The sequence below is a fragment of the Sarcophilus harrisii genome, chromosome 4 (assembly GCF_902635505.1).
Source record: "Sarcophilus harrisii chromosome 4, mSarHar1.11, whole genome shotgun sequence".
In the NCBI taxonomy this organism is placed as follows: Eukaryota; Metazoa; Chordata; class Mammalia; order Dasyuromorphia; family Dasyuridae; genus Sarcophilus; species Sarcophilus harrisii.
This window is the reverse complement of record NC_045429.1, coordinates 133,432,295-133,922,962: the sequence shown is the minus strand read 5'-3', so window position 1 is coordinate 133,922,962 and position 490,668 is coordinate 133,432,295. Positions and strand designations below refer to the sequence as shown.

The following is a 490,668-nucleotide window of genomic DNA, read 5'->3' as shown; positions in this document are numbered from 1 at the left end:
TGGATGGATAAAATGGATGGATGGATCGGGATGGATGTGGATGGACGGATTGGAGATAAACTGATGCGACTGGATGGATGGATTGCGATAAAGGAGCGATGGAGGATGGATATATGGATGGATATGGACAAATGGATGGATGGAGGATGGATGCGCGGATAAACGGGATGGAGATGCGATGGACGGACGGATGGACAAACGATGAGGGGAACTGGACGATAGGATGGAGGGATGGGATGGATGAAATGGATGCGATGGATGGATAAAGGAGATTGGACGGACTGGCGGAATGGATCAAATGGATGGATTGATGATGGATGGACGATAAGATGGATGGATGGATGGATGATGGATGATAAATGGATTGGATGGATGGCGTATGGATGGATGGATGGCGGATGGATGCACGATGGATGGATGGATGATATGGATGGATGAGGATAAATGGATGGATGGATGGGATGAATGGATGGATGGATAAATGGATGGATAAATGGATGGATGGATGGATGGATGGATAAATGGATGGATGGATGGATAAAATGGATGGATGGATGGATGGATAAATGGATGGATGGATGGATGGATAAATGGATGGATAAATGGATGGATGAATGGATGGATAAATGGATGGATGGATGGATAAATGGATGGATAAATGGATGGATGGATGGATGGATAAATGGATGGATGGATGGATAAATGGATGGATGGATGGATGGATGGATAAATGGATGGATGGATATGGATAGATGATTGGAATGGATGGATGGATAAATGATGGATAAACCGGATACTGGAGGATGGATGGATGGATAAATGGATGGATGGAGTTAAAGATGGATAAATGGTGATAAAATGGATGAAGGATGGAAATGGATGGATAAACATGGATGAAATGGACGGAGGATGGATGATGGAGGATCAAAATGGAGGATGGATGGATGGATGGATAAATGGATGGATGGATGGATGGATAAATGGATGGATGGATGGATGGATGGATAAATGGATGGATAAATGGATGGATATACTTTAGGAATATTATTGAGACAACAGAGTGGAGGATAAACTGGTTGGGGAAAGTTAGAAAACAACCAGAATACTTTTGCAATAGTCCAATCTCAAGGGGATTAAGGACCTTTACCAGGCCTTTACTCAGATGAGAGGAGTTAAATTCAAGAGATGTTGCAAAGATAAAATCAACAGGTTTTAGCAATAATTTAGACATGGAAGGTGAAAGAAAATGAGGAGTTAACACATTGGTTGAAAACCTGTGTGACTGGGAGGATAATGGTTCCCTCAGTAGTAATGGAAAAGTTCAAAAGAAAAGAGGGTAATGGTCCAGTTTGGGGCATGTTTAGTTAGGAACTTGTTTTATTTTAGTGATAATAAAGATCCAATGGCTTTCTCATTGCAGGAAAGGTAGGTAGAAGGGAGAGAATGTGAATCAAAAATAAAATAAAATTTAATTAAAAAAAAAAAAGAACTAATGGTCACTGAGGTTTCTTGAGATAAGGTGACACAAGGTGTCTGATTTGTAGCCTAAGAATATCAATGTGGCAACTTATGGAAGGAAAATTAGTGATACCAATAAGCCTTTTTTAGTGCTCATTCTGAACCTAGCACTGTAAGAAGATCTGGGGATACAAATAAGAAAGACAGTCCTTGTCTTTGAGGAGCTTACAATCTAATAAAGGAAGATATTACAAGAAAAGGAAGTTGCAAAAAGGGGAGAGGATGAGAAGCAGCCAGCAGGTAAGGAGGGGGAAATGATGAAGAAGAATCATCAGATTCTATCAGAATCTGATTCTATATCAGAAGAAGAGGTCCCCAGTCAGAGGGATTAGGCAAGTAAAGTTGCTGATGAAATATTGAACACCAAAGTTGAAGCAATCTCTATGACAAGATTTTCTAGTGATGATGATGATCCTGGGGGAAGCTTGTTGTTCCTAAAACACCAATACCAAACAGAGCAACTGGTGGGAAATGAAGGGGGTGCTGTTTGGGGAGATGGAGAAACAAGATGGGAAAGATGAACACATAGGTGAGAAGTCAGTAAATAATGAGGGCCTGAAATAAGATGGCTTCATAAGTGGATCACTGAGTGATTTAGAAATAGTATAATAGTTCTTCACAGATTTGACATAACAGCCACTAAATCCAAGAAGAGCTCTTAATCCTCAAAAGTTCATAGTTTAAAACCTATAGACAAGCATTTTTCTAATTCTTGGAAAAGGCAGACAGAAAACCTCTATATAGTGCTATTTCTTCAGAACCTCAAGGCTTCCTTTCCTTTAGCTGGAGGTTCTTAGTCCTAAGCATCAAGAGCTTTAGAATAAAGAGCCTGGTAGTTCTAGCATGCTTATGCTTTCCAATTTAGCCTTTTCTTTGAACTATTCTTCCTAGTTCTGGCTTTGGGTTCCTCATTTAGAGACCTCCCCTTAGTGTACCATGATTATCTACTTATCTAATTTTCATTTCTGAATATTAAGCTATAAGGTTATGATTATTTGCCCAATAGTTACCAAACAGTTCAAAATTTCAAGGAGTTTTCACTTTTAATAGCATCTCTTTTGTCTTCCAGTTAGATGAATGAGTACAAAAAAGGTATAAACAAAAGCTAAAGGCAGTGAGCAAAATCTTTGATATTGACTGAATTCCTGACCCTTTATATACTGATATGGAAGATTAGATGATCTTTAGATTTACTTCCAACACTGTAATGTTTTCTCCAAAATATAATGTTCTCTGTTGAGGTTTTCTTGGGATCTCTGGGAGCAACCTTCGTTTCAGTTCAGTAATCACCACAAGTACAGCCAGGTGTTAAAGTCCAAATCCTTTATTGTCTCCTTTAAAGTCTTATCTCCTTCACTTGGGGCTCGGCTAGTTTTCTGGAGGCCTTCCGGAGTCTTGGTTTCAGTGGAAAAAAGGAGAAGAGCTTACCAGTAAGGTGGTTGAGATGGCATGAATCTGTCTGAGTCCAAGGGCTTGTGCTCCAGCCTTCAGCCTCTAGCCTTCTGTCCGTTTTTCTCTGAATCTCCCTGGCTGAGGCATCTAGCTTATAAATTCCACATTGAGTACAAACCAATCATTATATCACTTGGAAACCATTATTTGTTGTAGGATTAAATCAATGCTAAACTAGATTTAACCATTGTCTCCTCAATTTCACCTACTACCTTGTTTCAAGTTCTGGCCCATAGATCTCCTTGTAGGATTAAATTAATAATACTGAACCATGTTAAATTAGATAACTATTGTCTCTATCAACTCCACTGACTTAGTACCTTGTAAGAATCCTTTGTTTCAAGTTCAGAGTTCTGGCCCATAACACAGCACTAAATCTATTACCTTATGATCCTATCATCATCATCTTTTCCTCCTCTTCCTCTTTTTCCTCTTCCTAGTTCTCCTTTTCCCTCTTCTTCTCTATTACTACCCACCTATTCATCCCCTTCTCAGTGAATAGAAACCATCTCTTATAACAAATATCAGACTAATCTTATTTCCATTTTTGATAGGGTTAACAAGTCAGTATATCTGAGGAATGTTGTAAATAGAGTTTACCTCAATTTTTAGCAAAGCTTGAATGTTATTCTAATGAAAGAGATAGATCAAGTCAGACTTAGTTGAATGAACTGACTTAAGAAATAGTCATTAGAGGTTCAATGTCAACTAAAAAGAAGAGCGCCATAGAGATGTGTTTGGTCCCACCCTGTTTCACATTTTATCAATGACATGGATAAAGGCAGAGATTTTTATCAAATTTGCATATAACAAAATTGGAAAGTAAAGCTAACCTTGAGTGATAAGAGTCAGGATCCAAAAATATCTTGACAGAATATATCATGGAGCCAAACTAAATAAGACAAAATTTAATTGGAATAAATATAGAGTCTTACAGTCAGATTAAAAAAGAATCTCAAAGGTTCATGATGAAGGAAGTATGATAGGACAGTAATCTATCTGAAAAAGAATTGGGTTTATTTGTTTGCTTAATGTCTGCAATTCAACAAATCAATTGAATCTACAGTATTGTGTGTCAGCCAAAAAGCTAATATATTCCTGGAGAACACTATAAAAAAATTCAAGAATAAGGAGGTCATAGTCCTCTTAAACTATGCCATCATGATTCAGCCACATTCTTACCCTGGAACATCCTTCCATCATGCCAACCTTTCTTCCATTGGTGAATTTCTTCTGTGAGCTCCATTTTGGAGATAGCACAGGCCAATCCTGTTTCATTCTCCTCCCACCTGTGTTTCTGATTTTCTGAACTTTATTCCAACATGCCCCCCCCCCCAATCCTATTCAGCTCTCTTTGATAGATTGTCTTCCCTCATTAGAATGTAAACTTTTTGAGAGCATAGATTTGTGTTTTTGCTTGTTTGGGACACAGTGCATGGCAAAGAATAAATACTAACTCAGTGTTTCTTGCCTTCATTACTTACCTGCTTGTCCTAGTCAGATTATATTTGGTGTAACATGTTAAGTTCTGGATGCCATAGTTTAGGGAAATTATGGATACACTGGAGAGGTTCCAGCAAGGATAGTGGAGGCAATTTTAGGTGACTCTATGAAAAGATGCTCCAAGTCATTATTAATCAGAGAAATGCAAATTAAGACAACTCTAAGATACCACTACACACCTGTCAGATTGGCTAAGATGACAGGAAAAAATAATGATGATTGTTGGAGGGGATGTGGGAAAACTGGGACATTGATGCATTGTTGGTGGAGCTGTGAACGAATCCAACCATTTTGGAGAGTATTTTGGATCTATGCTCAAAAAGTTATCAAACTGTGCATACCCTTTGATCCAGCAGTGTTACTACTGGGATTATATCCCAAAGAGATTATAAAGAAGGGAAAGGGACCTGTATGTGCACGAATGTTTGTGGCAGCCCTTTTTGTAGTGGCTAGAAACTGGAAACTGAATGGATGTCCATCAGTTGGAGAATGGCTGAATAAATTGTGGTATATGAAAATTATGGAATATTACTGTTCTGTAAGAAATGACCAACAGGATGATTTCAGAAAGGGCTGGAGAGACTTACACGAACTGATGCTGAGTGAAATGAGCAGGACCAGGAGATCATTATATACTTCAACAACAATACTAGATGATGACCAGTTCTGATGGATCAGGCCATCCTCAGCAACGAGATCAACCAAATCATTTCTAATGGAGCAGTAATGAACTGAACTAGCTATACCCAGAAAAAGAACTCTGGGAGATGACTAAAAACCATTACATTGAATTCCCAATCCCTATATTTATGCACACCTGCATTTTTGATTTCCTTCACAAGCTAATTGTACAATATTTCAGAGTCTGATTCTTTTTGTACAGCAAAATAACGTTTTGGTCATGTATACTTATTGTGTATCTAATTTATATTTTAATATATTTAACATCTACTGGTCATCCTGCCATCTAGGGGAGGGGGTGGGGGGGTAAGAGGTGAAAAATTGGAACAAGAGGTTTGGCAATTGTTAATGCTGTAAAGTTACCCATGTATATATCCTGTAAATAAAAGGCTATTAAATTAAAAAAAAAAAAGAAAAAAAAATTTTAGGTGACTCAGTAGATAAAGTGCTAGACCTGGAATCAAGTGCAAGATCAAGAATCCACTAATTAGCTTTGTGTCCCTGAGCAAATATTTAACTTCCATCTACTTCACTTTTCTCAGATATAACACCCCAATAAACAGCTACCTCTCATGGTTCTTGTGAGAATAATGTGAGATAATATTTATAAAGCACATTGCAAACCTTAAAGTTCTATATAATGGCTAGCTACTATTATTTTTATTAGTAGTATTATCATCACCATTGTTAGGATTATTTAACTTAGAAAGAAGTTTGGGGGAGGATGTGATGTTTAGTGTGTGTGTGTGTGTGTGTGTGTGTGTGTGTGTGTGTGTGTATAATTTGAAGGTAATCTCAGAGTGAAGACACTATCAATGAAGAGGAAAAGAAAAAGGCTTTTTTTGCAGAAAGTGGATGATTTTAGCCAAGACTTGAAGAAAGTCAGGGGAGCCAGAAGACAGAAGCGAAGAGAAAGAGCATTCTAGACATAAGAGGAAATGTACTGATGCAGAGCCATCGGGTGTCTGGTGCAAGGAAAAGCCAGAAGGCCAATGACACTGGATTATAGAGTAAGTGAAAGTAGGGAGTAAAGAGTGAAAAACCTGGAAAGTTAGAAAGGAGCCAGTCAAGTTATGAAGGACTTTAAAAGCCAAATAGAAAATAGAGATTAAGATATTTGATCCAGAAGCAATGAGTCAAAGTTCCAGAGGCAAATTTAGACTTGGTATAAGGGGAAATTGCCTTACAATTAGAGCTATTAAAAATGGAATGAGCTGTCTCAAGAAGTAATGGATTCCCTGTCATTAGAGGTCTTCTAGCAGAGATCTTTTAGATATATTGTAATGGGGATTCTTTTTTCATGCATAGATTGGACAAACAGGTAGAATTTCTAACTTTGTAATTCTATTCTATAAATAAGCATAACCATAATGTATATTTTTATGATCAAATAAAACTTTTGTCCTTTGAAGTCTTTCATTCTTTTTGCTTCTTTTTCTGCATGTTTTTTTATTAAAGCTTTTTATTTTCAAAATATATAGGTGGACAATTTTCAACATTCATCCTTACAAAATCTTGTGTTCTAATTTTTTTCCCTCCTTTACTCCTACTCCCTCTCCTAGATGGCAAGTAATTCAATATATATTAAACATATTTTGCATTGTTTTTTACATAGTTGAAAGAATTATAGATAATGCTTTTATAATTCTGCATTTTTATTGCATAGTATTTTGTTTATGTAATTATATTGTTCTTTATAGTCATCTTTCTTAATTGTTTTATACCATTACGTTGATATGCCCCATTTTTTCACCTGCTGTCCTTTTATTGGATAGCTTACAATCCTCTTATTTTGAACAAAAGTAAGTTGGCCTATGGAGGCCAATGATTTGGCCAAGATCATGTGGGCAAATATTCCCAGAGTGGCTGCAAACACCCAAGCTTTCTAATCCCTACTCCAAGGTTCTTTTCATGGCACAACACTTTTTACCTGAAAGACTGTTAACACTTTAAAAATAGCCAAACAATTGACATTTTATTTATAAAGTCTGAAATGTCTCTATAAACTTCAGAGAAATAGCAGCTAAATACCTAGCCTTTTATGTAGCTATAATGAACAATGCTACACAAAGCAATGAGGTGATTTGGCTCCCAATTAAAATAAGTTAAAGGCTTACCTGTCAGAACTAGAGGATATAGACTTTTCAACAATGAGATGATTCCAGCAAATTTGTGATGGAAAGAGCCATTGGCATCCAGAAAGAGGACTATGGGGGCTGAATATGGATGACAACATAGTATTTTTATCTTTTTTGTTGTTGTTTGCTTGCTTGCTTTTTTCTTTCTCATTTTTTTTTGAGTTGATTTTTCTTGTGCAACATGATAAATGTGAAAATATGCTTGGAAGAATTACACATATTTAACCTATGAATTACTTTCTGTCTAGTTAGGGGAGGGGGATAGTGGGAAGGGAGGGAGAAAAAAATTAGAGATTAAAACATACATACATAGATGAAAGGGAAAACTTCATGGGGCTATCCCCCACCACTGTTGTTGTATGGTTCAAAAAGAGGCAGAATAGATATTTCCTTCCTCTTCTCTCCCCATTCTTCTCCAAGGGAGGCTTTAATTCTTATCAGGAGGTGAAGCAGAAATTTGGGCCCAGAAGCAACCATTCTGCTCTCCTTAGGGAGAGGGGATATTGAATTAGAATTATATCTATCTTGTTACATTAAAAATTGTTAGTCTGTGGCATGTGTTTGGTTCCATCTAACTTCTGACCAGTGTCACTATTTTGGGGCTAAGGAGGACCCAAGCACTATAGCCAATGATACACATTTTTTCCTACTTAATACCAATTCCACAGTGAATCCACAAAGTGAATAAATCCACTTATCCAAAACATAACAAAATAGAAATCAGAGAAAGTATACATAAGATAATAGAATCCAGACAAAACAAAATGAGAGCTCTCACTGGAACTGAATTAACTCAGCTCAACCAACAGAGAGATTTCTAGACCTTGTCCAAAAGGAAACTCCCTAAAGTCTCTAGTACAGCAGGCTGGAGATATGAACATGATGAAGCTCCTCTCTTATCTACCCAGAATATTTTCCTTCAGCTGCCTAAATATGTTTGGCCCCAATATTTTCTTTTTAAAAGCTGGAGGCCAGAAACACTCAAATCACTTCAAAACTTGAATAGCTCTGCAGAAGGCTGAAGAAGGCTGGAGCTCTCTTACTCTTGCCAATTCTGCCCCATCCCTCAGAGATGGCATTCATCTCCACCAGTAAGGAGAGATTCTCATATCAATAGGCTTTGGGACAAGGATTACACAGAGAGACATCAATTCAATATCATTTGAAAAGTAGGATAACACTAGGACCTAGAGAAATCTAGAAAAGCTTCCAACAGGATATGACACCTAAGCAAAGTTTTGAAGGAAGCTAGAAGTTCCAAGTAGAAGTGAGGCGAGTTCATTCTAGGCATAATGAATATGTCAGTGCAGGAATGCAGAATAAGGAATGCTGGTTTGAGAGAACAGCAAGTAGATCATATTGGCTTGAGCATATAGTGTACGAAGAAAAGTAATGTGAGATAATGCCAGAAAAATGGGTTGGAATGTATAATTATATATATATATATATATATATATATATATATATATATATATATAAAGATTTTTTAGAGTCCTGGTTGTTTTCTCTTCTTCTATGGGACTTAACTCAAAAGCAGAGGACCAAAGGTATTTCTCTTACCACTTTAGAAATTCATAATCTAATTTTTTTAAGTTGCATGTCTTCCTAAATGACTGGAAACAAGCATGGATTTTACATTTACAATTTTTTAAAGTAATTTAAGAAACACCTAATGGCAGCCGGCAAAAATCAATCACATTACTGTGAATAGAATAAGTGTTATTCCTTTTTAAAAAAAAACAGTTATCAAATTAAGAATCAGAGAAGTTAGGTGATTATCAGCAGGCAACTTTAATTTTAAAAATCAGACACACACACACACACATCTCCTAGTCTAGAAGATACTTGCCTGAATACTGCATATTTGTGAGGGAAGTAGCATTCTAAAGCAAAAAAGCTGCAAATGTACAAATATCCTAAATTAAGATATTCAGTAAAAGAGTCCTAAAAGAGTCCTAGATTATCTAGCATTTCTTTTGGCTCCCATCAGCACTACCCAAGCTGACAGTTCCATCAAACAACCCTGCCCAGTACAGAAGAAAATTCAATATGATCATTTAGAAAGATTCCTAAGTAGTCCAAAGGCCATATACAGGAAGAATGCAAATGGGAATCAGAGAATCTAGAATGATACAGAGCTCAAATGTTCTATGAAACAAGTAAAGATCAGCTATTTTTGTTAGGCTATTATTCAATTTGGAAATTGAAATAGAAATTGATACAAAATGGTAGAGACTACTGGGAAAGCAACCCCATCAGAGAAAGGGTACATAGCTATTCTGATGTATCATTCCATTCTACTGCAAATTCATAAAAATTACTCCTCTGAGCACATTCTTATTTTAAACATTTTGGTCTCTTTAGGTTTTATTTCGTGTTTCTGACAGCTGTCTATACCTGCTAACATATTGCATCATATTGCTGGCCTCACCAGCAATGACTTGTGATCATAAATGCTCTAAGTTATTTCACCTTTCTCAAAATCATTGTTTCCATACCTTAGTTTCTCCCTCTTTGAAGGAATAAAGTAAAATGGCATATTTTTTAAAAACCCAGACCTTGAACTGATACTAAGTGAAATGAGCAGAATCAGAATTTCATTGTACATAGCAATGGCAAGATTACACAATGATCAATTCTGATGGACATAGCTCTTCTCAATAATGAGACAATTCCGGCCAATTTCAATGGACTTGTGATGATGAGAGACCTCTACATCCAGAGAAAAGACTCTGGGAACTGAGTGTGGATCACAACATAGCATTTTCACTTCTTTTGTTGCTGTTTGCTTGAATTTTATTTTCTTTCTCATTTTTTTCCCTTTTTGATCTGATTCTTCTTGTGCAGCTTGTGCAGATAATTGTATAAATACTTATACCTATATTGGATTTACATATATTTTTACCATGTTTCACATATAATGAATTGCTTTCTTATCTAGGAGAGGGGGTGAGGGGGAAGGGAGGGAAATTGGAACATAAAATTTTGCAAGGGTCAATGATGAAAAATTATCCTTGCATATGATTTGAAAATAAAAAAAAACAAATTTAAAAAAAAAACAGACCTAGCACTATCCTCTGCTGGTAGTCTCATGAAGACCTGTGAAGACTAAGGGCAGAATCCATAAATAGGAATGTTATTTCTGATTATGAAAGGTCTCTGAGTATTCCAAACTGTAACATTTCAGAACTAAATAAAAACTGACAGGCTACAGAAACAAGATACAAATTTTTAAATAAAGAGCTAAGTGAAAAAGGTAAGGTGCAAATATTTGAATGGCCAATGAAAGATCTTTCTGGAGCCACAAATATATGAATCAGTCATATTCTTTGCCTTCCAGAATCTGCAACTGTTGTTTCATTTCCATTGTGTCCAATACTTCATGGTGCCATTTGGGTTTTTTTTTTTATCAAAGATACTGGAATGGTTTCACCAATTTTTTCTCCAGCTCTTTTGACAAATTGAAGAAAAGAGGCAAACAGGATTAAATGATTTTCTCAGGGTCACCCAGATAGTAAGTATGAAGGCCAGATTTAAACTGAGAAAGAAGAATCTTCCCTACTCCAGGACCAGCTCTCTATCTGTTGTGTTATCTAGCTGCCCCTAGAGCATGTTACCCTAGAGAAGACTAAGAATAGATGTCTTAGATAAGATTCTTCTCATTGTCTGAGCTAAAACTTTATTTCACTCAATTTTAAGAGCTTACCTACACTTGGATATTCTTTCCTTTGCTCTAATGGGAATAATTTCTACAATTTTTTTTTAACATTTCCTTGAATCAATGAGTTTGCTTAATATTCAAAATTGTTTTTGATCTTATTAGTATCTATAGAGAAAACTAAGCTAGTCAATATATTACTCTTTTTTTACATGATCCAGGGAAATTGGCTTTTTTCCAAGTCCCTAAAAAAGCATCATATCCTACATACAAGTACTTTAGATAAAAGTATTTAAGGTATGTGTAAGAGAGATTTTGGTATAATATCCCTTTTGGAAATAAAAGAACAAAGGAGTGATCAACCAGCTATGGCTGACCTGAATCCTTGCTTCTCTTCCTGAGCTAAGCTATTGGGTATATTTTAAAACAGTGCTCTCCTAAGTATCCACCAATGAAGAGGAAATTAGAGCAATTATTAGGAGTTACTTTGCCCAAGTTTATGCCAATAAATTTAACAACCTAAGTGAAATGGAGGAATACCTACAAAAATATAGATTGCCTAGATTAACAGAAGAGGAAATAAATTACTTAAATAGTCCCATTTTAGAAAAAGAAATAGAACAAGCTATTAATCAACTCCCTAAAAAAAATCCCTAGGACCAAATGGATTTACATGTGAATTCTACCAAACATTTAAAGAACAATTAACTCCAATACTATATAAGCTATTTGAAAAAATAGGGAATGTAGGACTACTATGAAATTCCTTTTATGACACAGATATGGTACTGATACCTAAACTAGGTAGGATGAAAATCGAGAAAGAAAATTATAGACCAATCTCCCTAATGAATATTGATGCAAAAATCTTAAATAAAATATTAGCAAAGAGATTACAGAAAATCATCCCCAGGATAATACACCACAACCAAGTAGGATTTATACCAGGAATGCAGGGCTGGTTCAATATTAGGAAAACTATTAGCATAATTGACTATATCAATAATCAAATTAACAAAAACCATATGATTATCTCAATAGATGCAGAAAAAGCATTTGATAAAATCTAACACCCATTCCTAATAAAAACACTAGAGAGTATAGGAATAAATGGACTTTTCCTTAAAACAATCAGTAGCATCTATTTAAAACCATCAGGAAGCATCATATGTAATGGGGTTAAACTAGAATCAATCCCAATCAGATCAGGGGAGAAACAAGGTTGCGCACTATCACCATTACTATTCAATATTGTATTAGAAATGCCAGCTTTGGCAATAAGAAAAGAAAAAGAGATTAAAGGAATTGGAGTAGGTAATGAGGAAACCAAATGATCACTCTTTGCAGATGATATGATGTTATATTTAGAAAACCCTAGATAATCAACTAAAAACTATAAGAAATAATCCACAACTTTAACAAAGTTTCAAGATACAAAATAAATCCACATAAATCAGCATTTTTATATATCACTAACAAAATGCAATAGCAAGCAATACAAAGAGAAATTCCATTTAAAATAACTGTCAATAATATAAAATATTTGGGAATTCATCTGCTAAGGGAAAGTCAGGAACTATATGAGCAAAATTACAAAACACTTCACACAAATGAAGTCAGATTTAAGCAATTGGAAAAATATCAAGTGCTCCTGGATAGGTTGAGTGAATATAATAAAGATGATAATATTCCCTAAACTAATCTATTTATTTAGTGCTATACCAATTAAACTCCCAAGAAACTATTTTACTGACCTAGAAAAAATAATAACAGAATTCATCTGGAAGGACAAAATGTCAAGAATTTCAAAGTAATTAATGAAGAGAAAAGTAAATGAAGGTGGCCTAACTGTACCAGATCTAAAACTATATTATAAAATAGTGGTTTTCAAAACCATTTGATATTGGCTGAGAAATAGAGACGTTGATCAGTGGAACAGGTTAAGTTCACAGAACAAAATAGTCCATAGCTATAGCAATCTAGTATTTGACAAAGCTAAAGGCTCCATTTTGGGGATAAGAATTCACTATTTGACAAAAACTGCTGGGAAAATTGGAAACTAGTGTGGCAGAAAGTAGGCATACACCCACACCTAACACCATATACCAAGATAAAGTTGAAATGGGTTCATGATCTAGACATAAAGAATGATATTATAAACAAATTAGAAGAACATAAGATAGTTTACCTTTTAGATTTGTGGAGGAGGAAAGAATTTATAACCAAAGAAGAACTAGAGACCATTATTGATCACAAAACAGATAATTTTGATTATATTAAATTTTAAAAATTGTACAAACAAAAGTAATGCAGACAAAATTAGAAGGGAAGCAATAAAATGGGAAAACACTTTTACAACCAAAGGATCTGATAAAGGCCTCATTTCTAAAATATATAGAGAATTGACTCAAATTTATGATAGTTCAAGCCATTTTCCAATTAATAAATGGTCAAAGGATATGAACAGACAATTTTCAGATGAAGAAATTAAAACTACATGTAATCACATGAAAAAGTGCTTCAATTCACTATTGATCAGAGAAATGCAAATTAAGACAACTCTGAATTACTACTATATACCTGTCAGATTGACTAAAATGACAAGAAAAAATAATGAAAATGTTGGAGGGGATGTGGGAAAACTGGGACACTGATATATTGTTGGTGGAACTGTGAATGGATCCAATCATCCTGGAGAGCAGTTTGGAACTATGCTCACAAAGTTATCAAACTGTGCATACTCTTTGATCCACCAATGTTTCTACTGGAATTATGTCCCAAAGAGATCTTAAAAGAGGGAAAGGAACCCACATGTGCAAAAATGTTTGTGGCAGCCCTTGGCTGTGTCAAGAAACTGGAAACTGAGTGGATGCCCATCAATTGGAGAATGGTTGAATAAGTTATGGTATATGAATGTTATGGAATATTATTGTTCTGCGAGAAATGACCAGAACGATGATTTCAGAAAGGCGTGAAGAAACTTACATGAACTGATGCTAAGTGAAATGAACAGGACTAGGAGATCATTATACATGGCAATAAGAAGACTCTATGATGATCAATTCTGATAAACGTGGCTCTCTTCAACAATGAGAGGATTCAAACCAGTTCTACTTGTTCAGTGATGAAGAGAGCCATCTATACCCACAGAAAGAACCATGGGAACAGAGTGTGGAACACAACATAGCATTCTCACTCTCTCTATTGTTTGCTTGCATTTTGTTTTCTTTCTCAGTTTTTCTTTTCCTTCCTTCTTGATTTGATTTTTCTTGTGCAGCAAGATAACTGTATAAATATGTATACATATATTGGATGTAACATGTATTTCAACATATTTAGCATGTATTGGACTACCTGCCAGCTAGGGGAGGGGATGGGGGAAGATGGGGAAAATTTGGAGCAAAAGGTATTGCAAGGGTCAGTGTTGGAAAAATTACCCATGCATATGCTTTGTAAATTAATTAATAAATTAAAAAAATAAACAGTGCTCTCCTACTCTCTAAGAGGTAGAAGTCATGGCATTCCCAGTGAGCTAAACTCTCAATAATCTATCTGTCTATACTACATGAGAGTTAGCCATTTCTGTGTTAAGCAATCATTTATATTCCACATCTCAATTACATGGAAGAAACTCCTATTGCAGAAGCTCCCTCCCTCAACTCAGATTGACAATTCACCTTTAATGGAGAATCAAAGTGTTGCTCTGGGGACATAATCAATCAAGTGGCAAGTATATATTAAATATCAGATGTGCAAAGCACTGTGCTAGATGATGAAGAAATAATTCCTATGGTCAAGAAACTTACATTTTATTAGAAGTAACTACATACATGGCTACCTATATTTATAATATTCACAGAATAAATATAGAAAGAATAAGTGAAATAAAAGAGAATAAATGAAATAAATAAGAGTAATCAGAGAGAGAAAGTAGTTGAGAAAATTGGGAAAGGCCTGTATAGAAGAAGGTAATGCTTGATCTGTGTCTTGAAGGAATTGATGGATTCTATATGGTAGGGGTGAAAAAGTATAATCAGGAGAGGTTATTCAGCTAATGCAAAAACATGTATAGGAGATGGAATGTTGAATGTGAGAAACAGAGGTCAGTTTTTTTTTTAAAACTATAGAGTGTAGGAAGAGAAGGAATATTTAATGAAGCTGGAAAAGTGAAGTTGGAACCAGTCTGTGAAGAGCTTTAAAAGTCAAATATATAGTATATATAGTATCAAATTTACTAGAGGCAACAGAGAATTGCTGGAGTTTATTAAGTAGGGTAGTTCCCTATGAACATATGGGAAATCATTTTTGGAAGTTAAGTGGGGAGGAAAGGAATGAAGGAAAGGAAGAAAGGAGGAAGGGAGAGAGTTGGGAGGAAGGAAGTATGGGAGGGAGGAAGGAAGGAAAGAAAAAAGAAGGAAGGAAAGAAGGAAAAGTAAAGGAAGGAGAAAGACTCAACAATTAAAAGGGTTTAATAAAAACAATAAAAGAAGTATTTATTTAGCATTTATTATGTATATAGTATTGTGCTAAGCATTAGGGATACAAATAGATGAATATCAGTCTCACCTCTTTAGGAACTAATATGGTATGAGGGAAACAATGAATACAAAAGGTTTTAGCTACAAATCAGATGGAAAAGATCCATTTTTCTTGTGCTGCATTTACAACACACAGGTTAATTCCTCTTCTGTAATTTCATTTCAGCTGATAAAGTCACATCAGTTTCTGATGTTGGTCAGTGCCAAGGACTATTTCTGACAGTGTCAAGGATTTTGATGTTAGGAACTTTCTTTTCTTGGTTTTTAGTAGCCATAGCACCTCTAATAGCAGTTGCCAGGCTACATCTCCACAGAGGTTGCTTCCCAAGATAACAGCTAAGGGCTCTAGGCTGGAAACATTTCTACTCCCAAGGCTCTTGGGTTTAGGGTTTGGAGCTGTCTTCATCAGATTCAAGGACTGGCCTAGCACATACTGCCTCCTGTCTCTCCTTACAGAACTTTGCACGATCAACTAGAAATAGGGAATGTAAAAGAGGGCTAGATTTGGGGGAATTGGGTTTGTCTCTGGAATATACCAAATGTCTGACAGGTAGTGATTCAGGATTGGAGTTCAGGATAGACTGAGGTTGGTTATGTAGTCATTGAGTCATCTGGATAGAGGTAATAATTAATCTTAAGAGAATTCGTGACATCACAAAAACAGGAACAGGACAGAGTCTTGAGGACCCCCCAGAGTTATAGGATGTGGTATGCATGCTGAGCCATAAAAGCAGAATGAGGAGTAATCAGGCAAATAAGAGATTAACCAAGAAAAAAAATCATGTCATAAAAACCTAGAGAAGAGAGAGTATCCAGGACAACAGTGTCAAATGCAGCAGGAAGGTTAAGATCAAGGAAAACTGAGAAGAAAATATTAAGATTCACTAGCAGATGACATGGTTATATAACTAATGTACATCATAGGCAGTACTTTAATGAAGGTTTCTTGGCTTTGATGGCTGCTTCCCCATCCATTATACTATGCTGCCCCTCTACTTTCTAAAATTCATATTAACTAATAAATACAAGTCCTTTAGGATGGAGTGGATAGCACCCTGTGCCTGGAGTCAGAAAGACCTGAATTCAAATGTGGACCCAGTCACTTATTAGTTGCATGTCCCTGAACAGTCAATCCTTTCTCCTTCAGTTTCCTTAACTATCACATGAGTTTAATAATAGCATTTATCTCCCAGGGTTGTTGTGAGGATTAAATGAAATAATATTTGTAAAGCATTTAGCACAGTGACTGGCACCAAGTAGGTATTAAATAAATGCTTATTTCCACCCATCCTTCAATTCTTCTATCCTTTCCTTATTTCTCTTCTTCCTTACTTTCTTTTTTCTTCCTTCCTTTCTTTTTTCTTTTCCTTTTTCTTTCTTCTCTCCCTCCTTTCTCCTTTCCTTCCTTTACTTTCTTTTTACCTTCCTTCCCTCATGTCTTCCTTCCTTTCTTATTTCCTTCCCTTATTTTTTCTACCCTCACTCTTTCCTTTCTTCCTTCCTTTCCTCTTTTTTCTTTCCTTCCTTCCTTCCCTCCTCATCCTTATTCCTTCTTTTACTTCCTTCCTTCATCTCTTCCTTCCTTCTTTCATTCTGGAAGTTCCACAATATTCAAAGGCTTAATGTAAACAGTACAATATCCTCTGTAGGAAGAAGCATCTGAACAACTTTTACCATGTATGGAATTTTTACTTTGTGCTTTCAGTATTTTTGCTGTTTGGTACATCATAATTGTCAAATAATTCAGCTAAGGATTTTTTTAAAAGTCATAACTCAATTTGAAAAATGCCTTTATTGTCTGAATAGAAATATCTAGGTTTCTAAGGAAACCACTAAGTTTTCTGATGGACATCCAGTAACAACATTCCTGAAAAGCAAAGAAACAACTAAGAGAGAGTTAATTTCATAAGGAAAAACTTTTGCAAATGTTAATCCATTAGCTGGCATGTGTCTTCTGCATTCCACTCAGCCATTCATTGCCTTCTGTGTCCCTCACAGCCAACTGATATAAGATACTGATGTAAGTATCTTTGAAGGGTTTTATAATCAATAAAGTGCAATATAAATGGTAATATTTCCTCTTACAATGAGCTGAAAATAGACCTCAGAAGCTTAAGTTTCATTATTCATTACCAGTATCATTACTTATCTTGTAGAAACCTATTTTGTAAGTGTCCATGTTGAATAACATAATTTTGTCTTTACCATAGTAAATAGATAAAAGTCATCATTAGAGGTTCCTGCTCTTATTCTTTTCTTAATTGTAGAGTGCAGTCTTTCTATCACTTCCTATTTCAGGGGAATTATTTTTGTTAATAATAGTCCCAAATTTTCCTGATAATTATCTTATTTCCCTAGTTATAAACTATCTTTTTACAAGAGTGAGATATAGTACTTCCTTTAATGTTGCAACTATTTGAGATTTAGATTTTGAAGAAACTTTTGAAATTGCCTGATTAAATACCTATTTTTGAAACCTAGGAAACTTGAGCTCAAAGAAATTAAGTAATTTATTCAGGATCTCAGAGGTGCTAAAAAGCAGAGGCAAGATTCAAACCTTGGTCTCAGATTTCATAGTGTTCTGTGTCACACTATTTGTCATTACTATTAATCTTTTAAAGTGTTTCCTATTTTAAAATATCACAAGTATACCCCCAGCAAAATATATTTCAGCTCATTTATCATTTTTCTTAAATAATCATATACAGGAACAATACATTCACTCACATTTAGCATTCAGTGGTCTGTAGTGGCTACAGATATTACAGATATTGGGGGCTTAAACAGGTAACATATGGAAAGTGATTTGGAAACCTTAAGGTATATTTAAATATATCACTTGGAATTGTTAATAATTATGCCTTTCTGTTAATGATCCTTTCTACCAGTAGCAACTTTCAACCACAAGATGAATTACTTCAATTATTTCAAAAATATTATCCACATAATTCAGTTTTTCAATCTTTGAAGAGAGAAGCATTTAATAATGAATACTACAAAATTTGATTTTTTGTCATGAAAATTATAAATTAAATACTACTAAATAATAATACCTTCCATTTTATTTCATTTTTATAGTTTTAAATGTTTTTAGATTATTCCATTTGATCTTTACAACAATCCTATGAGATAGTGGGGGATGCTTCTCTTTATTTGACCTGGGAGCAAATTGAGGGCCAGAAAAGTTATTTAACTTTTAAATTAATTGATTTACCTAAGGTTACACTTGTAGCAAGTGCCAGAGGACTCCTTATTCCAAGTCCATTGCCTCACAGAGTTATGAAATAAGTAAGTCAGAAAATATAATCAAATTCTAATTAATCAGAATGCTTATGGAATGGAATGTTTGGGTTAATTTAATTTTCTGGTTAATTGGGTTACACAAAAAGCCCTTTTTGTTTCTACCATTGTAGTTATTCTAATCCATTTGGGGTTTAGAGGGGATTCTGAAGAAGAATTAGAGCATACATTCTATGTTTAAAGCAATGTCTTTATTTAGTTTCATTACAATTTAAGGGAAAACTTTGCAGTTTAAGTTGAGATATTCAAAACCAAGAGCATAGAGAAGGAGGGTGGAGTGAATATGCCACATTGAGCCCAAGACAGCCCATGAAAAATTGTTTGTTTTTTAAATCAAACCCTTCTCATCAATTTGTTTTCTTACAACATCTTTTCTCCTAAAAATGCCAATTAATTCCAATTTATCTAGCTTCCTGAAATTTCTGGTTAATTGAGGTTGTACTACAGTTATTAAACATTGTACTCAGTGCATGACAATATAAGAAATAAAAGGAAAAAAAGAAATTTCTGTTACCTTGAGGGAAAATGTCTCCATTTAGACAGGAAGTCAAAATGTAGCTAGCAAAACAAAACTATAATCAAATGTGACATAGACCATAAGATTGAAACTTAGGAAATAGAGCTAGGATTAGTTATTGATAAATACGAACAATAGTCAAATTATTTAAATGTTTCTATATTTGAAAATACATATATGTGTAGCTTTTTTAAAAACAATTTGAACATGATAGATTTGTGGGTCTATCAAATGTACACAAACAGTACTGTAGTGTAGATATCAATTTAGTCATGCCTTTTTACTTTGTGGATTATTATCTATATCCTCCTAGAATTCCTCCATAAAGGGGTCCTAATGGAATATTATTGTTCTATAAAAAATGATGAGCAGGATAATTTCAGAAAAATCTGGAAAGATATATAAACTGGTTTTTAGTGAAGAGAACAGAACCAAGAGAACATTGTTACATAGTAACAAAGCATTAGGCACTTTATCTCTTGACATTCAAGGGATATCAGATAAGCATTCAGGCTATCAATTAGTCTTTGCCCTCACTTCCAGACTGGCTCTTTTTTTTTTTTTTTTTTTTTGTAGTCGAGTATCTCTCTGATGAATTGATAACATTTATGCCATTTCTCCTTAGTTATTTTGGGGTTTTTAAAATAGTAATATATTATAATCTGTTCCTGCTTCCCCCATGCACCTAATCATTACCCTTTGTGTGACTTGCAGTTTTAATTCTTCAAAGACTTTGGTATTGCATGCTTTGTAGCATCAATAGAAGAATATTGACATAAAAAGATGGACCTTTATTCAGGCATAATACAGGAAAATATACATTCCCCAAAAGCACTTCATGGAATATATTCAATGTATCAACTAAATGGAAAAGTAATATATCATACTTAGTGAAGCATTCCAAATACCATTTTACTGATTGTATCAAGCAAAATCCTTGTAGCTCCAAAGTGAGATGCATAATCGTTCAAAAAATTCACTTAAACTATACACATAAGAAAAACTAAGTGAATGAAGATTGCATATTATTCAGACTATTGCATACAGTTGAATGGGAAACACATAGTACCAATCCATAAGAACATATATATTTGAAGAGATAACTGTGAATAGATAATGAGCTGGCTCAGAATTGAAGAAGGGAGAGAAAGCAGTCTGGATCGTCTTTTGGGAAGTTGTGCAGTTATTTTAATGGCCTTAAACTTCTTCCTGAAACAGCTTTTTGATAAAATGTCTTTAATTCAGCTCTCCAACTATGTCCCTCTGTATTAAATGATAGATATTAAATGACAGGTATCCATGGTTACGTCTCACTGGAGGGTATATTTACTTTTCAGTAAGTATTCCTTGTATTTCACTGAGATTTTATCTTCCTTTCTTCTCTTTGATTTATTTCTGTTTCTGAATATAACATCTTAGGCTGTTACTATATAATCCAATAAACTGCTTTATATAGTAAATTACACAGCCATTTGGAAGATAGTGCTTTGTTTGTGTTATGTCTACATGGCCCAGTGCCTTGTAAAAAGAGAATTCAAGGCATTTGAAGGGTTCCCTGCAGAAAGGGTTGTACAAAAATTAAAAGATTAATCCATCTATGAATTTCACTTAGTTAAAAAACTTTGGTGACCCAAATCTATTGTATTTATAGATTACTAACAAAATAGTGAAAAGCTCCCTAGAATGGAAATCAGAACTAATTTTCTTTCCTAATTCTTCTACTAGCTGCTTTGTGATCTTGGAAAATCACAACTACTCTTTGAGCCTCAGTTTCCTCTTTTGCTAAATGAAGGGACTGGACTAACTTTTCTTTAACATTCCATTGAGTTTCTCTGATTCTAAAAAAACCATTGGATTATAAGATTATCTTTAGGGTCTTACTTTGTAAGTTCAGCCCTTTCCTTGTTCCTTTATTATATAGTCAGACTACAAGTAAGTAATTGTTTCACTTTGCACTAGCTGTCTGAAATCAGGGATGTGCCTAGAATGGTGGAAATGTTGGACTGCAAAATGGCTTAATACAAATAGGAAGCTTCACTTTCCCATAGCTAATTTTGAGTTGTTTTTCACATTTAGACAGAAGAGGAGAAGCAGCTATTTGCTTAGAAAAACTTAAAACATTAATAAAAAGTCTTTTTAGAATTCTCAATTTCCTAGGTTTTTAAAGCTATAAGGGAACTGAAAGATCATCTAGTACAACCCTTTCTTCATTCCAAACAATTAGTGTAAAGGAAATTCAGTTCCCTAAAAATACATTCTGGATTAGTATAGTCTGGAAACAAAAATAGAACAACAGAAGACTATAATTTATTATGTAAAGCCCTCCTGTATATTTCTCCTTATTTGGAAGTCTTTCACTCGATTGCTTCTCTTGCCCCCCAAACATTTAGGATTTCAACAAAATCTTCCTCATTAAGAATGAAGAATCAGGTAGCTCTTGGCTCTGCATCCAATTTTGTTCTTCATTTTAGAGTAAAGTCAATAAGCTCTTTTATATTTCTGTCAGAGATCTAATTGTCTGTGACCATAGAAATAGGTCACACACACACACACACACACACACACACACACACACCAAACACCCCAAACTCATACAGAGTACAGTGGAAAAACCAGTGAATTTAGTCAGAGATCTAGTTTTGAATCCTATCTTTGGAACCAGTCATTCAGTTTTCTTAGGTACAACATGAGGAGATTAGATTAGCTGATCTCTAAAGTCCTTCCTAAATCTAAATTTGTGATGCTTATGTGGCATATTTATTTGATACACCGGTCTAATTACCATCTCCTTACTCTGTGTTTTTTCACTGGTTATTTCTCATGCCTGTTTTCATCTCATTTCTCACCTCTACCTCCTGCCTTCCCTGACTTTCTTTAAGAGTCAGCCCATTATATCCCAAAGAGATCTTAAAGAAGGGAAAAGGAGCCATATGTGCAAAAATGTTTGTGGCAGCCTTTTTTTGTAGTGACAAGAAATTGGAAACTGCATGGATGCCCATCAATTGGAGAATGGCTGAATAAATTATGGTATATGAATGTTATGGAATATTATTGTTCTGTAAGAAATGACCAACAGAATGATTTCAGAAAGGCCTGGAGAGACTACATGAACTGATGCTAAGTGAAATGAGCATAAACAGAAGATCATTATACATGGCAACAAGAAGACTATACAATGATCAATTCTGATGGACGTGGCTCTCTTCAACAATGAGTTGATTCAAACCAGTTCCAATTGCACAGTAATGAAGAGAGAGGATTATGGGAACTGAGTGTGGACCATAACATAGCATTTTCACTCTCTCTGTTATTGTTTGTTGTATTTTTGTTTTCCTTATCAGATTTATTTTTTCTTTCTAGATCCAATTTTTCTTGTGCAGTAAGATAACTCTGTGTGTGTGTGTGTGTGTGTGTGTGTGTGTTTGTGTGTGTGTATAAAAATACATATATTGGATTTAACATATAATTTAACATAGTGAGGGGGTGGGAGGAAGGAGGGAAAATTTGGAACAGAAGGTTTTGCAAGGGTCAGTGTTGAAAAAATTACCCATGCATATGTTTTGAAAATAAAAATTATAATAATAAATAAATAAAATTTAAAAAATAAAGACTCAGCCCAACACTCCTTTCAGTAGTGGCAAGGAACTGAAAATTGAATGGATGCCCATCAGTTGGGGAATGGCCGAATAAGTTATGGTATAAGAAATGATGAGCAGGTTGATTTAAAAAAAAACCTGGAAAGACTTACATAAATTGGTGCTTAGTGAAGAGAGCAGAACCAAGAGAACATTGTTACATGCAACAAGATTATGTGATGATCAACTGTGATGGACTTGGCTCTTCAACAATGAGGTGATTCAAAGCAATTCCAATAGACTTATGATGGAAAGTGCCTTCTGCATACAGAGAGAGAGCTAGGAAGACTGAATATGAATCGCTTTGATTCATTTTCACCTTTTTTTGTTATTGTTGTTTGGTTGGGTTTTTTATCATGTTTTTTCCCTTTTGATCTAATTTTTCTTGCCCAGCATGAAGAATAGGGAAATATGTTTAGAAGAATTGCACATTTTTAACCTATATTGAATTGCTTGCTGTCTTGGGGAGAGGAGTGAAGTGGAGAGAAGGAGAAAAATTTGGAACACAAGGTGAATGCTGAAAACTATTTTTACATGTATTCAAAAAAATAAGTGCTATCAAAAGCAAAAAAAAAAAAAAAAACTCAAATTCTACCCCCCACCCCACCCCCACTTTCTGTAGAAGGCTTTTCTTAGTTTCATCTTCATATCTGTCAACCTGCCACTCCCCCATGCCTGCACTATGAGATTACTTTTGATTTACACCGTATATATCTTTGTATGTACATAGTTATTTGCACATTGTCTCCCTTGTTAATATGTAAGCTCTATAAGGGCAGGCCACATATTATTGCCTTTTTTTGTATCTTTAATGTTAGTACAATGCCTGGCACATTGTAAGTACTTAATAAATGCCTGTTGACTGATTTAACAGAATGACTTGTTATTCTTACACTCTACCATACAAACACCTGTGCAGGAAAAAAAAATTTCCCTAAAGTCCTGAATAATCACATCTGACTTCCTTCTATTCTTTCTTCTGTTGCCATTCATCCTACTCATCACCTATCTGTTTCAGTGACAGGAAACTGAAAATATACACAAACTAACTGCATTTGGAAAAAATTATGAAATATTTTATTAAAAACTACACTGAATGTCAAGTATAACTTGGTATGCATAAGAAGTGACTATATCAATCAAGTTACCCCACCCCATTTCAAGTAAGTGGTAATTGGTATACCTTGGTACCTTAATCTAATGAGAATATATATTCTCTATATTCTATATTCTATACATTCTCTATATTCTATATTCTATATATTCTATATATATTCTATATTCTCTATATTCTATATATAGAGAATATATATATTCTCTATATTCTCTATATAAAATCTGTATTCTTAATCTAATGAGAATATATATATATATAATCTATCATTAATAGACTTTTGAGAGACTATATGCAAAAAAGAAAAAGTTCTTGATCAACTGGAGCAATGTTATATACGAAGAATACTTGTATTGGCTGAGGAAATTTGGTCATACCCTGAGGGAACTCTTATAAAACCAGAAGCTAATTCAGAAACAGAGATAGATTTCCACAAGCAGAGGGGAAGTTTTTACAGGTTTTTCTGACATCAGATAGCTCGTCATTTCTTATAGAACAATAATATACCATTACATTCATGTACCACAACTAATTTAGCCATTCCTCAATTGATGGGCACCCACTCAATTTCCAGGTCTTTGCTACTATAGAGAGGGCTATTGAGGTTTAAACCTTGAGAGTAATCAATTGGGGAGAGAAGTGAAGCTTCTGACCTTGGTCTTATTAATCTCTCTTTCCCTCCTCTCCACTGATCAGAGGAAGACCTCATTACCTTTGGAGGTTTGGAGCATATCCTATCTTCACATCTTCACATGAACTGGATCAGCCACTGGTGGTGTCTTTATCATAAGCCAAGGAACAGAAAGGACACAAATTCTAGGCTCTATATAAAAAGTCCAGCCAAAAAATTATGCCATTAAATGATAGTCATATAAGGAAGCACATTGGTAGGGGCTAGTGAGCTATCCACTAAGCAAATAACCAAGAGAACCCTCAAGGCCATCCTCTCTGTGAAAGAACCAGTGTTTCCCTGATGCAGCTTCTTTTCAGCCACAAGACAAGGCTTTACCTGAAAGAAGACAAAGTTACCCCAGATGCCTGATTTTAAAAAGTGGAAAAATCCTGAGAGAGCCTATCTCAACATATCACAAAATCACAATTTTAGAATAGATTTTTTCTTATATGTGAAAATGTTATCAATTCTTTTTATTTAAAAAATCAGTATTTTATTTATCCCAAGATACAATTTTTAACATTTGTTTTTAAAACTTTGAGTTCCAAATTCTCTCTTTTTCCCTCTACATCCCCCAGAATTGGTGGAGTCTTTCAATTTCTACTTTACCCTCCAGTTCTAGAATATCAGGATAGTTTTCCTTCGTAATTTATTGAAAGATGATGTTGAGTCTCTTTTTTTCATCATGACTTTCAGGTTATCCAATAATTTAAAAATTATCTCTCCAGTATATTTTCCTGTTCATTTGTTTTTCCAGTGAGATATTTTATATAGTTTTCTATTTTTCCATTCTTTTGGTTTTAATTGTTTCTTGATTTCTCATAAAATCATTACCTTCCATTTAGTCAATTCTAATTTTTAAGGAATTATTTTCTTCAGAGAGGTTTTTCCATTTGTCCAGTTCTTTTTTTTAAATAATTCTTCCCTTTACTAGCTTTTGAACATTTTATCATTTAACCCAGTCTGGTTTTTAAGGAGTTAGTTTCTTCAGTATTTTCTTGTGTCTCTTTTGCCAAACTGTTGACTCATTTTTCATTATTTTCTTGCATCACTTTCATTTTCTCTTTCCAATTTTTCCTCTATCTTTCTTACTTGATATTCAAAATCCCTTTTGGCCTTTTTCATGACTTGAAACCAATTCATATTTTGCTTGGAAGCTTTGAATGTAGGAACTTTGTTATCTTTTTCTGAGTGTATGTTTTGATCTTTCTTGTCATCATAGTAATTTTCTATGCTCAGAATTTTTTCTGTTATTTGCTCATTTTCTCAATCTACAATGATCTCTTAGATTCTGCTCATTTCACTTAGCATCAGTTCATGTAAGTCTCTCCAGGCCTTTCTGAAATCATCCTGCTGATTGTTTCTTATAGAACAATAATATTCCATAACATTCATATACCATAACTTATCCAGCCATTCTCCAACTGATGGGCATCTGCTCAGTTTCCAGTTTTTGTCACTACAAAAAGGGCTGCTACAAACATTTTTGCACATGTGTGTCCCTTTCCCTTCTTTAAGATCTCTTTGATAAAAGCCCAATAGAAACTACTAGATGAAACACTGCTAGATAACCCTTTGGGCATGGTTACAAATTGCTCTCCAGAATGGTTGGATCACTTCACAACTCCACTAACAATGTATTAATGTCCCAGTTTTCCCACATTCCCTCCAAGATTCATCATTATCTTTTCCTGTCATCTTAGCCAATCTGAGAGATGTATGAGTGGTACCTCAGAGTTATCTTAATTTGCATTTCTCTGATCTATAGTGATTTAGAACATCTTTTCATATGACTAGAAATGGTTTCAATTTCCTCGTCTGAAAATTGTCTGTTTATACCCTTTGATCATTTATCATCATTTCACTATTTTAATTAATATATGGATAAAAGATCTGAATGACATGTTCATTGAGTTGACATGAAGCTGAGACCTAATTTACTGAATCACTGGATCAGTTTCCAAAATGATCTTGATAAGTTGAGCCTAACAAGATAAAATTTAATAGAAATTAAAGTTTTATGCTTAGGTTTAAAAAAATAACAACACAAATACATGATGAAAGTGATAAGACAGATTTCAAGGGACTGAAAACTCAGCTTTGGTTATCAACAAAGTTACGATAGCAAGTTTTATTAACAGAAGGTTAGTTTATAAAGCAACAAAGATAAAATATGTACTAGTCATAGTATATCTTTATTATTCTATTTATTTCGTAGTGCTACATTTTAAGGGTATCATTGACAACCTTTAACTTTTCCAGGAGAAAATAACTAGTGTGCTAAAGGGACATATCCCATATCATATGAGGCACAGTTGATTAGTTGGGATGAAGGTGAGGTATGTTTACATAAAAGAGGAAGCAGATGTAAAGGGCCAGGTATATTCAAATATTGTATAACTAATAATAGTACATAGATGATGAAGTAGCAACTCTCAGAAGCCAACCAATATGAAAATAGGAACTAATTCATTGTATCACTGAATTGTTATCCAAAATAATCTTGATGTGTTGACTCTAACAAGCTGAAATAGTTGGGAGGACTGTTAAGGGGAAGAGAGGATTGACTTATTCTATGCTTCTTCAAAGAACAAAATTAGGACCAATGTGTGGAAAGAAGGTAAATGTCAACTTATTATAAGAATCATCTTGAAATTAGAACTGTGCAAAAATAGAATGGGCTGCCTCATTAAGAGTGATGTACCTGTCACTGAAAGTGTTCAAAAAAAAAAAAAAAGAAATTGGATGACTATTTGTCAGGAAAGTTGGAGAAATTATTCTTAAATTGAGAAGGAGATTGTACAATATAACTAAGGCCACAGAATCAAAGATTCTCAGAGTTGGAAGCAGTCTTAAGGGTCCCTAGGCCAATTCCCATCTGAACAAAAATCTCTTCTTTAACATACTCAACAAGTGGTTATCTAAGTTTGGACAACTATCTCCAGTAAGGGAGAACCAGGGGTATGGTGTCTAGCAACTAGATTTTTAAATTTTGGAAATCAGAAAATGCTACAGATCAGGGCATCATTTATGGTTTTGTTTATTGTCTAGACTGAAGATAGTGATGGAAAAAATGTTAATAACGTAGATTAAACTTGAAAGTAAATTGAGAGGTGACACACTGCAAAGAATACCAGCTCTAGACTCAGGAAGACCTGAGTTCATTTTTTTTTATTTCAGTAATATTTTATTTTTCCAATGACATGTTAACAACATGTCATCATGTTAACATCGTAACATGTTAACACCAATCTGATAGAGATTATACATGTATAATAATTTTAGCCATATTTCTATATTAGTCATGTTGTGAAAGAAAAATCAGAACAAAAGGGAAAAACCCATGAGAAAAATAAAGCAAACAAATAAAAGGCAAAAATAGTGAATGGGACTGATTGGATGAAGTATTTCTCAGTATTGGGTCTGTTTCCAGAGCTGAGATCCTAGAGGGGTTGGGGGTGGTGGTTAATAGGATCTCTGGAGGGATGAACTTTGAACTCTGGGATACAGGAATTAGTGAACTTGCAGGAAGTGCTGTGACCTGTGGGAGGCAGCCAACATTAGCTACCATTGGTCAAGGATGATTATATCCTTTTAATCTATCCATTGAAAAGGCTCAGATCTTTTGCTTTTAAGTCCTGGACAAGGCAGAAGATTGCCAGGTTCCTGGAACACATGTTGAGATGACTCCCAGGTGTGTCTGGGCCTCTTCCTGCAGCAAGTAAATAAATGTTTTCTCTTTGCATCTGAAGATGTCTCTGATTAATTAATTTGGAAATGGAGTCTTGCACCCCACCTGTCCCACACAATAGTATGCTTTGATCTGCATTGTTTCCATGGTTCTTTTTCTGGATACAGATAGCATATTCTATCCCAAGTCTATTGGCTCATTGTATTGATAAGAAGAACTAAAATCTATCATAGTTGATCATCACATTATCTTGCTGTAGCTGTGTACAGTGTTCTCCTGGTTCTACTCTTTTCACTCAGCATCAATTCATGTAGGTCTTTGCAGGTCTTTCTGAAATCAGCCTGCTTATGATTTCTTATAGAATAAAAATATTTCATAATATTCATATACCATAACTTATTCAGCCATTTTCCAATTAATGGGCATCCTCTCAAGTTCCAATTTTTTGCCACCAGAAAAAAAGTTGCTACAAACATGTTTGCATGAGTAGGAAACCTGAGTTCAAATATAATCTCAATCACATACTATCTATGTGGTCAAGTAGCAACTCCAATTTCCTACGAAAGAAAAGAAAAGAAAGTACATCATGCATACTCCCTCCCCATCCCAGAGCCAGTCATCAAACATTTATGAGCACTTTACTGGGAAGAATCCTTCCCACTCCCCATCCCCCACCCTCCCCAACCACTTCTCAAGGCAGCCCATTCCACTTTTAGATATCTCTAATTCTTGCCTTGTTTTTTACTTATATCAAACCTAAATTTACTTTTTTGAGATTTCCACTCATTTCTTCTAACTTTGCCCTGTGAGATTAAGCAGAACAAATCAAAGACAGTGAACCATCTCCCTCTTAAGACTTTTCTTCTCCTTGTTAAACATCCCCAGATGCTTAATTAGTCTTTTCATGACATGATCTTGAGGTTTCTCTTCATTCTAGTTACCTTTCTCTGGAAGGCTCTATAGCCTATTAATATTTTTACTAAAATGCAGTGACAAGACATCTCATGTGGTGTGGCCACAGGGACTCTCACCTTCCTAGTCCTGAACACAGCCTCTCTTAATGAAGCTATTTCATACGGTTAACTGGTAGGTCTTTGCTGAAGAAACTGCTCCCTGCTTTGTAATTTTGACATGGAATTTTTTAAAAATAGAAGTATAAAATGTAAGACTTTATATTTATCCCTATTAATTTTTTTTCTCATTTTCAACCTGTCAAGACCTCTTCAGATCCTAACTTTCTCATCCAGTAGGGTAGAAATTTTTTTCAGCCACTGTATCATTTGAAAATTTGATAGACAAGTCATCTATACCCTTATCCAAGTCATTTGTAGAAATGTAACACAGAGACAAACAGATCTCTGGGATCTTTTAAATTTTTCTTTCTTTTTTTAGTTTCCTTGTCTTTACTTTTTTAAAGTAATATTTTACTTTTCCCAATTACATGTAAAGAGAATTTTTAACATTTTTCTTTTTTTTTAAATTTGAGTTACAAAATTTTTTTCCTGCATTCTTTTGTCTCCTCCTCCTCCTCTGGGACCCTTTCAAGAGACATCCTTCCAAACTGGCATTGAACAATTAATGGCTAGTCTTTCTATCTGACCAGATTTGTATCCATCTAGCTTGAATATCCTCCATCTATTCCACAAGAAGAACATGAGAAACATCACTAAATTCTTTGTGAAAATATAGTTGACCATGTTTATGACATCTCATTGTTCTAATTTCATGAAGAATAGGTCACACCAGATTAAACTCATTTCTTTTTTTGATTCTTAGTGAAGCTATGCCTATTTTTGTGATAACCAATTCCTTTTCCAACAGTTCACTAAACATTCATTTAATAATTCATACTAAATTTTTTCCATGAATGAAAGTTAAATTTACTGATCTATAGTTTTCAGGCTACAATTTGTCCTTTTATTCCTTTTCAGGACAATTTTTGATCTTCTAATCTAATAAGGTACCTATCCTATTTGTTATTGTGATATTTCAAAGACCTCCAATAGTAGATGATGATGATGATGATGATAATGGTAACCAATACTTTAAAATTTGACAGATATCTTATCCTCATGACAAGCATCAGAAGTACATGCCAAATCCCTATTTTATGTATGAGGAAACCGATGCATACAAACATCAAGTGACTTGCCCAGGAGCACACAGATAGTGTCTGAAGATGTATTTGAACTAGGGCTTTTCTCCAACAGAGCTTACAAGAACCTTCCTTCCTTTGTGTTCACCCTTAGCTTTCCTCAACATCTTCATCTCATTCTGAGCATAGTGCTCCAAATGTTCTTTTAGGTCTGCACCACATTTTCTTTTCTTTTTTTAAATATTATTTTCTTTTTTCCAAATATATGCAAACATAGTTTTCAACACATACGTCTGCAAAACCTTGTGTTCCAAATTTTTCTCCCTTTCCCCCCCCATGACAGCAAGTAATACAATATAAGTTAAATACATGTAATTCTTCTAAACATATTTCCAAATTTTTTTGCTTCTCAGTAAAAATCAAACCAAAATGGAAAAAAAAACACAAGAAAGAAAAACAATAACAAAAAAGTGAAAATACTATGCTATAATCCACATTCAGTCTCCATAGTTCTCTTTCTGGATATGAATGACATTTTCTATCCCAAATTTGTTAGAATGGCCTTGAATCACCTCCTTTTTAAAAAGAACCAAGTCTATCATAATTGATCATCACATAATCTTGTTGTTACTATGTATAATGCTCTCTTGATTCTGCTCACTTCACTCAGCATCATTTCATATAAGTCTTTCCAGACTTTTCTGAAATCAGCCTACTCATCATTTCTTATAGAACAATAACTTTCCATTACATTCATATATCATAACTAATTTAGCCACTCCCCAATTAATGGGTATGCCATTACAAAAAGGGCTGCTATAAACATTTTTGCATATGTGGATCTTTTTCCCTCTTTTATGATCTTTTTGGAATACAGACCTAGTAAAGAAACTCTGGATCAAATTTAAAAACCCTCTGGGCATAGTTACAAGGTGGTCTCCAGAATAGTTAGATCAGTTCACAACTCCACCAATAAGGCATTAGTATCTGGGCCACATTTTCACAGACATTCTCCATTATCTGATTCTGCTTCTACTTTCTGCACATCTTTAAAAGACAATTTCAGTCAATCGGTGAACTCCCCATAACAATTTCTTAAGACGACTCTCCTTTTCTCCCTTAACTTATCCCATTTTCTCTACCATCCAAATTTCTTTCTTACAATGCCTTTTCTTTCAACTCTAAGATTCTTTGTTTCTCTGAATGGCTAGAAATTATGTGATAGATTTCTAAAGAAGGATAATTATCTTTTTGTAGAGCATAGGGTGAAAGCAAAGTATCTAAAATAAAATGATTCTCATAATAAATTAATACTATTGAATACTTCTGCTAAGCTACTTCTGAATTACTATTATTTGCAATATTTCTAAATGTATCAAGTCAGGGATAACAATTCAGTTTAACTTATTATAGCTCTTTAAACTTACTCTTTTGCAACACTAAAAAAGATTCCCACCCCAAAATCATTTGTCACTACACCCCTTTACAGGCTTACATATAACAACTGGAAATTTGTCAATGCATTTGAATCAAGAAATATTTTATAAAACTTAAGGAACAGTGGATAGGAAAATGAAACTGAGTAGAAATATAGTGAGGTTTATCTTCACCACATAAAGGAAGTATTTTTTAAAATAACTTTTTATTAGGAAGTATTTTTAAAAGACATAATCCCAGTAGCATAAAACTATAGCAAAAGAAATCAATCTATAAAAAAGTCTACTATAATAATAGTACTAGTATTAAATGACTCTTTGAGATTTTCAAAGCACTTTATCCATGTTATTTCATCTTATATTCTCAACCATGTTGGGGAAGTATATGCAATTATTATACTCATTTTAGAGATAGAAGTTATGTGATTTGCCCAGATAGTAAGGGTCTGAGGCAGAATATAAGTTGAGGCCTTCCTGACCCCAAGCACAGCTCTGTAACAACTAACCACAATGTCTAACCATGTGAATCTAAGCTATCTCTTATTAGTTGGAGATGGGGATGAAATTGGACATCATCCATGTCAGTAACTATAACTCCAAATTTGAAAGGGCCTCTGAAAGGATATTTATTAAATTGGTACTGACATCCATTTTGTGGGGAGAGTTAGCAATTCTCTATGATTTAGGCCTACATGAATAATAATAATAACAATAAATAGCTAGTATTTATTAAGTACTTTACAAATATTATCTCAATTTATCCTCACAACAACTCTGTCAGATAAGTACCATTATAATTTCTATTTTATAGATGAGAAAATCAAGGTAGACCAAAGTTAAATGATTAGCCCAGTAAATGTCTAATGCCAGATCTGAATTCAGATATCTCTGACTTCAGATCCAGTACTCTATCCACTGTACCATCTTCATGCCTCTAAGTAAGTGATACTTAAAAGTAAGGGGTACATGTGAGAACTCTTCAGATAAACATATTTCCAAATATATCCTTTTAATCACCTGTCCAATAGACTATAATTCTATCAGAAGATGTCTATTCCTTTGAATAAAAAGCTTTTAACTCTTTTGAGATTCCCTAATTAAAATAAAAATGCCCCTAAGAGATAGGTTACCTTTAGTCCCTAAGAGTTAACAGTTTGGAATATGCTCAGATAACAGATACTTGTGGAAAAGAAAAATGTCAAAAAAGAAACACTGGAAGAGAAAGTAAGTAGTAAGGGGTCAAGTGCCAGTTGTGTATTTCACTTTCTTGACTATGCTACCTCTGGTATAATCCTAAAAAACAGTCCTAGCATATTTAGTCTCAAACTTTATGGACACTGTGATATTTATTTTGTGAACTTATTACTTATTATGTACTTATGATGAGGTTAGTAGCAGTGCAGAGAGCTGAGGTATCAGAATCCCCTTCTGGTCAGAGCAGGTTCAACACTTCACAAACCTAAAATGTTAATGGCAAAAAAGGGAGTTTTATCGTTGGCACTGCAGAAGTCAGCTTTTGCTAGGAAGACTGACTCCCGAGTAACAAAGTCTTGGCAGAGAAATAAAAAGGGGTTATCACTGAAAAAAGAATGTCTTCACAGCAGGCAGGGGTCCTGGCAGGCAGCTATGTCAATGAGAGAGTGGTTCCTTGACAAGGCATAGTCCTGCTTTGGGCCTTTGCAAAGAAATGAATTGCCCTTAAATAGGAAATCTGAGACTATACAACTGACAGGACATGTATACAAGTGTTAATGGGGAAAGAGCACAAGGTGATACAAATTTTCAACCAGAATAACTGAGAAAATAATGATATTTTTAATAGGACTAAGGGAGTAAATCCAATTCAGTGAATATTTACTATATACAAAGTGAGAGGAAGTATAACTTGACTTAGAGTCAAAAAGACCTGGGGTATAATCATGGGCAAGTTACTTAAACTATCTGATCTGTAGACAACTTCCTTTACAATTATTCAGGAGGTTACAGCAAGTTTTGATCTATATTTAATGAAAAAAATCCTTTGATGTAATATTAACATGTGTATGATACCATGTGAGTAAAAAAAATTTTAAGTATCTACTATATGTCAGGTATTGGCAAAAAAAAGGACTGGACTTTTGATTTTCCTCCTTTCAGATCCTCCACATGATTGTCCATTTACTTCCTCTGTTGAAGATCTTATCTCATACTTCACCAAAAAAATTAAGGCCGCTTGCCTAGAGCTCTCTTCCCTGCCCTCCGCTTTTAGCAGAATCCCTCACTTCATATTTCACAAGAGGAAAAAAAACATTAACCGAGAACTGCCTCTTCTTCCCATCTCCTCATCTCACATCTATCTGATATCATCATCCCCTATGCCCAAACACACTATCAGACATGACCAAAAAAAAAGACTGAACAACAATAAGAGAGGAAAAGAGATGTTCATATATAACCATAATATTAATTAGACATGAGGAATTGAATAGAAAGAATCAAATAAAAAAGCATAAAAGATTTTATATAGGTTTATATGCATATATATAGTATATATGTGTGTGTGTATATATATATATATACACATATATACATATACATACATACATATATATATATATATATACACACACACACACACACACACACACACACACACACACACATTTTTACTTCATGCATTGTAAAATACAGGCTAGCTCCCTGGAGGGCTTCAAGATCAGCCAGAGTTAAGATAAATCAAAGTCCTTGGTCTTTAGGGGGAGAAGTGAAGGAGGCAGGCAAGCTCCCACGTGACTTGCCAAAGATGTATCTTGGATTCTGGAGTCCCAAGTCTCCAGTCTCTCTCCTCCTCCTCCTGCCACCAAGTGCCTCTCACTTCTTTCCCTAAGCCCTCCAATCCTTACCTATGATTAGAGGAGGGATTGGCCCTTCTAGCAGGGTACCTTGCTCTTTACTAAGTTGCAAATTGATTTTGGATCAAAGAGGGTTGTTCAAAGTCCCCTTAAACTCCTGAAGAAATTCCTCTGCCTTTTCCAATATGGAATTGGACTATTGTAGGCAGTCTCACTGGACAGAATATAAGAATTATTGGAGGAAGAAGACAGAAGACCTAGCTTCAAATCCAGCCTCAGATATATCCGCTATGTCACCCTGGACATATTACTTAACCTCTGCTTCAGTTTCCTCAACTGCAAAATGAGGATAATAACATTGACCTCTCGAGGTTATTGTGAGTATCAAATGAGATCATCTTTGTAAAATGCTTACAAACCTTAAGATACTATATAAATGCTAGCTCTTATTATTAATAATGCCGAATTATTGCCACAGAGGTAAGAAGTAGCAAAGCCAAAATTCACACCCAGTTTCTCTCATTCCAAATCCATTGATTCAGTTCACTAGAAATTTCTGTCTCATAAGATAAGATAGAGAGTGGTGAGGAAGGAAACTCACAGGTGAAAAAAAGAAGGTATCTGGAAGATCAGAAAACATCAAGGCTGAATCTGAATAACTGAGGACATAGTAAATCATATTTACTTTAGGAGTATCCAGTGACTATGAATGATTAATCCCTTGGAGTTTAGAATTAAGCAACTTTTATCTAGTGCTTATTATGTGCTAGGCCCTTCTTTACAATTACTGTCTTATTAGATTCTCACAACAACCTTGGGAAGTAATTTTATTATTATCCACATTTTATTGTGAAGGGAGATGAGAGAGGCTGGATTTGAACTTGGGTCTTTCTAACTCCAGGCCTAGTGCTCTCTATTCAATGTGCCAAGTAGCATCCCACAATTTTTTCTAGGAATAGCTTGAATACTAACAAGTTGTTGAAATAGAAGTTACCCTAGAAACTCAAAGTTACCTTAGCAACCCGTACTAAGCTGTTTTTATTCTGTTCTGTCTCTAAGATATTCTTGGACCAGATTGTTATGATTTGTTGATTAGCTGGTTTTTCCTTCTGAATGGAAAAGACTGCACCTAGAAACCAAAGACCTTGATAATATAAAGACTTAAAAGGAACAAGAGGACAGCCCAGCAGCTAACATGTTTCTGTCATGGAGTACAGGATACATGTTTTTGTTGTTTGTTTGTGTTTTCTTTTTTGCATGGTTTCCCCCCTTTTTATCTGATTTTTCTTATGTATCATGAAGAATATAGAAACATGTCTAGAAGAACTGCACATGTTTAACCTATATTGGATTGTTTGCTGTCTTGGGGAGGGAAGAGAGAAGAGAGAAAGGGAAAAATTTGGAACACAAGGTTTTGCAAAGGTGAATATTGAAAACTATCTTTGCATATATTTGGGAAAATAAAATACTATTAAAAAGACAAAGGAAGGAAGGAAGGAAAGGAAGGAAGGAGGAAAGGGGGAAAGGAAGCAGGGAAGCAGGGAAGAAGAAAAGAATGGAAAGAAGGAAAGAAGGAAGGAAGAAAATAGAGTGTAGCATACATTGTGACATTAAAATCTGTTAGGTTCAATTGATTTGCTTCAGCATTTCCTCCTACTATAACTGGGCTACCTTGATTTATATTATCATCCTCATATACCATTTAATCCATACCTATACCCTCTACAACACTGCTTACAAGTCAAGGCAACAATCATTTATTAAACAACTACTAGTGCGAGGAATCATGCTTAAGAGCCAGGGATACCAAGAAAAGCAAACATAGTCCTTTCCCCCAAGAAACTGGCATTCTAATGGGGAAGAAATCAGGCAAACTATTATGTACATACAATATATATACAAGATAAATTGGAGTCAATTTCCAAGTCAACAAGTTGAGAAAAATTTATTAATTACCTCTTAAGGGTCAGGCACTGTGCTAAATGCTAGAGATATAAACAAAGTCAAAAATGAACCAACCAAACAAAAATGAACCCTATTCTCAAGAAACTCACAATTTTTTAAAAATAGAATTCTAAAGTCTTTGTGCTGCACAAGAAAAATCAGTTTAAAGGGATAAAAACCACAAAAAAGGGGAGGGGGAACAAACAAACAAACAACAACAACAATAAAGAGGAAAATAAGATGCTTCAATCCACATTCAGTTTCTATAGTTCTCTCTCTGGATGTGATTGGCATTTTCCATCCCAAATCTATTAATTGTCTTGAATCACCTCCTTTTTGAAAAGAACCAAGTCCATCACAGTTGATCATCACACAATTTTGTTGTTACTATGTACAATGTTATCTTGGTTCTGCTTACTTCACTCAGCATCGATTCATATAAGTTTTTCCAGGCTTTTCTGAAATCAATCTGTTCATCATTTCTTATAGAACTATAATATTCCATTACATTCATATGCCATAATTTTTGGTTATCGTATTTGATTCTACATTTTCTATGTCTATCTTTGGTTGAGGGAGGAGGGGTTGTTTGTTGTTTTAAGGAAGCAGAGAATTAATAGTTAAAAGAAAATTGTCTACAGGCCATTAGATACTCAAAATACAGGTCTCTAATGACCTCTTTTACCTTGCTGAGAATCAAAATGCTATTCACTAAAAAGCTTATCTTGCTCAAAGTTGCCTCTATAGATATTTTTCCACAATAAGAATATAAATACATTATAACTGAAACCCCATTATAAAGAGATAGACTTCTCTTCAGAGTCTTCCAATGGATCATTCATTTATGATATATAACATTGTTTCACTGCTAACTTGGAGAGAACTAACTTTTGTTAGTTTGTTGCTAACTTGAAGGGGAACCTGAATCAATACATGAGTTGGCAACAGTTAAGTAGAAAGAGTGAGCAACTTTCAGAGATTTGATGTATAACAATGTGTTTATTCATTTGAGCCAGAATACTTGTAAACAACAAGGTTGGTTTGATGAAAATGATGGGGAAAAATAAAAAAAAAACTGACAAATGAAAAACAAGAATTCCACAGAATTTACTAATTCATCCATCTCTAAGAAGGTAGCATGAATTTCATCAAAAGTAAAGTGCAAAGATTAGAGAGATGCAGGATACTTGACTCAATAAGGAAACAGATGAAATGCAGTTTTACACTGTTAACAATCCGAAAAGCTGTTATGATGTCCTAAAGGATATTTATGGGGAAAAGATCTATGGTGCATCTCAGTTTCTCAGTGCAGGAGCCACATTGATTAGTGGTAAAGACATGATCCTGCACAGATAGGCTGAACACTTCTATAATGTTCTCAGCAGATTGTGACAGCAAGTGATAAGAAACAAGTTCGAAGGTCAAATGTGGTTTTCTCTTATTTAGACAATACAGGTATGATAGGAAGAGGTAGGATTCTCTAGCAACCCCAATTACAAAATTCCTTTGGGAGAAATCCTATAACCTTGGGGAAGTAGTATCCCTCTGGAGGATTGTATGGACTTCTAGAAGATCTTGGGGTTCCCTATAAAATAGTGGATTGACTCCTTAGCAGTCTGAAATTTATTTTATTTGGGGGAAATTACAAATCCTGGGGGAGGCACTATGAATGTTGAGAAATATTGGCCCATATTGAGGGGGCACTCAGCAAGGTGGGAAGAAAAATTGTATTGATTATTTTAATTGATGGATTACTCTGAGTTCTTTTTCTGGGGAGTGAGTTTGACAGTAACTGATCTTCCAAGCAAGCCTGTTATATTTTGCATGCTGCTGAGTGTGCAGAAGGAGACACAACTATTGTACGATAGACTGCTGAGTGCAAGACTGTAATGTTCATGAGGAACTTAATTAAACTAGTTCCAGAGAGAGAGAGAAAGAGAGAGATGTCTACATCTACATCTATATCTATAATTATCTATCTATAAAGAGAGGAGCGGGGAGAAGGAGAAAAAGTACAGATATGTAGTGGAAGCTAGGTCTATAGGTCCCTGATTTCCAACTTGCCTCCCTACCAACTTCACAGAGTGAACTTCCTTCTCTCCTGGTCTGAGATAAGATCTTATCTTACTTCCAAATGAAAAGCTCAGTGTGTCTTATATGCTCTTTGCAATAAGTTTAATGTATATAAATGTTCAATTTCTCTTTGCTGTTTTGCTTAGCTAAATGGATTTGCTAGCTATTCACTATTTGAGATTTCCTTGTGTGTTATCAGCATTTGGTGGAAAGAGACTAAGCTAATTTAAAATGAGCTAAAAGCTACCCTTTGATGATGGAGACAGCCTTCCTTCTGGTGACTCAAACTCCTAGACCAGAGATATCTGAGAGAGGCAGATCTTGGTTTAGATTAAATCTAACCCAGTATCCCTCTTAGAGATTGGAGAAAAGAGCTCTTAGCCTTGATGGCATCCCTGCATTCTGTCCTTTTCCTCTTGTTAACCCTTGATTCTCCTTGTCTCTTCAGAAGAAAGCCAGACCTTGAATCTTATCTATTCATTTTGGGCCCCACATTTAGACAGCCCTTGTGCACATACAAACTTTATTTTTGCATTTTTTGTAGGATGAAACCAGGATTGTCCTATACTCAAAGTGCATATTAGCTGACTATTTACATGATGGCTGAGGGACTTTTTTGTTAACATCTCTAGAAACCTAGATATAAATTATATTTTGAGATTCCCAGAAAGAACTCTAGGCAAAGAATGAGTCAAAGAGTGATTTTTGAAAAGAGCTTCAAGGTTATCATATTAGTAGTCTGTTCCCTTCCCCTACAACTTCGGCCTCCCATATGCCAAAGATTCAAGGGCTTCTCAAATTGATAATCAGGATGAGGGCTAGGGAGAATGGCTCCATATGCATAGATACATATGTATATAATAAAAAGTATTATTAGACTGTAATTCTATTACATTCCCCTATTAGAATGTAAGTTCCTCATTATTTTTCCTTTTTTTCTTTTTAAATTTTCTTTAAAATTTAATAGTATTTTATTTTTCCAATTACATGTAAAGATAGTTTTCAATATTCATTTATGTAAAATGTTCAGTTCCAAATTTCCTTTCTTCCCTCCTTTACTTCCTTCTTCTCCAAAACAAAAAGCAATCTAATATAGGTTATACATGTACAATCATTTTAAACAAATTTCAAATTAATCATGTTGTAAAAGAAAAATTAGAACAAAAGGGGAAAACCATGAAAAATAAAAGGCAAACAAAAAGTTGAAAATAGTATATTTTGATCCTTATTCAGTCTCCCCAATTCTCTCTGGATGAAGATGGCATTTTTCATCCCAAGTCTTTGGAATTATCTTGGATAAATGTATTATAAGCTCCTCATTAGAAGGGATTGTTTATTCTTTGAATTGTCTCCCTCATGCCTAACACTGCCTGGAACATCACAGGCATGTGATAAATGTCTATTTTTTAAAAAATTGTTATTCTCTTTTAGATTCTTGTAGGTTCATTATGAGGGTCCTCCACATACCTTCCCTCTACAGCTCCCTATGTCTCCTAGGAGGAGAAATAACATAGTATCTCTCTGTTTTGTTTGTTTGTTTTATTTTGTTTTGTTTTATTTTATTTTTGGTCTGTCTCAGTCTCTAATTCTTTCTTTGTCTCTAGGTCTCCCTCCCTTCCATCCTCTCTTTTTTTCTTCTCTCTTTCTCAGTTGGGGAAAAGAAGGAGGAGGGTAGAATAGGGTAAGAAAGACAGCAATTTGGGTTCATCCAGCAGCTATTTTCTGATTATCTTAAATAATATAGATTCCTACATGGATTAGTCTTTCTTCTCCATGATTCAAAGTATAGGAAACATCTTTATCTCTAGGTCAGCCTGTTATAATTCTTCTTTGGTGGGACTAGATTATCAGTATTACTGCAAAATAATTTAGGTTGGGGTAACTATGTAGGGTATCACCATCTCTAGATAAATTGCCATTCTGGTCAACTGAATAGCTTCCTTTAAATTTGGAGAGCAGAAAACTTTCCACCAACACCTGTTCAGCCCAAGTTGGATGAAAATCTAATTTCCTAAAATAGCTTTACTAGGTGCCAATGAACTGACAGAGTAAAGGAGACTGACTATTCTTTCTGGCTCTAGCCCAAAATCTAAGATCCATTATGGGACAGACTGAATAGATTCCATGGTGCTGATTGATATCCTTTCCATTTAGGGAGCATATGGGAAGCAGCCAGGAATATTTGCCCATAGAAAAAAAACCAGAACATTGTGTTAATAAGAGGATATGTCATAGAACAAAAAAGAAAAAGAGAGAGAGAAAGAGAGAGAGAGAGAGAGAGAGAGAGAGAGAGAGAGAGAGAGAAGAAAGAGAAAAGAAATAACTACTACAATAACAAAATTAAAAAGTACCACTACATTAGGCACTGTTCTAAATGTTGAGAATACAAAGAAAGGCAAAAACATGTATCTTACCCTCAGGTAACTCACATTCTAACGAAAGGCAGCCACCATTCTCTAATCTAGCAGTCAGGATAAAATGGAAATTATATGACTAGCTCAGAGGGGATTATCCCTTACTGTTTCTGCTTTCCCATCTATTAGCCTACCCCTTTCCTTTTCCCCTTTCCCCTCCTCCTTTCCTGTAAGGTGAAAGTAGTTTCCCTATAAAACCAAGTATTTCTAATATTCTCTCTTTGAGCCAAATCTGATGAGAGTAAGATTCACACAATGTTCATCCTCTTCTAAGGGGAATTATCAAGACACCTCATCCTCAGATTTTCTTTGAAGTCTTTTCATTTGGAGAAAACAATGTCTAAATTCTCATTGCCACTTGTAAATGGTGATAGACAAAAACTATTCTAAAACTGAATTCTATCTGACTCTGACATTAATTTTGCATCTATCTTATATGTAATTATGTATATATATATATGCATGTATATGTGTGTGTGTATGGATATGGATATATGGGACAGATAGGTAGTCCAATAGATGGAGTTCCAGGACTGAAGTCAGGAAGACTTATCTTTCTGAGTTTAAATCTAGCCTCTGACAGTTACTGACACTTATGACCCTGGGCAAGTGACCCTCTTTGCCTCAGTTTCCCCATCTGTAAAAAAAAAACCTGGAGAAGGAAATGGAAAACTATTTCAGTACCCCAAATGAGGTGATGAAGAATCAAACATTACTGAAAAAGACTGAACAACAATAACTAGAAGACACACATGTAAAAAACAATACGCCCAGGGACAGGGATGGAGACTATACATATAAGGAATATATATGATAGCACATAGATAAAAGAGACACATGTGGTCAAGTGACATGCTTAGAAGTTCAACTCATGAATTTATTATTAGTACTGCCATCTCCTGGATCTCAGTTGTTTTGTTTGTCTTTCATTTTCCAAGAAGATCAATGACAACATGGGGTGCAATTTTGATTCATGGGTGAATTGAATTCAAGTGAAGCAGAGTTCCACAAAATCATCATCTGAGTCAATAGAAATCCAATGACAAGATAAAAGTAAAAACAATTGAAGTTGGTCCAGGATCCAGCAGATGACCTTGATGTTTTTAATGGCTGGCCAAGCTCTAAGAACTCCATAGCATTGTTCAGCCATCTCCATCACTACTGGAACAAATTATTCTCATCCACTCATTCTGCCAGGGGATTTTCAAGTGAGAGGACTTAAATTCGAATTCTAGTTCTGTTAGTAATTACCTGTATGATTTCACACTAGTTGTTTATTTAACTCTTTGAATCATAATTTCTTCAGCTTTAAATTGAGGGCATTGGACTCCAGAATTTTGAAGTTTCCTCTGAGCTCTAAATCTATGATATGATAGTATAATCAAATTTAAATGGAGTGAGGCAGCAGGAAAAATGCAAGGACTGAAGACAGTGGTGAAGAGAGAGGGGAATTTAGTGATTTAAGATCATGGAGGTGGAACAGTTTGGGGTGATGAATGAAATCTAAATTTCATGTCACTATAGGTGGCTGAGGTAGATAAGAGATGGATATTATAGGAGATAAGAAAGTTAATAAACTGAGGAGTTGGGATACTAGAAGAGGCAACAACATAAATATTGAGATAGCAAGAACTGAAGAGAGGATTTGAGACAGGACCATGATCCAAGTTCTGAACTTTGAAGTTCAGTAAATATTGATGAAGTGCCTACTTATTGTAGGCTTAGCACTGTGTTAAGCACTGAAGATACAAAAAGAGGCAAAAGACAGTTCATGCCCCCAAGGAGTTTACAATCTAATGGAGGGAGAGTATATGCAAAAAAAAAAAAAAAAAAAAAAAAATATATATATATATATATATATATATATATATATATATATATATATAAAATTGAGAGGGAAAGTTCTGGAATTAAGAGGGATTAGAGAAGACTTCCTATAGAAGACAGACTTTTAGTCGGGATTTAAGGAAAACCAGACTGAGTAGTTGGAACAAAGAGGGGAAATTCCAGGTATGTGTGATAGTCAGAAAAAATGCCTGAAGCTGAGAAATGGAACATCACAAAGGCCAGTGTCCATGAATAGAATGGGGAGGTATAAGAAGACTAGAAAGGTAGGAAGGTGCTAGCTTATGAAGGCCAAACAGATCATATTATATTTGTTCCTGGAGGCTGTAGGAAGTCTACTAGAGTATACTGAGCAAGAGGGTGACATGATCAGACTTGAGTTTTTAAAAAATCATTTTAGGAGTTGAATAAATTGGAGTAAGGAGACTTGAGCAAGCACACCCACTCTAAAACCAGAAGAATAATTGGAGAAACACCTGAAAGTTGGAAGACAGCAAAAGGATCTGGTCAGGGAGATGTAGATTGATAGACTGCACTTCATAAGAGATTATTTTGAGAGATGGTCTAAAAGTATTAGTGGTGACCAAGTAAATACCTATTCCTTCTCCATAACTTCTCTTCTGGAAAGGATGTGGTAGTAAATGTTTAACAACTGCATCTCTAGAGGGGAAATACATATAATTTATATTATTAATATTTTCTCTATAATTTTCTTATTCCTAAACAAACAACAAAATGATGTAAATGCTCACATTGAACAGTTGGCTCTCATAAACATTTTGAATGGTTTTAGTACATTTCTGGACTTGAAATAAGAAGTAACTCAAACTGAAGAGTATAAAAGGAATGAAGTATTTTAGGAGAAAGCCATTTTTCTATGATCCAGAAGATGATACCTATGAGATTAAGTGAAGAGACTGAAGAGGCCTTTGTTAACAATAGTGTTGGGCTTTTATCCCACATAATAGGCAAAGAGATGGACAGGGGATATTTGGATTTGGAGTAGAAAAGACAGGAGTTCAAATCCTGCCTCAGACAATTACTAGCTGTGTGAACCTGGACAATTTATACAACCTCTTTTTGCCTCTGTTTTCTTGTCAGTAAAATGGAATTAATGGCATCTACCTTATTGGATTATTGTAAGGATTAAATGAAATTGAAGAAAGGACCCTAAAACTCTAAAACTGCTTGAAGGAGAAAATTCTTTCAACTCTTCTTCAGTGAGGGACCCTCCCCAAGGGAAACAAGACAAACAGTTTCATTCTGTTATCTAGGTGGGGTTGGTTCAGTCCTGGACAAAAGTATTCCAACACTATTGAATTAAAGAAACCCATCGAATTCTATTCAAATTCCAGCCCAAGCTGAAATCCAGCTTGTAGATGAGCCAATTTGGGATTTCACCCACTAGCCCCCTTCAGCTTGTTGCCAAAGCTCCTATTATAAAATCCTCTCTTTGCAGAGGTTCTAAACATTCCAGGCTATGCCAAGGAAGCCTCTGCCCACTGGAATAATATTCTTTTCCAGTGCTATGCTCTCTTTACCCTCACCTATTTCCCTAACGAGATCTTATGCTTCTCTGTCAGGATTTCTAACCTTACTTCTCAATCCCTATAATAAATTTTCTCAATCTAGGTTTTTGGGTTTGTAAATTCCTTTATAGAGAATTCCTGCACTGCCAGAAGGGAGTCCCTAAAACTCCCTGCCCTTGTGCCAAATCCCAAGGGATGCAGGGGAGCAAACCTCTCCATTTGGTTCCCTGAACCCGAACCTGTCACTAGACCTTATCATTTAACTCCTTGACCACCAAAAACCCTAATCTCATTTTGGTTCCCTAAATCTAGACCTTATCATTTGGTTCCCTACAAAAGAGAACCCCAAAACCTAAACTTCATCACATTTTGGTTCTCATACCGAGAGCCCCCCAAACTAGACTTCAACTCATCAAAATGATATATGTAAAGCATTTAGGTAACATTTATATGGCCCTTTAAGGTTTGCAATCATAACCAAAAGGAGGTTGAGTTGTTTTGCCAGCTTGTGGATATAGATTAAGGAGAGCAGTAGTTCCTTTAAAGATTGCATCTTCTAAGGCTCTCCCAGTCCTGGAGGCTCAATTATCCTGGAGACAGTTCCAATCACTTAACCACCTGGAATTTTCTAGATCCCTTTCCTAAGGCATTTTTTTTGGCATGCCCATACTTTCTGTGAGACGGTGCCTCCTACAAGTTTCTAAACAAAAGCTTGTGCAAAGTAACTGTCTCGAGTTGACAAGAACTCACTAGAAAAATTCTCCTGTCCACTACTGCATCAGTATACAAAATGAGGAAAGTGGTAGTTCTGTTCTGTTTAGTTCATGTTGCCACATCTAAGGAAGAACATGGACAAACTGGAGTAGCTTCAGAGGGTGATGATCTAGTATACATATAAAAATCAACTGAAAGAAACTAGGAATTTTTAGTCTGCAGATGAGCTAATTAGGGAAGCAGAGGGGGAGGTGAAAAAGAACAATAGTGCAAGCAAAAAGGCAGCATTAATACAGGGCTTGCTATGTGTTAAGCATTGTGCTAAATGCCTTACAAATATCTCAAATGAAATATTATTGTCATCCTCATTTCACAGATGAGAAGATCAAGGCAAAAAGAGATTTAGTAATTTGTCCAAAGTCACACAATTAGTATCTGAACCAGTTTTTTTTTTTTTTTTAATTTAATAGCCTTTTATTTACAGGATATATGCATGGGTAACTTTACAGCATTAACAATTGCCAAACCTCTTGTTCCAATTTTTCACCTTTTACCCCCCCCCCCACCCCCTCCCCTAGATGGCAGGATGACCAGTAGATTCTGAACCAGTTTTGAACTTAGATCTTCCTAACTCTGGGGCCAAGTCTAGTATTGTGCTACCCACTTATGAAAGACACAATATCAGTCTATAAGTATTTGAAAGTAGTAGAAATTGCAAAGAATCTGGGTTTAGATTTCTTAACATCTTCCTACTAATTAGATCTATCAAGAAGCTTAATGAGCTGCTTCATTTGTCCTCCCTAAATTATTATTATTTTTTCTTTCTGGAGTAGTCTGGATGAACACTTGCTTTGGTGTTGTAGAATGATTCTGATTAATGTATAATGTATCAAAAGGTTTTGCAATTGTCAATGCTGAAAAATTACCCATGCATATATCTTGTAAATAAAAAGCTATAATTTAAAAAAAATATATATATATATGTAATGTATCACTTTGAGATACTATGAAGAAGGATATAAGGTTGGGCCCTCCTCCCGTTTTATCTGGATTGTTGCAACAATAATCTGCCATTTGGTTTCTCTGCTTTAAGTCACTTTCCCCTCTCTAATCCATCCCTACTAGCTGTCAAAGTTTTCTTCTTAGAACACTTCTGTCCATGTTATCCTTCTGCTGAACAAATGTCAGAAGCACTTTACTTCCTCTAGAATCAAGTAAAAATTCATCTATTTGGAATTTAAGGCTCCTCATAACCTGAATCTAACCTATCTTTCCAGTCTTTTAATATATTACTCCAGATATACTGGCCTCCTTGCTTTTCCTCATACATGCAATCCATTTCCTGCTTCTGTGGCTTTACATAGATTTTCCTTCAAGCCTGGAATGTACTTCCTCTTCAGCTTTAACTAGTTTCCTTCAGAAGTTCAGCTCAGAGGCTGTCTTGTAAAAGACCTCTCCTGCTCTGATGGTTCCCTGACCAAATTATCTTGTACTATATTTATTTTACTTATGTTTATATGTATACATGTTACTCCTCTCAATAGAATTTAAGCTCCTTGGGGACAAGGAATGTCTTTTTTGTCCTTACAACTCTATCAATCCAGAACAATGCTTAGCACACTTTTGTTCAATTATTTTCAGTTGGGTTTCTGCCTTTTTGTGAGTGACTCCATTTGAAGTTTTTCTGACTATGCTACAGGAGTGGTTTGCCATTTCCTTTTCTAGTTCATTTTTACAGACAAGGAAACTGAGGCAAACAGGATTAAGTGATTTGCCAGGTTTGAATTGAGGAAGATGAGTCTCAGTCTCTAGAGCCAGCATTTTATTTACTGTGCCACCCAGCTGCCTCATTATACTTGTTTATAAATACTTACAGAAAGATTTATGGACCTCCACATCAGGAAACAGGCTAAAATCACATAAGTTGTAGTTGTGGGTCAAGATTTACTCTGACTCCAAGTCTATCATATCAAACTGCCTAATGCAAGTATTATTATTCTCATATGGTATCTATAATTTATTATCTTAGAAAGTTACCTGGGAACTCAACAACAACAACAAAAGAATCTTCAAAACTTCACATGCAATTGGGGAAAATTAAATATTACTTTAAAAGTGGATGTTATATATAAATAATTTTTTTTAAATTTAAAGTTATCTGACACTTGGAAGAGAAATGATTTATCCAAGTCATAAAGTAATAAGTGTTAAGAGATAGGATTGGAACATAGGTTTTTCTAACTCAAAATGTTTATCACCACAGCCCTGAGGAGGAAATTGAGATTCAGACGCCCAAGGTTATGTCACTTAGTGGTGGAGCCTTGATTTGAATTCACTCTTAAATTTGGATTACAAAGATTGTTTTGTCTATAATTCCTACCCCTTAATCTCTAAGGCTTGGGCATTGTCCACATACTGATTTTCATCATTGTTGGTGACATAAAATGTCTTAATTTTAAAAAATGTTTATAGATCCTATAACTCCCAAATAATAATAATATTTATACATATGCATATGCATATATATAAATAGGCAGTCCCTAATTTACTGAAAACAATTCATGTTTGTCACATGTGGGTGGCCTATTCATCAGAACTTTTCTTCCCAGAGTTGGGTATTCTTTTCTCTTCCTTCCCTGAGGTGTGTACACTCACCCCAATCTAGTTTCCAGACCAGCAGCTAAGTGCCCCTCTTCCAGAAAGTTACTCCTTATCCCTTCCTTCTTTCCTTATAAGCCACATTTTGCTGATTTATTTATTTTAAACATTAAACTTTTTTTTTTTTGTTTCAAATTCTCTTCCTCCTTCTGATCCCTTCCCTACCTGCTCAGATAGCAAACAATATGATCTCAATGTAAGAATGAAGTAATTTTGTTGAATTTCTTCTCCCAGGCTATTGTTTCCAGTGTTAGGCTGGTTAGGAGAGCACTTGCTAGAGTAGGTGGAGATTTGTTCTCCAATAAGATTATATTTTCTGAAAGAAATATTGTTACATGCGGTGTTAGGGTTTATAGAGTATAGTATTCTACATCCAGGATATTAAAGAGTTAAATAAGCTTTTGTGGAGTGGCCAGCGCACCCCAAAAATATAACATTGTATCCATGAGAAAATATATTAAATTCTAAACAACTAATTTATGCATTTTTAGGACACCTTCTGAGAAGTTGGGGAACGCCGTTTTTTTTCCTGCTACATTTCCTAAGAACATCATGCCATTCAGTTTTAGGTAGCCATTAACTGCTTAATCTTCCCTATAGAACTCTGCTTTGCTTTGAAAATATAAAACAAACCCCGCTCTTTCTGAATCTGATTCTGGTTTTATGTCTCTCCTCCATTAAGGAATTTAACCACATTAGCTATGTATATTTACATTTTCATTCTTAAAATCTTAGCTTAGTTGTGTGTGTTTTTTTTTTTTTAGGGGGGAGGAACCTATAATCCAGTTGCTATTTACCTGTTTTGTGTTTTTTTTTCCTTCTCCTTATCACAACCACCTCTCCTCAACTTCCCTCCTCATTTTTTCACCCCTTGGAAATCAATTTCAAGACAGTTAAGCACTTCACTGTACCCACGAGGGAAAGTCATACTTCAAACTCTTCCAAGGAAAAAGCAATGTAGCAATTACTCGTTTCATTCTCGCTGCGAGGAATGCTGGGCTTTGTAGTCTTTATGGTCCCCAAGTTGCAATTTTCGGGGCCAGAAGCAAAAGAATGAACTACAAATCCCAGAGGGCGGAGAAAGGAAAGCGTAAAATAAGAGATGGGAGGGGCAGAGGTCCCTTCCCTCTCTTCTCCACCCCCATCCTTTTATCTAAGTACGCGCAGCTTGGCGAACTGTGGCATGGTCTCCTAGGTCTTTCTGGCTTGCTTATTCGTCCAGCCGAGTGACGGCAGCAAAGCGAGGGAAGAAGGAAAGGAGGAGGCGGAGAGAGAAAGAGAGACTAGCTCCTCCCGCTTCTTTTAATGTCAACTGGGGGAATGGGTTGATTTGACACATTCCCAGTTGCTGGGAGATTACTCTGTGGTTATTAGGCTGGGAAGTGGAGGGATGGATGGGCGTGAGAGGAGGGAGAGGGGAGGCAGTTCCCACTCCGGCTGCTGTAGGGACTCCACAAAGAAAGAAAGGAAGACAGACAGCAACAAACAGGAATAAAAGGAACAAAGACTGAGGTCTAATACTGGGGAAGGAGGGGTAGAAAAAGACGGAGAACAGCACAAATAGGGCTAATGATAGAATCTATTATTTTGGGAGGGAAAAACAGAAGCCACTCCATTCCTCTGCCCTTCTCCCCTCCCCCTTCTCTCATTCCCTCTGCTTGGAGAAAAGAGCCCGGAGTCTTTAGTAGCAAGAAAGAGGAGTGGGAAAGGCTAATCGAGCAAAGACCTCTCCCTATGGAACTGGCTTCCTTGGTGAAAGAGAAAGAGGAAGTGAGCTCCTGGTTTCCCTTTCGCGATTATGAGCATCAGCTATTTCTTTAATTACTCCAATTCCCGGTCTCCCTCAGTGTATGAACGCCTCCCGCGATTCAGATGAAGAACATGAGGGTTATATATCCGTAAATCTCTAGGTTACTGGGGGTGAGGACTCCAGGAAACAACCTGGAGTATGAGGAATGAAGAGACTGGATACTTCTCTTTGGTTTCCTTCCCCATTCCCCTAGTAGTCAAAAGAACAAACTGAGTCTCCTGGTTAGCTGTTTTGTTTTTTAATTTTTTTTTTTTTTGGTCCGGTGGCAGCTGCGGTCTATAAGAAGAGGCTTCCCAGCAGGGAGGCGGACAGAAGTCTTTGAGTGAGTGTGTTGGGAGTGCAAGCTGCCTAGGAGGCAGCCGCCTAGCGCCGCTTGCTGGGGGTGTGACCTTTGCTTCTCTCGGGGGCGAAGCGAGCTGAAGACCCCCGCAGCTGCTCTTCAGTACCACGCACAGCTCTGGAGCAAGGAGCAGGCGAGTGTGTTAGATCCCGAACAGAGACTGAGTCCTGAAGTGATGAGGAGCTGCATGAGCACGCTGAGACTGGGGGAGCTAAGCACCAGCCCAGGGCAGGAAGATTGCCCCATCTGAGGGGCTTAACCCTAAAGAAGGAGGAGAAAGAGGAGGAGCCCGGGGGTGCAGGAGCAACCACTCCCGCTCCACAAACGCTTACACCCATCTCCCACTTCTGGGCCGCGAGGAGGCGGAAAACCTCTGAAGCGCCCGCCGGAGCTTCTCGTAGCAGGAGCTGGGGAGGGCATTTGCAAACAAGTGTCTGTCGCGGTCTACTAGAAGCCCACCCCCGCTGGCCTACCTTTTCACTCTGGGACAAGCTTTTACAGGGCAAGCGGAAGACATTCAGCCACTCGACATACAATCCGCGAGCAGTCGCTGCCGAGATCTTGTCCTGCAGCTCGTCCTAGTCCATAGTTCCAGCTCCACCGCGGCGGCGCAGGGTGTGGAGAAGTCCTCTTTGCAAACAGCTAGGCAGATTGGGGGCTCCCAGCTGGACTAGTGCCTGGGCATTCACAAGGATCTATACCGACAAAAGCAACGTGGTTTTGTTTTGAATTTTGTTCTGGTTTCCTTCCCCCACTCCCGGGAAGCTTCGGGGGTGGCTCGATCTACCTCCCATTTTCCATCTCTTTCTCTCGGGGGAAGAGCTGCCGCCTGGAGAATGGATTATAATAAACCTGGTGAAGAGGAGAGGAGCAGCTTGTAAAGCTCTGTACGAGCCCACCGCCGCTACCCCTACAGTTGAGTACCGAGCCCTCTACCCTATAGATATCCCCAGGGGTCATCTGGAAGAGGAATTTAAAATCAACTACCAGATTGGAGAGAGGGGCGCGGAGAGGAGAGCGAGTGTGTTGTGTTGTGGTGTGGTGTGGTGTGGTGTGGTGTGTGTGTGTGTGTGAGCGCGCATGTTTTCTATATGCTGGAGGATGTCATTTTTCCTTCATTGGGCTTAATTCCATGACCCCTCTAACACGTGAGAGAATTTAATAATAGTGGGATGGTGGTGTTCCTTCCCTGCGGAACCTTTCTACTATGACAGCCTTGATCTCTAAGGGGTTAATTAACTTGGGCTACTTGGCGAAGTTATCACTAGAACGGTAACCTATTTGGGGAGTTTTAATTTGAGCTTGTGCTGGTGACCAAGGGACTCTAGAGAGTGGAGTTGTCTTAGTTAAGTGGTTTGTGCTTTTGGGGGGGATAGGGTGGGGAATTTGACCCCCCCCCGATAGTTTATCCTCTTTGATGACTCCTGGAGGCGGTGGGCCGATGAAAGACTGCGAGTATAGTCAGATCAGCACTCACAGCTCCTCTCCCATGGAGTCTCCTCATAAGAAAAAGAAGATCGCTGCCAGAAGGAAATGGGAGGTTTTCCCGGGAAGAAACAAATTCTTTTGTAATGGGAGGATCATGATGGCTCGGCAGACAGGCGTCTTCTACCTGACCCTTGTCCTCATCTTGGTTACCAGCGGACTCTTCTTCGCATTCGAGTAAGTGAACCATGCAAACCTATTCCCCTCTGGCTCATGCTTCTTACTCTCACTCCACCTCTTTTATTTACTTTCGTTTTCTAGCTACTGTATATGTTATATAACCAATTCGGTGGGAATTTTTTAGGTTTGTTTTTGGATCCACAGAAATAATGCTCTCTTATGGCAGGTTTCTGAGAACAGAGGGAGAGTGCAATGGGTCCACACTTCGGTGAAGTCCCTGTGGTTTTACTGTTCTCGGGATGAATAGGGATGGAGAGCCACTGGTAACTGATTCTTTACTTTTTTCCTCTGATAAGTTCCAGAAATTGGCCAATTATAAAAAGTATTTAAAATTCACTGATAGGTAAAGACAATTGGGGCTTTTTGTGGCACTGAGCATCAAATCTTTGGCGCACTCCAACAGATTATGGGAGATTTTTCTATTTCAGGTATGTAAATGCAACCAACCCAGTATGAATGTGGATGATGGTACTTTTAACATATCTGAAATGATCAGTCTTTTGACTAATAGTTTATTCATTCCTATTTGAGTCTAAAATATTTCTATGGAGTTGCCTCTTCACTTATCAGTAGATTTTAAAAACAAAGTGTCTTCAGGAACAGGTGATTATGGAGACTTCTGGCTTTTTAACAATGATGAAACTGAAGGCAAACTTATTCTAGAAACATCCCGATTTACTGGGAACAGAATACATGTGGCTTGCTTACTACTTTCAAGAAAACCAGATTGGATCAGTTGTAACTCTGCCCTTGTGCCAGTTTACAGAAGATCTTCTAATTTACTAATAGATATTAAGTAAGACAGTTTGACTCACTCCAGAACTAAATCAATTAATATTATGGAGTCCAATAATATGAGGTTAGATTCTTATTTTGAGTCTTAGATGATAGATGAGCTCAAGGTAGTTTGTGGTCATTCCATATCTCTTCATCATGTGTGTAAACAGAGATATAGATGGATGTTCTTTTAGCCTCAGCATCTGAGCTACCATGCAGGAATGATAATACTTTTTTTTTTTTTTTTTTTTTTTTAAGTACAGATCCTCAGTTGAATCAGGATAATTAAATCAATAATGTTTACTTTGTGCCCTGATAAGTAGATATGACTTTGTATCTTGTGTTTGTTTTACCAAATATTGCCTGGAATACAAGTGAATGATTTCTTGAGAGGGCAGTAACCTTCATATAGGGATATCTGAATTAATGAAATGAAATAATTTGTTTGAAAATTTTGCTAAGCTGAAGAAAAATTCTTTTTGAAGTAGTAATGCAATCAGGATAGATTACTGCTCTCCTTCCCTTCAATTTTCCCCATGTACTCCAGTTACCTACCCCCATCTTCAAAACAACAAAAAGTTCTAATTTAAATGAGTTTTCCAAGTGTTTCCTTAGAATTTAATAATTAAAACAATGTTATCTTTTTTGAGAATAAGTAGTAGGAAGTATTCCTACTTCCTACTGGTGGACTGGTGATGTGTCTGGAAGAGGCCATGTAACCAAAAGCCAGGGAGCTGTTCTGTTGTGATACTGCTGCTACCTTGTTGTGTAAACTTAGGATACTTGTTTTTTAAATGGAACCATTGAAAAGGAAAGCCATACATAGGCAATTTTTATGAAAACTACTGAATGCTTTGAATTTGAATTCTAATGGAAAAGTCATCTATTTGAAGATGGACTACTAAATAAAATTTATTGTACTAATAACTTATTATGAAATTTGTCTGAAAGATCACCAGTATTTAAGACCACATATCAAAAGATATGTTTTTTTGTAGATTCATGGGAAAATGGACATGAGATCTTTGTTTTGATTTCATCCACTTTTCTAGCCATTTTAAATATACAGATTTCTTAATTTTGTGACTTTATTGTTGAGCTTTGGTCATCAGTACATTTGATGTAAAATAATAAATATTTCAAGTCATATACACTAAAAACTCCACTTTATCATTAGGGAGTCCTTAAGTTATTACCAGCTTTTATTTTGTCTTCTTAAGTATAGCATCTTATAAAACTACCATAAATTCATTTTTATTTCTTGATGTGTTTCCTCATACTGCAGGGTATGTTTTTTTCTTAAGTAAAAGGTTCATCATAGTCCTCACTAGCAGGTTGTTAAGGATCTTGCTCTGCGTCAGCATTGTATTAACTGGTGGGTGTAGAAATAAACGCTTGTGCTAGGATTTTATTAGCTACTATTTGCAGTAACATTTTAATATCAGCTATATGTTTGTTTATGTCATTCTTTCTGGATTTGATTAGGTAATTTTGAAATTCAAGGAACCAGGTCATTCATCCTTGAAATAATAGTTCAGTGGAGAATGTTACTTTTGGAAAATATATAAATAACTGGATTCATATGGTTCATGGAAACTTGATTTTTTTCCCCTTAAGAACATATGCTTCCATATTTGCAAATATCTTCCACTTATTGCTGGTAATGGCATAGTGAAATAAAGTAACTTTAGCCAAATCAACTCCATAGGACCTATGGGTCTACTATTATTGCTGAAAGAATAGGATTAGTAACAAAATTGATGGAGATACTTCAATCATTTTCTAGGACATCCTACCTCAACACAGAAGAAGAATTAGGAAGCTTTTTTCAAATAATAATAAGAATCTCAGCTCCATTTTTTGATTTGATATTGTATTCCTAGAACTTCCTTCAAGGAGGGAAGGGCTGTTTATATGTTGGCTCTCCCTAAAAAAACCCACAAAACATAAGGAATATTGATGAATTATAAGAGTATTTCAGTGATATGATTATAACTATCTTTAAAAAGATGGCTGAGAAAGCTGATTGTGTGAACTAACTATCAAAGTATCTCACGGTTTCCTGTTATTAGTAAGAGCCTCCAAACTATCTCTACAGCATAGTCAATCACATCTTTCAGAATTGTAATTTGGAAAGAACAGTGGACATTATCTTTATAGCATGATAAATAAAGAAAATATACTGGAAGTACCTTCAAGACTGTTAGGGACAGGTGTTAATATCATATTGTGGAAGTACTATGTGTACTTCCCCCCTCCCTGCTAATGCCCATCCTTGCAATTATGTGACATATACATTGTATATATTTTGTATATAAATATATGTATGTGAGTGTGTGTACATGTTATTTCCCTTAGTAGATAATAAACTTCTTGGGGCTAGGAATTATTTTATTTCTATCTTTTTTTTCTCTTAATGACTGGCAGAGTAGACATTTAATAATTACTTTTTTATTGATTCACATTAATGAGAAAAATAGCAATAATGTATTTCAGAAGTATTTTAACTTGTGTTTCAGTTTTCTTATTTACAAAGAATAGTAATAAGATATAAGAATCATATTCTTATGAAATCTATTTTTCTTAGAAATTAAAAATGATTTGAATATTTTTCTAATTCTTTTAAATACCTACATTTGTAATTTAGTAGATAGTATCCTCCCAACTGTGTAAATGAGAAAGCTGAGGCAGAAATGAGAGTTGATTTTCCCAAAGTTACTCAAGAAACTAGCAGAAGCTGGGAAAGAACATATATTTCATTTCTCTTGGAACTAAGTCCAGGAATCTCTCAGTTGTATTTTTTGAGTGCCTTGAAAATATAAAGTACTTTGTAGCAAATGTGTATGTGTGTACATAGATGCATATGTACACACATATATATTATATAAAACCCAGCAACAACTAGGATAGTTTCCCATCTTTCATTTTCTTGACTCTGAATTCTTTACTTCTTACTAATAAAACTCTTCTGATATTTATTGACCATCAAGGTTTTATTGCTTTCTCTGTTAGCTGGCTAGGGTGGTGTTAGGTAATTATTTTTAGGCCATGTCTGCATAAACATCAAAACTCTTTATGCAGCATAAGGGTGGTTATAATTGTAGGCAGTCATTTCTGTATAGCAGAATTATTACCTTCTGCCAAGAAAAGTTTTGATTATAGGTTTTGTGGAAACTAGTCTATTCCAAAGCAGTGGAAAATAATTGTCAAGAAAAGACACTTATAATCATCGGAGATGCTATACCTGGTTACTTGTAATAGTTTTAAATAGGAACTTAAATGAAACATTACTTTGGTTCAGATTTGGTTTAGAGGGTAATTTTTGATGGTTCTATTCATAAGTTTTGGGAAATAATTTTCAAGTTTAAACTCTCTTTTCTATGACTTAATGCTTTTTTTTCAGGTCAAATTCTTTTTGAATCAGATGTTCTTCCATTTTCCCACTTCCTTCTTCATTCTTCCTTGTTTCCCCCCACTCTCTTCCTGTGAGGAAATACCTTTTATTTTTTCTGGGATTTTTGTCATCACTTTTTAGGACTGACTTGGCAGGACATTTGTTTCTTACACACTAATTCAGTAGCCACCATCAAGTTGTGATTTGTTATGGCCTTGTTGCCCAGAATGGCCAGTCTTCTCATTAGAGGCTGAGAAAGACAGTTTAGCACATGATTAAGGTAAATAATCCTTTCCTACAATAAGAAGCATTTTAGTTAATTCTTATATTTTGTTATGTTAATACTTTCTTTTTTATAAGTTTATTTTTATTTTTATTTTTTGCAAGGCAATTGGGACCAACTGACTTGCCCAGGGTCACACACATATAGGAGGTATTACGTGTCAGGGTCAAGTATGAACTCAGGTCCTCCTGAGTCCAGGTCTGGTACTTTATCTACTGTGCCTTTTAGCTGTGTCTATCTTAATAATTTCTAAAGACCAATTATGGAAAAATAATAGCTTCCATTTAGTAGGAATAGGAACTGGACCTGTGATTTCATTGGTATATGGAGGTCATAGACGATGAAATTTTCTCTATCTATGCAAGTCAACACTTTCCCTGTGAATCTCAGGGAGTTGACTAGGGTGAAGAGACATAAAGGAATTTTCTGACAACCAGCATGTGTCAGGTATGAAACTTAAATCGGGTCTTCCGGGTTTGAAGTGAAGTCAGCTTTTCTATCCACTACTTCCCTGTTACTTCTTTCGTATAGTCTCTTCCTTAGTAACTACTTGTTAACTGGCACACAATTTACAGTAAAATTTAAGAAACTACAAATACTTCAGTACATTGAAGTACTTTGCACTCTTCCAAATATTTAATTGGTTTTAGTCAGTATATATCACTCTATTTTTCCTTACTCTTCTATGAAAAAATAAACCTTTAACTCTTAGTCTCAGAGTATTTTGGACCACATCCAAAGCTCTTCAGGAATCTTTTTTCTTTTTTTTTTTTTCAGCTAGTAGAATCTTAGAATTTAAAGGGTCATTTTTTCCAACTTCACATCCAATTAAGGAATCATCTTTATAATAACTGACATGTGATTTGTTATCTATATTCTGCTTAAACACAATCTCTCTCAACATGCTTGCACTTAAGGCTCTTCTGCTAGCTTTTCATGATTTAGATTTTTTTCACCCTTATTGACCGACTATGCAAGTTCTCAGTGTTTTGAGGGAAAAGCTGACTACAGTCAACACTTTTCAAGACCAGAAACTAAAAGTAATATCATGGGTGCATATGTATTAGGTTTCTCTGTGTCTTCTCTGAGATTGTATTTTTCCAAGCAAGAAAATATTTTTCTTTTTCTGCATGGTTTCCTACCTCCATTTCCCTGCTATATAAATTTAGTGTAAAAGTTAATTTGAAATTATCATATAACTTGGCATTATGGATGTACCACTAAGCCTGTAGTCAGCAAGACCTGAGTTCCAGTTTGGCTTTAAGAATGAGATTTATGACACTGATCAGGCCACGTAATTTTTGTTTGCCTCCATTTCCTTTATTATAAAATGGGGATAATAATAGCATTTACCTTTGGGGATTGCTGTAGGATCAAATGAGATAATAGTTGACATATAATTGACATTCTGTTAATGCTACTGCTGCTGATACTACTTACTATTCTGCAGCTTGCCTAGTAATTTTATAACCAGGGATCTACTAGAGATTTTCATAAAAAAAATACTTTTAATTCTTAACATTTATTCACTTTCTTTGTACTGATCTCCCCCGCCCCCCCAACTCTAGGCAAACATTTTAAAGTAGATATGAACAGATCAGAAATATAGTAGTTTAATACTCTTCAACTAGGCTTTTAAAAGCTGCTAACTTAAATTCTTTTGAGGGGTGGTCATCAAAGTATATAAAAATTTTTATGGATGGGGATGGTATGTGTATGATAATGGGACCTGCAACAAGCTGTCTTAGGGTTTAATGCCGTATTCTGGCATTTGTCTTAAGAAAAAACCTAAATCAGTAAAATCATGCCAGTATTAGTGCAAATCACTTGGAAAGGGATTTAAGCCCATACGGTCAACTTTAGTATTTAGGACTTTTCAAAAAATGCAAACTAATTTTCAACTTTGATTAATATGATGTGAAGTTTTTGGGGGGCCAGTATTCCTCTTTATAGACATATTATTCCCTTTAGCTAAAAAGTAAATGGAATTAAAAGATGGTCACAAGAAGTTATATGTATTATTGGGTCACCAACTTTCCAAATATAATGTCCTCTCACTTCTTATCCTTAACTTCATGAGATATTGTGGATCATTTGCTACTTTCTAAAGCCTTCTTCGCGCTTTGCTTATATATCATATGATTTCCCTTTTTCTTTGTTGTTTTCTTTTTCTTCTTGTATCATATCATAAGAACAGAGTTTCCAAGTTTCTTAGAAATCATTGAGCTCAACCTCTTCAATAATAGTTTAAAAAATGTAGGCTAAGTGATTTAAAGATTATGTAAGTACATACGTAGCAGAGTTCTATACTTTAACTATGAATGTTCTTAAAGCTTAGTTTTATTCCTTTCTTCTTCCTGCATTCTTTCCCTTCTTTGACTTTTAATTATCAGAATTTCCCCCACTACTTTTTAAGTTACTAGAAGGACCAGCAGCACATCCTCACTTGAATCCCCCACTGACACCTGAAATATAACTTGATGATTCTTCCTAAATGGGTATTTTTCATGTTGCTCTAACTCTCAAATATATTTTTGTTCTTCTAGTCCCCACAACTATATTTTCTGAATTATTTTTGAATTCTCCCTTCTCTTCATATGGACTCAGTAACCAAACTCACCAAATTTTATTCTGCAATAATTATTCATTCATCTGATGATTCAAAAAATATTTGAGTACCTACCATGTGTGGGTTTTTAGAATTTGTTGTTTCCCATTTTTCCATCAGATCTTGTTGCTCTTACTTGTCCACCTACTGGTGCCTTCCTCCTGTTTACCTAGCACATATCTTGTATGTGCATAATGGTTCTCTTGGTTGTCTCTCTGCATTGGAATGTGAACTCATTAAGAGTACAGACAAGTGCTTTTGCCTTTTCTTGTATCCCTAAGTCTTAGTACAGAGTCTAGCACATAGTAACTTCATAAATATTGTTGGTTGATTTTGAAGGCAATGTCTTCAGGACATCATCTCTTTCAGTCTAGATAGCCTGCAGCCTCAGAACTTGTCTGTCTTCCTATAATTTTTCCTTGCTCTTTGGTCCACATCATACCAGAATAATTTTTCTCAAACACAGTATTTGTCATATGTATAACAATAACCAATTAAAAATATCTAATATGTATGAATCAGAAGAAATCCTAAAGATTAGCCAGCAATTTTTTTAGAGTAAGAATATTACATTTTCTGCCTCTTTAATTTTTCCTAGATCCAGTCATGTTCTACTATTACTTTTTGATCTGGTGTCTATCTAAGTTGCGGGCTTCTATAAATTCATATTTTTGACTGAGTAAATATTCGGAGCTTAATGGGCTCTCATTGGCTATAGTATGTGAAGGTTTTCTGGAGGCAACCTTAGTCTCAGTTGAAATAAATAATTACTCCAAAATTGCAGCCAGCTGGTAAAATGCAAACGTTTATTTCTCCTTCCAAAATAGCCCAGTTAGTTCAGAGACCTATCTCTCTGCTTGAGCTCTTGCAGCTTTGTTCTTGGCTTCTGCCTCTGCTTTCTTCAGCCTCCAGCTCAACTCCGACTCGTGGCTTCTCAATCTCTAACTGAGGCAAGTAGGCTCCTGTATCTCCCAGAGTGCTCTATTTATGCTACTTCTCCGAGAGTGGGATTGTGGGATATCTCCCAGTATGCTCTCTGGCCATAAGGGAAGTGTGAATTCAGATATCTCTAAACCCTGAATCTCCCAAATGTGTGAACTCCATTGAATACTTAGATACTTATGAGCTCTCTAAAGGTGTGAACACAAGCATTGTTCTATCAGTTCCACTTAGTACTTTGTTTCAAGTTCTGGCCCAAAATATCTCTTTCTAAGATCAAATCAACTCCAATGTCTTAACACTTTGTAAAGATTCCAACAATAGTATACCATTCCTTTACTTTTTCCCCTTAATTGAATAAAATTATTTATTAAAAATAATTTTTACTTCTTTGTGAGAGAGCTAAAGTCATCCTTTGTTGTGAAGCAATAGGACTAGGCCTTCATGTTCCAGTGTTTTTGAAGCTTTTGATGTGAGAACGATTTACCTTAGTCACAAAAGAGGTATACTTGTAGCAATGAATTCAAAGGTCCACTTTTTCTTAATGTGAGAGAAATACTTTAAGGCAGGTTAACCTTCCCAGCTTTGTTTGGGGAATAAATCAATTAATCATCCAACATTTATCAAGCTCCCACTACATGCCAGGCATTCTGCTAGGTGTTGGAGTTACAAGTAGTACAAAAATGAGAATGCCTACACTCAAGAAGCTTGAAAGAGGGAGGGATGAGAGTGATACAATATGTTCAAATGTAAGTAAATACAGGGTATAAACAATCAAATAATTAAATGATGTGTTGTTCAGTTTGTTTCAGTTGGGTCCAACTCTTTGTGATCCCATTTGAGAAAGTTTTACCATTTCCTTTTCCAGCTCATTTTACAGATGAGGAAACTGAGGCAAGTAGGGTGTAATGACTTGCCCTGGGTTCACAGATCTAGTAAGAGTCTGAGGTCAAATTTGAACTCAGGACAACCTGACTTCCTCACTCCAAGTCCAGCATTCTATCCACCTAGCTGCTCTAATTAAATAATAAGTGCCTTAATAGTTGGAGGAATTTAACAATGTCTCTTGAAGGAAATACCTCTTGATTTGAAGCTGAAATGGATGGGGGTGTTTTAAATCAGTCAATTAGCTGGAATTTTAAAAATGTTTATTAAGTGAGTGACACATGGCTAGGTTTTGGGGAAAGAATTACAAAGAATTAGATAATCCTTCCTCTTAAAGAGTTCTATTCAAATAGGGAAGATAAGAAGCCTACATATCTATGTGTGTATATGTAGATATATAGACATATTTATATGTATAGATAGTTATAGATCTAGCCATATCTATCCAGTAGTGTAGGTGTAGATAGATCAATCTATCTAGCTACAGACTACATATAAACACATACAAGATAGCTATGGAGGAAAATCATAAATACTTGAGGGGATCAAGAAGTTTCCTATAAAAGGTAGGACATGGGCTAAAGTTGGAAGAAGAGATGGATTCTGTGAGGAAAGCATGATGAAGAAGGCCTGAGTTCAGACATAGAGGTATCAGAAGCAGGGTGTGGTATAGAACAAACAGAGAAGGGTATAACTTGGCTCTAACACACAGTTTGAAAGGAAGAGTAATGGCCACAGAGATTGGAAAGTTAGATTGGAGCAGGGTTGTGTAGAGCTTTGAAAGCTAAACAGAAGAGTTTATGTTTACTCTTAGAGGCAACTGGAAGCTACTGTAGTTGGCTGAGTTAGGGGTGTGACATGATCAGATCTGCATTTAAGAAAAATTACTGTGGTATTCATGTAGATGATAGACTGAAGAGAGGTGAAACTTGAGGCAGGGAGACCAATTAGGAGGCTGTTGCTGTCTAGGATAAAGCTTCTTAAATTGTGGGTTGTAACTCCATATGAGGTCATGGTAACTGAATGTGGGGGTCATGAAATTATGATAGAAGAAGATAGAAGAAAGAAAGATAGAAGATGAAAGAAGAAGATGAAAGAAGAAGAAGAAGATGAAAGAAGAAGAAGAAAAGAAGAAGAAGAAGAAGAATTATTTATATTTCATCCTAGAGGCAATTGGGAACCACTGAAACTTTTTGAGTAAGGAGGGGGATGTGGTCAGACTCGTACTTTAGAAAAACTGTCAGTCTAGCCACTATGTGAAAGATGGATTGGAAAGGGGAAGGATTGAATGCACAAAGACTAATTATTGTGTAATAGTTCCAGTGAGAGAGGATGAAGGTCAAAAAATAAGGTGATTATTGGCACGAGAAGAGTGATAGGCATGAAAGTGAGATATTTAGGAGATAGAATAGACAAGTCATGAGAGTGAAGACTTGAGAATGAACCTGGATACCTGAAAGAATGGTGGTGGTGCTCTTGTCAGAAATAGAAATGGGGAAACTAGAAGTAAGAGTAGATATAGAGTTTAGGATTGGAGGGCTATATTTTGGAGTCATCATGGTGATGATGCAAAAATTCATGGATTTTATCCAAGAGGGAGAATATATAGAGAAAAGAGAAGTGGTACATATATTCCTATGGATTGGAAGCAGGAAAACATGAATGATGATCCCACATAGGAGAGGGAGAAAGAATACCATGTAGAGCCAGGCCCATATAACCGAAGGAGAGAGTGTTCATAGTGCCAAAAGCTATGTGAAGGTCAAGGATGATGAGGACTGAGAAAGGATCCCTGAATTTAGCATCATTGGTCCCCTTGGAGAAAGCAGAATGGATTAAATGCTGTGTACAGAAACCCTGATTGTAGAGGATTGATAAGTGAGGGGGAGGTGAGAAAGTGGAGAAAACAAGTGTAGACAGGTTTTTCTAGGAGTTTGGCTGTGAAGGGGAGCAAGCAGAAAGAAATTGTATCCTGTTTCCAAGTGCCAGTCATGCCACACTGAAATCTTTTCTCCCTAATGTAGTTTAGAATTACCATAGCATGTAATTTAAAGCAAACAGTTACTACATGTAGAGATCTTTTATGCCAGCCTTTTTTTCCTACTTAAAATTTATTGGAATCAATGTAGAAATGAGCCTGCTGTATTTTATGAAATATGTTTTTTAAAATTTTGTATGTACTCCAGTGACAAGTGTTTTGTATACAGGAAGAACCTAATAAATGTTCAATAAATAATTGAATGAATGAATGTCTAGTGGTTGGTTGTGCCATGAGCTTGTATAATAATGTTTGATAAATGAATGAATAAATCATTGTGTATTGTATTCAAAAACAATGAGCTAGCAAAAGGGCAGACGTCTTTGTTTTGATGATTGTTGTGTATTTTGACTCAGTGTTTTGGGGTCTCACATAGAAAAGGGGAGCAATTAAGGCTTGTTAGAAATCTGCATTCCACCCAGAGATTTTGATTTGTGATAGCTTCTCAGTCATTAATAGCTAGCTTCTTGACCTGTGTGTCTACAGAGCTTCCTTGAAATGTAGAGTGAGGTAATTCATGACCTCAAACCTCAAGTTGTGACTTTTGAGTGGGTATCAGAGATTTGTGCAATTTAAAGGAGTTCCTCTACTTATAATGGTACTTCTTCTTTTGGCCTTTAAATGCTGATCATCTCCCATATAGACTTTACTGGGTGACAGATAGTGCCCATCAAAGCTCTTGTGACCTGTGCAGCCATATATAAAATTAAAGCATGATCATTATTGAGATGACAACCATTATTATGATATTTTAAAATATAAGTCTCAGGCATGTTAAATTCATAGTCTTATACTTTCTATTTTACCATATAGACAGGGAGAGGATTATTGCTCTGGATTGTCTTTCATGGCCATAGAATTGACAGAAATTCAATTCCTCCTTCAGATGATAGCCACCCTAATTAAATTCGAGAATGATCCTCCAATGCTAGAGGTTCTTAACCTCTCTTGTGGCATGCCCCCTTGTCATAATCTGATGAAGTCTACTCAGAATAATGTATTTAAATGCATAAAATGAAGATGATAACCAAGGAGATCAGTTATATTGAAATACAGTTATCAGAATATTAAAAATAGAAGTTCATAGACTCAAGGTTAAGAGTCTCTGCTTCTATGCGTTCAGTTAGTATGAGTTTATTTAGGATAATATGACAGTAGTTGTTTTGTCAATCACAGGCAAATATGCTGTTAAATAGATATTTGTGAAAAGATGTGCTTTCTGTTTACCAATGCTGAATGGCATGATATGATCTGCCCTTAGCCATTACACCATTATGATATAGGCAGTACAAGAATGCAGTTGGTTTTGGTTGTGCTAGCGCTATGGACCATGACAATCTTAAACCAGTGAGTAGTTTTGGGAGGCCTTGGTGCTGGAGGCAACCATGCGTGCTTCCCAGACCCCAGATGACCCAAAGGCTACTCACTGTTTATTTGCTCAGTTATCCCATTCCAGAGATGAAGTGTACACCAAGTTCTCATTTAATCCACATCCTCTTCTAGCCAGGAAGAAATTCAAATTGTATTCTTTATTAAGACCAAAAGATGAGAGTTGGAATGGTAAAAATGCCAAAAGGCAGGCTTCCTTTGCTAATTTCTCCAGCCACAGAATATACTAAACAGAAAAGGCTGAATGGTTCACCATAAAAATGTCATGCCATTGAAAATTAAGATAAGACACTCCTCCAGGCTGAAGCAGATAGGAAGTTGTTTTTAAGGAAGTTTCATGTATTTGTTTGTTGTCTGGGAGGTGACCTTACTTGATGACTTCTCCCTAACATGGAATATTAACTAAACAGAAATAGGGTGGTAAAAAAATAAAAGCAGTCAATCAAAAAGCATTTATTAAGTGCTTATTTGCATGTCAGATACCGTACTAAGGGGACAAGGATGTGAGGAATGGTGAAATGGCCCCTACCATGATCTAATGGGAGAAACAATATGTAAACATCTATGTTTGAATCAAGATACATATAGAGTAATTTGGAATTAATATTAGAGGGAAGGTACTAACTAGCCTTCTAGGGAAGTAGGGAAAGACTTCTTGCAGGAATTGGAATTTTAACTCAGATTTGAAGGAAACTAGAGAAATCAGGATTCAGGGAAAAGCTTTTCAGGCAGGAGAATTAGCTAGTAAAATGCCTAGAGGCTGGAGCTGAAGCATCTTGTACAAGCAACAGCAAGGAGACCAGTGTTACTGGTTGTGAAAGTATGTGGAGAAGAGTACATTTTAAGAAAACTAGAAAGGTAGAGGAGGATCAGGTTATGAGGAATTTTAACAGCCATTTAGGGGATTTTATAAATGAAGTACCCCTTTTCCTTGTCATTTTTTTTTCTGGCTACTGTGTGGACTCTTCCTTCCTCATTTTTCCAAACTGTGTTTGGTGGTAGTGACAGAGCTAAAGATTCTGATGCATAAAGCCAGACCCTATGAGGTCTCATTGCTATTCAGAAGTCATGAGGAGTCTACAGAGAGTCTACACATACTACAGAAATCTGAAATTTCTCAGGAATCATTTGGTTACTTTCTTTTAAAGAGACTGCACATGTCTTTTAAGCAAACACATAGATTGCCTTTCACTAGTAAATTTGGATCTGAGTTTTTATTTGGTTTCATCATGTTTTCCAAGTGGAATAATGTGAGGGTTAGAGATAGTCTAGAACAGAAGTTGTTAAGGGTTTATGGATCTCTTTGACAATCTAGTAAAGCCTATGGACACCTTCTAAGATAATTGTTTTTACATGTATAAAATAAAATGTTTGATTACAAAGAAAACCAATTATATCGAAACAATTAGAAGCACGTTTTGTTAAGGAACAAATTCATACACTCTGGATTAAGAAACCCCAATTTAGAAATGAGTTTGAAGAAATATTCTTTCTCTTGAGCCAAGAAGAGTAATAAAACTATTTCATCTGAATAGAACTGTTTATTGTAACTTGTGTAGCTGTAAAGATTTATCTTCTTCAAATGGAATGCAGACTTTGCCATTGAAATATGTTATTTAAAGATATGATATATTTTTCATTCACAGAAATTAATTTCTCCTTAACAACTTTTATTTTATCTCTTTCTCTCCCTTCCTTCTTCCCTTCCTTCCTTCCTTTCTTTCTTCCTTTCTTCCTTCCTTCCTTCCTTCTTTCCTTCCTTCCTTTTTCCCTTCTTTCCTTCCTTCCTTCCTTCCTTTCTTCCTTCCTTCCTTCCTTCCTTCCTTCCTTCCATTCACAAATAATACTGCTATTTACAATCAATGTGAGGAAAATATAATATAGTGGAAAGAGCACTGGACTTGGAGATCAGATTCTCTTTCTCCTAAAATAAGCATTTCTGTGTCTCTTCTCCATCTCCCAAACTGTTCTTAATGTTCTCTCCATAACATTTGTTCAGAATTATTTTTAAGAAAGTTGGAAGTAGTTTGGTTGAGCTCTACTTTGTAATCCAACAAAGCATGTCACTTCAATAACATGATTTTCTATTTCCACTTATCTGAAAAGCAAATTTTTCTCTTAGACTACAACCCACAACTGTGAACAAGTAAAAAAAAAAACTTTGTAGACTCAAAAGAGTTCATTGGAGTCTTGTCAGTAACACTGTATTTTATTCTACAGATGAAACCTCTCACTTCTTCAGAGTCAGTAGATTCTTCCTTAAAATACAGTTTAAGAAACTTTCTCATCAAGTTTCCTAGCGTATGATAGATTATTAACAGGAGAAGCACTCTGCCTCTTAGAGCCTGGCAGAAAGACAGCAGTGACAAAGGGTGGCTGACTGAATAAAATGAATCAGATAATCAAAAAGCATGTATGGAACTATACTATACAGCATGGTCAAATAATAGATATTTATAATGATGACTGGGGTTTTGAAGAAAATGGTAAATTCTTTTTTGTAGCCTCTATTTTAAGGAGACAAAGTAGTTGATATAGTTTACAAAATCTTTAAGAATCAAAAAATGGTTAAATTAAAGAAAAAGCTTCAGCACATGAATGTATAGTATTTGGTTATCTAGGGAATTCACTCATATGAAGTACTTCCTTCTAGAATGAACTCATATAAGGAAGGTATTACGTTACTGTGGTACATCTTTTCTAATTCTTCTCATTTTCTCTCTTCACCTTGTGTGTGTTTTATCTTATGCTTAGTTTAAGATAAATTTGCTTGTGGAATCGGTCATTCTTCTTAAGCCAAAGGTGTAGTAAAGGCTTCGCTAATTTATTTATGGGGAGCCAAACATGAAATGTTTCCTGAGCCCTCACATAAATTTCTGCTTTAAGCTGTATGGATATATTCACTTCAGCTCAGTCAAAGGAAGTAAATAGTGTATTAATAATAATTATTATTATTGTTATTATGCATTCTGATACATTTTAATCACTTCTCTTGTATTACATGGCTTATTTCCCCAAGATTCTTATTAAGAAGCTAGAAAAGCAATAGTAACCATGCACTTTACTGTGATGAAACGTGAGGAACAGGAATGTTCAAGTGAGATAATGAAGAAGGCCTTGAATCCAAGTGTTTTGGCTTCTAGTCCTGAGTATGCTTCATTTATAGAAATATGCTTATAAACCACTAGTTCTCATACTTTTTCATTTTTCTGGATTTTGATGACAGTTCCATCATATTTCTTTTATCATCCCCCTATGGGGAGATCATTCATATCCTTCAGCAAAAGATTTTGCTGTCAAGTGTCAAGATTTTCTTTGCATTGTGAAGGAGAGCTAGTCAGGTAGTTTCTTTCCTTTTTCTTTAGAAGTGAATAGTACTATGCCCAAAGAGCTATCAAAATGTGCATCCCCTTTGATCCAGTAGTTTTTCTAATGGGATTATATCCCAAAGAGATCTTAAAGGAGGGAAAGGGACCCATACGTGCAAAAATATTTGTGGCAGCCCTTTTTGTAGTGGCAAGAAACTGGAAACTGAGTGGACGCCCATCAGTTGGAGAATGGCTGAATTAAGTTATGGTGTATGAATGTTATGGAATATTATTGTTCTATAAGAAATGATCAGCAGGATGATTTCAGAGAGGCCTGAAGAAACTTAGATGAACTGATGCTGAGTGAAATGAGTAGAACCAGGATATCATTGTATATGGCAACAACAAGATTATACAATGATCAATTCTGATGGATGTAGTCTTTTCAACAACGAGGTGATTCAGGCCAATATCAATGATCTTGTGATGAACAGAACTATCTACACCTAGACAGAGGACTGTGGGAACTGAGAGTGGATTACAACTTAGCATTTTCATTCTTTTTGTTGTTGTTAGCTTGTATTTTATTTTCTTTCTCATTTTTTCTTTTGATCTGATTTTTCTTGTGCAGCAAGATAATTGTATAAATATGTATGTATATATTAGATTTAACATGTTTTTTAACATGTTTAACATATATTGGATTATTTGCCATTTAGGGGAGAGGCTGGGAGGAAGGGAGGGAAATTTGAAACATAAGGTTTTGCAAGGGTCAATGATGAAAAATTATCCATACATATGTTTTGAAAATAAAAAGCTTTAGTAAAAAAAGAAAGTAATAGTACTTTGAAGTCCCCAAATATTATTATTACTATTCCCCCATGTGGAGGGGGAACAGCACATAATAGGGACATACATTTGTAATCTTAGCTACCTCATATGCTGAGGATGGTGGATCTCTTGAACTCAAGAATTTTGACCTAAAGTGGGCCATGTTAATTGGGCTATGCTGGCCTAAATTTAGTGTTATGATAAATGAAGAGGCACCAGCATGCCTAAGGTAGGACCAGCTGGTCCATGTTTGAATTGGCCAATTACAGTGCTGGACCAAGAGTCAGGAAGACTCATCTTCCTGAATGGACTACTGTTTCTAGAAGTATGATTCTGGGTAAGTCACTAAACTCTGCCTCATTTTCCTTATCTGTTAAATGAGCTGGAGAAGGAAATGGCAAACTAAGTCAGTATCTTTTCTAAGAAAACCCAAGAAGTCATGATTGAAAAATGATTGAGCAGCAACAAAGAGAATTAAAATAGAAGATTCAAACCAAGGTATTCTGACTCAAAATACAATGTATTCATTGCACAGTGATTCTTCCCACAGGTAATACTAGGTGATAAGGTGATAAGGCAAAAGAACAGAAGAGTCAGGGGCTAGGGAAAGAGGTAGTGATTTGTGGGAGGAGGTTTTTGTTTTTAAGTGTTATTGTGATCACTTCTTAGTGCTTTGAATTACCCTGTAGACTCAACTTAATTAAAATTGTCTATGTAAATCTTTATTGATTCTCCCTAGCTGCTAGTGTTTTCCCTTCCAAAACTGCTTGGTGATCATTTTTTTTTTCTGCACATACTTTTGTTGTTCAGTTTTTCAGCGTTGTCTGACTCTTTGTGACCCCCATTTAGTATTTTCTTGGCAAAGATGCTACCATAGTTTGCTGTTTCTTTCTCCAGCTTCTTTTACAGATGAGGAAACTGAGGCAAATAGAACAGTTAAGTGACTTGCCAAGGGTTACATGGCTAGGAAGTGCCTGGGGCCAGATTTGAACTCAACAACATATCTCTCTGACTTCACTGTATTACCTAGCTGCCCTCCATATACTTACAATTGTACATATTATCTCCCATATAAGTTCTTGGAAGCCCAGAACACTGAAAAAATACACATCATAGGTGCTTAATCAATGCCTGTTGATTGTTGATTGATTCTGTTTTTTCCAGAGATGGCTGCCCATTCCATTCCCAGTCCGAAAAACATTGCTGTAATCTAAGCAGTGTCTTAGATTGTCCTCTCCAACTTGGAGACTTGGATAAAGATTGCTAACAATGATGACTATGCAGTCTTTTACTGACAATAATGCCCTTGTGTGAAGGAACTCTGGGTGTTTCCCAGTTAAGACAACAGATTTTAAGCAAAAGAACACATTTTGATTTTCAACCAAAAAAGATATTCATTTTGAGATTTCCTATTACACGGTGTTCTGTTCAGCATCATTCATTATTTATTTGTTGGTTTTTATTTATATAATCCTTTACGAGGATTTACAATTTCCTTTACAAGGAGAACTCATGGTTGGACAAAGAGCCATAGAAATATGGGGCAAACTAAAATTTTCAGTAGGGGTGTTTCAAATAATATTACTTATAAATTAAAAAAACAGTTAAAATTAATTTTTAACTTATTCTAAGTGCTGCTAAATTTTAAAAGTTTAATGTTATTGCATTTCAATCGTTAATAGGACTAAAGTTTATTAGGCAATATGAGCATTCTTTTCTTTTTATTACACATTTTTTAAAGTTTTCACAGTTAGGAGGAATCCTCTGATACAATATTATCATTTTTCAGATGACAAAACCAAGGCTATGGAGAAGTGAATTACCATAGTTCACACAGCTTTCAGCATTGGACCTAGTAGAAAACAAACATTTCCTAACTTTTCAATCGGTGATTCTTTCTACAACACCATCTTGCTGCCCTCAGTTTGTTTTACCAAACATGAGCAACCTATATTGGATTACTTGCTGAATTGGGAAGGGAGGAGATAAAGGAGGGAGAAAAAATTTGGAACACAAAATGTTATAAAAATAAATGTTGAAGATGATCTTTACATGTATTTGGAAAAATAAAATATTATTGAGGGGAAAAATGTATAGTGAAAATAGAAAAAGAAAACTGTTTATCCAAGCAGTAAATATTAAGCATTTTCTATGTTACAGGCACTGTGACATAAGACTATCACATAGAATACTGAGGATACAAGTATACAGAATGAAATGATCTCCACTGCAATAAGTATATATTCTTAAGAGCTATTAATAAAATATAATTTCAACAAAACAAAGCTATTTTGTGTTTTGTTTTTACATTCTGTTTTGAACAAATTAATGTGATCATTGCATAATACCTGGCACTTAATAGATGCTTAATAAATGTTTATTGAAAACTTGTATTGGAGGGCAGCTAGATGGTGCATGGAATAGAGTACTGGTTTTGGAGTCAGGAGGACTTGAGTTCAAATGTGGCCTCCGGCACTTAACACTTCTAGCTGTGTGACTGAACAAGTCACTTAACCCCAATTGCCTCACACACACACACAAAAAAAAAAAGAAGAAAGAAAGAAAAAGGAAGGAAGGAAGGAAGGAAAGAAGGAAGGAAGAAAGGAAGGAAGGAAGGAAGGAAGGCTACTTTAATAGAAAGGTCATGTATATGGCCTAGTTAATGAATTGACTGATATTCATCAAAGGCAAACCAATCAAATCAATCAGTAGTTTGTGTCTGTACTGATAGCCTTATTTCTATTTTAATGATTTGTTTATTTAATTGAATATTTATATCTCCATTAGGAGTTCTTAGCGCATTAAAGCATACAAAACTCAATTTAGTAATAAAAGTCACCAACATAATGAATCCATTTGTCCCTTTAAAGAAACTTATTGATGCATAAGAGATTCTAATGATGATTGTGATAGGAAACAAATTGAAAATGGAAATATAAACACAAGGGCACTTCTCTCTATTTTTATCTTTGATATATTTTTACCATTTGGCTTTAGCAGTAAAATAGATAAGGAGCGGCTAAGTGGCAAAGTAGATGGACAGCCAGGTCTGGAGTTAGGAAGAATTATCTTTCTGAGTTTAAATCTGGCTTACATGTGCTAGCTGGGCAAATCATTTAACCTTGTTTGCCTCAATTTTCTCATCTGTAAAATGAGCTGAAGAAGGAAATGGTAAATCACTCCAGCATCTTTGCCAAGAAACCCCTAATGGGATCATGAAGAATCAGACACAGCTAAAAAACAAGGCAAATGGCTATAAATCCAAAAGTTTGTTTTCCTATTTCCTTCCTTACTTTACTTCCTTCTTCTCAATGCTGATGTTTGAGATAGCTTTTATGTTATAGTGTCACATTAGCTAATGAGATCTTACTTGTTAAACTAAGCTAAGCTAATGAACTCTACTTAGCTAATCAACTGGAAAGAAATGATTTTTCTTTTCTGGTATTCCTGCATCACCCAACTCACACATTGTGATCTAAAAATTCATTGGTAAGTCAGTTGTTTAGAATACAGAATGCATTTTTTGAGTAGAAAGAAGAACATAAATTGTATTTAAGTTCTCAGGCTAGAGTGTAGAAGGCTATTTAATTTACATCACAGCTGAATTTCCATTAATGGTAAGAAACTGAACCTGTGCTTTTTCATATGAAAAGCATATGAAGAGAAAAAAGAAGCAGGGTTTCTTTTCTTTCTCGGACACAGAATACTTCCTAAGCAAAATTTTGAGATAGAAGAAATTTATCTTTTAATTATAAAGTTAGAATGCTCCATCTCTTGTCTTAATGCTTTTTACTAGCTCCTCCATGTCTGGAATATTCTTCCATCTCTTAGGTTGGAAAGGAAATTCTCTCTCTCTCTTTCTCTCTCTCTCTCTCTCTCTCTCTCTCTCTCTCTCTCTCTCTCTCTCTCTCTCTCGCATTGGCAGCTAGATGTCTCAGTTCTGGACCTGGAAGTAGGAAGATCTTCCTGAGTCCTAATCTGACCTCAGACACTGACTTGCTGTGTGACTCTGAACAAATCACCTGACCCCGTTTACCTCACTTTCCTTATCTGTAAAATGAGCTGGAGAAGGAAATAGAAAACCATGACAGTTTATTTGCCAAGAAATCTTCAAGTGGGGTCATAAAAAAAGTTGGCCATGATTGAAACCTTTGAACAACAGCAATGACTTTTTGCTTATGAGGAAATAGAGGTCTCCTCTGAGGTCATACACCTAATTAGTATAGCTGGGATTTGAACCAATGACCAAGTAGTTCCAAACCCAGTGGTCTTTCTGTTAGTGATGCTACCTTTTTTTTTTTTTTATTTAATAGCCTTTAATTTACAGGATATATACATGGGTAACTTTACAGCATTAACAATTGCCAAACCTCTTGTTCCAATTTTTCACCTCTTTACCCCCCCCACCCCCTCCCCTAAATGGCAGGGATGACCAGTAGATGTTAAATATATTAAAATATAACTTAGATACACAATAAGTATACATGACCAAAACATTATTTTGCTGTACAAAAAGAATCAGACTCTGAATTATTGTACAATTAGCTTGTGAAGGAAATCAAAAATGCAGGTGTGCATAAATATAGGGATTGGGAATTCAATGTAATGGTTTTTAGTCATCTCCCAGAGTTCTTTTTCTGGGCATAGCTAGTTCAGTTCATTACTGCTCCATTAGAAATGATTTGGTTGATCTCGTTGCTGAGGATGGCCTGATCCATCAGAACTGGTCATCATCTAGTATTGTTGTTGAAGTATATAATGATCTCCTGGTCCTGCTCATTTCACTCAGCATCAGTTCGTGTAAGTCTCTCCAGGCCTTTCTGAAATCATCCTGTTGGTCATTTCTTACAGAACAGTAATATTCCATAATTTTCATATACCACAATTTATTCAGCCATTCTCCAACTGATGGACATCCATTCAGTTTCCAGTTTCTAGCCACTACAAAAAGGGCTGCCACAAACATTCGTGCACATACAGGTCCCTTTCCCTTCTTTATAATCTCTTTGGGATATAATCCCAGTAGTAACACTGCTGGATCAAAGGGTATGCACAGTTTGATAACTTTTTGAGCATAGTTCCAAACTACTCTCCAAAATGGTTGGATTCGTTCACAACTCCACCAACAATGCATCAATGTCCCAGTTTTCCCGCATCCCCTCCAACAATCATCATTATTTTTTCCTGTCATCTTAGCCAATCTGACAGGTGTGTAGTGGTATCTTAGAGTTGTCTTAATTTGCATTTCTCTGATTAATAATGACTTGGAGCATCTTTTCATATGACTAGAAATAGTTTCAATTTCTTCATCTGAGAATTGTCTGTTCATATCCTTTGACCATTTTTCAATTGGAGAATGGCTTGATTTTTTATAAATTAGAGTTAATTCTCTATATATTTTGGAAATGAGGCCTTTATCAGAACCTTTGACTGTAAAAATATTTTCCCAGTTTATTGCTTCCCTTCTAATCTTGTCTGCATTAGTTTTGTTTGTACAAAAACTTTTCAGTTTGGTATAATCGAAATTTTCTATTTTGTGATCAGTAATGATCTCTAGTTCTGCTTTGGTCATAAAGACCTTCCCCTTCCACAGGTCTGAGAGGTAAACTATCCTATGTTCCTCTAATTTATTAATAATTTCATTCTTTATGCCTAGGTCATGAACCCATTTTGACCTTATCTTGGTGTACGGCGTTAAGTATGGATCAATGCCTAGTTTCTGCCATATTAGTTTCCAATTTTCCCAGCAATTTTTATCAAACAGTAAGTTCTTATCCCAAAAGCTGGGATCTTTGGGTTTGTCAAAGACTAGGTTGCTATATTTGTTGACTGTTTTATCCCTTGAACCTAATCTATTCCACTGATCAACTAATCTATTCCTTAGCCAATACCAAATAGTTTTGGTAACTGCTGCTCTATAATATAATTTTAGATCTGGTACAGCTAAGCCACCATCATTTGATTTTTTTTTCATTAATTCCCTTGAAATTCTTGACCTTTTGTTTTTCCATATGCACTTTGTTGTTATTTTTTCTAGGTCATTAAAATAGTTTTTTGGGAGTCTGATTGGTATAGCGCTAAATAAATAGATTAGTTTAGGTAATATTGTCATCTTTATTATATTTGCTCGCCCTATCCAAGAGCATTTAATATTTTTCCAATTGGTTAGATCAGACTTAATTTGTGTGAAAAGTGGTCTGTAATTTTGCTCATAAAGTTTCTGATTTTCCCTTGGCAGATAGATTCCTAAATATTTTATATTATCAGTAGTTACTTTAAATGGAATTTCTCTTTGTAACTCTGACTGTTGGATTTTGTTAGTGATATATAAGAATGCTGATGACTTATGTGGGTTTATTTTATAACCAGCAACTTTGCTAAAGTTGTGGATTATTTCTAATAACTTTTTAGCAGAATCTCTGGGGTTCTCTAAGTATACCATCATGTCATCGGCAAAGAGTGATAATTTGGCTTCCTCATTGCCTATTCTTATTCCTTTAATCTCTTTCTCAGCTCTTATTGATAGCTAGCGTTTCTAATACAATATTAAATAGTAACGGTGATAGTGGGCAACCTTGTTTCACTCCAGATCTTATTGGGAATGGTTGCAGTTTGTCTCCATTACATATGATGCTTACTGATGGTTTTAAATAGATGCTGCTGATTATTTTAAGGAAAAGTCCATTTATTCCTATACTCTCAAGTGTTTTTAATAGGAATGGATGTTGGATTTTATCAAATGCTTTTTCTGCATCTATTGAGATGATCATATGGTTTTTGTTAATTTGGTTATTGACATGGCCAATTATATTGATAGTTTTCCTAATATTGAACCAGCCCTGCATTCCTGGTATAAATCCTACTTGATCATAGTGTATTATCTTGGAGATGATTTTCTGTAGTCTTTTTGCTAATATCTTATTTAAGATTTTAGTGATGCTACCTTTTTCATCCATTCTTGACCCTTTTTCTAGAGCCCCAATTGTTAGTATCCTTCTGAAGTCTTACTAAGCCTGACCTGTAGTGTTGTTCCCTTGATGTTATATAATAAGCACTTCCCTCCTCTCATCACCAATGAAGATTTCTACTCCCTTAGTGTCTTAGCTGGGTATAAGTTGCATCAGAATTTGTTTCTCTAAATGTGCATGTGCACTAATAGGTAATAACTTATCATTCAGTAACTATTCAAGAGGTCATTTCTAAATTCAGGAGTTTTCTAAACTTTCTTTTTTTTCTATTGCTTGAGTCTTTGGTCTTGTGGATTTAGTTTAATTTATTGATTTTAATTGTTTTATTTATAAGATTATTTATATTTTTATGTATATATTATTATTTATTGTTTAACTAATTAAAAGTATGCTGAGATGTAAGTCTCTTCCTCAGACTATTTTGCTATATGTACTTTGTCTCCTTGTCTACCCCCTCCACACACACACACATACACAATCCAGTCCTCCCACTCAACAGTTTATCTTTCTCTAATTTAAAACAAACAAACAAATCCAAGGCACAACTGGATTTTTAGATGAGAATTTAAATTTACTGAAATTTGGATTTATGGAAGTTAGAATCATTACACAAGCCACAATACTTAAGTTTACATATAAAAGCTTAAGTTCACAACAAGAATGAAAATGCCATTTTCTGAAATTTTGTTAAGTGCGTGTGAATTTTATTACCTTGGAAATCTAAGTGAAAAAAAGATTTTCTCTTCCAAAGTTGCATTTTTTTGTTAGGATCTTCTGGGGGGGGGGGGGAAGTGCTTATCTCATTGGTTATTGCTGAATTTATTGTGGTTCATCTGGAATGACATTTTATGTTTTCTTATATGTCCTCTGCTAAATAGACTACAGCATTCTATCAGTCAGGTTGGCACTTACCTCATCCTTCCTCTCTGAGAAAACATCCATTTCACTCATTTTGTTAAAAACTTTGAGGGCTGAAGAAGTTTCCTATTATAGTAGTAAGTTTATTACTTTTAAAAATCTACTATTGATTCCTTACTGCCAGGTAGGATCCTGTTCACATCTTACTTAGGGCATGCCCTCATTTTTTCTGAAGCAGGCAAAATTTTCTAATTAATATACAAGTTGGTAAGTTCTACCTTATTATCTAAAATGTTTAAAATTTCACTCAATGGTAGATACAGGACCCTAACAAGATATTCTAATTACAAAAGCATTTTATTGCAAATTTGCAGTTAAAGAAAGAAAAATTTCACAAGCCCAGCAAGTATTTATGATGTTTATAATGTTGTTGCCTCCTTTTACATTTTAATAATTTAGAGGGTTTCTTTATTACCTATATATCTTAAATGATATTTGGAAATCACTAAAATCCTTGACACTATACAGTGATTCAACATCAGAAACAGATGTGGTTTTATTTATGGTAATGGCACTAAAAAATAGGATATTTTAGTCTGTTTTACTGCACCTCCTATTAGTATTTAAGTTCTTTGAGAAAAGGAACAATCTTGCTTTTGGGAGGAATAAAGGAATGGAAGAGAGGTCCTGAATCTTGTTTGTTTTTGGTATTCCCAGCACTTAGTATAGAACTTTGCACATAGTAAGCACTTAATAAATGCTTTTAAAATTCATTTGTTCAAAGGAACATTATTAAAAAATAAATATAATTGTATTACATAGTTCTACAGATTGTTGTTTTTTCTTTTAAAATGTCTATTACAAATTCTCATAGATGGAATGGGCCTCACAGCTTATATATGCCCAGCTTAAACTGTGGGTTGCAACCCTATCTTGGGTCTCATAACTGAATTTGGGGATCACAAAATTATGACTTATTATCAGTAAATATTTTATTTGTATATCTGTTTTACATACTTACATATCTGGGTCATGTAAAAATTTCTTGGGCAAAAAAGAATCCTGAATGAAAAAAGTTTAAAAAATCCTGATCTAGTCCAGCCTTTAGCTTGTCCCTTGTACAATTTCTCTCAAAGATTGTGATCTAGCTTCTGCTTGAAGCCAAACCTGACAATCTATTCTAATTTAATGGGGCTCTAGAAATTGAAAAACTTTTCCTTATATGGAACTGAAATGAAACTTTAAAACTTCAAAGTTCTACCATGTAAGCTGAAGCAAACCAACTCCAAAGCCTCTTGTATATGACAGTCCTTCAGATTTGAAAAGATAGTTGTCCTGTCCCATTTAAATCTTTTTTATTCTAGGTCAAAATCTCCACTCCTCTTTGCATTACCATGGTTTCAAGTTCCCTGGTCACCTCCCTATAGACATACCCTCACTTAATTATTTCCCCTTCAAAAATGTGCCTAGAACAGAACAAAGTACTCTAGAAAAAAAATCTGATCAACAGAAAGTTAGTAGAAAGTCTCATTCTGGACACTATTCTGTAAATATAGTTAAAGGTTATATTGCTTTTTTCAGCTGCCATGTCACTAACACATATTTAGCTTATAATACACTGAATCTTTAAAATGAGTATTGTCTTCTTGCATCTCTTCTGGCTAGTACTTGTGCAGTTCATTTTTTTCAAACCCAGCTTTAGGACTTCATATTTATTCCTTTTAAATTTTGGTTAGTCTATTTTTTTTTTAGCCTAAGGTTTTTTTTTTTTTTCTTAATTCCTTATTTTTATTCTGGGAAGTGGGGAGCAGGGAGAAGTAAATTAGAAGCAATTGAAAGGGGAAAATAGCATTTTCCCAAAGCAGAAAAGAACTTAATCATTCATTTCAAAACAAGCACTTATTAAGCACCTATATGCAAAGAAGGAATTGTACTTTAAATCATGTGTACAAAAAGTCTCATACTGAGCTTTCTTTTTGTTTCCCTGGTGAGTCACGTTATGGAAAGTTGAGTGTTCCTTAAGTGGTGACAGAATCCTTTGAGTAAAGATTGTTTTTTGGGCACCTTCTTTTAAATGTCAGTACCCTGGGATGAAGTTACATTAAACTGATGAGATAATGTAAATCTCATAAGACCCCAAGTAGGTTCACTTTTTTCTCTTTTTTCCCTCTCACCTTAGTTGCAGTGATTTGAATTTACCTTCTTACTGACTTAGACTTAGTTTGTGATTGAATTTAGATGCTGAGAGTGTGAAAGTTACAATAGAATCCAGGAAAGGAGCTAAGGAGATTGTTCTCTTGGGTCTGAAATTTTGTCTAAAGGTCAGCTCCCTTTCTATCGGTAAATGCTATGATTAGTCTCTGAAAATCGATGGTAGCAGTTTTCTTTATGTTTCCTAATGATGGGATCCTAATGATGTTATGTTAATGTGTTTTCTTTGAGTGTAAATGGCATTTAAAGAAATATTCAAATATTTGACTCTAGGGAAATATTCCAGTCATAATATATCTTTGATTCTAGAAAAATACTGTCTGAACAACTGTCTACCACATTTGGTCAACTGAATCCTCAGGGTCTACTAGTTAGAGGCCATAGTCTCAGGTTCTCAGAATGACAAGCATCTTGTGCGTGTGTATTAATAATGTGACTAGCCAAATAGCAAAAGCACTTTCAGTACGAGTTCCCATTTTCACAGGATTGTACCTTTTAGATAGTTCTTAGGACTAAGATACTCAGAGTTTCTCTGTGATTTGTTAGGGACCATTTTAAAAATAAAATCTCTTGAGGGAGTAAAATTTCACGGGAACAAAAAATAGACCAGGGGTTCTCAAATAGATGTCTGTCATATTCTCAAATACTAAAGTTTTTAAAGAAAATCACATCAGCATGCTTTGAAAAATGTATTCCCATCTTATAAAATAATTAGCATATCAGATCTGTAAAAGACCTTAGAAAGTGACTGGCCCAGTATCCTTATTTTATTTCCTGCACATGGTAGTTTAAAGAGGCTGTTACTTCTTTCTCACATGCACCTTATCCACATACATGCTGTCCTTAGGAGGAGGGATGCCAACAGATTGATCTAATTACCTAAACAAATAAAAGATTGTTACTAAACTCTCCCTTCTCCTTAATATGCCCGATGGAGGAAAAATGCCAGGTAATTTATGGCATTTTACTCTTTCATTTTAGGTAAGCATAGGCTTTCCACTTTAGCCAAGCCATTCTCAGACTAGCTGCTGGGTAGGGAAAAGTCCCAACAGCTGGTGCCCTGGGTTGTGCCTGCTGGGACAAGGTAACTTGGGAATTTCCAGGTGCTGTAATAGTCACCCCGCCATGAGATGAGACTGGGGCTCCTTCCCTTTCTTCTTTCGAAGTCTCAGTAATAACTACCCCATGTTGCTAGCCTTTACTTCCTTCATTCCTTATAAGTGGTAGAAAGGCAGTTTCTTCAGCACAGGCACTACAGGGAGTGGAGAATAGGATGGAAAAGAGACTGTTCTTCCCCCTGGGCATGGTTCTATGTACTGAACAATAGCATTGAAGTTATACATTCTCAGACCACACATGGTTAGAATTGATTTTAATGATTAAATTCTTATTAAATATTTAAAAAATAAGAAATAATTGTAACATTTGATATTTCTTGCTATCCCCAAATTTGCAAGTTTAATAAATTTAATTTTATATAATTCAAAGAATTTCTCAGAAATTTGCAAAAGAAAAACAATGCCTATCCCAGGTTTATTTTTTTGTTCAAGTGAAATTTTACTCCCTGAAGAGATTTTTTTTTTAAATGGTCCCTGACAAATCACAGAGAAGCTCTGAGTATCTTAGCCTAAAGAACAACGTAAAAGGTATAATCATGTGAAAATGGGAACTCATACTGAAAGTGCTTTTGCTCATTTGGCTGTTCACATTATTAATACACAATTATGCACAAGCCAAATGTAACTGATTTTTAAAAGCCTTACATTATTATATACCCTTTCTTGTTCATCTACTGCTGAGCAAGTTGCTACTTCATCCCAATTCCCACTTTCTACTTTAGTTCAAGACTGACTAGAGTATGAACTTAAAACTAAATAAATTTTTGGTCATCTAGCTAAGGGAACTTTCACCATTTGCTTATCAAGAGTAGAATAATCAGGAAGTAGGTGTTTCTTGTAGGAACCCTGAAGATCCTCATAAGATCTGCCCTACAAGACTTTGTGATGGAAACATTGATATGGCCCCAAAACAAATATCCTCTGAAGAGACCATATTTTTTCCCCAAACATGGCTTGTGTAAAAGTCAAACTTCTTAGAAGCAGCACTGGACCTAAGTTAGGAAAACCCAAGTTCAAATCTGATCTCAGATACATAGTAGTTCTATGAGTGGGCAAATCAGATTATCTGCTTCAGTTTCCTCATGTTATGGGGATAGTATTAGTGTTATTTACCTCTTAGGATTGTTGTGAGGATCAAATGAGGTATTTGTAAAGTCTTTAGCATGGGACCTGGCATATAGTTGGAGCTTAATAAAAGCATGTTTTCTTCCTTTCTTTCTTTGCTAGTCTCAATTTCCCAGTCTTCATTAATTTTCTTTTACCTGCCAAGATGCTAGGAGTATCATGTTTGTGTTGCTGTTACTTTTAGGAATAATAACAAGTCTTTTTTTTTTATAGAGTCACAGAATTTCAATATTGAAAGGAAACACAAGAGGCCATTGAGTTTAACTCCACAGCTGAAAAAAATTCCCCTTAAAAACTTGCAAAAAATGGGCTTTAAATTTTTGCCTGAAATCCTCTGAGGGGACTCTCACTTGCCTGAGGCCACTTTTTCCACATTCAGATTAGTCTAATTGGGATCAAATTGAGTAAATGTAATCCCCTTCTTCTGCCAGGAAGGCTGGAAATCATACACTTTTAAAACAATCATCATGGTTCTGCCTGGGCTTTTCTTTCTCTGGGGTTCAACATCCCTTGTTTCTACAACTATTTCTTGTAGAATGTAAACTGGTTGTTCACCTCTGAATGCTTTACAGATTATTGATGTCTTTCCTTAAATGTGGAAGAAGCCCTCTTAAAAGGTCTGTCACTATTGTTTACATGAAAAACTTATGTAATTATTTTTCAGTATATATCTAAACTTTTTTGAACATATTGCTTTTTTTTCCCTTTCAGAGGGATTTCATTGTAAAGTATATCCTATAATCAAGAGTTACTGATATTTGGACAATATGGGAGATTCAAATAAATAAATTATTTGGAAAAAGTTTATTCTGAAAAATATAGTGATGTCTAGGGAATATTCTAAAGTCTCAGTTACTTTATGGAGAAAAACTATCATTATTTCCCATAAAATGACCTTTTTTGCCTTTGTCCAAGACTGGGATGAACAGACCACATATCATGCTCCTCGTGTTATATTTAATGGTGCATTTTAAATTAATTAGTTTTGACACTTCAGACCTGATTCTTAGACTCAGAAAAAGTTAGGAAAGATGTGGGGCAACAACAGCAGTTCTCCCTATTTCCTATATATCCCATGTTTCAGAAATAATAGATCATCAAGGAGTGACTGATATGGGAGAACACTTTGAAGTTGGATACCTTTCAGATGCGTTCTCAGCATCTCCTTTTATTCTCCTTTCCTATTTGAGTTTATGAGTCATCCATTCCATTCAGGTTGGGGAGAGCTCTGTTTTTCAAAAAAGGATTGATGAGATTCTAATATGTTACACATTCCAGGTAACAGAACTGAGCTATCTTTATATCTAGGTGGCACAGTGTATTTGGCTCTAAACTTGGAATCAGTTCCAATCTAGTCTTGAACACTGAATAGCTATGTGACCCTATGGCAAAATGCTTAAAAGCTCTCTCTGGCTCAGTTTCCATATTTGTAAAATGGGGAGAATGTTAGAACCTAATTTCCAGAATTATTCCGAGGATGAGATAATATTTGCAAAGCATTTTACAAGCTTTTAAAAGCTACTTGTATAAATGTTAACTGTTGTTCTCTAAAGTGACTAATAGTGCAATTTTAAAAATTTTTTAGTTTTAATAGCTTTTTATTTACAGGTTATATGTATGGGTAACTTTACAGCATTGACAATTGCCAAATCTCTTGTTCCAATTTTTCCCCTCCTAATAGTGCAATTTCAAGTTCAGGGCTGATCAACAGGAATTTACTTTTGTGAATGTTATCTTTTATTGTAATGAATATGTTTTATAAAAAAAGTTCATTGTATATGAAAATTCATATCTGTAAAGATTCCTCTTTTTAATTATAGATTTTTTATTTTCAAAATATATACATGGATAATTTTTATATTCACCCTTACAAAACCCTGTGTTCTAATTTTTTCCCTCTCTTTCCCTCCTCCCCCAATCAGCAAGTGATCCAATATATGTTAAACATGTGCAATTCTTCTATACATATTTCCACAAATATCATACTGCCCAAGAAAAATCAGATCCAAAAGGAAAAAAATGAGGAAAAAAACATAATGCAAGCAAACAACAACAAAAAAGTGAAAATATTGTGTTGTGGCCTACATTCAGTTCCCACTGTCCTCTTTCTGGGTGCAGATGGTTCTCTTCATCTCAAAACCATTGGAATTACAAGAACTACGTCCATCAGAATTGATAATCATAGAATTTTGTGTTGCTGTGTATAATGATCTCCTGGTTCTGCTCATTTCACTTAGCATTAGTTCATATAGGTCTCTCCAGCCTCTCTGAAATCATCCTGCTGATCATTTCTTACAGAACAATAATATTCCTTAATATTCATATACCACAACTTATTCAACCATTCTCCAACTGATGGGCATCCACTCAGTTTCCAGTTTCTTGCCACTACAAAGAGGGCTGCCACAAACATTTTTGCACATGTGGGTCCCTTTCCCTCCTTTATGAAAATTCCCTTTTTATAGGGAATAATATCATCACTATACGGTTTTTAGTCTGGGTGGTTTAGCAGTCACAGCTCTGGGCATATTTGGCACACTCCACTGGGTAGCAGGAGGTATAGCAACAGGTCTTATATTTACAAGAGCATACATAGGTGCAAGAGCTGCCTCTGATTCAGACTTAGTTGGAGTCCACTGCTGATAGGTAGTTGTAGGCAACTTTTATATGTAATGCCCACATAATAGTAAACACTTTTATTTTCATCAATCAATCAATAAATTTATTAGGTATGTGTTATGTGTCAGACATTGTGATATGTGTTGAGTAAACAAAAGTAAGTAAAATACAACGGTCATGACCTCAAGGAGTTTATAATCTAGTGAGCCAGAATTCAGAAATCCCTAACTTCCAAAGTCCAACACTAAATACAATACATTTGAAAGGCTGATTCTTCCCATTTTAAAAGTATGTTCCACTAAAGATTCCACTAAAAATTAATAAGTGCAAAATCACAACAAAATATATTTTAAATGCATAAGTGAGATATTGTTTTGGGTCTAGTCAGCTTAATTAGACTGGTTGACTTCCTTGTGAATTTGTGTTTTCTTAGAAGGAAGAATTAGTCTTCATGTTTAAAAGGGAAAGGGAGGTAGGAAGTATGACTTTGGCAATGTAAGACCTGCAAAATTTAATAGCTTTGAGTATATGGGAAAAAATAATTACAAAGTCATTATCAAACATCTTGTGGAGAACAGGCTTCTGATTAAGAGCCAGAATAATTTTGTAAAGAATTAGATTTGTCAATAATTTAATCTCTGACTACAGTAGCAAGTGTGGTAAAAGAAGGAAGTAATATTTCCTAGTTTTAAGAATGTTTGTTAACAACAACAACTACAACAAAAAATACAACTTATTTAGCATAGAGTGGATAGAGCTCTCTGCCTGGGGTGAGAAAGAACTGAATTCAAATTTGATCGAGACTTTAGCAGTGTGTCATTGGGTAATAAGTCACTTAATCTCTGTTTGTCTTAAGTTTCTTCACCTGTAAAAAGGAGATTATAATAGCACTTTCCTCTCAAAGTTGTCATGAAGATCAAATGGCAGATTCATTGTGAAGTGCTTAATGTAATACCTAGAACATAGCAAGTACTAGATAAATGTTATTTTTGTTATGATTATTTTATTATTGTTATTAATTTCCCTTGGCCCCTTTTCTCCACAGCACTCTTCACTTATCATGAAGAAAAATGATTAACCAGAACCCAAATGACAGAGCAGCCTATATAATGGTCTAACAGTTGGGTAGTCCCCCAGCCCTCTGTTGAGAGGAGTGTGGTATTTTTGTTTCTTTGACAACATGCTGGTTCGTTCAGGTTCTTTTGGGAGATAATGAGTGGATTCTTTCAGTTTCTACCTTGCCCTCTGTGTCTAAAATATCTGGGAAGTTTTCTTGAAAAGTGATGTCTATACTTTTCCACTCCCTCTGTTTTTGTCCACTTGCATTTTTGATTTCCTTCTCAGGTTATTTTTACCTTATTTCTAAGTTTGATTTTTCTTGTGCAGCAAAATAATGGTATGGATATATATATATAATATTGTATTTAACATATACTTTAACATATTTAACATGTATTGGTCTACCTGCCATCTAGGGGAGGAGATGGGGGGAAGGAGGGAAAAAGTTGGAACAGAAGGTTTGCAAGGATCAATGCTGAAAAATTACCCATGCATACATCTTGTAAATAAAAAGCTATAATAAAAAAAAAGAAAAGTGATGTCTATGGTGTGTGTGTGTGTGTCTCCCCATGCTTGTGCCTCGCTTTCAGGTAGTCCAATGTTTCTTAAATTATCTCTTCTAGTTTTGTTTTCCAGCTCAAGTTTTTTTTTTCTATGAAATTTTTCACATTTTCTTCTATTATTTTCAGATATTTGACTTTGTTTTGTTATTTCTTGATGTCTTGTGGAATCATTAGTTTACATTTGGCCAATTCTAATTTTCTTTTTTTTTCCTTTTTTCTTTTTTTTGCTGAGACAATTGGGGTTAAGTCACTTGCCTAGGGTTACACAGCTAGAAAGGAATTATTTTCTTCAGTAAGATTTTGTATCTCTTTCCTCCACCCCAAGCTGTTAATTCTTAAAAAAAATTCTTCCCTAATTCTTTTCTTTTCCCATTTCCCCCTACAGTTCTAATTAGATTTTTTAAAATAATTTAAAATCTTTTAAAAATTTCTTTATTTAATTTTTCTATCAATTCTTTTTGGAGTTGTGTCCAAGGTTCATTTTGGATGGTATATTTTTATTATCTATCCTCTGGAACCAATAATGATCACTATCCTCTAATCTAAGTCTAACTATTTTTTAATGTTATGTTCTTACTTATTTGTAGGTATGCAGAGGATGCCATGTTAGAACTGTCTGGGTTTTGCTCTACAAAGAGCCAAATTTAAAATGATCTTAGTGAATTGGAGGATGGGAGATAATGAGGTTAAATGAAATTTGTAAAGGAACTTTATAATCAAGTTGAGTCAAATCAACAAGCATTTATTAAGCACTTACTATGTTCCAGGTATAGAAAGATTTTGCCCTCGTGGAACTTAGATTCTAATGAGGGAAGACAACACATGAAAGGAAGCTGAATTGGGGAGGAGTGCACCAGAGGAGAGACATGGTATGTAGTAAAAAAATGTTGAGGGAGTCAGGAGTACAGCCTGAAGAGGAATGAAGATTAATGGCTGTCTAGGCATCCTCCTTCTGGTTCTATTTTCTTTGCTTTATTTTAGCAAGACTTTTGAATCCTTCCTTGACAACATTCTCATCAAATACACTCATCAAATACATTTGGGAAACCTGATGTTTAATCAGATCTGTTGCCACTCATCTGGTCTTTTATGTGGAACAAGTTAACTCACCTCACTAGACTCAATTTTCTCATCTATAGAATGAGGGAAGTAGAATATATGACTTTTGTAAGGACTTTCCAGATTATGCATACTAAGGTTATGGAAGGATATCGTTTAGACCACATAATAATTAGATCTACACATACAAGTGTTTGTAGGTTAATGATTATCAATATGATCATTGGTCTACCACACTAAAAATATATGATGGTTTATGGTTTGTATTGTCACATACTAGATAACCACAGTCCAGTATGGTTATCAGTAGATCAGTATTGTCAGTCTGGAGAGGGGAGAGAGTAAGTAGCAATATTAGAAATTGGTCCTGAGCTCAGGGTTACTTAAAATCTTCATCAGTGATGGAGATAATGGAATTGGAGGTATGCAAAGGATGCCATGTTAAAAACTGTCTGGGTTCTGCTCTAGAACGAACCAAATTTAAAATGATCATAGTGAATTGGAGGATGGGAGACAATGAGAATAAATGAAGCATAGAAGAACTTGGAGTGAAAAAATAAAGACCATCCATCATGCTTAGCACTAATTTGGTACTTACTAAAATACCAAGTATGGTTCTGGATTCACTAGTTACAGAGGAGAATCTTAAAGATCAATAAAAGGTTAGAAGATAAGGCACTTCTTTTTTTTTACTTCCATCTTGGGACATAAGGGACATAAGAGGGCATCTCATGTTTTGGGTTGGAAGAATGTTTTAACCTGACCTTTTGAAAGGTTGGGCTATCACTCCAGAATTCAATTTTAAAATTGTTTGAAAGGGAATATTGGGATATCTCAGTCAGTCGAGTGTTTGCTCTATTCCATCAACTTGGTTCCACTGCAGAAAAGTTACTTTTAAAGTGCATTAAAATTCCATGTTTTATTTTGGACTCAGTAAAATTACTGAGTTTTCATGTCTAGAAATTCAATTTCATATAATCATATCATAGACTCTACTGGAAAGGTAGACTAACATTACTATGAGTTTTGAGAAGAATTACTGGAGAGTGATGTTTTCTGCAGCAGGTAGGAATGTTGATGGATGATGTACGGTATGAGGGAGAATCATTTCTCATGGGTGTTGCAACTAGAGAGATAATCATGGTGGGATCAAAGGAACAAATAAAATAAAAGAATAAGGAATGTGGTCAGCTCTGTCAGCACTTGTGACTCAGACACAGGGAATAGAAATAAGAAGTAGCAAAAGTTAATTTTCAAGTAATTACTTTCATGCTTCTGAGCCCAATTTCAGGTTGCCACAACAGACCCACCAGATTGTGTTTTTGAATGCTGAATGGTAGTTGGCCTCCAGCTTAATTTCTTTCACACCAATCAGAGGGACATAGACTTTGCAATATGTCTTTGAGTTCTCCAGATTGAGTAACAGAGGCATACCAGTTATTCACCTTATCTGTTGGCTATGACAAATCAGCCTCTTGATAACAACCAGGATGGTCCTTTTGTCTAACTCTGGCTTGATAAGATAAATGTCTTAACAGATTCTATTCCAAATGAACAGTAACCACCTCAGATAGAATTTTTCAACCAGATCAGTCCATTGATCTGTGTGTGCAACAGATCTAGGAATCAAAACTGTTGTATTTGTAATTCTTCATCGCCTTTCTTTCGGAAATAAGACTTTTAACCTATAGGGTATTTGAAGAATCTGAGTAATCAGAATTGTACCCAAGGCACAGATATATAAATCTTCTAAAAATATTTTAACCTTTAGGAAAATTTCCTTCACAAGTTGAGACAACCCATGTTTGACATAGCATAAACTACCAAAGCAGTTCAAAAGATCAAACTATCAGATACCACTGATTATTTTGTTATGTGTACATTTTTGGAGGCAACCAGGGATAAGTGACTTGCTGAGGGTCACTGTTTTAGTCAAATGTCTGGAGTCAGCTTTGAACTCTGGTCTTCCTGACAAGTACCAGTGCTCCATCCACTGCACCATCTCACTGTCTCAATACCATTGATGATTGAAGTAACAGCCTCCAGGCAGGTCTAAGACTTGTTATTTTTGTATCTGAGACATATTGTCTCAGATATAGTCTCCCATTTCCTCTCTAAATGGAATTAGTTTACATAACATTTGTACTGAAAACCTTATGTTTTGTTTTTTATTTATCTGTCCGCCCCTTATTTGTTTCTTCAGCTCATTTCTGAGGCCTTGTACCATGCGTCTGTAGGAGAAGCTTAACAGAGTGTTAAATGTAGTATCCCTTGAACAAATGATGCTTTGCAACTGCTTCATGAGTGAATGAGTTAAATGACTATTGGAGTGTAGAGCATCTTGAGAAGTGGGTTCCTAATGTATCATGGAACGAACTTGTGTGTGTCTGGCTCTATCAAGGATAACATTGTAAGCTATTTGAGAACAAGGACTGTCTTTTTTCGACCTCCAGTGCTTAGTACAATTCAAGGTACATAGTAAGTGCTTAATAAACATATATTGATTAGTTGATTAAAGAAGGTGATGTTATAGGAAACTCAAGATCTCAGAGGTTTACTAGTATTTTTTTTATCATTTTCCCCCTAATCTGATGTGAATAATGTAAAATGAGGATACTAGACTAAACCCTGCAAAGGAGATGGACCTGGAGGTGACAAGGGCCTGGATTGAACGGTTGTTTGTCCTTCATTCTCAAAGAGGACCAAAGACATCAGGGGGGCGATATTATGACATGTGAATAATTGGGATTAAGTGAGGAAGGACTGTGCAAAGTTTCCAGCCTCACTTTCTTCTCCAGAGCCATCTGGGTCCAGTGGCAAGCAATAAGTCAGAATGATTACAAATGACTTTGGATGTATATTAGAGAGTTAATGGTTAAAGAAAGGGAATATAGAGAAATTAGTAAGAAACATTGACATCATTTACCATCATGGAAACTTGTAATATAACATTTCCAACTCTCCTTGTGCAATCAGTCTATAAGTGAAGACGTGTTTGTTGAGCATCTGTTGTGTATCTAACATTGATGTTAGAAGCCTTAGGGCATACAAAAAGCACTGTAATTGGATTGCTATACCTTGTCCTGATACTATTGACAAGTTTTAGAAAAGGCTGCAAGCTATTAACTCCTCTTGAAGGGAAATTTGTACAAAGCATTCTGACTTCCTTCTAAATAGGTGGCTGATGGGTAGGGGGGAGAAAAATTATGGTAATTGAAGAATGAAGGGAACCACCAATAAGAGATGATCAAAGTGCTGTTAGACATGTCACAATACTAAGGGTCTTAATGAAACAAAAATAAAATAGGACAAGAAGTAAAAAGCTTATTCAAATTTGTCAAAAGAATCACAACTATCAGATTTCCCCTCTGGTATGGGATCAGATTATAGCTAGATATATTAGAAATTACCTGATAGAAAGAATTTCAGAAAATGTATAATTTACTCATTGAAAAAATCCATATATGATCAGCAAACCTAAGTTTCCTTTTTGGGGTTAAGTCTATTGAAGAAAACTTAAGTTATAATAATAATAATGACAAAAATAATCAGAGCATTTTTTAAGGTTTGCAAATTTCTTTACAAACATCTCCCCATTTTACAGATGAGAGAACTGAAGTATACAGAGGATAATTTATTTTCCCAGTGATTTGTAGCTACTAAGCTTTCTGAAGTCTTCTTGAGGTCTATTTTTCTATTTCACTTTGGATGCTATTATTATCCTCTATTAATTTAAAAAGTTCTTTGAATCAAAGAGGTTTTTCTTATAGAAGGTGAGGATGAGATTGAGGGAATGGAAGGTAAGGACGATTTGTTAGAATGATCCTGCCAGTATAAGCCTTTTTTCATATGAGCTGCCCTTAAGGAATAGTGTATCTCTTTGACTGGGGAAAGAGTTTATCTGGCAGTGGTTTAAGAAATAATGAGAGAAAAAGTGTCAGTGGTACAGATTTCATAAGCAGACTTAAGGTCAAGTTACCTTTTTAAAAAATTTCTTATGGTTAAAAACCCATCATGAGAGTTTAATTTCTCAGCAGTTAATTTTTCTCCCTGTCTGGAGAGCTCCCTGGAAAATTAGAATTAGCATTCCCTGGGAAGACACAATCAAGAATTAGATGTTCAAATCTTTTTCAATCTGAGTACATTCAACATGCAAAACTTAGGATTTCTAGAAAGATATGTCAGTTCATTTTATGCAATCAGAAACCCTAATTTAAGAAATTTCGTGGGGTGATGGAGATACTGTGTGATATTGCAGCCCAGGTGCAGTACATCATTAGTTGGCTAGTTCTATGGTCTCAACAGGGTGGGTACTTCTTTCTGGAAAAAATATCCTAAACCAATTTTGCCTTCTCAATATGTGTAATTCTTTACCATACTTTCCTAAAAATCATTCAAAAATGATTTTTTCCTTCCTCCAAAGGATAGTGATTTTATCTGAGTCCTAGGGTTCATGGATACCAGTGCAATTTTGAGGCTCTCTTATTCTTTAAAGAAAAATTTTTTACTGCTATTTTTTTTCCAAATACATAGAAAAATAGTTTAAACCTTCACCTTCACAAAATCTTGTGGCCAGATTTTTTTTCCCTCTTCTTCTCCCTCTCCCCTTCCCAAGACAGCAAGCAATCTGATATGGACTAAATGTGTGCAGTTCTTCTTCTTCTTTTTTTTTTTTTTTTTAATTTAATAGCCTTTTATTTACAGGATATATGCATGGGTAACTTTACAGCATTAACAATTGCCAAACCTCTTGTTCCAATTTTTTACCTCTTACCCCCCCCACCCCCTCCCCTAGATGGCAGGATGATCAGTAGATATTAAATATATTAAAATATAAATTAGATACACAATAAGTATACATGACCAAAACGTTATTTTGCTGTACAAAAAGAATCAGACTCTGAAATATTGTACAATTAGCTTGTGAAGGAAATCAAAAATGCAGGTGTGCATAAATATAGGGATTGGGAATTCAATGTAATGGTTTTTAGTCATCTCCCAGAGTTCTTTTTCTGGGCATAGCTGGTTCAGTTCATTACTGCTCCATTGGAAATGATTTGGTTGATCTTGTTGCTGAGGATGGCCTGGTCCATCAGAACTGGTCATCATATAGTATTATTGTTGAAGTATATAATGATCTAACTCAGCATCAGTTCATGTAAGTCTCTCCAGGCCTTTCTGAAATCATCCTGTTGGTCATTTCTTACAGAACAGTAATATTCCATAATATTCATATACCACAATTTATTCAGCTATTCTCCAACTGATGGACATCCATTCAGTTTCCAGTTTTTAGCCACTACAAAAAGGGCTGCCACAAACATTCGGTGCAGTTCTTCTAAACATATTTCCATATTCATCATGCTGAGCAAAAAAAAAATCAGCTCAAAATGGGGAAAAACACAAGAAAGGGAAAAATAGAAGCAAGCAAACAAACAACAACAAATGTAAAAACACTATACCATTATCCACATTCAGTTTCCATAGTTCTCTCTGTTTGTGGATGGCACTTTCTATCACGTCTATTGGAATTGAGGTTTCCTTCCTCCTTCTGTGTGACTACCTACCTTCTTGTCTGATCATACATGTTCTTGATGGCAAGTTTTATGACTCTTCCTGTTCAGAAATTATCACTGGCAATGTGCCACAGCTTATTTACAGCTAAAACTTTCTGTTCTTCACAAGACACTCCATTTCCTGACTCCAGGCATTTTTATTGGCTGTCCCCCTGCTTGGAATGTTCCCTCCTCATCACCTGGCTCCCTTCAAATCTCAGATAAAATCTAATCTTCTGTAGAAGCCTTTCCTTGTTCCCCCTTAATGCTAGTATCTTCTCTCTGAGCATACATTCAGTTTACTTTATATCTTCTACAATTATTTGCATTTTGCTCCCTATCCTTCCCTCCTCCCCCCCCCCCATTAAACTATAGAAACTGTTGGACCTTTCTTTGTATCCTTTGCACTTAACCTAGTGCCTGGCACATAGTAAATGCTTAATAGATGCTTGTTGGCTAACTACCTGGCTTTATTAGCTATTTTAAGTATCTAGACAGAAGGAAAAAGTGGAGAGTAAGGTCCTAAGAGCTGCAATTCTGGATTTCCAGTTGAGAGAGAAATTCTTATGATCCTGGAAGCTAGCAGGGGAAATTTTAGAGGCAGGAGAGGGAAAGGAGAACATAACTGCTAAGTAAAGACTACACCTCCCCATATTCCTGCAGGCATTTCATTTTTGGTACATTAGTGGGTCATTGGATTGGAACCACCAATCCAATACCAGTGATTTGGAGCAACATGATTTATTTTTAATAACTACTTTGGGATTTAATTTAACATTGGACTTTGTTAGTGCCCTTTATGCAAGAAGGTCTCTAAATGGAATTTTTGAAAACTGGTTTCTTCTAAATTTGTTATTGGAGTTTTAAAATTAACTCTTGATTATCCACACTATTGAAGAACAATGGGGAAGATAATTCAAATTTTGTTCACATTTGGCTTTGAGTTTTAGAGAGAGAATTTTATCTTTTAAATTGGTTTGTTTTAATATGTCTATAATATTAATATATGTTCATATAGTATTTGTTTTTATTTATATGTGAGATATTATTTATATGTATGATTATACATTGTCTATTCCTTTAATCACACTGACAATAGATAGCCAGGAAAATTAGAAGAAGTGAAACTGTCCTAAGACTAAAAATTTTCTGGAGTCTGATTCAACATAACTAGTATTTATTTGGTATCTGATACATTCTAACTACTGTACTAGGCACCAAGAATACAAAGACAAAAATGAAATGATCTTTTCTCTCAAGAAATTTCATTCTATTGGAATTTAAGTAAGAGACTATGCAGATAAAAGAAATATAAATCTCCTAGGGTCTCAGATCCTTGTTTTTTAAAAGAACCACTAGAATTGTGTTTATAGAATTTTTGGAGTACTGTTGACATAGTAGTTTAGAAGACATTAATCAATAAATTAATTTGATCCCTTCATTTAAACTTTCTCATGATGGCAATGTCCTGTTCTGTGCTGTCATTTATTATGACCAAATGAGTTGAAGAAAAATATCTAAAAAAAATGTAGAGGCCAGCTAGATGGCTCAATGGATAGAGCATCAGTTCTGAATTCAGGAGGACCTGAGTTTGGATCTGGACCTAGACACTTAACACTTCCTGTGTGTGATCCTGGACAAGTCACTTAATGGCAATTGCCTCTCCCTTCCCTCCATTTGTAATTACTAAAGAAATAATGTATTGGTATATACTACTTATGTGAGCTTAGACATGTCACTTAACATCCATGAGTCTCAGTTTTTTTCTTCTGTCAAAAGAGGGGAGTCTAGAGAACATGGCCATTTAACATATATTAGACTACTTGCCGTCTAGGGGAGGGGAGTGGGAGAAGGGGGAAAAAACTGAAACACAAGGTTTTGCGAGAGCTAATGTTGCAGAATTATCTATAAATATGTTTTGCAAAATAAAAAGCTTTAATAAAAAACATTAAATTAAATAAATTAATAAATAATATACAATGTATTATAATAAATAAATAAAATATTATTTAAAATAATATAAAATAAAAAAGAGAAGATGGCCACTGAAGTAATTTACTTAAACACTCAAGTACTTCCTATGTGCTGAAGAAGTCACAAAGATAAATTAGATATAATGTTTGCCCTCTGAGAATAAAATCTAGCAAGAGAACAAAGATAAATTAATAAAATATCAATTAGAATATGATAAGCAGAATATATAATTTTCTGCTAACAGGTAAGAAGGAGAAATTATTCCTATGTGGCTCAACAATTTTGAGCGATGAAAAAGCCTCCAAATTATTAACTTGTTCTGAGTTTTGGGTTGATGTAAAAAAAAGACAAAACTTTAAAATTGTAGTTAAACCACCTTTACAGGCTTAAACTTCATCTGTGTGGCTATTTCTCCTTAAGCCAAATAACTTCTTAAATTATTTTCCAATTTGAGACTTCTATGAACTGATGCTTAGTGAAATGAGCAGAATCAGGACAACCTATGCCATAACAACCACACTATAAAAATAACCAACTTTGAAAGATCTGATAAATCTGTTTGGTATAATGAACCTCAATGATTTCAGAGAACCAATAATGAAGCCTGAGAGATGATGGGCTAGATATACAACTGAGACACTGCTTTTGGAAATGGCCAATAGAGGATTTATTTTGCTTAATTGTAATATTCATTACAAGAGTTTTTCTTTTTTTTCCCTTCTTCCACCAGTAGGATATAGAGAAAATTGATTTTTTTAATTGAAAAAAATTAACTAAAAAAGAAAACTTCTAACCCAAACTTCTGTCAATCTCTGTTGTTGTGATTCTGTCTTTTTCCTTGGGAGTGACATGGTATGTAGTTGAAAAAATGTCAGAATCTTAAGAGTAAAGATGGGAATAAAATGACTTAGGTACTTAGGGAAAATGGGATCCAATCCCAGTTTTGTGAATGAATCATCTATGTGATGTTTGGAAAACTATTTCACATTTATGGTCCTCAATTTCTTCATCTGTAAAGAAAGGGGAATTGAACTAGATGATCTCAGAACTGTCTTCTAACTCTAAAAATATATTATACATACTATTGAAAAATGATCAAAGTCCATGGCTCTCTTTAATTAATAATGGCAAGCATTTGTATAAACTTAGTACAGTACCTGGCAAATAGTAGACAATAAATGTTTACTGATTAACCAATGTAGCATTTTAAGGTTTGCAAAGCACTTTGAAAATTTCTCTTTTTATGCTCACAACAACTCTGAGAGGAAAATTCATATGAAGAAATTGAGGCTAAAAGGACTTGTGTAGAGCCCCACAGCTAGAAGGTATCTGAGGCTGGACTTGATTTCAGGTCTTTTAGACTTTGAGGCACCTAATGTGAAAAGCATACCAAACTGCATGAAAAGTGCTTTGTGAACCTTTAGTGATTAGTTTATAGGCAGCTAGGTGGCTCAGTGGATAAAGAGCTGAATCTGAAGTCAAAAAGATTCATCTTCCTGAATTTGAATTTGGTCTGAGACAGTACTTGTGTGACCCTGGACAAGTCACTTAATCTTGTTTGCCTCATTTTCCTCAACTATAATATGGGGATTATAATAACACCTTCCTCTCAGGAATATCTCCCAGAGGTAAATAATTGTAAAGTACTTAACACAGTGCCTGGCACATAGTACATGTGCCATATAGAATATTGATATAATTGATCAAATAAACTATAGAAGTCTAGAATTCTATGAACAATTTATTCCTTCTGTTTCATCTGAAAATCCAGCTTCAGCTGACTTGGAATTTTTTTTTGTGGAATTTTAGACAATTTGGACATAGAGATAGGAAGGGGAAATGAAAATACTTTAATGATAGGATTTTAAAAATTTTGTTTTTGTTTTTCACAACAATATTTGCTTCTGGATGCCTAGGGAAATAGAAAAAAAAGGAGTTTAGATTTTTAAGTCCACTTATGTTACATTATGTTTTCTATTGATCTTTGGCCATTGTAAGAGCAAATAGAAATGAGTGCAACTTAGTTATTTTAAAGTACTTAGCAGAGCAAGAAAATTGAGTCCATAGAAAGACAAAATAGCAGATTTAATGTGAGAGATGACATTATAGTAGTCATTGAAGCACCTCAATGGGCATCTGGAGACCAAATCCTTATTATTACTGAACCTTAATTGAGGCACAATTCAACTATGTGTCAATTACCATAATGTCTTCTTTTTCTCCACTACATTAAAAGTGCATTTTATTTCCTGCCAATATATTGGTCAGGTGAACACGTGATTACTAAGAAAGTCAGTCTAGAATCATACATTCCCTTCTTTTGGAGACACATTTAAGGTTAGGGAGGCAAGTAGTGATATTGGAGGATCTTGCTAGTGGTATTGTATGTAACTTCATTCCGACCACCGACATTTAAGAGAAGGTGGCTAAAGAACAATCTTTACATAAAAGAATTGATCAACAGTGTTTGAATTATACACTCAGTATGTTGACATTGTATGTGCATGTACATACTTGAAGTTTTAAGGCTCTTACAACATCATTCTTTTTACATCAATTTCACAATATTTTCAAATTCACAATATTATTGGGAAAAGGCTCAGATTAGTGAAATTAGTTATTTTTTTATTTTTTTATTTTATTTGTTGATATTAGTTATTAAAGAAACCATCTACTCCCTCTTACACATAAGGAAACTGAGGGCCAGGAGGTGAAGTAACTCGCCTTAGTAGTAAACCCACATCACCTGACCCCAAATCTTTCATTCCCCCAGAATTGCCCCCGAATATAATCATTCATTTCTTACAGCACTTAATGGTGGTTAAAGCACAGAATGCAAATAAAGCAGACTTCTGGTAGCTCAGGCCAAAAGCTCTCTTTATATACCCTTTGTGTTGTCTACTTACTCAGCAGAAAAGTTACCATTTATAAAGCAATTTAGTACTTTGTGTCCTCAGAGGATAGGCACAAAATCAGGAACCTACCTATGTGAGCTTTTTCTTTAGGGTTTTCCAGAGAACCAAGTATTTTTCTCTGGTTGTGCTGATAATCTAAAAATGGAAGAAATTTCTCTAGAGAATGAAGAGACAGAGATGGTTAAGATTAGATGAAGAATATTGTTCCTTTGATGATAGTTTTTTTTTTAACTTAGTGAACTTTTTACTTTTCTCCTCTGTCAAATGTTTATTATTTTTCTTCATCAAGACAATGAACCTTCCAGAGATCCTCTTTGGCACCCATCATCTCCATTTAGTTAATTGAGGAAGGGCTGGGGTTGACATGGTCAGACTTGAGCTTTTGGAAGATTATTTTGGCAGAATGGGGAGAGATTTGAATCAGGGAGACCAATCAGCAGACTATTGCAATAGTCCAAGTATGCAAGGATGAGTCTACAAGAGAAGAGAGAGCAACAGTGTGAGTAGAAGGAAGAGGATTTATATGAGAGATATTATAAAAGTGGAAATGCAAAATTTGATGACAAATTCAAAAGAAGAGTTGAGCAGGACACCAGAATGGGTACTGGATTGGGAACCTGGATAACTGGAAGGATGGTAGTGCCCTTGACAGTAATAATGAAATCTAAAACTCTGTGGGGTTTAAGTGGAGAGCTAACTCTATGGAAAGATAACTAAGTAAGGTACATAAATAGAGAAAAGAAGAAGGTCAAGGACCAACCCTTGGGGAATCCCCATAGTTAGGGGGAATCATCTGGATGTAGATTCTGCAATGGAGACAGCAGTCAGATGGGAGAAAGAGAACAAGCCATGAAATCCTAGAGAAGAGAGAATATCAGAAGAAGAGGAAGATATCAGAAGTCTTCTGAGGGGTCGGGAAATAAGGGTTTTGAGAAAGTCCATTCAACTTGACAATTAAGAGTTCATTAGTAACTTTGATGAGGGCAGTGTCAATTGAATGATGAGATCACAAGCCAGATGGCAGAAGGTTTAGAAGAGAATGACTGTACTTTTCCCTAGATACCCACTTGCATAGACTTAAAGGGGGAGGGAACTTTAGAGTAGAAAAAAAGTTTTAGGGAACCTCACATGTCAGCTGTTTGGTGATTATTGGTAAATTATGACCACTATTTGATGATCATTGGCTCATTATGATAACTGTTTGGTGATTATTCGTTCATTATGACCATTGTCTAGTTATATCCTAGCATTCAAGGATAAAGATTTGGAAAATGTATTGGGTAATCACCATAAGAAGAAATATGAAATTCCTCTGGTGAACTTCATGAGGACTCTACTCAGAGATAAAGGATGTTGATGCTTTTTCAGAGTTGTGAGTTACTGTGACAACATATATTCCTTAGACATGTGCCTCACTCTTATTGTACTTTAAATAGGTGCTCATTCTCCCCAAAGAGAGAATGTGTATTTATAGGGGAGTGTGCCCCAGATTTGCAGCTTTGTAACTGCTATTCTTATTTTCCCATTTCAGTACACATTTTTGTTAAGACCTAATTGAGTGTACTGGTTGATTATTCATAGAAGATAAACAAGTAGAGGCTCATGAACTGTACTTTTGGGGTGGTGGTTCCCCAGAATGGATCTCCTATTGCTGAAAAAAAGACATACAAGCTTGAAGAACCTGTATAAGATGGGAGAGCTTTCCAGAGGAGTTACTACAAAAACTTTTAATATTGGTGCTTTTCAATTTTTTTTTCTGTTGTGAACAGAGTACTATTAAGTTCTGCCTGTATTTATTGTTGACCTTCTACTTTCTGTGATTTCAAAATAATCACACATACCAGACTGTCGTATAATATCAATTATTTAAGGAAGAAGTGTATGTGAGGTAGAACTCTTGGACAAAGTTAACCTGTAGACTTCATATTTGCATGCTTCTGAGGAAATTTAAGTAACCAGAGGGCTATTTCCATTCTGTAAATATCCAGATCTCTTCCTGTATGCAGGAACACGAATCTATTTGGCTACAGGAGAAAACACAGCTTAATATGGTGCATTTCACTTATTTTACCCTTTTTTGGGATGGGGTGAGGGAATAGCTAATTTTTTTGGCATTCGATTTTAAGATTGATAAAGGAAATGTTTTCAAAAGCTAAAGTAGCCAGGCTGGGGTTAGCATTCTCTTAATAGGGTTATGAGAATAGTGCTCACCTTAAGTGTCACTGGCTTGTCATGTGACTTGGGGTCTTGGTTTCCCCATAATTTTTAAAAGTGATAGGAGTCTAAATATTTAAAAAAAATATTTGGTAATAACATTATAGATGTTAGAATCTTCATCATAATAAATATCATTAGTTTAGACTACTAATTTAGAATTTGTGATCAGTCAGGTGCTAAGATGAAATCTATTTTTGCTTCAGCAGATCTCTGTATGTAGTGTAAGTGAATGGGACAACAAGACTGAAAGAGTGTTTCAGATATTTAGAAGAGGGAATAATTTTCTTTTTGGTCTATAAAATTTTTTATTGATAAATTTTGTTTTTATATTACCTTATTTTTTCAAATATCTCTCTCCTTCCTCTCTTTTTGAGAGAACCAGCTCTTATAACAAATTATAGAAGACAGGTGGACCGGAATGGGGCCATACTTGGGATTTCTTTAAAAAACAGCTAAGTGATAGGATGAACAGATTTTGAACTTGGAGTCAGGAAGACCTGAATTCATGACACTTTGTTACTGTCTTGGTTTTTTCTGTAAAAAGTTTTATTTGTAAAATGAGAATCATAATAGAACCCACTTATGTCCCATGGTTGTTTTGAGAAACAAATGAGATAATATTTGTAGTGTTTTGAAACTTTAAATCACTATATACAATTGCTAGCCATCATTATTGTTATTATTATTATTTATTTTTAATTGGTACCAGGAACTACTGGTGAAGAAACTTCTTCTATCAGTGCAGATCATCACTTTATATTCCTATACTTTTTTTTAGAGGGGGGTGGGGCAATGAGAGGCTAAATGACTTGGTTGGAGTCACAGAACTAATAAATGCCAAGCTGTCAGCAAACTTTTTTTTAATATGATCTATAGTATATATATATATCATATACTATGATCCAAAAACTATATTGTGTTGGGGATAATTCTTCCTTCAAATAGCTCATGTTCTAATGGTAGAGATGAGTTGGAAATTCCTAAATAAATACAAGATAATATAGAAAATTGATGGAAAATAATCTTAGATTTAGCAGCTAGGGGAACATAGACATAAAAGAAAGCCTGGCAAGCTAAGAAGTGAAGGTAAGAGAGCTGATCATTCTAAATGTAGGACATAGCCAAAGCAAAGGGATTGTGAGGAACTTCTACTAGGCCAATTTGACTGGATCATAGTACGGAGGGGAGTAAAATATAAGACTGTGAAATCAAGTCAAGAAGCATTTATTAAATACATACTGTATGCCGAGCAACACACTAAATGCCAAGGATATGAAGAATGATAAGTTTCTACCTTCAAATTGCTCACAATCTGAGGAGATGAGACAACATGCAAATAACTGTTTACAAACAAGCTATGGGGGGGCCACATAATCAGCCTTACATTAAAAAAAATTTTTTTGAATAGCCTTTTATTTACAGGTTTTATGTATGGATAACTTTACAGCATTGACAACTGCCAAACCTCTTGTTCCAATTTTTCCCCTCCTTTCCCCCACTCCCTCCCCCAGATCAGCCTTACATTTTAAGAATCACTTTGGCATCTGAGTAGAGTTGGAATAGGGACAAAGTTAGGACCAGGAGGCCATTATTCACCAAGGCAGGACTTGAGCTCAGGTTTTCCTATTCATTATTTTATCTGCATCACAACTAATAAAATAATTAAAAATTAAAATAAAATGGGGAGGGAAGAGAAAGCAGTTTTAACCAAAATTTTTAAAAGGCAACATTAACTAAAACTACTACTGATTCGCTCAATATATAGAATGTTCCATAGGCAAAGTTCCCAGCTTTTTTATGGAATAAAACAAGCATTAAACAGTATAATTAAAAAAAAAAGAGTGAACATGAAACTGCTGATCTATTGTGTACAATTTGCTATTGCTTTTAAATATATATATAATAAATATATATATATATAATAAAGTTATCATATGAACTTTTTTCTTTCCTTTTCCCCTTCTTCCCTTAAACTCCCCCTCCTTCCTAAAAGTGGCTACCATTATGTATACGTATATACATATGTATGTATGTAAGTATGTGCTTATTTCTTTCTACATCAGTCTTCCTATGCTCCTTGTTTTCAAGAACTCTAGAAATGTATTTACTTATTTGACAATACATCTTTGTAATAAGGATTTTGTTTTTCTTATTTTCTCAGTGGGAAGGTAGAAAAGTAGGAGGAAGAGAAGGTGGATATTCATTTGAAAATAAAATTTAGTTTTAAAAAGAATTTCTAACTTAGTTATTATAATAATAGCAATAAAATAATTAACAATTTCCATTAGCTTAGAGGGTTATGGTTTTTATCCACATATATTAATTCAGTAACTCTATAAGGTAGACAAAGACAAGTATTATTATATCCTTTTTACCCTTGTAGAAATAGACACAGAGAGAGGTTAAGTGCTTTGTTCAAAGTCACATACTAAGTAAGGAACTGAGCCAGCACTGGTCTTGTGATCAGTGGTCTTTCATTATATTACAGAAGTAATAAAATGGAATTTCTTTTTTAAAATCTTTTTTTTTAAACTTTGGATTTTACCTTAATTAATTTTATAATAACTTTTTTATTTTTCCAAATACATGAAAAGATAGTTTTCAACATTCACCTTTGCAGAATCTTGGGCTCCAATTTTTTTCTCCCTTTACCCTCCCCTAGATAGCAAGCAATCCATTATAGGTTAAATGTGTGATTCTTCTAAACATATGTTCATATTTGTCATGCTGCTCAAGAATAAAATGAAACTTCTTTTAAAATTATTCTGTAACAGACTATTTTCCTCCCTTACTTAATCGTAATCATAGGATTTTATAGCTAAAAGGGAGATTAGAGAATATTTAGTCCTAGTCTCTCATTTTATGAATCAGATGATAGATATTAAGTGACTTATCCAAGATCACTCAGATAATAGCAGAGTAGAGACTAACCTTGGTATTTTAAGGCCATATACCATTTATGTAGTGCTTCGCAAACATTCAGGTGCTATGAAAATTCTAACATTTACTATTATGAAAGTGGGGATATAGGTGTGAAGTGTTAAGATGTGTGTCAGAGCCCTTGGATTATTTGTATTATTTTAAAAGCTAATTCAATGCTTGGTAAAATTGGAGTGTATGCTGGCTTGCAGATATTATTTTAAATTTATTTTTTTAGGCCTGATGTAATTTAAAAATATGAATTTGTTAGAATATGGATTATTCTGATAACATTTTCCTAAATGAAATATGGAGAATTGCTTCAGTCTTATTTTACAAATGAGGAGATTCAACCCCAGAAGGAGTTTGTGATTCTCTTAAGTTATATATCCTTGTAGACTTGAAATCAAAAATGGATAAATGGCTATTCCCCTGAAAAATGTGACTTAAGAAAAAAAAACAAACAACCAAATGAGTTATTATACTGCCTGTTGTCATGCTTATGTTTTCTACTGACTTCAATAAAAGCTTGGTTATTCCAGATAGTCTTTACAAAAGCAGCAGAAATTTTGCTTCTGAATTTTAGCAGAACTTTTACTTATAGAAGTATGATCTTGTACTAGTCATAGACCTCTCTTTTTAAATGTTGTATTATCCACTGACATTAAATTCTGTTGATATTTGTGAATAAAACCATGGGAGAAGGTATTTAAATTTGTTTTTTCTTCAAATTAGGTTTATAAGTGCTCAGAAAGAGAAGCACTTCCAAAGCTCAAAGTCCTTTTAAGAAGAATATTACTACTGCTTATGTAATTGCTGGAGCAGCAGTAATGAGATTTTTCATTGTCTTTTAAAAATTGTTGTTTTTCAATAGAAAAGAAGGGTCAGAGAAGTGGAATTTGCCAATTGGCAAGGGGTATTTAAGATAAACTTTAATTCTGACCAGGATAAATTGAATCAAAGAAAAGTGTTCTCTAAAGCTGCACAAATATCAGCTATTATTATTATTGGGTATTATTATTTATTGTTTTTATTGAATATGGGAAGTAGCTTGGTATGGGAAATAGAGCACTGGTTTGGGGTTGTCTGGGTTTAGATCCTGTTTCTGACATTAACTAGCTTGTGATTTTGGCCAAATTATTTAATCTCTTGAGCCTTGGTTTTTTCAATGTGTAAAACAGAGATAATAATACCAATACTACTTACTCTTTAGGATTGTTATGAGGCCTAATTGGGATAATGTATGCAAAGCACTGCAAATCTTAAAGTGACACACACACACACACACATATATATGTTGTACATATATTTATATGTATAAGTATGCTCATTATCTGTTATGTTTTTCTTCAGTGCCATTTTGAACCAGAGAGAAGAAAACAACAGGAATAAGCAGCTTTCCTGATGCTGAGCTTTTATATCTTCAATGGGACACTATATTTTTCCTTAATTAGCAAACTTAGTCAAAACTGATGTTCAGTTCTGATGACAGCATCTATTTTTAAAAGTTTGCTCATAAAGGCTTTTAGAAATGTGGCACTAAATACTGAAGTATTGTGATTCTGGAAAAATTCAAAATTTGAGGTAGATCTTCTAGGAAGAATAAATTTGTGCTTAGATATTGTAATTCTTCAAGTTTTGTTTCAAAAAATATTTTCCCAATGTTAATATGGAAACAGTAATTATTTTTTAAATTTTATGTTATTTTTAATTTGTAAAATAAAATAATTATTTCTATAACATAGTATAATAAAAAAAGATGATTACAAATGAAACTGAAAGTCTACCATGTACAACTTACTATTCCCTCCAAATATATAACAGTTATGTAAATTTCTTCCCCCCCCCCCCTTTCTCCTTCTGCCCCAGAGATGGCCACCATTAGACACAAATAGGCATATATATGTAAAATTATTCCATATATCTCTTTATCAGTTCTTTCCCTGAATGCAGATAGTGTCTTTCTTCATATATCCTTTGTAGTTTATTTGGGCATTTATAATAGTCATTCAGTCATTCAACTTAGACATTCAAAGTCATTCTTAAAACAATGTTGCTGTTATTATATACAATGTTCTCTTGGTTCTGCTCATTTTGCTCTTCATTATTTCATGCAAGTCTTTCCATGTTTTTCTAAGATAGTTGAGTTCATCATTATTTCAAAGTAACATTTATTCTAATAGTTATCTTTTAATACTAAAAATAATTGGTTGGTTTTTGTGCATGTTCTTTGTGATATGAAATCTCTATTTAGAATAAACTTAACCAGTACCAGTTTTCGAGACAACTATTTAAATTGTACAATTGATTCTTATGAGCAATTAAGCCCCCTTTAGGGGCTCTCTTTAGCTTGGAGGTTTTTATAAATTTTTTGTGTCAGACTAATCTGGTGAAACCTATAAACCCTTCTCAGAATAATGTTTTAACATTCATAAAATCAAATACTTAAAATTGCAAAAAACAAAACAAAACAATTGAGATAGTTACCAAAATATTGCTAAAAATAAGTTTATGGACCTGAAGTTAATAATTCCTGTTTAGACAATTTGGTCTTATTTTAGTGATGATACACCTCACAGTTTTAAAAGTACTTCTGAACCTATGACTAAATATTTAATTTACTATGATCTTCTTTCAAGAAGTTAGCAATTAAAGTGTAGAAAAACTTCTTTATAGCATAACCTCATTTATAACATGATCCTTAGGACAAGGACCTTAAAAAAAGCAATAGTAGGACTCTGATTTTTGTCTAAGCAACAAAAAAAAATAGTATTATGGATCTAATAAAGCACTTCTTTGAGGTACGCTGTGATCATATGAACATTTAGCCTCTGCAGGGTTTTTTTTCCCTGTTACATTATGCATTTTTTTTTTTTTTAGGATAGTGCTTAACTTTAATATTTTCTAATAGAAAATGGGTTTAAAGTGCTACGGTATTTCTTCCAGGCACCAAGTTCATCTTTTCACTGGTCACTAAATATAGCCTCACCTTACTTTGTCACTTTGGTGCTTCCTTTCATCTCGCACAGGTGTTAAAAAATACAATAAAGTGACAGAAAAATATTTCTCTTCCAACAACATAGATTTTAACCTCCATACAGACATGTTTAACCTTGACTATTATTTCTTTGGTGGAAGATTCCTCAGGAAATTAAACTAGGCTTGTAAAAAAGGGAGGCACAGGGCAGTTATTTTTCAAATTGATAATTGGTATGCTGATATCAGTTTAAATTTGTTCTGTGCCTTAATCCTGTTATTGATGCAGTAGAAACAAATAAAATTGCTTCTTTAATAATAGTAATAATGTGAAAATCATCTTACCTATTTTTATGAATACAAGACACTTTTGCTGAACTGAACTTCAATTTTTCCTAGTTCTTCCTATCTTCCAGAAGACTGTACTGAAGATGGGAAGGGCACAGGCTATTGGAGCTTTAAGCTTACCTATAAGAGATATCCTAAGTGAAGAAAAAATTGTTTCTCTTGATCTGCCTAAAACAAAGAACTTAATCCAATCAAGTATCTTTCTTTTTCCTCCCCACTCCTTAGAAACAATTGCTGAGAGTAGGGATTGTATCTTTTCTAGATGTAATGAGTATAGTTCTTAGTACATTGGGTAATTAATAAATGCTAATCAGAATAATTCAGACATTTTGGATTGTGATTTGATGTTTTGATTGTTTTCTCAAGTTTTTTGATTTCTTTCTCTTATGACTGGCTTGATAGAAGTAGTGTCAAGGTCTGAGTTCACAATGCTTCTGTTTTCTGGGATGTTTCAGTTGGCTTTAAGTGAACTGTGCATTGTACTATGGTTTTATTTGAGTTATGATTATAGTCATTATATCTTGGTTGTCAGTAATAATGAGCCACTGTCTTTCTCATTTGGTATCTTTAAAGTTCCTTTCAGAAGGTAATCAGATGTGGGGACTGCTTTATCCCATCACATGGAAGTGATCCTGAGTTCTTGAAGGTTATGCTTATAAACTCAATTAGGTTTTACCAAAATGAGAAAATTTTCAGGTACAGATCCAGTGATAGACTGTTCTCCAAAGACTAAACTAGTTAAGTGTGCAAAGGCTTATTGAAAAAAGACATCAAGTAGTGATTTGGAAGATTATACAACTCATGAATCTATATCATAAAGCAGCTAACTAATGGGTAAAAGGAATAGAGGGCTGGACACGAAGTTCAAGAGATCTGAGTTCAAATGCAACCTCACACACTTGATAAATCACTTAACCTCAGTTTCCTCATCTTTAAAAGGGGATGTTAATACCTGTTCCCCAAAAGTTGTTGCAAGGAAACAATGAGATAATATTGAAAAGTATTTTGCAAATTTTAGAACACTACATAAATGGTAGTTACTGTTGTTGTTGTTATATATCTGTAGGTGTATACTAAAATATAGTGGATTTGTTGTCTGTGTGGGTGGAGACAATAACCATCTTGCTGAAATCACAGATCTTTTGAAGTAACTGAAATTTAGCTCACCGTGTGTGCCTGAATCAGTACCCTCCCTCCAACTCCCTTAATCAATGTGAATGGTCTTTTTAAATGTGAAATTTATGCTGAAATTTTCTATGTGTAAATATTGGATCTAAATATTAGTACAAATATTAGGTTTAAGTTCTGAGTCTGGGAGAAGACATAGTGGTCATCAAGTCCCACTCCCTGATTTTATTGATGAGGAAACAGATCCAGAGAGTTTATAATTCACCTAGGACCACACAGATATTAAATGATAAACACTAGGATTTGAATTAATGTCCTTTCTATTTTTGTGACTATATAGTTTGGAAAGAGCTGAAGATGCAGGAGAGGCCTGGTGAATCTATTCTTATCTTGGTGTCAGGTCTTATCCCAATTATTTAGCCACAACCCACTGTTCTTCCTATAAATGATGCTTTACTTAGCTTTTTTTTTTTTTTTTTTTTAAAGTAATACAAGTCAAATTGTGTTGCCAGCATTTGTAGATAGAGGTCACTAGCTTCAGAAAAGCATGGGAGTGATCTATGGGATCCTGAATTCACAGAAAATCTTGGAAGGGGTTGGAGAAAAAATTGTTAAGGAAATTAGAGTCACTAAGAATGAAAATTGGCCTACTTTTCATTTCAGACTCTACATTCTATTTTCCCATCTTCCTGTCTTTGCACATGTTTCTCACATGCTTATATTATGCTGCCTTTTCAGCTTTACCTTTTGGAATTCCTGGCTATATTCAAGGTTCCCTTCAAGTGCCACCTTTTTGTGTTCTCAGCTCTCTTCTGTTAATTGTTAGAAGTTTCCATTGAAATTACTTTGCTTTTATTTCATATATTTTGAGAATTTATTGTTTATTTTCATTTTTGCCATTATATGACCTATATAAAGTGAGTACAAAGTACATTTTCATATTATCAAGCATTTGCGGCTTTATAAAGATACAGACTTCTCTTTTTTTTCAAGGAATGCAACAGGGAATAGCATCTGTATGTGGGTTTTTTCACAGATTTGACCAAATTGCTTCATTGGTTAGTGCTGGACATTTTTCACAGGAGAGAGAGATTCATTTAACAATTGGTTCAGCTTGAAAATTATATGACTAGGTAGGGATGTAACCTTGTCTTTTGTTTCACTTCTTGTACTCCTGCTAAAAATTATCAGTGTTATTGATTTTCTATATTTGGTGAAGCTGTTTCTGGGTAATAATTGTAAATATTTAGTATGGTAATGGCTGCTGCAAGAACCAAATGAAATTCACCCACAGATTGTGTATGCATGTGTGTGTGTGTATGTGTGTAAAATGTACTCTGAAAAATTTAAAGTACTTTATAAATATTAGCTGTTATTATTCCTGTTAAAATTTCAGAATTAATCTAGCAGTCAATTAATAGGTTAATATTATCTCTTATAGACAATCATATCAGAGGAGATAGAAAAAGTATCCCCATTTCTTTACTTTGATATTAAAGTAAAAGCATGCTGAAGTAGAATTTGCATTGATGGTATTGTTTTTTGTTATTTTTTTAGTCTTTTCATTATTTATATGTTTGTTTAATAATAGCTTTTTATTTTCAAAGTACATGCAAAGATAATTTTCAATGTTCACCCTTGCAAAACCTTTTGTTCCATATTTTTTCTTCCTCCTTCCTTCTATTCCCTCTCCTAGGCAGCAAGTAATGATGGTATTGTTTTAAAGATATATTTTGGATTTCTTTTAAAGCCTCAAAATCATTTCAGAATGGATTAAGAGAATAATTTTATAATTATTCATTCATTTAATTAACAAATCCTTAGTGGACACTGCCAATGAACAAGGCACAGTGCTAAGCACTAAAGGGAAATACAAAGGTATACACAATACAGTTTCTTCACTCAGCTTTCAATCTAGTAGAATAAATACAAATAGCCAGAATACTTTCTTTCAAGGTCAGTTGTAATCCTGTTCTTCATTTCAACAGTGTCATAAAAGGTTAAAAACTTGATTGTGTCTGAAATATTCAGATTTAAGCCATATTCTTTTTGAAAGAGATTACAAACTCTGCTTTTGGGACAACTTGCTGTTCCAATGAAAATTTTGTTTGGGGTGGAACAGGCAGGCATTCCTCCAATAAAAGTGATCTTTTGATTGACTTCATTGTAATTTAATTCAACATTTAACTTTTCTATCAGAGAAAGTAAGAAAGAGTCCAATTGCCTCTAGGCATAGAAAACTTTTGTATTGTTTCATGCTAAAATCTTAATTCATCCAAGCTGTTCATGCAGAATTTTTTGAATGACAAAATTAGCTGTCATACCATTTAAACCATTGGTCTGAGCCACTTGTTTTAGCCTATAGTGAGCATCAAGATAATACAGGAAAAGCAGAATATGGAAAATCATTTTCTTTTGCTTTCTTCATGAAGTTAACACACATTGTTGACATTTAAAGATGTGCTGGTTTTTTGAACATTTTTGCTATATTAGAATCCAGATGGTCTTTCCAAAAGGAGCACAGTCCCTGCTGATCAAGTGGGAAGTCGAAAGAAAATGCTGCTTCCTGTATCAGAATCTACTTTGCAGGCCAATATGAGAAGTGGGTAGGGAAGGGTATGCAAGAGACTTAAGAAAATGGAGAATGAAAATGTCTGCTCAGGAAAACTTGATTGCTTCATGATGGTGATTTTCAAATTGTCACTCACTTTAGTCAAAGCTACAACTAAAGCATTTTACTATCCAAGATGCAAAGTTCTGCTATTTCTAATAAAGTTTTATGAATTGTTCATGGTTACCTTTCCAAACTGGCAACAACAATATTTTATCATGATTTAATATTTGGAAAGCTAGCATTTTTTAATGATCTAATTGTTTGCTTAAAATTTATGTAATAAGAATTTAGTATTAAATACTTGTAGTTTTCATTATTAACTGTGGTCAATTTGTCCTTGTTTGTTATTATTATGGTGTGTCTTTTCTCATATTTAAAGAAGATTAGTTGTTTCGACCATCTCCTTGATAATTCAAAGTATTTTTGATTACTTGCTAACAATATCTTATCTAGTAGATGTTCAATAAATGTTTGTTAATCGAATGAACAAACATTTTGCCAAGATTTTGCATTCAGAAATCAAAGAAAACAGTCTGTTCTTTGCATTCATTTCTTTCTACCCATATGAAAAGGGCTGCTTGCCCTCTATTGATCAAGCCTCTATTTCTTGGCTGCTGGAACGTGGGGATAACCTTGATAGCAATGGATGGTATAGGGGCACCCAAGAAATTGGGTTCCCTGCCCACCTCTGTTTCTGATCTTTCTAAGGTTTTATGATTATTATAACAATTTCAAAAAATAACTTTCTTAACCTACTGATAAGGGCATCATATTTCTGAGAAATACATTATGTATTACATTATAATATTTTAAATTTTAATTGATTGACTACCTATGTGATTTTGTGCTAGTTACCATCCTTGGGCTTCAGTTTTCATATACATAAAGTGAAGGAATTGTATTCAAATGTTCCTAAATTCCTTTTCAGCTCTAAAATTCCATAACTCTAATTATGGTTGTCAGCTTGTAGTTAAGGGTAAGAGGATGTGATATTTAATGGGTGTGAGTATATCTATGCTTTCCAGCACATGTGCACATGTGCGTGTGTGTCTGCACACGTATACACACACACACACACACACACACACACACACACACACACACTATGTAGAGCATAATTGGTGAGCCTTACTAGCCTTGACAAGTGTTTCTTTCAAGAAGAGCCTTTAAAAAACAAAATGTGACACCACACGTGGTATGAAAAATGTTGAAAGCTTTGAAGTCTTCCAGTTGGCTAGAGTGAATGTTTCCTGAGGGAACACTGAACTTTTGTGTAAAAGGAAACATAGCAGTGACTTGGAAAAAAGTTATTTCTTTTTGTCCTTTTAATTGCATCAGCATGTACCTTAGCCAAGTGCTAAGCTTAATGAATAGCTGGTTGCTCATTTATAAACCCATGTGGTAACTTTGATGATGCTCTGGTGTGTGATACTTATGACACATTATAGTTTCATGTGCTAATGAATTTTGGGGGGGAAGCAATCAAAATGAGAATTATCCTTTAATTGCAAGATGTAGTTAACTCTTAAGTTTTACCAGTAAAAAAAAATTTAAGTTCAAATCTTTCAGCTCTTGGCTAAATACATACACACACACATACATTCTCACATATGCAAGACCATCACAAGAGGAACATATTTTCTTGGATACATTCATTCCATTAAATACCATCAAGTTAATCTCCATAAACCTACAACGTGAAGGCTAGATTATTGGAGGACAGGGAATCTTCTTCATATTGATATTGTTTCACAAGAAGCAAATGAAGAGATCAATTATTTCCTTTGATTTATGAATGGAGTCTTGGCAATTAACTCATTCATGCAACAAAACATTTATTGACCATATACTTGGTAGGGCATTATGCCAAGTGCTGTAACTCACTTCAGGCTAAGTGCCTGAACCAGATTAAAATTTAATTGGAAATATTTAATAAAATAAATAAAAATACAATATAACACAGAGAATGTTAATGTGTGGTTTTCTAAGTCAATATCTGGCCAGCAGATATCCTTATCTACAAATTAATGGCTCATTTCTATTTGAGCTTGACACCACTTGCTGTATAGGAAATAAATATGAATGTTCCTGTCCTCAAGGAATTTACAATCTATGATAGAAGACAAGACTTCTGACTTATAGGGTAGGGAAAAGTTTTGAGGAACTGTCACTTGAGCTGGACCTGGAAGATGGGGAAGGATTTCAGTAGTCAAAGACTGAGTGGTACAGTGTTCTGAAGCATGATATGAGAAGATACAGAGGTAAAAAGGTATAGGTAGCCAGTAGTTAATATTATCTGAAACCCAGCTTATTAAACTGTGGGTTTCTATGCCATATAGGATCTCATAATTGATTATGGGGGGGCAGTGAAATTATTATTTATCAGTAATTGTTTGATTTGTATAACTATTTTATGTACCTATATAATCCGAGTCAAGTAAAAATTTCTTGGGTGAAAAAGGATTGCAAGTGGAAAAAGTTTAAGAAGCCCTGGTCTAAAACTGGGTCCACAAAGGGGAGTAACATCAGAAAAGACTGCAAAGATATATTGAATGCAGCTCATGGAGTTTTAGACAACAGAAAGTGAATGCTACTAAAGGCTCTTTGTGACTGATTATATTATGTATTGAGTAAGATTAGAGAAAAGACTGGAAATGGGATGACTGGTTAAGAAGGAAATCTAGATTCTGAATTTAGCTATGGTGAGTAATTAATTAATTACCTTTTAGGTAATCTTGATTAGTTCTTTTCAATGTGCTCCTTCAATGTTGAACTTTATTTTCTGATTCAATGAATTCTTTAAGGTTCAGATCTAGCTTAAGTATAATTTTTCTCCAATATCCACTAGATACTTTGTTTTTTTAAAAAATAAGGTTTAATTGAATTCTTTTGTATTTTGCTACCTTTAAAGGTAGATGGATAGTTTGTTGGATGGAACACTGGACCTGGAAGCAGTGAAATCTGAATTCAAATCCTGTTTCAGATACTTATTACCAGTGGGCAAATTATTTAACTTCTTTCTGCCAAGTTTCCTTAGCTATAAATTTATTTTCTAACAACAGCCTTTAACTCAAAGGAATATTGTAAGTATAAAATAAGATATTTGTTGAGTCCTTTCTAAATCTAAAAGTGATATATAAATGCTATTATTATTATTTTATATAATCTAGCTTTTCCTCCTTATACTTCCTCCCCTTTCCCAATGAGCCATCCCTTATAATAAATAAAATTTTAAAAGTAAAAGAAAGAAAAAAATAATCTAAACCAATCAATATATTGGAAAAATACAATGTGACATATATTTCATGCTTGTGGACTCCTGCCCAGCCTCTGAAAAGTAGTGGTGGGAGGAAGGAGGAGATACCTCTTATTTAGGGGATGAAGCTTTTACTTTATAATTTTTCAGCATTCTTTTTTGACTTTTTTTTGTGGTGGTGGTTCTTTCCATTTGCATTGTTCACAAAATACTTTGAAAATGGAATTCCTAATATGAATTTACTTAGCTTATTAAAATTTTATCCTCAATTATTGGGCTGCATAAAGATCAACAAACAGCAAGCTTACCATTTTGAATTATAGAGAAGTGACAAGCAAAACACTTCAGGTTTGCTATTTTCATTTACACTATTTATAGACCTATTGGCTTAATGACTCTAGTTCCATCCTAATGTCAGAGAATCCTTGTATTTTTATGTGAGAGGTCTGTTTGTCAGTGTTTCACATAAGGAAAAGAAAGCGGTTTATGGAGTTTTGTCCCTAGGCTGGTAGAAAAACATGGGATTGCCTTTTGGATTCTTTGTTTCCTGAGTTTTATCACTGCTTTAAAAAAAAAAGAAGCTGAAAGATGGTTAGCACATTATGGTGGAAAGAACACTGGATTATTGTTATTATGTATAGATATATATCATTACTGCTAATAATAATAAACAAAAACATCTGGCTTTGAACTCCACCTATGGCATTTTTCCCCCTGAGGCAATTGGGGTTAAGTGACTTGCCCAGGGTCACACAGCCAGGAAGTGTTAAGTGTCTGAGATAAAATTTGAACTCAGGTCCTCCTAACTTCAGGGCTGGTACTCTATATCCTGCACCATCTAGCTGCTCCTGGAACTCATTATATAATGTTGGATGAGGCACTCAGTTTAGGCTTCCATTCCCAAATGTATGATTCTACAGTGATAATGATGAAGAATGTCTTTGAATATTAAAGACTTTTCCTTTAAGGATTTTAGGAGAATTTTGTTCTCATTAGGGAAATAAGAGAAGTTGTTAAACATAGTGTGAGTGATGGATATAGATGAAGACTTTGAAAATGGATGAAGTGGACATTAACTCAAGAAATCAACTTGGTCTTTAGATTTGGCAGGTGAATAAAAGAGTACTGAGACTTGGAAAGAGTGAAAACAATTTAATACTTTTTTTTTGGCAGCACTACTAGGGGGTGATAACACCCTACATCTTTCCAAAAAACCCTAAGATATTTCATAAAACCAGTGCCTTCATAATCAAGAGGGATGGTGGTGGGTCTAGGCTGTTTGCTGTAAGTGTCTGATCATATTTTTTCTCTTTTTAAAGTTGTATGATTGATATATATATATATATATATATATATATATATTTAAATGACTTTCCCAAAATACTCTCTACTGATTTCTTCTTTGTAACCAAGAGAAAAACATTCACAGGCTCATGTAATCATAGATTTACAGTTGAAAGCAAATAGGGGTCATCTGGTTCAACTTCCTCATTTTATAGATGAGGAGACTGAACTTACACAGAATCCACAACTTCCAAAATGACTGCATTGGACAGAGCTCACCACATTCCACTTCTAGCACTGCCCTTCCCCCATCCTCCCTACAGACCAGAGGGAAGTATGCTAAAGCATCTGTTCTCCAGTACCAAGATTAGCCTGACCTAATAATCAAAAAAGGACACACAGGGAGATAATACGACTGACTACATTAAATTAGACCAATTCCTTTCGTAATAAGGTCAGATTTAGATACTTGAAAAGATTTTTAGATTAATATCTGGACCTTGAATTGTACTTGGAAATGCACTGGATGTCAAGTGTAGTTTATTCTCTTGGGTGTGCAAGCTGCTGTGTATTTGTTGAAGCTTTTAAATTGTTTTCATGGGCATTCAATGTACAACATGTTACTGGAGAGTCAATGTGGAATTCACAAAAGTGTGGGTCTCTAAGTAATAACTATATTAAACTCTATATTTAGGCACAGTGGAGTAAAGAAGCATTTCTATTTCATTAGCTATTAAGAATCCATGACAAGATATATACAAAATCTCAACTAAGGAAATCCAGATTTCTGCTGTCCCAATTTTACATATTCAATTCATATTCTCATGATTAAGAGCAGCAGTATTCAAACCCAGAATTTTTGCAGGGAACAAATTACAGGTACCCAACATGTTACTATTGGTTACAAGGTTTTAGAATATCATATCCTATGGCAGGTGGCTAAAGCCAAAGAAGTGACAATGAATTTGGCTTTTAAGTGAGGCAGGCAGTGGGATAGCCTTTGTCCACATTTTTTCTTATTTAATAAATCTAAAATATTGTCCAAAATGGTGGCGATGTCCAAGAGCTTTTTTCATTTGAAATCCGGCATTCATGCTGAGTTTGTTACTTTGCAATTTAGGGAATTAAATTACCAACAATGAGTTCTTGTCCCAGCTGACTTGAAATCCAGAGAATGCCATTTAATTCTATTTTCTATCACTGTGGTTTCAGCCAATAAATATTCCATTTCTTCCTCATCAACATTTGTTTTGAAATTCTTTTTTATTTCATATCTTTAGATATTTCCTTTGCCACTGTTTAAAAATACTTCCACCTTTACCTTGACTTTGAACCAATTTAATAAATTTACTAAACTGTTTTATTTAGGGTCTTTAATAAATTGCTGGATGCAGTTTTAGAGTTATGAGCTTTTTTTTCTGTTGAGAACACATGAAAATGGTTTGGGGCTTGCTAGATTGAAGTGTTTGAGAAGAGTCCCTAAAGACTGAGGGGGAAAAAAAGAAAGTATTTTACCTCGGAGTTATAAATCAATTGATTTAATTTCAATACCTAGGACATTATTAGAAAAAATTATCAGATAATCAATTTGCTGTTAGAAGAAATAACTGATATGGAGGAGCAATTGGTATGATTTTGTAAAGATTAACAGCTTCTTTATATGATAATGCAATTAAGCATTGCAGCACACCAATGAATAGTTAACTTTGTGTAATCCTTGAATTGAAATTCCACCTTAGACACCTACTAGCTGTGTGAGCTTGGGCAAGTCACTTTAACTCCTCTGTGACTCAGTTTCCTTATCTGTAAAATGAGCTGGAGAAGGAAATGGAAAACCACTTTAATATTTTTGCCAAGAAAACACTAAATGAGGTCATAAAGAGTCAGACCTGGTTGAAGTGACTGAAATATAATAATAACTGAGTGATAAGGTATGGTAGTGAATAAGACATAATGACCAACTACATAGACATGGAGAAAGCATTAAATCATTGATTTTTTGCACTTTACTAAGTCTTTTGATTCTGTCAAGAATGACACCTTCATGAAGAAATTTTAAATATGTATCCTAGAAACATAATTTCTATTAAATTTGTAGGGAACATGTTGTCAGAGCATCCTAAGTAGCTTAGCATCGGGTCATAATTATAAGCCTCTCAAGGGCAGGAACCATACCTCTTCTACTCATTGCAGTGCCCAGCACAGTACCTTGCATATAGTATGTACATAGAAAAAGCAGTATGTTGTAGGGGAAAGAGGACTGGACATAGACTCAGAAAAAGAAAAAAAACTTAATATAAGTCCAACACAGATTGAGTTATATGATCATAGATCAGTCCCTTAAGTTCTATGAATCTAAATTTAATCATCTATAAAAATGAAAATAATGTTTGTATTTTTTGTTTGTAAGGGAGACATTTTATAAAATACTATTTAAATAGTATCTGTTATTATATGTGCTCAAAATGTTTTGATGAATGAATGAACTTTGTTAAAGGGTTGAACAGAATGTCTTTCACAGCATTCAATGTTGGCAACAATCTATACAAGGGTTTGAGCTTGCTAGATGAAAGGGGCTCTCAAGAGACTAAATGGGAAAACTGCGTATCTTGGGTTTGAGAATCTCCTCAATTGATGAGAAACTACTCAAATTTTCTAATTCTTTACTACCACAAAAAGAGCTGCTATAAAATTTTTTGTATAAATAAGTCTCCCCCCCATCCCATTTTTTTATCTCTCTTAGAGATACAGACCTAATAGTGGTACTGATAGACCAAAGGGTATGCACAATTTTTTGTTACTTTTTAAGCACAATTCCAAGTTATTTCTCAAAATGTTTGGATTTATTCACAGCTCCACTAACATAATATTAGCATCATAGTCTTCTGATAGCCCCACCAATACTATTTACATCTTCTGTCATTTTTACTAATTTCCTGGCTCTGAGACAAATTTAGAACTATTTTAATTCTTTTATTATTAGATAATTGAAGTAATTTTTATAAAATCATTAATAGTTTGCAACTTTGAGTACCATTTGTTCATATTCTTTGATCATTTATGAACTGGAGGAAAGAACCATGTAGGATTATTTAATGACTAAGGTGAAGGAAGGCTTTATCAAATGCAAAGATTTATCAAATTGGGTATGAGTTCTAATGCCTTAAAAAATGAAAAGACAATTCATAATGGCTTTGATAAATTGAATACATGCTTCATAGTACTGGGTGAGCTTTCTTTGGGTCAGGTGCATTTTAGTACATTGACTTTCTTGACTTCACCAAATCTAGCACTCTTTCTACCCTGACCCTGGAAGATACTTTTCCTCATATAGCTTTATCCTCTGATTACTGAGGTTCTATCAGTACCTCCACTTTGAAAAAGTGCCCTGAGCAACCATGTTCACTCCTTGTCTCCTTATTTGTTTCCCCTCACTTCTCTGGATGTGAATTTCCATCTTGAGTCTTTTGAAACTCTCTTGGATCCTTGTATTGTTGAGAACAGAAGAGTCTATCAAAGTTGATCATCAGCACAATAATCCCGAGTTATTATTTAAGATACAGCTCATTTTGTCACTTCTTTTATAAAGCCTTCCTAATTTCATCTGACAGTAACCAACAATATTCCTCTTTGACCTTCACATGGCATTTTATTTCATAGTTCTGTAATGGATTGAGTATTATTGCATTTTAATGTATTTTAGTTACCTATGTATATATGTATAAAATCTTAAGCACTTACTAGATTGTTCTTTCTCAATGAAAGCAAGGACACATGTCTTATTTATGAATGAACAAATGTTCAGAACACTGGGATCTAAACTTTGTATCTACTCTTAGTATTTAATACTTCATATACAGTGAATATTTGATAAATTTTTGTATACTTAAAAAATTTTAAACTGGTAAACTGAGAAGTCACAGCATACTTGGTAGGGAAAAGTGATGGTATTAGAAATAGGTGAAACCACAGATGCAGAAGCACCAATCTGAAGCCCTTATCTCCATGTTAGCTTTTCCCAGGCAAAATTATTGCCCCTTTTTGGTAAATTTTTTTTTGGGGGGAGAGGCTCTTTAGCTGTTCGTTACTTTCAGGTGTACTTGTTCCCATTCCAAATATTCTGTTAATTTGGTTATTTCTTCCCTGATTCCTTAGAATCTTATTGCTACTTACAAATGCTGGATTGGCAGATGTGTTGTGTGGGAGTAACAAAAATTTCTTATGTTAATTTCTTTCTAGCTAGCACATGTGCCAATGTAAATGTACCTACCCTCTTGGACACAACCCAGCAACCCTTTTCTTAGGCTTTTTTTTATAAAAGCTTTCCATCCCCAAAGGGTCTTCATGTGCTTCATGAACTGATATGCAAAACATTTGTATATGGATTTAATTAATTCCATTCTTACAATGCAGGATTAAATCAGAAAGGGTAATCCCTCTGAAACCTCATTTCAATTCTTTTTCTTTTTGTGGGGAAGAGAGAAGAGAATTATCAAATGAAATCCTTTAAGAAAAATGTGTTTATGGAATACACATTAGAAGTCAACAAACATACATCCTTAGGCTGTGAAAAATAATCAAATACTTAAGGCAACCATAAGTCTATAATAACTATATCAATTTAACCTAGTCCTAGAAAATCTCAAACTTTAAATCTTGTCCTGTTGCAAAATGAAAGAAGCTCATGCTAAGAAGGTCTGTGTCTAGATGAATTTATAAATAAATTTGTGATGTAAACTTAAAATTTGGTCAGGACTGTTCTGTTACAACAGGATTTGTCCATTTGAATGCTTGTCTCCAGTATTTCAAAGTATGTGATATGTGCTATGTGGTATAGCGGGAAAAAAAACAACCCACTGTATTTTGATTCATATATCAGGTTTCAAATCCTGGTTCTAGGAGGAAGTTAAATGACATTCCCTAGTCATGGAGATGGAATTTAAACTCAGATCCTTTGACTCCTGACTGCCTCCTCTTCTCTGGTTCACATAATACTAATCCCTTTTATTTTTTCTCAAAATTCAGGGTTTGGAGGAAATTCCTCATTTTGTGTTGTATATACAACATCCTTTGAGGGCAACATGAGAAATTCTCTATGCCAAACTATATTTATCTCATAAAATTTCTTTACAGATTCATTTGGATATAGTGACGTTTGATATTCCTAATTAGACCTGGTTAGTAATGCCTGTATGATGATGTCAGCCTGAGATTATATACCCCTCCTGCCTTACATCTGTTATCCTGAACCTAAGTTAGATAAAGATAGAGATGGTTGAAGATGCACTTAAATTTCCTTGGTTGCTTTTTTATATACTATCCAACTCATCCTACCAAACTTCTTGACTTCTCTGTGAGACCTGAGAGTCTAGTAATCCTCTGTGCTTACTATACTATCTTTGGTTGATTTTGATGACTGGGGAAAGTGGGCAAAGAGGTGTCTGCTTTCTAAATTTGACCACTGAGCTCAGTCTCTTAACTAGCCATTTGTTTTTCCTTTTTTTTTTTTTTTTTTGTAGTTTTTGTTTGTCCTTCATTGTCAAAGAGGTCTGAGGACATCAGGAAAGTGATGTCTTGATTTGCAAGTGAATTGGATTTAAATAAGAACTCTGCAAAGTCACCCAGACTCACTTTCTTCTCTAGAGCTATCTGGATCCAGTGGCAATACATAGATCAGGATATCTGAACATGGCCTCAAATATCTGATGGCAAGTTTATGAGTTACAGTGAGAAGAACACTGATTTGATATCAGAAAATAAATGTTTAAAGTCCATTTTCAACATTGTTTACTTGTGTAACCTGTGACATGTCATGTCACCCATCTTGGCCACAATTTCCTTATATGTAAGATGAGGGGATTTCTTCTAGTTCTAAATTCTTCTGATCTTAATGAATTAATTTTCTGTCTCTGTCCCTCCCTCCTTCCTCCTCTTGCTCCTCCTCCTTCTCCTCTCTCTCTCTCTTTCTCTCTCTCTCTCTCTCTCTCTTTCTCTCTCTCTCTCTCTCTCTCTCTCTGTCTCTCTGCCTTTGTCTGTCTCTCTGCTTTTCTCTGTCTCTGTCTTTCTCTGTGTGTCTCTCTGTTTCTCTCTTTCCATCTGTCTCTGTCTCTGTCTCTATCATATTGTTTAGACACTAAGAGTTAGTTTAGTGTTCATATAGTCAGTATGTATCAGAGAAAGCATTTGAATCCAAGTTTTCCTGACTCATACCAAATTGCTCTTCTTTTTGTGTATGTGTAAACATATGCAAAACACACTGACATTTGTACACACAAACATATATGAAATATTATTAAAGGAACTTCCCCAGGCTTATTTCCTCATCTGTAAAATGAGGGGGTTGAGGACTCCAAAGTGTCTTTCTTTTAGCTATGATTTTATAAAGCTAAAATCCCTTACTTTGTCCACCAATCCATCCTACTAAACATCCTGAGTACTTTTAGACTAAGAGTACGAACAGTTTGGAAAGCCAAAGGGCTGTAGCAATGGGGAGAGAGAGAAATGCCAGGGGTGGCTGCTTATGTTGTGGGTCTAGATTCAATGTGGTTTCTCTTGAGATAAATGATCACAAATGTTTATTTTTTAGCTGTTTAGAGGCTCACTTGTTTTCTCATCCATCTTCAAAAACAAAGTTTCCAGAGATGACCAGGAAAAGGATTTGTTTGTTGGCTTGTTTAGGAAGAATTTTGTGAGAAACTTCAGTATTCTATAAACTTATTTATTGAAAACCTTACCTCAGTATTCGTCTACTTTCATGTTTCATGAAACTCAGTGGATTACTGTAGCATAACTGTGTCTTGTGTTAGCAAAACTGAGTCTCTGCACTCACAATTAAATAATGTAAAAAGGAAGATAACAGAACAGGCTGAGACATGGAGTATTTTGAATTCTGACCCACTTGAGAAGTGCCATTGACTCACACTGCGTGTGGCCTGGAAAAAATCTCAGCTTCTTTGTACCTCAATTTGTTCATTTAATAAATGGTAATAATAATTCATACCATCCATCTCAGTAGAGACTGTTGAGTTCTCTGTGGTTGGGGGTAACTAATACTTAGAAAGTTCTGTGAAAACTCCCAAGTGTAACATTAATTGCCAAAGCAGTAACAGTGACTCTTCTAATTACAGGTTTTTGCTGGCAAAGAAAGGATGAGTAGATGAGAGAATACAGAGATTTTCTTTCCTAGGTTTCATAGATTTCCTGCTTTTCCCGACCCCCACCCCCACCCCAACCTCCCTTTATTGTGCTATTTGATTTTGATAAAGCAAATGCTATTTGCATTGACTTCGGTGCTAAATATTATTTGCAAAGCTATTGCTGTAATTCCCTAGCATTTTGGCTTCTCTCTTATGTAGAAAGCATTCCCTTGAGTATATATTAGATATGATTCATTTTATCATAGAAGTAGCTTGAGGGTAACCCAATTGCTAATGCCTCAAGCTCTTTGTATCAAGTGTTGTATGAAAAATAATTTGGTGTTCTAAGTCTTACATTTAATCAGTAGGTCTCCTGATTAAAGGTACCCAAATTGCTAGCAACATTCTTGCAATTTTAGTCAAAAAATTCCCTAAAAACTAACTAAATAAAACCTTCATTCTTTATTTGGTCATGAAAACATGGTCAGAATACATCATTAAGTAAAAATGAAACCGCATTCTTCAGCAGTCACAAGTTTGATGTCAACTGAATCAACTTTTTGTATGAAATGGGACTGTCACTAAGACTGTACAGCATTCAGTTCAAGTGGAGTTAAATAACTATATAATTTATCTCATTCTTTCTTTCCATTTTGATTCTCTTTTTCTACTTCCTAATTCATATATCTAAAGTTGCTTCATCTGAATAGTTGACCTCTATAACAAAATACTTGGTTTAGGAAAGTATATGATTGTAATATGTGGGGGTTGTAATGTGTGATTGATTGTAAGTCCTTAAAACCTGAAAGAAAATGGGCAAATAGGAATTTTATTTTAAAAAAATTAAAATAAATCACAGTGCCAATATTGTACTTATTTTAGTTACTGGGTTGCTGTTGTCAGTTAATAGCATTATGGTGTAATTCATAAATGTGGAAAAGATGCAACATGGTTTTGTAAAGTTAAAATCAATAACTTTACATGTACATTACATATAGCATGTTAAGGTGAATCATCTGCCTATAAATAATTAATGTTTCATATCATGAAGTCAGTCAACATATTGTAATCCATTGAGAATTTGTTTCTGCATTACAGTGTGGGAAATGAAGTTAAAATGTGGTTCCTTCCCCCAAGGAGATTACAGTCCAGTTGGAAAGAGAAAACTAAGGCACATGAAATGGAAAGTAAGACATTATAAGATTAAATGCTAATTACATGGTACAAATTAATATATTCTATGGGAGTTCAATGAGGGCTAGAGCAGCTTAGAAAGGCTTTGAACAATTCAGTCCAATTCAACAAGATTTATTAAAGAAAAAGAAAAAAAACCTAGTTCTTGAAGAAAGTAAAAGATTCCAAGAAGCACAGAGGTGCCTCTTAAAGGCTGCATCTCAGGTAAATGGGACAGTCTGCACAAAGGTATCCAGTTGGGAAATGGAGAACTGAATTTGGAGATAGCATGTAGGGTAATTTGATTATAATGTCGTGTTTGTTAAAAATAGCAGCATGAAATAAGCCCAAGAAAATAGATTTGAGCCAAATTAAATGCCTGACTGAGGAGCAATGGGGAGTTAGTGAAAGTTCTTGGAGGCATGGTCATAATTAGGACCTGAAGAAGACCATCTTGGCAGTTTTGTGAAATGTGGAAGGGGGAGTGATTGAAAGCTGAGAGTCCAATTTGGAGACTGTTGCAAGAAGAAAGACATGAAATAATAAGGGCTTTAAATGGTGGAGGCTGTGTGAATTGGAGAGCAGGGTGGGGAGGATATAGACATGATGTGGAGGATGTAGTATTTGAATAGGAAAAAAAGGGAGAATATTTTGGTCAGGGATAGCAAAATGAGCATAGTTTTTTGGGAGAAAACTGATTAGAGAAGAAATTTTGTATCAAGTGGTAATGGGAAATAAGGATAAAGTGGGAGAGTGAAGCCTGATCATGAAGGGCCTTCAAAGTCAATCTGGAGGAATGTAGACTTAGTCAACTCAGGTAATGGAGTGTCTTCATAAATTTTCAGCAGAAGCATGCCATAATTACAGCTGAACTTAAGATAGACCAATATTCCACTGACATGTTGTTTGTCCTTTTTTCCCAAAAAGGATCAATGACATCAGAAGAATGTTTTGACTTGCAGATGAATTGGATTTAAGTAAGGAAGAGCTGTGCAAAGTCATCAGCATCATTATGTCCTTAAAAGTTATTGGAGTCTAGTGGCAGGACATTAGTCAAGTCAACAGATAATGTCCCAGAAAGCAGTGGGACACAATGGTTTTTCAGACCAGGTCTTCTCCAGAGCTTAGCTTATCTGAGGCAATACCCATTCAATAATTAAAAGCTAGGAAAAATTGAGACAAAAGATGGCCTAGTTTGCTTTCACAAAAGAGTCAGTCTGGAAGGGAAAAGACCCTCAGAGTTTCTGGCCAAAACAAGAGCAGTTGCTATTTATGCTCACTCTGAACCAATGAGCAAGTGAGGCTTGAACCAGGGCCTATTTATTGGCCAACTAGTGATAGACCACTGACATGTAAAATGAATTTAAAAATATGAGTCTCGAGGGGAGGAGCAGAGCATCTAAGAGGCACCTACTATGTGCCAAGTATTGGACTAAGTGCTTTCAATTATCTCATTTGACTAAAGACTTCAAAGAAGTCTTTTAAGAAAGTGCTGTTAACTAGAGTTGATAAGATTCTGGAATAGGATGATGGTAATGGGAATGCCATGACATGGATAGAAAGGAAACATTTTATTTTTTTTAATAATAGATTTTTATTTTCAAAATATATGCAAAGATAGTTTTCAGCATTGACCCTTGCAAAATCTTGTGTTCCAAATTTTTCTCCCTTCCTTCCCCCACCCCTCCCCTAGACAGCAAGTAATCCAGTATAGGTTAAACATGTACAATTCTTATGTATATATTTCCACATTTATCATGCTGCACAGGAAAAATCAGATGAAAAAGAAAAAAAAAGAGAAAGAAAAAAGCAAGCAAACAACAATAAAAATGGTGAAAATGCTATGTTGTGATCTATCCTTAGTTCCCACAGTCCTCTCTCTGTATGCAGATGGCTCTCTCCATCACAAGTCTATTGGAATTGGCCCGAATTACCTCATTCCTGAAAAGAGCCAAGTCTATCACATTTGATCATCACATAATCTTGTTGCTGCTGTGTACAATGTTCTCTTGGTTCTACTCACTTCACTTAGCATTATTATTCTTATAGAACAATAATATTTCATTACCTCCATATACCATAACTTATTCAGCCATTCCCCAATTGATGGGCATCCATTCAGTTTCCAGGACCTTGCCACTACGAAAAAAGAGCTGCTACAAACATTTTTTCATATATGGATCAAAAGGAAACATTTTAAAGAAACATTCAACAGGATTTTTGTTATAACCTATGAGTATTGATCTTTTGAACTAGGAAGCTTAGCTTGGAAAACTTGGAGACTTGGCTAGTAAATGCCAGGGTGGATTTGAATCCAGATATTCCTTATTCCAAGCCCAGCTCTTTGGACATTATGCCTTGTTCATTTTCTTTTCTAAAGGAATAGAGGCTGTATCTGTGATTCCATTCCTATAAGAGATTCTCACATGAGGAAACTCACTCTAGTAATGGAGGTTATCACCTTCTCTGAAACTCAAGTCATGTTTCCCTAGTGCATTGAGTGATTAAGTGATTTGCTTAGGTATACCGTCAGAGTCAGAACATGATCACTTATCTCCTTGGGCCCAAGTGCAATTGCTTCTTCTCTCTGCCTCTTGAAATTATAGTAACCTCAAATTAATAAGGTAAATTCATGTCATCCAAAGGGATATGAGTTAAAGTAATTCTTCCTTGATTTACCTCCCAATTTCTTCATTCATAATGCAGCAATTTTGATTAGACAAGGGATGTAATGGTTTATTAAAATAAACCAAGTCATGCTAGAGAGAAGTGAAACCTTCGTTTGTCTTTCTTGTCTCTGTCTTCTTCCTGTTACATCTCCATTTCATGTGGTTTCTGACCAAAAGAAAAAATTCTATTTTTAAAGCAACAGAAAGATGCTTTTCATTCTCGGGTTAAAGAGGCACACGGTTGTTTAAAGCTTACAATGCCTCCCTTTGCTTTATCAGTCTTGTTATTAAAAAAAAACATAAACCTTTTTCATGGTCTTAGGGTAGTGAATAGTTTGACAGAAGTCAAAGATATCTTGGGTATAAGGAGAAAAAAAAACTAATTTCTTCCAATGAGCTAAGACTTTTGAAATACTGTAGCAGTTATCTGGAAATCTATTAAAAAATAAAGATTAGTCTGGAAGCAAAATTTCCTTGTTGCAGTTCTGTCATATAAGTACTTTAGGTATTTTTTTTCCCCTTAAACTATATTTAGATGCTGAAAAAAATAAATAGCTGAGACAAGATGTTTTAGCTTAGAAAAACTCTGGGAGAGAGAAGTTAGGGTGTAAAACTAACTACTTCCAAATGACTAGTGTTAAATAGTAATTAAACCAAGGCATCAGCCTCATCACCCTTCTCTCAACAAATGTGTAGGCACAAATTGATCTCTTGAGGATAATTTTTTTCATTGGTTCAGGGTTCAGCCACAGTGTTGAGTCTTTTAAAGGATGAAACACTTTGTGGAGTACAGTGCCTGAGAACAATTATGATTTTGGTGATTATCCTTTATAATAATACCAATGAAAACATCTTTTAGAGTTGCACATTTAACCTATATTGGGTTGCTTGCTGTCTTAAGGAGGGGAGAGGGAGAAGAAGAGAGAAAAATTTGGAACGCAAAGCTGTGTTGTTTTTTGTTTAGCAAAGGTAAACGTTGAAAACTATCTTTGCATGTATTTGAAAAAATAAAATACTTAAAAAATACCTTCTCCTTGGTAGCACATTTTCATATATTATCACATTTGAATCTCTTGACAGTTCTGTCAGATAGAGATCCTTAAAAACTAGGTTGAAAGTGGTGTCCTTGTAAATTTGAACACAGATCCTCCTTTGACTTCCAATTCATTGTCTGTTTTATTTTTGCCTCTGAGCTTTGGACTCATCTTGTTTGTAATTGATGCTTGTTGAATTTGGGAGAGTGGAAAGTTGATTTCTACCTCAGACCTTACTTACCAGGTTTTGGCTTTTTTGAGTGCAAATCAAATGATCCTTTTCTGTACATCACACATGCTTACATCTCTTATATGGATAATTAGAGAAGCGTTCCTATCTAAAATGCTTGAACTTCTCCAGGTAGCCATAAATATCCTACTCATCCTTAAATATCTCCATCAAATTACTGAAACCAGTTTTAATGAATCAGGCTCACACTGATTTCTGTTTTCCAACTTCATTTCTATATATTGTTTATTTTGAATAATAAGTAACATTTTATATTAACATTGTACATTTCTTTGGCATGCACCAGTGATTTTACTGATAAAAGGAACTTTTGAATAAGAAAACTCAGTCTCTAACAGTCTGGGCTAGCAACTTCTTTGTAACTTTATGTGTGTGTATGTATACACATCTATACACACACACACACACACACACACATCATAAATATCCTAGAGCACTAGGGATGAAGTGACTTGCCTATATAGCCTGTTATCTGTCAGAGTTCAGATTTAAACGTACATCTCCCTGGCTCTGAAGCCAACTCTCCTCTCTCTCCATTATATCACATTTCTCCCATATATACAGTGATACAGTAGGTAGAATCTTTATTAAAATTTATGGGTAATAATAAATAATCTCATCAAGATACTATCAACTTAAGCCTTGATTGACACTATATCCCTCAACTTCCTTTCTTCTCTGAATGAAGGATATCAAACTTCTTAGGACTTAAATTTCCAAATCACTGCTCTTTCAGGTACTGTATTGCCACTAAACTTTGTATTGGGCGGAGAAGTATTTTGCCTATCATTCCATTATATCCTATAATTAATATGATATGATTTAGTACAACTGATATTGTTGGAGTGGGAATAAAGCAAGATGGGATAATGATGGTTACCCCAACTGAATGTTTTTCTGCATAAATTGGATTAAAAAGAAAACAAAAAATCTTACCACTAGATGATTACTATACATTAGTCGTTATAACAATTTCATAGTTCTCCAAAATCATTTTGCTCACCCAAGTCCTATTCAATTCATCTTATATTGATTTTCCTCCCTGACATTTACCAGGACTTTGGTCTTTTTGTAACCAGTCATTTTGTAACTATTCTTATCTGTTGTTGGCTACACAAAACTGAATTCATCTAGGCAAGCAGTTTAAGAGGACTCCATACTGTGCTAGGCTCTGTAGAGGAATTCCAATTAAGAAAGGGATAGATTTGTCCTGGTTTTCATTCTCTTTGGGGAGATAAGACATAATATGTATATGAAATAATAAGAGAGGAAAAAATGAGGCAATATAAAATCAAGTTTTAGATTGTGTGGCTCAGATGGTATATTCTATATACTGTTCTTGAGAACAGAGATCATATCCTATTCTTGTTCGCATCCGTATAGAACCTAGAATAATACTTTAAATAAACAGCAATTGAATATATATTTGTCAGTTGGTTAATACTGGGTTTTAGAAAAAAATTTTTTTTGGTTGCTTTGGGTTATTTAGAAAAAAAAACATTCTGGGGGAGGCAGGTCTTGAGTTGAACTTTGGAGGTTGGGTAAAATTTAGATTGAGGAAGTAAGAGGTAATATGAGCAAAGAAGGATATGGAAGGGAATGACAATTGCTTAGGGAGATTGTTAAAGAGAACTATTTTGAGAAGACTATTAGAAGAAAGTATTTGGTTTCAACAAATACTTGGGAATTCCCCCTATAAATATAAATCTTCTGAAAAAAGAAAAAAAAGGAGAGACAAAATGAAATGCTTTTGACAGCTTCCCATTTCCTGTAAACTTATTTTTTATATTTTTTTAAGCTTGTGATCATATGTCTGAGTTTGTACATTCCTATCCCTAGTAATCTAATTGCATTGACTGGTAAATTCAGTTATATAGCTAGCTGTTCAACTTGGGCAACCTATTAGTTTGATTTCCTTTTTTTCTCTGATGCCTGCATCCAATGAATGGATTAGTAATGAAATCACCCAAAAACGACTAGCTGTTTGGTCATCTTATAGGCACACCTGCTGACAGCTGCTCCTTTTCCATACAAAATGTACTAGGAAATGAGAGACAGGAGCATTAAGAAAATCACGCAGTACAACATTTCCTAGAACCATCTTCGTTTTCTGCTTTTTCTATGACAGAGTAAGAGCTTTATCTTATGGTACATCTTAAAACATGGGGTAACAACTAGGGTAAATATTTGAAAATGTTAGTAAATAAATTTATCAGAAAAGAGATAATTCAGAACCCACTGAATACTCACTGAAACTTGGGTTTCTCATTCTCCCGGTATCTGAGTCTCATTCCTGTCCCCAGGAACTATTTCTCTGTTGAAATAACAGAGCCTAGATATTACATGCCTGGCTTGGTGGAATTAACAAGTAATTGTTAAGCTCTTACTATGTATGAAGACACTACGCTAAGTTCTGGAGATACAAAGAAAGACAAAAAAACGATGTTCCCTGCTCTGTAGGAGTTCCCAATTCTAATGGAGAGGAGAACATGGAAATAACTATGTACATATAGAATATGTACCTTGTAAGTGGAAGATAATTTCAGAAGGAAAGGACTGGAATGGAGGAGTGAGGTAGATAAATCAGAAAAGCCTCCTGAGGTGGGATTTGAGCTAAGTCTTGATGGACAGATGAGAATGATTTGTTTCAAAAGCCATGGAGGTGACTAAACAGGCTATAGATTGGTCAGCCATTAAAGATACCATGATCATCTACTGCATCCTGGGCTCACATAGTCATCCTGAATGGTCTTGCCATTGTACTTTGATGACTATGGAGGAGAGAATGAGACTGATAACTTTATGCAATTCTGTCTCACTTAAATGCAATTCCTGTATAAGTCAAGTTTGTGATGTGAATGTAATGTGCACTAAAAATCCTAAAGTTCTAAATTAGCTATGTGATGTCATTAGCACTCATGATGTCATGGTCCTCTTTGAAAATAAAGGACAAAAAACAGTAAAGGGAAACTAGGAGTTAGAGATGAGGAGGGAGGGTGTTTCAAGAATGGGGAAAACTAATACAAATAAAATAAACACTACTTTTAAAAAATTTTTTTTATTATAACTTATTATTGACAGAACATATGCCTGGATAATTTTTTACAACATTATCCCTTGCACTCCCTTCTGTTCCTACTTTTCCCTTCCCTCCCTCTACCCTTCCCCTATATGGCAAGCAGTCCTATATATGTTAAATATGTTATAGTGTATCCTAGGTATAATATATGTGTGCAGGACCGAACAGTTCTCTTGTTGCACAGGAAGAATTGGATTCAGAAGGTAAAAATAACCTGGGAAGAAAAACAAAAATGCAAACAGTTTACACTCATTTCCCAGTGTTCCTTCTCTGGGTATAACTGATTCTGTCTATCATTGATCAATTGGAACTGAGTTAGATCTTCTCTTTGTTGAAGAAATCCACTTCCATCAGAATACATCCTCATACAGTATCGTTGTTGAAGTATATAATGATCTCCTGGTCCTGCTCATTTCACTTAGCATCAGTTCAATTAAGTCTCTCCAAGCCTCTCTGTATTCATCCTGCTGGTCATTTCTTACAGAACAATAATATCCCATAACATTCATATACCACATTTACTCAACCATTCTCCAATTGATGGGCATCCATTCATTTTCCAGTTTCTGGCCACTACAAACAGGGCTGCACTACAAACATTTTGGCACATACAGGTCCCTTTCCCTCCTTTAAGATCTCTTTGGGATACAAGCCCAGTAGAAACACTGCTGGATTAAAGGGTATGTACAGTTTGATAACTTTTTGGGCATAGTTCCAGATTGCTCTCCAGAATGGCTGGATGTATTCACAATTCCACCAACAATGTATCAGTGTCCCTGTTTTCCCACATCCCCTTCAACATTTATCATTATCTTTCCCTGTCATCTTAGCCAATCTGAGAGGTATGTGTATAGTGGTATCTCAGAGCTGTCTTAATTTCAAAAGCTCACTATTGATGTGCTTTCTTTTGATAAACTTAGTGCCAATAGATACCCGAGTTTATTATAATCTGGAGCTATTTTGAAAGTAGCCAATGGGAAAAACCTGTGACCTCCCTTCTCAGCATGCTGCTGTTTTAGGACAGAGAAAAGTAGCCAGTGCTTATTTCACAAAAATAAAGCCATATCTTCTTATTCTGACATTTTGATGGACTCATGATTTCATTGAGGTGGTTATTCCTGCCAGTGTAGATCACAATCTCCACATCATCTCTTTCTACACAAATATTAACCCCAAAAATAAACTTTTGTGTGGAAAAAACTTTCTCTGGAACCTTTAAATTAATATCTTGGTACCAGGATAATACTTAGGCTTCCCATTTGCTATTATTTGCTCTCCATGCTTTCTTGCTTATTTTCTTTTTTAGTCATATATGTTCTCAACAATATTTTTAGACCACTTCTTGAAATTAAGACATCATGGGTAATATGCTGTGGCCTACTTATGTCTACTATAGTTCTCTTTCCTCTCCTATTTCATGTTGATGTGAGGTAAAATTTATGGGAATCTCGAAGTAGGAAATATTAAAATATGGTCTGGGTTAACATTCCAAAAATAGTTGAATAAATATCCCATTCACCATTCCCTTCCTTCCTGGGAACATTCCTCACTCTTATAGCAAAAAGGATCTTCTTCTCTCATTTGTTATCTTCTCAGTGGAAAAGAGATCCTAGTGTCTATTGCTTAAGGAAATGAGAAAAAGAAGGACAATTCTAAGATTCAATTCAATAAACATTTACTAAGCATCTACCAAGTGCCAGTTACTATGCTCAGTGCAGGGATTACAAAAGAAAGAAGTTCTTGCTCTCAAGGAGTTTATAATCTAATGGAGGGAGCTGGAAAGGGAAGGAGGAGTGCAGATGGAAAATAGAGATGGGTTAAAATATATCCTTATAATCTCTGTGATAAGAAAGAATGGAAACAGGAATAAATTTTTTTAAAAGATAAGTCACTATCCTTGATCTAGTTCTCTAAAAAAAGCATTTTGTTCTTGACTGGTCACACACTTTTCTTGGAGGCTTTCCTCAGGAATCTGGAAAGGGATTTAAAGAAAATTACTATTTCTTAGTATTTTTAGTTTTATCAAAAAGGAGATTTTTAATATACTTCAATGATAATGTCATGGCTATTGGCACTTGTTGGTGTGTATGTTGAAGAGATGTGTTTCTGTAACAAACAGTAAACATGGATCACTAGATCATAGATAGCAGAGCTGGAAGAGACCTTAGGGACCATTGAGTTTATCGTTCTTTTCCAGGGCAATACCGAGAGCCAGAGAATAAAAATGCTCAAAGTCAAAAATATCTGAGGCAGGACCTCAACCTGATCTTCATGATTCCAAGAACATTTTAGATACTCTGCCATGCTGCTTCTCCAAGCAGTTTGAGATTTATTCATTCATTCATTCCCCAAATACTTATTAATTGTCCGGGTATAAAGCATTGTGTGAAGTGTTGAGGATATAAAGATGTAATAACAATTATTTTAATTATGCTATTAATATACTAATATAATCACAACAACAACAACTAACATTTACATAGTACTTTAAGATTTGCAAAGCATGTATCTCATTTTATCCTCACAATAAATAACCCTGGGAGTTGTGACATTATTATCCCAATTTTTATAGATGGGGAAACTGAGACAGATATGTTAAGTGATATGCTTGGGATCAGCTAGTAAGTACAGGTAACTCAGATTTTCCTGATTTTGATTCCAGTATTCTGTCCCCTATACTATCTAGAATATCTATACAGACATCAATCTCTAGGTATATTTGGATATATATACATATATTTTGTACATGTAAATAAATATGTCTATTTATATATATATAAATTTATGTATGTATACACCTCTAATTCAGACTTTGCTTTTATGTTTCTTCTAATCTGTTAATACTTATATGATCATTATTATTCGATTTAGCTCCTTAGCCCTCAGTGTCCTCATTTGCAAAATGGTAAAGTTGGACTAAAAAGTCTTTAAGGTCCTTTCCAAGTCTAAAAGCTGTGTTTTTAGCAGAGGAGTTACACAGATAGATCAGCATAGCTTATGGGCTGGATACCTGGGCACATCTGGAGAGAGCATGATTGTTCTTTTAAAGAAAGGCTCCCATGGCACACAATTTATTAAAAAAAACTATACAAATAATGATATCTGGAAGAATGTATTGAATACAAAGGAGAAGTCCAGATCCAAGTACAATGTGACATACTATTTTTACCGCTAAAAGGAATCATTTAAGAAAACAGAATCTGCAAGTGGATAAAATGTTACTTTTTAATAGAGAATAATAGGGGCGATTAGGTAGCCCAATGACAAAATTCTGGGTCTGGAGTCAGGAAGACTCACCTTCCTGAATTTAAATCTGGGCTCAAATGCTTACTAACTCTGCGATCCTGGGCAAATCACAACTCTGTTTGCCTCAGTTTCCTCATCTGTCAAATGATCTGGAAAAGGAAATGGCAAACCACTGCAGAATCTTTGCCAAGAAAACTTCAAATGGGTTTATGAAGAATCAGGCACAAATAGAAAAAAAAAATGACTGAACAGTAGCAACAATAGGAAGGAAAGGGGAATCTCTCACATTAACAGTGCTGAAATGAAAACCTTCCAAACTTGGAATTCAGATTATTTTCTTACATGCATTATTGGGGAGGAATGAAATATTGCTGAATGCTGAGACATAGGGAAGGTGGGAGGACAGAGGCCATGAGGATCAGCCACAATGGGAGCTCTACAAAATGAACAAGCTACCATACTTATTCAGAAAAGGATGATTAAGACAGTTATTGAAGAACTGTTCCACGTCACCCCCAAAGAAAGAACAAAGGAAATAGGCATAATTTGTGGCAAAAATAACTCATTTTGGTTACTGTCAGTTCTTTTCTTTACAAATGGTAAGCATATATTGTCATCATCAAGTTATTTAAAATTTATATTTAGTGTTTGAATATATTATTGGAATTTATAGCACATATCCTTTCTAGATATATTTAATTTTGTTTGAAGCAAAGGCTAAAAGCCTTCTTCTCTGGGGTATTGAAGGAAGTATTCTTTTTTAGGGAATGGATCCCTTTTTCTTCAAAATTTTATGATTAAAAAATCTGTGATTAAAAAAAATTATAGAAGTTCAAGTTTGGCTGGCATTTTGTTTCCTGGGACTGTGGATGTCTCCATGGACACCTGTAATGTTGTGACACATAAAATCTATGATTTCAAGGTCTTCCTGAGGCAGTTGGTTGGCTTACTGGATACAGTGGTCAGACTGGAAATAGGAAGACCTGAGTTCAAATATGGCCATAGACATAATCCTGGGAAGATCAATTTATGTTTTGGTTTTTTTTTTTAGCTCAGTTTCCTGAACTTTAAAATGAGGTTAATAAGAGCACTCATCTCTCAGATTTGTTATGAGGATCAAATGAGAAAATATTTCTAAAATGTTGAGCACAGGGCATGGCACAAAGTAGACACACTTATTCCTTTCCCTTTCCCAGCAAAGTGCATTACCCTGGCCCAAGGATCACCAGCATCCTAGAGACCTGTCATAGCTTAACAGACCCTGAACTTTCTGGGGTGAGGTTGAACAGATTGACCATTGTCATCCATGTTTATGACTAGTATGACCACCAGTCCACTGCTCCCTCCTAATTTAGACCTTTGTGTAAATCCAGAGTTCTTAACATGGCCTTGTTTTTTTATTAAAAAAAAATAAAAATAAAAAACTTCCTTTCAGTAAAGGAACACTCTCTAAATGTTTTATTTTGTGCACTTAAAAGCATTATTCTTAGAAGAGATCAATAGGTTTTACTAGACTGTCAAAGTGGTCCAGGTGACTGGTTAGAATACCTATGGCTTTGATGGATCCAGGCAGACTCAAATTTCTTCCTAGCAGCATGATCCGGGGAAAGACATTTAACCTCTGTTTGCCTCAGTTTCTCAGTTGTAAAATGGGGATAGGAACAGCACCTACCTCATAAAGTTGTTGTGGGGATCAAATAAGATAATTGTAAAAAAAAAAAAAAACTTGACCCAGTGGTTGGCACATAGCAAATGCTATATAAATTCTTATTCCCTCTCTCCTCACACACCAAAAAGTTAATAATCCCTGGCCAAATTAGTATGCAGTTACTAGTTTTCATTTTAATGTGACTTTAATATTAAGCAATACTCCTCCAGTTCATCATAGCTTTGCTTAATGCTCCCTACCACAAGCAGAATCATTTATTTAATTTTATGCCCAGATTCAAAAAGCTGCATTTATAGGGTTTATTTCTTTAGATTCCAGAAATATATTGCTCATTTAAAAAAAAAATAGGGTAACCATCATATGCTGCCTAAGTGTGGATAATGTAAGTCTGTTCGTTTAGTAGAGCTTACATTACCTTCATTGATGTGCTGTCAAGGAAATTTGGACTATGGATTTCATAACCTAAATTAAAAAGAAGGATGTTTGACAAATCTTATAGAGATCACCTAGAGCATGAGAAATGTTCTTCTTTATTTGAGCCCAGAATAACTACATGCTACAGACCTATTTGTGCCCCTCCAAGTTCACGTTATGTTAAATATTTTTTAACAAAAAACTGCCTGTCCTAAAAAATTCAGTTATGAACGAGATTTATTCATGAATAACAACAGGAGTTGTTATTCATCTTGACATCTCATGGGAATTAGGGAATTTTCTTCAGAGTGGAACTCTAAAGGGACCTGTATATTCATTCTCCTATGAGTTTAACATGCTAAATGGATAGACTCCATCTTATAAATACAGTGATGCGTCATTATTTTTGAAATTTTATTATAAAGGTTTATTTTTAGAGGGTTGTTTTTTTTTTTTTCATGACCTGCAATTTCACTGATTGGGAACTCCCTGGTGAATTATTTCTCTCCATCACAACAAACCAGCCACTCCCCTGCAGCTTCTTTAGGAGAATTGGAGGTGGGATGGGGAGTGGGGAAGAAAGAGATGGAGAAGTTAACAGACCATGTCCAAGATCTACTCAAACTCTAAAGAAGGAAGGAAGGAAGGAAACATCCATTTTATTAAGCCCCTACTATATGCCAGGCACTGTGCTCCCATGGGAGAAACAAGCGGTTATTATACCCATTTTACAGATGAGGAAAGTGAGGCAAGCAAAATTGAAGTGATCTGTCTAGGGTCATCAGAATTAGCAAGTTTCTGAGACTGGATTTGAATTCAGGTCTTTCTTTCTGACTCCACCTCTAGCATTCTATTTATTCTGTCACCTACTTGCCTAATGTTAACAATATCAAAATATTATGAATGAGATATTAACTAAAAACATTCATTTATTACCTTTTGAACTGTCCCCAAACTCTGGGCCTCTTTGCCGAGTTAACTTTATTCTCCATTGCCAGCTCTACCCCTCTGCTTGCCTACTGTTAAGCTCCCTTCTACTTGCCTTAATAGGCTGGAAGTCAATAGCTTTCCTTGTTTTTAACTCAGAAAATCACATATTAAATGTAGACTGTTGAACAAAGAGGGTGGATGCTGCTTGGTTTCCCCACATATTTCCTTTCTAAGTTCTAGGATTCTGTGATTTCGTATAAGAACTTGCCCTGCCTGTCACTACTATCCTGACTCTTCATTTTTCTGTTGTTGACCCTGATCACTACAATTCATACATATTTGACCTACTGAGAAGACTTGGAGAGACACTGGAAAGAGGTTCAAGAGGCTTTTGGTAAAAATGTCTATTTCCAGATGATTTAGAAATATTAATGGATGCATGGGAGGAGATCAATGGGCCTAGAGTCCAGAAGACCTGAAATCCAGTTATGTCTAAAAAACTTGATAGTTGTGGGACCTAGGAAAGCTGCTTCATATTCCTCATCTATAAAATATAGGTAATAGCACCTACTACCATAAGTTCTTGTGAGGAAGCATTAGATAGTATTTGGGAAGGGTTTTATAAACCTTAAAATTCTGTATACATGCAGTTATTATTATCTATTAAAAGATTTATATTCATGCAATATTTGTATTCTAGTCAGAATAACTTCCTTTAATATATAACAATTCAGAGAATAATTTTTGTGTTGAAATTCACTTATTTAAATATAAATTGTTACAAATTTGACTAACTAGTGATAAATGTTTAACATTAACTTTATAGTAAATTAGTTCTCATGAGAATCCAGTTTATCTTATGATCCCAAAGAGTAATCTTCAAGCTCCTTCCAAATATTTTTTGTTAGCCATCCTTCACCCTCAAATCCACAATTTTATCAGATACATTTTTCATTATGACTACTGAGGGAAAGAAAAGAAAGAATACAACCCAATTTAATTGATTTTTAAAAAATGTCTCTAATGTATCCTCAGACTATTAGACCAACTAATTTAAAAACAAATTGAGACTAGCACTCAAACTCTTTCCCCAGCACAATATCTTTTCCCAGTTCTGGAAAATTTTACATTTCCTACATCTGGGTGGTGGTGATGAAGTGTTATTGAATAAAAGCTAGAAGCCAAGTTTATTTTGTCTTTTGTTAATGCTGTGCTTTGCATCTAATGCTGTGTTCAAATGCATTTTGATCCATAGTTCAATCACTGGATGTCAATTTCAATTGAACCAGAAAGCCTGCTTTCTTGGATTTATTTAATAGTGTTATGGATGATGCCCTTGATTACTTTAGACTGAAAATAGGTCCTTTGGTTTGGATGTTGCCCATTTTAATACTCTTATCAGCTGAAGGGCTTTGTCAATTTTGTTTCCCAGAAGCAGGTTTGTGGTATAATCTTTCCTTGGGAGGTGCTACCAGACATCTGTTAGAGGCAATAAAGGGCCTCTAACATTAAGTCAGCGTGGCATTTATCTTTCGCATTACGTTTCCCGGGAAGTTTGCAAAGCATCTCCTAATCTAAATTGGCAAGACATAGGAGCACTACAGAACTTCAGATGCCTACAAAATACAGCTTTCGTTTTGGGAAAAAAATTGTACTGGTGTTCACAAGAGTATGAAGGAGTCTTAAGGGGTGCAGAATAATGGATCTCTGTATTCTCTGATAAACAAATGCCATGATTTTAAAAGACAGAGAAAAGGAAAAACCTATTTCGTTTTCCAGACCTCTCCAAATAGAGAGGTTTATGGTGATTGGCTGATTATTGGGTAACAAAATTAGAGAGGGAAGGGACTTGAGAGATCATCTATTTCTCATTTTACAGATGGAAATTGAGTAACTTGCTCAATGTCACACAACTACCCTGACTTTGAATCTAAAATTCTTTTCCACTGTCTCATGTAGTGGTTTCTATTTGATACAGAATTAGAATTGTAGACTTACAGAGAATGATTGAGGGGTAGAAGTCATTAACTTTCACCCCATCATTTTTACAGATGATCAGATTTGTAGATGAAATAGCAAGATATTTGGAATTGTATCACTTGGATTCAAATTCTATCTCTGCTTGACTATGGGCAGGTTATTAAACAACTTTGAGCCTCAGTTTCTTCATTTGTAAAGTAAGGGGGGCCCGGAGTAGATAGTTTTTTAAGCCCCTTCCCTTTGATGCTAGAGGTTAAGTGATTTGTGCAGAGTTGCAAGGCTATAGTTACATGCCTCTCACTCTTCTAGTTTCCTGACACCCAATCTACTGGTGTTTCCACTGCATCCCCAAAGGAAATAAATCAGTGGTTGCAGAACTGTTTGATTAAAGTCTTAAACCTCTATTCTTAAATATGAAATTTTATCCTTTTGGTGTTGGGAGTGATTTGGAAGGAAGCCCACAAGGCTAAAAGAGGGATACTTCAGAAGTCAGAGGGTAGACAATGATGATGATGAAAGTCTCCCCCAGTAAAGTCTTCCACATTCTCCATCACCACCTTGACTCCCACAATGTTCTTTGAAGTTAACAGTAGTCATAATTAACAGAACACACAATTGCCTACTATAGGAACAGGGTAAGAATGGCATGCCACAGGATAACTAACCAAAGCTCCTTGCTGTTTTTTAGACAGCAGGAATCATTTAAGAACCAGTGTAATTTTCTTCATGAGGAATATAATGCAGTCTTTCTTATAGTCAGCTGGGGATATAAGCCATCCTTGTTAGGAAGAGAATGACTACCAAACATAACATCACCCCTTTCTCCTCTCCCCCTCCTTCCAGTTAAAGCAGTTAGCTTTGCAGGAAAAAAATAAAGGAACATCTTAGTCCATTGTCTGCTTTGGTTCTATCAACACTTATCTCAATGTCAGATGATGAGCTCAGATAGCTGACAAGGGTAAGTCCACACCCCCTTAGTGAGATTTTTGGGGAAGGAAGAGATAACATCAGAATAAGAAGAGAGCAAATAGAAATTCGGCTTTTCACGGTAGTTTTCAATCCAGTTCATTTAATTTTATAGTATTTTAGCTGCTGGTTATTTTGTAGGGGTCAGAGCAAATTACAACAGCCTAACAGGCTATACTTTTTGAACTAAGTGGGCAATGCTGTTTCATGGACCCTCACTGTGAAAAATTTTTACATTTTGCTGTAAGCTGTCACCAGCCTATCAAAAACAGAGAAACTAATTTGGATGAATTTAAAGAAATTTATAAAATATAAGTGAAAATAAAGTAAATTGACTTTAAAGTATGGCATTTGTCTTCAAACAAGTTCATAGAAATGTTGTTTTGAATAGGATGTGGAAAAAAAATTAGCATGTCTTTCACCACCATTCCCACCCCCTTTTCCCCATGACCCTTGACAGCTTGTACTATTCCTGTTTTCTGTAGTCACCCTCTATCAAATTGATTGATCTCAATGTAGATCTTGATTTTTTTTTTTCTTTTCAAATGTGGAGGTTTTAGGGGGGAGTTGTTTTTTGAGGGGTAGTGATGTTCAAAGCAATTTCTGATGGTTGTTAACAGAAAAATCTTTTCCCCCTTTCCTCCCTCCCCTAGTTCCCATGGTGATTTTCTTCATTTGGTTAAGCATTGATTTTGTGTGTTTTAATTAGGATCTAATAGTCCCCAGGAGCAGAGAGTACTGCCATTTAGGAGTTTTTATTTTGTTAATGTTTATATGACATAAAACTGTAAACAGATCATTTTTTGGACCTATTTATAAGAGAAGAGGAAAAAGACAGAATACATATTGTTTTTTCCCTCTCTCACCCCCAACAACAGTCTCCAAAAACCCTTAGAGACAGCCTTGTAAAATAGAGGTTCTTAAAATTCATTGAATTTCTCTGCTTAATCAAGATTAAGATTCCAAACCAATTACCAAAGCAGTCTTAGATTGTATATAGTTTTGAACAGGTGGAGGATTGAGAGGTATTTCTGAAAAAGAGGCTGTGAGACAAATTTATATGAAGCAAATACTATTTTCCCATTGGTGTACCTTGTCATTTTAGAAATTACTAAGTAATGTGCAATTCCAATGTCTCATAATGGTGTGAAGGTGACCTTGGTTTCTTGAAAGCTATGCTCTTGGAACACAAACATTGGCAGTTCTTACCCAGCTGAAAAGGCTTCAGGTACAGACTCGGGGATGAAGAGAACCTGGTGATGGTATCTCAGACTCAGTCAAACTCATGGTCTTTTTTCCCTTAAGCCAGTCTTCCAAACTCACTTTTGCTATCCTTCGTGTACTCTACCATCCTTCCTGTTGCTCAGATTTGCTATCTCACTGTCAATGTCTATTTCAGTTGAATCTTCCCTTTCATTCATCTCACACATAACTAATCAATTGCCAAAATTGTGGAATTTTGTGTTATACTTTTCACATATATCTCCATTTTTCTATTATGGTAAAGGGGAAGGGAATGATCATTCATATAATGTTTTACTATATGCTAGGCACTATACTAAGCTCTTCTTATAAATTTTATCTCATTTGAGGTGTGTGATAATCCTTCAAGGAAGATGCTGTTATTATCCCCATTTTACAGGTGAGGAAACTGAGGAAAAGAGCATTTAAATGACTTGCCCAGGGTCACACAGCTACTAAATGTCTGAGATTGCATTTGAACTTAGGTCTTCTTGACTCCAGATTCAGTGTTCTGTTCATTGCACTACCTTGCTACCATTCTAATTCAGCTCCTCAGGCCCGGCACTGATCTCCTTGGCTTTAGTTTTTCCCTATTCCAGTCCAGCTAAATGATGCAGTGAATAGACTACCCAGCCTGGAGTCAGGAAGATCTGAGTTCAAATCCAGCTTGAGATAATCACTTAACTGTGTTTGCCTCAGTTTTCTCATTTGTAAAATGAATTGAAGAAGAAAGTGACAAACCACTCCAGCATCTGTGCCAAGAAAATCCAAAATGATTGGGGTCTTGAAAAGTTGGATATGACTGAAACAATCAACCAACAAACTCCATACAGCTGCCAAAAGGTTTTCCCAAAGTATATGGATTGTCATGTCATCTATCCCCTTCCATTTGATAAATGTTAACTTCCCTATGACCTCTAAGATCACATCAAAACTCTTCTGTTTGTTATTTAAAACTCTTTGCAGTCTGATATCTTTTTATCTATCTAGTCTTCTTCCTTCCACACACTACTTCCTTCCATACACTAAGATCAGTGATATTGGCTCAGTTGTTGTTCCTTTACCTGTGTTTCATTTCCTCCTCTCTCATGGCTCTTTCCTCTTCCCACTTACTGAGCCCATGTTCAGATTTCCCTTTCCTCACTTCTGCCTTTTAAGAGTCCCTGGCTTCCACAAAGATTAAGCTCAAACATCTTCCTATAGGAGCCTTCTCAGTTGGTATTGATCATCTCTTTAAGGCTATCTTCTATTTATTTGGTTTATGTCTTGTGTGTACTGATATATGTACATATATCTTCTTTTAGAATGTATGATCCTTGCGGGCAGAGACACTTTTGTCCCTAATATTTAGTGCAGTCACATGATAGGGGCTTAATAAATGCTTGTTATTGATTGATTGAGAAGCTCATGGTCAGAAAATTTGCCATGGCAACTTATGAGGAATTATGTGATGTGATATATAATGTAATATATACTTTGTTTAATATAATTACTTCAGTTTAATCCAAAAATGTAATAGCACATTAACAAATATCAGCTTCCCTTCCTTCTCCCATCTCCTCCCCATACACATTCTGATCCTAGAAATGTCCCCAAGCACATGTGAAAAGTCCTCTGAAATCTGGGCAGAATGCTTGGACATATTCATTGTAAAATATGTGGATTGTAACCTTCAGAATGGATAACCTAGGAAAAACTGAGAAGGGAGCCCTAGAGATGAGGTCACATAATTTCTTGATGAATCGATGAGTGAATGATTGAAAAAAGCATTTGTTGTTTCCTATGTTAAATTTAATTTACTTGCAAGTCAAGACATCACTTATTCTTGATGTCATTGGTGGTTTTCTTTGAAAAAGAAGGACAAACAATGACAACACGTGCCAAGTTTGCTAAGCATTGGAGGTATAGTAAAGTGAGATAATCATCACTCTCAAAGAGCTCATAGAAGAGACAACATATATATATATATGATTTTTATGTAATCATATATATATGATTATTTTTCCTTAACTTCTCTACATTAAAGTATAATTTGAATTTTTAGGATTTGCAGGTAGAAGGAACCTTGGAGATCATATAATCTAAATTTTCTCATTTTATAGACAAAGAAATTAAGATCTAGGATTTGAACTTGGGCTTTCTGACTCAACACTCATTGCTCTTTCCAACATATCACAAATTCTGGAATTAGAAGCCCATTCAGTAGAATAGTGATGCTAATTATGAAGCAAGACCTTTGAGTCGAGTTGACATGAAATCTCTCCCTCCTAGGTAGAAAACTGGAATATAAATTTGGTTCCAAATTTTTCATTACACCCTTGATTATGAAATAACTTGGATAAAAATGGGTGTGTTGTACAAAATTGCTTCATTCTAATCATTCATTATAGAAAACGATTTTGAATAAATTGGGAGTAATTTGATTCCAAAAAGAATAATAGCTGCTCACTACCATGGAATATTACTTATTATTTCTTACTTAAAACTATACCCATTAGGAAATGGTTACTTACCTTTGGTGAAAATAATAAAAGAGGTAGGAAAAAAAGAATATTCCAACAGTCTTTAGCTACTGAAGCTTAAAACTTCACTAAGGCTTTTGGGCCATTCTATATATTTATCTTATTTGAGATAATAAGCCAAATGTACATGATACCAAGATCATTTCTTTTCCCCGACTCCAGGCTTAGCAGGAAGTTAAATAAGCATTGACTAAACTTGTCCATGTGACTTAGCATGGAGAATATGACGTCACTAGATTGGAGCAGAGAAGTATACTTTGATGGGTCAGAGAGAGCTTGCTCATTGGTAGGGCTAGGGAATTCCCAGGTGGCCATTAGCAAGGACGCAAGCACAAGTCTCTCTACATTGCATCTCATTGTAAACTGTACAGGGGATTCCCTCCATGCAGATGTGACTATAAATACTTGATAAAATGAGGAAGAAGGAGAGTGTAGTTGACATAGGGCAACCAGATGGTTTTAAATGAAAGCTTCCTTCTGGGCCAGGGCCTGGTGAGATTCTATGAATAAATTTGATTGTAAATTTTAATCCCTCATTGTTTAAAGATGATTGTTACTAAAAATAGCTATAATTGGAACAATAAGTTAAGGCTGGAGCCAGACAAAAGAAGGCCACGCAGATCATTGTGAGTTGGGGAAGTTTGCTTTCTTGAATGCATCATATGTGTCCTGTTTGTTATGAGAACTACAACCTTCGTGGCATTCCAGAAGCAAAGGCATTCTCCATTGCGGGGGGGGGGGGGGAGCAGATTCTCTATTCACATATATGATGATAAGTAACAAAAATTATTATGAACAGAGTTCCTACATTTTTGTCAAGATATTTAAGCTGTAAGCTTTCTATTTATTTTAATAATTTACTCTCTTTACTATGTTCTCTTCCTATTTTTCAACACTTTATTTGTTGACTTATCTAGATGGGTCATCATCTATATATATATATATATATATGTATGTATATATATATATGTATGTATGTATGTATATATGTATGTATATATATATATGTATGTATGTATGTATATATATATATATATGTCACTATCTATAGATTTGGGTAATTAATCAATCAGGTATATATTAAGAATCACTTATTGTGTGTCAGGCTCTGTGCTTGGGATCAAGGAATACAAAGACAAAAATGAAATAATCCCTGACTTCTTGGTGAAGGGCTAACATTCTATTAGGAAGATAACATGTGTATTGATAAATATATATAAAATATGTGCAAAAGAAAATAAAGGTAATTTTGGAAGAAAAGAAATGCTTCTTCAAGGGCCTCACATTCTAATGGTGAAGATAGCACAGAAAAAAACTTATGAAAGAGATAGAGAGATGAAAGGTTCCTCTGTGAAGTCAGAGTATTCAAATCTGGAAAGGAATAAGTATTGATCAGTTTAGGTCCCAGAAGAAATTCACAACAGATAAAAGGGCTATTCGAGGATGAGGAGATCCCAGACACTCATGGAGGTCTGCAACTAAGGCTTAGTATTGAAGATCAGAAAACCCTTTATATAAAAGTTGTAGTTCAAACTGAGCTCTGAAAGACAGAATGGTATCTAAAAAGGTTTGAAGAAAGAGTTGTTTTTCACATTTAGTACCCAGCTGCCCGGAAAAAAACAGGAAGTTATCAGATACTGTCAACTCTAGTAGTGGGAGAAAAGGCCAGATCCTCAGACAGCCTATTATCTTACTGTAACGTTTAATCTGTAAGCTTTTCTATTGTTAGAAGTAATTTTTTAAAGGTCCTCAATAACCTGTGAAGCAGGCAGAATAAATATTAATGCTTCCATCTTACAATTGAATAAAATGATGTCCAAAGGGTTAAATGATCTGTTCATTATCAGTAAATTTTGAAGTCAGGATCAGAACCCAGACCACCAACTCCAATCCTCCATCTGCTGCAGTCACATAATTGTTATCTACTCATGTGTCTATCTTCTGCCATCACTGCAATGGTTCTGTCTTAAATAATCTGTCATTCATAAGGCTCAGGGGTTAATGTACAGTATTTTGTAATTACCATGTTGGGTCAGATCAAGATCTTTCCTCTGATGATGGCACTTGGGCATATTTTGAGAAATGACATGGTTGCTCTTCTTCAAATCCAGCCTCAGTAGGCTAGGGGCGTGACTTCCAAAGATGGCAGTTTCCTGTAATGACTCATGGGATTTTTCATGCATGAATTTAAACATTTTCAAACCTATTTATATTTTTAGTCTGCACCAACTCTTGGGAGTAATGAGTCCCATAAACTTACTACTTACTATGTAAAGTAGAATTATTTCTTGATTCTAAAGTTACCTCTTTCAAAATGCAAAGGATTGCACCTAGTTCTGTCATTCCAAATTTGGCACCTTGTGTAAAAGTGAAGAAGACGTAATTGGAATGGGCTTATAGTTTCATTTTCATAGACTTTGAAAATATCCCCTATATTGCTTTTTCTAGTTTTCATTCCAGGTTTTGGAAAGAAAACTATATACTGTTGATATTATAATAGAGCTTTCAAATATTTTAATAGCAGAATCACCTTTAGATTAAAAATTTGCTCTACTTTCTGGCTAATAAGAAATTACTTTTTCTTCTTCCTTTGTTGTCAGGGCTACCATAATGACAAACAAATCCACATTAGGAAAAGAGGGAATTACCATTACTTGTCACAGATTATAGGACTTATCAATGAAGTCTTTGTATCTTGTTGTATTGAGAGAAGGGTTATTTTTACTGGCTACCTTTTCTTTCCAGGAATACGCCAGTTTTTATTTCACATTTCAGTTTCCTGAAATATAAATTAGCATACTTATCTAATCTTTCCTTCCATCATATGTCTTTCCTAACCAAAGGAAAAGGATTATTAAATGCTTTGTCCTGAGTTCAGATTTTTCCTTTAATATATCCATGGGGGTAGGACGGAAGGAGCAATCTCTAGATATGCTTAATTCCTTGTCTTATTCAGCAGACTTCATTTCTGTGCACCCCACAGAATAAAAGAAAATCTGCCTCATTTCTAGAGTAGTTGCTAGTCATGTTAGGAAATAGAGATCCCCAATGTCAGTAAGAATAATGATGCTTTATTAGCAGTTCCTTTCCAGAGGAGATGCCTGATATGAACTGCAATCACACATATGTGTAGGAGAATATATTATTTGTGTATATACACATGTACATACACATATTCATAGACACATAGATGTGTGCATCTACAACTGCCCCCTTTGGTGGAAAGTTGGAAAGTACATATTAGATAATATAAGAAAATGGATCATAATAGTGGTTTTTAACCTTTCTTGTGTATGTGCCATAGACCCCTTGGGAAGTCTGGTGAAGCTTTTAGATCCCTTTATCAAGAAAAATATTTTATAATGCATTAATGTACTATGATTACAAAAGAAACCAATTATAATTGAAGTACAGTTATTAAAGTATTCAAAACAAAGTTAAAGGACCCAGATTAAGAACTCCTGTCATAGAGTTTTCCATTCTCCTTTAGGATTTAGGTATAACACTGGTAGGCACAGATCCAGACTTAGCCCTTCTTTGCCATTCCTTTTTTCTTAATTAAGCTGTATGCATAATACTTTAACTGTTACCCATAGCTAATAGATAATAAGATGATTTTTTAAAAAAAGATTGAACTAATTAATCCATTCTCTTGAATTGTAAAGTTCATTTGAAGCCATACAGACACAAAGGAAAAAATTAAATGTACTATATACCAAAGCTTCTTAAATTGTGGGTCATGAGCCTATATGGGATTGTGTAATTGATTTATACGATCATTTATTTATACGATTTATACGTATCATTTATATGTATCATTTATACGATCAAATAGTCTGCCAAAATTTAATTCTTTATATAAAGATAAAGAAATACATCCATCTTATTAGTATGCAAATTTGCATTTACCCTTAATAAACAATAAAATTATATGTATAACAAAGAAATGTTTTAAAAAAGATTTTTATTTCTTATCAGTAAATTTTTTATTTATATACCTATTTTATATATCTCTATATCTGGAGTTGTGTAAAAATTTCTTGGACAAAAAGAAATCATAAAAAAAGTTTAAGAAGCCCTGCTTTATAGTATAAGGTATCACTATATATCCCTGTCATTTATTTTATTTTTTTAAGAGTCCTAATACCAGTAGGATTTTTTTTTATTTCAGTATCAAACAAATTTTAAAAAATAATCATATTATTTTAGGGAGAGCAAACATGACAGTAAATAGAATACTAGAGTGAGTTAGGAAGACCTAGATTTGAATCCTGCTTCCGGAAAGTTAATAACTGTGGTACCCTGTTCAAGTTACTTTATCCTTCTGAAATTCTGTTCCCTCATCTGTAAAATGGGCATAATAATAGCACATGCCTCAGAGAAGTGAGGAGCAAGTAGAAGAATATATATACTTTGCAAATCTTAAAGCATTGTAAGAATGTGAATTGCTTTCATAATCATTGTTGTTCTTGTTACCAACTTCCAGTATTGGATGAGACTCCATTCTCATAAGTATTACACTCAGGTGAGGGTTTTTTTTTTTTTTTTTTTGAGAGAACAACTAGAGAGTTACTGATTTTTGAAACAATTAAGATTGCCTTCTAGATCTTGAATTTTGGACTCCGTGTATGAAGGAAACTTTAAAGCCACCTAGACCAACTTTTCCTAGAGCAAGAAACCCCTCTACATTATCCTTGAAAAGTAATGCTCCAGATTTTATTTTAAGACCTCCAAAAATGAGATCCTTACTGTCTCCCAATGAACCCATTCTACTTTGGGATATCTCTGATTAGCTAAAGAGTTTCCCTTTTATGGAACCAAAATTTGACTCTCTATGACTTTCACCCATTATTTCTAGTTCTGCCCTCCCAGGTCAAGTACAATTTAATCCTTCTTCCCTAAAGAGAGTCCTTTATCCACTTAAAGAATCAGATGAAGTCTTTCTTCCCCAAGCTAAGATTTCTTCAGTTGTATGTCACGCACAGGTTTATGTATCTCTTTTTCTCCTTGTCCCACCACAATGTTGGTTGCTCTTCTTAGGACATACATCAGCTACTTCTCAGTGTCTTTTCAATAATGTAGCATCCAGAACTGAATATAATGTTCCATTTATGGACTAACCAGGAAAGAAGAAAGGAGGTTTACCCCTCGCTTCCCTCCTTTCAAATTGTACTCTTATGAAAGTCTACTACTGGATTACCTTTTGGACTGCTATATTGCATTGTTCACTCCTATAGAACTGTTCATATTTTTGCCTTCTTGTACATTTATACATTTTAACATTTTGAATTTAATTGTGTACTAAATAACTCAACTGAAAAACAGTGTGGTATTAGAGAGTTAGATTTGGTGGCAGGAAGATTTGAGTTCAAGACTTACCTCTGATACATATTAGCTCTGTGATCATGGACAAACTACTGTATCTCTCATTAGCCACAAACCCTTCTAATTTAAGCAGAGGTTCTTAACCTGCAGTCCATGGGCTTTTGTGCACTTGAAAAGGAAAAAAAAAATCATTGTTTTCATTATCTTTAAACTGAAATTTATCATTTCCTTCAATTTTTCCAAAAACATAATTTCAGAAAAGGGGCACCAATAGGCTTCAGCAGACTTCCAAAGGGGTCTAGGACACAAAAATGATGAAGAACCTCTCCTCTAAGATTAGAAATTACAGAAGGTCTGCTTTGTGGATAGATTTTGCATACGGAAGTCAGCCCCAGGACATAACAAATCAGAGCAATTTAGGGATTGCCAAGCTTCTCTGGGAACCAGACATACCCTACTCACATCCATTCATATATAATCAACCATGACCAGACTATGTCTGGCTACCTGGCAACCAAATCCTCTTTCCTCTCCCATAGGTATCCTTTAGGTTCTACAATACTCTTTTCCCTTTTAAGGCTATTCTCAATATTAATTCTCCCACATTTCACCTGTAGGAATGGTTGTAGGTGAAGCGTCACACAGCCTGATTTTCTCACAGCCTGCTTCTTAGAAATAGCCCTGGATCTAAGTGTACTAAAGGAGGAATAAATATATTTTTATTTTATTCTGAACTGAAGAAATAGAGCAAGTATTTCCATAACATAATAGAATAGAAAAAAAAGATTATGTATGAAACTGCAAAATCTATTATGTACAACTTATGATTCCTTTTAAATATATAGTAAAGTTATCACGGAACTTTCTTTTTTTTTCCCTTTATTCTTCCTTCTTCAGAGGTGGCTACTGAGACAGATATGTGTATATACAAGTATGTGTCTGTATGTGTATATGTATATATATATGTATGTATATAATATATAAACAAAAATATGCATATATATGTAAAAATCATTCTATACATATTTCTCCTTATCAGTTCTTTCTTTAAATATAAATATGTATTAACTACACATATCATTTGTAGTTAATGTAGGTATTTATTGCAGTCAAAATGACTTTTTTAAAGATTTCCTTAAAACAATATTGCTGTTACTATAAACAATATTTTCTTGGTTTTCCTCATTTTGTTCTTCACTATTTTGTGTGAGTCTATTCATGCTTTTCTAAGATCATCAAGCTCATCATTTCTTTAATATTGACATTTCTGAGGTTACTATTTCCACAAGGCATTTTTGATCATGACAGGCCACTTCATAACAAATACATGAGAGATGGTGAGCTACTCTCTTCTCCAAAATGGCAAAAAATAAAGTGACCACATACAGGCCACAGGACAACTGTCTGGACTGTTGTACCTTTGGACATTATATTTTAATTGAGAAATACATGAGCCAGTCCTACTTTCAGTGAACTCCTAACCTAATAGTTATTCTTTTGTAAAGATTCAGGAATTTATACTGCATCATATTCTATAATCCAGAAACTTTTATTCTCAGTGATTTACTTTTCAAGAAAGATTCTGGCTGAATGGATCAAGCATGCAGAATTGATGTGCAGATTTTTGTCCTAGAATTATCATCAAAATTCATCTACTACAGAACTACTTCAGGATAAGTACTGCCTAAAATGGCTAATCCCATACATTCAATGATGCAGCTATAGATCTATAAGTATTTATTCCTGTTCTAAAGCAGAGCAATGTGTTTTTGTCTAGTCATTTTTCAGTCATGTCTGATCCTTTATAACCCAATTACGGGTTTTCTTGGTGGTTTGCTATTTCCTTATTCAGTTCATTTACAAATAGGAAACTGAAACAAATAGGGTTAAATGACTTGACTAAGATCACACAGCTATTGGTGTCTGGGGCTGGATTGAACAGTCTTTCTGACTTCAGAATTGACACTATTTAGTTTTCCCAATACAACTTACATGTGGGTCTTCAGTAGAAAGGGGATGCTGATTGTTTTCCATATAACATCATCATTTCAATCTCTTAATTTATATACTAAACTATGTGGGGGGAAAAAGAAGATAGTAAAACAGCTAAGTCAGACAAATGTTAAAGTATCACATTCTGTCATGCAAAATCCTTCTGCATAAGTTGTAGCAGGAGATCATGAATAAACCAAAACCAAGTAAATGCATTTATTGAGGTCCCAGTGTGTCAGAGTAGATGTACTAGGAAAGATGCAAAGTACCAGAGTAGAACAAGAAAACAATCTAATATTACTTAAAAGAACTGAATAATGAACATCCTATTTGGACAAAGAGTAAAAGAAGAATTTCACAAATCTGAGGATTGTATTTTATTTTACTTGTGCTTCCAAATTTGCTGGTTCATGGCATTTTTTGCTACAAAGATCAGTGAAACTCGTAATAGTGTAAGGAACTGTATTCAATGGTTCTGCTAAAATAATACTCCTAATTAATTGTAGTTCATTCAGAAATGGGATATATTCTATATTATGCATTTTAGCTGGGGAGAAGGGAACCATGAAATTGCCAAAGACAGAGTATCATATCTACAGAAAGGTTGAAACAATCTTTCACATAAAACTATATATCTATATATCTATATATATATATATACATATACATATATATCTATATCCACAAACATAAACAAACAAACAAAATAAATACTATTTAAAATAAAAACAAAATTTTGGAGTTATAAACCCCAAAAGACAACATCAGGGAAGTACAAGGTATTCCAAAAAGTATTAGTATAGTTTTAAGCTGTTAAGGCCTAAACAATGTGACTCCAACTTAGATTTAATGTTCATAGATAGAATAATCTAGACCTGACATCTTCATCATTTGCTACTGGAAAGGGACCAATGGTGGCTTGTCACCAGCTAATTATTTGGCACACCTTTAAGCTGTTAAGGCATAAAACTGTACTAAGATTTTTGGGACACTTTATATTTAAAGTGGGAAAAGATGAAGGTTTTTTTTTTTTTTAAAGAAATTAAGTACACTGAGAACATTGTGGAAGATGAAAAATAGGTGACCCTGAAGCAGTTTTCTGTTAGTTAAGTCATCTATAAAATCAAAAATGCCAAATGCTGTTGAAGAATAACTAAGCTTTGGAAACAGAAATAGCAGCAAGTGTGAGAATGGGGCATTCTAGAACCAAAACAATGATTCTAAATTACCTTTGATTTCTCAAAGAAGTATCCATAAAGGATGCGTGAAAACAACATAAGTCATGTTGCTGTGTGTATCAGACTTCATGGGTGGCCTGATTCAAGATGCTTTTGCTGCTCCAATTAGGGGAAAGGACTGTTTCTCCAGTGTTTACAACACATATAAAGTTTACAGATGGATACAAGAGCAAATATTCCTGTCTTCAAATCAGAAGTCAACTATTCAAGGGCCCCTCAGTTATTCTCAAGGTATATGACCAGAATTTCTCAGGATTTTCTTAATTTTTGTTACAAAATTATGATTCTCACATCCCAAGCTTGAGATACTCCTACTTCCAGTATGTCCTTTTATCACAACTACAAAATTGCAAACAAACAAACAAAAACCCAACCCCCAAAATCTTTAGTATTGCTATAATATAACTAAATTATTTTTCAAACTATATTCTTCTTTGAAGGAATGGGAAGTAAGACAGGGAACATTTGCTTTAAGGAAAAGAGTGTGATAGGGTTGGGAAAAGCCTTAGCCTCTGCTATTTATTACTTGGAGCAAGTCACTTAACATTTCTGGGCTTCAATTTCCTTATCTCTATACAATATAGGATTTGTAGAAGATGATTATCTAAGATTCTTTCCTTCTGAGTTCCATTATTTATACTTGGGAGAGTATACATTTATCAAAGCTGATACTAAATGACCCAGCTTATTAATTCTTGGAAGAACAAAGGGATTCGGATATTTCAAGGCTCAGATAATGATTAGTAACTCTTCTTTGCCAGCCATATGTCTGTTTACTCCTGTAAAATTATGAGGGCATGGATTTTAGACATGTTTTTTAACTTGCTCTTTCTCAGATTTACTTATAATCACATAATTGATTCCTCTCTGGTGGTCCACAGTGTCTGTTCTGCTTGTTTTTTCCCAGGGACTTCTAGTGAAGAAGGAAAAGGAATTTCCATTGTACAACCACTCTCTAGAGGGAAATACCAGCATATGTTCAGAAGTCATTTTGCTTTGGTTAAAGCCATTTTATTATGTGAAAAGGAAGAGGTTATCACAGGAGGATGTGATCTAAAATTAAGAGTTTGAGAGCTAGAAATAGCTGGGAAAATAGCTGTCACTATGTAGAAAAGTGAACCTGTTTCACTGAGCACAGCAGTTTGAAACTACCTATGGTGAGAAGACTCTTGACTTTTGGTGAGAGAGAGAGAGAGAGAGAGAGAGAGAGAGAGAGAGAGAGAGAGAGAGAGAGAAGGAAACAAATGTCATTAATAGCCTCCAATATCACGCTAGCTCAATGGCCCCCATGGATATCTTGACATATGCTGCCCAGTGATGGGAGAACAGCTCCGTAGTTGGATGCTTTAAATGCTAGAATATATAACCTAATGTGCCTCTGGTTGGGATAATTTGTATGTTCTAGGAAAGCAATAATAGAAATTGACTACCTTTTCTTCTTCTGGACACATTCATTCCCTCAATCCTAAATAGTCCATTTTACAGACTTATTACATGTTTTTCTACATGTACTCTTCAACCAACTGGGCCAACTAGTTATTCCTTATACAGTGTGTTCCCAAAACTTAAAACTGCACTAAGATTTTTCAGACACTCCATATATGATATTTTATCCCCAACTTCTTCTAATTCCTAACTTCTTTCTCAACTCAGTTACCTATCAGAGGCTAGTAGAGACTTTTCCATCCTTCTCTTTGTACCCTCATTGCCTAGCACAATTCCCAGCACAGTGTCTGGCACATTTGTTGAGTTGAATAAAACATGTTCAGGAAAGTGAAATTAGCTCCCATATCACTGAGAGAAATCTTTTAAAATTTGACACTTTACTTTGTACCATTCTGATGTACTTATCATGGAATGTTGTGTTTTATAGATGTTTATGCTGATACATGATCCCCTTTTTGATTTCAAGCTTTGTGAGGGCACACAGGACTGGTTTTACCCAAACTTAGCATATTTCCTATCACCTAGCATAGTGTTCTGCAAACAGAAAGCACTTATTAGAGATTTGATTTCATAAACAAAGGAAAGAGATGATAGCACTTTAATTGTGGAAAATCCTTGTAAGAATTCTGGCTGAGATTTTATATTTCAGCAATTCAATTCAATTTGACTTGATTCAACAAGCATTTGTTAAGTGCTTGCTGTTGCCAGGCACTCTTTTGGGCACTGGGAGGCAAAGATAAAGCTTCAGAGAGCTGATATTTTATTGTTTTGATGACTATAACAACTGGACTTTGGCATGATGTGACTATGACATGTGGTTCTCATGCTCTGTTTCCTCTCTTTAGATGTCATGTCACCAAAGGAAAGACAGTTACCATTAGTTGTAAAGATGGTTTTCATGTCAACTCTGGCCTTCTTCCCACAGAAAGTCTGGCTTTGCTTTAGGGTTATGAGCTGGAAAGTTAATTCATAAAATTGAAGCGATTATCCACAAAATGGGAATATGACAGCATTAGCAATCAGAAGGAATATATTTTGTTTACATGGCAAAGCACCATAATTCCAATGTTAACAACAGAGAGCCTTCTGCGTGCTGTTGAATCCATGAGATAATCTCCTAAGAGCGGATGCTAGCTGTTTGTAGTACATTAATATGTCAGTGTTAGTCTAAAGGCAAACACAATTTGAATGTGTATACAATTCCTACAGAAAAGGAATCAGCTCCTTCTCTGTAAACTTTCTGATCACTCTGACAAGCAAAATGGATCAAGCTGGGTAATTTTCTACTTCTGCTTTTCTCCCCTGTCGTTTGTTTGTTAGGCAATAATACTTTTCTATCAGAGAAACTAAAAAACATGCATTTGGGAGGGTATGCGATTCCATGAGTTTGTTATAGAAAAGTGATGAAGGCTTTAATTGGGGTAGGCTTATGTTTTAGTTACAGGTTTATACAGATGGCAGCTTTAATCTAAGTATCGTTTGAAGTTTTCTAGTTTTTATTGAAACCAGCTGCAGACAACAGGAGTCTCAATTTTATATATCTGAAAAAAATGATCAGAGGTATTAAAGTAATGAGATGGTTATGCATTAGACCGTGCTTTTGTCATTAGCCCAGAAGAAAATTAATATTTCACAGCTACTCTACTTTGGGAAAGTAAGCATAACAAGAAAAGCAGGAGTTTTGAAGACATTCCATCTATTTTTAAAGCTGAAATACAGTTTTAGTTCAGAATATATGCTTACCTGATTCTGAATATGGAAATACCCTAAATAGTCTGTTTAATATTCCTTATCTAGTTGAAAGAGTTATGCCAATTCTATAGAAAGGTTCATTGCAGCGTATAATCTCTTTGCTCTTTCCCTAAAAACATCTTAAGAGGAGAAGTTTCTAGCTAAAAGTCTGTATTAAACTTCCCAGAAAGCTGACAAAGGAAAGAAGTATTTCTATAATCATGAATTACCCTGGGTATGTGGTGACCATATTTGCATTTGAGAATGAGAATAAAATAGGAAAATTAATACTATTATATTTTACCTCCAGGCCCTTTGCTGTTTATTTGTATTTTTTTTTTAAACAATACACTGGGGATTTGTGACTTCTGTTGAGTACATAGAGAGGTGTGTCAGTAAATGTTTAACCACAAGCTCTCAAGAGAAAAATGTAGCAGGACACATTTTTCTTTTATTTCTTAAGTTCAGAATAAAATAAATAGGATTTTTAAAAGTTTCATTTGTATTATTAAAATTTTCTATTTTTTTAAAAAGTCTTAGGCAAGCAAATAAAACAATAAATCAAGCTCTGACTTATACAGCATTTGCAGATTTTTGAGGTGTATATGCTCACAATGAAAATTTAACAATTGACTTTCCTGAACTGGCTTTCCCTGAATGCCATTATTTCCATGAGATCACAGCCCCTCTTTGATCTTAGTAAAATTATCTTTGTGGGTTGTCACATTCTAAATAAATAATAATTAACTAAGAATAAATAATTAAATAAATAATAAGCCTTTTTAGATGTACCTGGTTGCTGTTCAATCATTTCAGTCATGCCCAAACTCTTTGTGATCCCATTTAGGGTTCTCAAAGGTTTAGCAAAGATATTGGAGAGGTTTGCCATTGCTTTCTCCAACTCATTTGACAGATGAGGAAACTGAAGCAAACAGGGTGAGTGACTTGCCACAATGTTAGGGCAGATTGGAACTTAGGTTTTTCTGAAAATGGGTTCTATGTCCTATCTACTGAGCTACCTACCTGCCCTAGATATATTCAGGCTAATACTTAAATGACAAATATGGAGTTTACTATCTCTGGATTTGTATTCTTTGCCGTTCTACTGTGGTAGTTAGTAAATAAACAAGTTATTATTGCCTATATGTGTAAGACGGTGCATTAAGTGTATACAAAAAGACCAAATACAATTCCTGCTCTCAAGGAGCTAACATAACAGGAAAGAGAATAAGCAAACAAATATGTGCAAACAATCTATACATAGGATAAATAGGAAACAAGAGGGATTGGGAAAGGTTTCCTGTAAAAATAGGATTTTAGTTGGCAGAGAGGAAGGAGAGCATTTCAGGTATGAGGGACAGTCAAAGTAAAGTCAAGAGATGGAGCATCTTGTTCATTGAGTAGCAAGGGCCAGAGTCACTGAAACATAGAGTATGAGTTAAGAAGTAAGATGTAGGAAGAGTAGAAAAGGTAGGACGGAGTAAAGTTATAAAGAGCTTTGAATATCAAACATAGGATTTTGTATTTGATTGTGGAGTCATTTGGAGTTTAGAGGATATAAAGGTGACTGGATCAGAATTATGCTTTAAGAAAATCACTTTGGTGGCTGAATGAAGGATTGAGAGACTGGAACAGGCAGATCCACCAGCAGACTGTTGCCATAGTTCTGGTGTAAGATGATATGGTCCTGTCCTTGAGTGGTGTTATTATCAGAGCAGAGAAGAGAGTATGTATTAGAGAGAGATTATTGCAAGAGAGTTAGGAGGGAAAAATAATGAGTTCAGTTTGGGACATGTTGAGTTTAAGATGTTTATTAGCATCCATTTGGAAATGTCTGAAAGGCAACTAAAGATGTAATTTAAGAGATCAGCAGAGAGGTTAGGGCAAAATAAATAGATTTAAGAATCATTAGCCTAGAGATGGTAATTAAGTCCATGGGAATTGATGAGATCACCAAGTGAAGTAGAAAGGGAGAATAGAAGCAAGCCCAGGACAGAATGTTGTGAGATATCCAGGATTAGAGAGCATGACTTAAATGAGGACCTAACAAAGCAAACTGAGGAGAGCCTTGGATAAGTAGGAGGAGAAACAGGAAAATAGTGTCCTGAAAAATCTAGAGAGGTGAGTATCAAGGAGAAGAGAGTGATCATCAGTCTCAAAGCCGGCAGAGGAGTCAAGAAGAATGAGAACTGAGAAAAAGCAATGGGATTTGGCAATTAAGAGATCATTGGTAATTTGGAGAGAATAGTTGTGATGAAATGAAGAGATCAGAAGCTAGATCATAAAGGATTAACAAGTATGTGAGGTGAACTGATACTGAGTGAAATGAGCAGGGCCAAGAGATCATTATAATACTTCAACAACAATACTAGATGACGACCAATTCTGATGGACTTGGCCATCCTCAGCAATGAGATGAACCAAATCAGTTCCAATGGAGCAGTAATGAACTGAACCAGCTACGCTCAGCAAAAGAATTCTGGGAGATGACTAAAAACCATTACATTGAATTCCCAATCCCTATACTTTTGCTCACCTGCATTTTGGATTTCCTTCACAGGCTAATTGTACAATATTTTAGAGTCCGATTCTTTTTATACAGCAAAATAACAGTTTGGTCACATATACTTATTGTGTATCTAATTTATATTTTAATATATTTAACATCTACTGGTCATCCTGCCATCTGGGGGAGGGGGTGGGGGAAAGGTGGAGAAAAATTGGAACAAGAGGTTTAGCAATTGTCAATGCTGTAAAGTTACCCATACATATAACCTGTAAATAAAAGGCTATTAAAATAAAAACAACCTCTAGTGACAAGGTTTTTAGGCGCAAACAGTTTTCTACAGACACTGATTAAAAAAAAACTTTCATTTGTATTTTAAATGTTTTAAAACAAATGAATGAAACTTGTTCTTTCAAACTCTCTGTGTTAAAAGTATCAGCTGTATTGTCATCTGATAGCTTTTCTCATTCAATTTCATGAGACTCACAATGTAAATTTGGAAGGAGATTGTTGAACTTTCTAGTGGGAATTCAAAATAAAATATTCTCTCATTAAAAAAAAAAGTATGTGAGGGAAGTAGTTGGGGGCATGGAATTATTGAGAGTTTTTTTAAAATTCATTTGAATTTAAATACAAATAGGCAAAAAACTCACGCCCAAACCCAAATATTTCCATGTACCCAGGACAACATAAAGAGAGGATACAGTATGAAACCATAAATTTCAGACTGTTTATTTTTTTTAAATGTAATAAAGATAATTTAATAAGAATAAAATTATTTTCAAAACTACCCTAATTTTCTTTGCTTCTTCTAAGTTATCTTTTGTTCGGTGCTTACTATGTACTTTTTATTTCTTTTCTCCCCTTTTCCCATACTGCTATACTGTCTACAATTAAATACAAGCACACATATGTGTATGTAAAATCATGCTATAGATACTTCTATTTATCAGTTCTTTCTCTGGTGGTATCTTCCTTGAAAGATCCTTTGTAGTTGGTTTGAGTACTTATGATACTCAAGATGAATTAGTCATTTAAAGTTTTTCGTTAGCCAATATTTCTATTACAATGTTATCTTGGTATTGTTCATTTCACTTTTCATTATTTCATCCAAGTTTTTCCATGTTTTTTCTAAAAATCACCAAGCTCATCATTTCTTGTAGCATAATAATATTTTATCACAATCATATACCACAACTTGTTTAGCCATTCTCCAATTGAAGGACATCTATCATTTTGCTTATCTGAGAGTGATTTTAATTTGCATTTCTCTAAATCAATAATGATTTAGAGCATTTTTATATGACTATATATAGTTTTGATTTCTTCATTGAAAAACTGCTTGTTCATATTCTTTGACCATTTATTAATCAGAAAATGATTTATATTCTTATAAATTTGACAAAGTGCTTTGACTATTTTAAGTGAGGATTTTTAGAGATGGAAGCATATTTATAGGGAGTGAGGAAAGAGTGGACAGGAAGATACTGAAGATAAGTGAAGGGAGTAGGGATGATAAAAGGAGCAAGGGGATGAGATGGCATGGAATCACTCAAATAAAGATAGGAATTAGTCTTGGTAAGAAGTGAGGTCATTTCATCATGTGGGACAGGGCTAAGGGAGGAAAAAATGGCAGAAAGTGTCTGAATGCTATGAAATGATGAAGAGGGGAGAAGAGAGAGTTTCTTATAATTGGCCTCAATTTTTTCTGTAAAATATAAGATAGTTGTTTGTTGAGACAACGGGGGAGAGTAAAGAGCCATGGAAGAGCCATGGAGGAGGGCTGAAAAGGATTGGAAGAACCACTGTGGAGAGTGAGATAGTGAGTTAATAAGGGAGGTACACAAGAATTGTCTAGTATCAGCAAGGGCTCAATTAAGGTTGCATAACCCACATTAGTAGTGGACTTAGAATGGTAGGAATTGACATATTTTCTTTTCTACTAGCACAGCCTTTAAGGACTCATGGTCTTCCCATAATGAGACATTAGAATAGGAATTTAGTGGAGGATTTATTTATATTAGTGAATCAAAAGGTTAAGGAAGTTTTCTTTTTCCCCCTTCTCTTCCTTTGAGGCATCATAGAATAAAAAATAATACATTAATATAATAAAATAGAAAAAAATTTAATAGAATAAAACTGTTCCTTGGAGGCAGGAAGACCTGTTTCATATATTTACTAGATATGGGTCTCATTTCCTCATCTAACAAGCGGTTATAATAATACTACCTTCCTCACAGCATTGTTGTATGGTTCAAATGAGAGTATGTATAAAAAGTTTTATGAATTTTAAAGCACAATATAAATATAAGCTATTATTTTTCTCTTTCAGTAGCACCAGGATGCTATTTTGATTGTGGGACCAATTTTATGACCTATAATATAGAAAGTTTGTAGCAATACAGTAATCTGCCCTTTAAAATAACTTTTGGTTAGCAAGTGTGTGATGATTTCTATACTCAAATTGATTTTTAATTAAATGCTGTTCACTGTTCTAATACATTTGTCTATTTAAATCAAATTGATTTTTAACACAGAACTATTAGATAATTAAAGTAATTCAGTGCTACATCTTGGATTAATAAGAAGGTACTAATTTAGGAGGACATCATTGAAAAACTTTGTGTAAAGCAAGTGGTAAGAAATTTTTATTTCATTAAGCATTCACTGACCTCTATGTGACAAGTAGAATGTGAAAGAAAAATTTTGAGGATTCTTTGGTTCATTTTAATGGCTTATTTTCAAAGAGTGAGGGTGATTTTATTCATTTCTCTTTTATTTATTTTATTTATATATCTAGAAGGGACTTTCCAGGATAGAGACAACATTGGCTTTAGATGACTGATTTCTGGGTCCCCAAAGGCTGTGTAATGATTACTCTTACTGTACAATTCCAGGATTAATTAACCCTGAGGTATTGTGTTTTTAGTAGTGAACCCCACACAGGTTTACTCTTCATTAGCAATTAACCAACCAGACTTAATTAATTTTTAGAAAAGATATTCACTACAAAGTAAAGAACATGAACAGTCACTACAAAACATTTCTCCTAATAGCTTGGGAACTCTTCCAGAGTTCTTGGGATGGGGTGGCAAGGAGAAGATTGGGTATAAACTTAGAGTACAGAGGTGGTAAGTATACATGGAAAAATTAAGGGCAAAGGGGTACCTCACAAATCTTGGTGCTGAAAATTCCTTTTCAATATCTGTAGAGTTTTCATGAATTCCCCATTAGTTCTTTTCTGAGCTCAGCACTTGTGAGACATCAGTCTTAACTTTGTCCTCATATAATATAAGCCTTCAGCTATACACATCTGCAAATGGACTCTTTTTTTTAAATAATAACTTTTTATTTTCAAAATATGTGCAAAGATAGTTTTCAGCATTCACTCTTGCAAAACTTTGTGTTCCAAATTTTTTCTACTTCACTTCCCCTCATCCCCTCCCCTAGACAGTAAGTAATCCAATATATATTAAACATGTCAATTCTTCTATATTTCCACCATTATGCTGAACAAGAAATATCAGATCAAAAAAGAAAAAATGAGAAAGGCAAAAATTAAGCAAACAACAAAAACAAAAAATGAAAATACTATGCTGTGATCCACATTCAGAGCCAAAATCATCTCTCTTTATCATAAGTCTATTAGAATTGGCCTGAATCACCTCATTGTTGAGAAGTGCCACATTCATCACAGTTGATCATCACATAATCATGTTGTTGCCATGTACAGTGTTCTCTTGGTCCTATTTCCTTCACTTAGCATCAGTTCATGTAAGTCTCTCCAGGCCTTTTTTGAAATATTCCTGCTGGTCATTTCTTACAGAACAATAATATTCCATAACATTCATATACCATAACTCATTCAGCCATTCCCCAACTGAGGAGCATCCACTCCAAACTGACTATTTTTATATGATTAAATGATTGCTTAAACTGATACTAAGCAGGATATATCTGGGAATAATTAGACTATAAGCTCCTTGACAGCAGAGATTGCCTTTTGACTTTTTTTTAATACCCAGTACTTAGTACAGTATACTAGACATAGTAGGTCCTTAATAAATATTTATTGATTGACTGGACATGCTCCAAGGATTGATGTCTACAATCCAACCCACACATCCTCCCCAGTTTATGAAGTCCTTTTTTTGCTACAAGATGGGTGAGGTGGGTAGTGTTAGGAGTAGTATCTTTATTTTATAAATTAGAAAGTTTAAGCTCAGAGGAGTTAAATGACTTTCCTAAAGTCACATAATTTGAAATTTGAACCCATTCTTATGTTCTTTTCAGTATAGGACCCATTCCTGATTCAGGCTACAACAATCTCACCAAATACAACTCTGCCTTCATATCACTGAGGTTAGAGTTGCAGTGCTCTGGCAATCTGGAAAATCCATGTTTAAAAATCCTTCTTCATACCAGAGAAGTCTGAATTTTTTTCTTTTTTTCTTATGGGGGTGTTTATTGTATCTTATAAAATTTGGGTTAAATATTTGGTCATAGATTCTGTATTGTCATAGACTTTGTGTCTTATCTATGGCTTCTGCAAATCTCCCTCCAAATTTCCATTTAATTTCTTATGCTGACCCACAATATATCAAAACCTCAGTGGGCAAAGTCGAGATGTAAAGGATAACTGTACTTTTCTGCCTTTCTATCTAGTCTAGAGTTACTTCTTTCACTTTCTGACTTTCCTGATGTCAACTTAAACAGTCTGGAGATAGAATAATAATAATAACTCCTATGTGTATATAACTTTTCAGTGAACAAAATCCTATATATATGCAGGGTGTGTGTGTGTGTGTTTCTACAACATCAAGTCCTGGTACTTAATAATTGCTAGTTATTTGACTAAGTCATTACTGCTGGATAAAGTAGTAAAATACTTTCTATTATTTGTCCTCAGTTTACCTTTTTTTTCAAGTTTTATTGGGTATCCCCTAACCTAGTATCAGTATTTCAGAACTTGAAACTCACTTTTCTTGTCCTGGGGCATTTTCTTGGTCTTTTTTGCTTTCTCAGCAAAAGTTCCCTGAGTCTAAAAGAGTTAAAAATCAACTAATTTTGCCTGAAGCTCCTAGGTTCACTATAGCTATTCTTGGAGATATAAACAAAAGAAACCATAATTGCCTTAGATCACTGTTTACTCTTGAACTTGCAAAGGCTGTGATGGCTGGCAAGTAAAGGCTCCCATTTTAAGTTCTAACCCGAGGGCAAAGACAATTACCTCCACGTGGTTAGAAAATTTACTTAGGAGGACATTTAGTTCTTCCTTCTCCTGTTTCTCAAGAACCAAAGGATGATTGGGGCAGAGATTCTTAATTTTTTTTTCAGGGTCATAGACTCTTTTGACTGTCCCATGAAACATTTGAACGCTTCTCAAAATAATGTTTTAAGTAGATAAAACAAAATACATAGTATTACAAAGAAAACTAATTGTAGTGAAATTCAGTTTCAATAGGACAAATTCTTTTTTTTATGGATAGGTGAACAATTATATATATGTATATATTAACATATATGCATATATAATTTTCCTGTTACATGTAAAACTGTTACATTTGTTTTTAAAACTCTGAGTTCTAGATTCTTTCCCTAACTCCCCTCCTCTTCTCACTGAAAAAGCATATGTGAAGTTGCAATAGCACAAATTCAAAGACCCAAGTAGAGAAATTCTAGACTAGAGCATGAAATTAGTTTAAGGGCTAATTTTTTTTTTCATTTATTTGATGAGACTCTTTGGCTTCCAGGCTTTCCAAATAGACCTTGGAAAAGTTGAACTTTGACAGAAGCAAAAAAAAGTTAGAAGAACTGTTCTATTCTTGAGCACGCAGGGAGAGGTTAGGGGGGATGACATGAATGAAGTAATTTCAGCAGTTTTCCATTTTGGAGAGAGAAATCATTTTCCTTCTTTGTTTTTTCTGGTCTACCTGTCCTTTTTATGTCCACTCAAAGGCCATGAAGTTTTCCATGATGTTATTCCCCAATCCCACCCACTAGGTACTAATGAGCTTCCTCTTTAGGACTCTTAGAGTACTTTGCTTTGTGATGTTCTAATGAACTTGTCTTATACTTGTAGCCCTTATTTCATTCAGTGCAGAACAGCTGTGGTGCTATGTTAGAAGTGTATAGATCAGTTGGTTTGGGCCTCATGCCAGATTAGCTGGGTTTCTCTAAAATCATCTTGTGACTGAGTTTATATCGTACTATCAAATCATACAAGGACATGCATTTTAAAGCAAAAAAAAAATTTAATTGGGATTGAAATAATTAAAGGAATAGGGAAAATCCTTGTCACATATATATTTTGAAAATTCGGTCTCATTCCTCTGAATGAATCATGAGGAAAACTTGAAAACCAAATTGACTATCATCTCATGCTCTGGTATAGGGTATGGCTAATGTGTCTTGCATGGTTGGACCCAGTAGTGGGAGAATATGATCCCACTTGCAGCATTTGAGTCATATAGCAAGAAGCCCTGTTTCTTAGCTTAAAGTGTTCTTGACAGCAGGCAAGCAGACTGTGTCCCTTTCTCTTATTGGGCTCCCATAATCACCTCCTACATATGGTTTTCCCTTCCCCCCAACTCAGAAGTCTGACTGCACTAATCAAAGTATGTGATTTCTTATGTAATTGCCTTTTGTCTCAAAAAAATGAAATCTTGGGAAACTCCTCCCAATGAACGAGACATCCTGGACCTAGACATCATGTTTTTAAACATCCTATTTTTCCCAAGTTAATCATGCCTACTTCTCCTCCTCCTCCTATTAATCGTTAATACTTATATGGTATATTAAAGTTTTCAAATTGCTTTTCACATGTTATTTTCATTCTATCCTTATAATAACCCTCTGACCAGATACTATAGTTAGCACATTTTTCAGTTGAGGAAACTGAGGTACAAGATAACATCAAAGTAAGTGTCTGAAGTAGGATTTGAACTCCTCTTCCTGACTTTAAGTCTAACCCTCTGTAGACTGACTGTGTTTGCCAGCTTCCAGCCCCACTCTCTAAATGGACCAGTCCTTTCACCATTTTTGATAAATCTGAAGAACAAAAAATGGTACTTCAGAATAGTTTATATCATATCTTCTGGATAGGTATCATCTTTTTAGATTATAAACTTGAGGGCAGAGATTATTGTGTCTGTTTTCTTCTAAACTTTTTGCCTCCCTCACCCTGCATCAAGCAAAATACTCTGCAATAAGTGATTGTTATGTTACATTTGTTGCAGAAAAGGAATTTAAGCTGTTTCTGAATTTGCCACTGACTTGCTACTCAGTTTAATCTCTATTTCTTCATCTGTTTAAAAAAACAGACTACTTGACCCCTAAAGGTGAGTTTAAGGTTTCTCCCACTTTCCTATATAATAATACCTATTATCAGTATTTCATGTCAGCATGACAAAAGACCATACCCTATATATATACCCACATACTTTTCAAGGTGATTGTGAGGATAAAATTAGTTAATATACATTCTACTCATTTGATGTATAATGCATTTAACGTACTTTAACATGTACAAAAGTCTTCATGTTCATTATTCATCTCATTTGTTCCAACAAAAAGTCAGTTGTACTATGAATATAATTTTCTCCTAATTACAAATGAAAAAACTGAGGCACAAAAGGAGTTAGGGGACTTGTCTGTGGGTAGGCAATTAGTACTTGAGTCTGGTTTTATTGACAACAGGTTGAGCCCTCTGTTACACTCTATTACCCATACTGCTTCAGTATCATAGATGTCAATAAAGGAACTTAAAAAGCTTAAAATTGAGCCATTTTGTTTACATTCACCGCAGGGGCAAAGGAGTGCTATTTTTGGATTATAAGTCATAGTTCTTGGAGTTGGAAACGATTTTAAAGTGAATTACTCTGACCTCTTATTTTAGAGGTTTAGAAATTGAAAATCACATAGCAGAGGTTGAATACCCCTTTTATGATTTTATATTATTTTGAATTGAAAAGCTATCTATATGTCTGTCTGTCTGTAGAATGGATAGAGAACCAGCCTCAGAGTTAGGGAGAACTGAACTCTGGGTTCAAGTCCTGCTTCTGTGTGATCCTGGGCAAATAAATTAATCTCTTAGTGATCTACACATTTCATTAAAATTATTTGTCAGTCTGCCTTGGTAAAGGGAGTTTCCTACACCAGAGAAATCACAGGTCTAGACACACACACACACACACACACACACACACACACACATACACACAAACATATATACAAAAGAACCAAGTTGACTTTCAGTATTCTTATTCTTAGTATTCTCAAATTTTGATCAATAAGATATAAATTATTGAGTGTTATTTTACAACTTTAATTGCTGTTTTATAAGGATATAAATTATTTTTTCCATATTTCTACATAACTAATAGCCAATAATAAATTCTATGGCACTTTGAGGTTTGCTAGTAGCTTACTCTCTTGGTAGATAAATATCTTTTATAAATGAGTATCTGTACTACTCTAGGTATATTTTAATGGGGCAGTTTTACTCATTCTATCCTATAAACAATTGGAAGATAAATAGGGTGAAGTCTTCTTCTGTGATCCATGAGTGTGGACATTTTCTCTGTTAGCTCACTGGATGGAAATGCCCAAGCTAGCAGATTTTTAGTATGAACTCAGCAATAGGTTGCTTATCTTTCAAATGAAGAGCCTGGATAAAAATCTGGAAAAGCTTAATTATAAGGGTAAATTTTCAACCACATTAGCTTATTGGAATTATCTCTTAAAAGAGACAATGTGGTTAAAGATTCACCTGTGGTATTAACTTTTTCCTGATTTTTATCCAGGCTTTCTAGCTCAAAGATAAACAGCCTCTTGCTGGGGCTATGGTAAAATGTCTAGTCTGACCCTTTCTGAATTGGGAGCAATATATTACTTTTATTTTTTCTTCTTAGACAGCCTGGAGTAGGATCCCTCAACTTCTAGGGGCTCACCAAATTGATGCCATACTTAATTCCAATTCCAATTAGCTTGGCTTACTTCAGCTTAGAACTCCTGAACTCAAGAGATGCACTAGCCTTAGCCTTTCTGGTAGAGAAGAGATTACAAGTATGAACTAACCTAGCAAGCAAAAAAAAATTTAAATTATGTTCAATACTGGATATTATTTAGTCATCGCTCTTAGCTTCTGTTTAATGATATTCCCAACCTGTATAGAAGACAGAAAAAAATTGAGTTTTGAATAAGTGTGTTTCTTAATCTTTCCCTTGCTGACTTGTCTTATTTTATGTTTTCCTCTGTCCCATCCCCCTATTAGTAGAATCTTTCCCCTTTAAGATAATAACTTCCTTTTACTCTGTCTGTGTTAGATTTACTTACTTATTCACATGTTATCTCTCCATTAGTAAGTTTCTTGAGGGCTGGTTCTGTTTCTTTTTTGTATTGTATTACCAATGTTTGACACAGAGTAAATGATTCATAAATGCCTGTTTATTGATTGACTGATTTCCAGCTTTGTGCTCTCATTTCCTGGGGTGATAAGGAAATAAGGAAATTCTGAGTTTAGGGAATATTGGAGGGGCCAGAAAAATTATGTCTTGCTTTGTTTGGTTTTCTCTTAATACTTCAGTGGCTCTGAAATCCTATATAGAAATGGGTACTCCCTTCATAGTATATCCCAATGTACAGATCATGTTTTTGCTGTCTCTCATCCTCTTCAATTCTTATTCAGGTCATTCTATACATCATACAGGATTTTCCCCAAAATCCAGTGCACACTTCTTTGGCTTGTCTTGTTATTTTGTGAATACCAGTGCAAAACTCTATCTGTTCTCCTTTGCTATTGTCTAGCTCCTTTTCTGCTCTTACATGCCTTAGTAAAGACTTTTATGCCATGTTTCCTCTCACATATTATTGGTATCTTTCTCTTATCCTTTGGGTAATCTGCGGTTTTTGTTGTTGTTAACATTATGACATATAACCACATGCCCTCAGTAGACAATATCTTTTGTGCTGGTAAGCAGCTTAAGATCACTGAAAGCTCCATTCAGTTTTCTGAGGATGATGGAACTCAATATCCTTCTTTTGATTCTGAGCCCAGGTCATTATCCATCTGCAGTCCCTGTCAAGACATATTCATTTCAATTTTCAAGCTTCTATTAGCTGCTCAGACTATAGCAATAACCTCCTAATTGGTCTCTCTACCTCCAGTCTCTTACTTTTGCAATATGTCCTCCACACAGTTGCCAAATTGATTGTCCAGCTATGTCCCTCCCCATTCAAGAAACCTCAGTGGCTTCCTCTTGCCTCTAGGAAAATATCTAGTCTCTTTGATGGGCTTTTATAGTCCTTCATCCTCCAATTCCAGCCCACCTTTCTGGGCTTATTGCCCATTATTCTACCTAGTCATTCTGTTGTTCAGGTATACTAGGCTGCTTGCTGATTTCCCACATGCGACATTCCATCTTCCATCTGCATCTTTATGCATGCTGCTTCCATTGCTGGAATGTATTCGCTCCTTACCTTCATATCACAGAAGTTCAATTCAAGTCCATCTTTTATCTAAGTCTGTCTTGATTGGTCGTATCTTTCCACCAGATATTATTTTGTGTGCTTAATTTTTCTATATATAATTCTCCACTCCCAATAGAATGTAAGCTTATTGAGGGAAGGAATTGTTTATTTTTTTTCTTTAAATCTCCCATGCTTACCACAGTGCTTGGAACAAAGTTAGTTGCTTAATAAATGCTTATTTTATTACATTGAAAATAAATGCCAATGACCTACCTTAAAAAGGCCTTCCTATCCAGCTACAAATTATAATTAGGACAATATACATTTTTCAGCCACATTTTTCCCTTGGCAAAGTGGAAGAGATGTGCCAATCTCTTTTGAGTGACTATGATACTGTGTGAGGAGGCTAAATGATCTTCCTAGTCTCAATGAAATATGATTTTTAAATATATTTTTAAAGTCTTCAATACAAATTTTTTGGCTTGATCACCTCAGTAGAAGCCTAAAGAATGTATTAGGTGACCCTTTAAATTTCCTCTCAGCTCTGAGATGTGGTGAAAAGGATAATCCTTGGCAGATAAGTCATTGAGTAATTAGAGTGCTAGACCTAGGGGTCAGGAAAACCGAGTTCAAATCCCATCTCAGAAATTTACTAGATAATTAGAACATTTAACTTCTATTTGCCTCAACTTCCTCCATTGTAAAGGGGCTAATGAATGCACTTACCTCTCAGGATTGTTGTGAGGATCAAATGAGATAATATTTGTAAGGTACTTAGCACAATGCCTGGCACATAATCAGTGCTATGTAAATGCTTAAAATAACTAAATTCTCATTTTCTTTCCTTGGAATATCTCAGATAGTAAAGAGGAAGCAGTGTGCTAGAATAGCAGGAACCCTGGATCTGGAGTCTTGGTACCTAATTCAAATCACGTCTCTGATGCTTACTACCAGCAACTCATTTAATCTTCCTGGAGACTTCAGTTTTCTCACTTATAAAATGAGAATCTTGGATTAAATAACTGTTAAATTGTATAATTAAATTGTATTTTTGATACAAGGGGATTAGTCAGTTGGTTTGCCTTTCCAAATAATTCCTGCAAAATCAAAGAACCAGTCTACTACAAATCTCAAGTCAAATTCAAAGGCAAATGTGTTTGGAAAATTAATGACCTTAAAGCATCTCCTTCATCTGGTGAAGTGAAGCTGAGCTTTGGCAAAGCAAGAACTTGATCTCAGGTCTTGTGTGTATTTTCTAGGGTTTTATTTCACTGTACCACCTAGATAGTAACTAGTTTGGAGCTGATATTAAATGAATGTGGTTTGCTAATATTTTGGGAAGACAGGTAGAAATTGAGTACATTTTACTAAATTGGAAAAAATGGTTCTAAGACAAAAGGAAAAGTTCTGTCGAGACTTTTGCACTGTGAAAACTTAGGGAAAACATAGATGCAACAAAGAGGGAATGGGACCTGAATTCTAATCTTGACTTGGCCCTAAGTGTATAAACCTGATAACCACAAAGTAAACCTTAATTCCTCACTTTTCCCTCACATTACCTACATCCAGTTAGTACTGAAATCTTAATATTTCTACCTCCTCACCTCTTTCATCTATTCCCTTCTCATTCCCTATACTACTACACTATTACTACCTTAATTCAGGCCTTTGTCACTTCCTATTATACTGCCTGTATTCTTGAACTATTTTTTCTAATTGTTTTTCCAACCTTAAATCTCTCCTCCCTCCTATCCACTTTCTGTAGAGATGCCAAATTGATTTTTCTCATGTGAAAACATGATCACATCACTCACCTACCCAATAAACTCCCTGAGTTCCCTATTATCCAAAGACTTACACTTTGGACTTATGAGTAATAGCCTCAGAGATGGATTTGAATTCTATGTTTGTCTTCTCTTTCTCCCATATAGTCTGGTTTACTGATGATACCATACATTCAAACACATATACACATAGCATAAATATTCCCCTTGAACAGTGTTTACACTGAGCTCTTTCCACTAAGTCCTTTGCCTCTTTCTTATCCTGTTTCTCACCAAGTGTGTCTTTTCTTTGTCTATCCTCACTACCACTCCAAAAGATATTTCATATTCCTTTCTTACATCCCATTCATATCTGTCCTCTTTTTCCTTATCTATGCAATGAGGAGAATGAACTAGATCATTCCAATATCCCTCAAAGTTTCAGTTTTTTGAAACCTCCCAAATGTAGTTTATTATAAAACATCAATAAAAAAGTACATATAACAACAAATCCAACATCCTCAAATATAAATGTCTAAGAAAAGGACATTTTGAATTCACTGTGTTAAATAATGTAAGAACTCTCTTCAATTGTATTATTTCATGTATTCAGGACTGTGGTATTTAGAAATTTGAAATGTGTGTGTATATGTGTGTGTATTTATTTTATGGGGGAGATACCTTTGAATAAAATTTCATGAGAGGGTGGGGTGAACCTTGCAAACTAGAAAATAAATGTGCAGATGCATCAAGGAAATGGCTAAATACAGGTGAATCATTCTTTAGAATGATGCTTTTGTGTCATGTGAGAAATAAGGAGAATCACAGTTCCTTTGAATATAAAAGTGAGGAGGAGATAGACTAGGCTTCATGTGTATTTGCTGACTAGTCATAGCAGTCACTAGCCACCCACAGGGTGGCTGCTGATTCAGTCTGTGCCTTTTTGTTTCCTGACATTATATTCCAACACACCCATGCCTTCACTGTTTGCTGAGCACCACTGTGTCTGTCTATTGTTGTGTTCCCCAGCTATTTATTTTGAAGCTGCAGTTGTTTGAAGTACCATACTTCAGCACATCCTTGGCTATATCTACATTTATCTCTTGATAAGGCAACACTCTCATTGTGCTATTAAATTTGTTTTCATCTGATTACATTGTTTATAGGAAAATGACTGAAATAGTTCACATTTGTAAATCTTGTACAAGTCTGCTGTGTCTTACAAGGAGAAAATAGTCAAATCTGGCCATAATATAAGTTAGGAACTTGTTTTTCTGAATGCCTTTTGTAGTGTTATAACAACAGTAATAATAATAATATATATATATTAGAGGAGGAAGAGTATATAGGAGAGAGGCAGATCTTCCTTGGAGTCAAGTAGACACTCGTTTATGTCCTGACTCTGACAGAAAGTGGCTTTTCCTTAAGTTCTCCATGGCCTTGGCAACTTTTTAAGACTCTTAAGTTGCCATTCTACAATGGCAGAGTTTTTTTGACAGGACTTTCCTTTACCAGAGAAATCACAAATTTGGTCCAGTAGTTAGAACCTTTATATGGCCCTGTCCATGGTGCTTTCCCCTCAATGGGTTCCTGAGCAAGATAGTAGAAATATAATTACCTCTCTTTTGTGACTATGGAAATGTTAAATGACCTGCTCAGGGTCACAGAGCAAAAAATGTGAGATTCAATCCTAAATCTTCTGCTTCTAAGACCAATGTTCTTCTCACTCACTAAAACAAACGATTTATCTTATTATATGGAACCTGGGTACCAATGATATGTTACTAAAACTAGGGGCTAGTCTATAGAATTGAATTTTTTTTTCTGAGGCAATTGGGGTTAAGTGACTTGCCCAGGGTCACAGAACTAGGAAATATTATATGTCTGAGGCAGGATTTGAACTTAGGTCTTCCTGACTTTAGGGTCAATGCTCTATCCACTGTGCCATTTGGCTGCCCCTAGAATTGAATTTTGATCTTTATTGTAAAATGTCTTTCCTGTAGAATGTGAATTGTAATTTGGGGTATAACATAAGTATTTTTCAAGTAACCCTAGGAAAGCATTCTTCTGACAAAAGGACTTTGGTTAGAGAAGTATGCCATATCTTACTGGAAATGCTTTTGATCATAATATCTAACTTTTGGATCTGACTGTTAATTACAACATTACTTAACTCTTGATTGATCAGGACATTTTCTATAGTTAGTCATCAATAAATGCGTACTAATTTGATGTAAATTGGAAACAGTGCAGATTTTCCCCATGATCTGCTATGAAAATGTGTGTGGGTACAAAGGACTGTCATTTTGGTCTTTCTTCTACCCCCCCCCCCCCAGGGCTTAGTACAGTACCTGGCACAAAGTAATCATTTAATAAATATTCATTAACTGGCTGACTTGATGGAATTCCATATAAAATGAAAACATTAACTTCCTTTAGTAGTTCTTTTGATTCCTGCTCTCATTCATATGCTTTGAAACACTATCAAGGATTGAGTGATTTTTATCACATTTGGGGAACTGGAGAGAGAGATTCTCTAGATAATATGACAAAAAAAATTAGCTTATGAGTGCTCCTGCTCAAGATTTTATGTATTTTATTTTATGCATTCCAAAACATTATTCTGAGTCGCCTGTGGGTATCACCAAATTGCCAAAAGAGTTCTTGACTTTCCCAAAAGTTGAGCTTCTGGCTTAAACAACAGCATGTTCTGTTGGTCCACTGAGAAAATCTGCCTTCTTCCTCTAAATCACTATTGATCAGAGAAATGCAAATTAAGACAACTCTGAGATACCACTGCACATGTCTCAGATTGGCTAAGATGACAGGAAAAGACAAGGACAAATGTTGGAGGGGATGTGGGAAAACTGGGACACTGATACATTGTTAGTAGAGTTGTGAATGTATCCAGCCATTCTGGAGAGCAATTTGGAACTATGTTCAAAAAGTTATTAGATAGTGCATGCCCTTTGACCCAGCAGTGTTTCTATTGGCCTCATAACCCAAAGAGATATTAATGGAAGGAAAGGAACCCACATGTGCAAAAATATTTGTGGCAGCCCTTTTTGTAGTGGCAAGAAACTGGAAACTGAGTGGATGCCCATCAGTGGGAGAATGGCTGAATATGTTATAGTATATGAATGTTATGGAATATTATTGTTCTATAAGAAATGATCAGGATGATTTTAGACAAGCCTAGAGAGATTTACATGAACTGATACTAAGTGAAATGAGCAGAACCAGGAGATCATTGTACACGACAATATCAATATTATATGACAGTCAGTTTTGATGAACATGACTCTTTCCATCATTGAGATGATTGATGCCATTTCCAATGATCTTGTGATGGAGAGAACCATCTACACACAGAGCGATGATTGTAGGAACTGAATGTGGATCCAAGAGAACATTCTCACTCTTTTTGTTGTTGTTCTCTTGCATTTTGTTGTTTTTTTTTTTACTCATTTACTTTCTTTTTTTTATCTGATTTCTTTTGTGCAGCAAGAGAATTGTATACATATGTTTAAACATATTGGATTTAATATATATTTTAACATGTTTAACATATATTGAATTGCTTGCCAGCTAGGGGAGGGAGTGGGAGGAAGAAGGAGAAAATCTAAAATACAAAGCTATGGTCATTGTTGTCAAATTATTTGTGCATTGGATTATTTTTGAAAATAAAAAGTTTTATTAAAAAAGAAAAGAAAAGAAAAGAAAATCTACCTTCTATTTGAACTGTCCAGCATTGTCTTTGTAGTCCTCTGGGCTCTTACACTATCATGCTGAATCTTTCTCTCTACATGAAAACTTCTCCCCCTTGAGCCCTAGGGAAAATACCAAATGATCTTTTTGAAAAACAAACCAAGAACCCTCAACAATTCAGGAAAGTATTAATAATGTCAATATGAAAGACCTTAACCAGGGGGTCATGATAATGCTGATTGAATTCTTAATATTTTTCTATTAAAGTAACATGTTTAATGTGATTCCCTTATAGTGCATGTCAAGTGTATTGAAATCCAATGTGTTATTACTCAGAAACAATATAAACCCTGCCATTCTGAGCTTTCTTTCATAATTTTTTTAGGAATATTGTTTTTTCTTGAACATTAGATATTTTGATATTCAGACGTTCACAATGAACAGTTCCTTGAGAGACCACATAATGGAATTAGACTCACGATTAAAAAAAAAAAAAAAGGAATATTGTTTTTCTTCAAACTGCTGCTCTGTAAGCATTTTGGGGCAGGCTTACATTTTGCAGGCTTTTGTTATGCTTTTTTACATATTATTTTAATCTATGATATCTGGCTGGAAGTGAATGATAATATATTATTTATTCAAAGAGTAGGAGAAGGTTCATGTTCATTAAAGAGAAATGACCTTGGAGATGTCAGATAGTTTTCCATAAATTTCAGAATCAATGAAATACTTCTTTATAGGCAATTAAATTGGAGATCTCCTTCCCTGCCTCTCCCATCCCCCACCACAATGAAAGCAAGTTCATGATAGTAAGGTTGATGTTTCATGAGATGTAGCACTTTACCATCATGCACTTATTTAAAACAGCTTTACAATCAATTGTGACTGATGTAGGCAGCATCCATCTAGGAACTGTCAGTGTTGTTTGATTCATAAAGAAAGTGATAGCGGGAATTGGACTGTGACTGAGCCAAGAATGGGACTTAGTCTCTTTTCCCCCTCCTCTCCTGAACCACTTTCTCCCTTCCCTGAGAGGTAGTGGGGAGATAATGAATAGGAGTTGGGAATGTACAATGTGTTCCCATTACATTGAAGGAACAAGATTCTTTCTTTTGGAACTCCTTCAGGTGTTTTTGCATGATTTGATAGCTTAAAAAAAAAACCAAATCTTATTTCTGTAGTAAATGGCAGCTTAATGTGTAGTAAACTGGAATGGACTCACTTTGGCAATTAGGCTCTTGGATAAAATCATATTAGAAAAGAAATATGCCAAGAAATCCCTCCTCTTTTAGTTTTTGTTTTGGAATTATGGGTAATCAGGCTGAAGGAGTTGGGATGATTTAGTTAATTTTGTGATGTGGCAGAAAGCCTGGTAGAGTAATTTGGGTTGATTTCATCCTCAAAATGAAAGCTGGAAATTCTTCTACATGTTTCTATCTTGGAGACTACAATATAGGGGCAGAGAGATTCAGCTCAATTGAACCCACGTTTATTAATTCCCTATTTCATTTAAAGCACTGGCGATGAGGGAAATAGAGAAATGAGTGAGGCATTGTTTGCCTAAAACTTCAAGGAATTTACAGAAGAAAGTAAATGTGCAGAAATACCTACATTAGAGATCAGGATATGAGTGTTTAATTGTTTTGATAGTTTTAGCAGAGGTTTTTTTAACTTGGGGTCCATCAACTTGTTTTAAAAAATATTTTGATAACGACATTCTTGTATAATTGATCTCCTTTGTGATTTTATGTATTTTATTTTATGCATTCCAAAACATTATTCTGAGTCACCTGTGGGTATCACCAAATTGCCAAAAGAGTTCTTGACTTTCCCAAAAGTTGAGCTTCTGGTTTAAAGTATAGAGAAGTCACAGCTAAGTAATGGATTCAGTCAGGGCAGGGCTTGCTGGAAATTATTGCTGAACTAGGACAAATAGATAAAGTGTTCAGTAGGGAGAGATGTTGGGATGAGCATTATGGATATATGGAAGACAAGATTCACTTTTACTATTTCATTGCCTTATTTTCACTGCCTTATTTAACATTTTATTTATTCATTTTAATCTTCACTTCCTTGCAAAATACCAGGGAGGGAACTTTTTTTTTAATTGAAGTATTCTCATATGAACTTAAAGCACAAATATGGTTACAATGTGACATTCTTTGTTAACCTTTATTTCCATTTTCTTCTTGCTTAAAAATTTTTGTTTATTTATATGGAAATTTTTGTTGTCATTATTGTTGTGTTATAGCTTGACTGAGCTTGAATTAAGCCATGAAGAGATAAATTTTTTTAAAGTGTTTTTTTCTCATTGATACTGTCTCTTGTATTGAAATTGGAACCTCCCAATGACTGCAATTTATAAACATTCAAATGAATTATCATTTAGAATCTACATTTTAAATCTGTCACTTTTCTTCCTTTTAAAAACAAGAAAACTAGAGAGGGATATTTTTAAAGCCTTCATTCATCTTTTTTTCTAGACCATTTTCAAGAAAATAAGATTTGTGTTCCATTTATTGGCATTATAGAAGAAGCCTGTTGTTTGAAAGTAGATAAACAAAAGATTCTATACCACTTTTATTCACTGTTGAGGCATTCAGTAAGTAGTATTCTAACATTTCAATAATTTGTGATTTGGCTGATGTAGACTCCTTCTGACACAATGGATAGAACACCGGGCTTGGAATCAGGAAGACTCATCTTTATGAGTTCAAATCTGGCCTCAGACATTTACTACTTAGACAAGTTGCTTAATCCATTTGCCTTGCCATTCTTCAGGAAATGGCAAATCGCTACAATAGCTTTGCCCAGAAAATACTATGACTGAACCCAATTCAATACTCTTACCGATTGATTGCAGTACCTCTATGACTTGATAGATGTTTGTAGACACCTCTATGATTAAAATATCTATCACTCTAGGGCTAACCAGATAATAAGCTCTTCACATTTAGCTAGGCAGGTCCTTGGATAACAAACATATATCCTCATTACCAGGTCCATCTTCAATACCTTTCTAGCTTAGCAGTACCTGGCAGAGCTTGTGTTCCAATCAACAAATATTTACTAGAAAATTTGGAGTCACCTCCATTTCACACTGGAGTAAGATTTTGACATCAGAATCTCATTATTTCAATGGCTATAGTCCATCTTGTGAATTTGTACTGCTTGATATCCTAAATACATAGCAGTGCTTGGCAAATACTTTCTGAATCGACCTGAATTTGTCTGGCAAAATGCTAACTACTTATGGATCCAGTGTAGCTACTTCACTTATTTGTTTGTATCTGCAAACCTCAGATGGAGGGGTTGGAATGAGAGGTTTTTAAAGTGTGTATCTGTGTGTGTGTGCTTGTGTGTTTTAAAGACACTTTACCCCAGTGTTGGTTATGAGTTAATTCTTATGCTATTGTTAAAAAGAGAGTTGAAAATAACAATTAGTCTAGTTTAGAGAACCAGTACTGATAACTGAAAATTATTATTTTTCTGAAATTTTGGCACCTGAGATAAGTACAAGAATACGTTCAAAGCAAAAATCATAAAGGATTCCCTTATTGATTTGGAGGAGAGAAACAGGACATGATGGAGAAAGAGTTTAACCCCAGCATGCCATCTGGTAGATGATAGGTAAACTAATTATTCTTCCTAAGTAGACTCTTAAGTTTAATTGTTTTTGTGCATTTGAAAAAATGCAAGTACTGTCTGAAAGAAATCAAGTATTGCCTTCTAGATTTTCCATGGTTTAAATTCAGTTTTTGGGACAAAGTATCGGTCACTCCATCCTAGTTATCAGTCTTGGGTTTGCTGGAATTTAAATTAGCTGTGAAACTTTCACTTATCTCTGAAGCAGAAGGTTATTGATTTGTAATTGTTCCTTCAAAAAAGCTTAATCCTTTGGCAAATGTTGTTACAGACATGCTTTACAAGTGAATCCATCAATCTGCAAGTATTTCTTAAAGTTTTATATTTTTTAGTAATTTTCAGTTGTGTCCAACTTTTCATGACTCCTTTTGGGGGGGTTTGGACAAAGATTCTGGAGTGGTTTTGGGCAAAGATCCATTTCCTTTTTCAACTTATTTTATGAATGAAGAAACTGAGGCAAATAGAGTGAAATGACTTGTCCAGGGTCACCCAGCTAGTAAGTATCTAAAGCCAGATTCTATCTCAGACCCAGAACTCAACCCATTGTGCCATATAGCTGAAGGAAAAAGCTTTCTATGTGCTAAATGCTAAGGATTCAAAAAAGAAAAAAAAAAATCAAAACTTTTCCGATAGTCTGATTCTAAGTGATAGATTCCAGTATCCTGCCTTAATATCTTTTCTTTTGGCTCCAAAGGAATAGCATACACTAGAAATTTTATTAAGACTTTTTCTAGAATGCAGAGTCAAGACCCAAGAGTAGAAGAAGGATGAAAGTTATTATGAAATGCTGTGAACTAATTAGATTTCACTTTCCAGTAAGACAGTTTTTAAAAGAATCATCACAATTATTTAATGCTTAATAAGACCCAAGGTGTGACAGCATTTTGGGGGATAGAAAAGCCAGATCAGCATAAATAATTCTTATCCCTGCTATATCGCCTTGTTCTGCACACAGAAAATATCGACACTAATGGGTTATTCTTGCAACCAACATACATTAAAGCTGATTCTCTGATTCTCTATTTCTAGATTAGGTTCTTCCTTTGAATTTTGATGTTGGACTTGTCCTAAGTAGCTTCTCTCTTTTTAATCTCTCTCTGGTTTAAGACAGATCAGTGGTCTGATTGTGCATTTCAGTCGTTTGGGACAAGTTTTAGTTAATCGAGACTGCACTAATTACAACTGAACCAGAGCCAGAGTGGAATAATTGCCTGCTGTCACAGACTTTTCACTTCTTATATTGGAAGCCAGCAAGGTCAATTGTTTTTTATTTCAGAATATTGTCTGTGAAGGCTGTCCCACTGGAATCTTCCTCAAATCAACAAAATAATTCATTCTAATAATACTTATTGTGCCTACCATGTGCAAAGTACCAGAGGGATAAAGATAGACACAGATCTCACTTTCAATCTAGGATACACCTTTCCTTCCTACCTCTGTCCCTCATGGTCTGAGAAAAGCTAGGTCATTCAGAAGGTGCTTTAACTGTTTGGAAATTCATCTTAAATTAGAATAATTTGAGTACAAAATTATTCTGAATCCAGGTCTTTTGAAATGGTATTACAAACATTCCTGAATCTATACATTGACAAAACTTTATTAAATTCCTTATCATGAGTTAATAAAATCTACAAGTATTTATTAAACTCTTACTGTGTGTTAATAAAAAATGTTCTGGACTTCAAGGAGTTTACATGTAATAAAATGTTTGTTGACTGACTTTCCAATGGAGGAGACAACGTGTATACACACATATGTTTGATGTAAATTCAAAGTAACCTTAAAAGGGAAGGCATCAGAAGTTGGGGAGGTTGGGAAAGACTTACAGAAGAAGGTAGCCCTTAAGCTGAGTCATGAAAAAAGCAGATTCTTTAGAGGTAATGTGAGTAGGGACAGCATTTCAGACATAGGATTTAGCTATTCCAAAGGCATAGAGTAGGGAGATGGAACATAGGATGTGAGAAACAAGAAATAAGCCAGTATCAGGACTAGAGCATGCTTGTGGGGAAGCAATGTATAAGAAGACTAGAAACAAAAGAAGGGACTGTGAAGTTTATAAAGAAGTTTAAATGCCAATCAGAAGAGTTAATATTTGATCCTACACATAATAGGAAGTTAGGGAACTTTACTGAGTGGGATGGGTAATATATCATACCTTCGATTTAGAAAAATTACCCTGGAAGCTGTGTGGAAGATGAATCATTATGGGAGCGGGGAATGCAGGTAAATCAGTTAAGCATCCATTATAACAGTCTAGGTGAGAGATGGTGAGGAACTGAACCAAAGTGGTGGCTGTGTGGGCAGTGAGAAAATAATAAATCAGAGCTATTTCAGAGGTAAAAATGGCAAGATTTTTAGTAACTATTTGGGGGGTATGAGAGGGAAGGAATTTAGACTCATAAAATTTAGACATAAAATGACATAGAATGATGATGGTGTCCTAGATGATTCATATGGAAGTTAAGCGTTAGGTGGGTTTGCAAGGAAATAATGAATTCTATTTTGGAAATGATGAGTTGAACATGATACCTAAGGGGCATCCGTTTTGAAGTATCCAATAGGCAAGTGGTGATATGAGCCTGGAATTCAGGAGAGAGGTAAGGGCTGAGTAGATCTGTGAATCATATAATAATGGCAATGAAGAAGAGCTAGTATTTATGTGGTATTTTAGGGGCAGATAGATGGTGCAGTGTATAGAGCTCTGGGCTTAGAATCAGAAAAACTACTCTTCCTAAGTTCAATAATGACCTCAGACACTTACTAAAGATCCTGGGCAAATTATTTAATCCTGTTTGCCTCAGTTCCTCATTTGTAAAATAGGCTGAAAAAGGAAATAGCAAACCACTCCAGTGCCTTTGCTAAGAAAACCCCAAACCAGATCATGACTGGTACATCAAGGTTTGCAAATTGTTTTATGAACATGATCTCATTTTATCCTCATAACAACCCTGGGAAATAGATGCTATTATTATCATAATTTTACAGATGAAGAAACTGAGTCAGTAGAGGCTAAATGACTCACCCAGAATCAATTACACAGCTAAAAAGAGTCTAAAACTGGATTTGAAATCAGGTTTTTCTGACTCCAAGTTCAGGTTCTATCTATATAGAGATGATTTCTGAACTCAAGAGAGCTGATGAGATTATAAGAGAGAGAACCTATAGAAAGAAGTGCCCAGGGTAAAGCTTTGAAGAGCACTCATAGTTAGTGTGTATGATATGGGTTCCAGCAAAGGAGACTGAAAAGAAGCATTATAAATCTAAATAAATAAAATTATAAATCTAAAAGGATCTAAGTGCCAGATGTGAGCACCAAATGTTTACTAACCCCTCTTCCTATTCTTTTGTTCTGGATCTATGATCTCAAATAAATGGGGAAACTCCATTCCCTGATGTAGATGTGCCTGAATTTGGCACCTTCTTGTTTGGGAGATGCTGAGAAATTCAGTGATTTGTTCATTGTCATACAGAAGAATTGGGTCAAACATTGCTTCTATATGGCTTTAGGGACCCAAAGGTTGGCCCTTTATCTAATACTATGCTGCCTTTTTCAAGAGGAAGAAAATAAAATGTTAAGCTTTTACTACTAATTGAGTATGACTAAGTAACTTCAAGGATGCAGACAAGAAAATAAAAGTGGAGGAGGAATTAATTTCCTACCAGTTGAACTTTAGATAGATAGATACATAGATACATAGATAGATGTAGATATATAAACTTACAATATACAGCTTTGTCTGTGATTCATTCAGCAATGACATCACTGATTTCATTTTCATAAAGTAGGTTTCTCTATTTTGGTTGCTCAAGATAGAACTATTAACATGAAAATCAATTAAAATGGAATAATGCGATGCTTTTCTGTGTTTTATTACTATATGTCACACATCACAAAAAATGGTATTCTACCTTTCAAGATAGAAAATCACATCCATCATCCCCTTTGTTTCTCTCATAAGGGGCATATTTATGTTTGTTTATGCGAGGCACTGGTATTAAGTGACTTGCCCAGGGTCATTTGAAGTCACATTTGAATGAAACTGAGGCAAATAGGATCAAGTGACTGCCCCAAATCACACAGCTACTAAAAGATTGAGAGGCTGGATTCAAACTCAGGAAGATGAGTCTTCTTGACTCCAAGCCCTATATTCTATTCCATTATCATCCAGCAGCCTAACTTTCCCAGAAGCTTACATTTAATGGAGTAGCTCACATTGTATCTTGGAATAGAGGGAAAGAAGGTAACATTGGAAATACAGCTAAAGAATGAGGTATGACAGGATAACTACAAAGTAATGAGAGCTAATCTCACAAGATTCCAAACACATAAAAGCTATGTTATTCTTTATCATGTTGTATCATGTCAGAACCTACTTCCAGATTCTCTATTAAAAAATCCAAAATCTCTATATTGATGAAATTTAGAACTCATCTCTATGAGCTCCCCACCATAGTTCCTTTCTAACCTCAACTTTCTCCCAAGAGTTGCCCAAAACTTTGGCCAGTGTTTAATTGTTTAGGCAGTATGTATATACCCTCCAAATAAATTAACATGAAAACTATTAATTTTGTTGACTATATGTTATGCCCCAATCATCTTTATTCATAATTCTATGATGATATTTTAAAAGTTTATTTAAATGAGAATAAATAATTAGATAATTGCTCTAGTAGAAACACATACAAATAGATTCACTTAGCAAATATTTACTGAGCGTCTTATGTTAAATATAGATATAATGGATATAAAACATTTTTTAAAAACTTGTTATAATTATGATGGTGATGATGATGGTGAGGATGAGTATGAAGAGGGATATTCAGGATTGATTGTGATTGATGATGATATATTGAAAGCAGAAATTTAAAAAAAACCCAGAATACAGAATCCCTGCTCTTGAGGAGCTAATAAATAGTCTAGCAGGAAAGACTACGAGAGTGTTGACTAACATGATAAATGAAGTTCCAGTTATAAAAGTTATGATTTTCAGAATCTTAGAACTGAACAAACCTCAAAGGTGATCTGGTCTAATTCATACCTGACATAGTCTTTTCTTGAAGAAATATAGTGAGGGTGACTCTCATTTTATATATATAATATATATATATATATATATATATATATATATATAAATATCAATTAGTTTCAAGTTGAGAATATTCATTAAAGCACAAAAGACAATTATAGGAGCAACAGATAATCAAACACATGTTAGAGAGTATTTAGTGAAAGATAATATTAAAGAAAGTATCTTGAAACGTATTTTAAAAAAAAAGTATTGGATATTCATGGATAGAAGGAGGAGATCATTTGTGACAGAAGGGAGAAAATAGTATGAACACAGAAGAGGGCGTAAGTGAGGAGAAGAGAGACATAATGGATACCCTAACCACATGCATAGCTCATGCAGCTGCAAGTGTTAGGTAGACATTCTTTTATCATTTGACTTTTCCCTTGGGAATGGCCAGGCTGATCTCTCTTGAGTGATTGTGGATTTCATCGAAGATACCTTGAAATATGTGGAAAACAGTCTATTATTCAGCAAAATGACATCCACTAACAGGTCCATGTAGATATCCTTAAGATCGATAGGGATTCTTTTTTTCCATTTGGACTCTCTTCCATTTGGACAATATCCATAACAGTAGTGAAAGTCTTGGATAGGTTTCACTATTTTATGCCTTGTTTGATATTTACAGTTGGAGAGTCACTGAAAAAAAAAGTCTCTGTAATCTTATCTAACAAGGATTCTTGTATTATCTTTATATATGCAAGGGACAGTTGGCCTATTTGGAAGAAAGCTTTGGGGCTGTGCTTTTCTCTGTCAAGTCAAATGAATTTTAAAAATAATAAAAATACATAATAAAGATAACAGGATCTTGTATTCTGGAAGAGAATATGATCTACAAGAGAAAATCGTCACTGAAAGCCTGTTTGTTCTCTTATAGTTTTATTAATGATACTCTCAGTAAATCTTGGAGTAGTCTCATAAGGATTTTATAGAGATTAGAAAGAGCTCACATTTGTGTTATTTTAGCAAAAAGGAAAGAAATTGCTTCAGGTCTCTTAAGAGATGGTAAAGAAGATGGAGTGCTGGATTTGGAAGTCAGAAGTCCTGAGTTAGCATTCTGCTTCCACAGCTTACTAGCTGTGTAATTCTGGGCAAGCCACTCAGCCATAATTTCCCCATTTGTGAAATAGAGCTTATAGTATTCACCAATAGAGTTGCTGTGGAGATCAAACAAGATAACACTTACAAAAACATTTTGTAGCCCTTAAAGGGCTGTATAAATAAATGTTACCCGTCATTATTATCAACATTATTTTGTGTCTTGGCAATAACTCATGTGAAAAAAGACCTATAAGTTTTAATTGGTCACATGGTTAATATATAAATAATATGATATGAATTCTAAAACAGTTCATGAAATTTCAGTTTGTATGAAGTGAAATATAGTGACTATTAGAGCACATCTTAATCATTGTATTTAGTTCTGGCTATTTCATTTCAAAGAGTATGTTGCTCAACTGGAATTCATTCACAAGAAAACAAGTAGAATGTTGAGGATTTAGAAAATTTTCATATGAGAAGAGTTCAAGAAATTAGGGGTATTTAGACCATAGGAAAGAGAATTTAGGGGAGGAATAATAACAGTCATCAACTATTATTTGAAGGACATGATCTAGAAGAAAAATAAACATTTTTGTGGTGATCTGGAGGGCATAAAAACCAGTGATCAAAGTTTCCAGGAAGACAGATCAATGATTTTTTTTTCCAAGACTCAATTTTACTTTTTTGTTATTATAAACTTGACAAACATCAACAAAAATGAATATTTTATATACATAAAGAAAAACATAGATTGCATGTGAAGTTACAAATCTCTATTACAATACAGATTGTTTTAAAAGTATGTAACAAATTCAATAGTTCATTCTAAAGTTATTCTTGTCTGTCTTTCTCTGAATTTCCTTGTTTTCTTCTGTGCTTAAAATGTTTCATTAATATTTTTTTCTTTCTTCTCCCTTCTCCCACCTCTTCTCTTTTTCTTTCTTCCCTCCATGCCTCCCCCCATTCCTTTTCCACTCACCCCTTCCTTTTCCTTTCCCCCCTCCTCTATTCTTCCCCTCTTCCCTCTCTCCCTTCCCTCCCCTCCCACTCTCCCCTATTCTTTTTCTTCCTTCTTTCCTTGCTTCCTTGCTTCCTTCCTTCCTTCCTTCCTTCGTTCCTTCCTTCCTTCCTTCCTTCCTTTCTTCCTTCTTTCTTTCCTTCTTTCCTCCCTCTCTTCCTTCCACACCACTTCATCCTCTCCATTAACATTCAAATTTAAGTTCATTTTGGGTCCTTTCTGCTTCATGAAGCTCTCCCCCACCATATCATATCACAGTAATCTTTCTCTTCTGAACTTCAATAGCATTTATAATATGTACCATTTATTTAGCATTCAACCATATCCTACTTTAAACTATTATTTCACTGTTCATCTATACAAGTCTTATGTAAAGGACAAACCTGTCCATCTTTTAATTCTTGGTTTTCCCCATAGCTTTTTGCATAGAGTTTTCTTTGTGGGAGTTACTCAAAAAATACTTTTGGTTGATTGTTTAGACTAGGATGTTGCCTCTGGAAACAGAAAAGAAACGGTGAATGTGGGAGCCATTGCTGAAGAAAAATTGATCAGATGTATTTAATAAATCCTTGAAGAATATGTGTTTGTATGTAGCTGTATTGTTACATTTCTTAAAATTTCACTTCAGTGAATGAGAACATAATTTTTTCCATTAAATTTAATTTATAAAACATAGAAGTCAAAGAAACAAATTGAACATTAATAGAAGGCAGCCAGCAGGACTTTCATTTGGCTGACATTCTATTGTTGACGGATGTCAGAAATGATTGGTGCCTGATGTCACTTCTCTTGTCTCCTGTGACCCATAAGCAGACAAATAAGAGACTGGGAAAGAAAGTATAGAAGACCAGCTGTTTATGCAGCAATACAATAAGTACCAAAGGTAGTATGATGGGGCCCTAGATCATAATGCTAATGATTATTTCAGTTCTCAGAAGTTTTATGTGCTGATCTGCCATTTGCACTAGCATTCTGCAAAAATCCATCAGCTGTGTTTCTATGGTATGTTATCAGAATGGAATGGGGTTCTTAACAAGGGGTTATCTGTATCTCTTGGCCTCTTACCTGTTCCTTGTATATCATTCCATCTCCCATTTCTCTGACTTTGCCTGAGTGGTTGGTGATATTTGAACCCAAGTGCTCTGAGAGTGTCCAAATCCAGGACACTCCCCACTGTACCATCCTGGGTGGTCCTTCAAAGGCAGGATTGTTGTGCTGTCCACAGTCTATTTTTATGTATGGGTCATTCGTAAGTCAAGAATTCACAAGCCAGAGACTTCATGTACTCAAAATGTTTCTCTTTTGGAACATCAGAATAACGTGATAAAGATGCCTGTTTCTCTATGTCAGCCCTGTGACATGTATAATTGCATGAGTTTTTTAGGAAATCTGTCTACATTCTGTAGCAGTGTCAAGGTTGGTAGACCTAAAATTAGATTCACCAGCTGTGTTTGGGTTTTCAAGATGTATGCTTAGTACCTTCAATTCCCTTCGCACCTCTATTCTGTGCTCATGAGTAACCAACATTTCAAAGAAAAAAAACTTGTTTTCTCAGTACCTCCCTGTATGTGCCTTTCCTTTCTTCTTCTTGTTGGATGAAGGTGGCAAGATTGAATCTCTTATAGGAAGTGAACATTTTCAGTCACTAGAAGTTTAACATAAAGACTAGATGGAAAGAAATAGTTTCAAAGTGTGGGAATAGGCTAGTTGTTGGAGGGGTAGAAGGAATTGATATGGTGTTAACAACCAAGATAGTGGTACGGATTAACCAACTAGCAGCGGTAAGAAGCAAAAAATATTACAGAAACAGCCAAAAGCAATTGTGAGTCTCCTGAAAAATCTCTTCTCCTCATTTGAACATTTACTAAAAACTCATAAAGCTATGTAGGACCTCATGATAAGGGATCTTTGTATGAGACTCATCTGTCTGGAAGATTCCTGTAGGGCTTGCTTTTGAAAACAAACAAACAAAAGAGACATCTGGAATGGTTGGCAAGGTCTGGTCCTTCCACTTCTTCTCTGAAGGTGACCTTGATTCCTTTTTTCCATTCCTTATTATAATGGTCAGGATCTCATCAGCCTGTAAGAACTGAGCTGCTTATAGAGGATGCTGGTAAATGTTTAACAACTGACTCTCTTAAAAAAAAAAGACACAACAAAACACTTAAATTTAATCCTTATTTTTGATACTTTCTCCATCATATTCTAAAGCCTAGATCAGTGGTTCTCAAAGTATGGTCTAGAGAATCCTGGGGATCTCTGAAACCCTTTTAGAAGGTCTACAAATTAAAAAATAGTTTTTATTTCCAATATGGGAAATGTCTATAAATATAATCCAGATAAATAAAAATGCTTTGGAGAGATCCTCAATAATTTTTAATAGGTTAAAGATGCTGAAAACAAAAGTTTGAGAACCACTGGCCTAGATGATCAATAAGACAAAGCCTAATTTGTAGGATTTGTGCAGTTTTAAATGCTCATACTGAAAATTTAATAACCAATCCTCAGCTGGTGCCATCTGGCTGTAGCACACCTCTGCCCCTCATGTGTGATACTTTGATCATCTTGGTTCAATCTGTAATTTTTTTTCAAGTGAAATCTTGAAATTTGGGTGACTGGAAAGTTCTACATTTATCCTGGGCAGGTCAGGAAAGGGTGAGATTCATATTGGTGAAATTTAAAGGATAATCAAGAGATCACTGATGTTTATAATTTTTTTCCCTGCTGTGGTATATAAGAAGGTATCAGAAATGTGGCTGACATCCAGAACTCTGGCTTCACAGCAGAAGGGTCCTTTCTCATGAAACATGGATGAACTCTAAAGCCCCTTCCATCTTTAAAGCTATGAGCAAAGCACCTGAATTTATCTTCTGAGATACTATGGGTATCTGCTCTCTCTCCTTCCAGAAACTACCATTTCACATTCAAGTAAAAGTTCTTTATAGGTTTTATTTCTCACCCCCATATAAAATACAAATGATAAAAATCAAATCAACATTCTTTAAGGGAGGGATAAAAACAAAAATCTGTTTTTTTCTCAAGTTCACATTTCCATTGAATTCTTTTGAAAGTGAGTTTTCCGTGTTGGATGTTGCTTTGGAATTTTTGACACAATGGCAAAAGGGAAACAGATTTTGAGCCAGCCTTTCCTATGTGACACTTCCTTGATCTCTTCTTACCAGCTCTCTTCTTCTGCCTCTGTCCTTTGGGACAAGTGGATTCTGTAGGCTTATCAAGCTACAAAGAAAAAGCACATCGCAGCATCAGGTCATAGTAGAGAGCCAAAAGGAAAGGTTCATGTCAGTGTGGACTTGCTGATATTCCTGGAAGACTACAACCTGTCACAGCAAATCTGTTCCTTTAAAAACTATCTGTTCAGTACAAATTCCTCTATTTCATTCAGGAAATGTAAAATAAAGCTTTTTTTTAATGCTAATTATGCAGGCGAAAAAAGTTAAGTTGCATGTTCAAGCCTCAAGGTCCAAGATACATTTTACAAATTGAATATAAAATCCTGAATGCAAAGCTCAAATTAAGTAATACCAACATTCAAACCAATTGATATGTGATTCCTGGAGAGCAATAGATTCCTGGAGAATGATTTCTTATACTGGCTGTATTTTCCTTCCTTCATATAGTATTTAACTTAGCAGAGCTGTGAGGATCAAATAAGAAAATATATGCAAAGTGCTTTTGAAACTTTAAATCCCTCACTATTGCCAACTATTATTGTGATTATGATTATTTCCTCCACTAATAAGCTAATTCAACATAAATTCCCCAATTTATCCTTAGAATTGTGTTTGCCATGATTGCCAAATAAAGTCTCCTTAGGTTGATTTTTTTGTTCATTTAAAATGTGTTTAGAAAACACTAATACCCAGAGACTTTTTTTTTTTTTTTTTTTATTCATTTAATAGCCTTTAATTTACAGGATATATACATGGGTAACTTTACAGCATTAACAATTGCCAAACCTCTTGTTCCAATTTTTCACCTCTTACCCCCCCCCACCCCCTCCCCTAGATGGCAGGATGACCAGTAGATGTTAAATATATTAAAATATAACTTAGATACACAATAAGTATACATGACCAAAACATTATTTTGCTGTACAAAAAGAATCAGACTCTGAATTATTGTACAATTAGCTTGTGAAGGAAATCAAAGATGCAGGTGTGCATAAATATAGGGACTGGGAATTCAATGTAATGGTTTTTAGTCATCTCCCAGAGTTCTTTTTCTGAATACCCAGAGACTTTAATGTTTGTGATCTAATTTTGTGGACTACCAAGGTATGAAAAGACACTTCAAGTTTTAATGTTTGAAGCATTGGAATCAGCTCCAATTGGAAATGTTGAATTACTTCTGGAGAAGTGGTGGAAGACGACTTTCATAACCTTATTTCAAACCTGTCTAGATTGTTTTTGTTCCATCTATTAAATGAAATTAATATAAATTGTTTACTTTTCCTGCTCCATAGTGTTTAATGGGGCATATATTTATTATGAACTCAAATATAATTTGGGGACAACATGAATAGAGTAGACAAAAATAGTTTCTCTAAGAAACAAAGCTTATAATTTGAGAAGACATAGACACAGATACTACATATTGCTTTGTGTTTTGGTTGTGTCCTAAGAATTGTATAAATAAATTATGAAGGGAGATCACAAGTGAGATAAGTCATTTCTGGCTGGGCTAATCAGAGAAGGATCAATAAAGGATGAAAGATGTTGGCAAAGATCTCAAATCCAATCACCCATTTTATAGTTAAGAAAACTGAGGCACAAAAATATTAAGTGATTTGCCCAGGGTCACATAACAAGTACATAAATGAGGGGAGTTTTGAACCCAGCTCTTCCTAATGCCAAATACAGTATTTTATCCACTACTCCATTCTGCTTGTCAAGACATCTTGGAAAGATCAGTAAAGTTTACATAGATGGAAATGGTATTATAAACAGAAGAAAGGTATAATTAAAGACATAAAGGTGGGATTGTGTGAAGAATAATTCAGAGAATAATGAGTAGTCCAGTTTGGCTAGAGCATCAATAAGGGGCTTATGGAAAATAATACTAAAAAGCTAGGTTGAGGCCAGGGTGTGGAAGATTTTGAGTTACAGACCAAAGATTGTGGACTTCATTAGTCAGAAAACAGGAAACCATTGAAGGTTCTCAGGCAGAAAAGAATAGCAAGATTGTATGGGTGCTTTAGGAACATTAATATTGACCAGGAACATTTTCAATATTTGAGTGGCTGAATGGTATCCAGCCCTTTGATACTTTCTTGTGTTGAGTCGTAGGTACAAATATGGGCTCATAAAGTACTTTGAACTTAACCAAATGGTATTCTGGATTTAAAAAGTTCTATTGTTGGTTTGTTCATTTCTTGATATGTGTTTGTTTTGGTTATTTTTACTAGAAATAACTAAACATTTAGAAAATTTTAGCTTTGGGGCAACTTAGTAAAATGATGGATAGAGAAAGTATTGTCCCTGGACTCTAGTTCAAACCCAGTCTCAGACACTAGTTGTGAGATCCTGGACAAATCACTTAATATAGTATTGGAACAGTTATGTGAGAAAACTCTTCTGTTCTGCCTTAGACATTCTTCAGTCCCCTTTGCATAATTGTCTGCCCCCAGGTTGTAGAAGCAGATTGATTTCCTTGACTATTTCATTTTTTCCCTTCTTACTCACTCTATCTGTGAATACAGAGATAAACAAAACATTTTGGTGTAGAAAGGGAAACAAGGGCTCTGAGATGACTGAGAATGAACAGATGTGAAAGAAATATCTGCAGAATGACTTGAAGTCATCTTTTATTGTGTTGGAGGGATCTGGTTGGAAAAGTAGCAGTTGCTTTTGGGACAGTAGAGAGTTAATAACATGATGAAAATTGAGTAGCATTGTTTTATCAGCCTTGAGATGGAAGATTAAGATTAATAGAGAATAGAAGCAGAAGACAGTCTATGAGACTGCTACATTTATCCCAGTGAAATATGTAATGGTTAAGAGTGATAGACAGAGATGAAACTGAAAGACAATACAGAAAAAAGAGGAAGAACTGATCAATTTTTGGGATGGGGGAGATTGAACCTGATGGTCCCAAGGTTTTGAGATTTGCCTTCTAGTTCTGAGAATGATGGCAGTGATATAGAAGCTGGCTAGAGGGCTGCCTATTTAGAAAAATAATGAATTTGTATTCTTATGTTTTAGGTTTTGATGTCATGCCTAAATGAGGCTGTCCTTTGTAATTAGAAATATAGGAGTAGGGTGAGAGATAATGACTAGAAAGAGAGATTTGATAGAGATTGAGAATATGAGGTGAAGGAAGAGAAACATCCGTCAGCAAGTATTTATAGTTTAATACTATACATGATAATAGTGCTAAGCACTATGGGAGGCACAAAGGAAATCTAAACCATGATCTTTTATCCTCTAGGGCAGTGGTTCTCAAACTTTTGTTTTCAGTATCTTTATCCTATTAAAAATTATTGAGGATCTCTCCAAAGCGTTTGTGTTTATCTGGATTATATTTATAGACATTTACCATATTGGAAATAAAAACTATTTTTGAATTTGTAGACCCTCTAAAAGGGTTTCAGAGACCCCAGGATTCTCCAGACCATACTTTGAGAACCACTGATCTAGGGTCTGATGATAAGGTCAAGGAAGCAAAATGCAGATGAGATAATTAAAGAATAAATTAACTGTTAAAGAAAATCCTGGGCCTCTTTGAATAACTAGATTCTAATTCCAGGTGCACCACTACAGTTACAATCTATGTTACTGGGTGCCTGCTCTACCTGAACTAGGCACTGAAGTAGGCTCTGGGAATCTAAATATAGGGAAGGCTTTGCTCTTAAAAGCTTATCATCTAATTAAATAGCTTTGCCAGGTCACTTCCTTTCTTTGCATTTTACTTCCTGTCCTTTAAATTCCACTTTATCCTAAAAATCCACTTTCTTCACACAATTGTGAGTCAAATGAACTAAAGTTTATGAAAATGCATTGGAAGATTTGGCTTGATCAATAAGTCTAAAGTATGATTATTGAAGAATTCTGAAGAGACCAGGAGAAGGATAGATCAATGTTGGCTAGAGTCATTGGAGAAGTCTTTAGTGAGGAGGTAGAAAATGCATTAGGTCTTCGAGATTGGGCAAAAGTTAAGTAAGTAGAGGTAATGAGGAAAATCATTCCAGAGATCGAGAATGGCAATAAGAGCGAAGATCAGAAATTGAGAAGAAATGAATGGAATTTGGAGGATAGAGAGAAGATCCATTTGCATTAGTAGATACTTCTCAGATGCTTATTGAATTGGATTATTGAAGAATAATTTGAAAATGGGTTATAAAGTATGGTGAAAGTAAAGTAAATGAATTTGGACTTGTGTTGTATCTACTATGTCCTTGGAATTGTGGAAGATCATTGTAGGTGAACAGGGAAAAGCAAGATCAAAGAAGTTCTTGGAAAAAGGGGAAGGAACTAAGGAACAGAAATGTGTAGGGAAAATAAGATTTGGATGGTACAGTAGATAAAGGACCAGACTTGGGAGTCAGGAAGATGTGATTTCAAATCCAGACTCAGACCTTTCTAGCTGTATAACTCTGGGCAAATCATTTAATTCCTATTTTTCTCAGTTCTTCATCTGCAAAATGGGTTTACACTGGAGAAGGAAATGGCAAATCATTGCAGTATCTTTGCAAAGACAGAAGTCTATTCGGTCATGTAGAGTTTGGTAGGACTGAACAAATGAACAACAATAAGACTGTGGGCAGGTAAGGGTTTAATATAAATTAAAGTATTCCTCCAAATTAAGGAGAATGGGAGGTAGATCTAAATTTATAAAGGAAATTTGGAAGTAGTAGAATCAATTATTTATACCTTAACACCTATAGCACCTTAGCAATTTTTTATATCATGTGTAAGGAGAGAACTCTCAGCTTTTTTGAATGTTATAACACTAGAACAATTTCCATATTTCTCTTAAAATGCCTTTGCTTCCTCATAATCATACTTATTTAGAATTTGCAGTAACATAATTGAGTAAACACAATAGAAGTGATTTCAGTGCAAGGAGGTTGGCCAAATTTCTTCACATTAAATGATATTTTTCAGTTAAGGCTAACTTTGATTTTTATCCACATTTAATTTCCTTGGAGATCAATGGCTTTTAAAAATGTAACTCTCTTTTATGATACACATTTGGTCCTAAAAGCTTCACATTAATTTGATTCTTGGGGTTAGTAACAGATTAAGAAAAGGAGAAGTGAGCTTGAGTATGTTTTTCCCTAGTAGTTAGAAGGTATGTTCAGTTGAGAAAACTTTTTAAGGATTAAAGAAGGAGACATACTATTCAGTTCTCAATTCTTTTGTGTTTCCAGCTTATGATAACCTTTTAAATAAACTTCCGTTGAGGAACAAATTATTTAATATCAGAATCTCAGAGTTGGAAAGAAAATCAGAGATCATCTATGATGGAGACTCTTCATTTGGAGTTTGATCCCTCAAGAATCAATGATCTTGAATGGGAAAAAAGATATCTTTATTTTTAAAAATATGTTAGTATAATGCAGCATCTTCTTCACTTCAAATGTTCTGAGAAGGGCTCCATAGCTTTTCACACTCTATGACACAGGCAAAAAAGGATAAGAATCCTTGGTCTAATCCAACTTTTATCTGAACAGGAATTTCTTCTGCAGGATATTCAATCATTTACTCATTCTCTCCCTGAACATTTCAGTGAAGAAGAATGCAGTATCTCCCAAGGCATCCCAATGAGCTTTTGGATAGCTCTAATGGTTAGAAAGTTTTTCCTTATTGATATCAGGCTTAAATTCATTTCTCTGTAGCTTCTGCCAAACAGACAGTCATCCCTTTTTCTACATGCAAACCCTTCAGCTACTTTGAGGTAGCCATAATATTTTCCCTAAATCTCTTTTTCTTCAGGCTAAGCATTCCAAGTTTTTTCAACCAATGTTCATGTGAGATGAACTTGATGTCCATCGTTCTGGTTTTCCTTCTCTGAAATATGCTAGCTTATCATTGTTCATCTTCAAGTGCAGCACCTGGGACTGAACACAGACTCTAGAGGTCAGGGCAGAGTTTGCTAAGGTTACTATTTCCCTTGTTCTAGACATTATACTTCACTTAATACATTTGTTGCATGAAAAATTTTAAATGTCATGACACCCCATTGATTTTTTGAGTCTATAGTCCACTATAACCTCCAGAAAATTTTCACACAAAATGTTGTCTACTCATGGCTCTCCCATCCTCTATTTGTAATTTTTTAAGCCAAAGTATAAGACTAACATTTATCACTATTAAAATCAATCTTATTAGATCTGGCTTATCATTCTAGTATGTTGAGTTCTTTTTGGATGCTTATTTTCTCATTTGAGGTGCTAGTTTTTTCCGTGAGGTTTATGCCATCTGTAAACTTGATAAATCTTGCACCTGTACCATCATCAGTCATTGATAAAAATGTTGAACAACCTAGGGCCAAAGGAAATGTTTTTCTAGTTTTCCTAGTATCTAATAGGTATATACCCCTCAATTAGAGAGACATTCCTTTTGAGCTGATTGTGATATAAGAAAATCTGTGTTTGGACCCTGTTCAAAGGAGCTTAGTTACTGTTCATTCTAAGGTGGCACACATTCTATTGGCACTATATGAAGGCTCCAGTGTTACATTTATAGGTGCTATTTTTTTTACTGCTTGGATCATCTTGAGCAGCTGAGCAACCAACCACCTGCTTACAATTTTACCGTGGAATATGTTATCTGGGAATTTGTTTGCATTTCTTAGTCTACATTTAGGAAACCAACAGGTCTAGATATAGGGGAAGAATTCATACCATAGGAGCTCCTTTAGGAAACCCTTAAGAAGAAATTGATTTGGGAAACAATTTATCTACTCTTTTTCCAAAGCCAGAGTTACCCAGAGATAGAGCAGACAACTGAATTCCATGTGGACAGTATGAAGGACAACATGAACATTTCCAAATGTTAATTTTGCCCATGGTCAGTAAAATTACTTTTCTGTGAAGCTTGAGAACTCTAAAGGAAATAAAAGACTTTCAGGAACTCAAAATGTGAAACTAAAACTCTAAATGTTTTTAAGTCTTGGTGAAAATTAGAATCAAGACTTGGCTTGCTTTGTTTCACCTTTTTCAGACCTTTTTTTGGCAACCTCACCAACCCACAAGCAAATAGTCTGTCATTAGAAAAAGTAAATTAACATTTCCAGGAAAAAGCTTCAATATCTTAGATTTGTTACTAAGTTCATTTTTAAGCATGATTGGAAATAGGTTCAGTTTTCATCATTTCTTATACTCTGTGATAATTCTAGTACATGATTATGATGTTAAATTATAAAAAGGATGTATAAAGCAAATGATTTGAATGTTCTCTGTTCAGTTTTGGCACCATGAAATTATCTTTTTCTTTTAGGCACTATACTCAGTGTTCATTGAACACACTTTTAAATTTCCTGTCATTTTGTTCTTTTGTTTTTTATTCTTCCCTTCCTTCAAGTCTGTTGATGGTAACCTTCTCCTTTCTTCCTATTCTTTACTACCACCACCTTACATTTGGCTTACCTGTGTTTGTTTCTACTATTAAGTGAGTTTTGATGTTGTTTAGGAAACCAGAATGATAATGTGTAAATTCCAAGATCATGATTAAAGCAATGATATTCCAGTATTTTTATCAGATCCATTTGTTGGTCCTTTTTTTTTTTTTTTTTTTTTTTTAATAAAAGAGCACTGCTCTGAGAACTTGGCCAACACTGTATCTATTGTAGCTCTAGAACTTTTTTCTTTTGCTTCTAAGATGTAGCATGTAATAAGATTTGTAATTTACACCCAAAAAATCTCTTTGAAGGGAGGAAAAAAATACTTTCAAATGGACATGATATATGGCATTTCTGAGCATCTAAATTTCAGCTTTAATACTAAAACCTGTATCTTGTTTTCTCATTGTTACAGATGTAAGCACAAAGTTTTAAGAGTAGAATTGCAATTTCTGTAACTCCCATGTGATTTTCATTTCATTTTGGAAGAGATAGGGCAGAATCACACTTGGTATTTGCTTTACTCCAGAATCAAATTCAGTGTTTTATTGTAGCATAGATGGATTCTGTGAATAGGAGAGATTATAGTTTACTTCATAAGGAGTCTGATTTTTTCAATAGGATCAGATATCATTACATGATTTAGATTGCTAAGGTTCTCTTATTCTTTTTCTTTAAGAAAATGCTTTAATAGTTTGTTTTACTTTCAAAAGAAAAATATTTCACGCATATTGTTTGTGATTTAAAAAAAAAACTTAGTTTTTTAGGGTTGAATTGAATCACAAAGGGGAAAGGAGTGGGGAATTTCCTTTTAACTACACATGATTTGAAATTTTCATTCATTCAAAAATTCACACAATTTATCATATAAGTTCTCTAATGAACTTATGGAATATTTTATATTATAGTGACTTGTGTTTGTGTCTCATCCCCCAACTATATCTTTTTTGTGAGATTGTAAATTCCATAATATAGGAACTGTGTCTTATCTAATTTTGTACAACTTTTACAGACAGTAGATGCTTAACAAATATTTGACTAAATGAATATATACACAGCAGCACTATTAGCATATACGCAAGGGAAAATGTACTGAGTTGTTTATGTTATCCAACTATAGAGAAAATGTAGAATAAGAGTGATCATGGAATCATAGGATTTCAGAAATTAAAGGGACCTGATAAATCATCTAATTCAACTCCTTGATTTTTCAGATTTGGGAAATCAAAGACAGGAGAGTGACTTGCCCAAAATCACATAATTAACATTAGAACCAAAAAACAAAGTCCTGTACTCACATCACAGTGTTTTTCTATTAAAAACTCTGATCCCTCCACTAGTTCCACTGCTTAGCATTGACAAGAATTAAGGCTCTTGGAAGTAGATAAACATAGTCTAGATTAATTGAGTAATTCCAGCCATTTTGAATGATTGCAAGAAGGAACTGTCACACTACTCCTGAAAATCTAATTTATTGTTCAGTTATTGAAAAATTTTATATTCTGCCTAACCACTTCTCCTTATGTACTCTTTCTCAAAATCATCAGCCCATGGGAACCCCTGCTTTACCCACAGACATCCTGTGGTACAGGCTAGAACTCCACAGACTGATCTTTAATTGAGACGACTTCCTGCTATGTGGGTGGGTTAGATGTGGGGGTGGGGAGAAGGAAGGGAGAGAAAGAGAAAAGCAAAGAGGGACTGAGGGAAAGAGAGAAGTTGAGAATGAGAATATTTTGAGCTTCTAGACAACATTCAGGGTACATAGCTTATTTGGGGAAACGCCTCCATGTAAAAATTCCATAATCATCATTTCTTTCTGGGTCTCTTTTCAGGTCTTGGGCAATCAGTAAATATTCATTGCATAAGACTTACTAGATACTAAGCTTTGGCAATACAAAGAAAAAAAAAATCAAAACATCCCCTGTACTTAGGAAGCTTACTGTCTAATAAATGAGACAAGTCCCACATATAGGTATATATAAGACATAAAGCAGACACAAAACACACCTTGCAACAAGCTTTGGGGTAATTGAGGATTTGATGAGAATTGGAGGGAGAGACAGATTCTTCAAAAAAAATAGGTCGGAATTAGTAAGCATGCTTAATAACATATAGACTATTGGGAGGAGGGGAGCAACATGATTACTGCTAGGAAAAATAATGATTGTCTAATCTTTCTGGGTTCTTTGAAGAGCTAAATAAATATGTGGACAAAAACAGAGTCAGTAGATGTCATGTTTTTAGATTTTCAAAAAGATCTTGACAAAAATTTCACATCAAAAGCCATTAAAAAAAAACATTGTTACCATGGAATTTTCATGTGTGCATAAACACGAGAATTTAAATAGTACAAAAGTTAAAGAGGAATGTAAGAAATGTCAGTATATGATTTATGGGATGATGGATAAGGGTGGGAAAAAGGAGGAAATGACCAGAATTCACAAGTTCCTCCTGCCTCCCTCCATTCAAGTCGTGCAAATAGTCACAACAGAAGACCACAGTGAGGTCTTCAAATATTTAGATGCTACATTGGTTATTATTACTTTATTTAAAAAAAAAAAAAAGGTGATCCAAACTTTTGAATGCAGTTCTAAGGTCAATGGCATGGTTTTGAGTGCTTCTTTCTGAGACAAGAAAATGTATCTAAAGAAAAAAACAACTCAACTCTTCAAATTTTACCAAATAGCTATTTTTAAGAAACTTTGGTTTTCCAGATTTTATCTCCTTTCCCACTTGTTGTGGACAAGTTAATTTTGTATTGGTCAAATTTATGATAGAGTAAATAGAGTACATTTTTGTACTATAAAAAAATATATTGGAGTCCTTTGCCTCATTAATGTGTACACTATTATTATGCTTAGTTTATAAGATTTAGGATATAATTTTATTATCCTAGTTATATATATTCCATCCAGACTAAACTAGTAGCCATTCACAGATCTCTTCCCACCTTTTTCCATTTCTAAACATTTTTGTACATCTCCACCCACCTCTGGAACCTATTCCCTTCTCATCACTCAAAAATCTCTTTCTTCAAGGCTGACCTGATATTCCACCTCCTACTTGAAGCTGTCTCTGATTCATCCTCACAACTCAACTTTGGATTTCTCCTTTTGATATGAACTATGATGTGGGGTTTGGGACCAAATGATGGCAGGCACCAAAAATTGGAGTTTCGTCACGTGGAGAATTCCCAATGGCCATTCTTTTTGTCAAAAGGTCGATTTATTTAGGGGAACAGGCTACAGATAAAATGAAGGGATACAACACACTGGGAATGGTAAATATGAAATAAAATGGGAGAGCATATGAAAGACAAGTTCCTCAGCGGAACTCACAATTACCCAGTAGAAAAGGAGTCCTATGAGGTTGGAGCATGCCCTTGTTTGGCAGGCTAAATCCTGAAAGGGATTTATTTAGCACCTTAAAAGAGTTACTTATCTGTAAGGAGGAGAAGTGGGGTTGGGAAGCATAATGGAGTTAGGGGAGATACCACGTGGCATGGGAGAAGGGGAAGGGGAAAGACACCACAAGGCAGTTTTGGTGGACAAACTCAGAGGAGGTTAGTGACTATGGCATGGACTATAAATTGACTTATAGGGAGAATTTAGCTTCAGAATTTGATATAACTTGGATTTCTGACTGGATTACCTCCAGTGAGATAGGACCAGGGAACTAAACTGATCTCAGTTATCTGAGTCTTCTTCCTACCTGCTGGGGCAGAGAATAATTTTTGTCAATTCTTCAGTTCCTCTTTACCCACCACAACCACCATTCAGGACCTTATCACTTTGACCTATCACATACTACCTTGTAGTAATTTGTATATATGATATAATCCTTTCCCTGCCCTCCCCCCATTTGTTAAATTTCTCAAGAATCACTAATATGTGGGGAGTTTTTTCATCTTTGCATACTTAATACCTTATACAATCCCTGGTTCACAGTAAATACTTAATATTTATTGAATGTAATTGAATAAAATTACATATCTGCACTTTGCTTTTATGATATGTAATTGGTTTTAGCTATGAATGGTGGATAGAGAATTAGTCTTAGAGTCAGGAATACATGGATTCAAATCCAGCCTCATATATTCACTAATTAATTCACTAATTAAGTCACTTAAACTCTATCTGCCTCAGTTTCTATAGCTATAGAACAGAAATCATTATATCTGCTTTCCAGGATTGTTGTAAGGATAAAATGAGATATTTGCCAATCTTAAAGTGTTAAATAAAGTGGTTGGACAGGAAAACCCATGTACCCCTCTAGATAGGGGGTAAGGAGGGATAGCATTATTGAGAATGTAGCCCAAACTTGTAATTTTCCTTGTAGAGGGAAAAAAAATTGTAACATAAATGAAGAAAATGCCTAACTTACAATTCTTTTCTGAAATCTGCTTTCTTTACTTTTTCCTGGCTATTTTTCAAGATCAGCTCACTAAACCAAGCTCTTTCATCTTACTTAGAGAGAATAAGATTCCCTCATATCTTAGTCTTTTAATGCCATTTTTCATCTGATGAAATATCCATCTGCACTAAGCCTGGCCACCTGATATTTTAATGTTTTGTAGGTTGATCACCATCATGGGCCTATTTTCAAGTAACCAGTTTCCAGAAATTCTCTTAGCTGGTTTTCAGGGATTAAAATAAAACAAAAAATTGATCCCCCCAGAGGAATCGGTTCTGCCCCAAGATAATGTTCCTTTTCCTATTTTTATTTAGCCCAAGATGTATGTAATATTTTCTCTCCTATCCCTCAAAAAACAAAAATTTTCTACAAGGTATTCTGTTAGACAAAGGAGTTACAAAGAATCTTTATTACAATAGGTTCCCAAGAACATCATTTATATACAGATATATATGTGTATAAGTATGTGTGAATATGAATAAGTATGTGTGAATATGAATAATATATCATTTTATTATATATTATAATTAATAAGTATACAACACATCATATGTGTTATAGTAACAAATTATTATGTGTATTATAATATGGTAAAATATTAAGTATAATATAATAGCATAATATATGAATAATATAATAAAGTACTGTTAAATCAGGCATTATGTTTCTGCCCAAGGACTTGGTGTCGAATAAAAAAAAATTTAAACTAAAAATGATTTCAGTAATCAAAGGAACTCTTAGGAAATGATCTTCTCTACTAAAGCTGATTTGGACAGCTTCTCTGTCAAATTCTACTACTCTATCCACTGTACCATCTAGCTGCCTCTATTCCATTTGACTCTGTAATAACCAAGTTTCGTTTGAATGAGTACTTTCTTGTATCATCTTAACCTCCTTTGAGTGTTTGGTATTCAGCTGATGGAAAACCTTTTTAGTTGTCCTCCAAACCCCAGTCATATTTCTTTTAAAATATAAAGTGTAGATTTGAGTCAAAGGTCTGTATTTTAAGCTATCATTTCAGTCATCTAACCAGTGCTGACTACAATGGAATTATTTCTTCACAAGACTTAGTGTGCTAGGTCCTTGTTTATGCAAGCCAGTGTGGTGTTTGCTATTTAAACAGCTCTTCCTTGCTGACTGGAGAAAGCTTGGGTGTTATTGATGGCAAATAAGATACTGAAAAGTCTTTGTTATGGAGCAGGGCCACCAGAGGTGCAGCCTCAGTTTCCTCTCATAAAATGATTAGGTAACATCTACTAATTCTAAAGTTCTTTGATTCTGTGAAATATGGAAGATGGGTTCAGTTTGTTAAAAAAAAAAAAAAAAGCCTGCCGTTCTAATGTGCATGTTCCTCAAAAGATCATGATTTCATCAATTGAGTCATTTTTTGCTAGTACAGATTGCTTTTTCGTCCCATAAGTGCCCATCCTGTTAGTGGCACAGTATAGGATGAGCAGGTGTGGATGGGATTGGAAGGAACTCCAAAATAGCTGAAATCACAAGTAAATTTGAATTTGTGTATGTGTATAATATGGAATCATATGTTTATGCACAAATGGATATAGCTTGTTTGTATACATTTCTTTGCATGTTGTCTCCACCCATTAGATTGTAAGCTTCTTTTTTTCCCCAAGAGTATTTTATTTTTCCAAAGACATGCAAAAATAGTTTTCAACGGTTACCTTTGCAAAACTTTTGTGTTCCAAATTTTTCTCCCTCTCTCCCTCTCCTCTACCTATTAAGACAGCAAGCAATCTGATATAGGGTAAACATATGTAATTCTTCTAAACACATGCAAGAAAAATCATATCAAAAGAGAAAAAAATATGAGAAAGAAAAAAAAAAACAAGCAAACTACAACAACCCCCCAAAATTGAAAATACTATGCTTTGATCCACATTCAGTCTCCAGAGTTTTCTCTCTCTGGATGAAGATGACAGTTTCTATCACAAATCTATTGGAATTGGCTTGAATCACTGCCTGGTTGAAAAGGGCCAAATCCATCACAGTTGATCATCACATAATCTTATTGTTACTGTATACAGCGTTCCCTTGGTTCTGCTCACTTCACTCAGCATTAATTCATGTAAGTTTTTCTAAGCTTTTCTGAAATCAGCCTGCTCATCATTTCTTAAAGTAAAATAACATTCTATTACATTCATATACTAAAGTTTATTCAACCATTCTTTAAATTATGGGCATCCACTGTTTCCAGTTCCTTGCAACTACAAAAAGGGCTGCTAGCAAAATAACTTTATGGACGTGTATACATATATTGTATTCAACATATACTTTAACATATTTAGCATGTATTGGTCTACCTGCCATCTGGGGGAGGGGATGGGGGAAGGAAGGGAAAAATTGGAACAAAAGGTTTTGCAATTGTCAATGATGAAAAATTACCCATGCATATATCTTTAAATAAAAAGCTATAATTAAAAAAGGGCTGCTATAAACATGTTTGCACATGTGGGTCCTTTTTCTTCTTTTATGATCTCTTTGGGATACTGACTCAGTAAAGGCACTTTAAGTTCAAGAGTCATGCACAGTTTTATAGGCCTTTGGGCATAATTCCAAATTGTTCTCCAGATTTATAGCATTTGACAATATTTAAAGTAAAAATGAACACACCGAAATTTTTTTTTTTATGAATAGGAACCATTTTATTGTAGTAAGAAGTATCTTTTTTTTTTTTCCCCTCTCAGCTTCTTTTTTTTTTTTTTTTTTTAATTTAATAGCCTTTTATTTACAGGATATATACATGGGTAACTTTACAGCATTAACAATTGCCAAACCTCTTGTTCCAATTTTTCACCTCTTACCCCCCACCTCCCTAAATGGCAGGATGACCAGTAGATGTTAAATATATTAAAATATAACTTAGATACACAATAAGTATACATGACCAAAACATTATTTTGCTGTACAAAAAGAATCAGACTCTGAATTATTGTACAATTAGCTTGTGAAGGAAATCAAAGATGCAGGTGTGCATAAATATAGGGATTGGGAATTTAATGTAATGGTTTTTAGTCATCTCCCAGAATTCTTTCTCTGGGCATAGCTGGTTCAGTTCATTACTGCTCCATTAGAAATGATTTGGTTGATCTCGTTGCTGAGGATGGCCTGATCCATCAGAACTGGTCATCATCTAGTATTGTTGTTGAAGTATATAATGATCTCCTGGTCCTGCTCATTTCACTCAGCATCAGTTAGTGTAAGTCTCTCAGCCCTTTCTGAAATCATCCTGTTGGTCATTTCTTACAGAACAGTAATATTCCATAATTTTCATATACCACAATTTATTCAGCCATTCTCCAACTGATGGACATCCATTCAGTTTCCAGTTTCTAGCCACTACAAAAGGGCTGCCACAAACATTCGTGCACATACAGGTCCCTTTCCTTCTTTATAATCTCTTTGGGATATAATCCCAGTAGTAACACTGCTGGATCAAAGGTATGCACAGTTTGATAACTTTTGAGCATAGTTCCAAACTACTCTCCAAAATGGTTGGATTCGTTCACAACTCCACCAACAATGAATCAATGTCCCAGTTTTCCCACATCCCCTCCAACAATCATCATTATTTTTTCCTGTCATCTTAGCCAATCTGACAGGAACACACCGAAAATTTAACAGCTGAGTTAGTTTCCACTGGATCAAACACACTGTGGTGTATTAGGGAAAAGACCATAGCATTATCTAAACCATGGGGATACAGACTTATGCCATTAGGAGGGAGGGGAAAAGGAAAGCCATCAAATAAGACTGAAAAGAAGCTCTTGGAGTAGAATTATGATGATAAAGAATCAAAGAGTTAAAAGGACAAAGAATTTCAAGAAGGAAGGAGATGCCCCTTTATCCACTTCATCTTCTCCAATCCTTAATTTTGAACCCTTGTCTTAATTTGGTCAGTTCCTTTTTTTCTAGTGGGAGTGAGATTTCTTCAGCTCCCAACAAAGATTCTACTTGATGTTGATACAAAAAAAAGTATTTTTTACACTAAAGAGATGCTTGGATTGTAACTACAATGAATTTTTTTTAATAATTCTACTCCAAGAGCTTCATAATAATGATGTACAAAATTCTTCTTTCCCATTAAGGGGATTCACATTTCAAACAAAAGACTTGAAGTTCAGAGCAGTGTGAGGTAGTAGAAAGGGATATTTACTTTACATATTGGCAAATTCTATAAATCTGCATTTGATTTATTTATTTTTCTTATTCTCTAGATTTTAGAAAATTATAAAGAAAATGTCAATAATACAAATTAAGCTTTGAAATTTATCATTTATATATCCTTTCTCCCCTCCAAACCTCACTGTCAACTATTTATCAAGATGCCTGGGAATTGAAGGTAAAAAAAAAAACCCTCTACAAACTTGAAATCATTTTATAAATGTGGTGATCATTATTAAGAGATGGTAGCATTATCTTATCTCTTAATCTTACCATCTGCAACAAAATTCAAAAAAACAAAAATTTAAATTCAGTCTATTTTTAAGACTACATATTTATGAATATTGTTAGAACATTATTCTAGAATAAATTGTATATATTCATTGATGGTGATCGTTATTCAAAATTTATGTGTATATTTTTTAAAAAATGGACCATATAAGAAGGAACCTGTTTATTCATTGGTTCTTACCATTAAGCACAGACTTTTAATAGCTTAATGCACTACACAAGATGGAACCAAAACTGACACATTAACATATTCTCTTTCTCTTTGTGGTATCAGTTCTACAAAAGGACACTAGTAATTTCAGAAGTTGTCATTAATGTTGTTGTATAAAACATATTATAACAGTGACCATGGTAGGAATCTTATTGTTTCAAATGTGAGGTCAATCCTAGGATACCTCAGTTGTTTCTAAAAATTCTACTATATAGTGTGTCCCAAAAAGTCATATTATATTTTTACTATGCTTAGGACTACAATACAACCTTTGGAACACTATATTACCATATCTGTTATTAATATGTTGGTTTCTATCCAGTTGTTTCTATCAAATTTTGGGCCATTTTAACATTTACATAATTCCATTTCCTCTGCCTAATCCCTTAAAGAGTCAAACAGGTATTTATTAATAGCTTACTCAGTGCCATGCATTAAAATTCATATTTTAATGAATACATTCTGGCTCAATCCATTATTGCCTCTGTGATAATTCATTTAGCTACTCTGGACCTTAGTTTACACATCTATAAGATGAAGGTTTGGACTATCTAGCTTTGAAAGGTCCCTTGCATTTGTAAACCTTATAGCCCTATGATCCAGTAATTATTGGGAAATTCATATTATTTACTATGATAAAACCAATATAAGAAAAGGAGCAATTGACTGCAAGTCTAAGGTTTACTTGTATTTTCTCTTATCTATCAGACATCAAGCAAGTCATTTCATTTTTCTGCCTTCCAAAGTCTTTTCCATGCCTAAACTTTGATGACTCTATATCAGAATATTTCAATTTTCTTTTTTAACTAGTATTTGACTCTATAGCCAAAATGAATTTTACATTCTACAAACCATTATTTAAAATGCTTTAAAAAACCCCTCATTTATCAGAAATTAGTAAGGCCTCAAAAGGAAAATTAGATTTAATTAGTTTCCTCTACCAGTTTGATATTTGCATGATTTTTCTCACTATCCACGATATAAAAACTTGTCAGTTCACTATATTAAGGAATGTCTTGTCCAACACAGGTGAATGCCAAAGGAAGCTCATATTATGCCTACTATTACCAGGTGTTCACCACTTTTGTTTTCCTTTTTCCTGTCCAAAGGTATGGGAAGCAATAGTGGAAGCCTTTCTGCCAAACAAAATAGTACAGTAGGGTGCTTCATATTTTCACCAAGTGTCTATTAGACATCTCTCCTTGGTTGTCTCATAAGCATCTCAAACTGTGTACAAAAGAGAACTGATTATCTTTTTCCACCAAAAAACATCCTTCTAACTTCCCTTTCAATTTCAGAGCATCATCATTCTTCCAGTCACTTCAGTTTTCTTTTATAGTCATTCAACTCTGACTCATTCTTCACATGCAATTACTTGCCAAGTCTTTATTCTACAGTCATATCTCTATTGTCGATCCCCATCTCTCCCCTCACACTGACCTGTTGCAGTATCTCTCTGCCTCAAGTTTATTCTTTCTCCATTCCATCCTCCATATAGTTTCTAAATTGATATTTCTGAAGCATGGATCCAACCATATCACCTCTACCCCCGCATGCCATACAGATTCCTCTGTCTCTCAACTCTTCACAATCTATTTCTGTCTGACTCCCTAATCCCTATCCTAGGCTGATATTTCATTGTTTCTTCTCACATATTCTATGCTCCAGCCAAACTACTACCAGCTGTTTCCCTTACCCATGTTTTTGTATGGAGCCTGTCATGTTCTCCCTTCTCATTTCCACCTCCTAGAATATCTGGGTCACTTCAATGCTCATGTACCATCTTCTATAAGATATATTAGAGACAGCTAAATGTATTAGATAAAGTAATGGAAACAAGGTCAGGAAAATCTGAGTTCAAATCCAGAAATCAAATCTCCATGGGGCAAATTAATTAACTTCTGCCTCAGTTTTGTTATTTGCAAAGTGGGCATAATAATAGCATCTACCTCTCAGTTGTGAAGATAAAATGAAATATTTGCAAAATGCTTTGTAAATTTTAAAGCACTACATAAATATAATAATTATCATTATTATTTCCTGAAGGCCCCCAGTAATTAGTACCCCCTCCCCATGAAATAACTTGGATAATTATTTAGTAATTATTTCTATGCAGATATTCTATTAGCTTTCTTTCTCTCTCTCTCTCTCTCTCTCTCTCTCTCTGCAACTGGGGTTAAGTGACTTGCTCAGGATCACAAAGCTAGGAAGTGTTATCTGTCTGAGGCTAGATTTGAACTCAGGTCCTCCTCCTGACTTCAGGGCTGGTGCTCTAACCATTAACTGCCCCCTTAGTTTTCTCTTTTTGCTTGTGTGTCTCTTGTCTTTCACACCACACACACAGAGTATAATGTAAGTTCTTTGAGAACAGAATTGTTAAAATTTTTGTATCCTCACTTCCTGCAACATTGTAGGTATTTAATAAATATTTGTAGAATTGAATTATAGTCATAGTTAGAGTCTGAATAACTTTAAAGATAATCTCGTTCAGTCTCCTTATTTTACAACTGAGGAAACTGAGGTAGGAAATTTCAGAGCTGGGAGCTGAACTCAAAACAAGTGACTTCCAAACCAAGATACTTCATACCAATACCATGAAGTGTCTCTTTCTCCAATTAGTGGAAAAAAATAAATCTATGTTAAGAAAAGTTATTTTGGTGTAAGGTAACCTTTTGCATCTTTTTAAATGCTTTCTTAAACAACACAGGACTTTTTTAAACCAGCACAGTATCTAAAGGTTAAAAAACATCTCAACTCATAGCTTCTCTAAAATCTCACAGTTAATCAGAACTCTGTTTTTCATACTTAATAACATAAAACTCACTTGGCTTGCATTGACAAAAAGGGTATAAAAAAAAAAAGGCATCTTCATCCGACTCACCACCAAGTTTGTTCCAACCTGGATAAAAGGGTTGAAATATGCTAGATCATTCTCCAGCCTCTGGCACTAATCCTCAAAGGAGACCTGCTATCATCACCTCTTCACACATAGAGATGGACTTTCTTTTCTTTTTTTATCCAGAGGATAATGTTTTTACCTACAGGGTAGATTTTTTTTTAATGTTGTTTCTTTGTTCCAGTCCCTACTTGTGTTATTCATCGAACCCCAACCGAGTTAACTGAAGCTTAGTTGGGCCACAGAGAAAGAAAGGGGTTGGGAGGAAACACATGCGTGCTTCCTAACTCACTCTGTGGTAAGCCGCCTCTATGTACATAGAAGTCAAGGGTGGGGGTGGATGGGGGTGTGGTATGGAGGAGCCAGGCTTCCTCGAATTCACTGGATTACTTTGCAAGCTTTGTTTGTTTTCCCGGTGTTTTAGGTTCTCTCATGTGTGGGAGGGCTGATGGAACAAAGACCACCCACCTGCAGTTTTTCTCTCTTTCATGATCTTCTTTTTTATTCTCATCACACTCCCCTACTCAATTGTGAGCACGGCTGTATTTCAGCATTAAAGAACTACCCTCAAAAAATTTCCCCCTAAGCTCAGTGAGTGTATTGCCCTTCTTTAGATATGCATGCAGGATCTCCGGGGAGAATTGTTTTCTTTAGCAAAAGTGGCCCCAAGACTTGTTCAAAATCATCTATTAATTCATTGCTTCCTTCATTCAACAGTTTATTAAGCGCTGAATTGTTAACTGCTTCACATGTTTATTAAGCACCTACTTTTAAGGAATCTATTGTTAAGAAAGCTGCTTCACAAATCCCGCTAGGAACTAGAACTGGGATCTACAGACAATAGTATAATTTCATACTTTTTTCCTGTTTCCAAATCCACCCATTCTTTTTCCACAAAAAATCATCCTTCTTACTTTTACTTACACAGATCTCCATAACTGTAGAGCAAACACATTTAAATATAAAATACAAATTGTCTGGGAGAAAATTTTGATGGATAACTAATGTTAAGAAAAAATGGTCTTGAGGAAAATTAATATAAAAATATGCAAAAGTGCTTTTATACATCCAATATACAAATTATACATTGTATCAAGGATAGATGAACAGATTAGGTGCCTTTAAGAGGTAAGAAGTACCTAGATGGATAAGGAATGAAATTTGGAGTCAGAAACACCTGAATTCCAGTTCTGCCTGAGACATTTACTGACTGTATTGATCCCGGAAAAGTCACTTAAACTCTCTGTTACTCAAATTTCCTCATCTGCCAAATTCGATTAATAAAAACATTTATATCTCAGAGTTTGTGGAGAGCAAATAAGTTACCATATGGGGGCTCAGTGGATAGAGCACCAGCCCTGAAGTCAGGAGGATCTGAGTTCAAATATGACCTCAGACACTTAACACTTCCTAGGTGTGTGACCCTGGGAAAGTCACTTAACCCCAATTGCCTCAGCAAAAAAAAAACCCCAAAAAAACAAAAAAACAAGTTTACAACTGCACTAAAACTTTGGGGCAGCTTATATAATAAATACTAGCTCTTCTTATGATCCCTCAGGAGCTATGTTAGGTCTTTATGGTCTCAGCTGTTGAATGTGTGACCCACACTCCGACCAAGAGTCTAAGAGCATGAATATACATAGAAAAGAGAAACAGTGAGACAACCTACTCCCTCATTTTATATTTTCCATCACTACCAGGCTTGCCACAGATCATTGCTGTTATGTCTCAAAAGTCATCCATATTTTTACTAAAGAGCTTCTTTTTGAATGGGGAAGGGGTGTGTGTTTCCAAGATTACATGCCAGATCTGTGGTTCAGAATCTTTGGGAGAATATTGTCCATTCAAGAGTAAAAGTTAGCTGAAATTAAAGAAAGTCCTATTTTCTAAAAAGTATCAGAAGACCTGAAAAGTAGAAGTGGATCTGGTGGCAAATGTGAACTAGTATTGTTACTTGAGATAGATTTTGGAGGCTAAGTAAAGGTATCATCAATAGATTGAAATGGAAGGGGGAGTGGGCATTTCAGGAAGAAGCAATGATGTAGACAAATGAGAAATACATTTGTTTATAAATTAATATACATATATTCATGTATATATTTATGTGCTTATATGTATAAAAATAATTACTAGCATTTCTATGTAGCCCACTATGTACCAGGTATATTCTAAGCTCTTTATAAATATCACAAATTTATCACTATCTTTATGAATATCTGGGAGGTAGGTGCTATTATTATTCTAGTTTTATAGCTGAAGAATCTGAGGTAAAAAGAGATTATATGATTTGCCCAAGATTACACAGTGTCTTAGACCAGATTAAAATATTTTTTCCAGATGCCAGCCCAGCTTTATCATACATAAGTGTGTGAATATATGTGGGTGTGGGTATATAGACACACACACATACACACACACACACTTTGTCTCCTCCATTAAAATGTAGGCTCCTCAAAGTCAGGAACCCTTTCAATTTTTGTCTTTATGTCCCAGTACACAAAGTAGGTACTTCATAAAGGTTTATTGATTGATAAGAAGGAAGTCATATTGTAGAGAACTAAGGAATTTGAACATTATTTGAAAGACATTGATGACATTTGAGAAGAAGAGTTAGGCATTATAAATATGCATTTAGGAAGATAAATCTGGCCTTAGTGGGAAGGGTAGGAAAGCTAGGGTTACTGAGATCAGTAATATACCTCAGTTGGAAGTATAACTACCTCACGGTAGTTAGGTACTCAAATGTAATCAGTTTTTCTGATTTTTTGTTTATTTTTTAAAAATAACAAAAATCAAAACAAAACAAAAACAAGATCAGATGCTACACTGAATATTTGTTAAGTAAAGTCAGAAGAATTGAAATAGGAAATTAAATTAATTTTGCATAAGACATAAAATGAAATGGAAAAACATTGGCCAAATATACCCAATGTCACTCAATAAACAAGAACCAACTACTGTCTTTGGACTTGTGAACACTATCCTAACTTCAATCTTTTTGTACAAATATATAGCACATATCCTGTAGCAATTCTTTAAATCCACTGGCAGATTAGAGCTCTAGGAATAACCCTGAGATGCTGGAGGTGGAGAGGTATTTCTAGTATTAAAATTCAAAAGCCCCTACCCAAGTGCTTTTTTTAATGATTATCAGTTGGTATCAATTAGTCAGTCAGACTTAATTAGTTTTTAGTGGGGAAAAGAGAGGGTGATATTTACTAAAGCAACTAGTATTTATATAAAGGTTTAAAGTTTACCAAGTACTTCACACATGATATATACCATTTGATCCTCAAAACAGCTCTGAGAGATAGAGGCACAGAAGGTTTAAGTGATTTGCCCAGGAGTCACTTATTAAGTGTCCAGGGCAGAATTTGAAATTAGGTCTTCTCATTCTATATCCAAACTGTCCCCCCAACATCCCCTATTCTGTAACATTTTCCTACAAGTATATATAGTACCCCAGAGAAAGTGGGGTCAGTTCTAGAATACATGTAGCAAGGAGAGTAATAGAGTTCCTGGAAATCCATTTCCCAGAGTCTTTAAGATGTTCATTCATCTTAAATATAATGTAAATTTTCTATTGGACTTCTTATAGAGCTTTGAATATAATTGTCCTAATCATATCCAGAATGTCCATACCCTTGGTATAGACTGACATCAACATCATTGCTGGGGGATCCAAATCTTCTAGTTCTTTTAATTTTGTAGCTTCAAACTGCAATTTCGGAGAAATTTAGGCAAGATAGAGATTAGAGAGTTTTTAATATTTTATTTGGATTTCTGAGAGGGAGAGATTTTCTGGGACTAAAGGATCCATTTTGGTCCCAGGGCTGATGTCTTAAAGCATTCAGCATCAACATCAAATGTGAGATTTTTATATGTGGCTCCAAGATTGGGGAAAGGGGTGGAGTCCGAACACTGGAAAACTCGGGAATTTCCAGAAACAGACCATCAATCCAGTTCTGACAGAATGGGAAGTGAGGAATATAAATTCTTGTTAACTTAGGAGGACTTAGGAGCCAGGATATCTGAACTCCTCATTATCTGGGATTATACATTGACAGTTTATGACTCTTTTGGAATGCCAGAGTGGCCAGAGCTCCACAGCCCTAATTATCTCAGTCCTAATGAACAGGAAAGGAGGGTTGCAACCAGGGGGATTGAGACAGAACAATTAAGGGAATTGAGGTAGAACAATTTAGGGAAACTGAGGGAGGAAAATTGGGGAAACTGAGGCAGGATAATAAAGGAAACTGTGGCACAACACAACAAGATATGGTTTCTCAGTGTCAAGCTACTGTTGGGCTGAATAAAATAGTTCACTTCTCAGGGTTCCAAGGATACACAGATCTTGGCTTCTGGAAAGGTCTAGTATGGACCTCAGTTCTGAGACCTTTGACTAGTGACTTCTGTGACCTTTCAATGCTCACAAGGTTGTAACTTAGTCCTGCCTATCTCTTTGAATTTCTTTCACTTAAGGTCAAAAAAAGCATAACACAAGAGGATAAAAAAAAAATGGCACCAACATTGTCACAGTCAAAAGTTGGTCAAAGTGGGGAGAGTAGTGCATTGGTGTTCAGAATTGAGGGGATGCTCAAGTACCGGTTGAATTTGAAGGCCTTTATGCTTCTTTCTAATCCTGATTCTATGACTGGGGAAAGGGAGTAATAATGCCTCTGATTTGGATAGGTGACCTGATGAGGGTTAAAAATCATTTGTCCTTTTGTCACTCCAACTTCATAACCACTGATTTATTTGGCAAATTACATTAAGAATAATTACAAGGTACTTCACAAATGCTAATACTAGAGTTTAAAAACTAAATTTGGATTCATTTTTTCAGATTCAAAGCCATGTAAAATTTAGCAGTTGTTGGTCCTGATAAAAATGGCCTTTAACAATTGATATTGAGAAATTTTATCCTATTTTATATACTTAATGTCTAGATTAAGCACTGGATTTGAGAGGTCTGTACAGATTATACCACCAACTTTGACTTTGAGTTAGTCACTTCCCTGGGGAGCAAAAACTAATTTGATGGAAATTCTGCAATGAAAATTTTTCTCAGCAACCTTTTTTAAGGGAAACATGTAATCAGTCACATATTCAGTAATTATGCTAAGGTGAATCTCTGTTTTGTTGAGGCAGGGAGGTGGCACAGTAAATAGATCATTGCTCCTGGAATCAGCAAGACCTGAGTTCAAATGTAGCTGTAAATATTTACTAGCTATTTTTCCCTGGGTATGTCACTTAACCCTGTTTACCTCAGTTTCCTCATCTATAAAATGAGATGGAGAAGGAAATGTCAAATCATTCCAATGTCTTTGCCAAGAAAACTCCAAATGGGTTCAGACACAACCAAAATGATTAAGAATAATGACTGCTTTGTTGACCTCCCAAAATTTCACAGGCACTAAAAATATGGAAATAGCAGTTTGGGATAGTAACTTATTATTTTAAGCAACACGTTAGAGTGGAAAGATCTGTGAATTGAGAGTCAAAAAATCTATGTTCAAATCTTGCCTATGCCATTTATTATCTCTGTGCCTTTAGACAAGTTATTTGTCATCATAACCCTCAGTTTCCCTATTTGTTAATTGAGAAATTTAGGTAAATAGCCTCTGAAACCCTGTGAAGCTCCAAATCTATGCTTTTAAGTAATTGTCAGTGATAAAATAAAAAACTGTCCTTTACTCTTAGATAGATGTTAAGTGTTTTAGTTATTCACATGGGTGACTAGCATAGTTCATTCCTCTAATTATCCATTCCCTGATGAGTAATTTGAGTCCCATTGAACTATCTCATACTTGGTAATATCTAGATAAAAATAATTGGTATTCTGAAAAACATTATGAAAAAAATCTCTACCTGCTTTTTGAAACCCTTTTTAAATAGATTCTCAAGCCTTTTATTCAGTTCCCAGACTTTGTTAAATGCTATAGCTATTGATCTTGTTGAAAAGAAGCTAAAATTATCAAAGAAATATTTCATGGCAGTAACAATTTCCTATTTCATCAGGACAGCCAGATTTGACTTCTCCTGCTGTACCTATGCTACTGATCTGTAAATAAACAAAGTTTCTCCCAGATATTCCCCAAACACATATAAGGATGTTTCCAAGGTTTCTCTCAGAACCAAGATTCACTCTTTTGCTTCTTGACTCCCCCCCCCCCACCACAATGATGTAGCAGTTAGTTTCACTGCTGGCAATCCTCAGGAATTTTTCTGTGAGGGTTAAAGTAAACTGAAAAGATTTTTAATCTCAGAAATGTTCTGGGTTTTGTTGTTTTCCTCCTCAGTCCCAAGTAAGGAAGAAAGCAATATGAAAATGGTTTGAGAAACATAATTAGATTTGGGTGGGAGGGTGGAAGCAATGGTAGGGAAGTGATTTGGGTAACAATCCTTGGTATTTATTTATCACTTTTTTCCCTAAGGAATTTAAGCTTTAATTTGATGAATATTTATTAAATATTTGCTATATACATGACACTGCCTAAAATTGATAGTTTTATAAAAACAATAGAACCCATGCCTTCATGACATTCATGGTCCAGAAAGGATATAGAGTATATTTGTGTTTGTGTGTGTGTGTGTGTGTGTGTGTGTGTGTGTATGAAATATATGCAAATAAATATGCAGTCTTGGAATCTTATCAGAATTTCAAAATTCTTGGCTATGATTTTAAAATCATACCAGGTTGGAAGTTTCAAAGTCACTATGTGGTGTAGAGACTGGTTATTTGATTTTTTTTTTCATTTAGTCACGTTCTTCAATTAATTTCATTCCAAGAAAGTGATTTGTTCCCTGAAAAAAAAAGTGAATAAATATGCAGTCTTGGAATCTTATCAGAATTTCAAGTTCTTGGCTATGATTTTAAAATCATACCAGGTTGGAAGTTTCAAAGTCACTATGTGGTATAGAGACTGGTTATTTGATTTTTTTTTAAATTTAGTCACGTTCTTCAATTAATTTCATTCCAAGAAAGGGATTTGTTGCCTGAAAAAAAAAGTGACTTCTATACTTTAAGCAACTGGACACTTTGGGAAAGTTTTTATTCCCCCCCTCCCCCGCTGCCACCCCAAAAGAATTTTGGCATCATATTACACCCCTCAATATCCATATGAGATTTAGATTAAAATCAGAGATATAAAATTAGAAGGAAATACATTTTGTCAATCGTGTTGCATATAAAATAATTTTTAATCATCAACAAAAGCAGTGCTAACCATGACTGTGACAAGTATTTGTTCTGAAATGTTGACTATTGATAAAGCTTGCCTAACAGGACTCAGATAATCAGATGCTGTTTTGGAGAGCTGTTGACTAAGCTTCTACCTGTATAATACTTGGCGCAGTCCCAAGGTGTAGGTACTCATCCCTTGAAATTTGAGTCCCATTAGAGTTATTCTGTGCCCAGCATATTTAGAGACAAAATATTTGTAGAGATCATCTCTGCCTTAAGTTAGATTTCTATTCTACCAACAGATTTTGGACATTTTCAATAAACTTTTGTAAGCTTCAGATAAATATGTTTGATCTTGTTTTCAGTAATGCAGTTGTGAACAATGTAGCCTCCCTTGTGTGTGATTGTAGCTGTAAAGATCAACATGAAATCCAAAACCTTTTTTGCATGTATTTATGCATTGGGGCATATGTGGCACTAATCCTTCCATCAGTACTAGGACTGCTCTTTATAGATTCTGAAGAAACCTATTACTTTGCTTTTTTACCTCACTAAAATGACTTAATCCCTAACTAGAACAGGGTGAGAGCCTTGCTTTGCTGAAAGCCACAAAAATGGAATATTATGGCTTTAATGCTTTAATTTCAACATTTACTCTATTTATAATTTGACATCTTCCCTCCTTCAGCCTTAAGAATAAACAAAAAAATTATTAGATGACCTCCTTCTTCCTGCCCTTTCCCCCTGAACAACAGCTGAATTTTTTTACTAAGTGGTGGGCTCCTTAGCTTATGGATTTCCTGGATTATGGTTTTCTGGGATTTCTCTATCCATCTAGGTCAAATTTCCGGTATCTCTCTCTTTCTATAATTGGAGGCCACATATAGTGCTGCCTGCCCAGGGTGTTAAAATTGTTTGTTTGGGCTCTGCTTGGTACTTTTCCTCAAAATGGATTATGCTAACTATCATATCAGCATATACTCAGGCTATTGCTTCTGTTTAGCAGCAACTAACTTCATTGGTGCAATTCTGAGTCTCTTAATTTGGGTTCCCTCCATTTAGTTGTTGTTGCTTATTTTTAACATTTTGGCAATTATTTTAATATAACTGGTTTCCTTTGTATTCCTGTATTTTTTATTTTATACCTTTACAACCATCATTAGGAGAAAGAATAGATAGACTTTATTCCCCACACACAAATAGCTAAGAACATTTGCCCTAATCTGTCTTTTCAGTGGGTTTCTTTAACCTTTCTTTTTGTTTCTCAAATGCTTATAGTCTGTCATTCAGTCAAATGTGAATCTTGTGTTCACAGTGAAAATCTTCAAAGCTTGCCAGGCAAGATAGTCCAAGATAAATTCAATTTCATGCTGTCAATGTATTCTTAATTATATTTCATGCAGATAATTAAGATTCTCAGAAAAAAGTAAAAACAAATACATTAAATATTCATATAATTGATAAAGGAAATTACAACTTCTTCAAAATACCACTGAAAAAAGTTAGACATTAGATCAGATTAGCGTCTTGTTACTCTGAAAATCCATTGTGCCTTAGCTACAGCTGTAAATGTGAATACTAAGGAGCTAAATTCTTGTATACTTCTGTTTGTTCTGACCTTGCCTTCCAATTGATATCAAAATAGCCTACTGTGTTGGATAATTATATGGTAGCTCACCTCCCTCCACCCCCCATCATGGCAGAGAAAGGCAGTCACCATGTATTAATGTAAAAGGAAACTACAATGTAAAACATGAAGCATTGTAAATGATTATTTACTAAGTAGGAAGAATATGACAATAAATGAGAAATGCTATTCCTTAATAGGAAGGGGAAGAAAAATAGCAGAGTGGCAATTCAGGCAAATTAAGACTAAGCCACTACTTTAATTGAAAATAAACAGGGAAAAAATTGAATGACATTTAACAATATTCTCTCAAGTTGGATGTCAAATGACCTGGGAGTCAAATCACAGGTTAGTTAACCCTCTTCAGGCTAAAATTTGGGAGAATGTCTGTCTACATTGATAAGCTTATTGTGAGGATCAAATGAAATAAGACTTTGAAAGCTCTAATGTGACATATACAAATAAAAGTTATTATGATTATTCAATCCATTTTACTGACTCATAAGCAAACTTATTTAGCTCAAAATATCCTCCCATTTTTGTGTCGTATTGTAGTTGGCTTGGTAATTGGGTGATCTGGATATATTGTTCCTGAAGTTTCTTCCTTAAGTAGTTAATAGATGGTGCAGTAAATAAAATATTTTAAAGTTTATTTTATTTTAAACTTATGAAATAAAACAAGCATTTCTGTAAAATAGCATAACAGCAAAAAAAAATGAAACCACAAATTGTGTATAATTTCCTATTTCTTTTAAATATATAATCACTACAATGTAAATTTCCTTCCCCCCCTCCTTTTTCTCTTTTCTCCTTCCCTTCCACTCTAGAGATGGCCACCATTAGACACAAATACATATGTGAAAAAGATCTAAACTTAGGAAGACGTGAGTTCAAATCCAACCTTACACACTTAATAGTGATTTGTCTCTAGGTCTAAGGCATTCAAGTTGCTCTAGATTCTAAGTCGCTCACAGCCTCTTTCTTCCTCCATTTTCTCTCTGAAAATGAAAAAAAATAACATTTACCTCATTGTGTTGTTGTAGAGATCAAATGAAGCAGCATATTAAGTACTTTGTAATTTCATTCATATATATATATATATAATGGAGTATAATGAACAATAATAAATATATGCTAAGCAGTTTTCTCCAATCAGAGGTACACTATTAAATAGTTTTTGAAAAAAAAAACTATATTATTTTTATGAGGGCAAAAGAGTTGACTTTGGAAATGAGGCAAAGACTATTTTTCAAGCCAGATGTAAATGATTAGTTATTTTCATCCCAAGTATGCTATATTTGTCCTATATTAACCAACTAAAAGGTTGGTAAGCGGTTAATGGTGCCAGGTAGATGTGCTTTTTTAAAGACCAAAATTATTTTCAGTCCTGAGGGAATTTTGTAATGGAAAATTTACTTCTATTTCACATAATTTTTAAAAATTGTGTAAGGTGTTAAACTGCCCTTTTCTCCCAATATGTAACATATAGAGAAAGGGATGACCTCTATTTATTTAGGGCAGCAGAGATTTAAATGAATCTGTCAGGAAAAGTGATATATAGACATTTTGTTTTTCAAAGTTAATTCCAACTACCGATTACTCTCTAGCCGATAGATCCAAACCTTGATTTAGGAAAGGTAATCTGACATAGTAGATTAAATACTTGACTTGAAGACAGGAATCTTATGTTTGAATGTAGCTCCAGACATTTAGTAGATGTGTGGCAATAGGTAAGTCAGTTGATTTCTTGAGGTTTCAGTTTCCTTATCTAAAAAAAGAAAAGATTTGAATTTGATGACATCCAAGATCTCTTATAGTTCCATAGCTCCCTCTCTATGACTTCCAGGGCTATCTTAAGATAGAGTATTTTTTTTAATCCCATGGCATTTTTGTCATACCATTCCCACTCCAGGGTTATTCCAGGGGTGATGAGGAAAGAAAGATTAATTGTAGGTTATACTGAGGAATTCCAATCTGCTGTTGTTGGGAGAACAGTCCTAGAAGACCTAGTTTTGTTTAGAGCTTTCAGATCTCTGGAGGATCCAGTAGGGTTAAATCTTGGTCAGTGTTGAAACAAACTTTCAAGAGAGTACAGATTGGTACGAATTGTCCAGATTTATACTGGATATTACCCAAGTGTCCCTCTGACATTCCAGAATGTACAAATTGTTTGGCTATGGAGGGGTTATTGACTGTAGTGTACCATGACCAATAACAATCATTCTCCATTGTTACCTATGTCTGACAGGTATCCCCATGGCTCCTGGAGGGCACAAATGTACTTGATTATAGAATCTTGGATTCTCAAGGTTAAAAGAGGTCTGAGAGCCAAAGTGGTAGTTCAAACTTTTCTTGAAGATCATCAAAAATGAGGGACAAATTACCTCATGAGGAAGCCTACTCTACTTTTAGACAGTTCTAAATGTTAGGAAATCTTCTCCTATATCAAGCTTGAAATCTGCCTTTCTGCCATTTCCATCCATTGTTTTCTAGCTCTGCCCCCTGGGGCCAAGAGAACAAATGTAATTGCTGTTCCATATGATGGCTGTTTACATATGTGAGGACAGTTTTCATGTTCTACTCCCCCCACAAAAAAAAAAAAAAAAAATTCCAAAACAAAACAAAACAAATTCTCTATGCTGAGTATCCCCAGTTCTATCAACAAATCATTTTTGATAAGTATTCTTCACTTTTTTGGTGTCATGGACCCCTTTGACAAAGCCTGTGGATCCCTTCTCAAAGTAATGTTATTAAATGTATACAATAACATAGCATTTAAAAGGAAACATTTTTTTTTGAAATAGTTACCAATTTTAAAAAATTAGTGTTTACAGATCTCCTGGTATTTATCCATTATGGGTCCATGGGCTCCAGGCCAAGAACTCCATGAGAAAAGTCCCATACCTGTTACATTTAATAGCGCCAAATGTCCATTGGTCTTTCTTCTCTTGCTTTTCTATATCACATTCTTCCTTTCTTTAACCTGCTGGCCCAAATTAGGATTTTCCTCTGCCCTTTTTTACCCTGTTTTCCCTTTGAAATACTTCTCTTATTCTTTCAACTAATTCTGCCTCATAAATAAAGGAGGTATTTCCCTCAATCCTTTCACCTTCTCCCCTAATAGGGAGATCAGAGGGAGGGAAGTAAAGGATCATCCTGATTTATAGCTTGCTACTGGACTCAAATGGACGTCAGGAAGGGAAAGTAAGGCTGGTGACCTTGTACAGAACTCCCTAATTTAAATCCAGTTCACCTGCATGTCATGACATCACCTCCCTGATGTCATGGTCCTCATCTAGAAGGAAGGAAAAACAATAACAACAATAGGGAGAACAAACCTGTCTTTCAAATACATAACTATTACTTGGTACTAGCAGAAACACAAATATTATTAGCAATAATATCTGGGAAATCTCCCCCTTTCCTCGCTGGAGCTTAGATACTCACTCAGTTCTCAGATGCTTGCTCATAAGGCTTACTCTCATAGCATCATAGATTTAGAGGGGAATGGAACCTCAGAGACTATCCCTCATTTTATTGATAAAGAAACTAAGACCCTAAGAAGTTGTGTCTAGCCCAAGATCACAGATTTAGTCACTGCCAGAGGTAGTATTTTGTCCAGAGGTGTCCATCCCTTCTAATATGGTGGTGTTCCCAGCTTATTTGCTCAACTATGTTTGATCCCGCAAGTTGGAAGCAGACATTAACTAAATTGAGCCACCCTGCTATCAAGTGCAACATCGAACTTGACTTCTTCTTCCTTCTCTTCCTCTCTCTTCTCTCCTTTTTTCCTACTGATCAGACTTCACTGTACTTATACCTTGCTTCTTTGCTATCTTAATGTACTGTGAAATGTTCAAATAGCACAATTCCAAAACAGTGAATGCATACATAAGTTGTTGCTTAAATGCAGCATTATCTTGAAGTCAATGGAGATGAATTTGACTCTATCAGGTGCCTTTTTACCCTTTGATTTTTTTGTGTCATGGATCCTTTATCAAAGTAATGTTTTTAAATACATAAAATAATATAGAGAGAATTAAAAAGGAAACAATCCCTTGTGAGTTCATGGACATTGGGATAAGAACCCCATATTTGTTAGCTCCAAATGTCCACTGGCCTTTCTTCCCTTTTTTTAACGTTTCATATTTTTCCTTTCTTCAAACTTCAATTGCGTGATTTAAAGACAAAGACAAAACAACAGCTCATCCAGTGAGGGAGCTAGTTTCTTAGACCAGAAACTTGAAGCCTTGTCTCTTAATTACTGATAGTGAACACAGAACATGAAACTGATAAAGGAATTGGTGGAAATCATGTGAAGCAGTTGTCATTGATAATGTCTCTTTGTAATCATGGTTTTTCCTGTATACCACTTATCCAATAGAAAAAACTTTTTTCTTTTCCTTCCCACCACTGTTTTGAATTTAGCACAAGCCCTTCCCACTGAGACCTGTGTCCTTCCAGGCAGGTAGGTGGCTCAGTGGGTGTGGAATCAGGAAGACCTGAATTAACATTTAGCTTGTACTACTGCTGTGTGATCCTGGGCCAGTCATATAATTTCTGTTTGCCATTGGAGAAGGAAATGGCAAAGTATTCCAATATCTTTGCCACAGAACCTCATGGACAATACTGGCATATTATGGCATCACAAAGAGGCGGATGCTAGTAAATAACAACAACTTCCCAATGATAATCTATCTAGTACATAATACCATTTTGATAACACATTAGAACAACACAAAAAGACCTCTTGGAAGTCTGCTTTTACCAAAAAAAAAAAAAAAAAAAAAAAAAAAAAAAAAAAAAAAAAAAAAAAAAAAAAAAAAAAAAAAAAAAAAAAAAAGGAAAATAAATGAGACAAAAATACTAACATATATACATGTTGCATTCATCTTTTCTTCTATATGTTGTACTTATTATCCTTCTATTGAATATACAAAGCTATATCTTTGTTAACACTGACCGATAGGTATATCTGTCTATATCACGAGGTTCTAAATTATTGATACTTTAATATGACTTATGATATCAATCCCTCTTCTTGCTCTCAATATCCATTGTAATAATACCCTATTTATTCAAAGATTAGATTTCCAGAAAGCTCAATTCTGAATAGTGAATCTTAGAAGCCGGAAAAAATGGAAAAGCTATTACAAAATCCTTACATCCTATTCTAGAGAAAAGGACCAAAGACTTTTCTTAGTCCAGAGTGAGGCTTAAGAGTTTCATATGAAATTAAATTAACTGATTTAACAAATGAGATAACGCAAGCATTTGGGGATTAGACTGCTCAAGCTTGAAACAATAAGGCTGGCAGTTATGGAAGCTTCAGTGATAAGTGTAAACCAAATAACCCCTAAGGTTATTCCTATATTTCAAGACAAGTACAGTAATTGATTACCCTGAATTATGAAGAGATTAAAGTAGGAATCCCCTACTTAAAGAAGGCAGAGAAATGTATATTCCATTTTAGGAAGAATTCCATCAAAAGGAGGTACTTTTTTTAAATTTTAAGAAAGAATGTATACTTTAAAAGAGAGGGACATTTTTTATTTAGCTGAAAAAAATTTCCTTCCATGGAATACCACGTCTGCAATGATGGCTTATAGAAAAGGTCTCATTGAATCAAGATTAAATTTCTTGAGTTTCTTGCTAAAGCTTCTATTTCAAAAACTCTGTGCTATATCCCTTCTTCCATTTTCATGTTCCCTTTGAAATAATGAATGAATGAATGATAAAGCATTTGTTCAGTGTTTCCTATGTGTCAGGTACTATGCTAAGTGCCAAGGATACAAAACACAAGCAATTGAAGATTATCCCTGTTCTCAAAGAATTTGTACTCTAATGAAGAAAGACAATATATAAAGGGAAACTAGAAAGGAGAGTGGCATTATTTGGAAATATCTTTTTTTAGAAATGGACATGTTGATACTTATTTTGTATTTAATTTATACTTTAACATATTTAACATGCATTGGTCAACCTGCCATCTAGGGGAGAGGGTGAGGGAAAGGAGGGAAAAAGTTGGAACAAAAGTATTTGCAACTGTCAATGCTGTAAAATTACCCATGCATATAACTTGTAAATAAAAAACTATTTAAGAAAAAATAAGTCCAGAAAGTAAAAAAAAAAAAAAAAATGGACATGTTGGTTCAGTTCTAGACCAAATAAAAGGATGCTCACTTAAGTCTAGAAACTCAGGGGCAAGGTCGAGGTGCTTCTGGAGGCTACAAGTGAGCTTTGATGAGAATGGTCATTAATATAAACCCAGGGAATAAGATACTGAAATGAGTGTCATAAAAGAGAATATTGTCTTTTGCATTTCTGTTTCTGAAAGTCAATAAGCATTTATTTGTTAAGCACCCATTAATGTGTCAGGCTGGGCAGTTGGTTGCTACAGTAGATAGATCACTGAGCTTGGAAGCATCTTTAATGTTTCCAATCTGGCCTCAGACATTTACTAGCTGTGTGACTCGGAGCAAGTCACTTAACTGTGTTTGCCTCAGTTTCCTTATCTATAGAATGAACTAAAGAAGAAAATGGCAAACCACTTCAGTGTCACTGCCAAGAAAACTCCAAATGGGATCACGAAGAGTTAACCACGGCTGAAACACAAGCCAAAAATGTGCCAGACATTCGATGAGCTATTCACACAATTGTCAAGCTTCTATGCTTTACTCTCTTACCTTCTTTTACCCTTCTGTGAACTTAGAACTTCCAGTTTGGTGTAGTGGAGCAAGAATAATGTAAAAATAGGTCTGTCAGAACTTTCATTGCTCCCTTTATTTCTTTTTTCCTCTAGTTGTTTATGACTCATCTCTATATACTCAGTGATGTTACAAAATCAACTCACCTCACTTTTCATTTTTGTTTCTTGAGCTAGTCACCCAGATGCTATCTTTTCTTTCTTTGGACATAGGGTCCTGAGTCTTTAGCTTCCCTTTAGTTGACAGTGGATGTTTATTTAGTTAACTAGGTGGCACAGTGGACAGAGCTGCAGGTCTAGAGTCAGAAAGATTCACCTTCCTGAGTTCAAATCTGGCTTTAGATTGTTATTAACTGGATAAGTCACTTAACTCTGGGTGTGTCTCATCTATAAAATGAACTACAGAAAGAAATGGCAAACCACTCAGAACCTTTGCCAAGAAAACCCTAATGGGATGATGAAGAGTTGAATATGACTGGAAAACCATTAAACTGGATGTCTATTTACAGCTGTGGGCGTATTTGGATCAATAGAAGAATAACTTTTCAGACACTGGGTTTTTGTAAGGTTATTTGCCTAATTATGGTCTTTAGGTATTTATGTGAAATTGTTGATATATATATATATATATATTTATAAGTATGTATACATGTGTATATACATGAATACACTGTACTATAAAGATCAGAGCATGCTATACATATAGGATTAGAGATTGAGCCAGCAGTGAGCACACCTCTCATAAAACCATCCTCTAATTTTAGGGATGAGGAAACTGAGGACAAAAGATGGCTTAATCAAGGTCCCATAGATAATAGCAGAGCCATGATAAGTTTTATGAAAAAGAATTTGTGAGAAGGGCAAAGTATATTTATTAAATTTATGGATTATATATCCTGTAAAGTATTGTCTCTAGTTTAAGGATTTTATGAAAACATTACTGCTGAATTCAGTTGCCTTTCTTTACATCTCTAAATCATGTTCTGATATTTCTCCTATAGTAGCATATTTGTTTACAAGTGTACAGTTAGCATCTGAATCAGCAAGTGAACAAAAGAACAAGTATTATCACCTAAATTTATTATACTTGTTTTTCTGTGACTTAGATAAAGAACAACATAAGACAGAGAGAATTTTTTTTCCTACAATGCCTATGATCATATTCTACTTATAGTTATTACTTTTGTTATGTTCTTTAGTCATAGTTTTGATAATCTAATCTCTTTTTTATGCTGGGTGGCCCCAGATTAGAAATCCTGTGGGTTGTCATTGTTTCAGTTCCCTCTTTAACAGGGAATATTGGCTGTATCTACATTTATGTGATTTCCTGAGTGTGAGAACTCCATCCTCCAAGGCAGATTGCAATCCCTTTATAATTGAATAGATAAGACTTTGAGAGCTACTGTGACTTCCCCTTGATCACCAAGCTAATGACTATCTAAGGTAGCTGTTGCTCCAAATCCACCTTCTGTCCACTACACCAATCTGCTTAACTGTTTAAAGCTGACTGCTTTACAATTAATGGATCAATAGATCATAAACCGGTTTAAACATTGCTTGATTACCATTTTCCATTTCCATTTATATTTGTTTTCCCCTGGACCCTTGAGAAGGGGGAGATTCCTGATGCAGAAATTTCCTTTGCCAATGCAGATCAGCAGTTTGTCTCCACTCTTAGACAAGAAGTTGCCTGGGGCACTGAGAAGTTATTATTTTTCCATGGTGACACACATAGCTGCTTTCTATGGTAACAGAGACAGGCCTGGAACCCAAGTTTTCCTAACACTACTATAGACCCTCTCATTATGCTGTCTCTCTGGATGTTAAATACTTAACATTAGATTTTTACTGTTTGACCATTTACTAAGGGATAGGTGTTTTTCTAAATTGAAGGGTTTTGTGATTTTTTTTTAAAGATGGAAAATCCTAAAGTTAGAACATAGTATTAAAGAAAGAAATGCAAAAGATAATTTCCAAATGGACTAGGTATCTATCAAGAAGAAAAGCCCTCATAAAATTTAGTCCTAATCATAGCCAGTCATCTTGGAAATGAATTTCACTGGTCACAAGAACCCTGATATATTTGAAGGGATCTCATAGTACTTTAATTTCCCCAACTGGATCTCACAAAACATTTTGTTTTGTACCTTTCTTATGTACCCATCATGTGATGTCTGGTATCTGTCAATAAGACAGAGACCATCTCTTACTTAAACTTGGTACATCCTCAGAGTCGAACACTGGACTATTCACACAGGAGAAACAATTGTATTTATGAAAAGAATGGGATTTTTAGCCACAGGATGCCGTCATAACCATCGGTATCCCCCAAGACTCTATCCTTTTCTTCTTTTTTCCCTCTGTATTGTCTCACTTAATGATCTCTTTGGCCTCCCATGGGCTCAATTAATTTCTATATGAAAATGATAATGCAGTGGATAGAGTGCCAGACCTGGAGTCAGGAATAAACTTATCTTCCTGAGTTCAAATCTGGCCTCAGCACTTACCCTTGTGATCCTTGGGAAGTCACTAAACCTCGTTTGCCACCATTCCCTTGTCTGTCAAATGAGCTGGAGAATGAAATGGCAACTAATTCCACCTGTCAGATTGGCTAGGATAATGCTGAATGTTGGAGAGAATGTGGGAAAACTGGGACACTGTTACATTGTTGGTGGAATTGTGAATACATCCAGCCATTCTGGAGAGCAATTTGGAACTATGCTCAAAAAGTTATCAAACTGTGCATACCCTTTGATCCAGCAGTGTTTCTACTGGGCTTATATCCCAAAGAGATCTTAAAGAAGAGAAGGGGATCTGTATGTGCATGAATGTTTGTGGCAGCCTTATTTGTAGTGGCCAGAAACTGTAAACTGAGTGGATGCCCATCAATTGGAGAATGGCTGAATAAACTGTGGTATATGAATGTTATGGAATATTATTGTTCTCTAAGAAACAATCAGCAGGATGATTTCAGAAAGGCCTGGAGAGACTTACATGATCTGATGCTGAGTGAAATGAGCAGGGCCAAGAGATCATTATATACTTCAACAATACTATATGATGATTAATTCTGATGGACGTGGTTCTCTTTAACAATCAAATGAACCAAATTAGTTCCATTTGTTCAATAATAAATAGAATGAGCTACACCCAGTGAAAGAACTCTGAGAAGTGAGTGTGAACCACAACATAGCATTTCCAATCCTTCTATTTTTGTCTGCCTGCATTTTTGATTTCCTTCACAGATTAATTGTATATTATGTCAAGGTCCGATTCTTCTTGTGCAGCAAAATAACTGTATGGATATGTATACATATGTTGTATTTAACATATACTTTAACATATTTAACATGTATTGGTCAACCTGCCATCTGGGGGAGGGAGTGAGGAAAAGGAGAGGAAAAATTGGAACAAAAGGTTTTGCAGTTGTCAATACTGAAAAATTACCATGCATATATCTTGTAAATAAAAAGCTATAGTAATAAAAAATAAAATAAAAATAGTGGGAAAAAAGAAATGGCAAGTGATTCTATGAAGAGTTGAAATGATTGAACAGCAGCAATAACAACAATACAATACAAATGATTCCATATATATATATATATATATATATATATATATATATATATATATATATCCAATCTTGACTTTCCCCTGAGTTCTAGTCCTCCTCAGCTCATTGGACATTTCAAACTAGATGTCCTGTAGATATCTCAAACTCAACATGTCTAAAGTCTCTGCCCTCCCAATCTTGCCTTGTCTAAACCCTTTTCTCTTCCCATTTTCCATGTTACTGTCCAGGGTAGCAGTCCTGGTCACAAACTCAATATCACCTTTACTTCCTCACTCTCAAGTCATCTACAATCTGATGTTATCATTTCTCTTTTCACAACATCTTTCTTCACTCACACATAGCCACCTCTAAGGTTAACCTTCATTAGCTCTTACCTGGATTCTGATTGATCTCCCTCTATGTCAAATCTCTTCCTTCTCCAATTTATCCTCCACACAGCTGCCAAAGTAGTTTTTCTAGAGCACAAGTCTGACCTTGCCCTCCACTGCTAAAGAAATTCTCACCACTTTGTTACTTCTAGGATGAAATATAGAGTTTTTTGTTTGGTTTTTAAAGTTCTTAGTGTGGCCCTTTTCTACTTTTTCAGGCTTACTCTCTGTTCTTCTACACACTCCACAATCCAGGTATAATAACCTATATAACTGTTACTTGTACAAAACAACCTATCTCCTCTCTCTTAGTCTTGACTCTGACTGTCCTTTGCCTGGAGTATTCTACCTTCTAATTCTTTAAGGTTCAGATGAAGAACTACTAGAAGCCTTTCCCAGTTTCTGTAGATGCTAGGGCCTGCTTTCCATCTATCCTATGTTGAGCTTGTAGGTACCTATTTATTTACATATTCTCCCACCCTCCCACCCCCACTCCCATCCCAATTAGAATATAAGTTTCTTAAAGGCAAGAGATGTTTTTGTCTTTGTGTATTTAGCACTCAGCATAGTACCTTGAATATAATAAGTTATTTAATAAATTCTCATTAATTGATTGAGAGGGCATGCATGGTGTAGTGGTCAATACTATATATATATATATATATATATATATATATACTATATACTTATACTATATGCTATATATACTATAGCATATACTATATACTTCTTAAAATCTGTTTTTTTAATGTGAGAGTCAGATGTGTTTTTTTATCTGAAGGATTAAAAAGAAATACCATATCATTGCATATAGTCCTTCCTATATGGTTAGTGATAATGAGCTTTTTTATTTGTATATCCATGTGTACACATGTGAAGACCGTGTATTTTAAAATCAGCCCGAGTCAGGAATTCAGGTTAGGGGAAAATCGTCAGTCTTTATTCTCAGTGAAGAAAGATCGGAGGTGGAAGAGAATGGGCAATAGCAATGTGTGCAGCTGAGTCAAGAAGCTAGCTAGACCAAAGCCACACGACCAACAGCTAGGAGTATCAAACCCAGGCACAATCTCTCCCAACTTCTCTTCCTGTCTCTCTCTGCCTCCACCCACCAAAATCATCATTTCCTATACAACACATCAGGACTTGCACAGAGAGTGGGTGGGGGCCATTCTTTATCCAAGCATGTATATTAATAGAGTGTAGTCCAATTACTATTTAGCCTCACATGCTTGGGACCTCAGTGCATCAACTCAAGCCTCAGCCCATTACATACACACAAACTACAAACATCTTAAATTGTTTTGATATGAAAAAAGAATTCTATTTCTGAGTTCAATGTCCAGTAGATTTCCTCACTGCATCTAGTTATATTGTTCTTTGAAGTAAAGATAATGTCCAAAGAATGTCCTGTGGAGAAACAAAGTTACCTAGCTACCTAATAATGAAATCCAGGTTTCCAATTCACAATGTTTCAGGAATTCAGTCAAGCATAGATCTTTCATCCACATGTTCAGTTATATTTTCTCTTATGATTTAAATTAAATTTTTGCTTCTGGACTAAATTTCACAATATAAATGCAAAATCAACCAATGTTGTTGGATAAAGAATGTCCATGTGGGAATAAAATAATTAGAATTGCTTATTGTGAGATAATATTTTTTAAAATACTTAGCACAATTCCTGGCACATAATAGGCACTACAGAAATGCTTATCATTATTATTATTGTTACCTGTGAACTCTGGGACAAGCAGTTTACTGCTTTTGATAGACAGTAAATGTTAAACTTAGACTCAGGAACACCTGGATTGGAATCCTGTGCAGTCTTGGACAAGTCAAACAAAATTAACCTCCCTGGGGTCTAAGTTTTTTTATCTGTTAAAATGAAAATAGTTGGATTTAATGACCTCTGAAGTACCTTCTAGCTTGAAAACCATGAGCTTGTGATTCCTTCTAGGCTTCAATTTTTTTCATCGATAAATTGAAGATTTTGGACTATATTATCTCTTAAAAGCCCATCTTGAAATCTGACTGTGAAATCTTTGATGTCTGACCAAGCTCTAAGCATTTCATGGCACATGTTCCAGCCACCTTCTTGGCCATTGAAACAAATTGTTCTCATCTATCCATTCCGCTGGGGGAAGTTTTCACATTCTTGGGGTAAACATTTCCCTAACCCATCTTCCCTTAATCCTGTTTGTTACCCTTAATTTGGTATAGCCTGTCTGCTGAGATGGTTTATAGCCAATGCACATATTACAGCTTTCTGGAATCACAGGTGAGAGTTGGGTGAAAGATGGACACCAGCACCTTTGAAAGTCATCTTTAGTTTTGTTCTGTCACTGGAGTTTGGTGACTCTGGAAGAGAGAGTGAAACTGAGGACTTTGCTCAACTCTGCTTCATTTAAATCCAGTTCATGGCAAGTCATTATCTGTGATATCACTGGTCCTTTTGAAAATGAAGGACAAACAATAACCTCTAAATCTAGAGATCCTGGTTTTTATCACATAGTTTCACATGATGTACCAGCAAGAACGATTCTGATCTCATTTGGCAGTTGTTAGACAAAATACCAGAAGAATGAATTTTTGTAAAAGTTTAAGTTAGTGGCAAAAACTGAACCCCAAGCTCCCTAAGACCCCCAGTAACAGAGAGCTCATGACATATGAACAGCATTAATTAAAGTTTCCTTTAGAGGAGACCTAAATTTGCCTCTCTACATCTTCTACCCAGTTCTTTGTGTTCTACTCTTTGGGGCTGAGAAGAGTGAGTTAAACTCCTTTCCCATTATTTCATTATTCCTCTACTTCAAATATTCACATGCCCAACCTTTGATAGAGCCTTCTGAGTTCATATCAGTCTGATCAGCCATGGTTGGACACAGCCTTGATTCCAACATAATGATATCATCTTGGTCCACTTCAAGAATGGACAAGAACTCCTCCAGAACTAGCCAACGAGTTCCTCCTATTCCTTCTGCTTTTCTTTACCTATGAATCACAGTGAAGTAGCCTCTTCTGTATAAATTAGTTCATCTATCATTTCTGGAAGACAAAAAAGTTCACAATGACAGCTAGAGAGGGGGAAGCTTCTGAGAGATTCATTATTTCAACATTTGTTTTCCACTTTGCATTGAGTGGGCTCATTTCTTTTAAGTTGTGAAGATGAATCCTACTAGAGTCCTCTCTTTTTTTTTTTTCTCTTCCTGCCATTTGTTGAGGGAGGTTTCAGAAGATTAAGTAGTTCTCTGCCTAAACTCTCTACTTTCTGCAGCATTGAGGCATGTATGTAGGTCACAGTTTCTCAGTCAAAAATAGGAATCCATTTGGTGTTTATATCTTTGGCATCTGTATCATTCGTCTTGTATAAAATCCAGACTCTAAGGCTATGGTGTCTTCCTCTTCACAGATGGAGATCAAAATTAGAGATTCCTGTCTGTGGTTGCTCAGAAATGTAGAAGCCTTTCTCAATTTGAGTGTATTTCTCTGTTGATGACATAGTTTTATAGCCATTGATCATGCTGGGTCAATGGATTGGGTGAGATTTTCTTCATTAGTTCAGTTTCTTTCCCATAGCCTGGCCGTCACTGTCAGAATAAAGTTTGCATATTGCCTGTTCCTGTTTCAAAAGTATTGAATTGTTTTTTTATTCTTGGTTATTTTTACTTCCCTTTTTTTTCCTATGCAACAGTTATAAGTGTTGTGTTTAAAGAGGACCCTGTAATTGGGATCTTTTTTTCCTTTTTTTTTTCTGAAAGATATATAAATCTTCCAAAGAGAAAATTGTAAACTGCTTACCTCTGAGGAATAGCAGCAATTATATTCCTTACTTCCCCATTTGAAAGTTCTGTCTGATTTCCCAGGTGTAATCTGGTATCTCTTTCTTCTGGTCAATTCTGAATCCAACTTTTTTTCTAGCTATACCATTTACCAAATTGCACATCATAATCCATATATATTTTTCATTCACTTTGTTTTTTCATTAAAGATGATTAGACCCATTTCTTTCATGTAGTTGTGGCTTTGCAATATTACAGGGTTCAACACATCATCTACATATGTTAATATTGGAAGACAGAAAAATTCACAATGACAGCTTCTGAGCGATTCATTATTTCAACATTGTTTTCCACTTTGCATTGAGTGGGCTCTTGCATTGAGTGGGCTCTTGCATTGAGTGGGCTCGTTTCTTTTAAGTTGTGAAGATGAATCCCACTAGAGTCCTCTTTCTCCCTTTTTTCTTCCTGCTATTTACTGAGAGAGTTTCAGAAGATTAAGTAGTTCTCCTCTTAAATTCTCTACTTTTCCATTCATATGAAAGCCTTCTGTATGGATTCTGAACAGGACATTTTCCAATATTATGGAGGCTCTTAAAACATAAAACCATACTAAAACTTTTTGGGACACTTCATATATCTCCCTGTTTTATCTGTCATTTGATATTAAAAGAATTCTGAGTTGACTCCCTTGCTTTTATCTCTGTTACAGCATTCATTCATTCTTTCAATCTATCTATCAATTACTGAAGCCCTCTAAATGTGAGTGGTGCTATGTAAGATAACCATCTTACATGGTGATTAAAAAAAAAGATAAGTAAAATGTAATTCCTACCCTCAAAGAATTTATAGTCTAGTAGGTGGGAATAAGACAAGCATATATATAAAAATAATAAGGGTAGAATATATCAAGAGGTATAAAGTGCTATGGGAATTCAAAGTAGCTCACTACCTGCTGAAGAAATTCAGGAAGACGTCACAGAAAAGAAGATATTTGACCTCTGAGGGGAGCATGTGATGACTATAATTCAATTATCTGATGGGTTGTTAGGTGGATCATCCTTGTTCTTGATTTCACAGAGCAGAATTAGAAGAAATGGATAGAAATTACAGAAAGGAGATTTCCGTTCCATATAAGAAAAATTTTGTAATGTTGAATAGCTATCAAAAATTGGAATAAGCTTTCTCAACCAGGGAAACAAGAAAGACTCTTCATTAATGGAGACTTCAAAAGGAGGTTGGTTTTTTTTGTTGTTGTTGTTAATAAGGGTTGTCATAGTTAGTTGATTGTCAGCTAGTTGATTCCTGAGATCCTTTCGACCATAACTGAGTTGCCTAGGTTTAAATGAGGAGTATACTGGAGTTAGCTCTTAAAAGAGAGAGCCATTTGTTAAATTTTCAGTGTGAGCATTTATACTATGAAAAATGGCAATGTAGACATTATTATGTTAATTATCTAAACTTGAGAAAGTGGTGGAGTAAATGTTAGTAATTAAATGTAAAAATGTACCATGCCTTTTTGGGGTGGAGACCTGATTGTTAAACATTTTATCAGCACATTCCTGCCTTTGTTCCCTAGCCACCTGCATAATATCACCTATTTTTCTACATTCTCCCATGAATTCACATATGCTCATTCAACCATGTGGCTGATTTGATCAATGATATACCTACTCTATTCTCTCTGATTCCCCTAAATGCAGGCCAGCTAACAGCAGGTTTGGAAGGAAGTGCTAATGCAACCCACCTACTCATCTCAGCTGTTCCCCAAAGTCCTGATGGTATGGAGGGGAAGATTGTAATTATTTCAGGAAGCCTCCAGAGAAAGAAAACAGTGGAGAAAGATGTATTAAAGGTTCAGGGGAAGGGGGAATAATTGATGCATCAAATTCTTGGATGAGGCAGCATCAAGATAAGATAGAGAGCAGCAGTAGAGGATTTGGCTTGGGGGAGAAAGGGGAGACAGTTCTCTGAAACAAAGGTGAAGTGAAAAACAATAGATGAAGAAATGAAAATGGAAAGGAGAGAAAATGAGGGGATTCATGTAAGATGGCCTGAATCTTTTTAATAAAGTAAAATGATCATCTGTTAAGATTCAGGTGCCTGGCCTTAGATGCTTAAAAGGAATCAAAAAAGATTTGGAATGTCAACATGAGATGAATAAAAGGATTCTCAGGCAGCAGTGGAGGCCGAGTTGAGCTTAAATAGCATTTATCTCTAGCATATCCTGTTTAATCCTCATTCAATGTGTTCAAATGCACAAATTTTCTTATGTGATGACACTACAGGAATTTCTTTGGTCACTAAGCTTTAGAATCTCTTTGAAAGCTTTCAAGGGTTCTAGTGGGTGGCTTGAGACTAAAGATGTTTTTTTCTTCCATTGGGTTTGAAATCTAGCTTATTTGACTTCAAAGGTAGAGCAAAAATTCTATGAGTTGGGCATTTTTCATAATGGTGGCTCCATGATCTCTAACCCTTGTCTGTCATATTCTGTAGTGTCTAATGGTCTCAAGAGGGAAATGGGTGAAAGCCTATGAGTTTCAACTTGTCCTTGCTCAGGTACTTCTTTCTACTAGAGAAGAATTGTGGTAGGATGGGAAAAAATACTGGGTTGGAGTCCAAAGACCTGAACTCAAAGTCTACCTCTCCTATGTCAACAAATTACTGAACTTCACTGGGCCAAAGTTCCCTCAACTGTAAAATGAGTAGGGTGGACTTGATAATCCTAAGATCTCTCCAGCTATAAATATGTGCTTCATTATTTGATTAGTTTCCCCCTAGCCACTTCTGTGTCTTACTGCTCCCTTCCAGCATACATGAGCAAATTGTTTGTTTCAGGCATTTCGCTTGTGGTCAGGCGATGCTTCCACAATTTTACTTTGTCAATGTGGGACAACCTTACTCCCCTTGGATATTTTTTACAGTCTCAAGTGATACAGAGAGGTCAAAGGAATATGAGTATGGATTAAAAGGCCATTGTGTTTAGCATGAAGGAGGGCTAAAGTGACTTTGAAGAAAATTGTTAGCACAAAAGACAGATTCAGTGAATTGGGGATAAGTAGAATGAATGGTATGGAAATGGAGGTAGAAACTATATAGACTTTTCTTTCTAGAACTTAGGAAGTAATTGAAAGATATCCCAAGGGGATGATCAAGTCAAAGAAAGAGCTTGAGCTTTTTTAAAAAAACTATACAGGATATTCTCAGCTGGAGGAATCTGTAAGGGAAGAGATTGAAGATGAGAAATATGGAATGATTGATGCAGCAAGATCAGCAATGAGATGAGAACAACTATTTCATTGCTTCATTGCTTTATTCATTCAATAAAAGTCCAGTGATTACATACAATGCACTAGGGATTGTGAGAAGTATAAGGAAGAGTAAAGTATAACCCTTGTCCTATGAAAATTAAAGCAGTCTACAAAATTCATTTCAGATGTAGTGCTCCTAAATGATCCTTTGTTTTGGGAAGAATGACACTGAATTTTGACTTCAGGGAGACTAAAATTGTTTCTTATGAATAAACCAGGCAGTTACCTAAGTGCTGAAATTTCAGAGTGGTATTAGTAGTGTTATTCAGTCATTTTCCAGTCATGTCTGACTCTTTATGACACTATTTGAGGTTTTCTTGACAAACATACCGGAGTATGGAAGATTTGTGTTCTATCCATTGCACCACCTACCTTCCCTTGGTCACATATTTACCATTTCACAATTAACTGGGGAAAAAAGTGTAAGATCCCATTGTCTTTGTTGATTATTATAATACATTTTATTAGGTAGAAAAAGATACCATCTCACAGGCTCTTTTACAAAATGGTGTCTCACATCCTTACATCAAAATCATTCAAGAATCTTTGAAGATGTAGTAGCAGAAATAATCCTACTCAGTCATCCTCTGATAATGCATAAACATTAGGCAAAGGTTTAAAACAGGAAGTTCTCCACTATAATGGAGAGATAGTGCAGAGTGTAGGTAAAAGACAGATATTCTCTAAGTGATGTCATCCTCTAGGTTCCTCTGTTTGCAAATGAAATTGTATTGATTGCATTATTCCCCAGAATATTGCATCTGGGGCCTCTCTGAACAAATCTATATTCATGCAAAGGAATTTGGTCTTTCTATCCATAAAGGAAAGACCAAGTGAGTGAAGTCTATTTGTTCCCCAGATTTCAACATATATTTGGAAGAAAATCCTACAGAGCTTTTTCATTACATCTGAAACAGACAGTATAAAAGGACACAATGTTGGGCCCAGAGTTGAACAGGGGAAAAGAACAGATTGGATTGCTTTCAGGAAATTGTAAAGCTCCTTTACTGGCCTCAGACTTACCATGAAAACAGAGATCCATATTTTAAATCCTAATATTCTACCTCTTGCTGTATAGCAATTACACCTGGAATGCAGCTGCCTCTGAAGATGGGCAAGTATAGATGGACTGAGGTCTGTAGGGGATCACAGACAGTGGGGGAACTCTGGGTGAGGTATACAACCCTTCAGCCCAAAGGGAATCTGCCGACAATATCTGGTCCAGCTCCCCATCTCCCCTAAGGACTCTCACCTTTCCTGAGAAGTCAGGGAGGATGTGACCACCTGTGTTCTACTTGAAACAAGGGATACTTACAGTAAAGAGAAGGGTGCTTATAGTTAGCCCTTGCACAGTCTGCTGTGCAAGTAGAACTGGTAGTAAAGCTTTTCTGCATGATGCCATGTTATTCAGAAGTTGGAAGTCCATTCAGGAACTACTGTAATTAGAGGAATTTCTTTTCCCAGGACTACTTTTTGTGGATCCAGCTGTGTTTATGGTATTTTAGCAGCTGAAGAAATTAAAGCTTTTAATTTCCCAATAAAACAGATCTTTCTGTCTTTCGTTTTACAGGATCTTTGCTTTTCCACCATAATATACACACCTCCCACCCATGTATAATTCAGGCACAAAACCTGCAGCTTAGCTAAATTTAAGAGAGAAAGAGTTTTAACCTCCTGCTTTTGTCTGCAAAAAAGGAATGGGATTATTTGTAGTATATTCATTCTAACTGTATAATAATTTTCAGATCTCTCACAGTGAAGCTTCTGCCCCTCTAAACTTATATATTCAAGACTATTTGAGAACAATTGTTGGCAATTGCTGTTATGCTAAGTTATGTCTGCTTTCTAAAGGGGCTGAGGCAGCTCATTCTAGAAGTTTAGCCTTCTATTCCAGGGTAACATTTGAACAAAATTTTCAAACTTATCAGAGATACAAGTTTTAAGAAAAACAGTCTAGAATACATAAAAGTGGATCTGTCAATCAACAAACATGTTAATTCCCTACTACATACTAAGCACTGAGCTAAACATTAGGAATACTATTAGAAAATGGAGTCTGTGAACTCCTGGAGTTCTCATTCTACTAGGGAGAATTCATGAATATAATGTTACTTTAATTTAATTTAATGTTAATTATATAAAATGAAGATGACTAAAGATTTCAGTGATTCTCTGGAGCCTTTGATGCATTTTTAGAAGTGGGATTTTTCTGTGTCATGAATTGATTGTTGAATAGAACAAAGAGAGGACATGGGAATATTTTGTGTAGTAGTACATCATGGAGGCAGTATGGCCTAGTAGGAAGAATGATGGACTGGATTTCAGGGACATTAACTTTAGATCTCTGGACTTTCCTTAAACCTATGAGAAACAGATCCAGAGAGTGGAATGTAAGCACCTCAAGAATGACTTACTTATAGCTAGCAGCTAGGAGAGTTCCTGGCACATAGTATTGTTGCCCTTGTTACATCATTTTTCAGTCCTGTTCAATTTTTTGTGATCCCATCTGGGGTTTTCTTAGCAGAAATACTGAAGTGGCTTGCCATTTCCTTCTCCAACTTATTTTACAGATGAGGAAATTAAGGTAAACGGGATTGAGTGACTTGCCCAGGGTCAAACAACTCCTAAGTGGCCAATGCTGAATTTGAAGTTGGGTCTTTCTGACTCTAAGTCCATCTATAACTGCTTTAACTTTAGAAAGATTTAGTAGTGCAATAAATGCTTGTTTATTTAATTGGGGGTTTTTAAGCAGAGCTATTACTGTATCTACTTAGGCTCATAGATCACAGTTCTTGAAGCTGAAAGTATATTAATGAGTATTTAATGTGTTGTTTGTTTGAATAAACCTGAGGTACTTCGCATTGATCATGATGAATAGTGCCCTTCCATATCTTGGGGAGTTATTTGAGCTAAAAGAATCATTGCTGGTAGCATATAAGATGCTTCAGACAAGGAGTGATTCCTTTTTGTCTTTGTATCCTCTTAGTATAGAGTCTTGCATATAATAAGCTCTTCATAGGTACTTACTAAATTGAATTTAATAATGTACTAAATGATTTATTTTTTTCCTTAATTGGTCTCTGGAAATGTTCATAAGTGGTTTAACCCTTTCAATGGGGAAAGATAATTGTTGAGTTGTGTCTGTTTCTTCATAATTTCATTTTGGAGTTTTCTTGGTAAAGATATACTTCTTTAAATCATTTTACAGATGAGAAAACTGAGGTAAATAGGATTAAGTAACTTGCCTATGGTCATACAGCTAAGAAGTGTGTGAAACTGAATTTGAATTTAGGAAGATGAGTCTTCTTGATTCTAAGCCCAGTAGTCTATCCCCTACATCACCTAGCTTCCCAAGGGAAGTCATATAAGAAGCAATGAAGACTTGTATTCTATTATTATATTAGCTACATGTTCCATCACAATAAACCACTGAACTCCATAGTCCTACCAAAGATCCATGAAATGTTGGTCTCAATGTTTCCACTCTAGTTATTTTTCCTATTATTTAGAAAAGGTGAGCTAGATAATAAGATCTATAAAGCATTTTCCTTCTAACAACTCAGTGAGGTAGATAGTTTGTGTATTATTATTGCCATTTTACATATGAAGAATCTGGGGCCCTGAGATATTAAGTGATTTATCCAGGATTACACAGTCTGAGATGGGATTCAAACTCAAATCCCCCGACTCTTGGTCCTTTGCTCTTTCCTTTCTTGCATCAAAATGCAAAGCAGACTTTAACATTTTATGGTTCTACTTTGTTACCTTTGAGCTCAGTGATAATTAAATACAAATATAATCTGGACAAGATCTTGATCAACATGTGGTTCCTTTTGCATCTGCTCTTACTCTAGACCACAAGTGCCATTTAGGGTGGCTAAGGTTTACACAACCAGAAAGACTCCTCTTCCTGACTTCAAATTTGGCCTCAAACACTGACCCAGTCACTTTCCCCTGTCTGCCTCAGTTCCCTCATCTATAAAATGAGTTGGAGAAGGAAATAGCAAATCAGTCCAGTATTTCTGTCAAGAAAACCCCCAATGATGTCACAAAGAATTGGACAGGACTGAAAATGATTTAAGAACAACAAATACCAGTATGACCTCTGTCCTTTACTCAATAGGTTTGTTGAATGAATGAGGGTGGCAGTTGTTTAAAACTGAATTAAAGTCCCTGAATAAGTAGTAACTTGGATATCAGAAACTGATACTGGCTAACTCAGGCCTGTAGTATATAACACATTCATCTTTCCCTGTCTCATCTCACAATTCCCAAGAATAATCCTCGAGTAAGAGTTTGTAAAATTGAAATAAAAGGGGAAAAAAATTAAAGCACAAAAACCTAGGGTGGCAATCTTCTTGTGGGAAATTCGTTTTAAGCATAAAACAAGTGTTTTCTATGGCAGAAATCCTTGTATCCCTCTCCTGAAAATAGACTGTGATTTCGTTTGCATAGCTCATTAACCTCCTTTGGATAGGTTAACTCCAGAATCTTAGTAATGTTTTCTAGGCTTTGGAGTACAGATTTACATTTCTCAGCATTTTGTCCCTACTGAATGTCACTGTGCTATCAGAGACAAAGTTGAGTATTAAGTGGGGGAAGGGAAGGCTTGGTTCTGTTTTAAGATCTGCAATATCTGTGACTTCTCTTATGGAATTCAAGAGAAGGGAAAAGACTAGAAAGATGTGTGGATTGTTGATATATACTAACCATGTGCATTTGTAGATACAATATTACAATGAAGATAGATTCTGTAAACAGGCTCGTTTTCATTCTTTTTGGAGCTTCTTTCCCAAGGAATCCAAGGTGGGAAGACTAGCTTTGTTAATGATAAGTTTGGGGAGGGGATGTGCAAAATTTTCCAAAAAGAAACTTTACATTCCATACTGATAGAATGTAAATTCCTAATGTAGATGAATTTTTAATGGAAATCAGTTTTTCTTCTCTAGATAAGCCTTCAAACTTGTTGTTTATTATTAATAATACATTTTTTATTTCTTCTTCTCTTCCACTCTCAATACTTGCTCCTGGCAGCTGTCCGTATTTAGCCATGAAAATCACTCCAGCTATCCCTGTGGTTGGTGGGATCCTATTCTTCTTCGTGATGGGTACCTTGCTTCGAACAAGCTTCAGTGATCCTGGAGTACTACCCCGAGCAACACCAGATGAAGCTGCTGACCTGGAAAGGCAAATAGGTAACGCTGAAGGTCTGTCCTTATCCTTTTGATCATTTGCCAACTCATTCCCTTCCTTCATGGTATGGAAGAAACTAAGTCAAGCCCTGAAGTAGAAAAGGCAGAAGCATTTCCAGCTTTGTGGGGAAGCTTATTATGGAATAAGATGAGACCTTCAAACCTCAAGCAAATGGGGACAAAATAGGAAGTGGGCTTTTGTGGTAAGAGGTAAAGTTATGTGACTGGCATAAAGTACAAGAATAGATGACACTATGGAAGTTCCTGAGGCTGAAACAACTTTAAGGTGGTGATCATGATCTCAATATTCCAATTCAATTTACCCAGTAAATTTTTGTTCATGTAAAAAAGTGTGAAAAGAAGAAAAAAGATCATAGGTTTTAGAGTTTGACCCCTCCTTCCAGCCTTTAGTTCATTATATAATTGAAACAAAGGTTGGTGAAGTAACCTCATCCACAATTACCTCAAGGAGTAAGTAGTAGAGCTGGGTTTTGAAGAAAGGCAAGGCACTAAACTCAGTCTTCTTTCTATTTAACCATCCTTTGTTTTCCTTGTTTTTAAAAATAAAATACTCATCACAGAAGACTTTATGATTCCATATTTTGTATATGTGCTCTCTCTTTCTCTCTGTCTTTCTCTCTCTGTCTCTCTCTGTCTCTGTTTCCTTCTCTCTCTCTCTCTCTCTCTCTCTCTCTCTCTCTCTCTCTCACACACACACACACACACACACACACACACACACACACACTCAATGTCATTCAGTGTTAACTGGGCCAAACAACTTAGCACAAGCAACTGCCCAACTTTCTCTGGAAAAGAGTCAGCAGTAAAAGAAGGAAAAAAATAAAGTTACTGCTCCCTGATATTTCTCTCATTTTCTTTGTAAGTTCTCTATTTTTCATATATTCTTTGACATTCTACTCATCCAACCTAGGCTTCATAATTTCCTTTTTTTAATGACCAAATTAACTACATAAAAATGTTCATTTCTATTTATGAACTGAATAGTCTTCCCTTGTTTTAGAATATGCTTTGAATGTTGGGTTAAAGTCCCAGGACAGTTTTTGTGTTTGTTGGGAAATTAGTTTCAGTTAATAAAATTTGAAGTTCTTTGAAATTCTGACCTCACACAGATTAAACTGAAGGGAAACAATGAGCTAGTCTTTATTCTTATCTTCTGCCTTAAATAGAAAAACTGACACTTGGGAATTGTAAATGGGTTTTCATAAACTTGAAAATCTGATGAAGGTGACTAATGAACTGCCTTGAATCATGGAATCATGGAAAAGTGTTAACATAAAGTCATGGTTTGAAAAATGTTATTTAAAATATTTCTTTATCTTTATTTTTATTGTTGAACATCCCTCTTCAGTCATCACTATAGCCAGAAATAGATTCCCTTTATCTTTGCCTTTTGGTAGCCACAGTAGTCATATTCAACAATTGAGAACAAAATTTGGCCTCTGACAGTTGTAGTGTAACTTGAGTAGGAATAGTCCTATTGTCATTTTTCTCTTAAATTCTACCTCTAAGCCAATATAATTCCCTTTCCTCCAATCATTCACTCAACAAACATTTGTAATCCCTCACTATGTAGTATTCTGTATTAAGCAATTAGTAGGTGCAAACATAATTAAAGTCCTTAATATTTATCATGTATTATTTTATATCACAGCTCCTCACCTGCAATTCATCATGTTCTTTCCTTATCAAACAATTCCTTGATGGCATTCTTTTACTCCACATTCTTTCCCCTCATCCTCTCCCTGGAATTTTACTCTTCTTCTGTTATCTTCTTCAGAAGTAAAATAATAATAATAATCATAAGACAATTTTTGTTTAAATCAAAAAGGCCAATGGTAACACTTTCCCAAACAAGCATATGTCTTAAAATCATGTCTGTCCATTTTTACAAGTAACATACTCATCCTTTCATATGCCCTTGGCTTCTACTGCTTTTTCATCATTTATTTCAGCAATTTGGAGATCCCCTTCACCAGTGGGAACTCTTGGAATGGGGGCTCCTTCCATCAATACAGATGGGAACCATGTACAATTTGGTTTACAAGTTAGAGGGAGTTGCTTGAGGGATAAATAATGACATTTTTCCAAGAGTAACATGCTCTGGGCAGAGTAATGTTCAGGATTTTTACACCCAATTTCTCCTGCCTCTAATTTGATCTAGGCTAAGGGAAGGTCTTTTGTATCCTACTCTTCATAGCCATTTGGGAAGGTCATGAGATCCCTGACTAAAAGACCATGTGCCAGTCTGAGTTGGTTTCCCACTGTGATGTTAATGATAATTTTGCTTTGCTCCATCTACTCTCTGGTCTGGTTCTCCTTTTATTTAAAATGGCAGTGCATGACTGATGTCTATCAGCTTAGAGCATATTAAAAAGAAAAGAAAAAAAAAAAAAAGAAGAGCTTCTACTATTTGAAAGAAAACAGGGCAACTAATTGGGACAGTGGATAGAGCACTGACTGTGGAGTCAGGAAGACCCGAGTTCAAAAGAAGACCCAAAGTTTATTCAATTTCTTTGAGGACCACTACTGCTTATTTCTCTTAAAACTGCTACCATCTCAACATTAAAATACTTTTTGTTGGATTGTTTTGTGAGAAAGACAGAGAAAAATATAGTTACCAGGCTATGTAGCTTACATTATTTTGCATAGCTGGGCTAATGGCTCTTAATCTGAACTGGAGTCTAACCTGATCTGTTCCCTTTTTTTCAGACTGGTCGTTGCCTGGTAGTTCTTTATATGGTTTATGAGTGACATACTGAGTCTCCAATTTGATTTCCCTTTCATCTTGAATCAATTCTCTCAATAATTTCTACTGATTCAAAAAAGGAAAAAATATCTCAAGCTTTCCTGATTTAAAGGGAATATTTCTAATTTTGGAGATCCAAGTGGGTGGAGAAGAAATTTTCTGGGAAATTCCAAACAACCTAATTCCCTTCCCAAGCTGTTTGAGGACCTGGTAGTATTTGGCCCAGTGAGCATACTTCCTTTATTCAATGGGGTTTTTGAAGAGATTGAGGTTAGGAAATAGTGTGGGTCCAAGAGAAGCCAGAAATATCTTCAGAAAAACATATAGGCCAATAGAGAAGAATACATCCTGTAATTAAAGAAGTGACACACTAATTTTGTAGGCAATTTAACTTAATTGCTCTGCTAAATCCTTCTCTAAGGCATTATTGTGGGATGGAGGTAACCTTCAGTCCTTAAAGACTATACCAATAAAGTACAAGCTCTGACGAGTCACATCAAGGTGGAAAGCCTTCAAAAAGGGTTATGGCTATGTATTCTGTATTTGTCATTCAAGTTCCAATATAGCTTAGTTCCAAGAATATCATTCCTAGAAGCTGGGCCACCCAGTGCAGATTTTTGGGGGGATTTAATATATGTTATAAAACTATCTATTCTAGCATGAATGGGTGATGTGTATTCCACATTGTTGAAAAAAGGCCTCTCACTAATGGGATAGCAGATCCTTAAAGTATAATTATAAGTGATTCATATGGAGTTTACTGATGGCTGAGACAGGATGTGCAATGAAACCTTCACACAAATGAAAGCTGACATCTCGGAATGTTAAAATTCCTGATTGTCATTTAAAAATATACAAGCCAGGAAGAGCCAGAAAATAGAAGTCATAACTCAAATTCATGATATATTTGGGAACTAACCACAAAACTTGTGTAAGGTCTAGTTTTTAGATGGGCGTAGGGAGGTCCAGTGTTTTTACTTCTTAGATTTAGACATGAAGGATACATGCATATATACATAATGTGCATATGTGTTTTCAGTCATGTGTGAATACCTGTGTGGTCCAGAACTTTTTATTGTAATCATTTCTAATCATCTTCCATTTTAAAATTAAAACCATAGGAATATATCATGTGTTAAAATTAAAACCAGTTGTTAGTACTGGATTATTTGGCTTTATTTTGGTAAGGAAAATTTACCATGTAATGACTGGGAATGGAAAGTTATGGTAAAAGAAGCATTATAATTAGTTTTATTGAAGCAATGTCTGTCTTTTGAAGGGCATCTTTTTACTAATTTGCCTTTCTTATCTTTCAAATAGCCTCTTGAGGTGGATAGACAATAGGCATTTGGTTTGATAAGAAAGCAGAAGAAGTTGGTAATGGAGCAGAGAATAAAAATGAGAATTCTTGATTCCATTTACAATTTTGGAATTAGATTGTCTCTCCTGAAAATTGGATCTTATTTTTCATTCATCTACATACATATGTATATGTATATGTGTGTATACATATATGTGTATATATGTACATATATATGATTTTGAAATTATGTCTGTAAAAAGATGGTGGAGCTACTTTAAACTGTTATATCACCTCATTTTGGGAAAAATGCCTTCTACTAATTTTCATGTGTTTAAAAAACTAATGAATCAGGAAAACAATAACACAAAATAGGAGTTAGCAAGTTTTTGTGTTGCCCATGAGCAAAGAATGGGTTTTGCAGATTAAAAATCTTTATTTAAAAATTTAAGAACTATTCTTGACTTAAGCAGTACAAAAACAGATGGCTGACTGAATTTGGCCTGAAGTCTGTAATTTGCTGACCTCTGGCGTAAAATTACAATGTAAATACTTGCCAAAGAATAGAGATCTATTATAATAACTGTTACAATCATGGTATCTTCAGCAATAACAATTATCATTTATTAAGTGTCCACCATGTGCTAGTCATTGCCCTAAGTGCTGGGAATGCAAAGAAATGCAAAAACGTGGTCCCTGCCCCAAAGGAACTCACTTTCTAATGGGAGACACAACATGCAAATGACTACATAGATATGTTATATTCTATAATAAGGGATAATCTTATTGGGAAAGCTCTAGTTGTCTATGGAGGGCAGTGGAGGTGGGCGGCAGGCGGGGGGAGTTGTCTGTGGAAGACAATAGGAAAAGCCTCTTGCAGTGATATTTGAAGCCATGAAATGATAAAGAATTTTTACTAATGATGATGGTGAGGAAAAAGGTCAAAATGGATTTATTATAAGGAGGAGTTCATAGTTTTCTGAAGATTTTTAAAAGATAGAAAATACAGGGGCCATAGAGTATAAGATTGTGGTAATGATACCTAATGGGAAAATGTGTTGAGTTTTTATATACAAAATATTTTGTATTAATGCCATTTCTAATTTTCCAGGATGGGAAAGGTCAGAAGGAGAAGGGTTCTTCAGCCCTATTCATATACCAAGAAATGATGAATAATTCTCTTTCCTCTATGCCCTATGAACAAATACACTTGCTGCTCATTATTCATTCATTCCAGGATGTCACCATTCTCAATTTCTTTAATATTGTAACTCCTCTTCTTTTTCTCCCTAATGTTTAAGACAGAGACTTTTCATACAGTCTAATTTCCTATCTACAATTGGTTTCCAAAATTCTCTATCTAGAGTACCCTAACTTTTTCCTTTTTGAATAAAAGACATAGTTGAAGCCACTCCCTGGCAAATGAAAACAACAAAGGGGAGAAGATATTAGAATAGCTGATAGACATCACCTTGTGGAATACTCCCAAGAAGAGGATCTAGTGAAATAAATAGGATCATAGCATCTGATGTAGCATTTCAGGATGCCTTGGAAAGGAGAGGTATCCAAAAGAAGAGGAGGGTCAAAAACATTTATTTTGCCATATAGAAAATTATTGATTATTGAATCATGAAAACAGAATGTTTACAATGACTGTGTGACTTAGTTATATATGTATTCATATATATATGTATGTATATGTATACATTCATATATATATGTATACATATGTATGTAATTATGTATTAAGGAACTAAATGGTAGCATGATATTCTGAATAAAGGGTCATTCTCATTTCATGACCTTATGGGTAAATCTTTGGTCCTGTTTTGCTTATCTAACATAGGCCAGGAACCCAACTGTTTTGTAAGGTTGTTAGCTTGTGAAATGGCTAAAAATATGGAATGAAACATTCTATTAATTATAGAACTAAAAGCCAGATGTACAGCCATATAACTTCAGTAAGTAAACTATAGAAACTAAAATCATAGAAATTTTTTTTTGTTTTAATGACTCTCTTGAATACCATTATTGTTATTACTTCAACTGGGACCTCTGAGACACATATGTGGGAGAAGAAAAAAATAACTCCCTTGAGTTAATCAGTAGATATTTCAGAGGACACATTAAGATAGATCCCTCCTCTCTTCTCCCCACAAAGGTATGTTTACATGAAAGGGGTATACAATAGTAATCTGATAACAATCCATGTATGTAGCACAGGTGTGAGATAGGGGAAATTAGAATTTTTTTTCTAGAAGTATTTCCTTGAAATTACTTAATATGGAGAAAAGGCAAGCATTTGGTGCCTGGAAAATAGAAGTATTTTCTAAGAATGGGAATGGTGTGAAAGGAACTTGTTATTAAAGGAAACAAGGAGGTTGCAATGATTTTTTTTTTTTTTGCAAAGGAGATTTGCAGTGAGAAGAAAGTAGAAAAGGTAGAGGTCTACAGGATGAAAAGAGCAGAAAATAGCAAGGCTGAGCAGTAATGAAAAACAGAGTAATGAAAAAGATTAAAGGCAAGGCCAAAAAAGGAACTGAGATTTATTGTGGCTCAAGAGCAGACTTCGTGGGAAGGATTTCAAGAAGCAAGTTTAAAAAGCAGTTAAAAATTCTGTAAAGATTTCCTCAGGGAATAACTTTCTGAATTGATTGGAGAATATCTTCACACAACTTGTTTCAATAATTCACTTTTCATATAGTGCCTATTTGAGGTCTGATTTAGATGAGAACCACTTACTAAACAATACTCACTTTGGTGACCATATGGTCTTAGATAATTTCTGGACAGTATCCCAAGACCCAACAAAATCTGCATACTCTGTCCTTGTTATCATGCTATGAAGTTGTCACCCTGAGAATCCCATTGGTGGAATTTTTGTGTTAAGTCCCATGGATAAATTCCATGGTGGACCTCTCACGCCAATACCTTCTATATCAGTTTTCTTCTGTAGCACAGAGATCAGCAATTGAGGTCATGTGAAAAAATAGAAAGAGTGGTTACATATAGCATGATACAATGGATTTGCAATCAGATATCACTTCTTTAACTTCCTATGTAGCTCTGGGAAAGTAATTTTACTTGAGGCTGCATTCTCTGAGTGTCATTTTCTTTATATGTAAAATGAGGGAGGTAGACCAGAACACTTCTGAAGTCTGTGATTCTTTGAGCATTTTTGAGTGTTTAGGAAGAATTAATTATGCTCTCCAACAATCCTTGAAATTTCTGAGTTGAGGGATATTGGGTTGAGTCCACACAATATCACAATTAATCAATCAATAGGAATTTTTAAAATGCCTATTTTATATCAGGCATTATAATAGACATTGGAGATAATAAAGACAAAAGTGAAAAAGCCCTTACCCTTAAGGAACTTATAGTCTAACTGGAAGAAACAATACATACCTATTATGTACATAAAAATAAATATAAGGTGATTTTGAGAGGAAAGATTGAGTGGATAGGAAGGGGAAATCATGAAATGCTTCATGTAGAAACTGTTATATAAGCTGAACCTTGAAGGAAACTAGGGTTTTTGAGAGATGAAGTTGGGGTGAAATGTCTGAAGAATACTTGTTGAACCTTAGTTTGTGGGAGAGAATAATGTGCAATATAGCTGGGAAGGTAAGTTAGAACCAGGTTGCGAAAGACCTTGAATGACAAACAAAGGAGTTTGTATTTTTCTTTCAAAAGGTAATTGTTGTTTAGTTGTTTTTCAGTCATGTTGGATTCTTCATGACCCCATTTGGGATTTTCTTGGGCAAGATATGGAGTGGTTTGACATTTCCTTTCCCAATTCATTTTACAAATAAGAAAACTGAGACAAGCAGGGTTAATTGCTTACTTAGGGTCATACAGCTAATAAGTAAGTGAATGTGACCAGATTTGAACTCAGGAAGACAGATCTTCCTGATTTCCTAGCTCTCTATCTACTATACCACCTAGTAGCCCCTTCAAGAGGAAAGAGGTAGAGTCTCTGAATTTTTATTGAATTTGTTCAATTGTTATTGAAATGTACTCACTTCCCACCTCCTCCTTTGCCATCATCAACCAATTCATGCCTCAATAATAAGTTGAATATTATAGCAAAGCTTTGTCTAATCCAAGTGCTTAGCGAACGGAGTATTTTTTTAACGCTTGTTACGGAAAAGCTTTCCAAAGTGTATTAGTATGTTTCCCATCCTTAGCAGTAAGTATTTTAGACAGAACATAACCTTTATTTGATGAATGAGGACTCTGCCTTGTGCTAGTATCATTGTTCTGAACTTTAATAGGATAGTACAACAATACTATCAATAGAAAGAGCAGCTAAATGGCTCAGTGGATAGAAAATTGGACCTGAAATTAGGAAGATTCATCTTTTTGAATTCAGATCTGGCTTAAGACCCTTACTATGTAACCATGGTCAATCTTGTAATCCTCTTTGCCTTACTTCACCTGAAAAATGAACTGGAGAAGGCAATGGCAAACTATTCTAATGTCTTTGCCAAGAAAACCCAAAATGGAGGTACAAAGAATTGGATAGAAGACTGAAATGATTTAACAACAATTATAACAGATAGAAAGCATAGAACTGTATCTGTGCTGACTCCAAGTCATGCTAACAGAATAATAATCCTCCTATAAACATTTCTTACCCTATATAGTTGATTGAAGTTTTACTGTTTATCTCAATCAGAACTTTGAAGCTAGAAGAAATATTAGTGATTATTTTGTCTCGTATCTTATTTTTATAGGTCAGCAAATTGTTCCCCATGGAGGTTATATAAAACTTGCTAGAGCCATCCAGTGATCAAATTGGGACAGATCCATTGAATTATAATCTAACATAGTTTTCAATGTATTACTCATCCAACAAGCATTTATTAAAGGCAATAAACTCTGCTAGGTGTTAAAGGAAACAAATGGACAGTAAGTCATGTCCCTACCTACTCCATTCACCCCTACCTCCCCACCCAAGAGTTGGCAATCTAGTAAACTCTACCCTCAGTTATGAGGTAACGTATGTTTTTGACTTCCCACTAGATGTTAAGTTGCAGGATTAAAGCTGTCCCTTGAATTCCCCTTGATGGGAAGGAGTGCTCTCAGAAGTCCCTGATCAAGTATATAGCTCAGTTAAATCAAGTAGCACAAAATGATGACATTTCAAAAACCTATTGATACCTACCATTTGTGCCTTAGACCCTGAGGCAGCATCACCGCACAGTGAGGACCAAATGATTGAATCAGCCCTAGAGAAATGCATACAGAACATGATGTGGTAGTGCTCTTCCTGGAACAAGTATGTATCTTCCAGGAGGATACATCAACACATACTTATTTAAGGAGAGAGCTTACCAGTTCAATCAAACAAACACGTGATAAGTGTTTATTCCATAAAGTTCTGTGCTAAGTCCTAGAAATACAAAAAGAAAAATGAAGTAGTTACATTTCACTGGAAGAACATAGCATATACTTCAGTATGTCAAAGGTTTTTGATTATATCTGAAAGAAACCTTCCACCTGTACAGATGGCAGTTTGTTTATACTTGTACTCATTCAAGGACATACAGAAAGAAAGTTCATGATAGATACAAAATAATATTAAAGATACTGAAAGAGCAGTTCTCACATTTTTAAAACAGGAGAGAGTAAAAAGATTTAGGGCAAAACACTCAAATTTTATAATTTTTTGAAAACACCTGAGAGAATGTAACTACTATATTTCAACTTTTCTTTATGTTCAAAGATTAATTTATCTTTACACTTGGTACTTTGATGAAAGTTTAAGACACAAACAGGCAGGCTTTGACAAATGATAGTCTATATAAGTTGTATAATTAGCAACAGATTTAAAAAAAAAAAAAAGATGAGAATCCACTCTATTGTCAGTCAATTACAAGAAAAAAAAAGTTATTTTATTCATTAGGAAAAAAGGTCTCCAAGATGTCTCTCATGAATTTGCTAAAATGATACATAATTCCCTGGTATATGTAACAAGACCCTCTAGTTTTAAGGTCAGGCAGGGCATAGAATAGGGAGATACACATCTGTATGCTACTATTGTGAAGAGTATCTGACAGAGATTCCAAATAGAAGATGTATTCTTGTGCAAGAGAAGGTGAAGTTTTTTATAGATGTTTGCATGCAAGTGACATTTTGTTGATTTCTTCCAGCCTTGGAACATGGTAGTGCATCCTAAATCAGATTCATAATTATTCAACAAAACTTGGCCTAATCATATATCCTGATATTAGTACAATTAACTGGACACAGAATTGAATAGAAGAGAAGGAAAAATTGCCCATGGGAAATTACACCAAGCTCTTAATGCACTCTAAACAAAAGAATAACTTTGGTCTCCCCCTTGCACTCTGGGTAAATACAAAGGTACATATATAGCTTCAATCTATTACCAGTTAGGAATTGTGCAGGAGAAGCAGTGTAAAAGACTTTATCAAAGAAGTGTGCTTGGGGAAGGAGGCAGGCTGTTTATAATAAAGAACTGGAAACAAACAATATGCATCAGTTTGGAAAGGGATAAATATATTCATGGCACATGAATATAATGGTGCATTATTGTACCATAAGAAACAATCAGTCTCATGAATATAGAAAGGTTTGGGAAAACTTAATTTAATTGATGCAGAGAGAAGTAAACAGAATAAAGAAAAAAGTGTGCAACAATGTAAATAGCTTACACTTATGCACTGTGTAAATATAATAACCCAACTTAGATGCAGAGAAGAAGATCTGAGACTAACACAATGGATTATTGATGTCCCAGAAATCTATTATCAAACGCAGATATATTGGTTGTTTTACACTTATAATATTTGAACAGAAAATCTCTTGATAAAAACGATGAGGAAGATTATCTTGCAATTGGAAGATCAGTTAAAATGTGCAGAAATTGGAGACAAAGAATATAGCTAGGATGGAAGGTCTTGACTTGGAATTCATGACCTTTTATTGTTTGAACTTCTCATACTTTAGGATTAGATTATTTAGTTTCCGATTAATTTGGGGTCTATTTTTCCATGGCTCTTTATTACATGCAATTTTTCCAGGTCCTGTGATTTAATTTTTTTTAGCTTTTTTATTTTCAAAATACATGTATGGTAGTTTCTAACATACACTCTTGCAAAACCTTATATTACATGTAATTTTTATGGCACCATGATCTGAAAAAATGAATTTTATATTTCTACCTTTCCACATTTGATTGGGAGGTTTAGTATGCCCTAATACATGATCAATTTTTGTGTAGGTGCCATGTACCACTGAGAAAAAGGTATATTCCTTTTTGTCCCCATGCTGTTTTTTTCAAAGATCTGTCATACCTAACATTTCTTAAATCCAACCACCTCCTTAATTTTTTTTAATTTATTTTGTCAATAGATTTATTTAGTTCTGAGAAAAGGAGATTAAGATTCTCTTCTAGAAAAGTTTTGCTGTCTATTTCTTCTTGCAACTCACTTAACTTCTTTAAGAATCTGGATGTTATACTACTTGGTGCATATATGTTTAGTATTGATATTACTTCATTACCTATGGTACCCTTTACAAGATGTCATTTCCTTCCTTCTCTCTCTTTTTAATTAGATCTATTTTGCGTGGTCTCAGATCAGGATCACTACCCCCCCTTTTTTTTTTTAACTTCAACTGAAGCATAATATATTCTGCTCCAGTGTTTTACCTTTACTCTGTATGCATCTCTCTGCTTCAAATGTGTTTCTTGTAAACAACATATTGTAGGATTCTGACTTTTAGTCCACTCTACCATCCACTTCTGTTTAATGGGAGAGTTCATCCCATTTACATTCACAATCAAGATTACTAACTCTGTATTTCTTTCCATCCTATTTTTCCTAGGTTATACTTTTCTCTTTCCCTTTACCCTTTCCTTCCTTACCAGTGTTTTGTTTCTGACTTTCACCTCCCTCAATCTGTTCTCTCTTTTATCAGTGCCTTCCTTTTCTATCCCATGCTCTTCTACTTCTTCCCTCCCTTCTATTACTCTCCTCTTTCCTCTCCTACTTCCTTATAGAGTGAGACAAATTTCTATACCAAACTAAATTTGCTCAATTCCTCTTTGAGCCAAATCTGATGAGATTCAAACAATGTTTATTCCCTTCTTTCTCTCTACACAATAGGTCTTTTGTGTCTCTTTATATGACATTAATTTACCCCGTTTTATTTTCCCTTTCCTCTTCTTCAAGTATAATCTTTTTCCATCGCTAATTGATTTTTATGTCATCACATTAAAGTGAACTTATAACTACACTTTGTCTGAGTACATATTTCTTTTAATTGCCCTAACAAAGATACAGTTCTCAAGAATTACATGTATCATTTTCCCATATAAGGATGTAAACATTTTAACCTTTAAAATAACAGTGTCTGTTACCACTACACAACTTAGATTGACTAAGATGACATAAAAGCTAGTGGTAAATGTTGGAGGGGATGTGGGAAAACTGAGACACTAATGTATTTAGTTGGTGGAGTTGTGAACTGATCCAACCATTCTGGAGAAAAATTTGGAATTATGTCCAAAGGGCTATAAAACTGTACATACCTTTTGATCCAGCAGTATCTCCACTAGATCTGTTTCCCAAAGATATCATAAAAAAGGAAAAAGAACCCATTTGTGCAAAAATGTTTATAGCAGCCCTTTTTGTAGTTGCAAGGAACTGAAAACAGAGTGGATGCCCATCATTTAAAGAATGGTTGAATAAGTTATGGTATATAAATATTATGGGATATTATTGTTCTGTAAGAAATGATCAGCAGGATGATTTCATAAAGGCCTGGGGAGACTTAAATGAACTGATATATTAAGTAAGTGAGAAGAACCAAGAAAATATTGTATACAGCAACAATAACATTATGCAATGATCAATTCTGTTGGATGTGGTTCTTTTCAACAATGAGGTGATTCAGGCCAATTCCAAAAAATTCTGATGGAGAAACATCTGCATCCAAAAAGAGGATTGTTGGGCCTGCATGTAAATCACAACATAGTATTTTCACCTTTTTTTCTTGTTTGCTTGTTTTTTGTTTTCTTTGTCATTTTTTTTCTTTTTGGTCTGATTGTTCTTGTGCAGCATGATAAATGTGGAAATATGTTCATGTTTTGTACATGAACATTGTACATGTTTAACATATCAGATTACTTTCTGTCTAGGGGAGGGGTGAGAAGAAGGGAGAGAGAAAATTTTAAAGGGTGAATGTTGAAAACTAAATTTGCATATATTTTAAAAATAAAAAAAGCTATTATTAAAAAAAAACAATCCCTGTGTTCCTTCTCTCTCCCCTCCCCCATTATTTTTTTATGCTTCTCTTGAATCTTGTATTTGGAGATAAAATTTTCTATTCAGTTCTGGTCTTTTCATCTGAAATGACTGAAAATCTCCTATTTCATTGAATGAGTTTCTTTTCCCCTGAAAGATAAAACTTAACTTTTCTGGGTAGTTGATTCTTGGTTGTAGTCCAGCTTCCTTTGCCTTCCAGAATACCATATTCCAGACCTCCAATCCTTTTATATGAAAGCTGCTAGATTGTGGGATTCTGCCTCCTCAATATTTCTTTCTTTCCACTTGCAGTATTTTTTTCTTAATCTGATAATTCTGTAATTTAGCTATTTCTTGGAGTTTTTATTTTGGGTTCTTTTTCAGGAAGTGATCAGAGGATTCTTTCAATGACTATTTTACCCTCTGGTTCTAAGATATCAGAGCAGTTTTCCTTGATGATTTCTTGAAAAGATGTGCCTAGGTTCTATTTTTGATCATGGCTTTCAGTTAGTCTAATAATTCTTAGATTTTTCTCTCCATAATCTATTTTCCAAGGCAGTTGTTTTCTCAGTGAGGCATTTTACATTTTCTTCTATTTTTTTTCATTTTTAAAAATTTTGTTTGACTGATCTTTGATATCGCATTCAGTCATTCTCTTTCATTTGTTCAATTTCAAATTTTAGTAAATTATTTTCTTCAGTTAGCTTTTTTTAAACTTCCTTTTGCATTTGGTCAATTGCACTTTTAAAGGTGTTGTTTTGTTCCATGGATTTTTCCCCATATCACCAATTCTATTTTTTAAGGAATCATTTTGTTTTTCCATTTCTCTGATTCTATTCCTTAAGGAGTTGTTTTCTTCAGTCAATTTCAGTGCTTCCTTTTCCAAGCTGTTGGCTTTTTTCCCTCAAACTTTCATAATTCTCCTGCATAGCTCACATTTCTTCTCCCCATTTTTCTTCTTTCTTTCTTTTAAGATTATTTTTGAGTTCTTCCAAGAGAGCCTTTTGAACTTAAGACCAATTTATACCTCCTCTTGAGGCTTCAAATGTAGGCATTTTGTCATTGCTGTCCTCTTCTAGGTGTGTGTCCTGATCTTCCCTATAACCATAGTAGCCCCCTATATTCAGAGCTCTTTTTGGGTTTTTGTTCATTTAAAAAAGTTGAGCTCTGTTCCTATGACACAGTGGAGATTGTCCCAAGCTTCTTACACAGTGGGACTGGGGTCTCTCACTGACTTTTCATTGCACTGGCTGAAGGCTTTTCTGTGTTGGGTTTAGCTATCCTAGTTTTGCCTGTTTTGCTGGGGTTCAGGGGCTCACAATTTTCCTTGTATGCTTGCATTGGAGGTCTCACAGCTGGTTACTGATCCTCTGGTTCTCTGAACTAGTACAGAGTAGCCAATATTGCTGTATTTTGGCTAAGAGCCTCCCACTAAATTCCCCACACAGGGCCTTCCCGCCCTTGCCCTTCCTGCCCCAGGCCTCCATGCACTGAGTCTGTATTGGGCTGTGTTCCCCCTTGTCTAATTCAGACAGATCTTTCCTGAAGCCCTTCCAAGATATCTTAAGCTAGAAAATTATTATACTCAGAATGCTAGTGGCTTCTGTCGCTCCAAAATCCATTCAAAGGCTTGATCTAGCATTGATTCTGAGGGGTGCTGGGAAGAGCTCAGGCAATGTCATGGCTTCTTTCTGTCATCTTGACTCTGTCCCTTCCATGACCTTTTTAAAAAATGTTTATGTATAGAAATCTAGACAGTTCTATCTATATGAGTGTTTCAATAAATTTTTTTCTAATGCTGTTTAAAAACATTATTCTGTGAGAGGATTTATCAGAAAGCTGAAAAGAATCCATGATTATCCCAAAAGGTTAAAATTTTATAACTAAGATGCTATTGCAGTCATCTAGATAAAGTGTTGTGGGTCTAGATTATGTTAGTGGCTATGGAATAATACCATGACAATTTTAGTGACAGAACTCAGATAATTTATAAGAAGAACTTATTTTGAGTAGGATTGCCAAAATATCATTTTGCTAGCTTTCAATTCCAATCTAATAAATTGTTTTAAATTGTTTTAAAAAATCAGCAAATTCCTCCTATCATACAAATATGGTCTTGATAAAAATCAGGGAAAGTCAAAACAGAGAAAGAAAACTATAAATCAGTTTCCCTGATGAATATTGATGTAAAAAATTTAAATACAATACTAGCAAGAAGATTACTGAAATATATCACAAAAAGAACCCTTAATCATCAGAGTAGGTTTGCACTAGGAATTCAGGAGTAGTTCAATGTTAGGAAAACTATAAACATAGTTGATCATATTAACAAGGAAAACAACAAAAATCATATGATTATTTCAATAGATGAAGAAAAAATTTTGGACAAAATACACTACTCATTCCTGTCAAGAAACACTAGAACACAAAAAGGTAAATGGAACTATCCTTAAAATGATAAATACTAGGTAGGGGCAGCAAGTTGGTGTAGTGGATATGTAAAGGACTGAAACTCTGAATAGGTGCACTGGAATCAGACAACCGAGCACTTAAGGCTAATTACCCATTGGACAATACTCTATTAGCATATGCTTGGAAAATGGCCCTTCCCACTATTCTGTGCTGGCTTGATCTTTTGGTGTATTAGGGAGTGGAGGAAGACAAGCTAGAGTCACTTTGGAGGAGAATGAGGAGAAGGGAGGTCAGGAGGCAGAGAGCTTGTGGTGGCTTCATCCATCTCCTTTACTTCTCCCCCTAAAGACCAAGGACTTTTGCTGTTCCTGACTCTGGCTGATCCTGGGGTCAATAGGGAGCTAACCCAGACTTTACGTGGATAGAGCACAACTCTGAAGTCAGAAGGACCTGAGTCTCAGACACTTAACACTTTCTGGCTGTGTGATCTTGGGCAAGTCACTTAGCCCCAGTTGCCTCGGGGGTGAAAATGATAAATACTATCTAACTAAGAGTGAACATTATCTATAATAGGGATAATCAAGGAGTCTTTCTAATAAAATCAGGAATGAAGCACCATTCCTTATCATCATTCAGTATTATACTACAAATGCTAGCTATAGCAATAAGACAAGAAAGAGTCAATGAGAAAACAAAATTATTACTCCTTGTAGTTGATACAATGCTTTATTTAGCAAAGTAAAAATTAATTGAAATAATTTAAAACCAGCAAAGTTTCAAGATATAAAACAAACCTATACAAACTATTAACATAAAACATAGAAGGAGAAATTCCATTTAAAATAGCTATAAATAGTCTGCCTGCTAAGAAAATACAGGGATAATATGATCACAGTTGAAAAATACTCTTCATACAAATAAAGACAGATTTAAGCAATTAGAGAATCCAATTGTGGATTTTCTATCTAAACTGATTTACTTACTTACAGTTCTGTACCAAACTACCAAAGCTAGAAAGCTCTACATGGAGCTAGAAAAAAATAATAACAAAATTCATTTGGAAGAACTAAAGGTCGAGAATATCCAAGAAAAAAAAAGAGAAAACACTTTTCACAGAGATGAAAACAGATCTAAATAATTGGAGAAATATTAATTGTTCATAGCTAGGCTGAGTCAATAATAATACTATTTAAATTAATTTACTTATTCAGTGTCATACCAATACATTCTCAAAGAATATTTTATAGAACTGGGAGAGGCAGAACCATAAGATTCAATGGGAGGAATAATAAGGTCAAGAATATCAAGGGAATTAACTGAAGGAAAAAAACCCTAGGAAGGAAGTGGGACTAGCAGTACGATATCTTATCCTATACTAAAAATCTGTAATCATCAAAGCAGCTTGATACTGAATAAGAAATACATTGAACAGTAGAACAGATCAGGTACAAAGAGGCAAATGAGCACAGTATGTGTTTGTTAAATCCACAGTCCCAGATATGGGGTTAAGAATTCACTATTTGACAAAAACTGTTGGGTAAACTAGAAAGTAGTCAGATCAAAACTAGATATACATCAACATCTCATACCATGTACCAAGATAAGTTCAAAATGGGTACGCGATTCAGCAAATTAGTAGATCAGGGAAGAAATTGTCTACCAAATCTACATATAGGGCAAGTGTTCGTGACCTGACTAGAGACAGAGAGGTTCCCAGAAAGTAAATTAGATAATTTTGATTACATAGAATCAAAAAAGCGTTTTTTGTGCAAATAAATCAGCATAATTAAAATGAGAATAAAAACAGGAAACTAGAAAAAATACTTTGTTGCAAGTTTTTTAAGGTGTCATTTCTGAAATATAGGAAAGTGGATCAACTTTATAAGAATGAGTCATTCCATAATTGATATATTATCAAAAGATATGAACAAGAAGTTTTCAGAAAAAGACAGCAAGGCTGTCAATAATAATATGAAAAAGAATACTCAAAATCACTCATGATTAGAGAAATTCAAATTAAAGTAATACTGAGGACTACCTTGCATCCTTTAGATTGGTTAAGATGAAAAAGAAGAAAAACAATAAAAGTTGGAGGAGAAATAGGAAAATCGATATACTAATACACTTTTGGTATAGCTATGAATTGATCCAACCATTCCAGGAAGCAATTTATAACTATGCTCAAAAATTATTAAATTGTACATATCTTTTGACCCAGTGATCTGCTATTAGCTTGTTATTGATTCCTAGCAAATATTTAGAACAGATTGGTAAATGGAGAGATAGTGAGTGTAAAAGCCAACAATGGTTCACCAAGAACAAATTTAAATAATTTCATTTCATTACAGTGGTGTTATTAGGCTATTACACAATAGGAATTTATAGCCAAATGAATGATTGTTTTCAAATAATATTAACGTACAATGTCACTGTCAGTGCACAATGTTTGTAGTTAGAAGATATTCTCAGTAAAGAAATTCCTTACATCAACAACTCATCCAGTGCTCTGCTCCTTGTAGTCTTAGAGTTGTCTTAGTTTCAGTTTCAAGATAGTGTTTAACTACTTAAAATATACACTGTGGCATTTTGCCTGCCATCAGTCACTTTGATGGGACAGTGGGGGTATCTCCATATTCCTTTTTTCTGTTTTTTGTTATTCAGTTATTTTAGTCCTTTCTAATTCTTTGTGATCTCACTTGGGGTTTTCTTGACAAAGATACTGGAATAGTTTTCCATTTCCTTCACCAGGTCATTTTATAGACAAGGGAATTGAGGAAAACAGGGTTAAGTGACTTATCCAGAATCACATGGCTAGGGTGTATCTGAGTCTTAATTTGAACTCAAGTATTCCTGACTCCAGGCTCAGTACTCTGTCCATTGTGCCACCTAGCTACTTGAGGCTGGCACATAGGAAGAGAAGAAACCAGTAGATAATGATTTACCTAGAAAAGGACTGAAATGCATTTCTTACAGTGAGGTTTTCTTTAGTAATCACATAGTAACCTGAACCTGCCTGCTTGCCTCACTTTCTCTTTCTCTCTGCTGTTGCTGTCTCTCTCTGTCTGTCTTTATCTCTCTCTCTCTCTCTTTCTCTCTCTCTCTCTTTCTCTCTTTCTTCCTCTCCCTCTCTCCTTCTCTCTCTCGTTCTCTTCCTCTCTCTTTCGTCTCTCTTCTTCTCTCTCTCTTTCTTTTCCTCTCTCTCCCTCTGTCTCCCTCTCTCTTTCTCCCTCTCTCTCCTTTTTTCTCTCTTCCTCTCTCTTCTCTCTCTCTCTCTCTCTCTCTCTCTCTCTCTCTCTTCTCTCTCTTCCTCTCTCTCCCTTTCTCCCCCCTCTCTCTCCTTTCTCTTTCTCCTTCTCTCTCTCTCTCTCTCTCTCTCTCTCTCTCTCTCTCCTTTCTCTTTCTCCTTCTCTCTCTCTCTCTCTCTCTCTGTGTCTCTCTCTGTCTCTCTTTCTCTGTCTCTGTGTGTGTCTCTCTGTATCTGTCTGTCTGTCTCTCCCCCCCTGTCCTTCTCTCTCTCTCTGTCTCCATCTCCCTTCTCTCTCTCTCTCTCTCTCTCTTCTCTCTCTCTCTCTCTCTCTCTCTCTCTCTCTCTCTCTCTCTCTCTCTCTCTCTCTCCCTCTCCTTCCCCTCTCTCTCCCTCCAATTAAATAAACTCTGCTGCATTCTGATCACATTTTGGAATGTTTATCGTCCAAACCACATATAACATGTTGACTGAGAGTCCTTTTAGCCTGAGCGTGAAGCTGCACTAAGATAAAAGCAGTTAAAAACTACTCTTCCATGATGATAAATGGTTGTTGGTTCTCTTTAATCAATATTTTAATAACTACTTGCACATTTTGGCAATTATGAATACAGATAGTGCTGCTAGTGATTATCAGAGACAGATTGCAAAGGTGATTCATTGGGATATAGTTGGCCATTAGAGAAGTGAGATCTCTCTGTGACAAGTGTTTTCCATCACAAGCATCTGGTTGCTTGGCAAGATACTCAAGCAGGTGTGCTGATAGCTATCAAGTGGCTATGCCACTGATGAGGATAAATTATCTGGGTCTTTGCCTCTGAAGCTTTCTTCTCAAAAGAAAACTTTGCTTCTCAGTAAATGCATTTAAGGACTTTAGCCTGAATAAACTCACTGCCCCTCTTTATGTAATTAGGAATTTCATGTGATCACAAATTTGTCTTGATTGGCCATTGAGAGAGAGAGATTTCTGTTTGCTTTGATTTGCAGTGATACCAGTGCTTGCTTTAAAAGCTGCAGCTAGGCTGAAGGGGATACTAGTCCACTTTTTGGTAAAAGATTCTGAACTGTAACTAGATCAGAAATGATGGGAGTTCATGCAGATGATGTTTTGACCCATGGTCCTCTGTTCTATTCTTGCATCTGAAGGTTGAGGGAGCCATTTATCCCTTTTCAATTTCTTGGTTATTACTTTTTCCCATTTCCTAAAAGATATGTCCACATCTTCTCTGGCAATGATTTCAAATGTAGGAGACTTCCTAGAGAGCCATTAATGGTATAGTAAATGCAAAAGAATCCCTTAGATTCCAAGTGAATTCCTTCCAATGACAATCCCATCCTATACCATCTTCTACCAGCAGCCTGATGTTTAAAATCTCTTCTCTTCACCTTCCTACATTTGTCCCAGGCACCACATTTCTGAAGTAAGGACCTTTCCACTACTTTTTTAGTGTCTTTTCCTAGAAAAAATACATTCTTCATGACACTTCATGATCATGATCTTCATGATCAATTCCTCTTTATTTTTCTGAATAAAGACACGATCTTTGCCCTAAAAGGGAATATAATCTAATCAAAAGACAATATATGATTTTCCCAATTTTACCTCCAGGCTTCAATTGCCTTTCTACCGAGGAAGATTCCTTCAACCTGCAGTCCCTTTCTTAAGTTGGTGAGCTTTTACTAGAATCTTCATTCTGAGAAAATGTCCAGGCCATTAATCCTTCACTTGTATCCCAGGCCCCTACTTTGCTCCCTCTTTCTATTTTTCAGTTTCCTTTTATGTGTTTTCTTCCCTTGTTAAAATATAAGCTCCTTGAAGGCAGGTAATGATTTTCTTTTTTGCATGTGTTTATATTCTCAGTTTCTAGCACATCATAAATGCTTGTTTGCTTGACTTGACCAAGTGAAAATAGTTAAATGCTCATGTTTCTATTCATAGTATATGTGATTTTTCCAAACTTTCATGCTCTTTTTCATTATCCCCATTTGAAAGATTTCTGTTCATTCTATTTATACCAAATATGATTATTTACTGAATGAGTGGAACAGAAAATAAGAAACTTAAGAGAAAGACAAGAGGATACCATGCTGGGAAGAACTACAGGGAAAGTGAAGCTCATGGGGTTCCTTGCATGATATAAGTGCTCTCCTAAAGTAATTAAAGTAATTAATCACATTTTCTGCAGTGAGAACTATCAGAAATAAGCATAGGAAAAATAATTAAGAATATTCATTTATGTCACAGTCCTAGTGATTTATGAAGTTGTGGGATTTTTTTTTTTTTTTTTTTTTTTTTTTTTTTTTTTTTTTGCTAAAACAATTAGGGTTAAGTGATTTGCTTAGATTCACACAACTAGAAAGTATTGTGTCTGAAGTCAGATTTGAACTCAGATCTTCCTGACTTTAGGCCTATATTCTATCTACTCCACCATCTAGCTGCCCACAAGGTTGTTGTTGTTGTTGTTGTTTTTAATGGGCATGAGTTTTCCTCAAAATTATCATTAGTAAATAAGAATATTAATCTGAGATATTCTGGTTATCTATATATTAGTCCTTGGATAGTCATAGGTTCTGTTGTAATATAGATGTTATTTTTTAAAGAATAGACTTTTTGTTCCCTAAGTCATACTAGGTTTTATTTTGTCTAGCTTTTAGGGTTTGTTTTTTAAATTATTTTCTTTTATTAGCTTTTGTTTTGTTATTAGAGATCTGTTTATGTTGTGAAAGTTAGCAAAGAAATTATAAAGAAATGTTAACTGTATTTTCACCTTTTTTGTTGTTTGCTTGCTTTTTTCCCCTCATGTTTTCTCCCATTTTTGATCTGATTTCTCTTGAGCAGCATGACGAATATAGAAATGTGTTTAGAACTGCACATGTTTAACCTATATCTGATTGCTTGCTGTCTGAGGGAGGAAGGTAGGGGGAAGAAAGGAAAGGAAGAAAAAATTGGAACACCAGGTTTGTAAAGGCCAATGTTGAAAACTATCTTTGCATATATTTGGAAAAAATAAAATGCTATTTAAAAAAAAAGAAACATGTTAAGCTTACAATAAGAAACCCCACTGTTTCAAAACAAAGGGCTGTTTTTGTTGTTGTTGTTGATGTTGATGTTTTGTCTTTAAAGAGTGATTTCAGAAATAAATGGCCAAATTTCCACCTTGAGGCTGGTTGTTTTTTCAATCCCTCAATAAGCATTTATTAAGCATAAAATTCTAGGCACTATGCAAGATGCTGACAAAAATGAGAAAAAAATGAAACATTTCTCCACGCAAGAAGATTATATTTTAGGGAAAGAAATAACATATACATATGTAAGGATGAGGTGGGAATTTAGATCTGTGATTTCATTCACATAGGGATCTCCTAGATGAGAAAACTTCCTTTACCAATGAAGGCCAGAACAGGACAATGAGAAGATGAGCGACTGCTCAGGATTATAATATGTGTCAGAAGAAGGATTTGAACCCTTCTTGCCCATGAGGCCAATTCTTTATTCTTTATGTCTTAGTATCATATATAAAAATCACATGTAAAATAGAAGCAATATCATTTTGGAAGGGAAGCTGCTAGCATCTGGGCCATCAGGAAAGACCAGATACAGAGCATAGCATTTGAATTGAAATTTGAAGGAAACAAGGAACTCTAATAAGCAAAAGTGAGGTGAGAGTATTATGGGTGAGGAACAACATGGAAGCTAGATTTATTATGATGCCATGTGAATGAAAGTGATTAGTGTAAAAACTAAAAAAAAAGTTGACAAGATTGTTTAGAACATGAAATGTCAAACAAAGGAGCTTATATTTGATTTTAACAGTAATAGGGAAGTGACAGTGGATAGAGCACCATTCCTGGAGTTAGGAGGATCTGAGTTCAAATCATGCCTCAGATATTTACTAGCTGTGCGACTCTGAGCCAGTCATCTCAAAAAAATAAAAAATAAAAAAAGAATAGGGAACTGTTTGAGTTTTTCAGGTAGGCGAATGACAAAATCAGACTTAAATTTCTTTCTTTCTTGTTAATTGGGATATAAGTTAGTGAGTATCAAGTATCTGATAATAGATTTGAACTCAGGTCCTTCCAACTCCAGGGAAAGTATTCAAACCATCTAGCTGCCCCTAATCAGACATACATTTCTTTCTTTAAAAAAAAATTAATAGCTTTATTTTCAAAATGCTTACAAAGATAGTTTTCAACATTCCCTAATGCAAAATCTTGTGTTCTATATTTTTCTCCCTCCTTCCCCACCTTCTCCCTTCCCTAGGCAGCAAGCAATTTAATATAGGTTAAATATGTTTGATTCCTCTAAACATATCTCCACAATTATCATGCTAGACAAGAAAAATCAGATCAAAAGGGGGAAAAATTAGAAAGAAAAACACAAGCATGCAAGCAACAATAACAAAGGTGAAAATGCTCTGTTGTGATCCACATTCAGCCTCCATGGTCCTCTCTCTGAATGTGAATAGCTCTCTCCAGAACAAGTCTATTATAATTAGCCTGGATCACTTCATTATTGAGAAGAGCCAAGTCCATCACAATTGATCATCACATAATGTTATTGTTGTTGTACACAGTGTTCTGTTCATTATGCTCCTTTCACTTAGCATCAATTCATGTAAGTCTCTCCAGGCCTCTCTGAAATCATCCTGTTGATTCTTTCTTAGAGAACAATAATATTCCATAACATTCATATACCATAACTTATCAACCTCCAACTGATGGGCATCTACTCAGTTTCCATTTCCTTGCCACTCCAAACATTTTTGCACATGTGGGTTCTTTTCCTTTTTTTATGATCTCTTTGGGATACAGGCAAAATAGAAACAGTGCTTAGTCAAAGGGTATGCACAGTTTGATAGCCCCTTTGGGCAAAATTTCAAATTGCTCCCCAGAATGGTTGGTTCAATGTACAACTCCACCAACAATGCATTAGTGTCCCAGTTTTCCTACATTTCCTTTAACATTTATCATCATCTTTTCCTGTCATTTTAGCCAATTTGAGAGGTGTGTAGTGTTATCCTGGAGTTGTCTTAATTTGTTTTTCTCTAATCAACAGTGATTTAAAGTATTTACTTTTTATATGACTAGAAATGGCTTTAATTTCTTCATCTGAAAATGTTTATATCCTTTGACCATTTATCATTTGGAAAATGGCTTATCTTCTTATACATTTGATTCAATTCTCTATATATTTTAGAAATGAAGACTTTATCAGAACCCTTGAATATAAAATTTCCCCCCAATTTTCGACTTCTAATCTTGGCTGCATTGGTTTTATTTGTACAAAAAAGCTTTTTATTTTAATATGATCAAAATTATCCATTTTGCATTTCATATTCCTCTTTGACCATAAATTCCTTCTTTCTCCATAGATCTGAGAGATAAACTATCCCTTGTTCTCCTAATTTGCTTATAATATCACCCTTTATGCCTAAATTATGAACCCATTTCGACCTTTCCTTGGTATAGGTTGTTAGGTATTGCTCAGTACCTAATTTCTGCCATACTATTTTCCAATTTTCCCAGAAATTTTTGATGAGACATGCACTTTAAGAACATTTTCTTTATTCAGGAATGGCAGCACATAACTTTAATCCCTCCAAATTGGAAGCAAGGGCTTCAGATTGAGTTTTGAGTTACAGTAGGCTAAATTTACAGTATCCACACCAAGACTGTTACAAGTTTTATAAATGCCCACATTACCACTCTGCCTAAGGAGGGGAGAACCAGCCCTGGTTAGGAAAGTGAATAAAGTTAAAACTTCTGTACTGATCAATTTTGGAATCAAGCTGCTGTGTTTCCAATCTGGAATGTAGAGACCCAATCTGAGGGATAGGAAAGAGGGAGATGGGGGAAGTGAGGAAAGAAGAAAAACAGAGAGAGACAATAACAGAGACAGCAGAGAGAGAAGAATAATAAGAAGAAAGAAGTGGAGGGCGTAGGTCAGAAAGGGAAGCAAAAGGGGATAAGGAAGGGAGGGGAGGGGAGGAAAAGAAAGAAAATCACTTAACATCTGTGCAGAAGATTGAGCAGGAAGAACCTTAAAGCAGAAAGACCAATTAAGAGTTTATGCAATAGTCTAGGCAAGAAGTGTTCATGTAGGGAATTATGATAGTTGTGTGAATATAGAGAAGGAGACAGATGTAAGGGATATTGTAGAGATAGAGATGTCAAGATTTGAAATCTGATTGCAATAATGGAGTGAGGAAAAGTGGTGACTTGTGTATAACCCTAAGTTAAAGTCCTGCCTAAATAGAAGGATGGTCCTCTGAAAGTTTTAGAGCCTATTGAGTTCAAACTAGAAGGAACTGAGAAATTTGTTATGAATGCTTGTGATGAAGAGAGTGTTCTAATGCCTTGATCTTTGCCATTAAAATCCTCCTTGTGTGGTAGTAATAGTTGGAACCTGCTGAGTCATCTGGAATGGGGATGCTTTACTTGGCTGAATACGAGGCTATGGAAAGCAAGATTCTGGGTTCTAAGCTGGGCTTCACCCCAATAAAGTATTAAAGTATTAAGGCTGTTAACCCTGGGCAAGGTCCTTCCCCTCTCAGCCAAGAGACTGCAGCCCAATATGACCACAAAATATTGAAAGTATTTGTTTCTCTATCCTTTCAGTCAGATGTTATATTCTGCCTAGCTAACAATGTTTGTGGATGTGGCTGTAACAATACTTACAGCAATGAATGGCCGCTGGAGTTATTTTGCATTTACTTTTTTTTTTTAATAGCCTTTTATTTACAGGATATATACATGGGTAACTTTACAGCATTAACAATTGCCAAACCTCTTGTTCCAATTTTTCACCTCTTACCCCCCCACCCCCTCCCCTAGATGGCAGGATGACCAGTAGATGTTAAATATATTAAAATATAACTTAGATACACAATAAATATACATGACCAAAACGTTATTTTGCTGTACAAAAAGAATCAGACTCTGAAATATTGTACAATTAGCTTGTGAAGGAAATCAAAAATTGCATTTACTTTGCATCTATTTTGTATTCAGCAAATATTTAATAAGTGCCAACTACCTGTTAGACATCTCAAAGTATATGTCCCATCAACATCTTTAAAAAGCAGCATATCCCACAAACTAGCTCACTCTCTTCATTCCAAATCCTCCCCTTTTTTCTTCCTTCCTTCCTTCCTTCCTTCCTTCCTTCCTTCCTTCCTTCCTTCCTTCCAAAGCTCCTCCTCTCCTCTCAGCCTCTTGGATTTCCTGGATTTACACAGCTAAAATCAGCCTTTCCTGACAATCCTTCTTCATTCTAATGCCTTCCTCCATTCATTATTTCCAATTTGCCCTGTACATATTTGTTTGGACATAGTGATTTGCTATTGTCTCACCCATTAGACTGTGAGAGCAGGTATAGCCTTTTCCTCTTTTTTGTATTCCCAGCTCTTAGCAAAGTGCCTGGCACATAGTAGGTACTCTATAAATGTTAGACATTGTATTATAAATTTATGTTTATTGACAAAGACTGACTGCCATCTGGAAGGTATCAGGTTAGGCACTGGGGAGTCAGAGAAAAACAAAAATTGTCCCAGTTTGACTTGTTTGTAGTTGGTGGGTTTTTTTTCCTCTCCAGAACCTCTCCAGTTCCTCTCCAGAACTGTGCACAGTACTTGCCACATAGTAGTGCTTCTTAAGTGCCAAATGAATTGAATTCTACTCTTCAGGTTTATGATACTATGTGAAACACCAAATGTTACACTTTAATTTTTAGAAATAGAAACTTAATTTTTCTAGATGTGGGATGACTCAGATAGATTTTGTGATTCAATCATCCTATTGAAGTAACCAATCAGATAAAGTCCCTCAAATCTCGTGTTTCACAGAAAAAAACGAATTGCTTTTATTCAATATCTCCTTAATGTTATAGCACTGAATAATAATCCAGTAATATTGAACTGGTTTTTATGATAGTGTGTCTGCTAAGAGGTATCTAAGGGGCCTCTGTGGATAAGAACTCTGGATCTGGAGACAGGAAGACTTTAGTTCAAATCCAGTTTTTTACTAGCTCTGACATCTGTCTGTCTCAGTTTCCTTTTCTATAAAATGAGGATTATGTTTGCTAGGGTTATTATGCAGATCTAATGAAATAATATTTGTAAAGTATTCTGCAAATCCTTAAAGTATATGTAAATGCTAGCTATAATCATTATTATTTTTCTCCCCATGACAAAGTAATAGCGACCACTACAGATCTTTGGTGGGCTCAAGATTTTACTCCAGCATTAAAAATGAGTCTGTACAGTAGTTGGTCACTAGGGACCAAGCAAACCTAGCCTAGTAAATCATTTTATCTTAATTTTATCAGCCCACAGACATTTTTACTGCAGGATTCACATAGTTCTTTCCTCACTTCTGTCATAACTATGATAAATTTCATGGCAGTGAACATCAATCTCCAAAAGGAATATCACACATACTTGTCAAGGAAAGAAGAAGGGAACAAACGTTATTAAGCATCTACTATATACCAGGCACTCTGATAAGTGCTTTATCAAAAATCTCTCGTTTTGATCAACTCTGGGAATTTCCTATCATCATTCTGATTTTACAGCTGAAGAAACTGAGGCAACTAGAAGTTAAATGGCTTGCTTGCCCAGAGTCACAGATAATATATATCTAAGGACAGATTTGAACTCATCCTCCTGAATGACTCCAAGTCTAGTGTTCTGTCCACTGCTTCACCCACTTGCCTTTGGAGATGGAGAAGAGGTATCAAATGATTAAATCAAAAATCTTACTTGCTATCAAGACAATTTTTTCTTTTAAGACCTGATCTTATTTCTCCCAACCCTGTCATTTGAGGTCACATGCTATCCTGTCCATTTAAACCACTAATAACTAGGGAAATGGTTTAGTCTAGTAATTCAAGCAAAAGTCCTTCCTAAGTACTAACACAGTTTGGTTTGGGGATTTGGGATTTTTTTCTTTTGAACTCCTCTGCCTCTTCACCTCTCAATTAACAAGTATTTGATTTCTCACCCTGCCATCTCCAGTTGAAAGAAAAAGAAGAAAAGCAAAAACCTTGTAACAAATATACTTTAATGAAGCAAAACTAATTCTGAATAGGCCATGTCCAAAATGTATATCTCATTCTGAAGCAAGTCCATCATTCTTCTCTCTGTAGGTATATAACATTTTTGTTATAGAATTATGGAACTATGATCAGTCATTGCTTTGATCAAGTTCTGAATGTCTTTTAAAGTTCTTTATCTTGACAGTGTTGTTATTATTACATCACTGGTTCTCCTATTTCTCCTCTCTTTACTCTGCCTCAGTTCACGTTAAATTTTAACTTTATTAAGTTAAAAAAAATCATAGAATTTCAAGTTAGTGGTTAAGAAAAATTACATAATTTGATTTTGATCATGAGTAGGAAGATATGAAGTTTGTACTAATTGGTTTAATGACCTGACTGGACTCCTTGGTAGATTTTTAATTAAAACCAGTCACATGTAATGTGAGCAGCATTGTGTATTAAAAATGATGGGACACAAGTAAAATGTGAACAATCATCCCTGTCCTTAAACATTTTACTTTCTAGTTGAGTAAAAAAAGACAAAACAAATACAGAAAAAGATATTAAAGAAAATATAGTCAAATTAGATATGTCAGCATCCCAAGAAAAGATGTGGGCAAATGCCAAGTAAACAAGATTGAAATTTTCTAAATAGCAAGAATATTTTTATTGTGATTCAATTAAATTCAACAGTTATCTGATACCTTCTATGGACAAGGTGCCGTTGGAGTCAAAGAATAGAATAGAAACCAGAAAAGTTTAACAGACTCTGCTCTCAAGGAGCTTGTAATAGGAGAGAAATGGGCCTATATATAGATAAAAATTATAGAAATACAAGCTCTATTGGAGAGGAAGAGCTCTACTTTTTTCCTGGGTTCATCAGAGAAGACCTCAGGGAATTTTACAAACTGGAGGAAACTTAGATCTTTTTTTCTTTTTTTTTTTCAGGCATTAAAAATTTCAACAAGAACAAACATGTAGTACTCAGTATGTGCAGAACACTGTGCTAAACAATGAATGAGATAAAAGTTTAAATGAACTTTAGTCTGATTCTTCATGTAGTTTACCATCTAGAAAGAAGACACAAACACAGATAACTATGATGTGCAAAATTACATGATAAATGATTTAGAGCAATGTAAAACAGTGAATGGACTAGCATTTATTAAGTACTTATTGCATGCCAGGCATTGTGTTAAGTGCAATGAATCGGAAAAAGGCTTACACTCATAAGGAATCCATAGTTTAAAGAGGCAGACAACATGAAAACAACAACATACAAGCAAAATCTATATAGGATAAGTTATAGATGATGCATTAAGACTAAGGAAACCTAGGAAAGATTTCTTGTAGAAGATGGACTTACCTGAGCCTTGAAAGTAGGCAGAGAAATTAGGAGGCAGAGATAAGGAGGAAGAACATCCCAGGGATGGGAGATAACTCATGAGAATACCTGGGTAATTAATAGAGTGTTATACATGAAGAACTGCAAGAAGGCCAGTGTCACTGAATTATAGTTCATGGAGAGGACTAAGGTATAAAATGTCTGGAAATGTAGGAAATAGCCAGGTTATGAAGGACTTTGAAAAACAAAGAATTTTTATTTGATTTTGGAGCAAAAGGAAGCTACTCATTTTTATCAGGTAGGGGATCTTATGGCTTGAACTGCATTTTATAAAGACCTATTTGACAATTGAATGGCTGCTAGGTTAGAGGGGGAAGCAGGGAGACTAAGGAGCAGGCTGTTGAAATAATCTAAATAGAAGGTGATGAGGATCAGGGCCCATTCCAGAATAGTTTAATGTTAGAGGAGAGAATGTAGCATAAGGTAGAAATTACAAGATACAATGTATAAGAAAGGAAGATTTTTGCTGAAAGAGGGAAGCAGGAGTAATTTTCCAGAGGAGTTTGTATTCATGTTGCAACTTAAGAGTAGATAAGACTTCACTAGAATAAGGTGAGAAGGCAGGATGCTCCAAGTAGGAGAGGTGATATGAACAAAGACACAGAAATGGGAATGGGGCAGGTCATGTTCCATCCCATTTTATGAGTGTCTTGTTAACAGAGATAAATAGTGTTCTGGCCTTAAGATATTGCTCCCACCATAGCTGGAAAGATAATATAGCAACAGGTTATGGAAGGTCTTGGGTGTCAGTTGAAGTCTTTTGAACTTTACTTGTTAATTAGTAGAAAGCCACTGAAGATTTTTTAGAAGAGTAAGAGGAGAAATCCCTCCCTTTTGGCAGGGATATGAAGGACAGATTGGAAAAAGAATATAGGGGCCAGGTAAACTTAATGCAATATGGTAGTAAAGACTTGCAGAAGGAAAGTAGCATTGTGAGGGAAGTCTGCAGAAGATAGATCAACCAGAGATGGCTGAGAAGTAAAGAAAGAAGAGCTAAAGATCACATTAGTATCTTTTTTTATTAAAGTTTTTTGTTTTCAAAACATATGCATGGATAATTTTTCAACAATGATTCTTGCACAACCTTTTGTTACAATATTCCCCCCTTTCCCCTCATGTCTTCCCCTAGATGGCAAGTAATCCAGTATATAACATTAGTATCTTAAGCACAGGAGAATGGATGAATAGTGGTATTTGACAGAAATCTATAGACAGATTCTATAGAATAGGTTAAAGGGAAAGAGAATATACTTGTTTTTGGAGATGCTGAGTTGAAGTATGAATAGGACAGATAGGTGGAGAGGCCATATAGACATATGGAGATGTGCACCTGCAATGAGATGATAATTAGAAACAAAAGAAAAAAAATGTCTATCTGACTTCTCCAGCTCTCCTTTTCCCCTGTGCATGCCATCTTTATAAATAACAGCAACTGGTTTCTTTCTAGTGTCTCCCAGGAATTCTTTTTTTTTTAAAAAACACACTTTTTTCAGGACTGAAGGAAATTAGTTCTGACAGCTGTACCATACATTTAGAGAAGCTAGTCTTTGCATATAATCATTAGGCACAACAACACATATGGTCAGCTCCTCAAAAGTCAATAAAAACATATTAGACTTCCTTTATAATAATGATACATCCTATTCTTGTATGGTTTCTATTGCACTCCCCTTTAAAAATGACTGTGGGTGCTTTTTGAAAATAATACTAGATTGACCCTATTAATCTCTAGCATCATACAATTTTCAGCTACTTCTGACAGTGCAAAAAGCATGCCCCATGAAAGAGAGGATTAGAATATGCCTTGCTTTTGTCTTCTCCAGAAGAATTGGCTTGCTCTAACAGAGCACAAAGATATTTCTGGTACTGCTAAGAAAAGTTAAACAAAAGCTGAAGAAGCTTGGAATTTCACATGAACAAAAATGCCCTCTGCTTTTTTTCATTTAAAACCCAGGTTTAGTCCTCTAATTATATAAGTAAATAGAACAATCTGAGTCTATTTTTATTTTACTCTGATTATATAGTATATTAGTTCAATTGGTTAAATTCATGGGTTTATTCTCATAGATTTATTCCTCCAATGGACCTTGGATTTCATGTAATCCAACCCCCCATCATTTTACAGACAAACTACCTGATTACTCCCTCTGCTCTGCAAGTTTCTCTAAGTTCAGTGGCTTATCTATAACTATAATCTTCAACCTTTTTGATCATGTACCCTATTGATAAAAAATTTTTGAACTTGTACCTCCAATATGTATAAATTTACTTATTTTTATAAGTTGTAATTTATTTGTGCTACTGTACTAATAATTATGTACATTTTAAAACTTATACAAAAATGGACATTTTAAAAGAGTGAAATAAAGATGAAATAATATTCCATCCTCAGGAGCCACAGGAGTTTATTGAGTAGGGAAATGATAGAGTTAGACTTGAATTGTCTACACACAAGTTCCTTATGTAGCTGTGTGTAGGGTGAATTGGAGTGGGAAGAAGTTTGAGTCAAAAAGATTAATGCTCTAGAAGGTTGGTACAGAAATCCAACAGAAAGGTGATGAAATTCTGAATTAGAGTAGTGACTGTGTGAGTGGATGTGATGAGAGCAGATGTAAGAGATGTCATGAAGAGGAAAATGATAAGACTTGGCAACTGAATGAATGTGGGGAGTGAAGGAAAGTGAGGAGTCAGAAATGACAGAGTAATTCTAAAGAGGAACACATTTAGAAGGAAAGAGATCAAAAAGGTCAGCAATGTAGATTACAATTCACATAGATCTTCTCTTTTTGTGTGACTCACTCCAACTCAGAAGAAACAAATAGGTGAGGTTCAGATCTCTTACTCACCTGTCACTAGCCAGAATTCAGAGCCCATTCTCTAATGGGTACTTTTAAAAGCCATAGAGTTATCTGGGAGGTATAAGGCAAATATTCTCTGAGAAGGGAAGAGTTCCTAATGGCCCCAGTGGCTTCTGTTGCTGTTGCTGCTGTGAATGGCACAGTTAATTTAGTGTCTTGAGGGAAATGGAGAAGCCTACATTCTGAGCAGAGAAGGTTGAACAATAGAAAATGTTGAAAATTTGCAGAGCAGAAGGAGTAATCAGAATTGGGTCATGTTGAAGGATAGCGGTAGGGGTACTGGGTTGAAAGTGATCATAAAGAGAGTGACAAGTAAAACATTTTTGATTATTCATCTAACCCTTAGTCATTCCAGGACTCCCTTGCAATCATGCTATGACTCTTATATTATAGCATTTTATTTACAAAACATATGCATGGGTAATTTGTCAACATTGACCCTTGCAAAACCTTCTGGTCCAACTTTTCCTCTCCTTCCTGCCACCCTCTCCCCTAGATGGCAGGTAATCCAATACATATTAATGTATTGGACCATGTATATATGAATAACATTTAATGTTAAAGTATATGTTAAATCCAATATATGTATACATATTTACACAGTTACCTTGCTGCAAAGAAAAATTAGATCTAGAAAGAAAGAAAAAATCTGAGAAGCAAAACAAAAATGCAAGCAAACGATAACAAAAAGAGTGGAGAGGCTATGTTGTGGTCTACACTCATTTCCCATAGTTCTCTCTCTGGGTGTAGCTGACTATGACTCTTATTTTTAATAGCTTTTTACTTTTTTCAAATACACATAAAGATAGTTTTCAAGATTCACCTTTGCAAAAACCTTGTTCCAAATTTTTCTTTCCCTCCCCTCTGTGCCCCCTCTTTCCCAAGCAGCAATCAGTCCAGTATAGATTAAACATGTGCAATTCTACTAAACATATTTCCATATTTGTCATGCTGCATAAGAAAAATCAGATCAAAAAGGAAAAATATACAAAACAAAATAAACAACAACAACGAAAAAAGGTGAAAATGCTATGCTTTTTTCTACATTCAGTTTCCATAGTTATTTCCCTGGTTGCAGATGGCTCTTTCTGTCACAAGTCTATTGGAATTGCCTTGCATCATCTCATTGTTGAAAAGAGCCAAGTCTATCATAGTTGATCATCACATAATCTTCTTATTCTTCTATGTACAATTTTCTCTTGGTTCTGCTCACTTCACTTAGCATCAGTTCATGTAAGTTTTTCCAGGCTTTTCTCAAATCAGCCAACTCATATGATCTTTATTTTGAAGAAAATTGGCCTAAGGTAGTTAAATTGAGGTTCTTTGACTTTGAATTCAAAGCTCATTTCCACTGTATCTACATCATAACTAATAAAGGCTTTATTTTTCCCTTTGGTTTCTACTGTATTTCTAGCTTTCTTTTTAAATCCTTCAGTTAAAAGAAACATTGTGAGGACTTTCTGTGACTATTAATAGTCTGATTATTTTTATTTATTGCTATTTCAAGGGAAAAAAAAAAAAAAACTAGATCTTTTATTTAATTCTTGCAAGAAGTTCCTGGTGACAAAAGTCCTTTTACCAATGAATCTGTTTTGCAACTTATTATGTTAGAATGTTGCCTGGAGCACAGAGATAAAAGCATCTTGGCCTAAATCTCTTGACCAATTGATGTGTCCAAAGCAAAGTCTGAGTACAGATCCTCCTGACTATGGAGCCTGTCTTCTTCTCTCTTTTTTGTTTGTCTTTAAATGGTATGTGTAGTTCTTTTGATCAATGCCTTTCTCTCTTTTGTTGATAAAAGTGTTTAGAGATATAAAATTTCCCTTAAGGACTGCTTTAGCTGTATCTCAAAAATTTTGTATTATTTCATCATTGCTGTCATTTTCCTTGTTGAAATTATCTATTGTTTCAGAGATTTGTTTTTTAATTCAGTTCCATAAGAGTAGATTATTAAGCTATTCTTATATGTATTATTAGTAGTAGCTATTAAGCTAAACATATATATATATATATATATATATATATATATACACACACATATATATGTTTGCAGAGCAATTGGGATTAAGTGACTTGCCCAAGATCACACAATTAGGAAAGGTTAAGTGTCTGAGATCACATTTGAACTCAGGTCCTCCTGACTTCAGGGCCAGTGTTCTAGCCACTGTGCTATCTAGCTGCCCTCTCCAATTATTTTTAATTACATTGAATTTCTTCAATGGTCCTTTATTAAATAATATTAAATTTAATAAACTTTACTTAAATTTATTAAATAATTCTCATGTAATTGTAGTCAATAAAGAATGTTTAATAGTTCAGGTATTTTGTATTTGTTTATAAGGGCTCTAAACTTTAATTCATAATTTTCTGGTGGTTTTTAAAAATATGCTACACAATATTATTCAATTCCTATTCAGTAATTGCCAAATATCTATCACAACTAACTTTTCTAAACTTCCATATTTCTTATTTATTTAATTTGATTTGTTTAGGTTTTAAAGGGAACCATTAAGGTCTCTAGCTATCACAACTGTTAGTCCCTGAACCTTGCTTAGCTCTTCCTTTGAATATTTAGATGCTTTTCTACTTGATCATATATATTAAGTTCTGACATTCATTGGTTGTCTATGATACCTTTTAGAATAATATAGTTTCCATGATTATCTCTTTTAAGTCCATTTTTGCCCTTGCCTTTTCTAAACACATTGCTCTACTCCTGCCTTCTTGAGTTCAGCTAAAGTATGATAGATTTTGCTCGTCTCTTGTTTTAACTTGCAATGTGAATCTTTTTTGCTTCAAGTACCTCTTTTTTGAATTGCTTAAGTTATCATAAAAACTATGCAACTATGTATAGCTTGCATTATCTAAGGAGTTAAAATATGAAGAAGCTAAAGCACATTTCCTATAATAGATCAAGATTTAAATTTATATCTGTATTGATTTTTTTTTTTGGTCCTCAACCATTTAGACATTAATATAAGATCATAGCTCTAGAATTTGTACTGAATTACAAGTATATCTTATTCAGTCTTTTCACTTTACAAATGAGGAAACTGAGTCAGTTAAATGATTTTTTTCCCCAGTATTGTATTGGAGACAAGTGGTAAGATCAATATTAAAACCCAATACCTGGTATTTCAAACTATACCATGCTGCCTTTTATCACCATTACTTTATATTTCTGAACATATATAAATATTGCTATAATTATCTATTAATATCATAGAATCATAGATTTAAAGCTGTAGGGGATTTTGGAGGTCATCACTATACAAGCCAAGAAATTGAAGTCTAAAGAGATTGTCTTGCTCATGTAAGATAATTTGTCACAAGGTCAGGATGCAGACTTAAAATGTAGCATTCTTTCTCCTAAGATTATGCTGCTTCTAAGTAAGTTTCATTCTTTATTGAGAAGTGGAAATTCAAACTTCTCACATTAAGAATGAAAATTGATGTTCACTCTTGAGTCACAGTTACAATTTGCTCACTCAGATTCACCTAGTAATGTTATTTATCTTTGAATATACACCACACCTATACAACTAACTTTGCTTAATGAGGTGTAACTTTATTGACTCTATTTGAAATAAACCCTTTTGTATACCTATTATAGCTAAGATTCAAATTTTGATTGTCAATATTAAATGCAGTCAGTAACTAATGACATCACATTTTAGAAAATAGCCATTTCATATTTAGCCAGCTAATTTTGAAATGAGCTTTTGAATAATATTAACATTTTTCATATTCAATTTAGATATTTTCTCTATACTGTTATAATTCTGTGTCATTTATTAATTTAATTTGAATAGCAGAGAGATTAGTTAGCTAGTTAATAATATAGCAACAATAATAGTAATACTCAATTACAAAGAACAGTCAGTCATTATTTTCACCTGCACAATAATCAACCAAATATTAAACTTAAAAAAACACTGGTATTAAGGTGAATTGGCCTGAGACCATTCTTATATTTGAACTCTAATCAGAATTCCAGAGTTGGAATGATGATGGTGAAAATAGTGGTGGTGGTGATAATGATGAGGAGGGTGTAGATAGGAAGCAATATTAATTACATAATGGATAGTGAGGAAAGTGAGTGCCTCGAGTGAGGAAATGTAGAATCATGTCTTGTTTCTGACAAATAGTGATTCTATAACCTGTGGTAAATCATTTAACCTCTAAGTATACCAAGCAACTTTTAAAGGAAGTGAGGGGAAAAATGAGGGAAGGGAATAAATGTTTATTAAATTCCTATTATGTCATCTTAAACACAGTGCTGTGCTTTACAAACACCAGATTTGATCCTCACAACAACTCTGAAATAAGTGATTAAGATCTACATTTGACAGTTGAGGAAACTGAGGTTAAGGGACTTGCCAATGGTACACAGTTAATAAGATTATAAATTGATGTACAATATTTCAGGGTCTGATTCTTTTTGTACAGCAAAATAACGGTTTGGTCATGTATACTTATTGTGTATCTAATTTATATTTTAATATATTTAGCATCTACTGATCATCCTGCCATCTGGGGGAGGGGGTGGGAGGTAAGAGGTGAAAAATTGGAACAAGAGGTTTGGCAATTGTTAATGCTGTAAAGTTACCCATACATATAACCTGTAAATAAAAGGCTATTAAATAAAAAAAAAAAAGATTATAAATTGAGGAACTGTTGCCCATCTGTGTTGTATCAAGTTTCCCACACCCAGATAATCACAGATTCATTTCAAAATAATAACAATAAGAACTCATATTGATATGGTGTGTTGAGTTTTACAACATCCTTTATGGCAGGATTTCTTAATTTTTTCCATTTCTGTCTATCAATTAGAGAATGACTGAATAAATTATGTATTTAAATATAGTGGAATGTTATTGCTGCATTAGAAATAACAAACAGGTTGATGTCAGAAAAGCTTTTGGAAAGATTAAACATGAACTTATCTTGAGTAAGGGGAGCAGAACCAGAACACTGGACACTGTAATAGAAAGATTATGTGATGATCAACTATGAAAGACGTAACTCTTCTCAGCAATACAGTGGTCCAAGACAGTTTGGTAGGGTTTTTATAGAAAATGCCATCTACATCCAGAAAGAGAATGTGGAGACTTAATGCAGATTGGAATATACTATTTTCACCTTTTTTTGTTTGCTTTGCTTTTCCCTTTTATTCTGATTTTTCTTTTACAACATGACTAACATGGAAATATGTTTAAAATATTTATATACGTTTATAACCTATCCCAGACTACTTGAAGTCTTGGGGAGGAGTAAGGAAGGGAAGGAGAAAAATTTGGAAATTTTACAAAGATGAATATTAAAAACCATCTTAGTTAGATCATATCTGGAATATTGTGTTCAATTTTTGACCATACATTTTAGGAAAAACTGACAAGTTGGCACTAGGTTCAAATAAAGACTATCAGGATGGAAATCAGATTTTAAGTCATGTCATAGAAGATTTTTTTAAAGTTGCCTGATGTTATATGGTGTAGTAGGCTATAGAAGAAAAGATTTAGAGGGACATATGATTTCTTGACCTTTGGAAATTTGAAGGCTTGTCCTATGGATCTATAGCTAGTGGGTAAAAGTGACATAAGGGCTGAATAAGAACTCTGAAAAAAAAAATGGAATGGTCTAATTCAGGATGCAATGAGTATTCTAATACTGAAAATGCTTAACCAGAGACTAACTGGCCAGTAATTAATTCAGGTAGGAAGATGTACAATATATACCATTGCTCTACTCATTTCTATAATTTTTTGTTCTTTCTGAACAATACCATTCTATTATCACTTCTCGCTACTTCCATGTATGTATTATATATATTTCTTTTTTTCTTTTCTGATTCTCTATCTTTGCTGTCAAATCTCTTACCTATCTCTCTCTGCCCTGTCATTCTACATACTTGACAATGTCCTTTTCTACTCTTCTCTCTAAAAAATTCTACCAGCTCAAATCTCATGTCTTCCCTGAAACCTCCTTTAGCCACCATAACCAAAATTCTCTCCATACTGCTCATTTGTGCCAGATCATGGACAGTCACAGAAAAAGGAAGGTCATGAAGAACTGGATTGTGTGATGTGATCTAGGTCATCAGAACAAAAGGCCAAATCAGTTGGCAGCTATGAAAATTTCTAAGGGTTAAAACCAAGGTTGGAATCTAGGAGACACAAGGCCAGGTTCTGAATTACAGTAGACAGAAAAAGGTCAGTAGCTAATATTTAAAGTAGACAAGAGGAAATAGACAGAAATGTTACCTGAGTTTACGGGCATGAATCAGGGTTTGAGGTTAAATCTGGGCAGAAACAGGTAGATAATGGAATACATATCAGAAGTTAGAAATAGCATTTCAGATTTCTAGCAGACTGTAGGAATCAGGTTTTGACTATTGACTCCAGAACAGAGATTACTTTCCATTTTCCCTAATCAAGAGTATTTTTCTTGGTGTCATAAGGTAGCTATTACAGCATGAGTGTATTTTTTTGTTTTGTTTTATTATATGGTAGATTATAGATAATAATTGCAACAGTAGTCTCTTTCCTTTGGGAAATCCTCAATTTTCTCCTTTTGTCTCATTTCCTTCTGAACCTGCCAGCATTCATCTCTATATCTGGCGTCCAGTTCATTAGATTATAAACTGCATTTGATATTAAGTTCCTTTTTGTATTCCCAGTGGTGAGCATAGTGCCTAGCATATAATAGGTGCTTAATAAATGTTTATTGATTGATTGACAGTTCCTGCTTTACTTTTTTTCCTGGTTGCCATCTACATGAATCATTGGAGTACAGTTCTTTACTATTTAAGGTCACTTTGCTTGCCTCAGATTCTGCTGTGCTCATTTTGCATTTTCTTCTATTACCTAAGAACAAGGATTTGAAGTCTTTTATCCTGCCCTCAAGACTCCTAGCTTTTCTAATGTTTTCTATGTTTTTCCCAGCACATCCTATTTTTTCTGTCCTTTGCTGTCTGAGCTATTAGCCGTTGTTCCTCTACCTTTCTCTTGTTCTTCAGATCAGCATGCTTTGGTCTACCATATATACATGCGAACATATGCACACACACACATACACATACATCATCTCTCTTCTTTTTAATTCTGTAGGCCTTTGGGGTGGGGGAAGGGGAGGATTCTAGCCAATTGCTCTCTATTGATCCTCTCAATACCATCTGTGCATCCTCTGAAAATTATATTTTGTAATAAGACTAGGTCTTACATATCTTTACATTAATACTATATCTTGAACCTAGGGATAGAGACTGAATCGGTGATTTCATTGGGAACTCCTGGATGAGGAAAGTCCCTCTATGTGTGCAGATTAGCACTTTTGGGGTTATCATAGAGAGTTATCTAAACTCTAAAGCAATGAGAGATTGTGATCTGTCCAGGGCCACACTACCAATTTGTGCATCCATGTCTTCTTACCCCCAAGGCCAGCTCTCCTCTTCAACACAGTACTTGTCACCTAGTAGATGTATAATAAGCATTTGTTGACTGCCTGACTGATGAATAAATGACTCTAAAGAAGCAATCTATCCTTTTCACTTTCCATCACCTGGTTTATAGTTCCATCTGTTATAGACCCTTGCACAGAATTTATATATTTTTAAATTTATTTAAAAGATTTTTACACTGAAACACCAATAACTAAATGATAGAAAAGAAACATTTCACATATTAAATAAATCTTCAAATTTATTTTATCATTTTCTTTTTTAATTGTGAACTTAACAGCTTTTACAACCTGAAATATCCAAAGAAAAAGCATAGAAAAAAAAAAAGGAATTGTATTGAAACTGAACTTCTGTTAAAATATGTTGTTTTAAATGTCTATATTAAATTTAACATATCACAAAATGGTTGAGAAAATTTCTGTCTCATTCTGAACTTTTCTACAAGAAGATTTATCAGACACAAAATTTACCACAATTTTCTCCCCTGGAGACAAATGCATCAAGACATGCATATTTTGTACTCCCTCAAAGGAGGTACATAGACATTTATAGGTAGTTCTAATTAATTCACATTTAAAAGAATTCAAATAACCACTATATTATCTCACCTAAAATCTCATCAGCATTTCTGTTTTTCTATCCTTTTTGTCATTCTCAGAGATAGTCATCAAACAATTCTTGTCAAAGTGCTATTAAAAGAACCCATCTTCCTTTGAGATAGATGAGACCATTGTGCAACACAGTTTATGAGTCTTAGGCCCTAAGAGGGCTGATGAAAAGATGCTTAGGAAAATTCAGTAGCTGTAAAATCCAACTATTTGTATGATATTTTATACAAGTATACTTCACTCTAGACAGTAGATGTGCTCTGAAAAAAACATAATAGAACTCAAATCATATTTTCCCATTGACTTATCATTTCTGAGATGCTACTTTGACAGCCTCTTTCAGTTAATGAACTGTAAAACATAAGTGCTCAGAGGTATTCTTCAATTTAAAGGATTTCACTAGCAAATCCTTTGATAGAAAAAAAGAATCCCCTGGTAATAATACCTCCTAATCTATCAGCTTTGCAAGTTTGAATTTAGGGGCATTATGTTTTCTTTCCCACTCTAACTCTTGTGCATAATTGTAAATATGTGTGCTTAGTAACACAGGGAAGCAATTTGATATAAGTGCCAGAACTGGCCTGGGGGCAAAATAGACCTGGATTCAAATTCTGATCCATATTGACTCTGTGATCTTAGATAAGTTACTCATGCTTCCCCTGACCTAAACAACACTCTGAAAAACAAATGTGGGGTTCCTTCCTCTCCAAATGATGGAAGCAGTTTCCGAAATGGAAGTTTACTATGTGGTGAAGATCACAGATCTCAAACAGTAACATATTCAATTATTTTTGAATTTTGAACATTTCGAATTGAACATAGTTCAATTATTTTTGAATTTTGGACAGGGATGGGCAAGTTCAGATGCAACTGAATTCGTCATGTGCTCTGCCATCATTCTTATCAGGAAAGAAGAGTTAAATGAGTTATTTCTAAAGTAGATGTGAATAGAACTTCTTAATATATAATTTCAAAAAATCTCAGGTAATTTGGGGATATCATTCATAGTATAATAATAAACTTTTTAAGTTTGCATAGTAGTTTATATGCCTCAAAGCATCTAGATAGTTCAGTGGGAAAAGTTATCTGGCATAGAGTCAGGAAATTCTGAATTCAATTCTGACCTCACATACTAACTATGTGACCCTAGGCAAGTCACTTAACTCTATTTGTCATAATCTACTAGATTAGGAAATGGAAAGGTACTCCAGTATCTTTGTGGAGAAAACCTTGTAGACAGTATTGACATACTATGGTATACAAGGTCACTAAATATCAAACACGCTTGAACAACAAAAAATTATATACTTTTCATATACAAGAGGGACAACTAGATGGATAGGGTAGGGGCAAGAAATCAGAAACAATGAGTTTAAATCTGGCTTCAGACATTTACTAACTATGTGAACTCAGGCAAGTCACTTAATCCTGTTTATCTGTTTCCTCATCTGTAAAATCAGCTGGAGAAGGAAAAGGACAAACACTATTCAAACTTTTAAGATTTTTTTGAGAGTAAATATGGACAGATAAGTCATTTACGGGTACAGACTCACTGAAATCAAAAGGACTACTACTGTCATCATTTGCCATTAACCAAAAATGACTGGATTAAAAAAAAAAAAAAGTAGCTCTTATAAAACCATACATATGTACCAAGAAGCAGGGGCACAATTATCGCTAAGAAAAAGCAGTATTACTGACCAGAACACCAGCCTTAAGGGCCCCCAGTATATACAAAAAAGAAGGAACTTCACAGACATGGGTCATCTTAATCTCCTTGGATGAGAGAGAAGTTTAATAACCTCTATCTACTAATGGTTGAGATTGCCATTGGTTTCCAGATCTATTCTTTATATCTAGTTATCCACACATGTTATTCATGAGAACAAACTCCTAAATCTGAAATAGTTTTTTATTGGGTTGTTTGGGGTATATGTATGTGAGGGGAGACAGAGACAGAGAAAAAGATGGCTCACTTTTCAAATCTTTACATTGTATGGAGTTCAAAAAAGGGCATATAGACATTTGCCTCGGTTGACCTCAAGTATCTAGTAGGTAGACTTCAAAAAAAGGGCAATTTGAAATGTATTTTAGAAGATAAGTCCGCCTCTTTGGGGGAACCCAAAACAAGCATTGTTTAGGATCTAAGCATTCCTTATAACCATCTGGTTTCCCCGGAACATTTCTGGGTCAAGCCTGACCTCTATGGTAAATTTTTGGAGTTAGACAATTTTTACACTACATAAAGCTAGGTTCAAACAATATTAATAAAGGATAAATAATAATCCACAGAGAATTGCAAACACACATACCCTTATCCACCCATCCAGTGGTCTTCTGTTAGCAATCTCAGAAAAGTAAGTATATTACAAGATTGACATTTGTAGCAGCCATAGAAGTGGCCTTTTGGGGATGGACTTTCCAAGGCAAGACATAACAATCAATCACTTAGGAGAGAGAAGTAGTGGCAGGGAGTGACTAGATAGTGAAAGGTAGCAGAACATTTTAAAAGTAGCATAAAACAAAATGTGGAATGGAAATGTGGGTGTCTTTGAATAGTCATAGTGTTTAGGCTTTTGAGATGACAGTATAACATTTAGCTCAATGTGGGCACATAGTGGGCACTTAATAAATACTTATTTTCCAACAAACTGAGTCAGTCTTATTTAATTTCATGTTGTATGTATAACATCATAACTGCTGGAGATAAAGTTCATTTACATAGTGGCTCTAACTTTGCAATATTGAAATCACAAAAATGTTACATATTGTCATCTATTATCTATTTCATATTCAAAATAACTTTAAGAACAGACAAGACAATATTTTTTCCCATGTTCAGAGAACTTGTAATAGTTCAAAACTAATAGACCTGAATAATCCAGGTCTTTTGACTCTCTACTCCCATTCCACGGGGCCACAACATTAAGTTTTATAGCTATATTGCCAAAAGGTATGAGTTTATTTGTGTTTCTCTTTTGCTTCCCTATCCTGAGTCCTAATTGAACATGTCTTTTCAAGTTTTTCCTCACACTCAACTTTACAACAAAATTAGAAGCCTATAAAGATGAGGCTTTGAACTGAAAGACCAGCAGAAAATGAGATAAGGCTTGTTTGCCAATAACTTCATCAATGGTCAGTAAGAAATTTAAGAAACAAATCTTTTTTTGATCTTCATAATTGTCCTGAAAAGTTCATAAAAATTCAGGGAACTTCTAATTAAATACAAATTTTTATCCTTACTTTTAAAGAAAATCTATATCAGATCTGTAGCCTCACTATCTTTCAGGAAAACTGGAAGAACAATAGAAAAAAAGATTATATGGACCATATGAGTGACCAAGTTACTTTTTTAAACTCAGTTGGGATGCAATTGGCTGGGATCCACAAATGGTTTGCTCAGATCCATTTATCATTTAAAATTTGTCCACTTTTTTATTGATTATGGTTCATAAAATACTAATAACTCACTTATATAGCCTTTAAAAGTTTACAAGGCTCTTCTATCTGTTCTATCTTCAATAAGCATTTATTTAGTACCTACTAGGGGCAGATAGACAGTGCAGTGGATAGAGCACCAGCCCTGAAGTCAGAGGACCTGAGTTCAAATTTGACCTCAGATACTTAATCTTCTTAGCTGTGTGACCCTGGGCAAGTAACTTAACCCCAATTGCCTCAAGGAGGAAAAAAACTTTTTTTTTTTAAATTTAGTACCTACTATGTACAAAGAGAAGGTAATTGATAGTTCAACTTTTCTGAATCATGAAGTAGAGCATGAAAATCCTGGATGTGTATTGTATAATCCTATAGTTGAATGATGATGTGATGCTATGGATGTAGGGATGACACTATATTCTTTTTCCCTTCTGCTCTCTCCCTTTTTTCTCCCTATTTCTTCCTCCTTCTCTCTCCCCATTCTCCACCTCCCTAACTTGTTCTACCTTGCAGTATGATTGATGTCCACACATCAACCTACAAAACAGACAGAGACAGAGAGATAGAAACAGAGAGACATAGGTGCCTTGAAGGCACCTATATTAGAAATATGTACTTTATGGAGAAGAATATAAATGTACATATAAATAAGACAGGAAATGTCTATAAGCCAGAGGATGTTTGTTTATATTTTTTATACCTTGTGTTTGTTTATATAAATTAATTTATTATTTATTATCCTAAACTATATAGAGTAGTCTTGGGTCTGCTTTAGTGGAATAAGAGGGGAGTTCTTCCATGCCGATAAAATCATATAACCTTTGCATTAGACATATCTGTAGCCCAATCCACTCCCCAGAAATAATGAGGGAAGTCATGTTCATTTCATGAAGCAGCCAGCTTCATCTTTAAACAGCTTTGATGGTTAGAAAGTTCTTCCTTATGTTGAATTATAACTTGTTCTTTGTTATTTCTATTCATCTCTTCTGCTTCTGCCCTCTAGAATAACACAGAATAAATCCAATCTATCTTCTACATAATAACCTTTTGAAGAAAACTATCTACCTCCTACACTCTCAAAAGTCTTCTCTAATGTTCTTACTCCCTTCAGTTGCTTCTCATATAGCAGCATTATACCAAAAGCATCATCAGCTATTGTCCTCAAGAAATGTGTGTTTACTATGAATCCATGTTACTGAAAATGGGGAGCTACACTTTATTTTATCTTTGTAAAATACTTTTGAAAGAGACACAAGAAGCACCCCAGTCTTGCGAAGGATTCAAAATAAGTGCCCATTCCTCCTAAGAAGAGCACTTGTGTCATGGGGTTTCAAGTGCTATTGAATATTTTGTCATTTTCTACAATCTGTTGCTTGTGCTTTCTATAAACTAAGCCAAGGCAAAGTGAAAAATGTTCCTGATATAAATTGCACCCATGTTTGATTACTCCAAAAAATGGTGTCAGATACCACAAGCTTCTTGTGGCCAGTTTATTAAAAGATCTTGGACAATGCAGCAAAATGCCTGTGAGTAAAAATTTGTAAAGTTATTATTTTTGAGAAGTTTCTTTTTCCTTTCTCTCCACTAGATATAGCAAATGGTACCAGTTCAGGGGGGTACCGCCCACCTCCCCGAACAAGAGAAGTCATCATCAATGGTCAGACGGTGAAACTAAAATATTGTTTCACCTGCAAGATTTTTCGTCCTCCTCGTGCTTCTCATTGCAGTCTTTGTGATAACTGCGTAGGTAAGTAGAAAAAGAGACTGTGTGTGTGTGTGTGTGTGTGTGTGTGTGTGTGTGTGTGTGTTTACTGTCCGTAGAATGCTTATGTTCACATATTTGTTAAAAGGACAGGTGCTCTCCCATTAACAGATACTACTAAAAGGAACTGGTTATAGACACTTCTTATGTACTTCTACCATGTAAAACCCAAATAGAATTTCAGCTTTGAGTAAGGGTAACCTCTTGTCATTGATCCTAGTTCCCTAGGTTCTTCGATGGTTTCCATATTCATCACTCTTTCTTTGCTTGCCTTTCTTTCTCTCTGTTCCTCCTTTTCCCTGCATCACCTTCCCTCTCCTCTCTCTCTTTCTTGCTCTTTTCTTTCTTCTTTTCCCTCCCCCCCTTCTTTCTCCCTATTTCTTCCTCTTTCTTGCTCCTCATCCTCCCCCTGCCACTTGTTCTACCTTGTGGTAGGGTTGATGTCCAGGTATATCCTACAAATGTCAGAGAGAGAGGGGAGAGAGAGAGAGAGATTGAGAGAGAGAGAGAGAGAAAAAGAGAGAGAGAGAGAGAGAGAGCGAGCGCGCACAGACAGGGAAGCTGACAATAGCAGCCTTAATAGAAACAAGAGACAGTACATTTTTTCCTTAAGATTCTGTGAACTGCTAAGGCTGGAGACCTGATATTGCTATTAGGGTGACTCAGTCATAGGATTGTGCAATCATAAATTTAGAACTAGAAGAAACTTAAGAGGCTATCTGTTTCAACCCCCTCATTTTATAAATGGTGGGAACAGTCTCAGAGAGATTAAGAAACTACAAGAGCCCCGCAGCTTGCACGTGTCTGAGGCAAGACCCCCTCAGGTCTTCTGACTGCCTCCATTATGCCACAGTCCTTTCCTCCTTTAAGTCCTAGGGAACAGCTGGGGCAAGGGACCTAGAGTTATGGAACAGATTGTGGGCTATGTAATGTTACATATAGGTCTTTATATTTAGAAGTCCCAGTTTTGATGCTGGCCGGGAAGTTTGTCCAGAGGAAGAAATATTGCAAAAGGGGAAAGATCCCTTCCACATCCCCACCACAGAAAAGGGAACCCAGTATGGAAAATATGGAAACATGAACAATCTCCCTTTGAAGATTTTAGTCCTATTAAGGCAAATAAAGTATGTAAAAAGGTAAAATAGAAATACATAAAATCATAGCATCATAACTCTAGAGCTAGAAGGACCCAAGAGGATATCCAGTCCAACTTCTGATTTTAAAGATAAGGAAACTGAGGCTGAGGGAGACAAGTGATTTATGCCATGTGACACAGGACTCTCTGATTCTAAAACATTTTCTCTTTCATTGCATCTTTTTTTCTGACATTCTGTATTTCATGGAGTTAACCAATTGGCTCTATCCTTTATTTTTTCTAGTTTGAAATGTCTTTGAAAAATAATATCTTATATTCTCTCCCCAATTACATTTAAAAATATTTTGACATTTGTTTTTGTTTTAAAACATTTGTTTAACATTCTGTCTTTCCTTCCCTCCTTTCCTCCATTTGTGAGAAAGTAAAAAATCTGATATGTTGTCCATGTGCATCTTTTCTTGTATATTGTTGACTTTTGACATTTATATAAACCAAAATTTCTATAATTATGTATTATAGATTTTAGGTAAAAGTGTAGCTGAAGATTAAAGCTGATGAATGACCTTTGAAATCCTCGGTATTCTCAGAGATTCTGTTCATTCACAGGCCACACAGTATTTGTTATAAACAATTTCTTGTATTGAGCTAGATAACTCATTAATATCAGGCAGCCATCAGAAGTTAATTTGGGCCTAGGTACCTGTCAACATTCATGAGACATGGGCAGAAGAAAAGAGGAGGAAGGGGAAAAAACATAAGAACATATTATAAGAATTCTTATCCTGAATCAGATCCATAGTATCTGACAAAGAAAACCAGGAAATTTTGTTGGAGATGTGATTGTGCTTTTCTCCATGAAATGAACTTCAAGGTCATGAACTTACCCCCAAAGTATCACTAGTAATTCAGTCCTTAATAATAAAATTATGAATCTGTCATTGACTAATTTTTTTTAAAATCCTATTTCTATTGCCAGTCAATAGGATAACAAGTTCCATAATTTTAGTGCTCACTGTTCAAAGTAGTTCTTTTTTTTTTTTTTGGCTTTGTCCTCATTTACTTTATCCTATTTCTAGTATGCTGTGATTTGTCATGAAGTGCAAGTTTGTCCTTTCTGTGCCCTTCACAGTTTTACAGACTCTGATCCTAACAGATCTTAGCTTTCATCTCTCCAGACAGAAGATTCCTAATCTTTTTGTCTGTTCATATTGAGAACCCCTCTCTGTTCCCTTGATCATTTTACCCTGCTACATATGAAACTTTCCAAATCAGTTAGGTCTGTCTAGAGATCTAACAACAAGGATTCTATAGTGTTCTGGTTCTCCAGATCACTTGGAAGACATTTTAAAATTTTGAATTATGAAATTATTTAATTGATATTTAACCCATAAAGACAGCATCACAGCTGCAGTTTTAGAGAAAAGTGAACTATGTTTCTGATACACTTCCTGATAATTCTCACCATTCTGCTATCCCCATTTGACTAAAGGAACCCACTGGGGCAATGTCAATAAGCAGCATTTGATAATGACTTTCAAGGTCCTTTGTTCAATGCTCATCACCCTTCCTCCTGTGTCTTTGATTTTGGATAATTTTCAACCAAAATAAATGCAGTACCTAAACAAATTGCCCACTTTAAAGCTCAACTGCCATTTTTATAGATAACTCTGCTTTTATAGGTAATACTACTTCTGGCAAGTTCCCTGCAATTTATCATGGTTGGCTTGGCATTTTGGAAACTATAAGATTGTGATGTCATTTGCAAACCTGAAACAGTCACTGTGTCTTTCTCTTATATGTTATTTATGAAAACTTTGAATTTGACTCATAGTTGTTCTTATCTCTTGAGACCTCAACATTTACTCTTTCCCATATAGAGAATTGCCTGTTTTACCCTATCATTTACTTTTCATCTCTAAACTAGTTTTTTTCCATGATAAAATATTTCGTGATATTCTGCAGTGATTCAGTTTTTTAAAATAATTTTTGGATTAGAATTTTTTCCACACATAAATTATTTTTATAATTCCCTCTTGCCCATATTTTTGTATATTTATTCTGTTAGGTTCTTATCAAAATGTTATTTCCTTTTCCTCCAATGATTTTTATTTGCTAAAATTTCAATAATATTATCCTCTCTTTTCTCTTTCTTCTAGTTTGTCTGCTAATAGTAATATTTACCAATAAATTAACTCTAATACCTATAAGAATATCCTCTGGAACCCCCTTTTTAAAATGAAAACCACATTGGTGATCTACCTTCAAGATGATGGCTTCCAGATCTCTAGAAAGACATATTTTTATTGACTTGTGCCAATATTTAATTGATATTTAACCCACAAACATGGCATCACATATTGTGCTTTTATACAAAAAAAGGTATAGTATCTAAGATAATATGCACAAAGGAAAAAAAAGAAAGAGGAGGAAGAGAAAGGAAAAATTAACTGAGTACATATGGCTAGGAATAGGAGAATGATATCAGCAATTACATCAGGTAGCACTGAGAGCTATGGGCTGCCTAATCCTGGAACTAGATTATGCTTCATGGAGAAGATTTGAGCTTGGCTTTAAAATAGCACACACACAAAACTATCCCCCACTTCCCTCTCAAAAAAGAACACAGAGATTCAAACCTGTTTCATTTTGGTTTTCCAGCTAATTAGACTAAATTTGGGAATTTAGCATGACTGATTAGCACACTAGTGATCTGGACCTTTTGCATTCAACAAAACAACATGGAAAACAGATGTCGCCAACCAAGAAGTGTAATTGCAGAGTTTGCTATAGTTATATTTTTAGAGAAAAAGCATTTATTGAAAGAATTCTACTTTTGCTGCAAGATGAAATCTTGAGTTGAACACTGGAAGCCAAGAATGGAAATTGTAGCATCCTTCCTCCTAAAATGAATTGGTAGATGATTCCTTGGTACACTATGTAGATGTCATTTTTGCATCATGAGGGGAAAAAAAAGCAATGAGTAATATATTTTTATTCATTTAGTAGATTTTAATCTAATGTAAAATAATATGGGTTTAGCATGTTTAATTGGAGGCTGTGAAGCTTTTAGGTAATGAAAATCTATTTAAAAACCAAATCAATCTTTTATCCCTCAGTAAGAGGAGAACTGCAACAGCAAATAATGTGAGAACCTCCTTTTTGTCAGATGACTTTTAAACAAGGAGGCATGATGGTACTTTACCTGGGTTGTAGTGGCATCTAAATCACTATCAATAGAAAGCAGTGCTTTCTATTTTTTTTCTTTTACATCAGAAGATTTTATATATTTAGTATAGAATTTTTAGATTTTTTTCAGTTAGTTAATATTTGAAACCATAATTTTTTAAACAACTGGGGCTATGGTTCTAGAAATACTTTAATAATCTCTAATTTCCATTAAATAGCCAAAGAATAACCAACACAACAATCACAACAACAATGGTAGCATTTTATATAGTACTTTAAAATCTGCTAGGGTTTTTAAATATGTTATCTCATTTGATCTTCACAATAACTTTAGAGTTAGGTACTGTTACTGAGAAACTGAGGCTAAGTGACTTGCCCAGAGTCTCACATTGGAGACCAGAGATAAACACACTTCTCCCTTATTCCAAATGCAACTCTAGCCACCAAATTCCATAGTTGATTTCAGAATGCAGCTCAAGTGAACAGAAATCTAAACTTGTCAATTCTTCTCAAATTATTATTATTAAGTGAATATATGCATCAGTAATATTTTCATGGTATGTAGAACCAGAGAAAAATGCAACTCCTTCATTTTGGTCTGCCATTTTCTCAGAACTTGAAACTTGAGGCTTCTTTTCCTACTGAGCACAAATTTCTGTGTATTAAAGCTTGTCACAATAGCTTACCAATGCCCTTTTGTCCCACTTCTCATGCATTCCCAACCTTCTCTTGCTTTCTGCTAATTCTCCCCTTCATCTTACCAATAGCATCCAAATGGAAAACAAACCTGGAGGAAAAACTCTTCCTAGCTCAGTTATGGTTCATATAAAGGACTAAAATTACTTATAAAGTGGCAAATTTCTAGGTTTTGCAACCACAGGATGCCAGAACTGTGGAGAGAAATGGAAATTATCATAAAGCTTAAGAACACAAGCCAATTGTCAATCCAGAAGTTGCCTCCTGGAGTTGCAATGCAGGATATGAATAAAATTTTCAGATTTGCTTTTTCAATTCTTGGACAAACAGAAGATTCAAGTATTTAGTCAATGAATTCTTTTGAAGAATTCTGTCTGGATTATCCAGGGTCATTGCCCAAGCTGCTATCAAAAAAATGAGAAATTCAGTTCAGTTCCTTAGTGTAGTAGATAGAAAGCTGTTCTCATAGTCTGGAAAACTTGGGTCCAAATTCCATGTTGTTCATTCATTTCAGTCATATCTGATTCTTTCTGACCCCATTTGGGATTTTCGTGGCAGGTACTAGAGCAGTTTGTCATTTCTTTTTCTAGCTCATTTTACAGATTAGGAAACTGAGGCAAACAAGGTCAAGTGATTTAGTCACTTCACTGTGACTGGGGTCACACAGCTTGTAAGCCTCTGAGGTTGGATTCGAACTTGTCTCCTTAACAACAGGCCCAAAACTCTATCCACTGTGCTACCTAACTAGGCTAGCTTTTTGACCTGAGCAAGTCACTATTTTGTGATTGTCTCCTCATAAGTATGAGGACAGAGAAGAGGTTACATAGTTTTAAGACAGATCTGATGGAGAAATGCTGACAAGAAAAAGTAGGTGTCTGGGTAAATGCTTTTTATCTCAGTAAAAAGCAATTCTGAAGAATACCAAATTTAAGTTGCAGTCTGCTAGCTTTGGGCCATGAAAAGTACCCAAGTTAGAAAAGATAGATTGTTGATAATTTGACCCCAAGGACATAATTAGAACATTAGCATTAAGGTGGCCCAGCTCATGGTATCTCCTAGACAGAAATACTTCATCTTGGTGGAGGGTAAGGTTGTGGGAAGTAGAAAAAAAGATGGAAAAATGGGCTAGAAAAGCCTAAGTCACTGTCATACATTTAACCTTTACCATGCTTTCTTTAGCCCAACTTTTTACATAAACTTTGATTGATCTTATATCAAATTAAAACTTTTTACAGTTACAGAATATGATTTTGGCTCCACCTATCCGCATTCTCCATGCTTTTTACTTTTTTCACTTGTTTTCCTTCTTGGGGGTCCTTAATTGGTATTCAGCAAATGCCTCTATTCCCACCCACCATTTTTTCCATATCCTTTTTTTTTTCTTCTAATTACATCTAGAACCATCTTCTCTAATTTGACTAGTCATCACCTTGTCTAGCTAATCTTTTTTTGAAACCTCTATACTTCATTTATATTTAACATTTTCATTATTACTACTTTCTCCAAACAATAGACAGTGAAAAAGTATTCAGTTAGGTCAAGACAACTAAGAAAAATGGAACTAAAATCTACTAACCTTTCTCATCTTTCAGAAGCATTCATCTTTTAAGCTAGTGATTATGCTATTTTCCTAAAGGTATACAAAAAGTAGACTTCATAAAAGTCCTATTCCAATGCCTCATCGTAGCGCTTTGGTGACCTGGGTTTTCAAAAGCTTATACCTTTAAATTATAAGATATGGTTTAGGTGATAAACTCGGTCAACTGTCCAAGGGCCATACAACTTAACAACATAGTGATTAATATATATATATCAAATATATAGTATACATATGTTATATATGTATGCATATATATGTGTGTGTATACATATACATGTGTTCATTATATGTGCATATATTTATATACATACACATATTTTTATGCGTAGAGAGAGAATATACACACAAATATACATATGTGCAGGATCAAAGAACTCTAAGATTTGTAACATTCCCTGTTTTCTTTTCTATACTCTATCACTATTACTACAGAAATAGATAGAAGTTGAGCAAGACAAGGGACACGATGAATTTTGTTTGTGTCTCATGGATTCCTGTGCTCAAAGAATTCATCACCCAATGAACCTACTGCTGCTGATGAGCTTCTGCATAATGAGCTAGACTGGTCCTTGGAACTGGTCTTTGTAACTGAAAATGGGATTTTCTTGGTAAAGAAACCAGAGTGGTTTGCTAGTTTGTTCTGCAGCTCATTTTACAGATGAGGAAACTGAGGCAAGCAGAGTTAAGTCACTTTTCCAGAGTCACACAGCTAGTAAGTGTCCTAGGTTGAATTTGAACTTAGCAAGATGAGTCTTTCATAGCAAGATAAGTGCTCCAGGTTCAGCACTCTGTTCACTGCACAGCTATCCCTATTAATCATTTTGATTTCCTTTGTAGTCCTATATATTTTATTTTATTTATTCTTAGAATAAATTTATTCTAAATTGTTCTTAGAATTTAAATTTTTTTACTTTTATTATTTTTTTATTTTATTTAAAACATTATTCTTAGAAAGGGGTACATAGGCTTCATCAGATTGACAAAGGGATCTATGGCAGAAAAAAAAGGATTAAGAACCTCTGGTTTAATCCATTCATAGTAAAAACATCAAACTGTTGGTGCTCTCAATTTGTGTTCCTCTTTTGATCACCAACAAGTTGACATACTACTAAAGGAACTGAACCACATCAACGTTGACATTCTTGCTATAAATAAAACTTGAAGATGTAAGGACATTGCAGTATTTCACAAAGACAGATTTTTTTAAAATCCTGCTCAGCTTGCAAGCAGCTTTACCAGCTTGCAAAATTATCACTGACCTTTCACACATTTTTCAAGGTTTTTGCAAGGGTGCATCTCATGGCAGTAAATGTCTCTAGGCTGAAAAAGCCTGGTAACTGTGCAGTGATTTGTGTTCGCCATTTTTATTAAAATCCTCACTTACCTGTCAACCCAATTTCTTTCAGAAACCTCAGAAGTTACATTCATTGCACATGGGAGAGATATCTTCTATCATGGAGCACGATCAGATCACAATATAGCCATTTATCCATTACTTTAACTGATTGTTTTTGGTTCAAGGAATAAGATACCAGAGCCAAGTCAGTTCTCCTGTCTTTTGATCATGTTCCCCATCCCTTTTCCACTCTCCATCTACCACCTCAATCTCCCACCCCCACCACATCCCAGCTGTGGGCAAATTATTTTATCACCGTTTTACAGTTCATAAAATTTAATTCTTCTCTAAGCCCTAATGGAAATGTTAACAGCATCAGCACTTCCCTTCCCATTCTAGAGTATATTAAGAATAAACCCCTTTTGGTAAGAAGGGAAACAAAAAAGATTACACCTGCTTTATTCTTGAATCCTTCTATCTAGGATGATCTTGAGAATTCCATGGTTCTTTGGAATTTTGATAGTTTGGCTATTGAGTTTTCAATAACCCAGGGTTACCACATGGAAAGCCTCTAAAATTTTCAACAGAATTAATGATGATTGTAGCAGAACTATCATAAAAGATCCATTTCCTGTTTTTTCCTAACTCTTACCCTACTCTATTCTAATGATGTCATCTCTTGAGTATCTGAGATGCCATAAAATATAGTAGTACCCATGTAGAGAGAAGATGAAAAGAAATGGATTCTCATTCTACTTAGTAAAAACCAATTATAGAATTTCTGTCCCTCTTCCTCACCCCCACCTTGATCTCAGTCAGGAGCTAAGTCCTATATAAGGGCATAAAAAATTAGGTAGTAAATCTATTTTTGTGTATTTACATTTATGCCTAAAATAATACACAAACACACATACACACACACACACACCTTACCCATCAGCATTCTTTGAGATAACAAAAATAGATATATTCTACAGGTAGTCTATAGATTCTACAGAATGTAGAATACAACACATTCCTATACTTATAAACATAAGTGCATCTGTATGCAAGTATACAGAAACCTATTTGTAAATGTATATATCAATGTATTTATGAATATATGTATAAAATATGCATATATCTCCTTTTGCCACAAAATGATACACATATATTTAGATGATATGCATGGATACACCTATGTATGCACACATGGGTATATGTACACACGTGTGTGTATACAAGTATATTGTCTAGTTTGTAATTTTTTCCAGTTATGTCTCACTCTTCTTTTTTTTAATTATAGCTTTTTATTTACAAGTTATATGCATTGGTAATTTTTCAGCATTGACAATTGCCAAACATTTTGTTCCAATTTTTCCCCTCTTCCCCCATCCCCTCCCCCAGATGGCAGGTTGACCAATACATGTTAAATATGTTAAAGTATAAATTAAATACAATATAAGTATACATGTCCTAACAGTTATTTTGCTGTACAAAAAGAATCAGTAGGTCTCACTCTTCATGACCCCATTTGGAGTTTTCTTGGCAAAGATAATGAAGTGGTTTGCCATTTCTTTTCCCAGATCACTTTCCAGATGAGGAAACTGGGATAGAGAGATTTAAGTGATTTGTTCAAGGTCACAGTGTCTGAGGCTAGATTTGAACTCAGGATTTCCTGACTCCACACCAGTGCTCTCTCTCTCTACTAATTGTATATATGTATTCATACTCACATACCTGTGCTTTCCTAAGTGTAGGAAACTGTTGGTACTGACCCCCTCCCATGTCCATCCCTCACTAAGGAATATTAATGAGCATAAGTTAGTCTATATCTTAGAGCAGTGGTTCTCAAACTTTTGTTTTCAGTATCTTTATCCTATTAAAAATTATTGAAGATCTCTCCAAAGAGTTTTTGTTTATCTGGATTATATTTATAGACATTTACCATATTGGAAATAAAAACTATTTTTGAATTTGTAGACCCTCTAAAAGGGTTTCAGAGACCACCAGGATTCTCTAGACCATACTTTGAGAACCACTGTCTTAGAGTCTTAGGGAGATGCATCGAATATTAAAAGGCTAAATGACTTGCCCATCCATGGTCACACAGTATATTTTAGAGGCAATAGTTAAACTTGGGTTTTTCATAACTCTAGGATTAGCCAGGACTCCATGTTGTGTCTCATGTTTCAAGTGGAGATATAGAAATCTTTTAAAGCAAAGGTTCTTGATCTGGGTCTATGAACTTTTTATGTAACTTGATAAACGTAATTCAAGAAAATTAGTTTCATTTGTTGTTCTATGTATTTCATTTCATGCATTTAAAAATTGTTCTTTGAAGAGGCTCATTTGTTTCACCAGATTATGAAGGGTCTGTGATACTTTAAAAAAAGGAGTTTAAGATCCTCTCAAAGGAAGCATTTTTAAATTAAAAAGTACTTGAATGCTTCAAATATTCAAGTCACTGTGCTAGGTACCAAGAGATTTCCAAAGAAAAATTAGATTTGATCTCTGCCCTTAATAAGCTCACAATATAATTGGAGATTATAGTATCATAGGATTCTGGATTTAGAGCTGGCAGAGGAAAGACATCAGATGTGATTTAAGCCAACCTTCCTCAAAGACCGCAGTGATTAGAGGCATCAGACTTTTAATTATAATAATTAGTATTAAAATATTAATTGATACCTGGATGATCCTAGGCAAATTATTTAACTGTTTGCCATCATTCCTTATATTTAAAATGAGATGGAGAAGAAAATGGCCAACCATCCCAAGATCTTTGGATCCCCCCAAAAAACCCAAAATGGGGTCACAAAAAATTAGAAATGAGTGCAAAAAATAAAAAAATATATCATAAGGCAATATTTGATACTTGGAATATTCAGGACTATCCTAGGATGTCTCTCCCATTCTAATTTTGGACTTGCCCAAGACTCTGAAGTGGATCAGATATTCTGCAGGTATTAGGGGCTATTATCATTTTTAACTCACAGCAGTAGTGAACACTGCTTGTGCCTGAGCCTCAATTTGCTAGGAATGTTGCTTCTGTTTCACTTCATCCCATTGAACTTCATAAATTGTTGGGAAGAAAAGAACCCTCTTAAGATTCTTTTTGCCTTCAGAAGAAGATGGGTTTGATCTGAAAGTTATAGTAAGTCTGGATTTGGGTTTTTTTTTTAAGTAAACCATTTCCTTTATATTTTCGTTATATAGCTAAAAATGTTTGCATATTAATGAGCTATGACAATTTGTTTTGTAAGCTGTAAAAATGATGTTTTATTTTGCATTTTAAACTGATAAAGTCAAAATTAATCACTGTGTTTCAATGGGTTAGTAAATTTAGTTCTTTAAAAATATTTTAATAATTTGATTTTTTAAATTTATGGGATAACATAGTATAATAAAAAAAGTTGATTGCACATGGAATTGCAAATCTAAAAATGCTTCCTTTGAGAGGATCTTAACTTGCTATTCCTTTTAAATATATATCATATAAATTTTCCCCCTTATTTTTCTTCCCTTTCCCCCCCAAATCCTAGCGATAGCTACCATTAGATACAAATGGTATAGATAGGGTAAATAGGTAGATTGATAGGTATGTAGGTAGATTGGTAGATATACAAATATAGATAGAGATATCCATGTAAATTATTTTATATGGATTTCTTTTCAAAAGTTTTTTCTCTGGATGCAGACAGTGAATATAACACTAATGAAGATGAAATTAAAGCAATTATAATGAGTTATTTTGCTCCATCAATCAATTTAAGCAAAATGGAAAAATATTTATAAAAATATAAATTGCCTGGATTAGTAGAGGAGGAAATTGAATATCTAATAACTGCATTTCATTATTTTTTCTTTGTAATCCTATGTACTGGTTTCCTTTTATAATTCTGGATTCTATTTTATGTATTTAAAAACATTATTCTGAGAAGGGGTCCATAGGATTTGCCAGACTGCCAGTGGGAGGTTCCTTGAAACAAAAAGGTTAAGAATCTAAAGATATGACAATGATTTGTATTTGAAATATCTTTTTTGTCCTGATCATAATATTTTGTGTATATTCAATACTTTTTAATCTTTCCAAGCAGTGCCAAGTTTTGATTACTGTATTAATGTTCAATATTAAGTTTTCCAAAGCCTAAATTTTTTCCAGGCATATTACATCTATTAAGTTATCATTACAATCTTGTGGAGTAGGGAAAGCAGGTATTAATATCTCCATTTTATAAATGAAGAAACTGAAGTCCAATGGAATTTAGGAACTTGCATAAGGTTACATTGTATGTTTGTCGCAGAACAGGGACCACAGTCTAGTTCTCCCATCTTCTATTCCAGGATTCTTCCCATTGCACTTTGTCATAGATTTATGGGCTCAGGACCTGGAAAGAGTTCAGCTGAATATAGAAGTTTGTGAGCTACTGAACTCATAGAAACCTGTGAAAACACATTTACACATAAAGACATACATATACACACACACACACACATACATGCAAATACTTGCTGTGCTCTATTGCTACTGCTTATACATGCTAATGTTTACCACCACCAGATATTTTTTCAATAAGAAGCTATTAATTTAAACTAAACATCATATTGTAGTCAGTTTGATTTGGTTTGGTTTTAAAAGTCCAGATGGAAATTTTTATCCTGGGATAATTAATAAGATTTTTTGAAGACTAAAGTTAAATATATCTTGAAGTGTTTCAGGTTGGTATTTTTCTTTCAACTATAAAGAGAATTTTTTACTCTGCCTTAGTATTTGTGCTTGGTATGGTCTAGCTGGGTGGGACCAGGCAAAAAGAATAAGCTTCATTTGCTGATTTTTCTCAGAAAAAAAATATTGTGAGGACGATATATAAGAAAGTATTTCAAAAAAATTTTTTAAAGAACTCCTTCTGGAAGATATTTGCATTCTTCTCAAATTATAAAACCAAGTTATCTATGCCAATTTTGAGCTTAACAAATGCTCTCTTGGTAACCCTGTTTATGTGTTCCATAAAATAAGTAGAAATCATAAGAAAGAAGGAATATGAGAAGTAACTTAACCTCACTGTCTTTATCTGTAAAGTAAAGGAATTGGACCAAATGACCCCCAAAGAGAGAGACATATTGAAAGAGGAACTAACATTTGTCTTGGTTATTTTTAAGAATTGGTTTGCTAATTATGAAAAAGAAATTCATGTTCTTCCTCTGACACAAACTAGGTGTATGATCTGTATGGAAGTCCCATAACTTCTTAGTATTCTAGGCAGCTTTCCAAGACCCTATAGTTGCAGAAGGCTGTCAATTTGATTTGGTAAAGGCAATTTCTTCACTAGGAAGTTCCCTGTGCTAATGAAGTCATATGTCCAATCTTTACCTTTATCCCTTATAAAAAGCACCACAATTGACATATATAAGATTTGAAAGGAAATGAGATAAAGGCAACTCCTTGGCAGAGACCTGGAGTAGTGTAGAAGAATATAACATTGTTGGGTGTGAAGCTTCTGTTTTACTCAACTCCAAGGGATTCATAGAATCCAGAATGTTAGGAAAAACTTGTGGTGAAGTGGAAAAAACATTGGCTCTAAAGTCAAAGGATCCCATCCCATCAGTGACTTAGTAATAGTTATAGGGAATTGATCAAAAAACATCAATGCAATCCTGTGGTATTTAGAAGCAGATCTTTAAAAATCATATAGTCCAATAGTTCTCATACTTTTTGGTCTCGGAAGTCTTTTTATATGCTTAAAAATTATTCAGGATCTCAAAGAGATTTTGTTGATGTGGATTATGCATATTGATATTTTATTATTATGCATTATTATTGATAGTAATATAGAACTTATTATGTGCTGGACGTTGTGCTAAGCATTTACAATTATTCTTTCATTTGATCCTCAGAACAACCCTAAGAGACAGATGCTATTATTATCCACATTTTAAAGTTGAGGAAACTGAGGCAGAGACAGGTTAAATGATTTGCCCAGGATTAGACATCTAGGAAGTATCTAAGATTGGATTTGACCTCAAATCTTTCTGACTCCAGACCCAGCACTCTGATCATTGGGCTACTTTGTTGCCTTAGAAATAAAAACTGAGAATTTAAAAAATATATATTTATTATTTCATCAAAATATAATAAATCTATTACATGCTTTAATAAATAATAACTTCTTATGAAAAAAAAACTATTTTCCAAAAGAAATTTAGTGAGAAGGGTGACATTGTTTTACTTATTTTTACAAATTTCTTTACTGTCTGTCTTAATTGAAGACACCTGGATTCTCACATCTGCTTCTGTATTCAATCTGTGGCATCCTGTTATTTTGGTTGAGGTATAAGAAGAAAATATGGCTTCACACAGATATGTAGTTGGAAAAGGATATAGTGTTTTAATGGGTAAATTATATATTAGAACTATTTTGAAAATAATTTTGACCTTCCCTTTGATCCTGAGAAAGGATCTCAGGGAAGGGTTCTCTGAGCACACTTTGAAAATAGCTGATCTAATCCATTTTATAGATGTAGGAACTGAGTTTTCCATTTAATACTTTTAGCATAACATATTTCATACAAATATATGTAAACATGTTTGCATGTGTATAACCTATATAAGATTGTTTGCTGTCTTGAGGGAAGAGGAGAGAAAAAAAATTTGGAACTCAAAATCTTAGATAAAAAGAATATTGAAAACAATTTTTACTTGTAATTGGAAAAATATTATTTACAAAAATTATATATCTATATATATGTTAGCAAACAGGGATTGATGTTGTTTAATAAAAGGACTATTATAATACTGTCATCTTCCCCCTGCATTCTCCAATGTGTCCTTTTTAGTTTCACTTGGTTATTTTGTCATCTTAGAGTATTCATTTGCTTACCACTGAGAAAAGCTGAGACCAGGCAGGATGAAGCCTTTCATGCAGAAGCAGACTATGCAAAATTGTTCTTTGCCCTTTTTTCTTCCTTCCTCATCCTTTCATGTTTGTTGACAATACTACCAAGAAGGATAATTTCTTATTTAGTCATTTTTCAGTTGACATTTTCTTGGCAAAGATACTGGAGTCATTTCCCATTTCTTCTGCAGCTTATTTTACAGATGAGGAAACTGGGGCAAACATAGTTAAGTGATGTGGCTAGGGTCACACAGCTAGAAAGTATAACCTCTTGGGGACAGGAACTATTTCATCTATCTTTATATCCTTAACACTTAGTACAATGCATGGCACATGGAAGACACTTAATAAGTACATGTTGCTTGATTGATTGATATTTAATTAAAAGAATCTTCAGTATTTTTTAACTAAGCTCTTTCTGGGGGGAAAAAAGGATTTTCTTTAATAAACTTTCAAATAACTGTAGCATCCAAGTCCCACTGAGGTTTTGTGATACATTTCCCATTACTTTCTATTGAGAGGTAGCCAGAGTAACATTATATATCTTGTAATATTTTCTTGGCTTTGGTGAGCCTGAATTAACTTTCCAATCATATCCTAATGGAGTGGCAGCCTGTTTATTGCATGACAAAAGTGATCATTTATACCACCAAATGACATTTCTGTACAAACCCATTGCCTACTAGTTCCTGATGTATGATTTGGGTTTTTTCGGTCTGATGAACTAGAAAAATTGCTACTTCTTCATTTTTGATCATGCTGAAACTTCGCTGTGAGACAGGAAGCTCGCCATATGATTTTTGTGAGGCTCTTGTAATATGATGCTTCATTCATGTTCAAATAACTAAGTACTTTTCAACCTCCTTCCGCACAAACATCACATTTCCAATAGCTCTCAATATCACAGTGTCTATCACATCATTTTCATCTTCACTGTTTTCTGCATTGTGCCACAGATTTCTCTGTAACCTCAAAGGAAAATATCCTTGAAAAATGTATTTCTTCAAAAACCTACATTTATTTTTAATGTCAATTGTTGCTGCAGTTTCCAGAAACTATGTCTACAGTACATACAAACCTCAAACCAGCTTTCTGGAACCCCAAAGAATTCAGAATGACTCTAAAACAAAAGTGGAAATCCCAAGAAGATATCTGTAGCAGTGAAGGAATAATCCAGTAATAAGGAAGGCATTTGAGGATGAATGTATGAAGGTTACCTGTGACATGTGGTAATTAGTGGTCTCTTTGGCAAAAAGAAGGACTCCTGCGAGTGGTTGGAAAGGTCTATTTAAGGTCAGCCTTTATGTAGTGTCAGAGGAGTACATGTATGACCTCTGTATTCTGAAAGATTTAAAAAAAAGTGTAAAAAAAAGAGAGAGAGAGAGAGAGAGAGAGAGAGAGAGAGAGAGAAGCTGTTAATGAGTGTTCTAGGTTAGAAACAACACAACATTAACAAAGGCAAATAAATGGGATCAGGATAGGATAAGTAGGTCTTGTATTAGTAGCCAAAGTCAAAAGACAAAAGATGGGACAGCTCCATCATCTGTGGGAACAGGAAAGCCATAAATATTTGCATAATTCACTTATCCAGAATGACCTATTCTCTAATGAGTCTGGATGAGAGAAATTTTCAAGGTTGATGATAGATCTGATTAACTTCACCTCCCTTCCTCCTAAGGGAAAAACAAAAAAAAAACAAAACAAAACACAAACTTCCATCCCTGTTTTTTTGGAAAGTTTTTGTCAGAGGGCTAATACTTCTAGATTATTCATGCCCATTGGGAGAAGCCAAAGACTTCATTAAGAATATGTCAAAAATGCAGGACCAGGAGATCATTATATACTTCAACAACAATACTATATGATGACCAGTTCTGATGGACCTGGCCATCCTCAGCAATGAGATCAACCAAATCATTTCCAATGGAGCAGTAATGAACTGAACCAACTACGCCCAGAGAAAGAACTCTGGGTGATGACTAAAAACCATTACATTGAATTCCCAATCCCTATATTTATGCCCACCTGCATTTTTGATTTCCTTCACAGACTAATTGTACAATATTTCAGAGTCCGATTCTTTTTGTACAGCAAAATAATGGTTTGGTCATGTATACTTATTGTGTATCTAATTTATATTTTAATGTACTTAACATCTACTGGTCATCCTGCCATCTGGGGGAGGGGGTGAGGGGTAAGAGGTGAAAAATTGGAACAAGAGGTTTGGTAATTGTTAATGCTGTAAAGTTACCCATGCATATAACCTGTAAATTAAAGGCTATTAAATAAATAAATTTTAAAAAAAGAGAATATGTCAAAAATAAGATTATAGGAATAGAGAATCATAGATAATCTCTATCTTCCAAATCCACATAAAGTGCTCTTTCTGTCACATTATACAACAGCTAACAAAACACCCAAGTCCATGAGGACTCATTTTCACTGGCCAGTTCCCTTCTTTATTTGTTTAATTGCCTTGATTCCACACTGCTAGAAACAGGCAAGACAACTGGGAGTTTTTACAACCACTTACTGAGAAACATTCACCTCCACTTTCCTCTGGATGCTATAAGGGAATATAGACAGTTATTACACATGGATGGGACCTAGAATACACAAAGATAATCATGATAATATTTATTTGCTTACACTGAAAATATAGTCCAATTTATGCAGTGCCTTACCACACTGGTGCATAATGACTTTGCCCAATCTCAAAATACCAGCAGGTAAGTAAATAGTGTCCACACACATATACACACTCACATTCACGGATGCTCTGCCACCTCTTAGAATAAGCAGCTCCACATTGCTTCATCTCCCTCTCTGAGGAATTCTCATAAATGGGCCACTTTTTCTCTGCCTCCTTAAAAAAAATTAGGCATGAGTTCTGTATCTATTTCTATTTCTCCTTCTGTGACTGTCTTTCTCTGCCTTTCTCTGCCTGTTTCTATATTTTTTTCTTTTCCTCATTACTTATCCCCTCACTAGCTCTGTGATTCTAGGCAAACCACTTTAAATTCTATTTGTCTCAGCTTCCTCAAATGTAAAATGTGAATGATAATAGTACTTACCTTGCAGGATTATATTGGATCCTAATGATCATTACTTTCCATTCTGCATTATACGAAGCATCTTTTTAATAATTTATTCTCAAGTTTTGTCAAGAATTGAAGTTAAAGTCACCATCTTATCATTTGAAGAGTTCACCTTGCTTGTTTTGTAAATCAGGACTGTGTTTGCCCGTTTTTGGTACTCAATTTTTTCAATGCTGCCTACTCATCTGTTCAGCACTTACCTTTGCAAATTCTTTCAGTATCCTGGTTGTAGTTGGTATAGACCTGGTGACCTAACCTCCCTGAGGGCAGATAAATGTTCTTTTACTATCTCCTTTTCTTGAAATATTGCATTAAATCACTTTTAGAGATCTTTCCCACTGTGTTACTTCTATTATTTTTTAATATTTTCTCTTACCTCCTGGCAATAGATGATGTTACTAAACCATTGAGAACTGTAATTTTTCTGTGGTCAGAATCATGTATCTTCCTATCATGGATATAACTGGGAATTCTTTCATCTGGAGGGAAAACATACACAGACACATACATCTGCACACATGTTGATGTTTTCAGTGGTGTAAAGGACAGTCATGAAAAGAAGACAGAAAATCTCTCAGAAAGTATAGCCTGTCTTTCTGTAGAAGGTGGAAACATGAGGATGAACCTTGGGAGAAAGGTACCAAAATAGTAGGACTCTGGACTTAGGGACTAAGGGCCAGGTTGTAGAGGAGGATTCTTGCTGTTTGGTACAGGCCAGCAGAGGACCATTGAGCATGGGGATGATTGTCTGGGAACTCTCCTATATCTTCATTGGAGAGGAAGCAGATCTACCCCCAAAAGGCACTCTAAGCAAAACCCTAGTGGCCCTGACTTAGTTACAGATCTGGCCCTTTTTCCTCAAAACCCACTGTCATGGGGTTTTAATCTGCTACAAGACACAAAAAAGTTCCATCCCAGAGCAGTAGAAACTATGGAATGCTGAATAGCCCTCTGACTTCTGTTTTGGGTGGTATGGTTTGATTTTGTTTTGTTTTTAAATAAATATAGATCTATTTGCTAGACCATAGTGACTCAATGAAGGGCTATTTTGCTTTGTAGCATAAACAATATCTATCTATAAATGTTTAAAAAGCAATCCCTATCCCTCAGGATGATGTGTGGTGTGTATATATATATATATATATATATATATATATATATATATATATAATATTTTATAGTTTCAGATTGCTTTTATAGCCCCCCCCACTTAGTTGTGACCTGAGGTGGCTCTGTAAAAACACCAATTCCAGTGAATTCTCATTATAGTTTTTTTTTTAAAACATTATTCCTCTATAGAACTATTTAATTGTGTGCCATAAAGGCACAATTAACTCGGACTCCTGGAAAAATGGCTTTAGTCAAAGCAGTCATGTTTCTTACTTTGCATCATTTTACCCTGAGACATTCTTCATCTCTAGGTCCAGGTCAGCTTCTCCTGGGGTGAAGTGCTTTGGAAAACCATACCCCTCACAATGGGAAAATAACATCTGAGAAGATTGCCTTGCCTCCTTTTAGTACTTTCCAGCAGGAAACATTAGGAAGAAAAGGAAAAAGAAAATGCATTAACTCATTCTGATTTGCCTAGAAAAGAGACATGTTTTATAAGATTGTGTTATTGTACTTGTTGCCTTTTACAGAAGTGACCTAAGAATCAAAAATTTGGAGGAGAGAGGAACTTCAGAAGTCAGTTACCTCATTTTTTTTAATAGATTAAGATAGCATCTTCTTTCATAGGTCCTTGGCAGTTAATTTGGGTATTTAAAATAGTCAAAATGGCTTAGTCACTCAGAGGTGTTCTTAAACTTTCCAAGTTTAGTCTTTCCAATTTCATGTTCAGTACTCAATCCCCTATGCCACCTAGCTACTAAATCTTCCCTTTGACAATACTGGAGTTGGCTGGTTCTCCATTCTCTCTGGTCTTTTATTTATGGGATTTCAGCACAGTCTTAACCAAATAAAAGATTTGAGAAATAGCCTTATAAAACTCCTCTCTTTTTTCACTTAAAACATTTAGAAGAATCACCTTCCTTTCTTCCTCCCCTCCTTTCTTCTTTCTTCCTTCCCCTCTTCCTCCTTTTCTTCCTCCTTCCCTCCCTTCACTCCTTCCTCCTTCATTCTCTTCCTTCCTTCCTTCTTTCCTCACTTCCTTCCTTCCTTCCTAATTTCCTTCTTCCTCCCTTCCCTCCTTCCTTCTTTCCTCCCCTCTTCTCTTCCTTCCTCCTTCTTTCCTCATTTTCTTCCTTCCTTCCTTCCTTCCTTCCAAAAACCCTGAAGGTCTTCCCCTCCCAGACTGATTTTTTAAACTACATAAAAGGGGCCATTATTTGGCTCATTTCCTATGTAACCTTAATCACTAAATGGGCATTGCCTCAATCAAACTGAGACTTAGGAAAGACAGGTTAAAAAGGCCAAGCTCTTTCACTGCATTTGGGTCCATCTCTAGTTACTCTGATTTAGATCTGGCCACTATTCCAGATGGCTCTGGAGGAGAAGGTAAGGCTGGTAACTTTGCACAGCCCTCCCTTAATTTTTTTTTTTTTTTTTGCTGAGGCAATTGGGGTTAAATGACTTGCCCAGAGTCACACAGCTAGAATGTCACCTAGCTGTCTTACTTAAATTCAACTCACTTATAAGTCATAGCATCACCTTCCATTGCATGATCGTTTGCAGGAATAAAAGACAAAACAACAAATGAACTAGAGCTGGGAAAAGATGATCTTTTCCAAGAGTCTAAGTTTACGGATAAAAAAACTAGGATCCATATAGTTATTGTCACATGCTCATTCTTGAGTTTGGTGAATTCAATGTCTTCTGCAAGGTCGATGGATGCAGAATAAATGTTTGCAAAGCAGAAAGAGCAAAAAAGAAAAAAAAAGCATGTACTTAAACTCACTGAATAAAACTTCTGTCTCATGGAATTTTGTTTATTCAGTCTAATTTTCTGAGCTTTCTCTAATTACAGTTTTTCTTTCTGATCCTCTTCCCATCCTCACCCCCTTAGGCAACTGGGAGCATAGCAGAAAGGCCTGGGCCTGGATTCAGGAAGACCTGAGCATATGTAGTAGATGCTATATAAATAGTTATTCACCCTGCTCCTTTTTTGAAAATCATATTCACTGTTTTCCAAGGCTTGAAGGTTCACTTAGATTAAGATAAGTTAGATTAAAATTCTTTCCTAAGAATCACAGAATCTTATTTCTTGATTTGGTATAGTTAGAATCTATAAGATTCATAGCTGCCATCTAGCCCAATCCTTCCTTTCAGTGGTAAAACGGAGTTCCAAAAAAAGTTGTAAGTTGCTCAAAGTAGTACAGGTGATCAAAGAATAGACCCAAAATTCATTGTTAGCTCCTTGAATTTCAAATCCGACATTGTATTCTCTTTGCCATACTACTAGATGTAGACCAACTTATTTGGCATGTTCCAGAAGATGGAGACCACTAAAACAGATGAAAAGCAAAAGTTGGAAGCTATAAGATAGAAAAATTTTGCCAACATAACACAAGAAGACCTTGCTTCACAGAAAGCCCCCCTACATTCCTAGACAGATACCAAAAGAAGTTATCTTCGGCGATATTTGAAATTCTGTTTCCAATGTCAAGCCCGAAGCTTGAAACTTGTTTTGTCAAAAATGGTTATACTGCTGTTATCATCACTTCCATGTCTACCTTTGAATCTCAGATCCAAGAGATCTGCAACAGCATGAATTCCTTTATGTTCAGGAATTGCTGTGATCAAAGAATACAGATTTTTTTAATGTAAAAATCTTCCTATTTCACAGCTTTGAGAAGCAGGGAGGTCTGGGTCATCCTATGAACAACCCATAAAACGTTTTACTAATCTTTTTTAATAAAACATCAAAACCTTTTTTTCAATTTCTAGGGGGGAAAAAAGCAAATTCTAGGGGGAAAAAGAAAGGAACTTCCCAAGCAAAAAAAAGTTTTCTTTTTTTTCTGAGAATTTACAGACATATGAATTAAATATAAACCTCATTCTTTCTGTTACTATCTCTTAACATTTATTTACATAGCATGAATTTTCATCTCTTTATGGTTTTCAGAAGTTTTTCACAATTAAGTGACACATAATGCAATTTATTTATTCTGGGCAATGTCAGTTTCTTAATGACCTTTAATATGTTTAGATATTTCAATAAATATTTGTTCCTTGCTTTTCTAATTTGCTAATGATGTAATCTTTTATATGTGAGTGAAGTATTCCTTTGGAACTTATCTTCATATATGGTGTGGTGTTGATCCAAATCTAAATGGGTTCACAGAGCATAAGGCTACTAGATATTTTGCTTCTCACAGATAGTTGGGAGGGTGGGTAGAGCACCAGAGCTGCAATTAGGAAGGCTCAAGTTCAAATCCCCTCTCAGACACTTACTAGCTAGTTACTTAACTCTGTTTGCCTTAGTTTCCTTGTTTGTAAAATGGACCCCAAATGAGGTCATAAAGAGTGAAAAATTACAGAACAATTTCACTTTGTGCAGTCAGATGGTTGTCAGTCAAGAAAAAGTATCTAATGAAGAAAAAATCTTAAAAATGCAATCCTTTTATCTTGTCTTCTAGAGAGTAAAACGTTTGTTCCCAATTGCAAAGGCAATGCTAGTTTTGTTGTTTTTTATAATTAAATTTAAAATGTTTTCAGTTAACAAAAATGGATTTTTTTCTCTCCATTCCCTCTACTGTTGAAAAAGCAAAATTCTTATGTCCCATTATTTTAAAGTATCCCATGCTCCATCATGGCTGTCTCAAACCTATGCAAGTATAGCTTTTCCCCATTAGGAAATCACAGCATTGTAGGTTTCTAATTTAACAATTAGCATCACTTTTGAATATAAAAAAAGTCTTTCTTCTTCCCCCATAGAAATTATTCTTAAAGAATAGTGAATCAGATGAAGGGATTTTATTAATAACAATAAGACCTCCTAAGCTAATTTTTCTTCCTCAGTGGCAGGTCTTTTTCACTTTTGATTCATTTAAAATGATACTTGAGTATCACCCCCCAGAGACTAAGGAGTACATTGGTTAGAGCATTTGACTTAGAATCAGGAAGATCAAAGTTCAAATCCTTCCTCAGGCTGGACATGTCAATTATCCTCTGCTTTGGTTTTCTCAACTGTAGCATCTGTCTCCTAGGGTTGTAAAGACCAAATGAGATATTCGTAAAGTACCTTGGCAACCTTAAAGTATTATGTAAATTTTTGCTATTATTGTTGTTGTTATTGTATATTTGGGTATCACTATTCATAGTTGGAGTCTCTGCTTAGATAAAACAGTGTATGGAAGAGCTGTGAATTGACCCAACCATTCTAGAGAACAGTTCTGAACTATGCCCAAGGGGCTTTAAAACTATGTTTACTCTTTCATCCAACAGTGCCATTACTGGGTCTGTATCCCAAAGAAATCACAAAAAAGGAGAAAGCTGTTTGTAGCAGCTCTTTTTATAGTGCAAAGAATTGGAAACTGAGTGGATGCCCGTCAATTGGGGTATATAAATTGTGGTATATGAAAGTAATGGAATATTATTGTTCTATAAGAAATGATGAGCAGGCTCATTTTAGAAAATCCTGGAAAGATTTACACAAACTGATGCTGAGTGAAGTAAGCTGAACTTCACCAGGCAAATATTATACACAGAAATAGCAAAATTGTGTGATGTTCAATTATGATAGATTTGGTTCTTCTCAGCAATCCAGTGATTCAAGGCAATTCCAATAAAATTTGAATGTCATAAGCAATCAGAGAGACAACTATAGAGACTGAATGTAGATCAGAGAATACTATTTTCACCTTTTTTTCTCATGCATTTCCCCTTTTCTGATTTTTCTTTTCAACATGACTCACATGCAAATATGTAAAAATTAAATGTACATGTATAACCTAAAAAATTAAATTAATTTTTAAAAAATTAGATAAAACAATGCAATAGTACATATCCATATCTCTGCAAAAGAAGTGAGCAACCAAACCCCAAAATGCAGAACTCATGATCAATCAGATGAATAGCTCAAACTGTCTTTTTCAGATTGCATCAATGATATGTTCCAACCAAAGTTACTTCTGACTTGTCCGCAATGGATGAATTACCCATGTACCTTAACCCAATTTGCAAATGTCATTCCTATTCTTCCCTGTTATAGATTTCATTTCTTCCCATTTCCCTTGATACAAACATAGCTTCCAGTCTCAGATTGTATCTTTCAGATACTTTATTGAGAAGTAATTTCACCTGGACAACTTCTTATACGCCCAAACTATATCTACCAAGGATCTTCATGAAGGTGTCAGTAGTCATCTTGTTCTGATGATCATGATAGTCAAAGATCATCTCTTCTTTTTCTAGGAAAAATGTAAAGTTTTATTTGATCCCCTTCTTCTCTACCTTCTGTTTTCCCTGATTTCCTTCAAGTCTTAAATCCCACCTTCTAAAAGAAGCCTTTCCTAATCCCCTTTAATGCTAGGATCCTCCTTCTTTTGATTATCTCCACTTTATCCTGTCGATGTGTTATTTGTACATAGTGGTTTGCATGTTGTCATTAGATATTGGTCCCATTAGACTAGGAAGCTTCATGAGGGCAGGAATTATCTTTTTTTCTTTCTTTGTATCCCAACTCCTAGAATAGCACCTAACACAGAGTAGACACTTGTAGTTTATTGAATGACTATTCTGTAGATCTAGAGTAACTTGATTTGTGTAGGCAGCTTCTGTTGGGTCGGGACTGTAATGAAGTAAAACTTTGATGGGAATCATTTATGTCCTTGGCCTTTCCCTTTTTTCTCTCCCATGCTCTCAAAAAAAATAAAATAAAAACATTACAGAACATATGTACAAGTCACCTTGTCTTGGCCCAATCTGAACATTTCTAGTATATCCCTACCAATTCACCAAGATATTGGTCTATATTGGAAACTATCAAAGGTCAAGTGAACTGACACCATGACTGAAAAACAGCCCATTTCTAGGTTATTTCAAGACTTTGATCCAGGAAATTAAGAGTCGGGAAAATGAGATGATGTGAGAGGGCTCTTTGACATCCTCCTATATGTGAATGCATGGTGAGAATGATGAGGGACAAGTGTTGTTATTGCCAGGTTTATAATACCAACTCAGCCCGACAGAAACAGGTTAGCATTCCACCTTCACATGTTAAATCTGGGGAACCAGTTCTGAACATATCTGATCTCCAAGGAATATTCCTGCCATCTCTCTATAGATTATATGTCATAAGATCACAATTAAAGGTAGAAACATACAGATTATCTAGTTCAACAATCCCCTACCACCAATTTTTGAAATTAAGAAACTGAAGTTATGTTGTAGCACCCCCTATATAATCTGATCTATCAAAGGAACTAAAGCTGGCAGTTCTCTTGAGCTCAGTAGTTCTAACCTACAGTGCACTATGTCAATAGAATGAATGAGTTACCCTAATGAATGAGCTACCCTAAGGACAGGGTCACCTAGCCCAGATCAAAAACAAAACAAGTCAAAGCTCTTATGTTGGTCAGTAAATCCCTCTACCTCTAGCCCAGGCAAGTCTTTGAACTTCAAAAGTTCAGAAAATGAGTCTCATTGAGATAAAGTAATTCACCACAATTTGTAATTATATAACCAAGATTAAAGTCTATATGGTCAACTTCCAGATCCACTTTTCTCTTCTTTACATTATTCTCTCTCTAATATTGCCATATTATATAGTTCCTTGTATGTCCAAGGACCTTTGGTTTTTAAAGGAAGTATGGCTAAACAGCCAACTCTTTTTATTGCTAGTTTCTGAAACTATTTCACTACTACATCCTCTGGGTCCAGGCCTAGTATATTTCAAGGCCTTTAAGAGCTTCATATCCTATAAACTGATTTCACAAAGAAAATTTTTCTATATAGCCTAGTCATATTGGTAGTAGCAGAAATGACTGACAGCAATGAAATCAATCTTTTATAGATTCCCAATTTAAAAAACCACAAAAATCCTCACTTTTAGTGTCACCAGCTCATCCTGATTCCTACTTGGTCTTTGAAACCGACCACCTTTCTCAAAACCTTCACAACTGGTGGCCACATTGACCCATCAGCCATTGGCTCAGCTGCCCTTGCAAAATATGATGAGTACCAATATGTTTTTAGTTTTATTAAAACTGATCCCCAGCTTCTCCAATGCACTGGCAATTGTGTCACTGATTTAGTCCCAAGGTTCCCATCCTCATTCATTCTGAGGCCCAAGCTCTATGAAAACGAGATCCAGCTGCCTCTCATTCTTGATAGGGCACTGGTGATGTTTTGAAAAACTATCTGTCCATAATTACATGAAGGAACTAGGTGACACTGAATAGGGTTTTAGATCTCCAAGTCAAGAAGCTTGACTTTAAATCTTAACTCAGATAGTTACTAGCTGTGTGACTAATCAAATCACAATCACTCTGAGTCTCAATTCATTGATAAATTATTATTATTATTATTATTGTAATTCATCATTCATTTGGACAGTCTCCCTAACAAACATGCTTAAGAGCTCCTAAGATACAATAATCACTTGCAGGGATAATAGGGTGTTTATTTGCTTGTTTGGCAACTAGGTGGTATAGCGTAGTGGATAAAGCATCGGACTTAGAATAAATGGGAATAATAGCACAAATTTAAAGTGCTCCAAAGTTCAAATGACATAATGTATTTAAGAGCTAATAATGGTAACCTTCATTTATATGTTGTTGTTATTGTTATTCTTTAATTATAATTGCTATCACACTGTTAATACACTCATAATCAGAGAACTATATCATTTTTCCGCATCGCTGATCTCTTGCGTCACCATTTTATATAATATACAATAGTACAATTTTATACAATGGTACAGGTTACATTTTATACAGAGCTGGATGTCTACATAATATATCTTCTGAATCTAAGCAGCCGTAACAAAGGAAAGAGTGTCTCAGACCATTTCAGTCATGCCCTTTTTGTTCACTTTGTAATACACACAAATGCATCCCAGCATTTTTTTTTTACCATTGTTTTCCAGATTCCATTGGATCATAGTATGGTGATGACATTTTAATTTACTCACAAGTTTGCACATACCTGAACTAATCTGTTCAGTCTAGACCCATCTTCACAAACACAACTTCTATGTGCGTGAGAAAAATAATAAATTTTATAATATGGAAAATAGAATTTCTTAGACTCTTGTCAGTTAACAGAAAAGTTGGAGACTGAGAAAGTGGATGTGGTTCTTTCATGAAAGATTCCTAAGAACTGTGGGTTATTAGAATTCATCATTCAACCTTGACAGTCTTCTTCACAGACATGCTTAAGAACTCTTAAGATACAATAATAACTTGCAGGGGTAATTGGGTATTTATTTGTTTAGTTGGGTAACAACTAAGTGGTATAGTGTAGTGGATAGAGCACTGGTCTTAGAATCAAAAAGATCCAAGTTCAAATTTGGCTTCAGATGTTTATTAACTATGTGATACTGGGCAAACCATTAACTCCTGTCTGTTTCCGTTTCTTCATCTATTATCTAGGAATAATAATAGCATACCTCCTAAGGTTATTGTAAGGATCAAATAAGATAATATTTGTAAAGCACTTTGCATACTTCAAAGCCCTATTCAAATGCTAGCTATCATTACTAGCTGTTATTTATTATGAAGCCTGATGTTAGAACAGATGAAGCAAATAAAAAGGAACAAAATGAAGGCTAGAATAAAAGATGTTGATCAAATAAGGCATGAAGAAGATAGAAGAGAAACTTAGGTGGGAAATGAGTCTGGGGTTTGGGAAGAAAAGTTATAATAGAAGGATGGGGAAGATAACTTGGGTCAGCAACATTCAAGAACAGAAACAATGAAAACATCTGAAAATTAGCCAGAAAGAAGAGCTGATGAGACAGAAATGTCATTATGTCAAGAGATCAGGGATTCAAGAGCAGAGAAAAGAGGCTTATTGAAATAGTTCACCATAGAGTTAATATTGTGAATGGAGAGGAAAGGAGCCAGAGGAAGTGGGAAGGACTGGAAGGACAGAGGTAAATCAGAGGCTCAAAGATGGTAATCTCAATCAAAGATTGTAATAAATTGAAGAGCAGGTGCAGCCGTCAGGGTGTGGAAACAATTAAGAGATTGCCCTCAGATGGGAATTTCCAAGTTTAAGATTGAGGGACTAGAGCAGGTTTGAGTGATGGGAATGTCTAAAGTGTGAGTGACTGAAGCTAGTGAATGGATTCCTTAGAGTTGAGAAGGTTAATGAATTGTTAAAGGAGTCATCAATGTGATCTTTGGAGTCATCAACAATGGATGGAAAGGAAATCAATCATCCAGGTATCTAAGTCATTGAGATAAGGTGGGGGAGCACTCTGGAAGGGAATGTCTTGCAGCAATAAGGATCAAGAGAAGTTGGTATAATAGGATGTCATGAACATCAAATGAGGTGACATTTTTGAATGAGAACCAAGCTAAAATGTGGAATTGGGAAGAGGAAGCAAGAAATATAGTTTCTTCTCCCTATCAGTTGTGGCAATTTCTAAATATTGTAGGGACAATAGGGAAGTGTTGGGATACATAGGCAAAATAGCCTTTGGTAGGAAGTTCCTGTTCAACCAGGATTATAGGGAGCATTTGCTTAGAGCTGGACATAGATTTAATTAACTCTTACAATATGATCTAAAACTTCTTGGGGAAGTTATCAGAGTCTGACTTTTGAACACACAAAATGTCTGGTGAAACCAAAATTCCAGACAACTGAAGATAAAGCATGCTTTCTGTATCTTGAGAGAGGGATGATGGACTCAAAATGCAGAATGAAAGTCCTTTGGAGACAATACAATGAGGGTGTTTACTTGATTGTGGATATTTATTATGAAGGTTTATTCTTTTTTATTCTTCTTTTGTCCAACTGATGGAGGAGAGTAGGAGAGAGAGAAAAAAAAGTAATGCCTATTCATTGGGAAAAAAATAATTAAATTTAATATTTAAAACAGCCTGGTGATAAAGTAGAAGAGGTTGTATGGAGTACAAGGCATGGCTAGTGGTGGTGCCCTTTGTGTTGGGGCTCATAGGTTTTCTTCTCTTAAGTTTTCATTTTGGTAAGTGTGAGTCATTTCCAGATTTTGTTGTTTATTTAAGATCATGACTTATGGCCTCCTAGAACCTAGACACAGCAAACACTAGAACAGAGAGAAGGTATAATGGTGAATCTGTATTTCAGCTTCAGTCTGGAGCCACCCATTCATTTGTTCTGGCTAATTTTTCAACTTCTTTCTCCTACTTCAAGGGACTCCAAGTCAAAGGAATCCTTCACCCCTTGACATAATGGCTTTTCTGTCTTAACTCTTCTTTCTGGCTAAATTTCAGATGTTTTCATTGTTTCTATTCTTGAATGTTGCTGAAGAAACCACACCAATTGGAGCTACTATAAATTTATGCTACCTAACTGCTGTATGACAATATTTGAATTTTTTTTTCTGTTGACCCCAATTACCTTCCCCATTCTTCTATTATTGAAGCTATGTATATTAGCTGGGGTGGGGAAATAAACTCTTATTCCTAAAAGGCTTGAAAGGAGTCACCATCATTTGAGATAGTAGCAAAGAGCATAGCAATCTCAAAGGAAAGTCAGATATCAGTTAATTCCATGAGGAAGAAATAGTATAAGAGGGGAAAGTGTATAATAAAAAAGAATTTGGCTACAATAAATTGGTGGTTCCAAAGGCCACAATGAAAGAAAAAGAGGAAGATGAGGGCTGGGGAAGTATAAGGTTGAGCTAAGTAAATGTCAATAGAGAGGCAAATGGAAAAGTATCAGGGAAATGGGGCTTACACCAAGGCAGTGGGGGGTTTTTAATAGCAGTGATCACGGAATCAAAAGGTTAGAACCCAAGTTGGAGGAATTTGGGAATCATAGGTAAGAGTTACTTGGTTTATACTTAATTTTCCTGGCAATGTTCTAATCATTATAGTTATTATTATGATTCAAACATTGCCACAGGCATTTCATTTAATGTTGCATGTATAGATATAGATAACATATATGACCTTTCTAGGATATGATTATAAAGTAATGAGACTGGTTTCCCTGTGGCTCATAACATTAACTATTTCTATATAGTGACGTCTCACATAGACATATATATATGTATATGAGTGTGTGTATTTGTATGTATATATACATATATACGTACATATTTATTTATATGAAGATAGAATGGGGACTTCTGAACTTGGGGAAAAAAAACATAAAAAAGAGATGTCATATATCTAACGTTTTTCCTCCCCACCCACAGTGCAAGCTTCCGAAATGTGAGTGGGTGTGTTGCAATATCACTTTGAATAGATCAGCTGAATAGTAGAGGAAAGAAAAACACTTTGTCATTACTTGGAGAGGAAAAAATAAATCATAAATGCATCAAAGATTTCACTTCAAATTCTCATACTGACAAGAAAGCTTACACTTACTTTTAAAAACCCAAGACTATTAGGGATATGGAACAGATTGGGATTCTAGATACATATATTTTGAAAAAAGCCATTTACCATTGATCAAGAAGGAAGGAACTACAAAACTGGAGTGGGGAAAAAATAATGGGATAAGAAAGTAAAGAAAAAGCATAGATTGAATACCTTTTTTTTTTTTTTTTTACCCCCAGGCATCCCAATTATACTCTCTGTCCCAGAATTCCCTAGTCTTAATGCCTATCCACCATGAAACTGAGGAATTCCCATATAGACTACAGTTGCCCCATCTATAGAACAATAATAACATAGTGAATAATAATCTACACCTTGTTAAGGAATACCCACATTGATATGATCCTATATCCATTTAAGTATTGTCAATAGAAAGATGATCCTTAAGTCAGAGTTAATATGTAAAAACAAAGAAGCCTTATGTTTTCAACCACAAGTATGATAAGAAATCCTATTAACATTTCTAAAGTGGCAGTCTGATAAAAAGGAATATCTTCTTTTAAAAGCATCTCAATCATGCATTTAAATTTAGATGAAAGGGTAATGTTGCTCTTGAAATTTCATGCAGCTAAATACTTCTCTAAAAGGTTGGTTTATGAATACCTATGAAGTCATCATTTTGGTATATTATTTAAAGGTTTAGTGTATTTTTTTTCCTCAAGTAAAGAGACATTTTATTAATTGATTTCCATATTTTTTTTTTCTGCCTTTCATTTCAGAACGGTTTGATCATCACTGTCCCTGGGTAGGCAACTGTGTGGGGAAAAGAAACTACAGATTTTTTTATATGTTTATTTTATCTCTGTCTTTTCTGACAGTCTTTATATTTGCATTCGTTATCACCCACGTCATTCTTCGTAAGTATGCTGGCAAAATCAGATTATGTATGTAGTCATTTGCTTGACTTTGGTTTTCTGATTTATTTGACTTTAATTTACTATTTTGATCATCCAGGATTCTCTTTTTCTTTTTTTCCCTTCCTTCCCTTCTCCTTTTTCAGTTCTCATCTTCCCCACCTCCCTCCTGTTTTTTTTTCTTTTCTCACCTTTCCTTTTTTTTTTTCTTTCCTTCCCTCCCTCTTCCCTATTGCCCTCCCCAGTCCTACCAAAAATAGTATCCAGTTAATGACCAGTTCAGTCTTTCCTTTACAGAGGTTGTTTTCTTGGTACCACTGACATAATTTTCATCTTTCAAACCTCAAAGATATTATGTTGCCTCATCTTCTCTTCTTGTGGGTAGTTCATTTAAGTTAAAACCTCACACTTGACCCCTAAGGCTTCAAATATTGATAGTTTAATTGAGCTAGATTTTTTTCTGGGGGTTCCCTAAAACAAGAGTATATTGTATATGACTGGACTGGAATTCTTGGGTAATTTTAACTTCTTTCTCTTTCTTTTTATATCTCTTTTCCTTTCAAATTTAGTTTGTTTAAATAAATATGACTTCACTGCCATATGCAATAGTTTGTCATAAAAATGTTTAGATTTCAAGAGGTATTTGAACAATTTATTGTCTAGTGAATAAAATAACTGTGAGGAAAAAAACACTCTTAAGAAGAACTTACCTAAGAATGTTGATTCAAATAATTTTAAGCTGATTTTGCTGAGATGAAGATATCTATTCTCTCCCTGCTAACCCTGAGTTCTCATTCTGAAGATCACTAAGAATTTCTTTTGTCCCATCTTCTTACTCTTCCCCTTGTCAGGTAGTGATGAGAAGGGAGTTAATTGGCTTTAGGCTATAAATTTAAGCCTTTAAAGCTCCATTAGGGTTCCATTAGCAACATTAAAAGACTAACATTATTTCTTATCCACATTCCTGAAGTGTAACCACCCATTAGAAGGTATAGAGCATCTTACTGGCATGCTTCCGGAGGTATCTGAAAATAGGTTTCCTCTTCTTTCATCGTAGCAGCTTTAAAACCTCAAATGGGGTTGTTAATGCCAAAGTTAGGCATCTAAGTTTTTCTCCTGCCCTTTTTTTCATTGGGGGAGAGTAATAGGGGAATGGAAAGGATCAGAAAAAAAAAAGCTATTTCTTAGATATTATTAATATTTAAATATTACAGTAAATGGAATGCTCCAAATTTTAAAATGCATTTCAAATAATAATGCCAATATTCTGGAACTAAGATCCTTTCCTCTGAATGGGGAACAGACTGGTTTGGACCAAACTAAGTACATGAAAATCATCATGTAGTCACTTACACTTGATGGGTATTTTTGAAGAAACTTAAGATCCAATTTGGAAGCCTTCTCTAAATTATTCAGCTCCTTCAAATAATGCAAACTATAGTTCCCCAGGGCCACCTTTCTTGCATGTTATAAGAGTTAAAGAATAGTAAGTGCCACACAGAGCAACAAAGAGTAATGAAGGGAAAACCAAGAGTATCCCTTAGTATTTTCAGAAGAAATAACTACCCAACACAAGAAGGGAAAAAGTACACTAGCGAAATGCACTGATGCTAAATCAGTATGATACTTTTAAACAATCCAAAATGCTTTCATATCTATCTCATGGTATTTAATGGGTTGACTCAATATTTTTAAAAGATTATTTACAGAGATACAAATTTTTCCCTCTAATTTTCTGTGCATGTATTCCTTTCTCTCCACTATCTCCTAACATTCTCTCTCTCTCTCTCTCTCTCTCACTCTCTCTGTGTGTGTCTCTCTCTCACACATACACACACACACATTAAAAACATGCATTCTCAAGTGGGAAGTTACAACTTAATCTTTGTTGGCACACTTGGGTTATTATATACAAAGATCTCCAAGTGAAGATTCTTAGTTCATTTTTTTCAAATTTACCTCACTTATCATCAGCCTTTATTTGCTTTTTGCAACACTGATTGTTCATCAGTCTTCTCATGCACAATTTTTTAAAAAAACATGATAATATTTTCTTAGAGAAAAAAACAAATTAAAAACGTTTTCTTCTTTTGCACATACCAAAAAAATAAAGAAAAACAGAAACCTTTAGACCAACTCCATCTTTTTTACCATGTGGTCCTTAGAGGGAGGGAAGAATTTCTTCATATGATTACTATTTTCATCTCCAAATGCAGAAAACATTGGTCAGGACCAAAATCTGCTTGATAAGCTATTATCTATACCCACAGCATTAGAAAGTCAAAGGAAAAGAAAAAAATATTGTTTTCTTAAAAGAATGGGTTATGCACAAAGGACATAATTTTTGAAAGCCACAATTCTGGATTTCTAAATAGAGAGATGAAAGTTTTAGAAAAATGACTTCATTTATTTTCAGTAAGGTAAGGTTAAGAAATAACATTTTAATGTCCTATCTTCCTTAAGATTTAAGCTTCTTTTGGTCCTTGACTATTAGGGGTTTGCATAAGAGCAAAGAAATAGAGCTTTATTTATCCCTGCTGCTCATGGGAGTTGAGGCACTTTAAATATCAACTTTTCCATTGTTTGTTTCTTACACAATCCTCAAATCATTTCCTATCAACTCCCATCCACCTTCAATGCTATTCTGCTTCACAAAGGTGTAGGATAGATACAGGGAAGAGGAACAAATTGTGAATTAGTTGGAGAGGATGCAACTTTTCAGGTAGTTCCAGAATAAACTTTAGAACTGGAAAAGCAAGCCACCAATTGGTAGCTGTCCTCTTACCTAAACTAACAAAAAATTGCTACAATCATTTCAAATGGTGTCTCTTTATAGCCCAGTTTCTTTAACACAACTAGATTTCAAGGGAAGCCATATCTAGTATAACATACAGATAACAGTCAAAAGCCTGAAGTAACCTAAGTAGCTAATAATGTCGATGGTAGTTCTGCCCCTCTGGCAGCAACTTGTAAAAGTTTTGCTGGCAGCAAAAGTAAAAGTAAAATCCACTCTATAAGCATCTTTTTCCAAAGCAAAATAACATGTCAGTCCATAAATAATAAAAACAATGTCCTGTGACCAAATGAAATTTTACTCAGGGCTTTAAAGAAATGTATTTTCTTTCTTTGATAACTCATTTTAAATGTATTAAATCTAAAGAAACTAAATTATAAATCAAGAATTTGTGATTTTATTTATGCTGGGTGAAAAAATCTTTTATAATTTAGCCCATTTTACAGGACTTTCAGGTTCAAAAGTTAACAGATTTTGAGAAAACAGCCTTTCATGACAGAAGGAAAAAAATAGTATATGGTGTTTTGTTTTCATATTAAAATGAAGAAGAAAACAAAGGCGTAATCAGAATTGTAATTGATGGGGAAGTATGCAGACATCCATCTGCTCTGGCTCAGAAAATATCTTGCAGATGTTAGGTCTGATTATGAGTCTTGCCATATTCTTGTTCAATAGCTTTAGCCGAATCTCAGTCTCCTACAAGTAAACTGCCTGCTGTAGCACTTACAGAATAGAATTATTTAATTGATTTTTAGACACCTACCATTTTTATGCAGCTGTGAGCTCACACAGCATGAACTGCACTTTATTTGGGGAAAAAACAAACAAACATTGCTTTGATGTTAAATCTTGGTTTCATTTCCACAGGTTCCCAGCAAACAGGTTTTCTAAATGCTCTCAAGGACAGTCCTGCAAGATATCCTTTCCATTTGATTTCTGCTCACATTCATTTTGAAGATGATAATATGTGGTGTGGGGATTATGATTCCTTGATTCACATTATTTCTTTCTACTCCATCCCTGGTTTCAGTTCCAAAAGATGTAATGCTCTGAGATTCTCTGTGGTCCAGGAAACCTTCCTTAGCTAGAGACAATGCAGCTAGTATCCCCTGAAATCATCTTTGGACTGATGAAATAATATATTTAACTTTTCCATTCTAAATTACAAATGATATTGCCATGAGCCACGTAAGAAAAACAACCACTTGGGTTGCAGTTTGAGCAAAAAAAAAAAAAAAAGTAAGGTTTAGGGTTCTACTTCTTGCATTTTGATCAGGGAAGGTATCTGTCCACCATAGTCATTGCCTTCCCACTGTGGGAAGATCCAACGTAATCCTTAGGTAAACTGGAAATCAATTGAACACAGAATGCAGACAGGTCTGATTCCTCTTGAGGGCAGGAGAGAAAAGTGAACTGTGAGTGAGTGTGTGATGAATAAGAGTCACTGAAGACCTATGTACTAGTCCTTGCTCTGTCCCTACTTATTGTAGATGCTGGAAAAGTCACAGACTTTCTGAGCTTCTTCTGACAGGAGGAGATAAGTCTAATCAATGAAATAAGCATTTATCAAGTCATGACTCTGTGCCAGGTATCATGTTGGGCACTGGGAATACAAAGAAAGCAAAAATAGGTATAATGTGTCACTCTCTGCTACCCACCTCTCGAGTTTTGTAAACTATATTAATACTATGTAAATATAGTATTTATCCTCTCATCTTTATTATTAGTGTGGCATTTAAAGATAACCTTGAATTTTTGCCTATATGGGTAAGTGAAGAACCAGATCATTGTTTGTACAGTTCTGCATAAACTGCATTCCATGTCATTTGGACCTACGTGGATACTATCTTCACCCTCTGAAAACGACTCTAGCAAACCCAATAGACCCCTCATGTGCTGAGCAAATAATGATCTAAGGAAGACAATTCTACAGGTACAGTAATTTTAATTTCTTGAAAAGAAAGAGCAAATCCAAATCAGGAAGGGATAAGTTTTAGAATCTAGATCCAGTCCAGCTCTATAATTCTCTCTTCTTTCTTTTTCATGTAACTAACTTATTTGGACTTGAACTCCATTTCTTTCTCTTAGAAATGATTGTTATCTGAGCAGCTACGTGGTGTAGTAGATAGCGCTTGAAATCAGGAGGACCCGAGTTCAAATCTGATCTTAAGAGACTTACTACTTTCTGACTGTGTGACCCTGGGCAAGTCACTTAATCCCAATTGTCTCAGAAAAAAAAAAAAAAGGAATGATTATTATCTTATAATGGACAGTTTAAAAAAATAAAATAACTTAATATGCTTATGGGGAGGTAATATCATATAATGAGTAGATAAAGGCGTTCTTGAAGCCAGGAAGACTTGCATTCCAGGTCTTTCTCTAACAGATTGACGGTGTAACCCTGGCAAGTATTTTAACTTTTCAACATTCTAGTTAACTCCCTAAAATTATTAATTCCAGAGAAGGTGCTGCTTTATTGGTAAAGGGAATTTACTCATCTGGGAATTCTTTCTATCAATGAAATCACAAGTGTATTCCCTCTGTCTAATTTAATGCTGAATAATATAGCAACGAAATAAAGTCTGACCCATGTTCTTAGGACCTAAACAAGAAATTAGTATGAATCTAAAAAGACTCTGATAATAGGGCTAAAAGGCATATAGTTTTTCTTTTCTAGCCAATTTCCATTTTGTTTTTATATTGCTCTGTACTAGAAACTGAGTCGGGGGGTGGAGAATCACATATAGCAATTTTTTGGGAATTGAGGAATTGGAAAATAAATTCTTACTTAAGGAATGTCAGAACTACAAAGATCACCTAACTCAGAGACTGGTAACTTTTTGTAATTCCCTCTTTTAGCAGAATGGTAAAGCCTATAAATCCTTCTCAGAAAGTTTCTAAATTCATAAAAGACAAAGAATTTCAAAGGAACCCAATTATATTGAAATAATTATCCAAAAAAATTTGGAGGGAGGGTTGAAGATCCCACGTTAAAAATGTTTGATCTAGCCCAACCTCCTTGTTTTAGAGATAATGAGTGAAAGAATGGACTCATACAACTAGCTTGTGAGGCAACTAGTGAAGTAGTCATTAGAGTGTTCGGTTTGGACTTGGGAATATCAGAGTTGAAATCCTGTTTTAGCACCTTATTAAATGGGTAACTTTTAGTGAATCACTTAAGATGTCTTTGCCTCAGTTATATCATCTGTAAAACGGGGAAGGTTTGGACTTAAGGCCTCTAAGATCCCTTTCATGTCTAAACTTATGAATCTATGAACCAAATTTGGTTCTATTTTGATCACTCTGCTACTTGTGATTTTTGGAGACCCATAGAAGGTAGGATTGGCTAGAAGAAAGGGAGGAGCATTGGTAAAGTGAACTCCTATAAAGCAGTTATCATAAGGTAACAGAACTCTTCCCTTCCTCAAAAAGAGACACACAGGATTCTATAAGAATCGGGTCTTCTTCAGACATGTGGCAAGAGGACTTTATCAGCCTTTTCTATTTGGTTCTTGGTATTCATCCTTCTAAAAAGAAAATAACATCAATAATACAATACTGTTCCGATTTGTTTCCCTGTCCCTGGAAAGAAATGTCTAAAGGACAAGTTTACATGGAGAAAAAATGTATTAGATTAAATTTTATAAATGTTTCAGAACTTAACTGTGGGCCTGGTTTCTGCACCATAGGAATATTTTCTGTAGTCATAAGGGTGGCTGCTTTCAAACTGCTAAGTCTTGGGCACCTGTTTCTTCTCAAGAGCTGCACGACAAGGGTGGGAAGCCTGCTGAGTTCTTCGGATTATAAATATTAATAACAATAAGCTGTTTTCTTCTGGGAGTGGAAAGAATGCTTCCTTGCTGAATAAGTACTGACAGAGAACACAGGGCGGTTTGAGCAGCCTTGTATTGTTAACTCCTGCTAGGAGCTGAGCTCCCTAGATCATCCTTCCTCCTGCCTCCAGACTTCCTCAACCTTTATCCCCCCCAAAAAAAGACAAAGCTTAGCATATTTTGTTATAGCTGTCTTTCTCCTTTTTTGCCTCAGGCCTTCCAGTGATTTCCATAGAATATAGTTTAAACTATTCCAGAAAGACTTATTAGCAGTGGTAACTTCAAGTGCCTGGAGTACTAGCAGAAGAATCCTGTTACTTCTGACTTTGTTGACCACTAACTTACTGTCCAAATTTGGGTATAAACTTCTACAAGCATTTATTAAGTACTTATTATGTACTGAGCACTGGGGCAGGCACTTAGAGGAGATATAAAAGTTTTAATATAAAGAGCCCTTGCCCTCACCTACAAATCTGCAATCTAGTGTTTCCCTGACTTAAATTTCTACATAGAAAAAAGATTAGTAACATCAACTCCCAAATCATCCCTACCCCACAAGAAGACTGGCAGAATTAATTACCTTGAATATAAAAGCATTTTAGAAGAAACATATCCTAAAACTTTTAGTAGTAATAATGTTAACAATTACCTTTTAAAATCTCCTGCCTCCAGCTGTGATTGTTCCTTAAGCTTCCAAGACAAAAATGTCCTATTCTATAGTTATTTGGGTTTTTTTTAAATAAAAAAAGAAATAAAGGGAGAAAAGGAAGGAAGGGAGGGAAGGAGGAAAAAAGGAAGGAAGGGAGGGAGGAAAGAAAGGACAGAAGGAAGGAAGAGAAAGAACAGGAGAGGAAGGAATGAAGGACAGAGGGAGGAAAGGAAAGAAGAGAGGGAAAGAAGGAAGGAAATACTACTAATATTACTATGACAGAGTAGTTGAGACTTCCACTTAGGCCTTCCTACCACTTTTCCAACGAGTAGTTAAATCAAAGACCTTAGAACATAATTGGACCCAGCAAATTTTGTGCTGTGAATTGAGCAAGTGCTATTCATATGTTTTTAATTAGGCAGCACATACAGTTCATATCCTGGGTTTTTTCCATAATAGTTACTATTTAACATATTTGTGGTTCATTCTGAATATAGTTGACAAGAGACAGCAACAACCAATCTAAAGTTGCATTTTAAAAATAATAAATCATGCCTTCTGGCATTATCATCTTGAGTCTAATTAGATTTCTATATAATGGATATCACCCTATTTCTCACCAAAAAAATACATATTTTGGTAGCAGTTCTACATGAACATGTTATACACGTTTGTCAGCACCTTGGAATAATATATCAACTAGAAAAATCCTATTAAGGAAACCATTTACAGGAGGGTTAGAAAAAAGGATTTTAGAAAGGAAATGATCAAGGTTTGTTGTTCAGTCATTTTCATTTGAGTCCAACTCTTTGTAACCCCATTTGGGGTTTTCTTGGCAAAAAATACTAGAGTGATTTTTTCTTCTCCAGCTCATTTGACAGATTAGGAAACTGAGGCAAACAGGATTAAGTGACTTGACCAGGTTCACACAGCTGATGAGTGACTAGGGTCAGTTTGGAAATTGGGAAGATGTCTTCCTGATTCCAGGCCTAATTGTCCTGATCAAGATTGGTCAAGAGCAAAATTTTGCTTTTCCTCACTTAAAAATTATTCAGTGGCAAAGTCTCAAAATTTCCCCTATGACTTAATTTTGGAAAGCCTCAGCTCTGTCTTTTCTCAATGTCCATGACACATATAAGTGGTAACCCCTTCAATCAATAGAAAGTTTCAATTCCCTTTTCTTGGTGACTATCTTCCTTGACTATTGTCAAGAATATAAAAGTAGCATCCAATAAGTCACACCAAACTCATATCAAAATATCCCTTGACAGGATGAAATAGGATTTCATGCCAACTGGGCCCCTCCATTGTTGCAAAGGATTATGTAATTTACCCAGTGTCACTCAACTAGTAAATGTCTGGGGCCAGTTTTGAACTCATGAAATTAAGTCTTCTTGATTCCAAGTCCAGGACTTTTCACTGTACCACCTAGCTGCCTCCAGAATGCACTAGTGGTCACAAAAACTGAAGGTCTAAAACCTTCAGGATTGCCCTGGGTTTAGGTCCATACCAAATCAATTTGAAGGGAGCTACCTCTCCCTATATCCAACCAGAGCGATGCTTCAAGAGTTCAGGTCAGGTTTGAGCTACTTTTCACCTCTTTGCTCTTCTTCCAGTTCAGACTGACTCCAGATAGAAGAGATAAAGAAATGCTACAGGTTAAAGCTATTCCACAATCCTAATTGTGGAAAAACTTAAAACCTCATAAAGTCTTTGTTGACTTAAAAAATGAATATGTGGTCATCTTACAGAATTTGTTTTTTGTAGATTATCCTTGAGAAAGTATTTTTCTGAGTACCTCTACTTACTTATTGCCTACGTCTAGTCTATAACTCATCAACAACTGTAGCACCCAAAGCCATCACAAAAGGCTCATTGAACAAAAATCCTTTTCTTTCTCTGCTCCTTTCACTTATCTGGAAAAGTTCAGAACCAAGAAGATATTAACCATTAGAGACCAGAAAGTCATGCTAATCATTCTCATAAGAAGGAAGATGAAGAGATAAGTGGGATAAAGAGATGAGGAATTTGGGGAAATCTTCCTAAATAGAAACTTCATGTAGTGACTTCATTATTTCATTTGTTAATTTAATTCTAGTAACATCAGAGGATCATAGATTCAGAGTTGGAACTTTAGAGGTCATCTTGTCTGACCTCTCATTTTACAATAGAGGAAGCTGAGTCTTAAAAAAATTAAGTGACATGTCCAAGATAATATAGGTATTAAATGCTGGATTTGATATTCTAACTCAGATCCTCAAACTCTAAATCTTCTTTGGATTGCACCAAGTTTCCTTCTCAGAAGCATCAAGATCCACATAAAAATGCATAAACAGACTACAAAGCAAGTGATTTTTTTTCTAGTCTACATGCCATTGTTCCCTTCCACTAGTACAGATAATTGAAAGTTTCTAGTAATGAGGTAAGCCTACCTCTCTGAACCACTTGTCCAAGAGAGCAATTGTTCCTTCAACACAGAACAAAAGGAGTAGATTAAAAAGTGCTGTTCATCAGTGATCCATAATTGAGCCTGTCAACTAGAAGAAATAAGAACTGGAAGAAATATGCTTTGGTTGTGTTATATTTTGAGAAGAAAAAAAAGAATTTTATATTGGCATTAGGAAAGACAGCGTAGGATAGAAAGTACTTCTTAAGCTTGTTTCTTGTGCATTGTGTTCTGCAAGTTGCTTTCTGATGAATAAGGCTGACATGGCAAAAAAAAAAAAAATGGTCACTTGACCTTTCATCTGCTGTAGTACATGAAGATTTGTGAGTTTGATATGTAGTTAGTGCTGCTGTTCACACATTCTCTGCTTTTAGATTTAGAATTTGTCCAAAGGAAGTATCTGGCTGAATAATATCAAATTCTTAAGGTGGTGGTTATTGTGCAGTGGTTTTCAATCTTGGCCCCCAAAAAATACTAGAGGGGATTGCCATTTCCTTCTCCGACTCATTTAGCAGGTGAAGAAACTGAGACAAGCAGGGTTAAGTAACTTGCCCAAGATCACACAGCTAGTATCTGAGGCCAGGTTTGACCCCAAGGTTTTCTGACTTTAATCCCAGTACTCTATTCCCTGAGCAATCTAGCTGCCTCATATACTATAAAATGTATTTTACAGAAATATATTTTAATTACTGAAATATATATGAATATAATATATACGGATATAATATGCAGGGGTCATTAACATAGTAATATATTAGAATATATTATATACTAAATGATCTCCTATATATTGTATTCATCTTTATGTAAGTATATGGCTGTATTTAAAAAATATATGCTCTAAGTGATCTCTATACTATATTCCTATATATGTATATTATTTAAACCTATGTATATATTTACATACATATATATATAATATCTATTTTCATAATAAAAAAATAAGAATAAGGCCAAAGTTTCCTCATAGTGAAACAGTTCAACCCTACAGAATATTTTTATTAAAAGTCAAAAATTATTGTTCTAGGGAGGGAGATTTTAAAAGTATTTACCTCCCAGTAAATGCTAAAAACAAAAACGATAACAACAAAAACCTGATGAAACAGACTAAAGAAAAAGGCTCTTGTCCACTGAACTAAGGGTCCATAGGTATAAGAGGAAGGATGGTAGAACCAGAATAAAGACAGTTGAAGATAGAAGGAAAGAACTTGGGGGAGGGAAGAAAGATTAATAATAATAACTAATATTTGTATAGTATTTTATATATGATACTATATTTCACATATAGTAGTGCCCTAGAGATAGGAAAAGGAAAAAGTTGAAGAAACAGCAAAGGGAAACAAGTCACTTTGCTTGTAACCCCAATCAATTACCATTCATTTTTTTTTTTTAAGATTTCAATATTCTAATATTGAGCAAAATCTGGCAAGATTAAATTTTATGAGGAAAAATGTAGTCATACTTGGGTTCAAACATTCAGTGTTGCAAGTACAAGATGAGAGAGGAATAACTAAATAATAGTTTTACTCTGTTAAAGATCTAGGAATTTTAGCTGACCACAAGTTCAACATAAGTAAATGCTTTGAGATGATAATCAAAAAAAAACATGTGATATTAGGTTACTCAAAGAAACAAATAATGTACAGAAATGGCTCCACTATACTCTGCCCTGGTCACGTCACAACTGGAATCCCAAGTATTAGGGTCCTCCTTTAAATACTTTGTGTTTATTCTGTATAAATTTTAGATTTTTTTCTTGCTTTCTCTCTCCTCCCTTCCTTCTTTTCTCCTCCTTCTCTTCCTCCTCCTTCTTTTTCACTCTTTTTGTCTCTCCTTTTCTTTCTCTCCCCCTTTCTTTCTTCCTTTAATTCCTATTTTCTTCCTTTCTTCCTTCATTCCTTCCTTCCTTTTTCTTTCTTCCTTTCTTTTGCTTTAATTATTTTGTTTCCAACCAGTCCAATATAAAGTCCTGGGGAGCAACAACTTTAATTTTATATTTGGTGCAAAATAAGCATTATAGTGGTTGTTGAATGAACAAATGACTGAATATTTGTTTTGGAGTGAAATACATCAGGAAAGACATTGAAAAACTGAAAGGTGACCAAAATGGAAAACAACAACAACAACAAAAAAAAAACTCCAAGGTCACAATCTATGAGTACAATGATACCATGAAAGAATATGCTTCATGTTCTGGAAAAAAAAATTTGAAGTAGCATGATAGCTGTCATCAAATACTTGAAGAGTTGACATGTGAAAAAGAAATTCAATTTATTCCATCTTGTCAGTGATGAGAAAATTAGTTGTAACCAGTGGAAGCTGTAGAAAGATAATTTTAGGTTCAATCTAAAGGAAAAATTTAGAGCTGTCCCAAACTGAAATGGGGTGTTTTGGGAAAAAATTCTATCTCTGTAGAACTAGAGGTCTTTGATCAAAGGCTATATGACCAATCTTTCTTAGGAATGTTGTAAAGGCTTATATTAGTACAGGTTAAACTTGTTGGCCTCCAAGATCCCTTCCATATTGGAGATACTATCATTATATGACCTTCCTTCACACTATAAGATGGAGGATCAAACTACTATAATCACTTACAAATACTTTCAAGTACAGGGCTATTCTTTTTAGCTAAACTTGTATTGCTCCATTCTACCACTGCCCTAACTTCCATCTGCACTGTTTTTTCCTCCTGTTTTTCCCTACCATCTTCTTTTTTCTCTCCTCTACTTTTGACCAATCCCTTTATATCCTCACTACCTTAATTCATTTTTCATAGCTTATCCAGTCATCACTGAATAATATATGAGAACAGGGAAATTGTAAGTCCTGAAGCCAGAATGGTCAGTGGTCTCAGTATCTGGAGTTAGGAGGATTGTCCAAATTGTCCTACAGAAAGGAACAGAATAGTCCACCCAAGACGGGACTTACCCTGTTGTTCTTTTACACATTGGTCAAGTATTCCAAAATAAGAAATCTCCTCCCTAGAATATAATATCCATTTCACTTCCATTCATTCAACAATGTTTTTTGAAGTCTTCTATTGCATAGAACAGGACTTCTTAAACTTTTTCCATTCATGACCCCTTTTTACCTGAGAAATTTTTTGTGATCCTAGGTATGTATATAAAATATGTATACAAATCAAACATTTACTGATAATAAATCATAATTTTACAACCCCCACATTCTGTTACAAGCCCCCATATAGGGTCATAACCTACAGTTTAAAAATCTGGAATGTAGGATGCATAGTTAGATTACTAAACTTCCTACCTCCAAGGACCAAGTTTAGTATCAATTCACTGTCTTAATTCACTTAACAAATATACATATTGAACACCAATTCTAGCAGAGGCCTCTGATAGGCATTGGAATAGATGAAAAGTGTGCATGTGACAGAGTCCTGCCTTCCTTAGAGCTTGTAGTCTAGTAGAGGGTTAAATCGCAGTACAAAATATTACTCAAAAATAAGTATTAAGAAGTTGTAAAGCAAAGTGGCTGTGCGATATCTGAGGGGGGAAATCATTACTTGCCAAAAGGATCAAATAGACCAGTTTGCAAGTGAGAGGCAATGTGTCTATCAGAGGATAGGGAACCAGTCCCAGAATCAGGAATCAGCAAGTATGTATTCTTCAATCAATCAAATACTAAGGCACTATTATGGGCCAGGCACTGTGCTGGATACTAGGAATAGTCATGTATTTGAAGAAGCAAAATGATCTACCCACACCAGGTATTGTATTTTATATATATATTTACATACAATACACATTACACAATGTGATTTGCACTTCTGTTGGACATATTTTGTATTATTATATGTGGGCATGTTGTTTCCCTCTCCCTACCCTGAATAAATGTAAATTTCTTGAAGGTGGGAATCTGAAGGTAGAATACAGGAAATATCACCAGTCAGTTTGAAGTTTCTATTCTAACCAATTTTAGAACTGATCTAGAGCTGTCTAATAAGAAGATTAATCTGGTCATGGTATTTTAGATGGATTGGAAGGAAAAGAGATTGCAAAGTAAAGAGATTAGTTTAGGTATTAGTATAATAGTTCAGACATGACATAAGGGACAAAGCTAGTTCACTTGAGAGAATGGGTATGAAAGATACTATATATGAAGAATTAAACAGGAATTGACATATTGGATGTGTGGATTTGGGATGATAGAATGCCAAAAATCAAAGATGACTCAGAGGTTCCAATTCAAATGGAGGAAAAAAATGGGTGTAAGGAAAAAGAAATGTAGAAGAAATAGAATATAATTAATTCAGTTTTAGGCAAATTTTTGGAGAAAGTAGGAAAGATCACACTCATACAAGCCATCTTAACTTCTGTCCTGACTTAGTTTTACTGACTTCTTTGCATTTCTTGAATGTTCAAAGTACATGGGGAAAAAAATGTCATGTTTCCAATAATATGGTGTGGCAGAGAATGCTTGTCCCACGTAGAATCAAGGCAATGACACATTGATAAAGCACTAAAAGACTGAAATAGTTGAAGAGGAAAGTGCTCAGAAATAGCATTCTAGAAACTTGTGGCATATCAACCCCATAGCATCATCAAGACATAAAATTCAGTTGGTCTTTTTTCCCAACAGAGCAAGACCTTAGGTTAAGGGAATTCCTCCTGAGAAACAATAATTTCAGTATAACACAGCATTATCATTCAATTTAAAGGAGAGCCATTTTTAATCACGAATTATTATTCAGCTCTCCCTAAATGAAAAGAGTTTTCAATGGTTGGTAAATCAAATACTAATTGATTCCACATTTGTGATGGCTTCTAACAGAAAAGCCTTTTTATCCCCAATTTACATTCATTTTGTGGCTAACTGGTTTGAAAGTCCCAGAAGAGCACATTGTGGCATTTCACATCCAAGTGCTTTCAAAGAATGAGTTGAATTCCTAAAATTTAAAAAAAATTGCCCAGAGGGAAAGTCCAAAAAAAAAGTTTAAAAAGTTAATCAACAGTTATTCATTAAGTGAATTAGGAAGCAATGAATCAGGTATTGTGTTGAGCTGTGAGATACAGAAAAAGATAAAAAACACAGTCCGTACCATCAAGGAGCTCACATTTTGATGAGGGAGACAGCACAGAAGTAACTGCATCCATTCAAGATATATTGAGTGTAAATGAATGATTGCCAGCTCAGAAGGTGCCATCACTTATTTAGCCTTCATGATTTTAAATTGATTTTACATTATTGATTTCTTTTCCTAAGAACAAAATCATGGTGTTCAGTAGTCATACCCAAAGAACAAGTTTGGTACAAATAGTCCCTGGAGGTGAGGTCCTTGGCAGAGGAGACATCGTTAAAAATGGAAGTTAATGGGTTCTAAATTGAGTCATGAGAAGTTGCTGGTCAAAAATGGGATTTAAGAGGCGGCCAAGTGGTACAGTGCATTGCCCTGGAGTCAAGAGGACTTGAGTTCAAATCTAGTCTCAGATACTTTTATCATAATCGGAAACACACATTCTGGTTGTGACTCTCCCACTAATTGGCTATGAGACTTTGACTAAGTCACTTTAATTTCTGACTTCATTTTATTCTCTTTAAACAAAAAATTTGGTACTTGATAGCTCAAAGTATCTTCCAGATCTAAAGTCTGTGCCTTTATTAAAATAGAAACTGCAACTAATGTGCGGCTCATTTGCAGTTGCAAATGGAACAATAGAGGTACCGGATTAAGCGACCTTTCGAATTTCCTAACTATGGTGCTCAGGTTTACTAACTTGGTGATCTTCCCAAGACTCGGGATGCTTCCCTAACCCAACTAATGGGTTTCTGATGAGTCTGTCTCCAGTGTGTCTCTTGGAATCGAATGGGGACTAACTCTGATCATAACTTTGGCTTCTTTTAGGCAAAACAATAACTAAGAACCTTTGAAAGCCTTCCATGGTATGAAGAGCAATCTTTGAAAGCCTATTGCACAACTAAGCAGCTAGGGAAAATAATGCCCAAATGATCCTAATTGGACTTCCAAGCTTCAGAATCTGTCATAAACACAGCGGAGTAGTTCGTGCCCCTGGGCACAGTGATAGCACTCAGGTGACACATACAAGTCATGTTTCCATATTCATGCCTGAGGAGTACAGGGGCAACTCGTCGATGAGGAAAACACAGTGACAGTTTCTTGAGTCTAAATATTAAATTGCATAATGTGTTGATCTCGTCACTGTGATTAAAGAACAACAAGGGAAGACTGCCGACATCTGCTCTCCCATCAATGTCTTTCCTGTGCATTGATACTGGCTTTGTCTTGCTTTGGCTTTTAAAACATAATGGATGAGAACACATTAAAAAGAAGCTTTAGAAGTCATAAAACAAAATCAAAGGACAGAAAGAGGTATAAGAATCTCCTAATTCTATATAATTCTAATTCATGCTATCACAATAGAGCTGATATACCTAAAGATTCCCCATTGTGCAGCTCCCAGAAAGAACAGAACTACAGGGATGCTCTGGTAGCTTCTCTCCGCCAGTTCTGCAATCCAAGCAGCTCAAAGTGAGGAGCCCCTTCCCCAACTGCAGTTAATACAGTGTATCAGATGATCAGCAACAATTCTACAATTTCTAGTCTTAGAGATTTACCTGTAGGACTGAGAGGTTAAGCAATTTGTGCAAAGTAACAACCACCAAGTGTCAAAGATGAATTGGATCCAGATCTCTCTGACCCCAAGACTGGCTCTCTGTCCACTGTAGACAGAAATACTATAATCAACCTAATTGTCCAAACCACAACTGAGCCATCTCTTAAGTACTCAGATGGATTGTGTGATGTCATCAATTTAACGATGCAGATTTTGACTTCTTCCTGCCTGTCTGTTCTATATACTTCTTATCTCTGTCCTCTCAAAGCTTCTCTACAGGAATGCCATTTAACATGCAAGAAGTTTTCCTCTATTTCCTATTTCTCTGGTGGAGAAATCCAGCTGCCCATCTCTCATCTCATTGTCACATTATGGGGCTCTTGCCTATTGTATCTCCATGGAGATAAATTCCCTTGGAGCTGGATAGTGAGACTACCTTTCATGGAAGCCATTCATTCAGTGATGGGTTTCATAGACCACTCAATTGCCTTTAGTTCCCTGGGTCCAGTAGGCTTTAACTCCCCAACAGAAACAAGGGTGTGTGTGAGGAACAAGAGTTGCCATTGCTCAGCATGTGTTAGTGGTGAGGGACCCAGGGATTGATTATAATGATTGTTCTTCCTTTTCCCTTCTTCATAGAATCATAAATCTAAAGAACAAGAATTTAAAGACATCTCAAAGATCACTTAGCCCAAACCCCTCATTTTACAAATGTGGAAACTGAGGCATAAGGGAGGTTTGATTTTTTGTGCCTGGTTTTTTGGTGTTGTTTTAACCATACAGTTTGATATTATTTTTATACTGAAGAGAACAAAACAAAATTTATTCCTGTGGATGAGATAACTTTTTAAATTTCCCTATGATAAAGAAGATGAAATCTGGAGTAAAGACATGCTATGTAGCCTGTTAGCCTACTTAACTTTTTAATTACAAATTTTGTAATGTTAGCTTTAGAATAGCCCTTATAATTATTTTCTATTAAATATTACAGTAATGCATAAAAACAATCAAATATATACTTGGGTTCCTATGTCTGCATAGTTATCTAGACCTTAATTTTTAAATCCATTTCTGCCTCCCACAACTCTTTTCCTGTTTCTCTCCCTACTCAGACACCAAAGCCTAAAACACATTATTCTTTCCCTTCTTGGAATTCATTATTTCCTGGGCTTTTCAGCCTTTGCTGCACATTCCACAGCTTTCTTCCATCCTTTTTGAGGGAGGGAGGTGGAGAGCTGACAATAGAAGGGGAAAGGAAAAGAGGGATTAGTTAAAAGGAGAAGTAAAAAAAAATTTGGTATACCTTGAATGTTCTCCTGAATCCATGTCATTTTGACATAGCTATTAGCTAATAGTGGAATCGTTCTGCTATTTATAGAATTCCTCTGAAGCACTTAAGAGATTAGTATAGAAAGTGTCACATTTACTTAACTGCTTTCATGCTGTTGATTTCTTGTGAGCTGCTAGAACTCAGCCTGCAATTATAACAATGCTCCTTTATGAAGATGGTTGTTGAAGGAAGATTTAGTGAGGAACAGGAGCCAAAAAATAATAATAATAAGGAATGTCCATTCTAAAGGTTATGATTTCAATTGATGAACATAGGCAAAAGGACCACCATGAGTACAATTTTGAAAATTTTAATTTAATGTTTAAAAATCTATTTTTTCATCCTACCACATCCCCCATCCCCTTGAAATAAATTCTTGTAATAAATATGATCAAAACACTTTAATTGATTGGATCAAAAAGCTTGGAGTTTATTTAATCAGAAGTCTCTTGTTTATATAACATGAATACTTTCTTCCAGATAAGAATTGAAAAATATAGGACAAGTTGAAACCATCCAAAAGTGAAATTATCTTTTTATTAGACAAATGATTAGTTAACAGTTGTGGAAATCATTCCGTATTTTTCACTCATGTGGTTCTATAACTTATTAAAGAAAGTGAACATACTCATGTCCTTTCTTCATGATCATTGTTATGTTATGAACATCAGTTATCACACTATGCTTTAATCCACATTAAAGTCAGAAATCTGAATTGTGTAGTACTAAAGAATCCTAGTTATTTTTTTTTATTTTTATTTTTAATTTATGGACTAAAACAAGCACTTCCATAACAAAACAAAACATAACAACATAACAAAACATAACAAAACTGCTAATCTAGTATGTACAATTTGCTATTTTTTCAAATATACAACAAAATTATCATGTAAATTTCTTTTTTCTTCCTTTCCCAGAGATGACTAGCATTAAACATGAACAGGCATGTATGCACATATGTATGTGCATATATACATATATAAAATTATTCTATACATAAATCTATTTATCAATTCTTGAATACATATAGCTTTTTATGGTTGACTTCCATTCAATCAGCAATTTATTTAATATTTATTAGATGCCAAATTCAGAGCTGAGTGCCAGGTATTCAAAAATAAAAATGAAAGTGTCCTTGTCCTCAAGGAAGTTACCTTGCAATAGGGAAGACAACAGGCACACATACAGATAGGAACAAAAATCAAGTAGACACAAGGTAAGTGGTGATGAGAGAGGCAATAACAGTGTCTCTGCTATACAGGGAGAATCAATTAATCAACAAATACTTATTGTATGTCAAGCACTGAGTTAAGTTCTAGAGATATAAAGAAAAGGAAATGGCAGTCCTTTACTCATGTAACTAACTAATGGAGGAAAAAAATTAATCTTCTCATAAAAGGCAATATACAAATTAGATGAAAAATAACTTTTGAGAGGATGGCATTAATAAATAGGGTGGGAAAAGCCTTCTTCAGGAGGGCAGCCCTTGGGCTATGTCTTAAAGCAAGCCAGGGATTCCAAAAGCTGGAAGTAAAAGGGGGCACCATTCTAGGCAGTAAAAAGAAAAAGAAATGGGAGATGGATAGCATCATGTGTGAGGAACAGCTGGTTTTTAGAGCATGTCAAGAGTAGTAATGGATAATAAAACTGGAATAGATACATTGGGATAACAGATTATGAAGAGATTTAAATGCCCAGAAGAATAGTTTATATTTGATGCTAGAAATAACAGGGAACACAAGATTTCATTGAGTAGAAAGTGGAATAGTCAGACCAGCACTTTAGAAGTTATATGCAAGATGGATTGGAATGAGCAAGAACCTTATGGCAGAGAAACCAGTTAGGAGACTGGTGATGAGTCCTTGGACTATGGTGATAGCTATGTGAGTAAAGAAGAGATATAATAATTTTAATGACAATTTGTCTCAAAGACATCTGTCTCCCGCTGCCAGCCCTGTGTCTGGTTCTAATCTTTGTTGCTGCTATACCTGATCTCTGCCGTGATTTTTCTCTATCTACTACCGTATTTTCTACAATTTGTTTTTTCTTTCTTTATTGTCACCTCTCTTTTTTCCTGTTTATTCTCCATTTCTCAGTTTACACAACAATGATGGATGAGTTTCAGGTGTAATTTCAGGTTTTTGCATCTTGTGAATATTTTAATGACTGCTTGCCCTCCAGAGGTTCTTTTGTTCACTGTCAGAGATGGTTTTTTAAAAAGTTCTCTGGGTTTTATCCTCTTTTAGATATCTAAGGTTGTAAGAAGCTCTCTAGAACATGGCTCCCTCCTACCTTTCCAGTCTTCTTACACCTTAAAAACCTTCTATATACACTTAAGATCCAGGGACACCAACCTCCTTTCAGTTCTTAATAGAAGACATTTCCATCTCCTGACTCCACGTTGATTCTGCCCTTTGACCGAAACTGTATCTTTGCATCCTCAGTCCTTGGTTTGACCTTCAAATCTCAAGTAAAGTCCAACCTTCTCATAGAAGCCTTTCCCAGCCCTCCTCAGTCTTAGGACCTTTCCTCTATTGATTGTCTTCGGTTGAATCCACATATATCTTCATAGTACATAGTTGTTTATATATCATTTTCATCATTAGAATATGAGTTCCTTAAAAGTCAGTCTTTTGTCTTTCTTCATATCCCATCACTTCACTTAGAGCCACTGGTATATAATAGGGGCTTAATAAATGCTTGTTCATTGATTGGACAGTTATCTGATACAATTATCTGTCAACCCTGAGACATTTAATACCCTGAGAATTTAAATCCAGTCTCAGATACTTATTAGCTGTGTAATCCCAAGCAAGTCACTTAACTAACTGTTTGCTTATCTGTAAAAATAAAAAAATAATAAGCTAGAAAAGGAAATAGCAAATTACTCTAGTATCTGCCAAGAAAACTCCAAATGTGGTCATGAAAAGTCAGACAGAACTGGAATAAAAAACAAAATTGACCAGTAAGATGACTGACATCCAGACTAGTGAGGTCTCAGATTAGAACAGATAAAGCCTCCTTACTTAAGTGTCTTGATGTAGAATAAGAGCTGACAGAGCAGGCAGTCATTCATTTTTCCTCCTTACTACTTTGTATACTATCCCTCCCCCCATTCATGTTGATATTGCTCAGCTAATAGTAGCATAGCTAGGCATGAAATTTCATGGAGTAAGTTATTCCTTTTTCTGAACTAAATATGAATAATCCCAAAGCCTGAGGAAAAAATCAATGGTAATGTTTTGTTACTTGATATATAGCTTCTCTCCTTAGATGCATTAGTAAGTCATGAATATTTACTTTCTCTAGCCCATAATTTATTAATGAGGATGCATGTTGTAGTTTTAAACTTTCAGATTCATGGTGTATATTATTTTCCCTGAGAAACAGAATTTTTTAACACTTATGAGATAGAAAAAGTCTTCTGTCTTTTCAAATCACTACAGTCCTATTTCTTTATTGATTTAACTCATATTATAAAGAACACCAGACTTCTCCTTTGGTTTATATATTACAGACACATTCTGTGAATTGTTAGACTTCCTCTGAAGTAGCAGGCAATGAGGAATCACAGGGGCTTCTCTTTTATTTGTCAGGAGCCCACGGCTAGCCCTATCCTCAATCTGTCCCCTTTGTAGTCAGTCAATAAATATTTATTAAGTGTTTACTAAGTGCCAGATGTTGTGCTAAGCATTAAGGGTTACAGAGAAATCAAAATATGGTACCCATCCTCAAGGTTCCATACCTCACATCCTAATGGGAAAGACAAGATACCTTCCAAAAAACCTGTACATATAAGATATATAGCGTTTAAATGGAAAGTAATTTTAGAGAAAATTATAATGCAGCCATTTATTGTTGTCCAAATATTTTTCAGAAAATCAATAAGTATTTACTGAGCACCTGCAATGTGCAAAGTACCATTGTGGGGCATCAGACAGTGACATAATGGCAATAGCATTCATATGGTACTTAAGATTTCCAAAATATGTGCCCACAACAGTATTGTATTGTACAATCGGGATTATACTTGTACAGATTGGGAAACTCAAATACAAAGAAGGGGCATGGAGATGTAGTGAAAAGAGCATTGATTTTGGAATTTGAAAAGACTTGAGTTTGGATCCCAATTCTACTCATTACTTCATCACCATAGGCAAGCCATTTAAACCTGAGTCTCAGTTTCCTCATCTGTAAAATGAGGATCTAATACTTGATGTGGCTGCTATTGTGAAGAAAATGTCTTATAAATCTTAAAGCTCTATAAAAATGTGAGTTATTATTAAGGGACTTGCTCATGATCATATTGTTAGTAACAGTGGGCAGAATTGAAACCATGTAATGATGATTATTTTGGACATGGCCAAAGTGAGGATTTGTAAAATATATTTTATTTATATATGTATATACTTTTACATACAAACGTATATATGTGGGGATGCTATATATAAATGTTGGAAGGGTTATCTTTTTATTTTTTCATTGTTCATTGGGGAAATGATAGATTTAAAATGCAAAATGAGATACTTTTTTAAAAAAATTTTATATGGTCAATGGGATTGTTTTGATGGTCAATGCATATTTGTTATGAAGATTTTACTTGTGTTTTTTGATTGTTCAAATAGAGAATGGGGAAGTAGGATAGACATATAAAATAAATAAATAAAATGGAGGGGAGAAAGGATTGAAATTCTGCCTCCAAGAATAAATTCCCAGTTACTATCTTCAAGGAGTTTAGTTAGAAAGGGGAAAAAAAACTGACAGATAATATCACAACGAATGAGACAAGACCCAATATGATTATATGCTAGCTATAATACAATATAAACTCTCATTGCTGCAAGTGCCCAGAGAAGTAGATGAGGTCCAAAGTGATCAGTTAAGACCTTATAAAGATTTGCTTGATCTGGATCTTGAAAAATAGGCAAGATTTGAAACAAATTGAAGAAAAAGGAGAGGGCATTTCAGTCATGGGGCATCACATGGATAAAGCCACAGAGGCAGAAGTGAGCATTATATGCTTACAGGACAGCGAGGGGACAGCCAGAAAGGGGCAAAGAATGAATGTCAGACATCAAAATTGTTAGATAATTAGAGTAAGATCAAACTAAAAGCCTTAAAAACCAAGCAGAGGAGTTTACATTTGACATAGTAGAAAATAGGAAATTTAAAAAGATTTGGGGCTAGAAAATGACATGATCAAAATTATTTTAGTCTGGCAGTGATGTGTGTGTGTGTGTGTGTGTGTGTGTGTGTGTGTGTGTGTGTGTGTGTGCAAATATAGATATAAAAAATGTATTTAAGTAGGGAGAGCCAGGAAACCAGGAGAGGGTGATGTACTAATTCAGGCATAAGGAGAAATCAGTTATATTAAATGGTAATTAAAAAGGCTATTAAATAAGATGCCCTTAGCCGAATAATAAATATGTTTATGGACTCAATATTTTGCAGTGGAAAAAAATAGGTAATGTCCTTGTTGGTATTAAACTCATTTTTTAGATAACATCTTAAGCTGTGTGAATTTTCCCCTTTCCTTTCAATTTACTTCCTTGACTTGAAATCACTGTGCTGGAAGCTGTGGTGTGTTTCTTTTCTGTTTGGTCTATTGTTGGTCTCTCAGGTTTCCACACATATTTGATCAGCTCCAATCAAACTACAAATGAAGATGTAAGTGACTTTATGAGATATGTGCAATGTTTATTTATATTGATTAGAAAATGAGGTAGGAAAGTCCAGGTGATTTTGATTTTGGTTCTGTGGGGTGATTATTGACTGACTTCAATCCTATCTAACTCTTTGTGACTCCATTTGGGGTTTTCTTGGGAAAGATACTGGAAATATTTACTATTTCCTTTTCCAGATCATTTTACAGATGAGGAAACTGAGGAAAACAGGATTAAGTGACTTTTCTGGGTCACACAGTACAAGCCATTTAAATTTTGCTCTTTTTGGAACAAACAGGAATTATTAAAAGAGCATTTTAAATTGTTCACATGTTTGAAGCCATAAATATTGTTTTGTCCTCATGGATAAGTAAGTTCATCAGTAGGTCTGGACAGAAGATCCCTAATACAGAGCACTAAAAGTTGGCTTTATGATTTAAAAATAATTTCCTAAAAGATACACTCCATCTCAGAGGAAGCATGGAGAAATGGAAAACAGGTCTTTCCTGTAGTCAGAAATAGCTGTATTCAAATCTTGCTTCTGAATACAAACTGGCTGAGTGGCCCTTGGAGAGTCATTAACCTCTGGGTGTTTTAAGCAACCAGACCAGAGGTTTGGGGATAGGAGCTACTATACTTTGACGATGGAATTTCCTCATTCAGAGTGCCCTATATCAATGAAATCAGAAGTCTAGCACAAAACAACAACAATTTTGCATCTATTTAAATGGAGAGACTTTATTACGATGTGATATGACAAAATAAAAAATGTGCATTCCATCTGTGTTTTATATCTCTGTTTAAATTCTGGGTTTGATTGTCTTGTTCTTGTTTTTAATTAAACCTCTTATCCAAGTTTATCTTTCTCAGAATCCTGAATGATGTTACAATAAGGGCATTAAAAAGTAATTTTGGAAGATAATTCTCAAGCCAGTTTGAACACTAACTTTAAAAATATATATATTACAGAAGCATTTATAAGCACATGACAAAAAAGAGCTAAAAAGACTCTGCAAGGTTAGCCTAAAAGAAGATGTGTGAAAATTGATAGATAAATTAAGCTTTTGGAAATTAAAACATAATACATTAATTCAGGAATTATAGTACTGTGTATTTTCTATGAACTTTATCATTGGAAACCACAAAAGAGAGTCTTTGTGATTCTTAGATGGATGTTACAGAGCAGACTATTGGGGCAATGCTTTGAGCCAGAATTCTTCTAGTATATATAAATTACTTCCTGGAAGAAACATTAATCACTTTGGGGAGCTATATCTGCTATCTATTTAATTATTGATTGCTTCAGAACACTAAATGCAAGCTTGGAAAAAATATTCTTTTTACCTTTTAATATCACATGGTAGGAATTTAAGGTGAGAGCTCTATATTAAGTCACTTTCTACTTTAACTCATTTGCTCAAAATTGAAATTTTGGGATTCTAAGGTTTAGGAAAAGTGTACTTCATGGTTTCTCTTACAAAGAAAATAAGCAATGGCCTGAAAGTCAGTTTGCCTAAATTGTGACTTCAATAAAAAGAATGCCATATGTGATAAATTCTCCATGTCTTTCAGATTAAAGGATCTTGGTCAAATAAAAGAGGTAAAGAAAATTATAATCCCTACAGCTATGGAAACATCATTACAAATTGTTGTGCTGCCCTCTGTGGGCCTATATCTCCAAGGTAAGCTTTCCAAAAAATCATGTCTTCTCAAAGGAATGGTTTCATTATAGATCTCAAGCATTAAACATAAATAAATTAACTCCTTAAATTGTAGTTGTACAGGGCAAAGTGAAATAGTGATTTGATCATCTGGAGATTTTGATCTAAGTAGACAACTGAAGGTAGATTTTTTTCTTAGACCTAAATTACCCAAGCCAGCTGTCTGTTTCGATTAAATTCACCAGATGGTTGTGAGATTCCCACTTTGTTTTTTTCTGATGTAAACAAATTTTTTTGTGAAATTGAATAGGGATTTTTTGTTTGTTTGTTTGTTTTACGGAATCAGTGTGAAACATAAAAATTAAATCCTTAAAGTCTAGTAAGCCCCTGTGATGTGATTAATCATGAAGTCAATAAGTATTGATTTCTCCCCATGTGCCTAGCACTGTGCATATGGTAAGAAGTTGCCTCAGGCCAAAAGAAACAGCATCTGGTTGAAGAGATAAGATTAATGTACATTAAATTATTGGAAAACCACAAGAGACAGCAAATAATCCAATGCTATATAATACAGCCTGCAAATTTTGATGGATGTTAGAAAAAGGAGAAATCTATATGACCTAGAGTATTAGAGGGTAAAGTTGATTTTACCAGCTTAGTATTCTAAAGAACTACTGTGCTGTCGAGTTTTGAATATCTCTATGTGGCTCTTGCTCAGTTGATTTTTAATCCTAGCATGGGTTTTCATCTGGGACTAACTCCATTAGGTTCACCATAACCTCCAATATCAACATGTATCTATTGAGTACCTAAGTATGGGAGTAGAGGGAGCTGGAGAAATGGGATGGACACTAGGCTAACAAATCCCATATCTTTGATCTAGATAACTTTTCTAAAAGTATCAGCACACTGACACATTTTCCCTTTTTCCTTCTGAATATGGTAAAAATGCAAATTACATTAAAAGTGGGAAAATATCTACTTTCCTCTGAGTTAGGACAGCCCTATGCCTATTATGCTTCTGAGTCACCAAGCTCCATGATCAGTTGGAGTTCATGAAACATCAACCAACTATTATTAAGACACAAAACATTATTGAGTAAAGAGGTATTATATAATAAAAAGAATTAGCAGTGTATTCATAAGACATAATTTTAATTATATACTATGTTGAATATCTGGATTATTTCATTGGTATACATAATTGAAGGTTTTTTCTATTGTAGTTTCTTCTGAAATTTAAGAATATTAGTAATAGTTTCAATCAATGCATAGCTTAGAATTATGATTTTAAGCTAAAGGATATCTAGACAAAAAGAAATTCCATTCAAAATAACTGTCAATGGTATAAAATATTTGGGAATCTATCTGCCAAGGGAAAGTCGGGAACTATATTAATACAACTACAAAACACTTTTCACACAAATAAAGTTAGATCTAATCAACTGGAAAAATATGAAGTGCTCATGGGTAGGCTGAGCAAATATAATAAAAATGAAATACTACTTAAATTAATCTATTTATTTAGTGCCATATCAATCAAACTCCCAAGAAGTTATTTTAAGATTGGACAATGAAGGATCTGAGGTTTATGCCATATCAAGACTGGTTGAAGGAACTTGGAATATAAGTAAGAGATGACTCTAGGGGAACGTGATAATCATCTCCATGTATTTGCTGGATGTCACATGGAAAAGGAATTAGAATTATTGTGCTTGGCCCTAAAACTATGAACAATGTACATAAGTTGAAAATTGAGGTTTGAAGAAAAGGAAAAACTTCCTAATAATTGGAGCTATCCCAAAGTAGAATGGACTTCTTTGAAGGTCATAGGTTCCCTATTGTGTGGGAAAGGAATTTTTTTTTGTCCAATACAAATTAGAACTGTTGACCATAAGAGATCTTCCAATTCTTATTTTTTTTTATTATTCTGAACATTAAAAAATACAAAATATATCTTTTTCTGTTATGTTAAACAATCAAAATATAGCCAGCTAAAGTTTTTCAAATGATCAGAGGACTTAAATAATAAAGAATTGAGAATAAAAGAAGGTAGCTTAGAGTTTTGCTGGACAAGGACTCCCAAGGTCTAGGTAACAGTCCACATGATGTTAAAAGGGTTGGTTCTGAGAATCAGTTAGGAATTACTGATTAGGCAAAAAATAATACATAGAAATGTTGGGAAATTTTCATCATTTTATGACTCAGGTTGTATCTCTTATTTGTAATAGAAAAAAATTCAGCAGATCTCATTTATCATGTGTCCCAATTTTTTTTTCCTTTTTAAAGGAAGACTGAGGTTTCCTTGTAGGGGAACAATTTATAGAATTTTTCTTTTTGTAAAAATATTTCCCCTTATTACAAGTTCTGCTCTTGTAGTCAATCAAGTTGTTCACTTTCCAAATACAATTTTGAAATAACAAAAATTAATTTTAACTGGGTTCAATTTAAGCCTTTGAATATGTTTAGCTGAGTATGGTTTTTGTTGTTTTTTTAACTCAGTTAAGAACAGGATTGATTTCAAGTGTGTTTATTCTATTTTCTCACCTACTTAAAACATGAGAAATTTTAAAGAAAATAAAAGAGGAAAAAGTGTTCTTTTCAATTTTTTCTTAAAATCAAATCTCTCCATCTATTTTAAAGGGCACACATGCACATGCATTTCACACACACACACACACACACACACACACACAAAGACTTATCATCAGTCTTTTCTATAGTATTGTTATTTTGTCATAAGAAGCAAGTACTTCTGGAATAAAGTCCACAAGACTGCCAAATTGATTTATGGATGTACCTTTAGACACTAGAAGAAGTCAATAATAACACCCAGAGAATATGGTCAGATTTAGATGCTTGGTGGGAGAATAGGTTGATTTTATTTTTAGTTTTGCTTTTAAATAAAAGTAAAACAGCCTAAAGATTTTTGCCTTTAACTTTACTAGTTCAGTCATATCACAGAACTCTGAAAACTTTTCCCATATTTTGAACACTCCTTTTCAAAGATTCTAAATTAATTCCAGGGAAAAAGTCAATTTTATTCCAACACAGGAGACATAACCTATGACTGAGAGCTTGGATTTTCTGTTGGCAATCTAGGAATCAGCAAAGGTTATGCTTGGCTTTTAAGATGTATGTGGACATATTTAACATATATTGGATAATTTGCCCACCTAGAGATGTGGGGTGGGGAAGGGAGGAAAAATTTGGACCACATGGTCTTGCAAGAGTCAATGTTGATAAATTATCATTGAATATGTTTTGAAAATAAAAAGCTTTAATTTAAAAAAAAAAGATGTATGTGGACAGAATCAGGGGCTTATTCAGACTGTGTCATCAACATTATTAAATCACTGAACTGATTTATCTATTGCAAAGAGAGAATGAGAATTTCCACTGTGGATATTTTCATCATGTTTTTCTCCACTTTCCGATGAGCTGAGAATAACCACCAGAAAGAGAGCCACAGGACTAGAAAATATCATCAAAGGCCATCTCATTAGAGCTATTCCTATCCTACTCTTCTCTCCCTTGTTCATTCCATTCCCTTACCCCCCTCCAACACTCAGCAAGAATGTTCATTCTACTTCTAACAGTCTGTGGAAACAATCAATATATCTTGGGGAACCATTCCAGTATCCAACAGCCTTGAGTCTAAAGAGGGTCTTTATACCTAACTTGTACTTCCCTCACCATGAATTAATTCTCCTCTTCCTCTTCTCGCAGACAGAAAATAATGAGTTTCCAGTTTTATTACTCTGATCTTAAGTATATTTGAAGCCTTGAATCTCCTACAATTAAGCTCTTATATTTAACAATTATTTACCAAATGCTTGTTCACCTATGGTACTATGAAAAGTGTTGAAAGACATAGAGATATGTATAGACATAGAGCTACTGTATTTTACCTGCTTTCAAAAAACTTCCTTTCTCTAATCTAGGTTATACAATTCTCACTGCATTTTCAATCAAGCATTAAACCCCTGCTATGTGTCAGGTGTGCTAAACTCTGGGCAAACAAAGGATAAAAGACACCTTGCTTTCATAGAGCTTCCAGCTATCATTGCAGTGCTGTCACTTACACCTAGAAGGTGTTTTTAAGTATTAGATGTTCAAACAGGTTATAATCAGTCAGTTAGTAGACAAGCAATTTATTAAATGTTTACTATGGCCGGACACTGTGCTAAGTCATAGTCTAATCTAATGATTTAGCCAGCACTAAGCACAAGTAAATTCAAAGTTGTTGTTTTTTATATACCAGTTTTTAATATGTCATCCCTTGGAATATAAATGATGCCCTAAAACAAAATCTTTTTGAAAATAAAGAAAAAATGTGTGTATACACACTGAGCAATAATTATTGTCCATTGTCCATCTCAGACCCTAGAACATCATGGGACTTTTGCCCACCTAAAGAGAAAGCTAACACAGGTAAACTACTTTCACTTGTTCATTGCCCTACCAGCTGACCACTTTTTATACTTTACATATAACTAGGGAAGGAGGAAAGAGTGAAGAGGAGCAGAATGCATAAGAAATACTGTCAAATTTTACCTACTCTCCCAATGAAGCATCGCCATTCCCCTTTCTTGAGTTATTAATCCATATACACATACATGCACACATGAGCATATGTGCCCACAAATACATACACACACTCACCACACACCTTAGCCATCAAATTCTCTGGTAATTTGAAAATGAAGTTCTAACACAGAGCTAAACTTAAGCTAGAGTGCATGAGGGCTGTCTTTAGTATCCAACTTTACTTTGTTTTTCTTCCCCTTTGCCTCTACTGATCCACAACGTCCTTATTTTGTTCTCTAGTTACCCTGTTTAGACTTACTGAACAAATAGAATTCTTTATTTATTTATTTATGTGATAGTCCCTCAGATATTTGAAAATGTCTATCCTGCCCCCCTTGACTCTCTTCTTCAGGCAAACCATTCCAGTTCTTTCAATTATTCCTCAAATAGCACCTTCTTCATCCCCTCAACATCTTAGCTGTCCTAAGAATTCAAGAGTCTCTCTTTGGCACCTTCAGGTCAAAACCCTGACATGGAAAACGTTAAAAACCCTTTCCTACCCCAATATTTTTTAAGAGAGATGAAATTATAGATAAGGGATTTTCCCTTTAAGATAAATCTTAAAGCCCCATAATTTCATTCTTCATTAATACCTAAATATGAATATGATACATATTGTAATTATTTCAAAAATGATGTTCTAGATATTAATATATGACTTATGTTTCAATGAAGTAATGGGAAAAGTACTGAACTACTCAAATCAGGGAGTATTTGTTAAGTATTTACTATGTTCCAGGCACTGGGGATAAAAATACAAGCAGAATGATAGTACCTGCCCTTAAGGATCTTACATTCTAATAATGGAAGAGAGCACATAAAAAAAGAGGGTAGAAAGTAATAGAAATGGGGGGAAAGGGGGTGGATAGAAGCTACTCAGGTGGGGATCTAGTAGGGAAAGTCTGATGAGTCAAGAAAGGGACCTGGAAAGGAATGTTACATAGCATTTCTGAGCCTCCATTTCCTCATCTGCAAAAATGGAGATATTCACAGAATCACAAACTTAGAGAAGGGATTTTAAAGGTCACCTAGTTAAACATCTTAATTTTACAGATGAAGAAATTAAAGCTCACAGGTTAAGTAGCCTGCCTAAAATCATCAAGGTGCTAAATACTAGATTCTAGATCTACCCAGATCTTTCTCCAAATTCAGCATTTTTTGTACCAAACCACACTGCTCTATACAACCCACCCCATAAAGTTGAGTAACTTAAAGCATTATAATAATGTGAGTTATTGTTAATATTAGAACAGTGCCTGACGCATAGTAATAATAGAGACCAAATTCTCCAATAGACCTTTCCACACCATATTTATATGAAGTTATCCTGTGAACTTTTATAATTTGAAAGATCCTTTATTTCAACAATACATACATATATCATTCTTCCTGACTTTGATTAAAACTACTTCATATTTAATGAGTAGCTATGTATACAAAATAAATCCTAAATAAATAGCTAATCTGGAAATGAGTTTTTTGGCAGATTACTCATACTCACATACATACACACACCCCTACACCTGACCAGTCAACTATGTTGTGATCCAGAATGTCTTTAGAGAGAGGGAAAAAAATAAAAATATTTCTGAACAATCTCTTGTGTTCTCAAGTCATTCTCCCTACTTTTTCTCTCTTCTTTTTCAGCCTAATTGATCGAAGAGGATTTATTCAGCCAGACACACCACAGCCAGCAGCACCAACAAATGGAATCACCATGTATGGGGCCACACAGTCTCAGAGCAATATGGTAGGAGCCAGTGCATAGCAGTGTTCACCTGAATGTTTTTGCTTTTTGCTTTGATATGAGCTAATCAAATAACACACTAACATACCTCTTCCTGGAAGGAAGAGCAATGCCTTAATCATCAACTCTCAAAGGAGACTTATCAAGAGAAGACAAGGTTTTTAATTAAGGTATATTGGTGGTTGCAGATACCATGGTAGGGGAGGGTGGGATTCCAGCTACAAATTATATGACGTTATGGTTTTATGTATGTGATATTGATTCTGTGATTTGTGGCCCTGTGTTGATCGCTGCCAAATATTGAACCAGACTTATTTAATTAAGTACCATTGGTGAAGTGGATCAGATACTATAAAATCTGCATTCATTTCCTAACTCAGACACTTTCTAACTGAATGACTATGTGCAAGTCACTTAACTTCCCTGATTCATTTTCCATATCTGTAAAAAAAAAAAAAAATTTCTATAGCACCTACCTCACAGGGTTGTTGTGAGGACCAAATGAGAAAATGTGTATAAAGTGCTTAAATTGGTATTAAAAATGTCTGTTATTATTGATATACATTGAAAACAAAATAGGAAAAATTCACCTAAGGCAAAATTGTGAAACAGATGAAGTTCATCTTAGGCAACAGTAGGCTTACTTTTCAGTCCACTTTCCTCTGTTTTTTATATTTCTAATCCCACATACTCTGGTATTTTAGAACTTTAGGCTAATATTCTATTATCAGTCATTTATACTTTTGTGTGAATGAGTTTATCATTATCTTACCTGTTCTTGGGTTGTTTGCATTTCAAGTCTTCTCTTGGTTTGTGCAGTAAAAGGTTTTCATCCTACTAGGAAAATTTAAGGCATCCATAAATCCAACTGGTTGTACAGATTTTGTGTCATGGGACCAAATTGTCTAGAAGCCCTGATTTCAGAAATCAACTTAGACCTAAAAGTGCTTCAAAAATCTTTATCATTGATAGTCACCAATGTTCTCAAAGCAGGTCCATATTTCTGCTGATAATGCTAAATGGTATCTTCATGGCTCTTAATCATTTCCCTCTCATCTTTATTAGGATTGAATAGAATTTCTTACAATAAAATTCCAACTCAAAGAATCTTAAGACCTAAATGACAATTTCCCAGTGCATTTGATTTCTTTTAATAACTTCAAGAGAAGTTCACAGTTCAAGAATATATTTAGATGCTCAGAGTTAGAGATATGGACTAGAGCTCTCATTTCATTGATACAGAAAACTCCCAGATAAGGAGACTTTCTTCTATCAATAAAGATAGAGATAAATACCTTCCTTACAACTGAAAGTTTGCCTTTGCAGAGGAGTTAAGTGACTTATTCATAATGATGCTATTACTATATGTAGAAGGCAGGGCTTGAGCCTTCTGGACTCCATGGTCAGCTCTGTCTATTATACCACACTACCTCCCCAGTGACTCAGGACTATATAAAATGATTATTTGGTGGATATTACAATAAATACCAGGGAAATCGCGTTCTTTATGACAATCAGGCATCTCTTTTAATCAAGTGAATTCTAAAAACGAATTTATTGTATACACAGTGCTGGATTTTTGTAGAGAGTTTTTTGTGAGAGTTTATCTGCCCTTCTATCTATACCAAGATAGCCTCATATATCCAATTCACTTGAAATCATGATATCACCTTCCAGTTGTCTTGGTCCTCTAGGAGAATGAAAGACAAAAAACAAAAACAAAATAGTTATGGAAAAAAGACACAGAAATAGAAAGGGAGATGGGGAAGAAAAGGAGAAGACTTTCCAAGACTCATTTAACTCAGGAGGGTCCTTGGAAAATGGCCACATAATCTTCAACCAAGCTTTCCAATTTGGTAGGGTCTGCCTATTAACAGCCACATCCATTTCTACAACGATGAATGAATGGACAATGATGACAAAATTCAACATATACTATTTATACATTTAAAGATGTTATTTTTAGACATAAGCATTTTTTCACTTTTAAAAATTGTGCAGCCACTATTGTTTTGCTGATGTGTATTTCTTCTCTGTATTCCACATCGTTTCTAAAGTTTAAAAAAAAGATTTAATTTTAATATGCTGCCATCATCAAACTACCATTTGAATTCCTTCAGGTTAGCATATTATAAAACATTATGCAATTAAAAGCTAAAATGAATACTATAGATCAAAAGTACTTCAATTCATCAAGGATTTATTATGAAGTAGCCATTATGTTAGGCTGTAAAGATAAACAAAATAAAATGGTGACTCTCAAGAAGTTTTACATTTTTCTGGGAAATATTTGTAATCTTGCTGTTAAGAAGATATATAACAAAGATTATTGCTGCCTTGTGAAGCAAAGGCAAGAAAGCTAAACAAATCCCAATGAAGAAGGATCAGCTATATCTCAGGTCTGCAATGAACTTTGGGCCCAATATGGCACAGTAAATATGACTGCAATGTAGTTCCAAGAACACTGGACCAGGATTAGTGGACCCAGATACTAGTCCTACCTCAGAGGCCACAATCAAGTTATAGGATTTATATCTTGTAAGCCTCAGCATCCTAAATCTGAAAAATTCACTAGATAGGAAAAAAATAGAAAATTCACTAGATGATGAATTCCCAAATCTCTTATAGCTTTAGAAGTTATAATTCTATAGAAATACATACTCTAACATAAAAATTCTTTAGAAGAAAATTAAGATTCTGGAAGAAATTATTGCTCTACCTTATTACTTTATCAATTGTGTAAATATTCCAAGTCTTTGTAAAGCTTAAGATAGCATAACAGCTAGAATACTAGACGCGAGTTCAAATCTGGTCTCAGACATCTACTAGTTATATGACTCTGTTTGCCTGTTTCCTCATGTATTTAAAAAAAAAATGAGCCAGAGAAGGAAATGTCAAACCACTCCAGTATCTTTGCCAAGAAAACCCAAATGGGGTCATGAAGAATGAAATGGCTCAACCCAGAGAGTGTTTCCACTTTATTTGGGGTTAAATGAAAATAGTTCTATTTTTTTCTATGATTCTGCTTCTCTCCCCCCCCCAAAAAAAAAAAAAACAAAAACAAGCAAAACTGTTTTTTGAGACATAACTGCTTTCCAAGCCAATATTTCAAGTGAGACAGTTTTGCTTATTGTTTTCCTGAAATAAGAATAGTACCTGATCCATAGGGACATAGATGTATTTTTCTTTGATTTCAATATTTTAAATAACTCCAATGTCAGGGAACTCCCTCATCTAATACAGATGGGCAACTTCTCTGCTACTTAGAACTTAAACTCTTAAACTTAGAGAAGTTCAAATTATTTAGACATTTGCCCTAGATCTCACAAGCAGAATATACCTTTTATACCATACTACCAGCTACATAGGAAATATTTAATGAATGTTTAATGTTTAATTGCTTCATCTTTTTTAAGGAAATTTTGGTATCAGAGTCACTTTCCCATGGAATTCAAGAAAAGGGATAAAAATATAGTCTGGACAAAACTGAGAGTCATTTACAAAATAGAGGGGAAGACAAAGATAGGGCCAACAACCATCTGAGAAAAAAACAAAACAAAAAAAATTGACAGTAGGGTCTAAAGCAAAAGGTAATAATTGATATTACATATTAAGAAAAAACAAAGAAGTTCCATATAATCCATCCAGATGTCAGAAAGTCTCTAACTAAGAAAGTGGGAATTTCTGCCCAAGGCAATTTCTAGTATTTCCCCCCCAAATCCCCATTGTTTTTGTTTCTTATTATACATCGGGTAATGTTAGTACTAAGTGGAAGTTATATACCTAACAATTTCCAGGAACTGTCAAAACCTAGAGAAATGAGCTAAAATATTTCAAGAGTGCCAACTGAAATTAGTCTTTGGGGGCAAAATTTCACATTCCTTTGCTTTGATTTATTCAGCCTGGCACATAGAACAGGCATCCCAACCAGGGCCCCATCAGTCAAAAAAAGTCAGCAAGTGTTCACTGAGTCCCAACCATGTATCAAGCTCCATGCACAAAACAGCATGATGAAGAGTTTCTTTCCATCTGTTTCAACATTAGTTGCTCAGATTAATTTCTGTTCTGTGGATAAACATGATTTTTATTAGTAAAATCAATTGATATTTGTAGGAACTTACCCCCTCACCTTTTATTAAATGATTAGCATACTTAATTACCCACTGAATTAAAATATCAGTGTCCTAGTTTACCAGTTCTATAAGGTATTTAATAGCAAGGATACCATTAATAAAATACATGAAAAAGTAAAAAGATTTCCTGTTCAGATGAGGGCTGAGCATATGACGACTAAGGCCCTTTCTAATCCTGAGCATTGCTTTCCCCAGCTTACAAATGTGAACATTAAAGCAGATGGAGTTTAAGTAATAAATCCAGAACCATACAATAAATTTCTTGTATATCTAGAAATGGTAATAAACACAGTGATGAATTAGAACATAATATTATTTAGTAGGACAACTCAGTGGCTTAATGGATAGAGAATTGGACTGAGGTCAGGAAAACTCATCTTCCTGAGTTCAAATCTGGCTCAGATACTTACTGTGAACAAATCACATAACTCTACCTTAGTTTCCTTATCTACAAAATGAGAATGAGAAAGAATTGGCAAATAATTCCAGAATATTTGCCAAGAAAACCCCAAATGAGGTCACAGAGAGTTGATCACAGCTGAACAGCAAAATCCTCATATGGTCTAACTTTGAGACCTTACATTATCCTTGGTGCCCTCTGCTAGATGTTCTCCAGCCTATAATTTTCTTTCATAAAATGGATTGAGGTGAGCTGAACACTAAACCCTAGATGTGGTCTAATCTAGGAATATCCTTCATGAAGAAATTGCTCTCTTGATGCAACTCAAGATGAATTCCTTCAGCTCAGTTTACACACAAGGAAACTGAAGTAAATAGGGTTAAGTGACTTGCTTAGGATCATACAACTACTAGGTATCTGAAGCTGGAGTTGAACTCTATCCACTATACCACTTAGCTACTCTTACAAGTTGTAATATTACCATTATCTTCTCTTTGGGTCCAATAATTCAATTAGTTCTGAATATATCCATCTTTTCCCACAAGAACAACATGAAAACTTTTAGCAAATGTTTAACTAAACTCTATCAGTGGTTCTCAAACTTTTGTTTTCAATTTCTTTATCCTATTAAAAATTATTGAGGATCTCTCCAAAGAGTTTTTGTTTATCTGGATTATATTTATAGACATTTACCATATTGGAAATAAAAACTATTTTTTAATTTGTAGACCTTCTAAAAGGGTTTCAGAGATCCCCAGGATTCTCTAGACCATACTTTGAGAACCACTGCTCTAGATAAACTACACTTATAACATTTCCCCAATTTATCAGTTTAGCAACATTATTTTTTAAAAAAAGAACTAAGCTTGTTCTTGAATGGCATGTTCTTAATGAAGCCATATAACTCTCTTTTAAAATTAGCATTTCTTTTTCTAGATGCTCTTTAGTCTTCTCTTTAATCATACATTCTAGAATTTTACTAGGAATATGACACCACTTTGGAATGAGTCTTGAAACCTGGGCAAGCAAAAACACAGCAGAATTCATAAGCTTTTTTTAAAAATATAGTCAGAAGGTCCCTCATATATACTCTTTTCAGTCAATTTTGCTATCACTCTTCCAAAAGCATGGAAATGAACTGCAGGGAAGGGACAGAAGCTTCTTTTAAAACTCAGAGGCAATTTAGGAATGACCAGTAGAATGATGACTATGATTTGGACTGAATTTCTTACCTTAGTCACACTGCTTCCAGTCAATTGGGGAGAGAGTAGAAGGGAGGAAGGAAAGATAAAGATATATTCTTAAGCATGACTATTGAAGAAAAAGTTATAAAGATCATAAAAGTAAAAATCCTATTTTGCTTCCTTTTTAGTTCAGATACTTTTTTAGTCCATGCTAAGGCTTAAGGCAGGCTGGTATAGTACAGTCTCTGAATTCAATCTCCCACTTCTAACTCCACTGTAGTAAGATCCCCAGAAGGAGACTATTTCTCACCCCCACTATGGATAATCCTTAGGGATAATAAGGTGATCTAATGCTCATGAGCCCCAATAAATATACTTGTCAGTTTCTGTCAATTAATTGGCTAGCCTAAATTAGCTTTTTGAAAGGGTTATTTACTTGTGGTATGTTTGGCTCCCAAATATCTCCCCCCCAAATCTGTGACACATTTTCTCCTAAGTACATTTGGGGGTTTGGGGAGAATAGCTTCAAGTTTAAAGCACATGTGTTAAAGGGGCTAATTTACAATTCCCCAAGTACTTCTGTTAGAATCCTTAAGATGTTTCCCCTCAGGTATGATATAATTTTCTATTAGACTTCTTGTGAAACTGCCTTTCGATATCTTTTTAAGTCTGTCCTTTCCTCCTGCAAGTTTTGAGACCTTACATTAGCTGTTATTGTTCTGAAAACATTGTCAAAACACTGATGCAAAAGTCCAAATTCTCCACTCCTCTAAGACTCTGAAACTCCTCTTCCGCCCAAAAGAAAATGGGAGAAGACACTAAAGCCAAAAGTCCTCCTTATTCTCAGAAATTTCTTTTCAAGAGGTTGAGATTTTTTTACTCCCAAAAAGCTATTTTGTTCCTCACCTAAAGCCTCAAGACCAACTTGGAAGATAAGTAGTCTGAGTGAGTGTCATTATGGAGAGAATGTTTCCATTCAACAATGAGAAAAGTAGTATGGAGGGGAACCCTGAAACACCTCCATTTTGTGGGCCATTGGTCTTTGAAATATCAAGACAGAACCACTAAGTTAGTCTTCTCTTGCCTTGATACATGAAATACCATACTATTAAGGATAAACGTCTTTAGGACTTTTATATCTTTAGGGCTTAAAATATAGCTTAGGCATTTTGTACAATGCCAGACTCACCATTCGTTTAAATTCTTCAGTTTCAAACTGACTCAACATTTGATAGACAATCACTGTCTAAAAACACTGCTAATGTAAAATTCTAATTCACAAAAATATTTGAATTCTTCAAGAACCTTTTTTTCACTTAGACTAAAGGCTGTGATTGATTTTATTCAATGGAGAGTTGCTGTCACCTGATCAAGTATCACAGCATAGGATCTTGACATTTTAAGTGAAGATGGAATAATTGTCTAGGCTGACCCTACCGTTAGAGGTTTTTTTTAGGCATTAAAAGCTTGGCTTTTTAATGAAGGCTTATTTTCTTATGGAATCCTTAATGTTTTGCATATTAGATAATGTTTTAAAGCTTTATTTCAAAATCTTTATGAACAAATCATTTTGGAAGCTATCCATATCCTGTCTCTCTCTTTCATTCAGCTAAAACAATCTGATTACTTCATCGTTGATTTTTGAGAAATTCAAACTATTTTGCCCCATAATATTTGAAGATTACATTTAGGATCAGGATTCATCTAATTGTTATGAGTTATTTTATCCAAAACAAATCTCTTTTTTGGTCTAGTTAAATGCTAATAGGGATAATATATGAAGAAAACTAATAAGAAAGAAAAGGTCAGCATATCTTAAATATTTTCAATGGCTTTAAACAATGTGTATATAACTCTTTCTCCTGACAAATCTTCAAGGTATGATGGCAAAATGAAATGGTCCCAGCAGTCTACCAGGAAGAAGGAATTCTCTGAGATGTAATGATGTGGTCACAGCAGAATCATTTAATTAGGGTGCTTGCCTTGGCAGAAATTTAACCACAAACCAATGGTTCCCCATACTTGGTTTAAACTTTGATAAATTCCCTTCAGGGAGGTTTTGCTTCAGTTTTACCTCAAGGGTTCTGAATGGTTTTAGACTTGTTTTCCCTTTTCTCTCCCATTATAATTTCTCAGATTATCAATTAGGCTTTAGGCTGGCATCTCCTCCAGTTTGGCTAGAAAAGGGAGCATCAAGGTCATTTAAATCTGCAAACTACATTCATAGTAATCATATATATCTCTGTGTGTATATGTGTGTGTATGTATTATGTGTGCTATATACACTTGACCTTACAAAGCTGCCTTTTTTACAACAATCTAATGAGATAAGTCATTGTAGATATTATTGTCTCCATTTTACTGATTAAAAAAACAAGGTTTAAAAAGGTTAAGTGATTTCTCCCATATCAGACAGACAGTAAGTGTTAGGTGTATGAGACAGCTTCCTGGATTCAAATTTGGCCCAGACATTTATTAATTCTGTGACTCTAGGGAAGTAACTTGACTTAGTTTGCCTCAGTTTCCTTATCTGTAAAATGACCTAGGAAAGGAAATGGTAAACCACTCTAGAATCTCTGCTCCCCCCACCACAAAAAAAACCTACCCAAATGGGATCATGAGGAGTTGGGAATGACTGAAAAACAACTTGACTGAGAGAACACGAATCTAGTCTACACTGCCTCTAGATGCTATACTCGTGGCAAAGACTGAGAAAAAATCTGAGATGATCCCCACCAAATTTATATGCCTCTTAGCTCCCTAAGTGACCTCCGCCAGCAGGAATGTGCTTATTGTGAAAATCACCTACATGCAAAGCACTTGCCCTCCCTCAAAATTTTGCATGGGGTAGCAGCCTTTTTCCATCACAAGACAGAAAGAGAAAATTAAGTAGGTTTGCGGTGGGGAAGTTAATATATCTCTTCATTCTGACATGGGTTTGAAAGTTCTAACTAAGAATATTTAGGTTCTGCATAATTGTTAATTTAAAAATTCCTCCTTCCTTCTCTCCCCCGTGAAGGGATGGGGTCTCTAGTACAGGGTCCTTTATAAAGGACATTTGCACAAGAGTCAGGGCTGGCCCTGGACATAATTGTGAAGGACTTAAATTTTGTCTCCATCACCACTTTTCTCTGGAAAGGGATGCTGCATTCAAGTCACTTTGAGTATGACCTCTGATGTCTTCCCACCTGTATGACATAAAACAAGTCACTCTCAGAGCTTCTCTCTAATATGAGAAGATTAAACTAGATACTTTCTGAAGTCTGAGATTGTTGTTTTTAAACTATTTTTGTTGGTCAGTAGTTCATACCTGATTCTTCGTGACTCTTTTGGGATCTCCTTGGCAGACCCTAGAGTAGTTTTCCATTTCCTTCTGCAGCTCATTTCACAGACAAGGAAACTGAGGCAAATAGGATTAACTGACTTCCCTAGAGTCACAGAGGTAATAAGTGTGTGAAGCCACATTTGAGCTCATGAAGAATAGTCTTTCTGACTGCAGACTTAGCTCTCTGCCACACCCAGTTTAAAATCTACAATCAAATAAGACAGCCTGTGTAAAATATTTTGCAAATCTTAAAATACTACCAATGTTATTATTATTATTTATTTTTTGCCTTTATCTTACAAGTACCTAGTGCCTTTATGCTCTCAACCCTCATCCTTCCTCTGTTAGTTGAGAAAGTTAACATGTGATGGCCTTGGAGATCCCTTCCAGCTGTCAGTCTCTGATACTTCCCAGAACAACTCCCTATCCATCCAAACCAGCTCTTAGAATTCTGTCATTTACACCTTATGGAACAATTTCCACAATCAGTCATAGAGTATAAGCACTCAACTGCAAGAGAAAAGGATCTTTACTCACTCAACCTCAACATTGGTGGTCTTTCTCTATTTTGCATGTAGCCTTAGCTGAAACAGAAGAAGCTATATAGGCATTAATGCCTCTGGAAAAACAAAAAAAATGACATATCCTAGATCCATTCATTTATTGTCCCCTTCCCCTTCCATCCCAGTCCCATTTTTATTTTTATTTATGCAATAACTATGGAGCAACATTGGTATAAAACTCTTACATACACACCCCTGTCATAGAGAGTCTTTGTCAATGTATTTCCTTTTCTGTTTTTCTTTTAAGCTTTTTCTGATCACTACCATCAAGGGAGGCATTGTCTTCCATGAATAGAATTTCATATATAAACAAACAGGTGAGAGAATTAATAAGGAGAATTAATTAAAATTATATTTAATTATTAATAAAGAGGTAGAAGAGTCTTTTTAGTATCTCTGAACTCTCAGCTTTCTATTGGGAGGTGATTTTGCATAGACCAGAATATGTCATTACCCCCACCCTTCATTACATTTTAGACAATAATATTGTCTCTATAGTTTCTTATGCTTTAGAGTAGGTCAGAAGCAAAATAAAAATCTATGATAATCCAGCTCAAGGAAATCTCCTTTACCCCCCCCCCCCCCAAAAAAAAAATCCTTCTTTCACCTTTCCTGGACCTCTCTTCCTCAGTCCAAACATATATATGTATGTATGTATGATACTGATTTTATATGAACTGATTTTAACTAGTCTTTTATGAGTGATCAGATATTATACACAGCCATGAAAAGCTTTGCCTAAGGAAATACTAGGATCAAATGGGTGGTCCCAGCAGGCCCTATGGGAATTCTTGGCCTAGTATAAATATGGCGTCAAAGATCAGAGACAGTACTACTAGAAATAATAGTACCCAAAAGCGAGCTCATCCTGTGCCCATGAGACCAGTGGATGCTTAACCTGCTGCTATCCCCTTTACCAGCTATAAATGTTACAGGTAATTATGAAGCCTGATTCTTTTGATTGGAAAGGATGGCCTTTGTCCTCCTGGAAGAAACAAACAGCTGAGTCAAAGATCTTTATTGGTCAAGATTATTTCAGTCTTCATTCAGTAATCCTTTTGCTTTTATATTTAGGGGCTAGTATCTGAAGCCTAAAATGAAAATGATCTTTATAAAACTGCAAAAAAGGAAAATAGAAGTTGAAGATAAGATGATATCCCAGAAATTAGAACTGAAAAATTTTCAAGACTTCTATACCCTCTTACACTCTGTTACTGATTATGTGGGTACTGATAAGTTATAGCCAGAACAGGAAGCAAAAATCCCTAGTAAGACCAGATTTACTATTTGATAGTATTGAACAGATGTGAAAATTCACATCTGCAAATGCCAAAACTTCATTTGAGCAGTGAATCAGCTATCAAAGTGATATAATTGAAATAATGCAAATGTACTTATACTATAGATATGACCTTTTGTGCAATAATAGAAACATGACTTGATCTGGCCAATACTAGACACCAGCTTTCTGTTCCATTTAACTCATAAAGAATTTCTCAGATATATTAGTATGAGGAAGAAATGACAGTGTTTATTTCTCACTTTACTCTTTTCACTGAGTAAACTGCTACTTTCCATTAACATGGGGGCTTATTTTTACTAGGGAATTTGTAGTTTGTAGGACTCATTAAAGTATGACCTCAGGCCAAAGACTTCTGGACACACATGCCAAGATAGAAGTGGTACAGTGAAGATTTTAATAAGAAAAGAGGGAAGAATGGAGTCATCCTCTGCTGGCAGCCTTGCTAGAAAAGCAGAAGAAAAAAAAAAGGAAAAGAGTAAAAGGAAAAACAGAAAAGCCAAAAGGTGAAGGGAAAAAAAACCTAAGAGGAATCTCTGTATATGTGATTGCAGATGCACGTAAAGAATTTTACTCTTAGAATACAAAGAATATCTCCCTTAGAATTCAAACAGTTTGGAGACATGAGGAGAAAATTCTAATCATTTTCCATTTCAGTATTCTACCCATGAGTATTTTAATGTCCCTTTTTGAAATGTCTCCAGTCTAGAAATGATTTTTACAAAAATGAGGACAATAGTACCAATATTGTAGATTTCTATGGATGGACTCATTGCATTATATTATCAATAAGCTCAGACAGAATGAAATTATATACTCTCCTGTGGGAGTAGAAGATATCAATATATTTGATTCAATGGACCTGCAATTTAATCACACAGGTCACTTTTCCCCTTTTATTTTCTTGGGCAAGTCAGTTTCTTCCTCTATGAAATTATGTAAGCTGGACTAAGAAACTTTTCAGAGATCTTTTCTGTACTCTAAATACTTTCTTGCTCTAAATCTATGATTCTATAATCTTTTGACTCTATGGTCTGGCCAATGCTTAGGAATCAGCCAGAAATCAATATGGAAGCTATCCAACAGGAGTAATCAATTCCTCATTCACCCATTTAACCATATGTTCAAAAATTGGATATGGACATTCAAATGGTGATCAGTTATGGTTCATTTGGTCTTTGTATTCCCAGGGCCGTGCAAAGTTCTTTGTACACAGTTGGTACTTGTTGGATTAAAAAGTTATAAAACATTATAAAATATTTTCAAACTGCATGTGATCATTTTTGTTGATGTTCCCAAGAACTATAGTCGCTCATAACATTCCCAGAAAAAATAAAATGGAAGAATCAGGAATGAGAGGAAAAGAACAATTGTTAATATAGAGGCAAACTTGATATGTAATTTCTTCAGTACAAAGAACTCCTGCATGAGACAATTCCCTCAACCAATGTAAGTCATCCCCTTCTTTTCAACTTTTGGCTTTAGGTACTAAGAATTTGCCCAGGGTCACACAATCAACATGTGCCATGAATCCCAGTTTTCCTGGCACCTAAGCCAACTCTCTCTATCCATTATCCTACACTATCTCTCCTTCAATAACCAGAAAGAAGTACAGATAATTGTATCAGGCTCAGAAATAGCTTTTTTAGTTTGTTCTCAAAATCTGCTTAAAAAGCAGTAGCTAAAGTCAAGGACTCAAGTCTACATTGAAAATAAAGTAGACATTTTGTCCAGTATTTATGTGCTTGCTTCTGTGTGGCTCTCGTGTGGATTAAAAAAGACAAAGTATATTTCTCCCAGATATATGTTTGGATTTATTTAAGCCCTTAAGCTTTATCCCTGATAAACTGGACGAAGCATATTTCTTGCAGTTTTGACTGGTGCAATTCAGCCAGTGTTTGTTTCCATTTTTAATGGTGCATGTCTTTGGCAGTGGTGAAGTAGAAGATCTATGAAAATGCCCAATGGAACTTGTTACATTTTTTAAAACATAGAAAAGGACATTTTTTGAGCTTAGGTTTAGACAGAACACATCAAACTGTAATGTCAACATGTTGAATCAAAAGGAGCAATAAGAAAGGCAACCAAATGCAGTTGTCTTTAATTTTGAATGTCATGGGGGAATCTAAGCAGTACTAATGGGGACCATGGTTGGGAATAAACAAGGAACTAGGAAGAAAGAGGGATGAAAAAGAAAACAAGTCTATTAATCAATAAACATTCACATCCCTGCCCTCAAGAAGCTTATAATCTCATGAAGGAAAATAACATTCAGAAGGAAGCTGAAAAGGGGAGTAGGGGTGAGAAGGAAGGTACTCAGTGTGGAGAGCATGCTAGAGGCATCTAGAGGGGTGCAGCCAATTGGGAAATGAAAAAATGGCAGGTTTGGGTCATCTCTCGGAGAGGTCCTCCACTTATCCACTCCAATGGAGGGACAAAGATGTGTGTGTGATCTAAAATTGAAGGAATCTTGAAGAAAGTGAAGGAAAAAAGGAGGATTTAGAGCAGAAAGGGACCACAGTGGCTATCAAGTTCACTCCCCTCATTTCACCAATAAAGTACCCAAGACACCAAAAAGTTAAGCAATTTGCCCATGACTGCATAGCTAGCATTTGAGATAGAAGCATTCTATCTACTACACCACAATGTTTCTCTAAAGCGGGAAAAGGCATCCTCATCACTGGCATTTATATACTCTTTTAAAGTCTGAAAAGCACTTTAATTCATTTGCTCCTCATAGCCCTGTGAGGTTAATGCTATTATTATCCCCATTTTAGAGATTAAAAAACTAAAGTCAAGTGACTTGACCCAGGTCATACATCTGCTAAGTGTCTAAGGCAATATTCCAATTCAGGTCTTCCTGGCTCCAAGACCAAGCTCTATTCATTGTGCCACCTAGCTACCACCTAATAATATAAGCAACAATTGCCAGACTTTACTTTTCTTAAAATATATTTTTTAAAATATGGTGGTTGGTCTTAAAGTCTACCTCAAATTTTATGATTCTCTAAATATTAAAAATTGTCAGTCCCCATAATAGAATTTACCTGAAAATCATGAATAGAGAGAACCTTCTTTTCCATCACCAAAGAAGGAATCTAGCTTTCAGTTTCATCTTCCCTTCAAATCAGGGAAGATTTCCATTGATAAAACCTATTTTCATCAGAGAACTGATGTGATTCTCATTTCAAGAAAGAACAACTAATTTGGGATTGTGAGTTCTCACAACTGGAATCTTGAGAATAGTCTTATTGGCAAGACTCCAGGAATATGGAAAGGTTATATTTAGTCATGGAGAGTTGAAAACATTATAGAAGTACTAGCTGTCATCAGTAATTCCAAATGGTAATTTTTCAAGTAAACTTCTTAGCAAAGACATTGTATTCAAATCCCTGGGATACTTGCCAGAAAATGTATGTTTAATCAGAGAGGCTTCCTCTTATTCCTCCATCCTGTCAAGATTGAACCAATTTCCTAACTGTACAGAGTTTTATAGCAAAAAAAACTTAACATAAAAACAATATTGACATGAAATCAGAAACCAGACTTAGTGTCAATTGCTTAGCTACTGAAGGAACTGTATTCAACATTCCATTAGAAAATATAAGAATAGAAGCAGAAATTCACTGCAAGGAGAAAGCAAGCCAGGTTGCAGTGGGCTTTAAGAAGGGTGACTATAGTCCAGGGGTCCTCAAACTTTTTAAATAGGGGCCTGTTCACTGTCCCTCAGACCGTTGGCGGGCCAGACTTATACTAAAAACAAAAACTTTGTTTTGTGGGCCTTTAAATAAAGAAACGTCATAACCCTGGGTGAGGGGGATAATCATCCTCAGCTGCCGCATCTGGCCCGCAGGCCATAGTTTGAGGACCCCTGGCTCAGTCATTCAAGGTCAAACTGGTAAAATTCATATCAAGTTAAACCTGCTCTTTTGACCTCATCCTATCTAGTTCCCTTCACCCCCACATACCTTCAATGAGCCTAAAGGTCCTACACTGGAAAGCATGATGGACTTGGAATCAGATGATATGCTGTCAAAGCTGTGATTTATTAGCTACTGAACAAGTAAATCATTGAACCTTTCTGGGTTTCAGATGTCCTCATCTGTAAAATGGAGATAACATTCAAATTCAGCTTCAATAAGTTATTATTTAAGTGGCTTTAGGACAATCCCTTAGCTTCTATTTGCCTCAGTTTCCTCATCTACAACGTAAGAATAAAAATACTCATATCTTCTACCTTGCCAAGGTCCTTGGGAGGACCCAAAAAATCATGTACATAGAACTCTTTAGTAAGTCCTATAGCATTATATAAAGGTGAATTTTTGTGAAGATCAAGTGAAAGGAATATCTATAAATGAGAGTTGTTTGCTGTTGCTATGATTGGACTAGAGAAAAATTCAGCTTTTATATATATATATTTTTTAAAAAGCATTTCTTTCATGCCCTATGCTATGATGAAAATATGCAAGGCACTGTCCTAGAAAGAGAAAGTCAAAAATTAAATGGTTCCTGCCTTCAGGGTGCTTACATTCCTTAACAAAGAAGACCAAGCATAATTTGTATAGAATAAATCCAATGTAATTTGGTGGGGATGGAGGAGTTGGCGCAATAGGGCAGATCAGGAAAGGATTTGCTGTTGGAAGTGGCCCTTAAACTAATCCATGAAGGAAGCCAAGAATTTCAAGAGGTGGAGATGAGGAAGGATTGCATTTCAGACATGAAGCACAGTTTGTGCAAAGGAGAAGTGTCAGGAGATGAAGTGTCATTTGCAGGGAACAGCAAGTAAGCCAATTTGGCTGAGACCGAAAGTACAGGATGGGGAGTAATGCAAGATCAACGGAGTCAGACCATGAAAGATTTAAATGCCAAATAGAGAAGTTTCTATTTTATCCTAGAGACAAGAGGAAGCAGGATCAGGAGAATCTCATGGTCTGACCTATGCTTTAGGAATGCCTGTTTGGGAAAAATATGGATTATATAGCTAGCAGCAGCCAGGTGGTAGAGATGATGGAGGGTTGAACCTCAGTAGAGGAAGACGTGAGTTAGATTTATGTTAGCTTTGTGACCTTAGTCACTTAACCTCTGTGCCTCAGTGTCTACAAATGTAAAATGCAGGAGTTAGAATAGATGACTTTGTCCAAAGTCCTATCTGATTGATATCTCTGATCCTGTTTGGAAAAGGAAAAGACAGTATATTAGTACCCAGTTTTCCTACATTCCCTCCAACATTTATCATTTTTCTTTCCTACTGTATTAGCTAATCTGATAGGTGATGAAGGGGTATCTCAGAGTTGTTTTAATTTGCATTTCTCTAATCAATAGTGAATGAGAGCATTTTTTCATATGATCATAGATAGCTTTGAATCTTCTGAAAACTACTGGTTCAAATCCTTTGATAATTTATCCAAAATTTGTATTCTTATAAATTTGTGACTCTATCATGCTTAAGAATTGTTATAAGGAACTTCTAGTAATAAGTATTCATATCTCATTAGGCTACCAGGAATTGGTGGTCTGTCCTACTTAGCTACTGATATGACTGAGCTCTTCTCCCTCAGCCCAGATCATTGCACTGTCCCCAAACTGACATATGGCTACACATTCAGAAAAAGAGAATTGAAAAATGTAGCACCCATCATCCTTCTGAAAATCCAACATTAGCTCTTCCTAGTTCTTGAAAGAGCAAAACCCTGGATTTTACACAATGGAAAAATCAGAAAGAAGGTACTTTTCTCAGAACAGTGAGAGAAATGTAGTAAGAAGAGGAGAGAAACCAACAAATGTATGATATAGTAGGATAAGGGAATAATATGTACTTTTTAGATTTTCAAGAATACAATAACCTCTCCTGGTCACAGAAGTAACTGATATCATTGTAATACCCCTGTTCTTACAGTAGATAAGATGCTTATAGAACTCTGTATTCTAAAGACCCAAGACAGAAATCCATTATTATAAATCTATTGTCTAGTTTAAATTTCTGTCAGGTTATGGTGGGTATGCTGTATTTTGTACTATAGAAAGAATGGTTTTGAACATTTTTAATTAAAGTTTTTTTTAATTTTCTAAATATATGCATGGATAACTTTCAACATTCACCCTTGCAAAACCTTGTATTCCAAATTTTTTCCTTCCCTTCTCCTACCCCCTCCCCTAGATGGCAAGTAATCCAATATATCATGTGCAATTCTTCTATACATATTTGTACATATCATTCTGCACAAGAAAAATCAGGTCAAAAAGGGGAAAAATGAGAAAGAAAACAAAATGCAAGCAAACAACAACAAAAAAAGTGAAAATACTATATTGTGATCCACATTCAATTCCCACAGTCCTCTCTCTGGGTGCAAATTGAACATCTTTAATGAGTTTAGTCCAAAGCATCTCAACCTTTGATAACAAAATTTAAGATGTTTAAGTCATAGCAAAGCTATTTCAAACTGTCTCTGAAACCAGGTCTTAGACTAAATAGGAATCTAGGAATCCACTGCCTATGCCTTTCCTGCACCATTTTGAAAACCTTACAACTGGCTGAAAATGAGTCAGTAAAAATGTGATGTATGCCATACTCTTCTGTTAAGCACTGAGAACCAAAATGAACCATCCAAGGGAACTGTTTCCTATAGTGGGAAAAGAAAATGCTTAATAGTTTTAAGTCCTGGCTCTTCCCTTAACTAGCTATGTGATTTTTGCAAGTCACTTCCCTTAATCTTAATTTCCTGTCTGTAAAATGCATGAGTTAAACAACTTCTAAGGTTTCTTGCAACTCTGAAATTCTATAACTAGAGTAAGGTACAGTTTAAGACTATCTTAAGAAAAGTGGTTCATCCTATAAAACTTTTAGGTTCTCATAAGCAACAAAAAATGAATCAGAGGGAGAGGAGGGAAAAAGGAGATACTAGAAAAATGTTGATGTAAAAATATAAATCAGGATTTATTTTAAATATATACATATATTAAAGTATTTTGTTTTAATAATTACATTGTAAGACAATTTTTAACATTTTTTAAATTTTGAGTTCTAAATTTTTTCTTTCCCTTTGTCATATTCCTCCCTTCCTCAGACAGTAAGCAATTTGACAAAGAATATATGTGCAATCATGTAAAACAATGAATATTTATTTTTAAGTGAACCAGAGGTGTTGATGATGGCAATATTGAATGTTTAGCAGTAGAACATTCTTAGGCTTATGGAGACCAGTCTATTCCTGAGATTCAGAAGTTTCCAAATTTCAAAAACATTCTGGCCGATCTGTGATTTCATCAGTGGGTAAACTCATCCCTCCAGCAATGGATATCACAAGTATTCAAGCCACTATATCCCTACAATTCCTTTCTCTTACTATATTTTAAAAACTATATGGAAGAAACCACTCATAGCATATAAAAGGATATATATACACATACACATGTATATAAATACATATCTATATCTATATATATATAGTATTTTGCTTTTCCAATACATGTTAAGACATTAATTTGTTAATGTTTAACATTAATTTTTAAAAATTTTTGAGCTCTAAATTTTCTCCTTCTCTCCATCACATTCCCCCTCCCTAAAGTGGCAAGCAATTTGATATCTCTCTTCCTTGATGCTGGCAATGACAATTGTTTAAGTGAATCTATTTTAAAGTTATGATTGTAGGAGATCATTGTACATGGCAACAACAGGATTGTGCAGTGATCAGTTCTGATGAACATGGCTCTTCTCAACAATGAGATGATTCCGGCGGGTTCGAATGATCTTATGATGAACAGAGCCATTTGCATTCACAGAGAGGACTGTGGGAACTGATTGTGGACCACGGCATAGTGTTTTTACTTTTTTGTTCTTATTTGCTTGCATTTTTTTTCCTTTTTTGATCTGATATTTTAATATATATCTATGTATATATATATATATGTATATATGCCATATATATGTATGTATATATTTTTATTAAAGCTTTTTAAATTTTTAAACATGTTAAAATATATGTTAAATCCAATATATACATATATTTATACAATTATCTTGCTGCACAAGAAAAATCAGATCAAAAAGAAAAAAAATAAAATAAAATGCAAGCAAGCAACAACAAAAAAGTGAAAATGCTATGTTGTGGTCCACACTCAATTCCCATAATCCTCTCTGGGTGTAGAAGCTCTCTTCATCACAAGGTCATTGGAACTGGCCTAAATCATCTCATTGTTGAAAAGAGCCATGTCCATGATCTGATATTTCTTATGAAGCACAATAATTGTGGAAATATATATAGAATTGCACATGTTTAACGTATTGAATTGCTTGCCATCTAGAGGGAGTAGGTGGGGGGAAATGAGGGAAAAAATTTGGAACACAAGGTTATGCAAGGATGAAGGTTGAAAATTATCCGTGCCATATGTTTTGAAAATAAAAAGCCTTAATAAAAAAATTGAATCATAAAAAATAAAATTATGGTTGTATAGATGGACACAGACTACCATTGTAACATAAATATTTACTGGAGCGGTATACATGATATGTTCATTTAAGTGGGTTATTTGGATGCCGGTGTGAATATTTCCTGTGTTGCCGTAAATACCACAGTGAAACCTGGATATCTGTGCATGCAGTGCTTTTTGGCAGTTGTCTAACTGAATCATCACTAATTTTTCTCTTCTCACATCTTATTCTCTCCATGCCTCTCTTGCCCTTGCGTTTCACTCTCTGCTCCTGCCTCCGACTTCCCCAACTCGCTGCCCTTTCTGGCTGCCTCCTGCTCTCCAGTGTGACCAAGATCAATGCATTCAGAGCACCAAATTCGTTTTGCAGGCTGCAGCTACCCCGCTGCTCCAGAGCGAACCCAGCCTGACCAGCGAGGAGCTCCCTCTGCCAGGAAAGACCACCCTGGGCACCCCCTGCGCCACTTTGTCCCTGGGGCAGCCCACGCCACCCTCCTCCATGCCCAATCTCACATCAGAGACTGTTTTGACAGATATGATACCGTTGAAGGAAGATCATGATGGCCACCAGTTCCTCACACCCGAGGAAGCCCCCTCACCCCCTGGGATGTTGTCAACGGGCAGTCCCATCACGCACAGTCACACCCTGCATGTCCTAAGCTTGGCCAGCCAAGACTCATTGCATGAAGACTCAGTCCGTGGCCTTGTAAAGCTCAGCTCAGTCTGACCGATGTGGACGGTTGGCACAGGGGGAGGCGCGGTGCACTTTTCCTGGGACTTTGCTCTTCTCCAGACCACCTGCAGAAGCCGACAAAAGCGGTCTTCCCAGCAAAGAACTTCCCAACACTCCGTCTTCTCATTAGCCTCGTGGTCTCAGTGAGGAGGACTTCCAATTGTTGGTTAAACGAACATCTAGAAAGTAGATGGCTCGATTTCAGGGGGCATTTGGGGGCAGGTCCTAAAGCTCTTAATTTTGTCTTATTTGACTTTCCTTCCCTTTCCCCAATTCCTCCTCTCCTTCCCATCCTTAATAAAAACTGAAATTGATCCCAACAGTCCAGTTTTCTGAAGCCTTGGGCAAGTGAGAATTTCCCAACAGCTGGAGTCATATTTCTGAATCTTTATTTCAGCAAAAGAAAGATTTTGGGTTATAAATGGCACATTCTGTATTCTCCATTATTGTAATACACACTGGTTAAGAGTTTATGATATTTTGTGGTCATATTGAAATGCACTCAAGTGTTATACTACTAATATTTGAATTTGACGATTTCCATTCTGTTTATTAATATAAAAAATTTTAAAGAAAAAGAAAAAGAGACCAGCTGGGGACTTACATGCCACATTTAGTATGTGTTAAGTGGTGTTGGTATCAAGAAGTGCTGCTTTTTTTTTTAAGTTGTGACTTTCCAAGTTCAGTTTCATCAAAGGACAATTATCAAACTGAAACCAATGGACAATGTTATTATTTCTCAACCATTCAACTTTATTATCTGTGGATAGGTGGTGCCTACAATATCCTGGGTTTTATCACATTTCTTATGATTTCATCTTCTGTTAAATATTTAGATTAGGTATTGTGTTGTGCCATATCTGCAGGGGATTAGAATCTCGCTACTGTGGGTGAGATTTCCAGTGGACATCCAATAAAAATGCCATCCTCCATTTTCTGGATTTGCGTACAGTTATCCTTATAAAGCCTAAAAGACAAAACCCTCTAGAGGACCAGCAAAGGGTTTGTGATTGTTGAAATAGACTGGCAGGGAATCAGCCTGAATCCATAGTGAATCAGATCAACGGATTTCATACTGATGGGAAGGTTTCTTGGGTAAGAAGGTGAATTTCTGTCCTGTTTCTAAGCACTGATTGTCCACTTATGGTTTGTTATTGAGGGAATTCACTTGTGTTTGCATTATGTAAAATTCAGTGCTGCTGTAGACAGAAGATAAAGGAGTCATTCAAATAGGAGATTGGCTCTCTTCTCTGTTCATCCTGTTCTGTGTGCTGAGGGCAAAAGGAAAGAAAACAGGGAACCTTTTGCAGGTGTCCAAGAGTTAGTCAAAGGAACCTGTGGCAAGTGTGTGCTGAGATCTCCAGGGCTCATTTCTCTTAACCAGGCCATTAATCAGAATAGAATTAGGAAAATTACCAACTCATCCCTTTCAATTTATAACTTGGGGCAGGGATTAGGAAGGACATTGTATTTCATTTAAGACATTATCAACTCAGGGCAATTGCAGGGGACCCAACTTGGTTTTGAGAAGTGTGCCATGTACTTTACTTGCCTTCCTCTTCAGATGCCTGCAATGATTTCTTCTCAGGACAAATTAAATTCTGCAAGCTCAAAATAGTGTGCTCTGTTCATATGACTGGTTAAAAGACAAGATGCATTTATTATTGATCAAGATGCCCAGACATTTTGAATTAATGGGATAAGGCCATTTCCTCTAATATAAGGGAGAAGAAAATGACCATCTTGTTTGAAGAAAAAGTAGGGGAGGGGGGAGAGAAGCATATTTTGGGTTCTGGAACAAAGCCATCTCTGAAGGCATTGAAGCCACAGCCAGATCTCTCCTCATAACATTAAACTGTTTGATTTCTCCCACTCTGAGAATATGTGATCCTGTGTTTACTGGTGGTCCCCTTACCACTATCATCACTCTTATTCCTTACACTGACATGTGTAGAAAACAGAAAAAATAAGTCACAGGAGCAGTTTCTGGTTTCCTAAATCTCCTGACCATTCCTTTCTGATTATAATTCTTCATGTGAACTAGAGACTCATACAAGAGTTGGAAGAATCAAGAAAAATTTGGAAGTGACTTTAAACTGTGCCAAAGTGTGATGGGCTGCCTTAGGAGACAAAGAGCTCCCCATCAACAGAGGTATTGAAACCGAGGCTCAGTAAATATCTGTTGGGGAGATTGTAGGAGAGTTTCTTATACAGACACAGGTCGGAAAGGATGGCCTCTGATATCCTACATTGAAATTCTGTGATAAACAAAACAGGCCAGATCTCCCACAGGCACAATTAATTCCACAAAACTCTTTGCACAAAAACTTAAGCCTGCCCTTTACCCCGTTCATTCTTTGTGAAGAAGTAAGACAACGTGCCTTCGTGATGTGGTTCCCAGGAACAGGTGAGAGGACAAAGGCAGCTCAATAGAGAAGCAACCTAACTTCATGGACAGAACCTTGGTCCTGGAGGGAAGAAGGTCCTAATTCAAATGCCACCTCAAAAACTTGCTCTTTGTGTGAACCTTAGGGCCAGTTTCCTCACCTTCAAAATTCAAAATAACAATAGCGCCTACCTCGCAGGGTTGTTGTGAGGATCAAATGAGATAATATATGTAAAGTGTTTTAAAGCTTTAAAAGTATGACAAAAATGTTAACTTTCAAGTCATGGAAAGAATTCTGAATTAGGATCTGGGAGGCCTGAGTTACCGTGTGACCATGGGTAGGTCAGTTTTAATTCCTCAACCTTCATTTTCCTCATCTAGACAGATTCTTTTCCAGATTCCTGCCAGCTCCAATGTTCAAATGGTTTATGATTTTTCTAGGATCACGATAGACACCCCACCTTAATCTGCAGAATTACAATGAGTCCTTATCCTCATGTATGTTCGGTGTTCATTCATATGACTTTTTTTCTCCTCCTTTATCCTTACCCTTCACCTCTACCTTTCCACTAAGCAACCACTACATTATTTATCAAACTCTGCTTTCAAGTGAGCATGGCTATTCAGGATTTACTATGCTATTAAAACTTGGATCATTATCGAAAGAGCCATTTCTCCAGGGGATGTGAATTTAGTTCATGCAGCCTGTCTCGAGGGGCACTGCCCCCTTGCACTGTGGTTAAAAGGAAAAGTGAGGGCTGGAGGATTAAATGCATTTGTGTTTACACTGGCTCTCCCCTTCCTATTGCTTCCAAGGTTGGTTTCTGGAAACTTGAATGTCCTTCACCATCCCAGGGTGACATGACCTAGTCTATATTTTTGGATATTTGCGTAATTCAAGCAAGCTATAATCGAATATGTTTTGATATTTTACAAACTGTCATTGTCATAGATTGATTGTTCTCTATGTACCAGTGAAGTAAGATAAATATTTTACAATGCTACTAAAACTTAGACCATTATCTCATGTACACACAAGCTTTATTGTTTAAAGATTCATCTGCTTTCAGTTTTCCCAAGAAAGCTGAAGCAGAATATAAGCTGCCCAGGCTCCTTCATAGGATGACTGAGTTTCATCCAATTACCCCTGGCTTCTGAAAAGGAGGGCTGGCGAAAGCATCATCAGATCTGTGCCTGGGAGAACTCAGTGACAGGGCACTCTGGGGCCCCAGGAATTTGCTGTCACATTCTGTCAGGCAACCAAGCTGAAATATGACAGTTTCCTTTTTCTTTTTCCAAGTGGTCCAGCCTATCAGAATGATGCAACATCCTCCTTAGAATCTTATTTTGGACATTTCTTGTGCCCCTGAGGGCCTATTTCTAATCCCACATTAGCAGGCCATGGCCAATTATAGAGTCCCATTTCATTGTTTTCTTATCCTATTGTTTTTATGATTGGCTCATCAGGATTAAATGTGAAAAGTAAATATTATTTTGTTTTCCACTTTGTAATCTTGTCCCAGAGCTGAAGTTTTTGTTATTGCTCTTTCCCTCTCTTTACCCTTTATGTATTTGGTTGTTATTTAGGAAGTTGCATAATATTGTTGAAAGAACACTGGATTTGAATTCAGAAGATTTCATTTATAGCCCCTATGACCTTGGATCACTCACTTAATTTCAGTGAGTTGTCATTCCCTCATATGTAAAATGAAATTTATTATCAGTTGCTCTCAAGGTTCCTCCCAATTCTAAATCCTATGATCCAATGTTTGACCCTTTTCCTAGCTACCAACCAAAAGAAATGTAAACCCCACACTTCACTGTGTTGCATCAGTTCTCCTTGGCACTGTGGCCTTGTGAGGACATCTACTGGAAAATGCAGAGAAAATGCAGAAAATACTTGAAAGCTTTGCCATTCAGCGGTTCCTGAAGGGACTGCAGTCAGTCCAGTTTGCAAAGGAAGAGTCCTTCATCACCTTCCACCTTCACAGAGTGACTCCAGGAGCAAGAGTTTCCCATGGACTTTGTTCTCCCTTCTACAACTTGGTTCATAGCAACTCCTCTGGGACATGGGGGTGGGAGATGGTTAGAATTCATCTGCTCTTTTCTCTCTCTCTCTCTCTCTCTCTCTCTCTCTCTCTGTGTGTGTGTGTGTGTGTGTGTGTGTGTGTGATGTGATATGTTTTCATGGCTGCCTGGCAAAGTATCAAAAATTCGCTTTTATAATCCTAAGGGATTTTTAAAATGTCTTTTTTTTGTGATAGTCTTGAGGAGAGCCCAATGTACAAATTATTTTAGAGGGCAGGAATGGGGTGGGGGGAAGGAATGGAAAGGAAGGCAGAAAGAGTAAGAAAGAGAGAGAAATTTTGAATATTGTTGCCTTATGACTGTTTTGAAGCTGAGCCTAAATAAAAGTAATGTTTACAGTTCTCTTCATCACATATCTATGAGCCTGTGGAAATCTAATGTTTTCTTATCCAAAAGGGAGAGGCTTTAAAATACATTACCTGCTCCTCTTCCATCCCTATAGATGAGTATACAATTCTAAATTCTCTATAATGATATTCTACTGGGTGCTTTCCATATCACTTCCTAAATACTGCCTCTAACTTGTTTCTTTGAAATGTGTCCCTTTCCATCTTTTAAAATAAGTTATCATCAATAGATTAGATTAGCTACATTGTTCTCATTGTAATCATAAATGTCCAAGAGCATTACATTTTTGTAAATCAGTGAATCCTCTAGCAACTTGCCCATTGTACATGGTCCTGATAATGCAATCAAGATGGATTTCCAAATACAAGCATTTACTACATTAATTCAGCCATTAAAAATAATTGTGTAGATATAAGATTAGATTGCTTCTGGAGCAACTGAATTTGCAGCTGCCACAATGAGATGAATGGCTTCAACTGGAATTATTTTCAGATCTCATAAACCCCAGGAATTATATGCAGAATGAGTTGGGGAGCAGATGGACATTTTGTGCTGTTGCAAAGATTTTTTTCCTTCCATCAATTGTTACATTTTTAAAAAGAAATGTGGTATTGATTTATGGAGTTCTGAATCAATGATTGTCTTAATTGTCCTTGATATCTTAACATGCACAGTTAAACTGAGAGGCCATATGGTCCATCCAATGAAATTTGTTTTGCACTGTTCTGTGTGAGTGGAGATTGTTTTAGCCTATGGTGGAATATGACTTTGAACCTCTAAGGCCCTTATTCTCGGGGACAGCTTTGGTTTGTGCTTTATTCCAATTGAGCATTCTGGTATACCCCCAAAACAATAAAAATAAAAACTCTTGGTATATTCAATGCTCTGAAGCTGAACAATGAAAGACATGTGGGCCATGCCAGTGTGTATTTTCAGAGATATGTATGCCTATCTAAGTGCCTCTTTGATGTTTTAATCAATGCTTGCATAATTGATTTTTTTAAACCCACTGAACTGAATTAAGACAACATTTTTTCCTGCCTCAATAAAAGCTGTTCATGGTATCGAATGTAAAACCTCAATCTCTCTCAACACACATATTGTCACAATAAGTCAATCCAATTATAATTGGGTCTACATGAGACAAAATGAAGGGCAGAAATGGCATGTACAAAATAAATTTGAACTGTGTAGACATGGCCCCATCTGCATAATTAATGAAAACCTATATTGATTTTTTAATCCCAAATTATCCAGATTGATTTTTCAAAGATTCTCAAACTTTTCAGTCCCAGAAATACATCAGCAGAATAAACCACCTAAAACCGTATCTCTTCCTATTTGACATCTTCTGTCACTTGTCTCTGTCCCTCTGTCTCTTCCTTTCCATTTTTTCCTTTATTCCCTCTCTTTCCTCCAAACACACCCACACACATGCAGAAACAGAAATATATAAACAAATACCATCAGAATTAAGCAGCACCAACTACATGCCATTAATTATCTTCTTTCCCACAGGAGGTAAAGCAGAGTTTATTGTATTAAAATCCCTTCTAATTGCTCTTTACCTTCAGCAAAGACTTCCCTTTCTACTTTCTAATGAATGTAGTGAAATAAACCCTATTCTTTAAGAACTCACTCATCCACCATCTTCTCCACCTCCAAAGATCTGTTTCTTCTGCCATCTTCATTTTCTTCCCAGCCCTCTCAGAAGAGATGACCTTTTTCCCCTTCAAAGTTAATTTCTCCATCATCCTCTCCCATCTCTTTTAGTAACATTTTGTTCCATCAGCTACATCTCTATTTTGTATTATCAGTTTCTCCTTTTCCACTGGTACTTTCCTGTCTTCCTCAAAACATTTTCAGTTTCTCTGTATCTTGCTTTTTAAAATGGTTCTCTACCATTATTTCCTTATATAACCAAATTCTGTCTCACTAGCTAGTCCCTATATAAATGCTATTATTTTTTCTTCTACATTGCTTATGACACTGCTGACTGAATTTCAACTCTTGAAATTCCATCAGGGATATCATTGAAGTGGTTCCTGCAAGAGGCTGAATTGGGTGACATCTAAAACCCCTTCAAATTCTAAATTTCCATGAAACTAAAAAATTAGTTCTTCCTTTGCCAGTATTCTGTTTTTTTTTTCCTTTCCCTTCAGTCATTTCTCTCTCACATTTTGTTGGTTCCAATATTCTTCCTGGCCCCAAACTAGCCCTCCAAATTTCTTTTAGTCCCCTAAGTCTTCCACTCAAGCAAAACTGATTTCTTCATCCCCACAAAATTAATTTTTATATTTCTGTGGATCTGTGGTTTCTTCATTATGAATACTACCTCCAGTGGTGCAGTTAACCAACCATTCATGTCTTTATGAAATACTTGTCCATATACTTTGATAAATCTTCCACTGGAGACCCTTGAGATCACCAAAAGCATGAGAACTGTCTAGTTTTCCTTTGCTTCTGATATATTATCAGCCCACATCCTTTTCTGATCATAGATCTTTTCATTGACATCATTTATAGCACCATTCTTAAATGGCAATATATTGTAGCCTCCTCATACCCATCATGAACTTTTCCATTTAGTGTACCTTAACTTGAGTTCTTAGGAGACTGGAGTATTCCATGATTTGCAATATTAACAAAAGAATATTGATTTTTTAAAAGATAAGTCTTTGTTTCAGGAAGAAGCTTGAATCATTAAAAGAATGGGATGGAAAAAGCATTTATTTATTCTCCTGTGTTCCAGGAACTGTACTAAGCACATGACAAATATCATCTCATTTGATCTTCACAGTTATCCTGCAAGGTAGATACTATTATTATCCTCATTACAATTGAAAAAACTGAGGCAATCATGTTAAGTGACTTGCCTAGAATCACATAGCTAGAAAGTGCCTGAGGCTAAATTTGAATTCAGATCTTACTGACTCCATGCACATCACTAGTCTTGCCTAAAAGGGCCACACAATTTTCTAAAAGCAATCCAGCTGCTTTTCTTTCTATTCCATTCTGGAACCAGCTCATTATTCATATACAATGTCAATCTGAGATATACATACAGAAAGACCAAATCTATGAGTTCTCCCTCCAACTGCATACTATGGTCTGGACAAAAGGCTTTCCTTGTCCATTTGTTTCCTTTTTGTATTGTTATTTCCTCTGAATGTTCTTAGGTTGGACTCTTGAATAATTAAGAATCTAATTTGGAAAGGCCTGCAATATTCTGTGGTTTCCTGCCATCTGTATGATGCCATCAACAAATAAATCTAGAGGGTCTTGTTCTCTTTCAAGAATCCCTTCATTTTGACACAAAATTACTTTGAATCCCCAAAGACCCTAGAATCTCCCTATCCTACACCCCATGCTATTCTGTCTATCTAAGATCTCCACTCCTCCCTCCCTAAAGTCTTCAATTGTCTCCCCCTTCATACTCATTGAACTCTTAGAGTACTTAATCTGTTGAATGTAATACTCTCTCTAAAGTTATACTACCTTCTATTGTTACCCATCTTTATATATATATATATATATAGCCTGCATCCTGTTGACTAAATTATCTTTGTGGTCAGGAACCATGTTTTTCTCTTCAGAGATTCTCAGAATTGAAAGTCTCTCAGGGGACATCTGGTTCAGTCCATACTAGACTAACCATCCCCTGAACCACCCGTCCAGTGACACTTCCTGAAGCAGACCCTTTCATCTCTTATTTTTTATTGAGACAATTAGGGTTAAGTGATTTACCCAGGGTCACAGAAGGCCATACCTGAACTCAAGTCCTTCTGATCCAGGACTCATGTCTCTCAGTTCTTCCCTCTCAGGCCAAGCAGAATGAGTCTAAGTCTTCTTCCACATGACAACCCTTTGAATATTTGCAGGCAGCTTTATCTGATTCCCCCTAAATTTGCTCCTTTCCAAGTTATTTCCAGTTCTTTCAAATGGTTCTCATATGCAGCCTCATACTAGTCATTCTGTTCTGGAGACACTTCATTTTGCCAATGTCCTATAATTTTCATCCATAAATGGCAGTATTCAAACTGTTACGGGACCAAAGCAGAGAATCACTGCCCCTAGACACAAGCTACAAGCACAGTGCTGGGTGTGGAAGTAGCACTGGATAATCCTTTGATGATTTAGTTACAAGATCCCACTGCTTGCAAAATCCTCATTGTCAGAATCCCTCAACTCATTTGTTCAAACTCCTTGCATAGGTATCCACTTCCATTTGACTTTGTGTGTCAGATCTGAACCCAAATGGAAAGAAATCAAGGCATTGAAAGTTAAATCTATTAATAATAGTTAATATGTATATAGCACTTTAAAATTTGCAAAATGCTTTACAAATCTTTGGGTCCTCCCTAAAATTCCAGATGTAGATATTAATATTATCCCCATTTTACAGATGAGAAAATTGAGACAGACTTAGCAAATAAATTGCTGAGGGTCACATAGTTCTCAGGTCACATTTGAATTCAAGTCTTTCTAATTCCAAGTCTGGCACTTTATTCATATTGCATCTCTACATAGAAAGTCTATTTGACATGGAATTCCAACTCCAGGTTTTACTGAAAGATTGAAGGTCAGAATTTTCTCCGCAGTATCCTCAGTGCTAACTAGTATTTTTATTTTATTTTTTAATATAAATTAGAAGTTTTAATTCCTGCTATATGTCATCACAAGCATTTATTTAAAATCTCCTATATTCCAGGGTCTGTGTTAATCTCTGGGTAGCCTAATGAAAGTTCTGATTATAGCTGAATTATGGTGGTCCTTCTAAACCTTTTTGATTCTGGTTCAATGGGGCTTTTAACAATATAGATTATGTTCAATTTTAAGATATGACTTTGGTTGTGTTATTTGGGAATTGAGTGGGTTTATTTTATTAAATAAATATTGAGAATTTGCAAGAAAGATGTTATGTCTTGTCCATCTCCTTATTTAATTTCACTAGAATGCCAGGCCTGGATTCAAGAAAACCCAAGTTCAAATCTTGCCTCGGATACTAGCTGAGTGACCCTGTTTGCCTCAGTTTCCTCAGCTATAAAATAAGCTGAAGAAAGGAATGGCAAAAAAAACTTCATGATCCCAAAGGGATTATGAAAAGTTGGGCACAATTGAAATAACAACATCAAAGAAACAGTTCCCAATAAAGGCATCATTACAAAAGTCCATTTGTATACCTCAGTTTGTTTAGAACTTGAAACACAGTTTTCAATAACGAAATATTAGAAAAAAATGCATATCTTGCCACTGGACCCAGATGACTCTGGAGCAGAAAGTAAAACATACTCTCACTTAAATCCAATTTACTTACATGTCATGGCATCAATCCTGATATCCTGATGTCATGGTCCTCTTCAGGAACCAAAGACAAACAACATTGAGGGGAAATGCAAATATATATCTTTGTTTGTATGTATATGCATGTATATATATATATATATATATATATATATATATATATATATATATGTGTGTGTGTGTGTGTGTATGTCCACACATGCAAAACAATATTGTGTGTGTATATATATATATATATATATACTTAAACATATACAAAACAGTATATATGTGTATATATATCTACAAACATAAATAAAACAATATATATGTGTGTACATATATACTTAAATATATACAAAACAGTATGTATATATATATATATATATATATATCTGCAAACACAGATAAAACTATATGTGTATGTATGTGTATATATATCTCTCTCTACAAACATAAACAAAACAATATATGTGTATGTATATATACTTAAATATATACACAGTATGTGTATATATCTATATATATATATCTCAAACATATACAAAACTATATGTGTATGTGTGTATATATATATCTACAAACATAAACAAAACAATATGTGTGTATGTATATGTATACGCAAATATATACAAAACAGTATGTGTGTATATATATATAAGCAAATATATACAAAACTATATATGTATGTGTGTGTATATATATATATCTACAAACATAAACAAAACAATATATGTGTATGTATATATACTTAAACATATACAAACAATATGTGTGTATATATATATATATATATCTGCAAATATATACAAAATTGTATGTGTATGTGTATATACATCTACAAACATAAACAAAACAATATATGTGTATGTATATATACTTAAATATGTACAAACAGTATGTGTGTATATATATATATATATTTGCAAACATATACAAAACTGTATATGTATGTGTATATATATCTACAAACATAAACAAAACATGTGTATGTATATATACTTAAACACATACAAACAGTATGTGTATATATATATCTGCAAACATATAAAACTGTATGTGTATGTATATATATATATCTACAAACATAAACAAAACAATATGTGTATGTATTTATACTTAAACATATACAAACAGTATGTGTACATATATATATCTGCAAACATATACAAAACTATATGTGTTTGTGTGTATATATACACAAACATATGCAAAACAGTATATGTGTATATGCACACCTATACAAAACAATGTGTGTCTATATATGTACACACATATGCAAAACTATACGTGCATGTATATGTGTGTGTATTTATGTGTATGCGCACACACACACACACACACACATAACAAAGTGCACATGTAGTTTTCAGAAAGAGGGCAGCACCAAAAAAGGGGAGATCCAGCAAAGTCCCAATTTAAGAGGTGACTCTAGCTGAGATATAAAGCAAATGAGGAATTATAAGAGGTAATGATGAGGGGGAAAATTCATTCCATCCACGGAAATCATCCAGAACAAAGACACAGAGTCAGGAGGAATAGCAGAAAAGTCAATGGAGAATAATGTGTGTGAAGGGGAATAATGTATGAAAAGTCTGGAAAGGCAGGTTGGAGCTAGGATTTAAAAGGCTTTTTACATGCCTAGCAGAGAAGCTAGTGTTTTATAGGCAAATACAAACAATTGTAAGTACTCAAAACCAGCAAGAGGCTGCTAAGTGGTGCAGTGAATAAAACCTTGGCCTAGAGTCAAGACTGAGTCCAAATTCTGCCTCAGATACTTACTAGCTGTGTGGTCTTGGGCAAGTCACTTAACCACATTTGCCTCAGTTTTCTGATCTATAAAAATGAGCCAGAGAAGGTAATGACAAACCAATCCAGTATCTTTGCTAAAGAAGCCCTAAATGTGTCATGGAGAGTCAGATATGACTTTAAAATGACTGAATATTTCAAAAATCAATCAAACAAAACCAAAAAAAATGAAAAAAAAAAAGAAAATATATAATATCTCATTGGAAAAACAACTAATCTGAAAATAGATCTAGGAGAGACAGTCTAAGAATTATTGGACTTCCTGAAAATTAGGATGAGAAAAAGAGCCCAGACATCATCTTTCAGGAAGTCATCAAGGAAAACTGCCCTGATATCCTCAAATCAGAGAGTAAAACAGCCATTGAAAGAATTCACGAATCACCTCCTGAAACTCCAAAATGAAAACTCCAAGGAACATCATAGCTAAATTTCAGAATTATCTGAAAATGACCAAATAATAATAACTAGAAAAAGAATGAAAATGTATATCAAGCAAGTATTTCTAAGTTGAAGACTGTTTCATGACAAAGAATCCATTTATAGCTATGCTTTTAAATAACCTCATGCAGATAGATGCGCAAGGTGGCAAAATGTACTAGAAATCAGGAAAGCAAGGAAAAACACTAACCCTCTCTCAGACTTGGTTTTCTCATAAGCCAAATAGAGTGATAATGGCACCTGCCTCACAGAGTTGTTTAGATGAGATAACATATGTATAAAACATTTTGCAAATACAGTGCAAAGCCCCGTATAAATGCTATAGCTCTTTTTAAGTTCCATGACCTTGAATATCCCTTTGAGCCTCAGTTTCTTTCTCCTGTGGAATAAGGTTATTGGACTCTTTTTCTAAGATTAGTTCTAGATCTATGAATACTTGTTATAGTTCTTAAGGAGAAATAACAAGAGGTCAGCCCAACTCAATTTAGTTACATGTGTGTTTGGAATAGATAATTCTATACACATTTACCCAGAATAACCACTACATAATTTCTGTTTTTATTAGCTACAGAGCACTTTGGACCAATGACTTGCTCCAATGCTTTCCCACCAAAATGAATACATTATCTTAAATATAATTCCTTTAAAGTCTGGGTTGCAAATAGCAGATAATGAAATCTCTTTCCCTGAGTAATTTTTGTCTTTGCAAAGATTTCAAAATACTCCAATTTCATTTGCCCTCTGTTTAGGTTGTCTCTATGAAAACACATTTTTCTTTTGTCTTCAGGGTCCTTAGGAATTTTAGCTAAAATGTATTCCTGGCAAAAATTCTTAATGATTCAGCATTTAAACCCAGCTTGACCAAACATAGATGACTCCCTGGGGACCATGGATCATTTTTTTCTTTCTTTTTTTTTCATCCAAATGATCTGAATGAAAACATATAGTATGCTTTGAAGAGTACATAACTGACATTGTGTATCATGCTGAGAAATATCGATCCTGGGACAAAGACTTTTTTTTTAAATAGTGTCTTCTTAACCCTGATCAATACACTCTGGATGAAATACAGAAGAGATGACAAGTATGTAAGGTTCCTTATTCCCCTTTGTTGGAAAAATCTATTCTGCAAACATATCTGTGTGTCTGCATCTTTATTTCCTGAGTCAGATCCAGTCCAAGGACTAAACATAATTAATTTTGTTAGGTCTGGAAACCACATTGGAAACACAGTTTATAAGCAATAACAAGAACAGATAGATTTAGATGGCTCTGGACTATCCAAGTTTCTTCCCATGGAAATTCCAACCAGTCAGTGTCCTTCATATGCCCTGAATCACAATTTCAAATCAACTGCCTCTCATAGATATGTGTTGTTTGGGTTCTTGATGTATTCTTAAAGAGCTGTTCATAGATTTAATTTTGCAAATAGATCCAAACTTAAAATACATTAGATTAATTCTCTATAAAGGAACACTAAGATGAATACTTCAGCAAAGTTGAAATTTTTTTCTAATAATCTCCTTTTAACTTACTTTTTAAAAAAATCTTGCATGAAATAAATGAAAAAAAAAAACCATTTAATGAGTGCTTGTGCGCTATGAGCAGCTAGATGACCCAGTAGAGAAAGTGCTGGTCATAGAATCAAGAGGACCTGAGTTAAAATCCAGCTTTAAATGAAATATGTACTGTACATGATGCAAATATTATAAACCAACAGGAACATTTGAAAAGTAGAAATTTCCCTTTTCTCACAGACAAGATTTTGTTGAATTGGTTTATAAGAAGCATGCCAGGAAGCAAGAATCTCAAGCTTTCCTAAGGAGAGAGAAAAGATATTTATTTATTTATTTATTTTTAAATTTAATAACCTTTTATTTACAGGTTATACACATGGGTGACTTTACAGCATTAACAATTGCCAAACCTCTTGTTCCAATTTTTCCCCTCTTTCCCCCCACCCCGCCCCCAGATGGCAGGATGACCAGTAGATGTTAAATATATTAAAATATAAATTAGATACACAATAAGTATACATGACCAAACCGTTATTTTACTGTACAAAAAGAATCGGACTCTGAAATATTGTACGATTAGCCTGTGAAGGAAATCAAAAATGCAGGTGGGCATAAATATAGGGATTGGGAATTCAATGTAATGGTTTTTAGTCATCTCCCAGAGTTCTTTCTATGGGCATAGCTGGTTCATTTCATTACTGCTCCATTGGAAATGATTTGGTTGATCTCATTGCTGAGGATGGCCAGGTCCATCAGAACTGGTCATCATATAGTATTGTTGTTGAAGTATATAATGATCTCCTGGTCCTGCTCATTTCACTCAGCATCAGTTCGTGTAAGTCTCTCCAGGCCTGAGAAAAGATATTTAAATAGTGCCTACTGTGTGCTAGGCATTGTGATAAGTGTCTTTTTACAAGTGTTACCTCATTTGATCTTCACAACAACCCTGTAAGGCAGGTACTATTTATTATACCCATTTTACAATTAAGGAAACTGAGGCAAACAGATTAAGTGACTTGCCCAGGATCACACAGCTAGTCAATGTATGAAACCAGATTTTAATTGAGGACTTCCTGACTTCCAGGACTCTAAGACAAGAACTTCCTGACTGCTTTCTACATGATAGTATAGTGCTGAATGTGGACACTTTGAAATGACGAAGCAGCATTCACCTTTGCAAAACCTTGTGTTCCAGGTTTTTCTCCTTTTCTCCCCTCCACCCCTCCCCAGGACAGCAAATAATCCACTATAGTTTAGACATGTGCAATTCTTCTAAACATATTTTCATATTCATTATGCTGTGCAAGAAAAAATCAGATCAAAGGGGGAAAAACCAATCACCCCCCCCAAAAAAAAAAAGGTGAAAATTCTAGGCTTTGATGTACATTCTCTTTTTGGATGCAGAAGGCTATTCTCCATCCCAAGTATATTGGAATTGTCATGAGTCATATCATTAGTGAAAAGAGCCAAGTCCATCACAATTGATCATCACATAATCTTGTTGCTGTGTACAACATTCTCTAGGTTCTACTTACTTCACTTAGCATTAGTTCTAGTAAGTCTTTCCAAGCTTTTCTGGCAGAAGACTTTTAAAAAATAAAAACAACTTCTTTCTTGAGCCCTTGCTTTGGCTCTTCTATGTGTCCAGAATTTTGCCTTGTCTCTATATTTCACCTGGGAGGGAAGAAGAAAATAGACCTTGTTCCTTCCACCAACTTGCATACCCTTTCTTTATATAGGCACAGATTCAACTAGGCAAGTTTACACCTTGGTCTCTGGTGGTTTTTGGTGTTGAGTTTCTATTCTCTTTCCTCAATAGATGTTTAAACATCAGTCCCCAAATGGGTATTTTCAGGCTTGGGTAACTTCATAACTTTAAGATAATCAGATATCCCATATTCAATGAGTAGGACTATGTGGGGGAAATTTCTTCATCAGATAAAATGACCACCAACAAGAAGACCGATCCTGACCCACTTGATCAGAAGAATCATTTAGACCCAGCAGGACCAAAATGAAATGGAAAATAATGAATCAGCAATCCCTTATACTGCTTCATGTTCTAGTGAGGTTTATGTATCTGTCTCCCAAAAGAACATAATAGTAGTCATGTTATTTCTGCATCCTGATTCAAGTCATTACATCAATGCATTCTCATTAGACTCTTGGATTTTCTTAAGTCTTTTGTGTAGGATGTAAATACTTATCCCGTATCTGATTCATATCAGATCCTGCCTACCTTCCTACTAGCACTTTTCAGGGAATTTGAGAATGAGACCAATCTAAGATGCAGATAATTTGTCCCTAGAGCCCCAGAACAAAGATAAGGATTTAACAAGGTAAAGAGTATGAGCAAAGGGAACCCACAGCCAGGCCCTTTCATAAGAGGTCAGGACTGGAGTCACCTGGACCATATGTCTGCGTTCAGAGCATAGAGGCTCCTTAGTGGAGAAGGGAATGGTGCTATATCCCAGCTTCTGAGGACTGAGCGGTAGTTCCTTAATATTAGACTTACAAATCTCTGAACCTATTTTTATTGGTAAAATCTTTAAAAGTCACTAAGGTTTTAGAAATTGAGTATGTCTGACAGCATGTTCTCCAGTTTCAACCCTTCTTTCACAGGCTTCCCCATCAGTCAAGAAGGTTCTGCATTCTATATTATACAAAGTAACTGACATTACTCGCTTCTACCGAGTACCTTCTCATCAGTTCATCATCAGTCAGCATTGTTTGCACAGTAACTGTGTCCCATCCTTTCCCACACTGCCATTTACCTGTCAAAAAGGAGAAGGAGATAAAAAGAATCACTAAGCACTGAAAGGGAAGTCTGATTCCATTTCTGTAACCCAGGGCAACATGCACTATCAGACCTAGAGTTAACTCTCAGTTGCTGGTACTAATGGGGATGGGCACGTAGTCCAAAACAATAAATAATCTCAAAATTATTTGTGTGTGATCTGAGGGTGTATTTTAGGATGCTGTGACTTCTTCATTAGACTTTACATGTTCATAGGCAATAAGTATTGGATTTTTTATTCCTCTGTTACAGGGAACCAAAGTTCCAATCCTTATTGCCTATGAACATGTAAAGTTACAGGGAAAATCTAGATAGGAAACTCCTTTTTTTTTTTTTTTTTTTTTTTTTTTTTTTTTTTACTGAGGCAATTGGGATTAAGTGATTTCACCAGGGTCACACAGCTAGGAAGTGTTAAGTATCTGAGGCCAAATTTGAACTCTGGTCTTCCTGATTTCAGAGCTGGTGCTCTCTTCACTGCACCACCTAGGTGCCCCTGGAAACTCCTTTTTTCAATGCAAGTCCCTACCTTCTCTGCAACTTAAAAACTCTTGGGGAGGTAAAAACACAGGTGAAGTGTCAGTTAGGACTGTGACTCTGGGGCTTGCTCCCCCTCCACTATGATACACACACTGCCTCACACTGTATTCATATTACATGTCCACATTAAAATTATTTTTCATTGACTGGACCCTTAGGCTAAACAGCAAGGAGAAGCGTTCTAGGAGTTTGTTTGGCAAGGCAGGGAAGTCATAATTATTTTGATACGGCTCTTTAAAGTTTACAGAGAAAGCACTCTCCTTGAAACAACCAGGTAGGACAAAGAATACAAGCATTATTATCCTTTTTTTAACAGATGAGTAAACTAAGAGACTTCAAACAGACTAAATTACTTGCCCAGTGTTGATCACACAATTAGTACATGTCAAGATTTGAACACAGGTTTGCAATTCTAAGTCCCAGATCTTTTTTTATGATGCTTCCAAACAAGGATGAATGCATAGCTATGAGCTACAAAAACTAAAAACAAAAACAAGAAAATAGATCACTGATCATTTTTCTGGCATAAAGGCACAAAATGCAAAATTAAACCAGAATCTTCCAATCTTCTACATCCAATCACCTTATTTTATAGATGAGGAAACTGGGACCCAAAGAAGAAAGTCATTTGCTTAATGCCACAAAGAAAGTAAGCATGAATAAAACTGAAAAAGGAGTCATTAAGTTTATGCAAAGCACTGTGCAAAATGTTTGACATATAAATAGAAAAAATTTCTCAAGAACATCCCCCCTCTCATTAGAGGAAACCAATATGGAAAATCCCAAGGGTCTTTAGATAGCATCAGTGGGTAGTAGTAGCAGTAGACCTAGGCTCTGTATAGAGACAAGAATAAATGCCTTTCATGATGAGACCTCAAAGAAGGTAAGAAACATTTATTAAGTTCTTACTATTTGCCAGGCACTGAGCCAAGAGCTTTACAACTATTATCTCATCGGATCCTCACAACATCCTGAAAGATAGATGCTTTTATTGTCTCTGTTTAACAGTCGAGGAAAGACAGAAGTTAAATGACATTTCCAGAGTTACATAGCTAGTAACTGTCCTAAGTCATCTATCCTTTAAGCCACTTAGCAATCTGCAGGACCTTAGATGATTACAGGGATGGTGAGTTTTGGTAATCCTCTATTTCACCAGAAGTAATGAGTTAGTGACTCCTTTCTCATCTAAATGGTATGAGTGGTCAAACATTCTAGATGGGAGTGGATGGTCCAGAATAGAAATGTGGATGGTCCAGGTTAGGGAAGAACATGAAAGGAATCTAAGAGGAAGAATAGTGACGGCTAACCTAAATAGGGTCTGCGTAGCTTCAGGAGCAGGATCTGAAACCATTTGCTATGACTTCAAAACCAATTATACAAGTGTACCACTATGTCTTCTTAATCATGTTTATCAATCCAAAAACCTAAAAAAACAAATATAATTCTTTACACACAACTAATGACCAAAAGTTGTAGAGATCAAACTGACATGAGAGGTAATATGGTACAATTGGAAAAAAGCTGACTCTTTGAATTAAATGGCCTGAATCTAAATCCTACCAGAAAGTGTTCTGTGCATAGAGCAAGTTACCTAGTTTCCATGATCTCAGTTTCCTCATCTATAATATAAGGAATAACCTTCATGGTCTTTTCTGATTCTAAGTGAAATGTCTTTATTTTAGGAAAATTAAGAACTTCCTGCTAGGTATACTTACTGAAACAACATATTGTAATCATGACTAAAAAACTGATTTGAAAATCTTAACCTAGGTTCTATGCAATGACATACAATTGTTTCCATGGAACAGCAAGTGACCTGATTTCAGAAATACAGAAAACTGAGAAACTAACCTTCAGACTCACATTGCCTATCTGACATCCCAAACTCAATGTCCTGCAGACATCTTAAACTCAACATATCCAAAATTGAACTCTCTCTTTTCAGTCAACCTTTCTCCTCTTCCTAACTTCCCTGTTGTGGATACTCTCAGTCACCCATCAATGAGTTAGTGGGGTATCTATCCCATGCAGGTGAAGATTTCCCCAAAGGAAAAAACACATGAGAACAATTTGTTCCAACGACCATGAAAGCAACTAAAGCAAGAACCATGGTGTGTTTAGAGCTTGGTCAGACACCCAAAGATGAAAAGGTCATCATCTACTGCATCCTGGGCTATCTTTGCTCTTTTCTTACCACTAGATTTGTTTGAGTCTGGAAGGGAGAATGAAGTTGATGACTTTGTATGGCTCTGTCTTAAATTCAATTCACAGAGGCAAATCAAGAGTCAAGATATCACCTCATGATATCATTGGTCCTATTCAAAAATGAAGAATGAACAACAATATGTTTACACCTATGGCGCTCTCTCTCGCTCTCTCTCTCTCTCTCTCTCTCTTTCTCGCTCTCTGTCTCTCTGTTTGTCTCTTCCTCTCTATCTCTCTCCTTCTCTTTCTGTCTCTCTTTCCCCCCTCATTCTCTAATATACAATCTATTGATAAGTCCTATCAATTCTACCTGTGTATCTCTCATATATTTCCCCTTTTCTCTCCTTTGACTCTGCCATCCTTCTAGGGTAAGTTCTCACCATCTCATAGCTGGGCTATTGAATAGTCTGCTAATGCTTTGTTCCTAATCAACTCAATTGTCAAATAAATATTTCTAAAGCACAACTCTGATGTTATCTACACACACACACACACACACACACACACACACACTTAATAAACCCTAATGGCTCCCTATTTCTCCAGGATCAAATAAAAAATTCTCTAACATCCAAAATCCTTCATAACCTGCCCAATACCACTACCACCACCATTTTTTCAATATGCTTACAGATTTCTTCATTCTAGGGACACCATTCTCCTTGCTGTTCCTCTCCAAACGTCCATTTTTACTAACTGTCCCCATTCTTGGAATTCTCTCCCTTCTCATCACTGTCTCCTGGCTTCCTTCATTTCCCACCTTGTTCCCTTCTCTCTTCTGACCCTGCCACCCCCAATGTAGGTCCTCATCATATCACACCTGGGCTGCTGGGTGGTTCAATGGATAGAGTGCTAGACTGAAAAGGGGACTGTGACATCCTCCCTAAGTTTTCTTTTGTCCAAGCCAAACAACCATGGTTATTTCTATTTATCTTATATGTCATGGTCCCCAATTTCCTTCACTAATCTTCTTCCTCTGAATGTAATCCAGTTTGTCAAAGTCTTTCCTAAAATGGCCTAAAAATGGATTGACTAAAGCAAAACATTAATAAGATTTATAAACTCATTGGATCTGAACGCAATTTTTTGATTAATAGAGCTCACAGTCACAATAACTTTTGGGGTTGCCACAATACAGTATTGAGTCATATTGATCTTTCAGTACTCACTAGCCCCTGGATCTTATTGACATGAATTATTGTCTCACCATGCTTTGTCCAAATGATACCCAAGCAGTTGAGTTTTTGGAACTAAATGTCCCTACATGTATATTTATTTCAATTAAATTATTCATTTTTATCTTATTAAATGCAAATTCATCATTGTAACCTGTTGAGATGTTTTTGGATCCTGACTGCCATCTATTTTAGCTCTCCCGGTTCTCTGTCATCTGCAGTTTGAAAGCTATGCCATCTATGCTTCATTCAAGTCATTAATGAAAATGGTATAAAGCTTTGAGTCAAGGACAATTCATTAGGGCCTCTCTCCCTAGAGACCTTTCTATATTAGAATAACAGAATAAGAGATCAATCAACAAGCATTCACTAAGTATGTACAAAGCATTGTACCAAAGGTAGGGGATACACATACAAAGACCAACAGCATCTGTCCTCAAAGATTTTATATTCTATTGTGGAAAATGACATACATATATATAAAGAAAATATATAAAAATACAAAGTTTAAATACATATGTTTATAAAGACATAGATTATAAAATGAACATATTTTTTATCAAGTAGTTTGAGATCATTAAAAGGACTACATAGTTTACCAAAGCTTCTAGACAGCCCAGTAGATAGAGCTTTGAATCTAGAGGCAGGAAGACCTGAATTCAAATCCAGCCTTACATACTTACTAGCTATGTTACCCGAGGCAAGTCATTTAACCCTATTTGTCTGATTTTCCTCATCTGTCAAATCTAGAGAAGGAAATGGCAAATCATTCCAATATTTTTACCAATGACTAATGTGACCTATTGGATTAAAAAAAGTCATACATGACTGAACAACAAGACATAACTCACCAAGAGTGATCCCCCTTGATTTTCTGTTAAATTTGAGGCCCAGTTCTTTGTCAATTTGCCATATCTTTGTCAATAAGATATATAAACTGGAAGTCTGGCTCAGGGGCCTAGGGATCATACTGCAAGTCATAATCTTAATTATATATGTTTCTCATCTGCTTTGTTTTTCCTATTGTGAACTTATTGGCAACCACAGAGGTAGAGGAAAACATCATCCATGTTCTCGCAGGAAATCACTCCTCATTCAATATGTCTTCTTCAGTAAAATAAAAACAGTCATTTTGACATGTACACCCCAAAGAACAAAAAATAAAACTGAAAACTGAATATAATAGATCATGCAGGACAATATGTGTACAATTACACACATATAGAAGGCCAGTTTCATTTTCAGTTAGGCATTAGTAAAGCCTTTTAAAAGTGATGATAGATTCAATAGGTTTGAATTCTCTCCCATATTCCCTTTCCCTCATTGAGAAAGCAAAAAACAAAAACAAAAACAAAATTACGTAAATATATTATTAAACAAAATATATTCTTTCATTGACTTTCCTCCCCCCCCCCCAAAAAAAGGATAAAATAAAAACAAGTTTCAATCTGCATACTTGGAGAAAATATCTCATGTCTTTTAAGGTTTATTTGCTTTATCTAGGTATCTTAATCTAAACCAGTTTTAATGTTACCTTGTTTCTATAACCCTAAAGAAGACTAAAGAGGCATGTAGCAAGGCATTGTGGGAGAAAACAGGATTTGGAACCTGGAGTTGAATCCAAGCTCTGTTTCTTTCTACCTATATTACCTTAGGCTAGCCATTTGTTTACCTTCTCCCAGTCTTACTTTCCTCATTTAGAAAATAAGGGTTGTCCCCATAAGATCTCTAGTTTCTTTCACTCTAAATCTCATTTTTCTTCCCATATCTAATATTTTATTTTTCCATAGACTAAGGATGATAGTTTGGAAAACACAAATATTAAAATCAATAAATATATATTTTAAAATGCCTACAAGTACTTTACTAAGCACTAAGTATACAAAAAAGAGGCAAAAGATTGTTGTTGCTTTCAAGGAGTTTATATTCCAATGAAGGACACAACATGCAAATAAATATATAAAAGCAAGATAAAAAAAAAAGAAATTAACAGAAAGAAAACATTAGAACTGAGAAAAGTTGGGGAAGACTTCCTTTAGAAGGTGGGATTTTATTTGGGATTTAAAGGAAGCCAAGGAGTTCAATAGTTGAAGCAGAGGAAGTAGGGTGTTTCAGGAGACAGCCAGAGAGAATATTCAAGGTCAAGAGATGGAGCATCTTGTTCATGGAATAGTGAGTGTTACTGGTTCAGTGACCAAAGATCATGGTACACTGCAAAGAACATGACTCTGAAATCAGAAAACTTGAGTTCAAAACCTGACTAGCCTATTTATTCCACATGTGACCACACACAAGTCATTTAAACTCGCTGGGACTTCATATTTGAAAAATTAAGGGATTGGTCTAAATAATTTCTGAGGCTCCTTCAAAATCTTAATATACAATAAAATTTTATGAAGAAATTGGCTAAGATGACAAGAAAAAATAATGACAAATGTTTGGGAGGATGTGGACACTGATACATTGTTGCTGAAATTGTGAACTGATCTAGCCATTCTGGAAACAATTTGGAACTCTGTCCAAAGAGCTATAACACTGTGGATACCTTTTGTTCCAGCAGTCTCACTACTGGGTCTGTATCACAAAGGGATTACAAAAAAGGGAAAAGGAATCACATGTTTAAAAATGTTTATAACAGCTCTTTTTATATTGGCAAGTAACTGAAAATTGTGGATGCCTAGCAGTTGGAAAATGATTAAATTATAGTATATGAATATAATGGAATGTAATGGTTCTATAAGAAATGATGAGAAGATTGATTTCAGAAAGTCTGGAAATACTTATATGAACTGATGCTGAGTAAAGTGAGCAGAACCAGGAGAACACTGTACATAGTAACAGCAAGATTATATAATGATCAATTATGATAGACTTAACTCTTCTTAGAGATAGTGATCCAAGACAATTCCTGCAGAGAGCCGGGAACTCTAGAGAAGTATACTTGAACAAGGATATTTAGCACAAGGTGTTAACTCAGTGGAACTGATAATATAATGGTTCTCTAGTTCACATATATAGTATGCTATAATGATATATAATCATTCTAGTTGACATATACTCAGTTTTCTGTAATGATGTAATTGTAATAGGATATTTAAGGGCTGAGAGAACTGGGAACAGTCAGTTAGAGTGGATAGACTGTAAAGAAGATAATAAAGACGTTAGACTCTATTCCTGACTATCCTCGTGGTGACTATTCTGCTGAAACCAAGTCCTGTCCAGAGGACCTCCAGAAAGCTACCCTGGACATTACAAATTCCAATAGATTTGTTAAAGAAAATACCATCAGCACCCAGAGAGAGAACTATGGACACTGAAGTTGGATCAAAGCATATTATTTTCACCTTTTTGTTTGCTTTTTTTCTCTTTTTGTTCTTTTTTTCCCTTTTGTTCTGATTCTTCTTTCACAAAATGACTAATATGGAAGGAAATGTGTTTAAAATGACCGCACATGTATAACCTATATATAACTTGAAAAATCAGGGAGTAAGGAAAAATATATATTCTTTGATGTCTTGGGGATAGGGGAAGTAAGGAAGAGAGGAAGAAAAAAATTGGAACTCAGTATCTTACAAAAATGAATATTGAAAACTATCTTTACATGTAATTGGAAAAATGAAATACCATCAAGATTTTGAAAATAAAAATTCTATGAAGATACATTTCCAGCTTGCAAAAGGTGAATGAAAATTGGCAGCCTCTTTGCCAACAAGAAATACAAAAGTACTAAGAATATATGAAGTTAGGAAGGTAGGTTCTTTGGTGGAATCTGCAACTGCTTACCAACCATTGATTTGTATCACTGCCTGCTTGATCAATGAGACAGTAAGCCTTCCATTACACTAGGTCTGTATTCCAAAGAGATTGTAAATTAAAAAAAAAAAAAAGGCAGGGGAGGACTCATATATAAAAAATAGTTCTCATAGCTTTTTTTGTGGTGGCAAAGCATTAAAAACTAAGGGCAATACCCATCAATTGGGAAATGGCTGAACAAGATATGGTATGTGAATGTAATGGAGTACTGTTATTCTTTTTTTAAATAGCTTTTTATTTACAAGTTATATGCATGGGTAATTTTATAGCATTGACAATTGCCAAACCTTTTGTTCCAATTTTTCCCCTCCTTCCTACCACCTCCTCCCCTAGATGGTAGGTTGACCAATACATGTTAAATATGTTAAAGTATAAATTAAATACAAAATAAGTGTATATGTCCAAACAGTTATTTTGCTGTACAAAAAGAATCGGACTCTGAAATAGTATACAATTAGCCTGTGAAGGAAATCAAAAATGCAGGGGAACAAAAATATAGGGATTGGGAATTCTATGTAATGGTTCTTAGTCATCTCCCAGAGTTCTTTCACTGGGTGTAGTTGGTTCAGTTCATTACTGCTCCATTGGAACTGATTTGCTTCATCTAATTGCTGAAGATGGCCAGGTCCATCAGAATTGATCATCATATAGTATTGTTGTTGAAGTATATAATGATCTCCTGGTTCTGCTCATTTCGCTCAGCATCAGTTCATGTAAGTCTTTCCAGGTCTTTCTGAAATCATCCTGTTGGTTATTTCTTACTGAACAATAATATTCCATAATATTCATATACCACAATTTATTCAGCCATTCTCCAATTGATGGACATCCATTCAGTTTCCAGTTTCTGGCCACTACAAACAGGGCTGCCACAAACATTCTTGCACATACAGGTGCTTTTCCCTTCTTTAAGATCTCTTTGGGATATAAGCCCAGTAGAGTACTGTTATTCTATAAGAAATGGTAAACAGGCAGATTTCAGAAAAACCTGGAAAGACTTACATGAACTGGTGCTGGGTGAAGTGAGCAAGAACCATAAGAAAATAGTACATGGTGATAGCAATAATGTATGATGACCTACTTTGATAGACTTATTTCTCCTCAGGAGATGCATTTCTGCATCTCCTCAGAAATACAATGATAAAAGACACTTCCAAAAGACCCATGATGGAAAAAACTTATCTGGGTGTTGCCCTTATGGACAAAAGGGTGTGCCCCTCCTAAAGGTCGGGAAGGTTTGAGATCCCCAAATCACCCTTCCCCCACAGATTCCTTTCCAACCCTTCTCCCTCCAAACATTAAAGGGGACATAGTTTACATCAAAGTTATGAGAGTTCATAGAAAGGATGAATCTCTTCTAGTTAAGAGAGTAAAAACCCTGAAAGATTTAGCCAGCTTTAACAAAGATCTAAATTTTATATGTAATTTGCCCATTGTTCTCAAAGAACAGTTTGAGAAAAGCCAATATTTCTGCCTGTGGGAAAGATCCTGGATTTTTCTAGGTTATGGATTTTTAGTACAATTGTGACAATTACTTGGGTTTCATGGTATAAAGATCTGGTAATTGTGCTTTTTCTTTAAAAAAAAAAAAAAAGAAAGAAAGAAAGAAAAGAAAAGAAAAGAAAAAGAAGTCATTGGAAAATATTTATTGCAGCCCAGATTTAAACAAGTATGGAATAGCAATCATTTCTTTTTCCACAACTGAAATTCTGTACAGGCAGAAGGTATTATACCTAACAAATATGGTATGTACATTTTGTTACGGTTATAAAGTTACTAACTTAATATATTCGATTATTAGCTCTTAAAGAGAAAATGGGAGAGATTATGGATTATTCAGACCCTTTGTCTTCCTTCTTTAATTCATAGGAATAGATTTGATCCTAGAAAAAAAATTTAGAGGTCATCTAATCCAACTCTGGCTCATAAAAGTCCCAATGCTTTCAGGATATCTTCACTATAAGTATGGTGAATATAGGAAGGATTCAAAAGATCTTAAGTTGTCTTCAGGGCTGAATTAAAAGGTTCTATTTCCTTTGAGGTATGTGACATTTAGAACTATTTCTGAATAAAAATTGAGGTTGTTACTGTTCACTGCCTGCTTCAAATTACTTATTTAATTATTCGTGTAATTGTTTGATCCTTCTCTCCATTTCATTTTCGTCTTTGTAACCCCTGTGCCTAGCACAGTGCTTTAAACATGCTGACATAGATCTCTGACCTCATCCATCTGGGTATGTCTTTCAATGATACATATCACAGTCCATTCACACTTAAACAATCTATGTAACTCTTGTCCTTGTCTTCTCATAAATTTAGCACAGGAGGTCTGCCCTGGAGACCTGGAGATTGCTCGGGACCAGAATAAGAAAAAGCTTCATGTAGGAGATTCTTGAATTCAGTCTTGAAGGAACCTCGATATTCTAAGGAGCAGAAATAAAAAAGGAATGAATCCCAGGCATGGAGGACATCTATGCCTCTAAAGGCACAGAAATAAAATATGGAATCCTCATTTTCAGATAAAAAGGTTCATTTGGCAAGATCATAATGTGTGTGGAAGAGAGATGATGGAATAAGATTGGAAAAATAGTATGGAGCCAGGTTGTAAAGGACTTTAAATACTTATTGGAAGAAGTTATTGAATCAAAGGAAGAGTTTATTGAAAAGGATTGAGACAGTCACACCTGTATTTCAGGAAAAATTACTTTGGCAGCTACATGGAGAATGAGTTACAATAAGAGATAATTACATAATCCAGAAGAGAGATAAGGGTCTGAACCCAAATGGTGACTATGTGAGTGGAAAGAAGGGAATGGTTATAAACAATGTTATGGAAGGAAACCTGAGGACTAAGAACCATTACTCTGGAAACTTTGTAATCCCATAGTTCTTTCAGGATGTTTTTGTCTTCTTTTGAATCATCAGCTAGCAACTCCTTCTAGAGGAGATTCTGATGGGAGGAGATAAATTTACTAGCACTCTACAGCATCCCCTATCTCTGATTGGCTATACTGTGTCAGCATGAGACCAGGCTTTAAATAATGGTAAGTAGTATAACAACCAATTAAAACTATTAATGAATAGCCTGAAAGCTGATTGATAATTTCACCAGTTAAGATACTGGAGTGTTCAGAATCATTTCTGGGATCCTATTACTACCTAATCCCTGCTTATCATCCAGAGAGTTCCTGAAGGAATGATAAATGATTTACCATTTATAGCTTAAAGATATATTCCAGGGGGCATTAAAGAGAATGTGAGGGGGAGAATGGTATACACAAGAATGAGCTAGCAACCAAGCAGTTTCTAGATTTCCCATGAAGTATATCAATTTTAGAGTTACTCAGTTTCCTTTGCAAAATTGAAATAAATTGAACTTTCCACATATCTAAATGCTGATTCTCAAGTGACTTAAGAGAAAAACCAGATAGATCTTGAAGTTTTATTGCCACAGGCATTAGAAAAAAATGAAATATTGAGGCTCAAACTCCATTGTATATAATTATCATCTAAGAAGGCTCTCCTCTCTCTCTCCCATACTTAAAAATAATTTTCCCAGAAAATTTGTAATAACATAAATAAATCCAGCTCCACAAATGAGTATATTTTCATAAATCCTCAACTAGAATAAGAATGATTACTTTGATTTTTCACATCATCTACTTCTATATAATTGAATCAATTTGTGAGTTTTAAAGTGCTTATAAATATCAAGTGGTAGAATTTTTATAACCAGTGCTCTAATTCAGTCTAATTGAAGCAACATTTAGGAAGCACCAACTAGGCCAACTGTGTGAAGAGTGGGACCAAGAGGGACCAAAGGAAAAACAACCCTTTACCCTCAATCAATCAATAAGCATGTATTAAGCCTTTACAATATGTCAGGCACTGTGCTAGGAACTAAAGATTAAAACACAAAAGAAAACAGTCCCTGATCTCAAGGAGCTTACATTTGAACCAAAAAGCCAACAGGAACATAAAGTTACATGCAAAGAAGATACAAAGTAACCTAGAGAGATGAGACACTAGCAACTGAAGGAATAAGAAAAGACCTCATACAGAAAGTAATGCTTTAGCTAAGAACTGAAAGAAATCAAAGATTCTAAAATGTGGAGGAGGGAGGGAGGGCATATTTTTCAGATCCAGAGTCCAGGTGATTCAAAGGAAAAGGCATGGCGATTGGAAATGGAATATTGTATGGGAGGAAAGCAAGGAGGACAGTTTGGCTTTTGGATAAATTATAGACTATGAGGAAGAGAGTAATGTTTAATAAATCTAGAAGGATAGAATGGGGTCAGATGATAAAGAATTTGAAATGTAATAGGAAGCCACTGGAGTGTATTGAGGGAGTGATATAATTAAATCTTTGTTTTAAGAAAATCACTTTGTTGTCTATGGGAAGGATCGATTACAATGAGGAGAGACTTGATGATGAAGGGAGATCAGTCAGGAGGCTGGAGGTAATAGGTCCTGAACTATAATGTTTAATGGAAGGACATAAGATGTACACCTGAGGTCTAGGAAGACTGTGCTGAGCTAATGTACCCTGAATTTTACACTAGTATCTTATAACCTTTTTTTTGCTTTTCTAAGGTTTTTTTGTTTGTATGTCTAATTCATGAATCTGTCCTTTTTCCCTTTTGTTGATAAAAGTATTTAAAGATTAAATATTCCTTTAAGTACTACTTTAGCTACATGCCAAAAGTTTTGATAAAGTGTCTGTTGTCCTTTTCCTTGATGAATTTTTCTATTCTTTCTCGGATTTGACCTTTGAACCATACTTTAGAATTAAATTTTTTACTATCAAATTAATTTGATTCTCTTTTCTTTTTTTCAAATGCCTTTATTTTGCATCATTGTCAGGGTAAGATGTGTTTAATTGTGTGTGTGTGTGTGTGTGTGTGTGTGTGTATGAGGTTTTTATGCTTCAGTGGTCAATTATGGTAAAAGTATCATATACATAAAGACAAGCAAGCAAGAAAGAAATGTGTGTGTGTATGTATGTATATCTAGCTCTGAAAGGATTACTTACATATAATGGTTTTGCTACTATTTTTCCCTGCAATTCAATAAACTTTTGCTTTAAATTTAGATTTTGTGTTAATGTTGCATTTTGTAAAATATTGATATTGTTATATATGGTGCTTTAAATGTTTTTGCCCTCTTTATGTCCCTTTTTTACTATTACCTTGTCAACAATAATGATTGTTAACCTTTTTTTTGCATAAAATATACTAGATTTTTTCTAGTCCTTTAAGTTTCTTATAAACAACATATTGTTAGATTATTCTTTCTAATCCATTCTACTATCTTCTTCCATTTTATGAATATGAATTCATACCATTCATATTCATAGTTATGATTATTAATTGCATATTCCTCACCAACCTATTCTTTTGCTTTTTCCCCTCTTTGCTCTCTATACTTCTTTTAAGAAAGAAGATGGAAAGATTATACTTAACACTAATGATCAATATTTGAAGTGATTCATTTCCACTCTTGTTCCTCTTCTCTTGCCTTTATTCCATTCTCAATCACAAGGTGGGGTTTTTTTTTTTTTTTACTTTTTTTAAATTTCTCTTTCTCCCCTTCATGATTAATCCTCTAACATTTATTTTGCTTATTTCTTCAATGATTCTGTTTTCCCTCTTAAACCCCATTCTCCCTCTACCTGTCACGTACAAATTCCCTTTTGAGTTTAGTGTATTTCCACATCAACTGTTTATGTTTATATGTATGTGTGTGTTCAACCTTCATTTGTCTAGTATAGATTAAAGTGAGATGTCTATTCCCCCCCTCCCTTTTTTTCCATGTTTGAATACTCTTTGTTTTATTCCTATTATGTGAGATAACTAAGTTCCCTTCCCTTTCTTTTTTACTTCCAAGTATGTTCTCATATCTTTATGCTTTCAAGACCGCTGAAACAAATACATCTCTCAGACCTACTGTCTATCTTATTTAATTCCTTTTATGATTCTTAAAAACATTAGAGTTCTAAGAGGACATGTAGAATTACTTCTCACATTAGAATATAAACAATTTAGTCCCTTCCAATTATCCCGGTATATTTACTTTTCTGTTTCTATTGACTTTTGTATTTGCATTTCAAAGCTCTTAGTCAGATCTAACCTTTTCATCAAGAAGGCTTAGAACGATTTCACTAAAGATCATCTTTCCCCCTGTAGGATTATACTAAAATTTGCCTAATTTGTTACTCTTCATTATAAGTTTTTATCTTTTACCCTTTGACATATCATATTATAAACTCTTCTCTAGCTGCCAAATTTTATGTGATCCTGATTGAGGGCCCTTTGTACTTGAACTCTTTCTTCTAGTTGTATGTGGTATTTTTTTTTTTATCTGGAAATTCTGAATTTTGGCTATCATGTCCCTTGAAGTTCATTTGGGAGTTTTCTTAATCTGTTTTCCTGGTTAACTTATTTTCATTATATATAATTTACTTTTTTTTTTCCCTCCCCTCAAGTCTTCCTTTCAGGAAGTGATTGGTATATTCTGTTTTCACTTTTCTCTCTGAGCCATTTTCATTTATGATTTCTTGAAATATAATATCTAGGTTTTTGTTTCTTTGTTTTTGTCTTGATTTTAAAATAATTCAATGATTTCTAGATAATGTTTCCTTGAGCTGTTTTTCAAGTCAATTTCTTTTGATATGATATGCCTTTTTCTTTTTTTCCCCACTATTTTCTTTATTATTATTTCTTCTTGTTTCATAGAGTCATTGCTTTCCATTTGGTCCACTCTCATTTCAGAGAGGCCAATTCTTGGGCAAAGTTGACTACTCTGTTCTAAGCTTACCATTCTTTTGTCCTAACTGATATTTCATTTAACATCACTTTTTTTTTTTAACCTCTTGCTTCATTTCTTCCAGATACTATTGTGTCCACTATTGGAACACAATTATGTTCCTTTTTGTCACTCTACTTGAACTTTCTGTAGAGTTACTCTTCTGAATTTACCTCTTGGGTTCTTTATTTTCTTCAGCATTTTATTTTGTTTACTCATATCTCCAATCTGAGTTTTAGGATTGCAGTTTTATGCATGAATCATACTGCTCCCTTCAATATATTTGGAGAAAATAGGCAGGTCTGAATGGAACTAATTGGATGAAGTTTTCTTCGTTTGAGACTAAGTCACATGATCCCTATTCCCATAGTCAGAAGATGAGGTCTTGAACCCTGGGTTGCAAGGAGTCACATGATTTCTAAAGGCCAGACCCTCAGGAAGTGACATGACCCACAGGGAGCAGATAGCATCGGTGACCATTGGTCAAGGATGGCTACATCCTTTTAGTCTATCTAATGAAAAGGCTTGGGTCTTTTCCTATTTAACACAGTGTTCTACTTCCATTTGGTCAGATCGAGCACATGGTGGGAGCTGGGAGAACTCTGGACCTCTCCCTGCAGGGACTAAATAAATGATTTCTCTTTGTACCTGAAGATGTCTCTGATTAGTTAACTTGGGAAAGGGGGTCTTGTACCTATCCCACACAGGTCCATTTACTGTGGTAAATAGTATATGAAACCAGGTCCCATCTTCTGCAAGAATCCTGGGTTTTGTCTCAGCTTCTTGCCTTCTGCCTCAACTTAAATGTGGACTTTGGTCCTTTCCCTATCTTCTTATTACATAGTCCCAAACCTGAAGTCTGATCCATACCTTGCTATGATCCTGACAAACCCCAACCAGATATTGTTGATTGTATTGATTCCAAGCCTACTGCAAGACCCCAGCTGGTACTCTGGTTGAGCTAGTCCTGTTGTGGCTAGGGTAAGAACTAGCTAGACACTAGGCTGGCCCCATCCTCTGTGGTTCCTGTATGGCCACAGATTTTTTAAAGGGATCATACCCAGAATGGAGAGTCTGGGTATTGGTTTGTCCCTGTCTTCTATTATGAGTTAGACATGGGCTGTCTAACTGCCAGGCTCTCTGGCTCCTGGTGCCTGTCCTTTCTCCTGTTATAGTTTATATGCTGAAATCTATGATCTAGATCTGTCTCCTACTGTGAGTCCCAAATACTTAGACATTTTGTCTTCTGCCCACCCTGGCTTATCCCTTTTCAGAACCTCTACAGGATTCTGGCAGTCTTTCTAAGCAGTCTTGGAAAGGATGGAGGAGATTACAAACATTTTTTTTATTTTTCCTCCTTGTGTATTTTTAGAATTATTAGAGTATTTGTAGGGAATTTGGGCTTCTCTGGGTATGAACACACCACCATCTTCTCACAATTTCTAGTATGCTAGTCCACATACCAAGAGTTCCAAGTTCCCCACAGCACACCCACATCTCAGTTGCAATTTGCTGCTGTACTTCTGAGATTTCATTGATCTGGACACATCACAATAGCAGCTCAGTCGTTTGCATTCTCCACTATCAATCCTGGAGAAGTAAAGAAAGATTAGAGTGAGGGCATGAAAAGGCAGAGGTAAAGGAAGAAGAGCAAGGAATGTCAAGATTTGAAGAACAGGACTGTAATTTCTACTGCCCAGGAACTCTTTTTTTAATGTGCTACCATTGCTCACAGCAAAGAACTCTTCACTATGAACAAAATAAAAAGTTTTAGAACAATTTATGTACAAAGATAAATAAATATGTGTGTATATTTTTTTACAAAGTAATTTTCAAAGAAAAAAGCCATTAACAAATAGGAAGATCAGGAAAAGCTATGAGTAGGAGATGGCACCTGACCTTGCATCTCGCCCAGGTAAAGACATCATTCATTCCAGACAAGAAGAATCACCTTTGTGCACGTGCAAAGAGGCCTAAGGCATAGTACTGTATTCTGGGAACAATTAATTTAGTCACTTAGACTAAATAAGAAGACATAAAGTGGGACAATATGAAATAAGCTTGCAAAGATAGATGGGAGTCAGTAGTAGATGGCCTTAAATGCCAGAATTTTGTATCGTATCCTAGAAACGAGAGGAAACATTTGAAAATCAGAGCAACATGGGACAGGGGAAAAGAATGTTGGATTGGAGTCAGAGAAACTGAGTTGATTCCCAAATGTATCACTTATACTTGTATAAAGTTGGGCAAATCTCTTCATCTGGCTGGGCTTTCCCTTCCTCATTTATAAAATGAGGAGATTAGAATTGGGTCAGGAGTTCTTAACCTGGTCCTCAGAGGCAAATCATGGACAAATTTTAGGGGATCTATGTAAATGTGGGGAGAAGGGGGAAGTTGTCTTTATTCTCACCATCCTCTAACTGAAATTTAACACTAAATTTAACATTAAATTTAAGGAAATTATAATTTTTTTGAGGTTATTCTGAGAAGGAGTACTTACTAAATTGCTGTAGAAGTCCAGGATATTAAAAAAAATTAAGTATTTCTAAATTAGGTAATCTTTAAGACCCCTTCTAGCTACAAATCTAGAACCTATGGAAAAAATTTTTTGAATGAGAAGAGAGGTGACATGATCAATATGTGCTGACATAGTAAGGATCCTTTTGTTTTGTTTTTTGCTGAGGTAATTGGGATTAAGTAACTTGCCCAAGGTCACACAGATAGGAAGTCTGAGGCCAAATTTGAATTCAGGTCCTCCTGACTTCAGGGCTGATACTCTATTCACTGTACCACCTCGCTGCCCCTGGAATATTAGTTTTTAATGTAAAATAATTATTTGAAAATATTTGAATCATATTTTGCACCACCTAAAATTTACTTCGGAAAAATCTCCAAATATAGCTTCATGTCTCATTTCCCATTATGATCATAATCTTCCTTCCTATTCTGAATGTCTTACAAGAAAATAAACTTTTGTGATAGCTATAGTTGAGTATATCTTAAGTAGATGAAATAGGGGGAAAAAAAGAAGCTAACATAGAATTGGCAAGCTGTTGTTTGCCACACTCAGGTAAAAATAAATCATGCTGAGCAGTAACACTTCATAAAAGAATGAATTTATACTTAACTCTTTCCAAGCATTTGGTCAAGGAGACCTGATATTTGTTTTCTCCAAATTCTCCAAAAATAGAGTGGTGAAAATATACTGTCTTACCATACCTCATTTGATTCGTGGGCAATTTATTAAAAGTGGTCCCGTGTCAAGCAGGCTTGTCTCTTGATGGTCTCATTCCAAGAAGTTCAGTTGTTTTGTGTTAATTTTTTTTAAAGACCTTGTTCAGTGTGACAGTTAGACAATTCCTAACATTATTGTCACTTCCTGCTTCAGACATTTCCTCTCAAGTCTCTGATCCTATTCTTTGGGGCAGAAAACAGAAGGAAAAATTCATGACGTGAGAGCCATAAAGCTAGTATATGTTTGGGGCTAGATTTAAATTCAGGTCTTCTCAACTTCAGGCTCTAGTACTCTATCCACTGTGTCTTCTAATTATCTTCCAACAACTGCATCAGTTTCTTCAACTGTAGATGAGGATAATAGTAGTCTCTATCTCCCAGACTCACTATGAGGTTCAAATGTGATAATACTGGAAATCCATTAGCAAGCACAGTGCTTGGTATATAGTAGGCACTTAAATATTTGTTTCCTTCCTTCCAAACAATGTTGAGTTGTCATTGTAAATTATCCTACCCTAATCTGAAATCAGAGAAAGAAGCACAGTTGAGAAAGAATCTAAAAGGAGGCTAGGAGAGTGCTGGAAAAACCTCAGATTTGAAGATGGGACTTAACACACACTCATTTCTGGAAAAATGAGCAAACTTTGTCAAGATTGTTCTTCCAAAGCAGGAATATTTCATACTAAGTTTCTACTTGGTTCAGAAAGATCATGAATCTGGGAATGAGCTTGCAGAAGTTTACCCTCCACTGTTTACAGATGAAGCTGAAGTCCAAGGGGAAGTGCCTTGCTCAAGTAGTTAGTAACAATGAGTTTTGTCGATTAGGTTCAAGTCAGGAACTATTTCCACTGAAAGGATGGCTACAAGCTAGTAATATCACGTCATCTGATGGCTTTTGGAGCCCTACAGGCAAGTCTCTTTTGAAAACTGTCATTTGTGTTGTCCAGTAGGCTATTATCAAATGGGTCAAGGGAATGGGGTACCCAACCAGAGGGAATACCAGGAAAACTCCTTGGCCAAGACTATGGAAAATCCCCAAGGATGTATGGTCATCCATAAGCAACTTGTCTTAGACCAGTGACTCTGGGAAGTTCTTGCAAAAAAATCTGGAGACTGTGACATTGAGTAAATTATTAACCCTCTCGACTTTCTCATCCATAATATGAAATTGGATTAAATTATCTCTTAAGTCACTTCTAGCTCTAACTTCTGTGATCCTGTCATTTCTCTCACCAGGAGTTTCTTTGCTTTTATTTTAATCCCAAGAAGGCTTTTCCAGTAATCAAAGCTTTCTAAAAGGGAAGTGGGCTGCCTCATGAAGAACCCCAAATCCATTCCATAATTACACCTCCTGTGATTTTGTAGACTATTTAAGGTCACTGAGAGTGAATCTATTCATTTTATAAGACGTGGTTTTTTTAATTGTTGAATTATTACTGTTCAGTCAGGTCTGATTCTTCATGACCCATTTGGGGTTTTCTTGGCAATGATACTGATGTGATTTGCCATTTCCTTCTCCAGCTCATTTTTACAGATGAGGAAACTGAATCAAATAGGGTTACGTAGAACATAAGTATCAGGAATATTTTCTAATAAATCTTCCTGACTCCAGGAACAGAATTTTACCTACTGAATCATCTAGATGACCCCCTATTTGTTTAAAGCTATGTGAAATCTAGCCTATATTTATCCTCAGTATGAAAAGATGTATTATAAAATAGTTTGGCCTGAGAATCAATCAAGTACTTAATTAACAATCATTTATTAAACATCTTTATAGTCTAGGCACTGTACTTAGTCTTAGTTATAAGACAAAAGTACACAATCTCTACTCTCAAAAAGCTTTCATTCTAGTGGGAAAGAATATGACTTTTTAACTAGGAGGGAAGAGAGGAATTAGAAATACTTGGGGCCCCGCAGCCTGTAGAATCCTAACTTGTCCTGACAGCTCAAATATCTACATAGGACTTTATCCCCTTTTTTCCATAAACTTCTGCCTTATGATTCAGGCCAGTTCCAATAGACTTGTAATGGAGAGAGCCATCTGCATCCAGAGAGAGGACTGTGGGGACTAAATGTGGATCACAACATAATATTTTTCATTTTTTTATTGTTGGCTTGTTTTTTGTTTTCTTTCTCCTTTTTTTCCCCTTTTGACCTGATTTTTCTTGTGCAGCATAATTGTGGAAATATGTATAGAAGAATTGCACGTTTAACACATATTAGATTACTTGCCATCTAGGGGAAGGGGGATGGGAGAGAAGGGAGGGGAAAAATTTTGAAATACAAGGTTTTGCAAGACTGAATTTTGAAAACTGTCTTTCCATATATTTTGAAAATAAAAATCTATTATTTTAAAAATAATAAAAATCTTCTACCTCAACAGGAGGCTTTCAGTTGTATCTCTTTTTGCTAGTCTTACTGAAGCAATTCTTTCGGGTAATTGTGTGAAAAAGGAAGCTACTGACTGCTGGTGCTTTTGAAATGAATAGGAATGACTTTATCAAATAGGAGGGCAGCCAGGTGTCCTGGTAAATCAAGCTTAAATATAGAATCAGGCTGATCTGAGTTCAGATTTGACCTCAGACACTTAGTAACTGTGTGACTCTGGGTAAATCACTTAACCTTGTTTGCCTCATTTCTTTATCTGTAAAATGAACTGGAGAAGGAAATGGTAAATTACTCCAGAAACTTTGCTAAGAAAACCCCAAAATATGGTCATGAAAAGTCATGCACACACAACTTAACAGTAACATCATCAAATAGACATTGTGGTATGGTAGAAGGATCTCTGGATTTGAAAGCCAATGATCTATGATTGAATTCTAGTTGTGTTCATGTAACAATGTGCAAGTTGTTGAAACCCTTTAAAACCCAATTTCTTCATCTGTAAGGCAAATGAGGTAGTTGGATGACACAGTGAATAGAGTAGGAGGGATAGAGTCAGGGAATCCTGAGTTCAAATCCATCCTCTGAAATTTACTAGCTGACACTTAACTTCTCCATGACTCAGTTTCCTCATCTATAAAATCAAGATGATAATAGGACCTACTTCATGGAATTGTTGTAAGAATCAAATGAGTTAACAGATAAAGTGTTTTGCAAACCTTGAGTACTAGTTATTACTATTATTGATCAATCTAAAGGAGTTGAAACCACAGGGTCTCCAAGGACACTTATACTTCTAAATTCTTTAATCCCACAAGTCACCTGACCTAGTCTGTTAGCAGAGGTCCTCAAACTTTTTAAAAAGGGGCCAGTTCACTGTCCCTCAGACTGTTGGAGGGCCGGACTACAGTAAAAACAAAAACTTTGTTTTGTGGGCCTTTAAATAAAGAAACTTCATAGCCCTGGGTGAGGGGGATAAATGTCCTCAGCTGCTGCATCTGGCCCATAGCCATAGTTTGAGGACCCCTGCTAGAGCATGGGGTTCTAATTTTTATTTATTTATTTATTTTATTATCATGGTCCCGTTGATAAGCAGGTGAAGCCTGTAGACCTCCTTATAGTAAGTAGTTGTCAGTAGACCTATCCTGCTAATATCTTTCTTAGGTGCCAATTTTATCTCCTCCCTGTTGAGTTCTTCCCTTTTCAAAGTAAAATTAGAGCTTCCTAGTGCTCAGTAATTTATGTTTTCCAGGTGAAGAAAAAGTAATGAAATCTTCCTTTCTGTTAGTTGTGAAACCAACACTTCTTGTTTACTCATAACATAATCTCCCAACAGTTATATGATTTATCACTTGGACGTCCATATGTGATCTGTGATCATGTATATTTTCTGTGTTCCTTCTGTGACTGGTAGGATGAGAATCTGTGGGATTTACATGTGTAAAGGAGGGAAAGTGTGGATATTTTTGCTATCATTTTGTTACATTGTTTAACTAAATGTGATTTTCTCCCCCAAACTAATGTGCTTTCTGGCTGACTAGCAGGGGTAAATTCATTACTAAAGGCTCATGAGTTATGATTTTGGATTGCACTCTGCCTCACAAAGTGCTTTAAATCTGGGGTAACCTTTCTAGGGTTACTAGGGGCCCAAGTGTGAGAAGCTTTATCTGATGCTACATAAAATATACCTTTATCTTGGTCTTTAACTTTTCTTGTGTCTGATCAGAATTACTTTTCTAATCAAGGCCCTCTTTCTAACCTTTGCTGTTTTTGCTGTTATCGTTCATTAATATACTAAGATAAACTCTAATTGGAAGCAAAAAAAAAAAATAGAATCCTCCATTGTGTTGGATCATATTTTGTGCTGTATGCTGTGTGAACCATCTTTGCAAAGTTCAGATAATCAAGCTATTGTTTAATTTATTAACTTATTTTTGCAAAACATCATCAATCTTTTCTTGTTTGCAAACTGAAGTATGGGAAAATTTGGCAAAGCAGCTTTTATTTTCATGAGATGGATCGTGCTGCCTTTTCCAGGCGACTAGTAGTAAGTCCAATACTCATGACTAACCTGGCAAAGAAACTGGAAAGAAATACGAACTTGAGTCTCAGTGCTACATCTTTGAAGACTGGGTGTGACTCTTTTATTACAGTAAGTCCCCAGTGAAGTCTAAACCAGCCAGCTCTTCAGTGTCAACTTTCTTCATAATTAGAATTAGATTTAGTAAGTTTTCCACACCCCCAAACTCATATGTATAGAACTGGAGGTTAAATGATGAGTTTAACTTTGATAGAATCATGATTTTATTGGTGTGAGTGCTCCCTCCACTGGTGTACGCCTTCTAATTATATACAGTTCTTATCCAGGCATTCCCAGAAATCAGCCATCAAGGATCCACCCAAGTTCAAAAGGCCTTTTTTTTAAAGTTTTTTTTTCAAAGTTTCATTGATTTTTTCCCTCACATTGCTATCATTTCCAAATACCTCACTCCCATAGAATCTTCTCTTCTAACAAAGAAATATAATACATTGATCATGTCTCATGTTATTCTTCTGCTATGAAGAAAGAAATATTTTACTCCAGTCCTCTGAAATTAATAATGACCATTATTTTGATGTAAGTAATAATCTTTTTTGGTGTTATTTTTAATACTACTGTGATCCTATTCTCTTAGTACTGCTTGTATCTCTCTGTTAGTTCTTAAAATTTTCCCAAATTTTTTTGAATTTTTCAAATTCATCATTTCTTACAGTTCAAATTTCTTTTGACTTCTCTTAGTTTCTACTGGTCCATTTCTTATGATTCAATATTTTATTACATTCATATACTATGATTGGTTCAACCATTCTCTGATTATTGATTAGGTAAGCTTTTTTTTTTTTACTACCACAAAGTGCTTTTATGAATATTGTAATATATTTGGAGTTTTTCTTTCTATCAAAGGTTAGATAGCATTTACTGACTGTTTTTACATAGTTTCAAATTGTTTTCTGGAAGAGTTGGATTAATTCACAGCTTGGCTAACTGTACATTATTGACTCTACCTTTTTAAAACCCTTTGAACATTTACTATTTCCTTTTTGTAATATATTTGCCAGTTTGATAAATGTAAGATAAAATCACAAGATTATTTTAATTTATATCTATTTGTTGCTAATTATTTGGAATATATTTCATATAATTATTGATCATTTAATTTATTATCTTGAAAACTGTTTATATCCTTTGACCACCTATTCTTTGTAAGAACATTTCTTGGTCCTATAGATTTTTATCAAAAATATTTGATACAAAGATTTTTTCCCGAGTCTTTCCCTCCTCTCTAGGTCAGCATGCCCTGTGGCTTGAGGACACTGTAAGTAAACAGCTTGTTCCAGAAAATTATAACCAGCCTTATCCTCAGAGACCAAGACCCTGGTACCAAAAAAAAAAAATCTTTTATGGGTCCTGGTAAAGGCTTGGCTTGTGGGAGCCCTCATGGGAATGAAAGGAGCAATAGAGACCCTTTTAGGAGCTCAGATTAAAATAGATCTGTTCAATCAGGAGGAAAATGTTGAAAAGCTTGAAAAAGGAGAGATGCTAGCTTTCAGAAGCAACCAAAGTAGAATTAGAGTAAAAGAACTGGTTGAAGGTATCATCAGATGCTATTTACCAGTCTCCCCAATGCTACAGATGCAACACAGAGGGCTGTTGCCTAGATGTCCATTCAGGAAAAAAAAGGAATATGTAGCCCAACTGGTTTTTGTTAATTTTATACAAATAAATTGTGTTGCTATTTTAAAATTTTTTTTCCTAATTGAAAAATTCTCTTCTTATATTTGCTGGGTTGATTTTGTTCATACAAAAGCTTTAAATTTTTTATAATTGAAATTTTTTTTTGTTCTTTTATACTTTTAATATCTGCAGGGTACCAAATAACTACTTGGTCTGTTGCCTGTCATTCTCAATAGATGACTGTTCTTTTTTTTCCAGCAATACATGTTCTTCATAGTTTCTTTTATATCACTTCTCATGTACAAGTCAGCAAAGTAACATGCTAATAATGCCTGCTTGTGCCCCCTTAGGTAATTGGGTGGGGGGAGAAGGAGATAAAGAAATCTAAAACATTAAAATCCCCAAATCCATTGTGTTAGTGCATTATATCTTGCATAGGCACTGGACATGGACAATGAACTTGGCCAAAATTGAGCAGCAGGAAGTAAAAAGGTTTTATCTTTCCTGGACTTTCAGATTACCTCAAACTGTTCACTGCAGTAAAAGCCCAACATTTTAACATAAATATTCTTTCACTAATTCTATGGTGACATATTACTACAATTTTAAAAGAATCAAAATTACAATTAACTCTGTCATTCAAAACTTAAATTGAACCCAACCACACTGGTTGGTTCTCTGGCACTAAGAAAAGATTCCAAAATGGGCTATAGTATAGATAAGACTAAAAAAATAAATCATAAGATTCAAAGTTTAGAGATCATTCAATCCAATACTTTTTATTTTATAGATTAAGGAATCGAGGCCAGAAAAATGATGGATTTGCACATGCCCAATTGAGTTACAAGTTGCAAAAATAGGATTCCAATTAGATTCATCTAAATCCAAATCTCTACCCAACATCTCTTGTTGCCTAATAGTGAGTATTAAGAACAAGGAGCCCTCCTCTCTCTTGTAATCCCAGCAGCTGGCAGAAATCAGGATGTTGGGTTTACATCATTCTAGTCATTATTGCTGATTTTTTTTTAATTTTTTTTTTGTTTTTTTTTTTTAAATATCCCTAATTCACTGGAAGGAAAAGAAGGGAACTTTTGTTGTAAGAAAAAGGAGATTTGGGGAAGAATAAGTTTGTAATTGCCCACAGATCTAGAGATGAACTAGAAAATTTTCATAGTAGTTACTCTGGGGAATTAAGATATATAGATATTATATATATATATATATATATATATATATATATAAGCATATTATTATACATAATTATATAATATATAGATATTATTCTTCTGGATAGGCTAACATTCAATAAATAAAAGAAAAAGTGGAAGAATAAAGAATGTCTTTACCATTGAGATTTCCATTGGATTATATTTATGGCAAATTTGCTGAGTTTTAAAAATATATTTTATAAATTTAGGTGTTTAGAAGATATTAAAGGAACAAACAAAAATCTATTGGACGTGTTGATTTATTGTTTTCGAGAATCTAGGAGGAACAACTTTCTATAGAAAATTGGTTGTAATGTAAAACCCATTTTTGAAATGCATCTATTTTCACTTGTGAATAATTTATATGCGTTTGAGGAGAGGAAAGAAAAGGGCAGTAGCACTAGGCAAATTCAGTGTTTAATGTTTTTGTCATTCTAAGTTCATCATTTTTGTTTATATCTTGGCCACTGATACTTACTTAGCCACTTTCAATTCAGTCTGTTATCTGGAATCTAGAAGACTACAGGAGCATTCTCAAAATGTTTCTGATTTGATAGGGCAGCTAGGTAGTGCAGTAGATAGAATCCAGACCTGGAGTCGGGAAGTCCTGTATTCAAATCTAGACTCAGATACTTACAAATTGTGTGACTGGGCAAGTCACTTAACTTCTGTTTGCCTCAGTTTCCTCATCTGTAAAATGGGGATAATAATAGTACCTATTTGCCAGGGTTGTTACAGCCCAAAATACCTAGATCTCTGGGCAAGAAGATAATAGGACCCAAGCTTCCAACTAGTACTGACACAAGCTACAAGGTATTATTCACTTGCCCCAGAACACAAGAGTCTGTATCCAGATATACTTTCTTATTTAGATTCATTTCCTAATAGTCTACTTCCATTTCACATGGTCTCAACAACTATTCTCTCCCTCCTTCCCTCCCTCTTTTCCCTCCCTCTTTCTTTCCTTTCCTCCCTCCCTCCCCCCCCACCTCTCTCTTTCTCTCTCTCTTTCTTCTCATCTCCTTCCCTCTCTTTCTTTCCTTCCCTCCATTTTTCTCTCATTCTCTCTCTCTCATTTTCTCTCTCTCTCATTCTCTCTCTCTCTCTCTCTCTCTCTCTCTCTCTCTCCCTCTCTCTCTCTCTCTCTCTCTCTCCCCAAAATGTTAATTACCCAAAAACTATCACAAATAGTGAGAACTGAGTAAAACCTATTTATCCAAGCAGAAAGCAAACAGAAATCAGAGAAGATGCACAAATTAGACTGCAGCAGACAATATTCAGAGTGATGAGCTTTCCATTAAGAGGGAAATAAATCAATACAACCTGAATAGACTTTAATTTAACTCAAGGGGAAAACATCTAAAGTCTCTGAGGAGGCAAATTAGAAATAACAACAACACATGAACCTTTATGTAGTACTTTCCATGTACCAGGCTTTGTGCTAAGTGCTTTCCAATTATTATATCATGTGTTCTTCACAACAACCCTGGGGAATAGATGCTATTATTATCCCCATTTTACAGATAAAGAAATAGAGGCAAACAAAAGTTAAGTGGCTTGTCCAGTTACACAGTTTGGAAATGACTGAAGCCACATTTGAACTCAAGTCTTCTTGATTCCAGGTCTGGCACTCTGTCTACTACATCCTGTAGCTGTCCTCAAAATCAAGGACTTTAGAAAATCAAACTTTTCTCTCTGTTTTGCCTTCCAAAATCTATCTAAATTTCTCCCCTGAAAGGGTCTAAAGTCTAAAGCCATTTGCATAAAACAAGGAAAAAACGTATATCTCCCAAATTTGGGGCTCACTATCACTTTCTCCTTACCATTGAGAATCAAATAATCATTCTCTCCTTTAATGAGGGGAGTTTTATGCACATTCTTCAGACTTGAGCCATCTTGGCAGACAGACTAAGCCAGGTTTAGGGTAACCAACAAGACTCAAACCTGTGGGCATCTTAGGGGAATGTAATGGCTGAACATAGGAACATTTCCCTTAGCAGAATGGGCAGATCAGAACAATTTGCCACTGGACTTTGATGACCCTGGAAGAGAGAGTGAAGCTATCGGCTTAGATCCAATTCATACTCAAGTCAAGATATCTCCCCATGATGTCATTGTCTCTCTTCAAAAACAAAGGACAAACAATAATACTAGCACCAGCTAATTGCTAAATTAGAGAAATAATGATGTCAGAAATAGATGGTAAAATTCCTGGAGGACATGATTAAACAGCATGGGATATGGTATAAACCAGTAGAAGGTGTTGGGAAGGGAGTCCCACATGAGCAAGAAGATTTTAAGGATTCTTTGGTTTGACAAAATGACCCTCGTCATGGTGCAACCTCTCTAAGATTCATTTTCTTCATCTGTAAGATGAGAATAAAAATAGTATTTACCTCATGTGTTACTTTGATCTTCACAGTAGATGTCATATGCTAAGGACTTACTGTCTGGTCCATTTTTGGTGTTGTTCAGTCATTCTCAGTCATGTCTAACTCTTCATGACTCCATTTGGTGTTTTCTTGGCAAAGATACTGAGGTAGTTTGCCATTTCCTTCTCTGGCTCATTTTACAGATGAGAAAACCGAGGCAATCAAGGTTAAGTGACATGTCTAGAGTTACCCAACTAATAAAAGTCTGAAGCCAGATTTGAACTCATGAAGATGAGGCTTCCTGACTCCAGACTCAGGACTATGGCACCACCTAGCTGCCCCTTTTCTACTAAGAATGTAGCTTTTAAACCAGAGAGTGTTAACTTTTTTAGTGTCATGTACTTCTTTCACAAGTTGGGGAAGCACTTTTTTTTAACAGAATAAGGCTTTTAAATGCCTTAAAAACAACAACAACAAACAGAATATAGGATTACAAAGGAAACTAATTATATTGAAAGAGTTATCAAAATACTTTTTAAAAAACAAGTTTACAGACTCCGAGTTAGATATCTCAGCTTTAAACTATACCTCAGGATCTATACCTTCTAACAATTCAATCTTTGCCCCTCTAAGAATTCTGTTATATTAATTTTGTAATCAACATATCACAAAATGATAGGTTTAGAGCTGAAAGAGATCTGAGTATTTTTCTAGACCAATGGTTCTAAATTCAAATTAAAAACCACAAATTAACATTATCTATTGTGTTATGTTTTCATTTGTTATTGAACATTTCCCAAGGATATTTTAATCTGGTTCTGATTGGGAGTTTTCATGTCTCTGGGTTTCATGAGAATTTGACACCTTTGGTCCAGACTAATCCTCACACTTTGCAGATGAAGAAACTAAAGTCACACAGGCCTTCTGACTCCAAATCCATATTCTACTACTGTACCACATTGTTCTCTATCCATTCAGCTCCTTTCCATTTGGAACATGGTCTTTTAAGTGAATTATGGGTTTCATTACTGGCTTTTCCCTGCACTTAAGCTATATGCATCCCCATGGCTACCAATTACTAAGTTGGTGATCTAGCAGAAGTGTCAAACTGGGTGGGAAGAAGTTGTATGAGACCTAAAAAACTTCTGAGTGCTATATAAACCAGATAACAATGTAGTTAGGAAATATTTTTGAGAAAATTGTTTTATTTTCCCAACTATATGTAGAAACAATTTTAATATTATCTTTTTAAATTTTGAGTTCCAAATTCTCTCCCTTTCTCTCCTACCTATACTCCATCTTGAGAAGGCAGAAAATTTTACATAGATTATACCTGAGTAGTCATAAAAAACATTTCTAAATGTTACAAAAGAAAACAAAGACCCTCCCCAAAAAATAAAGGTTTTTTTAAAAGTATGTTTCAATTTGCATTCAGATTCTATCAGTTCTTTTCTTGGAAATGGATAGCATGTTTTCATAAATCTTTCCAAATTGTCTTAGGTCATTGTTTTGCTGAGAATTTTTGTCGATTTGGTCACTTCAGTCATGTGCCATTCTTACTCACCCCATTTGAGGTTTTGTTGTCAAGATACAAGGAATGGTTTGCCATTACCTTCTCCAGCTCATTTGACAGATAAGGAAACTGAAGCAAATAGAATTAAGTGACTTGCTCAGGCTCACACAGCTAGACAGTGTCTGAAGATGAATATGAGCATAAAATTGCTGAGAATAGCTAAATCATCCACAGTTGATCATCATACAATATTGCTATTACTGTGTACAATATTCTGGTTCTGCTCACTTCACTTTGCATCAGTTTGTACAAGTCTTTTCAGGTTTTTCTGAAATCATCCTACTTATCGTTTCTTATAGCACAATAGTATTCCCTCACAATCATATACCACAACTTATTCAGCCATTCTCCAATTGATGGGCATCCCCTCAATTTCCAGATCTTTGTCACCACAAAAAGAGTGGCTATAAATGTTTTTGTACAGATAGGGCTTTTTCCTTTTTAAAAAATCTTTTGAGATACATACTTAATAGAGGTATTATTGAGTCAGTATGCACATTTTTATAGCCCTTTGGACAGAGTTCCAAATTGCTTTCCAGAATGGTTGGATCAGTTCACAATTCTCCCAACAGTGCATTAAGATCCTAATTTTTCCACAATTTGGGAGATGTTTAACAATATAAATACAAATACAACTAGATAATGTTACTATATATTTTTCTAAGTCAATATTGAGCCTTTTCTATTTGATTTGACACCACTGGTCTAGATAGGCAGTCAATACAATCATGAAGTTAACTGCCATCCATTTCTAGGTAGCCCTTAGGCTTAAGGAATCAGGTGTGACTACTTTCCAATAACATAAAATGATGAAACTTTTTCCCCTGAGGCAATTGGGGTTAAGTGACTTGCCCAGGGTCCACAGCTGGGAAGTGTTAAGTGTCTGAGACCACATTTGAACTCAGGGACTCCTGCCCTAAGCTGTTGTTCTATCCACTAACTGCCCCACAATGAGACTTTCTAAAAAGTGACAGATAAAAGAATAGTGCCCTTCCCAGTGTCTCAGATGATGAGAATTATTAATAGCCTATTAGCTAAAATTAGCTAGAAAGTCATCATAGCATAGTGGATAAACCTTGGAGTTAGAATCAGGAAGACTAAAGTTCAAATTCTGACTTTAACACTTATTATCTCTGTGACAATTAATTGGCAGAATGGAAAGAGCAGTAGGCCTGCAGTCAAGAGCTAAGTTCAAATTCATCCTCAGAGAGTTACTATCTGTATGACTCTGGGCAGGTAGTTTCCTCATCTGTAAAATAAGCTATAAAAGGAAATGGCAAACCATTCCAGTATCTCTGCCAAGAAAATCCCGAATGGGATTACAAAGAGTGAGACACAAATAAAGCAACTGAACAATAATTACAATCTGTGTGACCATAAGCACATTAATAGCTTCTCTGGACCTCAGTTCCTTATCTGTTACATGAAGACACAGCAAAATGGACCTTTCCACTCTAAATCAATGATTTATTACTTACCCTCCTTATTATGGAACTACTCTATATTCCATTAGTCCTTGTAGTAATAGATTATTTTTGATGCTAAACTACATTCACCAAAATTTTGACTGCTGCCAATTATTTATGATGGGCAAAAAAAAATATGTGGTCCAGGAAATCCTAGACTCAAGAAAGCAATGAGCTGTCATCAATGCCGGGTAGAGTAATGGGCTTTCTGGCTTAAGGAGACACCAAGGGATTTTGTACATAGTATGTATGTTCTGGAACTGATCCAGGTCTGTTTCCAACACTATTCCTCTAAGTCAGGACCTCATCCTCCAGGAGAAGTTCCAGGAGGAAGGAGCATATTTAGTCTCTTACAATATAGCAGAAACATCACCATCAAGAGAGAAAGCCACGAATGGTTTTCTCGCCCAAGTTTACCTCTTCCCTATAGATGATACCTTCATCCTAACACACTCAATGCTGATTCCCTCAGATTTTGGAATTTTTTCTATAAGTTTATGTCCCCATGGCTTCCCACCTTGGACCTCACATGTTAGACAAAGTAGAAGCAATATGGCATAGGAACCCAGACACAAGACTCTGAATCAAGATCATACATTTACAACTGAAAGGGAACTGGAGATAAAGGTTATCAAGTCCAAAACTCCATTTTCCAAAAGAGGGAACTAATTTTCAGTGAGGGTAAAGAGAGGATATGATAAGAAATATTTGAAACCCAGGTCCCTTTGATTCAAATATAATGCTTGTTTGCAGCTTAAATGAAATCATATGTATAAAGCACCTTGAAGAACTATATAAATGTCAGTTATAATTACTGTTATAATTAACATGTACTATGTTACAGTATGTACTATGGAATTATCACTCATCTATTTTTCCCACCAGGGTTCTTTTCTCCTATTTTTTATTAAATACTCATATTTAACTCATATTTAACAATTTAACAATGTGTATGCATTGTCCTTTCTCTGTAGGGCTGGGAATATGTTAGCTTCCCTAATCTTCTGATCCCTAATCAGAAGAAATTTTTTTCAATTTGAAACCTATACCATCCTGACCAGCTTCTTCTTATCACTCTGGAATCCTATCTACTTCCTTTCATTCTGACTTCCCCCCTGTGTTTTTTCTTCCTTCCTGTCAAGGAAACGTTATCTCTGCAACATCCTAGGGGTGGAAATGCAATGCTCATGACCTTTCACCTTCTCTAGCATAGAGAATCACTTGCATATATGGCAAACCAACTGATTAATGAAAATAATAAACCCCATGAAGTAATAAAATATATTCAGATTCTGGAATGTACATAATTAGTGACAAGCTAAGGCAAGAAGATGAAAAACACATATCTTTTAATTAGAAGTCTCCTCAGGGTTCACACATCTTGGATCTGAAGTTGAATTACAATCCTATGTAACTCTCCCTGAAAACTTCCCCATATGAAATACCAGGGTCAAATATCTTTTCGTTTTCTGTGAGTGTGCAGGGGTCCTGGGATTTGCCTGTCATTGCATTGCTCCCTTCCATCAGCAAAGTAAAAAAAAAAAAAAAAGAAGCAGAGAGATGATAATTCAATAATTCAAAATAAAAATTCAAAAAATAAAAAATATGTATATGCCTTGGGGCCTTAAATAAACTATAATGCATTTTTAAAGTCAGGAATATTCATAAACACCCATGTTATACATACACATACACATTCAGACCTTCAGTAACTGACCCTACTATGCTACACTCAGCCCTGTTGTCATAAGCCCTGGACATGGAAGGATAGAATTCCAGATGAATAAATTCACATATTTCAAGACTTCAAAGATGCACAATTCTATCTGTGTGGATACTTCTTCCACCAATGCCAATCACAACCTTTCTGTACTTCAGAAGTTAGTTCTCAAGGGTTGTTGCTGAAAAATTCATCACAGCCAACTTGGTAATGATAATCTTCCTTTAACCTAGCTGGGCTGAGGAAAATAGATTCCTAGCCTCTCATCAGGCCCAAATTGCAAAATTTTTCCATCTTATTAGGACCCTTCAGAGCTTGCATGCAGTTGACAAGACTTAGAGGGAATATGAGAGCTGTCTTCAAGTATTTGAAGCACTGACATGTGAAAGAGGGATAATGTTCTTTTTGCTTTGCTCTAGACAGCAGAGAAATAGATTTCAGCTATAAGGAAAATAGCCTATGAAATTAATTAAATTAAAACAATGGAATAGGCTGCTTCAGGGGGGCAGCAAATTGTTTCTGGAGTTTTTCAAGCAGAGGCCGTGTAACTGTTTGTTAGGTGCGTTGAAGAAGGACTTCTTATGGAAATGGGACAAGCTGTCCTTTGTAGCTACATGGTGCAATGGATAGAATGCTAGACTTCATTTAGGAGGAGCTGAATTCAAATTCTGCCTCAAACACTTACTAGTTGTGTAATCTTGGTAAATCACTTAATCATCCCCAATCTCCTCATCTATAAAATGGAGACAATCACAGCATCTAACTCAAAGGGTTATGTGGATCTATAGGAGATAATAGATGGAAAAACATTTTGCAAATCTTAAGTGTTACATAAAGTTTAGTTATTTCAGTAATGTTCTTGACTCTTTGTGACTTTATGTGACTTTTGTTCTGTTTTTAGCAAAAATATTGGAGTATTTTATCATTTCTTTCTTCAGTTTATTTTTTAAAGAAACTGAAGTAAACAGGATAAAATGACTTGCCAGTGATTGGCTGTCTTTCTATTCTGTGATTCTAGTTCTCGAATTCAGAGTCTACTGTCAAATATTCTCCAGATTTATTCCATGTAACATGATTAACAAGGAATTTTTTTCTCAATTGTTTCATTGTTAGATATGGAACCCATTCATACTTTTTATATGCCACATCCCAGAAACTTTCTTGGATGATATATGTCCAGCTATAAAATGTCCTCATCTTCTTTAGTAGCATGTTCTTTAGTTTTATATCTTAAATTAGTTTCATCAGAGATAGCTAAAGGGTTCATTCGGTTCACTAATAACCCTTGTAATACCTCAGCTTATTTCCCCTGTGTCCTAGAAAGAGATTCTGTAAGGATTGTTCAGCTTTACATAGAATCCTAAAGGTTGGTTGGGACGAAGGCAACAGGAAAAATCCTGGAAGATCTGTTTGCAAAGTTCAAAATGTCATCCTCTCTGGTAAATGACATTTTTTTCCAAGTTCTAAGAAAGGAGGTTAGATCAGTGCTTCTGTGTGCCAGGAGAATCTATCTCTAATTACTCTCTTAACAGTTCAGCCACTGAGATGTGAAGTACCTTTTTCCCATGAAGCCAATTACTGGCAAATATACAGACTTCAAAGATACCCTGGGAGTAGATTTGGGATGTTGGCTGGAGTCCTTTAAAGTCATTGAAGCTAAAGTAGACACTTTGGGCTCAAGAACTTAAGTGTTTTGATGTTTTGAGCCACACATAGGGCTGAAGGGGGGAGGAATTTTTTTTCCAACTTTGAGTAACGCCAAAGGTCTAATAAATTTCTATAATAGGTACCTTCTCTCCTGGCTAGAAAATGAAATGATAGCATGCCTTTCTTTTTCCTCAGTCACATCACTAGCTCCCCAACCAGCAGGCATTTCCAAATGTTATTTCTTTAGAAGCAGAGGGGTACTAATGCTGTCTGATGCAAGAAGAGAAAGAGTAATTTTTTTAATCCCTACCTAGTTCACTGGCGACTCGAACTTTTGTTATTGCTGTTTTTCAGTTGTATCTAATTCTTCATAACTCCATTTGAGGTTTTTTTGGCAAAGATATTGGAGTGGTTTGCTTTTTGCAGCTTATTTGACAGATGAGGAAACTGAGGCAAATAGGATTAAGTGACTTGATCAGGGTCACATAACTAGGAAGTGTCTGAGGCTGGATTTGAACTTGAGAAAATTAATCTTGCTAACCCCAGGGCCACCACTTTATCTACTGTACTATCTGGCTGCCCTCTTACTGGCAACAAAGGATCTCAAGTATGGCATATCGTCAGGTGGATTGATATGGATTTAGAAGACCTAAATGAAAGCTCTGCTCTCTCACTGTCTATTTGACTTTACCTCTCTTTGCCTCAGTTTCCTTACTTATATAATGAGATGAGAGGGTTTTACTGATCTCTAAGATTCCCCTCCAACCCTAAATTTTATCAGCTATAAGTTTACATTCTTCTAGCAACAGCCAGCCTTCTTGATTTGTTCCTTTGATTGAGAAAACTTTCCTCTCCATCTCTTTCTAAAATCCATCCAAGGAATTATTAATTGTACCCATTTTGTATCAATCCTTTGATTTGTCATGCATGACAAATCCCTTTTTGCCAAAGGGCCTTCAGAGATTTTTCGAGAATTCCCCCTTAGACCCTGAAATAATTTTGGAGATAGACAAATAATGAATGTCAATTTTTCTTTCATTTTCTTGTAAGATGTGTTTTATTAATTATACTTATTTAAAGTTGGCATTATTTAAAAGTTGGCATCTTTCAGCAAACTCAGTTAATTATCCAAAATACTCCATTTTCTTACTATTCTGAATAAGTAGAAATTTATTTTTAAAAGCAAAAAATAAAATATCAGCTGTTCTAGTATCAAGTGTACTTTTAAAAATGTAATTACAAGTTCCAGAACTAATGAGGGAAACATGGAATACAATGCCCTCTTATCAGAGTTTAGTGAATGTTAGTTGACAGCCAAATATAATAGAAGTACACATAGATGAATGCTAATTCACACAGTAAATAAAGAGTGATGCTAGCATGTAAAGCAAGTCTGTTCACCTCAGCTTTCCTCATCTCACTGGACATATGTTCTTTTTCTACCATGCTGTGCTGAATAAAATACCATATAGAGGTGAATTATTTCTTTCTCTTTCTTTTCTCAAAGAATTTATATTCTAGTGTCTTCACTGGGCTTATATCCCAAAGAGATCATTGAAAAAGAGAAAAGGACCCACATGTGCAAAAATGTAGCAGTTCTTTTTGTGTTGGCAAAGAGCTGGGAACTGACTTGATGCCCATCAGCTGGAGAGCAACTGAATAAGTTATGGTATAGGAATGATATGGACTATTATTATTCTCTAAGAAATGATCAGCAGGATGATTTCAGAAAGGTCTGGAAAGACTTGTATGAACTGATGCTGAGTGAATGAGTAGAACCAAGAGATCTTTGTACACAGTAATAACAAGATTATGTGATGATCAAATGTGATGGACTTGACACTTCAGCAGTGAGATGACTCAAGGGCAATTCCAATAGTATCGGAATGGAGAGAGCCATCCACATCCATGGAGAGAACTATGGAGACTGAATGCAGATCAAAGCACAGTATTTTCACCTTTTATTGTTATTTTTTATTAGCTTGTTTTTTTTTTCTAATTTCTCATGGTTTTGTTTTGTTTTTATTTTGATTTTTCTGATTTTTCTTGTACAACACAAATAGGAAAATATGTTTTAAAAAATCACATATACTTAATCTACATCGGAATGCTTGCTATCTTGGGGAGGAGGGAGATCAAGGAAGGAGGGAGAAAAATTTGGAACACAAAATTTTACAAAGAAAAATATTGAAAACTATCTTTATGTGTATTTGAAAAATAAAATACTATTAAAAATGAAAAAAAAAAGATTACCTTTATCTTTGCTAGATTAAAAAAGAATCTATATTCTATTTGGCTGTTGACCTTCTTCAGATTATGAGTGAGTTATTGCCTTGAAAAGACTGTCATTTGAATTTTGGAAGGGATGTGGGAAAACTGGGACACTGATACATTGTTGGTGGAACTGTGAATGGATCCAACCATTCTGGAGAGCAATTTGGAACTATGCTCAAAAAGTTATCAAACTGTGCATACCCATTGTCCCAGAACTGTTTCTCCTGGGCTTATATCCCCAAAGATCTTAAAGTAGGGAAAGGGACCCACATATGCAAAAATGTTTGTGGCAGCTCTCTTTGTAGTGGCAAGAAACTGGAAATTGAAGGGATGCCCATCAATTGGAGAATGGCTGAATAAATTATGGCATGTGAATGTTATGGAATATTATTGTTCCGTAAGAAACGACCAGCAGGATGATTTCAGAGAAGCTTGGAGAGACTTACATGAACTGATGCTGAGTGAAATGAGCAGAACCAGGAGATCATTATACATGGCAACAACAAGACAATATAATGATCAATTCTGATGGATCAATTCTTCAGCAATGAGATGACTCAAACCAGTTCCACTTGTTCAGTGATGAAGAGAGCCATCTACAGAGAGAGGACTGTGGAAACAGTATGGAATACAACATAGCATTTCCACTCTCTCTGTTATTATCTGCTTACATTTTGTTTTCTTTCTCAGGTTTTTTTTTTCCCTTTTGATCTGATTTTTCTTGTGCAGCAAGATAACTGTATAAATATGCATACATACATTGGATTTAACATATTTAACATATACCGGACTACTTGCCATCTAGGGGTGGGAAGAAGGAGGGGAAAATTTGGAACAGAAGGTTTTGCAAGGGTCAATGTTGAAAAATTACCCATGCATATGCTTTGTAAATAAAAAGCTTTAATAAATTTTTTTTAAAAAGACTGTCATTTAAATATTTTATCATAGACCTCTTTCAGCATCTTCACAAACTCGGGAGCTTCTGTTGAGTAGCAATGTTTTCTCAAATTCATTTTTTAATAGCATAGTCAAATTTAATCTGACAATGGCCTTCAGAAACTAAAGCCCAAGAGCTAAGCCTCAAGTAAAGAGAAAAAAAGAGATGTACTTGCCAAACATAACCTATAATTATTTTCTTAAAGATAACAAGGACAATTTATAGGCTAAGTAACATTCAAATTACTTCTGAGGAAAGTACCTGATTTGACTCCTTCTTCCTTTGAGGGAGGAAGAAGAGCACCCAAAACATCAAAGACCATGCTTACTCTAGCCAGGAAAATTTGAGTTTTCCCAGATCCTGGAACTACATTAGATAAACTAGTAGTTCAGAATTGCAGACCAGATCTACAAATCACTTTTCACCAATGTTCCCTCTGAGTTTCTCAAACAAATAAGTTATGCTTGCATAGACAATGGTACGTAGAAAACAGAAGAGTGAACAGATAAGTACAATATTTAGTATTGTATTCAAATAAAATATATACCAAAGTTAATCTGGCAAATGAGATAGATAGATAGACATACACAGATGTGTGTGTGTGTGTGTGTGTGTGTGTGTGTGTGTGTGTGTGTGTGTGAAAGATCAGATCATGGATAATGAATCAAGAGTTGAAAGGGAATTCCAGAGGTTACCCATCCCCTTTGTTTTTTAGATAAGAAAACTGAGTTTTAGAAAGACTAATTGAATTGTCACAGTTACTCAGATACTGACCAGCAAAAGGAGGTATCCAACCCAGATCTTCTAAATCTAGATCCAGTGCTCTCTCCAATACCAATTACATTGCACTACCTGCCCTTCTGTATGAGAATCAATTCATTTCAACAAATATTTTTGAAATACCTACTATGTACAAAGCACAATAAGCAGTTCTCATAAATAATTCTAACTAGTATTCTTTTTTATTTTTACACAATCAAATCAAGATCTTTGTTTTTCTTTTCTCTTTGTGAGTATTATGTATCTGGATGGAATAGGACATAAAATGCTAAGCTTGGAGCCAGGAAGACCCAACTTTAAATCTAGTCTCAGACATTTACTAGTTGTATGAGTCCAGGCAAATCATCTCACTTCAACTATCATATCTGGTTTCCTTCTCTGTTAAAAAAAAAAGAAAGAAAGAAAGAAAGAAAAAAAAAGAGCTTAAAATCAGTCTTTAAGATCGCTTCTAGTTCTAAATCTATGACTTATAAACTAGATTGTTGTCAATGGTTGTCCATGATGCTATTCACATTTTTATCCCCGTTATATATGAGTGTGTGTGTGCATGTTATCACTCACATACATGTTAAAAAAGAAAATATCTTGGATCTAACTCTTCAACATCTTAAATTTCCTATAATGTGAAAATTTATTTGACCCCATTTGAGCCCAGATTAAATGTTCTCCTCCATGCTTACTATTATTTCCCTCTTTTATTCCTTCCCAGTCATGAGGTGCTTCCCTGATCATCACTACCACAACTCACCTTCAATACACACTTAATAAACCAATTGTATTTACCAAAGTGATCAAGAAAATAGGAACTCTAATATAGTAAGATAAGGATCATTAGCCTAACATAATTACTCTTTCTAGAGCTGGCCAAAAGTTGGGGATGAAGGGGATGGAGAGGATATGGGAAGACGGGGAGTAATGGAGGCATGAGACAGGGGACATTGTTAGAATGTTGCAAAATCCCAAGATATTGAGGCAGAAAGTAGACAGCAAGGAACTAATCAAGAGGGAAGTCCCATATCTGTCAGACAGTCAAAATTACTGTTACTGTAACCTAAATACATTGCTAAATAATGAAGGATACAAAGAACGCTCATTATAGTCTTTGTCTTCAGGAGGTCACATTCGAATAGGGAAAATAATATGAAAATGACTAATTACATGGAAACACAGATTAACAAGAAGACTTTGAATGTAATAGATTGAATTTTTCAAAAAGCAAACTATATAATAGATATTCATGATTTCCTACATAATGGTCTTTTTCTATTCTATTTTGTATATGGAAAAGTTCTCTTCTTGTTTTTGACAGAATTCTGAATTTTAATTTTTTTTAACTTACCAGGTTCTTAAAAATGAAAGATAAAAAAAGATTACCTTTATCTTTGCTAGATTAAAAAAGAATCTATATTCTATTTGGCTGTTGACCTTCTTCAGACTATGAGTGAGTTATTGCCTTGAAAAGACTGTCATTTGAATTTTGGAAGGGATGTGGGAAAACTGGGACACTGATACATTGTTGGTGGAACTGTGAATGGATCCAACCATTCTATATCTTATAGATGAAAGATAATCTCAGAGGGGAGACATTCACAATTGGTAGGACAAGGAAAGGTCTCCTGCCAAAGAAACTTGAAATTTGAGGGAAGTAAGAGGAACCCAAAAAGGTTATAGGGCCAGTGGTTGAAAACTCAATAGATTCACTTCAGCTAAACCTTCTAAACTTATAGGAACTGATCTAAAAAATATTTTGAAGATTGTACATCATTCTTTTTTTCTAAAGGCACAATAGTATTAAAGTAATAATAGAATGTACTCCTGACACATCTTTGTGAACTTTGACTAAGAGAATCTGTGTAATGTCTAGCTCTGAGCATACAACAATTTGCTTTCAGTTCCGAGTCCCTAGAATGAATAAATGACTGAAGTATTCTATAAGATATCATAGGCACCTTGATTTAGAGCTCCAAAGGAACACGGGTCACCTGGTCCAACTACCTCATTTTATAGATTAAGAAAATGAGACCAGAGATGCCAAAAGTCACGCAAAAGTAACTGTTGAATGAAGTGCTATAGACAACATTTGTTATGAGTACTAAGGAAGGGAAGGCAGAGGTGAGATTTGAAATATTTTTTTAAGAGGTGTCTGATGACAGAGATGACCAAAACCAATCATCCCAAAGGATTGGAATCCTCAGAAATCCTCCAGAAGAATCGGTGTGGATCACCACTGTTTTGGAAATCCTTCAAACAACTCTCTGAAAAATATTTCAACCCTTAATCTTTCATCTCTCTTTTTAGTATATTATCATTCTTCTATATACCAAAGATTGCTAGCTAGAGTACAGAACTTAAGAATTATGAAGTCCTGAGTTCAAATTTGGTCTCAGATAATAGCATTGTGATCCTGCAAATCACTTTACTCTATCTCCCTCAGTTTCCTTTTCAGTAAAATGGGGATAATAACAACATCTACCTCCCAGGGTTGTTATGAAGATGAGATAATATTTGTAAGGCACTTTGCAAACTTGAAAGTACTATATAAATGCTAGCTATCACTATTGTTATTCAATTATTATATTGTAGTCAAAACTATGGCACAGCCCAGAAACGATATCATTCTTTCCTAATTTTCATTAGTATCAAGATTTTAATAACTATTTTCCTGAGATTCTTTGTCTTTGCTAAGAAGGGTGAGTAAATGCTTCATAGGCTCATTTTTCCATCAGGCAGAGATATTCCTACTTTGAGGGAGTTTCAATTATTGCTCACACACTCCTGCATTTCTTCAAAGGGGGAGAGCAGGCAGAGAAATTTTAAAAGCATAAGTGAACTTTGGCTCAAAGCAAGATGTAAGATTCTTCAGCCCATTAAACACAGAGTATCTGTGATCTCCTGTACTACAAAGGCTCCTAAAGAGGGAAATTGAAATGAATTCATCTTTGGTGAATTTTTCCCAGCTAAGATGAAGGATATTGAAACCATGTCTGGTATTCCTTTGCCTGTCAACCCTCACATCTTGTTCACCTGAGGGGGATGTCTTTGAAATATTCTATGAGAATCAGACTTTTTGAATCAAAAGGGGCCCTAGGGATCATTTTGTCCAACTCCATCATTTTACAGATGAGGAAGCTGAGTCCTAGAAACATGCCATTAATGGGGTAGGTAGGTGACGCAGTGAATAAATCTGGAGTTAGGAGGACCTGAGTTCAAATCTGAGATCAGCTTTAAGTCAGATATAGCTTACTAATCATATGATACTGGGCAAGTCACTTGACCCCACTTGCATGGGTGTGGGGGGGAGGGGAGAAAAGGAAGAAAGAAAAGAAACATACCATTAAAATTCCATTTACTCCAGGGAATATTTTCCTGTAGGCAATTTAGGGATCTAAGCCAAGTGAACTATTTTTGTTTCCATTATTTTTAGTAAAATAGTGTATAAATTCAAAAAGGTATCATTATCAATTACCAATAATACCAAAATGATATTGTTTCTTAAAAAGTTATTAGACTGGGAAACAGCAGCCTTGGGAATGGATTCCAGCTTCATCACTAAATCGTGATGTGAACTTGGACAAATTCTTTAACTGATCAGGATTTCAGATTCATCTCATGAAATCATAAGGTTAAACAGAATCATAGCTTTAGGATCAGAAGGAGTTTTTGGAGACTATCTCATCTAACTCTCTCATTTTACAGATCAGGAAACTGAGAAAAGAGATATACATATATATGCTCCAGGTCACACAGATTTTAAAGGATTCCTCTGTTTCCAAATCTAGCATTCTTTTCTTCATACCGTGCCAGATTGTATTAAAGGCCCCTTCCAGCTCTAAATGCATGGGATACCACATTATCCACATAAATGAATACCTCTTTAAGTTGTTGATGCTGTTGTTGTTCTTGTCCAGACCCGATTTTATGAGTATAGGAAACTCCCAGTATGTAAAGTTTCTTTTCTAATATGAACGCCAGCTCATCTACAATTTACAGAGTTGCCGAGGACACTTGGAGATCATGGTTATACTATTAGACTATATCTAAAGTAAGATCTGAATCTTATTCTTCTTGATTTCATATTTAATTTGTTTCCAACTGTGTCATACTGCCTCTAAGAGGCTTAATGATTTATTTATGTGTATATGTGAAAATATACATATGCAAAATGTATATTTATATGTGTGAATATGTATACAAATAGGTAGGCATATATATGTAAATGTGTATAAATAATATATGTGTATATGTGCATCTATGTATATATATATATATATATACATATAAAGATATAACAAATCATGTATACATTTATGTGTATACATATATAAATAGTATATGTCTGCATATATAAAATGGTAAAACAAATCATGTATGTGTGTTTATGTGTGCATATGTATATAAATAATATATGTGCATTGCATCTATGTATGTATATATAAAATGGTATAGCAAATCATGTGTGTCCATACAATGTGTATTATATAAATAGTAGAACAAATAGTATATATGCTTATATATGGATTTATATGTATGTATGTATATAAATATGTGAACAAATGTGTGTTTATGTATATATATATATGTATATAAATAGTGTACTTATATGTGCATTTATGTACATATATAACAAATTGTATGTGCATATATGTGTATATATAAATAGTAGAACAAATATATATGCATATATGTGCATTTATGTATGTATATGTATACATATGGGTGAGCATATATTGTACATGTATATAAGTAGTATATGTATATGTGCATATATGTGTATATACATAATGGTTTAACATGTGTGTGCATATATGTGTGTATATAAATAGTAAAACAAATAGTAACAAATAATATATGCATATTTATATATAAAAACAGTAGAGCAAATAGTATATATGCATATAGGTACATTTATATGTATGTGTACAAATAACATATAACAATAGTAGATGGGATCAGATTTTTTTTTAATTTTTCTTTCTTGTGGTCTTTCTCTTTTGTTCTGATTTTTCTTTCACAAGACTAATGTGGAAATATGCTTTAAAAACCTTAAGCAAAAGTTCAAAGGTTTTAAAATATTCAAGTAGCAGAGAATTATGGAGTTTAACTAGTTAATAGTTTAGCAGCTGGATAACCCTCAACAGAACCCTTGACCTAGAATTAGGAACACTTGATTTGAATTCAAACCCCATCTGAGATATTTACTAGTTATGTGATCCCTGGGCAAGTCATTTCACCCTGTTTGCCTTAGTTTCCTCATTTATAAAATGAACTGAAGAAGGAAATGGCAAACCTCTCCAATATCTTTGCCAAGAAAGTCCAAATCGGGTCATGAAAGTCAGACAGGATTGAAAAACAACTTTAATTTTAAAAAGGCATTTAACAAACATTTGTTGAATTGAATCGAATTAACATGTAGGTGATTGGCATTTAGTCATCATTCAATACTGAGTAAGTAGAAAGGAATTGTTTGTTCAAGGAGATTATTTTTTTAAAAAGTTGGAATTGGTTTTAACTCTAAGGTTCAGTAGACTTTTCTGAATCCTAGAAAACACTCAAATGGATATGTGGTCTTCCTGATATGAATGTTTCCAGAGATAAAGAGCATAACCCAACTACACCAGTCTATCTTGTGGGACTCTCTTCATGTCCTTCCATAACTTTGCCAGGGAAGGTCATCTCAGCATCCTGGGAGGCTTCCCCAGATCCTCTGGGTGTCACTAGGATACCAATGGAACCCCAAATCATTCTCTGGTCAGGGCATCTTTCTCACCAGGTAATCAGCCCATCCTTTTAGGTCCAACATTTCTTTCATGTTGTCCCTTACTACCATTTTTCTTCCCAGTTTCCTATTCTTTGTGTGTTGCAGCTTGGGAATAGCCTCTATTGTCCCTTGAGTGATACTCATTTTAAATTCTCCAGAGACTACAATGTTTTATGACTTGCAGACAAACAATAACAATGATAAAATGTTAGAGTTTTTTTTTTTAACAGGCCTTTTTCTAGGGGAAATTTGGGGTCATAAAAGCATTGCAAGAAATGTAGGGAAAGAATGTCATCAGGGTTCCTTAACAATGCAGCATCACCATCTGGTGGCAGCTACCCCAGCATTATAGATTCCAGGATTCTGAAAATGATAACTCATTTCTAAATAGGAATATTACTAATTCAGCTATACCCAGCAACTGAAGACTTTACAGAGGGATAACCTGGGCACCAGAGGTCTCAAGTATATTCTCAGTAATGCCTGTGGAAGCCCTAGGTGTATAGTGGGGTTGATAAAGGATGATGGCATCTAAGGGCTGTTAAAACTCACGTTGGATAGAGCAACAGGATTGAAGTCCAGAAGATCTGAGTTCAAATCTAGCTTCAGACACTTACTTAGCTGTGTGACCTTGGGCAAGTCACTTAATCCTACTTGTCTCAGTTTTCTCAACTATAAAATGTGATGGAGAAGGAAATGGCAAATCCCTCCAGTATCTTTTCCAAAAAAAAAAAAAATGGGAGAGCATGAAGAGTTGGACACTGGAAATGACTGAATATATAATGGCACCTGAGGAAGGTCATGCACATCAAAAAAAAAAAGAAAAGAAAAAAAGTCAGCTCAACTTTTACCAAGTCCATTGGCCGAGCATCCAATAGAAAGAAGCTGACTCTCTGCTTTTTCCTATATTTGGAAAATACCTAGAATAATATAGATCTCATGTCACAGAGCCAGAGAATCTTAGAAATGGAAAGAACCATCATAAGTGATCTGGTCCAATCCTTACCTGAAAAAGAATTATTTCTACAATTTTACCAGAAAGTAGTCAGTTAGCCTCTACTTCCAGGGATGGGGAACTCAGTATGTTCCGAGACTGTCCATTCCATTTGGATACTGCCCTAATGATTTACTATCTTTTCCTTGAATTGATGCTAAATCTGCTTCTCTGAAAATTATTGTTCCTTATCTGTTCCTTTTGGCCAAGCAGCAACTTAATTCCTCTTCCACAGGACAGTCCTTCAAATCCTTCCCTTCTATGTCCCTTCCAAGCTAAACATCTCCAGTTCTTAAAAGTGATTCTTGTATATCATAGTCTCCAACTCCCTCACCATCCTGGTCACTCGCCCGGATTCCACTCCAGAGTCAATCAGGCACCAAGCATTTATTAAGTAGCTACTATGTGCCAGACAATATGTTAAGTGTCAGGAAAACAAAGAAAAACAAAAGACATTCCCTCCTCTCAAAGATCTGATAGCCTAATGAGGGAGACAACATATGGACAAAATATATACAGGATAAATTTGGGATGATCTCAGAGGAAAGGCATGAAGATGAAAAAATATTGAGAAAGAATCCTTGCAGAAAGACTACAGCTGAAACAGGAAAGCCAGGAGGTAGAGATGAAGAGGAAGAGAATCCCAGGTATGGGGGACTAACAGTGAAAATTTCCAGGGTCAGGAGATGGAAGGAAGAACAATGTCACTGGATCACAAAGTATGTGAAGAATAGTAAGATATTAGAAAGGTTTGGTTGTTGAATGCCAAACAGACAATTTTGAATTTGATGCTAGATCTCATGGAGAGTCACTGGAGTTTGTTGAATAGGTCATCCCTGACCTTAAAGAAGATTATTTGAACACTGAATGCACTGGAGTAGGGAAAGATTTGAGCCAGGAAATGTGCGGCCAGCAGGTTATAATAGTGATAGCAATCTAGAAGAGAAAGCTCTCCTCTCAATATTTATGACTATCTAAATATAATTATCAATAGCACTTTTCCACTGAATAATGAACATTGAACAATGAACTTAAGATGAATTTTTAAAAAGCCATTAATTTTAGCAGCTTAACTAAAGCAAGTGAGTCACTGACACTTGGATGTCAGCTTTACATTTCTGTTGGTTAATAAAGTGGTGAGTTCTCTTTAAAGCTGTTATCATTCAAAAGAATTAGACTGCATCCATGCCCTGCAGACTGGGATTCTCTCTACCAAACAGGTTTGTCTTCCCTTAATTTAAAGGAGTGCAAGTTAATTTAATGTTCCGGGGATGTGGCTCAGGTTACTTGTGACAGCAGCTCAACTAAAATCCTCAGGAGCTTCCCATCCTGTTTTTCTATCTGCTGCCTTTTGGCCTCTGGCAATAATAGCATGGCCCAGAAATCTTCGCTCCTGTCAGTCACTGCAATATTGGAAAAGAAAAACTTTCAAGGGTTTGTGACTTATAACCAAAGGACAGAAGAGATACTAAGGAGAGGATGGGCAAAGGGAAGGAATCCTGGGGATTCAGTTCAACTCAAAAGACACTAATTAAACATTTACTGTGCACAGAGCACTAAGGCACATACAAAGTTTAGCTAAAACATAGTCTCTCTTTGGGAAAGTTTATATGCAATCCAGAAAGGGGATGTGACATGTAGATATAGATGTGTATAGATAGATAGATAGATAGATAGATAGATATAGATATGTATGTATATATAATTTAGGATAAGAAATGCATGTCTGGAATAGAAGTTTTATATCAGTCAAGAAATATTAAGTAATCATATTCCTTCAGAACATGAACTAAGTTCTGGAGGGAAAAAAACATGTCTTTGTCCACTTAAGAGTTCATAGTTTACGGAAATGATGTTCAAACAACTATATAGACAGAAGATGTATTCCCTGTAAATGGCAGGTAATCTCAGATGAAAGGCATTAGCAGTGGGGTGACTGGCGAAAAGAAAGACTGGGAGATTTTGACTCACACTCATCAGAGTGGCAAACAGCATAAAGAAGGAAATAGTCAATGTTGGAAAGCCTGAGGGAAAAACAGGTACATTAAAATATTGTTGGTTGAACTATTAAGTGGGGCAGCCATTCTAGAAAACAATTTTAAACTTTACAAGAAAACTCATTATATTTTCCTGACCTTTTGATCCATTAAACTCACTATTAGGTATCTACCCTATGACAGAAAAAATAGTCCCATATATAATAAAATATTGATATCATCACTTCTTTTGATATTAAAAAGAAACAAAGTTAAATAAGCATTTGTCAAACAGAAAATGACTACACAAACTACCTGAATTTATTGGAATATTATTGTGCCACAAGAAACAACAAACATGAAGAATTCAGAAAAACATGAGAAGATTTGTATGAACTGACACAGAATGGAAATAGCAGGACCAATAGATCTTTATTCTTAATGAGCATACTAATATACACAAAGCAACATTAAAAAGAAGTCACTTTTATTGGGATTAATTACATGGGACAATTTTGTTTCCAGAGAACAGCAAGTAACCCATTTATATATACCTTTTTTCTTGGTAATGAGGTAGAAAGCTCTGGGTGTGAAATACAGCATATATTGTCAGAATTAGTTGCTTTTAATTATTGGTCAATTATGCTTACCTATTTTTCTTTGTTATAAAGGATAGTTTGTTTTTGGGAAGAAAGAGGAAGTACACCAGGAAATTGATTTTTAAAAAAGGAAATTTAAAAAAATTTTAATAATAGCTTTTTATTTCCAAAATACATGCAAAGATAGTTTTCAACATTCATCCTTTTAAAATCTTGTGTTCCTAATTTTTCTCCCTCCCTTCTCTCCTCCCCCTCCTCTAGACAGCAAGTAATCCAATATAGGTTAAACATGTGCAATTCTTCTAAACATTTTCACAAGAAATTTTTTTTAAAAAAGAGCATTAAGAGGAAAAGTACTGAAGAAAAAGATTTGGTTTTGTGTTTATAAGATCCCAGTCTCTAATCTCTTGTCTCTCAGTCCCCAGCCATCTCTTGTGAGTACTTGGGTGGAATTATTTGAATTATCCAAGGCTGCTTCCTAAAATACTTATGAGAAGAAGGGCGAACTACTCATTCCCTTGGCATATTACAGGAAGAAATGAGTTCAAGTCCTGTTTCAGGACCTTAGTTTCCTCATATGTAAAATAGGGATAATAATAGTACTTACCTCACAAGGTTGTCCTGAGTGTCTAATGAGACAACATATGTAAAGAATTTAGAATACCGTAAGCACTATATGTTATTGTTATTTGGTCATTTTAGCTGTACCCAACTCTCCATGACCACATTTGGAGTTTTTTTGGCAAAGATACTAGAGTACTTGATCATTTCCTTCTCCAGATCATTTTACAAATGAGTAAATTGAGACGAACAGGGTTAAGTAATTTATCTGAGGTCAGATAGAATTCAGGTCTCCCAGACTCTAGGCCTACTGTTCTATCCCCATTGCCAACTGGATGCCCAAGGAAAAGAAAGATTTGTAGTTTTATTATATTATTTTTTAATGCTGATTATATCTGACTTTAGAGGCTTTATAACAAACATTAAGTCTGTGAAGAAATAGGTTAACTCTTCTCCATTTCCACAAAATATTGGTCAAGAGGGACTGAATTCAAGTGAAATAGAAAGGATTTAGGATTTAAATGTTAGGAAGACTTTTTTGCTTGAGAATGTTGTGAAACATTAGAGCACATTATCAAGGGAGATTGTGGCAGCTCTTTCTTTAGAAATCTTATCAGATTAAATCATTCTCTAAGTATGTAGAAAAAAGGGAATGGATTTCTGGCCTTGCCTCTTAATACCAAGGTCATGGTATCTTCTTGAGCAAGGCCCTTAACCCTTTCAATTAGAAAATGAGGAAAATTGTATTCTATGACCTCAAAAGTCCCTTATAGCTTTTATGATGTTTAAATTTGTGCTTTTATGATGCTGTAAATTAACTTCCAAGGTCTAGTCCAACTAGGAACCTTTAACTTACAAGATCAGAGATTTATAATTAGAAGCATTAGAAAATATCTAATGTGGGCCAAGGAGACTAAAACACTTCTGTACAGTCACATGATTAGAAAAGTGAGATTTGCACTCATCATTTCTGACTTCAAAATCAATGCTCTCAGTAGGGTTCATCATAATTATCTTAAGAGGTGAGAAGGCCAGTAGGAAAGAAAGCAGAAACTCATAACCTCTAAAATTTATTTTTTATTCTATCTAGTGCCTTATAAATGTAAATATTCCATTTTAAACCAAAAAGAAAAGCAGTATTGAAAAGAGGAAAAGAAAAGAAATCAAAAAGTATTAAAAAGCAAAGGGATGTAGAAGATTCAGTGTCTCAAAGATTTGTAATCCCATTTGCAAAACTAAACTCAGAGTTTCAATGGTCAATAAAGTGTTTGAGGCCAAATATTCATTAGTCATTACATTTTCAAAATAATTGTGTGGTTTCCACCACAGGAACTGAATTAATGGAAACTGCTGAGATTACATCATTTTGACAGTTTTTAGACATAGAAAAATCACACTACCTAAATAATAGCAATAGCAAAAAGAACAAAATGGAAGAAAACATAAAATACAGGAATAAGTTATATCTTTCTAGGAGGGATTCTGATGGTTTGATCGGTTCAATTGAGTAAAGCTGCCCAATTTTTTCTCCCAGCAAATCCAGGTTTATCTGAAGTTAGGAGGACCCGAATTCATATCTGATTTCATACATTTACTAGCAGTTTGACTGTAGACAAGTCACTTAACCTATTTACCTCAGTTTTCTTATCTGTAAAATGAAAATAATAGATAATAACAGAAACTACCTCAAAAGGTTATTGTGAGGATTCAAATGAGATACTATTTTTTAATTTTATTATTTTTATTAAAACTTTATTTTCAAAACATATACATGGATAATTTTTCAATATTAACCCTTGCAAGACTTTGTGTTCCAATTTCCCCCCCTTCTCTCACCCCTTCCCCTAGATGGCAAATAATCCAATATATGCTAAACATGGTAAAAATATATGTTAAATCCAATATATGCATACATATTTATATAATTATGCACAAGAATAATCAAATCAAACAGGAAAAAAAATGAGGAAGAAAATAAAAAAATAAAATAAAATGCAAGCAAATCACAACAAAAAGAGTGAAAATGCTATGTTGTGGTCCACACTCAGTTCCCATAGATCTCTCTTTGGATGTAGATGGCTCTCTTCATCACAAGATCATTGGAACTGATCTCAAGTTTCTTGGCTACAACATCTCATGGTTGACTCATTCATCTATTTAACATAGAAATTATAACTGTTGCAAATGAGTAATGTAAAATCAGGATAAGTATTATTTCAACCTTTGTACTCAGCCAAATATTTGGAGCATTATTCATCAATTTTTTAATCATTTTTAAATCAATTCTGACATGTGATGGAATAGCAGAGACAAGGGTCAATTCTTTCTTTGATATAGAATATTGTGGATTTTCATTCCCTTTAGTACTTAGTCCCTCTGACATATAGTGCATCTATAAACCACCTTCTAGTACCCCAGAAAATGTGCTTTATCTTGAACATCATTCCTCCTGCTTCAATCTCTATTTCAACCCCAACTCTGGCTGGGTCAACACTGGCTCTTTCCTGACCCTCTTCCCTTTACACTTTTTCTAAGATTTTTTTATACAAGTAGAAATTTGAAGTTCAGAAAGGGAAGGAAATGTGGCCAGGTAACAGGGGACAACACAATGGCCTTAGAAAAAGGAGCCATTGTCTTGCCATTGCTAGACCATGCTGCTTTTTTCAAATGTTAATGATTAGAAAACTTTTTTTTTTAACTGCTGCTTTTTAAATATATAAATACAAAACTCCCATGCTAGTTTAGGGAGCTTTCCCATATGTTGAGTGAAATGTCATTTATAATTATGGATATCTGGTGTATTAATTAAGATACCTTAATAAGGCATCTAAGGAGTTTTGGCAAGATACCTATGGAATCTTATGGAGTTTTTGTTATGTAAGTAAGCAGCTTTAGTAGAGTTAACAAGGAAAATTGGTGAGGTAACTAAAGGGCCTATGTGAGACTTAATAAGATAACTGAGAAAACCTAGTGAGATAATGAAGGAATTTTAATGAAGTAATGAAGGAGTATTGGTGAAATAATGAAGGAGATACTAAGCAGAGGTGAGATAAGGATGGACTTTGGTGAGTAAGTAAAAAGTTCTGGCAAGATGATCAAAGAATATTTATTCCTTTATAATCCTTGTTTGTCTTTAATTCGGAATTATCTTGGAAAGTTTTGTTTCCATTATCCAAGGGCAATTTTAGCCATGATTTCTATCTTCTGGAGCCAACCAAGGATAAACAAATAAAAAAAAAAAAAAATTCATTTATTTTGCTCGTAACAAATTCAGCACAAGAATATGAAAGAGTTAGTCATAAAATAAAAATGCATGTATTGGTAAATCAACAGGGAAGCGTTCTAAATAATAGTTATTCCTTTCTCAGTGGAAAGTTAAAGAATCTTTGTGAATTTAAAATTGTTCCAGCTTGAAAGCAAGTCATAGAAGTAAATTTTCATCCAAAATAGACTTTTAAATTTTTTCTGACCATGTATTTACAAGCATGAAAACAATGTTATTTTCTATGTTATTGAATCAACATTTTAAAAATTAAAACCACTTTGTTTCTGAAATGCCATGTTCTTGGAAAGTCTTGGTTCTACACTCCATTTTAGCAAAACAAAATAAAAATAGAATACCAAACAGAATTTATTAAATGAACAAAACAATTAAATATATAAATGAAATCCTAAACTATCATCTTACAAAAAGTTGCTTATTCAGACGATATGAGGGTTTTCTAAATAAGAAAACAAGAATTCTATTACATATAGCTTTGTTGAGATACTAGAGAGCTCTGACAAGTTAACTAAGCTTTGATGAAGTTACTAAGAATTTTTGATAACTTTCTGTTTCTCCTCCTGGTAGAAAATAAAGGCATCCTTAGAAAACAGCAGAGGAACCAAGGCTAGAAATGTATATTCTGCTTCCTGTAGAGCCACACAATGACATCCCCATGGACATATATAAGACAGCCCTTTTTACGCAAAATGTATGCTAAACATAACATATTAGTACCAATACTACCTTTCTTGTCTGTCCGATTTTAAACTTGATTCTGCTTTCTTGTGTGTATTTTAAAAATGTTTTGTTGGTATTTTTTTTTTCATTTTTAACCACTACCTTCATACAGTGTTCTCAACTTTTCCCTCCACTCCCAAAATAAAAATCTTCCCTTACAGCAATTATAATTGAGCAAAACAGATCCATACAATGACAGTGTCTAGAACTATATGTGTCATTCTCTACCTTTAGTCCATCACCTTTCTGTCAGGTGGGAATCATGATTCATTATTGCTCTTCTGTATTGTATTGTATAGATCAAAGTTCCTAAGTTTTTCAGAGATGTTTTCTTTTATATTCTCGTACTCATCATGAAAATTCACTTTCTGGTTCTATTCACATCACTCTGCATCAGTTCACACAAGTCTTTCCAGGTTTACTAGATTCTGTCCCTTTTGTCATTTCTTATATCACCATAGTTTATTTTCTTTATAATAATAGCTTTTTATTTTTCAAAATACATGCAAAGATACTTTTCAACATTCACCCTTGCAAAACCTTGTATCACTAACTATATTCTATTATGTTTTTATTTCATGCTTTGTTTAAAGCAACTGATGGGCACTCATTTTGTTTCCAGTCCTTTACAAAACAAAAAACAAAAAACAGGAAAAGTGCTATTAAAAATATTTTTGTATATATGTGATCTTTTCATTATTTCTTTGTTCTCTTTGAGTTATGTTTCTAGTAGTGATATTGCTGGGTCAATGGGATATGTATAGTTAGTTACATTGGCAGTGGAGTTCCAAATTTTTTTCCAGAATTGCTCCCTCTATTCAATCTCTATCTATTAAATCCTTCATCTCTCTCCAGGATGCACTATTGTTTCATGTTGGAAGCACTCTCTATCTCTGAGGCTTCACTTTAAATTGACTCATTCCCATCATGTCATCTGATGACCTGGTCCAAATATATCTTTTTTTTTCCCTGAGGCAATTGGGGTTAAGTGACTTGGCCAGCGTCCCACAGCTAGGAAGTGTTAAATGTCTGAGGTCACATTTGAACTCAGGTCCTCCTGACTTCAGAGCCAGTGCTCTATTACACCACCTAGCTGACCAAAAGATCTCTTTCATAGAACTTTTTAAAACTATTTCTTCATCCCTAGAAGCTCATTCTATCTCTGTACTGTATTTCATTGATCTCTCCCTTACAAAGCTTCAGATTCTATCAACACTATTTTGAATTGTATCTTGCAAGGGTTGAAGAAGGAGACACTATTCCCCAGCTTGACTTCCATGCAGCTACGAGCACATGGCATCTAAAGAACATGTCTTGCCTGATGCTGAGTTTTGACTTTGCTCTTTTGTGTTGGTTCTTTCCCAATTTCTTATGAATGAGTAACCACACCAAAATGAATATGTCCAAGCTTGGAGGTAACCTTGTGAATTTAACAGGTCCAGAGGTCCTGGGATTTTTTAATCAGAGTAAATTCGCAATAAGGGAAGGAATCTCTTACTTGGAGAGAAAAAAAAAAGGAACGAAGGGACAGAGGGGAGAAGGGAGTGAGGAAAGAAGGAAAAAAGGAAGAAAAGAAAGAAGGATGGAAGATAAAAGAAAGAGAAGAAGGAAGGAAGGAAAGAAGGAAAGGAGGGAAAGAAACGATGGAGGAATGAAGGAGAAAATGGGAAGAAGGAAGGAAAGGAGAGGAGGGAAGGAAGGAAGAGAATAGGGAAAGAAGGGAGGAAGAGAGGAGAAGAGCAGGGAGGAAGGAAAGGAAAAAAAGGAGGGAGAGAGGAGAAAGGAAGGAAGGAAAGAAGGAGGAGAGAGGGAGGAAGGAAGGAAGAAAGGAGGGAGGGAGGAAGGAAGAAAGGAGGGAGAGATGAAGGATGGATGAAGGGAGGGAGGGAAGAAGGGAGGGAGGGAAAAAAACGATGGAGGAATGAAAGAGAAAATGGGAAGAAGGAAGGAAAGGAGAGGAGGGAAGGAAGGAAGAGAATAGGGAAAAAAGGGAGGAAGAGAGGAGAAGAGCAGGGAGGAAGGGAGGGAGAAAAAGAGGGAGAGAGGAGGAAGGAAGGAGAGAGGAAGGATAGATGGAGGGAGGGAGGAAGGCAGACTCAATTATTTATTAAATATTAACCTTTTTCTTATTTACTAATCTCTGTTTCAGTTTCCTCAATTGTGAAATGAGGATAATAGTATCTGGCTCCCACAGTTGTTGTGAGGGTCAAATGAGATCATATTTGTAAAGTGCTTAGCACAGTGTTTGGTACATAGTAGGTGCTGTATAAATGTCAGCTATTATTATTACATTATAAACAGTTCATACTCCAAGTGGAGGAGAAATTTACCTAGTTAATTTTCATTTTCTCTTATGCAAATAAGTTGTTCTTCCAAACTGAGCTGAAAAAAAAGTTCAGCTGCAGGGCAGATAAAAATTTCCAGAAGTCCTAAGGGTATAATAGTGGGAGTGGATGTCAAGACTTTAAGTCCTTACTGTTGTTAACTAAAAGTCACAATTTCATAAGATATGGGTAGTGGCTTAATATATTATAAGAGAAATGAACATACATGTAGAGTTTCTTCTATCATCATTATCTATCACAAAATATGTGAGTTGTTTGAACAGGGAAAAACCAAAGTAAAACATAGTGTCACAAAAGTAGGAGACACCCTTTTTTCCCCAGCACTAAGACCTAGCAAGCAGACTGTGCTTTAAACTTTCCATAACAGCAATTTCTTATGGATGTTTCTGGCAAAATCATATGATTTTTGTATTGTTTTGATCCCTATTTCCCAGGGACCTGAGAGATAGAAGTTGCAGCAGAAAATGATCAATCAAAATTTTCTGACATGCTAATAGTTTTTGAATTACTGTGCTCACAATCACTCAATAAACAAACCAGGTGCTTCACTCCTGTTTCCACCACCTCAGCTCTGATTCTATACTACACTGAACAATCATATGGCTCAACAACCCTAACAACTTGAGACAATCATAAGTTTCAACAATTCTAATAACTTGGAGACTGTTTCCATGGAACTCAAGAATGCTTATATTTTCCCAAGAAATGGGACTGACTGGATATGAGGGATGAGTTATTTGGGACTGGCAGAATTACTTGAAAGTATGTGGAAAGTGACTTAATCAGAGATCACACAGGTAAGAGGTAGTGATCAGGATTTAAACCAACGTTCCCTGACCAGCTCAATTACATTTTCCGCTACATTGTGCTATCTCAAGATTCTTTCCATGTCCAATATTTTATCCTTTTTATATCATTATTATAATAACTATCATAACAGATGCTCTGTAAAAATTTGTTGCATGAATGAACTGTGGCTTGGATTATCAAGTACCTTTTCTTCTAATAGCACAATGTGCTTTCCTGTAGATATACTATCTCATTTTTTGTTTCATATCCTGAGGAAATAGAATAGCAGGTCTTATTGTCTCTACTTCTCAAATTAAAAAAAAACCTGATACATAAAGAGGTTAAGTGAGCACTTAGAGAGGGAGCAGGATTTATTTAGGCCACCTAACACCCAGTGCCTTTAGATTTTTCCCCCTGAGGCAATTGGAGTTAAGTGACTTGCCCAGGGTCACACAGCCAGGAAGTATTAAGTGAGATAAGATATAAGCTCAGGTCCTCCTGACTTCGGGGCTGGTGCTCTCTCCACTGTGTCACCTAGATGTCCCCAGTGCCTTTAGATTTTACAATTCTGAATTATGCTTATATGCTCAAATAGATCCTAAATTCTTGTCAGGTTCTGATATTTACAAAAAACAAAGCCAGAGGACAGATGACTTGCCCATTCATTTAAATCATGTCCAACTCTTTGTGACCCCATTTAAGGTTTTCTTGGCAAAGATATTGGAGTAGTTTGCCATTTCCTTCTCCAACTCATTTGACAGATGAGGAAATTAAGGCAAATAGGGTTAAGTTACTAGCCCAGTGTCACACAGTTAATTTGTCTAAGGCCAGATTTGAATTCAAATCTTCCTGACTCCTAGATAGGCAATTTTATTAGATTCATTTTAATTCACACAAAGTGAGCCCAAATATCAAACATGGGATCATGACTGGGATGACAAAAAAAATAGGGTTTCAGTTAAGGAAAGAGGGTTTCAGAGCAAAGGTAGGAGGGTAGGAGGAAAGGAAAAGTTGCATGTGATGGTCTTCAGGCCAAAACAGGAGGAGGAAAAGGGTTAAACCATAGTCCTTTTTTTTATTATTATTGTAGTTTTTTACTTACAAGATATATGCATGGGAAATTTTTCAGCATTGACCCTTGCAAAATCTTCTGTTCCAACTTTTCCTCTCCTTACCCCCACCCCCTCCCCCAGATGGCAGGTTGACCAATACATGTTAAAGTATAAGTTAAATACTATATATATATGCGTGTGTGTGTGTACGTGTGTGTGTGTGTATATACATGTTCATACAGTTACTTTGCTGTACAAAAAGAATCAGACTTTGAAATAGTGTACAATTAGCCTGTGAAGGAAATCAAAAATGCAGGCGGACAAAAATAGAGGGATTGGGAATTCTATGAGTAACCATAGTCCTTCAAGAAGTCATCCTTGGACATAGCAAACCCAGCTTGCCTCAAATTCTCATCATTCTCCTAGTTTATAGAGTGGGGAAGCATAAGTCATCTCTCAAGTCCACATCAGAAGAGTTCATTTCTCCATAGTGATCATATCCTTTTATTGAGAGGGGAAACCAATCCTAGTTTTCTGACATCTCAGCAAAAGAAACTGGTGAAGGCTACTCAGTGTCTTGTCTTCAGCTCTGACCTCATAGAAGTTGAACAATCACCAATACGTATATACAAACCATTGATTAGAGTGACAACAAAAGGTATGGCAAACAAAGCATTTATAGAGAGACAGGAGTCAAAGAAGTGAGCAGGGAAAGGGGGGAGTGGAAAGGATGCCTCCATCCTCTGTGTCAGTTTCACCAGATTAAGGATGTCTCCATCCCTTGTGTCGATTTCAACAGACTAAGGATGCCTCAACCCCCTGTGTCAGTTTCACCAAACTAAGGATGTGTTGATCCCTTTATGTCAGTTTCATCAGGTTAAGGATGCCTGACCCCCATGTCAGTTTCACCAGACTAAGGATAACTTGACCCTCTTGTGTCATTTTCATCAGATTAAGGATGCCTCAAACCCTGTGTCAGTTTCACCAGACTAAGGATACCTCAATGCATAAAACTGACCCCATCACTCCAATTTAACTCTTCAATGGTTCTTTATTGCCTAGAGAATAAAGTTCCAAAATGGTAAACTGTCATCCCTTGCCTTCTACATTCTTCCACTATTCTACATTTCCAGCCTTACCTCCCTTCCACACGTGCAGTCATCTAGCCAAACTCAGCTACACTCCATTTTCTGTGTTAACGCACTTTTGTACCTCACTTCAATTGATCCATCAATAAACATTAATCAAGGAACCATGCTATACATTTTTGTTTTTCAGTTATTTCAATTATATCCAACTCTGTTAGCCCAATTGGGGTTTTCCTGGCAAAGATACATAAGTAATTTACCATATCCTTCTCCAGCTCATTTTTTAGATGAGGAACTTGAGCAAGCAGAGTTAAGTCAAGTAGCCCAAGTCACACAGCTAGTAAGTGTCAAAAGTCAGATTTAAAATCAGGGAAATGAGTCTCCCTGACTTCAGACCTAGTACTCTATCTAGCTGCCTGTGTTATCACTTGGGATACAAATATAAAGAATAAAACAATCTCTCCTCTAAAAGAATTTATAATCCCTAATGATCCCCTAAATCTAGAATGATTTAGAATTAGAATTCCTCCCATACCCCCCTATTTATCCATTATTATCTTGCTAACAATATTCTCAAGTTAAATCCTCCCTCTTCTATCAAAGCCTTCCTTGACTTGCCTCAATTTCCTCTTGGTGATAAAACCAGGCTCCCATCTATCTGGAGAAAGGTAGTAAGAAGTATGCAAATAAATATTTAACAATCAACTCTCTGAAGGGGAGAATCTCTTCTCTGAAGGGGAATCCATTTGTTTTGTTACATTACAAAGGATGGTTTTTTTATAGGAGTGTGGGGGAGAGACTCATTGAAAAATGCCAGTGATATTTTTTTAAGAGCATAAATAAAACATTTTTTTAAAAAGTTTTCCCAAGAGGCTAAAGCATTTCCTATCAGAACGGAAATCAGAGGAAAAGGAAATATTGTCTAGCACCTGACTTTTCTGGAAGGCAGGACTTTGCCAATCTTGACAAGGCAGATGTCAGCATTTCCTGATTTAGTTATACGGAGAAAGACAATTGTTTGCTAATTGACCTGAATTTTGTAACTATTCCTTAGAAAGAGAGATTTAAAGGAAAGGCCACATTTTACCTGAAGTTTCTTCTGAACTTGATATCCAAGCACTTTAATTATGGCTAAAAATAAATTGATAAAATTTTAATTTCAGGGACTGAATGTGTTACAAGTTAAACTTTTATGCCAGGACAGGGCTTTTCCTTCCATTCTTGATAGGATTTCCTCTCCACCTCTCCCTCCCAACCCCCTCCACCCCACCCCACCCGTTGATATGAATCATACTGATGAGGTTTAGATTTGGGGGTTCCCTTCTGTCAGAGAACCAAAGGATGAGGTCTAGATTTAGGGAACCAAAATGAGATTAGGGTTTCTGACAGTGAGAGAGTTAAATGATAAGGTCTAGTGGCAGGTTCTGGGTTCAGGGAACCAAATGGAGAGGTTTGGCTCCCTAAATCCCCTTGGGATTCAGTGCAAAGATAGGGAGTTTGGGGGACTCTCTTCTGGCGGCACAGAGGTTCTCTGTAAAGGAATTTACAAATCCGAAAAGGCTAGACTGGTAAAAAGAGGTTTATTATTGGCATTGGAAAGTCAGCCTTTACTATGCAAGAATAGAAAGGCTGAATTCCTCAGTGGAGGAGTTCTGGCAGAGAAGTAAAGTTTAGAGAAATCCCAATAGAAAGGCATAAAATCTGGTTAGGGACAGAGTTGAGGATAAAGAGAGGGTAGCACTGGAAGAGAATATTATTCCAGCAGGCAGAGGCTTCCTTGGCACAGCATGGCATGGCATGTCAGGTCCTCTGCAAGGAGTTGTTCCAAGTCGGCTCTTTTTATCTTGATTTTCTCCTTCAAGGAGCTTCAAGTGCTTTACCTCATGGCTCATTCCCAAAGTCAGAGAGAGAGAAAGAGAAAGAGTTTGGGGGCTCCTTCAATACTGATATGATTTTTTTTTCATATAAGATAAATTTCCTGTTCATGCATTTGTAAAGGAATATCCTCAAATAATAGTTATTCAGTTATTCAGAAAATAGATAAAAAACCAGAACTAGGCATTTTTTAAAAAATCACCTCTGAACAATTCAAATAAATTCATTTATTCATTCAACATTTACAAAACAAGTTCTATATTAAATTAAGGCTATGGTACCTTAGAAAGTCTCAGTCCAAGCTAGAGTAGATCAGGGAAAGTTTTAACAACAACAACAACAAAATGCATTTCTCTTGAAAGTATTGTTAGTAGGATAATAATAGATACTATATCATATGGAAGGAGGGAATTACAGGCTTAGGGAATAAATAGCATGAATGTAAACTCCTTGAGAGGAAAGATTGTTTCCTCCTTTGTATGTCTATTTCCTGCATAGGGAACAGTCAGTGCACAAACAGCAAAAGAAAATGGGGTGTTCTATAAGTAGCTCAAGGTAGCTGGATCCCAGAATGAGTAGGGAGGGAAATAAGATATAAGAAGAAGTTATTCATGTACATACCAGTATTATAGAGGATTCCTTGGTAAATTAAACCAAAGAGATACTGTCACTGAGACAATAGTGTTCACTGGCCTTCTGATTATTAAAGTCACAAGGGGTATCTATGACCACCATGATGGATGATGCCCTGTGGATCCACATGAAATCAGGATTACCAAAATATGATTCAATTCTCTGGATGGCCTTATTTGTGGGTAACAATATGTTGATTTCCTCAAAGAGCCCTCCATGGACACTCAATGTTACATGTAGTGAGCACAAATAGTGGTAGATGGACAGTCAAGTGGTACCCATGAGATATAATTAGGTTAAAAAAGATTCTAGCATGAATTGGATGAATCTTCTATAAATGCAGTAAGGAAAAACATTTTTAAAAATCCCACAGGATGAGATTTGGAGGAGATGCAATTTGTACCAATAGATGGCGTATCCATATTGGTGAGATCAAATATCTCATCCATCAAAAATCCATCCAAGTCATAGATGCTGTCCTGTGGGGTTTAGATTAAGTTACAATAGACTACTTTTGGTCTCAGGTTCCTTGCCTATTTATCACAAAGGAAATAAAGGAAAAGATGACTATAAAATACTTTGGACAAATCACAAACAAGGTCTTTTATAAATATGATTGTATTTAACAAGGATTACATTAATGAGAATTCTTCTTATCAAGCTTCTCGCCTACTCTCTTACTCAAATGATAAAGCCAAAATCTCAAAAGTCTTTCAGAAATGGATTTCTTTTCCTATTTTCTAATAGCCCTATTCAGAACTATTATTTGCAATGAATGTTTTAGTCACTCTGTTCCATTCAGGGAACAGCCACTCAGAGAGAGTGGGCATTTCTGCTCTAACCAATTTGACAGGTATATTTCAGAAATACAGACAAAGAACAGAGTCTTGTGCTACAGCCCAGATTTTGGAATTTTTCCCACTCAAAAATTTAAAAGAGGAAAGGAAATGTTTTTCTTCTATTTTGTCCCTTTCACTCAAATGGACTACATAATGTGACATCTTTATGCTAATTCATGTTTGAATAAAGATATTTAAAGTTCTATCATTTAAAAGTAGCCCTTTTTAATTCTGCTTTTCTCGCTTTAAAAAGATTTCATTTTGCTCTTTTGGAGAGGAAATGAGTTTCAATTACACTTAATCCTAACAGTGCATTTTCATAATTCACAGAATCACAACTAGAAGGCAGAAAGTTAAATTCATCGTTGATGTGCTTCTGCTAAAATTGATTCTCTCCTCCTCTGCATCTTTGATTTTATTGGGTGTTTTAAGTGAAGCAAGGTCAGAACATTTTGGCTGTATAGAAAGATAAAGTGAATGAGTCATAATTTTTGAAGTTTTTTCCTTTGAAGAATTAGACTCAGTTTTGAGCTTAATAAAGAAAATTCAGTGACCTGACCATGGGTCTATAGTCACTTTTGATTCAAGGAATATTGGTGTCAAAAAACAATTCTTACTTTATTTCACTTATTGCAATATAGTATCTCATCAAAATAATATCACCAACACGAGGCAGTGATACTTCAAGTTGATAATTAAGTCATTTTCTGTCTTGTTCTGAAAGCATGTATATTTAAAAGTTCTTTGTTTATTGATTGTCACTCAGACTGGATCTAATTCCCTGAAGTTAATTCCTTGGAGGACAGATCACATATTAGGGAAGATCAGATTCCATCCAGTAGAGGGCACTAGTGCTAATAAACCCAAAATATTTCCGTAAGGAAAGCACAATTGTGGGATATATGCATATATATATATATATATATATATATATATATATATATATATATGTAAAAGAGCTGACATCTAGACCCAAGGATGAAATAGCCATCTTCAACAATAGAATTGGATGTTAGCCATTATCTTCTCTTTGTATTTCCTATTACTTGATCACATTAAGTTGAAATATAACTAATGAAAAAGCAGAGTTCTTTTTGTAAGTGTTCTGAAAGCATGGATAGTAAAGCAGAATGATGGTGATGGTATTTTTCCCATCCCTGTTTTTGTAAATCTAAAACAGAGATGATAACTTCCTAGCTGTGTCATCTAAACTGTGTTTGTCTCAGTTTCCTTATCTATAAAATGAACTAGAAAAGGAAATGGCAAACCATTTCAGTATCTTTGACAAGAAAATTCCAAATGGGCTCATGAAGCATCAGATACAATTGAACAACTATAAAAAATAGAAAAACTATATAACTATATGATGAATTAACTAAACAATAAGAAGTGAGTTTAACAAAAATAACTTTTAAAAATTCCTTATAGGTTCTTTAACATTAGTAAATTATCTAAGATATGTAAATATATGTACATACATATGCATGTCATTTATATGTGGAATAATTTTTTAAAGGTTCATTGCCCAAAAATTGTACATGCCTTCAAAGGTAAATTATGGTGGCACAATTGTTTCCTTTTGTGGTGAAAGTTCAGAGAATTTCCAAATTTTATTTAATCTCTTACAGCTGAAATTCAAGGAACATTACCAAAAGTATAGTAAGTATGTCCTTTGAAATTGGTGTATCATTTGTTCAACAATAAAGTCATAAATTGTTTTGAGGTGCTCTGTAGTCCCCAAATCCCCCAAAGCACTGGATCTGGAAACAGGAAGACCAGAATTCAAATTTGACCTCAGATACTTGTTAGCTGCTGTGTGATAAATCATTGCCACAGCTTGCTGAGCAAATCATTTAAGTTCTGTCTGCCTCAGTTTCTTCAACTGTGACATGGGAATAATAATAGCATCTATCTCCCAGGGTTGTTGTGAGAACATAATATTTGTAAATTGTGTGATACATAGGTAGTAAGCACTTAATAAATGTTTGTTCCCATTCCCAAACTTTTTTCATTTGGTCGATAAAGTTCATTGAAATCCATATGTAAGGTAAAAATTTTTATATGAGCAATTTGCTTTTAGAAAGAAGAAAACTAACTTTAATGTAAAGAAAAATAATTAAATAAACTTGTAGAGGATATAAGATACATAATATTCATATGTGAACAATATAGCTACTAAAATCACAGGAAAAAAAATTTTGTGCATGAAAAATTAATAAAATCCATAGGTGAAGAAACTTTTTCTCTTAACATGAGAGAAGAGACACAGATTGTTAGGAGGACTCAGTAGGAAATTTATCCTCAGATGAATGGACTTTAGAGAACCTGTTAGAAGACAAAAACAAAAAACAAAAACAAAAATGACTTAAGCTAACAAGGCATTGTGGGCTCTCAATTCATTTGCATGTCATTGATTTGGGAATTTAAAAGTTAAAACTCACAAAGTAGTAAATTAAATAACTGTAGACTATAAGAAGATTAAGTGAGGACTATGAGTTTCATAATTCATAGAAAGTTGGATTTCATGAGTTTTATTTCATAAGGAAAAGATGAGTCATTAGTCACTAATAGACTGAACTGAGTCATTAAAGTTTCTTAATCTGGGATGATGGATAAATTTTAGGGGAACCATCAACTTTAACAGGAGAAAAAAATTATATCTTTATTTTCACTAACCTCTAGCTGAATTTTAGCATTTCCTTAGTTATTTAAAAACATTATTCTGAGGAAGGATCCACAAACTTCACCAGATTGCCAAAGGTTATGAAAAAAAAAAGTTAAGAATTTTTGCATTAGAGGCAGTAAAGTATCCAGATAAAGAGCAGCTGAATATGAAGAACCAACAGCAACATTCAGGAAACCTTCTACTACTGTATGTGAACCTTACTGATGGAGAAGAGGAATTGATTTGGGGACTTTGTGAAGAAAAGACTGGTACCCTAATGACTGGAAGTAAGTTGAACAATGATTCACTTCAAGCTATTACCCTTCATGGCCATCCAAAGTTTGAGAAAAGTGGAACCTCTCAAAAGGGCTTATTTGCTCTCTACTATCTTAGCTGAAAAGCTGTTGGGGGAAAGAGAGGTTTTATAGATGTTTTAACCTAACTATAATTTAGATGTTAATTGGGCAAAGCAGTAGCTTATTTTGTGAGAAACTGGCTGTTGTTTTTGTATTTCTCAGAGAACCAACATGAGAAGCTTTTTTTTTTTTTTGCCTTTTTAAAAAAAATATTTTATTAAATATTTTTGTTTTACATAAAATAAATTTTCTTTTATATACCTTCCTCTTTTTCTCTCCCCTCCCAAAGAACAATCACATATTTAAAAAAAATTTTTTTAACAAAAAAAAAAGGAAAAAAAAATCAGTGAAATCAATCAAAACATGGGGAAAAGCTGACAACACACACACACACACACACACACACACACACACACACCCCCTGCAAAAGAGCAGGAAAAAGTATTTTCTTTATATCTCTTCTTTAGGGCCATCCTTACCCCTTGTGATTTTGTTATACATATTTTTTGGTGGTGCTTTTTTTTGTTTATCTTGCTTTCATATTACATATATTATTTTCTTGATCTATTTATTTTCCTTTGCAAGTTTATGTCAAGGGCAGCTAGGTAGCACAGTGGATAGAGCACCAGCCCTGAAGTCAGTAGGCCCTGAGTTCAAATATGACCTCAGACACTTAACACTTCCTAGCTTTGTGACCTTGGGCAAGTCACTTAACTCCAATTGCCTCAGCAAAAAAAAAATTTTTTAAAAGCAAGTTTATGTCTTTCCATCCTTCTCTGTACTCATGTCACTTCTTAAACCACAATAATATTCCATTATATCTATATACCATTATATATCATAATTTATTAATTTCCTCATTAATTGACATCCACTTTGTTTCCAGTTCTTTGCTATTATATATTTTTTTGCATGTGGGGCCTTTCTTTCATCAATGACCTCCTCTTGGCCCAAGCCTCACTTGATCATTGTTTGGGTTTTGGTGACTCAGAGTGAGCATAAATAGCAATTGCTTCTGTTCTGGTCAGAAACCCTGAGGATCTTCCCTTTCCAGAATAATTTTTTTTTAAGTAAAAACTTTTGCTTCATTTCTTACCTAGCCTTAAATCACTGAATGGGTGTTGCCTCAGACAAACTGAGGCTTAGGAAAGACCTTAGTTTAAAAAGATCAAGGTCTCCCACTGGTATCTGGGGCCAATCTGGTTGTCCTTCCCTATATCTTGCTACTGAACTCAGATAACTCTGAAGGAATGAGGCTGAGAGGTTTGTCCAGCCTTGCTTCATTTATACCAAATTCACTTGCAAGTCAAGATATCCTCCTCCTGATAAGCTTGTTTTTAAAAATTATTTTATTAATTATATTTCATTATAACTGGTTTCCTTGTAATCCTATGCATTTTAATTTATGCATTTAAAAAGATCATTCTGAGAAGGGGTACAAAAGGCTCATCAAACTGCTAAAAGGGTCTATGACACATAAAAATTAAGAATTCCCATTCTAAGAAAAAGAAAGACTTTTTTTAATAGCAAGGAGGACACAAGTCAGTAAGAGTAGAACCTCTGAGTAAATAGAACTTTTATTCCTGTCCTCTTCTCCCTCCTATTGCTTTAGGAGTCACCACTCATTATGTAATTTTGGTTTGTGATTAGGATTTAAACTTAAGCCAATGATATTATTTGTTTAAAAGAGTTTGAGGACATCAAAAATACAAAGGTGAACTTTGGAAAATATATAAGAAGTATTCCAACAAAGTGGCCAGCCCAATGCAGTTGTGCTCTCTGCAGTAGAGTTGAAATGCTTGGCAGTTTAGTTTGAGAAAGATATGGTATCTTATCCTGCCAGGTAATCTTCAGAATTTTCCTAAAACAATTCAAATGGAAGCAATTCAGTGTCCTGGCGTGGTGCTGACAGACTGTCCAGATAAGGTCAGCACAATGGCTTTATGGCCCTTTAGTTTGGTACTCAGTCTAATACCTCTCCTCTCTCATACTTTCCTTTGGAGTTTTCCAAACACTGAGCTAGCTCTGGCAATGTGTGTGTCAATATCATTATCAATGTGGACATCCCTGAAAATTGTACTGCCAAACAAAGTGAATTTATCCCTAGAATTCAAAATTTTACCATTTACTGTAATGATGGTTCCACATATGGATGGTGTGGTGCTGGCTGATGGAGCACTTGTGTTTTTTTTTATGTTAATTGTTAGGCCAAAATTAATACAAGCAGCAGAGAATTATACAGCCTTTTCAAGTTGAATTTACCATCAGTGTGATAACTGACTTTGATTCCCTGTTTCTCCTCATTGAAGGCATTTGACAACATGGCTGAAATGTATGGAAGCAAGCATCGAGTCTTGTTTCACTCCATTGGTGACTGGGAAAGCTCAAGAGCATTGTCTGGTTAACATGCCATCATGAAACTGACACACTAGCCTGGTTAACATGCCATCATGAAATTGACATACTAGACTGATTAACATGCTGTTGTGAAACTGACACACTAGCCTGGTAGCCTGGTTAACAGCCATCATGAAATTGATGTACTAGACTCATTAACATGGTGTCATGAAATTGACGCACTAGCCTGGTTAACACTGCCATCATGAAATTGATGTACTAGACTGATTAACATGCTGTTGTGAAATTCACACACTAGCCTGGTTAACACTCCATCATGAAATTGATGTACTAGACTGATTAACATGCTGTTGTGAAATTCACACACTAGCCTGGTAGCCTGGTTAACACTCCATCATGAAATTGACGTACTAGACTGATTAACATGGTGTCATGAAATTGACGCACTAGCCTGGTTAACACTCCATCATGAAATTGACATACTAGACTGATTAACATGCTGTCGTGAAATTGACACACTAGCCTGGTTAACACTCCATCATGAAATTGATGTACTAGACTGATTAACATGCTGTTGTGAAATTGACACACTAGCCTGGTAGCCTGGTTAACACTGCCATCATGAAATTGATGTACTAGACTGATTAACATGCTGTTGTGAAATTGACACACTAGCCTGGTTAACACTCCATCATGAAATTGATGTACTAGACTGATTAACATGCTGTCGTGAAATGGACACACTAGCCTGGTTAATATGCCATCATGAAACTGACGTACTAGACCGATTAACATGCTGTCATGAAATTGACGTGCTCTACTGATGAACTTCTCCAGACAATTGAATTTTGACAATAATTTTCCATAAGCTCTCACAACTGACAGTATCAAAGACCTTGGTCATATCTACTATTGTTGTATACAGACCTCTGTTCTGCTCCTGGAATTTTTCCTGGAGTTGTCAGGCAGTAAACACTATATTGACTGCTCCCCTACTCCTTCTGAAGCCACACTGGCTCTCAGGTAGATGATCTTTTCTAAAAGGTGTTGAGTCAGCTTATTAAAGAGGACTCTGGCAAGAATTTTTCCAGATCTCCCCTGTGATTGCCACAGGATAATCTATTCTCTTTACCTTTATAAAGATGGACAATGGAGGCATCCTGGTGGTAGAGTGAATAGAGTGCTGAGCCTTGAATCCAGACCTGTAGCCAGGAAAACCTGAGTTCAAAACTAGTCTCAGATACTTATTAGTTGCGTGACTCTAGGCAAGTTATGTAACCCTTTTTTCCTCTGTTTTCATATCTAAAATAAGCTGGAGAAGGAAAAGGCAAACCAAGAAATGGTCTTGGCCAAGAAAATCCCAAATGGGGTCATGAAGAGTTGGACATGGCTGAAATGATTAAACAAGTCTAACCATATAAGAGAGATAGTCATAGTAAAGGAAGTCAGAATTACAAAAAAGAAATGGATTCACCTAAAAACAAAATAAGAAGAAAATTACAGAAAATAGTGAAAAAAATTACAGAATGTATAAACAACCATATGTCTTTGAATGCCAGAGTTTGGGAAGAAAAGGTTAAAAATAAAAGCAATTCTCCAAAGACATTAGATAACTCTCTACTGTGATCCAAAGACTCTGTATTGACAATTTCATTTTTAGCCAGTAATCTTTCCCCCTATTTTTATTGATTTCACTGCATTTCTGACCAAAAGATATTTCATCAAAGCACAAAGTGTAATAAGAATCCCACTTTCTCCATAAAACCTTTCCCACTCAAATGGGAAATATGAATCTCAGGCCCACCTAATTCTCACAAACTCTCCACTTATCAGACCCTTTAACACATGCATGAACATAACTGTACAAAATATATGAATGATTTTTTTTTAATATACTATCTTTTATCATGGTAGAAAAAGCACTTCCCAAAAGTGTCTGTTCATATCATCATGATCTATTTTAGGTTTGTAATTAGTAATCAGGTGCAAACTCTGGGAAGAGGCATTTACATGCAAATTCTCCTCAAATTGAAAGGATATATTAGCGCTTAATCAATCTATTGAGACCGTTTAGTATACATTTAATCCAACAAAACAATGGCATCCATTTTACCTATGACCCATGAAGAAACCTGTATATGATCTAAAGGATTCAAGATGACCAATCAATTGCTGAGGAACTTTCAGGATATTTAGAATCTGAAGTAATTTTTTCAAGGAACTTTTTAGGATTCTTTTATGAAATCATTTGACTTAAGCCAAGAACTAATGACAGAACATCAAGAAAAGTGACCAAGAATGGTCACTATTATTCTCTTTCATTCTCAAATGCAAGTCAAGTAAGGTGAAGGTAAACAAAAGAACAAATTAATTTTGCAGACGCATTAGCAGTGAAAGGGTTTGGATCAATCAATAAATCAACTAACATTTACTAAGTACTTACTATGACCCAGGCAGCCATACTAGGTACTAGGGAAACAAAATAAAAATAAAAACAAAAATGGAACCATTCCTGACCTCAAGGACCTTATCTTTTTTTGGAGAAAATAACATTTACAAATATAGATGTAAAGTATCAGTTTCAAATGAATGAATCCAAGACAAATGAATCGAATAGCTACTCTAAGTAAAAAGAAAATGGTTTTCTTTTTCTAGAGAGAGATTACCAAAGCATGTTTAGCCTTATGGACTACCAATACAAACATCCAGGATGATTTACTATGTAAATTTACATATTTACTCAATGATTTGTACTGCCTTATTATATATGATAATTAAAAGCTTATTATTTCCTACATGTTTTATAAATTTATTTGGTTAGCAGTTCCTCAAAAGAGCCTTTTGTGCCAGATTAGAATTTTTAGTTCCATTTTATACCTGAGGAATTGTCAGAGGTAAGTGCTTTGCCCGAGTTCCTACAATTAGTGACTAGTACAGAGAAGTAGGCCTTGTTAAGTTAGCTACATAAACTACTGGACCACAATGCCTGTTCCTCTATAAATATTTCAGATGTAAAATAGGCAAGAATATCCATAACTCAAAAATAATAAATCCATCCAGAAAGTAAAACAAGTGTCAAGATTCATTAATCAAGTGTCCACCTTTTCCATAATTGATCACAGTGAAGTGCCTGTGAAAGATTTTCCAGCCCTACATACAGGCAAATTTGTAAGTATTTTATATATGTATGTCTATTGTTGGATGCTGGCAATATTGGGCTGTTAACTATCTTGATTGAGTGTGGACTATGTCATTCTAAAAAAGTTTAAGCATGTTCTGAAAATCTAGGTTTTACACATATACACATTCTGCAAATACTCTATTAGCTTTTAGATTGAAGGAGTTAGCAAATATGAAGGAACATGACCCTCCAATTCTATTGTTTTCTTTTTCAAATCTTTTTCTTTTTTTATCATGAACTTAAATATTAGTATGTCACTATTCCAAAAAAAGTTGTATATGAAACAAACTTCTGCTATATACAGCTTGACTTTTTTTCCCCATTTATATTAAATTAAATTTAAGAAAATTAAAATTAATATATTAAATAGTAACAAAATCACCCTGTTTGCAGCCTCTTCTGAGCTGTTTTGTTTTGTTTTGTTTTCTTCTGTGTTTTTTCAAGTATTTTATTGACATCCTTTTTTTTCCTTCTCTATCACTGCACAACTCCTTTACTCCCTCAAATAGAAGCTAAGCTCTCTCTTATAAGAAATAGGAATAATCAAGCAAAACTAATTAACCCATGGGCCATGTCTGAAATTATATGTCTCATTCCACATTTCTCTAGTCCATTACTTCTCTCCCAAATAGAAGAGAAGAAAGGAGAGAAGCTTTACCATCAGTCTTCCAAATTAATGATTGATCACTGAATTGATCAGAGCTCTGAAGTTTTTTCAAAGTTGTTTTCCTTCTTATCATCATCACATAAATTGTTCACCTAATTGTGCTGATAAAAATCAATTCATATAAATCCTCCCAGTTTTCTCTGAATGCATCTGATCAGTCATTTCTTGAGCCACAATTCATTCACCAAATGATGGGAACCTGCTTTATTTCTGATTCTTTACTACAATAAAAAATGACCTTACAAGTGTTTTTTGTACAGATGAGCCCTTTCCCTCTGTCTTTAATAGTAGATAGAAGCACAGTGGTGAGCCCACTGGGACAAAAGACATGGAAAGTTTAATGAATTTGGGGGAATAGTTCCAAATCATTTTCTAGAGTGTCTGGACCAATCCACATACCTACTAACAGGATATTAGTGTGCCTGTCCTTCCATTGCCCCTCCAACAGTTGTTATTTTTATCTGTCACCAAGCCCTCTTCCGGAGTGAAACTGAGACAAGAATCTCAACTGGAGGAAGGCTAACCAGCCAATGTGCCCTATCTTATCTATGCAAACATAGAGGAATTGAATGTTAGACTTGGAACCAGCCTTGTTCAACATTTAGTCCAATTCTTTCATTTTGCAGATGTGAACAATGAGGTTCAGGGAATATAGGTGATGTTTCCAAATTGACCCACTTAAGAAATAAGAGAACAGAATACAAACTCAGGCAACGTAATTCAGATCCAGAACTCTTTCTCCTATAATATCCTGCTAAAGATGGTGTTCTTTCTTCACTGCTCCTTAAATCTACAGATAAAAAATGTGAAAATGAAAAGAACCATAAATTTAAAACAATAAAGAACCTTGGAGGTGACAGAATACAACATTTACATTTTACATTTAAGGAAATTAAGATTTTGAATAACATTATCCAAAACCACATGAGTAATAAGTAGTAAATAGCAGAGTTGAGATTTGAACTCAGGTTCTTGACTCCAAATTCAGTGCTCCTTCCATTGACTCATCACAATAACATCACAATAACAGCATGATCTTAATAAAATTGACTTGTGTGCATAGTTTATGTGTTGTAATATTTTGCAGTCATGCTTCATAATATATGATAACAGCAAGTATCCCGTGGAAAGGTAGAAAAACCAGGTGAACTACCTGGGAATTGTTTAGTACATGAATTGTTTTGCCTCAGGGATGATAATGAAACATTTGTTTATGAGGGTAGGGACTCCACACATAGCAGAGATGATCTCAGCCAGTGTGGAATGAACCTGGCATAGAGTAGGAATATTTCTGGAGAGCACAGGCAGTGAGCTGGAGCCAAAATATATGGCATAGATACTTCCTCATGAAGTCCAAGGGTGACTAAGACAGTTTCAAAAGTACTGTATGGAATGACATAATCAGGTCAAAAAAATTTACAGCTAACAGCCTCATAATACTAAGCTGTATTTTAAAAAAAACCCAATAATCCCTAGTACAGTATAAAACAAAATTTAAAGGTCTCATGCCATGGGAGTTTGTGCCAACAAGTCATCAACCCTGATTCAAATTAGCCCCATAAACTGCATGCAACCCTGTGATCTTGTGTGGAAATACAATGATAATTTTCCTCAACAGTATTTATTTTCCTAAATATACATAAAGATAATTTCCAAAATTCATTTTTGTAAGATTGTGTTCCAATATTTTCTCTTTCCTTCCCTCCCTTACTCTTTCTCCTCCCCAAGATAGCAAGCAAATTGTTATGGGTTAAACATGTACAATCGTTTCAAATATATTTCCATATTTGTTATGCTGTACATGAAAAATCAAACTAAAAGGGAAAAAAACACAAGAAAAAACAAGCAAACAAGTAAACAAAGAAAAGGGAAGGGGGAAATACTATGTTTTGATCAACATTTAATCTCCATAGTTCTCTTCTTGGATGTGAATGAAATTTTCCATAGCAAATCTTAAATAGAATGATAATTAAGGAGAACCTGACTTTGGCTCACTTGATCTAAAGTTGTCCTCATTTTCAATATTCAAAGACCACTCTTCCCCCCAAATAGGATATCATTTTGTCTTCTGTACTTTGCTTTGGACCAATGATTTCATCAGTGTGGTTACTCCTATTTACACAAAAGCTCCCATACCTATGATTTTTTTCCTTTATCCTATCCAAAGTGCGTCCTTAAGTATTTTGGGAGCATTGATGAAGCAGTCAGGTATGTGTTCTTTCAACTTCTTACTACATGATTAATCCACCTCCTTTTATGACATATAAAACAAAAATTTAATTAGTCAACTACTATTTAATAAGTGCCTACTATTTGCACTTAGGTGATACAGCAGGTAGAGTGCTGGGCCTGGAATCAGGAAGATTCATACTCCTGAATTCAAATCTGGCTTCACCTATAACTCTAGGCAACTCACTTAATCCTGTTTGCATCTTCTGGAGAAGTAAATAGTAAACCACTCCAGTACCTCTGAAAAGAAAACTCCAAAGAGAGTAAGAGACACAACTGAAAGAACTCAACAACTTTTTGCAAGGTACTGTGCTAAGTGCTTGGGATGCAAACTAAAGACCAAAAATATTCTCAGCCATTAGAATTTTTTAAAAGCCCAATATATGGGGATGCAAAAACAAAAACTAAGCTAATCCTACTTTCAAGGAACTTATATCTTATCCATGGAAAGAGCCAGCTCCATATTTTTAATGTTTTTTGTATTTGATTCTTTGGCCATAATGTAACAACTCCTCCCCAAAATACAAAACACACACACATCTACAAATTGAATATGAAATTCTTAATATAGATTTTTCTTTTGCTTACTTTTAAAGAGAAAAAACAAATAAATTGTGTTTTTAACAAGATTGCATCTTGAAGTTGTTGAGTTTTTTCTTCCAATTCTTGGAGAATAGGATAGTAATAATAGCTAACATTTATATAGTGCTTTAAGATTTGGAAAATGTTTTACAAATGTTATCTCAAATGATTCTCACAACAACCCTGGGTGGCAGATGCTCTTATTATCCAACTTTTTTAACAGATGAGGAAACTGAGGCAGACAGAGGTGATATGACTTAAACAACATTATATGGCTAAAACCTGAGACGGGATTTGAATTTTTATCTACCTGATTCTAAATGCAGCATTCTATCCATTGTGCTACCAAAGTGATTCCCAAAACAGACCAAAGCAACCAAGTGTGAAAGACCTGAGACATTCTCTAGCTCACTGTGATGATGGTTTCACCTTCTAGAAACCAAGGACATTTTGAGGAGAACTGAAGCAATATACTTCTGTATGAGAACATTTTCTTTTTTAGTTTTGGTTAATATATTATTTAAAATCCTCACATTACTATTCATAAATAATGAAAGCCAATATGACAAATTGGATGGAAAGAAAATATTGGAGTCAAAAAAACTTGTTTTCAAGTCTTGTCTCTTGCACAAAGTGACTGCAATTATGGGGAAATTCATAGTCTCTCTCAGTGTTCCTGGCAAATCTCTGTGACTGTAAATTATAGAAAAATTCTTTATCTTTATTGGTAAGTATAATTTCCATACTGGGAACTCTCCACATGAATAAAATGACAGGTTTGTATTCCCCAAACATCAAAATAAAAAAATTAGTGATATTGTTTTACAGTTTTCTAATCCTCTTGTCCTTCATATTCACTTTCCTCTAGGTTTCCATGATATTACTCTATTCTAGTTCTGTTTCTAATCTCCTTTGCTGAATCTTCAGCAAGATCATTCCTACTAATTATGGATGTCCATCATAGTTTTGTCCTGAGGCTTGTAAAGATATTTTCTAGAGGCTTTTGAAATAGAAATAAGAATTTCTTGATAATGAGCACTTTTCAAAAGTAAATTGGATGCTTCATAAGTTAGAGAAGTCTCTATCACTGGAAATATTCAAGGACAGGAAGAATAACCACTTATTAAGGATATTATAGAATATAGAGAAAATAGAATTACATATGTCATGTATAGAATACAGAATTATAGAATATATAAAATACAAAAATACAGATTTCTTCACTAGCATATGTTCAGTTAGATGAACTTTGAGACCCTTTCTAACTCTGAGATGCTATATTTCATTTAGTTGATCTTCATTGGGTCATTCTTTCATCAAAAATTTTTTTTAATTTTTATTTTCCCCAGTTACATCTAAAACCAACCTTTTTGTTATACGTGAACATTCTTTTTTTACATATTTCCTTATGAATCATGTTGGGAGAGAAAATCATAACAAAAGAGAAAAACCACAAGAGAATAAAAAAAGAAAAGAAAAAGAAAGTGAACATAGCATGTGTTGATTTACATTCAGTCTCCATAGTTCTCCCTCTGGATGCAAATGGCATCCAGTCTATTGGAATTGCCTTGGATCATTGAACTGTTGAGAAGAACCTGTCTGTCATAGTTGATCATCACACAAGCTTGCTGTTGCTGTGTACAATGCTTTCTTGATTCTACTTGTTTCACTCAGCATGAGTTCATGTAATCTTTCCAGGCTTTTCTAAAACCTGTTTATTCATCACTTTCTTAGAACAATAATATTCCATTACTTTCATATACCATGTCATATGGATCTCATGTGAAATGAAATGTTCATGATCCCTTAGAATCCAGCAACTTTTTTTTTCTAAGAGCAAAAGACAATTCAAAGTTTGTGTTTTTAAATTTAATTTCTTTTTCTAATTAATATGCATTTTTGTTTTCCTTCTATTTCACTCCAAATGAAAAATAAAAATAAAACCTTCATAACAAATATGAATAGTCAAGCAAAGCAAATTTTCTTATTGGCTATGTTAAAAAAGCTTATATCTTGTTCTGTATTTTGAATCCATTATCTCCCTATCAGGTCAACCAATAACTTTTATCAGCTTTCTCCGATGACATGTAATAATGATTCTCTGTCCCCCACTTCCTGAAGACCAGGTGTGTTATATTTTCCTTCTTCCCAAGGATTCCTCAGTACTCTTAGGGGGCTGGAGGTCTCTTTAACTGTGCATAGACCGAAGACCCCCATAAATTGTGTTTCCCTTGGTTTAGGGGCCTCTATTTTCTAATCCCACTTAACAACCCAGATCAGCTTTTACAAAAGAATATTTACTTTGGAGTCAAAGGTATAGAAAGAATATACACATAAATATTTTCTTCCCATCTGGGGGAAAGCCTTGAGCCCTCCACTGTGGAGGGCCACAAACAGTGGGGGAACTCTTGGTGAGGTATAAAACCCTTCAGCCCAGAGGGAACCTGCTGACAATGTCTGGTTCAGCTTGCATCTCCCCTTGGGGCGTCTCACCCTTCCTGAGATATTGGGGGGAGGGGGAAATGACCATCTTTGTTCTACTTGAAGCAAGGGATACTTACAGTAAAGATGCATTTACATATTAATAACAGGTGGCTTATAGTAAGCACATGCTCAGTGTGCTGTAATGATGTAATTGTAGTAAAGCATTTAGGGAATGAGAGAACTTGAAATAAAGGGACTCCATTTTTGACCATCCTTGTGGGTCTCCTGCTTCATCATTCCTCCATTAAGACCAAGGACTCGGGCTGGTCCTGATATCCTCCAGAGAGCTAGTCCAGATGGTATATTTTGGCACTATATTCCACCTTCTCAGTCTCAGGGGAGGGAAAGGAGATTATGTTCACAGCTTAATATAGTCTCATCAAATTCCAAGTCCTAAGCTTCCTTCTGGGTTTCATCCTGGAACCCTGGCTTCTCAGGGCTTCCCTGATTAGCTGGTTGCAATAATTAGCCTGGAATACTGAACTCCAACATTTCCTTACTTGACTGTGTGCAAATTTCAGCACTTAAAATTCAAAAGGACTATAAATAAACAAGATGAAATCCCAGAGTTGTTTTCTTAGGGGTATGGGAGCTGAGGAAAGGGAAAAGTGCCCCTGAAGCCCTTCCTGGCCTAGGATTCTGTGTGGTACCCTGGAGGTGAGGGAATTTAACTTTTACCCTTGAAATTAAGTGGATGCCCATCAATTGAGGAATGGTTGAATAAGTTGTAGTATATTAATGTTATGGAATATCATTGTTCCATAAGAAATGATGAGCAAATTAATTTCAGAAAAGCCTGAAAAGAGTTACAGGAATTGATGATAAATGAAATGAGTAGAACCAAGAGAACATTGCATACCAGTTTAAAAAAAAAAATGTGCTGATCAATTGTGATGGACCTGGCTCTTTTAAACAATAAGGTGATTCAAGGCAATTCCAATATATTTGTTATGGAAAGTGCCTTATATCTCCAGAAAGAGAACCAAAGGGACTGAATATGGATCAAAGCATCGTATTTTCACCTTATTGTTGTTATTGTTTGCTTGCTTATATTTTTTTCTTTCTCTTGTTTTCGTTTTTCCCTTTGGATCAGATTTTTCTTATGTAGCATGATGAATATGGAAATATGTTTAGAGAATTCCTTGCTGTCTTGGGGAAAGGAGAGAAAAGGAAAAAATTTTGGAATACAAGGTTTTGCAAAAGTGAAAGTTTAAAAAAAACTATCTTTCAATGTATTTGGGAAAATAAAATACTATTTTTAAAAAAGTAAAATTCCTTGCCTTGCTCTGGAAAAAAAAAGACCCAAAGCAATATCATTATTTTCTTGAATAGAAGACTGATATAGTAGAAAGAGTACTGAATCAAGAGTAAGTGAACCTGTCATGAGCTATTGAAGTTTCTTGTTTGTGTTCAGGAGAACTCTTTGTTAAAGATTAGAAATTCATGAAGATGGGGCAGCTAGTTGGTATAGTGGATAGAACCCTGAAGTCAGGAGGATCTGAGTTCAAATCTGTCCTTGGACCCTTAACACTTTCTGTCTGTGTGACCCTGGACAAGTCACTTAACCCCAATTGCCTCAGCAAAAAAAAGAAAAAAGAAAAAGAAATTCAGGAAGACTTTACAAAGTACTGTCAGTTCCCTAGGTTTGTAGGCAATATAAAAACTGAGAATATTTTATTAATCTGGAACTCAAATTGAGTTAAGTCCAGAAGGAATTTTCTCTCTGTCAGTGTTATTTTAATAATTCAAGTTAAAAATTCCATCAGTCTAGACCAAAGCTAAATGGCCATGCAATTTGGCAAAAGTCTATGAATGAACAATTAAGTGAATGGCATTTCTTTAATTAAAACAATGCCTAGCTCCATGTTTGAATACATTTCTATATTGAAGACATGTGCTAAAAAAACTATTGAAATGAGAAAGACACTCATATTGAGTAGATATTTCTATGTTTTTATAATTAGGGAGAGAAAAATAATTGAAACAAAACAAACAAAAGCAGCATGTTATAGAAGATTTGGGTATGAAAGAACCTTAGTTCAAATTCTAGCATATTTATTACGGTACAAATGTGGGAAAGTCACTTAAGCTCTCTGGGATTCAGTTCCCTCATGTGTGTAATGAAATTGTTCACCAAAGTGGTCTCCAACCTCCTTTGTAGCTCTAATTCCTATTATCCAGAGTTCCAGCCAAGATATAACTATTCTATACCCTGCAGCTTTCTTCAAAGTCAATAGTTGTTCAGTTGTTTTAGTAATATCCAACTCTTTGCTACCCCATTTGGAGTTTTCCTGGCAAAGATACTGGAGTGATTCATCATTTCCTTCTCCAGATCATTTTACAAATGAGGAAACTGAGAGACAGGGCTAAGTGACTTGTCCAGGATCATTCATCTACTGTGTGAAGTTGAATTTGAACTCAGGAAGATAGAGACTTCCTGACTCTAGACCCAGCTTTTTATCTACTACACTACCTTACCCCTTAAGTCAATAGAGCAGCCATCTAAATTGACCTAGGCAATGATGATAAAAGATGAGTATAGTCAAAGTTGAATACTCCATAGGAAGGAATGAACCAATTCAGTCTCTGAAGGGAGGGACTGTGCCAAACTAACAAGTATAAACTTCTCCTGCTTCTATGAGATGTTAAGATGATTCCTTAAAATTCTTCTTTAATAAATTTTCGTTAATATCTGATTTTCAGTGCAAGAGTGTATTTCCAACACTATAAATTAGTCCAACCATTATAGAAAATTTGTTGAAATTATGCCAGTAAAGTCAGTAAATTGTTCATACCCTTTGATTGAATAATCCTATTAATAGACCCCAGGAAGGTCAAAGATAAAAAGAAAGGTTACATCAATACTAAAATATTCATAACAATGCTTTTTGGGTAGCAAAAAAAATGGAAATAATGTAGGTTCCTTTTACCATACAAACTTTGGTACACAAATATTATTATTTGGTACAGAAATATTATTGAATTGTAAGGAATTCAGAGAAATATGGGAAGAAACAACATACAAACAATCATATACAAATGGAGAGGAGGCACTAGCATTAAGGGGCAATCAGAAAAGTCTTATAGAAAGTGGGACTTTAGTCGTGACTTGAAGGAAGGCCAGCACATAGAGATGAAGAGGGAGACAATGAAAATTGATGGAGTTGGGAAATGGAATGTCTTGGAGAGAAAAACAGCAAAGGAGACTGGTACTGTATTTCTTTAAGTTAATGAAGTCCATTTAAACAGATATGCCACCTATATGGTACAGACAAGAATAAGAATATCAGATGGAAATTTATCCTATTACCCCCAAAAAAAAAATTTTTGCATAATCCTTTGCAATTTTTTAGTAGGACAATATAGACCATCTTTTCAAATGAAAAAACAAAACAAAACAAACCCCAAGGTAAACAAGATTTTTACATTGCCTCTGGCTGCAATAAAATACATGTGCTCTTAGATGAATCTTCATTTATTCCTTTAAAAATAAGCTTTTACACTAAGTACAAAAACATATAGTCAATATGTTAAGCCTGTAGGAAACCAAGTTTTCCAAGTTGTATTACGCTAGCAACTTCAAATTTTTTGTGCTTCCCAGGTAATAACATTCTATCTAAAGTCTTAAAAAGGCTCCCTCAACACCGAGGACCATCAAGCAATCTTGGGTCCTTTCACCCCACTATTTATCCTTTCTATAATCTCATTCAATCAAACTGTAGGCTTAACCTTCCCCAAAACTTGAAGTAGATATGTCTGGCATTTCCTTCCCACCCCCTCTCCTTATACTAATTTCCCATTCTGTGTTGTTTCTTTCAAGCATAAAGTGTTCTTATGGTCTTGCCTCCCTTTTCTTGCTCTCAGATTAAAGCCTGCCATCAGCCATCATTATTTCTTAGGACAAATTTAACTCAATTATATGATGGAATGAAGGTTAAAGATGGAATACAATGAGAAATAAGCAGACAAGTAGAGTGGGTTTGAATGATTGGAGGACACAAAAACATCTTGTTTATATTTTTCTATGCATGATATATAGGCTTGCCTTGCTCCTTCAAAATGGAGAAGAAGAAAAAAAACAGAGATTTAAAGTCTCTAGGTTTTCATTATTTCTGTTACTGATAAATGTGGACATATATCAGAGTGTTGCTTGGGGTGCTAAATCATTAAATGACGTGTCCATACACAAGCCTGTATATGTCAGAGGGAAGATTTGGACCTATTTCCTTGACTAACATATCAATAAAAATATTCAAAGTAAAACTTAATTTTTTTTAAAGAGTTTATCTCATGCTTCTGTGAACTTGCCAGGACAGGACTGGCATTTGAATTTTGTCCTCCTTGGTTGGTCAGCTACTTGATAGCATTTATTGAGTGTCCCACTATATAGAAGTGAAGTTACATATTGGACTTTAGTCTAAGATAAGGCAGAGAAGACTGGAAGGAACCAGCCCTATAATCTCATTGATTAAAAAAAAAAAAAAAACTAACTAACCTTTAGTGTGGAAGTTGTCTTCATCACTATAGATCAACAATTCTCATCAGTGATAATTTTATAGTCTTGCTTGGAATGGTAAATGATTAAATGACTTGCCCACACACAAATAGCCTGTATATGTCACAGGGAAGAGTTGAACAAAGTTTTCTTGGGTATAAAGCTTTTTTTTTTTTAATGCACTCTGTGACATTATCTTCCCCAACACCACACAATATCAGATATCATGAAAAACTGTTAAAAAAAAATCAAACAGAAAAAAAGTCTAATACATATCCACATATGTGTAGATATATATGTGTATGATTACATATAAGAGAGTATATATGTGTGTATCATATATGTTTGTATATATAAGGAAATATGTATGTATATGTTTATATATGTGTGTGTGTATATATATTTATATATAGATATATATGTATATATCTATATCTATATCTATATATATTAAAATACAGATAGAATATGATTTCTCACTCCACCACAACTCAGCTGAAGTCACAGAAGGCAAAGAATAGAATCAGAACATGTTAATCAGGTTTTAAATAAACAGGAGAAATGTTTCATCACTGATTTTTTTTATTAAATGTACATATCTCACTAATTGTCAGAAAAGGAATATCTTTATTGACTGAGAAGAGAAACCTAAAAGAAATTAGCATAACTAACTCTCCTAAAAGGAAGAGGAAGTCAAGCCTCTGAGCAGTTATGGAATAAGACCTCAACCTGGCTAATTTTAAATTTTGAAAGAAAGAAAGTTAATTCATATATTTTAACATGTATTGGATTACCGGCCAGCTAGGGGAGAAGGTGGGGGGGGGAGAAGGAGCGGAAAATTTGGAACAGAAAGGTTTTGCAAGGGTCGATGTTGAAAAATTATCCATGCATATGTTTTGTAAATAAAAAGCTTTAATAAATAAATATATATAGATACATATATATATATATATATATATATATATATATATATATATATATAAACAGGGAAAAAAAGAAGAAAGAAGATTAATTGACATTCAACATTAAAACAAACCTTTTATCTACTTGTTTTTTTGATGATACTAATTTTTCATATAATATACTTGGAAATGTAATCATATAGTGCTTTTTTTCATATAATATATTGTTTAACTATTTCATTAGTGTGTGCTGAATTTTCAATTTCCCTATAAAATATTTCAAAAGGTAGTGACTTTGTCTTATACTCCTTATGTAGACATTATGGGAAATGTGGTCTTTTTTTTTTTTCAGTCATAACAGATTCTTTATAACACCATAGAACATTCTGTCCATGAGGTTTTCTTGGCAAAGATCCTGGAGTACTTTGCCATTTCCTTCCCCATTGGATTAAGGCAAATAGAGAGAGGTAAAATGATTTAGCTAGTAATTTAGGCTGCATTTGAATTCAGATCTTCCTGACTCCAAATCTTGCTTTTTATTTACTGAGCCATCTAACTGCCCCATTATAGGAAATACCCATATTTCTTATGGGTCCTAGAAATATAACAGTATATAGTAAACAAATAAAAATGCTTTTCTGACTTGAACTGAAGTCATGACAGAGAAACACAAGCTACGGAAGTTAACATATGATAATGAGAAGTTAACAGTGATTTTAAAAAAAAAATCTTTACAAAAAGAGAAGATAAAAGTTCACATTGAAACAGGGGCTTAAGTAGAGATCAGAGAATCTTAAGGTTGAAAAGAATCTTAAAGTTAATTTAATCCCATTCCAACTTAATTCTGTCAAACTCAATATGAGTAATAAGACTTCCAGTAAAGCAATGGGATTAATGGGTATGAAATGTCCAAGGTGGGTGGGTGGGTGGGTGGGGCGGGGAGAATAATCAGTGCACTTAAAACTTCTCATATAAAAACAATTGAAAGAAACTAAAGATGTTTATTTAACATAAAAAAAATAATCTGGATTGGAAGTAGGGAAATGGGGAGGAATGGGAAGAATATTAACAGGCTATCATATGGAATCTGGGTCAATAGAGCACCAATCTGGCTCAGACACTTTAGCTGGGCAGGTCATTTAACTCTGATGCTTCAATTTCCTCCTTTAGATAATGAATTGGAGGAGGAATGGAAAACCATTTGGGGTTACAAAGAGTCAGACATGACTAAAATGAGTGAACAACTATATGGAAGCTAAACTCAATTTAATTCTTCTTGGCTCTAGAGCAGTGGTTCTCAAACTTTTGTTTTCAGTAACTTTATCCTATTAAAAATTATTGAGAATCTCTCCAAAGAGTTTTTGTTTATCTGGATTATATTTATAGACATTTACCATATTGGAAATAAAAACTGTTTTTGAATTTGTAGACCCTCTAAGAGGGTTTCAGAGATCCCCAGGATTCTCTAGACCATATTTTGAGAACCACTGCTCTAGAGGGAATAACTAGAACCAATAAATAGAATTTAAAAGGAAGTAGGTTTCACAACAACATAAAGGAGAATTTCTTAACAATTATGTTATTTAAAAATGGAATGGTCTGCCTTATAAGATAATAATTTCTCTATTAGTTGAGGAGTCTAGTCACCAGATAGCTGACATAATGGACAGAGCACTAGGTCAAAAAAACCTGAGCTGAAGTCCAGACACAGATACTTACCTTGTACATATCATTTAAACTCTCTTTATCTCATTTTCCTCAAGTATAAAATGGAGATAAGAATAGAACTTACCTCATAAGGTTGTTTAAAATGAGATATTTGAAAAGTGCTTAGCACAGTGCCTGGCACATAGTAAATTCCATATTTATTCTCTTTCTCTCTTCCTCCTTCAAGTAGAGGCTTAAAGATAATTTCCAAGTTGTTGTCATGGTGATCCTTATATCTAGAAGGGAACTGAGATAGATGACCTTTGAGGTTCCTTAAAAGCTAAGATTTATTGGTGAGAGTAAAAGATTAAGTCTGGAAAAAATTCTATTTTTCTTTTGGGAAATGCTTTAAAAGAGCTGTAATTCCCTTTGTTATAGTTTTAGGGAATTGATTAAATCAATTCCAGATTGATTGGTTGAATTGTTCCCCCATTCTCCACATCTCTTGATAAATTACAGAAATTAAAAATCAAATAAAAGAAATAATTAAGGTACTAATCTATTAAACTAAACATAAAAAAGCATTTCTATGTACTATTATCCATGAAGAAGTTTCCCTGATTAATCAGAAAGGGAACTTGACTTTGGCTGGTAAAACCTTGGCCATCCTCCTAGTAGCCCTTAAAAGAAGTGATAGATTCCAGCTCTAAGCAAGTCACATAAAAGACCCATAGAGCTAGAGAAGGGGAGGCCACAAACAGCCATTTGATTCCATAAGAACAAAAGAATGAATAGAAGCACCTGCCATGAGAAATGGGCTTGATCTTCATCCAGGTCATGTCTGCTAACCATGGGTGTCCCATAGGGCTCTGTCTAGAGCCCTTTTCTCTTCTCTGCAATATTTCATTTATTAATTTCATTAGTTCCCATGGAATCAATGATCATTTCTATTCTGGTGATTTTCAAAAATCTATTTATCAAGCTGTAACCTCTCCACTGACATGTAGTCTTGCATCTCAAATTGCCTTTTAGATATCTTAAACTGGATATCCCTTAGATATCAGCATGTTCAACATGTCTAAAATTGAACTCATTTATCTTTACTCCCACCTCCAAACCTTTTCCTAATTTCTCTGTTACTGTTAAGGACACCATCAACTTTCCAGTTAGCCAGGTTTATAACCCAGGTATCAAATTTAACCCTTAATTTTCTTCCACACCTTTCCAAATTCAATCTGTTGCCAAAATGTCAATTTTACCTTCATAATACACCTTGCATATGTTCCTTTCTCTTCTCTTATATTGTCACCACTTTGGTGCAAGGTCATCACCTCACACCTGTATTATTGCAATAATTTTGCTGGTTGGTCCGCCTGCCACAAATCTCTCCTCAGTACAATCAGCATTCAAAATAATCTTTCTAAAATGGATTTCTAACAATGTCACCCTTCCTATACTCAACTAATTCCAGTGGCTCTCTGTCACCTCCAAAATTAAATATAAAATCTTATTTTGTACTCAAAACCTTTCATCACCTGCTCCCCCTATCTTTCCAGTTATTACTCCAAATATTGAGATTCCATATACACTAGATTCCTTGCTGTTCTTCACACAAGACACTCTATTTCCCTTCCCTAGTAATTTTAACTATTTCTCACACCTGGAAATATTCTCTGCCTCCTGTTTTTCCTGGCTTCCTTCAAGTCCCAGCTAAAATACCACTTTCCAAAAGAAGCCTTTCTAACGCTCTTAAATTCTAGTGCCTCCTAATTGTTGATTATTTCAAATTTATCCCATATGTAATTTATTTATATGCAGTTTTTTGAATGCTGTGTCCCCCATTGGATTCTGAACTTCCTGAAAACATATTTTGCCTTTATTTGTATCCTCAGCACTTAGTTTATTGACTGACAGCGGTCATCTAAAAAATAAAAACATGAACATATAGCATTGAGCAAGATTTTCCAGTGTTTCTGAAATGACCAAAAAACATTGGTGATTTTTGTTGATCCTGTCTTTGTTGTTTATGTTATGGAATTGTTCTATCAGTAAAAGTCTTACAAACAGGACTTTTAATAAGCTCTTAATAAATAAATCCTCCTCAAGGGTTCTAAGACAAATATAGAGTATGTTAAATTCTATCTTAGGGTAAATAGTTTTTATAGTTAGAGTAACAGTATTAATATGCCTGACTTTATTTAATTGATACATGCCATAAAAAGTTATATAAAAATCTGTTTTCTAAGTCAAATCCTAATTGAAAAGCAGTGAAAGAGCTTGAAATATACAGAAATCCTGTTGTGAATTACATAAAGAATAGACCTTTTGTAAAATAATAAATTGTTATTCTTTTGATAGTTTTGCATAAATCCAATTTTTTCTATATTGGAATTGCCTAAAAAGAACATATGTTTCTATTCACAAAGATTCTATTCCATTCCTTCTAAACTATATAATCAGTATGGATTGGCTAAGTAAGGCTAAACTGGGACACCTGTTTTTAATGAGATAGGGCAGGGACATGCTAAATACTACCTCAATTTGACTACATACCTTCCTGAGATCATTATCTGCTTAAATAAATTCTGAGCTATGACAAAGACACTCTTCAGGAAACTGCCATATATAGATTGTAACAACTTTAAAATTTCAGCAAACCTTATTAATAGCAATGAAAAAGAAATGTGGCTTAAAAGAAACAAAAAAAATTAAAAAGCAAGAAGGAACTGAATCAGGAGGAATGCTAAAAGAGCTGAGGTCTGCCATTTTTATTGTTCTTTTTTTTTTTTTTTTTTTTTTTTTTTTTTTTTAGGACTGAGATTGTGAGGTTTGGGGTATATGGGTTGCCACCACAATTTGTCAACTTTACAAATGAATACACTGATTTTGGTTTTGGTTTCCCTCATCACTTTTTGCTATTAACTAAATGAATTCTCTGTCCGATGCAATGTATTTAAGGGGGAAGAGGATATAGATCACAAGCTGCTTCACAATCCCCAAAGCAGGGAAAATGCTCTAGAAAAGACAAGAAATCTGTCCTGCTTTTGCTTTCTTCAACAGATAATGAACAATGTTAAGTGTTTGCTTATCTGATGAATAACTCACAACTCAGTCCACCACCATTGTTGTCTTCATCTTCCCACTATCATCCACCTTTCGTGCTGTTGGGTTCTGTCCTTGGATCTCCAACTTGCTGTATTCCTTAGGATTCAAGAACATAGCAGTAGAGAAGCTAATCAACTGTAGAGCTCCCCAGGACCCCAAGTTAGTTTTCATCTATTCACTTTGCCATCATTCTTGATTTGGAATGAAAGTATCAATCATTGGAGATGGTAAAAATTCTTTGTGATGAACCCTAGGGTCTCTGTTCCTGATAGACTGTCTTCCAAAAACCATTTAATATTGCATAATGACATATAATAATCCTCCCAAACTTTCCCCCATCCCATTCACCCCTATTGTTTCTGAATTTAATAAGAATCATCCTTCCTCTCAAAACCTATATGAATATAGTAATTTGAAACACCAAGTGAGGACAGTCTTTAATTGCAAAGGAATGTTTAAAGTAATAATTTGTTATATTCTCAGAATATAACATTGAAAACTACTTTCCCCAACAAAAAATCTGTAATAGCATCCCCTCTCTTGTCCAAAATTCTGAACTTTTTGGAGAGTTGGGATGACATTTTTAGTCTCTAGTTTTGACTTAAGAAAGTCAATTTTGAAAGAACCATAAAACCTAAAGCTATAATTAATTTGTGATGGAGAAAAGCTTCAGCTTACTAACTGATACGTCTATCACCAAGAGTTGTTGGGAATTGAAACAGGTACTACTGAGCCCAGAGCAATGAATGGTTTTTAGGATCCTTTCAAAAGCAGGTCACAATTCCAGTAGGTCCACTTTCTGGAATGTATGGAGCAATAATGATCCTTCCACACCTCTTGCTTCCTTACTATATATGGGAGTTGCTTGTATACAAACATGCTACTAATTACAGAAATTCCTTCCCTGTGTAACTAGAGATACTGTTTTGACAATGATGTTGAATAATTTAAAAATAACCTGGCAAAAATCCATGCCTCCAGCCCCAATTGAAAAGATATTTGTTAAAGAATAGGATAAACATGCTTGAGGTCTAGAAATCTTAATCAAATTCCTTAATTTTATTAACAATACTTAAGAGTAGGCACTTAAAACAAATGTCATGTGATCCTCCCGGTTGTATTTACAATTTTTTTCAGCTTTATCAAGCTGTTGTGATTTTTTTAACTTCCTATTATTGTCCAAATAGCCACACTGAGTAGGTCTGATGATAATAGAAGAAATAATGAATGAGATAATTCTATAATGATCTTCAAAAAGTAAGCTGTTGTTTTCACTATTAATTAGATTCTTAGCTCAAACCCAAAACTCTTATCTTCTAAGATATTAAATAAGAATATACCTTAATTAGAATGAGGACCTCAAGTGAAACTATTAAAAAAAATATTCAGGTTTTGGGTGGTTCATAAAACAGCTCTAAAGGCAGTTCTCCCATATTATATTCCACAGTATTTTGAGCAGGATCGGTATCACTGTAATAATGATTTTATCTTACAGGGTAACTGCTTTGAAGGACAACATTAATTTGGACGTGTAAATTTTGGACACAAAAATTTTTCATTACTTTAAAAAAATCTTTATCATGACTTTAAATGATCTTGTGTGATCAAAAAACAAAAAAACAACAACAAAAAACCACTCCTAAACATTAGTTTCAAAATGATTTGAAAACAAAGAGGTTGATATCTGTAATCCACAAATCAGTGAGATTGACTTCTGTGCCTTGCAACATTCTAAAACATATTATTAAAGGAATGGCTTGTTAGCATTTATAAAGGGAAGCAGTGATTATTAAAAGTCAATGTGACTTCAGCAAGAACAGGATATGCTAGACTAACCTGATTTCCTTTTATTTTTCCACTGGACCTTCAATTTCATCAGGATAAGGAATTCTGGAAAGGAAACTCCCTATTCCAGGCCAGATCTAACTCAAACCAATCCAAGAATTCTTTCTTTTATGACTATCATAAAAACAACCTGACTAATAATGTTATTTAAAAAAAAAAAAGATAATTCCTTATTGAATATTCAGATGAAATACGTCTCCCTTCTGCATTTAATTTTATCTGGACAATATACAAGGCCAAAAGGTTGATTAATGGGGATTCCATCAAAGGCAGTATTTCTGTTCCCCATAGATAGCTTGGGTATTTTATGCCTCAGAAAGCCAAACAACCTCTAGGTTCCCTTAAACTATATAAAACAGGTGACACTCCCACCACACTCCATCTACCAATTCAAATAAGCAGTCTCTTTGAAACTAGTAAACCTTAGAATTGGAATTCTTACCTTTTTTAGTGCCATAGATTCCTTAAGCATTTTAGCGAATTCTATGAATCTTTTCTCAAAATAATGTTTCTAAATGCATAAAGTAAAATCTATAAGGTTACAAAAGAAATCACTTGTATTGAAATAATATTAAAAACAAACAAACAAATAAGTACAGAGACCACAGGATAAGAACTCCTAATCCTCTAAATCCTACTACACTGAGATTAAGCAATTTATTGAAAGTCACAAAGTCAACATATGTTAAAATGGCATTTGGACCCTGGGTTTCTTGTTTCCAAGGCCAGTTCCTTATTCATTAGGTCACACTGCCAACAGTGTGATTCCTAAGTATAGTTTTAAAATAATAAATTCTTTCCCCACTCTTTAGCTTTCTATAAGTTTGTCAATCACTAAATTGGTGTATGCTTTCTACACCAATTGTGTTGAAGTCTAATAATAGTCTTCCTTGATCTATTTCTCTATTTTTTTTAAAAATACAGTTCCAGAAGCTTTTGGTGGTAAACATTTTCCACTATGTTATAAAACCTGAGAGTACAAGCCCACTTATATCAGTTTAATTTTTCAGCATGTTTCTTAATGTTGTTTGCTTTTCTACATAAATTTTGTTATGATTTTATCCCATCATGCCATGAACCCTCTTGATATTTTGACTAGTATTGCATTTAATATGTAACTAGTTATGTTGAGTATGTAAAATGGTTATGAGAAAGAGAAATTTTCAAAAATTATAAAAAAGGAAAATAACAATACAAAAATAAATTAATATTAGTAATAATTAAAGGAAAGAATATTACTTATAAATTATTGCAATAAAAAGAATGAAAAACAAGATTATAAATCTAAACTCTAAAAGGAAAAGTAATAGCAAAAACAAAAGAAATTAAGAACATCATTGGAGAATATTATATTTAGATATATACTAAAAGAGAATCTAATTAATTAAATACAAATCACAAACTGGCACATTTGGACATAATAATGTCACTAGACCACTCTCAGAGCAAGAATTAAGATGAGTTATCAACAACTTATCCTGAATCCTGAATCCTTATCCTGAAAAAAAAAATCATACCTGGCCAAGACAGATTAAAACTTTCCCAGAACTATATAGACTTTATTATATAATTATAAAAAGCTATCTAGAACTACACAATTAAACTAGAACAATGCTTTTATGAAACAAATATGTTATTGATTTTGAAGTCTGGAAAAAATAATGATTAAAAAAATCACAGAGCAAGTTGTCTATACAAGGTTGGTTCTATATCATAAAAATTATCAACAAAGTATAATATATGAACTAAATCTTTTTTTTAATTTCAATAGTATTTGATTTTTCCAATTACATGTAAAGATAGTTTTCAAAATTCATTTTTACAAGATTTTGAGTTCCAAATATTTTTCCTCCTTCCTTCTCTCTCCTCTCCCCAAAACAATAAGTAATCTGATAAAGGTTTTATATATATATATACACAATCCTTTTAAATATATTTCCATAGAAAAATTAAAATAAAAATGAAATGAAAATAATGGGGGGGGGGGAAGCAAACAAAAAGGTGAAAATAGTATGCTTCAATCTGCAATCAGTCTCCATAGTTCTCTCTCTAAGGGCAGATAGCATACTAAAATCTTTTTTTTAATTCAACAAGGTAAGATCAGCGTATTCAAAAAAGCCTTTGCTCAAATCTTATATTAATTCATCAATCAACAAGTATGTATTAAGCACAGATTAAATACCACTCTGATATGTGAAAGGGATATATTTTTTAAAAAGTCTTAACACTTTTATTTCCCTCCACACCCATTACAATCCGGCTACTCTGACTTAGTTGAAGTGTCTTACATTTGTGATGGAGACCCTCTATCTCAGAAACGGGTCTGGTTCTTTCCCAGCCTATAATGTTCTGTTCTGTATATAGCTTATATATAACTATTTATTTACATATTTTCTCCGTCTACATAAAGCAATTCCTTCTTTTGTACATGCAGTGATTTACAGTGCCTGGTATGTAGTAAGTGCTTAATACATACTTGCTTTCTGTCTGACAGTGATACCATTACACTATTACTGCTGTTTTTGTGTGGTATGTAAGTCTTTGATAGTATTTCATTAGTGTTCTTGTCACTCTTAGGTACTATTTCTCCATTGGACCCATGGTTCACTGAACACATAGTTATGGAACTTTTTTCTGCCTCCATTTATGGATGAATCATCAGTAGAGAGGCTACTTTGTCATAAAAATAAAAAAGAACTTGGAAATTTTAATCTACAGCTTTAAGCTTCAGCTACAGAGGAAGGGGGCTCTTCCACACTTAGGAACAGACTAGCAGAGATCTCTTAGCTGCTCTTTAGTCATAAAGAAAGGAATCTGTCAGGTTCCCAGACCCTTAATTTTGAACTTTTTTTTTCTTTTCTAAAATGATCAAAATCTTTTGGAACATAAACCAAATAAATAAACCCCATAAGCATTTAATGTCTAAAATGTGTCTTACTGCTTACCAAGAACAATGTCTGTCCTAAGCCTCTATATGACTTAAGGTTAGAAATCTTTTGTAACTTACAATTGTTTACTGAATTCCTTTGTCCTCAAACTCATTTCATTTATAGAAGTGGGGTTCGTATTCCACCAAAGAAATTTCAGAAAAACAAAATTTTTCTTCAGCCCAAGATCTTCTGGGACTCATATAAATAATTAAGGAAAGAAAAAAAAACTCTCCAAAATCCAGGTGGATGCAAGTATTAGATATTGTTTTCCTCCTCCATCCTCTGATCCAAATTACTGCTTTTATTATTTATATATAGTTAGCAATAATCTTTCCTGGCTACATGGAGTAAGGGGTGGGAAAGAAAGGAAGATAATAAAATTTAATTCATATAATCCAAAAAACTTTAATATTTTATTGCCTAGATCAAGATTGTTTTATTTTTCTGTGTCATAGACCTGTTTTGCAGTCTGGTGAAGCATTTGCCTTGTCAAAATAATTTTAAATAATTTAAATAATTAAAGGAAATGCTAAATTTCAGTTAGAAGTTAGTCAAAATAAGGATATATTTTTCCCATCCAAATTAATAAATCACCTGAAATCTAGCCAAAAAACCCCAAAGTAGAAGGGTCAAGGGTCAATAATAAGAACTCCAACTTATCTAAATATTTTCAATAAGATATTTTTTTAAATGTTACATGTATTATAAGTATATAAATATGTAGCAATATATATTTTAACAATATATTACATTTTCCCTAGACATAGACAGAAATGGAGCACAAATACTATCAATCTTTTATCCCTGACTGATCTATCATTTCTTCTTCACATACATTTGCACCATGACCCTTAGAAAAAGAATAGTAAATTGGGCAAAGGGGACTGGTCTTATAATTTTAAAATGATTTACTTGTCCTTCATAAATGTAATCATTATGTTGGAATGTAATTGGTGTTTCTTCACTTAGTTTTTTGAATGTTGTATTTATTTTTCTGAATACAAAAGAAATAACAATAGTACTGGAAGATAAATACAGCAGATGATTGAAATGGAACATATCTCAATGACTAGGCACAAATTTGTGAAAATCAATTATTTTGAGACTTATTCTTATCAATCATCTGATTTCAAGGAATTCTACCAGCTCATTCATTTCCTCCCAACTGAGGAAGTTTCAGATCTTTTCTCTAATAAGAAATCTGAATACTTAAACCTGTTTTTGTTGTTTTTTTTTCATATATAAAAATCGGTTAAAACTCTGTATTTAGGATCTTTGTGCCTTCTGAGTGCCATGGATTCAAATTTATTCTGCAAATGAAGGCTTTACAAATAAATTGCATTAAAAATAATAATTACAAATCACATAGCTTACACTTTGTTTCCTCAGCTATTAAGAAACATTTGTGACTTTTCTTGTAGATGGTCTCTTCATAAAGAACACATGTAGTGAAATGCTGATCCCTTCATCCCTTTGACTGAGCTATAAGAAATTAGGAGAGATGGTCTCCAATCTTTTAAAAGGCAATCTCTTTATAGGAAAATATCCAATATCATTTTCTCCTTGCTCTTCCAGCAATGGAGAGAGGATTTCTGTCATTACTTAATGGCAATGCAACTATAATCATAAAACAGCAAGAACAGGTACTTTCCTAAGTGAGACTGGACTTCAAGTCCCTGATTATTTCCGTTTTGTTTTTCTTTCTCTGCATACAAGTGACCAAACAGCAATCCTAAAATGCATTTTCAATCTTATCAGCTACCTTGTAAATTTGAGAGGTCAGAAATTACCACAGCTGGATAAAAAAAGTTACCTTTTACCTCCCAAGAAAGTATCATGGGAACAGAAGACTGTGATTTTATGTTTTAAGTATTTGTCAATGCACATTTGAATCTTTTGTATTTAGTCTTTTGCATTTCTTATGTACAAGACATAAATAGCTGTCCTATATCTGATATCTACTACTTTGCATGATTAATAGCTTCCTAAAAGAGACAGTGTTAATAATTTTGAGAACTGAGCACATACAAGTATCATAACTTTTTTTAGAGTTTTTTCCCATGAGTGTTTCTCAAGAGTGAAAGCATAATGAGCCAAAAAGAATAAGGAAAACCTTATCTTAAATTAGAGACCAGATTGGAGCTGGGTCCTCTTGTGTCTACAAGTAGGGCCTTTTTTGAAAGAGAACTATCCTCTGGGTCATAGATAACAGAATTGTAATAGGAATGAGGGACATAATATCCTCCTTTAAATAAAAAAAAATCTGAATTAAAAAAAATTCTTTATAAGCTATTTCTGGTTTTTCATCTTTTTTAAAGAGGAAGTTTGATTTGAGGAAGTAAAATAGTTGCAAGTTTAGAAATTAGAATATGAATTCTATATCTGTCATGGACTTGTAGATCACAAGATAGATCACTTTGCTTTTATGAATGCATTATAGGATCCCATTTAGAAAAATAAATGTTCCCTTAAATCTTTAATATATCCTCTGATGATTAGAGGATCATAGTACAGGACTGACAATGTCATTCCCCTATTCAATAAACTCTAATGACTTCCTGTTTAATAATAGTAATAACAGACATTTTTATAGTATTTACTATATGCCCGGCACTATGCAAAACTTTTTACATTTGTTACCTTATTTGATTCTTATAACAACCCTGAGACGTAGGTATTATTATCATCCCCATTTTATATACAAAGGAACTGGGACAATAAGAGTTGTCATTTTCCTAGAGTCATATAGCCAGTAAGTGTCAGATCAAATTTGTAATCAAGTCTTCCTGGCTCTAGGCCCAGCCCTATAGCTACTATACCACCTAGCTGTTCCCTCTGAAATAAAATATAAAGTTATAATAAATAATATTATGTATGTATGTATATATAAAATACACCCATGTATATAAAATATGAAATATGCATATATATGTATATAAAATATGTACATAAAATATAAAATTAAAGCTCCTTACACTTTAACCTCTTCTTACCTTTCCAATCTTACTTTTGTCTCACCTCACACCAAATGATCCATCTTCCAAATCCATGCATTTGGCTTGGCCCTTGACTGAAATACTTTTCCTCTTCACTTCTGATTCCTAATTTCTATGTCTTCCTTCAAATTGCAGCTCAAATCTTATCTTCTGCAGGAGGTTTCTCTTTGTTGTTGTTCCTCTCCAAATTCCTTCCCTCTAAGATTACCTTATATATCTTACTTTATATTTCTGTATGTAAAGATATATAGAAAGATAAATAGATAAATAGATGCAAATAATTCAAGGTAAAGAGAAAGATGAGAATACTCACTCTTGGCCACAAATTTCCAGTAAACAAAGTTATCTATTTAAAATTGTGTCAGTGGAAGGATAGGGGAAGTTTGAGAAGAGTAGAAAAAATAGAAAATAGCTGTTGTGAAAGGAAATGTAAGGAACTGAAAAGAAAAAAATAAAAATATGAATTCAGGGCAAGCAGGCTACATACGGAACCGTCTGTGTAAAACATACAAAAGCCATATTAACAATTCTATGCAACACAACTGGACACTGTACTTCTTCTAGATGGATCTATAAGAACAATGGAAAGGATTAAAGAAATGATTCTGTAGAGATGATGGAAAGATTTTTCTGAAGATCTCATTGTTTTCCCTCCCTTGAAGGGGATACTACTTTATTTAAAGATGGGTTTGAAACCATCCCAACTTCCCTTTTGCTCCCTTTTGCTTCATAGGGACTGCATCCCTATGAAGAGTGAAGGACCTTGCCAGCTTTGAAGGGTCCGAAGAACATTAGACTTTCCTATCTTGCCATCTAAGCCTCAATATCATATGCCCAAATAGTAGAGCAGAGGCTTTCACCTTCACATCATTGTCTTAAACATGTCCCAGGGTGAAAGCAATGTCTTCATCAAGCCCAGAACAGACTGGATTCATAAATCTACAAATCCCAGAAATAGACTATCCCATGGCTAAGGGAAATTTCTTGAGCATGTCATGAATAGAAGAAAATGACTTTTAACAACCAGGAGATGTGAACTATCCCTTGCTTCTCAAACCCACTTTCACCTGGATTTGGTATGTATTAGAAGAAGAATGGATGGGTCACAGGTATTGTGGGAATGACTTGTAACCACTTTAGTAAATACCTTTCTCTAAAAGCTTCTTTAGTCTGGATAATTAAGTTATTCTTAACTGATAACCTTGGGGAGAAGAATAACAGGAGAAGCTTGAGCCAATGACATTAGAAAATTGCCCTCTGGACACCTGACTCATCAGTCAGAGTAGGAGTTGGGATAAGGAGCCCCAGAGTTTACAAGGGCATTTACTGCATGAATTAACATTTTGGAAACCAAACTTTACCCAGTATTAAAAGAAACTAAGTGTAGAAAAACTATGTGAAGTCAGAGTATAAATCTCAAACTAAAACTTGGCAGAACAAGGTCTACAGTAGGTCCTTGTCATTCCTTTCTATGGTAAATTGGATTGATCTTTAAAGCAGATATGTAATGGTCCTATAAAAGAGCTTTTGTGTAGCTATCTAAATCTATGTAGAGAAGAAACAAATGTTTGCAAGGCCAGACTAAAATAGAAATAGATATTCTAGAACAAAGAGGTTTTATAGACATCTGTCCTGGAAAAGTAAAGCATAACAATGCTATTTATGTATTTTGTAATTGGAAAATTTCTTTACACATATATTTATCATATATATGTATACATACACATGTCTTATATATACATATATATTGTTTATACACTACAGAATAGGTGTAGAAACTTTGAAGAAGATAACTATAAAAACTAGTCTCTTCCCTCTTGCCTTTATTTTCTTGTTTCTTATTTTGAGAATGGTAATTTGATAGTCATTTTATGGTTATAGTGTTTTTCCTTTTTCTCCATCAGACTTGGAGAAGAGCTCACAGGACCGTTAGGAGTCCACACTATTCTTTTTCTCCATGATAATGGAAAGGTTCCGAAACTCCACTAATCAGAAGCTACAACCAACCAAGCAAGAACAGTACCATGGAAAGAGTATGTTTATTGCTTTGTCCTATGTTCCTGGAGGCAATTTGCAACCTCCACATTCATTCCCAATAATTTGTGTATAGGTATACCTCCTACCTCTCATGAATCTTTTCATCTTTCTCCTGTGTATTTGTCTTTCCTGACTGTAGTGTTTTCAATTTGCTATTATACATTGTTAAAACTAAGTTACTTGTAGAGCGTAGTTACATGATTGAGTTAATATTTTTGTTGATGTATAATGATTTGCATTTTCCTAGGAACTAAAATTTCCCTGATATGATTAATCTATATTTTAAGTCTCTGCACTAAGTAAATTTACTCATGTTTTTAAAGAAAATTCTAGACAAGTATAAGTTGTTTAGTATAATCTCTCAAAAGAAATGCTTTGGGGGAAAGAAAGAATGAGAGAGAAAGGAAGGAAGAAAGAGAGAAAGAGGGAAGGAAGAAGGAAAGGAAGGAAGGAAGTAAGTATTATGGGAACCACCTGCTAGTGGCTACTGGGGAATCTAATTCTGACTATTAGAATAAAACCCTTCATGTGAGAGGATGATAACGATACAAGGAGACTAACAGGCATTTGCATTCTCTGACCTCCTCTTCCCTTTTGTCTCAGATTTATTTCATTCCCAATTCACAAGCAACATCTGCATCAGTAAAAGGCTGGTTTCTAATTCTTTTAAGTGTGTTATTCACAGCTGTGGGGTTTTTCCGAGAACTGGCTTGCCCTTTTTGCACTTAGGTATGGTAGGTAGGAAGGGAGGGAGGGAGGAAGGGAGGAGGGAGGGAGGGAAAGAGAGAGGGAAAGGAGAAAGGGAAGGCCCCCTGTACCATGTTTTAAAGGAGGATGTTAAAAAGTTGTAGAGTACTCAGAGGACAACAAATCATTCAGTCAGTCAATGGATCAGTCCCTGTCCCCAGGAGGTCACATTCTAATGAGCAAGACAACATGGAAATAATGACAAACAAGCAAGATATATACAATGTAAATGGAAAGATTTCCAGTGTAAATATCAGTTTAGTAAAGGACATAAAATTCATCCAGAAAACATTTATCTCACAACCATCCCCTTCTTTCCACTCACATTACCCTAGTCCTGGTCCTTATTACCTCCCAGTCATACTATTATAATTCCTAATTGGATTTCCTGCCTCTAGTCTCTTTCCATTCCATCTTCCATCTAGCTGCCAAACTGGTGTTCCTAAAGTACTAGTTTGGCATGCTATTCCCTTGCTCCCTTTCGTATCAAAATAAAAATTCCTGTTTGGCTTTTAATGCTATTATTATCATCCAGTTATTTTGAAGTACAAAGTTCTATTTTGGAGATGTTAAGTTTAAGATACCTATAAGACATCCAGTTTGAAATGTCTAATAAGCAGTTAGTAGTGTGGCATTGGAGTTTGTGAGAGACTAGGGGTAAATATACACTTTGGGGAATAATTGAACCCATGGGATTTGATGAAATCCCTAAATTAGAGAGTACAGAAGGAAAAGAAGAAATATCAGGATAGAGTATCAGGACAGTCTTTGGAGACATCCATAGCTAATGAGAGTGACATGGATGAAGATCCAGCAAAGAAGAGTGAGAAGTGATTGGAAATATAGGAGGAAAACCAAAAACAAGTAATGTTGGTTTAAAAAAAAATCTAGAGAAGAAAGAATATCTGGAAGAAGAAAATGGAAAAGAGCATCAAAAACTGCATGGATTAGACTTACTCTGCTTAGTCACAAAGGACTAGAAAAGATGGATGGAAATTGCAAAGAAGCAAATTTAGAATTAATGTAAGATTTTTTTTTAATCTTAACAATGATAACTGTCCAAAAATGGGATTGTTTGTTCTGCAGGTAATGTGCTTCTTTTACAGCAAAGACCAAATGACCTTATAAAGAGTATTATATAAAAAGCATTCTTTTTTCAGATAAGGGTTAGACTATATCTCTGCTAAACTCCCTTCTAAACTATGAAGATCTGTGACTATCTTGTGTTTAATTATTTGCATACATTCTAATATATTTTCCCTACTAAATGTTCCAAGGACAAGAACTATGTCTTATTCATTTTTTTCATCTGTATATCTCTCCTAGTGTTTGGCTATGTCTTATACTTAACAGGCATTAATAAATATTTTCTCACCTTCTTGGAATCAGTACCTTGTTGTGGTAGAGTTTATGCAGCTCAATGAAACTATGAATTATCCTGTGCAAGGTTACCAAAGATGGATAGGTCAGAGTGGAGAGTTCTGACAACAACCACAACCACAACAATAACAAAGGTAAGTCACTGGAGAAGAAAATGGCAAAACACTTCAGCATCTTTGCCAAGAAAACCCCAAATGGAAGTCGCCAAGAGTCATACAATATTGAAAAATGACACTATTCATAGGAAGATACAATCAAAGTCACAAACAGAAAGTCATCTCTCTAAAAACTCATCAAAGTGATGAGATTTCCCTGATCACTGCATGAATAAATATTTTATTTTTCTTCCCCAGATGTCTAACTCTGAATTTGTTCATTTAATCACTCTGAAGAGTGATTTCCCATCGGCTGCATTCATTGAACTGAACTCCAACAAGATCAAGCTCCCAAGATACCTTGGTCACCAGGAAACTCTTTATCCTGCAAGATTGCATCAGCTTTGGTATTCACACCTCATCTGTACCCTGTGCCCCTCTGATTGGAGGACTGGAGAGCAAGGCAGAGAACTCCCAAAGCCTCCATTTAAAGAAGGGTCTGCCAACTTTTCATTTCCTGCCAGCTGCGCTCCTTGGACTGAAGTCAGCTATTTGCTGGCTCTCTAAAAAACTGTATGTAGAAGTCACATTTAAGATTAATTATTAACATTTTCAAGTCTAGACAACCAACAAAATTCCACCATTCCCCAGTGCCCAGGGTACTTTTTATACTCCACTCCTGCCCTCCACCCCACCCCTTGGCTCACCAACCTTTTGTGTATTATCTTCTCTCATTAAATTATAAGCTCCTGGAGGGTAGATGTAACTCAAGTCCTAAAGTCAATTGGTATAGGATTGTTCTTTATTGGTGGAGATCAACATGTGAGAGATAGCCCTCACTAGGGACTGGATTTCCTTTTTTTTAAAATTTGAATCCCCAAGGCTTAACACAGTGACTGGCACATATTGGGCACTTAATAAATGTTGGCCAATTGATTGACTAGTTGGGTTGTAATCTGCCCTACTGGAAGAAATAAACACTTTTAGATTTTTTTCCCCTTCTACTTTAGAATTCTTGGTAATAATACCCTATTTTATATTCTTTTTAAATTTTTTTAGGGGGACAACAGCTCTGATCTTGCAGTCAAGATAGGGGGACACTAGTGGATACAGCTCTAGTCTTATAGTGAAACTTCCACTAACTGTCCCCTTAAAAATTCAAATCCAATCTCAGACACTTAGAAATTTATAAGCTGTGTGAACTGGGACAAATCACTTAACTCCAATTGCCTCACCCCCCCCCCAAAAAAAAATTATTTTGTTTTATGTTTAATGTATGGAATAAAACAAGTTATTTCCATAACAATGAAAAGATGATTGTACATGAAATCTATTAAATACAACTTGCTGTCCTTTTAAATATATAACAAAAGTTGTATAAATTTCTTTTTTCCCCTTTGTTTTTGAATGCAACTATAAAAGTTCTCTAAACTTTCTAGATAATATTGTGTACCCAAATTCACAGTAGCTGCTTTACCAGGGAATGATTGAACAAGGTTATAAAGCTCTTCATGATCACTGGACAATAATCTCTGGAGATTATCCAACTGCAAATACATCATCATTAAATCCATTTTCATGACAAATCAGCCTGGCTAATCACTCCTGCAAGGAAAGCATGGTTATCTATTGGTGCTCAGATTAGAGAAAAGTATTAGTGTCTGATAAATCCCTTTAGCTCTCATGTCATACTGGGCAGTGCCAGTATCTCCCATGTCATACAATCAATTCTAAAGTTCTTGAGAGAGACCTTGAGAGCATCTTTGTATCACTTTTTCTGACTATTACATGAACACTTGCCCTGTGTGAGTTCTGCATAAAATAATCTTTTTGGCAAGTGTACATTTGGCATTTGAACAATGTAACCAGCCCAGTGGAGCTGTGCTCTCTGTAGTAGAGTTGGAATGCTTGGCAATTTAGCTCTAGAAAGGACCTCAGGGTCTGGTATCTTATCCTGCCAGGTGATCTTCATAATCTTCCTAAAACAATTCAAGTGGAAGCGAATCAGTTTGCTAGCATGGCACTGGTAGACTCTCCAGATCTCACGGGTGTACAACAATGAGGTCAGCGCAATGGCTCTGTAGACCTTCAGTTTGGTAGTCAGTCTAATAACTCTCCCCTCCCACACTTTTCTTCAGAGCCTCCCAAACACTGAGCTAAATTTGGAAATTCTTGTTTCAAACTCATTATCAATGTAGACATTCTTGGAAAGTATACTGCCAAGTAAGAGAACTTATCCACAGCATTCAAAAATGCCTCTTTCTCTAAAGCAATCAATCCATCATATAAGAAAGTGATTTTTCTCTTAGACAGAGTATTTTCAAATAAAGAATATACTAGATCTGGTTTTGAATCCCATTTCTGGGACTTGGGAAGGTTAATGACTGCTGTGTCTTTACTGCCTGCAAGTCATCTCTAATGTGGGGGTGTCTTTCCCAATATGCTCATGGGAGGGAAGGCAATCATGAAATCAGAGTCCTGTTCTGTGTTTTCCTTCCCCCTCAGACATCTTGTGCACCTTAGCCACATTTGGTGCCATTTTTTCTTTTGGCTCATAGTCTATGAGTCATGGTCATAGACAAATCAGTTCTCTGAGCACTGGCTTCCTTAGCTATAAAAGAGTGATCATAAGATTGATGATATTATATGTGAGTACTTTCTAAACCTTTAAAATTCTAAATAAATGTCAGCCAGTATTGTTACTGGAATGGCTCATTTCAAAATTATTAATGACTTCCAAGTTCCAAGAGGCAGCATGGCATAGTGGATGGGGCACTTGGAACTTGGAATCAGAAAGTGCCGGATTCAAGTACCACCTTAGATATTTATTGACTGTATGATCGTGGACAAGTCATTAAACTGTGTTCCTCATCTATAAAATGAGGGTGTTGGAGTAACTGGCTTTTAAGGCTCATTATAACTTTATATCTATGATTACAAATTCAATTGTTTTCTCTCAGCTCTCACAATCATGTATCTGTAATAATCTAACTGGTCTCCATGCTTCTAATCTCCCTTTCCAATCTGTTCTTCACATTGCTACCAAAATAATCCTCCTAAAGCATAGACTCTGTAAGTTTATCCATAAACTCATATTACTAAACATTCAAAAGCTCCCCATTACCTACTCTATATTTCAGCCAAACTGGACAAGTAGCAATTTTCCAATCAACATCCTCCATGTCTAGAATGGTCCATCTTCACATCTCTATCTGTTGAAATTCTTCCCTTTCTCATAGACTAAACTCAGGAGACATTCCTTAAAGAGCCTTTCCCTGATCCTTTCCAGATAGAGGTAATTCTTGGAATCTCATACCTCTCTGGTTGAGGGGTTTGCTATTTCCTTCTCCAGCTCAGTTTACAAATAAGGAAACTAAGGCAAACAAAATTAAGTAACTTGCCTAGGGCAAGTCTCACACTGGATTTGTCAGATCTTCATTACTCCAGAACAGGCTATAAGAAACAGTGAATGTGATGAATATAAGAAGCTTGGAAGACTTATATGAATTAACTGAAAGTAAGCAAGGTTAAGGATACAACACACACAATAATTACAGCAATGTAAATATATGACTGAATTCTGCAAAATTATAAAGAGTAAGCTTGACTCAAAAAAAAGAGATATAAGAAGACATCTCTCTCTCTCTCTACTCCTTTGCAAATCTGGGAGGTGGAGGGAAGGGTTGATCCATGAGTATGAAACACTGTATATGTACATACATACATATATATCTATACATACACATGTGTATATATATATATATATATATAGATATATAGATATATAGATATATGCATACCATATATGTGGGGGCAGGTATCGCTTGATTTTTTTGTTTTTCCTTTAAAAAGTATCATAATAGATGGCTCTCTGGAAAGAAAGAAAGAAGGAAGGAATACAAATATAAATCAAACCAATGTAAAAACTAAAGATATAAAATTTATTAAAAATTTAACAGTGTTAATGTTTCCAATGCTTCATTATCCAGCATCATCACTGTACTTTTCCTGTTCATTCTTTATTTGTACATTTATGAGGTGACTTTAAAAAATGAAAGTTTTTTTTTAAGTTAGATAATCAATTCAGGCCTTAAGTAACAATATATGAGAATAATATAAGAGATGCTCTAAGCCAATTTGTTTAAAGTGCCAATTAAATGAGCTTTCAACCATACTCTCAGGGTGTTGAGGCAGAGCCATGGGCAGAAATCCAGAGTAGGCTATGTCAGAATGGCCAGATCATCACAAACTAAATTGGACTAGATAACAGAAATAGACTATGAGCCAAAAGGAAAAATGGCACCAAGTGTAACTAAGGTGCACAAGATGTCTAAGGTGGAAGGAAAACACAGAACAGGACTCTGATTCCCTGGTTGCCTTCCCTCCCTTGAGTATATTGGGAAAGACACCCCCACATTAGAGATGATTTGCAGGCAGCTCAGACACAGCAGTCATTAACCTTCCCAAGTCCCAGAGGCATAAATGAATCTGATCTGGCTTTGCAATATAATCAGCTCTACCAAAAGGTACCATAGTTTCAGCCGGCCTAATTATCCACTGCAGCAGCCACTGCTCTTCTTCCCTTAAATCTCCCTATTAACTACCACCCACACACAAAATAATGTTTACTTTAGTCACAGCACTGACAGAATGCTACAGATACTAAGTACTGTGAGTTGAGAAGAAAGAGAATGCTATGTACTAATGGACTCAAAGTAGAGTTCCTGGTGGCTGAACAAATTATGATACATTAATGGAATGGAATATGATTGTGTCATAAGAAATGGTAAAGGGGACAGTTTCAGAGAAACTTGAGAAGACTTGTATAAACAGATGCAAAGGGAAGTATGAAGAAATAGGAAAACAATGCAATAACACCACTGTAAAAACAAATAATTTTGAAAACTTTAAGAATTTTAATAAATGCAATCACTAACTGTAATTCCGAAGTTCCAAAGATGAAAGATGCTACCTATTTCCTGACAAGAAAGATATAGATTCTGGATACAGAATGGAACATATATATTTTGGAAATGATCAATTCAGGAATTTTTTTCTTTATTATGCATATTAATTACAAGACTTTGTTTTCCTTTCTTTTTTATTTTTCCCCCCAATGGTGGGAACTAGGAGGGATGATTGTTTTTTTGTTGTTGTTCATTAAAAATGCACAATTTCATTTAAAAATAATTTAAAATTTAAAAATAAAAAACCAAAGTGAGGGTGAAGAATCTATTTTTTTGAGCTATGCTTTAAAGGATAGGTAGAATTTATATGCAGAGAAAAAAAGAACTACTTTCTAGAAGAATATTGGGAGAAGGAATATCTATTTACAATATATTTAAGGGAAAGCATGAAGTGTATCAACTTGACAGGAAAAAAAAGTTTATATAAAGAAAATGAAGTTGGGGGAGAAAATAAATGTTTATATAGAACCTACTATGTGCCAGGCACTTTACAAATACCATTTTGTTTTGTCCTCACAATAACCGCGATATAATCCCATGAGATAGGTGCTATTCTTATCCCCATTTTACAGTTGAGGAAACTGAGGTTAAATACTAAAAAGTGAGGTTAAAGGTCATATAGCTAGGAAATACTGGAGGCTGCATTTGAACTGGGGTCTTCCTGACTCCAGGTCTTATGCTGTAGCTACTCTGACACCTAACATTGGGTTCTTTAAATCAAGAATCTTGAACACTAGGAGAAGGAATTTGGACCTTACTTATCCTGGAGATAATCTCCCTATCTTAACTGTCAGATATTTTTCAGACAAGTCATTTTTTCTGTAGAAGTCAGATTTCAGATATTTTGTCTAGCTTGGGTGTAGGGAAAAATTATCTTCCAAGAAATCATAAAGTTGTTTTGCCTCAACTTTTTAGATTCATCCAAAGTGTGTTGTTGCCTTGCCATTCTGATTTTAAATATCAGAATAGAAATGAGAATCTGTTATGTTTTCAATCAATTAGTTCTGACTCAAAACATAGAAAGATTATTATTATTATTAAGCTTACTTAATATTTTTTTTTAAAAAGGCCAACATTGTCATTTTGACCTAACAGAATCCTGCTACCAACCAAAGAAAGGTTTTTCATGAATACAGCAAAAACACCATTGATCACAAATAGGACTTTTTTATCTCTGCCTCCATGGGTGCTAAGTTATCATATGGAATAATATTAGTTAAGAGTTTATCCTAGTTCCTGACACATAGTAGTTACTTAATAAATGTTTGTTTCCTCCCCTGCAGCATCTTTTCACACTTATACCACATGAGCAAAATGATCCATTGATTAAAGGAGCCAAGTTTTCCTGTTTGAAGAGTACCCAAAAAATCTTCTTCATCAGCCCACCACAAAACTGGAAATTACTACCCTCAACTCATTCTCTTGAATTCAATTATTAATAACTTTGTTAAAATGCAAATGTTTTACATGAAAGCTTATATTTAGAGTATAGAGAATTAGAGGAATTTCCCTGCTCTTCAGACTTCATGTTGTTGGTTCCTAGTCCAGTGGCTAGAGAAATGAATCATCTTTAATTCTCTCTCTCTCTCTCTCTCTCTCTCTCTCTCTCTCTCTCTCTCTCTCTCTCTCTCTCTCATCTTCCACATCCAATCAATTGCCAACTCATACTGATTCTAACTCCAAAACACCTGTCACACTTCTCACTAATATGTACAAAGCTATAGACTACTCTTATTAGGAACCTCATTTGCTCTCCTATGGACTATTTCAGTAGCTTCTTAACTGGTCTCCCATCTTTCAGTCTTTTCCTCTTCCAAATAATATTTATAAATCAGACCAAGTCACTCCCTATTCTAAAACCCTTATTGACACTGTTGCCTATAAAGCAAAATGCTTTTCCTTTATCCTAATATTTAAAACCCACAATAGCCAGATATCTTTACCAGCTTTAATGTCTCCATTTCATGTTACTTCCCTCTCACACTTTGTTACAGCTAAATTTTACTACTAATTGCTCCCCAAATCATCACTCAGCTCTCTTCACACTGGAATACATATTCCTCATCTCCACTTTTTCTTCTTTCAAGGAAGATGAGAAATAGACATTTATATAGCAGCTACTACTTGTCACACACTTTTTACAAATAGCATCTCACTACATGCTCATAACACCCTTATTATTATCCCCATTTTACACTTGAGGAAACTGAGACAAACAGGTTAAGATATTTGTCCACAACCAGTAAGTGTCAGAGACCAGACTGGAATTTACTGACTCCAGGCATTTTACAATCAGCTCAGTCCTGGTGTCTTTACCTCCTATATTAAATCCTGCTTCAGGCATTTACTAGTTAACCTCCAAGGGCCTTAGGTTCCTCACCTGTATTGTTATTGTGAGGATAAAAAGAAATGATGTTGTATATAAAGTATTTTACAAATCTTAAAGTACTATTTAAATTCCAGTTATCATTATTACTGGGATAGAATGCAATGTGTATTCCAATGGATTTGGGATCTCATTAATTGTTCCTACTAAAGATGTAGCTCCCATTCTCTACTTGCTTTCTGCTCTTATCCACCATCTCCCAGAAGTTCATCACAGGGGTGGGGTCCTCCTAATATGTTACCCTCAGAGCTTTCTTGTTTCCTCCCGATATCCCAAGGATAAGGATATGGAGCCCTCTAGTTGGCCACTGTCACCCCCTCATCTTTCTGACTATTTTATCTTCTCTTCTTATTTTGCTAATTTTCCTGATTGACAGATAGCATGTAATGTGAAGGAACTGGGGGGGAAAGTACTAAGGGGATTAGGGAAGAGTTGACGGAGAAATTGACACCTGAGTGTGAGCCCTGAAGGAAGATAAACACTCTGAGAGGCAAGTGAGAGGAGATATGAAGAGATGAATGAGTTGATAAATGAATAGAAAAAGCATTTACTAAGTTCTTGCTATTAGATACTAGGTACCATGCTAAGATACAAATATAAGCTATCAAGATAGTCCCTGCTTCCAAGGAGTAGACATTGTAATTGAAAAGATAACGCATAAAGGGAAGTTAGAAGGCAGTGGGGGGAGATGTTGACAGGAATGTTTGGTAATAACCAGGAAGAATGATGGTGGTCAGATTTCAAGAAAGACAAAGTATCATAGCCTAGGGTCTGAGGCGCAGTGTCTAAGTTCTGGTGACTGGAGATCTACCAAGTAATTGTACAGTACAGTTACCAAAAGATAACAAAATTCCAAGTAGCCAGGGCAGCATAGTTAGTATATGGTATGTTGATGTGTCCTGTTAAACAGTCCAAAATACATTACAGAATCTTCTGTCCTTTTGTTTCAGAAAATGCTGTAGAGCATAATCTTTTCTGGAGAATACAAATTTGAAAATGGTTCATTATATATAAAAAGTATTTTCTAGCCTTAGAAAGTTTGAGAGTGGCTACTATTATAATTATTTGACTTGTGTGAAGAAATGATTAGGGAAGAAGGAAGGAAAGCATTACTCCAAGAGACCCTTCCAAGTGCCCCTCACTGACCAAGTAGTGACCTCCATCTTATATTATCTTCAATTTATCTTAAATACATTTTGTACAGACACCATTGTTTCTATGTTGTCTCCTCCCATTAGATGTGAGCTTCTCATATATGGAGGCTATTTTGAGACTTTTTTGATATTCTCAGCATAAATGCACAGTGTCTGGCCCATGGGTACTGGTGAATAAAATCTTGTTTATTGACTGACTATGTCGGTAGAAATTCATTTTAAATGTAAATGATATGCACATGTTGGTTTGCTTTTGCAAAGTTACCTGCCATGTAATAATTTGTATTATAATAATCAGTGAAATTTGAGAAATCGGTTTGTTATCAAAGGGCCTTAGTTCCAATAAAATTGCCAATTTGGATACTGGGCCACTCACTACATTTCTCCAGGACCTCAGTTTCCTCAAGTGTAAAGTGAGGAAACTCAATTAATCTGTCAGCAAGCTAGTTTATGTCAAGCCCTAGAGTACAAACATAAAAGTGAAATAATGCCTACCCTCAAGTAGTTTATAGTTTATAAGGAGGAGATTGGGAGACGGACTATTATTAGACAAAATGACCGCTAAAGTCTCTGCTAGCATCAAAGACCCAAAATTAAGTATATATATATATATGACTTCCATGACAAATACAAAAGGTACCAGACCCCCATAATATCAAATGAGATAGTTAATTTTTTATTAAAGCTTTTTATTTTCAAAACATATGCATGGATAATGTTCAACATTCACTCTTGCAAAATCTTGTGTTCCAAATTTTTTCTTTCCCCCGCCCCATCCCTTCCCCTACATGGCAAGTAATCCAATATATGTTAAATATGTGCAATTCTTCTATACATATTTCCACAATTATCTTGCTGCACAAGAAAAATCAGATCAAGGATAGAATCAGTTACACCCAGAGAAGGAAATGAAAGTGGACTACATGCATTTTTGTTTTTCTTCCCAGGTTATTTTTACCTTTTGAATCCAACTCTTCTTGTGCAACAAGAGAATTGTATGGTTCTGCACACATATATTGTATCTAGGATATACTATAACATATTTAACCTGTATAAGACTGCCTGCCATCTAGGGGAGTGTGTGGAGGGAGGGAAGGGAAAAATCGGAACAGAAGTGAGGTCAAGGGATAATGTTGTAAAAAATTACCCATGCATATGTTCTGTCAATAAAAAGTTATTAAAAAAAAAAAAGAAAAATCAGATCAAAAACGAAAAAAATGTGAAAGAAAACACAATGGAAGCAGACAACAACAAAAAGAGTGAAAATACTATGTTGTGATCCACACTCAGTTCCCACAGTCCTTTCTCTGGGTGCAGATGGCTCTCTCCATCACAAGACCAGTGGAATTGGCCTGAATCAGAGATATTTCTTAAATTAATTTTTCCTTTCAGAGAAAATATCACATTGACAATCCTGTTTAGGTTAAATCTTTCCTATATTGATAAAATTACAAAATTTAAAGATAAAGGAAAATGTTTCATTTATCATCAAAATAATGAAACATTTGACCTTTCATTTCCACTTTAATCCTTTATTTATGTGTTAAGCTCACCCAGAAAACTGGGCTATTGTGAAGTTAGCAACTCATTGATTTTTCAGGAGTCAGGAGATGAACTCTCTAAAGCCCTCTGAGAAATAAAAAGGTTATATTCTATAACGTTATATTCCGTAACTTGGGTCATAACCAGTCATATAAAGTAAAGAGGGAAACAGACTCCCTTAGTACTGAGAGACATGGATGGTCCTGTTAGAATTCCATTATTTAGCACTGCATTTAATTCCAGGTCTCCTGAAATTGAGAAGATTCCTTCTTGAATTCAAATCTGGCCCATGACACTTAACTAGTTGTATGATCCTGCACAAGTCACTGATTGCAGAAAACGTATTGTTTCAGTTTTCTCATCTGTAAAATGAGTTGGAGAAGGAAATGGCAAATCATTCCAATATTTTTTACAAGAAAACTCCAAATGGAGTCAGAGTTAGAGGTAACTGAAAAATGACTTAATTTTTAACTGAATACTTGTTATTTCTTGCTACTGGATTTGAATCTGGGTCTACCTGAATCCAAGCCTAATTCTAATAATTTCATTTTATGAATTCCACACTGTTCACAGAACCTTGCCAAGAAGAAACCACCCACACAGGAGGAAAAAAGTCCCTGCTTGACTGATTGAAAGTCCACCCCAAGAAGATATATCAATAATAAGAGATAGGACGTATAGAAAATTTAAGATTTGGAAAGTATTTACATGTTATCTTATTTGAGTCTCACAACAACCCTTTCAGGTAGTATGAAGTAGGTACTAATATTATCCCTTATATTGCAGGTGAGAAATTTGAGGTAAAGAGAAATTGAGGTGTCCAGGGTCACAGGACTACGAAGTATCTAAAGCAGAATTGGAACTTGGGTCCTTCTTAAGTTTTTTAATTTGACATTCTATCCACTGTCCCATCTAGCTACCTATCTAAGAATCATGTTCCTTATTCAGGATCCTCATGGGTTGGAAAAATAAAGATGTAAACCTATATCCAAAAGAGCTAGTATCTATTTGTTTTCAATACATCATTTGCTTGTTCTCTTCCATGTTCATAGTGTAGTCTCTTTGAGAATGGAGATGATGTTTTTATTTTCCTTTGTTTCCCTGGAACTGTGCCTGATGCAGAGAAAGTGCTTAATAAATGTTTGTGGATGGATTTTTTTGTTTGACTACAGATGAGAGCTGAAGCACAGATCACAAAACTGATTTAACATTTGATGAGTAGCTGGGGGGTAGGGTAGGGTGGGGTGGTAGAATGGGAAATGGGACTTCTTCAAGTCCCAGCTCAAACTCCATCTTTTAAAGAAGTCTTCCCCGTTGAACAAGAGTCTTACCTATTAAAATTAGACTCCTTGAGGGTGTCTTTTATTGCGTTCTGTATGGTGCCTGGCATTTTTTGTTGTTGAGCTGTTTTAGTCTTGTCCAACCTGTTTTCTTAGCAGTGATGCAAGAGACGTTTGCCATTTCCTTCTCCAAACAAGTATTTATTGACTATTGATCTCCTTATTAGTAAGTGGGCTCCTTGAAGTTTGGGACAGGGGTTTGGCCTCCGTGCTCAGCCCAGTGCCTGATAACATAGTAAGCATTTAATAAATGCTTTTTGACTTCTCTAGTAGGTGGAATCCCTGAGGGCAAGGGCAGAATTCTGTGCCCAACATTGTGTCTGGCACATAGTAGACATTTAATAAAAGTTTTTTGACTTCCCTAATAGATGGGCTCCCTGAGGGAAGGAACAGAATTTTCTTTATATCCAATGCTGTGCCTGGCACACAGTAGGCACTTCATAAATGTTTGACTTCCCCGTGGAAGGTGGGCTCCCTGAGGGCGGGGACAGGGCTCTTTGTGCTCTGCACGGTGCCTGGCACACAGTAGGCACTTCATAAATGTTTCCTGACTTCCCCGGTAGAAGGTGGGCTCCCTGAGAGCGGGGACAGGGCTCTTTGTGCTCTGCACGGTGCCTGGCACACAGTAGGCACTTTATAAACGTTTCCTGACTTCCCCGCTAGAAGGCGGGCTCCCTGAGGGCAGGGGCAGGGGCAGGGCCAGAGCGCGGCCCCACGGCGCTCAGCGGGGTGCCCAGCACACAGTCGGCCTCTCCGGGAGCTCACGGCCGATGCCCGGGGGAGCGGAGCGCTGCGCTCCGTAGCCAGGGCCGGGCTGC

General features: G+C 35.0%; 1 protein-coding gene and 1 long non-coding RNA gene across 7 annotated transcripts; one reads left to right on the top strand and one right to left on the bottom strand.

The window, feature by feature from the left end:
• The first annotated feature begins 49,105 nt into the window (after positions 1-49,105).
• ZDHHC14 (zinc finger DHHC-type palmitoyltransferase 14) lies at positions 49,106-370,620 on the top strand. 5 transcript variants are annotated; one of them, XM_031937577.1, is made up of 10 exons: positions 49,106-51,022; positions 51,538-51,769; positions 236,415-236,587; positions 281,970-282,128; positions 313,223-313,360; positions 317,019-317,067; positions 336,573-336,675; positions 338,244-338,353; positions 344,570-344,672; positions 364,327-370,620. In XM_031937577.1, exons 2-10 carry the CDS (start codon positions 51,549-51,551, stop codon positions 364,726-364,728), a joined length of 1,458 nt encoding a protein of 485 aa, XP_031793437.1. In that variant the 5' UTR covers positions 49,106-51,022; positions 51,538-51,548; the 3' UTR covers positions 364,729-370,620. The 5 variants fall into 5 exon arrangements, with proteins under 5 accessions (XP_031793437.1, XP_031793436.1, XP_031793435.1 ...); XM_031937576.1 differs by having other exon boundaries at positions 49,107-51,769; positions 236,415-236,575; XM_031937575.1 differs by having other exon boundaries at positions 49,107-51,769.
• On the bottom strand, positions 185,336-216,579 carry LOC116419129. Of its 2 annotated transcripts, none has more exons than XR_004229395.1 (4): positions 215,544-216,579; positions 215,268-215,413; positions 214,552-214,643; positions 185,336-185,492 (listed from the first exon to the last, which is right to left on the bottom strand). It is a non-coding gene; the product is annotated as an uncharacterized LOC116419129 (long non-coding RNA). The 2 variants fall into 2 exon arrangements; XR_004229396.1 differs by having other exon boundaries at positions 214,556-214,643.
• Positions 370,621-490,668: the final 120,048 nt, after the last annotated feature.

Bases quoted from the DNA above. Each gene is read 5' to 3' on its own strand.
- ZDHHC14 (XM_031937575.1), top strand. From the start codon at position 51,525: ATGACTCCTGGAGGCGGTGGGCCGATGAAAGACTGCGAGTATAGTCAG. The intron at 313,361-317,018 runs GTAAGTATGCTG...TCATTTCCACAG, and splicing joins TATCACCCACGTCATTCTTC to GTTCCCAGCAAACAGGTTTT. The intron at 317,068-336,572 runs ATATCCTTTCCA...ACTTGAAATCAC, and splicing joins CTCAAGGACAGTCCTGCAAG to TGTGCTGGAAGCTGTGGTGT.